At 41.8% G+C, this 576,716-nt stretch overlaps 1 protein-coding gene and 3 long non-coding RNA genes across 21 annotated transcripts; 1 reads left to right on the top strand and 3 right to left on the bottom strand.

Moving 5' to 3' along the window:
- Nucleotides 1–134,296: 134,296 nt before the first annotated feature.
- Nucleotides 134,297–274,538, bottom strand: MPDZ (multiple PDZ domain crumbs cell polarity complex component). Of its 16 annotated transcripts, XM_089779208.1 has the most exons (52): nt 274,233–274,537; nt 272,632–272,712; nt 259,306–259,375; nt 258,357–258,523; nt 249,377–249,589; nt 247,213–247,352; nt 244,915–245,128; nt 242,334–242,462; nt 239,847–240,050; nt 232,366–232,480; nt 230,465–230,553; nt 228,478–228,673; nt 226,783–226,872; nt 223,806–223,885; nt 221,400–221,546; nt 220,768–220,932; nt 215,589–215,777; nt 211,596–211,805; nt 209,582–209,695; nt 204,817–204,978; nt 204,428–204,487; nt 201,331–201,621; nt 200,668–200,794; nt 194,954–195,152; nt 191,315–191,356; nt 184,727–184,831; nt 183,409–183,504; nt 182,649–182,826; nt 180,262–180,372; nt 179,671–179,754; nt 175,995–176,087; nt 174,777–174,848; nt 171,162–171,339; nt 165,522–165,718; nt 162,889–162,980; nt 162,490–162,571; nt 162,070–162,150; nt 160,492–160,584; nt 159,134–159,208; nt 157,267–157,456; nt 153,052–153,197; nt 152,585–152,668; nt 152,296–152,489; nt 151,697–151,844; nt 148,548–148,634; nt 145,764–145,860; nt 144,983–145,026; nt 142,519–142,641; nt 140,461–140,565; nt 140,050–140,162; nt 138,468–138,591; nt 134,297–136,272 (listed from the first exon to the last, which is right to left on the bottom strand). In XM_089779208.1, exons 3-52 carry the CDS (start codon nt 259,319–259,321, stop codon nt 136,126–136,128), a joined length of 6,498 nt encoding a protein of 2,165 aa, XP_089635334.1. In that variant the 5' UTR covers nt 259,322–259,375; nt 272,632–272,712; nt 274,233–274,537; the 3' UTR covers nt 134,297–136,125. The 16 variants fall into 16 exon arrangements, with proteins under 16 accessions (XP_089635334.1, XP_089635321.1, XP_089635320.1 ...); XM_089779195.1 differs by lacking the exon at nt 174,777–174,848 and having other exon boundaries at nt 144,983–145,023; XM_089779194.1 differs by lacking the exon at nt 174,777–174,848 and having other exon boundaries at nt 183,409–183,501.
- Nucleotides 274,539–275,653: 1,115 nt separating this feature from the next.
- Nucleotides 275,654–471,147, bottom strand: LOC142829819 (uncharacterized). 3 transcript variants are annotated; one of them, XR_016349852.1, is made up of 9 exons: nt 470,820–471,147; nt 438,707–438,781; nt 327,595–327,764; nt 325,553–325,684; nt 311,228–311,298; nt 310,803–310,899; nt 285,699–285,953; nt 283,124–283,271; nt 275,654–282,337 (listed from the first exon to the last, which is right to left on the bottom strand). It is a non-coding gene; the product is annotated as an uncharacterized LOC142829819 (long non-coding RNA). The 3 variants fall into 3 exon arrangements; XR_016349851.1 differs by lacking the exon at nt 438,707–438,781 and having other exon boundaries at nt 470,820–471,146; XR_016349850.1 differs by lacking the exons at nt 438,707–438,781; nt 470,820–471,147 and adding an exon at nt 391,662–392,651.
- Nucleotides 471,148–512,212: 41,065 nt separating this feature from the next.
- On the bottom strand, nt 512,213–519,417 carry LOC142829817 (uncharacterized). Its single transcript, XR_012904631.2, has 3 exons — nt 519,341–519,417; nt 517,005–517,262; nt 512,213–514,129 (listed from the first exon to the last, which is right to left on the bottom strand). It is a non-coding gene; the product is annotated as an uncharacterized LOC142829817 (long non-coding RNA).
- LOC149524130 (uncharacterized) lies at nt 514,146–535,400 on the top strand. The gene is made up of 2 exons (XR_016349849.1): nt 514,146–514,281; nt 534,859–535,400. It is a non-coding gene; the product is annotated as an uncharacterized LOC149524130 (long non-coding RNA).
- The last annotated feature ends 41,316 nt before the right edge of the window (nt 535,401–576,716 follow it).

Here is a 576,716-nt window from a genome sequence, read left to right as displayed (position 1 = left end):
TAGATGGACCTTTGGTCTGACCCAGGACGGCCATTGTAAGCTCAGGGCTCAGGGTCAGGGGTCTCAGTGGACCCCCTTGATTCTCTTGCACACCTGCTCCTGGATGGCCAGGCTGGCAGCTATCCTGCCCTAGACGGCCACTTTCCTGTGCCTAGTGTGGAGATCGGGGACAAGGTCCACGATGTCCGCCCTAGCCCAGGCGGGTGCCCGCCTCTTGCGGTCCCGGGCAAGCTCCCGGGAGCCGCCAGCCTGGTCCTGGGAAGAGGGGGAGGGCTGGGGGGCATCGGATGGGTGGCTCGATCCGTGCCAGGTGCAGGGTCGGCTGGCTGGGTGCTGGCAGGCTTGCACCTGGCACGGGCACTGTAGCCAGCCCGTGCCCCTTTAAGGGGTCCGGGGCCGGGAGGGGGGCAGTAGAGTTTCCCTGGTGTTGGCCAGAGTGGCCACCAGGGAAAGCTGGGGAGGGCTAGCCTCCCACTAGTTCGAATTAAGGGGCTACACAGCCCTTAATTCGAACTAGCTAGTTCGAACTAGGTTTAATCCTCGTGGAATGAGGATTACCTAGTTCGAACTAAGCGCTCCGTTAGTTCGAATTAAACTAGGCCCCCTCCCGTGAGGTGCTGGGAGGCAGTTGGCCCAGCAAGATCCCCACCCCTGAGCGCTGAGCTTCCTCTCCCCCTTGCTTCCCCCTTCCAGCTCCCTCCTCCAAGTTTTCCCCCTCCCCTCTCCCCACCCTCTCTCCTGCCCTCTCCCACCTCCTTTCCCCCATCTCCCCAGAGGTTCATCCCCCCGCAGTTGTGTTAAATAAAGACAGTTTCTATTTTTGAGACAAAAGTGCATTTTATTTGACATCAGGAAGGGGGGCTAGGGAAAGGTAAGTGGAAGGACGGGAGGGAGGAATGGGGCACAAGCCCCCAGTGGGGCAAACCAGGGAGATTGTTAGCGCTCCTCAGGGTGGAAGCTCTCCTGCAGGGCCCCCTGGATCCTAACAGCCCCTCGATGGTCCTCCCAGATGGCAGTCTGCAGACAGTGCAGACAGGCTGCTGGCAACGTGTCCACGAGATGCAGCAGAGTCCCCAGGGGCAGGTCTGGTTCCATGTTGCAGAGTGCCATGGTGTCCCAAGTGAGGGCAAGCAGAGCACTCCGAGACACAAATGCTTTGCTGTCCCTCAGCAAGGTAGACCAGCAAGCAAAGAAACCTGAGAACTGTCTGTCCGGGATGGGGGGACTGGTCCCTTTAAGCACAGACCTCGGATAGCCTGAGGCAGCAGCCCCACACACTAAGTCCGACCCTGATGCCCTGCCAGCACTGGTTCCGGCCAGCTTTACCTTCGATTAAGGGTCCACTCAATGTGGACACGCTATTTCAAATTAGTTTTTGTGTCTAGATGCGTTATTTTCAATTAGCTTATTTCTAATTAACAAATTCGAAATAAGTTAATTCGAAATAGTGCTGTAGTGTAGACATACCCAAAGGGTTTGTCTGCGCAGCAACATTTTTTCAAAATAACTCTAGTTATTTTGAAATAACTTAGTCCGTGTCTATACAGCAGGTAGTTATTTTGAAATAATGTTTAAATACTGTCAAGCTGGAGGACTTCTTACTCTGACTCCTGTAACCCTCATTGTACGAGGAGTAAGGGAAGTTGGAGGAAGAGTGTTCTATTTCGAAATAAATTCTGTGTAGATCCTCCCAATTTCGAAATAAGCTATTTTGAAATAAGCTACACAAATGATGTAGCTCAATTTATGTAGCTTATTTCGAGTTAAGCCCTGCTGTGTAGACGCACCCTTTGAAAAACTTCCTAACTGTCAGGGTGGTTAAACACTGCAATAATTTTCCTAGGGAGCTTGTGGAATCAATATCACTGGAGATATTGAAAAGCAGGTTGGATAGACATCTATCAGGGATGATCTAGATGGTGCTTGGTTCTGCTGTGAGGGCAGGGGACAGGACTTAATGACCTCTCAAGATCCCTTCCTGTTCTAGTATTTTATGATTCATATAGTATTCTACCTCGCAATTCTCTGAAACCTAAATAAATCTTCTGGATATCAAGGAATTTTATTAAAAAAAAAATCAAGAAGAAAAGAATCTAACCAATCAGTACATTTAACATCAAACTAAAAGCCCAGCTTGGACTATGTATTGACAATAATGCTGATGTGACAATGAGAGACAGTAGAAAGGTCTCATAGAAATAATTGGGGATAAAATTTCACATGCTGTCCACTTCGCCAGATCATGGTTATGACAACACTGCACTGTTCTTCCGGAAAAAGCTATGCAAATTGTGAACTGCAATTTGCGTAGCTTTTTCTGCTTCTTTTTTTGGAAGAGGCTTTTCCAACATTTGGTCCATCTGTACTGGCCAAATATCCGGGAGAAAAAACGTTTTTGGAACATCCCTTCTTCCTCATAAAACGAGGTTTACAGGAAAGTCCAAAAAGTGCATCTGCTCTTCTGAACAAAATTTCAGAAGAGCAGACGCATTCCCTGGATGCAGCAGAGGAAAAATTCTGCACTGTAGACATAGCCCATAAGACCTGACCAAGACTACCAAAGTGAAGAGGAAAAGTGCAGGAGAGAACCACAGTGCATCTCTCAGAGCATTTGAGAACCTGACCCTGCAAACACTTAAGCCTGTGAAGAAGCTTGATTACAATGTTTATTATGCATCAGCATTCATTTGTTACTTAATTGCAGTGTATAGTAAATATAGAATATCTCCCTTGTGCTTTCTTTTTGGACCAGATCATTGTCCAGATGGCCTTTGAGATGGAATACCATTTTGCTACTTAGGTACTTAAGCAGCATGTGAATATCCACAGACATTTCAAGAGGCTTGACAAAGTTAAGCAAAACTATTTAAGTTTGATATTTGATTTATAGAGGGAAAAACACTGGAGGAAAAAAATTGAATATGTTTGAATAAGGAATAAAATCCAAATCCTGCAGCCCTTCAGAAGTCAACATGAGTCCATGTGAGTTCAGGACTTTTACTCTGCAGACCATTTTGCAGAATCAGGGGCTCAGGACCTAAATTATATTTTGCCCATGGATATTTCAACAGGAAAATAAAAGAGGTTGAAGTCCTTATTTACATTTATTCATTACAAATTATTTACTCTACCTATGGCTAGTTTTTGTCTTTTAGCGTGAATTTAAAAGTATGCATAAAGTTAAATATTTATTTTTTTAAATTTTAGACTCAATTTCAGTGACTATCCTGTGCTTATGTATCCTGATACATAAGGCACATAAACAAATGCCATAGTGAGCCATTGGAATAATACAAAAAGGAGTACAGACTATTTTTAAAAGGTAATTTGTCATTTGTTTTTCCTTTGTCTTTTCCTTTTAAGGGCTAAGTCTTATTCAGTTTGTCCAGTTAATGATAATCTTATGGTTCTTTAAAATTATTTATTTCAAACTTGAATTCCAGTTTCTTTTACTGTGGACAAATGAACTTTTCCCTAGTTCATTTCATATTGTTAAAACTAGTCCTTTAAGCGTCATTACTTCATACTTTTTTTGATTCCACAAAGAGAAAAAATTAAGGCGTGTTCCTAATCACCATTTGTGTCTCTTTTATTCGTGAGAATTATGATTTATCAAGAAGAGAACTGCTTTTTCCCTTGGGAATACAGTGCCCTTTGTTTACTTACTATTTGCTATCACAGGATTTTCTCAGCAGAGTAATCTTAAAAATATTTTGACGATGGTGGGGAGGGGAAGAGAAGGGCAACACTCCTTTGCCTTTTCCACACAGAGGCTATGTTCTGAACAGTGACATAATCCCTAGGACAAATATGGCTTTCAATGTGTCACCCACCACCCCACAGCCTCACGTAATGTAAATATTTGCTCGAGTCTATGAAGCTACTCAAAGTCATTGCTGGGTCACAGTTGCTGGTATTCAGCATTCTGGTATTAAGAAGGAGATTTCAAGAATGAATCATTCTGTTATGCTGGGAAGCTACTAACTACTGTTATACTTTAAGTAAAACAGCATTTCCACATCAGCTGCTCTCTGTCAGATTATGATTAAAAAGGAAGAATCTTTCATTTCAAACTTTAGATTCCGATCTTATCACTTCTGCTTTTCAGCACTTCAGCTCACATTTTTTTTGGCATCTAAAGCAGTCTGATGGTGAGTTTAAGTTCCAATTCATTTGGAGATCCCTTCCAGTCCTAATATTCTATGATTCTATGATTTCATGAAGTGGGTTTTGCCCACAAAAGATATATATATATATATATATATATATATATATATATATATATATATATATATATATATATAGGTTAGTTTCTTAGAGTGTGTCTAGACTACATCCCTTTTTTGAGAAAGGGATGTAAATTAGGCATACCGGTATTGCAAATGAAGACGGGATTTGAATTTCCTGTGCTTCATTTGCATAATGGCGGCTGCCCTTTTTTCGAAACGGGGCTTGTACGAAAAAACAGCAGTTTAGACGGGAATATTTTGAAATAATCCCTTTTTCAAAAGATCCTCCTGTACTCCTCAAAAATGAAGTTTACAGGATCTTTTGAAAAAGGGTTTTATTTTCGAAAGATTCCCATCTAAACCACTGGGTTTTTTTTTTTAAAAAGCCCCATTTAAAAAAAAAAGCTATGCCCGCCACTATGCAAATAAAGTGCAGGAAATTCAAATCTCGGCTTCATTTGCAATATCAACGTGCCTAATTTACATCCCTTAGGGAATGTCTACATATCAGGGCTCAACTCGAAAAAAACTATGCAACTTGAGTTACACTAACTGTGTAGCTTAAGTCAAAATTGCTTATTTCAAATTTGGGCACATCTACACAGCACTTAATTTGAAATAGAGCACTCTTCCTCTGACTTCCCTTACTCCTCATACAATGAGATTTACAGATGTCAGAGTAATAAGTCTGTTATTTTGAATTTATTTTGAATAAAAAAGCTTGCTGCGTAGAGGCACAATACGCTATTTCAGAATAACATTTGTATTCTGAAATAACACTGTTGTGTAGATGTATCCTAACGTGCCACAGGATCACTTGTTGTTTTTTAAAGTTGCAGTCTAACATGGCTACCCCTCTGAGCTTTTGTAACAGGTGAATCAATGAAAAGCGCCTGTCTGATAAATTGGACCACATGGAGAAAAGAGAGAGACAAAAAAACCACAAATGTGGAACAATTATTAGTTAGTTCAAAGGAGTTGAATTCTAAAATGTAACTTTTGGCTGTACTTGAGGGTAATATATATCTAAGTATTTTCCCATTGGAAGAGAGAATACAAACACAGAAGAAAGAAATAAACCAGTATTTCTATTAACAAACTAGGGCACTGGTTTGCTGATCCTCAGAATCTGCTACTGTGGATTTTTGTGGACACATGGAACCCCGCTGAAGAATAGTGCTTTAATACAAATCAGGCTTAGTCTAGGAAATCAAACACATCCCTCACTTGTGGTCTAGGAAATCAAACACATCCCTCATTTGTGTAACTAGTTGCAGAAATACTCTGCCAAGGCCATTCCTAAAACTAGGATGATCACATCATATCACAATGTGATACTTTTTTACTTTTGGAAGGGTAACTTACCTTCTCTCTGCAGTTCTCACCTCCCATATATCAAACAAGGGAATGTCATTCCCCCTCACTTCAAGTTCTATGTAATGGGGCGAACCCAATTCTTACTTGTGTTATTTGTGGGGTTTGAACACAAGCAAAACATTGACATAAGGTCCCTAAAATGAAGAATTATACTTTGGTCTTTCTCAGCTGGGATATTTAGAATTTGTGCAACAACTTAGACAAATGCTGGTCTCAAATCCCTGTTCCCAGCTCGCACAGATGCTAATGCAGTCAGCATCAATGCATAAAAGAGCAAGAACAAAAATGTCATTTCTATTTCTAATTTTAAAGTTGCTGGGAGGCAAAACTGGACATGATATCTATCATCTTCGATATAGTGTTATAATAGAAAGAGAGCAGACTTGTGTTATGATAGGAATGTTCAGAGAGCATGCACTGCTTAGCATGCCTTGTCACCATGATGAACAATCATGTCTAATGTAAGGATTAACTGGTGCTCTGGTTTAGCGCAACGGGCCCTATCATCCAGGCTGGACATAATTTCCCATGGGATATCCCAACAATTACCTACATGTGCCAATCCAAAGGTAAAACTTACGCTCTGATACACCTGATTATTCACCAGGTAGACGATCGAGAGTGGGAATGTACAATACACAGAAGAAATTGTATGAGTTACATGAGTCTGAACATCCCTGAACAATGTACAATTCATTCCATTTACTAATGCTTCATTTCCCCTTCAGGCAAATCATTTCACCAGTGTATGATAATAAAGGGCTTCAGTCAGACACTTTTGAGATCTTCAACACATTGTTGGACAAATGCCACGTTCTCGGAAATAAATGTGTGGCTTTCTTTGCAGAGTTTTCTCACAAGCAGGCTTGGAAAGGGAACACATGCTTCCATCAGTGCCAGATTATCTGAGGCAAAACGTCAGAGGCTATTGGCATGAGCCTGAGAATGGAACTGGCTGATTTGTGAGAAAGGTAAGGAGTCAGGGAGGAAAAAAGACAATGTGATTCATCCAACTGCAGTCAATGCTGCTGGTTCAGTGTCAACTTCTGATAGAAACTGACAATCAAAGAGACAGTGTAGTAAGACTGATGAAAAGAGGAAAGTGTCAAGAGAGTGACTCATATTTAGTCATCCTGAAACATCTCACATCTCTCATTCTGGTGGAATCCAAAAGCTCTTCACATTGGGCAACATTGTGACTCAGATACTCCTCTAAAGCACAGTTCTTCTCTGACTGGCCCAGTATGCAGATAAGGTGGGAGGAAAGAAAGATGAATTAAACTGATACAACCCTTATGATGGCACAGCAACTTCTCCTGCCCCTCTTATCAATGCTCATAGCCAACCTCTGCCATCCCACTTGCTTCTAGACAGGAAGGCATCTGGAAAAAACCCCTGCGTTCCTTACCGTACCCACCACTGCAATCCTAACAACATTCATATGGTTATGTAGGGGGAAAGAGTGGGAATTCACTTCTATTCTGCCTCCTCCATTCAGGCATACTAGACCAAAGCACAATCTGTCCCTAAGATATGAGCCTGCATTACTGAGACCCATCACTGCTGTCTCGGACATGTGTTATATAACTGGGTAAATTAAATGAGGCAAAAGACATTCCCCACAATGTTACATTAGTAACAATACAACCATGACTCAAAGGCTATCGTTGCATTTTTGTTCCCATTGAACCCACCTAACCACCATTGTAGTCATGCAGTAGTGCTCAATAAAACTAGTTTCAACAGTATCATTACAGCACTCAGAGTCATCTCTCCAGAATACTGTTTGAACATGTTTGAACGGAACAGGGAACTGGATGATAGTATCGGGAAAATATTTTTTGTGGTTTCTCTTTAACCATGGTTATAAATGATGATATAATAACAACCAAGAGGAGGAGGTCAAAGTCTCACCATATTGCTCTGATAATTTCAACATTCAGGATCAAGCTTACTATTATTATACTATTTGTATATCAGTAGCACCTACAGCCATCAACTCAGCATTGGGGCCCCGTGGCTAAGTCTAGACTGGCATGATTTTCCGCAAATGCTTTTAACGGAAAAGTTTTTCTGTTAAAAGCATTTGTGGAAAAAAGCGTCTAGATTGGCATGGACGCTTTTGCGCAAAAGCACTTTTTGTGGAAAAGCATCCATACCAATCTAGATGTGGTTTTGCACAAGAAAGCCCCGATCGCCATTTTCACCATCGGGGCTTTTTTGCACAAAACCGTTTTTAGCTGTCTACACTGGCCCTCTTGCGCAAATACATTTGCGCAAAAGGGCTTTTTCCTGAATGGGAGCAGCATAGTATTTGCACAAGAACACTGACAATCTTACTTTAGATCAGGGGTCTCCAAACTTTTCAGCCCGAGGGCCGCATTAACTATCAAACAGCAGTTCGGGGGCCGACTACACACTTGAGGTCCAAATAAAAAACAATCAAAACATGGATGTTGTTTTTAATTATTTATTTAATATTATTTTATTCAGTTATTATTTAATAACACATTGATACACTACACATTAACACCTGTATTAGTGTGAATGGTGAAATTGTTTCCTGGATGCCAAAATAGCAGACATTTCTGGCTTTAGATTTGTTGTCCCTAACATCAACAGTGACCTGAGATTATCATCGGACAAGTTTGTTCTCAAATTGTTCTTCACGTAATTTTTTTTCCGTAGACAAAAAGGTCTCCACGGGCCGGATGAGAGGGCCTCGCGGGCCGCATCCGGCCCACGGGCCGTAGTTTGGAGACCCCTGCTTTAGATCGTCAGTGCTCTTGCGCAAATTCAAGTGGCCAGTGTAGACAGCTGGCAAGTTTTGCTTTTGCAGAAAAACTTGACATTATAGATGCAGCCACATAGTAAAGACAGTCCATGCTTTGAAGAGCTTATACTAAAGAAAAGGTGGGAGACAACAAGCATTAGAACCTTCTCATATGTGGAGAACTAATGCACAAAGAGTTCACGTGACTTGGCAAAGATAACACAGGAAATCTGAATCAAAGCCAGAAATTGAACTCAGATCCCCCTAGATTCTGGGTGAGTGCTTTAACCATTGGCCATCCTTCCTCCCAATGAGCTACTGGCAATGTTCATGCTAATTTTCTTCATTCATGTGTAGATTTTTTTCCATTCATGTGTAGAATAAATTTTTATGTGCACCAAGGCATGTGCAAGTATGCATCATCAATAGAAACAAAGAACTTAGCTGTGGGTGTTCTGCTAATCAGCTAGGCAACATTTTAATCTCCCTGAGTGACTGCACAAAAACACAGCTTACAGGAACACTGGTTACTGTCTTGGTATGTTTCATAACTCAAGAAAAAATCTATTCCTGACGTGGAGTGAGCTCATTTGAGTTGTTCTTAATAATCTATCATTTTTGTACATTTTTGTTTGGTGGGGAGTGGGGTTTTTTTTGTTTTTGTTTTTGTTTTTTGCTTGTTTATTTTTTTAATGACTAAGCCAAAGTAATTTCTTGGAGATTTAGCCTCCAAGACCATTTTGGGACAACCAGATGGCTTTTTGTTCTATAAATAAGGCTTATTTGTTGTTTGTTTGTTTGTTTCCTTTGTGGAAAGTGATTTTTAGAAAAATGAATCTTCCATGTGTTGAATTGTGGTGGTTTGGTACTTCACTCTAAAATCCAGACTTTATTCTCCATTCTCAATTGATATATCATGGACAACAAAAATTGCACCTCCTCTTTAATCTTTCATTTTAAAAAAATGCCAGTCATTGACAATGAGTAACTTCCCCACATGCTTCTTGGGTTATTCTGCTTGGTCACATATGTAAAGCTCAAAACCATGATCTAAATCTGGTAAATTAATCAGGCTTCCCCATAATATATTTTCATGATCAGAAATGGTGCCCAGGAGATAGATTTATTCCAGCAGCAACTTTGCTTATTGAGATCCAAATAGGAGAATGAAGTCCAGAAGAAAATAAAATCTGCATTTTCTTTGCTTTATACTGAACACTGAGGGCATGTCTAAACTACATCCCTCTTTTGAAAGAGGGATGTAAATTAGGCAGATTGAAAGTGCAAATGAAGCGGTGATTTAAATATCCCACACTTCATTTGCATAATCGCATCACCCTGGTTTTGAAAAAGGGTCCTTTTAATTTTCCTCACTAGGATTTAACTTCCACTTTTTAAAAGATACCGTTTTATCTGTTACTGCTTCTTTTACCTGGTTGCTAAGCCACGATGGCAATTTTGGGTTGTCTTACTATGTTTTTTAATTTGGGGTATGCATTTAAATTGGGCCTCTATTATGGTGTCTTTGAAACGTTTCCATGCATCTTGCAGAGATTTTGCTTTTGTCGCTGTATCTTTTATTTTTTATTTAACTAACTTCCTCATTTTTGTGTAGTTCCCCTTTCTCAAATTAAATACCACAGTATTGGGCTGCTGAGGTGTTTTTCTCACCATAGGGATGTTACATTTTATTATGATCACTATTTCCAAGCGGTCCAGTTATATTTACCTCTTGAACCAGATCCTGCACTCCACTTAGGATTTAATCAAGAATAGCCTCTCCCTTATGGGTTCCAGAATAAGCTGCTTCAAGAAGCAGTCATTTAAGGTATCAAAAAATTTTATCTCTGAGTCCCATCCTGAGGTGATATGTACCTAGTCAATATGTGGATAGTTGAAATCCCCCACTATTATCAAGTTTTTTAATTTGATAGCCTCTCTAATCTCACTTAGCATTTCATAGTCACTATCACTGTCCTGATCAGATGGTCGATAATATATCCGTACTGCTATATTCTTATTATTGGAGCATGGAATTAGTATCCATAAAGATTCTATGGAACATTTTGGCTCATTTAAGATTTTTACATCATTTGATTCTACATTTTCTTCCACGTATAGTGCCACTCCCGCCCAGCACGACCTGGTCTCTCCTTCTGATATATTTTGTACCCTGGTATGACTGCGTCCAATTGATTGTCCTAACTCCACCAAGTTTCTGTGATGCTTATTATATCAATATCCTCCTTTAAAAGTAGGTACTCTAGTTCACCCATTTTACTATTTAGACTTCTAGCATTTGTATATAAGCACTTTAATAATTTGTCACTATTTATCTGTTTGCCATTTCTCGATGTGTTAGACTCTTTTTCATTTTATTGTGTCTCATCTGATCCAACCCATACTTCCATCCTCCCCTCCTGACTAGAACATAGAGCATCTCTATTAATAGAACCTCCCCTAATAGATATCTCTGTCCGATCCATGTGCTCCTCTGCACCTGTTGGCTTTCCCCCTGCCCTTAGCTTAAAAACTGCTCTACAACATTATTAATGTTAAGTGCTAGCAGTCTGGTTCCATTTTGGTTTAGGTGGAGCCCATCCTTCCAGTATAGGCTCACTTTATCCCAAAGTTTTCCCAGTTCCTAATAAATCTAAATCCCTCCTCTCTGCACCATCGTCTCCCCCACACATTGAGACTCTGAAGCTCTGCCTGCCTACCTGGCCCTGTGTGTGGAACTGGATGCATTTCAGAAAACACTGCCATAGAGGTCCTGGATTTGAATCTCTTTCTTAGCAGCCTAAATTTGGCCTCCAGAACTTCTCTCCTACTCTTCCCTATGTCATTGGTACCTACATGTACAACGACCACCGGCTCCTCCACAGCACTACACATAAGACTATCTAGATGTCTCAAGAGATCTGCAACCTTCGCACCAGGCAGGCAAATCACCAGATGGTTCTTCTGGTCTTCACAAACCCAACTATCTATGTTTCTAATAATGGAATCCCCCATTACTAACACCTACCTTTTCCTAACAACTGGAGTTCCAGAGATGCATACTCAGTGTAAGAGGATAACATAACATCCTCTTGAAGGAGGGTCCCAACTATGTGATCATTTCCCTGAGCCTTTCATAGAATCATAGAATAATAGGACTGGAAGGGACCTCAAGAGGTCATCGAGTCCAGCCCCCCGCCCTCAAGGCAGGACCAAGCTCCGTCTACACCATCCCTGACAGATGTCTATCTAACCTGTTCTTAAATATCTCCAGGGAGGGAGATTCCACCACCTCCCTTGGCAATTTATTCCAATATTTGACCACCCTGACAGTTAGGAATTTTTTCCTAATGTCCAATCTAAACCTCCCCTGCTGCACTTTAAGCCCATTACTCCTTGTCCTGTCCTCAGAAACCAAGAGGAACAAATTTTCTCCTTCCTCCTTGTGACACCCTTTTAGATATTTGAAAACCACTATCATGTCCCCCCTTCATCCACCTTAACAGGACAGGGGCTGTCTGACCAGAGGTGGGACAGTTCTACAGTGTCCCAGATAGCCTCATCTACGTACCTCTCAGCCTCCCTTTGCTCCTCCAGTTCTGCATCCTTCCGTATGCGGTCTTTGAAAGGCAGGAGCCAGAATGCACACATATGCCACACACCCACAGGGCAGGTAATCATACATGCTACATTGAGTGCAATAAACAAGATAGCCCCCACTCTGTTGCTGGGCTTCTGCCTGCATTCTCTCCTACAGCTACTTAGGGCATTGATAGGGTTTTTATTTAAATTAGGAAGTTTTGTTTTTAGTTTAGTGTAAAAGTTTTAAAGATTGGCAAGTATACTTCACCCCCCTCCAACTCTCCTTCAGAACTCCCTCTCGAAACTCCCTGTTAGCTGGCCCTGTTTGCAAAGCTCCTTGGTCGCTTACTCACAGGCTTAATAAAGCCCTGGCCCTCCTGATAGCCCCACCTCGATAGTGTGTTAATTAAGTACTATAACATTTTTTAAAAGGACTCTGCTTTTCCTTTTCAATTAGCTTCAATTGTCTTTTACAAGAAGCATCATGAAACATGCTCTCTGATGATGACTGATGTTGTTTCAACTCCTTGATTAAAATTATTACTTGTAGTTTCATAAATGTTTAGGGGGAGTTGCTAATCAAAGGGAATAAGTAACTAATTTTTCTAATAGGAGCCAGTTTTCTTTTAAGCCATCTGTGAATGTGGGTTAGTTTTTCTAAGTCACTCCTGCTTAAAAAAAATGTTGCAATTAAGCAAAGACATGTCAGACCAGTCACAGAGAGGAAACTCAAGGGATGATTTAACTTGCCTCAGCTACAGAAGACGTCGATAATATTACAATACTTTATGGCACCTGTTTAACATGTTTGTCTTTATAAATCTCTAGTTTCTTGTACTCTTGCCAAATATCTTTAACATAGCCCCATGGGAAAATGACATATTTGTATTTTTTTCTGTATTATCTCAGGATGAGATAAGGGAAGTTCTTTGATCATACGAAGCAAAGATTGTACTCTTTGGTTTTCTAACTAGAGGGCAGCCCTATGCAATGTCATTAGTCAATACTGTGTGCCAACATACTGAACTTTTACCATGAAGATACAACATGCAATGGTGATATCCAGAGAGATGGGTGGAGAGGGAAATGAGCATTGCAAGTACAGGCAGTTCCTGGGTTACATGGATCCGACTTACATCGGATCCCTACTTACAAACGGGGTAAGGCAACCCCGCACTAGCTGTGTCCCCCCAGCAGACCAGGGAGACACGGAGTGGCTTTTCTTAGCAGACACCTCAGCTTGAGAATAAAGGACTGAGGGAAGTGAGGTGTGGGAGAATAAAACTGAGCTCTGGAGAAATGTTTGGCTAGAGTTTCCCCTACAATATGTACCAGTTCCGACTTACATACAAATTCAACTTAAGAACAAACCTACAGTCCCTATCTTGTACGTAACCCGGGGACTGCCTGTACTGAAAATTTAGTATGGGTTTCTCTAACTAAAATCTGTACAGATGATACTAGAAATGATTTCTATAGTGGACTCTGTGGCTTTTTAAATTCATATTCAATCTCTCCTCTCTCAGCTTCTTAAATCTCAAACAGGTAAACATATTCTTTCTGACTAATGCTCCAATCTGATAATGTTCCACACTTGTCATCTGTGAGGCACAAAGAACAAAAGCCTCTTTCTTTTCCTTTTCTCCTGAGGAACTATAGGCGAGAGATCTCTCAAGGTGACATCTAGTGAGAAGGTGGAAATGCCAAGAAGAGGAAGAAAATGCGAGAGCAAAAATATGCAGTTTACACTGAAAAAAAAATGGGTAAAATGTTGGAGAAGAACAAAATTCCTGCTGACAGTTTTATGAATGTACAAAAGAAAAAAAATCCAAAACATATTCCTCTTGTCTGATCTTCAGTGTTTTTATGCCTGCCAAAGAGGGTTTGAGCAGAGGGAAGGGAGTTTCACTGTTCATTAAAAAAGAAAGGAAACCAGGCCACTTGCCACAGTCATCTTCATTATTTCACAAGGTCTGTTACACAGATGAGGACCTGTGGATGGTACAATAAAAAGCAGGGGGGAGGGGAGGTTTCTTCTCATGACATGTCATGTTTGAATTACTTGATTTTGTCACCAGTAGTTCTGAAGACATGAAGTGAAGCAAGGAACTTGGACAAATAGTATTTACAGTGAAAACATGAGAATAAGCCCTGGGAGTAGTAACTATGTCCTGTCAGAATGCTTGAGACCTAAATAAATGCCCTGCTCATGCTAATAAATATGCACTTGCTTCGTGACACTTACATGAGCAGTCCTAGTGACTTCACCGGAACTATTCATGGGAGTAAAGTTAAGCACATGAGTGTTTTCATGATTGCAGCCAAACTCCTTAGAATAAAATTCCAGGATTACCACTCACTCTGAAGCCTAGGTTATCTGCTCTTGAGTCATGATACAGTGTTGGAAGTAGCTACAAGCAGAGCTGAGGGCTCTTTTTGTCCATAATATCGGCAGATGAAATCATCACTCGTCTGTTGCTATCAAGTTTTTAGTTTCTCAGCTGTTTTAACTTTATGAATTACACCCGTGCTGTTCACAGCTTGAGCAAGGCATGTATTTATGCTATCACAAGAGATTCTAGAGACCATTGCAATGTCTGTTAACTCAGTCAATTGTCAGCCTTACTCCACAGTTAATTTGCATACAACAGTTTCATTGGTTGTTTGAGGGAGATTACACAGAGAGTAGATTATTTGGCTAATCGAGCATATTATTTGGCTAATCAGCTGTATCTATATTGCAGCACAGGCTTTTGGTTACATGTTACAATATAAAGTCTATTGGTTATTCAATTATGGTTACCCAGTCTTTTTCCTAAAAGATGTAAGTAACATCCTCTGAAACTTATATACTTCAGAGATGATAGGGAGAAATCAGGCACCTCCTATTTATTTCCCTCAACAATATTGAGGTTGGACCTGAACTGGAATATAATGCAGAAAGAAAGCAAGGGTTTGGAGAACTAATTCATTGTAAGAAATGCTTGGCTTTGTGTCATCAGAAAGAGAGAAGCTCAAAGCAATGAGAGAGGGTTGGGAGAAAGGAAGATAAAGGTCAGGCTTTTGGAACTCCTGAGATGGCAATTTTGATAGTAGTGCAGGAGAGATACTGAGAAACCAGAGGCCTGAAGAAAACAACTATTGAAGCCTTGATAACCAGGCAGGAACAGGATGTCTAGAGGGAAACCACTAGGAGATATTGCTCATAACCAGAGCTAACAATAAAATTGTTGAGCCTAGAATGGGCTGAATAAAAGGACAGAGGTGCAAGCTAAGGTAGGAATAAGATCAGGGAAGCAGCAAGTGGTTGAAGGAACCAGACCATGGCTGCTCATGACTGACTCCTTCCTTCTTCACTACCAGCCATAAAAGAAAGAGATGGGAAATGCCGTGATACAAGAGGTACAGACAAATGATAGCCCTGAAACAAGGGATGTAAGGACCACTAGGGTTGAAGATGCTGCACAACGTTACTGAATTATTTGTTAGCAGGACTTTGTTACATCAGAAGAAGGGGAATATAAGTGAGCTGTCTAACAGGATGAATCCCAAGAAGAGGCAGACTACTTCCTTGCTGGAGGGATTGTTTGGACAATCCCGTCCAAAGTGGTAAGCCATAAAAATGGAGAGGATGCAGGTGTAAAATTCAGCAAGGGCAAGAAACCAACAAATAGGCTAGGGAACTGAAAGACAGGATGGCCACATTAAAAGAATAAATGATTCTAAGAATGTTGAAATGGAATGATTACAGTGTATTATATGTCTTTATGGCAAAGTGCATGCTTATGCTGAAACTTATGAGGCTACATCCCCTCTAGGCACTGGAGCCCAGCTAAAATGTTTGGAATGATTATCTGATCCACTCATAGGCTTCAGAAAGTGTGAGGAACAATGCATGGAGTGAGGTATTCATACTAAAATGAAAAATAAAGTTGAGGAGTTCGTCAGCTAACTTCCATGTGCTTTGGATGAGGCTCTTGATCTGGAACTTGTTTATAGCATGGTACAAGTCTGAAAACAGGGATTCCATGTTAATTATATCTGCACAACTTACAATTCAGAACTGCTCTGATTAAATGTATAAAAATATTTTGGCCCATGTGGCCATTGATGATCAGAAATGAAAGTGTGTACAGAAACCTCAGGTCATGGGCACAATCACATTTAAAGAAATTAGCAACACAATTTGCTTAGTCAAAAAAAAAACTAAAAATGGGACAACCCTACTCACAAAAATAATTCAAAATGTATGCAATTTGTGCCCCCAGAATGCTTTACCTTAAATGTGCAATCAGATCTCTTGATTGGCACTGCGATTTTGTTGCATTTTAAAGTCCTTTTAGGTTTTGTTCTGCTCTTGTGCCAATATAAACATGATATGGGAAGGTCACAACTAACGTGCCCCATAGACTGTTTGTACCCTGACAATGTTTTAGAGGCCATCCTCTGAGTCTATGATCTTTTTTAACCATTTTATATGGTTGATTGACTTCCTCTATCACCATAAAGAGCTGAATATTGATTTATTTTTCCGGTATAGTTCTTAACCTGCTTCTCTTGACTTTAATGAGGATTTTTTCTTTGATTTCAAGAACTGTGCTAAAACCAAAGCACAGTGTGTGTCTAAGCTAAAACTAGGAAGCTAAGTCTGTATTTAAGAGCTAAAATAAGTAACCCAATTTTCCTAAGGTTCTGAGGAGCCAATGGGATTGTTAATGCTCAGCCTCTTTAAAATTAGCCACCTTATCTAGGTCCTTATGGGTACGTCTACACAGCAACATAATCTGGGTCTACACAGCAGGCAGTTATTTTCAAATAATGTCAAAATACTGTCAAGTTGAAAGACTTCTTACTCCACCTCTTGTAACCCTCATTGTACAAGGAGTAAGGGAAGTTGGAGGAAGAGTGCTCTGTTTCAAAATAAGTGCTGTGTAGACAACCCCAATTTCAATTTCAAATTAAGCTGGGTAGTTGACATAGCTCAATTTGCGTAGTTTTCAAGTTAAGCCCTGCTGTGTAGATGCACCCTTTGTGTTAATTTAGGGATAGATTCTCAGTGGCTGAAGATTGTACCAATGGGACAACCGAGGATTCCCCAGATGTAGGTGGTGTAGGAGCAGAGCAAAGCAGCTGTAGTTCAAGGATCTATTCATGTGTCTAGGTGGAACCTTTCAACTCAGTCCTATGTAAAGACAGAACCCTGTGGGCCACCCTTGGAAGGAACTGTGACTTAGAAAGTCACTATTCTTTCCCTGCTGACACAAGGGGAGATTCTGCCACTTTGTACATGACAGCAGTTATCATACATGAGCTACTATTATTGATATCTGGTCAGACAGATGATCAATATCTAGGATGGATTTTATACAATAAGCTTCAGGCTTTTTCACTGGGTAAACAGATACTTAATTTACTGCTCTAAATTATTACTGTTATGGAAGCAAAGATAGGAATGTACATTTTGCTTTTAAATGAAGATTAAACACAGCATGATAAATTCATCCCTAATTTAACTCTATGGGCAGCAGTTAAGATAGAGGAGAATGTGGCTATCTCTTGGGTGAAGAGATTAAAACAGGGAGGATTTCACAGACAATATAGATTGTAAGGAGGGGTTTCAAGGATGAGGGGACAAAGAACATTTGGAAGTGAAGAGACGGGAGACTATTTCAAGCACGGGGGGAGGGACGGGGGGGGGACAGCGAGGAAAAGCAGATGAAAAACCAGATCTCCTTACATATCCTATTTATCTCCCTTTTTGGCAATTACATTCTTCAAATTCTTGTGGACTGTTATCTTATCCACTACTAGTAACTATTTAGCTAAACCAAGGTATTTAATTCATTTAAGTTTTCCTCATAAATTAATCTCTCCGACCATATGTTTATGTATGCAGCTGTCTCTGATCTCCCTCCAATTTGTTGATATTTTCTAGCACTGACTGAGATGTTCATACCATAATCTGTATTCTTAGTGTGGCTTCATTAGTGCTATCTAGAAAAGGACTAGCATCTTTCTGATTATTAACTTTGTACCTCTACATGCAAAACCTATGCTTATCATAGCATTTTTGTTGTTACATGCCTTTTTAAGCTCATATGTAATGTTATCTCTTATCGCCCCTGAGGAGTTGAATCCAAACCCATGTCCTGTCAAATAGCTGTGTTTCTGGTTAGCTAGATGTATAGCTGTGTTTCTGGTTAGCTAGATGTATTACCTTGCAGATTTTCCAGGTTGAACTTTATTTTCTGATTACCTCACCACAGTTCTAACTATTTGGAGAGGGAACTGCGGTTATTAGTTATTTCAGGAGGGAACTCCAGTTATTAGGAAAAGACAGGTGTTAGCAATGAGGAATTCCATCATTAGAAACATTGACAGCTGGGTTTGTGAAGACTGGGAGAATCATATGGTGACTTGTATTCCTGGTGCAAAGGTTGTTGTATCTGTTGAGACATCTAGATAGATTTGTGTGTAATGCCAGGGAGGTGATTGTGGTACACGTAGAGAAGAATAGGAGAGAGTTCCTAAAGGCCTAATTTCGGCTGCTAGGAAAGAGATTGAAATCCAGGACCTCAATGGCAGTATTCTCTGAAATGGTTCCAGTTCCACACGCAGGGCCCCAATGCATGGATGGCATAGGAAGGAGGGGTTTAGATTTATTAGGAACTGGGGAAACTTTTGGAAAAGCCTGTACAGGAAGGATGGGCTCCACCTAAACAAAATGGAACCAGATTACTGGCATTTAAAATTAGAAAGTTTGTAGAGCAGTTTTTAAACTAAGGGATGGAGGAAAGCTAACAGGTGCAGAGGGGAGCACATGGAATGGACAGAGACATCCCTTAGGGGAAGATATATTATTAGAGATTCTCTATGTCCTAATAAAGAGGAAAATATGGAAGATGAGAAGATAAGGTAAAATCAGATGAGAAACAGTCAAATGAAAAAGTGTCATTCAATCACATCTGGTAATGGCAAACAGCTAAGTAGTGACAAATTTTTAAAGTGCTTATGTACAAATGCTAGATGTCTAAATAATAACATAGGTGAATTAAAGTACTTTATATTGAATGAGGATATTGATATTTGTGTGTCAAATATGCTAAACATTTGTGTGCCCCTTCATACTAAACATTTGTTTGTGCCTTCATGCTTTGGTCACCATGCGAGAGGGAAAGGTTCCATGCTGATGTTGCTTGTTAAAAAAATGTGTTAATTAAATCTGTGACTGAACGCCTTGGGGGAGAGTTGTATGTCTCTGTTCTGCTTTAACCCCATTCTGCCATATACTCTGTGTAGTAATTGAAATCAATGTATTTGGAAATGAAAATATTTAAATAGTATTTTATTATTGTTTAACACCACAAGTAATTGTGACTAATTTTAATCACTTGAAAGCTCACATGACTGAGCTATAGCGAGTATGTATTCACAAGTTTTACACAGGGATTCCTAAATTTCAAGGCCAGAATGGACCGTTGTGACCATCTAGTTTGACTTCCTATATAAGACAGGTCATAAAACTTGAATAGTCATTGCCACCATAGCTATGCTGCCATTAACATTTGAACTAACTCAGTGAAAGCTAGCACAGCTATGTGTACACAAGCAGGGTAATCTAACCCTTAGTTCATACAGTAGACATAACCAAAGTGTTAATTGAAGTGCCACTGTTATGGAGCAATCTAGTCAGACTATTAAAATAGTGCAAAAAAGGTTGATGTAGGGCAGTGTTTCTCAAACTGTGCTCTGCGGAGCCTGAGACATCCCCAGGGGCTCCACAAGGTTGACAAACTGGAAACATCGATAGGTACGACACATACAATCAGTGGACCACTGGGGCTCCACATACATTTTTACACATGTAAAGGGCTCCAGAGCCCAAAAAGTTTGAGAACTACTGATGTAGAGAAAAAGGAGAGATACTCCAGCAATGAAGAGGAGGCCCACAGAGGAGGAAGTAAAACATACTCTGAGCAAACAAGTGTAAAAGATGGGGAGATGCCGATCAGATGTGTGTGGGGAGGTGGAGAACAGATTAAAATCATAAGGAGAACAGTGAGAGGAAGCTATTAAGAGGAGAAAGGGGTATTTATCTATGTAGGGCATGGATCTAAAACCAAGGCCTATTTATATTCCACAAGCTAACAAACATTGCCAATTACTCCTTTCATGCAAATGTGTTGTAATGGAACAGGTAAATTGCTCCAATGTATAGAAGACTATGCACATGAATATTAGATGTGCATCTAAAGTTCCAGTCTTAGTAGCATCTAAGCATCATCACACAAATTAAAGGAGACTTTGGAAGAAAGGATCAATTCTCTTTCCTTCACTCGTGCATCTAGGAAAATTCCTTTCAGGTAGCTAGATTTAGGTGGATTAAGCAAGTGCATGGTACTGCAGCTATTTCACATCTTCCCTGCTAAGGTTGAGTCTGAGAATGCTGAATTACATCCCATCTGCTACTATTATCCCATTCTGCAAACTCTTTTCCTAACACTATGAGAAATTTTGGAAAGCACCTATCTGCTCTGGGCTCCTAAATTTCTTGAAAATGTTGCCCAAAGCATATAGTGAATACTAAAGACACCGAACCTAGTGTTATATGAATAAAAAATGCATAATAAGTACAATGTATTCTCTTAATATGTTTTGCCCTGTAAAAAAGTTTCAAATTTTACCAAAGCATGAAGCCCTGTCTAAAGAATTCACAAAATAGTCTATTACAGGGGTATAATTCTCAATTCAATTTCAGTGGATGGTCTTACAATTGCATTAAAAAAATCTTCTTTTCTGTTACAGTCACAGGTTTCAGAATAATTTCTAGGGCATTTTAATATAGTGCTCCAATATTTATTAGCATTCATTCGGTGCTTTCTAAACAAGCCAAAAGGATGGTCCAGAACAAGTTCAGAAGAGATCTAAAATGCTATTTATTTAATTCCTAGTGAACGGAGCACTAAAATAATAAACGGCAGAAACCAGGTACCAGCTGTGTGACCTGAGGCAAGTTACTTCCCCTTTGTGCCTCCATTTTCCCATTATTACTATTATAATAGCATGTATCCATGCTTTGAACGCTACAGATGAAGATTTTTTTTAAAATAGAGTTGTTCATATAGGTGCAGGACTCCTCATAATTACTGTTCTCTTTTTGCTGTCATTCTTCTGGTGGCTGTTACAGCACTCTGCTCAGGTCACACTTTTTGTAGGATGTGATAGATTTTGATAAAGAGACTTTTGTAAAGTGGCTACAGTAAAGAACTACTTTTTTCTGTCCTCTGAGATGTTACACTGCAAGCAAAGATGCATGTGAACAACAGGGTATGACAGAGAGGACAATGTCACATTCTGGGGTGCAATCCAGATGAGCAAGGGATTGCCACTGCCTTCCCTGCAACCTTGGCTTTGCTGTTGTAGCTCCCAACCAGGGATGTTCATGAACAGCCTAATATTATGCAGGTGTGATGGAGTGTGCACTCCCCCCCCCCCAACACACATGCACTGGCCCTACAGAACTGAGCAGGACCAGGTGGGCCCAATCAGCTAATTAGGCTGCAAAAGCAGCCAGCTTTAGGCTAGAGACAGCTAATTAGATAGAAGGTCAGCGGCAAGAGGGAGGCAGGACTTCTATAAAATACAGGAAAAGCAGACAAGGTCCTAGGAAGAAATGAAAAGCTGTGGTAGGATTGTAGAGCCACATTGCCTAAAGTTGCTCTCTGAAAAGCGGGATCAGACTGGCAAAGTAGGAGAAGACCAGAAGTTATGGAAGCAGCTCGTGGAAAGGCAGTAAAGTGCAGAGAACAGACCTGGCCTTGCTTGCCAGCCAACTTAGGAGGAGTACTGAGAGACAATGAAGCAGAAGACCACAAGGCTATGTCTACGCTGACGGGGTCTTGTGCAAGACTGAATGTTCTTCTGCAGAGCATCCATGTTGCCTGCCTGCGCTTGCGCAAGATTTACAGTAAGGTGTGGTAAGAGAGGGCTTCTTGCAGAAGAGCTATGCTCTTCTCTAACAAGTGTAAGCTCTCTTGCACAAGAGCTCTTGCGCAAGAGGGCAGTGTGGATGTGTGGCAGGGGTTTCTTGCACAAGAAAGCCCTATGGCTAAAACGGCCATCAGAGCTTTCATGCGTAAAAGAGCATCCATGCTGCCATGGATGCTCTTGCACAAAAGGAAATGGCAGTGTGGATGTGTTCTTGTGCAAGACTTCTTGCACAAGATGTTCTGACACAAGAACCCGCTAGTGTAGATGTAGCCCAAGAGGCCAGAAACTTTGATAGACTTCTCCCACCTCCCAGGGGAAAACTGCAGTAGTGATCTGCTAGAAGTCTGAGTTACAAAGAAGACAGCTGAGGCTTCTGAGAGATGAAATTGTAGGGGATATAACTACTGAAAGGAATATCTGTCTGATAGTGCTAATTGGTAGAATCAACTGGAGCCATCCAGCAGTGAGTAGAACAACACATAAAAGCCAGTCACATCATGTGGGTCTGTATATTGCTTCAGTCCTGGTCCAGCAATTCTGACCCAGTCAGCAACTCAACTATGCTCTGGTTTCCAGCAGGCTTAGTTGCTGTTTGAAGGGTAACCAAACAAATTTTCCCCAAAACCTGTCTAGCTCTGTAAAGGGAAAATAGACCTCAGTTTGGTACTTTAACTGGAGTTACCCCTTTGTTCAGTTTAAACAACATGGCTGTGTCTAGATTGGCATGATTTTCCGGAAATGCTTTTAACAGAATTTTTTTCTGTTAAAAGCATTTTCAGAACAGAACGTCTAGATTGGCACGTACGCTTTTCCACAAAAGCACTTTTTGCGGAAACGCGTCCGTGCCTATCTAGATGCGCTTTTCCGCAAAAAAGCCCCGATCGCCATTTTCATGATCGAGGTTTTTTGCGGAAAACAAATCTGAGCTGTCTACACTGGCCCTTTTGTGCAAAAGCTTTGTGCAAAAGGGACTTTTGCCTGAAAGGGAGCAGAATAGTATTTCCGCAATAGCACTGATTTCTTACAGTAGGAAGTCAGTGCTTTTGCGGAAATTCAAGCGGCCAGTATAGACAGCTGGCAAGTTTTTCCGGAAAAGCGGCTGATTTTTCCGGAAAAACTGGCCAGTCTAGACACAGCCCACTGGATTAGTTGAGATTTAAAAAAAGGTAAATCAAGTTTAATTACAAAGATAGGTTTTTGAGTATAAGGTGTTAAAGTAAGAAATTATTACAGATGAAAGAAAATACTTTCTATTTGCTAATACTTAACAAGCTAGATTTGTTCCAAATTTAAATCCTTACCACTGCTGACCGATTCTCAGGCTATGTCACCAAAAGAGAAAAGGTCAGTTCCCTTGTTTATCTTAGTATGTGTGTGACGAAGAAAGAGCAAGCACATGCTTAGGATTTTCTGTCCCTTTCTTTCATAGTCCAGTGGGCCTTTGAAGTAGATCCTACTGTGGTGAAGGTGACTTTATGTTTTTTCCCAGTTGTGTTGACTGAGGTGCAAATGTGTCGTGTCTCCTGCTGTTTCCTCTCCCTACTGTCTCAAAGCCATGTTCACTAGTTCTATGTAAACTGAGGTACATATACATTTCTTCATTTGAGATAGCACCACTTGGGCAGGTCTGTGAACATGTGTTAACATCATATAGGAGGAAATTCATTAATGTTGCTACTTATCTCACCACAGTAATGACCAGTGAGTTATTACTTCTCAAATTATAGAATATTAGAATTGGAAGAGCCCTCAGGAGGTCATTGAGTCCAAACCCCTACTCAAAGCAGAACCAATCCCAACTAAATTGTTCGAGTCAGGGCTTTGTCAAGCCTGGCCTTAAACTTCTATGCTGTATCTATATTGGGAAGATTTTAAGCAAAAGCAGTTGCTTTTGCGCAAAAACTTGTCGCCTGTCTACACTGGCTGCTAGTTTTTGTGCAATAGCCATCGGAGCTTTCTTGCGCAAGAGAGCATCTACACTGGCACGGATGCTCTTGTGCAAAAGCACATGCCACTGTAGACGCTCTCTTGCTCAAAAACTCTTGCGTTAAAAGCATTTGCACAAAATCTTGCCAATGTAGATGTAGCCCTAGAGATGGAAATTCCACCACCTCCCTAGGTAACCCATTTCAGTGCTTCATCACCCTCCTAGTGAAGTGTTTTTTCCTAATATCCAACCTAGGCCTCCCCCGTTATAACCTGACAGAACAAAAAGCAATGGTTTTATCTGCCATTTCTGACAACATCCTGGCTCCATCTTCTTAGCAACTCACATTCAGGTAGTTGAAGGCAACAGTCAAGTTCCCCCCTCATGCATCTCTTCTGCAGGCTAAATAAATCCAATTTCCTCAGCCTCTTCTCATAAGTTATATGCTCCAACCTCTGAAGCACATTAGGCTCTCTCTAATTTGTCCACATTCTTTCTGTAGCTGGGCTATTCTGTAAGGCATTGTTTATACAAAGATTCCAATTTTGTGTAGAATATAAATACAGGGATGCTTTTGGTCACACTTCTTTCTCTTCAGATCAGGAGAATGTAAAGTAAATTGGCTGAATTGTTGCAGCAATTTACATAGTCATGGCTTGACCATTGTTGTACAGTGCTGATATGTTAGACTAAATGCTTTGTGCTTTCCAGTACTACATTTTTATTTGGACACTAGCAGGAGAGAATGTTTAAATGTAAAAGTGCCTGATATGTTATTACTGACACACAATCCTTTGTTTTCCCTGTTCGTATCGGTCAAAGGAAACTTGAGGGGCAGTCTTCATTTCCAGCAAAAGTGTACATTCAGTAAAGCTGTAATGTAAATGGTAACTTACCTTTTTTCCAGTTTTCATGATCCTTGACTAATAGAAAACTGTTTTCAAAAACTTAGTGAAGGCCTCGAAGAAACAGTCTTTGTTGTCATTTTAGACTCAGAACTAACTTTTGAAGCCTTAGAAAATACAAGAAATATGGTAACACTAGAAGATTTACCAAGCATTGTTTAGGTCCTTAACTCAAATACTTTTTTTCCATCTAAATCATTGTTCTGAAGTGGAGTTGGGGATGAGGGGTTCAGTATGCAGGCTGCCCTGGGGAGAGAGGACACCCAAGCCCTCTCTCATCACAGAAGCTTGGGGTCAGATGAGAAATGCCATACCTACTGCAGCTGGCACAGATAAGGGAGGGATGCATGTCTCCTGACATATGCTTTCTCTCTCTCTCTCTCGCTCCTGTATATTTCAGATATCTGTCCCTTTCTCCACCCTGTCTCCTGCTGTCCCAGTGGGGTTATAGCTGTCCTGGACCCCAACTCTTGCCCCTTGCTGCCCCCCTCACTCCCTGTGGTCAATCTGTAGTATAAATCCCTCCCAACAGACCCCTTCCTTTCTATTTTATGAGAAACAATACAATTCCAGGCACACCCCAATGCCCTGGCACAGCCAAACCTGTACCTAACTTTAAGTTATGATAAAAGGAAGCTGCATACCAAATTCGGTGGTCTTAGGTCTTACCATTTAGAAAGAGTTCTTGAACGGACTCACAGATGCATATTTCTAAAATATATGGTGAAATCAATGTTGACAGAGAGCCAGCACAAGGTCTGTATACTTGAATATTACTGAAGTGCTCCTTAAGGGTGAGTCTATACTCGAAATAAGATGCACAATTTGCGCTATACAAATTCCATATCTTTTTTCAATTGTATTTCAAAATAGCTTATTTCAAAATTTGGCACATCTACACAACGTCAAATTTCAAAATAACATGCTATTTTGACACATTCCCTGAGCCCTTGTGGAATGAGGGTTACAAAGATGCCAAAATAGCATTCCCATTATTTTGAAAATATTTTGAAATAAAGGGTGCTTTTAAAAGGCATGGGGATAGCTATTTTGGAATACAAGAGGTATGTCTAGACAGTGGGGCTAAGAGATGTGTAAGCAGTCCACGGACATAATATACCTAGGCTTCCATATGGAATTTGACTTAGTCCATGACATTTCAATACAAAGCTTAGCACTTCAGAAAGGCTATGTAGCCCACCATAAATGGATTAAAAGCTAACGAACTGATAAATCATCACAATTGTGTTTCTGGTAGGGCTCCATTGGGATCTGTTCTTGGAACAATGGTACTCAGTATATTTTCTTCACAATTATTGGCGAAAATCACTGCTGGTAAAGGTTGCAGTGACAAATTGGTTAAGTGATAAATAATCACGGGGACAGGTCAGTTGTACCAAGCAATCTAGGTCAGTCTGCAAGGGCTCCTCTTTTGAACAGCATGCATTTCAACATATCAAATGCACAATAACACATGTAGGAACAAATAATGTAGGGTATACTTGTAAGATGCTGAAAAGGGTCTTATAAGTTGTGGTAGATATTCAGTGCACTAGAAGCTCATTAGGCAAATGTGATCCTTTTGAGGCACAAGGAGGGGAATATTAAGTCCAGGTTGGACCTCCCAATTCCAGGACTCCCTCATCCGGTAACATCCATGATCCAGTAGGGAGTCCTGTCTGGGAGCCCCAGTGGTAATAGGGCTGGTGGTTTGGAGCCAACTGGGGCTGGAGCCCCAGTAACACAGCAGGGGCTGTGGCAGGCCCAGTAGCAGGGCTGGGTACGTGGCAGTTGTGGCAGCCAAGATAGTGGGGCCAGAGATGTGGCAGCCATGATAGCGGGGGCCAGGGAAGTCCAGGCTGCTGGGGCCATAGCAGCATTACAGCCTGGTGTGGAAGGGGAGAAGGGGGGGAGAAGGACAGCTGGGGCCAGCAGCAGGGAGGGAAGGTGGTCTTGGGAGCCATTATCAGGGGACTTCCTCTGGTCTGGCAAATTCCCTCATTTGGGACTGGTCAGGTCTTGAAGGTGCTGGACCAGAGAGGTCCAATCTGTAGGAGGAGGAAGGTGGTATTACCTCCGAGTCCATTAGCAACAGGGGTGGATATAGGGCAGAGCGAGTGGGGCGGCTGCCCTGGGCCCCGTGCTTCAAGAAGTCTCGCGCATGCGCTGTAGCGCCACCACGCATGCCGTGTCAAAGGGAGGATCCCGTGAAATTGTGCTGCCCTGGGCCCCGCAAAATCGTCATCTGCCCCTGATTAGAAAGACCAATACTGGAATACTGTGCCCATTTCTACAGTTGAAAAATATTGGAAAGGACTCAAGATCTAATGATCTTGGAATGATCCAAAGTCTATTTAAGAGAATGTTAAGGGGTGAGTTGGTCTCAGTCTATCAGTACCTACATGAGAAGAGAGGGCTCTTTAGGAGAAAAAAGGAATAAAAAAATCCAGTGGTTGGAAGCTGAAGCTGGTCTTAATTATGAATTTTCTTCAGGGATGGATTTCATCCTCTGATGTAAGGCAACTTAAGATAGTTTGGTCAGTTCATATAGAAAGATCCTCCTTGCTGCTATTATGTTTTGGTGTATGAGGTTGAAGTACTTCACAGGAAGTAGGTATGCATAGGGTCTGGGGACTGTGAGTGATCACTGCCTGGAAAAAGAGCCTGGCCATCCCAAATGCACTGCTTCACCTCACTGGGTATCTTGCCAAAGGGCTTTAGAGTTTGCAGTGTATTATTTGATTTTTTTGTTTGTTTTTTACTGCAAAGTAACCTAATAGTAAATGATGACAGCACACACACCCCTGGCACAGCATTCACCATTTTTCTTGACACATTTGGTTCTAAAACCTAGAATTGTCAGTAGGTCAGGTGTAGCTGTTTTGTTCCCAGGCGATTATAGACAAGATGTGAGGTAATCTCTCTCTCACACACCTAAAGAAATTGGTCCAATACAAGACAAGCTTTCAAGCTATACCAAGTTCTTCTTCAGGTCAGGTCAGATGGTCAGTGTATTAAGAGCAGCAGAAGCCAGAATAGATTTACTCTAAAATAATCCTCTCTGCCTTCTCTTCTTGCATATCGACAGTGTATGTTATGGTAGGGAGCTATTGTATTCTTGTGCCACAACAATCCCATAAAGAATTACAGTAACTGTCAGTGTGAAACAGAGGGTGGCAATTACAAGTAACTGGTTATAAAAAATTCCTCTTACTTGTGCCCTTTGAGCTTTTTATGCGTAGCACTGGAACATGGGGGAGGAGCTTTCGAGTGGCAAAGGGAACAGACTGAGGGACCTTTTGCTTCTAAACCATGGGTTTTATAGCCACTTGGGCACTGGTTGTCTCCAGAAGTTGACAATGGAATACCAGGTTACCAGCCCTTCCAAGCTGTTCAATGATTGTTCTAAGTGATTGTTTTTCCACTTGAAGATTTATCCTCCTAACCTTTTCCTTGTGAATGTCACCTACAGTCATATAAATTGGACCCAACTATTCGTAATAGTAACAGGTGGCCTGACTTCAGTGGAAACTGCAGGTGTGCAGTGCCTCTGAAAAATCAAGACCTGATAAAAATTACTCTTTCCAATAGGCTATAACTTATCTATTAAACTCTGTGGGGCAGTTAAAACCTATTGGAAAGAGTAAATCTCCATCAAATTCACTCCATCTTGAGAATCACTTCTATAGAACTCTAACTTCATCCCACAAAACTTGAGGGATTTTGACAAGAGGGTTGATTCAGCCACATTAACTTCTAGTTTAATAAAACACCATCTTTTAAAGTACTTGCATTTAATATTTTTCCAAACCTCAAGTGTAAAAGAGCTAGTCTCAATATGCTTATACTATATGTACTCTTAACTTGAATAGAAACGTATACAGTATTGTATTCCCGGACACACATCTCAGCTATAGATTATCACCATGTAAAGGACTTGATTTCTCACTCACAACAACAGCACTGCCAATCCCAAGTATTTAAAACCATGACTCAGACTAATAATAAGGCTCTTTAAAAATAGGATATTAAATATCAAGTTCTTGTAGTTTTTCCATCTGGTTTTTGAGCCTTTAGGGTTCACAGTTTTTAAGTTTTTTCTCCCACTAAGAGCTCTAGTGACTTCCATTTTGGGGAAAAAAAAGTTAAAACTTTAACATAAGATGAATAAGGTCTAAGGTGTAAAAAAATCACAGAATATTGAGAAAGCCTGGAAAAGTGATTGTGATCTGATAGCATTCTAAGAACCAACAGAAAAGAGGATATAAGAGAAGCAAAACAAAGTCACTAGACTTCAGAAAGATGTCTTTCAAACAACTCTGAGAAATACTAGGCCAGGTCCCATGGAAAGACCATTTAGGAAGAAAATGGTGTTGAACAGGGCTGCCATTTCCTAAAAAGTAATATTAGAGGCTCAACATCAAGCTATTATGATGCAGAGGAAAGATCAGAAGAATCACGGGATGCCAATGTGGCTGTAAATGGAGCCTTTTAGCGATCTTAAAACCCAAAAGGGATATATAGATAAAATGGAAGGAGGGGCATTTCTCCAAGGAAATACCTTGGAAGAGTGTAACACCAGCAGACCCTGGTCTTCTGTGAGTGCAATCAAACCTGGGACCTATGGAGCTTAATGCATGAACCTCTGCTGCATGAGACGAAAGCCAGCTGGCTCTTAGCTGAAGCTGTACCATAGAGTCATTATTGTCTCTCTAGGTGGTCTGTGTGTCACTAGATGCGACAATACACCCCACCCAAAAGGAATGTGCGTTGCAATTGCACAAACATTTTGGCTGCATCTAGATTGACATGATTTTCCGGAAATGCTTTTAATGGAAAAGTTTTCCGTTAAAAGCATTTTCGGAACAGAGCGTCTAGATTGGCACGGACGCTTTTCCGCAAAAGAACTTTTTGCGGAAAAGCACCCATGCCAATCTAGACATGCTTTTCCGCAAAAAAAGCCCCGATTGCCATTTTCACGATCGGGGCTTTTTTGAGGAAAACAAATCTGAGCTGTCTACACTGGCCTTTTTGCGCAAAAGCTTTGCGCAAAAGGGACTTTTGCCTGAACGGGAGCAAAATAGTATTTCCGCAAGAAGAACTGATTTCTTACAGTAGGAAGTCAGTGCTTTTGTGGAAATTCAAGTGGCCAGTGTAGACAGCTGGCAAGCTCTTCCGGAAAAGCGGCTGATTTTCCGGAAAAACTGGACAGTGTAGACACAGCCTTAGGGACAATCAGGAAAACCAAGATAAGGAATGTTAGAGGTAATTTTAAATTATTAGACACACAAGATCAGGGTGAATGTGGATCCACTGCTCAGTGGAGAAGGTGAGCTGGCAAGTGGGGGAGGGAGGTGTTAAAGCAGAGCTGCTCATTGCCGACGTTGCTTCAGTCTTCTCACAAAAAATGTGACCGGATGATGAGAAAAGTTTATCATAGACAATAAAGGGATAGGGATGCAGAACAGGATAAGCAAAGAACACAGATCTTCTGACCAATTTGGGTACAAAGTCAGCTGGGCGTGATGCCAACCACCCCTAGGTAATGAAGAAATTAGATGAAGGAATTTTATGCACAAACTTGTAAATGAGGGTATGTCTACACTAGAGTGCTAATTCGAACTAACTAATTCGAACTAACGGATCCAGACTAAAAAACTAGTTCAAATTAGCATTTTGCTAATTCGAACTAGCATGTCCACATTAAGTGGATCCTGAACCGGGGTTAAGGATGGCCGGAAGCAGTGCCAGCAGGGCATCAGATGAGGACTTAGAGTGTGGAGCTGCTGCCTCAGGCTAGCCGAGGGCTGTGCTTAAAGGGTCCCGACCCCCACCCCGGACAGACAGTTCTCAGGGGTTCCCCGCTTGCAAAGCAGTCCTGGCTTGGAGTGCCCTGAGTGCCCACACTGGGCACATCACAGCACTCGGCCATCAGACCGGCTGCACTTGCCGCAGGCTGCCATCTGGGGAGAGGGGACAATTGGGGGGCTGCAGGAGAGCTTCCACCCCCAGAAGCCCACAGAGCCTGCCCAGTCCTCCCCATCGGAGGCTCGTACCCCATTCCTCCCTCACCTCCTTCCACTTACCCTTCCCTAGCCCCCCTTCCTGATGTACAAAATAAAGAAAACGTGTGGTCAAAAATAGAATCTCACTTTATTGAACAAAACTCGGAGAGACTGGGAAAAGGAGGTGGGAGAGGGGAAGAGAGTGGGTGGGAGAGGGGAGGGCAACTTAAATGATCAGAGGTTTGGAACAGGTCCCATATGAAGAGAGGCTAAAGAGACTGGGACTTTTCCGTTTAGAAAAGAGGAGACTGAGGGGGGATAGGATAGAGGTCTATAAAAGCATGAGTGGGGTGGAGAGGGTGCATCAAGAAAAGTTCTTCATTAGTTCCCATAATAGAAGGACTAGAGGACACCAAAGGAAAGGAATGGGTAGCAGGCTTCAAACTAGTAACAGAAAGTTGTTCTTCACAAAGCAAAGAGTCAACCTGTGGAACTCCTTGCTGCAGGAGGCTGTGAAAGCTACAACTAGAACAGAGTTTGAAGAGAAGTGAGATAAAGTCATGGAGGTTGGGTCCATGGAGTGGTATTAGCCAGGGGGTAGGAGTGGTGTCCCTGCCCAAAATTTGTGGAAGGCTGGAGAGGGATGGCACGAGACAAATGGCTTGGTCACTGTCTTCGGTCCATCCCCTCCAGAGTCCCTAGGGTTGGCTGCTGTCGGCAGACAGGCTACTGGGCTAGATAGACCTTTGGTCTGACCCAGTATGGCCATTGTAAGCTCAGGGCTCAGGGTCGGGGGTCTCAGTGGACCCCCTTGATTTTCATGTACACCTGCTCCTGGGTGGCCAGGCTGGCAGCTCTCCTGCCCAAGCCGGCCACTTTCCTGTGCCTAGTGCGGAGGTCATGGACGAGGTCCACGATGTCCGCACTAGACCAGGCGGGTGCCCGCCTCTTGCAGTCCCGGGCAAGCTCCCGGGAGCCACCAGCCTAGTCCCGGGAAGAGGGGGAGGGCTGGGGGGCATCGGGTGGCTGGCTCGAGCCGTGCCAGGTGCAGGGTCTGCTAGCTGGGTGCTGGCAGGTTTGCACCTGGCACGGGCACCGTAGCCAGCCCGTGCCACTTTAAGGGGTCCGGGGCCGGGAGGGGGGCATACGAGTTTCCCTGGTGTTGGCCAGAGTGGCCACCAGGGAAAGCTGGGGAGGGCTAGCCTCCCACTAGTTTGAATTAAGGGGCTACACACCCCTTAATTCAAACTAGTAAGTTCGAACTAGGCTTAGTCCTCGTAGAATGAGGTTTACCTAGTTCAAACTAAGCGCTCCGCTAGTTCGATTCAAATTCGAACTAGCGGAGCACTAGTGTAGCACCTATCAAAGTTAATTCGAACTAACGTCTATTAATTCGAATTAACTTTGTAGTGTAGACATACCCTGAGAGCGGTCCTGGAAGACTGGAGAAGAGGTAGCTTTAGACTGGAGGAGGAGCCAGGGAACTGTAGACCAGTCAGCATGATTTTGATTGCTGGAAATGTACGACTAGTTGAACCTTTCTTAACTGAGATTCTCTGGTCCAGCAACATCCCTGGTCTGGAAGGGATGTTCTAGGACAAGATAGTTCTGTGGAGGGCTGGTGGCTGGGAGCCCCGCAGCAGGGCTGGAGCCTAGTACTGGGACTGCCCTGAGGCAGCAAAACTGGGAGGCCAGCAACTGGGCTGCCTCCCAGTGGTGACACTGGGTGGAGACTGGGGGTGGGAGGTAGCAGACTGCCCAGCAGGGCTGGAGCCCAGTTGTGAGGCTGCTGTCTGGCAGCAAAACTACCCAGTAAGACCATGAGACAGTGGGGTTGCCTGGTGGTGGGGCTGGGAACCCAGCAGCTGGGTTGCCCAGCAGCATAACCAAGAGCCCAGCAGTGTGGCAGGACTAGGAAGCAGTGGGGCTGCCCAGCAGGACTGGGAGCCTGACTGCAGGGTTGCCTGGCAACAGGGTCAGTATCCTGGGAGTGGCCTGCCCAGTGGTGTAGCGAAGAGCCCAGCAGCCCCACTCTCGCCCACGAGAGCTGCCCACTGTGGCTGGGAGGCAGCAGAGCTGCCCAGTGAGGCTAAAGTGTAAGTGGGGCTGCGGCCTGGCAGTGCAACTGAACCCCAGCAGCGAGCTGCCCTGCAGGGCTGGGACCCAGCAACAGGGCTCTGCTTGTAGCAGCAGGGTTTCCACCGTGGGGCCGGGACCCCTGCACTGAGGGGCCAGTGACAGGGGAAGGAGAGGGGGGGTTGGCAGTGAGTTCATGGCTGGGGAAACAAGGGGGAGGTGGCAAAATGACCTTCCCTGATTGGGCAAAATCCCTCATTCAGAAATGTCAGGTCCCAAGGATGCTGGACTGAGGAGGTCCAATCTGTAGAGCAATGTATAAATCATCCAGGTTGTGAATACCTGTCGGATGCAGAGATAATCAGGAGCAGCCAGAATGGATATATTAACAAAAAATCATGCCAAACTAGTTTGATTTCCTTTTTTTGACAGGATAACCTATTTGCTGCCTGGGGAAATGCAGTGGACATAATGGATGTGAATTTCAGCTAGGCTTTTGGCAAAGTCCCACATGACCCGACACGTAAGTGGAGAAATGTGGGCTTGGCAAAACTACCATTTAAGTGGTTACATAACTGGTTAAAGAACCGTGAACGAAAAGTAACTTTGAATGGAATGTCTGATTGGCTAGAAGCCTCGAGTAGGGTTCCACAGAGATCTGTTCTGGATCCACTATATAACTTAACAATCTGGATGCAGGCATAAAAAGCAAGCACCTGCCTAACAGAAAACAGCATGCTGGGTAAACTTGTATTTTAGGGGCCTTTCTTTGGCTATGTCTACACTACATGTTTTTGCGGCAGAAAATATGCTAATTAGGGACTCATTAGCATGAATCGTGACATCATTAGCATATTTTCTGCTGTTTCTTTTTGCGCAAGGGGTTTTGCAGAAAAATAAGCAGTATGACTCATTAGCATATTTTCTGCCACAAAAACGTGTAGTGTAGACAAAGGCTTTAAGTACAGATACACAGTATGGTCACACATCTTGCATTTAGTGAAGAAGCTTTTAAGTTATTGGAGGAGCGGTGTGCACCCATAGCAGAGACCACTGAAAAATGACACAGGCAGTCTATATGTTCTATGCTAGCTTGCTGTAGCATCTGACCCTCTGTCACAAGGCTGGAGACCTTGCTAAGTGCCAGGAGATGGCAGCACTACAAGATACAAACTGAAGCCTTGAACAGCATACACTTGGCATGAAGTCCATTTCCCCAAGTTGCCAGGAACCTGCCCAGGGTGCCCGGCTGCATCTGCTCCTCTTCACCACCCAGCTTTGGACATGGCTCTGTGCTCCTAGGAGTATGCACCACTAGCTCAGACATGCCCCATCCTTCCTGATGCCCAGCTGTCTGGGGGCAGGTGAGTGGCTAGCCTGATGGATGGGCTGCAGAAGGCATCCTGGGGTGAATGCAGGAGACAGTGGGAAGAAGTAGCTCTCCCCTCAGCATTTTCCTTAACGCTACCCACCCAAGCATAGGCTAGGATGACCAGATGTTCCAATTTAACGGGGACAGCTTGTATGGGCCTATTGCCCTCCATCCCAGCCTTGATTTTTTTCATACTTGCTATCTAGTCACCCTACCTAGCACAGACTAGTATGTGCACAGCCCTGGGACAAGGCCTCTCTGGCCCCTGCCTGCTATAAAAGGTCCCCCAGGCCTGCCAGGGCTCCCACATCTCACCCCGTTGGGCAGACCCTCTCAGCCATACGTTGCAACATGACCCCTGCAACTTCAGCCCCTTCCCCAGCTCAACTTGCACACCCCTTCCACCAAACTGGGCCACCATCTGCCCCAGTGAAGCTACCTCCAAGTGGGGAGTAGAGCCCAACAGGCACTGCCTCTTCCCCTGCAGCCATCACCTTCTTGACAATGTTGCCATGAGTGCTCCCCCTATTCATAAGCCCAGTCATGAGAGTTTGCATATTGGTCAAACATACAGCTGACAAAAAGCTAGTGGGGGTTGCCAACATTTTGAATTTAACTCTACCCTTCAGAGGAATCTTGATGAGTTTTTGCCTATAATCTAGTTCTCCAAGAAATTCAACAACAGACCAACAGAAGGTGACAAATATCGGAGGGGTAGCCATGTTAGTTTGTATCTATACAAACAACGAGGAGTCCTGTAGCACCTAAATGACTGACAGATTTATTTGGGCATAAGTTTTTTGTGGGTAAAACCACTTCAGTGGATGCATCATGGTTTTTAATCTATGAAAGCTGATACCCAAATAAATCTTCTAGTCATTAAAGTGCTGCAGGAATTCTCATTGTTTTTTTTCTTAAGTGAAAAACCCATGCACAAATACAGACTGAGAGATAACTGGCTTGGCAGCAACAGCATTGCTGAGAAGGATCTGGAAGTTCCGAAGGTTTACAACCTCCACATGAGTCAGCAATGCAAAAATTGCATTTGCTGCGCTTTTTGTATTAACCGAGGCACAGCATGCAAGTCACAGGAGGTGATAGTATCATTCTCCTCATTGTGGGGTAGGCCTCAGCTGAAGTATTGTGTCCAACATCAGTCACCAGTGGATAGAAAAGACGCAGAGAACCTGAAAACGGTCCAGAGAAGAACCTTCCATCTCTTGATCTAGCCACGTGAACAACGGTGGATGGAACAGTGTGTATTTAATTTCTAAAAGAGAAGATTGGGAGATCAGTCTTCAAATTTGAGATCAGTCTTCAAATTCTTGAAAGGCTGCCATATTAAAGATGTTCTCTCTTGCCACAGAGGGAAGGACAAGAGACAATGGGTTTAAACTACAGCACATTGGATTTAGATTAAATTTCAGGAAAACACCCTTACTGTAAGAACAGTTGCAGCATGGAACAGACTGCCTAGAGAGGTTGTGGAAGATCTTTCACAAAAGGTTTTCAATAAGAAGCTGGATGGCCACCTGTTTTGGATGGCTTAGACACAACCAATTGTGCAGCCTGGCAGGTGGTTAGTCTAGATGATCTTTGCAGCTTTCTAACCCTTTGTTTCAATGATAAAATCGTGACCGCTAGCTAGGCTTCACACAGAGGCATGCATCCCCACAGTATTATTTTCCTCAGTCAAGCAATGTTACTACCTCATCAGAAAGCCATACAGATCAGCTTGTTGAGCTTGAGAATAAATAGGGTGGAATCACTGAAAGGCGTGACCTGCCCTGACTAGAAGTCTCTGAAAACAAAACTGCTGTCATGTAAAGGCAAAGTTTTATTTCACTCTGTCACCAGTGTAGGACATTTTGTCTACAATTCGGAAGTCTTTGTGTAAATGGTCGAGACTAAGCCCTCTCCAGTGCTTGTTTGACCCTCAGAAGGATTTATTGCCTGTATGGCATTCAGTAGGATGTTTTATTGTTTCAAGGTAACAGTCCCTCTACTGTAGGCCTGGGAATAGCTATTAAACCACCTGTCACCTATCATGCATGAGCCCTAGAAATCAGGAGAAATGCACATCTTGACCAGTGATCAGACAGATTCTTGAAGGATAGTTTTCTACTGGCACTAAGGTGTTTTATTCAAATATTATTGGGATGCTCATTGACCACTGTGATGGCCATTAGTGTCAAACACAGTGACTGGTGAGAAATGTCCAGGCCTCTGTCTAATTATATGCAAGGTCCAATTAACCATAACACTAGTCCCCACTCGACAGTTACCAGAAATTACACTGAAAGTGTTCTGGATTGTTTGAAGTCCATTATTTTCAAGATCTGAAGTATGGATTTTTCCAAAATAGTAGGGATCAAATGATTACATGTATTCCTAATGTTTGAACCTGCTTCAAGAATTCTCAATTACATGTAACTGCAATAGTTGATGAAATCAAGGTAAATTAGACACCATCAGTATTCAGTTACCTTATTCTAGGGTGGAACAATCTTGAATGCCCACCTGTGTATTAATCCTCATTTCTGAAGCTAAATGTGATAACCTGAAAAACCTAGACTTGTTCTTCAGGGATATCTACCAGTGTAACTTTTCTCTTTTCTTGTTTGTTTTGCATCTAATTCTTAGGGATTAGTCTAAGCTTTGGGCAGCAAAGAGTTTTAATTAAAAATAGATTGTGTGCATCAGTGAACTATAACAAAGTCCTTGTGAACTAAGATACTGAACCTGAATAATATCCCTTTTTATACTGATTTTCAATAGAAATGTGTCCACTGTTACCACTAATCTCTTCTGTTGTAGTTCTTTGCTTTCAGAGCACAGGTAATGCATCATTCATTGTATTTATTTTACATTCTGTAATCATGATCCTCAGAATGTGTGAATTGTACTCCTGGATAGTTTGATTCTTAATCTAACCTGGTTCCTAATCTAAAGGGAATTAGTGCAGGAATGCATCATTATATAAAGAAACTTCCTTTGAAACTAATTTCCTAAGAGGTAGCAAATAAGATATCCTAATATGTGCCTAATACTTAGTGTTTGCCCCTTTGTTTAAGGTTCATACTGGTACCATTAAACATAGACCCTTCAATATAGTGAATCACAACGCAAACATGATTCTAGGTGATAATGACAATTGTAAGTCCCTGTCTACTTCTGCATAAGCCCATCTAAGGAGTAGAGAATTGTTTGGCGTAATCATGTGCGGTGTCACAATAAGAGAACCGTACTGTAGGTCTTCAAAGTGAGAGCTCTCCAGCTACCTTAGGGCATGGAATATACTCTGTCTGTCCTCAAAACTTTTGTTGCCCTTTCTTAACGTTCTACCCTCTGTTTCTCTCTATATTCATCTTCAGGTATGAGTTCATTCAGCAGACTGAAGACTCAAATGAAGAGCTGATTGAAATAGGGTTGAAAGTGACTCAGTTCTTCACTCAGATCATTGTCTTTGTAGACCTGCATTTCCTTTTCAAGGTTAGAAATATGCCTCTCTGGTGGGAGTTGGTCCTTGTTAGAAACAATGCTGTACTTTTTTTATGTGGACTTTGGTCCACAATGCATATTTCAGGAGCAACTTTTGCCTGCTAGAAACATTGTTGCTTTTTTTCCCCTCCTGCAAAGTGTGTGTGCGCTTAACCCCACAAATATATAAAAAATGCAAAATCTTAGTAGTAGTTCATCTCATTACCTGAAAGGCACCTTTTTGAACTATTGTAATGAGATTTGTATTGGAAAATGTTCCCTGATTTGTTTTTTTAATCCCCAGATTTGGCAGTCCCTTCCTTAAAGATAGAAGATCAATAAACTCAAGATAAGGTGGTGCAATAATACTGTGAGGCATCTCCTGTTTGTCTGGAAGAAGATATTACCACCAAAGGTGCTGCATCTCTTAAACCTAGTCCACTAAGATCAAACAATCACCCTAGGTAACAATGCTTGTGTGTAGAGTTATTTTTTTAAATAAAGAAACCACTGTTGTTGAGGATCCATCCATGGGGACTGATATATATATATAAATAAAAGCACCACTTCATGACGCATTAACTGCTAGTTTTCATGGTTTTGGAGTAGAAGTATAGAAATTTATGTCTGGATAGGCCTCAAGGCCATCTAGAGTGTAGAAAATATAATTTCTTAGAACTATGAGGCATTTGTGCTGCTTGGGTCTTAACAAACTAAAGTTCTTTTGAGAGAAAGCTTTAATCGGGGGGGGGGGGGGGGGTTACTTGCCCAAAGGTGTCATTACTCTCTCTCATCATTGCTAACACCAGAACACATTTAAATCAAATTTAACTTTCAACTTTTTCTCCATTTGTTTATGTGACTGTCTGGGGGGAGGAGGTTCCTACAAAGCATGTGTTTTGATGAAGAATTTGCCAGCTCTGCACCTAAGTGGACAAACACTGCAGCTGCGTCTAGACTGGAATGATTTTGCGCAAATACTTTTAATGGAAACGTTTTTCCATTCAAAGTATTTGTGCAAGGGAGTATCTATACTGGCATGTGCTTTTGCGCAAAAGATTTGCTTTTGTGCAAAAGCATCCATGCCAGTGTAGACGCTCTCTTGAACAAGAAAGCTTTGATGGCCATTTTAGCCATCGGTCTTTCTTGCACAAGAAATTAATGTTGCTGTCTACACTGGCCCTCTTGCTCAAGAATACTTGCGCAAGAGGGCTTATCCCTGAGCGGGAGAGTCAGAGTATTTGGGCAAGAACCACTGATTTTGATCATTACAAAGTCAGTGTTCTTGCGCAAATACTCGTGGCCAGTGTAGACAGGCGGCAAGATTTTGTGCAAAAGCAGTAGCTTTTGCACAAAATAATGCCAGTCTAGATGCAGCCTGCTTGTTACAAAATTGTGAGTAAATTGTGGAGTCCTTGTTGGCCAAGGATTGTTTCTATTTAAAGAGATGGCTACTCCTAAACTATAGGACAGGCCTACAATATAGTTTTATAAGCAACTGCTTTCTAAAAGCAACTGCAATTCAGACAAATAAGCCAGATATAAAAATGAAGAATATAAACATAGGTCAAATATCCAGGGGAGGAAAGGGAGGAGAAAATGTGTAAAGCAGCTGGAAATTGATATTGGCCCTGTTAATGCTATAATGCACTATATTTCAGAGACTGTTTTGCTGCTTTGTACCTCTGCCAAGAGTCATTACCTCAGTGCATACTGTGTTTTGTCTCTTAATAAGTGTTGTAGAAAGCAAACTATCACTAGCTGTAAGCTTCAGCAAGAAGCTTCAGCAAGACAGTTAGCTGTCTGATATTCGAGAACTTCTTGTTTACCAAGTTATCTTTTATCAGTATTCAGCTAGCTTTTGTTACCCAGTTGCTAATATTGTTAACCACACTTAATGCTCCATCTCCTCACATTAAAAATCTTCAGGACAGATCAGATATCCCATTACAAATCAAATATTCAGATATTTACCTGAAGTATATTAGCTGTGAGTGAATCTTTTTTTATCCTACCTCCTTACATATGTCTTTAGCAGCCGTAGGGAGCTGTTAGATTTCCATACTTGCATTAGCATCATGGAATTCTAGCAAACTCTGTAACAAATAATGATACTATTTGTTCTAGTGCTTCTTCAGAACTTTTTGTGGATGTCCCACAGTTGTTTCAAGAACTTGTGAAAAGGTAGCAGGAATCACTCTTAGTAGGTATCTGAAACCTGCTGGAAGCTTCAAATTAACTAATGTTGACACATTGATCCAGGCATGGAACGTAAGAACCCTTTCACTGCCAACTCTTCTCATTTAAAGTGGATTAAGTCACTGGTAGAGGGACTGGGGGCTAGATTTTTCAAGATGCAGATAAGCAATTGTAGTGCATTTTCTCTAGAAGTTCCTAGGTGTATAACTCTTTGATTTCAAAGATACTTAGACATAAGTGCTCCTGAAAACTCCACTAGGTGCTTAGCTGCATCTTCAGGCACCTGAAGACCATTAAAATCTAGGACAGAATTCACTTCTAGGACAGAATTAATCTGAGCAAAGGAATCCTGGAGCAGCCAAGCCTGGATTTCATTTTTGAGATTACATTTCATTACTAAAGACAGAACTCAGGTGGAATAATAGATTACTATGAATGTGTACTTTCATTCTGGACTTACGTGCAGACTCCATTCACTTCAAGGATTGTATCTGTGCAAGGGCCAACATCTGGCAGTCAGAGGATGGAGAGAGAAAGAACACAGACAAAACTTTAAATATAGCTTTTTTAAAAAAGTTGGTCTTATTCATAATAATCCAATGAATAAGTATCCTCCTCTTAAATAGGAAAAAAGGGGGCTGTGTAGGCAAATAGCTGTCTTCTTGCCATTAGGTATGGAAATAACACTCAGGATGCTTATATGGTGTAAAAAATTGCTATTCACTATGGAAGACTTGATCTGGGAATTTTGTTACAGGTAAGTATCTCCAAAAGAGGATATCCCAGGCCTCTGTTTAAAGGCCGTGTCATCAGCTGTGCTCTTCTCCCTTTCCCCTTCCACAAGTAACTCTGTAATGTAAGTGCTGTTCTCCTGTGGCAGTCTCCACTTTCTAGAAGAGTCCTGTGGTGAGACTTTTGCCACAGCTCTTAATATTGCTAGATTAATAACATTATAAACCCATTTCCTTTCATGAGCACCACAATCTCTTCTGAAAGTGGCTAGTACATGAACACTGACCTCCCCTTTCATTTCTTAACCATTTGTATTGAGGTGGCTATTATTAGCCAGCTCTAAAGAGGACCAATTTCCTGTTGTGCTAGGCACTGCATACAGGTAGCAAACAGTAGGTCCTGCACTGAGCTGTTTACAATCAAATGTCTATGTATTCTCTGGGAGTTTTTAATTGTTTACATTCCTATTTAATATCTCTTCACCCAAATATTTCAGTGACTATTCTTCTCAGACACTTCCACTTGAAGGTGTTTACAGAGTTCCTCTGAGACAGGCAGCCTAATTCCATAAAGTTGAGGCTTCTATAACTAGGGGGTGGGGGGAGAGAAATACTACTTTTTCATTAGAATGAAATGGATTCGTTCTTTCTAGACTTGTAGAGAAATTTCTCACTGTGTCCACTCTGCTAGGCTGGAATTTTGCTAAGTGAGCACTGTTGAGCCTCTGTTCCAGAGAATCATGTGAACTGGAAACCTCTTGCTACATAAACACTGCAGTACCAGAAATGCCAACAGGGAAGAAATGTATCCTTCTACAGTGTCCGTCTGCCTAGTTTATTAAAGGGATTTATCGATAGAAAGAAAACAGAGCTGTGTTGCTGACAGATTCCCAGCACCGTACTGAAGAGTAGGAGGAAGAGAAAGAGAGAGGTGTATTTGAAAAAAAAACCCTCAGAGTAAGAGGATCTTGCTCCTCTATTTCCTTGATATAATGCTTCTCAAACTGAAATTTTTTATCCAGGAGACTAACTTGAGAATTCCTCAAGAGTACATGAGAGGAATCTAAAATTGTCCACACATGGGGAACAGTTTTGCAGCCCATTCATGATGTGTATATGAGGGTTGTTTTTCCATCACTGTGATTTTTTTTTTAAAGAGAAGCCTGGGTTTTATTAGGTGCCTTGGCTCAAAATGTAGCATTTTAAAACAATCTGTGGTTTCCCTAAATATTAAGAGCCTGGGGTAGAAAGGCCAACTTCTAAGCGGAGTTCAGTAGGTAGGTTAAAAATGCAAAGGTAAAATATCTGTAGCAGGGAGAAGGAAAGAGACCAAGAATGGAGTAAAATGAGTAGCTGATTGCACTTAATTGGGTCTTCCTGGAATGACTGATTAGAATAATTAATCTGTGCCTGTTGTCAGGGCTTGAGCAACTGGTGGCTGTTGCACCAGCTGAAATCTAGACAAAAGAAGTCTGGGAGTTGTGAAGTTAGGAAAATTTCCTTCTTTTGTAAAAGGAAAAAAAAGTTAGAATTCTGTGGCTGCAGAGAGCTGAGGCCTGACCCTAAAGTAATGAGGAATGCTTTGTTTGGACTTGCAGCCTTCTTAAAGAAAAGTTGAGGTCGACTGGAAAAACACCACTGATAAACCCAGGATTTCTGCACTAAAGTAAGTTGCAATGCCTTTATATTTTTTCAATCCAGCAGCTGGTGCTATTAAAGACTGGAGGGTGAGCCTAGGTAAGGGCTGGACATGTCAGAAGCCAATAATCCACTGGTATATAAATACATTGACTAAATCCCATGCATTAGTGAGTCCCATAATTTGTTCAGTACACTAAAATATGAACCTCTCCTTGTGTAATCCTCCTTAATCTGCACATGTAACTTCCATCAATAAACACTCAACATTTATGTGCAAGTGTCTTCTCTAGCTCATTTTCTGCACTCTTGTCTAGATAGTGATATCTAGGCATGTATAAACATTTTTAAATACTTAGAGATGCACTATATTTTCTAATATGGATTAAAATTCAGTATATTAAGAATATGAACATTCCTAATAGAATGGTACAGGTTTAATGCTTAACTCAGGGTTACAGGAACGCTTATAAGGTAGACTGTGTATGAAAGTCCTGGTGTTCACAAGTATCCCAGCCATCTGAAAGTATTGGATCTAGAAACTTAAAAGCCAAAGGCTTATTAAAGAGATTGCCATACTTGTTAAATTAAAGTTAACTTCCCATTGTACTTCAAAGTATGAGGTTACTCTGAGATATCACTGGAGGCCAGGTTACAATCAGATATCCCTGATGTTGGTTCTTGATGAAGTAGCTGAAAGAACTGGCCAGTTATTGCCTGGTTTTGAAGTTTCACTATGAAAAACTTGCACATCTTCGCTGAAGCCCTATCTTATCTACAAAGGAATTTAGCTGTTGCAAGGCCTAGCTTTTAGGTGCTACCTGCCCAGTCATAGCAATAAGACCTGGATTAAATGCTTAGGCTCTATTCAGCGCATGGCAAGAGAGTGTGCTAGCTTTTGTGGGTCTCGTTCCTACACAGCTGAGTGGAGAATCATTTCAGTGAGCCAGTAGCAGATGCTAAGGGGAACGATGGATCTTAAACCCTGCTTCTCACTGGGGCTGTGTCTACACTGGCAAGTTATTCCTGAAAATCAGCCGCTTTTCCGGAAAAACTTGCCAGCTGTCTACACTGGCCGCTTGAATTTCCGGAAAAGCACTGACGATCTAATGTAAAATCATCAGTGCTTTTCTGGAAAAACTATGCTGCTTCCGTTCGGGCAAAAGTCTTTTTCCGGAAAATTGTTCCGGAAAAGGGCCAGTGTAGACAGCACAGTAGTGTTTTCCGCAAAAATGACGATCGGGGCTTTTTTGCGGAAAAGCGTGACTAGATTTGCCACAGATGCTTTTCCGGAAAAGCGTCCTGCCAATCTAGATGCGCTTTTCCAAAAATGCTTTTAACGGGGAAAACTTTTCCGTTTAAAGCATTTCCGGAAAATCATGCCAGAGTAGACGTAGCCTGGGAGTTTAGGACCTGTCCTTGCTTAGGATCAGCAGTTGGAAACCATCCCCTGAGATCAGATACCTAAACTATTTTATAAGCATGCCTAATATCATGCAAAGTGGCTATGAGGGAGAAGGGACATAAAAAAGGTATAATTATTCGTCCAGTAGTTAGGGTTCTTGCCTGGGCCATAGGAGACCTTCATTCAATTCCCCCCTCTACCTAATGGAAAGAAATTTGCAGAGGGGTCTCCCACCACCAAACTACAGGGTATTCTGACTTCTCTCCTGTTTGAAGCTGTCCCACTGTGGATAAATAACTAAATATACAGTGGATCAGAGATTTTCCCAGTGCACCATTTTCCCTAAAGCTGGCTCCGAGGAGCACTCCTTAGGTGAGTAGAACTCTACATAGCTCTCTACATGCCCAAATAGTGCCTCCTACATCAATACTGCTATTTTTAGCTGCATAATATCTCCCCCTTGGAGCCTTTCCCACCACTGTGAGAGACTGGCAGGGGTGAGGAAGTGGGTAATAGCTCGGGCAGCTCTCTACCAAAGTCTTTCCCTACTAAGTCTATTAATACCAAATGTACACACCATCGTGTGGACACATCCTGCTCTCTCACTGCAACATGAAGCCTCACATGCTGCCACCAGTATGGACAAGGCCGAAGGTGCTTAGAGGATGTTTATGGTGAGAATGGGTACCTTTGGGTACTTACAGTAGAGAGCAGCTGAGCGGTCCAACCTTTCCCATGATACCTTTCATGATTTTTGCCTAACCAGGTACTGGAGAGAGCAATTCTAGTGGACAATCTATGTATCTGTTCAGGGTTTGTCCCTTCCTTCTGCAAAGAATTTACCTGTCGTAGGGGTGAATGTCTTTCTGCTACGACTGTGGCCAATGAACTCATTTTAAATCTGTCACCAAACAATCAGCAGAAAGTTACCCTCTTGGTTACCCTCAAACTAATAAGATTCAAACTAGGTTCCTGTGGGTGAAAGTTTCTGTACAGTATTTGGCTGAGCCATCCAGTCCTCAGCATCTCATGCCTCTGACTAACATTATCTTTGCAGAACAACTGGAGAGGCCTAAAAGATGGGGTGTAAACCAGCTGGCAATGTGTATCTGTTCTGATCAGCAGTTGAGAAGCATTGCTTTATTTAGCATTTTAATAGATCAGGCAGATGACCATGTTTATAGGTCTTGACATTTTACCTTGATTAAGTTTAATTGTGTGGCCCTTCCTGTTCCTATTAGACTATTTTTCATGGCAACAAATTAACAAATTGTGATGGCTTCCCACAAAATATATATGACCTTTTCAGTAGATTGTATTTTTGACTAAGCTTTTCCAGCTCTATCTGGTGCTTTATTGAAGGCTGTAAACAGTGCAGAAGGGACACTCAGCAGAACAAATGGCAAAGTGGAATATAATTTTGCTTGTATGATTTTTTTTTTGAGGTAGTGCAGGGGTGGACACTAATTTTTTGCTGGGGGCCACTTCAAAATTTTTTAAAGTGGCCTGAGGCTGCACTGGAAGGGGCGGGGCTTCAAACAGAAGGGGTGAGGCCAGGATACTTCTGGGCTTCCCCACCCCCAGACCATAATTGGTCTGGGAGTGGGGGAGCCCTTTAGGCCCCTCCAAGTTACCCCTAGGCACCCATGCCTCTGGCGGTGGGAGAAGACTTCCCTCACTCCCCAACCTCCAGGCCAATCAGAGTTTAGGGGTGGGGGAGCAAAGTCTCCTCCTGCCCTGCCAGGAGCATGTGGGTGAGAGCATGGGAAGTCTCCTCCCACTGCCAGGGGCATGGGTGCCTAGGGGTAACCTGGGGGTGGGGGAATGGCAGGGCCTCCATGGGCTGGATCAACATGCTTGGAGGGCCGAATCCAGCCCACAGAAATCCTTTTGCCCACCCCTGTACTAGTGAATACCCAAAACAGACAAACCTATTTCAGCATAACTTCTCCTTCCTGGAGGAGTTGGCTAAAATTATGTTCTGTCAAAGAGAACATGTATTCCAGAAATCCAGTCCACTCTCAGAATGGTGTGTATTTTGGGTGAAGGAATCAGAAGTTCTTACCAGCACGTGCTGAAGATATTGGAGTTGAGTTTTATTACATAGCTATCAAATGTAATCAGTGAATTGCTGTGAAATATTCCATCAAAATTCTTTACAGCAATTCACTGTTTAAATTTGATAGCTATATAATAACACCCAACTGTCGTACATTTTCAAAGCTTTTTTTAAATGAGTTTGTAACTTACAAAATGATTAGACTGCCTACATTTTCTTCCCTCTTCTTGATTTCTCTGTTGACATTTTAGGAAAGGAATCCACCATCAAATCAGAAAAATAGTCAGCCCCATACTTAGAGAGTCCAGGCAAAGTTGTAGTCTAGGACAGAGGTTCTCAAACTGTGGTCTGCAAGCTCCATTCATGTGGTCTGCAGATAGTTCGTACTTTGGTGGCCACACATGTGAGAATGAAGGGTTGCCAACCTAATGAGTGGCTCACAGGTGTGGCTTCACTAAATAGGTACTTGGGCCCTTACATGGTGACCTTGGGAAGAATCGCAGAAAGGTGGAAGGGGACAGTGGACTGAGGTTGGGGAGTAAGAAGTACAAGGGGAGCAGTAGGGTGAGAGGGGGAATTTGAGGTGTGCAGGATTTTTATACAACACTTTTATCCAAAGCATTTCACAGTAGTAGAAACAATATTTGGGAAAGATCATTAAGTAGTCTACCAATATCCTCAGCAATTCTCAAATGGTCTGGGGTGGGGATGGGGAATTTGAGAACCACTGGTCTAGGTTTTAAAAAAAACATACACACTTGGTCAGAACCAGATAACAGTGGTTAGCTACTACAGCACTAGGTAGATGAGGAAAATTATATACTTTATTTTTTTTAAACCTCAGTTCCTCCAGTCTATGTGGAATTATGCCCTTGTGGAAACTGTGGACATGTTATCTCTGGAAGTCCTCAGATTTTTCAGGTAATTGTGATCGAAGAATTTGCCAAAAGTTAGAAGGAAGTTGAGCAGGCATGATAGAGATCATTATAGAAATAGGTTCAGAGGACTACAGCTAACCTTTCTAGAGTAATATTTTACAGAAGTCAAGTTAAAAAGCTAATACGGTCTACTTTTGAACAGAGATACATTAATGATATCTGTAGCCCTTGCTTTCTTATGGGGTCACTTCTGCCAAAGAGACTTTTTAGAAGGCTCAGGAGGTATTTAGTTTCTCCAATTGGAGGGATGGGGAGTACATTCTACACTCAGTTGTCCATCATAATCATCAGCTTTGTTTAACAGGGTGCTCACCCATCTGAGGAATGTATTTAATGTTAGAACAATTTACATGGACACTAAATAAATATAATAAAATATTGGTAACTGTTTTTACAAATTCAAAGTTGATTGCCTGGTTAGATAGAGCTTATGGGTCACTTCATGATTTCTGAGAAAGAGGGTAAACCTCAGACCTTAGTTAGAAAACAAAGAACATTTTCCTTCCTAGTGATTCAAGGTATGACCTTTTTAACTCTGTATAATTCAGGAGGTATTTTGAGTCTGGGTAAGTCTTATTTCAAAAGCTTTAGTTCTGTTCAGGGGAAGGTATGTGTGTCTGACTTCACATTTTCTAAATATCTTGACTGTGGAGGAGTGGAAAGTACAGATATTATTTCTGTTTCAGATAAGAGAATGTGAGCTTTCCTCATCAGCGCAGATATTTGGCAACTGCTAAATATCCATTTGAGACTGACAAAATAAGGAAGCCTATTTTTTCCAATACTATTGTTGCTGTTATGTTTTGAGTAGGTAATATGTGGAAGTCAGAAAAATTCACTGGGTAGATTACAAAATAAGAACACAAATGAAGAGAATAAAACTCTTCAAACCCCAAATTCAAGAGTAACAATTGTTAGAATTTTGAATCTATCAATCCACTGTTTTCTGTTTGCATTCTGCTGTATGTATAAATCTAGAGCATAGTGTCAAACAGATACCTGAGTAAGTAAGCAGTAACTGAATGAATGAAATGCAGAGTAAATGAAGAAAAACATTAAAGACTTTTCCAGGAGAAACTGCAATTCTGTCAAGGAAAAACTACTGGATATTCAGCAAGCCTAGATTTAGGTTTGGGACTATCTGAAGTCACTCAGTTTGTTCCTTCTTTTGGCTTATTCTTTGAGTAATTTTTATTGAAGAGACCGAGGCCAGACTTGCAATGCAGGCCAGGATTGATCATCAAAATGAAAGCTACAAGTGAAAGAATGAGGAGGCAGCAAAAGACTGCTTGCATACCATGGTGGAGAAGGAGATGGCTTTGACTCAGAGGGACACTGGCAGCTGATCACTTCTAGCAGCAGGCAGTGCCCCCAACCTTCCCACTGTGTTTTAGGAGAAGGGTTATGCTGTTCTGTATATGGGAGATAAAGAATCATCCCTGAAAGCAGAAGAGGAGAAGCCTTGTAGCCCAAGGCTGGGAGATCTGCGGCCATCACTGCAAGGGGGAAATATAGGGTAGTGGTGGTTGGAAACTCTCTTCTGAGGGGAAAGGGGCACCCATCTGTCACCCTGACATTATATCCCAGGAGATATGCTGCCTGCCAGGAGCCCATATCTGAGATGTTTTTGAGGCATTTGTTGAGGATTACCTGGCCCTCTGACTACTGCCCCATGCTGCTCATCCATGTGGGCAGAAATGATACTGCAAGGTGTGACCTTGAGCAGATCAAGAGTGACTATAGGATCTGGGAGTATAGGTGAAGTGTTTGGAGTGCAGGTAGTGTTCTCTTCAATCCTTCCTGTCAAAGGTAGGGGCCGAGGGTGAGACAGGAGCATCCTGGAAATGAATGCCTGGCTGCAAAGATGGAGTCACCAGGAGGGCTTTGGCTTCCTTGGCCATGGGATGCTGTTCCAAGAAGGACTGCTAAGCAGGGATACGGTTCACCTTTTGAGGAAGGGGAAGAGAGTATTGGACATAGATTGTCTAGCCTAGTGAGAAGGGCTTTAAACTAGGTTCAACAAGGGCAGGTGACCAAAGCGCACAGGTAAATAAAAAAACATGGAGACCTAGGAGATGGCTCAGAAATGGGAAGGAGCATGGGCTACAATAGCAGAGATGAAGGAGGGACAAGTCAGAAATGGAGGACACAGTCAAAACAGTATCTTAGAGGCCTATATACACATGCAAGAGGTGTGGGAAATAAGCAGGAAGAACTTGAAGTGCTAATAAACACAGCTATGACATAGTTGGTATCACAGAGACTTGGTGGGATAATATGCATAATTGGTATAGAAGGGTACAACTTGCTCAAGAAGGATAGGCAGGGGAAAAAAGGGAGGACGTGTTGCCTTATCTATTAAAAATGTATACATGTGGACTGAGGTGGAGATAGACATAGGAGAGACTTGTTGGTGTTGGGGGATTTCAATTATCCAGACCTATGTTGGTAAATTAAAACAGCAGGGTATAGATTATTCAATAAGTTCTTGGACTGCATTGGAGACAATTTTTTTTTTATTTCAGAAGGTTGAGAAAGCTTCTTCATCAAAGCTGTTCTTGATTTGATTTTAACAGATAGGGAGGAATTGGTTGACAATTTGAAAGTGGAGGGCAGCTTGGATGATAGTCATCATAGAATCGTGAATTCTATGATTTCATGGAATGGTAGAAGGGAGAACTGCAAAATAGAGACAATGGATTTCAGGAAGGCAGAATTTAGTAAACTTAGAGTGGGGTTACATTTAGACTACAGAGTTTTTCCAAGGAGACCCACCTTGGATCAACCAGGAGATATTATATGATCTAAAAATCAAAAAGGAGTTGTATAAAAAGTAGAAACTAGGTCAAATTACAAAGGATTAATATAATCAAACAACACAGGTATGCAGGGGGCAAGATTAGAAAGGCAAAGGCTCAAAATGAGCTAAATCTAGCTAGAGACAAAGAGGGTAACAAGAAAACATTCTACAAATATATTAGAAGCAAGAGGAAGACCCAGGACAGGGTAGACCCATGGGTCAGTGAAGAGGGAAAAACAAAAACAAGAAACTTGGAAATGGCAGAAGTGCTTAATGACTTCGTTTTAGTCTTCATCAAGACGTTGGATGATGAAGGGATACCTAACATAGTGAATGCTAGTGGAAATGGGGTAGATTTAGAAGTAAAAAACCAAAAAAGGTAAAAATTACTTAGAAATGTTAGATGTCTTCAAGTCACTAGGGCCTGATGAAATGTATCCTAGAATACTCAAGGAGCTGGTAGAGCAGGTATCTGAGTCTCTAGGTATCATTTTTGAAAAATCATGGAAGTTGGGACAGATTCCAGGAGACTGGAAAAGGGCAAATATAGTTCCTATCTATAAAAAGGGAAATACAAACAACCCAGCAAACTGTAGACCAGTCAGTTTAACTTCTGTTCTGGGGAAGATAATGAAGCAAGTAATTAAGGAATTGATCTGTAAACGCCTATCACCTTCTTATCTTCCAGATAACAGCCACTGTGGATTTGCAAAGAACAAGTCATATCAAACCAATCAGCTTTTTTTTGGATAGGATATCCAGACTTGTAGATAAGGGAGAAGCGTGGATACGTTATACCTAGACTTTATTAAGGCATTTGATACGGTCTCGTGTGACCTTCTTATCAAACTAGGGAAATACAACCTGGATGGGGCTATTATAAGGTGGGTGTATAACTGGCTGGACAACCTTTCTTAGAGAGTAGTTATTAACAGTTCGCAATCATGGTGGAAGGGCATAACAAGAGGGATACTACACAGGTCTATTTTGGGACCGGTTCTGTTCAATATCTTCACCAATGATTTAGGTGATGGCATAGAGAGTACGATTATTAAGTTTGCAGATGTTACTAAGCTGGGCAGGATTGCAAGTGTTTTGGAGGATAGGGTCACATTTTAAAATGATCTGGACAAACTAGAGAAATGGCCTGAGGTAAATAGGATGAAGTTTAATAAGGACAAATGCAAAGTACTCCACTTACGAAGGAACCATCAGTTTCACATATACAGAATGTGAAGTGATTTTCTAGGAAGGACTACTATTGAAAGAGATTTAGGGGTCCTAGAGGATGACCAGTTAAATGAGTCAACAATGTGACAGTGTTGCAGAAAAAGCAAACATGATTCTGAGATGCATTAACAGGAGTGTTGTGAGCAAGACAGGAGAAGTAATTCTTCCACTCTACTCTCTGCTGATTAGGTCTCATTTGGAATATTATGTCCAGTTCTGGACACCACATTTCAAGAAAAATGTGGAAAAATTGGAGAAGGTCCAGAGAAGAGCAACAAAAATGATTAAAGATCTAGAAAACCTGGCCTATGAGGGAAGACTGAAAGAATTGGGCTTGTTGAGTTTAGAAAAGAGAAGACGGCGAGGGGACATGATAGCAGTTTTCAAATATCTAAAAGGAATAAAAATTGTTCTCCTTTGTGTCTGATGACAGGACAAGAAACAATGGGCTTAAACTGTAGCAAGGGAGGTTTAGGTTGTATATTAGGAAAAACAGGGTGGTTAAACACTGGAATAAATTGCCTAGGGAGGTTGTGGATTTTCCACCACTGGAGATATTTAAGAGAAGGTTGGATAAACATCTATCCGGGATGATCTAGACAATGCTTGGTTCTCCCATGATTCTAAGATTTAACCAAACTTTCATGAGCATCCAAAAGTGGTTTGAGTTCCAAATTGTAATGGTAACCTTTCTTGAGTTTTCTCTTCACATACTGTTCAACTTTTAAATTTGTTCCTTGTAAATCAGTTTCTCTTGTCCCCGGTCAAATGTCTTGCTCTCACATTTGTCAGTGTTATTTATATAATGAGGTATTCAAAATTAAGATATCCATTAGTATGGTATAGTTACATACTGCAAACATGCCTAAGATGAGAGAGAGAGAGAGGTTTTGCTTTGCTTGACTCTAATCAAATATATTTATTGTGTAGATATTACAAATATCTATCCACTGTGCCCACTACATATAACTGGTGTACAATGGATGTCAACATATGGTTATTAATTACCACACTATTGTAAGTAGTGGACATTTCAGCCTTTGTACTCTTGTAATGCTATTGTATAATCTCCTGTGAACAAATCTTTTTTATGATCTATAAAGGATAGTTACCATTGTTAGTGTCCTAAAAGTTAAAAGCTAGGGCTACGTCTAGACTGGCATGATTTTCCGGAAATGCTTTTAACGGAAAAGTTTTCCGTTAAAAGCATTTTCAGAACAGAGCGTCTAGATTGGCACAGACGCTTTTCCGCAGAAGCACGTTTTGCAGAAAAGCGTCCGTGCCTATCTAGATGTGCTTTTCTGCCAAAAAACAAACAAACCAAAAAAAAAAGCCCTGATTGCATTTTTGTGATCGGGGCTTTTTTGCAGAAAACAACTTTCACCTGTCTACACTGGCCCTTTTGTGCAAAAGTTTTGCGCAAAAGGGACTTTTGCCCGAACAGGAGCAGCATAGTGTTTCCGCAAAAAGCACTGATTTCTTACAGTAGGAAGTCAGTGCTTTTGCGGAAATTCAAGTGGCCAGTGTAGACAGCTGGCAAGTTTTTCCGGAAAAGCGGCTGATTTTCCGGAAAAACTGGCCAGTCTAGACACAGCCTAGATGTATAATCTATAAACAAGTGCATATTAGGATAAATATGTTATGAGTAAACAACTTTTATCATATTCCTCACAGTCCTATATGTAGCATCTAAGGCTCACTGGAAAAAGTTTGGTATGATGTCAGCCTTCTCTTCCTATCTTGATTTTTTTTTTCCTTTGAAATAATTGATTTTGAAAAACATGTGTTATTTTCAAAACCCATACACATACATATCTTGAAACTGCAGAGCTCTATTTATAGGATACTGGTCCAAATAGAGAGTGGAAAGCTTTTGCATAACTTATAAACAGTGGCGGCTTACATTCATTCCTTTTTCTCCCTTAGTAAATTTATGACCTGACAATGATCTTTGTGGAATATTCTGTTTAATGGCTTAGAAGGTTGGAATCCAGCACTAGAATGGGATACTTGCTCAATATCTTAGTGAAAATAAAGTAGTGCACTCTATGTTGTTTTTGGGGTCTGTGTACCTTGAGTGGCCTTATCTCACTCTGCACTTTTTTCTTTTCTAAGAGAAATAACTTTATATGCAGACTGGATTCTGTTATTTCTGCCATTAAGATACTAGATGCACACTTCTGTTTTCCCTCTCCTTCATAACCTGCTGCTGTCCCTACTTATTTTTTTCCAATTAAATGTGGTCAGCAACTTTTTAAAGCCATTTAATATCAGAAAAATCTTTATTAATCAAACCAAACCTTTGCTGGCATGCATTGGTTTTAAACGAAACTTTTTTTTTTTTGGTCAGGTTTAGGAATGGATTTCTTGAAAATAGTAAAAAGTCCTAGTACAAGGACACTCACTAGAGGTGTGAGGAGACTTAAGGGAAAGTCCTTGGTCTGAGTCAGGCAGAGCAAATGCTCCAAACTCTTGGCTTTCAGCTACGCTTGGGGCACCAATCTCATATTTTTTATGGGGAAATCTCTGTTAGGACAAGAAGCAATGGGCTTATGTTGCAGCAAGGGAGATTTAGGTTGGCTAGAACAAACATTTTCCTAACTCTCAGGGTGCTTAAGCACTAGAATAAATTGCCTAGGGAGGTTGTAGAATCTCCATCATTCAGATATTTAAAAGCAGGATCGACAACTGTCATGGATGATCTAGATGGTGATTGGTCCTGAAGTGAGTGCAGAGGATGGGAGTTGATGACCTCTCAAGGTCCCTTCCAGTTCTAGTACTCTTGGTGAGGGGGAACCTCTAATAAACAGAAAGGCTGTGTCTACATTGGCACCCCTTTCCGGAAAAGGGATGCTAATGTAGACTTCGGAATTGCAAATTCCGCAGCATTTGCATTTACATGGCTGCCGCTTTTTTCCGGCTTGGGGATAAGCCGGAGAAAAGCACCAGTCTAGACGTGATTCTCTGGAAAATAAGCCCTTTTCCGGAGGATTTCTTATTCCTACTTTCAAGGAAAAAGGGCTTATTTTCCGGAGAATCACGTCTAGACTGGTGCTTTTCTCCAGCTTATCCCCAAGCCGAAAAAAAGCGGCAGCCATGTAAATGCAAATTCCGCGGTGGATATTTAAATCGCCCGCAGAATTTGCAATTCCGAAGTCTACATTAGCATTCCTTTTCCGGAAAGGGGTGCCAATGTAGACACAGCCGAAATGTTTAAAAAATATAATTAAAAGTTTCACACTGCAAGAAAATGGTTTCCCACCCATGTCTATTCCCAATACCATGTAAATGTACCCCACATTACCTATGTGCCCTTCAGTGAGTGTCTCACACATGAGGTTAATGCGTGTGGTGTACAGAGACTAGTTTGTGATCCTCAAGCAGTAGAGGCTTATTCTTCATGCAAGAAGCCTTTGGCTAAAAGACTGTCTAAAGCTCTGCAGCACAGACCACACCTGACACGTCTGCTCTTCTGGTACAATGGAACTCTCAACAGTAACTATAAAGCCTATCTCTGGGGGGAGCCAGACCCTTTTCGGGAAGTGGTGTGAGAGTAGTATGAGCTACCCCAGTGGCTAAGAGTCATACCAAATGTCACCATTTCCCAGTCCATGTACCCAGGACATTTATTTGACTTTGCCTTCTCTAACAAAGCAAATAGCAGCAGATATTTTTACCCCACACATACACACTCTACCAAAACAACACTCCACAGGACATGTTTCTTCCTCTGGGCAGTGGATGAGAGAACAAACACGTTGCAGATGTACAGTCACATTACTGAATGAATTATTACTGCAAGGTGTTCAGATACTATAGTAATGGCCATGCATCTGGCAAAGTGTCTTTTACCCACCAAAACTTATGCCCAAATAAATCTGTTAGTCTTTAAGCTGCTGGAGGACTCCTTCTTGTTTTTGAAGATGAAAACTAACATGGCTACCCCTCTGAGACTAAGTAGTCTGAGTGAGAGAAGTAGGTATTATCATCCCCCACCTGAGAGACGGAGAACTGAGCTGCTGCGAGATTGTGACTTGTCCAAGATCTCTCTCATCTGTAGCAAAGTAATCAACTTGAATCCCAATCTCCTGAATCCTGGTGCAGTCCATTAATCATGAGACTATTTTCCTCCACATATAGATAGCAAAGACCACCAGGGATTAGGCTCACATGCATAATACTGGTAGGGTACCCACCTGGGGGAGCAATTATTCCCCCTTTTCTAGAGAGGGCTATTGCTGTCTGTCCTTTCTGAAGTGACTGTCACAAGGGGACAGTGGAGAATGGAAGTACTTCCGCCTCTTCCCATGCTATATTACAGTTCAGATGCTTGAGAAGAAAAGCAAAGTGTGTGCTGGAAGTCCTGTGGATTTGCATTCCACGTGAGAAGTGATACTGGAAAACAGTCCAGAGGTTTCAACCTTTTGTTTAATTTCTTCTGAGGCCTGTGCTTATAGAAGCCATGCAGCATTTCGATGGTTTCTCACGAAAGGTTAAGAAATGGCTTTTTCTCTTTACTTTTCTTTAAAATAGTCTGAGATTAACCTGCTCTGTTTGGTCCTTTACAACATCAGGACTTTTTAGAAGAATGCCTTTTTGTGGTTAACCAGGTCAGTGACCCGCATCCCAAGGTGCTGATTACTTGGCACTCTGTCATTTTCTGTACTCATTTCTTGTTTCCTCGTGTTCTTGCTTTCATTTAGTTTCAATTTAGTCTTCATAACTTCTATTTCTAAATGGCTTAGTGGCAGCTAGTGCACAAATAGCTCCTGCAGCTGCAGATAGGATAAGTCTGAAAACCAATAAGTTTGGAGACAACTTGCTAACTTGGTATGATTCTACCAGAGTGCCATCTTTTGGCATGATCAAAAGAAGAAATGTGTTTACATTAAGTCACTACATTTAACTGCAAGTAATTAGTATAGCTCTTTTCCCAGTTATCCTCTTGCCCTATAAAATATTGCTAAAGATTTAATATTTCTTGAATGGTTCTCTCTTTATTTATACGTTCTAAATACAAGTAATAGGATGCAGGAGTAGCAGGTTATAAAATTGTTTTCCTTTCCATTCAGTTGGATTTGTCCTGGACACATGAAATACTTTGTGGTTGTCTGTTACCTGATATATGGTTCTTTATACCTTCTTCTCCGAAAAGCTGTCTCCAAACATCATCTAGGAACTGTTGTATGGTGTGCTAGCATATAGTTATAGTGGTACTTTATCTGGAAGGAATGCCTTAAGTACCAGCTCAGGATGAAAAATGGTCTGTTATGTTTCACTGTTTAAATCATGTGGTGGTGTTGAATGTTCAAGAAAAAGTATCAATAGAATTAGAATGTTCAAAAATTCCCTGTTGAATGCATGAAAATTGGATTTGTGATAGCTATAATAAATTGTTTAAAACGGTCCTAGTTTCCGTGTGAAGGGAAGACCTGTTGCTGTGGTTACTTTAAAACTGGAGTATGTAAAGCACTTCAATCTTTTTAAGGAATATTTACAGTGCTAGCAGGAAGGATGGACTATGACCTAATAACTGTCCTCTAAATTTTGTGGTTGACTGTAGTTAGTACAGTATTTGCTAGTATGATCTGGCAAAGCCTGAAGTCTTATTTATGTGTATATAGGGGATATTTGCCTAAAGAGATGCACATTCTTCTGCCTTGTGTCATGTTATGCAGTGACTTCTTAACAAATCTAATAAACCTGCAGTTGGTCAAGGATGGCTATATTGGGTGCATCATCTTAGTTCTTAGATGGAGAGCTGAAATACCCTCATACATCCGCTAGGAATCAGTGATCCATCCTCCTGGTGACTGCATCAGAACGCTACATAGCGGGTATCCGAGATCTTCAGGTTTAAAGGGACAGTCATAGTCCTCTAGTCTGACCTCCTGCACATTGCAGGCCACAGTAACTTGCCCACCTAATTCGCTCATAGTGAAGGCCTCAAATCATGATTTCAAAACTTACACGAGTTTAAACCTGCAAGTGACCCAAATCCCATGCCGCAGAGAAAGGCAAAATTAAAAATACTCACGGTTTCTATCAATGTAACCAGGGAAAAAATTCCTTCCTAACCCCCATATAGCTGTCAATTTGATCCTGAGCATTTCAGCAAAAGTATGGTATGCATATAATGTAAGCATAAGTAACAGGCCCTGATTCTTCTGTGGCAGAGATGTGGAAGGCCCTTATGTTTGTGAGTTCTATTGTCTTAATAATTTTCTGGGAGCATGAAGGCAAAATAATTCTTTTGTAGTATTTTGAGGGGGTCTTTCTGTTGGTTTCTGCCCATTATTTGACATTGAAAGCTTGGTTACTAATTCCTTGTTTATAACTTACATAAAACACATTGCAACCTTAGAAGCCACTTCTACAATGAGTGAGTTATGGAGAAAGGCTGCATCAATGCATTTTCTGGCCATATCCTCTTTCCAGCCAGCTCTGGTTTTCTGCTCTTTAGTCTTTAGCAGATTGTTGTGTCACTAGAATATTTCTGAGAATACCTGTACTCAGTATGCTAGCTGAAACATAACTAATTCCTCAATTTAGCTCAGTATCAATTCAAATAATCTCAGAGATTCATGGATATTTTTTATTTTATTTTATTTATTTTCCTTCTCAAACTTCACAGGAAATAGTTTTTCAGTAACTGATTCTCCAGGAAACCTGACACTTCTTGGACACATAATGCTGTTGTGTCGGTGATGGATGTGGCCACAAAACATGTTAACTCCACCTGTTACTACTTTTTCTTTGCCAGGTTTTGCCAAACTCATTCGAGGTAGAGATTGACAGTGAGGGCTAAATAATCATTGAAGCCCCATGAGACTAAGAGCTTATTTATACAGTCCTGCAATCTGGATATAGAAGTGTGAATAATGATGCACAACAAAGTGATGTGACTTCTCCATATGGATGTTGTGGAGGTGAATGTAAAGGTCCAATGTTCACCATAATGGACTTTATATGCCCTGTTGTCCTAACCACAAAGCAGACATAACCTCAGATAAGTGGAAATGAGTAGCCTTGTCTCATAAAGTTGATTTGCACCCTTCATAGTGTGGGAATAGCTTGTTACAGGGCAAAAGAGGTCAGGACAGCTGTTACCAAAGCTTTCCATTTCAATATTTGCTAATGTGACTGCCATACCTGACAGGACAACTAATGGTTATGTCTTTCTCCTGGTACAGTTCGAAAAGGTCAGCTAACAAGTAAAAGACTGAATGGCATAAATAGTTGTAAAAATAATTTTGTCAACTAGCCCTTCCAAAGACAACTCTGAGTAGTCTTTCATTCAGGCAATCCATTCAAAAACATGTGCCTCGATGACAACAAAAAAGCCTTCAAGCTTTAGCAACAGATTAGGTTACAGTAACAGGCTGAGCTCCTGCATGCTTCCCTAGTCTCTTACTCAGAAACAGTCTCCACCTCTTGCTAGTTGAGAATTTAAAAAAAAAAAAACTAGCAAAATTTGCAAAGAAACTGTGTTTCCCTCCCTGCCCACAGCTCAAGGAAATTCATCAAAAAAGTCTATGTATACTGGAACAACCAATTTAGCAATTAGATGAAGGATGGGGGCTTGGACAAATAAACATCTCGGGGAAATATTGCAGTTGTGGAATGGCTGAATTGATATGTGCATATTTGAGAAGCTGTGTCCCATCTCTTGACAAATTGCCAGTCTCTGACTTAAAGTGACCAGATGCCCTAATTTTATAGGAGCAGTTCCAATATTTGGAGCTTTTTCTTATAGAGGCACATATTTCCCCTCCACCCCACTCTGATTTTTCTCACTTTCTATCTGATCATCCTACTCTGTTTAGTGAAATGCATTTGGCTCAATGGCTGGTTTCAGCTATGGATCCCGTGCCAAAGGGTGGGATCCATTCTGTGGCTCAGGCCTTGTGAACACTTGGATTGTGCCCCAATTTTAATCTTGGGTGTAGTTGCAGTGGTGCAAACTCCTACCGTAGACCAGGAAAACGTAACTTATGCTGGTGGATTTTACTCCTATTCAGTAGCAACCCATTGCTTCTCTTGTTCAAAGCTTTACACAAGTTCATCTTATACCAGGCTGAAATTGGCACTAATTTCCAACTGCAAGTAAAGCCTGAGCTTTGGTTAAAAATCGCTGTGACCTTGATACTGAGTTGATGAGCTCTGTCTGATTGCACTGTTCTGTGATCTGTTAGCAGTGAATGTCGCTGATAAATTGTTCTAATGATACCAGACTGCTCCTTTCGCTCAGAGCTGAGCTTGTACCTCCTCATTCTTTGAGCTATTCCATCTGGAAACTGGATATATGTAATTATTCTGAAATAAACAAGAGGAGACCATGTAGCAAGTGTTAAGAGCAAGTCATATTGTGAAGCCTTGCTAAGTAGCTTTTGGATTGAGGATTTGGGGAGGGCTTCCTTGTTTGAATGTGTTGCAAGTCTAAATCTATACCACCGAGCAATCTAACTGCTGAAAAGTTGCGGTCTACCCCAGCAGTCCTTTAATGGGGCACTCCAATATATAATGTGTTTGCTACCAAGGATCCTCATTAAAGATTTGACTGAGAGAAATTTCTTCACTGTGGTGGCCACTTTGGCCATTCCTGTCATTCCAGGATTTGTGTGTCAGACGTTAGGCATGCTGAAAAATTTCAGAAGCCCTGTCTTGTTTTCCAAGAGTTGCTGCTGCTGTAAGAAGATGGACATTGAATTGGCAGCAGTGGACATAACTGCATGACTAGCTGTAGCAAAAGGATGTTGTATGTCATGACGAGTCAGTAGAAATGGCAAGTGTAGGTGTTTCTTTTCTAGCAGTGGGCAGATCTGTAATGCCCTGCAGATCAGCAGGTATTTGTATCCTGGCACCTGTTGAGCCTGGCATTGAACCATTTCTTGGTGGGGTCCAGGTGTCCTGTATAGGGCTTCATTAGCCAGGGAAGCAAGGGGTAGGCTGCGTTGCCCATGATGCATCTCATGGGGTGCGCCCTTCTGGTCCTGGGGAGGGGCAAGCCCCTCCCTCCCGTGATATCAACCTCACCGTATAGTGCCCCTAGATCCAGGGAAATACGGCCCACCGGCCTAGTCCCAAAGATCAGTGCCCCCGACTCAGGAGAAATGTGGCCCACCAGCCTAGTTCAAAAGGGCCTGTGGTGTGTGTGTGTGTGTGTGTGTCTCTCTCTCTCTCTCTCTCTCTCTCTCTCTCTCTTTCTGAAAGGCCTTCTGGCCTAGAGGCCTGTGCCTCTGGCAAGCGAGCATTGTGGGGCAGGGAGGTAGGAGGTCCCGGGCCCACCCACTCCTCTGGGTCCCAACCCAGGACCCTGTTGGCAGCAGACACTTCCGCCGCCTGCTCAGTGGGTCGTTCGGCCAAAACGCACTGAGCTCCTGAAGGGACAAACCTCCACCCTGGGCCAGTTTCTACCGTCCCTGGTGCAAGTTTGTCACTGAGGCGGCTGCTCAAGAGCTCCGGCCTGAGCTCCTGCCCTGCTGGCAGTCCTCCCAGACTGAGCTGCTCCCTGGCTTTTATACAGCTCCAGCAGTTGGAGCATGCCCAGTCTGGGAAGAAGGGCACGACTTCCTCTGCCCACAGAGACTTAACCCCCTCCCCTTCAGTGTGGGGGCATATCTGCCTCATCACAATGCACATAGTCAGTCTATGTCCCTACCCCTGATGGTGCAGTTGGGGGAAAAAAGTGCCAGCATGCATCTTCTGGAACAGGCTGAAGTTCTAAAGGCATGGGCATTGTGCACCTTCCCCAACCACCCAATGTTAATGTCAGTGAAGCAGCCCCAGTGGTTCATGAGGACCTGCAGGATCATTGAAAATTACCCTTTCCTATTGATGTATTCAGAGGCCCAGTGCTTGGGGACCCAGATGGGGATGTGGGTACTGTCAATGGTCCCGCTTCAGTTGGGAAAGCCCATGGTGGCAAAACCAGCTATGATGGGGTCCATGTTCCCCAGGATGACCGCCCTGCACAGAAGGACGGTGTTGATGGCCCTCACCACCTGTAGAAGGATACAAACAGAGAATCAAAGGGTTGCCAGAGCCCTTAGGAGTTCCCCAAGCCTAAGCCCCTTCCTATTGCAGAACCAGTTCCAAGTGCTCAATCCCCACAGGGCTTTGTAAAGGTAAGACTGAAAAACCTAGGAGGGAGATTCAACCCCCCCCCCCCACCCCCAATAGGGAACCCCATTCTAGTGCTTCTCCACCCTCCTGGGACAATAGAAAGAGAGCTATACCTGCATGAGCACAGCCCTGCCGATTGATGTCCTGATGCCAAATTGGTTCCTGATGGAGTGGTAGCTGTCCAATGTGGCAAGCTTCCAAATAGTGATGGTGACACGCTTCTGGAGGGGGATGGCAGGTCTTATCTGGATGTCCTGTCACCAGAGGGTAGGGGCCAACCATTTGCAGAGCTCCAGGAAGGTGTTCTTGTACATACACAAATTCTGGAGCCCACTGCTGGTTGTCCCACCGCTCCATGACGATCTGGTCCTACCAGTTAGTAGTGGTTTCCCAGCACCAGAAGCGGCAGTGCACAGTATGCACAGGAGGATGGAAAGGAATGTGGTACACAAGAAGCTCCTGGGCCTAAGCGAGGGGTCATCCAGTCCAGTGCTGGTCGTCACCCACAAGCAGCGCCACGTGGGCAGTCTGCATAAACTGTGCCAGGAGGTGCAGCAGCAGGTCTAATAGCTGGTGACTGCTTTGCAACAGGTCTGGCTTCATGCTGGAATTGCTGTGGCTTCCACAAGGGTAAGCAGAGCACATGGCAAGGTGTTTGCCGTCCCTCCAGGAAGTAGGCAAAGGTGAAGAGTCTGAGACACAGCCATAGAGGGGAGTCCCTTTGAGCAAGAGCTTTAGTCTCAAACAGAAGCTTCAGGAAGTGACTGCTGTCCTGATGCCCTCCCCGGAGTGCTTTCAATGCAATTCAGGTCCAATGAGTTTGGATGCACTCTTTCGATATAGCTCTGTGCTATTTTGATGGGGATTTGTAGTGTGGATGTGCTATTTGTAAATAGTTATTTCAGGAATTATTATTTTGAAATATATAACCTTGTAGTGTAGCCTACACTATGCCTACATAGTCCATGGTCTAATTCCCAGTATGAGGCAAGCACCAGAAAGGAGGGTTGGTACTTGGAGTGGTTTCTCCCCTCTCCTTGCTTTTGGATGAGTTCTGGAATATTTTATCTGACCACTAGTGCTTCCATCCAAAGTGATTCCCAACTGTTTCAGAGATGCCGGAATGCTGTTACTTGGCCATCGGTGAGATGCAAGATTCCCTTTCATTCCAAGACCATAATTTTCAGTATTTGTTGCATTATTGCTTAAAATCACCTATGTACATATCTTACAATGATAAATATTGATAAATTACAAGCTTTCAGTAGAGGCTTTACATGCTATGCTTTATAGATAAATACCATGAAAGCAGGTGTCATGAGTCTGTCAAGTCTAAGACTAAGGTCAGTGAACCCTTTCTCAGCTAGCACCAGTCACACTTATAATACTTGAAGTTACTAGAAGTTGGAAGAACTTTAATTTTCTTAACTGTACTAACTTCTCACTTATCTGAGTGAAATGTGATTAAGACGATTGTGGTGTAAATCATTGGTGTGCCCCCCAGATTAAAAACATCTTTGAGAAGTAACAACATTCTTCATCTCTAGTAGCAACTGGGGAAAAAAACTAATGGTGTAGTTTGGGCCTGCCAAAAAAGATGGGGAACAGGGGGGAAACAAGATTTTGAGCTTTGAGAATGCATAGCTTCATTTGGCACATCTTGTATGATGATTGCAATGAGTGGGGAAGTATGGTTACATCACAAATCTAAAAGGGTGGGTGAAATCTATGGGGAAGGGAGACTGAAAAACCTGCTGTCATATATAGGTTGCATGCTGGTTTCCTACCACATGTGAGCTTGTGGGCATGAGGTATTTGCATAATACTGTGGGTGTCTGAAAACACTGGCTTCAGTGGAGCAGTAACACTAATAATATCCTCTGGGTTCCTTGTAGCACCCCACTGACTTTTTTTTTTTATGGGGAATTCTGGATGTCCACAGAATGCAGGGTCAAGCCTAATAAGTAAGACAAAGAAAAGGTTTTCATGACTCTATTTTTTTCTTATTTTAGAATGCACTTTTTAAATAATCTAATGAATACATATAGTAATGTCTGTAGAGAACAGCTTTAGAAATAGGATGCAGACTATCATAGCAACAAAGAAAAGGCAAACTGTCCTCAGCAAGAGGTCCTGTAATAAGACTCCTTGTGGCTAACAGTCATTTGGGTGATCTTTCCTTTGGTGGTTGTTGGCAAGGACCATGTTACAAACCTAATTACCTGAAAATGAAATTCATCAGCTGTACGCAAAACTATTAACAGAGCTAAATATAAACAATTCAGGCATGAGTTGGATTTAGTTTTAATGCCATTCATAACATGGATGAAGAAGATGGAATTACTAAGTGGGTTTTTCATTTAGCATCCACAATTTTAATGCTGTTTTTGTTACTATTATATCTTTCTCTCAGTTTGCAGGGACTTATTGTAAAGGATTTGTGTGTACTGGGGTATAATTCTTGTGCAAGATCTTTTAATAAAGGAAACACATTTATTTCCACTATCTTTTCTAAATGTTGCACATTAAAATAGAATTACTATTACTACTTGCTACATTCTCTAATAACAGGGAATTGGGTCAGAAAAAGGCCTGCAATATCAGGAACAATTTTGGTTTCCATAGTATCCCCTATATTGTCACTGCCAAGCTGAAATGGGGACTGGGACATGGACTAAATTTAATTCCTGGGGTGCTTGTACAATGTAGAAATGGATCACTTTCTCCCTCCCCCCCCCTCCACCCCCATTTACTTAAAACTTCATCTCTTTTGAATCGAGATCTTGACATTCCAGATGTTTGAGCTTTTATGAACTGGAGGTGAGCTCATGAGGACTGACTGCTACTCTGGTCTGGTTACAAAGTTCCCTGAGAGTAGATGCAACTACTGAATCACCAATAGTACAGAGAAAAGATTCAATATGAGCTGAACTTAATTTTTTCCCTGATGTTTACGGCGCAAGATCAGTTCTAGGATCAGTTTATTAATCAAGTAGCTGCTCAAAAGATCCCCTTTGAGATCTTTTCCTAGCTTATTAGGATTAAAGTTGCACCATGTGAATGCTGGCCAACATTTTGTTGCAAAATTCTGATAAAGTGACTGGTAGGCTTCTTCTATGTTAGAAACATTTGGTTATCAGTGAGTGGGAGTCTAAAGATATTGAATAGTTTCCTCTGATATCATTGAACAATTTTTTCCCCAAATTATCACAGTACTATCTCTCTCAGCCTTTAAACTTGTTTAGATTCAGTAGTATTCATAAGTCTCTTTTATGGAGTGCCAGATCTCTTCTCATATGTGTTTAAACTCTGTTAGACTTCCAAGCAGTAAAAAATTAAGTGAATTGCTTCTGATGGTTGTACCTATTTTTACCCTCAGTGTACCTGATATAGAGGACTGAGGCTCAATTATACTCTCTAGGATGCTGGTGAAGAAGTGCAAAATACTCATTGGCTGTGTCTAAACTGGCCGCTTGAATTTCCGCAAGAACACTGACTTTCTACTGTCTGAAATGAGTGCTTCTTGCGGAAATACTATACTGCTCCCGTTCGGGCAAACGTCCTTTTGCACAAAGCGTTTGTGCAAAAGGGCCAGTGTAGACAGCTCAGGGTTGTTTTTTGTTTGTTGTTTTTGGGTTTTTTTGCACAAAAAAGCCCCAATTGCGAAAATGGCGAGCGGGGCTTTTTTGCGGAAAAGCGCATCTAGATTGGCACGGACGCTTTTCCGCAAAAAGTGCTTTTGCGAAAAAGCATCCATGCCAATCTAGATGCTCTTTTCCACAAATGCTTTTAACGGAAAACTTTTCCGTTAAAAGCATTTGCGGAAAATCATGCCAGTCTAGACGTAGCCAATATTAAGTATTTCATTTCTTTTAGAACTTTCCTTGAGATACAGGATTTGAATTTGGTAACTTTTATAATCAGCAAGGTGCACTTATTTTGTTTAAATAAGGTTAGATTTACAGAAGGTGACCTTGGAATGTCTATTGATTCTGACAAAATACAGCACAAAGCAGTTATTCATTGTAGGTTACATATGTGTCATCCAATTCAAAGTGAGTCATCAACTCTATTTACCAGGCCATACGGTGACCTTCCTGATTAATTATTTTCTCACCCTTAGTGCATGATATGATAACCTGAGCTGTGGCAATGGCAGTAGCAATAGGTTTCACATTACCTATTAAATGTAACATGGACACTTTCTGGGACAAATTAGTTACACCGGTGAAAAGTGTATAAAGTGAGCAGAATCTTCTAAGATTGCACAAAACTTCCCATTATACATTTCTGTTCACTCAAATAGAAATAGTTAAACTGAAATTTTCCATGCTGCCTCTGAGCAGGGTGTGTGTGTGGAAAAATTCAATCGTTTTGTCAATATTAAACTATTGCTGACTGATTCTGAAGAGCTCTAGAACGTCCATATTATGGAACAGAGAAATGAAATTTGGCAGAATAATCCTGAGGTTAGGAATATGGTTTGTGTGTCCACATAAAAATCCCCCCGGAGCTGGCTAAATTTTAAGTGCTCCATCCCACCCCCTAAAAAAATATGCAGAACTTGTTAGGGATTTAGTTAAAATTTTCTGAACATGCTCACAATCCCACAAAGCTTTCTAACATCCTGGTGGTACTGAGCCTGCTCCTGGATACAGAAATGGAGCTCCAGACAGAGGAATGATTAAACAGTTGTACTACAGAAGGGGAAAGCAGTATGTCAACAAAGTCAGGACTTTCACTCTCTGGGTTTCCAAGGCTAAGAATGTAATCAGCTTGTTAAATAAAGGGGAGGGGGAGAGAGGCATCTCTTTTCATTGTACAGCAAAAGTGCAAAGTGTTCATTCTTGAGGGGAAACAGAAGTATGCCCCAAAGACTGTTATCTCTGATTCAGAAATAAAAAATCCAGCCAGATTTATCCCCTTGATCGTCTGCAAAAACACTTTAAAATAATTCAGTGTGGGAAGAGCAGCATCAGGTTTGTTTTGTCTTGTTCAATCTGAATTAAATAGATTCTGTATGATAACTTCAGAAGTGGTCCAGGGAATGCATATAGTCTAGGGGGAAACATGGCTATTAATAAATGCCAGGAGGGGGGAGAGGGCGCAAATGAAGGGATTTGGAAATATATAAAACTCTGTTCTGCTACAGAAAAAAGTAAAAAGAAATGGGAGTAGCAGAATAACTTTATAACTCTAATGGATTTAAAGTTGATATTCAGTTCTGGGGTTAATATCAGATTGTGATACCATAAGTCTACTGTTAAACTAACTCTAATGTATGGCATATTTTTCACATGGAAAACTTGACTGTATTATGTCACTAAATGGAAAAAAAGTCATAAAATTTACTGAAAAATTGTCTATAATTATAGGAAAGCTTATTCTGACAGGTAGACTTCAAGGAACTTAAACATTAACAGATGTGAAATCAATTGGTTTGCAAAAAAGAGATCCATTTTTTCTTTGATGTTAAAATAACAGGTATTGATCACATTAGCATGAATTCTACTTCTTAATACTGTTTTAGCAGTTGACTGAATGGAAAAAGAAAGTCACTTTGCTTACTAAGCTAGATATTTTTTAAAAAATCGTATTTAAAATTGGAGTGAATAAAAGGAAAAAAGATGGCTTCATAACTTTTTCCATAACTTTATTATACAGCTGTATATTTTCTCCAGAGCATATACAATAGGGTATTCAGTTTTTAAAAGCACAGCAACAACTTCTTGAGCTGTATCCTGTCAGAATTCAGGGTCAGAATTCCCAGAGACAAATACAGCAAGGACAGCCAAAATCAAAACCTCCAAATATTGTCTCTCCGGTGCACCTTGATCCTTTCCTAGACAGCTAGCTCTAGAAGTTTTATGGTGATTTAGTCATTAAATGAAATCTCATGATGTGAACACTTAGGGTATGTCTAGACAGCAGGGCTATTTCGGGATACCAGAGATATCCTGACATAACTACCCAGTGTCTTTTAAACGTGCCCGTTATTTGAAAATATTCCATGAGGGTTAAGGGACGTGTTAAAATAGCTTATTTCAAAATTTTGTGCGTCAGCATAGTACCAAATTTTGAAATAACGCACTATTTCAAAATAAGATAGATACGCAATTTGCACTATGCAAATTGCTTATCTTATTTCAAGTTTAGGGTACTTTGTAGACGCACGCTAAGGGCATGTTTACACTGGGAAGTTATTTTGAAGTAACTCTCCTTCTTTCGAAATAACAAGGCAAGCATCCACACTACCAAGCCTGTTGTTTCAAAATAGTAATTCCTGCTTGTGAAGAGGAATAAGCTTATTTTGAAATAGTTATTTCAGGAGTTATTATTTTGAAATAACCTGGTAGTGTAGACATAGCCTTAGACTGGGAACTAAGACAAAATCATCAGCTCATCACACACGGGCCACATGGTAACTACTCTTGGTTTCTCACTCCTTTGAAAGTCATATTGGAACTGTGAAGGATTCCAAATCATGTTCTGAATGCTCAGATCCTATCACCAAAAATTACTAAGCTTAACTCTTCTTAGCATAAAGAGAGGCTAGTAAGCTAGTTCTTAAGATCCCTCATGACATTCCATAAGAGTGAACTAAGTAGTGGGGAGATGTACTTTAACACATTCTATGGCCTTTCCGTGTGCATTCTGCCCTACGTAATTGCATCATGCTGAACAATAATCTGTAGGGTTAAAATATTTTGTTTCAGTTTGCTGGGGCGTGGGGCCCTTCTTTCATATATTGTCCGTAAGCATGACGACTGTTACAAATGTATTCATTGTTCAGAATTATTCAATAAGTCCTAGATCTTTAGAGAGAGTTACAGATTGCTCTGCTCTGCTCATCTTAATATTTGGGCACAATTATTTTATGAAAACATAATACAGAATATGGTTCATAGGTTTGAACAGATAAAGATAATTTCTCTCTAGGCCTGATTAGCTGAGCACCACTTCAGTTCACAATTTGGGAGGAGGGAAGGAGCCTCATTCTCCATAGATGAAGTGCCAGAATCTTGTAATGATATTGAATACAATGAAGGCCAAAACATAGAGCCTGAGAAACAAACAACCAACCAAAAAAATTACTCCTTTGTGAATCTGTAAAACTAAGCTAATATCACTTAGCTACAGGCAGGAAGCTTTGGAAAGCTTAAATCCCTGTATGTTTTCAGACATTTCTGGTAACTTACATTCAGGGGTGTTTGTACTCTAGAACATCATTAAGCCAATTGCATCCATATTATGTGCACCCAGCCACCATAAATTAATAAAATAATCCTTAACTCCCTGGTGTTCTAATTTGCATAAAGTAGGGCTTCTGAGGCAAGGTTGAAACGTGCAAGCTTGCATACTCTGATAACCAAAATGGGAGGAAGTGTGTGTGTGTGTGTGTGTGTGTGTGTGTGTGTGTGTGTGTGTGTGTGTGTGTGTGTGTGTTGGGGAGGGAGACCATGAATTGAGACTAAATGGAAATAAGTGGACAAGAACCTTGAATTTGGGTGCTTTTGATCTAGAAACTTCTTATCACTGTGATTGTTAGGGATGTTTAGTAAATAGTTTATTGAAGATGGGAGAAGTGATGAGCCGGGGCGGTCACTATAATTTGTATTTTGTATAAGTTAGCTATAAAAGGATTGGATAATAGAGTGGAGCTATCCTTCTGGGGCTATCTTGAGAGACTTTTCTCCCTCGTGGGTAAGCACCTGACCACTGTGGACTGGCTATCATTTACTCAATATTTTCCCAGAATTTAGGTAAATTATTTAGAATTTTCTAAAACTATTGCTTGTGTCTTTGTGCTTGAATTTAATAAAATGTAATTATAGATCAGAGCATACTTACTTGCATTAATCCCTCAGCCACATTGCTGCCTTCCTAGGACTGCCAGAAGGGGAAGCGAGTGCAAAGGGGACAGTTGCCCCGGGACCCAGCAATTCAAAGGGTCCAGGGCTGCTGCTGCTGCTGCACTGAGCCCCTGGCCCTTTAAATTGCTATGGGATCACCACACTATGTGCTTCCTGTGGGTCTGAGGGCTGGGGGAGGGGATCTGTGCCCAGCCCCATCCCTTCTGCTGAGGCCCTACTCCTTCTGGGAGCATGGAGCTGCTCCCCCACACACCTTACCCAGGAGTCCACAGAAGCTGTCAGCACCCCTGTATGGTCTTGACACAACCCAGAGTGAAACAGCTTAGTTACCCTTGCTGTGGGTTCTGAAAACCCTGTGTAACAGTTACATGTCGAAAACAATGATGCTTTTCCAGAGAAAATGAGGTTTAGAAGTTAAGTAATTTGTTAGCATACAGCAGTCTAATAGAGTAGGAGTTTGGGGCATATTGTGAAACTGATTTCCTGTCTAAGCCTCTGGTTTCTCTATTTGTAAAATGGAGAACATATACCAGCAGTGTTAAGAGGCCAAACTATTGCTTGTAACTGCAAAGTTAAGTGGTGAGTGGGAACAGAACTCAAACTTCTTTTTCCCAGTCCTGTGCTAATTCTTCTAGTAGACAAAAGTTCTAAAGAGGCCGCTTCACAGCAAACTCTTCACTTGTGAAAGGGTCATCTTGAGGTTTCGGTTTGTGCATTGTTTGCAGTGTCATTGCTACAGCAAACCTATTTACTTAAAAAAAAACCCAAACAACCAAATATTCTGGTAGCACTTTAAAGACTAACACAACATGTATTTATAGGTGCTGCTTTACTGGCAACAAGTTTACAACACAAGTGTTGCTTTTGGTCAGCAGCTCAATCTTAATTGTGGTTAGCCTAGGTCAAAAGAATCTGTGTCTTGAACAAACCAATCTTGTCCACTGCAAGGTAAATTGTGGAAGTGAAATATGCTGTTTTATCAATTGTAAATCTGGAGTAACATAATTGGAGCTCCTGCACACTTACACCAAAGTAATCAAGCAGAATTTGGGCCATCTACCATGTTTGTTTGGAGGGGATGGGTGAGCTCTTGTCTAGACCTTGAACTCTCAAAATTTTTAGGTAAGAGGGCTGTTCCCTTCACAGGGTATGTCTACACTACAGCACTAATTCGAACTAACGTAATTCGAATTAGTTAATTCGAACTAAGCTAATTCGAACTAGCGCATCTAGAACTAAGCACTAGTTCGAATTAGCGTTTTGCTAATTCGAACTAGCGCGTCCACACTGATTGGATGCAGGGTCGCACTGATTGGATGCAGGCGGTTCCGGCAGGGCACCAGGTCAGTAGTTGCTTTGTGTGGCTGCTGTCTGAGGCTATCTGAGGCTCGTGCTTAAAGAGGCCCCCTTGGACAGCCGGTTCTCAGTTTTTCCTCATGCTTGCCTACCTCGCCGAGGGACAGCAAAGCGTTTTTCTCTGCGCCCGTCTGTGTCGGTGCTTCCCTTCAGGGACACCGCCGCAGGTGGCAACATGGAGCCAGAGCTCACCCTGCACTTTCTGGTGCAATTTATGGACTTGCTGCTGCAAGCCTGCCAGCAATGGCTGGAGGCTGCCTGGTTCCACCTGGTGCACGTCAGCCCCCTGCCTCTCCGCCTGGCCACCCTGGGGGCCATGGAGCAGCTGTGGCGGCGCCCGGGCGCCGGCATGCCCCACCGCATCTGGTGTCTAGACACCAGCAGCGACTGGTGGGACCACATCGTCCTGGAGCGCTGGGGAGACCAACAGTGGACCCAGATCTTCAGGATGAAGAGGGACACCTTCCTGGAGCTCTGCGAGTGGCTTGCCCCTGCTCTGCGCAGAAGGGACACTCGCATGAGGCCCGCCATCCCCCTCCAGAAGTGTGTGGCCATCGCCCTCTGGAAGCTCTCCACGCCGGACAGCTACCAATCCGTCGGGAACCAGATCGGCGTGGGGAGATCCACCGTCGGAGCGGTGCTCATGCAGGTACGGCACTCGCTGGCCACTAGGCGGGGGGCGAGGGGGGCTGCAAGGAGGGGATGGGCTGCCCCAGGGAAAACGGGGGGTCGGGAAGGGGAGGAGGCAAAAGTGCCAAGCACCGGAGGGGCCGGTCTCTCCCGGCCATACTACATGCCGCCCGGGAGGGTTGCTCCCGGGAGTGGGGCGCGGGACACTGCCAGGGCACGAGCACTCCCAGCCACCCGGGCGCCCCACTGATTCGTGCTTTGCTGTGTCTCTCCGCAGGTGGTCAAGGCCATCAACCAGGTGCTGCTCCGCAGGGTGGTCCACCTCGCCAACTCGGACGCTGTCATCTGGGGGTTCGGCGCCCTCAGCTTCCCCAACTGCGGCGGGGCCATTGACGGGACACACATCCCCATCTGTGCCCCGGAACACCAGGCCTCCCAGTATGTGAACCGCAAGGGGTACTTCTCCGTCCTCCTGCAGGCCGTGTGTGACCACCGGGGACAGTTCACGGACATTAATGTGGGCTGGTCCAGCAAGGCACACGATGCACGGGTGTACCGCAACTCCTCCGTGTGCCAGAGGCTGCAGGCCAGGACCTTCTTCCCCGACCACCACATCAGGGTCGGGGACGTGGACATGCCCGTCTGCCTGGTGGAGGATGCGGCCTACCCCCTACAGCCCTGGCTCATGAAGCCCTACACGGGGCACCTCAACCCCTCCTGCCAGGCCTTCAATGCGAGGCTGACCAGGGCCCGTATCATCATTGAAGGGGCCTTCGGGCGACTGAAAGCCAGATTTAGGTGCCTCCTCACCCGCCTCGACTTCGCCGAGCATAGTATCCCTCCCGTGGTGGCAGCATGTTCTGTGCTGCACAATTTGTGCGAGAGGAAGGGAGAGGCTTTCCTGCCAGCCTGGATAACTGAGGCTGACCTCATGGCTAGCCAGTACGCTCAGCCCCGCACCACCGCCATCCGGGAAGCCCAGCAGGGGGCCGTCCGGATCCGGGAAGCCCTGCAGGAGAGCTTCCAGGTTGAGGAGGAGGACTGAACTCTCCCTGCATGCCCCACTGGGGCCTTCTTCCACCCTCCCCCCCTTCGGCTTTCCCCTCCCTAACCTCCCTTCCTAATGTCAAATAAAGACACCTGTTTTGGCAAAAAAAACCTCTCTTTATTTTACATAACTGGAGTGGGGGGAAGGAGGAGTGAGGGTGGGAGAGGAGAGGGGAAAACCTGGGAGGGGGGAGCTGGAAGGGGGCGGAAGGGGAGGAAGGGAAGGGAAAGCTCAAGCTTGGGTGTCCGGCTGGCTCTCCCATCTTGCAACACTATGGGTGCAGAGACCTCGGGCGGGAGTGGGTGTGGAGGGTGGGGCAGGAGGGACCGGGGGGGGGTGTGTGGAGAAAGCAGGAGCAGGGGCAGCAGGGGTGGGAGGAGGAATGAGAGCTGGGGCAGCCGCAGGAGCCGGAGCAGGAGGAGGCAGGAACCGGTCCACCAGGGTCTGGAGGTAGCCTCTGAGGCCACGGCCCTGCTCCTCCAGGATGTCCACACTCCGCTGGCGCAGCCGAAGGTCCTCCCGGACCCAGTGCTTCTGGTTGCGGAGCAGCTGCTCCATGAACCGGAGGTGCCGCTGCTGATGGTAGTCCTAGTTTCTGGCATGCCGGCTGGCCCAGGTGCAGGTGGCTGTTGCAGGCGGGGTGGTGCGCCCTGCAGTCCCAGGTGCTGCGGCTGTGGTGAAACAAGAGCAGCGGTCAGTTCTCCCTGGGGACAAGGTGGGTGAAACCCAGCCCCCCTCTGCAAGGCCAAGGCCCCTGCATGACACCCAGCTGCTGCTCCATGGTGGGCAAGGCCCAGGCGCACGGTCCCTGGGCTCCCTCTTCCCCCCCCCACCCCCCGTACACATAACGGGAGCATGATGGTACTCACAGGTGGAGGCCTCCCCGGCCTCGGACGACACACGAGATGTTGTCTGTGGGGTTCCTCGGGGGTCCTGGGCAGGCTACTGGCTTGCGGCGTCCTCCAGCTCCTCCTCCTTGGTGTCCAGGACCGGTCCCTCTGCCCCGGAGTCAATGACTACCCGGGGGGACATGGACGGCGTGAGACCCCAGGATGTGGTCCAGGGCCTGAAAGTGGGGGCAGGCCTCCGGGTCGGCCCCTGGCAGGAAGGCCTGGGAGTAGGACTGCTGCAGGTCCTTTATTTTGCAGCGGACCTGCTCCCGGGTCCACTGGTAGCCTCTGGCGGCCAGGCTGTCAGCCATGCGGCCGTAGACAGCCGTGTTCCTGTAGCTAGTGCGGAGATCGTGGACATTGGAGGCTTTTCCCCCAAACCTCAATGAGGTCCACGATCTCCGCACTAAACCAAGCGGGCGCCTGCCTCTTGCGGCCCTGGGCAGGCTCCTGGGAGCCACCAGGCTCGTCCCGGGAAGAGGGGGAGGGCTGGGTGGCATCGGGTGGCTGGCTCATGGCGTGGCAGGTGCAGGGTCTGCTGGTTGGGTGCTGGCAGCCTTGCAACTGGTACAAACTGTGTAGCCAGCCCATGGCCCTTTAAGGGCTCCGGGGCCGGGAGGGGAGCAGACAAGTTTCCCTGGTGTTGGCCAGAGTGGCCACCAGGGCAAGCTGGGAAGCCTCCCACTAGTTCGAATTAAGTGGCTACACAGCCCTTAATTCGAACTAGCTAATTCGAACTAGGTGTTAGTCCTCGTAGAATGAATTAAGCGCTCCGCTAGTTTGAATTAAGTTCGAACTAATGGAGTGCTAGTGTAGCGCCTATCTAAGTTAGTTCGAATTAACTTTGTAGTGTAGACATACCCACACAAACCCCAGATGCACTACATAACTGGCAGAATCCCAAACAAAATCTGGTGAGAGCACAAATAAAGCATGTGGAAGAACTGACTTCTTACTTGGCTATACCACACTTGTGTTTGCATCCCATTTGGAATAAAGCCTGGTGCCTTAAAGTTTGGCTTCCAATGAGAGAATGTGGCTTTTCCCCCTATAAACACTCCCATTCATCATGGTGACTTGTATGTCAAGGCATGCATCTTTCTTCCTTTTTTTTCCCTCCTGTTATAAAATATCCACACCTGGACTGCTTTCTGCAGTAACATCTGCTAAATCTAGAAAGTTGATTTTCCCACTAGACTTCTCAGAAAAGTCTCATGGGATGTTGTGGTGCACAGGGAAAAGTGTGTGGCTGTGGAAAACATGTGGTATGTAGTAGTATTAGGGCTCTCATCTCTTCCATTGTTCCCCTGACCTTGAAGTAGCTGTTGGAACATTTTAGTTTCCATTTGTAACATTACCATTTTATACCCTCTCCAGAAGCCTGGGGTAGCTCAGTTTGCATGTTCCTTTGTAATTCAGATTGGGTCTCTATGATGTGGCTCTGGAGAAGACCCTGTTCAAGGCAGGGAGTGGGTGCCTGCCTCACACCTGTCATGCTTGTATTCTCTACTGGTGTCTCTAATCTCACCAACCAAGGTCTGTCTACTCCTTCCTCTTACTCCCCAGGATAGGGTGACCCAATGGTTAGAGACTAACTTGCCCCTATTGGCAGAGCAACATAGTTCGAGTCATATTGTGACTCAATGGTCAAAGACTATTAAGGGATGGTAGATAGGGGAAAGGTTTAAATCCTCTGGCAGGGGGCTCCAGGCTTCCCATTCCACTGCACCCCAGCCGAAGGTCCTGTTAATGGCTTTCCGTACCGACGGAGTCAGTGGGGAACAGCTCCCATTGCAACATGCTGGCTCTCCAGCCTCGGCTCACTCACCCTGTAGCCCTCACCTGGGCTACTTCCTGCTTCAGGTGTCTCAGCTCACTACTGAATCTCCAGCTCCCCTCCATCTGGGAATCTGGTTACTTCTGCTGGTGTCTGAAACCTGTGCGGTCTCTAGACATGTTTGGCCTTCAGCCCGTGTTGGTAGTGCCTCGGCGTTTGGGAAGTCTCTGCAGTTTGCCTGATGCTGGCAAGGCACATCCTTTCCCTCTAGCCACTAGCCCTCAACTGAACTGAGCTGAGCTGCTCTCTTTTATAGCAGAGCAGCTTAGGCATGCCCATAATGCACAGTGAGAGGAACCTTCTCAGCCCTCCAGGCTGGTTTAACCCTCTCCTGCTCTGTGCTCAGTTTCCTTAATTGTTTGTTTCCATTCCTAGTTGCACAATCTGAAAGCAATATTTCCCTCTTTTAGCTGGGGATGTGAACAGGTAACTCAATAATCATCAACCTTACTGGGTGAGCCTTATTATGTACCAGTTAGCTGAGAGCCTCTAATGTCAGCAGCAGCCTCCCAGCCTCAGCCCCCTGGCTGGATCCCACTTAATTAGCTAAATGTTAGGTTAACCAAATGTTTAACAGGTTCACTGATTAATCGGGATTTTTTTTCCTGCTTTTAGGATTACATACTGGGCTTCCAATGCCTGCCTAAGTTCTTACTGACATCAGAAGGTTACGTGCACACTCAAGAAAGAATTGTCCTATGTGAGCTGCCATTTGATGGTGCTCTGATTCATACTCCTTCTGACTGGTTCCTCCTTCTCCTTCAGGCTGTTGTGCAACCTGATGCCTCTCTTCATTAAAATGAGATGGGTCCAGTTTTCAGGGTACATTCATTAAATCACTTCAATGTGTGTGCTGCACCTTTCTAAAGAGCTATCCATTTCTGTCTTTGTAAAGCAAAGGTTCAGCTGGCCTTGAACTCATGTGGTAGAGGCTCATGCCTTTAGCTCTAAAGGTCTTAGGTTAAATCTCATCTTCTGACCTGACTCCATTGGTATTAATTTTAGATAAGAAATAGAACACTATAAGAGAGTCTCCTAACCATTGTTCCATCTCAGCTCTATGTAGATACTTCATAGCTGAATCTATGTAGTTCTCCAATAAGTATCAGTATTGTGGGTGATACCAGACTATTAGTTCTGTAATCTAACAATGATCAGGGTTAACTAAATGTATTTCTTCTAATATAAAATATTCCCAACCCAAATATTGAAAAATCATGTCCCAGGACCCCCACATTCATGAGTTGCTTAAAAAACAAGGGTTTTTAATGATAAAATGTGGTTGGTATTTATTTTCCTTTGATTTCTGAGTCCTTTAAGGGGATTTTGCTTCATACTGCAAAGCTTTTCCACACACCCATGAGGTCTAGGAACTTACCTTTCATTAAAAAAGAAATAGTGAAATTTGCATGCAATCTCTTGTGGTTTTTTTTTTTTTTTTGGTTTTTTTTTTTTAAAGCAACTAAGGCCTTAAGAAAAGTACCAAATACCATGAGCTGACAATGCTGAAAATACCATCTGTTTGAAGTAGGCACAAGGATTTAAAACAAAGTTACATTTTTTTATTTTGAAATTACTGATGAGAACAATATTCATTTTGTGGTCAGAGGTAAAGGTGTTGACAATATACATTACTTATCTCATGCATTACTTATTACTTGCATGCAGTGTAAGACTTATGATGTACTTAACCAGTTGGATTTTATAAGTACTGGAAAGGGTGTGTAGGTAATGAAGGCTAGTCAGTGAGAGTATGTCTACACTACAGAATTTTTTTAAAAAAACGGCTGTTTTTACGAAAAAAAACTTCACTTATGTCCACACTGCAATCGCGTTCTTTTGACAAAAAATTGAAAGAACAGAGGTGGTTTTGCGACATTGGTAAACCTCTTTCTATGAGGAAGAAGCCTTTTTCCAAAAGAGCTCTTTCGGAAAAAGGTGTGTGTAGACAGGGAAGAGGGAGTTCTTTCGAAAGAAGAGGAAAAAGCACAGGTGCCCTGGTGGCCACTTCATCCATATTAATCACAGCTTAAATATGAGATAGCATTCTTTCAGTGTGGACACACTCTTTTGAAAGAAGTTTTTTAGGATCTCTTCCAGAAAAGCTTCTTCCGAAAGAAGCCTGCAGTCTAGATGTAGCCTGACAGATTTAAAATGCAATATTTTCTTTTATATTTCTCTGGATTTTGGGAGGTAGGAAAGAGGTCTGGTCTGGAAATAAATGAAAACAAACTGTATTTAAAGGACAGAGTTTTCGCTAGATTGAAGATTAACTTAATCTTTGTATCCATATAATTTTTCAGTTTTGATGAGAGTTCTCTTTAATTTTCAAATAGTGATGATTCCATAAACACTTGATGATTCCTGTATCTCTCAAATGGCCTCTTGTAATAGCCATTGTTAAAATCAGCCTGTTTCTAACTTTTTTGATCGGGTTGCCAGATGGTTTAACCAAAAATACCGAACACCCCTCCCCCCCCCCCCCCAAAAAAAAAACCCACCGGGGAAACAAATTCTGTTGCGAGGGAAAGGAGAGACCAAAATTGTTGAGCAAAAAAATTAAAAAACCCAGCATGGGCCCTTTAAAAAATGCCTTTGAGGCTTTTTGGCCCTAACAGGCAGCCGGCGGCCATCTTGTCTTCCTGCTCCAGGCCAGACAGCTGCCCTGCGGAACCAGGTAAGCACCTGTTATTTTAGCCTCCTGGCTGGGGAAAAAAAATCAGAAAATACTGAACATTTTAGGTGTCTGGTATTTTCTGATTTTTTTTTTTACCGGACAGGAGACAAAAATAACAGGTGCTTACCTGGTTCCCCAGAGCAGCTCTCTGGCCTGGAGCAGGAAGACAAGATGGACTGTCTGGGTCAATATCAGACATCTGGCAACACTATTGATGTCAAGTGATTTTGTTGGAAGCAACAAAACTAAAAATCAGTCAGCAATACAAAAAAGCCCATAAAGGAAACATTAATTTTTAATGCAAAGTATTTTGTCTTTTCTTTTCAAATTGTCAGTGAAACTTCCTCTTAAATGTAAAAGCATAATGTGTGTGTGATACCCAGGGTCAGCAACATCGTAAGGTAAGCAGAAAGGAGGCCATTCCTGCAAACTGTGGGAGGTCCCAAGCTATCTACTGCTGATCTCTTAAGATTCAGTGGAAATATTATGAAAGACTAGTGAGTTCATGATACTAGCTATATGCTTACATACAGTGTGTTGTTTCCTTTAGAGTGTACTTGGGGCCTAATGTGGTATGCCCTCAATGCCAGGGGAATCCTTATGTTGCCTTCAGTGGGCCTGAAGGATTATTAGCGATCTAAGTCAGTGGCCACTGGGGTCTGTGGCAAAATTCTTTGAAGCTTAATTCTTGCTTAACAAAATTCAAAAGTCTTCCCAAGCACAAGAAGATATTATTCTTTTGAACTCAGATATCAAAGCATTTGACCCCCTGTTTTATTTCTATCTCATAGGTAGTCTTTTCGTTTTTAAGGCTTATTGTTGGTAAAGAAACGTGATCTGTTTGAAGACAGAGGAACTTTCTCATTACTGCAGCCTATTGTTTTCAGTTTAATTTCTCTTTCTTAGTTTTTTCCTTACTGAGGGCTTTCATTATGTTCTTCTTTCAGTCACTAAATAATAAATGCCATTGACTTCTGGCAACACATCTTTCCCCCTATTTTCCACTTGGTTTGTCATACCACGAAAGGCTTTGTTACAAGTACTCTTGACTGAAGTAATAAAATTCTTCAAGAACAAAATTCTTGGCTTTACTTCAAGAAAGACTGTACTGACTGGTGATGTCTTACACAGGCACTGCATTTAAAGAGAAACAAATTTCTCCTCCATAGATAGTATGATAAATGGGTTTGGAGGAGATCAGAACTCATTGTACTCTCACTGTTCCTTGTCTCAGTTAACACTTGTGGCTGGATGAGGGAAGTATCCATTTCATCATGACTCATGCAGATGCTATTGTGTTTTGGAGCACTGAGAGAGGACATACATCTTTTTTTGAGAGCTGCCTGAATATCTTTTCTTTTAGGTGAATGAGAAATAAACAGTCATAGACATGCCCTTCAAACAATATCCTGAGAGTGTACTTGTATTTGAAATTACAATTCTCTATTCCCCATAAACTATTTTTGGAAATGGACAGATGACTAATTTGAGGATACACAATCTGTGCATTTCATCATCACTGTAATCTCTATTCGGTGCATCACAGTGGCCTTATTTCAGCATGTATCTACAGTTAAGCACATGAGTAATCCTGTTTAAATCAACGGAACTCTCACATATCTAGGAACTTCAATCAGGGCTAATAAGTATTCATCATTTATGAGCATGTACTAACTATGAAAACATGTTTAAAAACCAGTACAAATGACCTGAACACTGGATTATCTAGAAATCTAAAGGATTGATTAACCTAAATAGGAATTATATTTTCTTCTAGGGATTTTGAATAGCTTTTACATTTTAAAAGATTTTTAAAATGTTCATCTTTCTTTCCTATCTTGTTGCAGAAGGTCATTAATGCAGATGCAGCAATACAGAAAACAAGATGAAAGATGCACACTTTTAAAATCTCTTAACTCTACAAGTCTGCTTATCCCTGCACAAATCCTGCTGATACGTCTTTCTCTTACCTGAAATCTCCTGGCAAATTAACAAGCTCAGCTTTGAGACAGTGCATATTATTTTAAATCAATTCAAACTAATTATCAGCCATCTAATGAGTGTTATATGATGTCACCTTAGAAATATTCATGTGCTAAAATGTTCACAATCCCAAGGATTCATAGACAGTACAGGTACTTCCTTGTTCTTATGCCAATATTTGAGTGTCCTACTGACATAATATCATTGTCCATCGTGCAAACCAATCTTGTTTCGTTATAGCTCCCCATCCTTCTGTTTTCTCTGGTTTTAGATATTAAAAATTTCTCCTGAAGGAAAGAGTTAAATCATATTCTGTTTATACAGCACAGAACAATGGAGACCATAGTATGTGACTGGGGCGCCTATGTGTTAGAGTATTACAAATGATACATTTAACCCACAAAACATCTAATATAACTTATAATCAACTTGGAAAGTCAACGAGTCCTGTGACACCTTAAAAACAAACATTAATTTGTTTTTATCCAGGGTGGTTCACTTCCCATTTTCCACCTCCTCCTACCTGTCTATGGTTAGAGGCAGTGGTGCATATCCATGCTAGGTCTAATTAAGCTAACTGGCTAAAAATAGAGCAGCAGTGCCATAAGTTATCCATCCAAACCCACATGACCCCATGGACGCACATTTGGGTCAGCTAACCTGTGCCACCATTTACTGCTGCCCATGCCACCCTGCATAGATACGTACTCCGCGGGTGCTCCAGGTTTGGGGAATCTGAGGGAAAAAATCCCCCTGCACCTCCTGCCTGACAGCAGTCCCACTGATTTATTCATCCACTTTCCCCTCAGTTCCCTCCACTCATTGCTTAAAAAAAAAAAAACTAAATACCATGCAACAGGCTCAGGGAGAGAAAAGGAAGAGTGAGGACTCAGTGTGATTGGGGCAGAGAGAGACCAGAAAGAGGCAGGTCAGGAGCAAAGGGGTTGACTTTAAGGGTGGAGTGGGGGTGTGGCTTGGGGCAGAAGGATGGGTTGAGCACCTCCACCGCCAGCTAGAGAAGTTGGCACTTATGCTCCCATGGCTGCATTACTAGCTCTAGCCCACAAACTCCCATTGAGCTAGTCTGAGAATGTCTAAGTAACTAGCTCCAAGTGTAGAAATAGACTATATGTCATGGCAACTTCCCGTTGGCTAGGGAGTCTTCTGGTATGGTAACTAAATCAAACAGAATAGATTCTCAACACCATGCAACATGTTCTCCCACTCTCCTCTGCCTGAGAAGCAAGGCTTTTTTTTTTTAAGAGTTTTTCTCTAGCCCCTAATTCCAGTCCCTTTGTGGTGAGAGTACTGACACTGAAGCTAATAAAGACATGTAATAGACAGATTTTTGTGCATATATATCTTCAGTTTTTCTGTGGTGCCCATCACTGCAACATCTAGTACAGCTTAACTGTTAGTCTGAACCAATTTAGAACAGGCCGGAAAAGGGAAATCCAGTCACATGTTGGTTTTGACTTATTGTCCTAATTTTGGATACTTGAAAAGTAAATCCTGCATCAGAATATAAATCACACTTTTTTTTTTTCAGGAAGAGGTGTCTTCCCCTCCTCTTCCCCCCCCACCCCCGTAAAAAATATCTAATTTTGAGAGAACAAATAAGGAATCTTCCTTCCTGGAAGACTTAGTAAATTTCATTTTCGGCCTGTAGGGAGAACTCAAAGCTGACAGGACCCTTCTAGGCAGAGACCCAACCAGGAAGCTGTCATTCTGATTTTTCTGCAAATTTTGATCTTTGTGTGTGTGCGCGCAAAAAGGGCATTTTTCACTAACCTATTATTTAGATGGAAATTTCCCAACCACTAGTATTTGGCACCCAAGAGAAAACAAAATTCCATTTCTTTGGGGTACATCTACACTGCAGGCTTATTTCAAAATAAGCTATTCTGGAATAGTTATTCTGAAATAGCTTATTTCGAAATAGAGCATCTACACTGCTGGGAAGCCTCCAAAGTAGTCTGAGGCAGGCTTCCCTAATGAAGATGTGCTATTTTGATATAGAGCCCCAGGAGGTACTGGGGAGGAATAACTTAAAATGGTCCTGGTGCCAGGCTACTTTGAAATAGCAGTGGAGTGTCTACACACATCCTATTTCGAAATAGCTATTTTGAAATAGGCATTATTCCTTGTGGAATGAGGTTTACATGAGTTGGAATAAGCCATCCATTATTTCAAAATTATTTTGAAATAATGGAATGTTTATTTGGTCACTCACTATTATTTTGGAATAATGCTAGTTAATCCAAAATAACCATGCAGTGTAGACGTACCCTTTGTTCCATAATGCAGTGGTGGCCTAATGAAATCTTCCATAATACAGCGCCTCAGATGGTTTATGAAGAATGAAGGGGTAGATACCTGAAAGACATTGCAACTAAAATGGTTTAAGACCCTACGGCTACATTTACATTGGCATGATCTTAGACTCATAGACTCCGAGGTCAGAAGGGACCATTATGATCATCTAGTCTGACCCCCTGCACAATGCAGGCCACAAAATCTCACCCACTCCTCCTAGAATAATCCTCTCACCTATATCTCAGATATTGAAGCCTTCAAATACTTTGAAGACCCCAAGATGCAGAGATCCTCTAGCTGTGATCTGTACCCCATGCTACAGAGGAAGGCGAAAAACCTCCAGGGCCTCTGCCAATCTACCCTGGAGGAAAATTCCTTCCCGACCCCAAATATGGCGATCAGCTAAATCCTGAGCATGTGGGCAAGACTCATCAGCCAGACACTCAGAAAGTTCTCTATAGTAACTCCTATCATCCCTCCATTGACCTATTTCCCACTGATCATGAATGGTCAATTAGCTACCAAGATCATGTTATCAAACCATCCCCTTCATAAACCCATCTAGTTTAATCTTGAAACCAGATAGATCTTTTGCCCCCACTACTTCCCTTGGAAGGCCGTTCCAGAATCTCACTCCTCTAATGGTTAGAAACCTTCGTCTAATCTCAAGTCTAAACTTCCTACTAGACAGCTTATATCCATTTGTTCTTGTGTCCACATTGGTATTAAACTTAAATAATTCCTCTCCCTCCCTGGTATTTATCCCTCTAATATATTTAAAAAGTGCAATCATGTCCCCCCTCAGCCTTCTTTTGGTTAAAGTAAACAAGCCAAGTTCCTTGAGTCTCCTTTCATAAGACAGGTTTTCCATTCCTCGGATCATCCTAGTGGCCCTTCTTTCTACATGTTCCAGTTTGAATTCATCCTTCTTAAACATGGGAGACCAGAACTGCACACAGTATTCCAAATGGGGTCTCACCAATGCCTTGTATAATGGCACTAACACCTCCTTATCCCTACTGGAAATACCTTGCCTAATACATCCCAAGATCGTATTAGCCTTTTTCACGGCCATGTCACAATGGCAGCTCATAGTCATGCTATAATCAACCAGGACTCCAAGGTCCTTCTCCTCCTCCGTTACTTCCAACTGATGTGTCCCCAGCTTATAACTAAAATGCTTGTTATGAATCCCTAAATGCATAACCTTACACTTCTCACTATTAAATTTCATTCTATTGCTATCACTCCAATTTACAAGATCATCCAGATCTTCCTGTATGATATCCCGATCCTTTTCTGAATTGGCAATAGCTCCCAACTTTGTGTCAGCTGCAAATTTTATTAGGACACTTCCACTTTTGGTGCCAAGATCAGCAATAAAAAGATTAAATAAATTGGCCCCAAAACTGATCCCTGAGGAACTCCTCTAGTAACCTTCCTCCAACCTGACAGTTCACCTTTCAGTATGACCCGCTGTAGTCTCCCCTTTAACCAGTTGCTTATCCACCTCTCAACTTTCATATTAATCCCTATCTTTTCCAATTTAACCAATAATTCCCCATGTGGTACTGTATCAAATGCCTTACTAAAGTCGAGGAAGATTAGATCCACTGCATTTCCTTTATCTAAAAAATCTGTTACTTTCTCAAAAAAGGAGATCAGATTGGTTTGGCACGATCTACCTTTTGTAACACCATGTTGTAATTTGTCCCAATTGCCATTAGCCTCAATATCTCTAACTACTTTCTCCTTCAAAATTTTTTCCAGGATCTTACATACTACAGATGTCAAACTAACAGGCCTATAATTACCCGGGTCGCTTTTTTTCCCTTTCTTAAAAGAGTTCTTGCATTAAAGAATTTGCACAAGAGAGCGTCTACACTGGCATGTGCCTTTGCGCAAGAGCATCCATGCCAGTGTAGATGCTCTCTTGCGCAAGAAAGCTCCAATGGCCATTTTAACCATCAGGCTTTCTTGTTCAAGAAATTAATGTTGCCTGTCTACACTGGCCTCTTGCGCAAGAACAGTTGCGCAAGAGGGCTTATTCCTGAGCGGGAGCATCATAGTTCTTGCACAAGAAGCACTGATTTCACACATTAGAACGTCGGTGTTCTTGCACAAGAACTCTTTGCCAGTGTAGACAGGCAGCATGTTTTTGCGCAAAAGCGTCTGCTTTGGTACAAGATTGCGCCAATGTAGACACAGCCTACTAGTGTAGACAGAGGGAAAACGTCAACTGTTTCTGCATGACTGGTATGCATTATTGTTAGTAATTGAGCCAGTTCAAGCACAAACTGTTCGGCTGTGTCTACATTGCACCCCTTTTCTGGAAAAGGGATGCAGATGAGACAAGTCGGAATTGCAAATGCAGCAGGGATTTACATTTTCCCCGCTGCATTTGCATGAACATGGCTGCCGCTTTTTTTCGGCTCGGGGCTTTGCCGGAAAAAAGCGCCAGTCTAGACAGGGATCTTTTGGAAAATAAAGCCTTTTCCGAAAGGTCCCTTATTCCTCCTAAAATCAGGAATAAGGGACCTTTCGGAAAAGGCTTTATTTTCCAAAAGATCCCTGTCTAGACTGGCGCTTTTTTCCGGCAAAGCCCCGAGCCGAAAAAAAGCGACAGCCATGTTCATGCAAATGCAGCGGGGAAAATGTAAATCCCCGCTGCATTTGCAATTCCTACTTGTCTCATCTGCATCCCTTTTCCGGAAAAGGGGTGCAGTGTAGACACAGCCTTCAGGTTTCTATATAGCTGAGTGTGCATGTTTATAGCTCTGTGTGTAGGAACCATGCACACCTATGATACTATAGTAGTAACTCAGTGGTCCATTTTATCTTCCATGGATGGGACAGATGAAGAAATAAATTTATTTCAAGCCATCTCATTTTTTTGTAGATTGGGTCATAGCTTAATAAGAACGCAAGAATGTCTATACTGGGTCAGACCAGAGGTCCATCTAGCCCCATATCCTGTCCTCTGAAAATGGCCAATGCCGGGTGCCCTATAGGGAATGAACAGAACAGGTAATCAAGTGATCTGTTCCTAGTTTCTGACAAACAAAGGCTAAGCCATTGATGGACTTATCAATTATGAATTTATCTAGCTCTTCTTTGAATCCCGTTCTAGTCTTGGACTTCACAACATCCTTAGCAAGAGGATCTACAAGTTGACTGTTGTGTGGAAAAAATACTTCCGTTTGTTTTTAAACCTGCTACATATTAATTTCATTTGGTGTCCCCTAGTTCTTGTGTTATGGGAACAAGTATATAACTTTTTTATTTTATTTACTTTCTTCCCACCAGTCATAATTTTATAGACCTCTATCATATCCTCCCTTAGTCCATTTCTTTTCCAAGCTGAAAAGACCCAGCCTTAGTAATCTCTCCTCGAATGGCAGCTCTTCTACACCCCCTAATTTTTGTTGTCCTTTTCCCAATGACAAGATACCGTTTTGAGATGAAATGACCATATCTGCACACAGTATTCAAGATGTGGGTGTATCATGGATTTATACAGAGGCAATGAGAGATTCTGTCATCTTCTCTATTCCTTTCTTAGCATCCTGGGTTTTTTTTGTTTGTTTTCTTTTTTGACTGTTGTTTCACATTGAGTGGATGTTTTCAGAGAATTATCCACAAAGACTCCAAGATCTCTGAGTGGTAACAGATAATTTAGTCTCCATCATTTTATACATATAGTTGAGCTTATGTTTTCCATTATGCATTACTTTGCCTTAATCAACATCAACATTAATTAATGCTTCCTCTCCCTTTCATAGATACATGACATTACTCTGATAACTTCAGCAGTTGCTTAATGGGTAGATACAATTAGAAAAGCATTGTTTACTAGCCAGTTAGCCTGTCATAAGAGGGGATTTTCAGGTCTCTCCTCCACGTTGGTCTTCCCTCCTGAGCCTCCGGTCTCTTGCTCCGTCTCTCTCTCTCCTCCTACTGCCTCCCCCCTTCTCTCTCAGCTCTCCTCCACCTCCTGCCTCTCTCTCTTTCTCTTCTCCTCTCCCTCCTGCCTCTCACCCGATGCTGCATGGGGAGCGTGGAGCCCAGACAGTCGCTTGTGCCACTTGCTCCCACGCTGCGGCCTGGCTGAGTGGCGCAGAAGTCAGCAGATCGCCACGGCGGTGACATTTACGGCCAGGGGGCAGGGCCTGGAGCCGCTGTCACGCCGCATGTCACCGTCCCACCCCACTTCCCTTCCTGCCGTGGTGCTCTGCTGACTTCTGCACTGCTCAGCCAAGCTGCCGCGGGGGAGCAAGCGAAGCAAGCGGCCGTTTTGGCCCTGCACTCCCCATGCAGTACTGGCTTCCCAGAGGGAACAGCCAGCATTTCAGGCAATAGCGCTACCCAGAGGGAACAGCCAGCATTACAGTGTTACAGACTCTCAGGCATTGGGCTACTATATACATGATTTTTAGTTGCCTTTTAAGACAGCTTAGTGGCAGGAAGAACCATGTAATGAGTCAGCTTTCTATATGATATCAGCAAGTGTTCCACAAACTTCTGTGATCTATGAACCATCAGAGATTTGTAAATTACATTTTGGAAACCTCTGATTAAGCTAAAACATAAAAACTGACCTAATCCTTTGAACTAACTGACCCTGAACTGGACTTTCATTTTATTAACACTTACTTGAAAATCATTTCCTGATTCTTGGCACCGAATGCTGCAACCTTTCATGAGAACAAGGTTTCCAATGAAACTTTCAGATCAGTGTGTAATCTCTGAATTTGAAGTCCATTTTGCACCTCACAGGTCTAGTTTTTAGTCTCGCCTTAGCAGGGCCTCTATGTTTGTGCCCACAATTTGTGAGTGCAAATAACCAAGGGTGCAATTTTGCACTTGCAATTACTTGTTGAAGTTTATGGACATCTAAGTACCTGATTTGTAGATTCCAATCAGGCACTTAAACACGTAGCATAAATGACCTAACCTGAGTCTACTGTTGTTCGTGCCTGCAATTTTGAGATCAGCTGTTTAAAGATAGGATTTCACTTCTCCTGACCTTCTTGAAAAGTTTCCTCCTCACTGACAACTTAGTATTTTTCCAACTTGCTTTTTTTCATGCAGTCTATCAGAAGGAAACAACACAGTAGCTAGCCTGCAGGTCTAAAATCCTGAGACGATGCATTATATTTTTTTGTTCTACTGAGGATAATTTTTAATATTTTTCTTATCCTTTGCCTTGACAAAGGCTCAGCATTCCAAATGCATCTGTAAACTAAAGTAACCTTCTGTATTGAGGAATGGAAAGTAATAAGCTCTCTTCTGTCACAAATCACTAAATTAATTTAATATAATCCTTTAAATGTAGGTTTCATGAGAAGGAAGGGAGATCAGGAGACTAATTTACAATCCAGATGGCTTCATAATTTTAATTCAACAATTTGATTTGCTCATTAGAAGCTGAACCTAGATCCTTTCCAATCTTCTTATACTCTTAAAAAAGCTTATTTTCCCTCTGCAGCAGGGCTTATTTGGTAAAACATTTTTAAATGTTTCCATTTCCAAGAAGTTTTCTATATGACACTTGCAGGGCAGCTTCAGGGAAAAATTGACATGCTTTCTTACAGAAGGTATGAAAGCTGAAATTTCCTTATGTGTCTACATTTTTGGGGAATACGACAAGTGAAATATAGGAAACATTATTTCCGGTTCTCATTGGACTGATTATTATGGCTTCTTTTCTGTCCTACATAAATCTATTAAGTTATTAAAATAGAAATGGTATTAGAAACACTTTCCAAGCCCAAATTTTTAAAGAATTTGTCTTGCTGTGCAAGGACAGCAATGCTTAACTGATATGGGAGCCTACATTTCAAGAGTTTAAATCCCATGTGAAAAAGAGGCTCCTAAATTAGGCATCACTGCTCTCTGTACAGCAACATTAAGGAGCACATAGTCAAGTGATGGGGATTAGAAATCTACTCTAAAGGTGTGTCTACACTACACCCTTATTTCGAGATAACTAGCATTATTTCAAAATAACAGTGTGAGCATCTACACAGCCATTCTGTTATTTCAAAATAATTTTGAAATAACAGATGGCTTATTCTGAAATCTGTAAACCTCATTCTAGAAGGAATAATGCCTACTCCAAAATAGCTATTTTGAAATAAGGCGTGTGCTCCACTGCTGCTATTTCAAAATAGTCCCTCAGCAGGACCACTCTCAGTTATTCCTCCCTAGTGCCTCCCAAGGCTCTAAATCAAGATAGCGCATCTATGTTAGGGAAGCCTGCCTCCGTCTAATTTTGAGGCTTCTCTGCAGTGTAGATGTGCTATTTTGAAATAAGCGTGCAGTGTTGACATATCCTAAGGTACCAGTTCCATGAAGATGACACTTTTAAAAGTGTGTGTGTGGGGTGGGGGAGAATCAGATATGAAAAGGCTTTGGGGATAAATCTTCTACTGGGGTAAATTGGTATCGCATCATATTTATGGAGCTATGCCAATATACTTCTGTCAGGGCTGTTCCCCACTCTGGCAATCTGAGTGCAGAAGGTGGTTGCCTGCAAAAGACCTTAAACACCTTACATCTATAGACTTTGCTTACCAAAAAAGAACATCTCCACTGAGTCACAGATGCACTGACTCTGGAAGATAGGCTGCCACTTTCAAGTGATTTAAACTCTGAAAAAACAGGAAACAAACACTTGAATTTCTTCCCCAGTGGTACCCCAATCTCTTCTGTCATAAGAGAGCTTAGAAAAAGAAACAAAAAGAGGAGAAAACAAACTCTATCTCTGATAGCTGACCTCCCAGGCTAGGAAGACACACAGAGACCTCCTGTTACCTTCCAGGACACAAGATCATTGCCTTTAAAAGGGTGATTTTATTAACAAAACAAAATGATATTCTTGATAAAGCATACTTGGTTGTCAGGTGTTACAGAGCAACTAAGAGAAGAACAGATCAAGACACAAAGAAACATTTCTTTGGGCTGTAGCTAAATATGAGGCATGGGGGAGGGAAGGCACATGGAATTCACACAGAGAAGTTTAACTAAACAACCAAAACAAAGAGAAATTCTCTGATCCCAACTAAATATACATTTTCCCTTATTTATTCACAATCCCTTCACAGTCCAGTCCAATTCCATGCCCTGAATTCCTTGGAGACTTTGATTATTGTATATTGCTCCCTCCAGCCCTTAACTTAGAACTCACACAAAGGAAGAGCAGCCAGGTATCTATATGCAATTCAGATTAGAGCACTGTCCCCCATTGGTTCTTTTGGTTCCCTACCAACATCCTTAGTTACCTGGGTTTAATCTTTTAGTCACCGAGTTCTGGCCAGCGCTACTCCCATTCATCACAACCTCTGCTGAGTATCTAGGCCTTAGACAACACTGCAGACTATATATAATATTTTGTCCTAATTTATTTTTTCATATATCACAGCTGCTATTGATAGTGCACACTGTATAATAAAATGGTGCAGTGTTTTTGAGTTGGTAGATTTGTATGTTGTGAATTGACATGCTTACTTCGCTACTACGTGTACAGAGTCTAGGAAGTTCACTGCAACTGCACCTTGGCTAAATAACAGTCTTTTAGAACACAGTGCTTTGGGGAAAGGAGTGAGAGATGTTCTTACACTGGGTTTCAACTGCTGAAGCAGATAGTCTCTGCCAGTAAAAATCAACACAATGTTTGCAATAAGGATAGTAATTATGGGCCAAATGCTGAAATACTTTCACTTCATTTTAGAGATAAAATTTCACCCTCTTGTCATTCTTGCACCTGCTGAAAGCTTTGAAGATAACTTTTTATTTTTAATTTACAATATCTTTGTTTTCAATTAAATTGTACCAGCTAAATAAATGTGGACTGAGAAGTGCAATTCTACTTTGAAATTTGGTGCTCTGAAACTGGCATTATCAAGCAGACAGACCTGAAACCATGTGAGATCAACTGTGCCGACATGTTTACACAGGAAACAATTCCCCACTCCCCCCCAACATTAAGCCCTGTAAATTCAGCCTGGGTTCTGAGAGTTAAACTGGATTCTCATTCTTGTGGATCATTGTTATTTCTGCAAACCAAATTAGTCCCTCTGTAATACCAATGCAATCTCTTTTTCCCTTATTGGTCATAAGGAATTCTGTTGATGCATAAAACAAAATAGAAATCTGCTGCTCCTCCCTCCACACTGTAAATTTTGCAGGGCTTTCAGAAATAAATACTGGTAAAACTTAAACATAGTGAGTAGATAGACTCCAAATATATAAAGAGAGCAGATTTGAGTAAAGTGGTAACATTTTTAGACAGTCATTTTGCAAAATACAGTTTAATGTGAAAATATTTAAACCATTTCTTAGGCTCTGCCAATGGATTCCATTTCTAGCAAAAAATCTTTTAAAGAGAAGAATGTTGTTCAACTCTCAGACTTTATCTTATCTAAAATGAGGATTTGTAGCTCTCATTATGCCACTTCTAGCCAAAATCTGCTAAGTACAAGGACATTGGTGAGGGAGAAAAGGGCACAGTGTGTTATGCTAAAGACTATAACTGTAAATATGCGCAAACAGATGTTGCCTTGGTGACAAGACAAACTCAAACTCCACTTATGCTGACATCATGAGGCATTATTAGATTGCTTTCCAAGATACATGAGAGATTATTTGGCAGTTATCCTATTGGGGGAATGAAATGAGAGTGAAATGAGAACTTGCATAGCCATTGCTCGCATAAGTGTCTGCAGAGAAAACTACTGCAAGCGAACATGCTTACTGCCTTGCAAACTCAGTAAACAAACCAGGTGGCCAACTTTGTAGAGTTTGTGTGCAATTAATACATCATTTTAATATCTAGTTCAAGACTGGAATTATGGGGCAGGGGATTCCTGCAGCAGTTTACCTTTTAGTCCAAATTAATCCATCCTGCATAAATGTCACTCAATACAGTGTCTGAAGTTTTTAAAGTGGAAATATACTTTCATGGTGTGTCTCAGTATAAATGACAATATTAAGGTTAAAAAATTTCATGCTGAAGGGGAAGAATCTTATAAAGTAAGCCTCCTGCCCTTCATAGACATCACTGTGCAATGGACCATGAAGTTTTCATATCAGGAGCTGGCCGCTGCTGGGGGCCAGATGCTAGACATAATGGACCAATTATCTGATACAGTATGTCACATCCTATGTGCCAGTTCAATGAGGTAATGGCACTAAAATTGCAACATACATAATTTCCTTTAATGTGAACTCTATCCAGTTGATTATTAGTTCTTCTAATACTTCCTTCTCATTACCAGGAGATCCCTGCTGACATATATTGTTTGTTCTGGCACAGATTCTATTAACAGAGAGCCAATTTAATATTCTATTACACCTTATCATGTTCACTTATATGAGGCTTGATTAACCAAATGAGTATAAATGTTAAACTTGCTGAAAGAAAATTTAGAGCTAAATGAGTTTGGAAAACCACCGTTGTCAAAAAAGTGCTTAATAAAAAAATACTTTTTTGTTAATTTCTTTTTAAAGTTCTCCAAGTGTGTGACTCTGAATAGAGCTTTCAGAAAGCCATTTTTGCTCTAAATTATGCTTTTGGGCAACGTTCCCCTAATTAGTACAAGTAGTATTAAGAATAAGCAGCAAGTTTTCCCTCTCATGGTTCAGATCTTTCTGAACATGCAAATGCGACATTGAGGAAGATGACTTCTTAATAATGTAAAGGAGGGTTTCAATTTGCAAAATATTGCCATAAAAATATAAAATTTGAGTGCATTTTGTGGCATGAATGTACTTTTCATTAAAATTATACAACACTAAGCCCCAAATTTGCATAGCCCTATATGGCCTATCCAAATTTTCCAACACCTCAGGTTTTGCATTGAAAACGTTTAACTTTTAAGCAGCTCTATTCTCCACTCCCCATCTTCCCCTCATTTTTATAAAGCAGCGATTACCATTGTAGCCATGTCTATAGTGCACATCATTTTCAGCAGTGTGCAGTATTGTGTACTGGGTTGTTGTAGATATAGATCTTCTTGTTGTTATAGTAACTGACATTAAGTCATTAGGGGTCAGTCCAGCCGGTCTGTGCTTGTTCTAGTTAATTCTGTGCTGTGGAATAAAATGGCAACTTGCAGCCACTACAGCTCTCTGTGTTTCAAGTGATTTCTTCCTAACCTCTGTAACTCTAAACATTTAGGATATGTGCAGCTACACTGCCATGAAAAGCAAGCTGTGTCTTCACAGTGGTGTGTAGCTGCCTGTATCAGTGAAATGTTCATGTGGGAATGAGGCAGCAAGGAATGGCTGAATCTTTTTTCCAGATGCTCCCCCTTCCCAGGGCCTTTCTCCTTTTACTGGAGTCTTTTCCCACAGTGGAGAGAGGCTCTGGCAGCTACCCCCTGCTGGAGCCTTTCCCTATTGCTGCTTCTCTCCTATTTTTTCCCCTGGGGGCAAGGAAAGGCCCCAGCAGCAGGGAGGCACTGGAACATTAAATGGCTAAAAACAGCAGTATAGATGGGAGCATACAGCTTGGGTGAACGAAGAGACGCTTAGGGTTATGTTCTCAGGTATGTACCTATCCCAGTCAAGTGTGTCGATACTCTACTTGCCTAAGCTGTGCCTCACTGGCACCACAACACTGCTATTTAAACACATACCCCACATGCCATTAAAAGAAGCACGAAATGTGGGCAGGCAATTCAAAGTATTGATAGGTATGGTGTAGGGATCTTATATATATTTTTAGAGAGGTATTTGAACATGGAGCTGGTTTTACTGAAGAAAATGGTCACTCTTCTAGGTTCACCAGTGGGCTCTCATTAAGGGCCCCAAAGATTCTGGAACCCACATTGATTACTGAAAGAAATATGCTTTAGTAAGTGTCTCTGTTAGATATCTATATTAAAATAAATAAAACAAAATTGTTAACATTTTTTTAACTTTAAAATAAAATAAACTTATTTTCATTACTGGATTGGAGTTTTTGGCACTTACTGTATAATCTGTCATTAATGAAGTTCTAAGAGAAAGATTGACAAGAGGAGGTCTGGTAAAATTTGTTAACTGGGATTTATAACTAAAGGCAATAAAATCTCTTAATTTCAGATTAGGTTATTTAATACTGCAAGCAAAATATCAAATGTCTGAACCATAATCTAAGTTAGTTTTATAAAGCTTCCCTCTTGAATTTGAATTCTTTTGTGGTGGATAAACTTTTCACCTCCCTCACAATGGATATTATAGTATAGACTTTAACAGATGACTCTTGGTAAGAAATTTAACAACACTTACTTACCAAAAAAGCAAGTGACAAACTTGGGTCTTTCAAGACACAGAGGCTATGTCTAGACTGCCCCCTCTTGTGCAAGAAAATATGCAAAGGAGGCGAAGTGGTGAATATTACCGTGCCTCATTTGCATACTTAATGAGCCACCATTTTTGCACAAGGGGCTTTTGCGCAAAAAGGAGCCATCTACATGGCTCCTTTATGCACAAAAATCCCCTCTTGCACAGGAACTGTTTTTCCTGAACAAAGTGGCGGAACAGCCCTTGCGCAAGAGGGGGTTTTTGTGCAAAAAGGAGCTGTGTAGACTGCTCCTTTTTGCACAAAAGCCCCTTGTGCAAAAATGGCAGCTCATTAAGTATGCAAATGAGGCATGGGGATATTCACCATTTTGCCTTATTTGCCTATTTTCTTTCGCAAGAGGGAGCTGTCTAGACGTAGCCATACAGTGCACCTACGCTGCAGGGCTTAACTCAAAATAAGCTACACAAATTGATCTACTTCAATTGAGTATCTTATTTTAAAATAGCTTAGACTAAGCCCACCACCCTTCCCTCCCCAGGCAAATGCCCTAGGCCACTCCAGAACCCAACCCACCTCCCTACCTTCAAGCTGTCCCTTGCACTGCTCTCCTTGCTTTCCTGAAATAGCTTATTTCAAAATAGGGAGTGTCTACACAGCACTTATTTCGAAATAGAGCACTCTTCCTCCAACTTCCCTTATTCCTCGTACAATGAGGGTTACAGGAGTTGGAGTAAAAAGTCCTCCAGCTTGATGGTATTTTGACACTATTTCAAAAGAATTGCCTGCTGTGTAGATACGGACTAAATTATTTCAGAATAGCGCTAGTTACTTTCATAGAATCATAGAATAATAGGACTGGAAGGGACCTCGAGAGGTCATCGAGTCCAGCCCCCCCGCCCTCAAGGCAGGACCAAGCTCCATCTACACCATCCCTGACAGATGTCTATCTAACCTGTTCTTAAATATCTCCAGAGAGGGAGATTCCACCACCTCCCTTGGCAATTTATTCCAATATTTGACCACCCTGACAGTTAGGAATTTTTTCCTAATGTCCAATCTAAACCTCCCCTGCTGCACTTTAAGCCCATTACTCCTTGTCCTGAAATAGTACTTTGAAATAGTGTTGCAATATATATGTACCCTAAGACACAGAACATGCTTTAAAGAATGCCTTTATAAGATATTTAGGTCTACTGGACCTAGGAAACTCTTTTGGGTATCTTCCCTGTCTGGGCTCTGTGGGTGAGCTCAGGCACTTACAATTTTATCCTAAAAATAAAGAAAATTGAATGTTTGGTTATGACATTTTGGGAGTCCACCTAGACTGGTTGGTTCTGTCACTGATGGTCCTTTGTGATTTTGCAGATATGGTTCAGATGGCAGACATCAATAGCCAGCTCACAAGCGGAAGGTCTCACTCTGATCCTCACTAGCCTATTTGGTACTACTCTGCAAGGAATAATCGGGCGGTCCGTGACTATAGGCGGACTCGGCCGCTGCCTAGGGTGCCGCCATCTGGGGCACCCGATGATGATGTCAGTCCATTGACGGCCCTGCAGGAGGGCACCAGTTCTGCCTGGGGCACCAGCTACTGCACCCAGCCTCGGGCCGCTACTGGTACCAATACACTTCTCATCAAATGTATCCTCCCTGAGTTAGTGATTTTTAGACAGTGAAACTGTCCCCCTCTGATTGGTCTGAGGTTCATGAGCACACACACCCATCCCTTTTGAACCAGTTCACTTAAGCTTATAGATGGCTTCTGTAGTGTAGTGGCTATCATGTTTGCCTAACATGTAAAAGGTCCCTGGTTCAAAATTGGGAAGAAACAGTGCTGCTTTCACTTGTAATTCCTTTTCAGAAAAGATGTGGAGAAATTGGAGAAGATTCCAGAGAAGTGCAACAAAAATGTTTAAAGGTCTAGAAAATGTGATCTATGAGGGAAGACTGAACGAATTGGGTTTGTTTAATTTAGAAGAGAAGACTGAGAGGAGACATGATAGTAGTTTTCAAATATCTAAAAGGATGTTACAAGGAGGAGGGAGAAAAATATTCTCAATGTCTTTTGATAGGACAAGAATCAATAGGCTTAAATGGCAGCAAGGGAAGTTTAGGTTGAACATCAGGGAAAAAAATCCTGACAGTGGTTAAGCACTGGAATAAATTGCCTAGGGATGTTGTGGCATCTCCACCAGAGCAGGTTAGATAAATATCTATTAGGGATGGTCTAGATGGTGGTTGGTCCTGTTGTGAGGGCAAGAGATTGGACTTGATGACCGCACAAGGTCCCTTGCAGTTTTAGTATTCTATATACTCCATGTACTTTTTCATACCAGAGTCCTGTTTGCATAAAAATAAAAAGTTTAATAGAAAACTCATGTATTCAAAAATGAAATCGTAAAGAAGAGCAAATCTATACAAGTTACATAGGAAATAAACATAAAGATGAAACTCGGGTCTTAAAATTTTATACTAGCCAAAATCCTGTTTTAACACAAGTTGCCTGTTGCCTTATAAAGTTTCTCAGCATACCCCTTATCTAGAAGAGGGAGCCAGTGTTCATGACAGTCTCGAGCTTGGATACTATGTGATGCTGGTTAAAAACCACCAGTATCTGGTATGCTTTAAAAGGCTTTTGACTTTTTTATTTCCCTGCTTCCCTATTCTCTGGTGCTGGTGACTCATTCAGAGTGGAGAAATTCTGTCTCAATGGGAGAGCTGTGATGCTTTTTTTTTTTTCTTTTTTTTTTTCAGTTGTCTCAATGTTTTTCCATTAATTCTAATGGCCCATGATTGTCTTTTCCTGGGCTGGACCACAGATGTGAAGCCGGTTTCATGACAACAAATAGTTTGGGAGCTGCTTCTTCTTCCCTGGCTGCTCAAGGCCCTGCTATGGGGCATTATTTTCTATGATCACTATGAGCACAGTTTTCTAGATACACAAATACATAAATTCATAACCAGTCTGCACACATCTGATGATTGTCAAGAGCTGAACATTAAATGCTTTCTTTAAAAACCTTACTCAATATATTTTATAGTTCAATAGCATTGTAAGCAATCAGTTGATTCAACTGCTCATTTTAGGGGTTTAAATCTTCTGTTCTCTGCTTGATATGGCTGCACTCTTATTTTCACACTGGGATCTCTGCCAGCCCACTCTTTCTTTCAGAGCCTTCCTATCAGGCCTTTGGGAAAACCCAATAGGGAGCCTTACCTAGAGCCCTGTGACTCAGTCCTAGCAAGTTGAATTCAGTTGTAGTTTGCAAGCATTAATTTTGAAAGTCCCAATTTAAATAAGCACTTTTGGTTACTTTTAAAGTACATCAACATGCAACCTATTTAAAATATACAATTTTATATATTTATATATGGTCCATGTGCGCATAAAAGCTATTCTCATTGCACAAGCCATTTCAGTTCTTCACCCTGTTCAGTGTAGTCCCAACCCAATTCTGAGCACATTAGTTCTCCAGCCTCTATAGAATTCGTTCATCTGGTGGCATTGAGTATGCTATCAGGCTTTCATCTATTTTTCATTTTAAGGGAATACAAGGCACCGTACGAATGCATAAAACAAAATAGTCAGTCTCTGCCTCAGAGGTCATAGTCTATAATTGAGAAAGATGCAACATGTGGCTAAATGGATAATTTTGTGTGGGTTGGGAAACCAAGTGAAATTAAGAATTTATATTTGCATAAATTAGTAACATAAGTGGTCTCTATGTTAGCCAGTAATACAGGCTGTGATCTGTAAATATTATAACAGAATCAGAGATATTTAAAAGAAGATACAGGTGCTAGCTCTGTGAATTTCAACTACATAAGTCAGCCAAGGAGGTGTTGGCAGAAAAACAAATAAGAAATCAAGGCTGGACTCACTAGCAGACTGGGGATGGGAGCTATGAATTTCAATAAGAAATTCAATTTGATATGTAGGGTGGAATTAAAAGTTAAAGCTCATAAAAGTGCCTAAAATAAAATACACACACACCCTTGTCTTCAATGTAGCAGAGGCCTTGTTAGCCACAAATAGTAGTCAGATAAATGGATCAGAAAGCAGCGCCAAAAGCGTTTTGAATAGAGTGGAGGGAGAGGCTGAAGGATGTTTCTGAATCTTTGTCTTGCCACTATATCACTAACTCCCACAAGTCTGTATCTAGTTTTTGATAAACATATTGCACTGCATCTCCTAGCTACCACAAAGAGTTCCTGAAGTTGAAGCCATCTGTGAGGTAATATGGGCCTTATTTAATAAAGACTTTGAAGGTGCTAATGGAATAGCAAATAATACAATGTCCTAAGCGCCATCCACCCACATATTGGAACTTAGAGGGCAGCACTATGTCAGGTTTTAAGAATTCTCCAGTTTGTTGGGTGCAGGTAACATATTTATAAATATTGACAGTGAGCAAGAGATCTAGTCTTACTGCCTAACCCACTGACTCAGCTGTGCCTGGCACTCACAACATAGGGAAAGCCTTAGAGGTACAATTACCCAATATGGTCCTTATCCAATTACCATTAAAATCAGTTTTTATTGAACCAGTCACCTAGGAAGCAAACATTCTAGGCCCTGATTCAGCAAGGCTGAGCTCAATGGGGTTTAACTACAGGCAGTCCCCGGGGTTACGTACAAGATAGGGACTGTAGGTTTGTTCTTAAGTTGAATCTGTATGTAAGTCAGAACTGGCATCCAGATTCAGCCGCTGCTGAAACTGATCAGTTTCAACAGCGGCTGAATCTGAACACCAGTTCCGATTTACATACAGATTCAACTTAAGAACCCCAGGCGTCCCCAAGTCAGCTGCTGCTGAAACTGATCAGCAGCTGATTCCAGGAAGCCCAGGGCAGAGCAACTCTGCCTCGGGCTTCCTGTAGTCAGCCGCTGGTCAGTTTCAGCAGCAGCTGACTTGGGGACGCCTGGGGCAGAGCAGCTCGGGTGCTGCTGGGTGGGTCCAGTAGTGCGGCCGCTCCTCGGCGCTACTGGACCAACCCAGCAGCACCCCAGCTGCTCTGCCCCGCCTCAAGCGTCCTGATTCAGCCGCTGCTGAAACTGATCAGCAGCGGCTGAATCAGGACTCCTGGGGCAGAGCAGTTGGGGTGCTGCCAGGTCGGTCCAGTAGCGCCAAGGAGCGGTGCTGCGGGACCAACCGGCAGCGCCCCACCTGCTCTACCACAGGCCCCGAGCTTTGCTCCACGTCTCCCTGGTCTGCTGGGGGGGGGCACTAGCTGCATCCCCCCCCCCCCCCCAGCAGAGCAGGGATACGCGGAGCAAAGCGGCGGAGGACCCGGGCCGGACCGCGGCGCTTCCAGATCAGCGCCGTGGGTCTGGCCCCGGGTCCTCCGCCGCTTTGCTCCCCGTCTCCGCTTTGATCCCCCAGCAGACCAGGGAGATGGGGAGCAGCTTTTCTCGCCCCGGAGGAGGCGGGCGGCAGGACCAGGCGTCCCGCTGCTCCAGTCCTCTGGGGCGAGAAAATCCCCGTTCGTAACTGCGGATCCGACATAAGTCGGATCCGCGTAACTCGGGGACTGCCTGTATATACTTAAATGCTAGGCTGAGAAGAAATATTTTGCTCAGTTGCAATCATAATGCTAATATAAACTTTGACATGAACTGAAGAATCTGAAATTACAATGCAAAGGACCCTTGAAGGTAATGAAAATATTTTGAAAGTTCTTTTACCAAAAGAAAAAAGAGAAAGAGAAGGTGAGGGAGGAGGAATAAGAAATGTACAGTTGGGTCAATTCATTGATTAGCCCCATTAATCAACTATGCAGTTGCTACCTTGGCTTTATTTAGTTGACCATATCAACATATTGATTATGCCTTGATCCTCATTTCCCCACAGGTTTTTACCTACTGTAACTCCAGTGATTTAACTGGAATTGCTCCTGATTTACTAACTAACTGTGAAATGAGGGTTCAGGCTTGGTAATTAGCATGATGAAGTACAGCCATCCTCTGAGTTTCATTTTTCATCATTCATTTTCAAAATCCTGGAACTCCTAGATCTAGTGACAGCCATTTGGTTCACAATTAGTAATAGCCAAAGTAAAAATATGGTTTTCTACTTGTAAATGGCTATTTTTCCTGCTTACCTTATTGCAAAAATCCCATGGCTAACAAGGATCCTGTTAAAATGTCTGAAATACAAAAGTAAAGGTATGCTAAAACCTATAGCCATTTTGCATGTTGTAGTATTACTCTTTCCAAAGAAAATATTCTGCTCCCATTTCTTCTGGGGGTAAATCCAGACTACTTCTACTGGCTTCCATGAAGCTGCTTTGGATCTACATTAGTGTCAGTGATCTCAAAACCCGGCTCTCTGGGGAAATTTAAGAAATTTTCTATGTTGAGTATGTCGAGTTTGTGTGACACTGCACCTCAGCATCTCTCACAAGTCATATGTATCTTTATTTTATTATCATTGATCATGGATGTTCCTGATTTTATGACTATCGCTATTTAATAGTTTTTAATAGATCTCTGTAATCACTAAGGTATAAATCCTTTTCTCAAGATGCAGGCCAGTTCTGCTCAGGGACCATTTGTGAAACCTGGTGGGATAATAATGCTCAGCAGCACAAGAACCTGTCTGAGCTACTAGAGACTCAGTTGCTTTGCAATCTTCCAGAAGAGATTTTTGTTAGTGGATCCACAGAGTCACAAATCCATCAGCAAAACCATAACTCTAGCCTGTGTTCTTTGGGTGCATGAAGCATATAGACTAGCTGCGCAGGCTCCCTGCCTTGTCCATTCCCACACACAGCAGCACTGCAAGGACTTCACCACAGTCAGGGGCCCGCTATTATTCTTTTTTGGGTTGCAGAATTTGGGCCAAACAGAGTTCTGGGAATGTGTACCTGACGAGGATTCCTTCCAACAAATTCTTTTCTAACTGCAGGAAAAATAATTCTCCCCTTTGATCTGCAGACTGTTGCCAAACCTTCACAACATCTGTTTTCAGTCTAAAATCTGTAGGGCTTTTTTATTAATGTTAACAAAATCTCAGCTTTCCTCATGTTTATGCCAGTAATGGTTATCTTAAATTGGGAGGCCTCTGGAAGTTGATTTTTTTTTTTAAATCAAATCTTCTTCTTATTTTGGAACATCTGTAATCACTAAAACCACAAGAAAATGTATCATAGATTAGAGAGGAAAAAAAGACCAAATTCATCCCTGGTACAAGTGGCTGAAGTCAGGCACTCAGTAACTGAACTAATCAGCATGGTATAAACAGGAGTGAGCAAACTATAGCTCATGGGCTATGTCCGGCCTGGCAGACTTTTTTTTTTTATCTGGCCCTCAAGCTCCCGTCGAGGAGCGGGGTCAGGACTTGCCACACTTCGTCTGGCACTCCCCAGTCTCTGACGCTCAATTCCATCCTCTTCCTGCTGACAGAGCCACGTAACTAATTGTGACTTCAATATATTATTTCATGGATCGGAACCCCGGCCCTATACAACAGTGTCCTCCCCACATGGCAGCGTATCCAACCAGGCCCCACTCTTGGGTGTCTCAAAACAGCCCACGGACCTCATCCGGCCCATCTAAGATGTCTCCACCTGTGGTGACTGAGTGGTACAATAGTCTTGGTGTCACTGGAAGAAGGGTCACTAAGAGTCCCTAGTAGAGCCCCTCCTCCCCCAACATGAGACACACCCCAGAGTCTCCTCTTCTCCACCTTAGTAACATCTCATGAGTCCTTCCATCCCACCTCAGCCTGCCATACAATTTCCATATCCAGATTTGGCCCTGAGGCCAGAAAATGTGCCTACCTAAACAGATTAGGTATCTGTGGAGTACTTCACTAAGGATGAATTTGACCAGTTAGGTGCAGCCCATTCAGTGCCAGTGCAAGATTTGTTCTCCAAAGGAAACAGGTCATTTGGAACCACATTATACATACTGAAGTTCAGGGAAGCTCTCCCATTGCACCATCCTTTAGGAGAGTGAATCAAAGGCTGCCCTCCATGCTTAGCCGGCTCCACAGGTCAGCTAGTGGGGATGGCAGAATAGCAGCTCTGCCTACTTTTGTCTCCTTTAGGATACTTTGCGCCACAAGAGGTGTGGGGAGGGGAGAAATCACTGTGCCAGAGAAAGCACAGGAACTTCCAGGGAGGCTGGCCCAGGCTCATTACACTTTACGGTACCCATGCAAAAACCAGCTGTGACTTTAGACCTAGAAATTTAGCAAGCTCCTGGGATCACAGCAAAAACATGCTGATTAAGCAAATGAATAACCAAAAAAAAAAAAAAAACAGCATAGGAAAAGTGGGCAATACCTCACCTTGTCACAGATAAACAAGCTTTTTTGGGGGCCGAGGGGTTCCCCTCGTAGTATCTCACAAATAGTAATTAATTTACCCCTCCCAATACCTCTGTGAGTTAAGGAAGTATTGGTGTTGTCCCCATGGAGCAGGAACTGGGGTCATAGTAAGGCTGCCCTAGCACTGACAGCTTCACCATGACCCGACTCCAGCAGTGGCACACAGGGCTGCCGCCTGTCATTCAGCCCCACTGGCCAGGCTGCATGCCACTCAAAATGGGCTCATGTGCCATACATTATCAACCCGTTTTAGTGCATGGTAAGAGTTCACACAGACAGTGCCGGCATGCTAGTGCATTATAAATTTGATTCCCAGGCTTGCTGCCCATTAGACAAGTCCCTGGTGACTGGAACAAACCTGTTTAGTACAAAAGGTGTGGCAAACATTTACCTGTTAACAGGTGATGGATAAAAAGATATTTAAATATATCTGAAAAGGAGAGTTCCTTTGCAAATGCTTAAGAGTCCTGGCACAGATGCCAAAGTGAAAGATTAATTTGAATGAGCTAAAACAACTCTTGTCAGTGAAGTGGTAAAAGGACAAGGGTTTGTCTATGGCGTGGCTCATGCCAAGTGACATTAGACTTTGGGAAACATCTAAGAAGTGATGCAGTGTTCCAAAATTTCCTGAGGCACTCTGTGTAGTTCAGCACATTTATATGTCAAGTTTGGTCCCTGTTTGGTATACATTTCTGTTCAATAAAGCTAGTGGTCACACTGCCTGTAAAGGACTGAAAGGGTACTTTGGGACAGTGGTTGCCAAATGCATAGCAGACAAATGATGGAACCATTCCATGTCTCCATATCTATTATCATGGCCTACCTCTGCTCTCTTCAGCAATAATATTAGGATATCCTTCCTAAACCACATGCAGAATGTGAATCTCAACTTATTATTCATTATCTTTACTTATCCATTCTTTACTTTAGAACCTTGGGTTGGTTTTTTAACATTTATTCCAGTCACACTTCCTTAGGATATTCAGTTATTTAGGATTAAGTGATAAAAGGGATATATGCACAATGCCTAACTCAAAGGGACCCTGATTCTCACTGGGACCTTTATCACTGCTACAACAGAGATAATATAATAATAAAAAAACTCCCCACCTTGTATTTTCCCCATCTTCCCTTTAATCGGTCAGTCATTAGGATTGGTGGCTGACTGCTATCAGTTTACACGGAACACATTCTCACCGGTAAAGCGTGCTGCTTTATCTCAATCTTTCCTTTAAGAAAATATAACCATCTCAAAATGGCTTTTAATTATATAAAATCCTAACAATTTCATTTTCCCCTACTTTCTCTTACATCAAAATTAACCCCCTTTTAGTGGAAATTACTGGATAGATAGAAGTAGAGAATTAGATGTCATTTGAAGAAATAAAAGGCTTGAAAATTCAGAGACTTTGTCTTTGTGTGTGATTAAATCAAATATAGACAAGCATTGTTGACAACACTCCAGATTGCATTCTGTCTTGTGTGTGCTCTGGCCAAGAATTAAACATCATATCTGTTGGATTAAAAATATGACCACAGGAACAACAATGTGCAGCTTTTCATACATCTACTCTTGAATGAGGTCAGGGCTTGAAGAAAAAAAAAACCAACTTAACAGTGGCTGCATTCTCTGACCAGAATCAACTCTATTCTTATCAGCAGAAACAAGGAATTCAGCAGGTGAAAGGAATGGTGCATCTACAGAGTTGTCACTTATAATACTGCATTTTTTAATTGCTCACTGCATCCAACAATGGGGGAAAAATGACATTTTATTTGTTTTCAAACAAGATGATCAATTATAATCTAGGTAATGTCAATGAGCAACTGGATATTACCAGCTGCAAATGTTAATCATGAGGTTGGCTTAAAAATAATGACATTTTGGTTCACTTAGAAATCATGAGATTTTGGTTGGCTCTTTCAGGGATAACATTTTCAAGATTTTTTTTTTCTGCAGCTATGAGGACTGGACACTTTAAAAAAAATGAAAGTTGACATTCTCACATAAACACATGAGACCAAATGGTGGGGATTTTAGAAAAACACCAAAACAGTGCAAAATTTATGCTAACTCTTTGAAAAGTTATCAACATTTACGTGTATCAAAGTTAACACTCTGTGAGGAGATTGTGGAAATTTCACAGCCTTTTTACATCTGCTGTTTTGAGCTATCTGCTGATCCAGGAAGAGAAATTTCCAGTATTTCATGTTTGAAATGTTTCCTTAGACACCATATGGGCTAGGCTATTTAGTTTCTGACTATTAGAAGGAGTAATGTCAACCTCTATGAAGTTCCAGAGCAGCACCAAGCTGAATAGTGGGCAAGACCAAACACACAAAAAAAAGAACTATATTCATCAGCACTGTGATAAAAATTTTTACTTCACCTTTGCAACAAGTCAGATCTTTTCCTCACATAGCTCTCTATTTCTGAGTTCTTGCACCACACTTATTTATTATATCTATGTAAAGAAAGGCAAAGAATTACCCAGGGTACTTGAAAGTCTATATTTATTTCCTGGACTGTAGGTTACAAAACTACACCCAGTACACAGTGGTTTCTATATCATCCTGCTGTATCCCTTATCAGTGAGGAAAACAAACAGTTGAAGCAGTAAATGTAAAATGTGAATTAGAATTAGTCTCAATTTAGGGTGGGATTTTAAAAAATGCTAACAGGAATTAAGAGCACAAAGCCTATTGACGTTCTGGGGAACTTTTGCTCCTAAATTACTTAGGTTGGATGCTTTTCAAAATCCCACCCTTAAAGTCTACAACTGAGATAATAGCAAACTCTAATAAAAGTCCACAGAGAAAAAAGTTAAATACTGGATTTGGTAATTTAATTTTTTAATCAGTTTCATGTAAGTCAAATGCCAGGTCTAAAGCAAAATAACTAGTTAAACCATAAGCTTCAGAGGGGTAGCCGAGTTAGTCTTTAAAGTGCTTCCATACTATTTGTTGATATTTCAGTTTATCCTGTACGGACTAACAAAAGATATAGATGGTATCATGAGCTTTCGTGGGTACAGCCCACTTCTTCAGATAACCAGAGTGTGGGATGTCCAGAGCTAAAATTAAAAATCTTAATCCATTTTTAATCTTAATCCAGTTAATCCATATCCATTGCCTTACAGAAACTGGTATTTGTAGATATTAATCCTAAAATAACAAAGGACAAGCAGACTAGGGCTAATATTATGGAAATGTATTGTTAAATCAAGAACATTACAGGCTTCTGCTACCCAAATATATCTGTTGTAAAATTATTTTGAGAGGTGAGGGATAACCAGTATCATTTACTTATTGCATGTTGCTGGCAACCTCAGAGTAATGCTATTTTCTGTGTAATAAGCAAATGGATGTAAATAGCATGGCCCATGCTATAGCTGGTGTAACTGTATCCAAATGAAATCAACGGTGGTGTCCTCTAGTGTCCCTTACAGTGAATCACGTACATAAATCGCATGTACTGTAGCTATTGTTCTTGTTTGAGCATTTTAAGCCAGTTTGTCCTTGAATTTTTAGGAAGTGCCTTGTATGTTGTGGGTAGTACAGTAAATGAATATGTAGTAACACGTCTACAACTGCAAATTCTGAAGATTTTTTCTCCCTTAAGAAAAATATGTCCACATTAAATATTTGATAAGATCTTCACATCACTGGAGCCCTGGTGACTTATAGCAGCCAAGGAGTTAGCTCTGTTTCTTTATTTAAATTTCTTTCATCAATCGAGGTCGCAGTAACCAATATGACTTTCTTCTGATCTGAACTGAATGTGCTATATTTTGTTTAAAACTGAGTAGTCAGAATATTAAAAAAGTAAAGTACTTAACAAAAAGAGTGTGGATAACTAAGGCTTATATTAACCAACTCATCCACCTCAACACACAATTATACCACAATATTTATAAAGTGATTAAATAGGGCCAGACCTGCAACTGGACTCTGTTGAATTTTGTAGAGATTCATATCTACAGATCTTCTATTTACAATTGTCACTGTAAGAGGGAGCTGATTTGGACTTCTAGATCCTAGCCCTTTCAAATTTGGGGGAAATTAGATTGAAATTGAAATCTTCACTTTTCTTCTAAGAAATGCCAGCCAATCATAACACACTTTCCTTATAAAGAACTATAAAAAATAAGATGTGCAGTTGCTGTCTATGTGTTTAATGTATGTCTGAGAAACTAAAGTCTCTCATGAGGAAGGGTAATAGAGAGGTAGCCATGTTAGTTTGATCTTGCTAAAACAAAAGGAAAAACTATGTAGCACTTTATGAGGAAGGGGACAATGTTTTGTATTAGAAAACACAATAAAGACATGTCATGGACAGGAGTGTATAGCCTTCCATGCTAATTTGTTGGAAATAAATTGTGATGCCCTAAAGCTAAAATACAGCAACTACTGGTTACACACTTGTGGCATGGTAATTTAGTTAATTTTATCACTTATTTGTTTAACATTGTTTCTTTCATGATCCATCAATTGCAATAACATTGCTGATAGTTGTGAGAAATAAATTTAGACCACCTAGAAAAAGTTTCCAAGTTAGTGCAATCTTTCTTTTTTAGGTATTTATAGTAGGTAGATCACTGTGCCCTACAATAGTAAAAAAAGAAATGAAAATCATCAGAGGTCACCAACATTCTAACCTGGGTCATGTGATCAGTTATAATTTAGGCCAGGTCTATACTAGACTCGGAAGGTCGGCTTAAGTGAGGTACGCAACTCCAGCTACGTAAATAACATAGCTAGAGTCTATATACCTTAAGCCAAGCTTAGCACTGTCTTCACAGTGAGAAGTCAATGGGAGATAATGCTCTTGTCAGCTTCTCTTATGCCTTGTAACTGCTAGGACTACCGGCACCAACCAGGCATGCCCTCAGCAATCAATTTTTTGGGTCTTTACTAGACCTGCTAAATTGAATGCCAGAAGGTTGATCTCCGGTGTGGTAAATGGAGACATGGCCTTATATAATCTGTGTCATGTGACTAGGGCTAGGAAATGAAGATCAATTCATAATTAGCACTCCAATGTGTTTCCCTTTGATTGCAGAGACTACCACATGCCTTATTAAGCATATAGTCCTCTACACTTGAAGTGAAAAATTTGCCACTGATATCAATGTGGCTAGGAGTGACTGCTCTGTATATAGTCCTACTAACAAACAATCAACATGTTGATTTACTTTAGCTATTAAAAATAGGATCTAGTTTCTCAACATTGTTAGGCAACTCTGATTGGGTTGACCATTCAAAAGGTAAATACAACAATTAAATATTTGTGTTCAGACTACCCTGGTCCAAGAACCCTTGAACATTGATGAAGTATTTGAAATCTAGCTCTGGCTTTTCACTTCTGTGTGGTAGGATGGGGCAGAAGAATTCAAAAGTGATGTTAAGAGCAGATCACTGGACATTCCCTACCATTTTAAATGGGCATCAAACGAGAATAAATCTAGGAATTCTAGACTAATTCTGAACATGAATCTTTTGGTTCACAACATGCTCCTGAGAACATATGTGCAATATATTTACAGTACTAGCTTTTATCATGAGATAATGGTGACAAGTGACACTTAAACTACACAACTGTTACAAATGAAATAAAGAGCTGGAAAAGCAAAGCATGATACAAATAAAATGTGTAAGTGATCAAGTTTCAAGAACAGCACCAGGGAGTGTTTAAGTAATTCCAGCTGTTCTAAATTTATGAAATTTGGATAAGCTTAAGTAATACATAGTTTATCATGTCCTAATAAGGACTAGTTCATTTGCAAAGGAAAAGAATCAGAAAAAGGCAAGGCTGTGTCTACATTGACACCCCTTTCCGGAAAAGGGATGCTAATGAGACCAGTCGGAATTGCAAATGCTGCGAGGGATTTAAATATGCCCCGCAGCATTTGCATGAACATGGCTGCCACTTTTTTCCGTCTCGGGGTTTTGCTGGAGAAAAGCGCCAGTCTAGACGGGATCTTGCAGAAAATAAGCCCTTTTCCAGAAGATCCCTTATTCCTACTTTTAGGTCAATGTAGTTAGATCAATATAGTGTCAGGCTATGTCTAGACTATGGAGTTTTTCCGGGCTACTGGAGGTATCCCAGAAAAACTTCCGCCGCATCCAGAGAACACGTCTACTCTTCCAACATTTTTTGCAGACGAGCAGATGCTCTCTTTTGGAAGCCCTGTCTTCCAAAAGATTCATGAGGAAGAAGGGTTTTTCTGAAAGAGGAGTTTTTTCCAAAATTTGGCCCCATGTAGATGAGCCAAATTTTGGAAAAAACTCTTCAAAAAAAAAAAAAAGAATTGGAGTGCAATTTGCATACCTTTTCTGACAAAAAGTGGCAGTCTAGACATAGCCTCAGTGTAGATGCTGTATTGTTTACATTGACTGTCATGTGCTTTCAGAAGCTGTCCTACAATGCTCCAGGCTGACAGTTAAATCTGTGCAAGTGCTCCTGGTGTGGAAGTGCACTGCTGACACAAGGACTGTTGTGTGGACAGGCAAAAATGATTTACTTGTGAGGTGGTTGTGAGTTAATGCAACTTAGGTTGACTTAATTTTGTAGTGAAGTCTTGCCTTAAGCTTTAATAATGACTTCCTTCTGTATGCCAGGCTTTTCAGAATGTGAATTTTAGTAACCTTCTGAGCTGGGAATCGGATTCAGAAGCAGTGTTTCAAGGTGGTAAAAATCTGAGTTCATTAAGAGACTGATTAATGCTGGTGTAAATTGGGAGTAACTCCATGGTAGATAATGGACTTACCTCAGGATCAGGCCCTAAACTATATTTCTCCAGTAGTAAGAGAGCAGTTGGGACTCATGCTAATGGAAACTGTAAGAACCTCCTTGATGCTCATTTCAGACTCTGTCATTGTTACTCTGCTTCTCACATGCTGTCTGCTCTGCAGCTCCTCTCAATGGCATCAATTAGGAGTGGACAGGGGGCAAATCCTCCTTCCCCTCCCCCCCTTAAAAAAAGATTTTGCAGAAAGTTCCATAGTCTTCCAACCCAACCACTTTTAAGGAGTAGTTTTGTGACAAGTCTGTTTGGCTGTTTCTGGCATGGTTTGGTCTCCGGCTGTGCTGTGTGGTCGCACTACCACAGAAATTTGATTCAGCCACTCCTCTGTACAGATGGAGGAGCATGTGAGCCAAGTTTCAGAGAGTGGTGGTGTGACCTGGCACATGGGTCACGATGCTACTAAAATTCGTTCCTCCTGTCAAATCATGAGTGACAGATTCAAGTCATGTTTCAACCTAAGTACAGGGAGTCTATTCCCCTACAGCAGAGAGCAAGGGAGTCCACCTGCAACTCAGTCCCTGTTGGCACAACTCATTCATGATATGGGTATGAGAGAGAAGAGATTTCCCCACCTAAGGAGGCCTGAAGTCCCTGCTGGTGGGTATGTGTGTGGGTGGGAGGGAGAGACACTATAGCTGGGTCCCTCCTTTTCTCTGCAGCCAAGAAATATTTGACTTGGCGCCACTGGCTCCTTTATTTTATTGCACTTTGAGTGGCACTTGCTTACTTTGAACATTACCTTTGTGGTTTTGTTATGATAACTGTTTGTACCATGCCAAATACGCGTGTTCTCATGACTAGGTGTTGAGCTATTCATCATATTTCCTGGAAGCAAACAAAGCCGTCTTTACACCACCCTTTGCATAAGGTTATTAAAAACATTTAGCCAGTGTTGAAAATGGATATCAGCAACTGCTCCAGCTGAGCCAGTGCTGAATGTGGTTTCACTGCAAGACTAGACTAAAACAATCCAAATCTGAAACTGGATAAAATACTGTGTTTAAGTGCTTAAGTATTATAATTAGATTATTTCAGGCCTCTGTCCTTTGACCGATGGGGGCACAGGCCCAGTTCACCTTGTCATTATCACAGCTCTTTTACACTCCTCAACCTCACCCTTAGATCTCCTCATCCCACAATCACAGCTCTTCCAAGTTGCTTAAACCCTCCACTCTTCAATACCTAATAGTGAATGCAGTTGGAGTGCGTTCAGATAAGTGCCAGTGGCTATTGACCTCTCCAGTGGGGAGGAGTTATTTACCTTAAGTCTGTATTTACTGGTTTTCAGAAAGTTGAGATTTGCTGAACTCATTCTGGAAATGCACAAACTATCACCAGGCCCTGAACTTCCATGTCCTTGACCCATGTCTTCAAAAAGTGAAAGTTGAAGGTAGAGGGTCTGGAAGTGACAGAATGTGCCATATCGAGGCCACAGTCCTGTAGGTGCTGAGCACCCTCAACCCACACTGAAGTCAGTGAAAGTTGGGGACATGCAGTACTCTTGTGGCATGTCTGTGCACACAGACTTAACAGCCCATCGTTGCTTTATCCTAACAGGACAGCGTTTGTCAGTGTACTGGACTTGAGAGAGAGATCAGTTCTTGATATCTGCCCACAATCAACAGGATGAACAGTACCATGGAAAAAATGTTAGTGACTTTTTTACTTAGCTTTTTGTAGGGTATTGCCATTTACATGCAGATAGCAGCTTCCAGTCAAACTATGTAATATGCAGTCAGTTTGATTAATAGCTGTTGAGAAGAGGTTATATATAACCACGTTTTCATGGAAGTCACAGCTCAGAGTTTTCTTTCCAGCCTATAAATTCCATTGGCATGTCTTTCCACTCTCAATTTCCCACTAACCTCACTTCCTCAGCATGAAATACTGCATGAACTTCTACATACACTGATGTATATAATTGGTCTATCATGTGGCCCGAGAAACTTTAGGCTCCTTTATATACCATGTACTCAAGAACAGATCAAGCAGTACATTGTGTTTTGGGCTCCTCTTAGCAATGGTTTACTGTAAACATTGCAAAACCCTTCCCTAGTACATAGTTGTTTATATGGCAATCAAAACTAGATGTATTCCTGACACATTTAGAGGTCTCCACTCTAAAGATTTTTAGATCTATTGAGGCAATAGCCAGAAAATGGAGCGTGGGATACAATATTGTCCCATTTTTCTTATCCCATGATAGTCCCACCTACCTCTTGAACTTTGCCTAATCATATTTACAGTTCTGGTTTTATTATTTAATTTTTTTTTTTTGCTAAATTTTGTCCAGTTACCATTTGCTTTAAGCCTGTTAATCCCTTCCAAGTTTTTTAAAACCCACTAACCAGCCTTCTAATTGAGAACACATCCTACCTACACCAAGGGTGCTGACAGCCTCTGTGGGCCCCTGGACAAGCTGTGTTGGAATGGGGGGCTGTTGCAAAGGATGGGGCCTCATCTAGAAAGGACAGGACCAGGGGAAGCCAGCCCTGAGTGCACTATGCTAGCCCCAAACAGCTCTGTGCTACCTGGATTGTAGTATCCCACCTCCCTCAACCCTTAGCACTGCCGGGCAGCTGCCAGACCCCTGGGACCCTTTGAATCACCAGACTCCTGGGAAATTGTTTCATTTGCCCCCTTCCGCGCCACCCTCCCCCCCATGGCTGGCCTGCCCACAACACATCCTCCACTATTCAACCCCAGTACAGACAACACCACCAATACTCTTACAGCATTATGAGCTCAATTCTGCAAGAACACTACTATAGCCAAGTATTTAAGCACATGGTTCCCTTTAGGCATGTGAGTAGTTCCACTAAAGTCTATGCCTGTGTTTTAAGTGTTTTCTGTTGGACTTTAGGTGAAGAACTTTGCCACTTTTTTATTTGAGTTTTAGCCCATTGTAGATACAGCCGGAGTGTATCAGGGCCCAGGTCAATTGACTCAGGATTGTGGGCCTTGTGCTGCAAGGCTAAAAGCAACAGTAAGATGTTCCCAGTCAGGCTCTGAATCCCAGCAAGAGGAGGGATCTCAGAGTCTAAGCTCCAACCTCAACAGGAATGTCTACACTGCCACTGTTTGCTCTGTAGTAAGAGCCCATGTCTGTTAGCCTGGGCTCTGACACTGTTGCCATTTTTGTTTTGTATTCAAAGTCTTTGATTCTGCTGCCTTTCACTGGGCCTAGGTCAGCGCCTGAGAAAGAGGGAGAGCTTAGACTTTCCTACCAGCCACCCTTTTTGTGGAGGGGTATAACCCCCCCCTTCTCTTGTCCCCTTTAAGGAGAGGGCTGTGATCCTTGACCAAGGGTCTGCCACCCCAGAGGCCTGGAATTGGACAGAAGATCTTTTCTGTTTTGGGAATTTCGGTCTATCTATATTGTTGCACTCTGCCACAGCCAAAGGACGTAAATTCAACTGATGATCCTAGCTTGAAGGTTGAGTTGCTACCCGGTGGAAGAGCAGAGCAGTGGGGTGACAGATGGTGCGGGATGCTGGAGCCTGGGGAGATATAACTGCTAGAAGGCAATGTCAGAAAGCCCAGCCAGTCACTGAATCTCTGTGCCACAGTTTCTCACTTGTAAAATGCAGATAATCACACTTCTCTACTTCATAGTTGTATTATGAGGCTAATATAATTCAATCTCTGATATGGGAAAGTCAGTACATGCAAATAAAACAAGCAAGAGTTTGGTAATGAACCAGATGGGCAGTGAATGAATTAATTGCTAAGTAGTGCCAAGCAGGGGCACATAGCACCAATGTTCCCGATAATTTTTTTTCAGCCATGGGCAGACTTTTTTTCCCATCCATGTGCAGAATAAGTTTTGATGTGCACAGAGACATGTAAGAATGTGCACTACTAACAGAAACTAGCTATGGGCTCTATGTGTGGTATTTGACACACTGCTTACAGGAAATACTACATAGGACAGTGTATTTTGCCGGGGTAACCGTCGGTGCTGCTTTGGTATATTCTCCCTGTGCAATGTTAGTATCACAAATCCTGAAGACATCTTAAAGGTTAATCCGTTAGCCATACGTCTTCAGAAATAGGAGTCTGACAATTTTACACCAACATACTTGTGAGCCAAATTTGATGGTTTTGTTGCATCTGGGTTGAATTTGGTCCCATATGTACAAAGTGACTTGAAAGTACCTACCAAACCTGTTTTTCTGAAATGTATTTTGAAAAACAAGATGAAACATATGAAGCTACTTCTAGGAGGATTTCTGCTGAAGTGTGCAGATGTCAGCTGGCAGCTGCCGATAGGAAATTTGGACAGCCTTCTTTTCAAACTGCTTTCAGAATCTTTCCTGAGGCAGTGGCAGCAAGGAATCCTGGGACTGAATGAACACAGAGAATTAATGTCAGTTCTGCCAACTCACCTGATTTTATCAGAGATCTCACTGTTTTGCTGAAACCCCAATTTTTGGAGTCATGTGTCTATGTGAATCTCTGCTTTTGTTTCACCAGATTGCAATGAAAAGTTTGAGGATATGATGTGTATACTAAAGGCTCAGAGAGGAAACACAATTAGTTGAAAATATATTAAACACATTTCATGGACTGTGTTTTTCTTTAGGCCTCTAATGATTTTGGAATTCTTGGGGATGCCAGGACTCCTCACCATCATCCATGTAGTGCGTGGACAAGGCAGGATGGTGAGGGATCAATATGGCAGTGCTCTTCAGCCATAACAGTTTATATTTCTAACCCAGAATTTCAAATTTAGTTTGAATGTCAAAGTAGAGTTCTGTCGACAAAAGGCGCTATTGCATCCACGCTGTGCTTTTTCAAAAGAAAGTGTTTAGACTCTGGCGGCTTGCTTTGTCAACAGAACTGGTTGTAGTCTAGACGCTCTGTTGACAGAGGCTTTGTTGACCGTATCTGTCAACAAAGCTTCTGTCGACAAAAGCCTGTAGTCTAGACGTACCCTGTTTTCTCTGCAAAGCTCCCCACCAGCACCAGCACTTCTTACTTTCTCCCATCCTTCTCTTGGTAATTATTCTGTACCTCCCCAACTTATATTAAAGTTGCAGACTTTCAAGGTGGCCCCCATCGACTTGCCTGATTGAAATTAATTGTAAAATTGAAGTTGATTTCAGTGGGGCCAGGAATTCATCCCATTCTCTCAAGCTTGGGCCCAGGCGTTCAAGCCCCTGGCACTTACTGTGCTGAGATTCCTACATTGCTATTTAGAGCATGCAACTTGAGCAGAGCTCGCACGTGTCTGTCCGGTGACAGCCCCATATGCGCATGCTTCCTAGCCCTAGCAGACAGACATGTGCTAGCTTGGCTTGTGCTAGTGCACTAAATAGCAGTGTAGGTATTGTAACACAAGTTAGCTGCCCCAGGAGAAGCCTGCCCAATTCCCTCAGCCCAAGATTAGGTGGCTAGCCCAACCTGCCACCAATTGCACAAGATCCACACAGCTATTTTTAGTGTGCCAGCTCTAGTACAACTCTAGCTGGGTGTGAGGCCTGCACCTAGCTGCAGGCCAGTTAAAATTGTATGCAGCCTGGGGACCGCAGTGAGTGTGCTGTGCAGCGTGGAGGTGAAAGGCATAAACTAGCACCAGCTTGAAAAAAAACCAATTCTCAGAGAAGCAGAAAGCTTGGAATGCACCTGGTGACTATATTAACCTGAAATGGATGGTAGCCAGACTAAGGGAAGACTAGCAAGGCAAGGATTAGCATGTGTGAACTGTCCTCTTGCGCTGCTCCAAAGTGAGCATATGGGTCTGTAACAGAGCATGACTCATCACCACAGCGCCTCCTACTGATCTCCTCAGAAATTAGCTCTTCAGCTTCGAGTGCCTTTGCTGGCCACTATCTTCTGCATTGTTCCCGGCCCTTTGTGCCTCCCAGAACACGCTGCCCTTTCCTTCCAGTACTGCTCTATGGCAGTGCCCTTGCACTCTAGGGTCCTCCCTTCTCAGGAAATCCAAAATCCCTAATACTCACCTTGCCTCAGTGATTCACTACCAGTTATCATATAGCTCCTGCTTCAGAGGCAAACTGCAGTCTGAAATGGCCACTCACCATTGTCAAGGTGTGGATCTGCTGCCTTTTGCTAACTGGCTGCCTCCCTGCAGCCCTAGTGCCCTCAGGCCTTGAGAGCAAAGCCTCAGCCTGGAATTTGCCTGGCCAAAGCTCTCCAGTTCTGCCTACCCTTCCTCAGCCCTGCTTTGTCTCAGGTACCCTTTCTAGATTACCCAAGCAGCCAAGTCCTTCTTGCTCAACTGCTGGAACAAAAGTTTCTTCTCCTCCTCTCCAGGAGCCCCTTACTTTTACTACCCCAGTTGGGACATCATTGGCTATTTGCCAAAGCTGCTGGTTCCACAATCTCAGATCTCTCCCAGGCCTGGGTTTAACCCTTGTTCCACCTGTAGTGAGGTAACCATCCAACTACAGGCTCCAGTATCACTAATAGCAAAATCAAACCAGAGAGTGGAGTTTGGGAGATAACTCCCATATTTTTATTTGTTCTTTCATGCTGTCTCATGAAAACCCCTGAGATACAAATTAGAACTTATTTTTAAAAATCCCCATCCATTGCTAAGATGAGTGTTGTTTTCTGCACATAATGTAGCTATTAGGCTGATAGAAATTAGAAGTGGAAAAGATCTTTTAGGTCTAGTTTTTCCTTTGCCAATGCAAAATTTTTCCCAAGAGGTCCCTTCTCCCATCCCAACTGCTTTATCAGGCCCAGTTTTAAAATGATTTTCACCACTTTCCTATTGAGGCTATTTCAGCCTTAAATAGATGTCACTTTTAGGAAATATTTCCTAAATACTCAGGCTAAATAATCCTCTTCTGAATGTCATCCTATAATGCTTAGATACAAATTTCTGCACTATTCCTTTCTCCCTCTAGGGTGTTATCATCTTTCAAATACTTTCAAGCAATCATTAGCACACATTCGACTTCACTTAGAAGTGAAGGCTAAAGAATCAATATAATTTACCTTGGCTATGTTTTTCTATCCCTATGGCCTTTTTTTTTTAAACTGTTCTCTGAATTTCCTCTAGTTTGTAGACATTTTTCTCGTAGTGAGGTTCCAGAATTGAATGCAATTTTTTTAGGTAGAATGTTATCTAAAGAGGCTAAAAGCATTGTTAGAGAGAATGTAAAACATATACAACATATTGATCCATCTTAAGGCTTATCGAGAGGTAGCTTATAGATTTTGAAATGCATCTGAGAAAGGTATTTGCTGAGATGACATGGATTTGAGTTTTTCAGCCTTTGTGGAATGAAGAGAATGTGATAAAAGCCAGATTTTCAGTTTTCTGGAACAGGCCTGATTGTATATAGATGTTATTACCTGGAGCTCCATAAAGATTTAGTGATCTGGTTGATTAATAAGGAAAGATACTGCACACCAACAGCTCCCACTGATTGTAAGAATGTCTCGTGTAGAGAATATCTCGAGGGTGGGAATAGGCACTGAAATTCTAGGTACCTAGTGCTAGTTATCTCTCAAGTTTTCTAAGTTCAGAAAATTTTAGCTAGAATAGAGTTTCTCCTCCTAAATATTTTAAATAAAAAACTAGACTTTACCAGGCCTGCCCCATGAAAATACAACCTTTAGATTCTGTGGGTAAATATGAATATGGTTTAGGAAAAGACTAATGCATACAATAATAATGTTGCAGATATTTCTTGATCTGTTCAGCTGCATAAACTATGTTATGCATGTTGACATATCTTATGATGGCAGTTAGTCATTGCAGAGTCATTAACAGAATGCTGCTCCTTCCTTGCCTTCTCCCCTGATTCAGGAATGTCAGCTCTTGCTTCCAAGTTTTCCTGTCAAGTGCATCTTCCAAGCTCATAACTGACCTTCATGTCCTCAAACCATCTTTCCTGGTTCTTCCTAATGGTCTTTGTCCCATGACTATTACATGTTGTATACTTTAGACAATATAGCCAATATCTCATCTCACATGAACTTGCCATCTTAGTTTGTACTCCCTCAGTTTTTCTGTTGGGGGAGGAAAATTATCTGCATCAGGATTTATAGTCGATGCAATTATATATTATCAAGCTCTTGTCTTATCCATTGTCCACTTAAGCATTCTCCCACAACTGAGAAAGAAGGAAACTTTAGGTTAAAAAAGAAACCTGCTTTAGAGGGGAGTTGAGGTAGCTATAAAAATATATATAACAAATGGAAGGAAGAGGAATGTACCATCAGAAGGTAGGCATTGTACAAAATTGATAAGAGAAGCAAGGGGACAGAAAGAGAAATCTATGGCCAGCAGGGTTAAGGGCAGTAAGGATTTTTTAAAGTGTATTAGGAACAAAAAGAATGCTAACAATAGTACTGACCATTAGTAGTTGGAAATGGTAGATTAATCAATAATAATGCAGAAAAGGAATACAATCAGTTTTTCTGTTCTGCATTTTGGGAGAAAAAACCAAATATAGTCCTCTTATATAATCATAGTTCTTCCACTCCACCAGTAACTCAGGAGGAAGTTAAACAGCAGTTACTAAAGTTAGACGTTTTAAAATCAATACATCCAGATAACTAACACACAAGAATCTGAAAAGAGCTGATAAGGTTCATAGTGGGGAAAATATAATTAAAATATATTTATATAATATATATAATTTATAATATTATACATACATGACTCTAAATGCTCAGTTTTACAGATAGTGAAACCGAGTCATAGAAAGTGACTTCCCATGGTCACATAATTGTTAGTAGCACACTGAAAAAGAAATCCCATCAGTTTTTCCAATCTGGTATCCAGTAAAGTAACTGGCCTCTAGTGAAAAAGAATCTCCTCTTGCAATCCCAGAATACACTACTCGCCATGGTCACAATTTCAGCATCCCCTCACTTAAACCACACTCATTTGACCATTGCTATGCCTCCTTCCCAATTGCTGATCTGCTTTTCAGCTGCAACGCAGAGCAATATAGAACACTTACAATTTTTGAGGCACTACTGCCACCAAGCTTGGCTAAAGGTGAGAAGTGGAGTGATCTGGGGAAGAAAGATAAGATTTATACTAGTATAACAGAGCAGAACTAGACTCTGTAAGTGGAGGCCTGATAGCAGGAATGAAAATCCAGACTGAGAAACATTAAAAACTCCATGCATTGAATAGCTGATGAGGCAACATGATGTGATTAGGAGAAACAAGTGGATAGATGTGCACTCCCTAGATGACCAGCTAGCACGGCTGCTGTTACACTTTCATATCTGTAATTCTGATCTAGTTAAACCTGACCTGTATCACAATGTAAAAGTTATTGTCGGGGCAGGAAGTGAAACCAAATGCCTTGATAAGATTAGTCCAAAATGTCCACTGCCTTGTAAATAGCATTTTGTAACTCATTGGTTTAAGGCCAGTTTCTATGCTAGACCTTCCCGCTATTGATTCTGAGGAATGTTTAGCACAGAAAAGAATACATTTTAACTATGTTTTTTAAAAACCCTCATACATTCTCCTAGTACTTCCTGGTTCACCGGTTTATAATCCTGACATTTCTTCCCCTGTAACACTTTTAAGAACCCTTTCTTTTTTTCTGTCCAAAAAGTAAAAATGCTTATGCAGGCCGCATCTCCCCTTTTGATTGCTCCAACATTCTCCACTGCAGCTCCTCCCCCATCCTTCCTATTATAGAGTTTAAGGCCAGAAGAGACTTTTGGATCATTTAGTCTTACCTTCTGAATATTGCAGAACACTACCCACCTACCAACCCAACACTCAAAACGAGGCCATAGTATTACAGCCCACAGGAGACTAAATTATTACGTTAGGCAAAGAGTAGGAGGGACTTGGGGGCACCAGTGCCCGAGGTCCCCACAATGGCAATGAAAGGTTTTAGTGAGATATGGCCAGATAATCCTGTCAAATGACCTGCACCCCCGCACTGCAGAGGAAGGTGAAAAACCCCAGAGGGCACTGCCATTTTGAGATGGGAGAAAATTCCTTCCTGAAACCATACATGCAAACAGTTTCTTACACACACACCCACCCCCCAAGCATGTGAATGAGAGAGCCAGCCAAGTACCCGAGAGAGAGAGAGAGAGAGAGAGAGACTGCTCCGGGTCACCTCAGAGTCCTTGCCCAACGTCTTTTTGCCTGCTGTGGCCCATCCCTCATGCATCAGGGGAAGGACATTTAAAACAAATCCATCCCAGAATACTCTGGGTTGGAGAGGCTATACCTTTCTCACTCTTGACTGTGGTCAGCTGAAATCCTGAAACGTGAGCTTTAGGAATATGAAAGCCCTGCTCCCTACCATCAGAAGCAACCCCTTTGTACCATTACACTCAAATATGTCCAGCTCTGTCCCTTATATACAAAATGCAGCTGCTAAGATTATCTTCCTTCCTCCCTCGCTGTTTTAATTATATCACCTCCACAGTTGTCTGGAACTGCCTGTCTATTGATTTCTGCATAGAGTTTGTGTTGATTTTGACCTATAAAGCTCTGAATAAATATTGGGTCCTGCTTGCCTGACAGATCACATCTCTGTTCCCAGGCAGTCTTACCACACCTAGAATTTGCAGATGCCCTGCAATTGGAGCCTCCTAGTATAAAGGAAAATGAGCTTCCAATGGGATGCTAGCCATAAATGACCTCATTTGCATAACCTTCCCCATTATGCTTCAAAATAACCTGAGTGTGTTGACTGTCGTGGTACTGTAAGAGCTAAGGTTTGTTGAAGAGGGAGCGTTGTTTGGATGTAATTATTCTCTTGTTTCCTCTGTTGTTGTTGTTGGAGGAGGAGGGGGGTTAGGAACTGCTGCTGACTCTTTTTTATTTGATTATTTTAATTTTTGTCACAAAGCCAGGAGAGTCACTATTTAGTGCATGTTTATTATATATGACAAGAAATAAACAAATCAAGGCACTCTCTGAGTTTATGCAAAGTGCTATCACAACTGCCAAAGCAAGGGATGGGGACAGACTCAGGCTGCTAGATAGCCAGAATTCAGACCATATGGAGGTTTACAAAGCAATATCAAAAGGGAGGAGACTTCTTACATTAAAGGCCCCTGATTCAGAAAAGCTTCCATGTTTAGATCAGTTTTTAAGCTCAAGAATAATTCCTAGTACTTAGTTATGCACATGTGTAAGCATATGATTAAATAATCTACTACCTCCATGCTTCGGAGAAAGGACTTGAAATCCTTTGGGTAAGCTCAGAGAGCTGGTAGGTAAGGTCCCATGGGAAGCAAGACTAAGTGGAAAAAAACTGAGGAGTTGACACTTTTTCAAAGGGACATTATTAACAGCCCAAAAACAAGCTATTCTGCTGCTTAAGAAGGATAGAAAGTATGGCAAAAGACTGCCTTAGTTTAACCAGGAGAATTTGCATAATCTAAAAATAAAAAAGGAGTCATATAAAAAGTGGAAACTAGGACAAATTACAAATTATGAATATACAGGGGCAAGATTAGAAAGGCAAAGGCACAAAACAAGCTCAAACTAGCTACAGACAAAGGGAAACAGGAAAACTTTCTATAAATACGTTAGAAGCAAGAGGAAGACCAAGGACAGAGTAGGCCCATTGCTCAGTGAGGAGGGAGAAACAGTAGCAGGAAACTTGGAAATGGCAAAGGTGCTTAATGACTTCTTTGTTTCTGTCTTCACCAAGAAGTCTGATGATGAAGGAATGTCTAACATAGTGAATGCTAGTGGGAAGAGGGTAGGTTTAGAAGATAAAATAGAAAAAGAAAAAGCGAAAATCACTTAGAAAAGTTAGATGTCTGCAAGTCACCAGCGCCTGATGAAATGCATCCTAGAATACCCAAGGAGCTGATATTGGAAGCATCTGAGCCTTTAGATATCATCTTTGAAAAATCATGGAAGATGGGAGAGATTCTAGAAGACTGGAAAAGGGCAAATATAGTGTCCATCTATAAAAAGGGAAATAAGAACAACCCAGGAAACTACAGACCAGTCGGTTTAACTTCTGTGCCAGGAAAGATAATGGAGCAAGTAATTAAGGAATTCAGCTGCAAACACCTGGATGATAATAAGGTGATAGGTAATAGCCAGCACGGATTTGCAAAGAACAAATCATTTCAAACCAATCTGATAGCTTTCTTTGATAGGCTAACTAGTCTTGTGGATAAGGGAAAAGCAATGGGCATGGTATACCTAGAGTTTAGTAAAGTATTTGATATGGTCTTCCATGACCTTCTTATCTGTCGACTAGGGAAATACAACCTACATGGGGCTACTGTAAGGTGGATGCATAGCTGGCTGGATAACCAGTCTCAGAGAGTAGTTATTAATAGTTCAGAGTCATGATGGAAGTGCATAACAAGTGGGATTCCACAGGGCTGTTTTGGGACAGGCTCTGGTCAACAGCTTCATCAACAATTTAGATGATGGCATAGGGAGGGTTCACTTCTAAAGGTTTGCAGATGATACCAAACTGAGAGGGGCTGAAACTGCTTTGGAAGATAGCGTCATAATTCAAAATGATCTGCACAAACTGAATAAATGGTCTGAGTTAAATAGGATGACATTTAATAAGGACAAGTGCAAAGTACTCCATTGAGGAAGGAAGAATCACTTTCACACATACAGAATGGGAAGTGACTGTCTAGGAAGGAGTACGGCAGAAAGGGATCTAGGAGTCATAGTGGACCACAAGCTAAATATGAGTCAACAGTCTGATGCTGTTGCAAAAAAAGCAAACATGTTTCTGGGATGCATTTACAGGAGTGTTGTGAGCAAGACATGAGAAGTCATTCTTCCACTCTACTCTGCACTGATTAGGCCTCAGTTGGAGTATTGTTTCTAGTTCTAGGCACCACATTTCAAGAAAGATTTGGAGAAAGTGGAGAAGGTCCAGAAAAGAGCCACAAGAATGATTAAAGGTCTAGAGAACATGATCTATGCAGGAAGACTGAATTGGGCTTGTTTAGTTTGGAAAGGAAAAGACTGAGAGGGGATGTGATAGCGGTTTTCAAGTACCTAAAAGGGTGTTACGAGGAGAAGGGAGAAAAATTGTTCTCCTTGGCTTTTGAGGATAGAACAAGAAGCAATGGGCTTAAACTGCAACAAGGGAGATTTAGGCTGGACATTAGGAAAAATTTCCTGTCAGGGTGGTGAAACACTGGAATAAGTTGCCTAGGGAGGTTGTAGGATCTCCATCTCTGGAGATATTTCAGAGCAGGTTAGACAGACATCTGTCTGGGATGGTCTAGATGGTACTGGGTCCTGCTAGGGGAGGGGAATGGAGGGCAGGGGACTGGACTTGATGACTTCTCAAGGTCCCTTCAAGTTCTAGTGTTCTATGAAGTTTGGAGGTGGGATGTTACTGGGTTTCAGAAATCTCTCCTATACCATAACATATCTTTTGCAATGCCCATGGGAAAAAAATGACTACCTCTGGTCAAGTTATAAGTCCTTGAAAAAAATCTCAATGTATACATGTTCAGAAGAGACTTGTTAGAGTTTGGCAGCTAAATTCTCCAAAGACTACATTCGTACTGGGCTTGCTTCCATCTGGCAATAGAAGGGCTGAGTTGAACTTTCTGCTGCTCCCAGCTGTGGTGAGCCACTTTGTGCCTTGTTATGTCATTGGCATTCTTGCAGTCTTGAACTAGATAACGAATCTGGCCCATACAATGTGTTATGGCCCTGCCTTTATAACATAAAGAGAGAGCTTCACTATTTTCCATCTTTCTTTTCTTCATTGGGCCCCTCCCAGTTTTCAGTGTGGCTTAATTCATAGCCAGGATGCTTCATTGAGTACAATGGCAAAGCCTAGCTCATAGAAAAGAAATAGCCCCACTCTCTTGGGGATGGTCTACACTAGGACCCTAGTCCAAAATAACTCCCTCGAGGTTGAATTTGTAAGTGGTGTGTCCCCACTATGAAGCCCAATATTCTGGAATAAGGGACTGTGGAATTTGAACTCTGGTGTCCTGCTTTTCATGAGGAATAACGCTATTCCCAAACTTGTAAGTCTGAGAGAACATTTGTGTGGATGCTTTGGTGCTGCTAATTCCAACTAATTGGCATCCGGGAGGCCTCCCACAGCTCCCCAGAGCGCTTCCTAGGGCTCCAAGTCTGAGAGAGCGCATCCACTTTAACGGAGCCTGCCTCAGACTACATTCAGTTCTTTCCCATAGCAAGGACATGGAACTTCAAATTTGTAAAATCAGGTGCCCAGAAGTCAAATGTAGTAAATGCGAAATAATCTCCTAAAGTAGACATGGCCTCAGGTAGCTCTAGGTCTTATTCATTTTTTGAGGAAGAGGGCTCATTGCCTAAAGAGATGTGAAGACAAAGGGAACAAGTTTCTCAGGTTAATTTCCTTCTGGTATTACTGCTGATTCCCTCCCTCCCCTTCCTGTTTGTCAAGAAAACCAGGCTCCAATTCACCTTGTATGATCTTGCTCATGCAGCCTGAACCCCCTACCTGTGTGGCTCTCCACCGACCATAAAACCTCAACAAGCAGTTGCTTGAAAACATTCTGACTGAAGTTTTGGCTTTGACTATGTCCCCAGAATTCTGATTTTTTGTTAATCCCTGTGTTCAAAAGTGAAGGCAGCAAAGTTTTCCACAAATTTCTAAAAGCAATCTTGTACATAGGTGAAACCCCACTGACAGTTTGAAAGATGCCAATGAAAAGGTGTCTGTAGTCAAAGAGGAAGATGAGCTGCAGTGTGCTGAATTCTGGTCTCAGTTACGCAAATGTAAATCTGGAGTGACTCTATTGTCTTCAATAGAGTTAATCGGTAGTTACTCTAGTGTAAATACCATCAGAGTTTGGCACATGATAAGAATGTATGTATTCTTACATCTTAAGAACATCTTTATTTTAAATAAAGGCTTTTACGTGACTATCTAAAGTTGCATCTGACAGTGTATAATATGGTGATGAACCGATTATGTATGACTGCTTTCTGACACAGAGATAAGGAATTCTTTCCAAAAGAGTCCCTAATATTGTTAGCAGCAGTTTCTCCTTAACTGCTAGGTAATAACAGCCTCCACTTTTAAAAAGGAACCTCACACAAACAAAACTACACAGGAAGATTTCTTTATCAACATTTATTTTTTGTCTGTCAAAGAATTTGAGACCAGAACTAACCACCAGAGCACATCAGACCATCGTCCTGTATATCATAGGCCACTGAAGCCTCCCCAAACCCGCCCACTGAACCCAACAACAAAAATTAGAACAGAGTATTTCAGCACACAGGAGACCAGACCCTTACTTGGTGGCAGCATGTTCCATAATCAAGAGCTGTCCTTCATATGAAGTTACTGAATTACATAATGCATTTCTGAGTGTAAGTGATTGTTGCTTCTCAAAAACATCTCAGCAGTGAAGTTGCAGAAAAGTCAGCCTCGTACCATTTTATTATAACTATGGTTTTTTTACACCCATTATTAGGTAGGCAAAGGGTCCAAGCTATTTTTTTAAAAACAATATCAATCTGTGCCATTTTTCTTCGAGAACAATCCTTTATATAACCCAGATTAAAATTTAACCAGCCTATTTCAACACTCAATTAATAAATGCAGCCTTTTCAACAGGATCTGATAAAGATCAGTTTTGCTGGAACTTGTTTTCAATGCTCTTAGCTACCACCCAGCTTCCCTGCTATTGGCATCTGGAGGGAAATGAATCACAGCACAACCACTCTGTAAAACTAGCTGCATGTCAGAGTACGGTATAACTGTATGGCCAGGACATGCTTAGAGCAGTTTTATAGGTGCAAAAATGAATAAGCCTATAAGGAGGGTGGGGGAGAGCTTGTGAAGCATTTGAGGTAAATGATGATTTGCACCCATCTTCCAGTCTGCATTTAACTGTTTTGCTAGTCTGTCCACTAAAGAAGGATGCCTACCACTGCTTACAAACATGATTGGCAGCCCTTGCGCAGTGCCAAGTTAGCACAGACTCAACTGACTCTTATCATCAAAGAACGTTTGCTCCTTCAAGCCAGAGTGGAGGGCATTGGCAAGGGAGTGGAAGACTGTGCATTCATTCAACTTTGACAGTGGAGAAATAGATGCTCAATCTTTAGTGCTGCTTAATCCCTTATCAAGTGTAAGCACACTCTTCATTCACTCACTGAAAGGAAAAGTTAAACTGCTATAGACAACTGTCAAGCAGTGATACTCTGGATGAGCTGTGTTTGTAAGCAAGCCTCAAGACTGCTCCGGTATCTTCCGATAACAGAAGAAACAGCTCACCGGCTGAAAGTCTTTATGTTTAAACAGCATTGACGCATGAGGGTCTGAAAATCTTCATTAGCATCAGCCAAGGCACTCTGCTTGACGTCTAGAGGCAAGGAAATGAAGCATTCCTACAGCAAATTAGCCTCTGGAATAATTGCAGAGGCTTGGGCATTAATCTGTTTAATACAATTTTATCAGCAATACACTTGAGATAGATGGCTGGGCTTGATTACAAATTTGTCCTTGGAGATAAGCATATAGGGGAGGTTTATCTGCATCCAAACGCCCCATCAGTCACTTCCAAACAGAAACATTTTAAGTTTATGCCATTAACTATAAAGGTAATTTTTCAAATTACCAAATTGGAATGATGTGGATGAATCCCGATAATAAATAACAGGATTTGTGAGTACCCACAGCACAATGCTTTGAAAATTTATCCAGTCACATTTTTCAGACGCTAACAGAGTTTAGTGCAAATGTCTTTTCCCTATGATGGCAAAGTATAGAAGCTCACACAGGGATGGGCAATACGCTGCCCAAGGGCCAGCTGCTTTGTACACTGCTCTCATTGGCTGCAGTTAGCCAATGGGAACTGCCCATCTTTGCTGCTTATTTCTTGAGCATGTGTATATTCCTGAAGACTTGCATATAGAATGCACAGAAGTATCAGAAGTGAAATGAATAATTGATGGTTTTTTGTTTTTGTTCTTGAAATGAGTTCTTGCAGATGGTACAACCACCATACGGTTCTGTTTGGGTTGCCAGGTTATGTTGTTGTTACTGTCATCGTCATTCTAAACACTACAAAGCATTCACTTTTGAGGACATTGATTTCAGTGGGCTTTGGCGCAGGCTTTATAATATCACGACAAGGACTGAAGGGAGGCTCTAGATATGTTTGTCTAAATTAATTTTGTTTCATTTTTACTTGGGAAGGCAGTTATATGGACGTTTTAACACTAGGAGTAGGTGCGATAAATTCAGAGTTAAACCCCTAAGCAAGGAAGTTGTGGCGGTTGGGTTTTTTTGTGTTCGTGTTGTTTTTTTCCCCTTCAAATAAACTTTCAGATCCTACACTACTTACAAATTACCTTGAGTCTCTAGTGCTATCTAGTGGTCAAAGAGGAAAAAGCGCTAACCTACATAGATGCAAAAAAAGAGCTGTCTTTAGTTCCGGCAGCAGTTTTCCAAACATTTTTGTCTGTGTCCCATTTTCAGTCTACTCTCAGCTGCTGTGCTGCACCTGCTCCACCCCCTCCACAGCTCTGTTCACAGGAAAAAATCTCATGACCTGGGCTGTGTAGAACACAAGTGTAAGTGGCACAAGAGGGTAAACTTTCCAAAATCTACTGGGTACTGGAACCTTTACAGCTAGGCCTGCTGCAGCCATTATGGATGGGCAAGATTTATCCCTTAAACAGTAAAAATTGTCCCCAGTACTATAGGCATGGAGTTGGCCTCAGTGTATAAACTATGGGGTTGAAATTCCTTCAATATTTTTTTCACACACCTCCTTGTGCAGCATGGGAATGGATGCAGCAGCCACATATCTCTCTTGCTGGTAAACTGACCAATGTGACAACCTAAGTGGTTTTATTTCCAAACTGCAGCTTTTGCATAGAATGAATACACTTTAAATAGCCAGCTATTGTAAAAAGCACATGTACAATTGTACACCTTCTATCCCTAAAGTGTACACCTTCTATCCCTAATCCCCCCATATTCCACCCTGTGCCATGCAGACAGCTGTGCTGCCTCTCTCCCAGCTATGCTCTGACTCTTCTAAGCACAGTGCTGCATACTTGAAGCAGGTCATCAAGCTGTTTGATAAGCAAGTACTGGAGTAGAGCAGAGGGGACACAGGCTGCTAGAAGCAGGATAAGGCCACACAAGCACTATTATAAGAATTGGCCCAATGGCAGTGGGTGTCCGGGAGATGGGGCTGGCCAGAGGTGCCAGCATAGGGCCTCAATGGTGTTTGCATCCTTAGTTTGGGGTTGGCCCACACTCTAGTGTTTACAGTGACTATATTAAAGTTAAGCATTTGCCTGCCACTGCCAGGTCACAGGCATGTGTGTACCTCAGTCCCACCTCGTCTGTGCCTGTGGTACATTCTAGCCTCCCATTGACTGTAATATTTTGCCCAATTTTAATAGCATTGGTGGGGGGCGGGAGGGAGAGGGGCAAGTCATATGCAGGTCAGGCTTGGTGTTCTATTTATCCCACCTCTTAAATTCACTGTGATGCTAATCAGGCTTTATGGCCTAACTTAGCTCTTCTAAGGACAACAGACGGTTTGGCTAATAACAGTATTACCAAGGCTTTGTTGATGTACACTGTCTATTGTGTTAATCATAATATGATTACACAACTGAGGAATGCTGGTGCAGAAACTCCCTGTGCTTCAGTTTTTGAGTCAGTCTGAGGCTATGCCTCTACTCCCAGACAACTATGCTTGGACATATTCTGCCTTTTCGGTTCAAAGGTTGTTTTTGCACAGCTCCATGGCAGTGTATTTACTCTAATATGCAAAAACTTGACCAATTTTGCACATTGTAGCTCCATATGCTGTAGTCACATTCTTTGTGGCTTTAGTCAGTCACAGTCATTTCCTATTTAATTTGCAGACTTTATTGCTATGAAACATAGGACTGACAAACAATTTTGGCTCACGTTTGTGTGTATATATAGTACTTTCACCCTCCTGCTAGAAAAATAAAGTGTTCTGTATTTTGTTTCTATGACTGAATACAGTGCCACACAACAGAAGACTTTAAAACGGCGTAAATACTTAGTTTATACTAAAACATAGCTCATAACAGTTTGCATAGCCTGCTGGCCTAGTCCTTTACCTTCACTAGTTTTTATACTAACTCAGAAATATCAGGCCGGATTTCCCACTCCATTATTCTAGTGGTGGACCACTGTAACGTCAGTGGTATTATACCAATATAAAACTGGAGTAGCAGTGGTGAACCAGGTCCACAATTTTCAGTGAGCTCCCAGCAATGGATTACGTAGTCACCAGGTGCGCCTTCCCTTGAGAGGGAACTGAGCAAAATCAGAAATGAAGCACTAGCTGAAATAAATGCTTGTGTTACTCCACTGATTTGAGGGGTCCATTATGTCTACCTGTAGGTGGAAGTTAAAGAACACTATACTTTTTTTGAAAAAACATGGAATAATCCATATCACACAGACATCAGACCCCGTATGCTGAGCCGGAGTCACTCTTCTGGCGGCTGAGGTTTATTAGATTTTGTGGGTTCCCCCTAGGCTTCAGGGGAGGCCAAAAATGAGTTCAGAGTGCAGGAGGAGGTTGGGTGTGGAGCTGTGATTGAGGGTATAGACTCTGGGCTTGGGATGAGGTTTAGCTGTAAGAGGGGGCTCCAGGCTAGGGCCAAGGAGTATGATGTGGAAGAGTGGGTTCAGGACAGGAGATTGACGTGGGAGTCAGCGCGCAGGGCAGGCTGGAGCTCAGGGTTGGGATTTGGGGTCTTAAAAGGGAGTTGGGACGCAAGGCTGGAGCAGGGGCACTTACCTGGAGTAGCTCTCCTTTGGCGTGTGGGTGAGGACAAGCAGGTAGCTCGGTGTGGCCCATGGGAGCTGTGGGGGCAGATCCTCCTTCTCCCTGGTGCTCATGATGATACAGTGCACAGAGCTGCCCACCACCCTGGTGAGAAAGGGCCAGGTAACACGCAAGTTCCCAGGATAGCTCCCAAAAGCCCACTTATACCGTATTTCAGCTACATTATAGGTTATTTGCAGTGAAAACTAGTAGAGTTTTTTTATTATTTTAACATTCAATGCTAATGGTTGAGGAAAGGCAGCCGTAATTAGATGAGGAGGAGTTAGGTGGAGATTCTGAAGGGGATGTCGGACATCTCCTGGCCACCACCCCCTCTTCCCTGCGGACTCTGCACTGGCTCCTGTGGCCAGCCCCCACCCCCTTCCCGGTGCACCCAGCTTCCACTCATGGGGCGGAAGGGGGAAGGAAGGGCACAAGTGCAGACAGGAGTACTTCAGAGGAGTAGGGGGTGGCCGTGAAGCTGGTGGCTGGAGAAAAGCAGTGGGCACCACTTCTATTCATCCTCTGGCTGTGCAACTGCCCCCAGCTTCTCTGGAGTTCTCCCACAGCATGTGTGCTGCTGGCTACTACCTATGCCTTTTGCCTCCTCTATTAAGACTGGGGTCAGCCTTACCTTTATTCAGAATGCACTGAACCATGAGAGAGCCATTCAAGTGGTAATAAAGCCATTTAGGAGGCATTTGCCAACCCCAGGGTAAATGCTGTCAGTTTCTGAATTTACTGTGTTAGTCTACAGGACCTTAGTTTAAAATCTGCTTTAAAAAGATTTCATTCGTGTGCTGCTGAAGATTACACAATTACATCTCTAAAAACTGTCACCCCCCCCCCCAGGTCACCGTTGGGCATGGGGGGCACCAGTTTAATAGTACTGCGTAGGGCCCCATAAATCCAAAGGACATCTCTGCCTGAGGCTGCAAGTGAGCTTTTGTTTGTAAGTGTGGACATTTGTAAGCGGGCTATTTATAACTCGAGGAGGGCCTGTATGTGAAAAGTAGAAATAAATGGAACATGCTCCGTCCATGCTGGAGTCCCTACTGCTGTTTTTTGGAGGAAATATTCAACAGAAATGCTTGAGGGAGTAGGGGTTACAGGTTCCATCCCTGAACTTAGCTAGCAGAAAACCAGGAAGCTAGCTGTCCCTGCTGGGCACCTTCGACTACTGTGGATCTGGGATGAAGTGTACTAAATGTAAAGCTGGTAGTGGTCATAATAATTAAGCGAGCCCCATGGGCCTAGCCCTGCACATATTTCAATCCCAAGCTACACAAACTGACACATCCAGTGTAATAAAGCCATTTTATGCGGTGGACGCCCTATAACATTATATTATTTTTGAATGCTTGCTGCTAGCAGAACTGGCACCGAAGACAGACTTAGCACTTATTTGAAACCAGCCTCATTTTTAATCCTCAAAATAATTTCATTGAAACAGTATTTTGAAGCCTGTGACGATTAATTCAAATGTAACCAAAGCATCAGATTTTGAAAACCCATCCACTGGAAATACTTAGAATCATAACTATATAGAAGGGTTGCACATCCTGAACTGAATTGTCTGCCCTAAGCAACAGACCTGGGTCACAAAAATCAATACCATACTTTACCATGTGACATGGATCAGTATCCACTGACTTTAGTGGTTCCTGAGAGTCAACACTTGCAGCTGAAAATTAATGGCAAAAATTGTGTGTGGGTACATCCATACCATGGTGGCACCTATGCAGCTAATTAGTAACACTTAATTGCCTATGTCACATAAAATACATCCATATTTGTATTCATTTGTACCCAAAAAGCTGCAGTTGCAAAAAAAGGAAAAAAACCCCAAAACTCACACATGGCGTAAGTAAGCACAGGTTGAAAACCTGTCCATGGGGTGTTGTGCTGCAGAACCTGGTCAATAAGAAAAAACAATGTAGGAAGAGGACCATAAAGTTTGAGATGATTCAAAAGGAATATCAATATGGGTAGATAAACCACACACATACACACACAAATCAGTGATTGTTGTCACTACTCAGTGTACATGGATCCACATCACCTACACATCCGAGACACTGGCTACATTATTACCCACAGCTCCTGTTCCCTTCTCCACACAATTATTCACTCAACTGATTGTTATAGAAATGCCAGAAGAACTGTAAACCAAGGAAAGCCTCTTAGCAAATTAAGAATGATCTCTCACCCCTTTAGTTTTTCATATTAAAAAAGTTGTAAAGCATCATAAAAATGAAATATGGTAACGAGTGACAGGTAGGTTTCAGGCATCATTGTGTTATCACAAAGACTTTAGCTAATATACTTTAGTTATGGTTGCTATATGAAGTACTGGATGGTTAGGTTTTTCTGCTGAAAAACATTCTTTAATAGTAGTTACATGAAACCTTCATATATCATCATAAACTTTATTCATTTTTCCTACTTCATCAACTGTTTGAAAACGACTGTATTTTCTATTTGGATTTAGTACTAAGCCTACACTTTTATGGAATTTATCTCATGTTGGGGAACTTTGTTAGTTCTTAATGTATGTGGGCAGAGGTGGAGAGCTAATGATTTTTTCAGGCTCAAACCAGACATTTGGTAGAGACATAATTAGAACTGATTCCCATTCCATAAAAATGCTTCCTCCCAAGGAATAAGCTCTACAAAAGCACCATAAACATACAAAAATGTGTGTGTGTGTGTGTGTGTGTGTAAATAACTAACTGAGTTGGGATATCCCATTACCCAATGGACTATTTTCATATGCTAAAATCATAGGGCTGGTTACATCTGCCAAGAGGGAGATGAAAAAAGTAAACATTGTTTCCAATAAGCATAGCTTTGGCCAATCAAAATGCACTCTTAGGTAACAGTCAGAAATTTACTATGGGCGTATCTACACTGGAGTTATTTCAAAATAATTTCCCTTATTGTGAAATAAGGCGAGCGTTCACACTATCAAGCCTGTTATTTTGAAATAACGGGCTTGTTATTATTTCAAAATAACTCCTGCTTGTGAAGAGGAATAAGTTAATTTTGAAATAGTTACTTTGGGAGTTATTATTCAAAATTAACTTATTTCAAAATAACCTGGTAGTGTAGACATACCCTGTCTGAGCAGTGAAATTGCAGCTGGACTTCCAAAAACAGGTGAAGACCAGTTTCAAATTCTGCTGCAGGCAAATGATGTTTGCTATCACCTACCTGAAGATGCCCTTTCAGTTTTTAAATGCAATTGGATACTAAAATCTCTAGTATAATCTCTGTTTGCTAAGAATAGTGATAAGTAATTCACATCATATATCATGGACTTAAAAAAAATCTTTGTACAGAAATCTCTCTTCCAGATCTAGTATTTTCACTCACTCTCTCTCAGATTTTTAAGTGATAAAAGCCGTTTTATAAAATGTGTCTAAAAAGGAGATTAAGTGGGATTTTTGGTAAACATTTTGCCACTAAAATTCAATATAATAATTTTCTTGTATGACAATGATGGGAATAAAAACCAGCAAGCCAAGCTAATACAAAGAAAGGTTTCAGAGAAGTTCAGTACTTACCATCTCAAATGTAAGCAAAGTTTTCAGTGTCTGTGCTGTGCAATCTTATATTCCTTCTCTTTAATGGTTCTTCAAAATTATGAAGGGAACACAATCCACTTTTTCTATATAATTTCAAATCATTTTTGTAAGTATTTTCTATCGCCAAAAGAAGTGTTGAGGAGAAGACACAATATAAAGTAAAACTTGTCCTAGTTCTTTAGTAGGTGATAAAACAGGGACATTTTTACAATGATGTTCAAAAGTTATTTGTTCCCTCACTATCACTAAGTAGCAGTTTAGTCAACATCAATGGGATATAGTTACCATAAACTAGGGATGTTAAAAGTCATTTTTTTAAAAGTAACCATGTAACCTAGTGTTTCTTAAACTTTTTAAGATGGAGGAACACCAAACAATATTTTTTTTAAGAGGAACACCAAGGACTTGTTGAGCAAAAAAAAGAAAAGTGTGTCGGGGGGGAGGAGTTGCCTGTCCCTTTACGGGTGGCCATTTTGAACTCCGATGTGCTCCACAGCACACTTCCACAAAACACAGTTTAAGAAACACTGGTCTAAGCACTAAAAATCCTAGCGGTTACATGTGCTGTGGGTTCTTCCGTATAAAGCTTACATATAAGATTTCTACGGAAGAACCCTTAGTGAAACCTCCATGGGAACAGAGCCAGCAGTGCCTGCCCATCCTGATCCTGGGGAGCCAGTGTGTAATGCGCAATGGGGATTGACCAAGCCTGCCATGGACAGGGGCTGCGCCAGCAGGCCAGAGCAGCCCCTGCCTGCGATGCACCACCTGGGCTGGGCCCGCCCCAGACAGAGGCTGGCAGGCAGGCTGGAGCAGTCCCATGCCCAGTACAGGCAGGAAGCTGCTCCAGTCTCTACCAGTTAACCATTTACATCCCTACCATTAACACTATGTAAGTAGCATGGCAGATCCATGATCCAGTTGTTGGAAAGGAAGAAAAAGGTATGTGTAATGCCGTTTTTATGCGTTGAACTGGTTTCTGTTTGCAACTTTCCTAGTAACAGCCGCATGTGTGCCAGTAAGCTGGCTGCATGAGACCTGGGTCCCTGACCTGTGCTCAGGCCTGTAAGTACAGGTCTCGTGGCTCCATCCAAACTGGGGTCCCTGAGAGCAGGGCAGGCAGTGATACTAACATTGTCCCACAGTCACTAAGCCCTAGGCCCTGGTTCAGGGCGAGCATCAGAGCAAAGCAGTCCCGTAGTTAGTGAGGACCTGGTTCAGGGTGGGACAGCAAACCGAAGCAGTCCCAAAGTTAATACAGCCCAAGCCCTGTTTCAGGGTAGAGCAGCAAACACAGTTCCAGTTACTAAGGTCCAGGCCCTGGTCCAGTGTGGGGCAACCAAACAAATGCAGGTCCCCAGACACGAGCAGGGAGATGGAGACTGCCACCTGATATGTGGGGTGGCCGGGCTGGGGGAAGAAAGGGGGGAGAGGCAGGCCCTCCCTACTCCACTGCATCCTGGCCCAGGGCCCTAGCAGTGGCAGCCCTGGCTGCCATTGGGGTTAGTGGGGATCCAGCCTGTAACACACTGTAGAAGGTTATAAGGTCATCCTGATAGTCATCAGCTTTCCTGGGCCACTTCCTAACTCCCCCTCCGCGCTAGCTGTTGGTCCTTGGGATCGTGGTGCTTTGAACCCTTGGGCAGGGTGTAGAAGGCCTTGGGCAGGGTGGAGCAAGGGCCCCGTAGTGCAAGCCAGTCCTCCAGGCACTCCTGGCCTGGGAGCTCAGGGCAGACCTCTGCTTCTGCCAGCAGCTGGAGCCCTATTGAGCTCCAGCACTGGGCTTTTATGTTCCCTGCCCAGCCCCATGGCCTCTGTGGAGTTAAAGGGGCAGGACCTAGCTCAGCCCACCCGGGGTCGGAGAGGGGTTCTTCCCCCTTGGAATTAGTGAGCAGCTATGGACAGAAATGCTAGCTATTCAGAAATGGCTTAGTCATTCTACAAAACTCCCTTTTGTTGCTGTTTTACAAATAAGTGGAAAGGAAAAAAAAAACCCCTGTATAATATGGATTATATCTTGAGGACATGTTTAGATTTTTAAATGTAAAAGTTTGGTTAATCATTATACTTTGTTTCTGAAAGAGTAAGTGCTTCTGCTTCACTGAAGAGCAGAGTAATCCCATGAACCACATGCGATTTTGAAACATACAGCTAATTTGTATGGGCCAGATTCCTAGAGACAATGAATAATCTGATCCTCACTGGATTCAGCACAAATTTGGGCTTCAATGTGACCCCAATCACAAATTAAAGCTTCCTTTCTTTGAAGAAAAGCCTCTTGCAAAGCAGCAATATCATTGTTAGAGGCTGAAAATCTACACCCCTTCATGTCAATTCACCTCCACATTTTTAACAAACTTTTTTACTAATACCATGCTAATTTATTAAAAAGTCAAGTGCTTAGCAGGATTCAACTAAAGAATGAGACACGTGTATGGATAAAGGGCTTGAGCTTTGAGCCTTTCTTCAGGTGCCAATCCTCCAAAGCATTTGACCACATACCTCAACTTTAAGCACGAGTAAAGACACTGAAGTAATGTGAAAATTAATGCTCTGCAGAATCAGTGCCAGAGTCAGCACCGAGTCCAATTACATGACTCAAGATGAGGAGAAAGAGAAATAGTTTGGAACGGTAATCAGTCCCTTGCCACCAGTGACTGGGGTAAAATTATTCACGATGTGGGATCTGCGGAAGCAGAACTGGCCTCTGTCAGACAGCTTAGTCCAGCTAGTTCACTGTTCAGGCTATTCCTGTGTTTTTAAAGATTTTTTTCATTTAATTTTATTATCATTGATTTTTCCATCTGACAACTTGGAGAAAAACAACTTGCCAAGTTCATATTTATTTCTAGTCAGTTTTAATGTCTGGTTCTTATGAACTAGCTGAAAGATAGCACTGTTGTGTTTGGGATACAATTATCCAAGAATACATTTAAATATAATTTTAGTGGACCTGTTAAAAGAATTTTTTGATTTATGATTAATCCCAGTTATATTATAGCTGATATTTTACAAACCGTGAATTGTGGACCTTTTATTACTGGAAAAACCAACTCCATCACAAGCAACCACAAATACACCTGCAACTTTATTAGTTCACCACTGAGAGCTTCATATTTATTCTCTTAAATCCTGCATTTAGACACAAAGGCAATAATAAAATATCTGTACACTACTTCTGTTACAAATATAGATATTTGAAGTGACTTTACATACACTAACATAGGCATTTCACACACTACCTTGGGAGAGAATAGGCTAATAATTCATTTCTGGTTGGCTCAAGTACTGCTACCATGTTTTTCTTAGCCTATTGTACTGTAGCATTTAAAAAAAATATTGAAAAGGAGAGGTGTTTTATTTTTTTTTAATTAACTGACTTACATTTAGCTATCAATTTGCTAGAAGTATCTTTCATCCTTCCTAACACTGCTGTTTTTCACTCAGTAGAATGAATGAATGGTATCTTTTGCATATTTCTTTAGCACAGTTTCAATGTTGCCCCCATTTAAAACTCAGTATTTATATATTATAAACAACAACAACAACTGACATGATTCTCTGGCTGCTATCAGTGTTTGCTGGTCAATATGCAGTCTTGCACCTATATGAAAGTTTAACATGGACAACACTCTAGCCTAAAGGAACACAAACGCTCACATCACCTTTGACATTTTTTTCCTTTCTAAAGGTTTTAATGAGATATTGTATTTTGTCACAGTTGGGGCTTGACAAAGAGGATACATGCTAGGTAAAGGGAGGCACTGACAGTTAGGGAGCCCACAAGTTATAATGAGAAGCCAGGAAGAGTTGTTAGATCCTTATAGGGCTCCATCTTACATATCAGTGTCTGGTTGTAAGTATCCGCCTTATAACTGTCCAGTAATGTAGAAGTCCTTCCAGCAGATGGAATGACAACTTTTTCTTTGCCCTCCTGTCCCCCTCCTGCACGCTTTCTGACTAAGGTGAAGAGGAACCTCTACCATTCGCCGTACTCTAGGCCACCTCCTGTCTCTGAATGTCTTCCGTATCTGCTTCTGCTTAGAGCAATAGCAGCAGCAGAACACTGACTCCACTCCACTTCAATGCACTACACTGGGCTCTGACTAGTGACAGTCAGTCAGAGCAGTTAATTTGTACTGCTGCTTCAAGCTGTAAGCAGCTGCAGCGGTGACATTGGAGCTGTCTGTCTGCAAGCAAGAGAACAGTATTCATTTTCCTGTTTGAATTCGGAACATTATCTTCACATGCACAAAGGTTAGCAACATCACTACTTTAAAAGAGAAACCTAAATCCTTATGATATTGCAGATGTTGGGCTCCCTCATTCACCAGGAAAAAAGTTTCCCACAAGTGGATTTTTCAACATCTAAGCACCAAAAAAAATAATCTTTGCGACAATTTTGCTTCTGAAGCAGAATGTAACTAGCAGAACCGACTAGCTAATTTTCCCATCTATCTTCTTTTGTTAAATCTTTGTTCCTCCTGCGACTTTTTTCTGCTATTTAAATATCCGTAATCATCCCCACTTGACTATTTAGCACGCACACACACCTCTCTCAAATATTCAGAGCCTCTTTGCAAAACATTCCATTTCTGCACTGTGGTTACTAATGCAAACATTCATGTTCTGGTGGATCACAGGTATTCATTACAATAATAATAAAAAAACGTAAGTCTTTGCCAGAGACCACATACGCCCATCCCAGTGATCTGACAGTAACACAAATACTTCTATTGTGCTCAAAAAATAAGATTAAGTGTTATTTTTTCTCCAGTGATGTAACAGTCTGGTAAAGCTGGAATAGCAAGAAGGCTACGTAAACATTTCCATTCTCTTTGTTATGTGGAATGTAGATAATATAATCTTGTTGATGCTACTCTTCGGACAGCCCATTCACGAGAGAACAGCCAGAGTGACAGTTCCTTTTGTCCTTTTTAGAATAGCAACTGCTTCTTCATGGGTCACCCCTTCTAAGCTCTGCCCATTGACAGCAATAATTTGATCCCCTCTCTTCAGCCGTCCATCCTCTGCCGCTGCACCCTGAAATTACACAGTATGTAACTGCAGATGTGTATTTCTGAAACTTCTGGTTTTATAACTGTTCACAGAGCAATCTAAAGAGGGTCTTAGGAAGATGGGCTCCATACAGCACACACAAAACTTTTCTGTTTGAGGAAGTCTAAGTCGATCAGTTTTTGTTATTAGCAACACCATGCTCATTTTGTCCTTAGTAGGTGCTGGTTCTACCTGACTATAGGTTTATGCATAATGTTTCTATTGTGCAAAATAACCAGATGAGTACTGAAGGTGCTAAAAAGAAAGACTGCAGAATCAAACCCTGCCACACCAGCCCCATTTAGGCGAATAAAGTGGAGCTTGCTGAAAAGAACCTGCCCTAACTAAGGAAGGAGAGCCAGCAGCCAGCCTAATTAGCTCAGGGCTAGGTAAGAGGGTGGCGAAAAGGAGGTTGGTGGGATGGAGGAGAGCAAGGGAATATAGGTAGGGAGAAAGTGCTTCCCTCCTGGGTCCAGACACAAGGAACCCAGAGCTGTGTACTCTGTATGGTGAGAAGGTGATGGGCACACAAACCTGTACAGGCAGTCCCCGGGTTACGTACAAGATAGGGACTGCAGGTTTGTTCTTAAGTTGAATCTATATGTAAGTTGGAACTGGCATCCAGATTCAGCCGCTGCTGAAACTGATCAGTTTCAACAGCGGCTGAATCTGGACACCAGTTCCAACTTACATACAGATTCAGCTTAAGAACCCCAGGCGTCCCCAAGTCAGATGCTGCTGAAACTGATCAGCAGCTGATTCCAGGAAGCCCGGGGCAGAGCAACTCTGCCTCGGGCTTCGTGTAGTCAGCCGCCGGTCAGTTTCAGCAGCAGCTGACTTGGGGACGCCTGGGGCAGAGCAGCTGGGGTGCTGCTGGGTTGGTCCAGTAGCGTGGCCGCTCCTCGGCGCTACTGGACCAACCCAGCAGCACCCCAGCTGCTCTGCCCCAGGCGTCCTGATTCAGCCGCTGCTGAAACTGATCAGCAGCGGCTGAATCAGGACTCCTGGGGCAGAGCAGCTGGGGTGCTGCCGGGTTGGTCCAGAAGCGCCAAGGAGCGGTGCTGCGGGACCAACCGGCAGCGCCCCACCTGCTCTACCACAGGCCCCGGGCTTTGCTCCATGTCTCCCTGGTCTGCTGGGGGGGGGGGGGCACTAGCTGCGTCCCCCCCAGCAGAGCAGGGATACGCGGAGCAAAACGGCGGAGGACCCGGGCTGGAGCGCGGCGCTTCCAGATCAGCGGCGCGGGTCCGGCCCCGGGTCCTCCGTCGCTTTGCTCCCCGTCTCCCTGGTCTGCTGGCTCCCCCAGCAGACCAGGGAGACGGGGAGCAGCTTTTCTCGCCCTGGAGGAGGCAGACGGCGGGACCAGGCGTCCCGCTGCTCCAGTCCTCCGGGGCGAGAAAATCCCCGTTCGTAACTGCGGATCCGACGTAAGTCGGATCCGTGTAACTCGAGGACTGCCTGTAAATGAAAAAACCCATGGTTCCTTCACCCATGGGTCTGAGCTTGCAGAGGCAGGAGTCAAGGTGGCCCAATGTCTCTGTTACAATATCCTCATCAGTTCATTAGAGGAATTACATTTACAGCATGGGAATGATGTGCTGCATAAATTCTGTAAATCAGATCTGTTGGCATTTTTTAACTCCTTCAGTCTTATTGGCTTGGAATGCAAAGTTCTCAACAATTCATATGAGAGCGCAAATCCACATATGAACCTAAACTTCAAAAGGTTGGAGGTCTTCCTATTTGGTTTTCTGACTCAGATCTGCTATATGCCACACTAAATCAGGATATGAGCATTTACAAAGTAAGGTTTGGATACAATGGAACTGGCATATATCTGATTCAATATTCATAGCAAATAACTCTAACCACATGCACTGCTTGAAGAGAATTCAAACTAAATACCAGGGAGGGAGGTGAATTTTCCAAAGTAAACACTTAAATTACATGCTCAAATCCAAATATTTGAGAGGTCAAATAAGACAGTGATGTGAGCAAATTGGGCTCACTTTGCTTAAATTAAAAGCCTCAAATTGCAAAGACAGTTTTAAATGGTACCTGCATACCTTCTTGGAGAAGACAAGCAACAAAATAAACTGGTTTCACTCAAGGCCATACATTAATAAATAAGCTACTGAGCATTAGCAACAGATTGCGTAGTTTTACAGCTGTGTACTTACCTTTGCAAATACTGTCTTAACATAGATGGGTAAATCTCCGTGAGGACTGCCATATCCTCCCACAATACTAAAGCCCAGACCATCCTGGCCTCGATCTAGAGTAATGGTCTTATACTGAGGAGACCTACAACCGGGAAAAGAAGTTAGTTATCCTATTTCTTTTATGAACTTCTGGTTCAATATGAGGACTGTTAAACAAAGACTCTTCACCTTTCAACACTAAGAAATAAACATTCACTTGCTGAGAACGTTACATAGATTAAGTATATTATGCTTAATATTTCAGTTCATGGTAACCATTGACCTCCTGCTTAACACCATAATCTGGTTACTTATTTACAGTTTTCTTCCATAACTCTTCTATTGTATTTTACCTTTTGTCGGAAGTTTATTCAGTCTGTCATTTAATTCACTGCAAAATTATTATTTGAATTGCCCAGTATTGGTGCTTATTAGCTATGTATACAATAAGTACTAATATCCTGGAGCTTAGAGAGCAATAAAACAAAACCCACATTATTTTAAAAATACCTTCCCTCCCTCCACCAAACCAGGTATTTTATTTATATACTAGAAGGTTTACCCAGCTTTGCTCAGGTCCTTAACTCAATTAATTTTTTGTTTTTGGAAAATAAAATGAAAATGTCCATGCTTCATTTAAATCATTGTTCTTGGGTGGGGCTGGGGACGAGTGGTTCAGTACACAGGCTGCCATGGGGAGAGATGACAACCCAGCCCTCTCTCACTGCAGCAGGTTGAAGCCAGGGGATAAGCACATCTCCAAGGCTGCTGGAGCTCCAGTGGGTACAGCTGGGGGATGGGTGCATGTCCCCCGGCTGGGACAAGTCCAGGATCTGATGGAGTAGCAGGGAAAGTGAGTTCCAAAGTCAACAGTCCCTTACCATTTAAGCCTGGGGGCAATTTCAGCTGATCTGATCTACCAAGGTATAACACAAGGAATGAAGCAGTATCTAGGGTGCTAAAATTCATATCATATCATAGCCCCGTAGGTCAAAACCAACATAGTGAATTGTAACCTGAAACAAACCAGGATACCCCATGTGGCCTGCTGAGCACAGTGATGCACTTCCTGTGACCATTGTGACTAAGGGTACGTCTAGACTACCGCGTTTTGTCGACGGAAGTTTTGTCGACAGATACTGTCGACAAAACTTCCGTTGACAAAGAGCGTCCAGACACATTGAGTTCTGTCGACGAAGCAAGGTGCTTTGTCGACGGAACTCCGTAGTCTGGACGCAATGTTACAGGCAATAACACCTTCTGTCGACAGAGTTCTGTCGACAGAAGGTGTTATGCCTCGTAAAATGAGGTATACCAGCGTCGACAAAACTGCTGAGTTCTGTCGACGTTATGTCGACAGAACTCAGCGGTAGTGTAGACGCTGGTATAGTTTTGTCGACAAAAGTCCACTTTTGTCAACAAAACTAGGTAGTCTAGACACACCCTAAGTTAGCAGGACTTTGTGCTCTTGCTGCAAGCAGTGTTCAGGTGCAATCCCAGCCAGTGCACTGTACAGTAACCTAATTAGAGAGGACCCATCAAGTGCAATATATACACTTACCCTAGATCATCCTGAAAAATGCTGCTTGAGGTTAATCCTGCAAATGAAAGGCTGGAAGCAGGTGGATCCTGCTGCTGACCGGTTACGACACTTACGTCCCCTCCAGCCACCACCTGAGAGGACACATTGTAGACAGCCATGAAATGAGGAAGCTGATGCTCAGACAATTGAGCCCACAGTGATTACCACCATGGTATTCACAAAGGTGAAATGACCAAAGCATGCATTAATTGTTGCAAAAGCAGTTCTTCTGTTCGGCTAAAATAAGAATGGTAACCTTTGAGCAAAACATGGAGAGGATCTTCAGAACTTGGCAGTTGTGTTACTCTTACTCAGTTTTGTTACTCAGCTTTTCAATCTCAAAATCAAAACTGCAGTGTGCTCTAACATCACTGCAGAGAAATTCCTTACCTGTAGTTCAACAGTGCCAGAAGCATTTTTCAGTAGGCTGACTGCTTGGGAGTGTGTCATGCCCTCAGTGGATGTTCCACAAATATTAACGATCCTATCCCCAACCTGCAGAAGAGAACATTTAAAGGACTAGCCACGAATAAAAAGCTGTCAAGGAGAGCCACGCGCCATCTTTGCAATAGAAAATAATGAAGAATACTGGACTTGAGTAACTGGATCTAGTAAGATTTTCAAAAAATATATAAAGTATAAAGAACATCTTTACCACTAGTCTATTCTTGATCTTGGTGACAAAGTCTTTGGTCTAGCTCTTCAACTGGTTTAAATGAATGCAGCTCTGGTGAATTCAGTAAACATTCAGCAATTTATGCTACCTGTGAATCTGACCCTTTATTTCCAGTGCAAGCCATAGTTTTCTAGTGATAACTGGTGAAGCGGCCCTGATTCTGTAGTAGTTATTGAGGTTTATACCCTTGACGATCTAAATCTACTACTGGATAATTCACATCAGTAGGCAATGGACCAACGTGAAATACTATAATCAGGTACCCCGGTGCAAATGAAGCCTGGAATAATCCAGTACAACACCCGGGGAAATATATAGGCCACATTCAGTGGTGAAGCAAACAGATCTTAAATCAGGCATAAATTACTACACTAATTGATACAAATTTTGCACTCAGCAGGTGTATAAAAGAAGAACAGCCTACACATTGAGATGGGTAAGCCGAATGTGACAAGGAAAAGCAACTAACAGAAGGAAATAAAACAGCGGTGAAAGTAACACATTTCTCAAAGAGACTGTTGAATTGCACACACGCATACACACACACTCAGGTAGGGGCTCAATGCAGGAGCTGGGGAGATTGCAATATAAGAGAAATGTAAGTGAGGAGACTTAGGAAAGGGACTGAGGTATGTGGGTGCCTGGGAGAGCTCAGGGCAGAGAGTTGGGTTGTGTGTGTGGGGGGTATCTGTGCAGGAGTCAGAGCAGAGGGTGTGAGGCATGTATGGGGGGGAGCTAGGGGTTGGAAGTGCAGCCATTGATCCCTGGGGCTGGGCTGGCTGCCCGATCCCTGGAGAATGGCGACCCTGTTGCCCAGCCTCCAGATCCGCAGGGCTGGTGGGGCCGACAACCACGCTGCCTGGCCACCCAAATTCTGGAGCTAAGACCTGGATATGCTAGCTCAGGCTCGGTCATCGCCTTCCTACCCGCAGCTGTCTAGCGCTTCGACCGGGGACTATATGGGGGTGGTGGTTTGACCTACTATGTGAAAGGAGGAAGTGACTGCAGTCACTGGGATGGCTGCTGACTGCTGTGCCAATAATCAGGGCAGATGTTGGGGTCTATTTAATCTGTACATAAGAACAGAAGAGCTGCTATACAGGATCATCTTGCCCAGTATTCTATCTCTGACAGCAGTCAACCCAGACCTCCAGGAAGATTGTATAGAACAGTGCAATTGTAAAATGATTCAGCCAACTTCCCCTCCTGGGTAGTCAGAGGTTAAGGTCTATCCAAAAATGAGGCTGCATTTTTTACCACCTTGGCTATTAACCATTAATAAACCTACTCTACAGACACTTATCTAGTATTTTTTAACCCAGTTTTAGCTTTGGAGATCACAATATATCATGGCAATGAGTTCCACAGGTTAGCTGTGTGTGGTATGAAAAAGTACTTCCTCATGTTTGTATTAAACCTGTTGCCTATTAATTGTATTGGTTGATCCCTGGTTTTTGTATTGTGTGAAAGGGTAAATAGCAATTCTCTATTCACTTTTTCTACCAAGTTCTTCACTTTGGTTTCTGAAATCCATGCTGGCTCCATGTTCTAAGGTTGCTTTCAGGTCTTCTCCCCAATTGCTAATGTTTGTGAAAAATATTCCAGCATCTCAAACTAATGTATTCTTGATATGAATGCCAGAAATTCCTGACATAGCTTGAAGTGCTTCTGAGCACACCATGTAGCCCTACTTTGACAACAAACTGGAGTAATAAGCACTATCACATTAAGCTTTTTGTTAACCCATCTTCTCTCTCAGTAATTTAACTTACCCTGAGTTTCTGAGTTTGAGCTGCAACTCCATTTGGATGCATCATGGCAATAAATATAGGAACATCTCCAAGGGGACTTCCTACTCCTCCAGCAATGCTCACTCCTAGGGAATCTGCAGGGCCCTTATACAGAAAGGAGAGCAGATTAAGGTATGGTTTGAAAGAAGATACACACTTACATTCAGGCCTAGACTTTTATGAGTGACTAGTGATTTTAAGTACCCAGCTTAAGATATGTGAAAGGGTTCTGATTTTCAGACTACCCTCAAAGTCAGGTCCCTTTAGTGTCTTAAGACAGGCACCTTAAAATTAAAGAACCTAAACAGATAGTCACTTATGAAGAATTCAGCCCTAATCCCTCCAGATCAGCATATGGGGACGGGATCTGGCACTTTACTCCTCTTCACTTTCATTCCACCCTTGTGAATTCCTCAAAGAACATCAATTTGTCTTCATGTAGGGTCTTTCACGTTGTGAGTAGTTTCTCGTGGAGAAAACAAAAAGAAAAATAAAGCTGAAATGTAAAACTTGTGTAGATGATAGTAAGCAAGCAACAGAATACAGTAAGTGCAGAATGGAAGACAGTAATGGGAAAAGTAGCAATGAACTGAATTGTTGATTCACTACAACTGAGAATTATTGATGCTAGCCAAGATGACGTGAATCTCTGTTCCTTCCACCTTTACTGTAGGTTGTTTTGCAGGCATTTTTAGCTCAGCTCTGTGCCGCTGGCTATTCTGTCTTGATTTTTTACTATTCAGAGCCAAGGCTGGGAGTGTTGGCTTGGAGACCCACCCAAATCTTTTATAATAATGACACAAACAATAGGGAGCCATGTAACAATTTAACTGCCCCTGCATGCTGTTGATCTCTCAGGGGAAAAAGAAGAGATGAAAAAAGTATCTAAAAAAAAAAATTAACCAACAACAACAAAAAAAACCCCAAGTATCTCAACCTAGAGCTGTTTGTATTTAAGTTCTGCTAGAAACAAAATTTTAGACAGGACTCAAACCAGCAGCTATTCATCTGGTGTAAATTACTTGTGTGCGCATCAAATTTGCATGAAATTACCTTGACACTGCAACTTGATTTTCCCCTCTTCTTATGTTTTTATACTTATTCAATGTCACAGTCTTCTGTGGAGTAACTCCTGATTTTATAACCAGGCCTATCAATTGTGTACACCAGTGACAGACTGTACAGGAGCAAAACCCATTTGAGCTCAATTTATATGCACAAACTGGGTTTTGAACATGCAGAATCTATCAATGCATTCAAATAGACACCATGATTTTAAACTGCCCACTTACAGGTCTGTGCTATATAAGAAAAGGGTTTGTATATGTAAGGAATCAGGCTCTGTGTGATGATGTACATGCTTCTGTAACCCAGCAAAGACAGAAATAGGAAGGTGATAGAGATGTAGCCGTGTTAGTCTGGTGTAGCTGAAACAAAATACAGGACTATGTAGCACTTTAAAGACTAACAAGATGGTTTATTAGATGATGAGCTTTGTGGGCCAGACCCACTTCCTCAGATCAAAAAAATGATCTGAGGAAGTGGGTCTGGCCCACGAAAGCTCATCATCTAATAAACCATCTTGTTAGTCTTTAAAGTGCTACATAGTCCTGTATTTTGTTTCAGAAATAGGAAGAATACTCCCCCTAGTGTACTGTTGCTGTAGGACACAAACAGCAGCAATTGCTTTAGCAAGTTCAAAACAAAGTTTCAGTACCAGTATGAAAAACTATTTACAGAAGTGACAGTGAAAATAAAGTAGCTAAGATAAATCCATACAATAAAAAAGCTTTGAATGTTAATTAAGCCAATTGAAAAAAATGGAATGGGGCAAATAAAAAAGCCGGATTGTGCTGATATGTGCATGTAAATCAGAAAGTCAAAGAACTGCACGGGGATAAGAGTGATGTGAAAAACTGATCTCACAATCTCTATACTGATGATTTTATTAAATATACAGTACAGTATAAAATTAATCATAAAAGTACATTGTAAACAAAAATAATTCAATGCGAAAAATGGGATTAAAAATATGGGGACTACATATTCCAAACTCTATTAAGATTTAACTCTCTGTGACTAAAACAAAAATATGACCTTTTAATTCTTCCTAATTCTTTGTCCCTTAAATTTTCAAAGTAGGTCAAAGGAATGTAGATGACTGACTCAGACTGGCATTATGGGGATCTGTGAAGTATATTCCCACAGCAGCGAAAAAAGCTAGGGGCTAGATGTAAAACTGCCATCAGTGTGTTTATTCTATTAAATGGATTAACTAACAAAATTAGATATTTGAAACCTAAAATATCTTTCACAAGTCTCAGGTCATAGCACTGCCTCTCTCCAAAAGGCAAAAATCCAGGGCCAGATCTTCACGGGGTAAAAACACACTAATTTATACCTGCTGAGGTTCCATTTCCCAGTACTTCTTTACAGTATGACTTACCTTTTTAATCTCAACCGTTCTTAATCCCTGTATTTCAGATGCTACTGTGGAATGATAAAAATAAAAATATAAAAGGTTGGGTGGGATTTTAAAGGAAACTCTCCATTATAGCCACAAAAATTATTATAATGTTTTTAGCTTTTACTCTGTTAATTATAGTAGCAGGCCTGGATATCTGCTCCATTACATTATCAAGACTAAACTACTTCTGCAATGGGAGGGAAAACATTAATTTTACACAAAATTTTAAAAGATACCCAGTCCTCCATTTTCTGAATAATACATATATTCTAGAATAAGACGGTTGGATTTATTATTCTATTCAATTAGAGCAAACAACAAGAAAGAGTCTGGGCAATTAATGACTTTCTTGTAATTTAATGATGAGAACACTGTTACTTATCTTTCTTAATTTAACTATACAAAATATGCAACTGTCTACCAATTTACAGGTAGGGTACATAAGCTAGACCAGTTTAATAGAAGAGATACTTCAATTTGATGAATCTCTAGTTTAACAAACTTGCATTCTTACAGTATAAGGTGTGGCAAACTGCAACACTTACGCTTATAAACATTATAAAATGAAACATGTTTTTAAAATAATTGCCCTATCAACATTTTAGTCTTGAATTAACAAGGAATTGCTTCTATGCCTACTGTACAAAGCAATATCTAACATGTCAGACAAACAAAAGATACCTCGGCTACTGATTCGTAGACTGGGTAATGGAGAAAAATTTTTAGCTACAGAGTATTAAAGATGCCAAATGAATCTTACTGGCATTTTTCTTCAGACCACTTTCAAAGCCTTCAGGTGGGTTGGACCCGCAAACAGGGAAACTGAATGATGACAGGCTGCCACTTCCTTCACTGACCTAAAATATAGCATCACACTGGGATTATACCATTGATTTAAAACTTCTACTTTGCCAGAAAATAAAGTTATGAGCGCCAGTGCTCATAATTTTACTCCTCTCATGTGCCTAGTGAGAAATTATGTACCATGAGACCAACCATAACTCCTCTATATGCTTAGAACTGTGGTCCCCATCACGGTGCCCACGGGTGCCATGGCACCCGCGGGGGCATTTGTCTGCGCCCGCCAAGTGCTCAGGGCTGGCCTGGCCCCGGGCACGTGGCGCATGCGCAGTGCCGGAGCTGGCCCCGGGCGCGTGGCGCACAGTGAGCGCTGGCCCCGGGGGCGCCGCGGATTCATCCCCCACGGCGCATGGGAGGGAGAGCGCGCCAGCGCCGGCCCCGGGCGCGCAGCGCTTGGGGGGGGGGGGAGAGGAAGCGCTAGCGCCGGCTCCGGCCGCGCGGCGCTTGGGGAGAGAGCGCTAGTGCAGGCCCGGGGCACGCAGCGCTTGGGGGAGAGAGCGCCAGGTGCGTGGCGCTTCGGGGAGGGAGGGGAGAGAGCGCCAGTGCCGGCCCCGGGCACACGGCGCTTGAGGGGAGAGCGCCAGCCCCCGGAATGCGGCTATGGGGTGGCCCCACCCCCCCCCGGGCGCCCAGTGGGCGAACGGCCACGCCCCCTGGCGCCCAGCAACCCCAAATGGTTGGGGAACACTGGCTTAGAACATTCGGAAGGGCTCTCTAACAAAGGTTTGCTGTTGCATAGCTAAAAATCTTCCATAACCTTTGGTAAGATTGTTTCTAAGAGCCCAAATTCTGCCCTCAGATTAACTCATAGAACTTCCTACAACTTTGCTGGACTTTTGTGGGTGTAACAACCTTCTGACAAAAGTTAAAAAGTGAAGGACAGAGTACAGAGCATCAATAGATAGTACAGAGGCACCCCTAACCAATGAGTCTCTTGCTTCTCTCTCCACACCATGTTTTTGCCTCCACTGTCTGTGACTACACTATCAGACACGATTATAGAAATGCTGTCTCCTCCCCAAATCTCCTTTCAAATTCTACTGTGTCATTCTTGTTATATGAATTTCTCCATTCAGTTTACACATTTCAAATGAAAATAGGGATGTAAACGAGTAGTTGACTATACGATTAACTGATAAGCCTAGGCTTATTGGTTACTCTAGTTGACTACTCAAATTCCCCCCCCCCCGCTGCCTCTGTAACAGAGGCAGCGGGGGGGGGGGGGGGGGGGGGCAATAGCCAGTGCTGGGAGGGATCCAGTTTAAAAGCTGGTTCCCCACAGTGCTGCCTTCCCCTCCCCCCAGCACTGCTATCCATGGGATGTCTGGGCCCATGGCAGGCAGAGGCTGCTTCATGTCTGCAGTCCCTGCCTGCCAGGCTCTCTTCTCATTAGAACTCTGACATTAGTTGTGTGTGTATATGCATCAGAGGAGAGGTGACTGAAGCTGTGTTATTCTGTATCATTATTAGACTGCAATGGCTTAATACATTTTTCAAGTTAAAATTATTCATATATTTCTACAGACTTGATGGCCTGGGTTAAGGCTTGATTCTGTATTTTCACGTTAATCATATTCTGAAGGTCTATATATACTTGAGGACAACCAAATGCTGCAGTCTTTACTTAATCTTAACTTCCACTTAAATTCCACCTAACGCATCGAGGTCAAATCCTGCAATCTTCACCTCAATCCTAACTAATTTGACCTAAATTTGTTTTAGAATCAAGTTCCTTGATGGTCTTTGATGAGGAACTTTTTAGGCATACACCAAGAACATAGGCTATCTCTGTCCCAATATTAGTATGCATGGCCGTGTAGGTGATAAAAGCGCTGCTTAGTCAGGGAGGTACCTGTCATCTCAGAGAAAAGACTCCGGCAGCAGGGTAAGGCTATGAGGGAGAAGGCAGAGGAGAAAGGTGCCAGGACCTGCCTGCCACCAGAACCTTTCACCCCTCCTTCCCACAGCCAGAGCCTTTAGCTGTCTTGTGTGGCAACACACTGCAGCATGGATTCAGTTTGTCACTGCAGTGTTTAACTACACATACACTCTGCCTGTCATTGACAGTGTAGAAAAGGCATCAGATATTGAAGCCAAAGATGAAACACTTTATAGTTACGTTAGAATTGATCAGTAGAGATGACTGGAAAAGCTTGACAAAGACAAAAATCTCCATTTTCTGACTGGCTTTATTAGCCATTTAAAACTGTGTTGTTTTCTCAACCTTTTCAATAGTTTGCAGCCCTCTGTAGGTATGTCTGGGCAGCGTGATGGGGGGCTAAATAAAATGCCTAATGGATAGTAATCTGTAACAGCAGGGACTTTCTTAAAGTAAGGGCCTTATCCAGCAAGAATGTGAGCACCCTCCAATTCTCACTTATTTCAGTGGGAGTTAATTTCTCTGCCTCCAAGGAGGAGGCCCCAAAATCATCAACAGGCAATGCAGCAAAGCTATCCATGGGTTAAACTTTTGGCTGCATCATTGCCTTAAACACATAATATGCTAAAGTTAACATACCACTTGGTTACAAAAAATTGTGAATACATAAAAACTGCTTTTTTATACAGCCTGGGCTTACTATATGGAAAATCTTTGTCACTGTGAAATCAATACAAGCACATAAGGGGAATTATTTAACGACAGTTGATTTCTTCCAAACTAAACAGCTTCACAATTACAAACCTGGCTGCTCTGGGATGTTCTTCTCTCAGAATGGAACGGACCTGTTTTTATTCTTCCAACTTCTAGTCTTACAGTACCTAATGAACACTGAAAAATGGGAAATTTATAATGCAGTTTCCAACCATAAAAGGTCCCCTTAATGCACTAAAATCAAAGGCATATATGATACAGATGATATCTTATGGAAGATGTGTAGACACAGGCCCCAATCCCACAACAAAGAACAGCACAGGTGAAGCTCATTGCAGGATCAGAGCCAAAATGGGTCAGTATACCAGTCATATACTGTGAAATAAAATACGTGGTAGAACATTTGGATTAATAAATGAACATTACAATTCACATGTCACAACTATACTAAGGCCTAATTCTATTCCCATTCTCTTAAATGGGAGTAGTACGTAAAAATTCACTTTCATGATCACGAGCTGAGCTGCTGCTCTGCAGTGAGTGAGATGCAAACTCACTCTCCAACCCCCTCTTGACCACAGTCTCCCCTTCAGTGGAATTTTTTTGGAAGGGTGGAAAGGTCTCAGTTTCAGATTTTGCTTGTGACTACCCAAACCCACACTGAAGCCCTGATTAAGAGAAATGGTTGAGGAGCTCTGATTTTTAACAGATCTTAGAACAATGGGGCAGTTCAAGAGAAAAAAGCTAACGTTATGCCAATATTTAAGAAATGTAAATGTTATGACACTGTTGAAAAAAAAAAGCAAACAAGATTCTGGGCTGCATTAATAGGAGTGTAGTGAGCAAGACACAGGAAGTCATTCTTCTGTTCTACTCTGCACTAATTAGGCGTCAAGTGGAATACTGTGTCCAGTTCAGGGCACCACATTTCAGGAAAGATGTGGAAAAATTGGAAAAGGTCCAGAAAAAGAACAACAAAAATGATTTAAAGGTCTAGAAAACATGACCTATGAAGGAAGACTGAAAAAATTGGGCTTGTTTAGCTTAGAAAAGAGAAGACAGAGAGAGGACATGATAGCAGTTTTCATTTATCTACAAGGGTATGTCTACACTACAGCACTATTTCGAACTAACTTAGTTCGAATTAGTTAATTCGAACTAAGCTCATTCGAATTAGTGCATCTAGACTTAAAAATTAGTTCGAATTAGCGTTTTGCTAATTCGAACTAGCATGTCCACACTGAGTGGACCCTGAACTGAGGTTAAGGATGGCTGGAAGCAGTGCCGGCAGGGCATCAGATTAGGACTTAGAGCGTGGAGCTGCTGCCTCAGGCTAGCCGAGGGCTGTGCTTAAAGGAACCCGACCCTCACCCCAGACAGACAGTTCTCAGGGGTTCCCCGCTTGCAAAGAAGTCCTGGCTTGGGGTGCCCTGAGTGCCCACACTCAGCACATCACAGCACTCTGCCATCAGCCCGGCTGCACTTGCTGCAGGCTGCCATCCGGAAGGGGGGTCAATCAAGGGGCTTCAGGAGAGCTTCCACCCCGAGAAGCCCACAGAGCCAGCCCAGTCCTCCCCATCGGGGGCTCGTACCCCATTCCTCCCTCACCTCCTTCCACTTACCCCTCCCTAGCCCCCCTTCCTGATGTACAAGATAAAGGACACGTGTGTTCAAAAATAGAAACTCTCTTTATTGAACAAAACTTGGGGAAACTGGGGAAAGGAGGTGGGAGAGGGGAAGAGAGAGAGTGGGAGAGGGAAGGGCAACTAAAATGATCAGGGGGTTTGGAATAGGTCCCATATGAAGAGAGGCTAAAGAGACTGGGACTTCTCAGCTTAAAAAAGAGGAGACTGAGGGGGGATATGATAGAGGTCTATAAAAGCATGAGTGGTGTGGAGAGGGTGCATAAAGAAAAGTTCTTCATTAGTTCCCATAATAGAAGGACTAGAGGACACCAAATGAAATGAATGGGTAGCAGGCTTCAAACTAATAACAGAAAGTTCTTCTTCACAAAGCAAATAATCAACCTGTGGAACTCCTTGCTGCAGGAGGCTGTGAAGGCTAGAACTAGAACAGAGTTTAAAGAGAAGTGAGATAAAGTCATGGAGGTTGGGTCCATGGAGTGCTATTAGCCGGGGGGTAGAAATGGTGTCCCTGGCCTCTGTTTGTAGAAGGCTGGAGATGGATGGCACGAGACAAATGGCTTGGTCATTGTTTCGGTCCATCCCCTCCAGGGTCCCTAGCGTTGGCCGCTGTCGGCAGACAGGCTACTGGGCCAGATGGACCTTTGGTCTGACCCAGTACGGACATTCTAAGCTCAGGGCTCAGGGTCGGGGGTCTCAGTGGACCACCTTGATTTTCATGCACACCTGCTCCCGGGTGGCCAGGCTGGCAGCTATCCTGCCCTAGACGGCCACTTTCCTGTGCCTAGTGCGGAGGTCGTGGATGAGGTCCACGATGTCCACACTAGACCAGGCGGACGCCCGCCTCTTGCGGACCCGGGCAGGCTCCCAGGAGCCGCCAGCCCGGTCCCGGGAAGAGGGGGAGGGCTGGGTGGCAGCGGGTGGCTGGCTTGAGCCATGCCAGGTGCAGTGTCTGCTGGCTGGGTGCTGGCAGGCTTGCACCTGGCACGGGCACCGTAGCCAGCCCGTGCCCCTTTAAGGTAGGAAGAGCCTCCTTGAAGTAGGAATAAGAGCCTCCGGAAAAGGGCGCTTTTTCCGGAGGATCGGGGCCAGTGTAGACGCTCTTTTCCGGCTTTTCTAAAAGCCGGAAAAAAGCGGCGGACATTTTTATTTAAATGCCGCGGGGGATATTTAAATCCCCCGCGGATTTCCCTACTATGACTGGTGAAATTAACATGCCCCTTCCGGAAAAGGGGCCAGTGTAGACGTAGCCCAAGAGTGTTAAAAGGAGGAGCGAGAAAAATTGTTCTCCGTGGTCTCTGATGATAGGACAAGAAGTAATGGGCTTAAACTACAGCAAGGGAAGTTTAAGTTGGACATTAGGAAAAACTTCCTGTCAGGGTGGTCAAACACTGCAATAAATTGCCTGGGGAGGCTGTGGTATCTCCATCACTGGACAGTGGAAAATCCAGTCTGAGATTGTCTGAGAAAGTTCAGATTTGGCTCCAAAGATCTTCACTACCCCCAACTCTAGGACAGTCTGAACAAGAATATTGGACAGTTTGACTCTAGTTCTAAATTCTGCAGTTTGTTTCCAACTCTATTTTTTACAATTACCTTTAACAAAGCAGCAACAGCCTCCTGGTTAGCATTTCGAACGTCTTCTCCATTTACTGTCAATATCTGGTCTCCCTGCATCAGTCTCCCATCTGTATTTGCTATTCCTCCTTTGACAATGTCTGACACAAATACTCCTGTATCATTTCTGCAAACACATAATTTTATTTTGATTTATCCTTGTCTCTCATTGTACCATTTTACTATCCATATTTTAATAAGACTTCCTTGGAAGTGAGAAACTGTTTCCTAGTATTAATGGTGAGTAAATGTGCGACAGATTCCATGTCCCACCCTCAGGTACATTGAGCAGTATCTTCCTTGCTAAGTAATCCCAATACAAGGGGACAGACTGGGCCCATACTAAAATTATGTTCACTTTTTATTTTTGTTTTGTTCAAAAAATAAACTGATACTGTTTAACAACATACTAGCATAGAGCCGATTTATGAAGATAAACAACTTAGCTACAGTGGAGGAGCAAAGTTTGGGAATAGAGGATTCATTTTTTTCATTCCCCAAATCCTGGGGTTGGCTGTACACTCCAAAGGTTAGATCCTGAGCTAGGGTAAATCAATGTAGTTCCATTAATTTCATACCTTTTCCCAACAATGCTTAATCCAAGGCCTTTGCCTGGCTTCTTTTGGAGCTCTATATTGAGTACATCGTACATATCTTCCTCCTTGTACTGGGCCTCATCCCTGTAGACAGTGAGACGGACTTTTTGGGGTGTCTGTCTGAGAACATTTATCGCTTCATCATGTGTGGCATTCCTGAGGTCAATTCCATTCACCTACAATGTAACCACATGTTGACTCAGTATTTTCATGAGTTAAATTACTAGAGTTCACCGAAAGGCATTTAAATGTGGTATACACAAGACTACACCTCTAAAATCTGATCTCCTGCCCAGAGCCTTCCATCTTTGGACGCTGCTCCTTCTTCATATACTTCATGGATAATAATAGCTCCCTGTGGATTAAATATAAAAATATATTACACCCCTGAACAACACTGCTTGTATGCACTGGAACTGGTCCAAACTTTGGTTTTGCAGAACACGTTCTAAAAATCCTAGTACGAGAACCAGCAACTTAAGAAATCAGCATGCTGTAAGAGAAATCAGATTCTCCACTTGAAAGGCAAAAGATATTTAAAGAAGTTACTTTCTCCCATTTGAAAAAATATTAATAAAAAATGTGTGGTGCAATCTTCAGGGCAACTAGTCTCAGACAGACAAACTGACTCCAGTCACTTGCCTAAATAATGTATTCATCTTTAGAGTAACATTCTCTATTAGGGACTTACAATTTGTACAGTCAACTCGTTATGAAATATCGCTAATTTTTACAAACCAGTAAAGTGTCTGCTCCCCCAACAATGCTCAATCCAAGTCCAGTTCGTCCCTTGGAGATATCAATGGTTGTTTCACATCCTGGGATGATGGGACAAGTTGCTGGGTCAGAGGCTAATGTAGCTGGAGTTGAGGACCTGCTTGTATCTAAATACATCAGTCAAACATGCCAGTTACAGTTAGTAGTCACAATAACTGAAAAAAGCCTTTAAAAATAACATTTCACAAGATCTCTGACAGCCTTACAAGAATAGTTGCAAGTGGACCCAAAATTTAACAAATCTGATTTGAAAAATATTCCCAAGATATAAAATTATGTCTTTGCCTCTGGCCTTCCCCTTTCTCCAAAATAAGAGCTGTGCTCTTCTTCTCAAAATTACAGCTCCTAATATAGATGACCAATCATCACCAGGTATATGATCATCAGTTTGTTGAGACTGTGAACAAAGATGAATATATTGCATATGGCTTTATTTCTATACTGCCTGGATCTCACACTGCTCTCATGCATGTGCATACAACATGCTAACAGAAGCTGTGTGCACTTACCCAAGGGCACATTTTGGGCCAGTATATCTGATCCAAATTGAGTAATCCTTAACGAGTGCCTATTACACCATAGCCAGGAATGCATGTATGCTATCCCTGATTTTACAACATATGCTCTTATATAGCAATATACCTGACCACTTAGGGTCATTGGATGGATTTTGTCTCTTTTAAGGTGCGATTTCATGTTAGTCTTATCATGTTTCCTTTGAAAAATGTATTAGGGAGGCAGCATTACCAAATCATGGAAGTGTAGGGCTGAAAGGGACCTCAAGAGGTCATCTAGTCCAACCCTGTGCTGAGACAAGATTAAGTATACCTAGACAATCCCTGACAGCTGTTTATGATCAGAGAAGGGGATTAGGAAGGAGAGCTTCTGGGCTTTAATTCCACCTACACTGCTGATGTGCTCACAACCAAATCATTTAGCCAAAGTTTTCAAAATTGATTGTTTAAAATTAGGAATCCTAAATCCTAAGAAAATAAAAGGGACCTGTATCAGAGGGGTAGCCATGTTAGTCTGAATCTGCAAAAGCGATGAGGAGTCCTGTGTGGTACCGTATAGACCAGGCATGTCCAAAGTCCGGCCCGCGGGCCAATTGCGGCCCGTGTTCCGGTTTAATACGGCCCCCGAGGTAATTTGGCAATATCTATCTTTTATGGCCCCCAACAAATCCATATGTATTGAGATGAATACATTGTAAAATCTCAGTTAATGTCAGTCGGTCTAAATCAGTTATAAATATATTTGGACACAACATGTATACTTGGTGTTATGTTTCTGTTCATATTTTTTGAACTTAAAAGTTGACAGACAACCTTTATTACCAATAATATGTAACGTACTTTACAATGTTCCTGACATATATTTCAGCTTCCTGGATTTTTTTTTTCATGTGGCCTTCAGATATTAAAGGCAGAGTGATTTAACACCTGTTTAGATTTGTCATCCATGTGACAAAATGAAAAGTATGCCGTTTGCAATAAACTTTGCATAAAATAGTTAATTTGCATTTAATTTTAATGGTTCAAAGAATGTCAGGCAAAATGGTCGGCCCTCACGCATGTTCACTTCATCAAATCTGGCCCTCGTTGAAAAAAGTTTGGACACCCCTGGTATAGACTAATAGATGTATTGGAGCATAAGCTTTTGTGGGCAGAGACCCACTTCATCAGATGCATGTAGTGGAAATTCCAGAGGCAGGTATAAATATATAGGCATAAGAAAAGAGTACCAATTAAGAAACGAGGAGTCCTGTGGCACCTTATAGACTAACTGAAGTATAGGAGCATAAGCTTTCGTGGGCAAAGACCCCCTTCGTCAGATGCATGTAGTGGAAATTTCTAGAGGCAGGTATAAATATGCAGGCCAGAATCAGGCTGGAGATGATGAGGTGGATCCAATTAGGGAGGATGAGGCCCACTTCTAGTAGCTGATCTGGAGGTATGAATTCCAAGAGAGGAAAAGCTGCCATCCCTCTGATACTTGATACCAATTAAGAGTAAGGCTACAGATAATGAGATCAATTCAGTCAGGTAGAATAAGGCCCACTTCCATCAGCTGCTAGAAGTGGGCCTCCTCCTCCCTGACTGAACTGATCTTGTTATCTCTAGCCTAACTCTTGATTGGTACTCTTTTCTTATGCCTGTATATTTATACCTGCCTCTGGAATTTCCACTACATGCATCTGATGAAGTGGGTCTTTGCCCACTAAAGCTTATTCTCCAATAAATCTGTTAGTCTATAAGGTGCCGCACAGGACTCCTTGTCACTTTTAAAAGGGACCTGATTTTCAGAGGTTCCACTCAAGCAGCGAAGGGAAAACTAGAAAAATAAATACATGTTTTAAAATACAGGCAGTCCCCGGGTTACGTACAAGATAGGGACTGTAGGTTTGTTCTTAAGTTGAATCTGTATGTAAGTCGGAACTGGCCAGTTCTGACTTACATACAGAATCAACTTAAGAACCCCAGGCGTCCCCAAGTCAGCTACTGCTGAAACTGATCAGCAGCTGATTCCAGGAAGCCCGGGGCAGAGCAACTCTGCCTGGGGCTTCCTGTAGTCAGCGCTGGTCAGTTTCAGCAGAAGCTGACTTGGGGACGCCTGGGGCAGAGCAGCTGGGGTGCTACTGGACCACCCAGCAGCACCCCATCTGCTCTGCCCCAGACGTCCTGATTCAGCCGCTGCTGAAACTGACCAGCAGCGGCTGAATCAGGACCTGGGGCAGAGCAGCTGGGGTGCTGCCGGGTTGGTCCAGTAGTGCCCACGGGCGCTGCAGGACCAATTGGCAGCGCCCCAGCTGCTCTGCCCCAGAGTCCAAAACAAAAGCCTGGTCTGCTGGGGGGGGGGGAGCACACTAGCTGCGCCCCCTCCCCCCAGCAGACCAGGGACACGGGGAGCAGAGCCGCAGCAGCAGCGGGGTGCCGCGCCTCTGAGGCTTTGCTCTGGCAAAGCCTCAGAGGCGCGGGACCCCCCCGCGGCTGCGGCTTCAGTCCGGGTGCCTGTGGTCTGCTGGGGACCGTCCCCAGCAGACCACAGGCACCGGGTCTCATGCGGCAGCAGCGGGGGGTTCCCGCGCTTCTGAGGCTTTGCGCTGGCAAAGCCTCAGAGGCGCGGGACCCCCCCGCGGCTGCGGCTTCAGTCCGGGTGCCTGTGGTCTGCTGGGGACCGTCCCCAGCAGACCACAGGCACAGGGTCTCATGCGGCAGCAGCGGGGGTTCCCGCGCTTCTGAGGCTTTGCTCTGGCAAAGCCTCAGAAGCGCAGGAACCCGCCCGCTGCTGCCGCTTGGGTCCCGGTGCCTGTGGTCTGCTGGGGACGGTCCCCAGCAGACCACAGGCACCGGCACCCAAGTGGCAGCAGCAGCGGTTCCCGCGCTTCTGAGGCTTTGCCCTGGCAAAGCCTCAGAAGCGCGGGAAGCCGCCCGGTGCCCCTGGTCTGCTGGAGACGGTCTCCAGCAGACCAGGGGCACCGGAGCAGCTTACGAACAGGGCTTTCTCGCCCCGACTTCCGGGGCGAGAAAGCTCCGTTCGTAAGTGCGGATCCGACGTAAGTCGGATCCGCGTAAGTCGGGGACTGCCTGCACATGTTTTACAATAAATAATTTTTATATATATTTGTACTGTGTTTAAAATTTTTTGTAAGCCACCTCGAATATTGTAAATAGAGAGGCAGGGTAAAAATATTTAAATAAATAAATGTTTCTACTAACACAGGTACAATGAAAATGGGTATGTATGTAGGGCTAGGTTTTTTCACTCGGATCCTGGCCCAGGTTGGTGGTGCAAAGAATACTACCCCAGGAAGAACACGAGTTTCTAAATGTTCTCTAATATTGGAAAACACTGTTTTCTATCACTGGGGAAACAGATCCTGCATAAACCCTTAGAATGAAGCAAGATACTTTTCTCTGTCTTCCTTTCTCTGCGCCTGAGCAGAGGGAAGGTAGAATATGAACATAGTCCTGTTGACTCCTTGCTCCATTTAGGTTGCTCACTAACCTTACGGTGCAAGGAGGAGGCAATTTCTGCTCTCAAATTGTGTGTGAAAACAACTCTAACTAGTCTGGGAACCAGAAGTGTAAGAAGGATCTTTGAAGACATTCACAAGGTTCTTTATTTTATTACTTAGCCTACTGTCAGGTCTAGAGTTAATAAGAGGGTTCTTACTTTTAATTGTCTCTGGTTCTGGAGAACCAGAAGATGGAACCATCAGAGGCTGCTGGATATTCTTCCCTTCACCCATGATAGCACTGCAAGGTGGCGGTGGTTGTGTTTGAAGAGATGTTTGACTATCATGTTCAACTGAGTTGATTGTGAGCTTCACTGTGGTCTTTGATGTCTTCAGCAGACTGATAAACTTATTGAAGAGTAAACAGAACAGCTGACAATCTGACAGTAATACTTACTGAGACAAGTCATAGCAATTGCTCAATGATTAGGAGCAAAATGTCACACAGCTATATTTCTTGGAGATGGGAATAAAGAAGAAACGTTTTGGATGATGAATGGAAACACAGTTAATTACTATGGGCTAGCCATTAGCTGGTGTAAACCAAATTAGCTAACTGACTTCAGTGAAACTATGCTAATTTCTATTAAGGGTATGGCACATAATATGTGTTAGCTCCCTGGATCTAAACTGTAGGTTGATATTAGAAAAAAAAAAAATCAGAAAACTAGGAGTAACTACTAATGTTGATGAAGAACCCAATACTGCTCCCATTGAAGTAAATGCAGAAATGGACTTCAATAGGAATAGGAGCAGGCCAATCAATGGCTTTAATTAAATGCTTGATTGGGGGAGGGGGAGATATAGTACAACTAATTATGGAATAGATGGTGGGGTTATTGGAGAAGAAAGTACAGTGGTTCTGTGAGGTCGTAAGATCCAATAGGCCTGGAACTGCCTTGCAGCAGACATCTCCAGGCTGCTGTACTGTATCAGCTATGTCCATGCTCAGTTACCCAAACTCCACTGAAAACGTAAGACTGCAGAAAGACCCTCCTCAAGGAGTATAACCAAAAGCTCCCTCATGGCTTCTAACTCTATAAAACTCCAAGGGGAATTCAAGGAATCATGCCGGCAACTGTACAGACCTCTTGTAGCTACTGTGACCATTCCCGCTTGCTGTTCTTGAACTCCAGGCTTTAATTTCACCTCTTCACCAGGTCTCTGAAACCTGACTCAAACTCTGATCCTTGGTACCCACTCCACACTGGAACTTGACTGTGAAGTGCTCTGATATTCAACCTCAGGTTTGACCCTGCTCTGACCCTCTGTCCTAACTTCCCTATGTCATCATTCTGACACATTCTGAACATCCTTGACTTCAAATCCCACTGACTTCAAAATTACATCAGTGAGAGTGGACGGTACCCAGTACTTCCCACGATTATGGCTATACACAGTATATTTCAAATTGGAAAGGTTACTTTGTAAAATTGACGCTTTGTGTAAGAGATCCGTTCCTTACTCTGAACCAGATTTGCTTCCTCTACACATAACAATGAATTTTTACTACCTGTTAACTCTGCAGCAAAACTACAGGTCTGAGAGAGAAAGAAATGGATTCTATTCCAGCTGTGCTTTATCAAACAGAATTTGTTAACTTTGTTCTGATTGAAGAATGTATATTAGTGGTAACAATAAAGCATGAGCCAGAAAGCTCAGCTTGAGTTTACAGAGCTGCAAATAGGGAAGGGACTGCCAACTGAGTTAAATTTTATTTAGAAGCCACAGAGCTAAACACAGCTGGAACACCGCAATATCATTTTTACAGTCACTTTCTGGACTGTTACACAGATTAATGATTTTCTGTCAGGAATTATGATTTCCCAATGAGAGTAACAGTTACTGTGGAATACATCAGTGTTAATGCACGTGGTCACCATCCTCAGGCTAACATACAGAATCCACAGCTCAGCCAGAGCATAACCCCACAAGATTTCCTGCACAGGATTCTCTGCAACTTTATAGAAGAAAGGTCTGTATTTGCTTCATACAACTGCTATAGTCCTTATATTCCTAAAGTACCTTTTCTATAGGAAAGCCCACAACTGCTTCATCATCCACTGCAAGAATCTGATCCCCAACTCCGATCCGTCCATCCTGGGAAATAAAATTGATCAAAAAAAGATTAATGAAGGATTTTTCTTCCTCAGTGGTTCACCATCCTGTTTAAGAACATAAAAACGGCCACACTGGTTCAGACCAAAGGTCCATCCAGCCCAGTATCCTGTCTGCCAACAGCAGCCAATACCAGATGCCCCAGAGGGAGGAAACACAACAGGTAATCATCACATGAGCCCTCTGCTGTCACCCATTTCCAGACAAAGAGAGGCTAGGGACACCATTCCTACCCATCCTGGCTAATAACCATTGATGGACCTAACCTCTATGAAGTCCTAGTTTTCACAACATCCTCTGGTAAGGAGTTCCACAGGTTGACTATGCGCTGAGTGAAGAAAATTTTCTTTTTGTTTGTTTTACATCTGATACCTATTACAGTAAAACCTGTGTTATCTGGCACGATCGGGATTAGGGTATTCCGGTTATCTAAAAATTCCGGTTATCAGAGGGTCCCATCAACATAGGAAAAATCAATGGACAATAATAGTAAAACTCAAGTTTTTAATATTGATGGTTTTGTAGTGTGAGGCAGTTGGCCTCACATTTCTATTTTGAGTTAAAGATGACTAGTACTTCTTAAATAAAAAATTGTTAAGCCAATCATGGTAAACAAAGCCAGGCCTGTGCGCCTGAAGATGTGACAGTATTGTGGCTCGGGACAATGCCGGTTAACAAAGCTTTCTGGTTAACAGAGTGCTGGATAATAAAGGTTTCACTAAATTAAATGTTTTCCTTATTCGCTTTTTCCGTACCAGTCATGATTGCACAGACCTGTATCATATAGAGACCCCTCGTCTCCTCTTTTCTAATCTGAAAAGTCCAAATCTTTTTAATCTTTCTTCATATGGGACCCATTCCAAACCTCTAATCATTTTCGTTGCCCTTTTCTGAAGCTTTCCTAATGCCAATATATCTTTTTTGAGATGACGAGACCACATCTGTACACAGTATGGGTTTATATAGAGGCAATAAAATATTCCCTGTCTTATTCTCTATCCCTTTTTTAAATGATTCCTAACATTCTATTTGCTTTTTTGACTGCCGCTGAGTGGATGTTTTCAGAGAACTATCCATAATGGCTCCAAGATCTTTCTCTTGAGTAGCTGTAGCTAAATTAGTCTCCATCATATTGTATGTATAGCTGGGATTATTTTTTCCAATGTGCATTACTTTACATTTATCAACATTAAATTTTATTTGCCATTTTGTTGCTCAATCCTGTTGTCCTGTTTCCTGAATGGGTATTCATTTACAATTCTCACCTTTGCTGCTGCACCATGATCTGTTAAGCTTTTAATAACCACTCCATTAATTGTATCTTCTTCACTGATAGCAATACCCAGTCCCCCTTGATCCTGTGGGAACAGGAATGCTATATTTATCAAAATTGAACTACACACATTCACACAGGAGTATGTGTTGTTTTTCAAGTTACAGACTAACACGGCCACCCCTCTGAGGCTTTTATATGCCTAATGAAGTATGTAGATGTCATAGAAGTATGAGGCTTCATGAAGTCTCAAAGTGTGGGGAAAAAATTAAAGATTAACTTGGAAACCACTCACTTTCTCCAATGCATGAACAGGACAGAGAATCTAAATAAGCTTAAAATGCTTTTTAATTTTAATCTGTAGCATCCTACATGTCAATGGATTTTAACAGTGAATCATTTGTGCAATTCTTAAACAGAAGGAAGCCACACCAAAAGTTCTGAAGCTGTAGCCTGATGTAAGCATGGTGGCATACTACTGTTAAACAGTAGTAGCCCTGTGAAAGTGCTGAATGTTTTGTGGGATGTGGGGGGTGAACTGTCCGTGGCTTCTTCACCCACAAATAAATTACGATAGACAAACCAGCAACTTTAAAATCTCAGAGCTTTAATTCTAGTGCATACCACTATCTTTTCTGAGTTAATTAAAAACAGCAAACATTTTCCTTCCCTCCTCTACAGGTACATAGAGTACCTTGCTCCTTTCTTCCCCAAGAGGTATGATATTTGGTGGCATTATTCCTCGGTGTAAACAACAAGGAGTCCTGTGGCACCTTAAAGTCTAAAAATGTATTTGAGCATAAAGCTTGTGTGATGCATGCATCTGATGAAGTGAGCTCAAGCCCACAAAAGCTTATGCTCAAATAATGTTGTTAATCTTTAAGACGCCTTAGAACTCTTTGTGTTAGTCTGTTTCAGCAAAAATAGCAGATACCACCCTGAAACGTGATTGCTAGGTATGCTTTCTTTACAATTTGGTGTTTACAATCTGCTAATTAAGTTACTGAGAGCAATTTAGACAATGGTTGGACAGTCACAGGTAAGTCCTAACCAAATTTTGCTCTGTGTTTTCAATCAAAATAAATTCACAGGAATGAGAGGGTGCAAACCCAAAATGTACCATGGAGCATCCACCACACTTAGTTTTTCAGTACAGCCTAGCTGGCCTTCCAATATCTGTCTCCTGACTCCCTTTCTTACATTTTCTTGATTGCACCGAGACCACCAAAATCTCCAAAAGCTTCTGTGCTAGGCCCTTATGACTATTTACTGAAAACTTTGCATCTTAGACAAACAGTGCATTCATTCTGGGAAATGTAGCTCTGGGACATGCTAGATTTCAAAAATGTGGGAGGAGGCCTAGCTGAGATGCTGAAGAGGCTCTGGGCCCAACTGCTGCTTTAGAAAGAGTTTTTGGGACCACCTGCCAATAAAATAAAATTTCCTGTGGTCCAGCTCACCCTCCAAGGGGAGGGATAGTTTCTCTGCTCCCACAGGGACAATCACAGAAGAGAAACCTTGTGATAATAAACCTGCACTGATATAAATTTAGTTAAAAATACAAATTTACCTTGGGAAGTTCCAAATGCAGAATATTTTTATATGCACTGAAGTCTATAGCTGTAACAGGATTTGTAGCACTCGGTTCACCCTGAGAGAGAAAGACAATTCAGTAGTGCACAGCTGTATTTTAAAAATAGGCATTTGCTGTATCTTTAAAAACTGAACAAGCATACATAGATATGGCGGGTCTGTTTCCCGCCCTCACTAGTACTGTTACACTAATATCATTTCAATGACTTTCTTGGAAATACGCCTTATTTACATGGTTGAAAATAGAGCAGAATCAGGATCAACATGTTCAAAAGCTGTGCTAAAAACCCCATTTAGTCTTACACTTTTTTTTGTTTTAAAATACAAAAAATAGAATATTTTTCTACCAATAAAGCTGTTAATCAGACAGAACAGACTCATACAATGTTTAGTTTACCTCTGGAGTCCCTGAGGGGGAAGATGAAGGTTCTATTGACTTTCCAGGGCAGACAGCCATCTGATTCACTGCATCTTTACTTCTGGAACATATTAAAGCACATATACATGGAGAAGCATCACCATATTTCTTTTCACTATTTTGATAGCTTAATTTCTTACTTTGTTTTGTTTTTGGCAGTCATGATGCAGATGACAATAAAATAAACAAACAATATGTAACTTGTAACATCCAAATGTTGGACTTTAAAAGTACATTTATCACAAAAATTACTTGGGTGATAAAGCTGTGACGGTAGGAAGACTTTATACAAAACAAAACAAACCCAACTAGTGTAAAAATATTTTTATTGTGTTAAAAATTAGTATCTCTAGAAAGCACATATTAGACACTTCTTACCTGATAAAGATGATTTTTACTTTAGATGGTGCACATTTGATTATTGAAGAAGCATTTTGATGAGTTCTTCCATACAGAATTTGTCCATTGATCTACATGAAGGAGAATAGGAAATATGGCTCTGAATGTTAATTTCCTTTTAATCAGCTTAAGTGATCTTTAGCATACACTTATCTTCTTTCATCATCACTTGCTAAATATTATTTTCAATATTTACTCTGCAATGTGCAACACTTTGTTTTAACTCTTCTAGTTGCAGCCCCTTCCAGCACAACATGTCTCTCAACTGCAGGTCTGGCTGTACTCTCTATGTGCTGAAAATGTCTCTCTCTGGAATGCAAAGGCTTGCCTTTAGGCATATAATTTATTTCCATTTGTCATTGATCACCTCATGACTCACTAGCAGTGAATAAAACAGAGTCATAGGAAAAGGCTATCAGTTATAAGTAAATGAGCTGTCTCTATCCAACAAGAGTTATTATTTTTCATTGTTCACTGTCAAAACTGTGCCTAGAACTGTATAAACAAGCATTCCCACACTGAGGCACTGAGAGCTCGATCCTCTAACCATTTATGCATATGCATGACTTTACTTGCTTGAGTAGTCTTATTGAAGCTACAGGGAATTCTCATGTCAGGAAAGTTACTCCTGTGTGTTTGCACAATCAGACGCTCATTTACTCAGACAATGCAGTTTAAAAGCAACACTGGTTGATGCAATCTCAAAAGCTGTGGTGAACACTTGGAGAGAGTACTGTAGAATTATTTTATAGAAGGTTTTAGACAAGCATATAGGAGCCTGAGGAAAATAAATGAATTACAAGAATAGAAATAGCATGGAAGAAGGTATGCAGAGATGTGTGAGGGGAGCTGAGGGTGATGGTTAGCAGGAAGGTTCCAGATGAGCAAAAATAGCGAGATGAACATAAGAATGGGCATACTGGGTCCCATCTAGCTCAGTATCCTGTCTTGCAGTGCCCAGAGTGAACGAACAGAACAGGTAACTATCAAGTGATCAACTCCCTGTCACTCATACCCATCTTTTGGCAAACGAGGCTAGTGACATCATTCGTGCTCATCCTGGCTAATAGCTATTGATGGACTTATCCTCCAAGAATGTAACTAGCTCTTTTTTAAGTTCTCTGATAGGCTTGGCCTTCACTAGATCAGTGGGCCTGACAGCCCTTAATGCCCGTTTAGCACTGCAATTATTGTTGAGGGTGCTCAGGTTCTGCATGATCAAGTCCTATATGAAAAGGCATTTGGAGTGATTTTGAAAAAGTCTCTTGTGATAAAAATAAGCTTCTGAAGCCACTGTCTCAATGCTTTCATCTCAGTGGATTGCCACAAGCATGAATCCCATAGCTCTTCTGCTGGTCTGCCACTGATCATTTCTCCATCAACCTTTTCAGAACTGACACTGTGCCTCTCAGGAGTTGCTGAGCTTCACTTTCTCCTCCCTCCCACATCCCTTCTTCACTCGCATTCCCCGTTTCGCAGCCTCTACCAGACAGTTGCATTGGTGGACATGTCTCGGCCAGCTCTGTGCAAAAGGCTAATGTCCCTCTACACAAAAGGAAAAGGAGTGCAAAAGCTATGGGAACAACTGCTGCAAGGGAACTAACTGAAAAAGTATTTTTTTAAATCTTAAATGTTAGACCAAAAAAAAAAAAAGTTATTTAGAACAGGATCCCATCTGTGCCATGAGGGTCCTGATATCACTGAATACCATGTGAAAGCAGCCTGAATGTATTATTAAATCATCAATGCCCAGGATACAAATACAGCTGTTCCATATTTCTTTTTTCCTTTCCATTTCATGCAACAGATGTATAAAAAGTACATAATTATTATAACAGACATAGTTGTGATGAGAACAGCATGCAGTGGTCCACAGAAACTAGGAAGACAGCCTCAGAAAAACGAACACTATATGACACAGTATTTTTCTTAGTTCACAAACTAATTCCTTCATACTCTGCCCCCATGATACCAAAAGCTGCTTTCTTCACTTAGGCTACATCTAGACTGGCCCCTAATTCCGAAAAAGTCATGCAAAGCAGGTAAGTCAGAATAGGGAAATCCGCGGGGGATTTAAATATCCCCCGCGGGATTTAAATAAACATGTCCGCCGCTTTCTTTCCGGCTTGGGGAAAAGCCGGAAAAAAGCGTCTAGACTGGTGCGATCCTCCAGAGTAAAGCCCTTTTCCGGAGGATCTCTTATTCCTTGAAAGTAGGAATAAGAGATCCTCCGGAAAAGGGCTTTATTCCAGAGGATCGCGCCAGTCTAGACGCTTTTTTCCGGCTTTTCCCCAAGCTGGAAAAAAAGCGGCGGACATGTTTATTTAAATCCCTATTCTGACTTACCTGCTTTGCATGACTTTTCCGGAATTAGGGGCCAGTCTAGACGTAGCCTTATTGTATATCAAACATTATTACTGGTCTGGTTGAAGAAAATAATTCCCAATGTCAACCATTAAACACATGCCAGAATGATGTGATTTCAAATAAATTATTTTGGTACTCCAAAGCTCTGCAGTTAATATTAAGGGCATATAATACACCAGAAATCTACCAGTCTACTGTGTTTGAGTCACCATATTTGGCCTTAAGTACAATTGCTAGACACTTACCTCTAGTAACTCATCTGCAATCTGTAACCTGCCATCTTTTCCAGCTGCGCCATTTGGATCAATTCCCACTATGAAAACACTCATCCTGGATCTGTCTTTGTTGCCAGCTAGGCTAAGTCCCAAACCAGTCCTTCCTTTTTCCAGCTCTATCATGTGCAGGTCCCCAGGTAGATTTCCATAACGCTGTGTAATCTTTTCTAAATGTAAAGGAGAGAGAAAATGTGAGCACAAAGGCTTACATTTATATTAGAACACTTTACAAATCATTCATCTTTACTATCCAACTGGCATTATCCAACAGCAGAAGTCCTACATAACTAAAGAAGCACAAACTGCACAAACCACTCCCTTTTTCAGCTAAAACTAATGTCATTCATCACATTGCTACCACTTGGCTTGGGGACAGGGCTAAATATGAAAGTTTTAAATACTTTTCTCTGGGTTTCTGCCCTGATACCAAAAATAAAATATCTTGCTCATGGCTGGTGAGACAACTGGGAGCCAAAAGATGAAGAGTTAGATAGTTGTGCTTCCCAGCAAAGGAAGGAGGACTTTTCCCTTTAATTTTTTTAGATGCCCCACAAGAAAGAATCTTCAACATCATTGTTAGCGCTTCCTCAGCCTGTACCTGTGGGGTCCATGTCTAGACATGCATCCTGACCCTGTAGGCTTCCACACAGGTCAGGATCTTGACTTCCTGGGAATGCAGCTTGCATGTCCTTGCCGAGGAAAGCAAGCAGGAAGGCATCTGTTGGTGGAGTTCCTCAGGAATCAGATAAGAGTAAGGCAGGAGGAGGTCTGACTCATTTACATAGTATTCAAGAGCACAAAAACATTACTGACAGGATTCAGCTGAAGATGTCCAGGATGGAAAACGCAGCCAGCTGGAACAGACTACAGCAGCACCAGATGAAAAAGGAGAACCAGCTGCTCTGTTAGGAGAAGAGTGGCTGCTAGCCACCTTAGGTCATAGATAGTGCTCCACTCCAAACACACATCCTGCTTCCATCAAAGGTCAAAAACTAGTATATTGCACAGGAAATAGGAGAACATAGGCAGACCCAAATGGCTGAGAAAGAGGCGCCAACTCACCCCAAGACTGGGAAACTCATGCCTGCCACACCCAGAGGAGGAGATACAGACAGGTGATGTGTAGGGACTCCCCACCGAGGCATCTATCTTCTGACCTGATGTCACAGGAGATCTGCTGTCTGATTGGAGACCATGTTTGAGACTTTGTGGAACAACTGCTAAGGCTTCTGTGGTCTTCCAACAATAACCCAAACTGCTCATTGATGTGGGCATTAATGATACTGATTGGTATGGCTGAGATGATCATCATAAATGACGGGAAAATGGGCAACACTGTGGTACAGGTGCACTAGAAGTTACTAAATCAGAAGGAAATGGATGAGGTATTGCTAGGATTGAAATATCCAAAACACAAGCCCTATAGTAATGGGGGGATGCAACTATAGAGACATCTGTTTGAAAAGTCAGTCAGCAAAGGAAAAAAAATGTTCAGGAAATTCTCAGAACATACTTGGGACAACTTCTTGTTGCAGAAGGTGGAGGAAGCAACCAGAGAGCAAGCATGTTAGACTTGATTCTAATTAACAAGGATTAATTAGTTACGACCCTGAAGATGGAAGCCAATTTGGATGACAGAGAACACAGAATGATAGAATTCATGAGTCAAAAATAATGAGATAAGCCATATAAGTACTTTACATACCAGTTCTCTGAATTTGTTAAAGTTCTGGGGGGAAGAAATTAGGAAAGAACAATCAGCTTCACACATACGGAAGCGACTGTCTAGGAAGGAGTACTGCAGAAAGGAATCTAGGGGTCATAGTGGACCACAAATGAGTCAACAGTATGACACCTTTGCAAAAAAAGCAAACATGATTCTGGGATGTATTAACAGGAGTGTTGTGAGTAAGATATGAGAAGTTATTCTTCCGCTCTTCTCTGCACTGATTAGGCCACAAATGGAGTACTGTGAACAGTTCTGGGCACCACATTTCAAGAAAGATGTGGAGAAATTAGAGAAGGTCCAGAGAAGAGCAACAAAAATGATTAAAGGTCTAGAAAACATGAGCTATGAGGCCAGGCTCAAGGAATTGGGCTTGTTTAGTTTGGAAAAAAGAAGACAGAGGGAATATGATAGCAGTTTTCAGTTATCTAAAAGGGTATCAAAGGGAGGAGGGGGGAAACATTGTTCTCCTTGGTCTCTGATGATAGGACAAGAAGCAATGGGCTTAAACAGCAGCAAGGGAGGTGTGGGTTGGACATTAGGAAAAACTTCTGGTCAGGGTGGTTCAACATTGGAATAAACTGTCTAGGAAGGTTGCTGAATCTCCATTACTGGAGATATTTAAGAGCATGTTAGACATCTATCAGGGATGATATAGACCGTGCTTGGTCCTACAATAAGGGCAGGAGACTGGACTTAATGATCTCTCAAGGTATCTTCCAGTTTAGTAGTCTATGAGTCTAAGAAAAACTAAAGGGAAGAGGAGTTCAGGAGAGCTGGCAGTTTTTCAGAAACAGTATTGAAAGACACAAGAGCAAACTTTTCCAATATGAAGGAAGGGTAGGAAGAATAATATAAGGCCAACAGCAGAAACTCTAACAACCTGATAATTAAAAATAAATCCAAAAAAAGTTGTACATCCTTAGTAATTTTTCCAAAAGAATAGCGCACAGATGTAGGGAAATAAATCAGCAAAACTAAACCCACAAAATTTATAAACAAAAAATGTAAAAAGAGGGCCTATAAAAACATTAAAAACAAGAGAAAGATGAAGGAAAATCCAACATCCCCTGCTTAGCAGGGAAGGAGAACTAATAATGGTTGACATCAAGATGGCTGAGTTGCTTCATGCCTAGTTTGTTTCAGTTTTCACTCTAAAAGTTAATTATGAACAGATATTTGATGCAAACAATATTACAATAAAAAGAAGGAACACAAGCCTGGATGAAAAAAAAAGACAAGTTACCTTTTCATAACGTGTTCTTCCAGATGTGTTGCTTATGTCCATTTCACATAACGTGTGTGCTCGATACATGCACCACTGCCAGAAATTCTGCTCCCCCTCCCCCCCCCCAGCAATATTCTGAAGGGAAGTGGCTCTGGTGACAGTATCATATAAGTGACACTAGAAAAGAAACTAAGGACAGGGGAGCCACATAAGGAGCACTGCATACTTCCCTAACCCTCAGTTTATTCTCATCATGAACTCCAACAGTGGGGAAAGGAGGCAGGTCGTGGAATGGATATAAGCAACACATCTCGAAGAACACATTACGAAACAGATAACAGTCTTTTGTTCAAGTGATTTCTCATGTCCATTCCACATTAGGTGCCTCCAAGTAGTACTCACAGAGGCAGGGAGGAGTTTGTGGCTGTGATGGCTGCAGCTCAGTGTTGTTTCTGACTTGCTGAGCACTGGAATAGTGAGCTGTAAACATGTCAACCATGTTATGACTTTATATATGTTCCTTGAGCACATGTCAAACCAGAAGGCTGCCAAAGAATCCTGATCCCTGGTTGAGTGGGCTCAGATGACCAGCAGCAGAGGGACCTTTGCCAAGTTAGAGCAAGTCCAAATGCACAAGGTGATCCTGTTGCAATGCTGCTGCAGACACCAGCTGTCCTTTCAGACTATGAACCATAGCAACAGAGCCACATCAACACAATGAAAATCACCACAGATGAACACAGTACTTCACTTAGGAAGAAAAAAAATCAACAGCACAAATACAAAATGCAGAAGAACTGGCTAGATACTACTGAAAGAGATCTGAGGTTACAGCGATCTTGAAGTGAATGAGCTTGCAATGTGACACGATTACAAAAAAAGGCTAATAATGTGAGGTGTCATCTGTAAGACATATTTGACAGTGATGAAGCCTCAGCTGAAGTGCTGTAGCCAGTTCTTGGCACCATAGTTTAGGAAAGCAGTGAACAAACCGGAGTGTGTCCAGAGGACCACAAAAATTATAGAAGATCTAGGAAATCTGATTTATCAGGAGAGATACTCTACTCTAACACCCTATAGCGTGATTGGAATCCCACAGGATTCTGTAATAGGAAGCAGGATTATAAAATATATCTCCTGTGCTGGGCTCTACTTCACTCTGGTCAAAAGAGCCTGATATGCTGCATGTGCTAGGAGGTCTAGTTCCAAGCAGCTGACCAAGTGGCTTTTTACCCACAACAGCTTCTGCCCAAATACATCTGTTAGTCTTTAAGGTGCTACAGGACTCCTCAATGTTCCTGTAAAGTAATGAACACAAGTTTTTTTTAAAAAAAGAGACGGGGGGGGGGGAGGGGGGACGAGAGAAAGACCCAGGGAACGCAGCAGCAACCAACCAAGGAAACAATGGCTGGTGTTTATAGGGTCCACAGGTTGGGATGCAGGGTAGTGAACAGGCCCAAGTTCACCCATCAGCCACTGGGAAAGCAGCCTAAAGATGGAACAAGTCTGGATTAGAAGGTCAAATGAAGGGCACGATTTAACAGCCAGTGAGATGGGGCTGAAAACCTTGGTGAGGGCTGACAGTTTGTTGAACTCTGTTTCCCTGGAAGAGGTTCATCCATTATGACTAGTGTGACCTGGCAGAAGGGCTGAGCCATCGAAAGCTTACCTAGCAAGGGCAATAACCTACAAAGGGTGCCAGGAGCAGGAAAAGGCATGTTATATAAGACTGCACTCAAGATGTGAGTGTATACTTGTTACTCTCTGTGTGTGGAAGAGTAAACTAAGCCCCGGTCTACACTAGAGAGTTATTTCAAAATAACGCCCCTTATTTCTAAACAACAAGTGGAGCATCTACACTACCAAGCCCGTTATTTTGAAATAAGGGGCTGGTTATTTTGAAATAACTCCTGCTTTCCACAAGGAAAAATGCTTATTTTGAAATAGTTATTTTGAAACAGCGGTAGTGTGGACTCTCCACTGATGCTATTTCGAAATAACTACTCCCCAGAGTCAAAATAATTAATATTTAGTCAGAGTGTTTCCTAGGGCTCTAAGTCAAGGTAGTGCATCCACATTAAGGGAGCCTACTTGGATTAATTTTAAGCTTTCCCTACAGGGTAGACATGCTATTTCAAAATAGTTATTTAGAGACTTCTTATTTTGAAATAATTTCCTAGTGCAGATAGATGACCTCTTGTGATCCTTTACATTCCAACATTTCTATAATTCTATGTTTTTAAACCCTCCTAAAAGTACTACTCCCCACGTCTGCGCACTCACACACCTATTTAAACTGCAGGTGAGATTACATTCAGATAAAAACTGTACATGCTGTTACCATAAGTGACAAACACCGAAACGGATCCAAACATTAAAATTGGTGACTGCTTTGAAATTAGTTAATTATGTGCAGAGTACATTTACCAGGACTACCACTGAAACGGAACGCACAGAATGAGGGCAAATGATTTTGTGTTTCAAGAATGTGCAGCTATCCAAGCAAAAGTGAAAGCTGAAAGTAATATTTTATACCCAGACTACTCAATAGATGAAAATGAAAGAGTTCAACTTGAGCCCCAACATCCTCCACATCACTGATATTTCAATGCTGAGCATTTAAAACAAAAACAAAAACAAAACAAAACACACTTACTCCAGCTGTAACCAAACTCATCATCATCATCATCATCATCTCCTCCCACACCCTCTTCAATTTTGTTGGAAGATGACTGTGCAGTTTCACAGCTCATTCCTGAAAATGCTGAAGGAGGGGGCAGTGGTAAGTTACTAAATGAAGTCTTCTCTAGTTCTGAATCTGACTGACTGGATGCCTGTGAAAAGCAAAAAAAAAATGCAGTGGCTAAGTATATCAGATGCTTGAGCAAGGCAACCTGTTATGTGAAAATATCAAAACAGCACTGACTATGGCTTTGAAATTTAAATACCAAGCAACAGGAATTCCAAACGAAGCACATACCACAGAGAGGCATCAAGAGATCAAAGATGTAAAAAACGTTGGGCAAGGAAGAGTAAAACTTCAAATGTAATTTTTAAGCAAACAGAACTGAAAATTAGAAGCCCAATTCAGTGAAGTTTTTTGTCTTGTTTTCTGCTCGAGAAACAGCTTTGTGTGAAAACTGAAATGATTCTTAATATCAAATTTGCACACATTTTCTTTTTTTATCTAAAGGAAAAAATGAGTCACTAAATTTCTTCTACTATAATTTTGTATCTATTCAAACATGGGAGAAATAGAGAATGGAGTTAAGGTAGCTTTGTAAATTTTTTGTACAAAGAATAATTAGTTGAAATGTTGGTGGAATGCCCTATATAATAAAACCCACAACATGTAATAAAGAACTGAAGAATACCTTACTCTGAGTCCATTACAGGTCTTCTATATAACATATGTCAAAAAGGAGAAAAAAAAGCCCTACTCTTGTTCTTCTGATTCATTTCTATTAAAAATAAAATACAGAACTACATGCACACAAATTACTACTGCAATTGTTGGTCAAATCCTCAATTTCTTAGTCTGGCAAAACTCCCATTCCAAAATCAAATTGCTTGATGGAAATGGAATCAAGAACCGTATGATCTAGATCAATCTTGTTACCCTGATTCCTATTTTTGTATTTGGTATAGCGATCAATTGTAAATCAAAGGCCAAATTGGAACATGAGGGCTTGGTAATTGATAACTCAGGTGTTAAGAATCAATAACTAACAGAGTATTCTATGAAAAACAGGACCATATTGGAGAACTGAAAATTGCAGGTACTATATAGACTTTTCCTAGCTTCTTCACTTCAACTTCAGGTTCTGATTACAGTGGAAAGTGAGAGACAATAACATTACAGATGGTGTTGCGAAGGGATCAAAATCTGAATACATCTTCATAGTCATGCTGAATTAAAATTATATTATAATTATTAATGATAATTAAAATTATATCTGCCACCGAAGGATTTCAAAGATTACAATCCATCAGTGTACACTTAGATATTGTATTTTTACATGAAAAGACTAAAAATCTACTTACTTGTTCTTACGAAGATTTGAGAAAAATGCAGTTGTCTAGTAGGGAAGTTAGGAAGCGAGTAAATACCTAATTGTGTAGTCGATAGGATTTCTATTGACTACACAATTAGTCAATAAGGGAGGAAGCCTCTGAGACTTAGCCCCTGCTGCGGCTCTGCAGTTTAAATGTAGTAGGAGCCGGGGTACCTGCCTGCCAGCTCTCACTACATTTAAACTGAAGAGCCATAGCAGTGATAACTCTTGGAACTAGTATGAGCCGTGACTGAGCCAGGCTTGCTCAGTCCCTGCCTGAGCCAGGTCCAAGAGCGACTGTCCAGTGGGGGATGGTCCCAGTGGGGTGTGGCTGCTGCTGGAGCTAGAGGCAGCAGTGCAGAAGGGCAGGCGGGGGCAAAATGCAAGTAGTCGACTCGAATACCTGATAAGCTTAAGCTTATTGGGTAGATGACTACTCGACTACTTGCACGTATCCCTATTGTCCAGAGGAAACAAACTATCTTCTTTCTCTCCCCCTCCAGACACGTAAAGAAAATACTAATGACTCATTTGAGCCCCCAAATTCCTCTGTTACTTGTACAAGCTTCTCTTCCCTTTCATCCCAGGAGCTTTACTAAGTAGTCATGCAATAATACAAAGAAGGCTTTATATACGTTAGCTCAAAATCACTGGGGTCTAAAATGGTATCCTTAAATGCCTTCACATCACATATTGCATACACTTAAAGGAACAAGACAGATGTTGATGGCAGACAAAAGTGTGCAAAAGACTCAATCTTACACAAGTGAGTACTGCTATACACAACCTTCCCAGTATTTGAAGTTTTAATTGATTTGAGACATCTGAATTGTTTTGAAATTATTGTGCAGATGGCATCTGAAAGTTCAAAGCAACCTACTGAAAATCCTGAATGCCAGGGATAATGCAGGTTCTTAGATGAGTCTTTGATAACTGAGATACTTACCAGAACCTAAATTGTAGGAAAACTCCGAAAAACTAAACGCTGATAGGAACAGGGAGGGTGATGTTTCATAACCATCCACTGGGAGTATGACACTTATTTCAAAGAAGTTCCTACATTTAAGAATCAAGAGTTGGGTGGTAGCAAAAGCACACTTTAGCATTCATGCTGTACATTTATGCTTAAAACGCATATTCTTTAATTTGAAAAGAGTAAGTAGCAAAATATTACTTTAAGGTAGCAGATTTCCAGAAACTCAATAAGCCCTTCCTATTTATTCATTGGAATCCATATAATTTAAATTAATGAAGGTATTTTTGCAGGAGAGGAGAGTCTACACAAAGATGAGGGAAAGACATGACCCAATTGGCGTGAAATCTCCATCTGTAGAGCTTTATAAGGCCAGACTTGACAAAAGCTCTGCCTGGGATGATTTACTTTGAGTAGGAGATTGGACCAGATGACCTCCTGAGGTCCCTTGGATCCTTAATTTTCTATTTTTCTAAGAACTGATTAAGTGTATTTTACAATTTGTACCTCAAAATAATAATAATAATTTTAGTCCTGTTCTTTGTGAAAATGCCTAAAATGCTGGAATACTGCATACAGTGATCAAGATAACAAGAAGATGGCTTTGCTATCCAGTACCTCAGGAAAGACAGGTGCATTTCTGTATGTACAAATGAAATTACAGTAAATTTATCATTAAAAAAAGCAAAAAGTTCCATATTTTGATGACCAAGGAATGTTTCCTCTCACCTTGCAAAATATATGTATAAACTCTGCACCTGTTTCAGCAATGCTGATACGAAAACAGATGAATGCTCAAAGCCTTCTCTGCAAGCAAAGACTAAAACAAATAATGTCCTAACCTAAAATTTAAAAACATATAGCACCAAATTCTGTCTTCCAAAGTCATTGGAAGTTATGCATTCATTTCCGAGGACAGAATCTGGACCTTTTTATTTACACACAAGACTTCTGTTCTCTGAATTGGGCCGTATGCAAAAGGCTAAAACATTTCTATTCATGACAATGAAATTCAAACATCTGACAACACATGGAGCCTTTGGCTACCCGTGAGACTCTGATCACAACCAAGCATGTATTTACAATGCAGTAAATTGACAGCAGTATCACTTTCAATATAGCAGGCACATTTAGAAGGAAGTTCAGTACTTTCTGAAATTATAGGCCACGCACAAGCAGGCATAAACACAACACAAACAGGATGTGAGAGACAAGTTACTGTATCTTTCACAAAGAGACAAACCTTAAATGGTGTGGGGGCAAAAGGGTTAGTTGGGGAACAATGGAAGGCAACCCTAAGAGGATTCTGCACATCCTACAGTAACAAAAAACAGCAATCCATATATTACAGTATCTCTGACAATATCTAACATTAGCAATGTACATTAATGTACAAATACTTTTAAGTGACAGGTGTATTTTATAAACTACAGTAAATTCACACATTTTATTTTAAAATAGACAAACCTGCTTACATGACCTAATAAACCCTATTCAGCAAGGTATCTTACCGAATCGGGTCCTTATATTTTTCCTACATAAAAATCTGGCAGAAATAGTAAAAAGCTGTCTTCAGAGGTAGGGTTGGGATGGCAGTGGCAGGTGTTTTGACTTTTCTAATATTTGTAAGAACATTAGCTTTTTGCATGCACTTATGTGCAACGTGAAATTTCTTTGTAATAACGGTATAATTAGACACTGTAAGTGATAACCTCCATTACACTTCCATTCTCCTGATCTCCAAACTATAAGCATGGATACAGATTTCAAAAACATGCATATGCAGTTATACAAACAGTCCATGCTCTTTATACATTGGGAGATTCTGCTGTGAGATTAAGGGAAAAATACAAAAATTGAGGAAGCACAGATTTATAATTGAATTTATCCCCCTGATGCATAAGCAGCTACAAGTGACTGTGCAAAATCAGGGCTTCATGAATGTATATGCAGCTGGGATTTAGCCTGCAATCAGGGATCCAGTAGAGGTCTAGTCTCTTCTTGGATATGCATCACTTGCATTAGCACCAATCAATCACAAAGAGGAGAATCTAACTTGTCTAGATTTCCAAAAATTGTTGGCACCCTGCTGGTGGTACAGTATATGAGATACTGACACACTGTTCATGGCAAAAATAAAATGGGAAACTCCTAACAAGACACATACAGAGAATGGACTGATATACAAACAACTGGTAATAAAATACCTTTGTCCTCAAGTAAAGCTATTTCACATTAGACTGAGATTTTCAGTTACTAAACTCTTCTAAGGGGCTCTGAATATCTCAGTTTATGATTACAAAGTGGCATCTGTACAATCCTTCTACACATTTGCATTTATTGGACATTTTCCATCCCCAGCAACACAGTATTTTACCCAAATGTGGTAAAAATACAGAGGACGCAGAAGCACATAAATAGCATGTGGTGAACCAGTAAAAGACAGTCAGATGCATCAAACCTTGTTAGTGTTGAGTTGAGGAGAATCAGCAAATGGATTAGTGCTGCTGAAGGTAGCAGGCCCATAGAAAAGGTTGTGCTGCATGAAAGGCAGCTAAAAAGAAAACAAAAAGGAACTAAACACAAATAAGGTAGACAAACTAAAACCTTGTGGTTTACAGAACAGATCCACAAGATACCTTGTGTTAAGTACACAATCCCCACTTCATATGCTATGCTATAGACATTTGTGAGTGAAGGCAGGTAAAACTGCAAATTTACATTTGCTTTGGCTAGACACATCAGTGACAGTAAAGCAGGGGTGGCCAATAATTTTCACAAAGGAGCCAATTAATGAAATTTAGTACATGGCCACAGGCCAGCTCCACCCTCCAGAAGGGGCAAGACTGGGAATTAGCTTCCCCACACAGTTGTCTTTTGGTGGAAAGCTTTGATTTAAAAACACAACAAAGGGCTCCTGGCTCCACTGCTACTGTGTTGCCTGACAGCCAACTGGGGTTGCTGCAGATATTTAAAGGGCTCGCAGCTCTGGCCCTTGCTGAGGTAGCATGGCGACCAGGAGCCAGGAGCCATTTAAATAGGATCCTGCTGCTTGAACTACCACTTGGAAATTCAGTGGCACAGGCAGCAGGATATAAGTAGAATGTGGCTAGATACAGTCCATGGGCCAGCTCAAAGTGTTAGGCAGGACACATCTGGCCCAGCCCTGTATTAAATGATGGACAGAACAACTGTCTACCAGTTTTACCCTCTCTGCATGTTATGGTCCATTTCCCTCATTTTAAAGGAAGTATGAAGTAAGTAGTTCATTTCCACTATTATAGATAGGGAGGATTTCTAAAGGCACAAATGCCAATCAGGCACCTTGCTCCCACTGAAAGCCAATGGAAATTAAGCAAATAAGTGACATCTGTACTTCCAAAAATCTCCCTCACAGTCTGTTGATCCAATCCTCACGGTCCTTACTTGGGTAAAATTCCCACTGGCAACTTTTTTGCTGAATAAGGACTTAATGATTGGTATACATAGCACAAATGCACTTTCATACACATATTAAATGTCTTCAAATTTCATGAGTGAGAACAATGAAAAATTTGCTTTCTTTGATTATCATCTGATGATAACCAAAGGCTTCAATGATTGACAGTGAAATATCACTTAATCACACTTATGTCCTAGAAACAAATTCTGAAATTCTGGAATGAAACAAACATAAAATCATGTTGGGGAAAATGTAATGCAAAATATAGTTTGAGCTTTTATTTTGACAAGTAAACAGCAGTGTACTAATAAATGGGCATCAGGATATATTGTATTAAAAATTTTAGTTACACAGGATCTCATTAAAGCACATTGTCATTGAATATGTACAGCTAAGTGAGCTTTATTTGGTTTATGGCTTTACAACATAAGAATTCTAATTACTTTCATTTTCTCATCACATTTTACCATCAAAACTTTTAAGCTTTATTTTACGCTAATGATATTCTGGTATTTTAGGACCAGAACTGTTTGAAACAAATTACTCACTTAAAAGAAAGAGGCAACCACTCGGATGTTCTATAGCAGATAGGAATGCATCTTAAGTGCATGCAAATACTTTCTACAAGGGTACTGGTGGCTATACTATCAAAATTCTTTATAGCCATGAGCCTACTAACCCTGTTGGACAACAGGCTGCACAGTTCTTAGAAAGGAATACCTCTTGTACCATAGTTACATAACGAAGACATGCTTAAATACTGGAGAAGTAGAAATTTTAGCACTGATAAAGGAACAATGATAAACAGTGTAAAAATTTTCAGTGAGAAGACAACATCAAAATCACTATTCCCTGGGCTTAAGTGCACAGTGGAGTAATGAATCTTACAGAGGGATATCTTCTGTTGTGCATTCAATAGTCCATATGCGGTTTACCAGCAGGCTCCAAATGTCCCTGGAATCCTCTAATGTACCAGGACCACTGACAAAAGAGGGTAGCTCCCTGGGGGCACAATGATTTAAAGGGCCTGTTGTTCCCAACTCACTGCTACTTAGGAAGCAAGTCCTGGACCCTTTAATTTGTGCCCCTGTGACACGGAAGGGATGGCTAAGGTAGGTAAGTCCCCAGCCCTACCCCTTCCGTCAGGCCTGGTGCTGGCTTCCTCCAGGCCCAGCAAAGACTCTCATCAGCCCCAGATGTACTTGCAGCATGCACAATTGTTCTATATAGAAAAGCCCTTTATATTAAAAGACATCTCTGAACCACACAAAATATTTGTTGTTGTTTTTCAAACACATTTAAAACTAGAAAATTCATTGTTCATATTCAGGCATCACTTCACCCAAAAAATTGATCTAATTTGACAATGCAACATTTCTTGAACCTACAGTATCTGTATAGTTCAAAGGACAGAGCGATGTTAAGATAAGTGATCCATTTTGGCAATGCCACTCACAAACTTGACAGAAAATTTTCTCTATGTGCACATGGAATACAGATCAGAGGTTGTCTTGTAAATACGATTTGCAAAATTAATGCTCCTAGCTAACCATTGCCACCTGCATAAGAGCTTAAATGATCTTGATGGAGAGTTTATAAATTAAATTAGCATAACCTAATTTGTGCGTAAATAATCAAACTCTAGAATTAATACAGAAAATCAATCTCCAACCATTCATATTTTTGCCTCAGGTATTTCTGACATAATGATATATCAACTAAAAAACATTGACTGCCCTAAATTTTACCCCGTGACATTACGTTGAAGTTACTGAGGCTATTCAAGAGCACTGTTTAGGGAATTAATTTCCATTTCATATAATTTAAAAAACCCTGTTGTCAATAATACCATCATGCAAGAAAGCACACTTGTACATTGCACAACCAAAGGAACCACAAACATAAAATATTTAGTTACCTGACCAAACAAAGCTTTCAAAAATGTATAAGGATGCAGCCATGCAATGTTGCTCAAGATATGCTCATCTCAATTAGAATTTCTTATTTAAAAATAAACAGAGTCTTCCTGTATCACAGATGTGGTGCATAATTGCTTGAATCAAGAACTACTAAATTTGTTCCTAGCAGACAAAATAGCCCATTCATATTATCTGGGCCACACTCTAATCTCAGGGCATCTCCATGTACATTATCTTGAAGAATATAACAGTGGAAAATCTCACCCTTTTGGAATACTCATTTTTAGTAGATGTGTTGTCACACCATACTGAAAATTGTTATTGTCTGCATGCAGCTAGCTGTCTGGATGAGCACACATGAATGACAACTGGAAATTCCCTTACAAGTTCTTACTGTATATAAACACAGATGTCAGTTTCAAATGATTAAGATTGTAAAAAATGTTGTTTTAAAAACTGCACCACAAAGCATGTGTACAGTGAAAATAAAATGCCTTACATACAAAAGTATGGATATTTTAATAAATAATTTTTAAGTATGGTGAAGTTAGTTACTGCTTAAAAAAACAAAAGAATTATACAATTTTAAAAATTCCTGAAGGAACACTCATATAAACACAAAAACTCATCTGTGATAAAGTAAAAGCATCATTCTCATCCTAAACATTCATGAAACAATATAAATCTTGCCCATAACATAGCAAATGCACAATCCTCGCTTTAAAGCCTGAGTATCAATAACCAACATTCACTAAAACTATTCCATGCAACTTTACCTGAGATGACTGGTAGTAAAATGGGTTAGTAGGTTTCTGCCCACTGAGAGCAGAGGTTGATGAAGAGCTATTGAGAGATTCTGGCTGGGAAACAAAAGTTATGAGACCACTAGTAAATAAACATGCAGATTATATAGAATCTACAATGAGGAAGTTTAGTTTCAGATGAAGCAGGCTACTATTTTAAAGCTTATTAGCTAGTGTTTGCATTGTCCATGCAGCATAATGAAGGAAAAATTCTCTCTGTGTAATGCTAGATCCTTTCGTTAATGCCCAATGACTATAACAATTGTCGCTATATATTTTTCATGCACTTGGACACAATATCAATCTCTAAAGCTTGATTTTAGTGAGGCTCTCTCTTCCCCTCAGCAAAAAAAATCACTTTGAAGTGAGCATACTCTAAGTAAATTCCAATTTCAAATCAGTTTCACTCTAAATAGAAAAATATTTAAAACAAATCATCATTCCTATAAGGCTCTGACTGAGATGGAACCAATGGATTAAATATCCTCTTCCCAAATAACACCACCTTGGACATTTATTTAAACTATCACTATTTTTGTCCCTTTTCACATTTTAGATGCTTACCCTTGGTCTGTTTATAATGCTCTGTACCATAAAGACTACAGGGTTGCCTGCCTTCCGTATGGCTTCCACAGCTTGTTCATGGCTTGCGTCTCTGAGGTCAATTCCATCCACCTGAAAATTGGAAGACCTCAGCTTAACATTGCACAAAGTTTAAAGTATAATGAAGCAATTTCTAGGTTTTTATTTTGGATCCTCATTTACGGCTTCTGCATTCAGGAAAATGGTACCTGTTGATTTCAACATCTTGTGAATCAGGTCCTTGGGTACCAAGAAAATATAAACTAGATTTTCAAAAGGTATCTAAGAGCTTATCTAGATGGCACTGCGATATCACTAGGAGGGATGCAAAATTTAAAATCCACAAATACGCTATGCACTAACTCAGCGTTGATAAATTTTCTTCCTCTCTAAACAGAATATTTACAAATGATGACTAAGAACAATTCTTTAAGATGTAACGTTCTCTCCCTGTGTGTAGAACATGTACTGATGTGTTTATTAAAAAAAAGTTTATCTTTGTATCCAAGGAATATCTATGTTATGGCAACATTAGCATTAGAAAAGCATATTCATAATGATCATGATAATAGCTAGAAGCCAAAATACAAGGATTATTTGTTAGTGGTAGTTGCATAAAAAGCCATATAGTGAGAATTACTTCTGCCACTTTAATTTCATAGCGTATCTGAGACATCAGAGAAAGAAAATAATTTAAGACAGGAGATTCTAAATCTATTAGGAAAAAGACAGTATTGTTACAACTCAAAACTTCCCAGTGAACGAAGTAGTGGCAAGTGCTAACTAGACTGCAAAGTCATGTTATGTTACTGAATGAGAAAGGAAAACTATACATACACATCCATACATACATGCGGACACAAGCACATCACTCTGTATATTGTCATCTATTTAATATATGCATTCTCTCATATCCACTTCTGGAAGTTTCATTTTCTGGGATAGTCTGTATGTTCATTAAAACCCAATGGACCACTTTTAGTGACCATTAATAGCATGTATAGCCATTCTCAAAGAATAAGCAGTTCTCATCCTTGATATTAAACCAATGTCTTCATTACACCAGAGACAGATCAAAATATGTAGGCCCTCTCTAAGCATTTCTGAATACATGACTATTTGCACTAACATATAAAACCAATGCCCAGTGTTTATATAGGAGGTCATCTGAGTGCCTGGATGAAGCTTTAATCTTTTTATTATGCAAGTGATTATACAGCCCAAATTACATCTTCATATCTGTCGGCCAATGGAAGCTCTGCAGTCCCTTCTGGCTGCTCATTGGAGAAGCTATTCTGATGCCTTGCATATATGTCCTATACTTTGTCCTGGGTAGCAACAGCAGCCATGCCATTCCAATTTACACATTACCCAGCTAGACCCAGCCAGATACAGATGCAGAATTTCAGACACTGCAATCTGAGATGCCATGTACTTAATGAATAGCAGCCAGAGTCCAGGGAACAATACTAGACAGTATAAAGAACAATTCATTCCCTGGCAATCTAACATATGGAGCAAGTTATTAATGGACCCACTGTCAGCCCCCTAAAGAACAGTTTTATAAAGAATTTAGTTTAATTCTGGCTGCCAAATTTGCTCCAAAAGTCAACAAGGGTGAAGGTGCCGCCTCTGCAGAAATGGCAAAAAGGGGATCAGTGATCATGAGAAAGACATCTTTATGTGGCTTCAAGTTTGGATTTAACCACGACCCAATTTCCTTATTAGCAGCTAAGCAGACCTTTATGTATTCCCACTCAGATGTAGAGCATAGGTGGAGAGGAAAGATAGGAGCTGGATAAGCTCTAACATGTAGTTAAGTTGGATGTCTATTTGCAGGAGTTCTCTCTCTGTAAATACCTAATTCAGCTCCATGAAACATGGTGATATCTCTCCTAAATAAGCTGATCAAAAGGGTGAGGACTAGTATCCTGGATCTCGTGCATCCCTGTGTTATTCTGAAGACTGTGTATACCTGAGACTGTGTGTAAGCCTAAAGTCCTTTGCATGTAAACCACATGCATGGTAGGACAATGGTTATAATGTACCAATTACGTGTGGTATACCACATGGTAAAAGGGCTGCCAGCAGTGGAGATATTAGAGAGGTGCACTAATTATAGTGCTATCTACATTACTTTGTGGGAGGGCTATATTCAGAAATATTTAAATAAAAAATACGCTACATAGGCACTGTGTTTTGTATGCACAAAATCTGCTTGCTATCCCTTTATCACAATGACTGATAAGGGGAAAAAAAATCATGATCTCTTTTTTTGCCATAACAAAATTATGTCCACAAGTAGACATTTGCAAGGTTGATTTATATACATGGGAAAAACGAAAACACATTATAAGTTTGAATGGTACCTCCACTATTCTATCTCCAGTTTTTAATGTTCCATTTTTGCCAGCAGGGCTGTCTTCCAGAATGTGTTTGATAAAGATTCCCCTCATCACTTCACCATTGCTCAGCCGACTCCCCATCCCTCGTCCACCGACGATGCTGATTCCCAGTGACTTGCTAGGTTCTCTCCAAAGCTCAACCCTACAATGACAAAAACCATAAGGAATGTGTTCTATTTACATCACATCCTCTTGCCTATAAATTCCAAAAGGCTCTTATTTGCATGAGTCTATAGAACATACCTGAGGAAAAAAAATCTTCCTTAATTTTTTTTGGCATTCCCATTCCACTGTCACAGAAATGCATAAAAACATCTATTTAGTGCTAATCTTTGTCTGCTCCATTTCCATTTCTACTTAACCCTTTTATCAATGTGCGAAATAACACATTCTTATAATCAGAAGGATACTACCAAGAGTTTGGAAATCATCCCACTCATTTACGTGAGGATTTAATTTTGTAGTCCCCTGGTTTAGGCTGATTGGTGCAAATTAAATTTAAAACTAATCTGCCTGGGCACTCTGCACACAAGTTGGATCACAGGGATTTAGGCTGACTGCAGTAAAAATAAATATGCCCTATTTGTGCAGCGCACAGATAGAACACTGCTATTTTGACTGCTTCATTATTTACTTTAAATTATATGAAAAAAATCCACTATAGTTCCAATTGCAATACATTGGCATTTATGAAAGTGTCATTCAACTAGGAATCCATAATCACCGTCTAGGCTGGTTCCAGTGACTGTAAGCTGCATTCTGAAGTTCACTTTCTTCTCCCTCCCCCTCTTCACGTTCAGGTAGTTCTGGAATTTCTCTACTAATAAAGAAAGACACACAATGTACTTTTAAAATCCTAATAAAAATCACTCATGTTCATTGTCATCTAACAGATCAAACTGTGAGAATTAGAATTTCTTACAGATGATGGAGACAGACTTGCTTTTACACGTGAAAACAGTGAGTAAAAAGTGCTCCAATACCTAGCTCACTTCTAAGTGTTCCCCTTATATAGTAAGAAAGATTTAACATTTTATGGCAACAGCTGTAAAATATCTGAAGTCGCCACCCTCACAATAAACTTCTGATATAATCTATGCTGTGTTTAGGAATTCTCCTTTCTTCCTCTGCAATTAAACTTTCGCCAAATGACAAACAGAATAGAATACACTGCATTTCTGAATGGGAGAGGACCCCAAATTTAAGAGTTTTGTTTCTAAAGGAAAAATAATAACAGTTATGATTTTCAAAAGTGAGTAGTTATTTTTGGTGCCCAACTTAAAACCCTCTGCAATTTCTCTTTTTCCCTCTCTGAAAATCAGTTTTTTTTAAAATGTCCTAAGCTGAAATGGAGGTACACAATATACATCAATTTTTTAAAAGCTGTCAATAACTCTAATGATATTCTGAGGCCAAAGAGAATGCAGAGAACAGTTTATTCTGCTGCTGGAAATTCACAGTTCATTGTTGCAACATACATTCTAAATGAACAGAAATGCTATTTTCAAATTCTGGAAGACTACAACTGACAAGACATATTTGAATTTTTATCTAAAAAAATCCCATCATCACCCCATACACAACTGCCTGATTTCACAAAATATTCTCATTGTCTCACAAATCTGATAATGTTGTAATATCAATATTTTTTCAGTATTCTGCTGTTGAAAAAATGAATTAATTAAGATTAGTCCCAACCAGTGTTTACAGAAACACCATTGTATTCAGTGACAGGCCTAGAAAAAGCCAGAAAAGAATGAAGTTAATTAGGACAGATTTTTAAATAGTGTATAGTCACCTCTTTTCACTCTCTCACACACACACACACCCCCACCCACCCAAAAATGTCATGGAAAACTGCTAGCTCGGAACAAAAATCTATTTGACATTTCACCACGAAGATAAAGAAAAAATGTTATCATTTTTCCCATCCCATAAAAAATTGTCTACGAGCAGAAGTCTGCAATACTGCTGTCCATTGATGGGAAGAATTAAAGTAAAGAGCCTTTGCTGTAGGGTAATAGGAGAACATATTGATTCACCTTGCAGTATGTGCAGAAAAGAGACTGAGTGGCAGTGTTTCCTCTGGTTGCTGTCCCAAACTGGCTTTGTACTCTTCCAAATGCTCTGATGGCACATATGAAATCCTGCAATAAAATACAAAACATACAAAAGCAAAACAGAAGTCATGGGTCATGCATCAGGTAATCTACAGAAAGACCTTTTGAGACCATCTCAAATATCAATGGATGTGAAACTGATAGCCCAGATGCAAGGAAGGCTGATCTGCAACTATGTAAACCATATCCCTAATTAAGCAGTCAAATTACTATGCTTATGTAGTCATGTTAGCTCCTGCTCACTTCATCAAGCTATGCAGTGCTCATTGCGCCATTTACAGTTCGATTGTGGCAAAGATTGTCTTGCTGAAGGGCTGGTTTACAACAAAGAGACTCTGGCATCAACATGCTGAAGAACATGACTGATATGCAGCAGCACTACTGTCTTAAATGCTAGCAAGAAACACTCCAGGAAGGCTGTTTGCACAAATTTTATAGTAGCTTTTATGATTTCTACCAATGTTTGCAATTTGATTTGTGTTCTCCAGGATTCCTGTGAAAACATGAACAAACAGGAAAAGAATAGTAAGTAGATGGAATGAGAGTGGCAAGGGTGATGCATACAGAGAGGAAGGAGCCTGAACATCACATCAGCAAAACAGTAGTGGGAAAGGCAATGCAGGAGAAAGATACTGGTTCTTTGTTACACAGTAAATGCTACTGACAATGGAGCCTTCATGAGGAAAAAAAAGTCCAAGCATTCCATAAGCCTTCTCAGCCATTAGAAGAATGGATCGTTCCAATATAGCCAATGAAGAGGAGAACAATGCAGATAAAATATTCTCTGCAACTGGGTATTTGAGAACAATTCCAAAGAATGTGACAAGAACCTAAACAACAGGGGAATCAGTCTCCTGTTCCTACTGTTTAGTGCGGAGAGGGGAGGAGGCAATAGTAGGTTTATCACCATTTCCCCCCAAAAGTATTAAAAGTTCCAGTATACAAAAATCTTTGTCCAGATCTTGTCTTACCTAAGAAGGAAATGTATTAGTTTCGAACTGAAGCCTACGTTGCTAATCAGCTTTTTGTGGAAAAGGCAAGGCAATTTATTCCCTCTCAGAAAGGACATGGAGACAAAGCCTAGCAAATGTACAGAGTTCCAAAATTCATGAGGAAGGTAATTCTGCGACACTCAATATATCTGCACAGGGCTGGGGTATTTGCTTGGAGAGACAATTCCTTTACACTACTCCACAAAAGTATCCTTTATCTTATGTACCCATTGGTTTTCAGCTGCACATGATAAGGTGGCAAAAAGAAGAGCATACAAAAGGAAAACAATGCTGTCTACCTACTCCTTTGGGGAAAAAACTGATGATAAACAAAAGCCTCCTCTGCTGTCCTGGACAAGGCATGCACCATTCCCTACATGGTGCATGAGGGTGACACCCATCTGATTAGAAGAGTGCCCACAGTCACTCACAGCCAGCAGCATGTGTTTTTATTGGTGGTGCACATCCACACTACTCAGTGCATGTAACATTGGTTATCCACACATAGAAGAAATTAGAGGGGACACTGCCCACCAAACAATCACAATGTCTTAAAAATGCACAAGGGGCTTCCGCTGGGGAGGAAGAAATAATACCTTTTCTGCTCAGTCCTCTGGAAAAACTGTCTCCCTTTAGCTGAAATTCCTGGTTTTCCTACCATCTATGTTGTTTGTTTATTCTTCCTAAGATCTATAGCCTTTTGTGCTGGGGCCATCATGAAAATGCCTCATTGAGAAACTAGTGTCATTTACTCAGTGCTTTTTCAGATTTGAAACACACAGAATACCAGCATAGAACTTTCAGAGCAATGCCACAACTTTCTACTTGGATTTCCTCAATAGTAGGACATCATTAGAGACCTTAGTTTCTGTGATTAAAAAAAAAATTATCTAATGAACAAAAATTATCTGAATTTTTCCATGATAAAAATGAAATGCTGAACTTAAGTTTCCCTAGCCACAATAAATACAGGTATCAGTTGAGCACAAGGTTTTCTAGATATACGGTAAAGCACTGTTTATTGGAGCCTCTGGCACTTTGTATTAACAGAATCAGTACCTGCCACTAGTGGCATAGTTAATACAGAGAGATAGATGTGGAGATTCAGATAAATGTGGTTCTACTTTGTAGATTTGCATTTTTTTCACAAAAGGTAAGAACTAAAATTCTCTGTTAACTTCCCAACCACACACACACAATTCTTGTTTTTCCATTCTTGTGAATAGATGTTTTCAGATTCCTGCACATCACTAATGGATATACAAGAGCATAACACACTTAAAATACAAGGCCTACATTATTAAATGAAAAAAGACCAAATCAAGCTTTTCATAAAGTGATTTTGCAAAGTTCCCCTCATTTCTTAAATAACCTGCCTTGCCACTCAATGGGAGTGAAGAGTTAGAGCTGCTCTGACACACAGCTAAACAGCTACCACTCTTGCAGACTAGCTCATAAAAAAACTGTCACTCTGAAAAATCATGAAACATTAAAATGCCATTTAAACAAGATAAAAGCATCCACTGATCTAATTGCTTCTACCCTTCACTGAAATTAATCAAACTTCACCTTAAATACAAATGCAGAAATAAAGAGCAAACAACAATAAAATTTAAGGTATCTGCTAAAGGAATTCAGGACCATGAACAGAGTCTTTCCTAGTTTGTTAGTTAGAATCTCACCCTGACGCTGTTCTAAATTGTGCTAAAAGATGGTCTGACCCTCAGGATCATGAAACGGCCATGGTGATATAAAGCCACCTTTGGGTATGTCTAGATTACATGCCTCTTCCGACAGAGGCATGTAAAATAGGCTACCCGACATAGTCAATGAAGCCAAGATTTAAATATCCCCAGCTTCATTAAAATAAAAGTGGCCATCGCGCTGTGCCGGCTCAGCTGATCGTCGGCATAGCGCAGCAGTCAAAACGCAGATCCGTCGACAAGGGAAGCCTTTGTCGACCACTCCTGTAAATCTCATTTCATGAGGCATAACGGAGCAGTTGACAAAGGCTTCCCTTGTCGTCCAATCCACGTCTTGACTGCCACGCTGTGTCGACGATCAGCTGAGCCGGCACAGCACGGCAGCCATTTTTATTTTAATGAAGCCGGGGATATTTAAATCCTGACTAGGTCAAGTAGCCTATTTACATGCCTCTGTCATCAGAGGCATGTAATCTAGACATACCCTTTGTGTCTCCTGAAGTTTTCCACCAAGGCTATCTCTAGACTACATTCTATTTTCAATAGAGAATATGCCGTGGGAATTTGCATATCTTTTTCTGATCTCACTTTCGAAAGTGGATCTTTCAAAAGTGAAAGTAGTCTGGATTCATTTTTTTCAGGAAAAAAAACACTTTCACAAAAACCGCTCTTCCTTAAAAAATGAGGTTTACATGGTTTTTTCCTCTGAAAAAATGCATCCAGACTACTTTCACTTTCGAAAGTGAGACTGGAAGAAGATATGCAAATTCCCGTGGAATTTGCATATCCTCTTTTGAAAACAGAACGTAGTTTAGATGTACCCCAAGAGCTCACCCATACCCAAGAATCAAAATCTAAAAGACTAGATTTTTTTAAAAAAATAGAACAGTGTATTGTCTCAAGCAATCACATCTACGAAAGTCTCACAAGTGTCTTATCTTCACAATTATGCTGGCAAATATGAGCACAAGCCAGACTTCCTAATTAATTCCATTATAATATTTTATATAAACAGTATGCCCTGACAAACAAATGCTACTGATTTAAATCAATTGGAGCCAATCTTATTTGTCTAAAGGAAGAACTGGGCCCAATAGCCCAGCTGGGCCCAAGTTTTACCGATCCACTTTACGTGGTAAATAAATCAAAGCAATCACGCAATTTGAATGCACTTAAATACAGTAACCTGGCCAATTTAAACTGCCCTAATGTAGACATTTTCATTTTGCACACAAAACTTGCCTTTCTTCTTACTTCTCAGTTAAGATTTGATAAGAGTCCATTTGTGATTTTTTTACATAGATACTTATAAAGACTTCAGTTTTTTAACCAAATATGCTACAGAATATTTGCTAATACACGAGTAGTACCACCACAAATAAAAAAGTTATTCTTGTCCTACTTGGAAAGTTACATTCTGCATTTGGAGGTTACTATGATTAGCAAATAAGTCAACAATTTCCAAAATTCAGTCATCTCTAATTGCTCTCCAGTCATTCCTATGATTAGCTAGATTCCACTGTAATACTAGCATCATTTAAAATTCACCCCATTTGTCTCTTTATATTTACTTCATGTTACTCAAATGAAATTATAGAACTAGAGCTAGAGGAATAACCAAAACTGTAGGTGAAGCAAAATGCAGGACAAGGTAGCACTTTAAAGACTAACATTAGTTAGACTAACATTTATAGTGCTACATTGTCCTGCATTTTGCTTCAGCTACCCCAGACTAACACGGCTACATTTCTATCACAAAACTGTAGGGTGTGAGGCCCTACTTGAGAACAGTTAGGCTACGTCTAGACTGCAGACTTCTTTTGGAAGAAGCTTTTTCAAAAGAGATCTTCCAAAAAAACTTATTTCGAAAGAGAGCGTCCTCACAACAAAAGCACATCGAAAAAGCAATCTGCTTTTTCAAAAGATAGCGCCCAATCAATGTGGCCGCTATCTCGCATTCAAGTTCAGATTACTATGGACGGAGGCACCTGTGCTTTTTCCTGGAGGCCTCTTCTTTTGAAAAAAAACCCTCTTCCCCATCCACACATACCTTTTTCCAGAAGGGCTCTTTCAGAAAAAGGTTTCTTCCTCATAAAAAGAGGTTTAGCACTGTCAGAAAACCTCTCTGTTCTTTCAACTTTCTGTCAAATGAACACAATTGCAGTGTGGACATAAATGTAATTTTTGCAGAAAAATTGCCTTTTTTCTGAAAAAAAAACTCTGTAGTGTAGACATACCCTCAGTAACAATGTCCTAACAAAGCAAAACTCTGTTAAAAACCCTCTGTTATTGGAGCAGCTCTCCTTGGGTATGTCTAGACTACAGGATTTTATCTACAAAAGTGGACTTTTGTCAACAGACTCTATCTGCGTCTACACCACCTCCGAGTTTTGTCGACATAACGTCAACAGAACTCAGCGGTTTTGTGGACGGTGGTAAACCTCATTCTACGAGGAATAACGCCTTTTGTCAACAGAGTTCTGTCGACAGAAGGCGTTCTTGCATCTACACTGTCCTTTGCATCTACACTCCCATGTTGACAGAGCGGCTTGCTTTGTCGACAGAACTGGATGTTGTCTAGACGCTCTTTGTCGACAGAAGCTTTGTCTACAGTATCTGTTGACAAAGCCTCTGCTGGCAAAAGCTTGTAGTCTAGACATACCCTCAGGGACAGATTATAGGCCAGTCTCAGCAAGATGTTGAATGCCATCTTCAAAGAAAGCAGTGGGCACACAGTGCCTTAGCATCTTGCACGATCAAGTCTTTAGTGACCAGGACCCAGGGCTGGGAGAGTTCTCAGGCACCAGGCCCCTGGAACACTGTACTGTGGTCCTTAGTACAGACACACAAAAATAAAGATAACATTGTTCTACTGCAACACTTAAAAAGCTGATCCATAGAGAAACTGACATCAGCTTTAAAACTTATTTCAAAATGTGATCAGGAAGAAGGATGGAGAAGTGAAACAAACTGTTGGGGCAGCAGGTGGGGGGGAGGGCAGAGGAGATAGGGAGGATATATAAATCAGAGGAAAAAAAGGGTAAAAGTGAATTATAGTAAGTAAGCTTGCACTGCATTACTGATCTGAAAGAGGTTACATTGTCAAAGTTTCATAACTTCCTCTCCTTTAAAATCATGCAGTTTTAAAATGAAAATATTGTTGTTTCCTTTCTGATGAGATATTAAAAAAACATTTTACCATCTGATTTGCAAAGAAAGCAGGCAAGATTGGAAACACCAAACAGTGTAGAAATGAAAATATTTCATAAACACAACACTGCATGCAGTACAAAAGGAAAATACATTGCATGCTTGGTCAAACAGCCACAAAAAACTTTTTAAAGCTTATAGAAGAAACAAACTGAGTAATGATGTACTATGTTCAGGACTAGTTACTGTGGTCAACATACAGTTTACTTTATAACTACACCAAGCCTTTTTGTTACATGTGGAGAAAATAAAACATTAGTGCCACAGAAAATATGACACTGAGATTAATCCAGATATCAGTACATCTGCATATGCATCAATTCCGAAGACTGACCCATTACACACAAGCTATTAAGCTATGTTCTACATGGATAATAAACTGAAATAAATTAAAATAAAAATCAGCAAATTTTCAAAACCCAGTGCTTTTAATACAAATCTGAGGAAGTATGCTCCAATCTACATATTTAAAAGCCATTATATATTTTTACTGTACCTATATCTGGATACATCCCTGGCATTTTTTATGTTATAAATGCATGAAATGATTTACAGACAAGTTGCAACATAGAGCCATAATGAGCTTTTGAATCACCAATACTCACACATAAAAGGGGGTCTGATCATCAGCAGGTGCTGGAGAAGATCTAGAATGTGAAGCATACGATGCAGCATCTTTTTACAATTGTGTTAACAAATGTCAGTGCCTCATGCTGAATGTGAGATGCATACATATGTAGTTAAAAGAGTGAGCTTCTATTTATTTATTTATTTTTACCCCTTCCACCAACATTCCATCTACACCTCCCCCGGAAAGCATCTGCTCTTTATTGGTGTCTATAGCAGTGATTATTAACAAGCATGGAAAAATGGAACTGCAATCAATCTTTTATTCCTTGATCAGGAATTCATCCACACACTTTAGGTTAAGGCAGGTGAATTCTGATTCAGCTCAGTAATTATCTGGCAGATGTTACTAGCAGCTGCTGCTAAGCAAAAAACCTTGGCTATTATTACAGAAATTTAAGAGCCTCTGGCAAGGTGGAGTGAGAAGTGAAATGGAATGCATTCTGGCAAGGCCACAATTTTGGTTTTCCATGCAAAAAGAAATAATGAAACGTGGAATCAAACCTGTTAGTCTTGAACTCCTGAAACTCAAATACCTTTGCACAGCAATAAAACAAAATTGCAGCTTGCAATAGGTACATATTACAAATGTTTGGGGTGTTTTTTCAACAAATCATGTTCCCCGTAAAAATATGCAACTTTGTAATGGAAATAATTTCATTTAAATACCACCCAGTTTCACATACACAGAGGCCACCTGAAAGTGCCTCAACACCTTCACATTTAAAGTGCTGCAATCCAGCCCATTTCCCCAGGGTGGGCAACCATTTTTTACTGGGGACCACTTCAGAAATTTCTCAAGTGCCCCAGGCCGCACTGGAAGGGGTGGGTCCTCAAGCAGAAGGTGCAGGACCAGGACACTTCTCTGCTTCCCCACCAACAGACCATGACTGGTCTGGCAGTGGGGGAGCACATGAAGTCTTTGCCAACCCAGAGGTTTCCCCTAGGCACCCTTGCCCCTGGTGGTGGGAGGAGACTTCGCGCGCTCCCCCTTTTGCCCCCAGGCCAATCAGGACTTCAGAACGCGTGAAGTCTCCTCCTTGCTGGGTGGGGAAAAAAAACTGTGTGTACTCCCCCCCTGCTCCCAGGACCTTTTGCCCACCCCTGCCTTTGCCCATATGCTGTACTTTAATCAAGATTGCCAGGTAGGACTGGTATGATTTGATGCCTCTCTCCATAGGCTAAGCATGCTGCCCCCACAAGACCGTAAACATAACAGACTGAAAGATTGGACATTCCTGGAAGGCACCAAAGTAATAGAACAATTATGTGCTGCATTTAATTGTAACACATTGTCGATCCTCTGCTCCCTATTTTCAAACTATGTTTTCCCATATCTATTGCCTTAATTAGATTTTCATTTGCCTTCCTCCTTTTTATGCCATTTTCTTTCTTATCACAGACCCTGATGTATCTTTTCCTACATTGTCATTCTGTTTCCTCTTTTCCTTCTCTCTCCTTTTCACACTGCTCTCTACCCCACATATATTTTCTGTTCTTCCCCCCTCCACTAATTGCTCCCTTTCAAATTTCTCATTTTTAATCCCATCAATTTCTCATTTTTAATCCCAATCAATCTTTTTCTCTCATTCTCCCACACTTTCTCCCACCCCAATTCACACCAAAATTTTACAATTAGGATTAAATGAACTCTCCAAAGACTTATACAAAAATGGGCAGCCTGCACTATGCAAGGACACAGTGATGCAAATGAGAAGCAAACTTTTTTGCTGGGAAAGAGGAGTATGATGGGGTTACCACCAAGGTGCTCTCCTTGAGTTTGTTTGGGTTCATCTCACTTATTAAATACTAGGTGGTGCTTTATGTGTTCTTCCTCCCAGTTCTCTTAGATAGCTTCTTTCTGCAGCAACCTGTCTCGTCTTTCCCCCTTAATGATGCAAGGGTGAGTGGAAGGGCTACATAGCTCTACTCCTCCCTTCCTCTCCTGATGCAAGGGGGACAGAGGTTCTGCTAACCCTTGCTCATTCTCTCAATGCTACTGAATATCTCCCTTAACCTACTCCCATGATTATTTCTAGATACTGCTACTGGGGCTGCACAACTTGTGGCAAAAGGTGAGCCTCCCAGCCCAGGTCAACAGAGATCGAACGACCATGTTAAAAATTGCTATGTAAATGATGTGGCTCAGGTTTGAGCTAAGACTCTGAAGCCTAGGGAGGATGGTGGGCCCCAGAGCCCAAGCCACAGCTTCAAAGCATTGTCTAGAGAAGCAATTTTCAAACAATAGAGTGAGCCCTGTGAGCCAGAATCTGACAATCCAGTCTGGGACACTAGTTGCCATGGGCTGTGTAGACATACACTATGATATACTATCTATACTGGAGAAGTAATCCAGGTTAACTACATCAATTTAACAGTGATTTAACACTGGCTTTTGTTGCATGGACTTGTGTCAGCAAGTTATCAATTTAAGTTTATTCAATACAAGCAAGGATTAAAATGGATTCAAGGATCAATGTTATGGGTTTACAGTGGTTTATCTAGACTGAATTTTAAATCAATTCACTCTAGTGTACTTTTGTAATACAGACAATATATTTTTCCGCCCCTAACCCCAAACATAAGAGCTGAAATGAAACTGACTTGATGCGTGTCAATTTCACTACTGCCCATAGGGTTCGGAAAAATAAATATGAAACCTAACAAGATTGATCAGCTTAGTAAAGTTCTGAGCAAAATCAGAGGCACTGGAGCTTGCTCTCTGCAGTCAGGAAGACGTCAATGAATCCTTTTACAGATGGTTATGTTTGGAACTTTTATTTTCATAACCAGACAAGCTATACATATAATTTCATTTTAAACAAAAGCTTAGATTCTGGAGTTGATAGAATTTACGGGGGGATGGGGGAGGGGGAGTTACTCTCTGCAGGCAACCGGATTTTTCAAACCTTGTGTTAAATAAGGGAAATTCTAAAAAGTTTATTCTTTGGAGTAATATTTTTTATTACAACAGCTCCTTTTTTATGATCCAACCAAAACCTTGAAAACCTTCACAAGATGCACTGTATTTCTGCTATTTGTCATAGACATACTGAAAATTATCTTTTCAATGTTATGTTGCTGCATTAATATTGTGTGTCATACTTCTGTTTGGCAAACAACAAAGATGAATTCACTATCAAGATATTCTGTAAACAAAATCGCTGGCATTATGGCAAGAACAAGTCACACTTCAGAATCACCAATCCCCAAATAAAGTTGTATTATTTTCTTGGTATGAACATATTCTTTAAAAACCACATGGCAAATGGGAAATTCTGATTGCAGCTCCCTATTCAGAGGTAAGTAGAAATTTAGGGACTGAATGAGCCTGATTTCAGAAAGGTGCTTTTTAAAAGGTTCTGATTACCTTCCTCTTGAGTAAAGAGAGAGCAGTGATGAGGATAGCAAGGGAAATACACAATACCTTTCACAAATGATTTCAACTTTCAATCATAGAAGCCTCAATTTAAAGATGAATTCAACTTTCAGGAGGAACTCTTCTCCTTTCCCCATCCCCCCACCTCCCGAAAAAACAGTTTTATTTAGAATATTGACTTGTACTGTATTTCTTGACAATTGGACTCTTCACACAATTTTTTACCAGTTTTACCTACTTTATATCAGGGCCAATGAGTGAATGTCTCCTCAGCATAGCCCGAGCCTGTGCATTGGTTAAATTTGTGGTTGCCTCTTCATTAATTGACAGAATACAATCCCCCACACTGATTCGTCCATCACGACTTATGGAACCACCATGGATGATGCTGCGAACTATCATTCCTGAGCCATCTTTATTGGAACTTACTGTCATCCCTATTATAAAACAGGCATGAAACAGATTATTGTTTATATCCTGTGTTCTATATATATCTTATCTATATAAGGTGAAATACATTCAAACTGCACTGAGCATTAATGTAGTGTGCAGAGGTAAACAATGTGAATTCCACCCCCCCAAATATGGGTCCGCTGAAAATAATTCAATGCACGCTCCAGGCCGAATGATGCTATTTCAGCCTATGACCAGGAATAGCAGTCACATTCCCTCAATTAAAAAAAAAAAGTTTTTGAAGTTTCACACTAAAAGAACAATGTAATTGCAGTGATATTTAAAACAGAGAGAAATAAAAACAAAAAAGCTCGAGAGAGAGAGACATTTCTAAACATGATCAGTTGCACTAGTGTTGGAATTTTGACAACACAACGTTAAAAGTAATTTTATTTATTTTAATTGGATTAAAGTTTAAAAAAACCAAACCCCTGAGATTTGAAACAAAGTCAGGATCTATAAATACGAACAGAAAAGCCAATACACCTATCATGGAGCAGCACAGTCTTGGTGCATCCAGTAGACCTGATCCAATGTCCAAGTTCATGGGCATCTTCCTATTGATTTCAATTGTAAGTGGATCAAGTAGTGACTTTCGAGTTAGATTATAGTATGTACTGCTGAGCAAGAGATCATAGGTCAGTTATATATACACTTTAGCGAAGTCACCGCAGTACCTTTGTAAGTATACAATTACAATCAATCCTTGTTTCCTTGTGTTATTCTCCACAGCTGTCTTTCTCTAATTATCCACAGAATAGGCAAAAAGAAAGGTGCCTACAGAATAAAAGGCCAATCTTCCCTACTCAGCACTACCAATGCACCTCCAATGAAGGGAGTTTAATACTATTGCCTTAAGCAATTCTGTCTTTGTCCTCTCCAGTAAAATTACTATAGAATGCCAGTTAACACCAAGACCAAATATTTCAAAAATGAGCACCTAAATTAGGCTCTTAAATCCATATTTAGCCTCCTAAATAAAAACACCCTGCTTTTTAGAGTTCTAACTACAGTAATTCCTCATTTAACACGTGCCCACTTAACATGTTTTCACGATAGCGTAATTTTTTTTTTTTTAGGGAACATTTTTTGAATTACACGACTATCCCCAGAATAACACGATTTCCCCAGCTGGCCCATTGCCGGCGGCTGCGCGGGGCTTATCCCACCTCCCTGCAGAGCGGCAGAGGGTTCGCCGCTCGTTGCGCCATTCTCCTCTGACTCCCCCTTGCTGGACGCCTTGACCCCTCTTCTCCGCCCCTGCTTGCAGGCCGGTGGCTAGGTTTCCCCAGCCGGCCCGTTGCCAGTGGCTGCGCGGGGCTTCCCCCGCCTCCCTGCAAAGCGGCAGAGAGTTCGCAGCTCGCCACGCCGTTCCCCAGTGACCCCCTCCCCCTCGCCGGACACAGTGCAGGTACTGGCAGATGCATCACAGGGGCATACTTCCAACCCAATCCCACTCTCCTCTCCTGCCCTTCCCCAGAGCCAAACACCTCCCCTCCCTGCTGTAACCCAGTCCCCTTTCTCCCCCAACCTTATGTCCCGGTCCCAACAGATACCACCACTTGAAATGCAACCCCCACCTTTTCCATTATTTTCAATGGGAAAATTGACCCTGCATAACACAGTTTACTTAATCATTTTCTGAAACATATCTATAGTGTTAAATGAGGAATTACTGTACTAACTTTAGTAGGAACAAAAGGAACTCATTGCTTCTGCAAATCAAACCATGTTCATTTAGGAAGTCTAAGTGAAACAGGAGCCTAACTCTGGGCACCCAAAGGCTGAAAATTTTGCCCAGCACACTTAGGGTACATCTATAGAGCAGCCTTATTTCAGAATTACTGATGTTATTTCGAAACAACAAAATGCACGTTTACACAGCAAACCATTATTTTGAAATAATTTTGATATGGCGAACTTCTTACTCTAACTTCTGTAACCCGCATTTTATGAGGAGTAAGGGAAAGTGAAGGAAGAGTGCTCCTCCTTTGACTTCCTGCTGTGTAGACAGCACCAAAAGCCGAATTAAGCTATTTCGACTTCAGCTACACAATTGACATAGCTAAAGTTGTGTAACTTAATTCAACTTTTGTCCTGCTCTGTAGATGTAGGACCTTGGAACACTCAGCCTGCTTGCACCTCTAGGGCTCTCTCAAAAATAGACACAGAAATTGAACTAAACAAATCTGGGCATCTCCCAGCACTACTCTATAGGCTCTCTCACACTCACACACAATAAAAGATAAGCAGCACATTTTGAGAGGGAGAAATGGTGTGAGGTTTTAAAGAAGCAAGTAACAGTAGGTGAAATGCAGGCTTATCCTAGGCATAGACTTATGTCACCAACAATAACGTTTTTATTAATGGAGCCTGATTACATGAAACCCTCTCTCCCCATTTGCAGTTGAGATCAGTAGGGACTACGGAGATAGCGTCTCCTGAGTTAAAGAAGGGGGCTGCTGCTAATAGAGCACTGCCCTAAACTCTGAATGCTCTTTCTTGCTGTGGCATGCCAGGGCTCAGATTTATTGACCATCCTGGCATGCAGCAAAGCCCATCTCTTTTTTAGGGCTTTTAACAGATGGAAGGACACAAGGTTATCTGTGGTAGGGGATGCATATTCGGCATGTAATTTAAGCTATTGGCAGGTTCTCCAATTGTCTCAATGAACATAAACATATGTCTTTAATCTACTTTAAATCACCCAGAGCAAAGGATGCTTTAAGTTCGTTATAATGTTTTTCTATCCTATGGCTATTAATGAGAGTACAGGACAAAAATCAGCTGCCTTTATTCAGCCTCCTACGTTAGTTATATCCAGAACAAATGCTGCACACATGACAGATGGCCAACATAGGCTGAGGTCTGGGGACATCATCCATATGTTTATTCTCATGCACTTCCTCATCTAGGAACAATCTCAAGGCAGATCCACTTGCATAGATTATTCATAATAGAAACAGAATACACACATGTTTCTATGTTGGGCTCCATTCAGACAGAATATAGGCAGAATGTGCGTGCCCCTTTCTGGGGGCATTACCCATTTCCAGGGTAACAAACAAAATACTTCTATATTATGAAGCCAGTTGCTCCCTTGGGTAAATGGGCACAGTTCCACTGTAATCAACACAATCATAACACGGACAAATCAGCCCACTGCCTATGGAATCACATCCAAATTAGACTTTACTTGCACGTCTGAGGTCACATTCATGACTTCAGAAGTACAAGAAAAGAAAAAAAACTAAATGCCACTGTGGTTGTAACAACAGCTTTCACTAATCTATTACCAGAGTGATGACACTTTACCTCTCATTGTATCTGAAGGGTTCAGTTCTCCCAGCATAGGTTTTTTAATTAAACCACAAGTTAAGTGTTGTGGGTGCGCCTGCAGCTATGACTGATGCCATTTAAAGAAACAAAATGCAACTCTCAACTGAAATAATTGACACAGCTGCAGCTTTCAGCACCATTATGCAGCCTTTGATTTAGCTGCTTCACTAAAAGTGAAAGTTAAGAGCAGTGCAGTCATGTGTGCAAAACACTGGCTAGGCCTCAGCAGCACAGGGCACAGAACAAGAAGGGATTGCACCTGGAAATGAAGAGAAGAAGTGGTGCATCCAAACACTACGTTCTTTTATTTTAACATTATATCATACAGACAACTAAGTAATTGCAGCTTTTTGCAATTTAACTTTGGACTACAAATAAATAAATAATTGGGTGTTCTTATATTTCACTGATAACTAGACGTGTAACTTACTGATCCTACTGACTGCACCTATAGTACATATAGATTGCACCAAATAGTTAGTGATTCCTGGCAAAGGATGGACTTTGAACTACACTGTGTCCTGCAGTTATAAGGTGGAGAGCAGAGAGAGTAAGGGCTCCCCGCCCATCTCTACACACCTCAGGTAAGGGACTGAAAGTATGATTGCCGTGTGTCTGGTATTCACTCGGAGATTCCGGTATTTGCAGGCTCCGTCCAGTAAAAAAAACCCAGGAAATACCAGACATGTGAAATGTTCGATATTTCCTGTTTCCATCAGATGGAGACAATTTCCCCTGCCATGTCTGGTGGGGGCAGAGGAGTGAGAAGCGCAGCAGAGTCGTAGTGAAGGGGGACACCAGGGGGCACTTGCTGGGCACCATGCTAGGGGGGAGCCAGGCTGGGGTAGGAGCAGAGCACACACTGCTCTGGCCCACGTGACCAGCAGAGACCGGGGAGCTGGCCACATGATACCTCCCTCAACACCACCCAAATGTGCAGCTCGTGAAGCTGCTCCTGCACCCCCCCCTCCCGCCAGCTCTCCCCTGGCCCCCCTGTGCTTGCTAGGCTGGACCTGGGAGCTGCAGGGTTTTAAAAATGGCGCCCAAGATGGTGGCTGCAAAGGAGCAGCCTCCTTCAAAAAAAAATATTATTTTTTTTTGTTTTTGCTCCACAATTCTGTTCTGGGAGGGCTGGTTTTTTTTTTTTTTTTGCTTAACAACTTTGATTTCCTGCCCTCTTTTTTTCCCCTGTACAGAATTTTTCCCCAGTGTTCTTTTTTTTTGGGGGGGGGGGGAGAGGAGGGAGAAGAGTGTTCAGTATTTTTTGTTAAATCATCCGGCAACCCCAATTTACTCAATGTGTTCCCATTTGTCCAGTGGTGCTGTGCACTCCATACTGTCTATATATACTGTGGTTAGTACAGTCAGGAAATTATACACCCCAGATGAACATAACACCATGAAATCCTGAATAAGGTCTAACTATTACTGAGCCTTATCCATTAAAGTATTATCCATTAAAAGAGACAAAAGGCAATTTTTAAACGTATTTAGACACCTAAAGGTACAAACAGAAGACACATGAAATCAATGGGAGTTATGGGAGTTAGGGGCTTAACCTGCTTAGGCCATCTTGAAAAACCCACCAGCTAACTTATCTATATGCAAAGGCCCCTAAATACCTGTGAAAATCTGGCCCAGAGTCCTCTGACCAAAGACATTTTCATGCTCCAGTGCAGAACTCCTCAACCATCTGAGAGCTGACTATGCAAACTGTTTAGCCTCATTTTCTTCAAGTTTCAGTCATGACCTTAACTTTATTGTATTCCATCTAAATTATAAATTATGACAACTCAGAAAAAATATTAAAAGTATTAGATTGTTTGACAATCTACTTTTTAGTGTAAAAGTTCCTCTATGTTTTTGATTTATTAGAAGGAAACATATTTGGTTGGTCTATCAAGCATTTTGCTTTGTTTGCTTGTTGAATTTTATTTTATTATTGGAATTAGACTGATGAAGCAAGACATGCTTCCGCACCTCACAATGAACTGCGTGCAGTAGAGAACTGAATATAAAGAGAATTGAACAGCTATTATACTTGAGTAAAGATGTCTAGCAATAACTGGAGTAGGCTGAAAACTGTGAAGGCAATAAGCCATACAGATATGAAAATATTAGCAGAGAAACAGCAATCACGTAGATGATCAGGTACTATACCTAGACTTGAATTGCCTTTTGCAATAGTGATAGTCTTCTCATGCATGGTTTTGGGTGTATTTTGGATTGTGGAACTTCCCTCAGTAGTAGATGTCATATAGCTCTTTTCCATTAAATACAATGAGTCCTAATGCAAAGAAAAACATTTCAAGAAAAAAAGCTAATTTAATAATAAATAGCAATTTATCTATTTTTTAAAATTAAAATTACACTGAGTCAAAGGGAAAAAATACACATCATAGTGGCCATCATTAAAAACCTAATAATTTGTATTAGAGTAATATCTGAAAGCTAGTTTGTGAACTGAACGTATGTGTTCATATGAAGCAGTAAGAAGCCAGAACTTCCTTTTCACGTCTCTATGCACTATTCAGGCCTGCAGTGCAGGCCAATATGAGTAATGTCTTATCTCCAGTTTCCATGTTTGCCCTCCCCCATTCCCCCCAGAATGAGGACACAGACAGAGGAAGAAATGAGCCACAGCACTTGACAAGGTTGATAGTCCTTGCTCTGGCTTATACCTAAAGTCACAATCCAGCTAGGAGATACCACAGTTGACTCCCAGCAATATCTTTAGGTTCACCAGGAAGCAGCTGTGAGCAAATGTTGATTTTTAACAATGATCATAGCATGTAGATAAATATTCAAGCCATATAACAGGACCTTTACTTTTCCATTAGAGTCAGGGTGCACTGTGACAGCAGTGTTTGTAGTTTGTGCAACTTCATCTGATGGCTGAGGCTCTGTCCAAGCAGCTGTGTCCTCATATGCAGGGTGTTTCTCAGAAACATCTGAAGGCAGCGGATCCATTTTGGATATGCCACAAGCAGGTACTATGCTTATGTCCCTTAAGGATTGGTTCTCTCCCCCTCCCTGGATTAGATCCATGTTGTATAGATTCTTGTTGGATGGTCTGAAATCAATGGAAGCGTTTGAGGATTCTTCAGCCACACCCTGTTCAACAATGAGGAATAGTAAATAAAAAAAATCATAATCTTATATAGTATTGTTAAAATGTGCTTTTCATGCTAAATATGTTAAATTGAAGCTAAACCTCATAGAACCCTGTTAAGTACAACTAATTGTTCTCAGGAAAATACAGTGTCTTCACAGATCACTGACAGTCCTTTTACTATAACAAGATTTTGTTTATAAACATTTTTCTTCTTTTGTTGTATCTGTAGCCCACTTTTCTACTATTAAAAGATTTATGGCAGAAAAAAAATACTGGCCAGATCCTCTGCTAGCAAAAATGGGCATAGTACTGAAGACTTTCTACAGCAATGTTTATTGCTGTAGGGCATACTCACAGCAGATGGACAGGGAATATAAAAGACCAAAAGACTCAATGCTGAACAAACAAGTACGATTGTTTTCAAGTTGGTCAAGCTTCCTTCAATAATTCACATTTGTATTTAAAAGAGGTCATGCAACATTTCCTCTAAATTTCACTGACTGGGGCTGCATTATCAAAGTAAATGTTTTTATATAAAATTTGTTGAAATTTTTAAAATCTCAGTAGTGGTTTTGGGTATCTTGATTTTTGGATGCCCAGTGTAAAACACTTTAAAAGGGGCCTGGTTTTAGCACTTCCTGAAAATCAGGCCCTTTAGAATTGCAAACTGGCATGTAAAATCCGTACTCATTTTTGAAAATGCAGGCTGCTACTACTGTTAAACAATGTATCAAAGACATTACATTATTTTCCTTCAACATCAGAAAGTGTGCAACTCTTCTTATTCCCTCTCTTTCCTTGTTCAACATATTTTATTACATTTACAGGAACTCTCCCACCTATTCCTTTCAATTCTCCAACACTGCTCTCAAAATATCCACTGTTCCTTTGCCAAATATCATTTGTTCTCTGTAGGAAACACCTTAAGAACTTGAAGTGTCTTGTGACATTTTACATAGGAAGGCATTAAAATGTAGTTTCACTGACTTATCATGGGTCTGCTTGCTCCAATTCTCATCAGCACTTGAGCAAATGCACAAGCAGATATGAAGGTATCCGTTTTTTCCTTCAGAACAAACAGCATAATCAGGAGAATAAACATGAATGGACAATATCTGACAGAGCTTTCCCATCCTCGTACCATGAAATGAGCCATATTTGTACCCTGCATTGCAGTCAGTGAATCTAAAAGAAGTTGCTTCTTTCTTCCTAAACATCATGTGAATTCTCAGTTTGTGGGTTAACACTTACAGCATTCTCCTACAGTTATTAAAAAAGGAAAATCCCTGAACTGATATATGATAGATACTTAACCACCTAGCCACTGTCCAGGCATGGCTGTGTTTTTCAGTGTAGACACCATGCAGTAGATACATGGAAGGGAGAAAAAGTTACATCTGCACAAAATCTATTTCAGAAGTAACTCTTCAGCGTAGAGTCATTGAAACAGGCTCACATTTGAGCATTCCAGCCAAGTTATATTTGAAGAGATAAAAGCCTAAATCCGTCTAAAGACCATAATGCAATAAAATCACCTCCTACCATTTATAGAACAGAACATAGGAATCCTAATCTATTTAGCCAACATCAGCATGCTTCAAAGACGGCTGCCATTTAGTCTTTACTTCAAATGAATTAAATTGGAGCCACTCCCCACACTTTGTTAGTCTGTAAGAGTAATCGGTGCTTTAAACTTTGCTGCTTTAATTTCATTTACTTGAGGAAAATGAATCAGATTATTTTGTTTTAAAACATTTTTCTTCAGTTATTTTGAAAACTGTTTTCTAGGGACCTATTCATATATGATGCACTTTCCAAATAGTTAGAACACATCCAGACACATGTGTTCCTCATAATGCCTATTAGCATACACTTTTTCAGCCTGTACTGCATCAGCCACTTGTTTCACAGGTGGTCTTATTAAAACTGGTTTCTCCACTGTTTTACACCTTGTGTAGTTTTGACACTTTCAACTACAAAAGTGCTACCAGATTAGAACATTAACATTTTACATCTACTTTGCATTGGTGTAAATGGCTGCACAAGATGCCAGGCAGTGGAGAATCAGGCCCATAAAACCTTTATAAGCTCAAATATAAATGGCTTTCAAAAATGATGAAAATAATTTAAGACTTCAGGAAATCCCAGAATGGTAGATTCTGTAAGACCAGCCTTTGTCCTATGAAATGTATGTTTCTCAGCATATATACTTCATAATCCTTTTAAGTAACAAGTACGAAGTTAAATAATGCAATCAGTCCCATTGGCACTGCAAAGGTTGGAGATTCCATTAGGAGATGAACTCAGCTTTCAGTCTCATGGACAGTAAAAGCTGAATACATTCCAGAAAGGATAAATCCACCCAGTGAGTCTCAGGTGTGTAGGAAGATGCAGCAGCTATTCTATTCAAGAATACACACTGCAAACCATCCAAGAAAACTACATGGTGTTTACCTTGAACATTTGAAGAAACACACTCGAAAAATTGTGGCTAAAAAAAATTATAGTTAGCCAAGAAAAGAAGAAAAAGCAATGACTTAAAGAAACAAAAAAGGCACCATCAATATACAAAAAAACTATTCAATGTGGGTATGTGAATGGCACAAAAATAAAAAGTCACATTTATAACATTTCTAAGAATTTTCATTGCTTAATTTAGTTTAACTGCTAATGAAATCTAAATCAGCAATTACTTACAGCATCATTGTCGCAGGACATAGTAAATTAACATAATTCTAAATACACAGTGATGAAGATATGCAAAAAATGAGAATAACTTTTACTGTTATGCCTAGACTATTGTACCTGTAGTAGAATGCAGTTTTTCTGTTTACCGCCATTTATGTCGCCAGTCTTTAACATGTTCTGAAATTTAAGAAAAAATAACATTTTTGTAACAGACTGATCAGCACAAATCCGATGTTACAAATTGTCTCCAAATTGGTTATCTTGCTGGTGATACAAAATACAATCAAAGCTTTGAACCTTCCATCTCCTTCTCTCTCTTGCATGCAAGTCTGAAAGATATCCAATCAACATTACCTAAATGAAATTGCACTTTAATCTGATAACGAACCTGTAAGCAGATGGAACTATGGCAACATAATGCCTCTACATTTAATACAGAAGCCAGACAAACATTTTTATACTTGTAATCAAGGTCTGCCATCAATAAAATTATCTTTTCTTTTTACCTTGGGAGTTGATGATGGAAGAGAGAGGCTATAGTTCAGACCATCGCTACAGCTACTGCCATGCAGAGCCAACACCGAAGCCTGGAAGGTGTCATCATTGTCTGAAGTATACTGTGATTCAAAGGTGGATTCATCCGCTAGATCTGCCTCGCTTGAGTCCACCTAATAACAAAGACAATTTAATCAGGCTATCTGCTACCTTCAGACCACTTGAGCCTCAAACACTTGCACATCTTTTGCTAAATACTTCCTGTTACTTTGGTTAGTATTTTTTTGTTTCTCTGTTTTATACAAAATGTTCTAGACACAGTTGGCAAATTCCACATTCAATTACATCTGTGTAACCCCAAATGAATAGATGCAACATAAGTTTATTTAAAAATCCAAATTGATGCCGACTTTTTGCAAATTCTTCAGAGAAAAGAGACGGGCTAACAGCCATAACTAGTGGTATTAGTGGAAAAATGCTGCTTCTTTCCATACTGTCAACAAAATCCTGAGACTTATTTTCCCTTTCTGGGTGAATAAATAGTGCAAAAATGGGAATTTTCACTTAGTGCCACATATTAGGGACAAATTAATTTCCTCCCCTCTATAATTCATTTAATAGGTTTGACTTTTTTTTAAGCTACAGACATTTTTTAAAGATACAAAAATATTTTAAAAATATAAACATCTGTTGTTAATACCCTTTACTTTGTTCCTATTTTTCCAAATAGTGTATTATTAAAAACAGCTTGTAAGCTGTTATCTTTTAACATGAGATAATAACTAATATAACAGATAAAGAAGCTTAAAAATCATGTACTATATATGCATGTATATATATATTTTTTTTTTCATAACAATTGTAATATGCGTATACTAGTATAGGAACAACTGTACTATACTTACATGATCATTTATATTCTATGTTCCTGATTCTAATCTCATTCATACCAATGTAAATCAGGAATAACACTAATGTAAAATGGGTGTATATAGGACTAGAATCATGCCTACACTGTCAAAAGCAGCAAACACAGTCACTCTGCTGATAATCCAAAGACTAAAACCCTTCAAATACAGCTACATAATACTGTATTTTACAGCTCATAATACTGTATTTTACATAGCTAATAATATTATTAACTAATAATTTCAGTCCTCCAATTGTGATAACAATAGACTGTAATGGTTCCAAAGGACTGATTCATTCTGTTATAACAATCATCTGTGGATTACAGCAATGTCTTTTATATTTCCACTGAGACCCTTGTGCTCACTCAGGGTGTCTAGACTACAGGGTTTTTTCAAAAAAAGTGGCCTTTTTTTTTTGAAAAACTTCCCCTGCATCTAGACCGCCGCCGCATTCTTTTTAAATCAAATCAAAAGAATGCGGCGGTTGTTTCTACCGTGGTAAACCTCATTTTACAAGGAAGAATACCTTTTTTTTTAAAATGTAGGACAATGTAGCACTTTAAAGACTAACAAGATGGTTTATTAGATGATGAGCTTTCGTGGGCCAGAGATCTGAGGAAGTGGGTCTGGCCCACGAAAGCTCATCATCTAATAAACCATCTTGTTAGTCTTTAAAGTGCTACATTGTCCTACATTTTGCTTCAGCTACCCCAGACTAACACGGCTACATTTCTATCACTTTTTTTTTTAAAGTACTCTTTCGAAAAAAGGAGGTCTTAAATGCAAACAGGGCTTTTTCAAAAGAGAGCATCCAGACTGCCTAGATGCTCTCTTTTGAAAAAGCGGCTCGCTTTTTCTAAAGAAGCGGTTGCAGTCTAGATGCTCTCTTTCGAAAGAGACATGTAGTCTAGATGTAGCTTCACAGAGGCTGCTATCATAAGACTCAATTTTATCAAAGGTCTGTGTAGGAAAAATCATGCACCCGTACACAATTCAGAGTAAATGTTTACTTTCATTCATTGTTGTGCTTAGGTAGATCACATGCAATATACTCATCTGATAGGTAGATTATGCTCGAAAGTATATAACATACCTTAGACTCCTGAAATATATGTTGCTAGGCCATAGCAGACCAGGTGAAGGCTGAAGTGAAAGGCCTTTCTCTGAATTTTATACATTTCTAGCAGGGATTCAAGGCTGACTATTTAAAAATGCATGCCTAATCTGCATGTACAAAACCTGCAAGCCAGATCCTGAGTTCATCATTTAGCGCCATATAGAAGGAGCCTCAGTGAAAACCAAGTCACATTTTTAAAAGTGGTGTAAGCATTTAGGGGCCAGATTTTTAAGGATATTTAGGCATGTATCTTCCAATTCACTGAAGTTAGATACCTAAATGGCCTTAAAAATGTGACACTTAGGAACATAAATCCTGTTGACTTTGAAAGATTTGGGCATCAAAGAGCCTAGGTCACCTTTGAAAATGCATATGAGGAGGCTAAATCACTTTTTTAGTTTCAGTCCTTGTTCAGAAAAACTTAAAGCTCAAATTGATAAAATTGAGTCTGTTGACCTTTGATAAAATTGAGTCTGTTATGATAGCAGCCTCTGTATAAGAGTTTGGGCTGCCTCTTGTGCATGCGCCATGTCAGGGCGGAGCAGCTTGCGTGTTCTTATGATCCCAGGAAATATGCCAGCGGAAGCTTAGTGCTCCTGGTAGGTTCAACCAAGCCAGAAAGGTCAAGGGAAGAGGAGCCAGACTAAACATGCACACCGGTCCTCCAGGATTGGGGATTTGGCTCAGGGCTAAGAACCCTGACCTAGAAAAAAATTGTGTTACGGAAACAGCAACAAAGAATGTCCAGAGTCACTTACAGAGACTTGTGTGATATGAATCACACTTGGGACACTATTGAGAGGCTGGCCAAAGACTGACAGAAGTGGAGGACCTTTGCCCAATACACCAGTGGGTTGAATGTTGCGCGATACACAAGTGGGTTGAGTGAAAAGTGAATAAGGACTTCAGGATCTGGCCCTCTATTTGCAAATGGAAAACAAGTAACTGCAGTCTCCGATTCCTGAATTTGTAACTGCACATGAAAATTTCCATTTCACAGATGCAATTTAGTCACCCAGTTTTGAAAATTTAGACCTTATAATTATTTCATTTTTGTCTTATTATATGAGCATTATTTTCAAACATTTTTCACACTCCATATCCAGAAAGGACTTTTGAGAGAATCTTTCCAATCTTGTGCACAACACAGGCCATAGAACTTCTTACAAACAATTACTGCAGCAGATCTTTAAAGAAAAACATCCAATCTTGATTAAACAATGGTCAGTCATAGAGAATCCATCATGACACACGGGAAATAAGGAAATATTTTGGTTAGTCTATAAGGTGCCAAAGGGCCACTCACTGTTTTTAAGGAAATAAGGATTTTTTTAAAAAACAATTGGAACAATTTACTAGTCTTGCTTCAACTTTCAGCCATTGGATCATGACTTTCTTTGCATCACTGAAGAGCTCATTATTAAAAATATTTGTTCCTCATGTAGATACTTAGACTATAATCAACCTTAACCTTCCCATTGTTAAATTAAATAGATTAAAAAAGCTCAATCTACCACTGTAACTCATGTTTTTCTAATCTTTTGTCCATTCTCTAGGCTCTTCTCTGAACCCACTCAAAATGTATAAACATCCTTCTTGAAATGTGAACAACTGAATTTCACTGGCAAGATCTGTAGGCCAAATCTGAGCTCAATGTTTACTCAGTCCTTACTCAGACAAATGAGAAATCAAGGAAATTTCTCACTCACAGCTTAGTTTCTCCTTGATGCATCATTAAAGTTAGAAACTCATTGTCAGGGAAATAACCGTGATATTACAAATACTGTAAAATGGCATCAAGGTAAGATTAAACGAGAACAGGATTTGGGCAGTGGGGTTTAAAGACATTGTTAGAAAAAAAAACATTCACAAACAAGCTAAGAAAAATATGACACACACATGGAAGACTTCAATCCTCCTCTTTTTCTTTATGGAACAGCCTCTCTAAGGATGCTGACACTTGTTTATAAATGTAACTTAAATGTATCTAACTCACATCTACATCAAAATATTACTTCAACTGAAGTACTCAAAAGAACTTAGTATTTCTTAGTAAGTACTCAGCATTATTCAAGTTCAGAAGCAACGTTTCAATGGATAAAAAAAAAACATTAAAATCTGGACTCCTATTAGCAGCTTCTATGATACCTAAAAGTACTCTTCATTTAAATTGCTTTTACTGTGAAAAATCTATAGCTTTTATACTCACACATCTTGTGATCACTAAACAATGTTGTATTATAAATATGGGCATTAAAAAAAGAAATACAGGTTGCACAATAAGAATGATGTCTAAAGGCAAAACAGAGGTCCAACTAAAAAAAAGACATCCACGTTATCACGTTGATAAATAGAAGTCTCTACAATGTAGTTAAATAAAAGCTTATGTACAAAGGACAAGGTTTTTCAATGCTACCAATAAAGATTAAATGCCCAATGCTCATCATTACAGTTGGAACTGGGCATCCAAATCTCTTAGCTGTCTTTGAAAAAGTATCAGACAAATATTTTCTTATTTTCCAGTAGCTAAAATGTTCCAGCCAGATACTCAGCTGATGCAAACTAGTGATTTCAATGGATCTATGCCAGTACACAGCATCTGGAGATAGGTCACACATGAAGTAAGGCTAAACATTTTTTAAAAATCATAAGCAAAGTGATAAAAAAGACTTTTCATTTTGTTTGGACAAGGCAAAAACAATGCTAAAAGAGGCTTAACAGAAGTCTTGGTAAGTTGTGCCCACTAACCAGAGCCAGCTCAGCATGGAAGAGGGCTGCATCAACTGGCCCTTCTTCAAGTGACTGGGCAGTGTAGAAAAATGAATCTTCCTTAGCAGAAACATAACCCTCTTCTGGTGAAAGCTGCAGAAAGAATGAAGCTCTGAGTTGGATGAGTGGCCAGTAAAAAGCATGCAAAGTCAGTAATGTTAAGGAAGTTACTGAAATGTAAATAAATATTAAGTACAGAAGAGAGATCATCTCAATCAAAATTATACTGCTGGAAAAGTAAAATAATACATATTTATCCTTCACATGATGTTTTACCTGTTATAGTAATGAAACATTGGGCAATCCACTATTAGTATCCACAGAACCCATAACATATTGTACAAATAAGTTGAAGATTTCTGTATTTTTTGCTCATAATTAAGCATTTTCTAAAACAATCACATGGCCCACCATAGTAATTTTAATTACTTAAACCATAGACCTCTACTACTCAAGCTAAAAGAGTAACCGTTAGCCTAGTCTCAGCAGTGCCTAGAGCTCTTATGCTCTAAGCAGGCCAGCCACTACTGGAGGACAAAATATACTTTGTCAGTATGGTACAGATGCAACAATTTTTTCCCTATATTATTTGCTGCTGTTTTTAGGTGTATCTGTCCAACATACTATTTCTAGAGTGATGGAACTCAGCAAGTGTAACATTTTATATGTTTAATGCTGAAGCTTTATAAAAAGCCAGAGGAAAGTAAAACAATCATGCCTCATCCTCTTTCATGCTTTAAACAAAATATCAATTCTGAAAAAAAAAATTGTTCTGCAGTATGCAGCATTTAATCTAACCTACAAAACTTTCTCACAGGAAACAAGTTAAAATACATATTTCACTTAAAAACAAAACAAAATGCCTGTGTTATTGCTAGAAGACTACCAGCTAAGAGCCAGAATGTGAAATCAAAGAGAATTCTGTTCAGGAAAGGACTATGGGATGGTAACATTCCAAAGAGGAAGGGGCGAGGAAAGAACTCAGTCTTATAAATAAAATGGGCTAGATACTAAGGTAGTTGAAACTGGTGTAGCTCCAGTGACTCCACCTTAAGCCAAAGGAGAATCTGGCCCAATGGCTTTGCTATTACGCTGTAATTATTCAAAGTAGCAGTATTCAAAAGGTTTTGTTTAATTTCCCCAGTCAGTGAGGAAGGGAGTATGGTTCAATGAGTTCTGGCTTTTATTCATGTCTCTCTCTAATACCGTCTCACTATGTGGTCTTGAGCAAGCTATTTACCCTCTTGGTAGTGCTTTAATTTCTCTCTCTCTTTCTCTCTCTTAAATGTGGGTAATCTTGCTTACCAAAATGGTACCATTTGAGGTTTAATTAATATTTGTGAAGTGTTTTGAATGAATCATTCAAATGAGGACTTCCTCAGCTACAGCACCCAAAAATGAATTAATAAATAGCTATACAGTTACAGGTCAGTAACTGCACAACACCTTCAGATACTAATTAGATGAGATACTACACCATTTCAGTAAAATTATTAGGTTTACCCTGGATGAACTAAAATATACACTTTTTTTAACAAAGAGCATAATCTAAATATGATTGGTATTAAACAGATGTGTGTGTCAATGTGTAAGTCCTGACTAACACCAGAATTAGCACAGTTCTGGAAAGGTAACACAAGGTTGACCTTAAACCTCCTTCACATACCTGAGGGTATCCTCAGGATGATACTAAGTTATGTCTCAGTATCCACAGCCTTCGTGTGTACACTGGTAACGTGGACACTCCAATCATTATCCTTTCCCCAGCCATGCCCCAGAGATGGAGGAGCAGAGTCTGGGAATGCAGAGATACTATGCCAACTCTATGCCACCAGGGACTTCTGACAGGCAAAGAGAAGATTCAGATAAAATTACTTTTGGCAACTTAATGCCATTTGAGTAGCACCAAACTAGCCATAGATTAAGCAAAGATATTGGTGAAAAATCAACCAACAATGTGTGAAAAATCAATCATCTAGAACCCAGTCCTTACAGGCAGTGGTTTGGCAACTCCTATTCTAACTGTCCCTGCTGGAGCGCCTTTCAGTGCTTGTACAGCTTCCTCCAGGCTGCCATTTTCCAAGTTGATATCATTGACAAACATCAGCCGATCTCCAGGAAGAAGTCTGCCGTCTTGTTCAGCAACACCACCAGGTACTAATGAGCGGATTACAATGACTGTGTTTGCCGGGTCCACTGGATCCTAATTAAAAACAAAGCAAAGAAACCAGTTCGCTTTCTTATTTTTAATTCATAAAAAGCTATCTAACTTCTATGGACCAACTTCTAAGGTCCCGACTCAGTCCTTACTCAGGAAAACTCCAGATGACTCTCCAAAAGGAGTTTACTTCAGGAATGGCAGAAGACACTTAGAAAAGATAAAAGATTTCTGGATTTGGCCTTACTATTTAGTCATTTATTCTGATACACAGAAGTGAAAATAATTATTGCTCATGTGCACTGAATGCTTTTACATCAAGTTTCCATGTAAAGCTACTGAACAGTGGTAGACTGCCCTTCCTAGTGCAATAATTATATGCCAGCAATTAAAACCAACACGTTCCACAGTAACAACATTCCACAATATTCAAATGCCTTGGGGAAAAGATGGGCCTTGCATTGTGCTTGGAAGGTTAACATATCTGGGCTTTGACGGACAAGAGGATTTAGTTAGAGTCTCCTTGCAGCACATAGTACTTGATATCACTCAGTCATGAAGGGGACTGTCTAATAAGAGAGGGGCCCTTATATGTACCTGATTAAACATTTTTACAGCTACGTGGTACTGTAAGGTAAATTTATAAAGTACTTTATAATATGAAGAGTAAAGTTTGCTTTTAACACTTAGAAAAAGTAATCCTTACTCCCTTATACACATTTTAATTGAACATACTGTAATCAAAGACCAAGAATAGGAAATTAATCCCTATAACAAAACCTTAAACTATCAGAGTTATAAATACAGTAGAGTCCCAATTATCCAACCTAAACGGGACCGATAGGCGGTCAGATTAACGAAAATGTCAGATAATACGGAAATGGCCCGGGATGTGAACAAACTCCTCGCTGTATTGTGAGGGGGGTCCAGACCGCTTTAGCCAGTCCTCCCCTTAATCGCCCCCCCACACCAGCTATGCCCTGCAAGCAGCCCAGGGGTTCCCACCCCGCTGCAGGCTACCAGTGCGCTGCGCCCCGAACAGCTCGGAGACAAAGCAGCCAACAACAGCCATGGTTTGGTCCCTTCCCCACCTCCTGGCGGCAGTGCCAGCCCGCACCCCTCAGCCCCACATGTGCCCCAAAGCTGGATCTCACGCACCGGTCCCCACTGCTCGCTGGGTTTGAAAGGGCTGATGCTGCCCGTCCTAGTTCCCGTCGCGCAAAGGGAGAAGCAGGAGCAGGACGTGGCGGCCAGGCAGCCCCGGAACAAGGATGCACCATCCGCGGGCAGGGCTGGGGCTGCGTGTCACCACCAAGCAAGCATCGCTAGCGCGGCTGAGGCAGATATGGCCTGGCTGTGGAAGCCCCTGGAGAGTGGCTCTGGCTGAGCATGGAGCAGCCTACATGGCTGCCCCTGTGTCGCCCCCATTGTACCCCTTCCTACAACTGCCGCCTGCCAAGAGGAAGGCCCCCAATTCCCTCCAGCACTCATCACCATGACAGGCAAAGGAGTGGCCTGGCCACAGTGGGCTGGGACCAGGGCACACTGACAGACAAAGTAGCAGTGGTATGGCTATGTTGGATAAAACGGAGGGTCGGATAAACGAAGGTCGGATAATCTGGACTCTACTCTATGTGCACAATTTTGCACAGAATCTCCCTCAAAAAGATTGTATTTAGAATTTCAGATGTTAATTTTCCACAATATGTATCTTTAATTCTGCTGGTCAAGCACAGATATTATATAATACATATAAGTTTATGAATTCTAAAAGCTTAATGGTTAAAACACTAAATTACATAGTGGTTCCCAGATCAACACATTTAGCAACTTCAACCCAGATACCGTAGCAACTTTCTATGCCAATATATTAAGTACTGGAAAAGGTACTAGCTTCATACTGCAAATTGTACAAGTAAAAAAATATGGAAACAAGTGACTCTTGAGAGTAAATATGAAGAAACGACAAGATCTCTAAGAACCCATGGGAATTAGCATGACCTAATAAGGTAGAGATTTGTGATTATATGTGTATATATGCACACTCTCATGCTCTCTCTCTCTCTCTTATGGATCCCTACCTTATTATATCATGCCAATACCTGTGTGTGTGTGTGTGTGTATATATGTATGTATACCGTCATGAAAAAATCTCTATTTTTGTATAAATTAAAAATAGAGGTCTCCCATGGATACACACACACACACACACACACACACACACACACACACACACTAATGTCTTACAGGGTGTAGTGTAACTCGCATCTCTTTGGAGACATTACTTGACAGGACAACATCCCTCAAAACTTCATCCAAGAATATTTATACTGTCATCTGAAATAGGATTGCATTTTACCTGCATCACACTGACTATCTCCCTTTTCAAGGAATCTGCTTATAGTTAACCCATTATTCAATATGAGGAATTCAATATTATGAACAAAAAAAAACCATGCTAATGCAACCATAACTATAGCCAAAATTAAGAATTAACTGAAAATTTGCTAGAAATAAAGACAAAATTCCTTCCAAATATAAAAAATAAATATAAATATAAAATATTCCTGAGAAAGAACCATAAATATTGTTAATGACTTTTCCATATTGTATATGCGAAGAGAAGTGAATTAATTTCATGAAATCTCAAAGAACTGTTCAACATGAAATATATTCATATTGAATATCAGAATATTTACAAGAATTATACATTTCTCTGACAATCTCCAGAACATGCAGCCATTATTAGATAATGTTACCCTATTGTGTTCCTTAATTGTTCACTATGTAAAGAAATAATACTGTGGGGTGTATTTTGAGAAGACCAACTCCCTAGCCTACCCATAAGAAATCAAGTGTTTCCCATAAGAAAGATCAGTTGAACTCTGAATGTTTATGCTTATCAGATAGTGGACTAGTGACCCGACTAGTCACTTTCTCTCTTCCCCCCCCCCCCCCCTCGCCTTTCTGCCTCTTATCAGAAAGAGGCAGGAAGGGGGGTAGACAGCTTAAAAGCCAGTTCCCCCCAGCACCATCTCTGTGGGGGGAAACTGGTGGCATTTCCACCTTTGAAACGTAGCAAGAGCTGGGCTCTTGCTACATTTCAAAAGCAGAAGCATCATGGAAGCAGAGGGCGAGCAGGGACTCAAGCAGTCCCCCACTGGACCACGCTCCCTGCTTTTGAAATGTACAAGAGGCTCCTGAAATGTGCAAGAGACTCTTGAAATGTCAGAGCCGTTTGTACATTTCAAAAGCAGGGAGCATGGGGCCCCAGGGGCTGCTTGAGTCCCCTGCTGGCCCCGTGTTCCCCGTGGTATGTCCACCTTTGAAATGTAGCAAGAGCCCAGCTGGGCTCTTGTACATTTCAAAGGCGGAGGCACCTTTAACGACTATTCAATTAGTAGATTAATCTAAATTTAACATCCTTAATGCAAACTCGAATACTTGTGCCTCTCAGAACTTAACTAAAGCTTAACTGAAGCAAATCATATGATTAGAATCCCTGAATTCACTGAACTGTGCTCATTGCACTCACAGAATAGGAAGCAGCGCCTTTTAAAAATCTAGCCCTCTATATGGATATTAATTTATTTGGGAGAAACGGATAGCCTGTGCTTTTACTATATTAAGAGAAATGAAGAATATTGTTAATGAGATATCTGAGTAACATCCAGGAGGAGTATGAAACATTTATTACCGGCTTACTTTAACATATAAGAATATTGTCTGGTTTTCATTCACGTCACATATAAAATATATATTTATAAGATGGATGCAATCTATATTCAATACCAAATATATTCATGCAATCAGGAATACAGACATTACCTGGTAGTCTAATATGCTAAAGCCAAGGCCCATGCTCCCTTTCTCCAGCTCAACATGCTGTATTTCTGTTTCCCACATTGCCAAAGGAGATCCTTGCACCTCGTCAGTACTCTGACCCACATCAGCCACTTCCAAGCCAGTACCCTCTGTCTCTGAGGAGCCAATGACTTCATCCAGGTCTACATGAGACTGAAAAGACAAAGAAAACCCACCTCCATAATATTAATGTGATATATGTAAAATTTCATTTATACCAGTACCCAACTGATGCACACCAAAATGAAAATAAATCTCAAAGGTTATATTCCATTATATCTAATGATGCTGACTACCCAGGGAGTATAACAAACAAAAGTATATAATAAGCCTAATGCAGAAGGATTAAACATCATTGCTCAAGTGTTTTAATATCAAAGTGAAACAGGTTCTATGCTAGTCATAACTCATGCAAACCCACAGTAAACTGCACTCCCAACACGGAGTATTGTGCATTCAAATGGATTCTTTCATGCAAAATTAATCACTCTCTTTAGCTGTCTGCAGATTTATACTGCACATTTAATCCTTCTGCATATCATCTGAAAAAATGTACAGTTCATATCTGCAACCTACACCCTGTTCCAACGGATTTGATAGAAGAAAAGAAAAGCAACAGTATCCATTCCTTTAGTGGGGAAGCTCAGGCCTGTTGGTTGGATGTGGCCCCCCGGCCTGCCTGGATCCAGACCCTCAGAGCCCCCCATGCCCCAGCTGCACTGGGGAGTGCTGGTACTCCAGTCCAGCCACTGTCCCACCATAGGGCTGGAGCTCACAAAATCTACTAGACAGGGCCCCCCTAGGCTCTGGTGTGGGAGGAGAATGTGGGGAGTATCTTTCTCCTCAGTAAAACACCACATCAGCAACGGGTTTTTGTGTGCAGCCCTCAACTGATTTTTCTGTGGGTTAGTGGCCCCACCTCTGCTTTAGTGGAATACAGAAGCTTAGCAGTCAGAAGACAAATGTTGCTCCATATGCCAAATAAGCACAGAAGTCAAGATTTATGGTGAATCTCCTTCTACAGAAACAGTTACACACTACTCCAACACTCTTAACAGCTATCATGCAGATATGCTAAGTAGGGAAAGTTCGCAAACATAGTTTCCAAGGTAATGAATTATGCCTTAAACCACATTCTAACACTGTGGGGTATACATACAAGAGGCAATGTTAGACTTATGTTGATAATCTGAAATACCATCTGCATGCCTAAGAATGATACCAAACACGTCACCTCAATAGCAGCAAGGCATTAAGATGCAACGTCAAGAGCAGTGACAAGAAGTTACTCACCTGATGTGTCCTCCTATGGGTGCTCCACTGTAGGTGCTTTTGCATTCCTGCATTGCTGATCAGAAAACTTTGAGATCAGTGTCCATTAGACCCGCTCATGCACTGTCCCTGCACATGGGAGCTAACCTCCCTCAGTCCCTTTTCCACCAGAGTCACTGACAAGAACTCTAAAGTAGAGAGGGGGAGGGGGAATGGTGGAGCACCGATAGGTACACATATTGCATAAAATCACCATTACTGCACAAGTTCAGTAACTTCTTCAAATAGTTCACCTTGGGAGTTCTTGTAGGGCTGGTGATTTAAAGTTGGCTCATTTTCAAATGACAATACAGTAAAACTCTGATGGTCCGGCATCTGATGGTCCAGCACTCCTGATAGTCTGGCACCATCAGGAACCCGGAAGTGCTCCGGGCAGCCAGACCATTGGAATTGCTCTGCCCCCAGCTGCCCCAATTCAGCCGCTGCTAAAACTGACCAGGAATCAGGAAAGCTGGGGGCAGAGCAGCTGGGGTGTGCCGGGTAGGTCCTGTAGCGCTGCCCCTGGTGGCTGCGGGACCAACCCGGCAGCACCCCAGCTGTCCCCGATTCAGCCGCTGCTGAAACTGACCAGTGGCTGACTCCAGGAAGCCGGAGGCAGAGCTGCTCTGCCCCGGCTTCCTGGAATCAGCCCCTGATCAGTTTCAGCAGCAGCTGACTTGGGGACACCCGGGATAGAGCAGCTGGGGTGCTGCCCGGTTGGTCCCCGCAGCACCGAGGTGTGGCACTGTGGGGACCAACTCTACATCGCCCCAGCTGCTCTGTCCCAGGCGTCCCGATTCAGCTGCTGTTGAAACTGACCAGCGGCTGACTCCAGGAAGTCAGCCGTGGATCAGTATCAGCAGTGGCTGACTTGGGGACACCTGGGGCAGAGAAGCTGGGGTGCTGTCGGGTTGGTCCAGTAGCGCCGAGGAGCGGCGCTACTGGACCAACCGGGCAGCACTCCAGCTGCTCTGCTGCAGGCGTCCTGATTCAGCCGCTGCTGAAACTGACCAGCAGCGGCTGAATCAGGGACGCCTGGGGCAGAGCCGGACTATCGGAAGGGGAGGGCTATGAGGAGTCTGGGGGGGCATCCACCCCACCCCAGACCCCTCATAGCCCCCCCCTTCTGAAAGTCCGGCATATCTGATAATCTGGCACCCCTTGGGTCCTAAAAGTGCCAGATTATTGGAAGTTTACTGTATTATGGTGCTCAAGATTGCATTGAAGGTGGAGTCCCCACTAATCACATAATACTCTGCAAAATTATGGACTGACACCCACATTGCCACTCTACAGATTTATGATATAGAAAAGTTCTTGAAGATGGCAACGGATGAAGATATCCTATTTGCTACTATGGAGGTATCATATTACAAATCTGTAACTTGTCTAATGCAGCCCAAGACCCACTTTTTACTATTACTCAGATTATATTCAAATGACTGAGCTTCTTACAGCACAAGATCTATACAGGATCATGGGTATAGCTATTCCAGATATAGTTTGGATTGATCTGCAGGCAAACAAGCAGCCAGAGCACTAGACTGAGATGTGGCCTCAATTTGTGGTTCTGCCACTGGTCTGCTGAGTGATGTTAGGTAAGTCACTATTTCCCTGTGCCTCAGTGCCCCCATCTGTAAAATGGACATACTCACTACTTTCAGAAAGTGCTCTGAGATCTCCTGATGAAAAATCCTCATAGGTATTACTATATGGGAAATTTCTCCATATTTAGAAGGCCCTTCTGCACATAGCTATGAGTTTATGAAAAACACATTTACATTTTAACATAGCCCTTTATCATGTTATATATGCTCATTTGCATAGCATATAGTTCAAAAGGCCATGCTCAGAATCATCCTCCATGCATTTAAGTTACACCAAACACATGGCTTAAATTTTGCTACAGCAAGGTAGCCCCATTTTGGTAGAACAAAAGCCACCCCCTGGGTCATCTCATATACTTTAAGGTCAGAAGGGACCATCATGATTATGTAGCAGTGTAACTTCTAGCACATCGCAAACCACAGAACCTTGCTCACCCACTCTTGTAATAGAACCCTAACCTCTGACAGTTACAGAAGTCCTCAAAACATGATTTAAACACTTGAGATGACAAAGAATCCACCATTTTCTCTAGTTTAAACCAGTAAGTAACCCATGCCCAGGCTCCAGAGGAATGTGAAACCCCCCCGAGCTCTGACCTGAGGAAAAATTTCTTCCTATCCCAAATATGGCAGTTAGACACTGATCATGTGAGCAAAACTCACCAGCCAGACACCTGGACAAGAATTCCCTTTAGTAACTCAAGAGCCCTCCCCACTTACCATCCCATCTCTAGCAATTGGACATATTTGTTATTAGGACTTGCAGATGGGCCACATGCCATCGTCATAACATCCCCTCCATAAGCATATCAAATGCAGTCTTGAAGTCAGGCAGGTTTTTTGCTCCTTCTAATCCCCAGGATAGATGGTTCCAAAACTTCTTAACAATAGGTACCACACTAGCAATTCTCCAGTCATTTGTTACAAATTTACAAGTTTACAAATTCATTTAAAAACACTGCTGGGAAGTTTCTTAGACCTTGATTATGCAATTTTCCCTCACCAGGAGATTATGTCAGTTTCAATTAGGGCATGTGATGTTTGGAATGAGCAAGGATAAGCCATGAATTTCCCAATAATATCTATGTCTAAGAAAAGAAAAACTAAGCTTTGAAACAACAGAGATGTAAGTAGAACAGGGAATTTTCAGTTAGATGCAATCAGGTTATTTTCTTGGTTTCTGGGACTTACCTGTGCTGATATAAAAAACCCCTTGTACACTGTAACTGAAACTGAACAATCTGTTTGGGGTTTTTTTTAGTTGCTCTGTAGCACCTACCAACCAAGTATGTTTTATCAAATATAATTTTTTTTTATAAAATTATGTTTTAAAGATTATAATTTCATTTCTGTGTCTTAGAAGGCAGGAGATTCTATGTCTATGAGCTTGAACTGAAGGTGAGCTATTAAGAGATTACAGTTTGTTTTTAAACTCTCTCTTAAGGGAGGGTTAAAGAGCTTGGGGTTACCCCACAGGAAGAAGTTCTCAAGTGCGTATTCCTGGCTTTCAAGTGGTTTTTGCATTTGGGTGGTGGCAACATACCACCCAAGTCTGTGACTTTGGGGAGGGTATTTTAAGGTCTCTTTCAGGCCCCCACCTTCTACACTCGAAATTCCAGAGTGGGGAACAGCCTTGACAGGGCATAATTAAGGCATAATTCTGTCATGGAGTCATGGAATCTGTGAATTTCTTCAACCTACATGACTACTTCCATGACCGCCCACACTTGGTGACTGGTCCAGAGCTGCCAGAGCATTAGTCCTGGGATGGAGAAACAGCCAGGGTTGGTAAACCCCCTTTCTCCCTCCCTGTGGGGGGAGGAACAGTGGCAGGATTAGAGTAGCTGTCAGAGGTTGACCCTTGACAACGCTCCAATTGTTAGTTTTCCCCCAAGCTATTATTTAGTAAAAGTCATGGACAAGTTGCGGGCTTCCAAGAATTTTTATTTACTACCTGCGACCTGTCCCTGACTCTTATTAAAAACACCCATAACAGACACTGAACCTTAGGCATGATGCAAGGCAATCACTGCTTTTGCATGAATCTGTGCTGGTGAGTTAATACATGATTTGAAAGAAAGTTTCTCCTTTTCATCACTAATTTTGCTTTAAAGTATAATAGTCTTTCAAATATTTCAACACAAAATCTTGTAGGTTTATAATAAGGTACATTTTATAATAAAAACAAATACATGAGGTGCTGTTTTTTCAATTAACAGTAGTACCTTTTCTGTGAGCTGAACCTCAGAGAGGGTCAGATTTTCCAACTCTGAATGACTGACGGGTGGAGCAATGGGACGGCAGCAGACCATTGTCACCTTGATAGGCAGCTCTTTTAAAATATTTACCACATCCTTGTGATTTTCCCCAAGCAAGGATATTTCATTCACCTGAGGAAAAAACAGAACAAAACATATTCCATAAAAACACAAAGAATAAAAATGAGAATAAACTTGCTGGCATAAAAAAAAGGTCTCAATGGATTTACAGATGTTAAGGACAGAAAGAACTGCTCTAAGCATCTAGACTGACGACCTGCATAACAGAGGCCACCGAACTCTCCTGAAATAATTCCTATTGAACGAGAGCGTCTCTTGACTTCATGAAAACCAAACTTAAATCAATGTCTTTAAATTTTATTTTGACTAAATCCTGAATGTCTGTACACTTCTTGGCCCAACAGATACTGTACTTTTGAAATTCAACTACTAGCTGCTCATTTTTTATATTTTATTTAAAGAATTGTGTGTTACAAGAGATGCCACATCCAAAAGTGAATGAGATGTAAGAAATCAGACTGCCTTTTCAGAACCTTACTATATAAGGGATCCAAAATAAAGTGGGAATTCTGCCTTACTTCCAATAGCTCATCTCCACTAAACAGCTTGCCACATCGTCCAACTGGCCCTTCTGGTAGAACCGATCGGATGAAATGATGTCCCACTGCAGCTTCCAAGCTTATGCCTAACCCGCTGCTTTCACTAAATTTGTTAACTTCAGCCACCTAAAAACATATTGAGAAAGTTTTATGCAGCACACAAAAAGACGTTTTTATTTTTCAGTTAAATTCACATATAAAAATGGTAGTCAGATATATTCTGCTTTTAAATTACAAATTCACTCATTTGAAAGAGCATCTTTGCTCATTAGTTTTACATCAAACACAAGATGGAATCACAACAATAGACATTGAAAAGAAGCAGCCAGCTGTAACTTCCCATTCTACTTAGAGGACTGCAAATGCTGGTAGTAAAGACTACCATATAAATGAAAGGTATCCAGGTGGAAAGTCATATAAAAGGAATGAAGGCTAAAATCAAAGGGCTCGATCTAGCAGAAAGTATACAGCTACAAAGGCTAATATGGTATTTTAAAAGGGAAATGTCTTCTATGTTTGCAACATTGTTGTACTGTGTTAGTCCCTGGATACCAGAGAGAGGGGATGGGTGATAAAATATCTTTCATTGAACCAACTTAGGCTGATGAAGAGACAAGCTTTTGAGTTCCACAGAGCTCTCCCCAGCCCTGAAGAACAACACTTTTGAACTTAAAGCTGGTCCAATAAAATCTATTACCTCACTTACCTTGTGTCTCTCAGGTCTCCTACTCAACAGACATGGACAGTTAGGCATTCTACAGAGACACTTTCCTACTGGAGCTGTCAAGCAGACATATGCCAAACATATCTGTAAAATGGAATTTACTACATTTACAGATCTCAGCTTTGCTAGTCACTTAGGCTACGTCTAGACTGCAAGCCTCTTTCAAAAGAGGCTTTTTAGAAAGTATCTTTCGAAAAAAGCCTCTTTCAAAAAAGAGCATCTAGACTGCAAGCAGTACTTTCGAAAAAGCAAGCCGCTTTTTCGAAAGAGAGCACCCAGGCAGTCTGGATGCTCTCTTTCGAAAAAGCCCTGTTTGCATTCAAGAACGCCTTTTTTCGAAAGAGTACTTTCGAAAAAAGGCGTTCTTCCTCGTGAAATTAGGTTTTCCGCCGTCGAAAGAAAAGCCGCGTTCTTTCGATTTAATTTCGAAAGAACGCAGCTGTAGTCTAGACGCAGGAGAATTTTTTTCGAAAAAAGGCTACTTTTTTCGAAAAAACCCTTGAGTCTGGACACAGCCCTTATGGGGATGAAGAGATCGGAGCCATGAACTCACCTTCCTCTGCTCTGCATACTCCTTTAAGATGCTGCATATTTCCAGGGAGTGCAGAGAAGAAGTCTTTGTGCACAGAAACTGAAATTCTGCCTCCCTCTATACTGACTGCACAAGAGGGTAGGCTCTTTCTACATCAATTCAGAATTGCATATACAAATACTGTAACTGCTTGTATTAATGGACAGTTACATAATTATCCAGTTACCACACAAAATTACCCCTTTGAGCCTGTTTAAATGCAGTCACTGTACAAGAAAGTTATATATGCAATACTGAAGTCATTGACTGTGTATATTTGTGGGTATTCAATTTTGAAAAACCAATCCCTACATTGTTTTCTTTGTTGTTTATTATAAATGCATCAACAGTAGTTTGATCATATATCAATCAAAATAATTCACTGGTAACAAACTATAGATGGAAGGTCCCAAAGTAGAGTTGAGTGACTAACTGATTTTTCAGTATAAATGCATCAACAGTAGTTTGATCATATATCAATCAAAATAATTCACTGGTAACAAACTATAGATGGAAGATCCCGAAGTAGAGTTGAGTGACTAACTGATTTTTCAGTTCAGTAGCAGAACAAAATCCTGAAATAAATATTGTTCATTATGAACCAAAATTGCATATTTTCATGTTTTTCTTTCCAACATGAAAATCTTTTATTCAGGTTGAACAAAACATTTGATATGAATCAATAATTTCAAAATGAAATGACATTTCATTTCCAATATGCTATTCTGAAATAAAGTGTCAAAACGTTTTGTTCAAAAACGTCAAAGCATTTTGACACTTTTCTTTTTCACGTGGCCAAAATTACTCACTAAATTTGTAAATTGTTTTAGCACCCACAAAATCCATTTTCTGGAAAACAGAAAAGCTCAGAAGCCTGGGCTTATTTTTGTTTGTCTGGCTTGCTACATAAAAATACATTTAGAAGAAAAATTACAACTTTATATTTGGCATTTAAAATGGAAAAAAACACACATTTAGTGAGTTGGTAGTTTCAATTTTGCATTTTTTGCATGTATACATTTTACTGTAGTAAATGTTACTGATAAGTACTAACAAGAACATTTAATAGTAATAATTAGGGTTTACATACCACTATCTCATAATTTGCACCCATAATCCTCTGCCATTTATTCTGTAACACTGCTTCTCCTGTGGAAGTTAGATGGAAACCTAGAAATTGTATTAAAAGATTACTACAGTGAAAACGTAGCAATCTTATTTCTATAGTGAGTAAAGTACCTGGACTGTAGCAAAACTTGCACAGTATTTCGTAATACTGGAAAAACTATCATACATTATTTCAACTTGCAATGTGTTTCCTCCCCAGGTTTAGATTTAACATACATGCACATTAAACATTTTAATATGGAAAAAGGGTTGGAAAGATAATTTACTCCATTATGGCTTTAGAGTTTTACCTGCAACACACAAACATTTCATCTACATAACATGTCAAAATATTTAAAAACTACTTATACTATTTGTTTCTATTGCTGCTCTTAGATTTATATTTCAAATACTACATAATCGCAGAGTGAAGGCCTCTTCCTAAAAATACTACTACTTTTGTGTCTTTGCTTTTTATATTTAAAGCTAGCCCGAACAGCTTTTAGCACCTACTAACTCATTTATTCCATTCAGTGCTGTGTATGCTTCAAGAAGCTTCTTTCAACTTCTCTCTTCAAAAGAATGCAGTCCTCATTTGTCTGACTTTTCTGAATAACTAAGACCCTAAGGGTCTCTTTGGTTACTTTCTACTGTACCATCAGCATTTCTATGAATGGAGAAACTGCAAGTACATTCTATTTTTTTTTGCAAATTTCTCCATTGTTTTGAACCAAGAGTCAAAGACTATAACATCGGTAGCTCTAAATGCTCTTTTTATCTATTACACTGATGTACATTACAAAGATAGCTTCCCCAATTATCACCTCTAATATCATTAGCTCACAGACATTTAAACACCCCCCCCCCCATTCCACCTCAGTTCTGAATTTGATTTGTCCTTTTCATATGTGTTCACTTTATTTAATTGTATCCCTTTGTTATATATGGTCATGCCTATTTTCTTCCACAATTTGATCTGAGGAAGTGAGTCTGGCCCACGAAAGCTGATCACCTAATAAACCATCTTGTTAGTCTTTAAAGTGCTACATAGTCCTGTTTTTTGTTTCAGCTAGACTAGACTAACACGGCCACATCTCTATTACTGATGTACACTTTCAGTGTAACAAAATCATATTATATAATAGGCATATCTAAATTATACTATTGTGTGCTGATGTAAAATGAAAACTAGTCATGGTAAGAGACAGTATAAAGTTTTAATATATGAAATTTTTCCAAATGCATGAAGTCCAGCCAAAAAGCTAGAACAACAACAAAAAGAGACAGAATGACACATGGTGCCAAATATTCAGAAGTACCCTCAACCTAACCTCAACATTTGTAGGAATAAGTTATAAGCATATCCCAAATGTCTGTGTTACAGAGTTCGTGCACCAGTTCGGTATTTCAGTATTTACAGCTCTGATACTGCAAACTGCTCCTCATGAACAGGCCTCTGTGCTCATGTGGACCAGTTTCCATGGCAAGAGTGTAAGTACCCAATTTGCACACATGAATCTGAATTTTCATGCCATCAGAACTGAAAACACAAATTTAGAGGCTGCTTTAGAAATTGTGGTCTCTAGAGGGCAGTGGAAGAATGAAATCCCCGAGTCAAATTTTCTTCATAAAAGAGAAATACATGCATCAGATGTTATGGGAACAACAAAGGCTTTATTAGAAAAGGAGGAGGGAGCAAAAGAGGCAGATGCTGTGAGAAACAATCACATGCTAGTAAATCAAGGCAGTAAACTCCAGTCACTCTAGCATGTTGTAAAATGTATATGCAACTGAAAGCTACAAAGAAACAGAAATTCTGCATTGTTCATTTTTTGTCATTTGAACTGATACAATTCTAGGAAGGGAAACAAAAGTGTTTAGATAGAAGAGCAGAGATACACACATGGAAATCTGAATTCTCATGGGGACACGGACACAAACCAGTGAGACCATAGAAGGGTATAGAATAAGCTACTAGAACAAAGCTACAAAGATTGAATTGTTAGAACAATATTAAGAACAAATTCTCCAAACATGGGAGTGTAATGATAGGCTCATGTCAAAATCCCAGCTACAGTTGCCTCATCAACTTTCAATGGGAACTGTCTCTCTCATTCTCTAGGCTGTTTCAAAAATCCTGGCTCTAGCCTATATTAAGGCACTTATATTTATTTATATGTCTACTGATATTCAAGTTTGAAAATATTTTTCCCAAGATCAGAAGACTCAGTTGGGAACGAACATCTGTGTGGAACCACTTTTAAAAATAAAATTAATAAATAAATTTGATCATCTATCTAGAATGATGGAAAACAGGCTGACAGAGAACTCAGAAAAGTAGCAAATTAGAGCATTAATTAGGATGACATTTTTCAGCTGCTCTCTACGTATGGAATGTGCAGAACTTTTAGAGTGAATAGAGTTAGAAAATAAAAATTGCAGCAAAGAGAACGGGAAACTCGAAGTATTTCAATGAGCAAGAATGGTCTCAGTTTCAAACACTATCAGAGAATAGAAACCCCGAAAATAATTAGGAGATATATCACAGGGAAGTAGATCAGAAGAATTACAAATCCTGGGATTAGTGTTGAATAGTCACAGAAGATTGGGATGAAAATGCCTAACATGGAAAATAAAGAATCTAGTGAGTAAGAGCAACTGGAATAAGCTTACTAAATGAAAAGGATATTTGCTAAAGCAAGACTGCCTCATGTTTTGCTTTAAACAAGGAGACACAACTCTTAGCCTAAGTATATACAATTACACTTAATGACAATATTTACTTTAGTACAAACAGAATTTCCAAACACTCTTCTAGGTTTCGTTATTTCCATTGTTGACCTAGAAAATCTGATACGTATACTGCAGTTAACACCAGGGAACCTGTGCAAAATGACTGCTCTTTAACAATCAGTACATGCCAGTGCTTTTTCAAAGGAAAAAGGAATGTTATTAAGAACCTGATTTTTGTTGTTTACTGTCCTCTCCAGTGTGTACCATAGCAGCACTGCACGGCAGTGGAGGAGATCCTTGTTCTCTTTCACATAGTTCTGGAAAAGAAAAAGATCCTCAGCCATTCTAGGCATTTTAATGCTCATCAAGATCTCTGCCATCCTGTGAGATGCTAAGAGTCCATGCTACCAATGGAGCTGGGTAGGAGGACTCTTAATGCCTTGTAGGCTCTGGCTCTGTTCTTCAGTGTTGAAGAAATGATTGTAGGATGTGGCACATTTAAAAATGTTATTATTTTCTTTTAAATGTTACGTTTTTATTATCAGTTTTCAATAAAAGTAGAACATCCATAATTTTTTGGATCCATTATTGTTATTTGGAGGTATAAGTACATAATTGAGGGACACCGAACAAATGCAAGTCTACTTAACATTGATGTATGGATTCTTTTTTGTTGTCAAGGTACTGACATTGATCAACATCCCTGCCACTGCCCTTCCCCAGACTTGGCCCTGCTGCCAGCCCAGTTTACCTGATGGCCCCGCCGGGCAGCCCAGCTAATTTTTTCAGGAAGAACAGCTCTTGCGCAAGAGGGAGGTTTGGGGCAAAAAACTCTTGTCCAAAATCAGCCCCTAATTAATTATGCAAATGAAGTGTGGCAATATGCTAATCTGTGCTTCATTTACATAGGCTTTTGCACAAGAGGGATGCAGTGTAGACGTAGCCAGAGAGTCCTGCTTCACAGAGGTTCAACTTGTACAATGTCACATATCCTCGGACTCTGATCAACTCATGGACTACTTCTTCCTTTATGTGCAAATACGGCAAATCTAGATTAACTGAACTGCTATCAACAGGCTGGAAACCTTAGGACAGTAAGCACATTATTTTCAAAGGAGGGCTCTTGCCATAAAGAAAATAAACTTCATAGCCTTTGGCTGAGCCTTAGGAGAGCTAAAGCTTGAAGACAGTGTAAATGGTCTAGTCTCACAAGATTTTGCATGAAGGGGGCGATTATACTTTAACTTGTGAGTTGGGATCTATTTCTGTTGACAACAATCAATGGATTAAATGAGTTGTTTTAAGAATTCTTTATATGCATCAAGAGTCTGTGTGATAGGGCACTATATCATCTAAAATATTAACGAATTACTGGCAGTACACATATATTCACTACTTGAGATACATGATAAATTAATAGGTACTTCCATTAATACCTTACTTATCTGAATTTCAGTCACTTGCAAGCCTAACATTTCACAAGGACTTCTGACTGGGGTATGTTTAATGTACTTAAAAGTACTGTCCAAGACAGGATGTGCCCATCCTCTACCAGATGCCCTTTTATAGCCTGCTCCCATGAGGGGTATGAGTCTTTGCTAACAGCGCTTGTCCTTATAAACAGCTTCACTCACAGGAGCCACAGCACAACTTTGCACTCTCTGCCTCACGTCATGCAAGGACTTGAAAGACCATTAGTAGAGACTAGTGCACAGATTTCAAAATCTGCGACAGAAGTGTAATGAATAATGCTGCTGATTCTCAAAACTGACTAAAATATAACACGTCAAATTCATCCTTGTTGAAGCAGCACTGAACCCAATGGAGCTACATTAAGAATTAATTAGGTTCAACATTTCCAGTTTGTATCCTGCGAAGAAAAATATTTCCACCTAATTTAAAGCAAAGCCAGTTTTAATTACCTTTGGCTGTGCTGTTATCCATGGTTTGGAAAATTAAGTCCTTTTCAACAGAAGCAGTGAAGTCCTCAAGGGGCTGAATGTGATTTTCCTGCTTAAGCCCTCTTCTGACCAAAGTGAGTTGAACTGTTTGTCCTGTATGCCGCAAAACCTCTACTGCTTGTTGGTTAGTAAAGCCCTGAAGATTTGTTCCATCCACCTGAAAGATTAAATATCTTATTAATCAGAAAGCCATTACACGGAGAGAATATTTTTTTTTTAAACCCACATTTTTCTCTAAGGCAAAATAAAATGCCAAGGCCACAACTTGTTTAATCTGAGTATAAAACAACTCGAGGGCAAATGCATAAAACCCAATGCTACTGTATACCAGGCATTGTGTCTATAATACCCTGCTGCTACCACCACCATACTGGCAATAGCTGACTCTCATGGCAACCAGTGTTCTCAGCCCTTTATCACGTAGGCCAATTCTGATCAAGATTACATAGCAAAGCACTTAAAATGCTGGTAGGCTCCCAGTAGCTCTGTTCACACTGGGGCTCCCAACAGTCCAGAAGCTGAATGCAAAAAAAGCAGCGGGGGGGGAGGGGGGCGCGGAAGGGGGACAAGTACAGATGTCTTCTGAATTACAGCATAAGAGAAGGGAAGAACAGAAGCATTTCTTACTACTGTACAACTATTCCTATTTGTATGCCATATTAAAACTTCAAACCCTCTTCTCTGTTTATTAAGTGTTTTATCTCAGCTTCACGTAAATTAGATATGGAAAAGCTGTTTTATTCTAGACCAGTGGTTCTCAAGCGTGGGCCATATGACTCCCCAGGGGCCATGCCCTACCTCTAGGGGGACACATGGAAAAAACAGAACATTAGGTAAATTATGTACCTTTTTTTTCCAACTAACAGCGGCTATGAGGGGGAATGACAGAGGTAAACGAGGCTCAGAAGGGGTCCATGAGCTAAAAAGGTTGAGAAACACTGCTCTAGACCATTAATCCAATTCTCAAGCCAATCAAAGATTGTTTGTTTGGTTTTGGTGTTTTTTATTTTGTTTTGGTTTTTTGGCTAGCGCACTGTTTTAAAAGGGCTGAGCAATGGGGATTCCACCACTGTGAAACTCTTGTATGGTCTAATAAACCTAAATTTAAATTAATTCCTGATACTCAGCCTAAGTTTTCCTTTGCTCAAGTTAATTCCATATCTCTTAGTAACACACTCCTCCTCCTACTCCAAGTCCAAAAACATCCTAAACTATTCCTCTCTCTTTTTGCTATCCTTATCTTTTATAAACTTATCAATGATGTTATATCCCTTCACCCAAGAAATTGCCTTCTCTACAGAACACATACACAAGATTAAAATAATGAAGTTTGTGTGTGTGCGCGCACACATACTCTAGTTTCCTTTTTACTTTGCCCATAGGTAAGAGGCCAGTTCTGACATCTCCAAGACAAAAATGATTCCTGCATTTGTATTCTGAATTCCCCCGCACAATGCATCTAATGAAGAACATCCAGAGAAGTTAAAAAAAAAAAACTTTCCAGGTTTTCAACCCTCAACATAAGTATTTTTAAAGAAAGATTGTATTTCATCTCCGAAGAGCTAAAGAACGATAATGGAATATTTTAGTAGGTCAATTTGGAAATACGGAACAAGCATGTATTCTGTAGAAGTACAGAACTCTCTACTGTCAAGAGAAAACAAAGTGTCATTGATTTCTTACAAAATAAGCAAAAATTCCCCAATTATTTATATGGCTAACGTGACCAGAAAGATAGTGACACAAAATATTCAATCAAAATAAAGAAGCTGTCATTCACACCCAATCTTTATCTCTTTGGATAGGTATTCTAAAATGATACCAGTATATCTAACAAAAAATAGCCCTCCCCCTTCTAAACACCCCCCCTTTGTCTAGGCTCTCATATGCAAATAACTTAACATACTCAAGAGTTGGCTGTACAAATCTTATGTCCATATTTACTTACAGCTATAATTTGATCTCCAACATGGATTCTACCATCATGTTCAACAGCACTGCCTTTTGTAATGCTTTTCACAAAAATACCAGAAGGTTCTGTGATTTTAAAAAACAAAGTTATTTAAAACCAAACATGTCCAAATTATGCAACAATATTTTCCCCTCCCCTCAAAAAAATCTGCTATCAGTGTGAGGTAAGCAAATATACTATCATCTCAGAACTTCATCCAACTCCTTTCCCCCAACCTTTTAAAGGATTATTTTAGAAGCTGTACTTTCAGATAGGATAGAATAGGAGCAATCATTATGATACTGTTTTAAGATTTTTCTAGCGGTCTCAAAAATCTCTCTTGGCTGAAATGTGACATGCAATTTTGAACATTTTTAAAAAATTTATAGAGCTATTATAAGGTAGATGACCTTTTTTAAAAACTTACTTTCATTTTAAAGGAAATTTTTGAGAGAGTAAATTACTACTCAAGACCTAGCTGATGTTATTTTTAAATTGGTTAATCAAATTCTGCTTTTATTTACACCATTTTATTGCAAATCTCGACAAACTATTAATCTGAGCTATTCTAAACTTGCTCTGGTGCAACTCAAAGCATAATCTGGCCCAATGAGTTTTCTTGGGGAAAAAAAAAATCTATTGTGCACATAAAGTAATTTATTCTTCTTATAATTTCAACTATATTTTGAGAGAACTGATGTAAAAACTTATTATACATATATATGAGGCAAATAAATACTGTACTATTATTTAAACAATCATACCTTGCCCCATAGTTATTCTCAAATAGCTGCTGCTGTGTTTTCTATCCCAGTACGTATTGAAAAAAATGTAAAGGAATTACATTTTGATCATATGAAATATCTGTTATTATAGTAAACATTATCATCATCCTTTTTGAGGGTTCTGAGTAGTAATGCAGACATCTAATTGTAGTCTAGTGACCTATCAGGTCAAAAGAAGCCTCAATCATAACAGCTTGGAAGGAAAACAATTTATTTATTCCCCTTTTCCTGGTCTCATATCTGACTCACTAAAGCAAGTCAATGAGGATGTGTCTCTGAAATGTTGCTAACTGAATTGTTCCACTGCACATTGGTATACAGGTTAAACATCTCTAATCTGACACTCTCTGGCCCAGCAACATACGCGGTCCAGCATGATTTTAATTAGCCGGATGTCCACTTTTCATGGTGTGGCCAAGTTTCCCACAGTCCCATAACATTTGTTTACAGTCACCAGTCCTGGCTCTCAGTGTTCTGTTCTTTCATTTAGCTCTATTTTACCCCCTTAATATCATCTAAGCGCCCAGTAAGCAGTGAAAGTGTTGGTACTGATGCTAGACAATATTGACCTTTTACGGGCCAGCAAATTCTTTGTACCAGTCAGGTTCAAAGGATGCCAGACTAGAGAGGTTCAACGTGTATGAGGAAACTTTGCTATCTAAGAAAGAAGCTGGTAATTTTACTTATGCTTCCAACCACAAAAAGCCTTGTTAACGAATAGCTGTGGCTGCACAGAAGCACCGAAATACTTCTAAAAAATTGGAAGATCACTATCTGAGACCTTATCTAGATCTTGTAACATACCTCTGCATTTTAGTGTGGAGCTAACAAGATCCTTTATCACTCTGTGGTACACTGAAGCAGGAGACTTTTAGCTGTCATTTTCAAGACTGCTACAAAATCTTAAAACAGAGTTTCATAATGATTTTTTCTATTCTATCCTATTTGAAGTTGCAATTCCTAAAATAATTCTTTAAAATATTGAGAGAAGGAGTTGGATGGAGCTTTTGCTCTTTAAGTACCAAAAAGTTTAAAATCAAATTAAAAATGCATGTGAACTATTCTAAGATGCAGATATATAAAAAGCAAGTTTCACGGATTTATTAACATTACCTGAGGTTTTGTCTCCAATGTAACCAGCAATAGTTATTCCTAATCCTTGGAGGTTTTTAGTGAGCTCTACATCAAATTTCTCTCCATCTTCATCAATATCAAAAGAAATCTCTGCCTAATGAGTGAAAAGTAAAAGGAAACTGTTTTAAGAAGCTATATTACATGAAGTCAAACATTAGAGACAAATGTCAAAGTAGCAACTTCTCTACTGCTCCAACCACGATATTCAGATAGCCATACTGTACAGAGTAGAAACAGAAACGTTCCTCACCAGAATATTAATGGAATTCTGACATCTCTCAAAACACACGTTCGCACACAAATGCGGAATAATAAATGACAGATGAAGCATTAATAAAGCTGAGCAATACACATCCTAAACAATAATATACTCAATACATTCTTAAATACAGTGATACATGCAATTCTGAAACTCCTTTAATTTCAGCTTTAAATGGTTCGCAAAGGCTTGTGCTAAACTTAAAATAAACTGCAAAACAAAAAGTTTTTCTAACTCCTAATTTTTCAAATAAATGGCCAGTAACTATAATTAATTTTTTCTTATACATGCCAAGTTTAAAACATAATGGAATCTATTTCCAGTGAAACAATTATGTTTCCTGTTTTTAGCAAGACTTGAAATTTCTATTTTAGAAGGTAGCAATTATACTTCCCACTATTTAAATAATGACAATTACCACTAACACCCACTACAATCCTCTGAACTTCTGTGGCAGAGAAGGATTTTGGTAATTAATTCATTTATTGCTAACGGAAATGCTCTGATTACAAGAAGAGAATGAACATTAAATGGCCACATCAGCAACAAATGTCTTATTAAAATAAACGCTGAAAACTTAACTTTGAGGCATTAAGTATATCACTTTCACAGAATTTGCTTTTTTCTGATGTTTAAAATAAATGTTCTGTCCATCGCCAGCAAAATCCTTGCAAGAGTACTGCTGAATAGACCGGTACCCGCGATAGCAGATGATCACCTCCCAGAGACACAGTGTGGCTTCAGAGCCAACTGTAGGGAGCTCTGGGTAGAGGTAGTACCTTTGTTTTTCTGGTAGCTGCACTCAATTTTTGAGTGGACGGAAGCACTGGTCCTCATCCATCTCCTAAATCTCTTACGTCTGGATCCTAGTGCCACACCCCAGTAAACCGCTTCAGCTGGCGGGCTAAACGACGTGAGGGGGTGATGTTTACACTGCATCACTGAGCGAATGAACTCCCACGACAGAGTCACCGGCCAGGGCGGAAGGGTCTTGTTAGGACCCAACGGCCAAGTGTTCGGGACCAAGGCGCACCACTTCGTTATTGTGGATTGCGGCTGTGGCCTACCAGCTATGGTTTGAAATAGCAGGGAAGGTGGATCTCTTTAGCCCTGGAAGGCCGTCTGCCTAGGAGAAGGGAACTCTGATGTAAAACCTACAGCCCGAGGACCTCGCTGTCACTGTCCCAGCTTGCTAGGCCATGGCAGCTGAACCCCGGGTTTAAAGGGTGGAGCCAGTTCTGCGCACACTGCACTCCACTTGAAAACTCCTTTGCGCAGGCAAGAAGGAAATACTCACGTCTACTTCCCCCAGTCTCACTAAGTCCTGTAGCGATGGGAAAGGGGCGAACTCGGCAGGTGTAAGATGACACTGCCAGCCGCAGTCTCAATCCTGCATGCAGGCGGCTCAGGTGCTAGTGGTCGTCTGAGGATGACCTGGAGATGACATCATCACTCGGCAGCACCCTGAGCGACCAAGCAGCCTTTTTTAGGGACAGCACTGCTTGCTCCACATGGAGAGGGGCCTAGAAAAGGTGGCCTAAACAAAGCTCGTCTCCTTCTCCCCCAGTTGGCTTACCGCGGTCAACGGGCATCTCCATATGCGGTCAAACTATATCAAAGAATCAACGGCGCATCCCACTCGCCTTAAAAGGTGGAAAAGGACTTAAACTCACATGCTGGAACATCAGAACCATGTTAGACTCAGCCGACAGCACTCGACCTGAGCGACGATCCGCTTTAATTGCGCACGAACTCACTAGGCTGGATGTTGACATCGCCGCACTTAGCGAAATCCGCTTTTCAGAGGAAGGCAGTCTAAGACAGAATGGCACAGGTTATACCCTCTACTGGTCAGGCAAACCAGCGACAGAGAGACGCCTTTCAGGTGTCAGCTTCATGATCGGGGACTCCATCGCTGCCAACCGGCCACTCTGACCGCATCATCTCAATGCGTCTACCACTTCGTGACCAGCAACACGCCACACTGTTTAGTGTGTATGCTCCAACTCTCCAGGCAGACCCTGCTGACAAAGACAAGTTTTATTCTGACCTACGCAGCCTTCTGCAGAATGTTCCAGCTGATGACAAGATTGTCATCCTGGGTGACTTCAACGCCAGAGTGGGAAGAGACTCAGAAACCTGGAAAGGCGTACTTGGAAGGCATGGTGTGGGCAGCTGCAATGAAAATGGACGCTTGTTACTTGAACTCTGCGTGGAACAGCAGCTTTCCTTTACCAACACTATCTTCCAGCAGAAAGACAGTCTGAAGACAACCTGGATGCACCCTCGGTCAAAACACTGGCATCTCATAGACTACATCTTAGTGCGCCAGCATGATCTAAAAGATGTCTTTCTCACCAGTGTAATGCCCAGCGCCGAGTGTCACACAGACCACCGCCTTGTCTGCTGCAAACTCAGCTTCCACTTTGAGCCCAAACCAAGGAAAGGTGGCGCCCCAAGGAAGAAGCTCAAAGTCTGCAGCCTTCAGTCTGCTGTGGTCAAGGCGTTTTTCTAGGAGAGCCTACGATCCAGGCTAGAGGAACCGAGCTGCCTAGCAGACTCGCCTCCGGCTCCAGAAGTGCTGTGGGATCATATCAAAACCGTTGTTCTGCAAACATCTGAAGATATCCTTGGATTCTCCATGAAGAAGAACAGGGATTGGTTCAATGAGAACAACTTAGAAGTCCAAGAGCTGCTGTCAAAGAAGAGGTCAGCACACCAGGCCCACCTGGCCCAACCATCCTGCCCGCACAAAAAAGCAGCCTTCTGCCTGGAATGCAGCACTTTCCAGCACAAGCTTTGAGAGATTCAGAACGAGTGGTGGACCAACCTTGCAGTAAGAACTCAGCTTTGCGCTGATACTGGCGACGACAGAGGATTCTACGAAGCTCTAAAAGCGGTATATGGCCCTTCGCACCAAATCCTGAGCCCCCTGCGGAGTGCAGACAGGAAAGAACTGCTCAGCGAAAAGGACTCTATCCTGAACCACTGGTCTGAGCACTTCTACACCCTCTTCAATGCTAGCCGCTCAGTCCAAGAACCAGCGATTGACCGCATCCCACAACAACCAGTGAAAACTGAACTGGATGTGGCACCAATATTACAAGAGACTGAGGAAGCCATTGAACAGCTGAAGAGTGGTAAAGCTGCAAGAGTTGATAGCATCCCTCCTGAGGTATGGAAGAACGGAGGCCCAGCACTGTACACCAAACTCCATGAATTCTTCGTCTACTGCTGGAAGCAGGGTAAACTCCCTCATGACCTCAAGGACGCAGTCATCATCACCCTGTACAAGAACAAAGGGGAGAAGTCAGACTGTTCCAATTATCGCGGCATAACACTTCTGTCCGTCGCCGGCAAAATCCTCGCAAGAGTACTGCTGAATAGACTGGTACCCGCGATAGCAGAAGATCACCTCCCAGAGACACAGTGTGGCTTCAGAGCCAACCAGGGAACCACAGACATGGTGTTTGTCCTGAGGAAGATTCAGGAGAAGTGCCGGGAGCAAAACAAAGCATTGTATGTCACCTTTGTGGACCTGACAAAAGTGTTTGACACCATGAGCAGGCAGGGACTTTGGAAAATCCTGGAAAAACTAGGCTGCCCACCGAAGTTCCTCACCATGATCATCCAGCTTCATGAAGACCAGCTCGGACAAGTCAGACATAGCAGCGACCTCTCGCAGCCTTTCCCTATTGCAAACGGCGTGAAACAGGGCTGTGTTCTTGCTCCCACGCTGTTCACCATTTTGTTCAGCATGATGCTCCAGCAGGTCACAGAGGACCTTGACGACGCTGATGGCGTATACATCTGTTTTCGTCTCAACGGGAGCGTGTTCAACCTGAGGCGTTTGCAGGCCCATACAAAGACCATGGAGAAACTGATCAAGGAGCTGCTGTTTGCTGACGATGCCACCATCCTTGCTCACACAGAGGCAGCTATGCAGCGAATTACGTCTTGTTTCGCAAAAACTGCTCAGATCTTCGGTCTTGAAGTCAGCCTGAAGAAGACTGAAGTCCTTCATCAGCCCGCACCCCACGAGGAGCACCATCCACCAAGCATCTTCATTGAACAAACAGAACTGAAAGTTGTCCACCAGTTCAGCTACTTGGGGTGCATGATATCGTCTAACGCCAAGATCGACAAAGAAGTCGATAACAGGCTGGCCAAAGCAAACAGTGCATTCGGCAGACTATACAAACGTGTCTGGAACAACAGTAACCTCAAAAGAGACACGAAGGTCAGCGTTTACAAAGCTGTTGTGCTGACCACTCTCTCGTATGGCGCTGAGTCCTGGGTCACGTACCGTCGTCACCTGAGTCTCCTCGAGCGTTTCCATCAGCGCTGCCTCCGCACAATCCTCAATATTCATTGGAGTGACTTCGTCGCCAACATTGAAGTCCTCGAGTTAGCGGAGGTCACCAGCATCGAGGCCATGGTCCTCAAGATACAGCTTCGCTGGGCAGGGCACATCACCAGGATGGAGAACCACCGCCTACCCAAGATCGTGCTGTATGGGGAACTGTCCTCTGGCTACCGCGACATAGGGGCACCACGAAAGCGGTACAAAGACTCTCTGAAGAAGTCCCTAACTGCTTGTTGTATCGATCACCGTCAGTGGGCAACACAAGCAGCTGATCGCAACTCTTGGCGGCACACAGTCCACCAGGCCACCTCCTTCTTCGAAGATACCGGCAGGGCCTGTACGGAGGACAAAAGGAGAAGGAAGAAGAACCGTGACGCATCAGCACCTATCCCGGATCAGACCTATATTTGCAGCCGTAGTGGCAGGAGCTGCCTGTCCCGCATAGGCCTCGTCAGCCACCAGCGTGCCTGCAGAAGACGTGGATTTCCTTCCTAGATCTTCGTTCGCGAAGCCAAGCCATGATGATCAGTGGCCAGATTAACAGCTTGGATCCAATTGCACAACTCCACTGAAGTCGAAAGAGCTACATCAATACACTCCATCTGAAGATCTGTCCCATTTCTTTATCTGAATATCTCCATCCAAAAATATGGTCAAGCACAAGCAAAACATCTAATTCTGCAGCTCTAAATCTACCTCCTTCGTATTACAGGGCTGTTCGGACTGCACATAAATTACAGCAATCCCCGCTTAGTGCTCAATAATTGCTTCCATTTCCATTAGTGAATGAGTTTCCAGAAGTGCCAGTTTCTCTGGAGAATCATGAAGAGGGGTGCCAGTCCCATGGCATCAAACCTGTCTTTTTTGATACCCTGTAGAAGCCCCTCTGATGAAGCCGTATTCAGTTAAGGCCCATCCTGCATTTAAAAGCAAGCAGCAGATGGATGCCCATGGGGCAGCTATATCAGCAATGTTCTCCAAACCACTGGTAGTAAACATCCATGCCTAAGTTACTGCAGCTTTTAGCATCGTTAACTGAGCTTCTACATTTGCACCTCTACAACCAGGCAGATTTTGTGCAGAGGGACAGCAGCTGCCCAAACACAAACACACCTCCGCCAGGTGATGAGAAGAGGGAGCTTAAGAAAAAGGTGAGGTTTGGGTGTTATTTCCTTCATTAGTAATGCAAATGCTAGCTTATATCATCATCGTGACTACAAACCCAGATACCAGCATTTCACAGCATGTAGCTGCCAGAATAACATAAATCTAGATGTTTTGATACATAAATTGATGAAAAGCAGCTGCTTTTCTAAAATAACTGTTTTTACAGTTGAATAATATATGCAGGGTGTTATTCACTCCTCCATTTGATGTTTCCTGCAAATAAACTTCTGTTGAAATGCTCTGAATTGAGAAATTTTCCTTTAAAAGGGGGACAATATTGATTTGCCAACAAGAGCTAACTTCTCCCTCCCCACTATCCTTTGGGCTTTGTGCAAATAGTACTAATCTCCTCTCAAACTTTCAAGATCACCTAATAGGCATGGTAAGAGAAGCCTGCTTGTAATATAACAGGAGGTGTGAAGTTACATGCCTATGCTATTCCATGACTCCGTGAAATGACCCTAGGTATAAAATGAGTTAAAGAGGAGGCTGGTTGGTTGGTTTTTAAACAGGCAAAAGGAATTTTCTCAAAGTGGTCTAAATTAAATAAATGTTTTAAATTCACTGACATTAGTAGAAATATTCCTAAAAATAGTAAAAAAACTGACATGAGAAATTTATCGTGGATTGTGAAGAAGATCTATTTTAGTCCTAAAAGTTTAACAATTCCCTCTCGTCGTTCACTTATTTACATGTCTATTTATGTGGGCTCATTGTGGTTCTGATTTTTCCATACTTACTTTGAGTAAGTACTCAATGCATTGAATTAGATTGTCACAAACACACACAAAAGATTTTAAGCCTTCCTATTTTTAATTTAATTGTGACACTCCTACAGTGTGCTTCTTGAAAAAGTGGTTATTCTCATTATAGGAAACATGAATAAGTGAACCTAACATATAAATTACATTTGTATTACTAACTCATAATCTTTCCCTTGCCTGCATTTTCCATGTTTTCCTATGTTAAATCTTCTCCCTCCCCTTAACATTCTGAAAATGTGTGAAGAAAAGATGGAGGAGAAGCATTGGTAGATGCTAGGGGAGAAAGAAACAGAGCAATGGGGGAAAGAGGGAATGTAAGAACATCAGAGAGAGAGACTAAGGGTAGCAGCTGGCTGACTGTCTGCCATTTGGCTGAAGTTATGCCAGGCTACTTAGGAAAGGAGCTACAGCTGTGTGTTGGCTGGCACAGTGAGGAGCTCTCTCACAGATGGAAGTGGCAATATGGCGTTAAAGAGATGTTCCTAGGGAGGAGTAGGCAGAGAAACAGACAGAGGAAACCTACTGCTGATCGAGCTGGCCAACTCTACAGAAGGGGTTGCAAAGTTCAGGGACATGCTGCAACACACAAATCATTCAGGTATCGCAAAAGCACCACTTATAGGCACATCCAGGTTAATGGGCTAGTCAACTTGGATGCTTAAAAATTATTTCCAACACAAACATGCATGTCTTCAAGTCTGGATCCTGGGAGGCCTCCATCCATAACAATTACCATTCACTTCAGTGGAACTCTTTGCATACTGGTCTTGCAGGATCCCACTTTTCATAGCTAAAGAATGAAAATATGGCTACTGGTCTTCAAAACACTGGCCCGAGCTATAAATATATTAAACTGGTACAAAGTGACAATTTTCACATCTTAATGATATTTGTTTTCATGTACCTTTTTCTCTGGTAAGGAAGTTGGTACAGGAGTAGATGGAGGGACTGCTGGTAGAGGTGGTTCCTCTATGGGACCTCTTGCAATGACCAGCTTCACTCGATTTCCACACTGTCTCAGAACTTGTGCCACTTGTTCACTGCTCATTCCAGCCAGGTCTGTATCTCCAATTTTCAGGATGTGATCTCCACTGCATAATCTTCCATGCTGGGTGAGGAAGTAACCAGACAACTAGTCACAATCATAATAAAAACCACTAGCAGACTTTCCCCTTTCTCCTTTCCAAATGGCCATTTTCATCTATTTAAAATGTAAGAGCTCTGCAACTAGTTTTTAAATGTCAGGTCATACATTAATGGTAGGACAGAGGAAAAAAATACACCCATGTGTGGTACAAGTACAGCTATGTGTGTACAGAAGAATATTTTGGGCACCAACTTCTGCATATAAAACTGTATAATTATGAAAACTGCTTACACATTTGGAAATTTTATACAGAGATGGGAATTGTGTCTTCAAAATACCTTTGAACACCCTTTAATCCCGATTAGCTCCTGTCATTTCAGTAATTTTGTGAGCTGTCATTTGTGCACACGCAAGCATGTAAGTACAGATACTGGGCCTCTTCTTTACGAGCTGTCCTTCAGGATTAACCATGTTGTTAAAACAAATCATATTCATCACTTATTGTGATATCACAGCTATTTATAATGCTTTATGGCCATTTATGTATTTCTTGTTTCTTATATTTCCCTGCTATATATTCAAGAACATTTTTCCTGTGGGATGATGAAAATGACGCTGTGTATCACTCTGCATCCTGCAGGAAAAGTTTTCATCCTGCTACCCCTCTGCCCCTCTGCCCTCAGCTGCCTTCCCACTCCCACCTCCCCAGCTGCCGGGGGAGGCTGTTCCGGGGCTGGGCCGAGGCGGCACACTACAGCCCTGAGGCAGCGCGGGGCCCACCATCGCCCACACTCCCCGCTTGCTCCTCAGGGTTTCCTCCTCTCTCTCCTCCCCCGCAGGAGGCTGCTGCTGGTGTGCTACTCTTGCGGGGGAAGGGAGAGAGAAGGGGAGGCAAGGTTTAAGGCTGCACTCCACTGTACAATAGCTGGCTGAAACTCCACCAGTCACCATGTGGCGGGTGGCTGCCAGCATTTTAAAAACAGCTGTTCTGGGGCGCCAGCAGCAGGACCCATGCAGTGGGGGGTGGGAAGAGAGAGAAAGGACCAGGTGAGGAGAGGGAGAAGTGACCCGGGCTGGCAGAAGGGGCTCTGGTTGGAGGGAGGGAGGGAAAGGAGAAAGAAGGGGCACAGGTTGGGGGGAAGGGGAGAGGTAGCAGGGGCCCAGACTGGCAGAAGAGGAGGGGCCCTGGCTGGCAGGGAAGGGGAAGGGGCCCTGGCTGGCGAAGGGGGGAGGGGAAAGGGGCCCTGGCGGGTGTTACCGCAGCCCTGGTCCTCCCCAGCGGCCGGAGAGAGCGCCAGGGTTGCCTACTACCTGCAACAGAGGGGTTGGCGAGTGCAGCGAGCAGGGGTGCGAAACCCCCTAGTTAAACTGTAAAAAAGTTTTAAGTGAACTTAATACCCAGGAAAAGTATAAAAACTGACGGAGTAAACTCATCTGTTTGTCCATGGAACACACGTAGCATGGACATTAGCAGCATGAGCTACCCACAGACAGAGCAGCATTTGGTATATATATATACTACAATTGCAAAAGCAACAGCAGCAAGTGTACCTAAGTTTCAATCCAGCTGGCATGAGAACCAATAGTGGTTCCACAGCAGCTCAGACTAGTCCATAACAAAATCCATGTTGTCATGGTTTTGTTGCTACTGGTAACTGAGCTAACTAGATTAAAGCTAACTTGGGTAGGTCTGCACCAACTGTAAAAACACAACACCACCTCCGAATGCAGTGCAGACATTCCCTTAGTGCCTCAATCTTGACCTACCAAGACTACTTCTACAGGTGAGAGGAACAATCTGTCTCTAAGCCCATTTAATCCTTGGGTTCTCTGCCATAATACTGACAAGGGTGCCTAGGTGGTGTGGACTTTTTTGCTATTGTTGTGGGTGTTTGTTGTTGTTATAGGCACCTCCACACTGGGAAATGGAGTGAGGTCACCAAACAGGTCACTGTGGTGGTGACAACCTTTGGTCATTTCAAGGTAGGATTGGATTAGATGTACCGGTGAAAGATTACTTATTTATTTATTGTAGAGTTAGGAATGATATACTTATCAGCACACAGTGGTAGTGGTGCAAAATAATAGATTTAGAAGAGTGACTCAAGACCAGATTCCACTGATCCCACATACTATACAGGACCATTAGTAAGGGTAATGTGCCCATCTAAATTACTAGCATCATCTTTTTTCTTTCAGTCTAAAAGGAAGAAAATCAGTATTGCTTAACATTTTATGGCAGTTTTACATAATATATTTATCTCACACTAAACAGGATAGAAGAAATCATTAGGAGGAGTTTACCTGATCAGCTACTCCTCCTGGGAGGATGGTTTTAACTATCACTCCGGTTGACTTTCCTCCAACTATCCCAAATCCCAAACCTGATCCATCATTCACCAACTCAATGGTCTCCACATGCTGCCAGTGTACCTACAAGGAATAAGTTTGTAAATAAGCTCACAAATGACCAAGGAAAGAACAAACTGACTATATCTTGTCACAAGACACTCATAGTATTTCTATGGCAATTTTTGAAAAGGGGAAGGGAAGAAAGGCTAAGGATATTTCTACATATCAATTGCTATTAGTACACTGGAAAGCAAGATAAACATTTAACAAGAAAGATTTCTCCACTGTGTAATCTTTCTATGGACCTATTCAGAGATCAAATTCTTAGAAATACTCAGGAGGTGCTGAGTGCCTGCAATTTCAAGTAAAAAAGAATATATGTGCTTAATTTCTTATGGGAAGCATTCAGCATCTCACTGGAACAGGACTCAGAGACTTCTCTAGTGCGCATGAGTCACTCCCACCACAAGTCACATGCAAGCACTGAGAAAAGGCTATGGTCCATAAAGAAGACTAATAGGGCCAGTTCTACTCAGTCCCTAGCATAGATGAGAGCAGCCTCGTAGCACATGGAAATGGCACACAATCGCTATGATCCAAATGGAGAGGTGGGCAATGAAAAAATGGTAGCCCGCAGGGTTAGTGCCTGGCAGGCCACCACCACTATGTTTACCTGCATCTCTGCAGGTATCTGAGGATTGCAGATCTGGTTGACCATGAATCACCATTCACCACCAGCGCAACCAGCAGGAAGTGTCACAGCCAACGAGAGCTGAGGCCCTCCGATACTTGTGGAGGCACAGGTAAACACGGAGGTGGATGCCCACCAATGACTAACTTTGTGGACCAGATCCCGCCCATGAGCTGGAATTTGCTCACTCCTGATCCAATGGAAATAACTGAAGCACAATTCATTCCAGCCACTCTACCACCTCATTATGCCCCTACATCAGGAAGCTGCAGGACTGCCTATGATAACTCCATTCTCCATGCGGAGTCTTTCATGTCAGAGGTAACCTCAACAAGGAAAATTCAACAAGCTTTCTACGCCTTTCACACCATGAGAGTAGCACAGATTAGAAAATCTGCATCTATTCAAAGAAATTAATATATGAACATTAATATTTAACTGGTATAAATCATTGTGATTGCATTATACAATATTAGACATTTTCAACCCACTGAAAAGGATGAAAGCCTCTTCAGTGTAGATCAAAATAATCAGGTATCATTCATTCCACTTCAAGTCAAGTGAATGTGGAATTCACATGCAGAATTGTTCCTTAAGTGATAAACAGAGGATCCTAGGCTTCAATAGGGTAATGTAATGTTGTGCAATGAGAATGAAATATTTATTGCCTCAGGTGTTCTTTCTGGGCTTGACCTATTGATGGAAGTGGAGTTGCTCTGTAATGATTTATGGATACTCAGTGTTGTATGTCCAACCTGCTTATTGGAGTGTTTATGATATGAATACAATGGCTTGGTGTAACAGTGGTCATAAGGAAAAACAAGCAGGCTCATGATAAGCCACTTCTCCACAAATGCTTCCGGTTCTATACACAGAGGCGATCAAAAGCCCCATGTCAAGTTTCAAAACTAACATTAGGCAAACCGGATTGAGAGAGAAGTTCTTACTGAGGGCAGCTGAACAAGTTACACCTTATTAGGATACGAGGAGGAGATAGAAAGGCTTTGGGTAAGAAATGCATGCAGGCAGATTTTTTTTTAAACAAACATTGTCTAAATGTTTTGTTCTTATTGTCAAAATAAACAGTACTTGGTTTTAAGAAGGCTGTCTGGTCACAACATACACCACTGGTGACAGCCTGCTGAAAGGAAGAGTTCAAATTCAGTTGGAACTACAAAGCTGTTGTAATTAAGGGTACTTTAGCTCAGGGCCCAGTCTAAGAACAGGAAAATTGTGGATGTCCTCCTGGAACAGACTTAACATGTGAGAAAGTAGACTCAGAAAGCAGAAAAGATGATAGAAGTGCAGCTATAGCCCTGTAATCATGACGGATGTCTCCTGAAATCTGAGACATTTGGACTGTGCCTCCCTCCCCACATCTTGTCCTCTGCATGCTTCCTTTGGCCTTCTCTGCCATAAGAGAATGAGAAAAAAGCAGGGAGAATGAGCTTGGCTGATGGTATAAATCAGATTGTAAAGCTCAACAAATTTCCGTTCCCTAGAAGGAGAAGAGTGGATTGCAGAGAGACTTCCTATTTGCTGCTGCTTTCAAAAAAGCGTTAGAAATTGGGATTGCAATGATAAAGCAGAAGTGCTCTTTCTCTGAAGTTGTTACATCAAAACTTCAAGTCTCAAAGCCCCATGGACAGTGCTGAAATGTTTCCTGAAATGTTCCAATGTTTATGGGGAAAAGATACAGCTCAAATGCCTTATTTTGGAAAAAAGAGGTCAGGAGTGGAAGAGGGGAGAGAAATATATGAATTACATTGTACTGGCTACAGTAAGCCTAGATGCACTCAAAACTGAAAACATACACTGCCCTTACATTTGGTAAATACTTACAGGGTTAGAATGGGCAGAGACAGTGCTAGCAGCAGATGGAGATCGAGAAACTACAGGACTGATCAACTGAGGCAAGGAACCTCTGGCCACAACTAGTTGGACATTATCTTTTGCCTTCTGTAGGATGCTGATAGCCTGTTGATGTGTAATTGTCTGATTAAGGGCTTGTCCATTAATAGCAAGGATTTGGTCTGCTTCCTTCAGTCTTCCATCTCTGTCACATATGTATAAATAAAAAAGACACACAAAAATCTGTTACCACAGACACAGCATTTTGACAATTTTCCAGTATTTTTATCCTGTTTTTTATTTTCCCCACTTCATAATCTTTCCCTGCAGTTTTGCTACAAGGAGCTATTGTGGCACTTTGGTGATCAGTTCCCTTTGAAGCTAATCCCACTGCCACTCTCTCATGGCTGCTACCCTTCTCCCTGCACCCCCATCCGAGACTAAGCATATTAGATCAGAGTTGCTCCCAACCATAGCCTGGGAACTTATGTTTATTCTTGGTCTGTTAAGCAATCCCAAATTCAAGTGCTCTACTTTGTTCAGTGTACAAGTTCTGAATATTCATCAAACCATGGAGTGGAACATACTTTCATCAAGATCCTAGAAAAACAATTTTCTTTTCAGGGAGAGGGAAAGAAGGTTTGATAAAATGGATCCTTTTTAAATGAAACACCTCTATAAATTATAAAGCAATTCATCATTTTGTAATATAGGAAGTACTGATGAACATTCATATATTGAGCCTTTTCCCAGACCTATTTTAAGAGAATATGTATGAAATCTACAGATGAGTTCTCTTAAACTTTATTGCTTCAGAAAGATTCAAACAAGCAAAGACTCCTTTTTCAAAATATATACATGGCAAAGCTCTGTGAAACACACATCAAGTTGAAAATTGGTTTCTCCACATCACATACATCTTTGGTTGCTTGAGCTGGATAAGGAGAACAAATACTTAAAAGTGACCAAGAAATGTCATCTAACCCCATCCAGAATATTTTGCTGGGAATCTGAAGTGTTTCAGTTGAATTGAATTGTTTCTAATATTTATTGCTTCAGAGACTCTCTAATTTACATCACAATAGTTGACAGTTCTGTACCCCACTAAAGTGACCCTAGAACTGACACAGTATTTGCTTTCACAAATCTATAAGGAGCTAATTCCATAATCAACTTATCTATCTGAACAGAACTGCACAGATCTCTTACAACATAAAGAAGTCGTCTTAAAGTAGGTTTTAAAACAGTCTAGAAAAGATTGCTGCAATGAAGAGCAAACCGTATTTTGCTGAATTTAATCCTAGGGCCTGTATACTACGTGCATTTGAACAACTGCATCCACACCAAAAGCAGTTTAAATACATGCACCAAGAGGTGAGCAGGCAGATCTCATGCAGGGAAATACTGCAGCCATTGCACTAACAGAAAGGAAATCCATTGGGAGTTCTCATGGCCACCGACAGGTAAACCATAGGCAGGCACAGCCAATGGGTTCATATACAGTGCTGCAAATCCACTGGGTAACAAATAATTTAGAGGTTAAGGGGGAAAGCACAGTGGACAAATTCTTCCATACCTTCTAACAGTCTATAGCACAGTAGTTTTCCTATGCAGCTCCTAAATCCAAAAATTATTTGCTCAAGCCTGGCTTGCAGGATCAAAATTAAGATGTAAAGATATTTTCAACAAACAATAACTATTGCTACGTTCAGGTTACATTGCCTGGCTATATTTGGTTATTTCCATTCATTGTCTTTGAGAAATGTAACAGTTTAGGTTAAGAACTGTTTGCAATGGTATTCTCATCTCCTCACTGATGCTCTATAGTACCTTACTCTGCAAAGGGCACTGGTAACTCCAGGGGGGATACTACTACTACTACTATTTAAAATAAGGGTGCCAGATTCTTGGCCAAAACCAGCTGACTCAAACATACATTTTTAAAAACATTTTTTAAGAACTGAGGGGCTATTCTATCTTCAAAGACATGAAATATTCCCAGTAACCTAAACAAGATCTGTGTCAGGGTATGGAGATCAGAATCAACTGCTTCATCTGGCAGAATAGATTTTTAAAATCCTAGAACAGTAATTATACTTAACTCTAATCAACTGCAATAATGATATTAGGAGTACATTTATGATTGTAAATCTTAAATCCCAATTTAAAAACAAACTTTAAATGTCTTGGGCTCCAGAGTAAGACAGAATGCGTTATGAATAATGAAAAGCACAAACAATGACACCAATAACTAAGTTATATTATAATATTCAGTACCAATGCTCTCACCTATATGCCACACTTCCTTCTTGGATCTCCTGCACAAATATTCCCAATTCCCCCCTGTTTTCACTCTTCAGCCCCACAACACTAAAGCCCAGACCTCCACTTGGGGGTTTAGCCAGCTCTAAGGTCTCAACAAGGTGACCCTGTTCCAGCAAAACAAACAAAAATATACAAATGTTAAATATACTCAAAAGCAGCATTAACCATTTAAACAGTTTCTTGCAAGTAGAGCAGACTTCGCGAATGACAATAAATGAATAACTTATATAACATACAGCAAAACCGTGGAATGCAGCATCCAGTTGTGGTATCTCTAGACCATACAGAAATTGAGAGACTGTTTCAGGGAAAAGCAACAAAGTTGTTACAGCCTGGAGAAAAAGACTGAAAAGCTAGATACATGTAGCTTGGTTGAGTGGTGACTAAAGGGAAACATTAAATGTCTATAAATATTTGAAGGATGAAGAATAATTAGGGAATATAACCAGATTTCAGGGAATTATGAACTATAGCCAGATATAAGGGGATGAAATGCAGAAATAGAACAGTCAGGCTATCAGGAAAAACTTCCTCCCAATGTTGTCTGTTAAATGATGAATGTAAAACCTCCCCCCTGACCAGACACCCTGCTTCCACACCCTACAATCCACCCAGACCTTGCAACCTCAGCTACCCCTGCACTCCACTTCCTGCTCAGATCCTGCACCCCCATCCTTATCCCATATGCTGGCAGCCCTGTCCTGCACACTAAACCCCTTATTTTTGTCCACACCCCAAAGACTAAAGGAGGTGCGCAAAATCACTAACTCCAGAACCCCAGAAAAGTAAATCTGGCCTATGGGAAGCCCTGAGCCTCAGTCCTCCCTGGCTCTTTCCCTTGCCCCGTGGAGCTGTAGCAACAGAGGAAAGAAGTGTCTCAGTTGGAGGCCAGGGTTGGAGGAGGTTTTTGCTTCTCACTGGTGTGCTCCCCAACTGATTTTTTCTGTGTATCAGTGGCCCCGACCCAAAAAAAAAAGTTTCCCCATCCCTGTCACAAATAAAGAAAACATTGAAACCGTTAGTGTTGGGCATACATTAATATTTTACTTTATTTAAAATGAGGTTTGAGAAACTAACATGAGAAAGTTAAAATGTTTAATCTGTTTAAGCAAAATGCAGGACTATGTAGCACTTTAAAGACTAACAAGATGGTTTATTAGATGATGAGCTTTCGTGGGCCAAACCCACTTCCTCAGATCAAATAGTGGAAGAAAATAGTCCTGCATTTTGCTTCAGCTACACCAGACTAACACGGCTACATTTCTATTACTAATCTGTTTAACAATTTAAATTAAACCATTCTCCTAAGCTGCAGCCCTAGCAAAATGGCTTGGCTGTAATTATGTAATTAACGGCGAGTTTCTATTAACAACTGGTGGTTTGCGGAAAGGTTTGCATTGAGCCAGGTGGGCCACGGGCCAAAAAATGTTTGAGAATCATTGTCATAAGGAGTAGAAGTTCTGGTGTCAATGGGGATGTCCTCAGTGTTTGATTTAGCTGGTCTTTACTAGCGCCACTAAATCGAATGCCAGAAGATCGACTGCTGCAGCATCAATCTTTTCTCTGTAGTCTAGATGTGGCCTAATTCTATTGTACACTTTATTAACCCTGCAATTCCCCACCACCTTTCAACAGGCAAATATTAAGTGTTCCACACTTCCGATAACAGCAAAATTCCTCTAATAAAGCCATATAACTGATGCAGACTATAATAATACACTCTCCTTCATATACAGAATGGCAGTTACTCAAATATGCTGAGAGAAATACCAGAGTGCAGATATGCTATGAAGAATATTGCTGCAATAAATGAAATGTAGTTAACCATGGGATAAATGATAAACAGCACAGCACCAGTGCTATTTTGTAGAAAAAAAAATCCACGTTTCATAAATCTTCAAGTGTTTCTAAAACAAAAGGCTAGAAATATTTTGTTTCATACAGTAGAAAAAAAAGCCCAGTTTAAAGGGGGGAGGGTTATTAGTTTTTAAATACTGTAATTCACTTCTTTTTATGTAGAAGAATATAAAAAATATTGTGGATTCTTTCAGCAATTGTGATGATTCACTATTTGTGGTTACCATATGTCATTAAATGTGTCAATGAAAAATGTAACATGTTGTCTTACCTGTGACATATTTCTGATTAGTTGCTCCAACTCATCACTTGAGGATTTCCCATTAATCTGAGATCTCACAGATGCTTCTAGTACATTAGCAGGGCTGCCATTCTGCTGAGCGAGTAAATAGGATTCGTTATGTTGCAACGAATCCACACCAGCACCATGATGGGGAAGCTGTGGAAATTCACCAGCCGAATGTATGGATGGTGTGACGTTCACCTGAAGATGATTCACAATATTATAGCATTTTAGACTTACTATGTGGCAGAATGATCACTACAGATAAACCACGGCATGATTAACAGATCTTCTTGCACCAACAAAAATAACACAACGATGATTTTAATGGGAAAACTTTTTCCTCACACACTCAGAATTTTAACAGATATCAAGTTGTGAACCATGGGAATGTATTATTAAAAAGGCATTGAAACAGTTTGCAGGCATCATCTGTACCCTATATAATTTGTTATTTGTTCCTTTTAGTATAAATAACCAGAACTGTTCTAACACTGTAATTCAGGACAAATTTGAACAGAGCTGCCGTCACTATACCAGAGAGTCTTTTTAAAACCAACTTAACCCTCTTAAAAAAAAATCTGGATTTATCTTTGGGAAGAGAGAAACCTCCCCAACGATGATGGAATTAAAGGTCTCACAGAGTTCATGGGTCTAGTCTTTTGTGTCACCATATGGTACGATTGTCACTCTCTATTAACCTCTCAGACAGATCAAGGGTTTAATTTAAAACTAATAGATGACGCATCTAAAGCCCCTAGCCCTACTCTGAATATCTTTCAACCATCGTTTTTTACAATCTGCCCTGAAAAAAGAGATTGTGCATTGTGCTGCCCCTGAGCAGACCAAAGAATAAGCTAACTCTGAGGATCACAGTCCTTCCCCTTGGCCACTAGCAGACTGCCTTTCCTTACACACAAGTACAGCTGTGTAACTAGTGCTTTGGAGGCAGGAAGTCAAGACTGTGTGTTCCCCACTCTTGCCTGTTGACTCTCAGAAGTTCTGGAATGCCTGCTGCTCTTCCTCCTGCACTGTGACTAATAATTATGGACTTATTTGCTGTTTACACCAGCATCCATTGTATCCAAATTCTGTCCTATAATGCCACAGGGGAAGAAAGGTCAAACAAAAGTCTGCATTTTTCCATCTTTATCTTTAAAATTATCAAAGTTTCAAATATCAATTATTGTTCAATTACTGTTCTATCCATAGGTCCAAACTATGTCCTCAGATGCTTTCAGGGGACATGAGCTCCATATCTGTAAGCCAATAATAGATTTCCCCCATGAAGCTGGACTATATCAATACATATTAACATATAATATACTCTTGTCTATAACTGCATACATATTATAATTCCACAAATCTATAATTGCTAAGGAAACATTTTGCCTAGGAGTAGACAAGGCTAAATTTTCAAATAACCTCTTTTTGATGGAACAAAATTGCACATGCAAATATTTACAAAAACAATTTTTAGTCTATATTTTACTTAATCCCTGCACCCTCACGTCAGATATTTACCTTTCTTAAGACCCATAATTATGTATAGAAAAAGAGGTTTAAAATTATTGACAGTTTGTAGATTAGCAATCATAATAAATATCTATATCCCTCTCTGTATGCTCCATCTTCAAATGTCAGTAACAGTCATATTTCTTAACAATACATTTTAAAGGGCTGATTCCCATTTAAAATAAGGCCATTTTACACAGACCTAATCATGTAAAGCATACTTATAGCAGGTGTAATAATTCACTTCCACATTACAACCCTTTTACCCTGTGAGAGCAGTGAGAAGCAACTTTAGTGTAAATGAGAATCATACCCAAAAAGTTTTAGATGTGCATGGACCCAATCCTGTAAACCCCAACAGGACCCACGTATAACTGTTTATAGAAATGTATGTATTTTACTTATGAAAATAATCAAATAGAAGAAGTGTGTGAAATATCTTATCCTTAGACTTGCACTTGTATCCACAAGTACTTGTACTATTTTTCACTTAATATCAAAATGCCCAGGTCGCTCTTATACACATGTTGGCAGGGCCTCTCCCTCCTAGGGGAAATTTTTCCCTGTGTGTACAGAGTAAGAGAAATGCTGTCTTTAGTGTCTCCTTTTTTCCCTTTCCTTCACACTCCACAGAAGCTTCAGTAGTCTGTGTAGTTCTCAAAGCACCCTCTTTGATGGGATTTGTAGAATGATCCTCCAAGATGAAACAGGAAAATTACAGAAAGTCTGAAAAAAATACTAACAAAGAGACAAGATTTGGAACCATGTGAAAAAAACAGACGTGTCTTACACAGACAATCACCAAACAGATGAGGAAGGATAGTATTCTGCCTTCGTAACAGAGTACCAGCACCACTGGCTGCAACCACACAACTACTATGCTCCTTTATTGGCACCTGTGACCAGCTAATCTCCATAGTCACAGACCTACTGGCCTTGCCCCTGGTCCCTGAAATGCTCTTTAGGAAAAACTGCCACTCTCAACAATTGCTCTCAATCTCAAATGGGGCGAGGATTGCATCTTAACAGGCTCTCTGCAGTCTATCTCCCCACAAAGAGCAATGCCTGTGCTGCATCTAGAACTTTCCATATCTGCAGATGGAGGAGTTAGATGTACCAGCTTCCCAGCTGGACTGAACCACAGTGATTCCTTCAATTTGACCTTTTTTAAGAAGAGCAATATTTCTATATGATCATGGTATACTTTCTCCTCTCTATTCTTGAATAAATCACTTACTTACTGCGAGACCAAGGAGCTCAAAGGGCAAAAAATCACTCACTATCTCCAAAAATGAAAAGCACAGGGCGAGAAGAGTTTCTCTTATGTATGAATTTACAATACTGAAATGCTCCCTGCATACACTACAAGAAAACACTGAAATCACAGATACTCTTACATCTATAATAGCAGGAACACTTATTTTCTTAAAACAATCTTTCAGTAAAACACTGACTGCAGCACAGCTACAATGCGTTATTGCATATGAACTCTCCTACTGTAATTGATATGACACTCGACTTTAATCATCTTTATTTTTAAAGATAATTATAGAAACTGAGTTGAATGTTCAATGGGGATTAGCTTAATATGAGAAGACTGTGTCAGACCAAAAGTGGCTTCTGACTCCTCTTTCAGGGAAGGGGGGTGTTGAAAGAGTCAAGTTTTTCAGATATATTCAGAATGAACATCACTCTTTCTCTCTCTCTCTCATTAAGTATTTATACTACACAAAGCCATCTTGCTTGGTAGTTGTCCCTGGGTACATGCCATGAGTTCTTTCCATGAGATGAAACAGCCGGGGAAATGAAAACAAGGAAGATCATAACCACACTCCCTTTCTTGATGGATAATAGGAAGGGCATCTTGTTTTTTTGTTTGTTTCTTTGTTTTAATCAGGGTGACAGTATGGAAAAGACTGAGAACCACTGGTGAACACTACTCCTAATCACACAGATAGAGGTAGTTGCCAGATGACATTAAGCCACAAATAAATGTCCTACAAAAATAATGCTTTTGTGGTTATAAGAAATATTTTTCACAACATATAAATTGTACTGCTTGATAGTAATAAAACAATTAGGACTCCATTATGAAGTAGCTTTATAGCCCTGTGATTACGTAAGTACTGTAAGAAGGAATATTACTTTGTTCTATAATTTGGCTTATGCTAATTTGCCTTGATTGGCTTTCCTTTACTGTATGTAACATCTGCAGTACTGACGTAATTTGGCATTACACAAAGAAAATTCACTAATACCACACAGTGTGATAAAAATTGTGTTAGTTTCATAGTTAGACTCTCAATGCAATCAAACACTACTTTTATTTGATTGTTCAAAATGTTTTAAATAATAGTAAAAAAACACTATCCAAGACATGTCTCGGTTAATCACCATTAAAAAAAAAATTAGCAGTTTTAGGTCTCTCAAAATTAGTTGTTTAAAACTTCAGTGTTTGTGTGTGTCAGTCTGAGCAGTTGTCTGTGTGATCTTGAGAAATGGTGACTTCAATACAATAGTTAATCTGTCCTCTAAAATAATCAAAAAGGTTGTAAACATGCATAATAATCACAAAACGTGAGTGGGGAATTTATAGCCCAGATCCAGCCACCAGATTACTTTGATTCAGCCTGCAGTGAAGCTCAGGGCCTCCCCACACAGAGTAAACGGGCCGCACACTCTAGCCCTATATCAAGTCTCCAAGCTTTCCCATGGGGCTGGAGCACAAGTGGAGCCCCGGTGCCCTGAGCTGAGTGAGAGCGAGGTGAATCTTTTTATGCTTCTCACTTGAGTGTGACCCACAACTGATTTTTTGTGGGTAAGTGCCCCCCAACTGAACAAAGGTTCCCCAGGGTGCATGAACCTGAAACACTTGAAATGGGAGGCTAATGCAAAGTTCTCTTTTTTCTAGTAGGCACATGTGCACGCGCACGTGCGCATGCACACGCACACACAGTCCTTAGGACTGACCTCCAAACCCAAACACCACCTGTCCCAGCTTCCTAAAAATGACATATTCTTCATTGGAGGCTAGCTGCATTACCTACATTGCAGCCTTAAACTTCAATGCCAGATCTGCATACCTGGAATTCCTATTTTGACCCCAGTTAGCAGAGTTCCAAAAGAGCTATGTGGACTTTTCCTGCCACTCATTCCTCCCTTTCAGTCACATGGAGAATTTGTAGGTAAATCATAGTAAATTAGGTGTTATTAGCATGAAAAATATTTTGGATCACATGACCATTTCCAGGGCAAACAGTCACTACTGAAGTTGAAAGGCAACAACACAGTATACTTCTTATGTGTAATGTTTTGCAGGAATTTCACTTGCTCAGCACATGACTTTTAACAAGCAAAAAAAAAAAGTGTATAGTTTCACAGTACCTATGTTTAACTTCTTTGCTGTATGGTCTTTACAGCACTGAGCACCTGACTATTACGGGCAAGCTAGCATATGTCTGCATTGCAGGGGTTATTTTTCCACTCCTGATTATGTAAGATCTATGGTCATAGTTCCAAGGGAGAAAAATCTGAAGAATGTAGTCCAGCCAAGGAAGGGATTTTTCTCATTAGCAGTGCCTTGAGCTCTTAAGATGGAGGGGGTGGGAGAACAGCATACAGTGAAAGACAGAAAGGAGAAGAGAGGATTGCCATTACTGGGTGATGAATATGTTTACAATATTTGTACATGGTGAAAAATTAAATCAAATTATTTAAAACTTTAGACGTTCAAAATACCACAAGGCAGAATTTTTGGTTCTTTTTCTCTAACTCCCTTATCTTCAAACGTGAACTTGCTCTGTAGCAGAAAACAAAACTTCAGTAAAAAGAGAGCGTGGGGGGGGAGTAGAGAAGAGGAACATTCTGGTTTCTTCAGCACACTTATATGCAAATGAGTGGTGGTGAAGGCATGCTGTCATTAAGATCTGAATTGAATTCATGCTTTTTTCTTAACAGGAAAAAGGTATTTTTCCTAATCCATCTTCTAATTCTGCATTGTAAAAAAAATCTAAAACTAACCAATACAGTTTATTTTAATTAAAAGTATTTATAAGGCATCTAAGCAACACATTAAAAAGGCAGCGCACAGTATCAACACAAAATAAACAAGCCAGCAGACCAAAACCAAATGATTTAGAAAACATTCAAATCCTAGAGGCCTCAGGTAAACCCATTTCTGATGAAAGGGATCAATTTTCAATTAACACAATAAGAAGACTGGAAAGGTGACAGCAAGCATAAAAGCCTAAAGAGACCAGAGGAAACGCAAGGGAATGAAATGAATGTAAGTGAATGGCTCTTACAGCTCAGGGTTTGGTGCTTTTGACATCGATTCACTCTCCGTGATCAAAAATAGGGACTCTAATAGTTTTCAGGAGGTGACAACAACCTCTTAATTACAGGGCAAGTATTTGTTTGTTAGAACTGTATGTTTACCTGACCTTCTGGGGGCTTACTAGCACATTTTAAATATTTATCTAAGATATTTTTAAGAAATATAACACAACAAAGAGTTAAGCTTCTCACATAATCATTCCCATCTCTTCCCCACACAGACCTATACATGGTACAGCCTTCCTGAGTTCAAGGATGAAGTCAGGGCACTAGACAGGAGCCTCATGAAAGTCCTTCTTAAAGACCCACTTCTGCAGTGTTGCTTAAAGTGAAACAATGGGACTGCTATATAAAATTGGCATCATTGTTCCCCTTTCCCTAACTCAATGTCTGCTGTCTCTCTCCTCTTACATTCTCGTGAATATTCAAGAAGCACATAGTACAGGATGGGCAATCATGTAAAATAATCCTTAAACAGCATTAAGCAGTGGACAGATTAATGCACCTGCTCTCTTGTTTTCAGGCGTTAGAGAGCATTGCTCAAATCTGTTTAAATTCAAGTGAAAATAATTTTACATGTTCATCTACTGTGCACAAAACCATCATACAGTAGACTTCCGATAATCCGGAACCTATGGGACCGAGGTGGTGCTGGATTATCAGATATGCCGGACTATCAGGAGGTACTATAAACTGGTTATATATATATACTGTATACATTATATACTGTATATAAAGTGTTCCTAGCCCTTTTTATTGTACATACTGTATACAGTATACTGTAATCTTTTAGTTTTTTTAAGCCTTTTTTACCCTTTTTGCTCAGTTCAGCTGCTGCTGCTGCTACCTTGTGACTCATTTTTTGCCGAAGCTCACTCACTAGGCTCTTGCCATTTTGATGCCGGACTATCAGGAGTGCCGGACTATTGGAGTTTTACTGTACAATGTCTTTCCTCAACAAGAGTCAAGAGCTTAAACAAAGATATGCTTCATTTCTTTCCTTACTCTAGAACACCTCTTGCCTTGCCCATCAATTACACTAAAAAGTAACTTTAGTCAATCTCTTCAAAAGCACAACATTTGCACAAGACATAGAAAGAATATAAGATATCCTTGAACAAAACTGAAACCTAGGAAATTCTTTGGAAATTTCATTATGCTTTTCTTTAACGGAGCTTCATAATTTTTTCTTTTTAAAAATAATTTTCAGTTGAATTACTTGGAAGTGTTTAAAAAAGAAAACTTAGCAACCTCAGATAGGTCCTATTATTAAACTGTAGTGAAGGAATGATCTTTACAGAGACCCAAAGAGATGCATTTTTAAAAAGAGATGCATGCACTGTTGCACACCTCGATTTGCAATACGTTATTGCTCATGCTGGTTGGTGCAAGCAGATCAGGTAAATTTACATGCAGATAGTTCAGTGGACACCCAAACCATATTGATATCACCCAATTTCCAAGCACCATCATGTCTGAATGTCTGAATACTGCTGTGAAATTGCACGCATATGTTCATAGACAAACTTTTTTCACTTTTAAAAAGTTGTCTTGCTCGAAGTGTATTTGTGCAACAGATTTGAGAAATACTCCAGTCACCTAAATTAGTAAAATCATTTAAATAGAGAAAAATCCCATTTATCTCCCTCCTCTACACACAGTAATATAAATGCCATTAATTTTTCAACAAATTAAATGCTTTCTGTCATATTCTAATTTCAAATGGTATGCTCCCACAGACCTCAACCATGTAACTCATTCTGTGCAATATTTTTAATTCAGCGTTAAATCTTCATTCACTAATTGTGCATTATGTTCACTTCAGAGTTTTAACAGACTGATTTTTGTAAGCTATTATTATTAATAATAATAATTATTGTAATACTTCTCGCAGGCAACTAGTTTGAATCAAACACACGAAGAGTAAAACTCACATTAAAATAGGTTGTAAATACTTAACAAAAGTATTTGTTGTCCATATCAAATAGCATTAAGTTTAATTCCATAAACTAAAGGAAACCAAGGACCACGTGGGTGCCTGGCTGCCATATAAAAGGGCCAGGGATATTTTACTAGTTTCACTCTCTAAGCAAGGACCAGTCACAGCTGAAGTTCAGAACACAGGGACTACTTCCTCCTACTGCCTTTTATGTGCAGGCTAACCTGAAGAGAGATGTGGGATTTCTGCATCCAACACCCACAAGTCAGTGGGTTGGCTGGATGCAGATACAGATGCATAATTGAGTCCTGTTATTTATTGAACTAATTTTATACTCAAGCTCACTTGACCAAAAAAAACCCCCAAACAAACAAAAAAAACCACCTAAACCAACCAACATAAAAGAAATGTCTTTCTTCTTTATAAATAAAAGGCCCGATGGTGCTTATGGATCTCAAACTTCCACAAGAGATCTATACCACAGTCCATATCTCCAGTAGGGAAAAAGATGGAGTATAACACAAAAGGATCACGTTCACAGATCTACAGAACTAAACTTTTCCTTTCCAGGTGCTTGTACCAAAAGGGAAGCAGGATCTGGCCCCAAAGTAATCATTCAATATGAAGTCAAAATAGGAGGGACTATCAAATCTGAGGATGTACTTTTATTTACAAATCCACATTTTCTTGCCTACAAGTTTCATAAATGCTCAGGAGTGCATGCCAAACAATGGATATAAAGCCCTAAATTCTCATCTAAAATAAATTGGGATTGTTCCTTAGAAGTCAATGCTCCATAGCAGCTGAGGATCTGTCCCTAATTCTATAATAATTCATTGTGACGGTATCCTATTTCTTCTTTTGTGAGTCTTTGTAGTCAGCCTTCTGACAATTTTCCATGTGTTATCATCATTTTCCTACAGTACACAGCAATAAGCTACATGCAAACAGCTAGAAAAATCTAAACATATACATGAACTTCAGGACTTGAACCAAAAGTTTATTGAAGTAAATGGGTATCTTCCCACTGATTTTAATGGGCTTTGGATCCACCCTTCAATTTTACTTAATTATAGTGTTCAACATGCATTTCATTAATTTATCATAAGCAGCAATCAGATGAACAGGTCTTTACAACACTTTATCTTTTCTCTTCTCCCCAAGATACTACTGTCCTACCTGATCTTTCAACTGGTGGACTGAAGTCTGAAGATTCAGGATCTGACTGAAGAGAGGGCTTTGCAGCACTGATTTTAGCAAACTCAACTTCTCCTCATTTGCTATGTCACCTCGTTCCCGTAGTTTCATATGCAGGCGCTCCACTGCCTGCAGGGCCCGATGTGTATCTGCAGCGATATTCATTAATAGTCAGTAGAACCTTATAAAAAGTCACATACAGCTAGCAAAGACAATACACATTTCTTTCACTTCATGCACCTGATAAAGTGAATTGCAACTCACTAAGCTTATGCTATAATAAAATTTGTAGTCCTTAAAGTGCCATTGGATTCCTTGCTTATACAAACAACACTTTCCTGTCAGCTACAATTAAGAGATGGGTGATATTTTATAAATGTTAAAATTAAGTGAAAAATATTGAACGTTAAAAAATAAATTTAAGAAAGACCAATTTCTGCCCTCAGTTACATAGGGGCAATCCTGATGGACATCAGTGAAAGAACAGAAACCAACAGGAGTTGCATGTATCCATGAAGAATTGGAAAATTTCCGTGAAAAAGTATTGTCTAAGTTGTTTGTGCAAACTCAGGTGTAAGAATCACAGCTACTGAGCTTTCGATCAATCTTTATTAACACAAAACACCATTAAACAGAGATGGTGTTTTAATTTTCACAAAAAAATTCCCCAACAAACTCAATTATTACATTAAAAAAATAAAACTGAAACAGACAATGCTAATAGACAGCTCATCATGAATAACATACATAACTTAGAAAGTGCTTGCACTTCAAAATACATGAACACAAAAATCCAAATATGTCAAACATTTCTATGTATAGTAGCAATGTCTGACACAATGTACTTCAACTATCTGATACAGTAATATCTTAAGATCTACAATATAAACCTAATTTAGCCACAAATGCATAGTGACAACATAAATCTCACCTATTACTTCCAGCATATTTTCTACTGTCAGTTTCTATCCCAAAATTGCAAAGGCAGCTAGTAAACTTCCCTAAAAATAACAGAAGTAGAAAAGAAAGTGATCATAAAAGAATTTTAAGAATCAAATATTAAAAACACAGAAGTTCTTGGGAAATATTAACACAACCATTCATTACAATTCAGATGAACTAGCAGTTGATTATGTTCCATATGCTGATTTTGAACCTGAAAACCGAGAATGCAAACTATTTTTATGATTATTCATGTTTCTAAATTTTTATTACAACAGTGTTTTTACCCACTGATGTGCCAGGTACTGTATAGTGTTTTAACCAAAAGCTACAAATGTCCTGCAATAGAAATTATGTGCATAACATATGGAAATTGATGTTTTAGTTGGAACTCAAAACTCTGATTTTGCATCAAAACAAAGCAAAAAATTATGAGTTTCAAAGGAATACATGCAGGCAGTATTTTCATTTATTATTCACACACCATCAAAATTGTGAGGCATTTCATAGTCAAGAGACTGCAATCTGAACTCACAATGTACAAACAAAGGTTAGAAAATAGGACATAAAAAAACAAAAGAGATGGAAAGATAAACACTAGTATGTATCTTGTTAACTCCATGATTATTGCGAGCTTATACTGAATAACATTGGTGTAAAGGTTTTTATCAGTGCAAGTTTAAAGTGTGTCAATTATCCATGAGTGGCAAACCCACATGTAAGTTCTGGATGTCATACAAAATTATTTCCATTAAAACCCTCATCCAACAACCTACCAACACATATTTTGTATTTGTGTGATATATTTTAAAGACTATTTTACTGATTTTTAGAAAGATTTTAAAATTATAATTGGGATTATTTTTTCTACCAAAAAAAAAAAGAAATCCATCCACCTGAAAAAGCCAGGAGCATCACTTACCACAGGGGTAGGCAATTTTTCATGGGGCGGTGGCACTCTAACGATTTGGTCAGTGGTCAAGGGACACATTTTTCCATGATACGGTACTGGATTGCAGGAGGAAGAATGGGATGTGGAGGGAGTTTGAGTAAACAAGGAGTTGTGGTCTGGAGTGGAGGATTGGGGTGCAGAGTCTGGGGTATGAGTGCAGGAGAGGATCTTGACCTGTAGGAAGGAATGTAGGGGGTGCGGGCAGGGATGCAGAAGTTTGGGTTGTGACCTAGGGCAGGAGGGCTTGTGACTTGGAGCAGGGTATTGGGGCGCAGGGTCTGGGAAGGTATAGGGCTGCAGGAAGACTCTCACCTGGAGGAAAAAAGCAAGAGGGTATACATGGTTTGGCAGGAAGTTGTGACCTAGGGCAGGAGTGGGTGCAGGAATTTGGGTTGTGATCTAGGACAGAGGATTAGGGTGCAGGATCTGAGAGGGTGTAGGGGTTAGAGTGTGACATTGTGAGAGGGGTGGGGCATTGCACAAAGTGGGTTCCCTCTAGCTTGCAGTGCTCAGAGATGCGCAGGACCCCCGCTCCCTCCCACTGCCTGCTGTGAGCCACATGCCAGAGCAGGACAGGCAGAGAACGGGACATGGCTCCTGCTGGGCCAGAGGCCAGATCCTTCAGCTTGGTGGGCTGGATTTAGCTTGGATTTAGCCTTATCCATGTAAAAGTCCTCAACTGCAGAAAACCTCAAAGAGACACAGAAAATTTAGAAAAGCTCGGTTTTTTAATGTTTAAATAGTCAGTTTTAAAATCATAGAATTGCAGAATACCAGAACTAGAAGAGACCTTGAGAAGTCATCAAGTCCAGTCCTTTGCCCTCATGGCAGGACCTAGCACCATCTACACCATCCCTGATCGATGTCTATTCAACCTGCTCTGAAATAACTGATGGAGATTCTACAACTTCCCTAGTCAATTTATTCCAGCGTTTAACCACTCTGACAGTTAGGAAGTTTTTCTTAAAGTCCAACCTAAACCTCCCTTGCTGCAATTTAAGCCCATTGCTTCTTGTCCTACTATCAGAGGCCAAGGGTAACAATTTTTCTCACTCCTCCTTGTAAGACCCTTTTAGGTACTTGAAAGCTGCTATCATGTCCCATTTCAGTCTTCAATTTTCAAAACTAAACTGGCTCAATTCTTTCAGTCTTCCTTCATAAGTCATGTTTTCTAGACCTTTAATCATTCTGGTTCCTCTTCTCTGGACCTTCTCCAATTTCTCCACATCATTCTTGAAATGTGGTGCCCAGAATTGGACACAATACTCCAACTGAGGCCTAATTAGTGCAGAGTAGAGCAGAAGAATGACTTCTCATGTCTTGCTCACAACACGCCTGTTAATGCATCCCAGAATCATGTTTGCTTTTTATGAAACAGCATCACACTGTTGACTCATATTTAGCTTGTGGTCCACTACAACTCCTAGATCTTTCTCCAGTACTCCTTTCTAGACAGTCACTTCCTGTTCTGGGTGTGTGAAATAGATTGTTCCTTCCTAAGTGGAGTACTTTGCATTTGTCCTTATTAAACTTCATCCTATTTACCTCAGACCATTTCTTCAGTTTGTCCAGATCGTTCTGAATTATGACCCTATCCTTCAGAGCAGTCGTAACCCCTCCCAGCTTGGTATCATCTGCAAACTTAATAAGTGTACTTTCTATGTCAATATCTAAATCGTTGATGAAGATATTAAAGAGAGACGGTCCCAAAACAGACCTCTGCGGAATCCCACTTGTTATACCTTTCCAGCAGGATTGCGAACCATTAAAAACTACTCTGAGTACAGTTATCCAGCCAGTTATGCACCCATCTTATAGTAGCCCCATCTAAGTTATATTTGCCTAGTTTATTGATTAGCATATCATGCGAGACCGTATCAAACGCCTTACTAAAGTCTAGGTATCCACCGCTTCTCCCTTATCAACAAGACACATTATCCTATCAAAGAAAGCTATCAGATTGATTTGACATGATTTGTTCTTTACAAATCCATGCTGGCTATTCCCTATCAGCTTGCCACCTTCCAAGTGTTTACAGATGATTTCCTTACTTACTTGCTCCATTATCTTCCCTGGCACAGAAGTTAAACTAACTGGTCGGTAGTTTCCTGGGTTGTTCTTATTTCACATTATCCAGCCAGTTATGCATTCACTTCACAGTAGCACCGCGTAGGTTATATTTCCCTAATTGATAGATAAGAAGGTCAAAGAAGACCGTATCAAATGCTTTACTAAAATCTAGCTATACCACATCCACCACTTCTCCCTTATCCACAAGACTTGTTATCTTATCAAAGAAAGCTATTGGATTGGTTTGACATGATTTGTTCTTTACAAACGCATGCTGGCTATTACCTATCACCTTATTATCGTCCAGAACTTTGCATGATTTCCTTTCCAATGATTTCCATAATTACTTGCTCTGTTATCTTCCCTGGCACAGACATTAAACTGACTAGTCTGTAGCTTCCTGGGTTTTATTTCCTTTTTTATAGATGGGCACTATATCTGCCCTCCAGTCTTCCAGAATCTCTCTTGCCATGTATGATTTTTCACAGAGAATAGCTAAAGGCTTAGATACCTCTTCAGTCAGCTCAGTATTCTAGGATGCATTTCATCGGATCCTGATGACTTGTAGACATGTAACTTTTCTAAGTAATTTTAACTTGTTGGTTTTTTTATTTCAACTTCTAAACCTACCCCATTTCCACTCACTATATTAGGCAAAAATGTAATATCGTGCAGCCCTATCATATTAAAATGGGTATCTCCTGTCTCAAGCACTACAATAGGGTGTAATGGTGCACTCGACTAAAAGATTAACCAATAAGCAGGTACTTATTGGTTAACATTATCCACTACATGCAACACTCATCTCCTCCAATAAATTTTTGAACCGGTGTGCAGGCAGGTCGGCTCAGTCCCAGATTGTGCCAGGACCCAGCATCAACCCCAGCTGTGGCTCTGCCCTACAATTGCTTATAGTGCAGAACCAACATGGGAGTTAATGCCGGACCCAGAGAAGCCGGGATTGAGTGGTAGCAATACTACCCCTTATTGACTAATCATGTAGTACACAATTAACAAATTACTCATTTCTTAACATCCCTACGCTACAGACACCACAGTTTTTAAATCCATCACTGGTACAGGATTGAATTTTGCCATCTTAGTTCTCACAGAAATGCAGTTTTATTTGCAGCAGAGATTTGGGGGGGAGGGAAGAATTCCACAGGTGGAAGAAATATGTCTTTGATATTTTATTTCAATAAAAAAAAACTGTGCCTTTCTGAAGTTCCTCAAAAGTCTGGAGCATTTGGATGCTAGGAAGATCAATTAGCGGGCAAAGTGCAGGCAAGTACATGATAAAATTCATCTATCATATGGATATTAAATATGGAATATATCGTATCTTAATGTAAATCTGGTTAACACATCAAAGTGCAAAGAAATGTGACCTACAGGTGATTACAAGATGTGTATTGTCAAGGAAACCGGAACCATGGGATACATGGTGGACCTCATCATTTAAGTATATCTATGTGGTGGAGCATACAGCTGAAGGCATGGGGGAGAAGGGGCGGAGGAATAGGAGAACAACCCAACTGAGTAATTAATCATGCAGGTAAGGAAAAATGTAAGGGGAATCCCTTACCACAAAGCAACTGAGAAAACACCCATCTTTCCAGATTCACTTGAACAAGTCATAAACAATGGAGAACGGCTGATAAACCTAGATTATGTTTTGAGTCAATAGAGAAACTCAAAGTCTAATGGAATTAAATACAGCTTCTGTGCAAACATGTCTCTACATTTTATTTTTGGATGGTTTTGCTGTTTATAATTAGTAGAATCGTTAAATTTCCATCCCTAAAGGTTTTTAAGGCCAGGCATGACAAAGGCCTGTCTGAAATGATTTAGCTGGAGCACTTCCACTTTGAAATGCGCTGGGGACTCTTGTACATTTCAATGCTGGCATACCACGTGCAGCCCGGAGTCAGCAGGACTTCCCGCTGGCCCCGGGCTGCATGCAGAGTTCTGCATTCCTCCTCTGAAATATACAAGAGCCCCACCGGGTGTAGAAATGCCTATCAACTAGTCGAGTAGTCTGTGAAATTCCATCCACTACTCGACTAGTAAATTATTCAATATTTAACATCTTTACTACAAATACTACCTTCAGATACGGAGGCCTACCTGAGTTTACATTTAGGTATCTGAAGGCAGGATACGGTGTATTTTTTTGGCTTACACTCAAACTGAAAATAAGATGCATTTTCTTTTTGATCTTTTCATTTTCAGTACTGCTATTCTAATTAGTTATTTGTATTGAAGTAGCACCTAGATGCCCCAAACCATCTTTTTTTTTTTACAGACATATTGTGATGCAGCCCGTATCTTACGAATATGAATATGCATAACTCAAAGATATTTTATGCAAAACAGGTTATGTAACATTGATTTTACAGTTAATATCTGCTAACTCTGTATATCCTATTTTGTGCATGTATCATTCTTGTATGTGATGTTAGAAATATAGGATGTATGAATCTGTTTATAGTTCTAAACATATTAATGAGGACCATTTCAGGTATTTAATGATTCAGTACTCAAAGCAATGCCTTGTGACTGGTCATGTTTGTCCTAGGGATGTTAAATTTCAAGTAACTGACTAATCAAATAGTCAGGCTCCCTGTGGCATTTCAAAGCAGCAGCACCACACGGAGCCTGGGCTGCATGTAGTGTTTCCAAGCGGTAGCTCCGCGTGGAGCCCAGAGTGTGGCCCCAGGTTTCACACAGCGCTGACACTTTGACGTATTCCTTTCTCTTCCCCGCCACCCTTACTGCCTCTTTCTGATAAAGGCAGCAAGGGGGAGGGAAAGCGACTAGTCGACTCAACTATCAGATAAGCATTTGCTTATCGGATAGTCGACTATTCGTCCACATCCCTAGTTTGTCCTGTAAGCCCAAACAGTGATTCGCCTAAAAAGACATGTGACCATGCCACCTGGTACCAGACTCCACCTTGGACCTTGTAATTTTCCATGGGGTTGGGGAGATGCAAAATAAAGGATTCCTACCATGCCAGAAAATATATGTAAGTGATGGGAAGCAATTAGCTTTGTCTTCAGCTGGCTTTTGAATCTGCCTGGCCCACCCTGAGAGAACTCTAAAGAAACTGTAGACCCAAGTCAGAGTAAAAGATCAACTCTGATTTGAAGCTTTTACCTGAAATAAGAATAGTTTAGAGTAAGAATCTGCATATAACAAGTTTTTTAGTGGATTAGAACTAGCTATGCAGTTTTTATTCATTTTAATCTAGTAACTTGCTTTGATCTGACTGTTTTTACTTCCAACCACTTAATTCCTATTTTTTGTACTTAATAAGTTTTTATTTATTGTCAGGCCCAGTGTAAATAATTATTACCTGGGTCGGGGGAGCAACCATTATGCATCTCTCTCTTTCATTGATAAAGGAAGCTAACCTCATGAGCTTTCAGTGAGTAAAACTTTTACAGAGGGCAAGATGGATTTATTTGGTGCTTTCAATCCTGCTTTGGGTTTGTTTCCAGGGTGCTGAACTCTTATAGCAGAGCCCTCTTGTAGTTGAACTGGTTCAGAGTCTATGTTGCTCTGCAGGGGGGTCGGTAACCCCAACTTTGTGCCTTGCCCACGGGAGACCACAGGATATGGCCCAAAAGGACAGTATGAGGAGGAGCCCCAGAAAGTAGGAGGGTGGGTGTCAGTGGCATGAACAGCACACAGGGGGTAACCCAAGGAGACGTCTGTAAATGCACCCCATCACACATTAAAATACAGTCTATGCCTGAAAGAGTTTATAATCCTAATCTGACATACATTCCACTACTATTGTTTCTACTATCGCTTAAGTCACCATTTCTCACTACTATTCTATGAACTAGTGTCATAAATACTGCCTATGTTAATTGGGCACCCATTCTTGTAATGTTAACGGATCATTCGTGTATTATCTTTGGCTGGATTAATAAGAAATATGTTGGGGGATGTTATGCAATTATGCTAGATGTCTAACTGGTAATGTATAAAAACCACAATCTTTTAGGCGTAATGTTTAAAAGCTTTCAGTATTGGCCTAATTCTGCTCCCACTTCAGCCAATGATAAGACTCTTACTAATGGGGATCAATGGTAAGCCATTGATTGATAAGCGCTTTAGAAAATCTTGGACTCACAATCTCCATCATTGGAGCATACATTGTTTAATGTTGCTGTCTTTTTTATTAGGGTAACACTTTGAACCCTAACTGAGGTACAGGGCCTCACTATGGTAGGCAGCGTAGAGATTAATCAGTTGACAACCCCTGCAGCTGGGAGCTTACTAAGGCAGACATGATGGAACAGGGGACAGAAAAAGGTGAATGGGAGCATGAGGTAAAAATAGTATTGCAGAAAAAACAGCGGTCATGGATTGATGATAGTGATACGACAACAAATTTAGGGATTAGAACTACATGACAGGGTCTAGATTCCCTCAAAACTCTGCCCTCTGTTATCATAGTACCAGCCAATGAAGAGCGAACTGGACATTTAAAATGTATATGTTATAATTTAAGGTGTTACTAAGAAACACAGGCAATGATTTTCATCATGATTATTTAAATATGAGATTACAGTCACACCAGGGTTTATGGTGGCCTGGATAGAATGGGTGGATAAGGAGATGGCAAAGTGGAAGCACCTTTCCCCTTCTCCTGGGGAAGATCAACCCGGGGCCAAAACAGCAACAAAACATAGGTGACGTTTAGTTCCTTTCTAGTCAGTGATGGTGGATGGGAAGGCACTGAATCTACCCATCTCCTAGAGAATTACCCCCCACACAAGTGGTGGGCAACCTGCAGCCCAAAAGCCACATGTGGCCAATCAGGGTTGTGTGTGTGGCCCACAAGACATTTTTGTTTACCATTGCCCACCCACAAGGATTCCACTGGTTTCTGTCAGTATCATTTTATTCCTACCAGAGTTACTAAAGTGACACACACATAAACAAGGGCATGTGAAGGGAGGAGTACACGGATTGCACAGAATATTGATTGCAAGAGCTATATGCTCCCTCTGTATCCGAAACACTCTGGTCTGGTTTAATCTTCCAACTGCAAATTCTAGGTATGCAAGCACAGTCGGCAAAGCTACCCTATCCTGGGAGACCATCTTGGTTACAATAGTCTTGCAGCCCAATTAGATGATGGGCCACTCATGCAGGCCACTCACTAGCCTAGGTTGCCGAACACTGCCCTACATCCTAGACATAGAGGCTACACCTGCCCTCCTTCCCCCTTCCCTCCCCCAACACTCTCAAAGGGAGGTAGCAGCAGCAACGCACTTGCTATCTTCTGGGTTGAGTCCTCCTTTGTTGGAACAGGAGAATATAATTTACATCTCCTTATTTCAACTTTACAGTCAATTCTTCAGATCAACTGGCAAAAAGCGTTCAGCATGTTGCAGCTTTGAACCCTTAGTGACAGAGCCTGCACCACTGATATCAACGGGAGCTAGAGAAGGGCCTTCTTGTCCGGCCAGGGTTTTAAGTTGACAGAACCCTTTACCTACAACAGTCAAACCATTTAACTCAACTGTGAAAACATTCACCAAAAAGAAAAAACAACCCACATCTACTAAGTTCTTTTGCGTATGATCATACAATTACCAAGAGTGTGCTGCAGCCTGCTTCATTGATTGGTACTCCATCTAGTATTTCACAAATCCTTTTTAGATAAATACCTTGGAAACTAATGCTTCTAGTGCTGGATTAGTCAACACACAGTGCCAAAGATAGAAACTGCACAATAATTGGCTTTATCCTACAGCCATTACTTTATTGGTTGGGTTTTCAGAATATAACAAATTCCTGTATTAAGACTGATATCCAGGCTCCCAGATGTTGGCTATAATGCTTAGAGACTCAACAGAAATTTGCTTCAGGTAAACAAAAGATATTTGTAACACATATTTTTGATACACTAAGGCCAACATTTTGAAATGTTTGACTTACATTTAAGCTTGAATTTGGCCTGCTTAGTGTGTTTTTTTCATCCTTATCCTATCTTCCTCCCCTGTTGTCTGGATACCACTCAGATACCATCTTGCCTTTGTCAGTGGCATTGAGTACAAACTGTAATCCACAAGCAAGGGATGGTATTGTCTACTGCCAAGTCTCCATGCCACCACAGCTTGCAAACCCCAAAGGTAAGCTTGTTGTTGCCTACCCTCACTGCCACCACTGGCTGCAACCCCCACCAGAAGCAAGAAAAATTTAACTCTGGGTCCCCACATGGTACACAAATATTCTTTTGCTTTGATGTGTTATTTTGTGTCTATCTAAGGTATGTGGGTAGGTTAATTTGGGCAGAGGATAAAGAAAATCCCACTTCTCCCACAGAAACTTGTTGCATTCTTACTCTCTCCTTCATGGTGAATCAGGACTCTGCCACTGCCAAAAGTGCTTTCACAGGAATGTCTGCAAATTTGAATGTAAGACAAAAACTGCATGGACTGTATGACTTTCACTGTGCTCAGAAAATGCTGTGGGAAAAAACACAACCTTCTGCCCAGGCTTGGAGAGAATGGGAGTGCATGGAGTAGGTAGGAGGGCACAAACATAAGGGAGGTGTCTGTAAGCAGACACAAACAAGGGGGTAACAAACACAGGAATGATAAACAGAGGAGAAGGCACAAGAAAGGAGTTTACATGTTTTATTAACAGGACATCCATGATCCAGACTGGGATTAACCTCTTGCTCCCTCAGCTAACAGAGTGTAAAACATGCCGCTCTGCATTGTGGGAGGAGGACAGTACAAGCAAAAGCAATTTGCAGTGAGGAGTTAATATAAGAAAAAGCAACTTGCACTGTTCTACACACCCAGCTCATGAACCAAACAAATATCCCTTGACTAGAAAACATGAAACTGACAGGCCTAAGAACCCTGCAACCTATATTTTTAAAGTTACACCAATAGAGGTACATCTAGACTTCTTTCGAAAAAGAGAGTCTAGACTATAAGCAGATTTTTCGAAAAAGCATGCTGATTTTTCAAAAGAGAGTCTAGACGCTCTTTCGAAAAAGCACATTTTGCATTCAATAGCGCCTCTTTTCGAAAGAGTACTTTAAAAAAAAAAGCGCTCTTCCTCGTAAAATGAGGTTTACCACGATCAAAAAAACTGCTTCATTCTTTTGATTTACTTTCAAAAGAAAGTGGCTGCAATCTAGACACAGGTGAAGTTTTTTTAAAAAAAAAAACCTATTTTTTCCGAAAAAACCCTGTAGTCTAGACACATCCTAAGAGGGGATTTGAGACCCTTAGAGTAAAAAAAAAAAAAAAAAAAAGGCAAATTAAATATTTACAAAATAGTCAATTCACAAACCACTATAGGCCATATTAAGAATGTAAATAATGGACTGAACATATATAAATTATAACAAAAATAAAAATATCGTTTTCTTTAGCTAAAAATCATGTTAAATATTTTTGAGGTATGGATGGAAAAACTTGAATATTTGTATTAGCAACTAGTTTTACTTCTGTACGTTTTATTTTGTTAACACTTTTGTATAAGTCATATTGCTGTTTATTTTGTATTTAGCACAGCACTGTTTGAAGAAGTTGTTTAAAACATCTCATAAGATACAATTACCTTCAAGTATTCTATATACTAACATGTAATTTTAATTATGTATATTTTTAGTGTTATTCAAAATTGTAAACATGTTTCGGACATTCTTTCCGACTGACAAATGCTCCTGATTCCATTTATTCTGAATTATTTTAACTACTATTAACTGCAGGCAATATTATAAAATGGAAATCTATTAGAAGAACTGAATTTTTCATAAGGAAGTTGTTATATTTCACTAAGTGACTTTTTAAAAATAGAATCTATATGAAATGTAAACTTGCATTATGTGGATAGAATTACCGTATATATCTGTGTCACTTCAACCAATTAAAAAACTAACCCCAAGTTATAAAACAAGGCAAGCACTTCAAAAAATATACTTTGGAAATTATTCAAATCCAAATCTTTACTCTTAACAAACATTTATAAATGGAACCATTTCCACTAGAACTCCTGAAACATCTTCATATTTTACAGGATAATGAATGGTGCCCAGAACAGTCAGCAAAAGTTCAAAAAAATGTCTATCAAATATTAAATATCTTCCTTACTACTGAAGGAAATGAAAAATATAAAACAATATCTTCAGTAATAAAAATACTTAAATTCAGTATATTTTTACAACGTCATATTTGAGTACAAAAGAGTTTTCTTCTGACAATGATAATGTTCTTAATGGAAAGGACTACTCCAAATAACAGTGAGAATTCCACCAATTTTGCACCTTAAATGCACTTTGGGGCCACTTCTAAACTAGCAGCCAAAACTGCCCCAAAACTTCTTCCAAGACTGTAGAGGGTACATATTTACACATAAATGTATATATAGATTATAAAAGGAACAAAACTGCATATTACAATAGTATCGGGTTATTATCATTATATTAAATTAATGGGGTCATATTCATTAAATATAAGCCAGGCAGCCTGCTGACTTCAAGTACCTCAGTAGGATGCTAGTCAAGTAATCAGCTGATGTATTCAAATATTGTGACTGTCACAGAAATCATAATCTATTGGATAACTATAGTATTTTGTATTTTATTTTTCTGGAGTATGGCTTGAATGATTTGAAAGCCTCCAGGAAGTTTTAAATCTCATTATTAAAATGTATATTAAAGAGATGTATCCCACAATAAAATATTCAGATTGGTCCATAAATTGATAAACGGTAAAAGTTTCATTGAACAGTTTTCTATGGATTTCAAAGACAAAGAAAGCCAGAAAAAACATAAGGGGAATGTACTAGCTAGCATTCAAGAAAAGTTTCTCCTGTTTCCCTATGCAGATATCCATTAGACGGCATACTGCAGATTTCATCCCAAAGCAGAAAAAACGGATTCAGACAAAAAACTTCTTAATAATAGGCTTTAGTGTAAAGTTTACACACTCATAAAAGCCACTCACTTAAGTAACATATTATAAGCACATTATCCGTCAGTGAAAAAGATAATCAACAAGAAGCAATGAGGAGGACCAAAGTAGGTAGGTAACTGTGGGTGCATGCTCTCTCACTCTCTCTCTGTCTATATTAAATTAGGATGCTGAAAGAAAAACTCTTCAGAAATGTTTTGCTATTATGTTTATCTGACCACGTTTGGGACATTATATAAGTTAGTCATTTTTTTTTCACTATATAACTACTCTAGCATGCATTTTGTACCATTCTTCCTTACAGAACGAAGCATAACAACTAAACATTAACTACCCCAGACAACTATAAAATAAAAATGACAGTCACACATTCTAGATACCAAATTATTGAATGTATTTTAAACACTAACAGAATACGTGAATATAGTTAGAATTATTTCAAAATTTTATTTTCTTAGACACATTAAACTTAAACACTACAAATAGCATAGACTTCTCTATCTTACTAACGAAGATGTCCAAGATTTTTTTCTTTTAAGTGACTGATGCTTTTTTGCATAACAAAATGGAATTTTCCAGTTTCCCTTCACATAATTTCTTGGCTAATCAAGACAATTTTGGGAACCTATAATATGCAAAGTGAGACATTCAATAACAAATATTAATACTGAAGCTCATTTTCTTAAGACACAATATTTAATTAAACCTTTAAAAGCTCAACTATTTTTCTATGCTATGTTGTACCCATTTCTTTTCCAAAAGCAAAGCAAATCATGATTCTAAATTAACATTCCACCATTTTTACTTTTAATTTTTCCCCCATTCACAAGTTGTCCATTTGAGAAGTGATAGAGTAATGCACTGAATCTTGTCCTGATACAAATTAAATCAAAGGACATTTCACCACTGATTCCAGTGGGAGCAGGATTGGGCTTTACAGATATTACTTAGATTGTAAGCTCTCCAGGGCAGGTAGCATCTTTTGATTCTGTTTGTACAGCATCCAGCACCTTGGGGTCCTGATCCAGGACTAAGGCTCCTATGTAATACAAATAAATAGCAATAATAGACCCTGATTTGTTCTTGCTGCAAAGCAAAACTTCATGGAACAGGTTTGCTATTCTTCTCCTTCACGTTCCTCGTACTTTACAAGAAATCCCAGCAAAACGAACAATTTCTTTTCCACAGGTTGTGGGTAATATGGATCAAATATACTACTGCTAAATGATGTATTATTTTTAAAACTGAAGGAGAAATGCATCACAAGACCAGTCAGCAAAGTAATGGCTGCATCTCATGAACTGGAAATATGAAAAAAAAAGTGGAAACATGTTACCTTTCCTTCAAAAGGTGTTACTGTTTATTCCACACTTATGTCATCAGTATCCGCTTCTCAAGTGTTTAAAAGCATATAAACCTAGGTAAACATAATAAACAAAATAAAGTTATCAGGACACAAGGCTAAATTCTATCTTCTGTTATCTTATACAATTCCCACTGGGTAAATGTGTCTGAGGCAGAATTTGGCCCTTGTTCATAATCCTCTGGAAAAATATCTCTATATGTTCATTCAAATAAGTATGTTTTTAATCAACATTTCTGAAATTCCATCAAAATTGGAATCCAGAAGTTGCCCACCCCTAAATGTAATTGATTTATAAGATAATGCAACCATTTGTGGCCTCTTGGTGTCTCAAGATCATTTTGTGAAGAAATGGGTTTTGCCCATGAAAGCTCATGGTACCATGTACATATTTTTGTTAGTCTGTAAGGTGCCACACGACCACTTGCTTTTAAGGTACAGACTAACATATACCCCTCTGAGACTTTAACTCCATCAAAGTCTTCAACTTCAGTTTTCATGGAGTCTCTCATGTAAACATCCTGGCAAAAAGCACTAAACTGGGGAATGGAGTGGGGGAGGAGAGAAGGGTTCTCTTTTTTAACCAAGTCATTCCAAGACAAATAATCACACGAATTTGAGGAATGATTTGAACATTACTAGGCTCTTCCACCCCACCATAAATCAAAGCAACCCCCCCCCCTCCTCTTCACCTCCACGCACTTTCAGTGAGAATCATTTACACTTTTTTTTCAGATTCACATGTGATCTTCTTCCCAGCAGACCTAGAGCACGGGGAGGGGAAGAGGAGGGGAGGGCGAAGACACCTGCTGTGAAATTGCTGGTGTGAACGGAGGAGGCTCCTCATAACCTGCAATTTCCCCGTCTGTCTAGTCCAGGCAACATGTTCGCTGACACCTGGCATTGGAGATCTGGCTTTGTCATGTTGAAAGGGGGGGGGGGGGGGGGTTGATTAACACGGTATCGTCTGCAAAGATAGGGCTTGTGCGTGCAGAGCCCACGGGGCGACCTGGGTGGGGAGGGGGCTACGATCGGCTCGGGTTACAACATGCCCACGGCAGCCGCGACTTGCAGTAGCCTGCGGAGACGTGGCTTTTGTTTCCAGCGAGGTCTCTCCTGGCCCAGCACCGGCGGCGTCGGTGCAACAGCGCCCAGGAGGCAGCCCTTCGCCGCGCGTAGGGCCGCGCCCTGCAGCCCTCACAGGCGCTGGAGCATCATTCCCCAACTTCTCCCCCACCCCCGCCAGCCAGGCCGCCCGCCCCAAAGCTCGGCAAAGAAGCAACAGGCTCAGCCCGTCAGGAGCGGCTGCTTCCCCTGCGCAGCGCCAGGCCTTGTGGCGCCCGGGCCCCTCCTCCTCCTCCAACCAGCAAAACCAGGGGCCACAGCTCCGGCCCCTCCCGCGCAGGGGAGCGGGACTATCGGGCTACACCCGGTTTCAGAGCGAGGGGAAATGCCTCCCCCCCCCCCCGTTCTGCCCCCTGAGCGCAGAGCCCCGGGCACCCATAGAACGTTCCCCGGGCGCAGCCAGCGCTACCCTGCGGGCACCCCCCGGCTCGCCGCCGCGCTCCGCTTACCCGCTTGCTGCTCCAGGCGCCCCGCCGCCGAGCCAGGGCTGGGCTGGGGGAGACCACTTGCAACCCTGCTGGCCGGGCTCTGCAGACCTCCCCCCCCCCCCAAGTAACGGCCCGCGAGGAGGTGCAGGATAAACAGGCAGAGGCTACCATGAAACTTAATCCGGCCCAGCCATCAGGCGGCCAGACGCCAAGCCGCCCCCTCCCCCTTCCTCCCAGCTACCCGGCGCTCTTGAGCCGAGCCCCGCAGAAGTGGGAGTAGGAATCGGCTGCACAGAAGGAACCATGACAACAGCAACAGGAGGGGCCCCACTGGCGGCCCTCGCGCTCCCTGCTATGCCCTGAGCCCGGCCGGCCTGCTGCTAGGCAGGGCGCCTCGGAGCCGCGCTGCTCGGGAGCACCGTTGCAAAAAAAAAAAAAAAAAAAGTGGCCTCGGCCGCCCCCAGCACGTCTTCTTGCGGGAGGGGAGAGGGCTGGCCCCTGCAACACGCTACCTTGCGTGTGGAAGCGAGGTTGCGGAGCTAGCACGTTCAGACCCCTGTCCCGCACACACACACTCCACACAGTTATGGGGTTGCGCAAGAGAGGGGCTTTAGTGGCCTCTTAAAAACTCGGTCCAATCTGGTCGGTTACCCGCCGGGGTCCCAGCTGTTAAGCATTATTCCCTATATAGCCCTTATCTTGTTCTCTTTCCACGCTAAAGGGACCTCCACTTGCACTCCACTCTTTTTATAGTAGTTTGGTTCAGATATTAGACCTGCTCCTGAGCCGCCTCCTTTCCTACCAGTGATTGTAGTTTTGCAGCCACATTTTCCTATTTTTAAAATGTCTTCCCCTTCTGAGAAGAGCACAAACATGTCTGTGTACATATGGGAACACCGCCTGTGACTCTACCAAGTGTTGTAAAATGTATACAACTGAAAAAAAGACAAAAGTCGTGTTTTCTAATCTGTCATTTTGCTTGGAAGTTTAGCAGATTTTTAAAAAGTGCTTTTTTCACATCCTATCCTTTGAAATGTCCTGAGTGGTTCCTTCCTCTGTATCCTTTGAGAGACAGTTCCACCATCAAATAGATTTGATCACTCCTATGTTTGATTTTTCCCTAATCTTGTATCTCTTGCTGAGGCCACACTTTTATAAATTCCAGAAAGACTGCTTAAATTATTGCAGCTCCACTTGTGTGCTGCAGTTTTCTGTGGATGATTTTCCTGTCTAAAATAGAGATATGGGGGTGAGATAGAAGCATTATACTGCTGTTTGTTCAGGGAAATGGATATTTTTTGTTCAGGGTTTGAACAGAGAAGGAAAAGAAAAAACTTGATTTTTTTTTTTAGAACTAAAGGAAAGGGGATTTTTTAAAGTTTTTATTTGAATATAAAACAATAGCCAAAAACCATAATGAAAAGCATATATATTGTATTGTGCAAACACCTTTGAAGTAAAATACAAATACATGGAATAAGTGAAATTTGAGTGAAATTTATTTTCAACATAAAAATGCTAATTAATTTATATTTGCTGAGCACTTCGCTTTCTGACGCACTTTTTATTTAGTAACTATCATTAGAGTCATCATTTTTCTATCTAATGCCAAGAAATCACCTCTTGTTCCCTGTTTATGCCAGCAGCTTTGTTGCAGTAGCATCCATAGTGCCAGAAAGAAGGCTGGCTCACACTGCTGAATACGTCATGTTGCAGTAGACTAGGGGCTGGTACCCTATGTTGACTTGCTTGTTTTTGTGTTGATTTGGTTTACTTCTTCAAAATGTAACTGATTTTTAAACATTGCTACATTATATCAATAAAAGACACCATTGTGTTCTTCAGCTCAAATGCAGGTAAAAAAACACTGACCTTTAGATACATGTATTACTTGTATCCTGTACAACAGAGATTCTACGCATACAGCCATGATAATAAACTCATAACATTTACAACCTGAAAGATTGTCTTTTTGTCTCATTAAAAAAAACAAAAACAAAACATCTTCTTGTCCAGAGTCCTACATTGCATCTTTGCAGGGAGATTTTACCTTGCACAGATGTTTTGAAAAACTACATTTACTGGATTTCTCTTATCTTTTATGGCTGTAGAATCTTCAAAACTCAAAAGAACTCCAGTTGTTTAGTTAAGCATGACCTTCTAACTTGTTTGGATACATACTGGCTATGTTTTAATCACACTCTTTTTTTCCAGGCATTTTCCCACCTGATACTTTAAAAGGGTTTCCAGGATTTTCCATGACAAAAGATTGCATTTCTTTGGTCTATTGTGTTCCAGTTTGTCCACTGATTTTTTTAAATTAATTAACAGGGTTATATTTGTCACCTTGATGATTCTATACTCTACTGGGCTTCTATAAATTCCCTGGCAATTCTGCACTTTGCACACTCTTGTTTGTGCAAATTTTTAAAAGTAAAAGAAAGTTTGTTTGCTTGTATAATTACTATCTGAAATATTAATCACATGAAACTATCTGCAGAAAAATAGAAACACAGGAGCAGAACTTGTTAATGACTGTTCGATATCAGGGTAGTGAAAAGTTGCCAAGCATCTGTGGTCAAGAAGCACTGTGCCTTGATAAAGAAGAATGCTTCCTGGAGCTCTTCAACATTCATGGTACCATCTCTTACAGAAGCCAGCATGCACTCCCTTCTGCAGCTAGTCAGCTACACTAATCAGTAGCAGCAATGTGGGTAGGGACATCACCTCCACAGAAAATTTGGGGTCACTTACATCCTAGGTGGTGCTAACTGGGAATGGTGTTTGTGCTTTGGGGAGTGTAGTTGTCCTTGAACAGAAATTAAGGAGTAACTAGACCAAATTGAGCAAGGTCAGGAATCTTGTGTATCTCAATCAATAAATGCCAAAATCCTTCAAGCAATATTACAAATAAAATCAGTTGAACCTATCTGTTGGCAGGGGGATTTTTTTGTTTTTAATTTTTAGCCTACAAATTGTGTTCCTTTTTCCTATTAGACCTACACATTTTGTGCTTTTTCCTCTTAGAAATCCATATCAATTTGTTGCAAATGGGAGATGTGGGGACAAATGCTATCTTTTTGTAGCAAAGCTTTGGGGTTAATAATAAGAGGGCGGAGGTGGGAGGGGGGGAATTTTCAGCAGAAAATAAAAAACAAGTTGAGAAAGTGGAGGCCCATGCGGGAAAGGCACTCAGGTGGAATGGAGGTGTCCCATTCCAGCTGGGGCAGTGGTTCTCAAACTTTTTGCTCTGCAGCCCACTCCACTCAATGCAGACCTTTCTGCGGACCATAAGCAAACCACCCATATGACAAAGTAGGTACAGGAGTGGGCTGGGGTGCAGGGTCTGGCTGGGAGGTAGGGTGCAGGAATGGGCTGGGATGAGGGATCTGGAAGGAAAGGAGCTGCAGGATAGGGATGTCAACGTTAGTCAACTACGTGATTAACCGATAAGCCTTATAGATTAATCCTGTTGACTATATGCATCCCTTCTCCCCTTGCTGCTTCCCACAGAGGAAGAGGGGAGGCTGCCACAGAGGAGCCTCTGTCCACGGCAGGCCCAGGCTTGCCGCTGACAGAGGCTGCTCCATGGGGAGTTTGCGCTCTACCACAGACAAGGGCTACTGCCACACCAACACTGCAGCCTCTGATACAGAGGCAGCAGCACGGGGTAGTAGGGGGATCCCCGGGAGTGGAGCTGGGAGTGCACTAGCTGCTAGCCCTGCCCCTGGGAACTATCTAAAAATCTGATGCAGTTACACGATTATTCAATTACATGGTATCTAACATTCCTAGTCCAGGAGCAGGGTCTCAGCAGGAGGCGGATGAGTGAGGGGGATGGGAGTGTGGAATCTGAGCATAAGGGGGATGAGGGTACTTACCTAGCTCTGTACCTCCTGCCACTTCCAGGAACTGCCCCCTGCTGTTCCCATTGGTCGGGATTCCAGCCAATGGGAGCAATGGGGAAAGCCTCCAGATGAGCCGTTTCTTGCATTGCCATTCCCCCAGCTGGAGGAGAGGGGAGGGAGAGCAGCAATGTGTGGAGCTGCTTCCTCCCACCACAAGCCGGATCCAGCCCATGAGGCTCATGGCGCCCCCACCCACAGCAGGAAGCTGGCGCTGGGCTGGAGTGCCTGCTGCAGGGGAGGGGGAACAAGCCCTGAGCCCATAGCTCACTTGCAAGATGGTCACAGGCCACTAGTTTTCCACAGACCACATTTTGAGAACCACTGAGATGGGGCATTCCTCCTAACAGATATAAAGGAGGCTGATACATCTTCACACACTGATCACCACTCCTGGGGATGTTAAGGTTGACAGAAAGACAGACTATGGTGACAGGGGTTAGCTCATGAGGACAGATAGGAATGTGGTGATCACGAGAACCAGTTAGTGATTTCTACCTGCCAGTTTTGAAAGTGGTTGGTAGTATAACCCACTACAGCATTTTCCTCAGAAGAAAAGATGTTAACTACTCAGACACCTTATAATATTCTAAATTAATTATATCAGGAAAGCAATCTGAGTTGATTGTAAATAGTGCAATTAAGGCTTCTGGTTAATGTACAGCTCTGGTCAAAAAAGAAAACATGCTGTTAGGAGAGTGACCCTTTATCTGGGATAGATTATCCCATTCCTGCCCACTGTAGAACTCTTGTTCTCTCCTCTGAAGCTGCTGGTGTTGGCATTTGTTGGCGACAGGATACTGGACTGAGTGATAGGTATGATACTGTATGAAAGTTCCTGTGTGGGACTCAATTGGAGTTTGGCTTTTTACCTAAAACAAAGGGACTGGAAATAAGTGTTTACTGGAAAAACATTGAAGTCAATCTCTAGTCTGGTTTACACTCCATCACAGTCCACTGAAATCAGACAATGAAGTCAATAGATTTACAGGAAACATAAGGCAGGACAGAATTAAGCCCATTGGGTAATTACCAATATTAAGAATGTAATTGTATTTATTATATGGCAACTTCCAAAGGTGTTGTGTATTTGTAATGGATCTATTTTTAAAATCTGTAATGTGCACAACATTGTGTGAACCCTATTCCTTAAATTCTTAAGTAAAATTACATTTATAATTCATCTTTGTCTTGTCTCTTGTTCTATATACTCATCAGGTTACATCTAAAATTCAAAAAAGTACTCTCTTAGCCCTTCCTCAGTTAGCATGTGTTACATCTATTCAATACAGTGTTTAAAGCAGGAGTTTGTATGATGCAAGATCTACTTCACATCCCTTTAACCTGTCTAGTTTAAAAGTTTGTACTGGTGTCACTTTTTTTGTTATATCAGTATAGGTTCTCTTAAGCTTTTGTAAACAAAAATGTGCAGAAATAAATTACATAGATCCTTTAGTAAATGGATATATGTGACAAACTAGGAAAGTAGTTGAGAAGATATTTGGTAAGCAATCTTATGCCCAATTCATTAGCTAATTTATTGTTTTTCCTTTTAGACAAGGTCCCATCACAGAGGGCAGAAGAATAAAATGAGTCACTTCTTCAAAACAAACTAAGATATTTCCTCAATTCAATCCTTACCCAAAAAGAGGACAACACCTTTAAGGCTTAAAGAGATTTGCGGCTGTTGTATGAAACAGTGCATTTTCTCAGGGTTTGTTGTTGTTGTTGTAACTGTACTGAAGGAAATACAGATTTGGTGGAAAATATATCTATTAAACTCAAAATACGTTCAAATTTAATCAGAACAATAGATATAAACAGTTTCATAAATAGCAATATACATTGAAATTCAAAACAACGTTCCCCTATATTCCCAGCAAAAAAAAAAAAAAAAAAAAATTGCTTCAAAATCAGAAGGCAAAACAGAGAGGAATGTATTTTTGAAATGGTCTGTGTGCTATGGTATTACTTGAAAATTAGGAACTCTGTCAAGGTTGGTGTTTGTGATTCATTCCATTTTTGGATTATCATGCTGGAAAGTAGAGAATATTAGTCTGATATATTGGAGCATATATTTTGGCAAGAGTATTGCATAGATTTGCATTGGGGGCATAGAAGGAATACTGCTTCTGCTGGAGAAAAACTCTGTTTATTGCTATTTGTAGTTACACATTGCCTGAAGGATAGAATATGCCTTAAGACAGAACTGAGTCAAAAATCTCATAAAAGATATGTTAATTATTTAGAACTAAAAACAAATTATTTGAAATCACAGCAAATTAAGAAGGAATTAATTTACACACAAACATGATGGTTTAAAACCACAGGCCTGGCTCTTGGTAGAATAGTGTAACCAAGTAAGTGACAAAGCACATTAACCTTATCATAGATTATTCAGATGCAGAATACCTACAAGGAGAGTCTGGTTTGGTCAGATTAAGGTTATTTAAAGGACTGTTTTGTACTTTCCCCTAGGTGACCACAGATCTGACAAACTCCAGTTGCAGACCACTAAGTTTTAAAGACATTATTTCATAAATGCTGCAAGAGATGCAGTTCAGATGTAACATGATATAGGAGACTTAGAGGGGTAGCTGTGATAGTCTGTAACTGAAAAATCTTTTTAAAAAATGGTTGTGCAGCACCTTAGAGACTAAAAAAAATGTAGATAGTATCATGAACTTTCGTGGGCACAACTCAAGTTATAGGAGAGTCATCAATACAACAGTTATCCCAGGATTTAAAGATGCAAGATAACTTTTTAAATAAAGTTTGATTAGAAAAATGGATACTGACTAGATGAGAGAGATTGTGGATTTAAAAATAAAATAAAATAAGAGGAGCTGCCCTAATCTGCAGTTTGTTATGTTTTCCTGGGTATTAACATGGTCATGTGGTGAAATGGCATTGTATTCCTTTGTTTCCATTTTCTGTCATCTTGTCCCTCAGGAGGATACATTCAACGGAGAAAAATCCATAATAAACCAACATGTATTTGCAAGGGAGAGGAACCATATTTGCAAGGACATTTCTATAACTAAAGCTCTCTCTGAAAATGGATGAGTGGGATTACAGTGAAGCATTCCACAGTGTACAGATATAGTTTACACCAAGCATGATACAAAATCAGATAGTCAAATAACTTATTTAATAAAAAGGCACTATTTGGCAAAGGTTTCTGCTGTTCAGTCAGAACTATGATTGATCTTTGGTTATACAGTGCATAAATATGACACCTCGGTCTTCTTTCAGATATATATGCTTTCTCTTCTCCCTCTATATCTGCTTCCCTCCCCCATTGGGGGAGAACAGTTGTTTGGATTTCCTTGTACAGTCACTTCGTTATATCTTTTCTAAAAAAGCAGGGGGCAACTGGCTATTAACTGGCTTGTATGCCTCATGCTACAGAATGCTGCAACCCAATCACACATTTTAGATAAGCAGTTTCCATTCCTTGGAGTATCAGAAATATGATTTCTAATTCCAAGCAGGACTCCGGGGTGATAGAACAGGTGATGAATAACCACAACATTTAAGGAGTGATATTTCAACTTCAGCAAGGCTTTTGATACTGTCTCACGTGCACTTTCCATGAATTAGGGAAACATATCCAAGACAAATTTATATACAGTGGGTCATACATACTTGGAAAAGTGTATTCAATGGTTCACAGCCAAGCTGGAAGGCATATCAAAGTGGGTTCCCCAGGGATCTTAACTGAGTACAATTGTATTCAAGATTTTCATACATTTATTTAACTAATGGTGAATAGAAAACATTTATAAATGTATGGACAATACCAACCTGGGAGGTGTTATAGGTGCTTTGGAGGACAGGATTAGAATTAAAAATCATCTGGACAAACTAGAGAAATGGCCTGAAGTAAATATGATAAAATTCAATAAGGACAAATGCAAGATGGTACACTTTGGAAGGAGTAATCAATTGCACAAATACAAAATGGGAAATGACTGCCTAGGAAGGAATACTGCAAAAAAGGATCTGAGGTGTATAGTGGGTCACAGGCAACATGAGTTAATGTAAGACTCTTGAAAAAAAGTTAAGGTCCTTCTGTGATATATTTTCAGGAGTATATAGACAAAACAACAGTAGTGACTCTTCCACTCTGCTCAGCACAGAGAAGGCCTCAGTTGGAATACTGTGTCCAGTTCTGAGAAACACACTTGGTAAGAGGAAAGAGGATGACAAATTGAAAGTCTAGAAGAGAGCAACAAACATGATTACAGAAAATATGAACTACAAGCAAAGTTTGAAAAATTGGGCTGGGAGCTTTAGATTATGAAGTTTCTCCTAATGTCTAACTGTAAAGCTATCCTCTTAATGTCTGGCTGTAAAGATAGCTGGCCTTCCATTAGCATCTCAATCATCCAGTAGCCCAATTGGTTGTTTAGGCTTCCTGCTTCTAATGTATTTTAAATTGCTCTTATTTTTTGAGTTGCTATTGGTGTTTGAGTTTTTGGCTAGCTGTTCTTCACATTCTTTTTTGGTTTCCCTGGTTATAGGTTTACACTTCATTTGACAGAGTTTATGCTCTGTCAAATGGAAGTAATCTGTAGTAGACTGCTAACATGACATCACCCTTGTTTTTACCCTTTTTATCTTTACCCAGAGACTTTCAATGAATCTGTCTCATACCAAGATTAAGATGGAAGTAGAAGTGTAAACATGTTTAATAAATAAGGCGTCACCTCCTCCCCTTTCCCCCTTGCCTGTCCTTCCTGAGCAAGCTATACCCCTCTATACCAATATTCCAGCCATGCATATCATCTTATCAAGTCTGTGAGGCCAACTGTGTCATCATTGTATTTATTAAGTAGCATTTCAAAGTTACTGCTTATTCCTCATACATATTGCATTATGTCCCCATACAGACATCTATGATACTGATTTGATTTCCCACTATGTTCTCTCTTGTCTCTCCCTTTTTCCTGCTGCAATGGCTCATGCCCCAGCCCAGATCCTGACCTTTCTCCCAGGTCTTACCTGTGGGTTTTCATCAGCTGTCCCCATTGAACCTAGTTTAAAGCCCTTCTTACTAGGTCTGCCAGTTTGTATCCAAAGATGCTCTTCCCTTTCCTTGATAGGTGGACCCCCATCTCTTCTTAGCAGTTCTTCTTCCCAGAATGACATCCTGTGGTCAAAAAATTGAAAGCCCTCCCGGTGACACCATTCTTGCAAACAGGCATTCACCTCTAAGGGTGTGTCTAGACTACATGGCTCCATCGACGGAGCCATGTAAAATAGTTTACTCAGCATAGTCAAAGAAGCAGATTCACGAGGCATAAGGGATCGGTCAGCAAAGGCTTCCCCAGCTGACAGATCTGTGTCTAGACTGCCGTGCTGTGCCGGATCAGCTGATTGTCGGCACAGCGCGGCGGCCATGTTTATTTTAATGAAGCGGGGATTATTTAAATCCCTGCTTTATTGACTATGCTGGGTAAAGTAGTTTACATGGCTCCATCGACCGAGCCATGTAGTCTAGACATATCCTAAGATGCATATGTCTGCCTATGCCACTTTGTCCTGGACCAGAAGGATTGAAGAGTACGCTACCTGCAACCTCAACTCCTTTACCCTCATTCCCAGATCCCCGTAGTCACTTCCAATCTGCTCTGTTAGAGGGCTTACCCTTCACCCCCCTCTCCTGCTCCCTGGTAAGCAGACAGAGAGCATAAGACCAGAAGTCTGGAGTGCAGGCAATGCGATGTTTATTGGGGTTATTTCCAAGCAAAAGCGACGAGGAGTCCTGTGGCACCTTATAGACTAACTGAAGTGTAGGAGCATAAGCTTTCGTGGGCAAAGACCCACTCGTCAGATGCATGTAGTGGAAATTTCCAGAGGCAGGAATAAATATGCAGGCCAGGATCAGGCTGGAGATGATGAGGTGATCCAATCAAGGAGGATGAGGCCCACTTGTAGCAGCTGATCTGGAGGTGTGAATTCCAAGAGAATAGAAGCTGCTTTTGTAGTTAGCAAGCCATTCACAGTCTTTGTTTAATCCAGTTGATTGTGTCAAACTTAAAGATGAACTGTAGCTCAGCAGTTTCTCTTTGAAGTCTGGTCCTGAAGTTTTTTTCTGCAGGATGGCTACTTTTAGATCTGCAATTGTGTGTCCAGGAAGATTGAAGTGTTCCCCTACAGGTTTTTGTATGTTGCCATTCCTAATATCAGATTTGTGTCCATTGATTCTTTTACGTAGGGACTGTCCTGTTTGGCCGATGTATATAGCAGTGGGGCATTGTTGGCACATGATGGCATATATTACGTTGGTGGATGTGCAGGAGAATGTACCAGTGACAGTATGGCTGATCTGGTTAGGTCCTGTGATGGTGTTGCTGGTGTATATATGTGGGCAGAGTTCATCTTTAAGTTTTATACAGTTCATCTTTAAGTTTGACACAATCAACTCTGGATTAAACAAAGACTGTGAATGGCTTGCTAACTACAAAAGCAGCTTCTATTCTCTTGGAATTCACACCTCCAGATCAGCTGCTACAAGTGGGCCTCATCCTCCTTGATTGGATCACCTCATCATCTCCAGCCTGATCCTGGCCTGCATATTTATTCCTGCCTCTGGAAATTTCCACTACATGCATCTGACGAAGTGGGTCTTTGCCCACGAAAGCTTATGCTCCTACACTTCAGTTAGTCTATAAGGTGCCACAGGACTCCTCGTCGCTTTTGCAGATTCAGACTAACACGGCTACCCCTCTGATACATTTCCAAGCAAGCATCTCCATATTTCCACATGCTAACAGAGTCTGCTTCCCAGTGTTCCATTCCCAGCTCTAACACTGCAAAGTATTTACTCCATGTCCCCCGTCTTAGTTCTGATGCCTCAGAGCCTTACCTAGGTCTCCATTCCTACTTCCTTCTTCTTATCAAGCTCAAATATACCTGCCATGTATAACTCTAGTCCCACCCCTTGCATGGTCATATTCCGTTTTGGAACGCTGTGAGTCTGGAGTCTTCATTCAACCTCTTTTGTATCCCACGGGAGAGGTACAGCAGTGAGGCTGCTTACTGCACAAGGCCAGGCTTTTGGGGGGGGGGGGGGTTACTGTGTCCAGGGGCAGATGACTGTTTTGCGGTGCCCCAGGCAATATAACTCCGCGGGGCCCCCCCTTTGCCTCGGCGCATGCGCCATGACCCCATGCGCATGTGCGGTGGTGTTACAGCGCATGCGCGGGGCTTTTTTAAGCGCAGGGCCCGGGGCGGCCGCCCCGTTCGCCCTACCCTATATCCGCCCCTGACTGTGTCACATGCTTCCCATCCCGCATCCCTTCTTGCCCCTCCTAAGTGGTTGCTTGACCTCTTGATCTCGGCTTGAGAAAGGAGCCATGCAGCCTTCCAGTGTATGCTCATACATTATATTCCCACCATCGCCTGCTAGCGCTCTCTAATTTTTTCTCATTGTACTAAAAGCTCCATCTGGTTGTGAGAATTGTCTTTAAGGTCTTTGTTTGTTGTTCTTCACACATATCAGTAAAGACATGAAAGCGTATCTAAAACCAAATCCAAAATTCTATCTCAGGCTGACAAAAAAAAACCTACCTACCTCACAGTATCATTGGTGCCAACATGGATGAGTAGCATGGGGTGGTAGTCAAAAGGCTGGATGATCCTTGACAGTCCCTCTCTGATATAGGCCCAGTCAGGCAACATATCTCTCAGGATGCCATGCCAGACAGTAGGTGGATTACTCCCTCTTCAGAAGAGAACCATCATACACCAGCACCCTACAATTCCTCCGAAGAGTAGCAGCTGCAATCCTTGGGGTCACATGGCTTCTCCTCCTTCTGCTGTCTGACACCTATATCATTTTGAGAACTTTAGTTTTCTTGATTTTGCATGTCTAACATGCAAAATAGTATTAAAAAGCTGAAAAAATGTCACTAAGTACATATGGAGATAAAGAATGCTACAAAGGTAGAAAATACAGATCTTAGGTATTGAAAGATATAACTCTACATTGCAATAAGATATGAGTTTCTGGGTCAGAAAACAGGTCTTAAAACTCATGGTATCTGATTCTGGCCTCCAATTCACACACTATATGTTTCTTTGCTGGCATATAAGGGTTGTTCAGGTGCTGCAGAATTCCCCTCTGTACAAGAGCAGTGGAGGCTTGCTGTTTGCCTCCCCCCACCTCATCCCCCCACCCACCCTGGGCATGAGAGATGTGTCAAGTTAGAACCAGGAGGGAGCCTGTGGGGGAAGAAATTGAATGCCTATAGTGCTGAGTAATATGGCAATTCTGGACTGCTTCAGGGTGTGATACAGCCTATGGATAACCCTGCCATAAGTTAGAAGGGGGGCTTCAGTAGCCCTCAGCTCTCCCAAAATCTTTTTCTTGCACTTCCCCTTGACCTTTGTGTTATGAGGCATCTGTCCCACACACTTTAAGAATGTGACAGTTCTTTGTTATACAGTGGGCCATAGTCTGATCCCTATTACACTAGTGTAACTCTTTAACTTGCACCAGTGTAAGTGACAGCAGAATTATTCTCTCTAACTAAGACTATAGGGACAGACATAAACTAGAAACACCAAATCTATTCCGAATCCATAGCCAGATCTGGTCTGTTTGTCCTTTGTCCATGTCTGTAGTAGTGTCAAATTGGATTACTTAATTCAAACAACTCCCTTCCCCAGTGTCTGGGGACATTTTTTTTATTTGGATCTAGATCTAATTATAAAGAAAAACCAAAACATTTCTTTAACTGGCAAACCAGGCTGTGTTGGTTGTATGTGGAAAATAACTGCTTACTCTGTTCTGAGTGATACACAGGATCTTTATCCCCACCCCCTCCAGTTCTGCTACAAATAAATTCGAGAATAAACTTCATGTATCAGTTTTGCCTACTCATATTTAGATGCCACTAAATTCTAGGCATCACCAGTTAGCTAGAGAAGCAAGTATTAAGTATGGGAATAATACTTATGCATTGCTTACAAGAAGAGTGTCTTCCATAAAAACTCAGCATTTAGTCACAGGGGGTAAGTGATTTTTCACTCTTGATGGGAGATTTGAGAAATCAAATTTTCTGTGAGAACATAAAAGTCTTGTAACCCAGAATACTGAAGGAACTCATTAAGACTAGAGGGGACTTGCAAACTTCTAGAAATTAAAGTATTTGAACATCTGTTAAAGTTCAGTAAGTGTTTCTCCAATGAAAAGAATAATAAATCTGATAGCCTTCTAGCATAGAAGCTCAAACAGAACAAACAAAAAAAAGATAGATACTTCAAATTAATTTGGCAGATGGCTCAGTAAACTAGGATCTGGGACAATTCTCAGAGTCAATTTCTCTTCAAAACCATGAGCACATGAACTGAACACCCCAGAAACATTAAGAAATGTAAGGATTACATTTACCAGGGCTGTCAGATAAGAAGCAGCATGCACTACAGGCAAACACTCATCACTGGAATTCACTGCATTTATTATAGAATCATAAAATGGGAAAGGCAACCAGTCCAGATTAGCTTCTGTATTTAATCAGGCATCCAGCAAGGCTCAAACATAGAATAGGGTTTATCCTGCCTCTTGATCGTCAGAGATGTTATTACATTTAGTGCTAGGTAATAATGTTTCACCAATTCACTGGGGAGAAACCCTTGCTGCGTGCGGAAGCTATTGACATTCACCCTTGTTAAATTACAATATGATAAAATATTGGTAACATTTGTAGCTGAAAAGTGAGGATGGGATACATAAAAGAAGTGATCAAGACTGAATTTAATAGTTTACCTGATGCCAGGTGCAGAAATAGTTGTGTCAGCCTTTGCAAAAAAGGGAGGCTGACAGAAGGGATTCAAGAATATTCTCTCTTCTCTACATTTGAGTCATACAGTAAACACATTTCAAAGTCACCCCTGGCATGAATAACTGGAACTTCTAAAGTTAGAAGAAGCAGATTATTTCACCAGTACTGAACTTGACCCTAAGTCTAGAGACTGATAAACCCAATATGTGGTTTACTCAAATCAAACTAGATGAAGTCTCTTTAACAGCATCAAAGGAGAGAAACTTGTAGTAATAGTGCTTTATAGTTACAAAGGAACTTTCATCAAGCAGAGCCAGAGCCGAGTATGACTAAGAATAATTAAGTGAATACATTGAACAAAACATCAAATCCTGTGTTTATCAGTGCTGTTATTTAAATGATAGAACAAAGATGCAAACACGCTTATGTTTCCAATGGTTGAAGGTGAAGCCAGACAAATTAAAAACAAAAATTGATAGTGATGGTGATTAACCATGGGAACAAACTATCAAAAGGAAGTTGTGGATTCTCCATCTTTTGATGTCTTCAAGACCAGATCCTTTTCTGGAAGATATGTTTTAGCCAAACAAATTGGACTCAATGCAGGAATAATTGAGTGAAATTTAATGACTGGTGACATACAGAAAGTCAGGCTAGATAATGTAATGATCTCTTCAAGCCGCACTCTACACATATATGAATATAGACCTGAAGTCTCTAGACATCGTCTCTATATGTCACTGGGACACTGTACTTCACAAGTGGGCCTAATACCACTATTATGTACAGAATACCAGTTGGCCTGATACGCTGGAATATTAATAACTGAAATACATCCAACATATGTACTACTACAGTGTATAACATTCTCATTTACAGATAATGATCAGAACCATTTCTTAAGTTGTTACACCACTTAGCAGTTACCAGCATCCTTATATGCTGCCAAATTCAAATCCCACTGAAATCAGTTAAAAGATTTCGAGTTGAAAGAATCCAAGTTCAGACATAAGGATTATTTGTGGAAAACCTAGTGCTAAGTTTCTTCTATGTCAAACACTTGAATTCTGAACATTTCAATAATGTTTTAAAGGCAGAGTCGCAGGGTGATCCTCTCTCCTAGGGGGTATGGTCCCATGTCCCTTGGTTGTCTAAGTCGGTGACACACCCGCCTTATGTCTAGACTGCAGAGTTTTTCCAGGATACCAGAGGTATCTTGGAAAAATTCTGCTGCATCCAGGGAATGCGTCCGTTTTTTCAGACCAGTTTCCAAAAAAGCGGGGGCATTCTTTCGGCATTCCTGTATTCCTCATTTTATAAGGAATAAGGGATGTTCCAAAAGAGTAGGCTTTTCCAACATTTGGCCCTGTGTAGACGGGCTGAATGTCGGAAAAGCCTCTTCCGAAAAAACAAGTGGAAAAAGGTAAGTAAGTTGCAGTTCGCAATTTGTGTGTCTTTTTCGAACCTCCTCCCCCCCTCCCCACAGTGTAGACATAGCCCCTGTGCGACAGGTAAAACACCTGCAGTTAAACTCCTCACCTCGAGGCTGGATAACCTAATGGCCAGAATCAATGCGGGGCCCTTTAAATCAGAGTAGGTGGGCCTACTAAGCCAGAGTCAGTAAATTAAAATCAATGGCTGGCCCTTTAAAACAGGGCTAGATGGCCCAATGGCTGGAGTCAGTAAATTAAAGTCAAGGCTGGCCCTTTACTGTAGTGCTGGACAGGTGACTGAGCAAAGTCACTAGCCGGGGGGGGCAACCTGTGTCCTGGCAGAGAGATCCGGGCCCACCCTACTCCACTGGGTCCCGGCCCAGGGCCCCGTGAGCGGCAGAATGGTCCACCACACCCTCGGCAGGAAATCCTACCAAAACACACCGTGTATCTCTGGGTGGGAGAGGCTGATCCTGCACCCTCCCTGGGTCGCTGCCTACCTGATCCAACAGGCCAGCATCCCACTAGCAGCTGGGTCCTCTGGCTCCTTGGGGGCCACGCTTCCCTAGGAATCTGCAGGGATTAGGTCCCATCTGGCTTTGGGGCCTCCGCTGTTCTTATCTCAGGCAGCTGGCTTCTGCTGCTCAGAAGCTATGACCAGAGGTCCTTCTCCACCACCATCCAGCCCAGACTGAACCTTTCCCCAGGCTTTTATACCTCGGCTACAGTCTGAGAGTGCCCGGCAGGGTTGTTGGGGCAATCCTGCTTGTTCAGTATGAGGCTAGTACATTCTGTCACAGGCAGCCTTAACTCTAAGATTCCCACCCCATGCTTTCTGGATTTATAAAAAAAATAAGAAAAAAAAGTGTACAAAGTATCAAATAACTTACCCTTTTCCAGTTTTAAGCTATTTCATAACAATAGGGGGTGTATATAAATTGGATTCCTCTACCCAAGAAATGCATTTTAAATGAGCGCCATGAGAAGTGTTCTCTACATCTAAAATATCAGATGTTGTGATCATTTATAAAAAATTATTCATATTTTTCATTTTTTCTTTATTACTGCTTTCCTCGGTGTATATATTAAATATGCCAGGCATTCAATTTTGGAAATTTTATCCAGTGTCACAATAGCAAAGAAATATGATGTAGCTTTAGATTAAAGCACAGGACCAGCGCTCAGGAGATTTGAGTTCTATCCCTAACTTTCCTAATTTGCTTTGTGAATTTAAGCAAATCATTTAGTCTTCCTGTTTCCTTAACTGTAAAATGGGTATAATATATGTCTACTACATACGTTTATTTTGGGGCTTACTTCATTAATGTTTATAAGTCTTTTGAGATCATCATATATGCAAAATATGATTTTAGAGAAAAAATGAGCTGGACATCAGGTCTGTTCTTTTTTCAAATTAAGTTCATAATTATTTGTGAGGACCACTGATTTCGTTATGATTATGTAGCTTAATCTCATATTACTGTGTTGTTAAAATCCCAAACTGAGACCAAACATTCCTAATGTAACTACATAATTATATGTCCAGACTAATTCTTGTTTAGTTCCAAGACAAGCATAAATAATCCATTTTAAAGGTAGCTCTATTCAGTTTAACAGGGGTCCCTAGTATGCTGTGTTGACTTTATTGTCTTCATAAAATTTACCTGAAACAAGTAGTAAAAAACCCCAAAATCAATAGCTACTCTAGCTGTCCCACAACTTATTTTAAAAGGGCTGTTAAGACCATTTCAAGAACCCCACATTCATGGTATAAGTACCATAGGCACCTCAACATATAGTTCTTCATTAAATCAGAAAGGGATTTAATATCTTAGTCTTGCTTTTCCATTCCGAATAAAAGTTGGCAAGGCTACCATCATGCCTCCCCTTTCTGGAGAAGATTAAGAATATTGGTTTACAGTCTGGAGAGCCTCAACTAAAATTAAAAAGAACATTTGCAACTTAAAGCATTTTCTTTCATGTTCTTATGAAATCTAATAATGAAACATTTTTAAAAGGTATCACATTAAAATTCCTCCTTTTCAATTTTCGATGTACTTCTCTGTAAACTACAGTGAAAGTTGGCTGTTCAGAGTCAGCTAAGTAGGTCATTTTAAAACAAAAACAAAACAAAACAAAAAACCCTCCAATCTCTTCCTGGGAATGTTTGGGCCAAATTCAAGTCCAGTGATTTCACAATGTATCTGGTCAGGTAAGAGTTAAAAAACCTCATTCCTCAAGCAGTATCCAAGTATGACAGTTTTGTTCAAGTAACAATGAAGGGATAGGAGGAAGTATTTCTCACTTCTGGTCAAAAGTCAGGGTGTCGGGCTTGTTCACAGCCAATGAGAAAATCACGTATCAGCTGTGGCTCACTAAGGTCCCACTTCAGCAAGGTACATAAGTACGTGAGTGGTCCCTTTAACTTCAAAGGGGCTACTCATGTACTTTGATAAAGGCATGTGCTTAAGCACCTTGCTGAATCAAGACCTAGGTCTCCCCCTCCACATGGGGCATGCAACCAGTAGAGACCATATTTTATAGATCTACCAAGCATGCCCCTGCCACTTCCCTAACTAATCCATAATGTAACCACACTCTCCCACATGCTCTGTTCCATGGATCACTGTGAAGTTTGTCTCAGCAATATACAGAGTTTTACAGAGTCCCATACGAGGCCCCTGTGCTGCCTAATTGCCCAGCACTTCAAAGCCACACAAGTCTGCTGCACTTAATGCTTCCAGAATCACCACCCATTTAAGGCTGCTGACAGAGGAGTCAGATAAATTTAACACAGAATGCCTGCATTTTGCTGGAACCCTAAAGGTACATTTATGTAGGGATAAAAGACCTGCAACGCAGGTGGTCGCTGTAAGTTTCATGAGGCCCTGACCCAGAGCAAGTGGGGCGCCCCACACCTTCCACCTGTGTGTCTGCCCCAATTTTAGCCCTTCCACCTGGGGTCCCAACTGTGACCCAGACCGTTCTGCCCTTCCCCCCATGGTCCTCTCCTTGTTCCCATCCCATTTCACCTCTCCTCGCTATGGCCCCAAGACCAGAAAAGCTCTGGTCCCGCTGCTCCCCACCAGGGTCCTGGGACCAGAGCAGGTAGTGAGAGCTTCTCCCAGCTCTGCGGCCCCAGCAAGGAGCCAGAGCTCCTCCAGTTCCAGGGCCACAGCAGGGATCCAGCTGCTTGGGCTTCTGCCATCCTGTGTTTCTATAGAGGATGAGGATAGGGTCGATGGCACTTCTCACACCTTGCCTGCCCGGCCAACAGGCACATCCTAGGGTTGCCAAATTTGTATTAGCAGAAAACCCTTGCCACATGCTTCTCCACTCCTCCTCCCAGGACCTGTCTATAGGCCCCACAGCTTTTCTGAGGCGCCACTCCCTCTCATTTCTCCCTCTGCCACTTGCTCGCCATACCCTCAGGGTATGTCTACAGGACAAAGTCCAATTAAGTTACACAATTTCAACTATGTTAATTGCGTAGCTGAAGTCGAAGTCGCTTAATTCAGCTTTTGGCATTGTCTACACTGCAGGAAGTCAAAGGGCGAACACTCTTCCCTTGCACTTCCCTTACTCCTCGTGAAAACAAGGTTACTGGCATAGACCAGAATGCCCCTCTCACATCTAATTAGCTGTCTTAACTAGACTGCTAATTCGAACCCTTGAAGATCAACTGCGGCAACTTCCATTGTTCTCTGTAGTGTAGACGTACCCTCAGTCTACATTTTCACTGGGCTGGCTCAGGGGACTGGTCTGTATGCTATGGAGTGCAGAAGGGGGCTCCAGATGAGGATGGAGTCAGGAGGTGTGGCATATAAAAGGGGCTCTGGATTGAGGCAGGGTCAGGGTGTGGGAGGAAACCCAAGCTCTATGATAGAGATATGTGTTCGTGGGTGGGATCAGCAGTGAGGAATCCAGGGTGCAGAAGTATGTGTGTCTGTGCCAGTGCAGGGGGTTGGAATTCTGAGGGATGCAAGGACTCTGGAAGGCGGAGTGCAGATTCAGGGGTGGGGCCAGGGATGAAAGATTTGGGATGCAGGAAGGGGTTCCAGTCTGGGACCAAGGATTTCAGAGGGTAGGAGGGGGAGATCAGGGCTAGGACAGATGGTAGGGTATGTGAGCAAGAGGGCACAAGCTGGGGATATGGCTGTCATGAGATCTCCCCATGCTTTATGAAAATTGGCTTATGAATATAAAAATGTATAACTCAAAGCAACCTTAGGCAAAATACATCATGTGACCTATTTTTAAAGTTATGATCTGCTGAAAATATATAATATATTTCTGTGCATGTATCATTCTTGCATGTGAAGTTAGGAATACGAAGTGTGAATCTGTTCGTAATTCTAAATGTCCTAATGAGGGCCATTAGTGATACTCCAGAAACATAATGGCTCACTACTCAAACCAATGATCTACGAATAGTTCTTGTTTTTCCTGCCAGATTGGATTGTGGTTTGTCCTGCCAGAACAGGTGGCCAGGCCACCTGATTCTGGAACTCATTTTGGATCTCCTATTTTTCCACTCAAAGGCTATGTCTACACTCATTTGGGGAGGCGGTTGGTTTTGGAAAAAGATACACAAATTGTGAATCACAATTTGTGCACCTTTTTCCGCTTGTTTTTTCTGAAGAGGCCTTTCTGACATTTGGCCCATCTACACGGGGCCATATGTCAGAAAAACCTTTTCTTTTGGAACATCCTGTATTCTTCACAAAATGAGGAATACGGGGATGCCGAAAGAACGTGCCCACTTTTTTGGAAACTGTTCCGAAAAAGCAGACGTGTTCCCTGGACATGGCAGAGTTTTTCTGGGATACTTTTGGTATCCCAGAAAAACTCTGCAGTCTAGTCATAGGCAAAGTGAGAAAAGTTTGAACTGACCACAGAGAATTCCTGCCTTCAACATAGGGGATATAAAGGTGGATAACCATTCAATAGTGGCAGTTCCCAGGAGGCCCCCTCTTACAAACTAAGATTCCTGCTGAAAACATCCAAGGCTGAACATGGAAAAGGGACTAGGTCCAAGCTAGCAGGCTGCCTATCTTGTGAAAAAGATTATTAGAACTACTGTTAGGATAAGAATTTGCATGCAAACAGTTTCTTATTGTATTAGGTTTAAATTGGCGTGTTTTGTTAATTTTGGCTTAGTAACTCAATTTCATCAGTCTGTTTTCACTTGCAATAACTTAAAACCTACTTTTTATACTTAATAAAAACACTTTTGTTTATTATCAAACCCAGTGTAAATAATTGTTACCTGGGGGGAAGCCACAGCTATGTATCTCTCTCTTTCATTGATAAAGCCTTATGAGTTTCCGCCATGTAAGACTTTTATATAGAGTAAGATGGATTTATTTGGGGTTTTGATCCTTTTTGAGCGTTGTGCTGTTATGGCCCTATAGCTGAGCCCTCCTAAAGCTAATCTGGTTCAGCATCTGTTTTGCTGTGCTGGGAGAGGGGCTGGGGATGAGGGGTTTGGGATGCAGGAGGGTGGTCCAAGCTGGAACTGAAACGTTCAGAGGGCAGAGCTAGGATTGGAGCCCAGGAAGGTGGGGAAGGAGTCAGGTTGTGTAGGTTGTGGGCAGGGCTTATCTCAAGCTGCTCCTGGAAGCAGTGGTAGAAGCTCCTTGCACACTGCCCCATCTGCAGGTGCTGCCCCTCACCGCTGCCATTGGCCGTGGTTTCCAGGCAATGAAACTGCAGGGGTGGTGCTTTGGGCGAGGACAGCGGCAGTGTGCAGAGACTTCTGGCTGCCAGTGTGCATAGGAGCCAGAGAGAGGACATGCCAGCTGTTTCCTGGGAGCAGTGTAGCATCGAGGCTAACGGAGTTTGCCACTCCAGTTAGGTGGTGCCGCCAATTGCACAGTCAACATCTTTCAGTGGTACTAACAGGAGCCACCAGAATTCCTTTCCTGCTGGGCGTTCTGGTTGAAAACTGGACACCTGGACACCCTCATGCCTCTCCATATTGGGGCACCAAATAAAGACGAGGACATGTGACCTCTCCATGTGTCTCTGCCCTGTTCTCAACACAAGGCCTATTCTCTCCCCCCACGTTACTTGTGAGGGGAAGGGCTCTGTTCTCATGCTGATCTGGCTCCCCCCTTCACTTTCCCTGGCAGCCATGTATAGCCAGGAGTGAGATGGAGCAGCTCCCAGTCACTGCTATGTGAAGCATAGCCCACTTCCTGGGAGACAGTCTGACTTAGAGAGGCTTTGACAGTCTGGAGCAAGAGCAGCCTGTGATCTGTTCAGGTTTGGCTCCCCAGGGACACCGCCCCCACAAGCATGCTCTGAGAGAGAGCATGGTTAGGAAGGGGCATCAACCAGATTCAGGTTCTGAGGTCCAGGCAGGTCCAGTTTGGCCCCAGAAACTCAGCCTGGGCAGCACTGCAGCCAGGCTCTCTTCCAGGCAACATGCCAGCATAGTTGGTGAAGCTCTGGCCCCGCCCCTTCCTCCTCTGGCTCTGAATCCAGCTCTTTCCTTTCCTCAGCAATGCTGGGCTTTGAGAGAAACTGGGTTGGTGAGCATGGGGACTTGTCTGTTGGAGACAGGATGCCCAGTTTTCCAGGGACCCCCAGGGACCCCCAACAAATCAGTGCTCCACCACTGGCTGAGGCTGACCCAGTTCAGTTGATTTGAGCTCACAGGACTGGGGCTGCACATCTTTTATCCCTGCTTAGCATATACTCTAGTTGCAGGATCACTGCATTTTCCTTTGCTGGTCTAAGTGAAATTAACAATTACCAACATTTCTATCACTATTCTACCTATAGAACTAAGGGCATACATTACTTCTCTTTTGCTAAAATACATGCAACACGGCAGCGCCATGTTTTGTCACATCTTCCCAAGTAATAAAATAGTTTGACAGAAAAAAATTGAAAAACATGTTTTAGCAGGATAATGTTTTCTGTATATTGAAAGGTTAAAAAGTTGTTCATATTTTGTCTCAAATATTGTGTAAAATAGTTATAAATATCATTGTACCAGTAGGTGTCACTATAGTCATGGAACTCAATTACTAGGCTGTGGAAAGTGGGTTCCTTACTTAGTATCGTGTGCAGGAAAATTATTCAGACAATGAGTATGATTATGAGCTAATATTATTTCGTTTTAGTGGAACTTTTTTACAGCCAGATAACTGGTTGGAGCTTGAGATAATTTTCCAAATATATGAGATTTATTTAGGCATATTCTGTGTCGTAATTTCAGAAGTTATGCTAAATATCATCTAGTTCCCTCTGTTCTGATATATTCATTTTTACTAGAATCCTTAATCCTTCAAATATACAAAAGTATAAACAGTCTAAATATAAATAAAAGGCTGGCTGAAAGACCACAGACCGTAATTCTCAGGCTAGTCTCAAAAATCATTTAGCTGTAAATTTGGTAATGCACAACAGATGCAAATCAGAGCCAGCTTATTTGTTATGAAAAAATTAGAGATTGCAGCTATTTTGAAAAACAATATTTTGTCTAAGACACTGAGTAGTAACACAGAGTGCAACTGACCTATTTAACTATTCAGTCACAAGACTGAATGAAGAGATCCTTAAACTTGGATTCTGTTCAGTCTTTAAACTACTTCCCACCAACTTCAAAGGAAGGGAGTCTGAGTAAGGAATAAGCAAAGTCTGGGTTAAAGAATGAATAAAACCATCATAATTTTACTGAGAGAGAGAGAGTGATAGGGTGGGAGAGCCTTCTGTTTTTCCATTCAGGTAGCTAAAGGTTTGACCAAACTCAGGGTTAAGTTGTGAGTTTTAAGCCAAGTCTGGGTAAGGACTAGTGAAGATCCCCACCACCATCACAGTGCCTTAAAGCCTTCTATTTAGACACACAGGCTAAGTCTAGACTGCATCCCTCTGTTGACAGAGGGATACAAATCAAGCACGTCGAAATTGCTAATGAAGTAGGGATTTCAATATCCCGTGCTTCATTAGCATAAACATGGCCACTGCTTTTTTTCTAAACGGAGCTTTTTCAATAAAAACCCCCAGCAGTGTAGATGCAGATCTGTCAAAAATAAACTCTTTTTTGGCAGATCCTATATTCCTCAAAAAATTAGGTTTACAGGATCTGTCAAAAAAGGGTTTATTTTTGACAGATCTGCATTTAGACTGCCTTTTTTTTCCGAAAAAGCTCCGTTTTGAAAAAAAGGGGCAGCCATGTTTATGCTAATGAAGCATAAGATATTTAAATCTCTGCTTCATTAGCAATTTCGAGGTGGCTAATCTACATCTCTCTGTCGACAGAGAGGTGTAGTCTAGACACAGCCACAGGGAATACAGTCTGCTCCATTCCTTACAGTAAACCAAATACCTGGCCCGCACACACCCTTAGTGTATGTGGCCATAGCATCAATTCTTTCCACCCCTTTTGCAGCATTCTGCTCCAGGGAAAGCAGGTGGAACCAATCACTACACTTCCCAAAGCATATGCAACTTAGGAATTGCTATTGAATGGTGTGCTTCCACATAAATACGCAAGTAAGGGGAAGATTTCTTCTAACCCTTGAACAACAAATCAGAGGCACAGCTCCTAGACAGAGCAATGACTTAGATTATCTTCTGCTATAACATACCTATAGCAGCTCTATGGCATTCACAGTGTGTTGTTTTGGTGTGAATTGTCAGCCTGGACCCAAACCCTATGACTCAACAATCCTTAACTTCATAGAATCATAGAGTTGGAAGAGACCTCAAGAGGGCATAGAGTCCAACCCCCTCCTAAAAGCAGGAGCAATCCCAACTAGGGATGTTAAATATCAGTTAATTGAATAGTCAAGTAACCTCATGAATTCTTATCGGTTAGTTGATTAGTCTGTACTCCCTGATGGCAGGGCCAACAGCAGCGCAGCGTACTAGGCGGGAGATAGTCCACAAGGGGAGCCATTTTAAAAACAAGCCCTTCTTGTGGGCCAGCTGCTTGTTGCCCTGTGCTGCTGCCTCTGATAAAGAGGCAGCAGTGCGGGATAGCAGCAGCCCCTGTCTCGGGAGGGCAGGTTCTGAGCTTCCAGACCCAGCGCAAACAGGAACTGAGCTGCCTGCCAGGCTCCTAAGACACTTTGGGTATGTCTACACTACCACCCTAGTTTGAACTAGGGTGGTAATGTAGGCAACCGGAGTTGCAAATGAAGCCCAGGATTTGAATTTCCCGGGCTTCATTTGCATAAAGCCGGGCGCCGCCATTTTTAAATGTCCACTAGTGCAGACTCCGTGCCGCGCGGCTACACGCGGCACGAACTAGGTAGTTCGGACTAGGCATCCTAGTCCGAACTACCATTACTTCTCGTTTCACGAGGAAGCCTAGTCCAAACTACCTAGTCCGTGCCGCGTGTAGCCGTGCGGCACGGAGTCCGCACTAGTGGACATTTAAAAATGGCGGCACCTGGCTTTATGCAAATGAAGCCCGGGAAATTAAAATCCCGGGCTTCATTTGAAACTCTGGTTGCCTACATTACCACCCTAGTTTGAACTAGTGTAGACATACCCTTTAAATGCAGAGGCACAGTGCGGGTACGTCCTGTACCCGTAAGCCAGAAATGAGCCGGGCTGCAGGCCAGCCTGCTAAAAAATTTACTGGTTGGGGGAGGGAAATGCAAGTAGTCTATAGCACTAACCTATAAGCTTTTGTTTATCAGTTAATCGGTTAGCCGACTACACTATTACATCCCTAATCCTAATTACAGGAAGTCCCTGGGTTACATCAATCCAATTTACGTCAGATCCCTAGTTACAAACGGGGGGGGGGGGCGCAGCTAGTGTGGGGTGTCTCCCCCACTGTCGCCGCCTTCGGCGGCGTGGGGGGCGCTTCCCCCCAGCAGACCAGGAAGTTGCGGAGCTAGCGCCCCCCCCCCCCAGCAGACTAGGGAGACACGGAGCAGCTTTTCTCGACGCGGAGGACGCGGGCGGCAGAACCGCCGAGACGCGCCGCGTTCCCGCCGCCCGTGTCCTCCGTGGCGAGAAAAGCCGCTCCGCGTCTCCCTGGTCTGCTGGGGGGAAGCGCCCCCCACGCCACCAGAGGTGGCGACAGTGGGTGAGGCACCCCACACTAGCTGCGCCCCGACGGCGGCATTTCCATTCAGGCGGCGCTGAGGGAGCCTGGCGCGCCCGGTGCATTGTGGGCCTGGGCTGGGAGTCCCGTTCGCGGGAGGAGTCAGAGGGAGGGCGAGGAGCGAGCCGGTAAGAGGGAGGAAGGGGGGGCAGGTAGGGAGATTTAAAGGGGAATCTGCCTCCGCTGTTAAACACCCGACCCTGCGCCGGGCTGCAGCCTCCGGACGCTGCAGCGGCCGGTCAGGGTGCACGGGGCACGCTTGGCCCCAGCCCCAGAGCCCAGCCGTGGGGCAGGCGGGGGAAGGGGATGCGAAGCGCCGCCGGGGCTGCTTTAAAAAACTCCCCGCGCTGAGGCCGGCAGGTGACGGGTTACATTTTTCACCCGCCAACATTTCTGTTACCGCTGGGGCCCTGTGCCGTAGAGTCCCCTGGCCGGGGAGCCTGGCGCGCGCCGCTCACAGGGAACATTCCACCCCTCTCCCATCCTCCCCGGCGCTGCGGCAGCGGCAATGGGGGGCGGCTGCCTCCCTTCGCCTCCAAAGGCTGCCCCGGCACCTCTGCTTGCAGTGAAGGGTTAACTCTGCTCCTGCTGACATTTTACCTGTCCCCCCCCTTCCTCCGTGCTTTTCCTGCTAATAATTTCGTGTTTAAGGGAGATCGTCCGTGCCCCCCACCCCCGCTTCTGCACAGCTTCTTGGAGGAGCCTCCGGGGGTGGGGTGGGGTGTTGGAAGGGGATTGCTGTGTGTGCGGCTCTTTCCTGTGCACCGAAAGCCGGGCTCCCGCACGGCTGCACAAAGAGCAGCAGTAGAGGCCCTTACTTGCCATTAAAGGCAGCAGCTTGGAATTTAAGGTGTCCCAGAGCCATGTCTATCCGCAGCCCTCAGCGCTACACTCAATGGAGAAATGCTCGTTGCAGTTTTTCACCCTGTAGATATCCCTCACTTGTGTTGCTATTCCCTGTCCTTGGGTTTATTTTGGGTAGGTACCTGGTCCTGTTCTGAGACACGCCGCCTGACAGGCGGTTCAGCCGGCACTGCCCGAGCGCCACAGGGGAAGTGCCCCCCGCGCCGCAGGAGGCGGCGACAGTGGGGGAGGCACCCCGCCCCGCCAGCTTTGGGTCCATTAGCCCTGCGGACGCCCCTGGGCAGCTCCAACACCCTCTGCTGTCGGCTGGAAGGAGGGTCTTGAGAATAAAGCTTGAGAATAAAGGACTGAGGGAAGTGAGGTGTGGGAGAATAAAACTGAGCTCTGGAGAAATCCTTGGCTAGAGTTTCCCCTACAATATGAACCAGTTCTGACTTACATACAAATTCAACTTAAGAACAAACCTACAGTCCCTATCTTGTAAGTAACCCGGGGACTGCCTGTAAATCAACCTAGCCAGGGCTTTGTCAAGTCTAACTTCAGGTTTGTTTGAAATCTATCCACAGATCTGATTACTCAGGTTCCTTCCACATACAATGGGCTGAATCCCTGATCTGAACACCCACAGGTTGTACTATGATTAAGAAATGTCTCCTCATCCAAATTTTACCACTTGAATCCTCCTTTCATAAAAACAAACTAAAATATACATGCTGTCAGTACTATTCAATATTGTGTAGAACCTAGCATAAGGCATTTCTTTACAATATACTGGTTTAGTTGATGCATGAAGAGCATTAATTTCTAAGGACAAAATGAGGCTGTGGGAAGGCCAGACACACTTCTGACCCCCAGGTGGGACGCCCTTCCATCACTAGCCACTGCTGGAAAGAGGTTGAGGACAAGGGCACAGGCACACACAGACTCTGGAGTGCTGCACATGGCACCCGGGCATGCCTGCACACCCGAGGCACCACCCAGTCCCAGGGACAGCGCTGCCAGGTGCAGGTGTGTGTGCAGCCCCGATGGAAGGCCAGGCAGCTCCAGGCCCCTCTCCAAGACATGGGATCCCAATGTGGCCAGACACTTCCTTTGCCTGATGGGCCTGGGGGATGGCAGCTGTGTGCAACTGCTCTAAGGCCTATCCCTCCCATCAGGCCACTGCCCCCCACCCTGGAAGGAAGGCCTCCCCCTTCCTCTCCACAATCTTGTGCAGAACACAATGCTGACACTGAGTGGGGGATGTTGTGTTCCCCCACATCGAGAAGGATCAGAAGGCACCTGAACCATGCCTCAAACGCCCAAAGGCGCATCTCACCTGGATGCGGGCCCTGCCCAGATGGACACTGAAACAGTCCCTACTTGGGTTCAGGTGGGTTCCAACTATTGCCCACCCTCAGTTGGGGGAGCCCAGGGTGGCAAATCTGGCCACAACGGGGTCTAGGTCTCCTAGCCAGAAGACCCTGCAAATCAGGTCAGTGTTTATGTCCCTCACCACTTGTAGAAGGAGACAAACAGTCAAAACAGAGAATCAAAAGGGGTGTCTGAGCCCTTGGGAGATTCCTGAGTCCTCCCCTTTATTCCCCCTCTCCCACAAATACCCCAGGAACCACCCCCTATGAAGCCTGCCTCCCCCTGCAGGGCTGTGAGAGGGTGGGACTTCAGAATCCCCCAGAGATGGGGATCCCACCCCCAGCCCACACTCCCAAACCCCCTTTCCCTAGGGGTCCCCCTTTCAAGTAGTCCCCTTCAGAGACTGTGGCCTGAGATTGCCTTATCTCCATGAGGAGGGCCCTGACAGTGGACTTTCCCATGCCAAACTGGTTGCCCACAGACGAGTAACTGTCTGGCGTGGCGAGCTCCAAGATGGCGATGGCGACCCCCTTTTCTGGGGGGATGGCAGGTCGCATCTGGGCTGATGGAAGGCAGGGGCAGGGCCAGGGGCACAGCTCAGTGAACATCTCCTTCTTCATGCGGAAGTTGTGAAGCCACTGCTGGTCGTCCCACTGCTCCATCACCAGCTGGTCCCACCAGTAGGAATTGGTGTCCAGCCTCCAAAAGTGTCTCTCTACCATGGGGCGCAATTGCAAGGGCCTTGCTCCCGCACACAGGCAGAGATTCTCAATGATGATCTCGGAGTCAAGCTCATGCAGGACCATGAAGGCAGCCTGCACAAACTGCTGCAGAAACTGCAGCATGGTAGTGTGGGGTCATCGCTTGCCCGGAGGCAGCTCTGGCTCCATGTTAAGGACTGTGCTGTGGTGTCCTGAAGCAGGGCAACCAGAGTGCACACTGCAAATGCTTTGCTGTCACACGGAGAGGTAGGCAAGCAAGCAGAAGAAGCTGACAAACAGCTGTCCAGGGGGGTCCCTTTAAGCATGTGTCTCAGATAACCTTAGGCAACAGCACGCAGAAGCAACTGTTCACCTAATGCCCTGCCTGAACTGGTTCCGGGTGGCCTTAAATGCGAGATAGTGTCCAATCAGTGTGGAAGCTGTATTTTGAAATGGCACATCGCTATTTCATTGTGCTTTTTGCATGTGGACGCGGTCTTTCAAAATAAGCTTTTCTGGAAGATCTCTTCCAGAAAAGCTTATTCTGAAAGAAGCTTACTATGTAGACGTAGCCTCAGTCTCTCTTTAGGGACTTATAACACCAACATTATACCTGCTATCTGGAGACCTCCCTGGCATACCTAACACCTGGAGCAGAACACAGATGGATTTTGTTTTTTGCATTGATTTAGGTGGCAGTGATGTCATTAACTATTGAAAAAGAACACAAAATCCTGAACTCACATCTTGGCAGACTAAAACATTCTCCCTCCATGAATTGGAATCTATGATGGGCATAAAGAATGAGAACCACTGAGATACATTCTTAAAGCTAAATATGGGGAAGAAAACCATACACATGGAGGTGTGAACTATAAACAAAGCTATGTTAGAAGTTCTGCCCATATACAATGTCAAATTCAACAAAGTTATAGATAATCTGCTTCAGCTCCCTAAATTTCATAAACTCACGTCACAGGAGCTCTGAATTCAGAAGTAGAGACCTTATTAACCTCAGTTATGTATTCTCCCCCTTTGCTCCCAGAGTACTCGCAACAAATGCCACTATTCTCATCCTTAACTGGTACCCCGGACCTCAACAAGCCCCACCTATGCCGCAAGCCAAGTCATTATGTTGAGGAGGAAAGCTTCAGAGATGTCAAGGAAATGCACATCAGTCACCAAAGAGGCCAGAATAATCAAATGGTATGCTTTAGCACAAAGTTGCCAAAAGAGCACATGGAACGCTTCAGTTCATGATGGATCTCCTTTTTCCTGGCCCCCTCTACACTGGCAAGCTTCTCTTTTCTAAACTTAACATAGTGAGAGTTCAGACCATCCTAATAACCTGTTCACAGCTGCAAACAATATCCACAGGACAGTCTATACATCTGTCACTCAATAACCAACCCACTCTAGTAGGAATTACTGGATCGTCATTAATATGGACAGTAATCGCATCCAGCATGATATGGTGGTTGCAGAGCTTGGGGGACCAAATGTGATCAGTGCATACCCATTGTCCACAATACCTGGTCTTGGAGAGCTGGATCTGCCTAACAAGTTAATTTGGAAATTATAGCAATTATAGCATTTACCAGAAGCTTAAACCAATGGGGATGGTCCGTATTAGAGCAGGGAGTAATCATTTACATCTAACATACTCCTGACAAAAACAACAACAAGGAGTCCAGTGGTTCCTAAAGACTCACAATTGTATTATGCCATAAGCTTTTATGAGTTACAACTCACTTCATCAGATGCATGAGGTGAAAGAAAAAGAAACAGATAATAGGGATACAGAGATAGGAGTGTTACATCAGAGCTAATTCATTCAGGGTGGATGTGGATAAGAAGATGAGAATACCTCAAATGGAAAATTACTGATTGCAATTATCAGAGCCATTTCCAGTTCCTATTCAAGATTTTTTGCTCAATACAGGAATAACAGTAAATGTATTGGGCTTTACTATATAGGGGTATGTCTACACTACCCTCCTAGTTCGAACTAGGAGGGTAATGTAGGCATACCGCACTTGCAAATGAAGCCCGGGATTTGAATTTCCCGGGCTTCATTTGCATAAGCGGGGAGCCGCCATTTTTAAATCCCCGCTGGTTCGAACCCCGTGTAGCGCGGCTACACGGGGCTCGAACTAGGTAGTTCGGACTAGGTTTCCTATTCCGAACTACCGGTACACCTCGGAAGTTCGGAATAGGAAACCTAGTCCGAACTACCTAGTTCGAGCCCCGTGTAGCCGCGCTACACGGGGTTCGAACCAGCGGGGATTTAAAAATGGCGGCTCCCCGCTTATGCAAATGAAGCCCGGGAAATTCAAATCCCGGGCTTCATTTGCAAGTGCGGTATGCCTACATTACCCCGCTAGTTCGAACTAGCGGGGTAGTGTAGACATACCCTAGGAGGGTAGAACAGAAAGCCACATGGTCCCCTCTGGCCTTGAACTCTATGAATCTATGCACATATCTGTGATGGATTTATTTTGGGGGTCATAGATCTAGGGTGGGAATTAGTCAATTTCCCAAAGAAAGTAGCATAAAAAACCCCAAAGAAAACACCAAAATACTTCCTCTGTGTAGGTACAAGATAGTAGGATACTGCTGAGGAAGAAAAATCCAGTTTCTCCAGATCTACTTTATTTGTTTGGCATGATCTAAAGGAATACCTGAGTGGGAGCTCTGAAGATATTGGGAATTCAAGGAGCTGAATAAAGCTGCCCTGGTAAGACTGAGATGAGCATTTGCATATTATTAATTTGTGCCCACTAATTACTTTCTTTACCTGTGTAAAACCACTTATGTTTGAATTGCCCAACTGACCACATGCTGGGGCTTTGCTCCCAGCCTCAGCTGGAGATGGACAGGAGTAAGGGGGCTTAGCACTCCCACTTTTAAAAATGTTCCTGTACCCAGTGGTGAGAGCAGCATCAGAGGAAAATGAGATGTGTTATGAAGGTACAAGCTAAGAACAAGAGGCACATTTTGGTGATTCTGACTGCTTCACCCTCTTGTCTAGGAGGCACCAGTTATCCAGTTGATCGATGCTAGTTCTTGCAAGAGATGGAAAGATTAGTTAGTGACAGCCAAAATTTCTGTCATTGGCTAGCACATTGGCAACACTCTTTTTGGAGGTCACTGGTAGCATCCCAGAAATTTGGCTTCAGATAAGAGGCTGACAACATTTCTAAATGCCTGGGATTAAATATACCAGGAATGTAATAGAAATTCATCTTTTGGCCAATGGTGAAATATTGGTTTTACTGCTGACGCTTACCAGGTATACAATGAAAAAATGATCTTGTAACAGCTGACTGAAGCACAGATTATAGAGTTCATGCACCTGATAAAGCTGGCTGACTTTCACAGAACACTGCTGTAAGAGAAAGAGCATTGCCATAAAACTACCTAAACAAAGACAAACATATTACACTTAATTTTTTAAAGGGAATGAGAGAAAATCTTCTCTGTATTTTGAGGAAAGGACGTTTTTAAACAGAGATGGGGCAGAAATAAAACTGCAAATGATCTGGACACACCAGAATATACAGTAATTGGATTTGGAATTGTTTAGAATTCCAACCACAAGGAAAATTTCACCCTTATCTCCACAATGGACTGAATGAATTGCCAAGATCAGAATGTTTTGGCCCTATACTCCCACCTACTTTTAAGGATATCTCCATTTCCATGTGGACAGTGTGCATTTTGGAGACCTATTTTAAGAGTAACAGCACCCCAGTTCTTCGTAAATTAAAGAGCAGCACCGGATAACAAATCTTTCCCTTTTATATTATGTCTCAGTTCCGAATCCATGGGACACAAATGAGATCAGCATATGGTCTAGAAATTGGAAAGCTGTGGGACTTCCATGTGTCCAAGATAGGAGCAAATGGCTGTCCCACAGAGGACAGGGTATGTAGTTGCATTTCTCTATCATGCATGCCAGTGCTCAGAGAAATGAAGTCATAACCACCTCCTCTTTGCTGGATAGTGTATCTAAGACAGATGCTAAGTCTACACATAGGGTTTGAAACTTTCCATCTCTTCTGGAGTTCTCCGCTTTTAGAGGTCTTCTCCATGGGAAGATTGACCAAAATAGCTCTATCAGAATAAGTATTCTGCTAGAGCTATGCTAGTGTAACTCTCCCTCTGTGGATATTTTATTCTGGAATAATTACCCTGCTTTGAAGTTTCCATTTCAGGAGCTAATGCAAATAACAAACTCAATTGTTTTTGTCTCTGGATTCTTTGGGCACAAAGTTGCAAAGGACAATTCCTGAGAACGAGGAAGAGAGAGAAATATGAGAAACCACATTTGTACCCTATAGTATTAGATAGGAATGTATTACATAAAGCACTGTTACATCTGACATGCATGCAAACACTTAGACATAACCAGCAGAGAGAATTTCATTTAAGGGAAAGTAGGGATAATTTTTTAAGTGCAGGATCCATGACAGTCTCCTGGCAAATTCTGAAATACCAAATGAAATTGTTTGCAGAAGATTTTAAGACATTTAAAAGCAAATGTTTTATATTGAAACATAGAAGCCAATTGGTATTTATCTGAGATTCCATGGTAAATTCTGTTCTAATAATAAATTAATAAAACCACAGGGCCTCCAACACATTGGCATATTTCCCATCACATGCAAACAAAAACATATGTACAAATATCACACCATCATCACAAGAAATATTTTATTTTAAATTAGGTCAGCCTTTTCCTACTGAAACAGGGGTCTACATACACAGAAAACTAGTGCCTGTGGTCTACTTTCCAACTCTGATTGGATCTCCTAAACCACCCTCAATGCCTGCCACCTTCTTACACAATTGTGTATCTCAATCTCTCCTAATGTTCTAATAAGAGCTTTTATTGCACATTGTGATTTCAGTATCAAACTTCAGAGGCATAATTTTAATTTTTTCTCCTCTTTCTCTTTCCTTCAAATTCAAATGAATGTTTCTTCTATGACATATAAGGAAGGAGTATAAGAGAGCACCCCTTCCTTTTATATAACCTACCTGTACATCTCCAAGTACTATAATAGGTAAACTGAGGCACAGAGCACTTAGATGTTTTGTCCATGGGCACATAGCAAGTCAGTGGCAGAACACGTATATTGTATTGTTTCTTATCCTCTCCCTTCTTCTATGTTTGCTTACTGTAGTCTAATATTTCTACAATATTTATTCAATACACATTGTCATTTCACTTTATTACGAGCATTCATCTTTCATCTCTCTGTTCTGTTTCCAATACTCTTCCTCTTCTTTCTCTGTTCTGCATTTCAATATGGCTAAATATTTCCTCCTTCATCACCGCTACTCCCAGATTTTGCCTTAAATTTTCTGCGACATAACTGATAGTTTGTGTCTGTATGCAGTGTTTCATAGGCTTATGTGTAGTGCTGGGGAGGAGCCAGTAGTCATGGTCATTGTTCCTCCTAAGATTTTCCATCCATGAGCAGAGTGAGTTTTGTCTTGTGCGCCAACAATGAGTTCATGAGCACTTGTTCGGATGTGTGCCACTGTGGCACCCACCAGTGGTGCTGCTCCCCAAAAGGATCTCCCAGGTAGTGCCTCTTGGGGAGAAGGTGAGAAGTGCCCTCCCACCCCCAACAGCTCTACTGGGCAGAGCAAGGCAGGGCAGGGACTGCCCCCAAGCTGCTCCTCGCCAGGCTGCTGTGAGTCCTGGGGCTGAGGAAAGCTGCTGCCAGTGCACAGGGTTTGCAGGGAGTGAGGTGCTGGGGGTGGGGCAGTGACATGTGGGGAGCGGGGGAGAACAGAGGGTTGGGGGGCAGGGGACTCTGAGGGGCAAAAGAAAGGTTTGGGAGGGGGAAAGAGAGGTGCAGGGGGCCCCAGCACCAGGAGCAGCTGCACCACAGCCCGGCTCCAGCTTTGGACAGCCATCACATGGCCAGCCCAGGGAGCAGTATGGAAGCCACTTGTGGCCCTGAATACAGCTCCAGCCGTGGGAGAATGAAAAGGGCCAGAGCCAGGGCCAGGGCCAGCCACAGCCACCAAGCAGCCCCCCACCACATAGCTCCAGCTGGCAGAGCAGCCCCAACCCCCTACGTAGGCCCCCCGACCTGGCCCCAGCCCTCCAAGCAGGCCAATGCCCCCCCCCACACACACACACAACATGGGAGGCCCCAGCCACCAGATCAGACCCAGGCCCTGGCTGCCCTCCCCTGCCATGTGGCAGGCCCTGGCCCCAGCCACTGGAGGAGGCCCTTGGTCCCCCAGCTCCCAGAGTCGGCCCCCAGCACCAGCCTTGGTTGCCCATGAGCAGCCCTGCCCCACCATGCCACCTCAGCCCTCCAGTACCCCACCACCTCAGCTGGCCTCAGCCCAAAGCAGCTGCCTGCCATGCCATTCCCCTTCCAGCAGGAAGGTAAGTGCTACTGTGTGGCTTTGCAAAGGTGAGTGGGCAGAGAATTTTTTGAGCACAGCCATGCAGGTGCACACCTTAGCAGGAACATGTAGGTACCACTGACATAGGAAAGGACAGGAGAGAAGTCCCGGAGATCAAATTTAGGCTGTTAGGAGAGAGAAATTCAGGCTGTCAGTGGTAGCGGGTCTGAAATCCTTCCAGTTCCACGCACAGGACCAGGTAGGCAGGCAGAACTGCAGGGTCTCAATGCATGGATGAGACAATGGTGTAGGGAGGAGGGGTTTAGATTTATTAGGAACTAGGGAAACTTTTGGGATGGGAGAGCCCAAATGGAACCAGATTGCTGGCACTTAAAATGCAAAAGGTTGAAGAACAGTTTTTAAACTAATGGCTGGAGAAAAGCCAATGGATGTGGAGGAGCACATAGATCGGACAGAGACATCTCTTAGGGGAGAGTCTATTAATAGAGATTCTCTGTGTTTAAGGAGGGGAGGATAGACGCTGATAAAAGATGGGTAAGCTCAGACGAGAAGCAAACAAATGAAAAAGAGTACCAATCGAACACACCAGGAAATGGCAGACAGCTAAATAGTGACAAATTTTTAAACTGCTTATAAACAAATGCTAGAAATCTAAAAAATAAGATGGGTGAACTTGAGTGATTCATACTTAAGGAGGATATTGATATAATAGGCATCACAGAAACTTGGTGGAATGAAGACAATCATTGGGACTCAGTCATATCAGGGTATAAAATATATATCGGAAGGACAGAACAGGTTGTGTTGGTAGGGAAGTGGCACTATACATGAAAGAAAATGTAGAATCAAATGAAGTAAAAAATCTTAAATTAACCAAAATGCTCCATAGAATCACTATGGATAGTAATACCATGCTCTAATAATAATAATATAGGAGTAGGGATATATTATTGACCACCTGACCAGGACAGTGATAGTGACTATGAAATGCTAAGGGAGATTAGAGAGGCTATAAAAAATAAAAAACTCAGTAACAGTGGGGGATTTCAACTATCCCGTATTGACTGGGTACACGCCACCTCAGGATGGGATACAGAAATAAAGTTTCTTGACACCTTACAAGACTGCTGCATGGAGACTTTTCAAAGACACCAAAATAGAAGCCCAATTTTAATGTATACTCCAAATTAAAAAAAAACAACACAATAAGAGAACAAAAAAAGTGCCACTGTGGCTTAACAAGCAAGTAAAAGAAGCAACGAGAGATAAAAAAGCTTCATTTAAAAAGTGGAAGTCAAATCCTAGTGAGGTAAATAGAAAGGAGCATAAACACTGCCAAATTAAGTGTAAAAATGTAATAAGGAAAGTCAAAAAGGAGTTTGAAGAACAGCTAGGCAAAAACTCAAAAGGCAATAACAAAATGGTTTTTAAGTACATCAGAAGCAGGAAGCCTGCTAAACAACCAGTGGGGCCCCTGGACGATCGAGATACTTAAGGAACACTTAAAGATGATAAAGTCATTGCGGAGAAACTAAATGAATTCTTTGCTTCAGTCTTCATGGCTGAGGATGTTAGGGAGATTCCCAAACCTGAGTCATTCCTTTTAGGCAACAAATCTAAGGACCTTTGCCAGATTGAGGTGTCATTAGAGGAGATTTTGGAACAAATTGATAAACTTAACAGTAACAAGTCACCGGGACCAGATGGCATTCACCCAAGAGTTCTGAAAGAACTCAAATGTGAAATCGCAGAACTAGTAACTGTGGTTTGTAACCTATCTTTTAAATCAGCTTCTGTACCTAATAACTAGAAGATAGCTAATGTAACACTAATATTTAAAAAAGGCTCTAGAGGTGATCCTGGCAATCACAGACCAGTAAGTCTAATGTCAGTACCAGACAAATTAATTGAAACTATAGTTAAAAATAGAATAATCAGACACATGGGTGAACATAAATTGTTGGGGAAAAATCAACATGGATTCTGTAAAGGGAAATCATGTCTTATTCGAGTTCTTTCAGGGGATCACTAAGCATGTAGACAAGGGGAATCCAGTGGATACAGTGTACTTACATTTTCAGAAAGCCTTTGACAAAATCCTTCACTAAAGGCTCTTAAGTAAAGTAAGTTGTCCTGGGATAAGAGGGAAGGTCCTCTCATGGGCTGATAACTGGTTAAAGGACAGGGGAAAAAAGGGTAGGAATAAACGGTCAGTTTTCAGAGTGGAAAAACATTGGTCCTGGAACCAATCCTATGTAACCTATTTATAAATGATCGGTAGAAAGGGGTAAACAGTGAGGTGGCAAAATTTGAAGATGACACTAAACCGCTTAAGATAGTTAAGACCAAAGCAGACTGAAGAGATTCCAAAGGATCTCACAAACCTAGGTGATCAGGAAACAAAATGGCAGATGAATTATAATGTGGTAAATGCAAAGTAATGCATATTGGAAAAAAATATCCCTATCACACACATAAAATGATGGGGACTTACTTACCTATAAGCACTCAAGAGAGAGATCTTGAAGTTATTTTGGATAGTTCTCTGAAAACATCACTCAATGTGCAGCTGCAATCAAAAAAGCAAAACATGTTAGGAATAGAGAATAAGACAGAATATCTAAGTGCCTCTATATAAATACATGGTACTCCCACATGTTGAACACTGTGTACAGATGTGGTCGCCGCATCTCACAAAAGATATATTGACATTGGAAAAGGTTCAAAAGAGGGCAACAAAAATGATTAGTGGTTTGGAACAGGTGCCATATGAAGAGAGATTTAAAAGACTGGGACTTTTCAATTTAGAAAAGAGAAGACTAAGGGGGGATATGATAGAGTCTATAAAATCATGACAGGTATGGAGAAAGTGAATAAGGAAAAGTCATTTTCTTGTTCCCATCACATAAGAACTAGGGGTCACCAAATGAAATTAATAGGTAGGTATCACTTTTAAAACAAAGAAAAGGAAGTTTTTCTTCACATTCAACCTCTGGAACTCCTTGCCAGAGGAGGTTGTGAAGACCAGGACTTTAACAGGGGTCAAAAAAGAGCAAAATAAATTCATGGAGGTTAGGTCCATTAATACATATTAGCTAAAATGGGTAGGAATGGTGTCCCTATCCTCTGATTGTCAGATGCTGGGAATGGGTGACAGAGGAGGGATCACTTAGGGTATGTCTACACCACAGTGCTAATTCGAACTAACTTAGTTCGAATTAGTTAATTCGAACTAAGCTAATTCAAATTAGCGCAGCTAGACTTAAAAACTAGTTCGAATTAGCGTTTTGCTAATTCAAACTAGCATGTCCACACAGAGTGGACCCTGAACAGAGGTTAAAGATGGCCGGAAGCAGTGTCAGCAGGGCATCAGATGAGGATTTAAAGCGTAGAGCTGCTGTCTCAGGCTAGACGAGGACTGTGCTTAAAGGGACCCGACCCCCACCCCGAACAGACAGTTCTCAGGGTTCCCCGCTTGCAAAGCAATCCTGGCTTGGAGTGCCCTGAGTGCCCACATACGGAACTTTTACACTACAGTGTTACTTTGAAATATCTCATTTATAAATAGTTAATTTGAAATAAGATATTTCGAAATAACGCATCTACACACAAAATGCATTTTGAAATAGCATGTCCACACTGAGTGGTCTCTGAATTACATTTAAAGCCGTCTGAAACTTGCCACAGGCTGTCATCCGGGGGGAGGGAGCAATCGGGGGGCTGCAGGAGAACTTCCACCCCGAGAAGCCCGCAGAGCCAGCCCAGTCCTCCCCATCGGGGGCGCGTACCCCATTCCTCCCTCACCTCCTTCCACTTACCCTTCCCTAGCCCCCCTTCCTGATGTACAAAATAAAGAAAACGTGTGTTCAAAAACAGAATCTCTCTTTATTGAACAAAACTCGGGGAGACTGGGAAAAAGAGGTGGGAGAGGGGAAGAGAGAGGCTGGGAGAGGGGAAGGCAACTAAAATGATCAGGGGTTTGGAACAGGTCCCATATGAAGAGAGGCTAAAGAGACAGGGACTTTTCAGCTTAGAGAAGAGGAGACGGAGGGGGGACAGGATAGAGGTCTCTAAAAGCAGGGGTTGGGTGGAAAGGGTGCATTCAGAAAAGTTCTTCCTGAGTTCCCATAAAGAAGGACTAGAGGACACCAAAGGAAAGGAACGGGTAGCAGGCTTCAAACTAGTAACAGAAAGTTGTTCTTCACAAAGCAAAGAGTCAACCTGTGGAACTCCTTGCTGCAGGAGGCTGTGAAGGCTAGAACTAGAACAGAGTTTAAAGAGAAGTTAGATCAAGTCATGGAGGTTGGGTCCATGGAGTGGTATTAGCCAGGGGGTAGAAATGGTGTCCCTACCCAAAGTTTGTGGAAGGCTGGAGATGGATGGCATGAGACAAATGGCTTGGTCACTGTCTTTGGTCCATCCCCTCCAGGGTCTCTAGTGTTGGCTGCTGTCGGCAGACAGGCTACTGGACTAGATGGACCTTTGGTCTGACCCAGTACGGCCATTGTAAGCTCAGGGCTCAGGGTCGGGGGTCTCAGTGGACCACCTTGATTTTCATGCAAACCTGCTCCTGGGTGGCCAGGCTGGCAGCTCTCCTGCCCTAGACGGCCACTTTCTTGTGCCTAGTACGGAGGTCATGGACGAGGTCCACGATGTCTGCACTAGACCAGGCGGGTGCCCGCCTCTTGTGGTCCTGGCCAGGCTCCCGAGAGCCGCCAGCCTGGTCCCGGGAAGAGGCGGAGGGCTGGGGGGCATCGGGTGGCTGGCTCATGGCGTGCCAGGTGCAGGGTCTGCTGGCTGGGTGCTGGCAGGCTTGCACCTGGCACGGGCACCGTAGCCAGCCTGTGCCCCTTTAAGGGCTCCGGGGCCGGGAGGGGGGCATACGAGTTTCCCTGGTGGTGCCCAGAGTGGCCACCAGGGAAAGCTGGGGAGGGCTAGCCTCCCACTAGTTTGAATTAAGGGGTTACACAGCCCTTAATTCGAACTAGTAAGTTCGAACTAGGCTTAGTCTTCGTGGAATGAGGTTTACCTAGTTCGAACTAAGCGCTCCGCTAGTGTAGCGCCTATGAAAATTAATTTGAACTAACGTTCGTTAGTTCGAACTAACTTTGTAGTGTAGACATACCCTTAATGATTATCTATTTCTGTCACTCCGTCTAGGGCATCTGGTATTGGCCACAATCGAAAGACAGGATACTGGGCTAGATGGACCTCTGGTCTGACCTGGTATGGCCATTCTTATGTGTGGCAGCAGAGCCTCCAGTGATTGGGAAGAAAAGGTGGGTGAGGAAATAAAATGAGATATTAGCTAACCCACTTTGTCTCCTAATAGTTTCTCCGCCCTTTCTTGTCCACAGCACTCCCTTTTCTGAAAGCCCTTTGGATCAGTTCCTCTCATCTTCCCCTTCCACTCACTGTAAGACACCCTCACCTTTGTTTTAGTTAGCACCATTAATGTTAATTTCACAGCTCCGCAGCCAATTGTACCAACTGAGATGATCTCCTGCTGTTGTTTTTAAATCAACCTCTACTAGCCTATGACCTAGAAACTACTGACAAAAATTCTCATTTTATTTTTAAACTTCGTCTCTCTACTAGCCTAAGAGACGGTGCTGCGATTATGCCAAAGATGAATCCCAGCAACTCAAGTGAGGTGAAGCTCCCTGAAAGTGGCATCCTTCCGGATCCTGTCAGCTGTGTTCCAGCACTATACAAACAGCCCTTCTGTATTTGCGGTAGGCAGCCAGACCTCCTCCAAGGTTCTGCATTTTAAAAAACTTTTTTTCATGAAGCTGTATGGGAGACTTTCTGTAGGCTGCTCACATACAGGACAGCGCTCATCAATCAGCACTGGAGTGCCCTCTCCTTTCTGCTGACTTAACTGAATGTGTGGCTGAGTCCCTATGATAATGGGCCACCTTCCAACTTTGAGCATGACTCATAGAAGACATGTGTCAAAGGTCTCTGAAAGGAAATACAATGAAATAGACAGATGGGGGCAAGTTTATCCCTGGTGTATCAGTGGAATGACACCAGGGAGAAATCTGGCTCATTCTTTTATTGTTTTTTTAAATGGTTCAAGACCTAAAAAAGGTAGATGCTGTGCAGGCGGTTCCTTAAGGCTATGCACAATTAAAATGATTTTTAAAACAAAAAAAGCTGTTATATTAGACTCCTTTCTATATTAAAAACAAATCTTTTACTGACATTAATTCCATAAAGCACAGCATGCATGCAGAGCTGGCACCAGGCATAAGCAAATCTAGTGTTAAATTCTCAAATATACCAACATATTTCCACAATAAAAATGGAAAAAATCTGAAGAAGAGCACTGTTGAGCACTTTCTATATATTTCTACATCCCACTCTCAATTACACTGGTGTAAATCTAGAATCTCCTATTTTAGGAGAATTTGGACTGAGACCTTTATATTGGCCTTTTTTGTCTCTCTGAAAAGACAATAAAGCAAATAGCATATAATAAGGCAAAAACCAGGCAAATCCTTTTTTAATGTAAAGAATGTCTAATGTCTCAATTGAAATGAAACCCCTCTTGCCATGAAATAAAGTACAATAGTTCTTGGTTTTTCTTATATTCTAGGTTCCTTGGTTTAAATTTGATCTGTTTATTGGCACCCAATACAGTTACTGAGAAGTTTTATTTGGAGATACATTTGGAGGAGATTCAGCTGAGTTTTGGCCACATTCATTTCAGTCTAGTTTTGGGAGATTTCCACCTTTCTTAGTCTGCAGTGCCTGGCCTTGTTCCAGCTGTAATCTACTAGAACTATGTAATCATGTTTTTAAAGGGCTACGTTAGTTTTTCAAAACTGCTCGCATCATTTCTGTTTTTTTTTAAATAAAATATCTTAACTTTTGTTCTCGTCTGCAGAAATGTATAACCTGAAAACATATTTCTGCTGGATGCACAGGACATTTTATAAGCAGTGATGGGGAAATTCCAACACTTTGGGAAGTATATTGCCCAAACCAGCAAGCTACTAAGCACCTCCAACTCTGATTGAGATCAACCTGTTCATGAGCAATTTGCAAAGAGAAAAAAAGCAATCTGTTGAACAAATTATTCTACATATGTATTCACTCAGTGTTACCTATAATTTCTTTAATAGAATCCACAATGGGTCCTGTAAAAGCAAATAATTTTCCATTGGATTTATTATTTGGGGTGTTTGTTTTAACAGGTTGCTCCCTAAATATTCTGTTTTTTGTGTGGGATTGTGCCATGATACTTATTAACGTTAATAAAGGCCTATGTCTCTTCTTGAAGAGATCCCCCTCAAAGCCTGGTGTACTGCGGGTAGAGAAACACTGAGCATTACATGAGCACAGAGGGTTTTTAAGTTTATTAATAAAGATATAAAAGACCAGCAGTGCTAATGGTACAAGCCTTTTACCTCTAGGTAACTCATTTTAATCCAGACTAAGCCCACACATGAAACTCAGATAACTCTCCAGTGGCCTAGACCAATTTTCATGGGCAAGATAAAATCACAAAAAACCCTGATACAAGTGGCACCTTCATATGTTTTCTCAGCTGGGAATTGATGAGGATATGCTAGGCAAGAGCACTGTTTCCTCATTCTGAGCATTACTCCTCCAGGGAGGTTACTGTGGGTTGTCTGGCTTCTACCCACACTGAAACTGCTCTGTTGGGGTACGTCTACACTACAGTGTTACTTTGAAATATCTAATTTATAAATAGTTAATTTGAAATAAGATATTTCGAAATAATGCGTCTACACACAAAATGCATTTTGAAATAGCACGTCCACACTGAGTGGACTCTGAATTGCATTTAAAGCCGTCTGAAACCAGGTCCGGCAGGGCATCAGGTCAGGAGTTACTTTGTGTGGCTGCTGCCTGAGGCTATCTGAGGTCTGTGCTTAGGCCTATCTGAGGACCCCTCCTGGACAGCCGGTTCTCAGGTTTCCCTGCTTGCTTGCCTACCTCGATGAGGGACAGCAAAGCATTTTTGTCTCTGCGTGCTCTGGTTGCCGTCACTTGGGACACCACAGCACTCTGCAACATGGAGCCAGAGCTGCCCCATGGCACTCTGGGTACGTCTAAACTACATGGCTCCATCAACGGAGCCATGTAGATTTGTTGTTTTGGCAAAGGCAAATGAAGCCACGATTTAAATGATCGCGGCTTCATTTAAATTTACATGGCTGCCGCGCTGAGCTGACAAATAGCTGGTCAGCTGTTTGTCTGCTCAGTGTGCTAGTCTGGACGCTCCCCTGCCGACATCAAAGCCCTTTGTCGGCAGCCCCGGTAAACCTCATCCCACGAGGAATAACGGGGCTGCCGACAAAGGGCTTTGATGTCCAGACTAGCGCGCTGAGCGGACAAACAGCTGACCAGCTGTTTGTCGGCTCAACGCGGCAGCCATGTAAATTTAAATGAAGCCGCGATCATTTAAACCGCGGCTTCATTTGCCTTTGCCTATGTGTCTAATCTACATGCCTCTGACGACAGAGGCATGTAGTCTAGACACAGCCCTGGTGCTTCTCTCGGATGCGTTGCTGCCAGGGCCATCCTTAGGATTTATGGTGCCCTAGGCGGGATTATTAAACTGGTGCCCCTATGCCTGACTTGCTCTTAGCAACACAAACATAAGCTTACAGTATTGGAAAACTTTCCACATACACGTTATTAAAAACAGTTTAACTTATTTAAGCACACTGTAATGCTGATGGACTAGCACTAGAGAAGTAGCACTATAGAAAAAATTCTGATTTATTGACAGAATGATAAAAATAATATAATTTTTTAAATTTGTCAACATTTTATTGGAAATTTATATGAAGAACCCTGCCCTCCTTCACCAGCTCAAGATGTGGGCCAGCTGAAGGCCAGGGTTGGCCCATGGAGCCCTGTTCACCCCAGGCAAACTTGAGGCCAGGCCCAGCCCATGCAAGTCCTCTACCCTGTTGGAGGAGCCGCTGACAGGAAAGCGAAGCTCTGTCCCCCCCCGGGAGGAGTCGTCAGCACAGCATTGTCACCCCTGTAAGCCCCGTAATCTCTTCAAGCTCCCCTCCTGAGTTCTGTACCCTCTACCTCCTGCCCTGACTCCTGTTCCCCCACCTCCCTACCCTGAGTCCCCCTCCACCAGATCCCGTGCCCTGAATCCACCCCTCCTTCTCTGACTCTATCATCTTTTGCCCTGAGCTGCCCCCCACAAACCTTCCAGCCCCCTGCCCACACATCTTAACCTCTACCCCTTACCAAGAGTCCCCCATATCTCTGCCCTGACTCCAGCCCTGCAACCTTGTACTCCTGCCCTAACGCCCCGCACCAAACCCTGTGCCCTCAGCCCCCCCACCTCCTGCCTTCACTCCAGCACCCTTCTACCCCTGCCCTGAGTTCCCCAACTCTCCCAGCCCCCTGCCCTCACTCCTGTACCCCCACCCCTTTTTATTCTAGCAAAAGACAGAAAACTTGCAAATATTGTCCACCAAAAAAACTATATCTGATGTTTTAATCACTTTCCTTCTGATATTAATACAATCTTCCTTTTTCCCTTCATTTTTGAAAAATTCTATCATTTAAATAAAGCATGTACACATTTTCCTTTTATTTTATAACCTCTCCCCCTCTCCACTCTCCCGAAATTACCTCTTAAAGATCCAGATACGCTGATAGGGACATAAATATGTAATCACAACATGCATAATATCTCCTCTCAAAGATTTTCTCTTTAACCACGAAGCTTAGAAATGTTTGAAGAAAATGGAGAATGTCATGTAGTAACAGGACTGCAGGAGATGGGGATTTATGGATGCAGGGCTTCCCTCGCCCCCAAAACAACCACCACCCCCCAAAGCAAATTGGCAACAAGACAGGGGCAGCCTTCTTCCCTCCCCCACTCCTCAGTACTGAGGGGGGGAGATGCAGGTGCTTGCCCCTCCCGGATCCCTGGTCCCAGACTCCCACCCAGGCTAAGCGCTCAGTGCCCCCTCCCCCCAATTACTCCCTCAGCCCCAGACCTGCCTCTCTCCCCTCCCCGGCGACAGCTTCCACGTGCGGAGCTCAAACCAGCTGAGGGAAAACACCCGGGCTTCTCCCCTCTGAGCTGTTCCGTGGCATTTAAGCACACTGCGCATGTGCTCCTTCGGCTCCACACAGTGCCCCGGCCAGCGCTGGAGAATTTAAAGTGCCGGTGCCAGGCTTAGGCTGCGGCGTGCCAGCACCCTGCGTATTCGCTGCCAGCTGTCCCATCGGCAGACGGACCACTGGGCCAGTCCGCCCCTGCCTCAGCACGCAGCCAGCCCCCCCCCCGTCCATCCAGCACCTCACCCAACTCCCCCTCCCGCTAGCACCTCACCCAACCCAGCCCTGCCAGAGGGGAGGAGGGAGAGAGGGGTGCTCCGTGGAGGGAGGGGAGAAGAATGGTCATTATGGGGGGCAAAAGAAAGGATACTGCCAGAGCCACAGCTTGGTGTGTCTGCCCCTGGTTGGGAGCTGCCCCCGTGGCCTTGGCACGGTTGGGATGAGGTTTACCTGGGTGGTCGACAAATACCTTTGATGTCGACACCCGCGTGTCCAGACTATTGCGCTGAGCCGACAAACAGCTGGTCAGCTGTTTGTCGGCTCAGCGCGGCAGCCATGTAAATTTAAATGAAGCGGCAATTATTTAAATTGCCGCTTCATTTTCCTATGTCTGGTAGCCTAATCTACATGCCTCTGGCGACAGAGGCATGTAGTCTAGACGTACCCATAGACAGCTGCGTTCCTCCATGTAGTGCAGAGATCATGGATGTTGGGGGCATCCCCCCAAACCGGAACGAGGTCAATGATCTCTGCTCTGGACCAGGAAGGCACCTGCCTTTTCCAGCTTCTGTCAGGCTCCTGGGAGGTGGGGGACTAGTCCTGGGAGCAGTGGAAGGCTGGCTGCCAATGGCTTGCTGGCTCATGTGTGGGCCACTAGGTCAGGGGCAGTGAATACTGGCTCTGGACTGGCAGGCCTGGAGCTGGCACAAACACTGTGGCCAGACTCTACCACTTTAAGGGCTCTGGGGAGGGAAGGAGAGGAGTTTTCTTGGTTGAGGCCAGAGTGGCCACCAGGGCTCTTTGGGAAGGGCTGGAGGCCTCCTATTTTAAAATAAGCATCTATACAGCGCTTATATCGAAATATCAATTTTGAAATTGACGCTATTCCTCATGGAATGAGGTTTACCAATTTCGAAATAAGCCCTCCACTATTTTGAAATAATTTCGAAATAGTGGTTGGCTTGTGTAGACGCTAGTAAAGTTATTTCAAAATAACGGCTGTTATTTTGAAATAACTTCGTTGTGTAGTCATACCCTCGGAATCAGAGGACTTCAGTTTACAGTTCCATCAAACTGCCATTTTTCATAGGCAGAACATAGAAATAGTTAGCTTTTGTTTTATTTTTGTTTTTTGAGAAAAGAAATCATGTACAGCCCACTAACTTGCTGAAAATTGCATTAGAAGAAGAAAACCACCTTGAGGAATTGCCTGACCACGGTAGAAAGCTAAAATGAGAGCCCTCTGTTCAAAATGGAAAAATACAATTCATATGCAGACCTTATGTGAATAAAACAGATAATACAATGCAGTTAAAGGGTGTCAATTAATGTCAAAGGCATTATCATGTGTGCAATAAAGACATCACGTTTGCACTGGACCATGAAATAAGAACAGAAAGGAAGCAGTGCAGTGGCAGAGACGGACTAGATGGGACTTTGATGCTAAGATATGACATTGCCTTTTTCATTTATCTCTAGATGCACTGCTTACTGCAGTACAGTAAATGATTTGGCTCTAGGCAAATCTAATTAAGAATGATAAACTTTCAATCACTCATGTTAGGCAAGAGTCATTGTATGACAATATTCATGGGATATTGTGACCGGTAGGGCAAGTGTGTGCTATTCATTGGCTTGCATTTATTTTCAACTGTAAATGTCCAGGCCTGTATCCTGTAAAATACTAGTTGGAGCATAAGTTAGCATGAATGTAGTTAAGTAGGCTCACACTGCTTAGGGGGAGAGGGTTTCAGGCAAGGGGGGGAGCAGAGGCAAGCCAGGGCTGGGGTCTGTAGTGGAGGGGTTGCCCTGGGCCTCGCCTAGGAATGGCCCTGCATATGTTAACCATACACTAAGTATACCTCAGTATTGTATTGGTGAAAACGGGTAAAATAATGGGCAGGGGAGTCAACAACCATGATGTGCTCCTGGGCAAGGTGGGTGGGGGCCGGCTCTGCACTCCCAGAAGGGGTTGGGCTGGGGCAGTGAGTGTGCCACGCAGCCCACCCCAGCCCTCTCTGCCTCCCAGACCATGGAGCATCCCCCGCCCCAGCCCCTAGAGCCACCCGGAGCAGATATGCAGCACTCCAGAAGTGGTTTAAAGGGCCCAGGGCACTGGGTGACACAATGGCAGCCAGAGCCATGGGGCCTTTACAATTGCCAGGACATTGGGCATTTGCCCTCTTTGCCCTCCCTGTCAGCAGGCCTGGTAATGGGCATAGAGGGCTGAGAGTGAACAGATGTTGGTCAGGTCCTATAACAGAGCGGCTACCATTTGATCCATGGCTGCTCTTTTATTGTACTCTGCTATTAGGGTCCTCTTCTTTTGTACTTAACCATTCAACTCAATAGGGAACTTGGTCTATCAGAGACAGGGCCTGTTTTATTGTTTCATACCATCAGCTCCTCAACTAAGAGTTGAGTATGTAAACTTCTAAAAGCTTATGCACAGAAGGATACCACCAATGACCCCAATTCTGTATTACCTTTATCTTGTATTAGGGCATGGATTTTTTTCCCCTAGGTATCTCTAGTATTTTAATACAGGTCAAATGTCTCTAGTATGGCAACATCCATGGTCCGACATGACATTAGTTAGCTTTACGTCTACTTTTCTTAGATATGGGCAAGTTTGTTTACAGCTGTGGTTCTCAACTTGTTTCATTCCACGGACCACCAGGCCAATCAAAACATTTTCGTGGACCACCTCCAGCACATGTAGCACAAGATGAATGACACAGCAACCGCTCAGCACGACGGCAGCAGCTACACACGCTCAGATGGAAGTTACTGGCAACACAACGCAATTGCATTCTAGGTGACGCTATGGATGACGCGCCATGTGCTTGTGAATATGGCATAAAACAGCCTAACGGCAGCGCCTGCTCACACTGTGTGACTTTGGACAATGTTTCTGTGGACCACCGAAAAAGTCACCATGCACCACCAGTTGAGAACCACAGGTTTACAATCATCAGTCCTAGCGGTCAGTATTTTTGCTATTGTTTAGCTCCAATTTACCGCTAAATGTCTTCTAAGAGCCCAGGAAGCAATGGAAGGGTTGGTAAGGCTCCCGTGGTTTGGCAAAGTCTCTGGTTTGGCACCAGTCAGTCCTAAGAGTGCCAGACTAGAGAGGTTCAACCTATAAAGGTAAGGTTTTACTTTGTCCTCAGTGTGAGGGGCCCTGTTATCCACCCTGAGACTCCTCACAAGGTATTGAGCTCCATAATGTGAATTTTGTGTAGCCTTATTTTGGGGGAAGAATTTATTATACTTAGATCAATTGGTCATGAATCTAAATAATATCAATTTTTAAAAAGGCCAGGCAAAAACATGCAGAAGTGGTAGTGAGTCAGTAGTGCTGTGAAAAATCTTCATTTTCAAATCTCAAGTCTGCAAAATTAACTTCTTCTGTTGGGTGTTACCTGTCCGGAAATAAATATTCCCCACCCAGAAATGTACTTTACTTTGATAAACTTCAGGAAAGAGTGTGCTTTTGAGAGGAGGAAAGCAGGAAATGAATGGGGAAAGAGTGATAAACCTTGAAATCAACCATCAAATCTATCTATCTATATAAATACCCAGTGTGAGATCAGGAAAGAGGAAATGTGCATAGTGTTTATTACCACACAGAATCGTGAGTCCAGCTGGCTCCATGTCCTGGAGTGGCAGGATAATCCTGCAATTAACATTCATGCCATACTGGTAAAACAGCTAATAATCGGACTTTCTTCGGGCAAGGGGCAGCTACAGTCAATGTTAAAAGGCTAGGAATTTTTGTTGTTAGGAATTTTTAAGAATTCACTCCATGTAGTGTTGAAATTATTGTGTTGCTTCAGATAGACTCACCACCTACAGAAGCCTGGAAAGTTTCTAAGGAACTAGCATCAGGATGTCCTGTTTCTTAAATGCAGAAATGCAAACACTATTTGCACAGCAGCGATCTCTTGGCTTCCAAGCTTAATTTAATTTGAAAGAGAATTCTGCCAACACCTGAAAGTTATTGGTTACTAGTACTGCTGTTCTTTATTAAAAACAAACAAAAAAAATCAAATAACTGGTTCCCAAGTTCCTGGCAGTCATATTAAAGAGGCCCAATGGATTGAGATTGCTAAAGTATGGGGCTGATCCTGTTCCCCTGGAAGGCAATATATAAATATACACACCTATACAAAGGAAAAAACTTTAGTCAAAAAGTTAGAGGCAACAGCTACAGTCCTTTACAGCACCCTGAGCGCACCCTTTTTCAGGCTTGCATTGCTGAGGGAGGGGGGCTTCAAACAAGGGGATGAAACAGAAACATGAAGGGGTGGGCCCCCTGAAAACACGCCAACATGTGTTCCTGTAATAGGCAGCCTGATGTTTTGAGGCACTTGATGTTTGGTGTCTTGCTTCCCTGGTCTCCTATCGCACCTTCAAGAGGACTCAGACCTTCACTTTCTACCAGCTCCCAGCCCAGCACCCTGTATGAAGTAGCACTGTTAGACTCTCTGCTGGAAAGATCCGAAGTCCATTGTCTCTGTTTCTTCAGTTTGGGTTATGCGATGACACTACTGGACTAGTGCTCACTTGTGGACTTTTTGCTGCATCTTGCCGCTGCCTCAGATCCCTCTGGGCAGAGCAGATTTAAGATTGGAGGTGTCTAACCCAGGGCTGGGGATCCTACAGCCCATGTACCAGATCGGGCCCAATCCTTCATTTCACCTAGCACACGGCAAGTCTTTGTGCCACAGTCTAGATTTCCTGAGCCTGTCCTTGTGGCCCCTTAGTGCAGAAGCCATCCAGGAAGTTCCATGCACTGCCCCAAATCGCAGCAACAGCTCTGTAATTCCCATTGGCCAAGAACTGCAGTCAGCAGGAGATGCGGGGGTGGGTATCTGCAGGCATGGATAGCGCACACCATTCAGAGTCACCTGTTCCCTCCACCTAGGGGTCAGACATGCTAGCCACTTCAGGGAGCAGCATGAAGTCATGGTAGGAAGGGAGCCTGTTTTAGCCATGATGTGCCACTGACTGGTAACCGCTGAAGCTTGTCCGGAGCCGCCTGACCCCCAACCTCCTGCCCCACCTTGGAACCTCCTCCTGCATCCTAACCCTCTCCCAGATCCTGCAACCCCATCCCAATCCTTTTGCCCCAGCCGTGAGCCCGCTCCCACACTTCAAACCCCTTGGCTCCAGCCCAAATCCCCCTCTCTACACCCAAACCCCCTCATCCCAGCACCAACTCCAAAACTTCACACCTCCCCCCCACCCCATCAGAGTGGGGGCAAAAGATCTATCTGGCTTCAAGATTAAACTAGATGGGTTTATGAAGGGGATGGTTTGATGAGATAACATGATCTTGGTAACTAATTGACCATTCGTTATCAGTGGGAATAGGTCAATGGAGGGATGATAGGAGTTACTATAGAGAACTTTCTGGGTGTCTGGCTGATGAGTCTTGCCCACATGCTCAGGGTTTAGCTGATCGCCATATTTGGGGTCGGGAAGGAATTTTCCTCCAGGGTAGATTGGCAGAGGCCCTGGAGGTTTTTCGCCTTCCTCTGTAGCATGGGGCACAGATCACAGCTAGAGGATTCTCTGCATCTTGGGGTCTTCAAAGTATTTGAAGGCTTCAATATCTGAGATATAGGTGAGAGGATTATTCTGGGAGGGGTGGGTGAGATTCTGTGGCCTGCACTGTGCAGGGGGTCAGACTAGATGATCATAATGGTCCCTTCTGACCTTAAAGTCTATGAGTCTTAACCCTTTTGACTCCCCAATCCCCTGCCCCATCTTGGAACTCCTTTGCACACCCTATCTCCTTCCCAGACCCTAACTCCATGTCCTAGCCCTGAGCTCCCTCCCACACTCAATTTCCCTCCTGGAGTCTGAATCCTAGATCTGCTCCCACCCCGCAACCTCCTGCTGCAGCACAGAATCCCCTCCCATGTATTTATTTAAATATTTTTGCCCCACATTCCTATTTAAAATACTCAACTGAGTCAGGTTTTCTCCTTTTGTTCACAGTGGGGTGGGGTTAGCTGGGGCTCATAGGGATTCTTTAAACCTTTTCATGCTGGTGGAAAGTTTCTGAGACTCACCACTATTCCCTTCTCCCTAGTTCTCTTGAAAGACATGAAACATTACTTTAGGAAGTGGCTAGGGTTGCTACATACATAACACAAACCCACAAAAGGAAGGAAATGAAATATTAAGCTTCCTTGATTATTCATACATTCTACTCCTCCACCCAGAGGCGCACACCTTAGAATCACCACAACTACCATTCTCTTCTCCAGATCACAACCTCAAACTTGGCATACCTGATCCGTTGTATACCTGACTATTTTCCCCCTATACCAAACTATTACAAAACAGTTGATTGTGTTGGGAGCGTAATTTGGTAAACATATGTTTGCAGAAGGCTAGGCAGCTCCACAATCAGCTGTTTTGGGTCAAATTCATTGGTTTGTAGGCTGACACTTCCTGATGCATTTGCTTTCTTGTAAATTTAAGATTGTCTCAAAGTTGACACCATTTGTCACACTCACCTGCAGAAATTGCCTCCTCTTGCAAGTGTTCTCAGTGTTGTGCTTTTGGAAGGAGGAAGGGGGAAACTACAGATCAGACAGTTTAACTTCTGTGCCATGGAAGATAATGGAGTAAGTAATTAAGGAATTCATCTGCAAACACATGGAAGATAAGAAGGTGATAGGTAACAGCCAGCATGGATTTGTAAAGAACAAATCATATCAAACCAATCTGATAGCTTTCTTTGATAGGATAATGAATCTTGTGGATAAGGGAGAAGAAGTGGACGTGGTATACCTACACTTTAATAAGGCATTTGATATGGTCTCGCATGATATTCTTATCAATAAACTAGGCAAATGTAACTTAAATGGGACTACTATAAGGTGGGTGCATAACTGGCTGAATAACCTCTCTCAGAGTTGTTATTAATGGTTCACAATCCTGCTGGAAGGGCATAACAAGTGGGGTTCTGCAGGAGTCTGTTTTGTGACCGGTTCTGTTCAATATCTTTATCAAAGATTTTGATATTGGCATAGAGAGTACTCTTATTAAGTTTGCAGATGATACAAAGCTGGGAGAGGCTGCAACTGCTTTGGAGGATAGGGTCAAAACTGAAAATGATCTGGACAAATTGGAGAAACGGTCTGAGGTAAATAGGATGAAGTTTAATAAGGACAAATGCGAAGTGCTTCACTTAGGAAGGAACAATCAGTCTCACACATGCAGAATGGGAAGCAACTGTCTAGGAAGGAGTACAGCAGAAAGGGATCTAGGGGTCACAGTGGACCGCAAGCAAAATATGAGTCAACAGTGTGACACTGTTGCAAAAAAAAAAAAAAAAAAAAAAAAAAAAAAAAGCAAGCAAACATGATTCTGGGATGCATTAACAGGCGTGTTGTGAGCTAGGCATGAGAAGTTATTCTTCCACTCTACTCTGCACTGATAAAGCCTCAATTGGAATATTGTGTCCAGTTCTGGGCTCCGCATTTCAAGAAAGACGTGGAGAAATTGGGGAAGGTCCAGAGAAAAATGACAAGAATGATTAAAGGTCTAGAGAACATGACTTATGAAGGAAGACAGAAAGAATTGGGCTTGTTTAGTTTGGAAAGGATAAGACAGAGAGGGGACATGATAGCAGTTTTCATGTATCTAAAAGGGTGTCACAAGGAGGAGGGAGAAAAATTGTTCTACTTGGTCTCTGAGGATAGGACAAGAAGCAATGGGCTTAAACTGCAGCAAGGGAGTTTTAGGTTGGACATTAGAAAACAATTCCTAACTGTGAGGGTGGTTAAACACTGGAATAAGTTGCCTAGTGTAGGAATTTAATGGAGGGGCCACGGAGGAAGCAATTCTACAATTACCAAAGGCACAGAGCAGCTGCAAAATTGCTCCATAGAACCTATTTGAGTCAGTGACTAAAGTGCATCTCCATAGACCAATCAAATCTGCCACAGAGTGGCAGCAGTGAGGCACAGAACTGGAAGCTCCAGACACCAGCTGGCCCTGATGTTCCTCAGTACACCCCTGCTATGTCCCAGTCTACCTACTGATTAATATTCCATTCAGAGACCCTGTGAGGATGGACCCCATAGCAAGGAGCACTTCCCCCAAGTACCCTCTTCATCCAGTGCCTCAGAAATGCCTAATTTTTACAGCTAGCAAGACTGCTCTCAGTGCGATATTGCCCCCTAATGCCCTTGGTGTGAATGCTGGAGGGACAGCATGTGCTCATTTCTATAAGGATCAATATCAAACAAATTACTGCTAACATCTCACTTACAAACCACACTTTTTTGGGGGAGGGGGGAAGGTAATTATCAAAACGTACAACCTTTTGCCTCTGCCTCCCATTAATTTCAATGGGAACAGAGGGTTTGAAACCTCAACTGACATTTAATATCTTATTTCTTTATTTTTAATTTCTATTGGTTCATTTGTTCCTCACCCAAAAAGAGCTATTTGCAAACCAGAGGCTCTTCCCCTTCCCTCCCTGATTTAAATCCCCTCTGTCTACAGCAGAGCCACCATTCTTCTAGCCAGGAGGATGGGTTGTGATTACCTTTGCAATCCATCTGCGCTGCTCCTTAATTGGCTGGTAAGATTGTTTTTGAGTGATGTGAGGAGCTCTTTCCTCTTCAGGGGCTGATTCTGCTACCTCCACAGAGATCTCAGCACCTGCCAGCCAGCAAAGACTGGAGCCAGCATTGGTCATCATCAAATACACATCTTCTGCATAGTTAAACACAACATTTAACAGAATTCACAGGGAACAGTGTATGGCAGCCACATAAATATAACATTAATTCACTGGTTTTATCACCATTATGCTTAGTACAAGGCATGAGTCAGTAGTTGGAATAAAGTGTTCTTGTCCTTCTGCATTAATTATAGTTGATAATAAATAGCCATTAGATACTGCCACCTACCCAGGGGTGTCAACAAGAAATTAAAAATTAGGGCATATGGAGAAAACAGCAGCTCTAGTGATGAAGTTGTGATGCTGGGAGACCAGATGTCAGCTCATGCCAAATCTCCTAGGTACACTGAACACTGACAAATACATAGCTGGAAACCAATCTGGCTAATCTGGGTATTAGCATTGTTAAAATAAATGTTAAATTGATAAAAATGCATTTAGACTTGATGAAACGCTTGTAGGATGCTACATGTACTGATCTTGCTTATAAGATCTGTAGGCCATTGTGTGAAGTTATGTTTAGTCTTTGTCAAGTTACACAGTTGTACAGCTTTACAATGGAAACAGGAAAGAAACATTAATTGATATGTGAAGTGCTAATCCTGCCCACAAAAAGGCCCACTGAATCCAAATAAGCAATTGTGAAATATCAAAAAGACAAAGACTCTGTTGATTGCCCCCTCACATACACTTCCATGAAGAGGAGACAGGTGTCAACACTTAGTCTACCGGTTTGAACTCTAAGGGAAGGGAATAAAAATCCCTGACCAAAAGAAACAAGCTTACTATGCTGCTTGAGGTTTGGAGAGGGCAATATTTTTAAGCATAAGCAAGCAATCTCCAAGCTGTTGGCTTGGGTTAGCCCTAAAGGACACACAGTGTTTGTATATTGCAATAGCATAATGGTACCTTTCAGGACTCAAGACTGGAGCTTCTTCTGTATGTGTATGTTTACATGCTTCAACCTCATAAATCACAGAATATTAGAAATGGAAGGAACCTTGAGAGGTCATTGAGCCCTGTATATTGCACTCAAGGCAGGGCCAAGCACCATCTAGACCAGGGGTGGGCAAAAAAATCTGTCAGTGGGCTGGATCTGGTCAGCCTACCTCTTTGATCCGGCCCATATAGCAGTTCCCGGCCCCACCCCCTAACTTGTTGTCTTGGAGGTGAGGCTACAGCGAGACCTTTCAACTACTTCTATTTAAAGGGTTTGCACCTTGACTGTGGCTGCACCTTCCCCAATGGCAGCCATGGGGAAGGCGTGAGCCCTTTAAATAGAAGCAGTTAAAAGGACTCTCACATCCTGGCTCCTAGGCAACACACTAGGAACGAGGTAGGGAGCAGTGAGTCCTTTAAATAGCAGGAGTTGAAAGGGCTTTCAGCTCCTGCCCCTCCTAACGTGATGCCTGAGAGTGCAGGGGAGGCACGAACCCTTTCAGCTCCTGCTATTTAAAGACCTCTCCCCTTCCACCCGAAGCCCTGCCCCTTCTGGGGCAGCCCACAACCACTTCAAAATTTTTTGAAGTGGCCTCCCTTCAAAAATTATTGCCCACCCCATCTACACCATCCCCAATAGCTGTTTGTCTAGCCTGATCTTAATCTCCAATGATGGAGATGCCACAACCTCCCTAGGCAATTATTTCAGTGTCTATTCACCTTGACAATTAGGAAGTTTTGCCTAATGTCCAACCTAAACCTGCTATCAGTCTTCTCCTTTCCAGACAAAAGGGTTCTTTCAATCTTCCTCATAAATCAGATTTTCTATACCTTTAATAATGTTTGTTACTCTTCTCTGGAGCTTCTCCGATTTGGCTACATCTTTCTGAAATGTGGCACCCAGAACGAGACAGAGTATTCCAGTTGAGGCCTAATCAGCACAAAGTTCTCATGTCTTGCTTATTACACTCCCATTAATACATCCCAGAATGATGTTTGGGTTTTTGTTGTTGTTGTTGTTGGGGTTTTTTAAATTTTTATTTTGCAAATAACTCATTCTTACTTAATACAGCTTTAGTTAATTTATTACAGGATTTACTAAGTGTTGTCTTTAGTAAAGGTGAGTCTACACTGCACCTTTATATAGAAGCTGTGGTGCTTCTATATAATCCAACAATCCTTCCAGGGGTTGGGGTGCGGAGCAGAACTGGTGTTCCCACTTTCCAGGGCAATGAATATTACACATTTCTTTTTTCCCCTTAATTTTGTTTAAGAGCTCTGAAGAATTGCTTCAGAATTCCTAAAAAAAAGACCTATGTGTAATGCCTGCAAATCTGTGGATATCTGCTCTGTATCTGCAACTCATTTTTGCAGATATGTATGCAGATACAAATCTTTTATCTAGAACCCTGCAAATTTGTGGATATCGCCTTAATACTCATAGGCATTCACAGATGTCTATGAGGATATTTGCAGCTCATTTTTGCAGATACAGATACAGATACACATTTTGTATCTGGGCAGGGATCTACCTGTGTGCCATTTAAGCTCCTTTCTGAAGGGTTAAGGGACACATGAGTCTTGTCTGTGGACCCTCCATATAAGTGAGAGCTTCACCCTAAGAAAATGGAATCTGAATGCTGGAGTTGGGGGCGGGCGGGAGTGTATTGCTGTAGTCTGTTCACTCAATTTTAAAATAATTCTGTAGAATTGTAAGAGTCTGGCCAAAAGAAAATTAAGAAAATTAATTATGTTTTCTTTTTTAACCAAAGAACTTAATGTCTTCACAGATGAGGTTTTCAGACATGAAAATATAGGGTTGTAGCAGGCTGTCTTGAAAGATGAACCTAATCTAAATTAAAAAGTGGCATCTAGCACTAAAAGAAATATTTACTGGACATAGCCTTGCCAGCTAAGATATAGAATGATATAGATATTCTCATTACTACAGTCACTGGTAAAACTTATGGCCCCAATCCTGTAAAGACTTAAATATATTTAATTTTACAAAATATGCTTGCGGTCTGTGGGACTAGTCATGCAGTATAAAGATAAGCACGTAGACAGTTATTTGCGGAATAAAAGCAAGGCAGTATCTCTAGGTGAATCATTATAGTCCATCATTAGGAGGCAGCTGTTAAGGAAATAAAAAGAAAGGTCAAAAGAAAGCTTCCCCTCCCCCCGCATTCTATGGAATTTAATTCTATGGAAATTAAAAAAAATCTATGTTGTTAAAATGATGATTACTTTATTGTGAACTATTTCTCTTTTTATTCCCCTTCCAGTTTTCTAGGTATTTTCCCTACACCAACAGTTACAGTGTCTGGAGTTGGTGAATGTATTTAATTTATAAAGATATAGCATGATATATCTAACAAACAAACAAAAATCATGTAAAACAATAGCATAACTCTACTGAGAGATCCTGGTGGAATGGTGAACCATGAGAGTAAACCACCTACCAAGCCACCACAATCCCTTTTGCAGTATGCTACAATATTCATAGAAAAATCCCAACTGTTCTGTCTTCTCACTACACTGCCTGGCCCTGGCCTGTAGCTCCTGGGGGGAAATGGGGCTCCACTGCTCAGTTTGTGGCTCCTGGGTGGGGTTATTCAGCCCACACCCAGTGGTGCTCCCACTGGGAGGATGGGGAAGGGTTTTGTAGCTGGCGGGGCTCACTTTTACCCAGGGCTGGTGGCAGCATTTGGAGATGCCTGACCCCAGCTGGCCACACTCTTCTTGGTGCAGCCCCCTCCCTTTGGTCACTCTGCAGGATAATTCCCCAGTTTGCTGCCCACAGTGGTCATTGCAGAGCATAACTGTCCCTGCTCTCAGATCTCTCCGTCACGTTACTGGATTTTAAAGGGAGAAGCAAGATCATTGCTGCACCCATGGAGGCGAGGGGGGAGGTGTTTGCCCCAAAAGTCTGTACAAAGGGGGCCATGTGAGGTGTCAAATGAAAGTTTATGTTTGACTGACTCTATATATGCTATTCATGTACTTGTGTGATATCTCTATGTGGAGTTATAAATATGTGCTCTGTGCTTATACTGGAAGATTCTCTGTCTGAACAATGGGCAAAGCCAGTGACTATGATAATTAGCAAGGCTCCAGGGACAATGGCTCTCTAGGGGCCAAATACACACCTGAGGAACGTGTCTGGGACATGCAAACCAACCAGTATCTGATGACTGCTGACATGGGACACAGGAATAGGTCACTGGGCCATGTGACCTGCTCTGACCAAGAAGATGCCAAGAGAGGCCATGTGGCAATAAAGGCCATGTGGCAATCTCCATCTTGCCTTCAATTTTGCTACTGATTCCAGATGCAGCCTTACAAGGAACAGCGAGCTGGGAAGACTCATGGGCCCATCCTGACATAGGATGTACACCAGAGACTTTTAAGATAGCAGTTTATAACATCTGTGCTAAGAGCCTGTATCACGAACTTAGTGATTCGATGCATGTAATGTATTTTCTTTAACAACCTTACTCTCAACTTTTTCTTTCTTTTGTTAATAAACCTTTAGATTTTAGATTCTAAAGGATTGGCCCAGCATTCTCTTGTGGGTAAGATCTAGAGTGTAAATTGATTGGGAACTCTGGCTGGTTCTTTGGGGCTGGAAAGACCCACTCAGGGTAGGTGAGATTGGGTTCTAAAACCCCTCACCTGTGTGCAGGCCCGGGGCTGATTGTGGCACAGGGAGAGCTGGGATGTCAGAGGGGTTTTGCTCAGTGTGACTGGTTTGTGGCCTATTTGGGGACAGTCTCCAGTCAGGGGCTGTAAGGAGCCCTGAGTTTGAGCAATTCGCCCTGAGCAGACGCCCTCTGCGGTGCCCAGACCCGGCCTGGTCTGTCACACTCCCTGTCCATGTTATGGAAAACAATCCCATTCACAGATGGATGGACTCACAGATGGACAGACACACAAACACTTAAAAATAAATGTAATAACTTTATTTTTTCTAATTTATATATATTAGAAAAAATAATCTGTCTGAGTGTCTTTTTATTCAAGAATTCCTAAATGGAAACAGCTAGGCACACAAAATTTGGTATGCAGCTTCCTCTTAACCTAACTTCAAGAAAGTTCAGGGTTTGGTTGTGCAAAGGCAATGGGAAGTGATAGGAACAGGACCATTTTCCATAACATGGAAAGGGTGGGGGCTAAGAGAGGAGAGATACAATACTGAGAGTGGCCACTGGGGCCAGCTGCACCATTAAGGCAGTGGCCAGAAGAAGGGATATGTAGGCCCCTGCCAGCTGGATGGGGTGGGGAGAGAAAAGGCCCTATAGATGAGACCACCTGCAATAAGCCCCTCCTCATCCCCCTACCCTCACTCTCATACCTCCCATTAGCCCAGCCTCTTACCCTGCTCTGACTCCTGTACCACCACCCGCCCTGAAAGACCCAGGGAACAACGGGTAACTGTGCGCATGTATCCCGGTGTTGTCAATGCCAGCGAATATATACATATATTCGGTTACTGTGATTTTTCACTTCTAAAAGCGATCAGCTAGATAAAGGTGGATAGACAAAAATTACTCACTTCCTCTCCATTTCTTAGCGTCTGATTTAGGCCGTCTTGTAAGCAAATGCATCATTTTAATCAAGTGAGTATTTCTGTTCATTTCAATGGAACCTAAGTATCAGTTTATAATTAAGCACACATGTAAGTGTTTAACTTTGAATAAGCATGGACGTAAGCATCTTCTTACATTCTTTAATGCTTTGTGCAATTAGAGCCTTACTTCTGACACAGCACACTTGGCAAGTGAAGTAACATGGAAAAACAACTTAATTTTACACTCACAAATATAGGCGTTACAGCATGCATTGAAAGACTGATATACAATACTTTTAAAAGGCTAGAATGAAGAGTCAGGAGAGAAAGTGCTGAGCACCCTACCTCTGAAAAACCAAGCCTATAGAGTGTTTTAAGTTGCAAACTCAAAATTTTTCAAAATGTAGGGTAACGCATGTACTCATAATATTTGTGAAGTAGGTTTTTAAATATTTGATCAACTTAAATAGTTTCCATCTGATGGCAGTTTGTAGACCACTTCCAAGCAAGAGTTACCTAAAAAAAATGCCACCATTTTAGAAAGAGCTGGGGACTCAGATCAAGATAAAATAAATGGTCTCGGACCTGGAGATTTTGCATACACAAGAGTAGGTCCTTAGGGTAAGAATTTGCTTGCAATACTTTTTTTTAAACTGAGTTAGAACTTGCTATGCTTTTTCTTTTCATTTTAACTTGGTAACTTACTTTGATCTGTTGGTTTTCACTTGCAACCTCTTAAATCCTATTGTTTGTACTTAATAAAAACACTGTTACTTACTATCAGGCCCAAATAATTGTTACCTGAGGGGAACTACCAGTGTGCATCTCTCTTTTTCACTGATAAAGAGGGCAAACATCCTCATGATCTTTCTTTGAGTAAAACTTTTACACAGAGAAAGACAGATTTTTTGGGGGGTTGATTCCTTTAGAGGGTTGGTTTCCTGGGTGCTGTGCCCTAGAATGGCATCATCCCAGAGCTGAAGTGGTTTAGTATGTGCATTGTTTTTCAGGGGGACAGTAACCCCGATTCTGTGCCTTGTCTGGGGAAGGCTAGAGAATCTGGCCCAGCAGGATACAGTGCTAGGGAGTCCCAGAGAATGAGAAGTCGGTTGTCAGTGGCATAATCAGCACACTAGGAAACAATCCAAAGAGGTCTTCTGTAACTGCACCCCATCACAGTAATAAATGAGAGATTTGCAGAAACATAATACCCTCTACTATAAGTAAGGAGAAATCAAATAAAAATATACTATAAGCAAAACAATATGGTTTATTTTACATGCCTGTTTGGTCCTCCAGTTTCTCATAAGAACTTAAAATAGCAAACTCTCTGAAATATTGGTCATTGTATGACTTCATGGGGCTGTTCTTTTCAGTTTTTGAAAAGAAAAAGACATGGCAGCAAGTCAGTAGCTATAAAGGATACTTCTATAATGCAACTCTTTAAATTAAAAACTCTCTATTCTAATAGCTATATTGGAAAGAGTGAACAAGTACATCCTTATTTGAATTTACACAGTTTTAAAAAGAGTAAGGAGAGTGGGATATTGCATGAGAAACACAGGGAATAAACAATTCCCCTTTATAGTCACTGAATGTTACAAAAAAACGTATAGCAGATCCTATGTAATTGCCTTTATCTGTCTGTAAATAAGATTGATCTTATAGATATTGTCTCAAAGTGACACACATCAGAAATACGTGCTGATTGTCTTAGGATGAGACAAGTGTTCCCGGTAAGCTGGGTGCTGGTACAGCTGCTCAGGAGAGATTCCATTGCCACTCAGCTGATTAGCAGAGCGCTCACAGATTTGTCTTTATGCTGGTAGTGCACATTTGCACATGCCTCAGAGCACATAAAAGTGTATTCTGAACAAGAATGTAAAAGAATATAGGGAACATTGGATGAGACAGGATTTCATAGAAGTATAGAACTGGAAGGGACCTCAAGAGGTCACAGATCCAATCCCTTGAATTCATGGCAGAATCAAGCACCCTCTAGACCCTCTAGGTGTTTGTCTAACCTGCTCTCAAAACTCTCCAACAATGGAGATTCCACAACCCCCCTAGGAAATTCTTCTAGAGCTTATCCACTCTGAGAGGTAGTTTTTCCTATTATCCAACTTAAACCTCCTTTGATGCAATTTAAGCCTATTGCTTCTTGTCCTATCCTCAAAAGTTAAGAATCATGTTCTCCCTCCTTCTTGTAATAACATTTTAGATATTTGAAAGCTGTGATCATGTCCCCTCTCAGTCTTCTCTTTCCCAGGCAAAACAAACCCAATTCTTTTAATCTTCTCTCATGGATCATGTTTTCTAGACCTTTTAATCATTTTTGCTGCTCTTCTCTGAACTGTTTCCCTATCTGTCCACACCTTTCCTGAAATGTGGCATCCAAAACTGGACACAATACTTCAGCTGAATCCAATGGAGTATTCTGTCTTTTAAACCAAATGTATCCATTAAAGAGGCACAGACAACTTCAAATATAATCACATTTTAAAAGTGAGCTAAAAATGGATTTAAAATGTTCCTTTAATTTTCCAATCACTTTTCCAGGGTGTCCCCCCCCCCCCCCCCGGTGTTTTTCTCTCCCCCGTTGCTTTGTGCAAAACTCATACAAAAGGGAAAGCATTATTTGAAAATCATTATTAGTTGTGTCTTTTGTTCTTTCAGAACAAAACAACATGAAGAAGTCACATGGGCTCAGTTGGGTTCCAAATAGCCATATTTACTAATTATATACAATCACACAAGGCCTAGATACATACGTACTGCTGTTCTGTCAGGTTTTTTTGAGCTTCTAAAACACGGAATGCAGTGGGCACCACTAGAAGGTTTACAGACTACTGAAATGGCTATTCTTAAACATACACAGGAAAAACAAGTGGACAACATACAGAATGTTGTCAAATGAACAAAGCAAACTGAAAAAAAATATTTTTCTCCAATGTCTTTCAATGATTTTAGGGATTATTTGCAAGATTAGTAAATACAAACAGTAGTTTGGAGGTGACAGTAACATTCATCTCTCATGCCCGGTATGTCATCATTAAAAGTCGCAAAATAACAATAGCATCATTAATTCCTACAGGAAAAAGGAGTATATGCTTTGGCTACAAGGAAGTTCTTGACACTGTTGGAGGGGAGACAAGTACAAACTTGCTAAAGCTCATACAGACTAAATTTTCAGAGGTGCTGAGTATGTATGATTCCTGTTAAAAATCAATGGGAGTTATGGGTTCTCAACACCTCTAACGATCAGATCCAAAGTCTCTCTCAACATTATAAATTGCCAAAAGAAAGAATCACACACATACACACCATTCACTAGAATGATGAGTGCATTCAGCCTTACATGAAGAATTTGACTGCTTAGGTGATCACACGTGTACTAGTGTATTATACGTATAAAAGAAACAAGCCCAAACACTTCACTTTGAGATATACAGGCAGTCCCCGGGTTACGTACAAGATAGGGACTGGAGGTTTGTTCTTAAGTTGAATTTGTATGTAAGTCAGAACTGGTACATAATGTAGGGGAAATTCTAGCCAAACATTTCTCCAGAGCTCAGTTTTATTCTCCCACACCTCACTTCCCTCAGTCCTTTATTCTCAAGCTGAGGTGTCTGCTGAGAAAAGCTGCTCTGCATCTCCTTGGTTTGCTGCGGGGGGGCGCTAGCTTCGCGTCTCCCTGGTCTACTGGGGGGAAGCAGCTAGTGCGGGGTTGCCTCACCCCGTTTGTAAGTAGGGATCCGATGTAAGTCGGATCCATGTAACCTGGGGACTGCCTGTAGTGTGAAGTAAAGCCAAGTTGCAGGAAACAATCAGAATTAGTCAGCATAGAGGTCACCCCAAGAGGGAAGTCAGTTTTCTGGGGTGTTTCTTCTCTGCATATGCCTGCATTTTTAAATTGTGAAATTTCACCAAAAGAAAATTCAACTACTTTGCCATGTACAAGACATCATATTACGTGTATAGAGAAATGCTCACCTACAGTACTATGAGTAGTATAGTTGTACCTAGAAGCTTCGGTCATGGCTAGATGTCGTACAAAGAGATGTCATACCCCTTTGTACTAGATGCTATACAAACAGAATAAAGACAGATAGTCTCTGCCCCAACAATCTTACAGTTCATAGTATAATGAATGCATCAATTGTGTATGCAATTAGGGTATATGTTGACATCATCAAATTTAGAAACACTTAAAAGCACCAAAACTCATAATAAAAACTGTCTATGTCATATATAGCTCAGAAAATACTGACCATTTCTATATGGAATCTAATAATGTATTGACGGTGAACATTCTTTTCCCACTTCATTCTTATTCCAGCAGTTCCAAGGGTTTGCCCTTCACTTCAATGATCTCTCTGACCTGGGCTCTTCCTTTTATTCTGAGGATCATCCATATCTGCCTCTGCTAGAACTCTTATCTTGACAAACCCTGCTCCTTCAGCCTAACCCTTTAGCCCACCAACTGGAGTTTCCTGTTTTCCACCACTTCTTACAGCAATCTCTGCCTTATCTCCCTGCTGGTTTCACTCTCAGTTCCATCTGTTCATTTGACATTTATGAACTTCATCAAGCATTTGTTTTCAAACCCATACACATGTAAAAACCTTCCATTATACTTGTGCTTGCTTGATTCTCCCATTTATCAATGTAATGATAACTGTGCTGAGTACCATAAGTTTGGTTCTGAATTAGTCTTCCTTCCTTTCATAGAGCCCTGCCGTGCTTTCAAAGCCGCACAGTTAATGGATAATGCTGTTTTGTTTTCTCCGGTTAACAGATATTCTCCAGACACATGAACTTCTCATGGAAATAAAACTCCTCATCCTGCCCTCATGTACTTTCCCAGCAATAAAATGTGTTTCTTTGTCTTAATATAATCACTACATTTTGTCACATATCCTCTGAGTTTCATATATTTAGTGTCTGATTTACGCCATGTTGGACAAAAACCCTCTCAAGGGCAGATTTTGTTCTCTCTGAACTCAATGGGAAAAAAATCACCGCTATCTTTCTTCCCCCTCAGAGGGTCCTTAACCAAACCTGCAATATAATACATGGGTTCGGTTCAAGGAATCTGGAAAAGTTTCAGGAAAGAGGGTTAGTTCAAGTAAAGTAATTCAGTCTTCTCTCTCTCCGCTCTCATCTGCTTTGTTCCCATCTTAAAATGTCCTTGTTTCTCAACCAGTCTTAGCTGAAATAAAGAGTCACATAAATAAAAGCAGGAAGGAGACATTGCAAACTTAAATGTACTCCTACTTTTGCTTCAATAACTGAGGGATTTCAGTTCAGTTTAGCTGAACACCCTTCATTCCATCCTTGCAGGATACTCAGAGATGTGCTAGAACCTAAAATGCCATCTTAAAAAGTAGAAAGTAAAACCCTGATTTTGCCACATGCAGACCCAGATTAAGGTGTAAATTGTGTGGCTCAACAAATGAAAACACTTTCAATATCATCACTCGCTCTTTGGGGGGAGGTTGGAATTCTAGATGCAAACTCTACAAATCAGCCCCATCTCTTGATATTCAGAGAAAAAGCCTATTTAGCCATTCTAGTTACAGTAGCTCTCAGTGCTAGAAAGTTTTACTTGATATTCAGTCTAAATTTTCATTTTCTTTATTGCATCTCATTACTCCTAGTAATATACTCTAGCAGCAACCAAAAAATTCTTTTTCTCCCTTCAAACGTCTATAGACACTTACATTCCCCACTGCTACTAACTCAGTTAGCTGTTTAGGGTCTCTAATATTTCCTATGTCTCCTTTTTTCCCCTTTGATTTCTCAACAAGTATTGTAATTATCAAAATCTTACTACTGAAAATGATTTTGCCTGGAAAAAATGTTTACTAATTTCTGCCACTTTGCAGCTTACTATAAAAAATGATCAAGACAAAACAGACATTTCAGAACTGCAATAAAAATCAGGTGGTTGTCAAATTGTCAAACTGAAGCAGACTGATGTTGCCAGCAGATTTTACTATGTTTGCATAAAATACAGTCACATTTTATTAAAGGGAAGAAGCCATAAAATAGTAGCCATTAATTAAAGTATCCCTGTAATAAAAAAAATAAGGCAAAGAACTAAATAAAGCTAAAAAAGGCCATAGCTTTGTACTCAGTACCTCATTAGCAACATGTGATTAATTAGTGACACCTGAGTGAATAGTGTATCCATCCTAATGTTCACTTTTGACTCACCAGGGCATAAAATAGGGCAACAGTGTACGCTTGAGTGGTTAAAAGGCAAAAACTTGTGCTGACTGTTAAAGACTATGTACTCATCCTATTAAACAAAGCCCTGAGGTTTCAAGGGTCACTGCCTAAAACCAGCACCTCTTCCTTTATTAGAATCTACGGCTTTTTTTAAAGACACTTTGCTATATACTTGATTATATTTTAGCTGTATTTTAACTATTTCATGATTGCTAATCTTAAAACCCTTTAATGTCTCTTAATCTCTTTCTCTCCCCTACCAAACAGAATAAATGGATTGAGACAGCAAATGAAGGGAAAAAAACCCCACACATGCAATGTATGCCTGAACTAACTTCCCCAAATTTCCCTCTTTCCCACTCTGCTGCCTTATTGTAAGCTCCTGGATATGCCTCTAGATGTCTGAAGTACAGGCAGACCCCGGGTTACGTACAAGATAGGGACTGTAGGTTTGTTCTTAAGTTGAATCTGTATGTAAGTCGGAACTGGCGTCAGCCGCTGCTGAAACTGATCAGTTTCAACCGTGGCTGAATCTGGACGCCAGTTCTGACTTACATACAGATTCAACTTAAGAAATCCAGGTGTCCCCAAGTCAGCTGCTGCTGAAACTGATCAGCGGCTGATTCCAGGAAGCCTGGGGCAGAGCAACTCTGCCTCGGGCTTCCTGTAGTCAGCCGCTGGTCAGTTTCAGCAGCAGCTGACTTGGGGACGCCTGGGGCAGAGCAGCTGGGGTGCTGCCCGGTTGGTCCGGAGCGGCGCTGCGGGACCAACCCGGCAGCCCCCAGCTGCTCTACCCCAGGGGTAGGCAAGAAAAGCCTGGTCTGCTGGGGGGGGGGGCAGTGGCTGCACCCCCCCCCCCCCAGCAGACCAGGGGGACAGGAGCAAAGCCTTGGAGCACGCCCGCTGCGGGCGTGCTCCAAGGCTTTGCTCCCTGTCTCCCTGCAGACCAGGGAGACGGGGAGCAAAGCCGCTGAGCAAGCCTGCAGCGGGACAGCCGGGGCGCGCTTGGGCTGTCCCCCTGCGGGCGTGCACAGCGGCTTTGCTCTCTGTCTCCCTGGGCTGTAGGGAGATGGGGAGCAAAGCCTTGGAGCACTCCCGCAGCGGGACAGTCCAAGCGCGCCCGGGCTGTCCCGCTGCTGGCGTGCTCCGCGGCTTTGCTCCTGTCCCCCTGGTCTGCGGGGGGGGGGGGGGGAGTCCAGCAAAGCCGCTGGACCCCCCCAGCAGCCTAGGGACACCAGAGCAAAGCCGCCGCCTGGGCGGCTTTGCTCGTTTGCCCGGAAGCAAAGCCGCTCAGGCGGCGGCTTTGCTCGGGTGTCCCTGGTCTGCTGTGGGGGGGTCCAGTGGCTTTGCTGGACCCTCCCAGCAGACCAGGGAGACCAGGAGCAGCTTTTCTCCCCCGGAGGACACGGGTGACGACCCGCCGCCCGTGAGCTCCGGGGCGAGAAAAGCCCCGTTCGTAAGTGCGGATCCGACATAAGTCGGATCCGCGTAAGTCGGGGACTGCCTGTAGTCAAAAGCCCAAATCAGAGTTTTCTAGAGGATTGTATAGCAGTATTTTCAAGACACCTATCACTACAAAGAAGTAGTGATCGAACAAAAGGGACTGTAATAATGAATCACAACTATTCATTAAGGCAGGGCACTAACAATCTTAGCAGAGCTCTGTTAGAGCTCTACTTAGCACTTGAACACACATGAGGACTCTGGCTACAAACTCCCTAACATATAACAATGCAAACTTGACATTAGGTTTGAGCACACTATCCAGCTTGGGTGTCTCTACACAGCACCCTAAACTCGAAATAAGATACACAATTTGCACTACGCAAATTGCATCTCTTATTTTGATTGTATTTCGAAATAGCTTATTTCCAAATCTGGCATGTCTACACAGCACCAAATTTCAAAATAATGTGCTATTTAGACACATCCCTTAACCCTTTCGAAATAACGGGTGCATTTAAAAGACATGGGGCAGCTATTTTGGTATACTGCGGGTATCCCAAAATAGCCCCACTGTCTAGATGTGCCTTTTTGGATTAGGAACTCCCATGTGCCGTTTGTTGTACACCATCTGTACTGTGCCAGCATACACCAAACAAACAAAAAAATCCACACACATTTTGGGACTCACAGGTGAGGCAAGTGACAATAGCTGCTTCCCTGTGAGCAGACACGTAATTAGAGGCATGGGACTGCCTGTGGATTTGCACAGCGAGCAACACAGTATGATACCGCAGTGCAACTGCCATAAAGTACAGAATCTATATTGTACTCAGGGATATATTCATAATCACTGGCAGCTAAGAAAACAGCCAAATGTACCTCTCTCTCTCGCTTTCAACATCTTGCTTATATATGGTAAAAATGACATGATTTCACTATGATTCAGTCTCTCTCTCAACCTTCACTGCTGACAGCAGATATAGAATAATAGTTTTAAAATAAATCTCAGATACCCCAGAACATTTGAATGGGTATGAAGCCACCTAATTTTAGGGTACTTTCTCCTTATCATAAAAGGTGTGCCCTCCTGCAGTGCTGGCAAGAGGAAGAATTTTATTTCTTGGCTCCCAATTGCTTGACTTGGCTCAGGGTTACAAAAAAATCTCTCTCACAGTCTGTGCTGATGCCACTGACTATTCTTATACTGCTGACGGAGAGAGTATCTGGAGTGTGAACTGATCTGTATTCAGCTCATTGGTCTTGGCCTAGGCAGACAGCAGGTACAGGAATCTTCACTCTTAGCATTTGTCTCTCTCCCATCTGCCTGGGAACAGAGAGCTAATCTGAAAATACATCTGCAGCAGCCCTACTCATCCATTTGAGATGACATTGGTGGCGAGTATCATAGGCAGGGGGAGACTGTGCCGCCCCAAACAACCGACCTGGCTCTACCCATGCTCCAGCTGCAGCCCAGGCCCCCTTCTGATGTTCCCAATGTGGGTGTGTCCGGCTAGCTGGCCCAACTCCCTTAGGGAGTCAGGGTGGCTGGTGCTGAGGCCTTGTTGCCTGCCCGTTGCCCACACTGGGAGATCAAGTGGGGACACATAAAAGAGGAGGTGGGAAGAGGGAATCAAAACTGGCTTTACCAAACAAACGAACAAGCAATTAACCTACAAAAGGACAGCAAAACAAAGAGCAACCTAAGACAGTGGTTCTCAACCAGGGGCCCAGGGCTCCCTGGGGAAGCACGTTTCAGGGGATTTGCCAAGCAGGGCCAGCATTAGATTCACTGGGGCCCTTGGCAGAAAGCTGAAGCCACAGCATAGGTAGTGGAAGCAAGGGCCCTGACCCCATTACCTGCAGCTAAAGCCAAAACCTGAGTAACTTAGCATCGCAGGGCCCCTTGCGGCACTGGGACCTGCGCAATTGCTCTGCTTGCTATCCCCTAACACTGGCTTGGGCTTTTATATGCAGAAAAACAGTTATGGCACATGTGGGCCATGGAATTTTTTTTAGGGAGAAATAGGGGTGGGAGAGGAATCTCAAAAAAAAAGAAGGTTTCGATGCCTTACGTGTGCAGTCCTTGTCACTTCTGGCATTATGTACCAATCTGCCTCCTTAAGTGCCAACATACCTTTAAAAATCTAAATGCCTAATTGCTCATTTCACCTAGGCCTTGTCTACCTAGAAATTAAAAACGGAAAAAAATAACTAACATACAATCAATTTAGTTATGTCAGTGCAGTCTATGTACTGACCCCCTATTGCACACTAAGAGTAGCCAACTTCAACATAGTTTAAGGAGATAAAAAAAAAATCAACTTCAGTTATAGCAAAAGAGGCCACTCTTACATGGAAATGAGTATCTATGCACAAGCTTTCACCACATTAACCGAAGGTGTGAATTACAAAAGAGCTTGCTATTTCACTTCCAGTTATGATATCAAAGAGTTTGAGCATCCATATATCAGACTTAGATTGCCTCTTGAAGAGCTGTATTTGAATACTGAGACCACAATTTACTCTAGTGTGAAATAAATGCTGACTGAATTGCCAGGAGACTGTTCATTTTTAACTTCCAGATTTTAAAATTGGTTCCTATAATGAGAGTTACTGGCATTAATTCATACTTTTCCATTCTGGATCTCATTTACCTCTGTAATGTTCCTTTAGTTTTGCCTACACTATTTAAAATCAGGGATGGCTAATTTTGCTTCATTTTTTAATTAACTATATATTATATTTGAAAAAATACATAAAACATATCTATACATCTGTGTTTGACAGGAACAATGTGATTCTGCCTCTTAGTCACAAATAATACTGTTATATGAACATCATACAGCCTGGATCCTAACATTCTGTTTGTCTTCTGATGAACATTTGCAGTCTCACCAGTGATCAAAACTGCACACAGCAGTATACCCAGTGAGGACTCACTCAGTGCCCTCTCCTGATGCCAAAACCACTTCTACGCCATACCTCTAGGATTATATCCAATGTTCTGCCTTGCATTTTCTTTAACTGCTGCCAGTGCTGGCAATTGACAAGCTTTGGAAACTGAAGGCCTCTGTTTTGCCACAGACCAATTATAAGCACAGGCAGGAGTGCAGGTTTCCTTAAGATGCTCAGCCAATGTGTCTCAACCTTCCATTTGGTAGGACCACCTCTGGTGGTGGGAGTGTTTTTCCCCTTTACTCAGACCATTCAGTTCTTTTGAGCTCTCTGATGGGATACCTCCAAGGTGAAGTTAGTTAATGCCAATTATGGTGGTATTACACCTGATAAGACTTGGAGTTCAGCCACCAACATACTCCAAGTTCTGATTTGATTCATTCTGCTCAAACCAGAATTATGTTTATCTGTGGTCTAAAATCAAAACAAAACTGAACATTCAGTTCCTACTCTACCTTAGTTTCCTCCTCCTTCTTTGACAACAAGCCATTATCCCATGGTCCTATTTCAGAGCCCAACAAGTATTAATCTGTTCAGGCACTTTTTCCACCCCTAGTTAATTTGCAAAGGTCCCAGAATCTCACTTTATTCGGATACATTAGTAGGAATGGTTTGTCAGTCTTCAGCTTGACAATGCTAATAAGCCTCCTGATCACTGGGAAGGTCGAGTCAGACCATATTTTATCTTATCCTGTTTGAAATATGTGCCATTAAATTAAATTAAATAAATATTGCTTATGTCAGTAATACAAGACTTTAATGGCACTCTTAACTAATACTGAAGTATAATTGAACATCAGTGGAAGCACTTACAGAATCCACATTACTATGAAGTAAATTCATAATGTGACACTGAATTCCTCAGCCAGACTCCTCCTTCCATTTATTTTTCCTATCTGAATAAGAACCACCAGTTTTTTGTCATTTTTCTTGCTTTTCATTTCTGTGTGTGCTGTCAAAATTAATTGAAAAGCATATTTAGGCCACTTTCCATCACCACTCCTGACATCTTAAACTCTTGGTTTAAAGGAATTAGGCTATCAAGATTCATGCCTATTTTCCTCTGTTGGATACCATTGAAAGTGATACACAACCTATTAAAACCAGTTAGAATTCCCACGGTTACCTAGCTACATTTTAGCAAGTTATATTTGTATGCGTGTGTCCCAATCTCTCTGATCACAGCATATAGCAAGCCACTAAAACCAAACCCTGTGAGAAACCGTGTCAAAGGACTGCTATGAATGAAAAAAGGAAGTCTGTGAAGGCTGGCTGAACATGTTGTCCTCCTGATGAACATTGGTTTTTTTTCCCCTCTGAATTACCATAGTCTAACCTTTTGACCCCTCATTTATAGGAGTTGTAGTAGTTCAAATTATTGCCCATTTTCACAAATGCTCCTATAGACAGTGACACAATGTGATCCAATAGGGACTAATTGAAGAATCGTGATTAAAACACAGTCCTGGAAGCTATACATAACCTGACTTCCACAAATTCTTATTTGTGAAATAAAGTTTCTCAGACCATAAGGCTTCTAATATTTTTTCCAAGGAATGAGACCATATTAAAATCTTAAATTAGTCCCTTAAGCTTAAGAATAATTCACTTACAGACATTATTTTATTTTTGTGCCTGATGCCAGCATAGCACAAAGTACTTTTGCAGCAATTTTCCTTTGGAGTTTATTTTTTTAAACTTCTTTGAGGTTTCCTTTGAGGTTTATATAGAATGTGTGTGGGAACTGCAACTGTTATATCTATCATATTTAATCATTCTTTTTTACAATGTTATGCACGCACTGCAAACAAAGAAGGTATTGATGCCAACAATTGCTGTCTGCAAAGTATAAGAGGTTTATTATTATTATTTTACCTGTGAAATATATGTTAAAGAATTTATTCATTGTTACAAAATTGCAGTACAATTTGCGTTTATAAGGAGACACACTGTTTTGTATCAAATAATGCTGGGTGAGTTTTATAAAAGGATACTGAACAGTTCTTTCATATTATCCTTTCCAACATATATCAAAACACAAGATGGGTCTTTGTTATCAGTAGTTTGTATTTTTCAAATATATATAGTAGAGTCCTGTTCTTTCTTTTCTAGTGTCTGAGACTGGATGTTTATATCATATTAAATCATTTCCAATCTATTAATATACCATATTGATCTACAATTCATCTGATTGTTGAGATGACATTAATGGTTTCCATTAGTCCATTTTCTAATTTCCACATATTCTGATGATCATAAATCTTTACTTCATCCATTTACAAGAAGCAGCAAGTTCAAGCAGGATTGGCTGTGCTGCAAATGATGGAGAATTCTAGAAGAAAAATAAGATTTTAGAATAAGGAAGAAGAGCACAAACTTCTTTATCTTGGGCAGACCTTGCAGAAGATAAGTATTAATCTAAACAAAAGATGCTGGATATGGTGTGTATTTGGAAATAGTAGGCCATTGTTAGGGAGCCCAGGTATCAGTTTGCCACAGAAAAATGTGGCATTTTTGTTTTTAATAGAGAATCTTTAGTTTTTACATTTTATAATAAAAATGTATGCAGTAGAATACTGAGCCTCCATTGCTCAGGCTCTCCATATTAACCATACCACCAACTACCTGGTGGGGCCTAGGGATGGTCAACTTGCTACAATCTGGTGGCTTAGAGAGTCAGATTATGGAGGCTTGGATAAACAGGATTACACAGTATATCAATAAAATATGTTCAACTGATACTTTTTTATATTACAGCTAGGGAAACTAAAATTCAGCCTTTCATTTTAATTAGCAGAAAAATTTGGATTTTTATTTGTGTTCTGATTTTTTTTAAAATAGAAAACTAGGGGGTCACCAAATGAAATGAATGGGTAGCAGGTTTGAAACAAACAAAAAGGACGTTTTTCTCCATGCAATGCACAGTCAACCTGTGGAACACCTTGCGAGAGGGTGTTGTGAAGACTAGGATTTTAACAGAGTGCAAAAAAGAGCTAGATAAATTCATGGAGGTTAGGTCCATCAATGGCTATTAGCCAGGATGGGTAGGAATGGTGACCTTAATCTCTGTTTGTCTGGAAATTGATGACAGGAGTGGGATCGCGAGATGATAACCTGTTATGTTCATTCCCCCTTTTGGCAGACAGGATACTGGGCTAGATGAACCTTTGGTCTGACCCAGTAATGCCATTCTTATGTTTTAAAGCTAAGATTCCTGGCCATCAGAAATCTTGTGAAGTCAATGGGAATGTTGTCTGATTAAGGAGTATGGAACAGGATTCATTTTGCATTTGCACCCCAAACTTGTCAATATATCTATATGTTTTTGCATTTGCATCCTCTTGGAGTAATATTTTTCTGGTTTAGCTAATGTTGTTATATAACAGAAACACGTTCGTAACTCCAGTGTTTGTGGAAAAGGGTTTGAGTAGAGATTTTAGACAGAGATTTTATGTGAACTAAATATTCGGAAAAGGTAGCAATTTCACTGGCTTGAAAGAAGGCCTTTATTTATCCACCAACATGATACAAAACAGCAGCAGCAAAGTTTTCGTGCCTCAAACCTGCTCCAGATCCGGTCAATCTCTGCCTTTTTCAGTTAACACCGTTTGAAAGGTGTTAAATTAGTGCCTAATTATGTAGTGAGTTTTTGTGCTCTATATTTCCTTATATTACTTTAGTTAAATAAATCAGGAGGAATTCATTGAAGTCAATGAGGTTGCAATGGCGTACAAACCAGTGAGAGTGAGATTGGAATCATGCCTGGTGGATATTGCTATATGAGTATTCTGTACATTTACCAATTGTAAATCACCTAACATTGTGTGCAATGCACAGTTCATACAGGGTTATGCAGCACTCTAAAAATGTAAAGAATCATTATGATGCTAGCAGGAAAATATTCTTGATTTACACGTAGCAATTACTAGCCTTCATGCATCACATTTCTCCACTGAAGACTATGGGAAAATACTAGATATGAATGTACTGTTACCTTAGTGCATGTCTATATTACTAATTTTTTTAAAACCCATGTTTTACCATAGTTTATAGGTTTGTTCTAATCTATATTTGATAGACAAAAGCCATCAACGCTTCATTTAGTTCAACAACAAGAAAACTGTAGTAGTAATAAATATGAATTAAAGTGACTGAAATGGCTAAAGGTAACAACAGTACAGATATCACTTCTCCTTTAGCTACAGACAGCAATAAAAATTCAAAGTTAGTTTTATTGGCAAGAATTCAAGCAGTCTCTAAACACAGGTTCGCTGGTCAGCATCTTCCTGAATCACACGTACAAAGAGCATCTGCCTAATTTTGAACCCATTCTGACATCACAGATTTGAAAGCTGGACTTCAAGTAGAACATTATTGGGTTTACCCATTATTATCTTCTATTGGGAGACACATTGGAAAAAAAGAGAAGCTTTTTCAAGTTTTAACAGGGATGAAAAATAGAGTAAAAAATGAGTAGAGTGAAAACAAAGGCTAATGAAAAAACGTGTTATAAAGTATCCACTATACATAGGACAAAAAGTTGAGTCAGGTTTGATTTTCGAGTATTATTTTATCCATAATATGCACATAGCATTTCATCTACAGACTTCTTAAAATTGAGAACAACAAACAAACCACCCCAAAACAAAAACCTTACACAGTTCCAGGAGAAAATAGTTCATGAATTCAAGTAAGTTTTGCAACCTTTTCCTGCCCCTCCCCACAAAATAATTTAAAACATTATTGAAAAGCCTTCCACCACCATGAGTCCTGCATATGGATGATGCCGAGAGAGAATCTGATTTTTTTTTTTCAAAGAATGAGTGAAAGCTGAATCTCCTAAAGAAATAAATGGTCATTAAAATATTTAAAAGTCAACTATTTCCAGCAAAGCTGAGCCCACAGATAGCAACTAGGGCAATTTAAAAGTGGTACCAACTAAAAGAGCTGACCTAATATGAGCATTCCGTGTTTTATGGGCTATATATTTATTTTCAGTCTATTTTATATATGGGGTCTGACAAAATCAATACCTGTTGGAAATGTATGCACAACTATATATACAAAAGATCGGGAATCCCTTATGGGAAAAACCCTGTAGAACGTAATAGGCAATCATTCTATGCAAGTGGTCCTATTAATAGATTTTAACAGAAAATTAACACTTCTAAATAACTCTAAAGGATGGTTACAAAATAGCTGTAGAAATCATCCCCCTTAAATGCAGTAGTTAAAATAGACTGAACAAGAAAGTAGAGTTCTCACAGCACCTGCAAGACGGGGAACAGTTGAGAGTGTGCTGTTTACCCAAAGCAGGAAGAGAAAGGAAGGTTCCCTCCACTTTTAGTGGAGGAAGGAAAGCTTCCCCTCCTCCTGGTTAGATTCTATAGGGTTTTAGAACAGTACCAGTTAACTGCTGGTAGAAGTCTATTGATTTCACCTTATTATATTCTGTAGGAGTTTCCATATGGAATTATGCTGCTAGTTTCATTTGGGGATTGATTTATGGTTAAACAATCAGCATTCACCGAAGAATGGGCTTTGAAGTAAAAGGTTAACATTTGTTCTGCCAAGCTGGCAGGAAAGTATATAGCTCTGCAAATGCATGATCCCATTGAGCTGCTGAAATCAAATAGCACGCAGCAAATTAGATAACTACATCAGAGTCTCACTTTGAGCATGATTTTTGTAGGGTTGCAGAAGAAGGGAGGGAGTGGAAAATCAGACCTGAGAATGCAGTGGTGACATTAGGGCAAAGAACTGAAAAGAAGCAAGGAAAACAGTTGGTGAAGGTGAAGGAGAGTATATGTACTCAGGAGATTTAAACTGGGAAGTAAAATTCCTAAAAGAAGTTAAAGATCTTCATTTTCCTCCTAACATACCAGAGACTAGAACAGGAAACAGAGCAACCTCTCCAGGATGTCCATAGGACACCAGCAATGTGCCAGCTTCTTCATACATTACCCTATTGATTGGTCTGCCCTCTGTGCTGAAACAGGTGGTGGTTTTCTGGAGCACTGCAAAGACATTTTTATTACACTAAAATTCATTTTCTTACTTTATTAAAGGCTACAACCTGGCTTCAGGTACATCTGTAGCATCTACAGGCAGTCCCTGGGTTACGTACAAGATAGGGACTGTAGGTTTGTTCTTAAGTTGAATCTGTATGTAAGTCGGAACTGGCGTCAGCCGCTGCTGAAACTTCTCAGTTTCAACCGCGGCTGAATCTGGACGCCAGTTCTGACTTACATACAGATTCAACTTAAGAAACCCAGGCATCCCCAAGTCAGCTGCTGCTGAAAATGATCAGCGGCTGATTCCAGGAAGCCTGGGGCAGAGCAACTCTGCCTCGGGCTTCCTGTAGTCAGCCACTGGTCAGTTTCAGCAGCGGCTGACTTGGGGACGCCTGGGGCAGAGCAGCTGGGGTGCTGCTGGGTTGCTCCAGTAGCGCGGCTCCTCGGCGCTACTGGAGCAACCCAGCAGCAACCCAGCAGCTCTGCCCCAGGCGTCCTGATTCAGCCGCTGCTGAAACTGACCAGCAGCTGCTGAATCAGGATGCCTGGGGCAGAGCAGCTGGGGTGCTGCTAGGTTGGTCCGGAGCGGCGCTGCGGGACCAACCCAGCAGCCCCCAGCTGCTCTACCCCAGGGGTAGGCAAGAAAAGCCTGGTCTGCTGGGGGGAGAACTAGGTGCACCCCCCCCCCCAGCAGACCAGGGAGACAGAGGTGGCGGGACCGCCCAAGTCCTCCACGGCTTTGCTCCGTCTCCCTGGTCTGCTGACCTGGGAGACGCGGAGCAAAGCTGCAGAGCACGCAGGCAGCGGGACAGTCCAGGCGCGCCTGGGCTGTCCCCCTGCGGGAGCGCTCCGCGGCTTTGCTCCCCGTCTCCCTGGTCTGCAGGGAGATGGGGAGCAAAGCCTTGGAGCACGCAAGCAGCAGAACAGCCCAGGCGCGCCGCGGCTGTCCCACTGCGGGCGTGCTCCGAGGCTTTGCTCCCCATCTCCCTGGTCTGCTGGTCGGGAGACGGGGAGCAAAGCCGCGGAGCACGCCCGCAGGGGGACAGCTCAAGCGCGCCCGGGCTGTCCCGCTGCGGGCATGCTCCCCGTCTCCCTGCAGACCAGAGAGACGGGGAGCAGCTTTTCTAGCCCCGGAGGACGGGGGCGGCGGACCACGGCGCATCTGGGGGTCCCGCCGCTCCCGTCCTCCGGGATGAGAAAAGCCCTGTTCGTAACTGCGGATCCGACATAAGTCGGATCTGCGTAACTCGGGGACTGCCTGTACGATGCCACAGAAACATCCCACTCAGCCGGGACACGACCCAAGAAGGAAACCTTTCAGTGTGAGCACACACAGCTTTCCAGCCTTGCCTCAGACTGACACACAGACCCAAAGCCTCCCTCTGTGGTGGTAGGGACAGCGAGAAATCAGCAAGCACATGCTGTTGCTATCCAGTGGCACACAGGACAGGAATACTGCTGAGGTGAGGACTGACTAGGCCAAGCCACCATACGTCAGATCTCAGAGTTGGCAGCTGTGAAATGAGCTGTAAGCCAAGAGCGCATTCTAGAGTCCCTCGGGTCAAAGAACATTCCATCATCACTACCCCCACCCTCAGTTCCAGCTCCCTCCCATACACACAAAAGATAATTGGGTGGGTGACAGTTCCCTAGGTAACCGCCCCTTGAATCTTGGCAAGTTTGCATTTTTTAAAAAATAATTTTATAGCCAGGATCCCCTTTCTCTCCCAACTACGGGTTGAGTAATTCCCATAGCACCAGTAAGTGGACAGAAAGGATTCAGGCTCATTCGCATAAGCTCCCTGGCCACGTCACACCACAGTCCAACAAAATGAGTGAGGGCAGATTCCAAGTGCCCTCAGGATTTTTAGTACTGGTTCTTGTTTCCTATACACAGCTGCATGAGGTTTATGAATTCTTTATGGCCATGTAGCTAGGGGCCAGGATTTGAATCCATATCTCCAGGTCTGAAATGGCTGGTGCAATAACTCACTGTTCAGAAAATTCTTGACTGGCTATTTTCATATTCTTTTCCCATTTTTATTAGCTTATTCATTAATAATTTTTTCCACTTTCACTCAGGTGCTTGGTAGTAAATACACTCTATAGATTTCTTCCAACAATAAATTCTGTCTGACCCTTTTAGAAAATGAAGCACTTAGCATTACTTTTCCAGGCTCTGTACATGTTCCCTCATTCAATTGTCTGGACACTTGAGAAGAAAAAATAAACCAAAAACAAACCTAAGAACATAGCTGTGGGATTACACCATTAACCTGTCCCTGTTTGGTCTTTAGTTTAAAAAAAAAAAAAAAATTAAGTCGGAGGCAGCGACAAGGGGAAAAAAAAATAGGAAATTCTGATCATGAATATACAAATTACAGGTTTTAATTTGGACCAAAGAAGGTATTTTTAAAAAACCTCATAACACTGTTACTGAATCTAAGCAGAGCTGATTTTATAACTTGCTGCAATAAAGCAAGGAGGGAAGGGATGGGGAGGAGCAACAAAAAGTGGTGTCACGTATACTAAATTAAGTTTGGCGACAGGAAAGCCTGCTCGTCCCAAGTTTAGGAGGGGTAATCATGTAGCTAATGTACATTAAGATGAAAGTCTTTTTTAGACATTCAGGATGCAAGTTTTAATGATTTATTTTGCATGTTAAGAATCTGAATCATGTTTGCCTGCTGAAAGGTACAGCAAGAGGAATGGGGGCAGAGGTGCGAACATTTTGTCCTGCCACAGAGCCAAAATAATTCCTCCCGTTAGAGAATCCGCACAGCTGCCCATGAGTCCAGAATCTCCACTGCACTCAACTCTATGGACACAATCTCTCCCTCCAACAGCCCCAGCCCACCCACCATCTTTGCTAACAAGGCTTGCAGGGAAAACAGAGTAAGGTTATTTATATTCTCTGTATTTTGTTGCAACACTGGGGTAATCAGAGGTGAAAGTGGACTGGTGCAGCACTCTGATAAGAACCACCACCAGACTGGCCTGGTTGGCAGGGTTTTGTTTTGTTTTTTGCTGCCTCCATTGGTGGCCCTGCCAGTAAGGTCCAGCAGCATTACTGTGACAGTGCTTTGCTGCCTGTTTTGCTCTGGAGCTGCATTTTTAAGGAAGTAAAAGAGTCAATGGAGGACAAATTGGTATGATTTCTCCGTTTTGGTGAAAGCTTTTAAAAAGGTGAATCACCAAAAGCTTGATCTACAAGTATAGTACTTGAAAAGAAAATAATTGGTTTCCATATCAAACACTCCTGGGCTATGTCTAGACTGCCCCCTCTTGCACAAAAAATATGCAAATGAGGCAAAGCGTGGAATATCACTGCACCTCATTTGCATAATTAATGAGGCTCTGTTTTTGTACAATAAACCACTCTTGCGCAAAACATCATAAATGGGACTAAGGATGTGGAGGTAGATATTACCATATCCGAGGTAAAAGCCAAACTTGAACAGCTTAATGGGAGTAAATCAGGGGGCCCAGATAATCTTCATCCAAGATATTAAAGGAACTGGCACATGAACTTGCAAGTCCATTAGCAAAAATGTTTAATAAATCTCTAAACTCGGGGTTGTACCATTTGACTGGAGAATTGCTAATATAGTTCCTATTTTTAAGAAAGGGAAAAAAAGTGACCCGGGTAACTATAGGCCTGTTAGTTTGACATCTGTAGTATGCAAGATCTTGGAAAAAATTTTGAAGGAGAAAGTAGTTAGAGACATTGAGGTTAATGGCAATTGGGACAAATTACAACATGGTTTTACAAAAGGTAGATCGTGCCAAACCAACCTGATCTCCTTTTTTGGAGAAAGTAACATATTTTTTAGATAAAGGAAATGCAGTGGCTCTAATCTACCTCGACTTTAGTAAGGCATTTGCTACAGTACCACATGGGGAATTATTGGTTAAATTGGAAAAGATAGGGATTAATATGAAAGTTGAGAGGTGGATAAGCAACTGGTTAAAGGGGAGACTACAGTAGGTTATATTGAAAGGTGAACTGTCAGGTTGGAGGAAGGTTACTAGCGGAGTTCCTCAGGGATCAGTTTTGGGGCCAATTTTATGTAATCTTTTTATCGCTGACCTTGGTACCAAAAGTGGAAGCGTCCTGATAAAGTTTGCAGATGACACAAAGTTGGGAGGTATTGCCAATTCAGAAAAGGATCGGGATATCATACAGGAAGATCTGAATGATCTTGTAAATTGGAGTGATAGCAATAGGATGACATTTAATAGTGAGAAGTGTAAGGTGATGCATTTAGGGATTAATAACAAGAATTTTAGTTATAAGCTGGGGACACATCAGTTGGAAGTATAGAATCATAGAACTGGAAGGGACCTTGAGAGGTCATCGAGTCCAGCCCCCGCCCTCAAGGCAGGACCACGCTCTGTCTACACCATCCTTGACAGATGTCTATCTAACCTGTTCTTAAATATCTCCAGAGAGGGAGATTCCACCACCTCCCTTGGCAATTTATTCCAATATTTGACCACCCTGACAGTTAGGAATTTTTCCCTAATGTCCAATCTAAACCTCCCCTGCTGCACTTTAAGCCCATTACTCCTTGTCCTGTCCTCAGAAACCAAAAGGAACAAATTTTCTCCTTCCTCCTTGTGACACCCTTTTAGATATTTGAAAACCGCTATCATGTCCCCCCTTAATCTTCTTTTTTCCAAACTAAACAAGCCCAGTTCATGAAGCCTGGCTTCATAGGTCATGTTCTCTAGACCTTTAATCATTCTTGTCGCTCTTCTCTGTACCCTTTCCAATTTTTCCACATCTTTCTTGAAATGTGGCACCCAGAACTGGACACAGTACTCCAGATGAGGCCTAACTAGTGCAGAGTAGAGAGGCAGAATGACTTCACGAGTTTTGCTTACAACACACCTGTTGATACAACCTAGAATCATATTTGCTTTTTTTGCAACAGCATCACACTGTTGACTCATATTCAACTCGTGGTCCATTATGACCTCTAGATCCCTTTCCGCCATGCTCCTTCCTAGACAGTCGCTTCCCATCTTGTATGTATGGAACTGATTGTTCCTTCCTAAGTGGAGCACTTTGCATTTCTCTTTATTAAACTTCATCCTGTTTACCTCTGACCATTTCTCTAACTTGCTAAGGTCATTTTGAATTATGTCCCTATCCTCCAAAGAAGTTGCAATCCCACCCAGTTTGGTATCATCTGCAAACTTAATAAGTGTACTCTCTATCCCAATATCTACATCATTGATGAAGATATTGAACAGTACAGGTCCCAAAACAGACCCTTGCGGAACTCCACTTGTTATCCCTTTCCAGCAGGATTTAGCACGGAGGAGGAGGAGAAGGACCTTGGTGTCCTGGTTGATTATAGGATGACTGAGCCGCCATTGTGACATGGCCATGAAAAAGGCTAATACAGTCTTGGGATGTATTAGGCGAGGTATTTCCAGTAGCGATAAGGAGGTGTTAGTGCCATTATACAAGGCATTGGTGAGACCCCATTTGGAATACTGTGTGCAGTTCTGGTCTCCCATGTTTAAGAAGGATGAATTCAAACTGGAACAGGTACAAAGAAGGGCCACTGGGATGATCCGAGGAATGGAAAACCTGTCTTATGAAAGGAGACTTAAGGAGCTTGGCTTGTTTACCTTAACCAAAAGAAGGCTGAGGGATATCTTTAAATATATGTGACGGACCGGGCCGTGTCTGGGCACAGCTAAGGGCATCCGCTCAGGGCGAATTGCTCAAATCCGGGGTTCCTTACAGCCCCCGACTGGCGACCTCTCCACACAGGCCACAAACCAGTCTCACAGAGCGCTTCAGCTGCCTGCCTGAAGCCTCCCGAGCAAAACCCCTCCGACACTCCAGCAATATCCGTGCCCCAGATGGCCCCGGGCCTATACACAGGTGGGGGGTCCTAGCACCCAATCCCACCTACCCCGAACAAGTCCTGTCCGGTTCCAAGAAACCAGCCACAGATCCCTGGTCAATTTACCCTCTGGATCTTACCCACAAATCACGCTGGGCCAATCCTTTAGAATCTAAAACTAAAGGTTTATTAACACAAGAAAGAAAAGCCTGAGAGTAAGGTTATTAAAGTACAGTACGTTACATGCACCGAATCTCCCAGTTCTCGATGCAGGCTCTAGCAGAGGTGTTGCAGCTGCTGGTTTAAAAGTTCTTATTGCACATCCTGAGATCAGGATAGGTTCACAGGTCTTCCGGGCTCTTCAATCCCTGCAATGCTGCCTCTGGGATGAAGTGCTGAGCTGAGAACAAAATGGCATCGACCACATGGCCTCTTTTATCCCCTTCCTGGCCTCTCCTTGTATGCAGCAAGTCACCTGGTCAGAGGCCAAATTCTATGTTCCCTGCTGGCTGCCCTCAGGTGACAAATCCCATTCTTTGGGTGTGTCCATAGCCTATTGAGAGTCATTGTTCCACAGGGCTTTGCTACTCAGCCTGTCCATAGCCATGCTTAACCACATTCACAGAAATATTCAGCTTCCACACAGATTACAGATTCCTACCTACACACACGGACATTATACACTCACATAAATAGCGTACATAAGATCAACAAACAATCTCCCATTCAATACCCCACATGGCTCCCCCCACACCAATTTCTGGGGCCAACACCCCCACCTAGGGGTGCAGCAGCGATCTGGCTGCTTCCCTCCAATTCAGCAACGTGACAATATATTAGAGGGATAAAAACTAGGGAGGGAGAGGAATTATTTAAGCTTAATACCAATGTGGACACAAGAACAAATGGATATAAGCTGGCTAGTAGGAAGTTTAGACTTGAGATTAGATGAAGGTTTCTAACCATTAGAGGAGTGAGGTTCTGGAACGGCCTTCCAAGGGAAGTAGTGAGGGCAAAAGATCTATCTGGTTTCAAGATTAAACTAGATGGGTTTATGAAGGGGATGGTTTGATGAGATAACATGATCTTGGTAACTAATTGACCATTCGTTATCAGTGGGAAATAGGTCAATGGAGAGATGATAGGAGTTACTATAGAAAACTTTCTGAGTGTCTGGCTGGTGAGTCTTGCCCACATGCTCAGGGTTTAGCTGATCGCCATATTTGGGGAAGGAATTTTCCTCCAGGGTAGATTGGCAGAGGCCCTGGAGGTTTTCTGCCTTCCTCTGTAGCATGGGGTACAGATCACAGCTGGAGGATTCTCTGCATCTTGGGGTCTTCAAAGTATTTGAAGGCTTCAATATCTGAGGGTATGTCTACACTACCCCCCTAGTTCGAACTAGGGGGGTAATGTATGCATACCGAACTTGCTAATGAAGCCCGGGATTTGAATTTCCCGGGCTTCATTAGCATAAAGCCGGTGCCACCATTTTTAAAAGCCGGCTAGTGCGAACCCCGTGCTGCGTGGCTACACGCGGCCCGGACTAGATAGTTCGGATTAGAAGCCTAATCCGAACTATCTAGTCCGGGCCGCGTGTAGCCACGCGGCACGGGGTTCGCACTAGCCGGCTTTTAAAAATGGCAGCGCCGGCTTTATGCTAATGAAGCCCGGGAAATTCAAATCCCGGGCTTCATTAGCAAGTTCAGTATGCATACATTACCCCCCTAGTTCGAACTAGGGGGGTAGTGTAGACATACCCTCAGACACAGGTGAGAGGATTATTCTAGGAAGGGTGGGTGAGATTCTGTGGCCTGCACTGTACAGGGGGTCAGACTAGATGATCATAATGGTCCCTTCTGACCTTAAAGTCTATGAATCTATGAGTAAAAGCCATTCTTCCAGAAAAAAAAAATGCAGAAGAACAGCTTTTGCGCAAGAGGGGGTTTTTGCACAAAAAGGAGACGTGTAGACAGCTCCTTTTTGCGCAAAAGCCTCTTGTGCAAAAATGGAGCTTCATTAATTATATTCCACGCTTCGCCTCACTTGCATATTTTTTTCTGTGCAAGAGGGAGCAATGTAGACATAGCCAATGAGTATTAGGATGAATTAGTTTAGCTTTTTATACCAGTAACTTTGAGAAAGGAACATGCAATAATATGGAATTTTTTCTTAATGGGAAACTGTGGTAGGGCTGTCAGTGCAAAGGGACAGGGCACTAAAATCAATATGCCTTTGGTAGATGATGAGCAGGAACTGTAAGTGGCTTATTTTAGTCTTCATGGTAGAGAAATGTTGGTAAATGATTTTAGGGATAGAGAGGAAATTGAGATTATCTGCCTTGACTGATTATATACACTACTTAAAACCGGGAATAATATCTAATAGTGATGTTAATATGCACTGGTCTCTTTTAGTCCAAAATATCTATGTTTCTAAAATATGCAGTAAGCCATGAAGGGTTTTGGTATTATATAAACTACAAAGCTGTAACAGTATTTTAACCAGTATCTTTTTTAGATGGATGGTACCCAAGAATTAATTCTTATACTAAGCAAAGGAGCAAATAAGGACAAGTTCAACAATTTTACTCACATCCCACTCATTCCCTCATGTAGTATGCTATTTCAGGGTGCCTAGATACCTTAAGTGGTTTCCCAGTACAGCTTGTTGATCCTGTGTAATTGCACACTTAGGGTATGTCGACGCTAAGAAATTATTTTAAAATTACGAAAACTGACAACTCCAGATTTAACAGAGTCAAAATAGCCTGTCCCCCACGATAGAGAAGCATCAAAATTAGTTAGAATTAGTCTGAAATAGCGCATCCACATGGATTGGAGCCTGCCTCGGAGGTAGAGCCCCCAGAAGCACTCGTGAGAGGGCACCAGGAAGGCTGATATTTGGGGTAGCTTGGTTAGGCAAGTTGTGACTTATGCTTTCACAGGTTCCTCTCTACGGCTGTGTCTCACAAGCAACTTCTCCACTGTCTACCTCTCACGGGACACAAAAGGGCTGTCATACTTTCTTGTGCTCTGTTGCCTTTGCGAATACCATAGCACTTACAGCATGGAGCTAGAGCTGCTGCAAAGCAGTGCCAGGCTCACAGGCCTCGTGTTGCACCACCTGGCGCAGTATTTCCAGACTGCCTGTATGTTGCTCGAGCAGGACAAGGACCCAGCAGGACAAACTCCAGTTTGGACCACAGGCCCTGCTCACCCAGGTCCTGGTGCTTCAGCTGCTGCACATGCCCCTCAATTCCCTAGACATCGTAAAATACTGCTTCTGGCAGTGGGAGATGAGTTCGGAAGGTGGGACCATCATGGGATAAGCAGCAGTGGCTGCAGAACTTCCGCATGCAGGATCCCCCCTTCCTTAAGCTCCGTGAGTGGCTCACCCCAGCCCTCAGGTGACAGGACAACCACGTGCGACTTGTCATCCCTGTGCAGAAGCCCATGGCCATCACCCTGAGTAAGCTTGCCACGCTAGACATCTACTACTCTGCTGGGAACCAGCTCGGCATGGGGAAATGCAGTCAGGGCCGTGCTCATACAAGTGGCAAAGACCATCAACCATGTGCTGCTACACAGGATCATAACTCTGGGGAACATGGACTTCATCATCAACGGCTTAGCCACCATCAGGGCCAGCCTGAGCCCTTTTGGTGCCCTGGGGTGCGGCACCACCCCAGACACATGGCGCATGCGCAGGCCTGCCTGTGGGGCGCGGGCCCACCCCCGGGGCGCGGGCCCACCCCCGGGATGCACAGCACATGCACGGGCCAGCCACGGCCGCTGGCGTGCAGTCCAGGGCCCCCCCCGGGGCGCCCGGCGCATGCACTGCCCAGCTTGACCCGGCCAGTGCTGTTAGCGCACGCACCGGGCTGTGCAGGGCCCCGCGGCTGTGGGGGGAAGGGCGCTGCAGGCCGGCGCTATGGGGGTAGCGCTGTAGGAGCTAGGTGTGTGGCGCCTGAGGGCAGCTGTAAGGGACACTGTCACCCCTTACAGCTGCCATCAGGCGCCTCCCCCATCGGTTGGCACCCCAGGCAGCTCCCCAGCTCACCCATGCCTCAGTCCAGCCCTGGCCACCATGGGCTTTCCCAGCTGCAGGAGTCTATAGCTGGCACTCACATCCCATCCTGGCCCTCAACCACCATGCTTCAGACTACACAAACAGAAAGAGGTTTATGTGGTGCTGTGGTGCTTCAGGCCCTCATGGATTACAAGGGATGCTGCACTGACATCAATGTTGGCTGCTCAGGAAAGGCGCATGACACCCATATCTTCTGGAACTTCTGCTTGGTCAGAAAGATGCCACTGGCACTTTTCCCCCCAACTGCACCACCAGTGTCAGGGAGGTTATGATAAGCACATTGTTATCCTGGGTGTTGCAGCCTACCCTTTGCTCCCGTGGCTCATGAAGCCCTATATGGGCAGCATGTACCCCAGTAAGGAGTACTTTAACATCAGGCTCAGGAGCTATGCAAAATGTGGAGGATGGCTGAAGTGGAGGGGAGTAGGGTTTGGTCCAGGAAGGTGATGGGAATAGTGGGGTTGTCTGAAGAAAATGTAGTCACAGCCATCTTTTCTCCCCCCTGGAAGATTATAAAATTATTAGAATTCCTGTCTCTGGCCATCAAATGTGAGATGGCTGCATTTAAAGTTCCTGGGAAGTGACATCAGGGGGGTTAGCCCCGCCCCCCTGGCGGCTCCCCCACAGGGCTTCCCTGGAGGCGTGCCTGAGGTTCCACCCCTCCGGGCAGGCCGTGTCACCCTGGCCAGACGCTGCTCCACGGCTTGGGTCCACCCCTGCCTCCCTCAGCGCGCGCTCCCCCGGGATGAGGTTTACCTGGGTGGTCGACAAATGCCTTTGATATCGACACCCGCGCATCCAGACTACCGCACTGAGCCGACAAACAGCTGATCAGCTGTTTGTCGGCTCAGCGCGGCAGCCATGTAAATTTAAATGAAGCGGCGATTATTTAAATCGCTGCTTCATTTTCCTATGCCTAGTAGCCTAATCTACATGCCTCTGGCGACAGAGGCATGTAGTCTAGACGTACCCATAGAGACGGTGCACACCCTCTCAAGCACTGCGTGATTGGGGATCTTGTCCCGCCATGAGATACCGAGTATACGCCTAAAGCAGCACATATGAAATGTGTTGAGCCGCTGCTCTTGTTTTGAGCACAAAGTCCATGTTTAACTGGTGTACAACAGTGTGCTCAAAACACAGGCTGTGTAGACCTGCACCTTGGTGTGTATAGTGAGCTTATTATTGGCCTATACTCTCTTTGTCAGCCTGGAGAACGTTGTGGCGGCTTTTCCAATGCGCTTGTTAATCTTGCTATCAAATGACAAGTTGCCCGAGATCGTAGAGCCTAGGTACACAAATTCATAACTATATAAATATGTTAGACAAAAACACGTGTTTTTTTAAACCCAGTTATTAGTCCATGTTATCTGTGTAATAAGGCATTTTCTTACTTAGAGAGAGTATGCTTAAGAGGCAGTGAAGATAAAAGTTTAAGGAAAGAAGAGGCCATTCTAGTTTCCTGTAGATCACAGAACACTAAGCCACCATCCTTGCCACCTTCACATCAAACTCAACAATTTCTACATATGAATAAGTATGAAGCAACTATACATGTACTCCATATGTATAGTTGAAATATAATTATTATATACTGCTCGATTCTGATGTGGGTATTACACCAAAATATATATGCACACAGGAATCCCCATATTGGATTAGACTAGTGATCTACCTACTCCAAGTTCCTGTTTCTAACAATGACAGGAAACAGATGATTCAGAGGAAGGAGAAAAATCCCAAGAATGGAGTTACAGGACTACTTTCTTGCCTCTGATTTCAGTGGGTGTGTCTCACATACCAATGGGATTTACACATAGCATCAAGCTAATCTATGTGGGTTTTTATAAAGCAATGAGCACTATAAACTCAGTGCTACAGAGGTTCCTGCAAGATGTTCAATGTCCTCAGCTCCCGCTGCTGATGAATGTACATGTGGATTCAACAGCAGAAGTTGGCCCATGGTACTTAGTTAAATAGTCAAGTCAATAAAACATACTTTTAAACTTAAATCTTTAGTAATAGACATGTACTTTGTGTCAGTCCCCGCAATACACGAGGTTCGAAGGGATGCCGGAAAGAATGAGACCATGACTGGGGGGTTTAAAAAATAAAAACTGATTTTATTTTGATGAGGACTCTGGCGCCTAATGACTGTAAACTTAGTTACATGCGCGGTCGCCAGACAACCATCAGAATGAAAAACAAACAAATCATCAAACAATATAAAACAATTCCCTGAGGCTTTTCTAAATCACAATAATTCCCAATAACTGCCCAGGGGTTAGAAACAGTCGAATTCACACTGGTGTCGTTCATAAGTCTAACTATTTACACTATATTACACAAAGAACAGTTAAAACCCTTAACAACCACTATTAAAAGAACTAACACAATAACTCTTAAACTACTGTTACTTGATAGGCAATGAGGGCAACTCAAAAATCAATTGGGATAGGGATAATTGTGGGGGAGAGAGGTTATACCGCTTCTGAAGACAGCAGGAACACAAGTACCAGCCACATGCTCCTAAACTGTCTCCACTCAGGTCGACCAACTCGAAGTACGCTCAAACAGACTCAGGAGCAGGGGGTGCAAAGCGACTGGGTGATCAGGCCAGGCGTTGACATGATGCAATCCCCAGTGTGAGAGGGTTCGGCTGCCTGTTTTATTGCCTGTGGACTTATCACCCCATAGGTTGGTTTTTGCCGCAGTGGGTGGAGAGAGCAGGCCTGACCACAAGTCAGCTCATTGGCTGATCTTTCACTGCAGTGGGTGGAGCGAGCAGGAGAAGATCAGTAATTTACATGCCCTTATATGGAAAGCACTCCGCCTCACAGACAGAGCCCCCTATACCAGCCTTTGAGGTATGACAGGCTATGGCTCTCCTGCGATGGGCAGCCAATGTCGATGTTCTGTCTCGGACACTTTGTTATCTGATATTTTCTTCCCTCTCATAAAACACGCAACTGACCACAACTTTCTTTTGTTCAATTAAGTATAGTCATTGAAAAGCTGTACTCCTCAAAGCAACATTACAACCATAGTGCTGCGTCTGCTGAATTGGCATTTCAAAGGTCTTACATCCCTTTTCACTAATCTACCTCTCCATGGACATTGGTGCTTGAATCTATTACATCTTTTAAATTTTGTGACCAACAGCACCTACCGTCTCTTGTTAATAATCTCATTTTCATGTGCTCGCGCCAATAAAATTGCTTCTGATACCAGATCTGTGGCCTCAACAAATTGTATTAATCTCTTCTGAAAGCAAGGTCCTGTTTGTCACACAGGGTTATTTAAATAATTCAAAATTCTATTTCTGAAACTTTTAAAGTGTGGATGCCTAAATTCAGGCTTTAAATTTATAGAGAGAGCCCGAATTTAAAAAAAGATCTGATTTTAAAACATGCTACTCATCTTAAGTTCCTAATGATCTCAGTTAAGTTTATGGCTGCTCATCTCTTTTGAAAAAAATATCAGGCCACTTATACTTAGTTATCCCAATACTAATTTAGGAGCCTAACTTTAGGAATCAAGGTTCAAAATTTGTGTCTAGAGTCTTTAAGACAAATGAAGACTAGGATTAGCTATTATTCAGGGGATCTATCCTTCTACACTGTACATGACTATTTTACCTAACCATCTAAAGTAGAAACTTAAAACACAACAAATGATCTGGTAGCATTTTATAGACTAACAAAATATATAGAATCAGAGGGGTAGCCGTGTTAGTCTGAATCTGCAAAAGAGGCGAGGAGTCCTGTGGCACCTTATAGACTAACTGAAGTATAGGAGCATAAGCTTTCGTGGGCAAAGACCCACTTTGTCAGATGTATGTAGTGGAAATTTCCAGAGGCAGGTATAAATATGCAGGCCAGAATCAGGCTGGAGATGACGAGGTGGATCCAATCAAGGAGGATGAGGCCCACTTCTCGTAGCTGATCTGGAGGTGTGAATTCCAAGAGAGCAGATGCTGCTTTTGTAGTTAGCTAGCCATTCACAGTCTTTGTTTAATCCAGAGTTGATTGTGTCAAACTTGAAGATGAACTATAGCTCAGCAGTTTCTCTTTGAAGTCTGGTCCTGAAGTTTTTTTGCTGCAGAATGGCTACCGTTAGATCTGCAATTGTTCGTCCAGAATGATTGAAGTGTTCCCCTACAGGTTTTTGTATGTTGCCATTCCTAATATCTGATTTGTGTCCATTGATTCTTTTAGGTAGGGACTGTCCAGTTTGGCCAATGTATATAGCAGTGGGGCATTGTTGGCACATGATGGCAAATATTACGTTAGTAGATGTGCAATAGAATGTACCAGCGACAGTATGGCTGATCTGGTTAGATCCTGTGACGGTGTTGCTGTGTATATATGTGGGCAGAGTTGGCACCGAGGTTTGTTGCAAGGATTGGTTCCTGAGTTCAAGTTATTATGGTGCGGTGTGTAGTTGCTGGTGAGAATATGCTTCAGGTTCGTGGGTTGTCTGTGGGCAAGGACTGGCCTATCTCCCAAGGCCTGTGAAAGCGAGGGATCATTGTCCAGGATGGGTTGAAGATCACTAATGATGAGTTGGAGAGGTTTTAGCTGAGGACTGTAGGTGATGGCCAGTGGTGTTCTGTTGATTTCTTTCTTGGGCTTGTCCCGTAACAGGAGGCTTCTGGGTACACGTCTGGCTCTGTCAATCTGTCTCCTCACTTCCTCGTGGGGGTATCGTAGTTTACAGAATGCTTGTTGAAGATCTTGTAGGTGTAGGTCTCTGTCTGAGGGGTTGGAGCATATGCGGTTGTACCTCAGTGCTTGGCTGTAAACAATGGATCGTGGTGTGTCCGGGATGGTATCATGAGCTTTCGTGGGTACAGAAGAAGTGGGCTGTGCCCATGAAAGCTCATGATACCATATATATCAAGTGCTACCACAACATTTGTTGTTTTTTAAGTTTATCCTATACAGACTAGCTTGGCTACCCCCTGCATCCTCTAAAGTAGGCTTTTAAAATGATGCTCAGTCACTACAGTCTCCAACCAAATAGTTGGAAAAAAATCAAATCCACAAATGGTCTTTGGCCTTATTTTCCTCCTTATTTCCCTTGAAGTAGTTGGTTGAATTTTTAAACCTTTTATTTCCGTCTGCTCTCTCTGCTTCCCTGAAATTACACAGTAGTAACCAAGTATGCTCAGTTGAACTGCATCTAGTTTTATCATTGTATTCCACCTTCTTTAATTGTGCAAGATAAAGGCATTACTTTAAGCTTTGTGCTACACTTGGGATATATCCTGGGTTATAAATCACATCCTTACAGTGGATGCATGTCAGCCGACGGTCAGGGCAGTGTGTGCGTGTGTGTTACACCCAAGTCTTCAACTGCTGAGACACAAAGTCTCGTTGCAGCGGGCAGCCTAGGAGGCTGGAGGGCGCCCCGAAAAATAGTTTAACGTCCGTGACTTTACTGCTAGGACCGAGGTCCCGTCGCAGAGGGTAGCCAAACAGGCTAACAGACACCCCAGTGTGTACAGGAAGAGCTTATTACACTTCAGATTTTAGCTGCTAGAATTCATAATTCCTTCGCAGCGGGCAGCCCAGGAAAGGCTGAGAAGTGCCCCAGTGAACCCTGTCACCTGGGAGTGACACAGATCCAAACACTCAAGCTCTTCCTATAACTGTTCCTTTATGACCGGCTGAAGTTCTTTTGTTTGTGTTCGGTTCGGGTACAGCAGCACGGGTTCAAGTCAGAAGCTTGACACTCACTGGCTTATTTATAGGAGAAAGAAAGAGAAAAGAAATAAAGAAACTTGGTTCAGTGTGTGTGTGTGTGTGTGTGTGTGTGTGTGTGTGTATATATATATATATATATATATATATTTTTATAAGTGAATGAGGGCACCCCACTTGTTCCCAAAGTTTATAGCTAAATCACCTTACCAAAGGTGATTTACAATAGAAATGAAGCAGTTTGACTTTAAGAAAACTATAATAAAGTAACTAACTTACAACAGAGAGACAATTAGAGTGTACACATAAAGAAAACACATTGCAGGTACAATTCTCACCCCTGCGTTCCAGACTTGGCGTGGCCAGCGTCTTTCTCTCAATCCCTCGGGAAGAAGTAGGGCGAGGTTGGGCGTCCCACGGACCTCGGGAGACAATCAATACCTGCCAGCAGGTGTAGGTGATTGGAGCTCAAATTGGGCGGGCAACTCAACCCTCTTTACACCCCTTGGGTCACATGGGCTTCTTCCTGGTCTCAAGTGGCCAATTAGGAAAAATGGCTTTGAATGCCAAGTTTCCCACGAAGGGTGCAAAGCATAATTCACACCTGGGAAGATGCAGACAATGGGCACCTCTGGTATGTGATGGGCGAAGATTCCTCTCCCGAGACAGTGCAGGCGTGTCAATTACTGATACTAGCCATCACAGCGACGGGAGGCCTCCCAGTCGTCAGCTAGCCCATTTACTGTGTGGTTTCTGTTTATGGTAGAGTCAGGGACAGGCACCACACCTGCGTTCCCAGGGCATCAAAGGCTGACTGCCTTTCTCTTGCTCTCTGGGGTGGGGGGGGGGAAACAAGATGGGGTTCGTGGAAAAAACAAGATGGGGTTTGTGTCTCGCTACAATGCATCATACAACATTTTTTAGAAGAACCAAGATTAGCCTGAGGTTAGCTAAAATTGGGAAGTCCTTCAAAGGCAATGTAACTAAATATTTATTAATAAGGAATAAATTCTCACACTGGTGCAGGGAGGAGCAGTTTGTACACAGCTGGGTTTGTGACAAAAAAAAGGGACAATGGAAATCAGGCCCTTTCGAATTCAGTTTAGAGAAAATCTCTGATGCAGAAGGAACAGGAGATTCTCAGAGAGCCACTGCAACCTTACATTACCCTGCTCAAATAATCTTCCACACCATTACAATAACCCCTGCCCACACCCTGCAAATAAAGATGTCACCAGTGTAAGTAAGTGCACCCGTAAAACACACTTACCTTGGACAAGCTATACACTAAAAAAAATTATCATCTCTCAATTTAATGAGGGGTTTAGCTTTATAAGGAACTGGGGAGACTTTTGGGATAGGGGGAGCCTATACAGGAAGGATGGGCTCCATCTAAACCAGAGTGGATCCAGACTGCTGTCACTTAACATTAAAAAGGTCGCAGAGCAGTTTTTAAACTAAGAGATGGGGGAAAGCCAATTGGTGCAGTGGAGCACGTAGATCGGACAGAGACAATTCTTAGAGGACAGTCTACTGATAGAGATTCTCTAGGTTTTAGTTAGGAGAAGAGGATGGAAGAGGATAAAGTATGGGCCAGATCAGATGAAAAACATTCACATAAAAAAGAATCTGACATCAGAAAAGGGCAGACAAACAGTGACAAGTTTTTAAGGTGCTTGTACACAAATGCTAGAAGTCTAAAAAATAAGATGGGTGAACTAGAGTGCCTCATGTTAAAGGAGGATACTGATATAATAGGCATTAGAGAAACCTGGTGGAGTGAGGACAATCAATGGGACACAATCATTCCAGGGTACAAAATATCTTGGAAGGACAGAACAGGTTGTGTGGGTGGGGGAGTGGCACTATATGCGAAAGAAAATTTAGAATCAAATGAAGTAAAAATCTTAAATGAATTAACATGTTTCATAGACTCGCTATGGATAGTAACTCCCTGCTCTAATAAGAATATAACAGTAAGGATCTACTATTGACCGCCTAACCAGGACAGAAATAGTGACTACGAAATGCTAAGGGAGATTAGAGAGTCTATCAAAATAACTAACTCAATAATAGTGGGGGATTTCAACTATCCCCATATTGACTGGATACATGTCACCTCAGGACGAAATGCAGAGACAAAATTCCCTGATACCTTAAACAACTGCTTTTTGGAGCAGCTGGTCCAGGAACCCACAAGAGGAGAGGCAATTCTCTATTTAGTACTGAGTAGAGCACACTATCTGGTCCAAGAGGTAACTATAACAGGGCCGCTTGGAAATAGTGACCATAATATAACATTTAACATTCCTGTGGTGGGAAGAACACCTCATTAGCCCAACACTGTGGCATATAATTTCAAAAAGGGGAGCTATGCAAAAATGAGGAGGTTAGTTAAACGGAAGTTAAAAGGTACAGTGACTAAAGTAAAATCTCTGCAAGCTGCATGGACACTTTTCAAAGACACCATAATAGAGGCCCAACTTAAATGTATACCCCAAATTAAAAAAACACAATAGAAGAACTAAAAAAGAGCCATCATGACTTTACAAGAAGCAGTGAGAGTTAATAAGATATCTTTTAAAAAGTGGAAGTCAAATCCTAGTGAGGTAAATAGAAAGGAGTATAAACTCGACCAAATTCAGTGTAAAAATGTAATAAGAAAAGCCAAAAAGGAGTTTGAAGAAAAGTTAGCCAAAAACTCAAAAGGTAATAAAAAAATGTTTTTTAAATACATCAGAAGCAGGAAGCCTGCTAAACATCCAGTGAAGCCTCTGAACGATCAAGATACAAAAGGTTCACTTAAAGATGATAAAGTAATTGCGGAGAAACTACATGAATTCTTTGCTTCAGTCTTCATGGTTGAGGATGTTAGGGAGATTCCCAAACCTGACCTGTCCTTCGTAGGTGACAAATCTGAGGACTTGTCACAGATTGAAGTGTCATTAGAGGAAGTTTGGGAATTAAATGATAAACTTAACCATAACAAGTCACCGGGACCAGATGGCATTTACCCAAGAATTCTGAAAGAACTCAAATGTGAAATTGCGGAACTATTAACTATGTTTTGTAACCTATCCTTTAAATTAGTTTCTGTACTCAATGACTGGAAGAAAGCTAATGTATCGCCAATATTTAAAAAGGGCTCTAGAGGCAATCCCGGAATTACAGACCGATAAGTCTAACGTCAGCACCGGGCAAATTAGGTGAAACAATAATAAATAATAAAATTGTCAGGTACATAGAAGAACATAATTTGCTGGGCAAAAGTCAACATGGTTTCTGTAACAGGAAATGTCGTTTTATTAATCTATTAGAGTTCTTTGAAGGGGTCAACAAACACGCGGACAAGGAGGATCCAGTAGATACAGTGTACTTAGATTTCCAGAAAGCCTTTGACAAGGTCCGTCTCCAAAGGCTCTTATGTAAACTAAGTTGCCATGGGATAAGAGGGAAGATCCTTCCATGGATTGAGACTGGTTAAAAGACAGGAAACAAAGGGTAGGAATAAATAGTAAATTTTCAGAATGGAGAGGGGTAACTAGTGGTGTTCCCCAAGGGTCAGTCCTAGGACAAATCCTATTCAACTTATTCATAAATGATCTGGAGAAAGGGGTAAACAGTGAGGTGGCAAAGTTTGCAGGTGATACTAAACTGCTCAAGGTAGTTAAGACCAAAGCAGACTGTGAAGAACTTCAAAAAGATCTCACCAAACTAAGTGACTGGGCAACAAAATGGCAAATGAAATTTAATGTGGATAGATGTAAAGTAATGCACATTGGAAAAAATAACCCCAACTGTACGTATAATATGATGGGGGCTATTTTAGCTACAACTAATCAGGAAAGAGATCTTGGAGTCATCGTGGATAGTTCTCTTGGAACCATACACACAGTGTGCAGCAGTAGTCAAAAAAGCAACAGGATATTAGGAATCATTAAAAAAGGGATAGAGAACAAGATGCTCTTATTTGAATCCATGTTACGGCCACATCTTGAATACTGTGTACAGATGTGGTCTCATCTCAAAAAAAATAGAAGAATATTAGAAGAGCAACTAAAATGCTTAGGGGTTTGGAACGGGTCCCATATGAGGAGAGATTAAAAGGACTAGGACTTTTCAGCTTGGAAAAGAGGAGACTAAGGGGAGATATGACAGTGGTCTATAAAATCATGAGTGGTGTGGAGAAAGTGAATAAGGAAAAGTTATTTACTTGTTCCCATAATATAAGAACTAGGGGCCACCAAATGAAATTAATGGGCAGCAGGTTTAAAACAAATAAAAAGAAGTTCTTCTTCACACAGCACATAGTCAATCTGTGGAACTCCTTGCCTGAGAAGGTTGTGAAGGGTAGGACTATAACAGCGTTTAAGAGAGAACTAGATAAATTAATGGAGGTTAAGTCCATAAATGGTTATTAGCCAGCATGGGTAAGGAATGGTGTCCCTAGCCTCTGTCAGGGAGTGGACATCGATGGCAGGATTACTTAATCATTACCTGTTCTGTTCACTCCCTCTGAGACACCTGGCATTGGCCATTGTTGGCAGACAGGATATTGGGCTGGATGGACCTTTGGTCTGACCCAGTATGGCCGTTCTTATAGTCTTATTTTAGACCTTCACTCCTAAAGTTTAAAGGTTTAATTTTATTGTGTATTTAAAGTGAAATCTTTGAAATCCCACATGTTATTTTATTGTGTCAGTCTAATCAAGTCACACTCATTTGAATGAGTGAGATTCGAAAAATGTGGAGTGCTACAATATTTTCCCGTTGATCTATGCAGTGAATCTTTATGGCTCTATGAAAAGGATTCCAAAAGTAAGATGAGAAAGCTTACTTCAAATAAGTGAGTCTGGATAATCATGTATATGTTGTTCAGGTGCTTAGAGGACAGTAGTTTGAAGCAAAGTGGGTGATGCACTTAGAGTTTTGCATGGATTTTCCCATGGGATTCCAAGCCTTCTCTCCAAGATAGGAAAAGTTTGGATAAGGAGAAAAAAAATTGATTATCGAGAAGAAACCAAGATAAACTAACCCCCTTGAGCTTTAAGACACAAGCCAATGCTGAGGAAGACACTAAGCAGTCAGACTCTGGGAAAGCTCACTGTCACTTAATAAATCAGGGTAAGTCTACACTAGCTCTGTAGTTCAAGCTAGGTAGGCAAATGAGGGCAACCGGAGTTGCAAATGAAGCCCAGGATTTAAATATCCCAGGCTTCATTTGAATGTTCCCGGGTGCCACCATTTTTAAATCCCCCTTAGTCCGAACTCCGTGCCCATGGCTACACGCGGCATGGAGTAGGTAGTTCGAATTAGGATCTCTAATTCGAACTACTGGTACACCTCGTTCCACGGGCACGGAGTTCAGACTACGGGAGATTTAAAAATGGCGGCGCCCAGGAACATGCAAATGAAGCCCAGGATATTTAAATCCCAGGCTTCATTGGCAACTCTGGTTGCCCTCATTTGCCTACCTACCTCGAACTACCGAGCTAGTGTAGACAGACCCTCAATGCTTTCCAAAGCTCCCCAGAACACAGGTGGAGTGCAGCTCTTAAAAGGTGGAAGCATACACTCTCCTTCATGGCAGACCAGCTCTACTGGTTGCTAAACAGAAGTGAACCCTGGCCCATTATTCTCCCTAACCCCTTTGCAGTGGTTAAGGTGACAGAGTGCTGCAGTAAGCAGTCACTGCACTCAAGAGAATACAAGGACTACAACTGGGTCTGGCCGCTGTGTGGCTTGTAAGGGTAGAATAACCACTTGGTGCTACTGGAGTCAAAACAATTCACTACACAATTTAATCTAAATTTGAACCAGTATTTTTATTACAGTATTTTCAAGGTGCCTCATGACTGAAAATAAGAGTTGTCCTCTCTAAACCTCTTCTTACTGTTTTTCTCTTCCACAGCCAGGAGAGGGAGATGTTGGCATTTGTTTTGTTATCCCAATTGACTTCATTGTTCTTTGCCACTTAATTAATTCAATGTTTGAAATCAAACCACTGTTTAAAATGTAGTGGTATTACTATACAAAGGTAGACACAAACTTGGAAAAGAATTTCCATTAAAACTTTCTATGCAATTGCAAATTTCTAGTATATTTGTGGAAGGAGCTTTTTTTTGAAAGTCCAGGAAGCAGACATGTTGTCACTTATAACTAAAACTTCTCAGAAATGGATTCATGCTTTTCCATTGGATTCATGGACACATTTTAAACTGAACACAAATCAAAGATTTATTTTATTTTATAGGAAGAAAGGATTTGACATAAAGCAGCTTTTACTTAGTTCAAGAATGAAATACACTCTTTTTTGTTTGTTTGTTTTTTGGTGGATACAAAGATACAGTTAAAAATTAGCCAAGCCTATCTGGTTAGCATTTCCCTGTCCAAAAGGAAACAAACCTTTGGTCAGTTTCTCAGCTCATGTAAATCAGTGAAATTAAGGGAAATCAAAAAGAAGCAATGGTCATTTATGCCACTTAAGAATCTGATTTTGTACCTATCATCTTTCATTGCTATTGACTAGAAATCTAGATTAGATATAGTTTTCAATTTTTTACATGAATATAATGCTAATGCTAACGTTAATGCTATTTCTTTTTAGCTCCTTAAAAAGAACCAAATCAAATGTTAAACTTGGTTTGAGACCTCAAATTGAAATGGAGTTGCTTCTGATGTTACTTAACCTAGATTTACACTGGTTTTAAATTCACTGAAGTTGAGTGAGATCAGAACAAGGTTCATATACTCTAAACCCAAAGCTCTAAATCACATAGACCTAGTGCTATTCCTAAAGGGGCAGAGAAGCCGTGTGTTGATAACTCCTGTTTCTCTGTAGATCTGCTTATCAGTCTGTTAACCTCAGTTAAGGTTGAACATGGAGAGAACAAACACACAATCTGGGATTATTATGCTTCCAGAGCTGGAAACTACATTTGAAGGAACCAATTCTTTTTTAATTGCCTACCCTTAGATCCTTAAAAATGGATTTCCTTCAGTTGTAAAAGAGCTGAATGGTCAAAAGCTTTCTTCCTGTCACCGCTGCCATTAAAAAGTCATTATCTGAAAAGTACAACTATTAGATGAGGGATTCAGACACTATATATAGACACTGCCAGATATGCCTAATAGAGCACAGATAGTTAAAAAACCCTGATCACGGGAATCCCACCTATTCAAGCTCAAGCTATTTGCCACACTCACAAGTGGGCAACACCATTTCTTTTGTGCCATAGGGCAGTACTTCTGTATACTTGTGAAACTCTAAATTGTATTATGTTACTCAAAAGTCACTTATTTCATAGAGGTATAAAATTAGCCCAATTTTATTCCCATCTATATTAATGATAAACTGGAGCAATTCAACTAAAAAGTCAATGGAGTTACTTCAAGTTTACAGGAGCATAACCAAGGTCAGTGTTTGATCTAGTATGTCTACTTACTAACAGGTTTTGATAGAGGGAGGTAAGTTTCTATATTGGACAATACCAAACCTCCGCTCTACATCACAGTGTATTGAAGGTAAAGTGACACAAACACTGACATTTGAAAAGGAACACAAGTTGTTTTGGGACAGTGGTTTTCACATTAGAAGCAAGCAGCTTCAGCATGGAGTGGGGAGAATAGAAAAGAAACAGCTGTTCTGGAAGAGTTCGTTCATGGCGTTCCTGAATTGAATTATATTTTGAAAGGAAAAATGTTAAATATATGACTTAGGGGTGGGAATTAGCTTCATGTGGAGCATTAATTTTAACCAAAGCTTCAGATTTAATATCGCTTTTGAATAATAATACAAAATTAAATTTAAATTGTAAATAGTGTCCAGATTTTAGTTGTTTCCTGGCTCAAATTCTTTAGCACATATGCCATTAGCATAAGCTTATGCCAGTCTGCCTACTCTGGGTAATTCTGCATGCAAATAGTTTAGTGCCTATGTTGAGGTGCTAGAACATGTTTAGTACACTTGAAAATATTTGCATTGCAAAAGGAGAGCTAGTCTCCTGAGGAAAATCAAGTTGATATTTTGTTTTAGGACACTACTCTGAGCATTGTGTGGCACTGGTCTATGGAACAGGACATTCACAGTAAAGCTTGTATTTTTAATTGACCTTTATAAAATGCATCATGGTTTTCCAAATTCATAAGCTTTTGGAAAATCCTTTGGTTGTCACTCACTACGTGCTCTGCTACTTTTGAATCTTTCCTTTGATCACGTCATCTCCTTCTGAGACACTTCCTTATGAACATATTTAGCGGTGATTGCAACACTTAGTAAGTTCTCAGAGGACAGACAGGTGCTGTTTCTTCTTTCCAATCAGATAATGGAATGAACAATTTGAATAGCTGGTATAGTTTGGGCTTCTGGAAGTCTCTCTCTCTCTGGACTTGTTAGAGACTCAACACATAGCCACTTCCATACTTCCCTAATATTGTCTCTCACAAACCTGCTAGGGGGCAAGTGGAGGTGGTACAGAGTCAATGGAGCTTTATTTGTGATTGCTATAGAGTTCCCCTTTGCACAAGTGCTATTCATGGAGAAGGACTTGCATCTGTGCTATGGCCCCTTTGCAGCAGAATAACTATAAATCTGCCCCAAATCTTTGCAGCCTCATCATCTTGTATAGGATTCCACGGGATTTAAAAGACTAATACTAATAAATAATAATAATAATAATAATAATAATAATACAAACAGCCCACTCCCTAATCTTTTGAATAATTTATAATCAGTTTCTATCATACATTTTTCTTCTCATTTTATTTACACACTAAGCATTTAACTATAGACAACCAATTGCAGTTTAATGTACCTTTCAATCTAGACATCAATTTTTTTCTTATATGTTTAGAGATTTAATTATAATACAAGTGGCTGCACTTCCCACCTAAGCAATGCACATTGGCCCAAGTGAAGGCTGCTCTGTTGCACTGGCATAAATATGCCACTAAAGCAGGACACCTTAGTGGATAGCCTTGCGGCAGCACCTACAACTTCAGGAGACATTTGCGATCGGGAAGGGCGGAGGGGGACAGAAGGAGAGGTGTCTAGCCACATGATTATTGACCCTAGCAGTGGTCAGTAGAGCCACTGACAAAGAGTACAAGACAGCAGCATTCAAGGAGCATCCTGCCCCTTATTTCCTTGTGCATCTGAAGATTATCTGATGTAGTTAAATATTGTATTTTGGAACTAGTCGATTAGTGATCACATTTAACATTCTGAATGCCTCTTTTATTAATGTCTTCCCAGTGTAAGAGGAAATAATTATGTGGCAATCTACCTACAAGCCTGTGGACTATCAACATACTTAAAAGTTTTCCTAATATCTAATCTACACCAGTGATACTCTGACTGAGGCTCTTGAAACGCAAGTGGCTCTTTAATGCGTCTCCTGTGGCCCTTTGCTGCACATATTAAAGCACTTTGTGATTTAATTATTGAATAAACTCATTAACCAGTCAGAATGCTTTTACTATGTTATTATCCAATTATATTAAATTATTATTATATTAATATAGTATATAATCAACATAGCATATATTGATTATATTATACATAATGTTCGTTATATATTATATTAATATATGTTTTTATTACTTACATTAATTGATAAAATATTACTCAATCATTTTGTTGTAAGAATAATAAGAACATAAGAACGGCCGTACTGGGTCAGACCAAAGGTCCATCTAGCCCAGTATCCTGTCTGCCGACAGTGGCCAGCACCAGGTGCCCCAGAGAGAGTGGACCGAAGACAATGATCAAGCGATTTGTCTCCTGCCATCCCTCTCCAGCCTCTGACAAACAGAGGCCAAGGACACCATTTTATCCCCTGGCTAATAGCCTTTTATGGACCTAACCTCCATGAATTTATCCAGCTTCTCTTTAAACTCTATTATAGTCCTAGCCTTCACAGCCTCCTCTGGCAAGGAGTTCCACAGGTTGACTACAAGCTGTGTGAAGAAGAACTTCCTTTTATTAGTTTAAACCTGCTACCCATTAATTTCATTTGGTGTCCTCTAGTTCTTCTATTATGGGAACTAATAAATAACTTGTCTTTATCAGCCCTCTCCACACCACTCATGATTTTATAGACCTCTATCATATCCCCCCTCAGTCTCCTCTTTTCTAAACTGAAGAGTCCCAGTCGCTTTAACCTCTCCTCATATGGGACCCGTTCCAAACCCCTAATCATTTTAGTTGCCCTTTTCTGAACCCTTTCCAAGGCCAAAATATCTTTTTTGAGGTGAGGAGACCACATCTGTACACAGTATTCAAGATGTGGGCGTACCATAGTTTTATACAGGGGCAGTAAGATATTCTGGGTCTTATTTTCTATCCCTTTCCTAATAATTCCTAGCATCCTATTTGCCTTTTTGACCGCCGCTGCACTCTATAAATAGTAACTGATGCAATTCACACTACTGTGGCTGTTTTGGGTAACAATGAGTGCTAATTTGGCTCCTGAGCAACTGAGATCGGACTATCATTGATCTATATGCATAAAATCTGTGCACATACGTGCTGCACAGGGTAACGTGTATATGAACAGTTGTTTTCATTTACAGCTTAATTGCTAATTCAGATTCTTTGTTGAATTTATGTCCAGGACAGATAATGGCAACGACACCAACTTAAAACTTTTTTAAAATTCAATTATACGAATTTGCCCTATACAAGACTTTCTTTGGTCATTCAATGCTCTTATTGATCCCCAGACCAAATTAAAACATTTATTAATCTTCAGCACTTTGTAATTCTTCAAAAGGCTGCAAAATTATTCTTTAAAAAACCTCAGGCACAGAACTAACACCGAATAGCATCTCCTTAAACTTAAAGCCTCCAAATAAAGTCTTATAAAATGTAACTCATTTTGTCAAAAAGCATCCTGTATCTAAAATTGTAAATACTTAGAGATCTGCTGGTACTTCATCAACTTTCACTGATAATGCTCACATCTTTGTTTTGATATAAATTCCTAAGACTTATTATTTGCATGACCATAGAAATCAGAATGTAGACTTCAGGCTTTAGAATACAGTCCACACTGGGCATGCTCAGAGGCCATTTGTCCTATGCTGGCAAGATCTTAAGTTACCCGGCAAGAGCTCTAGAATGATACAACAGGGACGCTGGAATTAAAGAACACTTCTTCTCAGGAAGCACTCTTCTCCTCATAGCACCATTTAATAGAGTACAGTATAATTATTTTTTATGTTAATGACCATTTATTTTATACTAGGAGACATTTCCAATTGTCAGTAGCTATAGCTTTTTGTTTGCGTTTATACTGCAATGTAAAACGGTGGTAGAAAGTGTCAGAGGGATGCTGGAGTTTTTAAACTTTGGTATTTTAGGGGCCTTTTTGGCACTTAGGGAGAAGGCATGAGAGTTAGGTTGGGTTTTCAAGGGGCAGTTGTGAAATCGGGCTGTGGTAATGCTTTTCCAGTTACTGCTCTCTTTTGATGGGATATGCAAGCAAAGCAGCTCTTAAACCTTTCCTTAACTACAAACAGCCAGACACACTGATTTAGCTTGCGGGAATAACATTTCTGATAAATAGGCAGTAAAACAATCAACACTGTTGACATTTAATTTGTCATTATTAAGATTTTAAATCACAACTCTGAAAAGAATAATGGGACCAGTTCAAAATTCTCTCCGAACTATTGGTTTGGGCTGTCTGCAAATGGAGGTGGCATTACTGCAACAGTTCACATGCCGTTCATATTTTTAAAAACTTTCTTTACCATCATAAAGACAAGAATCAATTAAAGAATTAAAGCGGATCTTCCAGAGCACATTTACTCAACAACAACAACAACAACAACAAATCCCCCATCCCCTGGCAACTTCAAATATGCATGAATATGAGCAGGTGCATAATGACCTCACAGGCCTTGGTATTAACGCATTTATTAGCATAATTACCATGGAAGTATCATTACCTCATCATTAGTATATTCAGCTCCATACTCATACCTATCCATCCTTACAGCAAGGTGCCAGGCTAACAACAAAGACTGATATGTTATAGCAGTTGCTTATTTGGGAGCCCTCAAATGCCCTCTCTGATTTGCTGGAAACCAGCTGGTTTAGAATCTGAACCCACTCCAAATAAAAGGCAGTTCTGATATATTCCATCAGCTATTTGGTTCACGGATGTAGTACCTAAGATTAGGGTTAATCAAAAGATGATATAAGTATAAGCCTGAGAGTCAGGAATTCCTAGGATCCCATTCTAGCTCTGACACTGGCATCTCTTTTGCTTTGGGCAAGTCACTTAAGCGCTTTACCTAAATTGTCCCATCTGTAAATTGGAAATAAAATGACCTGCTTTATAGACTGTGGTGAGAATTAATTCATTCATCTTTGCATAGCTCTTTGAAGGTTAAAAACTGTTGCATAAGTGCTACAATTATTGCTGTTTGTGTGAGAAAGCAAGAACTAGAGACACAATAGAGAGTTTTATATACCTATTTCTATCCAGGATTTGAAAAATGGAGACCATTCAGCATACATTACAATCCTTTCCCTCAAAAAGTGACAAAACAAGAAGACGGAGAACCCTTTCTCCTCTCTGGCCCCCCATCACAATCTCTATCCATTCTGGCAGTGAGTATTCAGTGAAATAGGCTGGATAGTCACACAAAGCAGCAGATAAACTGAAATGTCCATTTTAGTAAATCAAATTGCAGACTTCTCCGCCTGCACATCTCTCATCTGCTGATAAGTGATGCCAGATGGAATTGTAATAACTCCCATTGTTGTGGAATGGCTCTATTACATTTGGGAAAGCACAATTCAAGAGAATTGCTCGTGGAAGGTGCCTATGTTGGCTTAAAACTATTGTCTACGTTCTAGGGCTTTCTGCAATATTTTATCGTTTTGTCTCTGCCGTGGCTAACCATGTGCCTGGTGTAGGATTCTTTTTCAATGGGTAGTCAGTGACAGGTACTCTACAAGGACCAAAAGGAACTCATTATAAACAGAGCACAGTAAGGAAGGTCTGATTTAGTGTGTTTGTGAAACGCCTGTCTGTTAGCAATTGACTTCCTTTTAAAAAACAGAAACAGGGGGCCTCTGCTGCCTGAGGGATGCTGGCACATCAATCTATCCCTTAGGTAAGTAAATAAAGCAATAAACTAAAGAATAAATCAGTTTTGAATTCCACAAGCAAAAACTTGATACATAAATTACCAGACTGAAGTGACTCATGAACAGTTTGGAGGTTGCAGTGTGTTTCCAAAGGACTGGGGGAGAACAGCAGCACTTATTGTGAAACATTCATCTTTCTTTGATCCCCCAAATCCTTCCTAACTTTCCCTCATTCACACTCTATTGGGGAGGGAAGGAAACCCTGCAGCACATTTCCTCTAGCACAGAGGGTGGGCAAAACAGCTGCATCCACAGCTGATGCACACTGTTAACGTCCTGTGCTTGCTCCACTAACTCAAAAGCACACACTAAGCCCCCGGATGGCACACAGCACTGCACTTGGAGCAAAGCACTGAGCTTGCCTGGTGCTGCAGCATTCAGTGTCTTTGCCAGCAGACACAATAGGCATATGAAATTGGGCCTCATGAATAATTCATCCCTGTGGTTGGACAAAACAAAGAAACGATACTTTTGCTGGTTGATAGCTGTGTGGTGGTATTTATTAACATAGCCCAATTTGGCATTAGAATTGTTGTGTTTCTGTGGATTAGTACATTCATTGAAATGTTTTAGAGGTCAATATTACATTATAAATTTAAGGTTTCCAAAATGAACCATCTGATGGGGCAAGGGGAGGAGAAAGGGAGGGGAGGAAGGCAGACAACACAAAAGACTTAAAAAGCAGGCCCCACGATTTTAAAAGATACTGAGCATCCTCAACTTCCATTCACTGCTACCAGAATTAAGGCCACTCAGCCCCTCCGAGGATGTATAGAGCAATGCACTACTTATTTAGCATCATAAGACACTTCTCAGCGAGGTGATGTATTTTAATTGTAGGCAACTGGCATCCTTTCCAGGATGCTTACTAACAAAGTGGCATTACTGTTGATTAGAAAACAATGATGAATTGAACAGTACTCTAAAGTGCAATTTTTTATTTGCATTTAAATATTACTGGAGTTGATACTTTTGTGAATTGGACCCTAAATTGTTTTAGTGACACTTAAATACCCACTAATTTAACACCAGTTAAATTGGCAATAAAAACACCCCCAACTGTGTTAAGCTGTCATCCTATTTATGTAAAATAGCTTTGAATCTTAATACTAACTACACAAAACAATGCCACTAGGATAAAATTGATGATGCATGTGCATAGCTTTCTCTCCCCCTTCCCCGACCCCGATATACTATGAAGGTACCTAGCCAAGTTTTATTAAGTATTATTTTAAAATATGTTCGCATAGTTACTTCCCTGAAAACAAGCACTGAGCTCTTTCTCCCACTGACTTCAAAATAAGTCTTCAGAGGCAACATTTTCCAGCTCACCCTGTCCTCTGCCAAATTTTAATTATTTTCTCTTTTCTATCTTGTAGTTATGTACCTTCTTCAGTAATCTGTCAGTAGAGCAGCTTCTAGCAGAATGACCTTTCATATCAACATTTTAAGTTAACCACGAATTGTTTCATGTTCGGAAGGTGAAAGATTTAGTGGTTAAAACAAGTGACCTGGAATAAGAATTCCTGGATTCTAGTCCCATCTCTGCAGATAAACTATTGTGTGATTTTAGTAAACTAAGGGTGCGTCTACACTGCATCATTATTTCAAAATAACGCTAGTTATTCTGAAGTAACAGTGTGAGCGTCTACACAGTAATGCCATTATTTCAAAATAATATCAAAATAACAGAGGACTTATTCCAACTTCTGTAAACCTCATTCCACGAGAAATAACTCCTCTTCCAAAATAGCTTTTTCCAAATAGCTGCAGTGTGGACGCTCCACTGCTGCTATGTCGAAATAGCTCCTCACCACAGCCATTCTAAGTAATTTCTCCCCAATGCTTCCTGGGGCTCCAAATTGAAATACTACATCCACATTAGGGGAGCTTGCCTCGGGCTAATTTTGAGGATTCCCTGTAGTGTGGATGTTCTAAATAATCTATTTCAGAATATATCTTCCAGAATAGCTTATTCCGAAGTAAGTGTGCAGTGTAGACGTACCCATAGTCAGCTTTCTTGTGCCTCTGTTTGCCCATCTGGAAAATGATAGTTACCTAGAGTGCATGGCAGGCATGCCATCGAAAAATTGCAAGTAGAGATGTTCCCAAACCAAAGCTTTGTATCGGACCATCATAAATTTTGATGAATTAGCATCCAAATCTAAACTTTGTGGACCCTGTAAGAGGCTGAATGAAAGTCCCCTATGTGATCCACCCTGAACTGTGATAAAGTCTGGATATAGATGCAGATATGCATTTTGTAGCTGAAACCTATATCTATTATTAATTCTTGTGAAATACTTAAAGATCTTTGGAGGAAAGGATTGAAGGTGTTAAAAGAAACATATGCACTACATTACAAATGCAACTGTTAATCATTAATAATATTTATGATTAGCCCTCTAAACTGATGCATTTGCACTGGGACGCTGGTTTTGATGCTCCTATAACACAACATCAGCATCTAAAGAGAGCTCATCCATTGCATCTTTGGTTAAAGCAGGATTCTTTGTTACTCTCTTACGAGTCTGCAGGTAACATTTCAGGTCAATGAACACACTTGGTTGTTGATATTCTTTATCTCAAGGCAGTGGTCTGACTTCTGTCAAGTTGCTTTTTAAGGTGGGGAATTAAAGAATGAACAGCTCTGAATGAATTCCCACTTTGACTACAAGACTTAAGGCATCAATGACTGATGTTGATATGGCTCTGCTGTAGCAGATTTGTAGACACATTTTGATGATCAGAAAGAACATAAGTAGTGACACAGCCCTGGGAATTCTTCAATATAGAGAGAGCGTGAGTACACCACACATGACTAAATCTCAGTTTCTCTCGCTAAACCCCCACCCCCACCCCCCAAACCTTAACCTCTCCTAATAGAAGCCAGTAGAGGTTGCTAGTGTATAGGCAGCTATGTCCTTCCTATGGAAGAATAGCTCTCTTTTTACTTTGTGTTACATGCATGTTTTGCCCATCAACTTGAGAACAGAAAAGTTCTGGAAGCTGATGTGATTTCTGTCCTTAACCTATGGCATCAGTAGGTTGGCCCATTGACACTGTCAGGTTGGTAAACTGCAAACTTCATCTGCATATTATTACTCTCTACCTTTTGCATGAGTGTTAATCCATTGGGTTTACTGAATCTTGGAATGGTGCTTTAGGAAAATAAAAAAAGACAGCAAAGCACCATAGTATTGACTCACAAAGCAAATCACCATTAAAAGGGATTCCTTTCCCCTTCAAATAAAGTCGTCAGCATGAACAGTCCCACATTCAGGAATATTCTGACTGTAATAGAAAGCATGGATGAAGTTTAAAAATGGTGGTTAGGAGACAGATTTAATGTTAAATTTCCAGGAGGTTGTTAGATACAATAGTATCTAAAGCAATTATTTTAGAAAGTAGAATAGTGAGATTTCACTCTCTCAAGATATCAGCATGGACATTTTGAAATTCAACTGAAGCCCATTCCTGGAAGGGGGCCTCCTAGCTCTGGGGGTACTTCTAGAATTGATTTCACTTTTGAAAGAAGATATGCAAATTATGCGGTAATTGGCATATCTTCTTCTGATCGCTTTTCGAAAGAGTTGTTTTTAAAAAAAGCAAGCAGTTTAGATGCGGTTCTTTAAAAAAAAGGGGGAGGGGAGGGAGAATCCGAAAGAACCTTCTTCCTCAAATTTGAGGTTTATGGGTTCTTTCCAAAAATGATGGTTGTTTTTTTCCCCAAAAGAACTGCATTTAAAACTGTTTGCTTCCCCTCCCCCCCAAAAAGAAAAAAAAGCTTTAAAAAACAAATAATCAGAAGATGATATGCAAAATACTGACAAATTTGCATATCTCCTTTTGAAAGTGAAAGCAAATCTAGACATACCCTGGGATTCCTGTTGTAAGGAGCAGTCAGCATTTTCAAGGGATGTTTGGATAATGTCACTTTGCATTGATCCCCCTTTTTCACAGTGCTATATCAGTAGAATGGCTCACTTTTAGTGTAGAGGATACCAGAGGAGATTTATTAGTAATAACCTATTTGGTAAAATTAGATTTTGCCACTTACTCTCTCTCAACCACTTTCTCTGAGAAAAAATATCCTAGCAATTAAACACCACATATAGTTCCAAGACACCATACAAATACTTCCATGTTCTAAACTTCAACCAAAAAAATATTTTAATAAGTAGAATCAATAAACTCTAATTGGGATGTAAACCAGTCTTGTATCAGATAGAAATCTATAGGCTTACTTCTGCACACCCACAAGCACAAAAGTAATTTTCACTTGACTGTGTATAAGTTACTATGCTTAATATTATTTTGATTAATTGTGATTAATAGATTTTATTCTTAGCCTCTGTCCCTGTATCTAGAACAGTAAATATGAATCTTTTTTCAGTGAATGCCTGTATAGATTGAATTGTTTTTAGACACCAAGGCCAAAGCAAAGGATTAATTTCTTACTTGCCAGTTTTACTTCTCAAAGCTCTACCATACCACAATCAAAAAACCAAAATAACCCCACATTGTTTAAAAAAAAAATAAAGTAATTTTTACATTCTTGGTTTTGCTGGCAATTCTATGTGCTCATGGCCATATTTTTTTATTTCCATAGATGTATTCCATTGAATACCATGGATAATATTCAGAAAAACAGAAGACAAGATAAACGTGTTGCAGATATGCATGTAAGATAGGCCAAATTCATCTCAGCTATAATTCTGCTGACTGTTAATTCCACTTATATCAATGCAGAATACAGGTAAGGAATTAATTTGGTGCCAGAAATTCTAAATTTGTTATGAAAAATGCATAATTGGCTGAAAAATCTGTTCTTCTATGTGCTGTTACCCAATATTATACTGGTTTTCATTGGGAAGACCAGCATTTCTCAAATTGGAGGTCATCATCCTGATCCAAAAAGGGAGTTGTGGAGGTTGGTGATCGGAGCTTTGAAGCACTATCACCCTTCTGCACTGCCTTCAGAGCTGGGCTCCAGGTCAGCAGCAGCTGTTCCCCAGCCACCAGCTCTGAAGGCAGTTCCTCAACCAGAAGCAGCACAGAAATAAGGGTAACAGCACTGCAAACTCCCTCCTTCCTCTCTCCCTGCCCCCAATAACTTTGTGATCCTCTTGTCTCCTTTTTGGATCAGGACAATTACAACTCTGTGAAATTTCAGATTTAAATATCTGAAATCAAGAAATTTACAATTTTTTTAAATCCTATGACTTTGAAATTTACCAAAATGGGCTGTGAATTTGGTAGGCTCTTTGTGAAAGAATACCGCATACAAAGAAGCAGCTTTAGTCACTGGGCAGAAGACCTGGAATGGTTTGCATTCACAGTATTCAGAGAAAGGTCTCACCACCAGTTTACGTGTGATGTTAGTAAGTAGATTAAGGGACACACTCTAGACCTTTATACACCATAAAGAAAGTCAAGTAGTCAAATGGACAATGTCTCTAATAACATCACCATTATAAATGAGTTCTGTAGTCTGCCATCTCTCTCCCAACACCTACAAGCTAGGATTTTGACCACATTCTCTTTCAGGAGCATGGGGTATGAGAACAGCATGAGCCGTTCTTAAAGCAGATAAGGATTTGCAGTATAAAAAGTGAAGGAAGGAAAGTTTCTAGCACTCCTATTATCCAGCAACCATTATCAGTGAATTTTCCATTTCTGGTTAATGGTTTTTTTTAATCATTTTTTTAAACACGACTCCATCCTGCTGGAGCTACATATATTAGCCAATGACATATAGTAGTGGAATCTTGAAGGAAGATCTGTCACCTCAGACATACATAAAACCAAAGCTTGTGGGTGGGTGGTCAAAGGAGTATGGAAGAGGATTTTTTTTCTTTACTTTCCTTGGGAGAACATTGTAAAGAGGGAGTGAGACTTTCCTTGGAGAGGTCATGATAAATTGTTGGCCAGCCAGAGGCAGAGGGGAAAATAAGTGCCATAAAAGACATACCTTGTACCTAAGAGTATCTCTATACATTTCAATAAAAGACTGACGCATGGCCATGTCTGACTCCAGATCAGATGGGGGCAGGCTCGTAGGGCTAAAAATTGCAGTGTACACATTCAGGCTTGGACTGGAGCCCAAACTTTGAAACTATGGGGAAGGGGAGGAATTCAGAATTTGGACTCTGTCTCAAGCCAGGGTCCGAATCAGTTGACCCAGGCTCAGAAACTTGGTGCCATGGGTTGTTTTGTTTTCAGTTGCAGTATAGACATACCCTAAGGTACTATTGAAAGTAGTTTTGGGGGGAAGGTGCGGGGAACACATTGCTAAAGAAACTTTCTATTGCTCTCCCATTACTTCAGACTTCCTTAATGTCTCCTTATTGGTTATCTATATTACAGTAGCATTCAGAGGCTTTAAGGGAGACTAGCCCCCACTCTAATGGGCATAGTACAAAGGAAAAAAGACATGGTCCCTGCTCTGAAGAATATTGTTATCTGCTCATAATGCTTTTATCCCATTGCCGAGCCACAATAGAATTATCACAACACAAGAGACATTACAGCAGGAACTCTATGCTCTAAAATGAAGTGGTTGAAAATGCTTTTCTCGGTGTACTTTCTCCACTGCACTGGGGTATGTTGATCCAGGCCTTTTTGGCAAGATCTGAGAAGATGATCTTGTTTTGAAAGTTGAAAATTCCCTCATCAATAGCATAATGTAATGACTGTGTGTTAGAAGGGCCATGTATTTTTATTAACCAATTGAATCTTCAAAGCAAAAAACACACTGTCTGTGATATTTAAACTATAAGGCAACTCTTAATATTTCATTTACTTCAACAGAATTTAGTAGGGATACTATTGTGCAAATATATTGCAAAGTATATATAATTCTAGATCCATAGCCATGCACACAAACCAGTGACAAGTTATCTGTTAATCCAATGGTGCTAGAAATGGGAGTACAATTAGTGTTGGACAGAGCAGATTCCCAGGAGGAAACACGGCACTAAATAGCTAGCTCTGGAAAAGCCCTGACATACATAAGGGACATGAAAACACGTGAAAAAGCTGGTTTTGATAACTTTTGAGAGAGATACCTTTTTATTGTTGGCACAGCATTAACCAGTCCAACAACAACACCATCACACTGGGAGGGGATGATCTGGAAGATGCAGAGCAGTTTATCTATTTGGGGAGCATTATGGGCAGAGACAGAGGAACAGACAAGGATATCACTGCTAGGATAGGGAAAGCAACTGTGCATTCAAGACTCTTTGTTCCATATGGAGCTCACAAATAATATCTGTGAAGATGAAACTGAGGATCTTCAACACAAATGGGAAGAGTGTGCTCTTGAATGGATGCAAGACCTGGCATCCTAAAAAGTCTTCAAATCACAAGCTACATTCATAAACAGATGCCTGCGGTACATCTTTCACATCAAATGGCAAAACTTTGTCACAAATGAGGAGCTTTGGAACAGAGCAGGACAAGAACCACTTGACATTCAAATGAAGAGAAGAAAGTGGGGATGGCTAGGCCACACTCTCAGAAAACCATCATCCAGCATAGTCCATCAAGCTCTCACATGGAACCCGCAAGGAAAATGTAAAAGAGGAAGACCTCAGACAACATGGAGAAGATCTACTGACATTGAAGGACAACAACTGGGGTACTTCTAGAGTGCACTTGAAGTTTTGTCTCAAGACAGAGTGAAGTGGAGGAGACTTGTAGATGACCTATGCTCCACTCAGAGTACAAGGGTTTAATAATAATAATAATAATAAGGATGACGACTCTGGTGAGGTATCCGTCCAAAAAAAAGTGACAGCTGCCTGATTTAGAGAGAGGCTATTCCACATAGCACATTCCAAAAAATTATACTAATATTTTTCTCTGTCTGAATAGTTGGATTCACAGCACTAAGGCAAGCCAGATATCCATGGGGACGGATATGAAAAAAAAAAAGAGGATTAACTTAAACATCTAAAGAGTCCTAATATTGCTCTTCTGTAAAATACACTGCGTTAAAAGAAAGGTTTGGCACAGTAAAATAGTGCTATTAGCCCTCATTTGTATAATTCATAGGAAAGAGGATGTGGGTAAATATGACTACCCCAAATGTTTGCTAGTAAAGAGCATCAGCATGCAAGAAAGAGGATACCGTCTTTCCAAAAGTGACAAATATTCATATTCCCTAAGGCTAAGTAAAACCTGAAACTGAAGAAAACTGAGCAAGGTTCAGTGCTATTAAGAAACATGTGTACAGCAGCAAATGTTACGGGCACCCCTGGAGGCAGCTCCATTGGTATCAGCACTGGAACTGGTCTAAAAACAAGTCTGAAAACAGTTTCAAAATGTTGATGTTATTTCCATTTCAGAAGGTTCAAAATGGAAGGATTTTCCTCATACTTTATATTTTTAATCAAATCTAAGCTTTTAGAAATTATATATTTTTTCCAAACACAAGACATTATATCCAAGGCAGTTTGTTCCTTACACACACCTCCACCCTTCCCCCCTTATTTCCCATTCTGTAACAATGCAAAAACAACTTTCCAATTTCAGAAAAATTCCAGTTGGGCAGAATTATGCAGGTTCATTTTTTCATGCTGTCATTCTGAAATGTTCCAAAACTTCTCAAATTTTGAAAAAAAAAATCAGAGTGGAAAAAAGAAAATAGGGGAAAAAAAAGTGAGGTTGCATATACTCATCTTTGTGGTGACTCACTACATAGATCTCTCCATGGAGAAAATGAATCTGCCTAGTCCTCCTTTACAGGCTCTCTGCAGTTCTTATGCACTTGCTCTGATGACCACGGCTTTTAAGTCTTATGTGCACTCATGTAGGGTGTCCCAGGATTTCCCTCATGAGCTTTACTGGACCTTCTCACTGGATAAGTGCACACGCCCACCCCCCCCCCCCCAACAGGAAATATGTAAGAACTGATTGAGTACTCTCTACACCAGTGGTCTCCAACCTTTTTAAGTAGAAGATCACTATTTAAATTTAAGTCAATCCAGGATCTACCTCAGACCCAAATACCCTTGCCCCACACCTCCTTCCCCACCCCTTCTTCAAAGCTCAGCCCCACCTTGCCCCTTCTCCAAGGCTCTGCCCTGATCACTCTGAAGATGGGGTACAGGGGTGGGAGGAGGGGGGGACACTGACATTAGTGGCCTCCCTTTTCTGCCTCCCCACCCTGCACAGCAAGCAGCAGGCTCCAAGGCAGAGGGCAGGTGCAGCACAGCGGGGGGAAGGAGGGCGAGACAGGGCAGCTGAAGTGCTGGTACTTGATACTCTTCCAGCCAAACCACCCAGGATTCCCTGTTAAAGACTTCATGGTCTACCAGTAGACCACTGCTGTACACAATCTGACCTGTTGTAGGCATTACAGGAGGCAAGTCTAATTCTGAATTTTAATACTCAGACTTTGATATGTGTATTTATTGTTTAATTGGAATAGAACTGAAAGCAGTCTTTTGAAATACCTATTATTATAAATAATTAGTAGCAGCAGATAGGGAATGACTATGATTCCCTACCCACTTTCTATACACAGATTGGTGTATTCACAAGGTAGTGGCAAAGAATCTGCACGTTTAACACAGACTCCTTCAGAAGTAGTCTGTGGGTTTGTTTTTTTGTTTTAAATGGACAGGATTAAAGTGTTCAAAGGAAGTTTCTTTTCTAGGGAGCAGACTTCAGATCACTAGGGTAAACTCCTAGACCTGCATGCTTTCTGACTTCACAGCTTCAGAAATCAAGAGTCACTGTGCTGATTTCTGGCCTTCTGTAATGTTTGGATCTCAAGCTTGAATACTCCACTACGAAATTATAACAAAAGTCTCACATAATCAAGTTGGTCTTACTTCATGCTAGGGCACAACATTATGGGTGAGGGAAAACAAAGCAGAGATAGCGGAACTGGGTTTGAAAAAGTGTCTTCATTGCCTTTCTTCACTTACTTTTACATTTCTCTTGGTTCTGTGGCATCCCCGCTTCTCTCTCTTCTTCTCACTCCAACATTTCATTGGCTACTGTGAATTTAAAGTCTTATTCACCTAGGATTCCCTCTCATAAGTTTCAATGGGAATGTGCCTGGAAGGAATGCTGGCCAACCCAACATATAGCCTATCTATTGTATGGCTACTCTGCGCTCCTTCTACACAACTGACTGTGCCTGCACACAGTGCAGCTTTGGATAAGGAATGGAATTCAGGATTTTGTTTTTAATAAATCAATGTAGAGAAGTATATAGAAATTAAGGGCCAAATTCTGGATTTATCTATAGACTATCCAGTGACTTCAATAAGATTTCAGGGAATGATAAACTAGTGTAGGATTTGTAAAGTTGCAAATATAGCTGGTTCGTATAGCCGGTTAGAGTGTCACCGATCTGTTAGTTCTAGTATCTGCTGAAATTTTCATTTTTAAAAACAATGAGAAAAGTTACTTGGCACACTAATCCTTCTGTGTTAAATGCTGCATTTTTCTGATCTCTGGCTGTGTTGGGGGGACATGAGATTTTTTTCAAGGGCACGTCTAGAGCCTTTGATCCCAAAACAATCTTGTACCATAATAATCCACTTGGATTTTATTCTGTCATGCCACCTTCTGTACTTTCTAGTTCAGAAACCCTAAATATGAAGAATTTACTCTGCTCAAGGCCGACCCTTCCTCCTATAGATATCAATGGGAGTTTTCCCATTGAAATGAATAGGAGCAGGAGTTGTTAAATATTGGCGCATAGAGTATATAAGAAGTATACCATATTGTTTTCTGTCCATTGATTTCACCCATCTGTGCTAAAGACCCAATCCTCCTCCACTGTAACGTAAGCATTGTAGGGGAAAATTCCTACTGATTGCTATGAAAGCAGAATCAGGCCCCAAAAGCACTGTCCCTACACAAAGGCTACGTCTACACTGGCCCCTTTTCCGAAAGGGGCATGCTAATTTTAAACTCAGAATAGGGAAATCCACGGGGGATTTAAATATCCCCCGTGGGATTTAAATAAAGATGTCCACCGCTTTTTTCCGGCTTGTAGATAAGAGAATAGGCATAAGAAGTATGAATAAGAGATCCTCCGGAATAGGGCTTTATTCCGGAGGATTGGGCCAGTCTAGACGCTTTTTTCCGGCTTATCTACAAGCCAGAAAAAAGCGGCGGACATCTTTATTTAAATCCTGCGGGGGATATTTAAATCCCCCGCGGATTTCCTTATTCTGAAGTTTAAAATTAGCATTCCCCTTTCGGAAAAGGGGCCAGTGTAGACGTAGCCTTAATCTTTTTAAAAGGAAAGCACAGAAGGTTTTATGTAAAGAACCCATAACTGGTGGCATGTGAAATCCAAGTAGATTATTGTGCTATAGTGTTTCTGCTTTGGTAGCTGGGGATGTGCCATATTATGGGATAGAAAAAAAATCTTCTAATGCTAACAGGTCATTTATATGAAAAGACCGATTACTAGTATAGTTATCAAACTTCAGCTGGTTTTCAAAGCAATTCATCCTGGCAAAGTTAAATAGAAGAGTACCCCTCCTCTGACTGCCTAAGCATCCATCCCCCAGAGAGATATGAACTATGCATAACAATGCTTAAAATCAGCATGACATTTACATTACATATTAAGTGGTTTATTATTTATTTCAAGATTTTAATTGGCATAATATATTAACAGCATTCTTGCAACAATTCCACTTCAGGGCTTTTCCCTCTTTTCCCCCATCCCAAATACAAATGAATAAATAAAACCAACCAGAATTACGCTGTAACCTTTAGCACAAATGAACTGTTAAAAAAAACTGCTTCAAAAACTATCCACATATTAGAATCAATTCCACTTTATTGGAATCAGACATTTTTGCCTGATGTTTTACATAACCTGTTATGAGCTTTTACCAAAAGGAAAAAAAGAAAAAAAAAAACCTTCCTCCTAAAGAGCGTCTTATTGTTCCATTTTTGTTGCTATTTAGAGTAAAAAGCTCATTAAAATATTATGAAGCACACAACATAATTATATGGCAGCATTTGCCAATGAATAACATCTGCAGTAATGTGTATGTGTATTTATATTGCAGTAAACTTGAACCCGCTCATTTATTTTTTCTGCTTTGCCTCTGTTTTAAAATTCTTTGCCCCAAGTAAAGCACTAGGCAATTGTATAAACCACGCGGGCTACAGTGCAGCCATTGTTGCTGAGTTGTATCTGCTGGCCAGTGCCAAATGTTGTTATTCCATCATTAGACTGTAGTTCATGCCAGGGTAAACTATACTGTGTTAGATGTCTGCAAAGTGTTATTTGCTCTTTTTTATTATTCATATTATTATTTTAAACTTATCTATATTGAGGTTGTGTGCACACGCATGCGTATTTACTGTCTGTGTACTGTATCCCATAGAGACTGCCTTTTTGAAAATCTGCAGACACACTCACTATTCTCTGTCCATCCCCTTACAATAACAAAAAAACTGAGCCTCTCTTGTAACAAAAAGATTTGTGAGATGCTTTCTCTCAATATTTGCCTAAGCACACTATCAATTTTGTCTAACTATTGTTATGCCTTAAACTGAGTTAATGGCAACATGATCCTAAAACAAAACACATGCCCCCCCGCCGCTACTTCCCATAAAACACCAAAAAAAAAAAAAATCGGCCATTTGGGGCAGGATAAGGAGGGGAGGAAAAAGCTTGCAACACCAGAGAGAGATAATTACCACAAACTGTGTGACCAAGACAAACTCTTTTTAGCTAGATACATGAAGCTAGCTAAGCTGTAGCATGCCATATGTGGGTAGATTATTTTTATTTTAAAAGAGCTCTATAGACATAACAAACATGCATGGGGTAATGGGTTGTGATTAGAATTTTCGGGATGCTGAGGTCCTTTCAGGACTGTGTTCTCTCTCTCTCTCCCTGACACCACCCAAGAGTTGCAGCATCAACCGTTTGCCAAGAATCTGACACACACTTACCTTTCATTTAAATCTGTCAATCGTTTTCATGCTTATAAATAAAAACACATCTCAAACAGAATTTAGATCCTAGGACAACTGATAACAGAGCTTAAAAAGACTACAGTGTAACTCTGGTTTATGCCTTTCATTCTAGTACATTATCCTTCCTATTGTTGCAAATATTGTCCTTTGGGAATGTTCTTGGAGACTAACTGTTCCCAGTTTTTCCTCCTTTGTCTGCCAGTTGTTTCTAGATATAAACCATTTTGCTAGACAATTACTACCATATGTATTTTTTAAAATAATTCAATAAACTAAGTATAAAAAAAAAATCTACAAGTATTCCAAGGAGGTTTGAGTTCCCTCCACAATATGTAGTTAGAGTGCTTCAGTAAACAGGAAAAAAGTGGGAACCGACAATAATTCCATATCTTGTATGTTTAAGAGCACTGAACCTTGCAGGTCTGACCTAAGCTTTCGGGTATGTTTCAGCCAAACCGAGATTAAAGACTGTTCATTTTCAAAGTTCCATCACCCAACTTTCTCAAAAATCATCACCACAATTCCCTGTTTGAATTTCATCTGGACTGTCTGACAGCCCTAGTTGACCCCAGCCATTTCCTTCACTTATTACTAACATGCCTTTCTCCACACGCACACGTAGTATGATCCTTTTCTGAGGAAAGAGGTGAAGTTAGGGGGCTCTGTTTTGTTCCAGATGTAGAAATTTTACAGGCAAAAGAGATAACGACGGAGAAAACTAATCTTGTAGAACTGCGTGCAGAAAAAAATTAACTTGCTACTCATGGACTTAGGAGAATTAACTGATGAGGACTCCAGGACATAGTTCTACTTCCTGAAGCAGCCAGAGTGTCAGATCTGGTTATGGTCCACAGAACTGGGGAATGGAGCGCAAAGTACTTTTCAGTGCGGGAGTCCTAAAACAGGAAGTGCCAGAATGCACTTCTGGAAGTATCGGTCAGTATAGGAACATTTTCTGCCTCCCTCCCCCCCCCCCTACAAAAATTACAAAATAGTGTTTCACCACAGCCTGCTTTATAGATCTAAAATGTATGTTACATTTCTAGAGCACTTATCCTCTAAGAAACTTTTAAGTATTAATTAAACCTCATTACATACCCCTTTCAAAAACCATACACCCTTTATAAGGCTAATGGAGGACAGTGCAAATGCCACTGCTGGCACATAATACAGCAGCTTCCAATGCCACAGCAATAATGCCAAGCAATGTATAGCACGATGGAAAAAAATGCCTGGAGTATTTAGGTAGGTGGAAAGTAAATTAAAAATATAGTCCAGAAAAAACAAAAATACCACCCTTCATCTTAGACAAAGAGGTAGGGGCTCTTAATGGTCATACCATTTGATAGAATTGTTCATAAAATTAAGATTATGGTGGCTCATCTTAAACCCCTCCCCCCCCCACACACACACACACACAATAGAACAACCCCACAACCAAGCTGTAGCAAATTGTGTACAGGGCAATGTGAAAGATAGGAAAGAAGAGAGTGTCATAAATGTTGACCAAATACCAACAGAAGAATTGTCAGGATCCACACTAGTGAAATTCAGAGTTGAAAACCTTGAATCACTTTGGAGAGGCCCTCAAAATGTCTCATATTAATCTGAATTTATCTGAACCTCTTGAAGTTTCCTTCCCCCTTTCTGCTCTTTATCACTTCTTTCAGGTTAAAGAATGGAAAACACCAGCTGGTCCATCAGAAAAGTCTAGTATTGGGGAGATTCCACAGAAGGAATAGCCGGGAATATTTGCTGAGGAACAAATGATCTATTAAAGATGTGTCTCACTTTCTGGTACCTGGCAGTGTCACAGGAAAAGAAACAGAGTGGGGGAAGGAGGCCGAGGGGAGGGGAAAAAAGAGAATCTTGAGAACAGATAGGGAAGGATCAGAATCAGAAACATTTGGGGATCTAAAAGTAAAGCGGTTGACAACAAGACGACAAAAACCCTAAAAGAAGTAATTTTGAGTTGAAGTATGCAGTGGAGTGAAGGGTTAATTCTCAGCAAAATAAATCCAACTTCCTCTATTTTCTCCCTTTTAAAAAAAAATCAAATAATGTAACGAGTGAAGAAAAATAGTAAATATAATTTCTTATTTTTCTACTTTTGTATTCCGTGCACTTTCCCTTAATGATTTTGCCAGAATGTAACACTGCACATTCACCAGCTTGGAAGGAATACCAATAGAAAAAAGTTTGGTGAGGTTCTTCCAAAAAAGTGAAAAGCCAACTTGCCCTTTGGCATGCAGTCACGGGTATGGTGGAAAGGAACCATCTTTCTGGGCCTGACCAGCCAATCAAAAACTGTTGGACATTACATTTTATGCGGAGAGGGAGAATTTTTTAAAAAATGCAATCATATGCATTTAACTTGACTACTCAAGCCCTTCTGATGGACTGAATCCGAAAACATAATTGGACTATTAAGAAATGAAGTAACGATAAGTTTTTTAAAAAACAGACAGTGATATTTATGCTCTTCATCGGTTACAAAAATACAAAAAAAAAGTACCACTCTGTAAAACTCTAAGTGAATGCCAGCCTGAAAAATCTGCATCTAGTTCCCAATTTCCCACAAAGTTTGAATCTGGGGACTTGGTTCTAATCAAAGAGACACTGGAACAACAATAAAAAAAAAACCAAAAACAAGCAAAAGAATAGTAATCAGTTTCCTAGGGAACTGATGAGATAACGTCTTAAAAATCAAGTTGAACCGTCACACAAATGGCAGTCTATTAAAAAGAAAAACACTGTGCGCTCCCTATCCTGTCAAATATTGTTACAGAACTTTAAAAGCAACAAACATACTTAGGCACATAGGAAAAGAAGGACTATAGTGGTTTTAAGTCGCTTTTATGTCCTCTCAACTCTGGGATGTTCCAGAGGCTAGAGTGGCCCCCCAGAACAATTAACACAGCTCTGGGGACCCAAGTGATGACAGCCTCCCAGGGTTGCCCCCAAAACTACAGCACTGTCTTACATGACTACAGTGCCCAGTGCAGAGGTCATGCCCGCATTCTACACCAGGTTTGTGAGGGAGTCAAGGAGGCCAACTGTACAGCTGACATCCACAATTTCCTGCACTGGAAAAATTTTCCCCGGGCCAGGTGAAGGACTTTTAGGACTCTTTATGCCATTCTAGACCTTTAATGCAGCATACAGAGGCAGAGCAGAAGTGAGGCTTTTGTCCTCTGACCCCACTATCTTCCCAGCAGCTGCTCTGTTTCTAAACACATTGTACTTCAGCTAATATGTGCTACAGGATGGTTCAGTTCAGGAAAACGGGGTGGAGTGGATGCCGGAGGCACATAGCCTCATTATACAGATGGGGAAGCTTAGGCATCAGAGGGTTTAACAGACTTGCTCAGCATGACCCACTATGATCATCATCTCATATCATTTGACCACAAATCATAGTTTTTTTCCCCACTCATTTGGCACATATGGCCCATGCTGAAGTTTTGGCAAGATCTTCTATTCTTCATGTTTCCTTTAGGAGCTTTTCTGCAATTTTAGGCAGCTAACTCCTGCTGTGTGGTCTAGTGGATATCAGGTAATCATTCTATTTTACTTGTGTCTGCTCTCCTGATATCTGGTCCTGTGAAGAGCATATATAGGCTTTTCACATTTGTTGGTTTTATACATCTTGGGATTTAGCAGAGGTCATTCAGGACAGGATCAGCTTCTTTGCATGAGATGATCTTCTCCACTCTAGTCACATGAATTCAGCTGTCAAGTAGCAAAGTGCAAGTGTGGTGACTGTTAGCATTGCTAGGTTAGTTCCACATTTTGAATTTGCAACCTTCTAGAATGTGCTATTCTAAGTGCTAGTTTCACTTTTTGTTTTCTCCACATGTTCCTTGAAGGGGAGCCTGCAGACTAGAGTCATTCCAAGGTAAACAGGATTTCAGCAGTGGACAATTGATACCCCCATCAGATGATGCTGAGTTGTCTAGAATTATGAGATCAATAAAAATGGGGGAGGGGGGGAGACTCACTTGCATTTTGGCTGGGTTGGCAAGCAACTGATGCTTGTGAAATAGACTGAGAGCCCAAACAGCACAGATATCAACATACTTTAGTCTAGGCAAAATCCTTGGCATAGGCAGTGATGCACAGATTATCATCTGTATAGATTTAAAAACTTCTTATTTCAAGATGAGCTGATCATTTATATAGACGTTGAAGAGTCCTGGCAAAAGTACACTCCCTTTTATGTTGCAACCATCACTTCCATTTCCCACATAGTTTAACCCAGCAAGGTGACATTGTCCGACCAGGAGTGACAAAGTTCAATTCAACATCTCAATTACACCATCTAGCTTCCCTTGATGCAGAAACTCTCTTCTAGTTGCCGAACTTGGGACACAAGAGTTTTTACATCTGCATGAAAGAAAAGATGACACAGCAGGGCAACAGCAGAGCTGAGGATAGAACCCAGATCGTCTGAGTCCTCGTTTAGTGCTCTACCAAGTAGGTAACACTTTCTAACTCACATCTCATCTATTAAGTTTTGCCATTTGATTGGTTTAGATATTAGTTGAGCATGCTAATTGTGTGATTTATGACAAAACATAATCATATAGCACTGAAATACAATTTTTCACAAATGCTTTCTGAATTCCTCATTCCGTTTTAGAATGGTAATGTCTCCACTCTGTACTTTGATAGATTTAAGAAACAAAAAAACCAAACCAAGTTATTCTGATTCCAGAAATGGAATCTCAAAAGTTAACCTAGTCAAGAAATAGGCTAGCCATGAAATATGCATATTGCCTTATTCATCTAGGCTGCGTTCTCTGCCATATAAATGAATAGTGATTAACAAGTTGTGCTATGATGCCCTTTCATTTAAACCAAAATTAAGAAGTGTGTTTTCCTTGGCACTGGATTTTGAAGTACTGTTAGAGTTCCTCTGAATTACTATCCTCATGTATTAGGAATGTTCATCAGTTTGTCCTCAGTGTGATTCACTTTACAATGATGGGAGAGGAGTAAGACATTCCTTCATCTTAGTCATCAGCTGTACTCAGAAACTACTTCCTTTAGAAGCAGAACTGGTCACAATATTAAGTGAAGGGCAACCACCCTGTAGATTTAGGATCTGGTACAGATTTACAACCAAAACCCTGCTTTTCTCTTCTCATTTTACTTTTATCTTTTTACTTATATTGTGAAATTGGGATACAAATTAGCTATGCCCTCATTACAAATTTCACACAGTAATCCCATCAATTCAACTCCATAACACCACTGCTTTTAATTGAAAGTAACCTGAAGATTTTACACCGTCTTAATTAATTTCAGTTAAAAGTTGTGTTTGTTGTTTAAACATATCAGAATCTGATGCAATTGATTCCTATTTTGCAAGTGATTGACTTGAACGAACACTTCAACAGAGGAGCTATAGAAACCCCTGGATGCTCTGTGATCAAAACCACAAACAATGAGACTATTGTCTCAACTGTGTACAATGGCGACTTTATAAACAAGTGCACAAATGTACAATATAAAACAATGTCTAGAAACTGTATTAGCCACCCCATTCAGTTCTAGGACACCAGAATCTGTGTGTCAGTGGCAACTAGAGTATGTTTGACAAGCCAATTTAGAGCTAAAAACAAATATACACCAACATTTTACTTTGTTGGCTAAAAGGCTTTAATACATTTTGAGACTCATTCTGCTGTCAGTGGAGTAAATCAGAGATGACTCCATTCAGGTCAATAGTGTTAAAGCAGCATGAACAGCAGGAGAAGCAGGCTCTTTGTGAGCAATTTGTTCCTTTCCCACATCAAAAACCACGTCTCTGAGTCAGTTCACCACAGTTACAGGAAAACTGTGTGAAAGTGGATAAAGCTGGCATGATGCACAGCATCACCACGCCAGATCTGTTGAGAAAATGAAGAAAGGGAAAGTGATAGCCAACTGACACCACTGGGAGATTCATTCCAGAGGCTGTACATCTGGATCCTACAGCTGCCATGTTCATAATAAGAACTGAGTGGTTCTAATGCTGGAAGCAAAGCAACAAGCAGCATATCCACAGCGTCACCGAGGACATTGAAAAGATGTGTACGAGTGTTTGCTGCCCTGCTGTGCATTCCAGTATGATTTGGAATTGTAGCAGAGTGCACGTGGTTTCAGCACACCACTTGTGAGGAGAGACTCAAGCTGTGCACCAATACACAGAAGCTTGAACTCCTAGACTCTAGAAGAATACTAGAAGAGAGTTGGTTAGTACCCATTTTCTAGGGCAGAAAATGTCATTAACATATTAAGAAGTGTTGTCAGCTCGGTGGACAATCATATAGGACCCACTCTGAATTCTCATTGCTATTAGCTCCATTGTTAGATCTGGTTCAGGGGTAGGGAACCGGTTCAGGGGTAGGGAACCTTTTTTGGGTCAGGGGGCTGCTGACCTATAGAAAAATTAGTTGGGGACCACAAGCAAATGTGAAGCAGAAAAACAAAACCAACCTCACTGTCGTGGCCATAACTGAGAAGACACTCCTTATGTTCCTCTTGCACACCGGTGCCTGGGGAGGGCCAAGTTTAGTAGATTTTGTGCACACCAGTCCTATAGAGGGGGGACTGGAGTGGCAGTGCAGGCTCCCCAATGCTGCAGGTAGCCCTGAGCCACGGGGACTAGATCCAGGCAAATTGGGGGCTGCATCCAGCCCCCGGGCCTGTATTTCCCCACCCTAATTTGGTCCATAATGCTCCACCTCCCAATGAAAATGTAAATGTCTTTTTTTGTCAAAAATTTTAGTGGGAAATTTTGACTGACAATCCCGTACCCCATCTCCTCCAAAACCACTCCCCCCCCCACATCTGGAACCACAACTTTTAGCCAAAAGTGTTTTTTATTAAAAATTGAAAGCTAGAGGGCACTTTATGCCAATAAAATAAAATAAAATAAAATAGTATTACCTGAGTTGCCCACCAAAAAAAAAAAAAAAGTTAATAGGAAATTATCAGCTACCCAGTGTCTTTAGTTGAGTTGCATCTGATTTACACTGGTGAAAGACCAGTTTGGGGCAATTATTTCCATGACATCCAAGTTCTGCTAACACAGGAGAAGTTAAGATGACAGAATAAAGAGTTTAGGAAATGGGTTTTTTAAAATCTCTAAGAGCTATCATTTAAAATCAGAATAGAAAAATAGCTTTCTTGTAAGAGCAGCAAGAAGTCCTGTGGCATCTTGTGATACTTGACTGTTTTGTAAGATAGATTTAAACATGTTTTGAGTACATGTACTTCTGTATAATAAATATGCACTGAAAGTTTGTGGCTTTTGTATTCCCAAATGGATAATATGTACTTGTAAATAGAAAAGTGTTCTCAAATTATTGTAACCAAGATATTCAAACCAGTGCATTATTTGAGACTGAAAGTGAAATGGATGTTTTGAACTGAGGCAACAGCTTCCAATAACTTCGTGAAAGCATGGTGGGTACTTTCAAATAGCCCTTTTGTGTTACAACTTCTGCTGTTTCAGTTTGTGCTTAAAATCAGGAGAATGTCATATACCCAGCACAATTTTATGTAGCATGCAAAAGGGCTTTCTTGTGAATTAGGGTGTGATCCTGTGAGTGACAGAGATGCAGTGGCATGAATTATAGACAACTGAACATGAAACAAGGTAGCAGTGAGAGACAAACACTTATATTGTAATGTAAATCACAATACTTTCAATTATTAGTAATTCCCAATTTTAAGTAGCACTTTCAGTGAATGCAGGATCTGGATCCATTCTGGCTCTAGCTGTGTTTGTATTGCTCCCTGGTTTATAGCTGCTTACACACACACACACTGAGAGATACTTAGTACAGTAAAACTCCAATAGTCCGGCATCCAACAGTCCGGCACTCCTGATAGTCTGGCATCAAAATGGCAAGAGCCTAGTGAGTGAGCTTCCGCAAAAATGAGTCACAAGCTAACAGCAGCAGCAGCTGAACTGAGCAAAAAGGGTAAAAAAAGGCTTAAAAAAACTAAAAGATTACAGTATACTGTATACAGTATGTACAATAAAAAGGGCTAGGAACACTTTATATACAGTATATAACCAGCTTATAGTACCTCCTGATAGTCCGGCATATCTGATAATCCGGCACCACCTACATCCCATAGGTTCCGGATTATCGGAAGTCTACTGTATCTTGATTGTACTTTACATGTTCAAAGCACTGCACAGACTTCATAACACCCCTGAGAGATGAGAGTATGAAATGGACATGTGGCGGTGTATGTGCTCCCCGTCCCAAGCGGAACCCTCTTCCTAAGTGGGACGCCGCCTGATTGGCCACGAGGTAACAGGCCGTCTCTACAGTTCACGAAATAATCTTAGTCTCTGAGGAACCCCGAACCCAGAAATGACCTTGCCCCCTCACCCCCCAGATCACGTGACCTAAGTCAGTAAGGAACCCTCAGTCCAGAGCAGCCCAGCCCACTGGCTAGAGTCAATAAGGAACCCTCAGTTCAGGACAGCCCAGCCCACTGGCTAGGGTTGATAATGTTGGTGCTAATGCCCTGATAGGGGGACCCGGGCCCACCCTGCTCCACCAGGTCCCAAGCCAGGGCCCTGTGAGCAGCAGTACCTCCTGCCACTCCCTCAGTGTGGAATCTGGCTGAAACACGATGAGAGTACCTTGGTGGGAGAGGCTGCTCCTGCTCCCTTCCTGGGTTACTTCCTACTGCTGTGGTCAGATCCAAGTACCATGTGGTCACTGGGTCTTCTGTGTCTCAGGCAACCACATCTCTCTGGAATTCAGTGGGGCTTTCATTGTGGCCATCTCCCTGTCTCCCCACTGTGGTTCTGGTGGAGGTCCTCTTCCCCTGGGCAGCCCAAACTGAGCTGCTCTGCTATCTTTTATACAGCACAAGCATTTGGAGCATGCCCAGTCTGGGAGAGGGGACGGGACTTCCTCCGCCCACATGGTCTTAATCCCACCTGTTACAGTGCAGGGTATGTGCTCCCTGATACAGGAGGGCAAAATGCTATTGAGGAAACTGTCAGAATGGTAAAGTGTCTTAACCAAGGCTATAGAGTGGGTGGCAATGGCAGAGCCAGGAATAGAACTCAAGATATAGACCTATGTCTACACTGAGGACAAGATACAGGCTATGTCTACAGTGCAAAGCTTTTCCAGGGTATCCTGGAAAATCTCAGCCATGTCCAAAGTACACTTCTGCTTTTTTGGAACAGTTTCTGAAAAAACGGACATGTTCTTTCGGCATCCCTGTATTCCTCATTTTATGAGGAATAAGGGATGTTCTGAAAGAGGAGATTTTTCTGACATTTGGCCCCATATAGATGGGCCAAACACCGGAAAAGCCTCTTCCGAAAAAAAAGCGGAAAAAAGATACACAAATCGCAATTTGTGTACCTTTTTCTGGAAAAAACTTGCAGCGTAGACATAGCCTGGGTAATGGAAAGTTCAATGCTATTTACACAGAACTCTAGAAGTCGCATGTGAGCATGTAGAACAGTTGGATGTTTCTAGTTTGTGTACTCAAGCACCTAGGTCATTACATTATTGTTATCCTCAACATCCCTATCAAGTAGAGAAGCATTATGCCCAAGAAAGTGAAGCACCAATAGATTAAGTGACTTGCCAGAGGGCACAAAAATTTGTGGCAGAATTGGGACACATAGTACGTCTAACACTGCAACACTATTTCAAAGTAACTAGCACTATTCTGAAATAATTTAGTTCGTGTCTACACAACAAGCAGTTATTTCAAAATAGTATCAAAATACTGTAAAGCTAGAAGGTTTCTTACTCCAACTCCTGTAACCATCATTGTACGAGGAATAAGGGAAGTCAGAGGAAGAGTATTCTATTTCGAGATAAGTGCTATGTAGAAGTTCCCTATTTTGAAATAAGATACACGATTAACATAGCTCAGTGTGCATAGCTTATTTCAAGTTAATCCCTGCAATGTAGACACTCCCTCAGTGACTTAACTATGACAACTTTTATCCCTATTGCCAGACATGGTGCAAAGTTCATAGTAATATTTGGGAGACATGGTGAGTGCATGTTAAAGGAAGATACTGATATAATAGGCATCACAGAAACCTGGTGGAGTGAGGACAATCAATGGGACACAATCATGCCGGGGTACAAAATATATGGGAAGGAAAGAACAGGCTGGACAGGTTGGCACTATATGTGAAAGAAAATTTAGAATCAAATGAAGTAAAAATCTGAATCAACATGTTCCATAGAATCTCTATGGATAAAAATTCTATGCTCTAATAAGAATATAACAGAAGGGATCCATTATCGACCACCTGACCAGGACAGTAATAATGACTATGAAATGGTAAGGGAAATTAGAGAGACTATCATAATAAAGAACACAATAATAGTGGGGGATTTCAACTATCCCCATATTGACTGGGTACATGTCACTTCAGGACGAGATGCAGAGACAAAATTTCTTGATACCTCAAAACAACTGCTTATTGGAACAGCTAGTACAGGAACACACAAGAGGAGAGGCAATTCTCTATTTAGTACTGAGTGGAGTGCAGGATCAGGTCCAAAAGGTAACTATAACAGGACCACTTAGAAGTAGTGATCATCATAATAATAATATTTAACATTCCTGTGGTCGGAAGAACACCTCAGCTGCCCAACACTGTGGCGTTTAATTTCAGAAAGTGCATCTATGCAAAAATGAGGTTAAACAGAAATTAAAAGGTACAGTGACTAAAGTAAAATCCCTGGAAGCTGCATGGACACTTTTCAAAGATACCATAATAGAGGCCCAGCTTAAATGAAAAAAATTAAAAAACAAAATAAAAACTAAAAAGAGCCACCATGGCTTAACAACCTTGTAAAAGAAGCAGTGAGAGATAAAAAAGGCATCTTTTAAAAAGTGGAAGTCAAATCCTAGTGAGGTAAACAGAAAGGAGCATAAACACTGCCAAATTAAGTGTAAAAATGTAATAAGAAAATCAAAAAAGGAGTTTGAAGAACAGCTAGACAAAAACTCAAAAGGTAATAACAAAATGTCTTTTAAGTACATCAGAAGCAGGAAGCCTGCTAAACAACCAGTGGGGCCCCTGGACGATCGAGATACAAAAGGAGTACTTAAAGATGATGAAATCATTGCGGAGAAACTAAATGAATTCTTTGCTTCAGTCATCATGGCTGAGGATGTTAGGGCGATTCCCAAACCTGCCCCGTCGTTTCTGGTGACAAATCTGAGGACTTGTCACAGACTGAAGTGTCATTAGAGGAGGTTTGGGAATTAACTGATAAACTTAACAACAACAACAACAACAACAAAGTCACCAGGACCAGATGGCCTTCACCCAAGAGTTCTGAAAGAACTCAAATGTGAAATTGTTGAACTACAAACTATGGTTTGTAACCTATCCTTTAAATCAGTTTCAATACCCAATGACTGGACAATAGCTAATGTAACACCAATATTTAAAAAGGGCTCTACAGGCGATACTTGCAATTACAGACCGGTAAGTCTAACGTCAGTACCTGGCAAATTAGTTGAAACAATAATAAAGAATAAAATTGTCAGATACATAGAAGAACATTATTTGCCGGGCAAAAGTCAACATGGTTTCTTTAAAGAGAAATCATGTCTTACTAATCTATTAGGGTATGTCTACACTGCTACCCTAGTTCGAACTACGGTGGCTAATGTAGGCATTTGAACTTGCAAATGAAGCCCAGGCGGGCGCCGTTTTTAAATGCCCATAGTTCGAACTACCTGCCCGCGGCTACACGCGGCATGGACTAGGTAGTTCAAATTAATGCTCTTAATTCGAACTACCATTATTCCTCCTGCAAGGAGGTTTAGCAGTAGTTCGAATTAGGAGCTATAATTCGAACTACCTAGTCTGTGCTGCGTGTAGCCGCGGGCAGGGCTTCATTTGCAAGTTCGAATGCCTACATTAGCCACCGTAGTTCGAACTAGGGGACTAGTGTAGACAAAGCCTTAGAGTTCTTTGAAGTGGTGAAACATACACGTGGACAATGGGGATCCAATAGATATAGCATACTTAAGAGTTCTAGAAAGCCTTCGACGAGGTCCCTAACCAAAGACTCTTATGTAAATTGAGTTGTCATGGGATAAGAGGGAAGATCCTTTCAGGGACTGAGAACTGGTTAAAAGACAGGAAACAAAGGGTAGGAATAAATGGTAAATTTTCAGAATGGAGAGGGGTAACTAGTGCTGTACCCCAAGGGTCAGTCCTAGGACCAATTCTATTCAAATTATCCATAAATGATCTGGGAAAAGGGGTAAACAGTGAGGTGGCAAAGTTTGCAGATGATACTAAACTGTTCAAGGTAGTTAATACCAAAGCAGACTGTGAATAACTTCAAAAAGATCTCACCAAGCTAAGTGACTAGGCAACAAAATGGCAAATGAAATTCAATGTGATAAATGTAAAGTAATGCACATTGGAAAAAATAACCCCAACTATACATACAATATGATGGGAGCTAATTTAGCTACAACTAATCAGGAAAGAGATCTTGGAGTCATCGTGGATAGTTCTCTTGGAACCAGTGTGCAGCAGTAGTCAAAAAAGCAGACAGGATGTTAGGAATTATTAAAAAAGGAGTGCAACTTCTTTGGAGGATAGGGACATAATTCAAAATGACCTTAGCAAGTTAGAGAAATGGTCAGAGGTAAACAGGATGAGGTTTAATAAAGACAAATGCAAAGTGCTCCACTTAGGAAGGAACAATCAGTTCCATACATACAAGATGGGAAGCGACTGTCTAGGAAGGAGCATTGCGGAAAGGGATCTAGGGGTCATAGTGGACCACAAGTTGAATACGAGTCAACAGTGTGATGCTGTTGCAAAAAAAAAAAAAAAGCAAATATGATTCTAGGTTGTATCAACAGGTGTGTTGTAAGCAAAACTCGTGAAGTCATTCAGCCGCTCTACTCTGCACTAGTTAGGTCTCAGCTGGAGTACTGTGTCCAGTTCTGGGCGCCACATTTCAAGAAAGATGTGGAGAAATTGGAAAGGGTACAGAGAAGAGCAACAAGAATGATTAAAGGTCTAGAGAACATGACCTATGAAGCCAGGCTTCATGAACTGGGCTTGTTTAGTTTGGAAAAAAGAAGATTTAGGGGGGACATGATAGCGGTTTTCAAATATCTAAAAGGGTGTCACATGGAGGAAGGAGAAAGTTTATTCCTCTTGGTTTCTGAGGACAGGACAAGGAGTAATGGGCTTAAAGTGCAGCAGGGGAGGTTTAGATTGGACGTTAGGAAAAAATTCCTAACTGTCAGGGTGGTCAAATATTGGAATAAATTGCCAAGGGAGGTGGTGGAATCTCCCTCTCTGGAGATATTTAAGAACAGGTTAGACAGACATCTGTCAGGGATGGTGTAGATGGAGCTTGGTCCTGCCTTGAGGGCGGGGGGCTGGACTCGATGACCTCTTGAGGGTTTTGGTCTCTCTCACTTACCTAAAGAGGGAGGTCTTAAAGAGCTAATTTGGATCCTATCCCTGAGGGTTCTACCTTGTACTTTTGGACTACCCTGAAGTAGCAGAACTTGGATGTTCTCTGTATTCATCCTGTAACTAAAGTCTAACTGCAATGCCTATAGTACGTTAATTCTTCATCGCTTGCCATCCCTTGTAAAGAATCATTTTTAATTAAAAGATGTGAGTGAGGAGGGAGTGTTTTTGGAGAACCGATTAAAAGGTTAGGAAATTTGTAGACCCCAGTGCTTGGAGTGCCGACAGCACTAGCCTGGAAGCGACACTTAGCCAAGATAAAATACTTCTTACCACAATGTTCACAGTGACCTCTTATTGGGGGGGGAGTCAAATTACAATATTTTGTATACTACTGAATAGCCAACCAACCAAGTGTATTGCTTGCTACAGTATATATGGATGGGGAAAAAAGTCCTCTACTGTATTTCTACCTTTCACATTTTATTTTTGCCATGTATTCACACATTTCAATCTATGGGGTCTTCATCTGGTTTTGATTAAGAAAGCATTAAAAGTATTCTGACACTACAAATTCACAACTACCTTTCTCCGCAAATCATGGAGTATAATGCAAATAATTGGCTCACCTGTGATTTCCTTTCTTTCTCCAAGCCAATCAGGTTGATCCATCCAAAGTTATCAAACATAACAGACTCTCTCTCCCCCCTCACATCAATATTACATTCGCCCATTCTTCTCTCTCTGAGAGTACAGTGTTACTACTACGCAGTGGCTGCCCATATCCTGTGTTTCTGTTTCCATTCAGAAATGGTAATTAAAGAAAGATATGGTTTATTTTAAAAATGTGTTCCTGCAGCAGGCTGAAAAGAAGAATAACCAATTTGAAACCAACTTCTTGAACTCATAATCACCTGGTTTATATTTGTTATCTATCCCTGAAATATTAAGGCCTAACTCTAACTTCAGTTATATAACAAGCAGCTCCCACTGAAGCCTATTAGATATGTGCATGTGTATCAGAGATCAGACTTTGACTCAATGACTATAGTCCCAAGTGACTTCAACAAGGTCATTTCTCCTTTTCATTTTATTTCTTCTATAGTTCACATTGCTCCGTAAATCACTCAATTTGTATCTTCAGCTGCACTTATGGTGAGAAAAGGGACTCTAAAATGGTTCCCATACAAAAAGGGAGCAATTTTGTTGTATTTAGTTACATATGCTTAGTTTTCTAACAAACTCAATAGTTTTCCCCTTTTATTCTAGTGAACCAACATATTTTCAGGGAATGAACTGGTTTCTTTTTTTAATTAATTCATTACTAATAAAATGATTTACTAAGCTCCAGTTGCAGAATCTTATTTATCATAGGCACTGGAATAGAGTAAGCCAGAAAGACTTCAATTTGGCTTTTAGAGTTTAGTTGTTTTTACAAAGGTGATAGCTAAAAATAAATTTTTTTTTTTAACTCTTCAGTTTTTACTTGCCAGCTGAACAAATTTGACTTGGAAACGGGTGTGAGGTTAAAAAGTAGTAAATTTTTTTGTCACTGAAGTGAGCAAGCAGATGTGACTGAATTCATACAGCAGATTTGCTAAAATAAAAAGCAGGACTGTTTCCACAATCACTTTTCAGAACACCTCCACTCTTTAAGAGCATTTGCTGAAAAAAGGTTTAAGAACATAAGAACTAGCAGATAAGGTCAAACCAACAGTACATCTAGCTCAATATTCCATCTTTGAAGTTGATGAGTGCTAGAACTTCAGAGGAATATGCAGAACAGAAAATAGGTGAGTGATTCACCCATCTTCTCCTATGTTCTGGTAGAGCTTAGGTTGCATCCCTGACCATCTTAGCTAATAGCACTGAACAACTTGTCCTCCAGGTACATATCCAGCTCCTCTGTGAATCCCATTATACTTTTGGCCATCACAACATACCATGGCAATGGAGTTCCACAGTTTATTGTGCACTGTGTGGAAAGAGTATTTCCTCTTATTTGTGTTAAACCTTCTGCCTATTAATTACACTGGGTTACCCTGGTTTTTGTATTTTGGGAAAGGGTGGATGTTAACAGGTAAGTTTATCCCCCCTTGGGGTCTAGTACGTTCGTTCCCTCCTTTTCCTTAATGTTGATTCGTGAGTCCACGAGTCCGGCTCACATCTTGGTTGTACCATTCTACAGACTTGCGAGACCGTCCATACAAATCTCGTCGAGACGTCAGTGGGTACAGCACTCTCACCTTAGACAAAGAGGAGAGGGGGGCCTGGACCCAACCTCACTCATGGGCCCCAGCCCAGGGCCCTAAGGACAGTGACTATCTTTGGCCTCTGACTGGCTGGCAGGACTTCCCACCAAAACACGCCAGCCACAGGCTTCAATTACATGCCCTGCCCCGGGCTGCTTCCTCTCCCCATTGATTCCTGACAGCGTACCACCTGTTCTCCCTTCTTCCAGAAGTGTTCCACCGCTCGTGAGTCTCTCTCTCCATCTTCTCAATACCTGCCACGTCTCCTTCATGCCCCGTGCACTCCCTTCTCATGCTCCCTCTCCCCTTCTGACTGTTCCCCTTTAAAAATCATCTGCCTTCCATCCCCACACACCCCCATCCCTCCTTGACATCATTCCTGCGCCATCTCTCAGATCCCGCTCCCTTCCCCTTCATCACTTCCGCTGCGGCCATGGCTCACAGTTCCCACGGTCCCAGAGTGGAGGAGTTGGTTCACTGCACGTGAGCACACTGTGCCGCGTAGGTGGCTGCCTTCAGGTAGCTCGGAGTGCAGGGTGTCGGTACCCCATCACAGTGGTTAACATTTTTCTAATCTCTTTTTTCATACAATTTTACAAAGCTTAATCATATTTCCTCCCTCCCTCACTTAGTCTCCTCTTTTCTAAACTGAACTTCCATACCATTGATCATCGTGGTTGCCCTTCTCTGTACATTTTTCAGTTCCTTTTTTAAACGGGGCTGTTGCCTACCACTGTTAGCCTTTGTTGACCAGTACTGCACTTAAGCCTACACAGCAGGGATAACGCTGAAATAAGCTACACAACTTAAGCTATACCATCAACATAGCTCAAGTTGAAATACCTTATTTCTGCTTTTTGGCACTGTCTACAGCTGGAAGTCCAAGGTAGAGCACTCTTACTCTGACTTCCCTTACTCCTCATACAATGAGTTACAGGAATCTGAGTAAGAAGTCCTCCAGCTCGACATTATTTTGACATTATGTTGAAATAACTGCTTATAGTGTAGACATGGACTATATTATTTTGGAATAACATCCGTTATTCCAAAATAACACTGCTGTGTAGATGTACCCCATGCTGAATTTTCCAGAGAACTATCCACAGTAGACCTCAAGATCTTTCTTGAGCGGAGTAACAAAACACTGCTTCACTCCTCACAGAATCTACAGGTTTCACTAGGTGTGCTCTCACTAACCTTTTATTTCACGTTCCCTCCACCAATATAATTAGTCACTATGCAACAGTCTGTTGACAAAATCTATAATGTTTTTGGCTCTCTCTTCTGGACTTGACATTTCCCTTCTATAAGGCCTCTGTCATTGGACTCAGCTGGCCCTTTCTCTCTCCCCAGACCATATCTTTCCCATGCCTCTATCAGACTTGGGCTAATTGAATTTTTATGCCACCCAGCTGACTTGCATAATTAGATAATTACCCCAGTCAACGTGCTCTGTGCCACTAAAGTAGCATCAAAGTGATCAGAGTGTAGGCTCACTGGTTCGCTCCCCACATAAGTGATAACCGCTAATATAGAACCCATCATTCTATAGCATATTCTAGGCTGGTCTGATCACAGGCGGGGTGTCTTTACCAGCTATTGGTACTAGGTTGAACAAACATATTGGGGTATCTTTGCTCCCTTAATATTTAAGGAGGTAAACACTAGGGAGAGAAGAAAAGTTAAATTAAAAGGACAATGTCGATGCAAGGCCTGACTCGGAATAACTTTAGGCTGGAAATTAGGTGGTTTCTAACCAACAGGGGAGCTCTGGAACAACCTTTCCATAGAAGAAGTAAGGGCAAACAATCTAGTTTTAAGAGTAAGTTTAATAGTACATGACAGGAACTGGCTCAATGACTCAGGATGTCCCTTTCAGTCCTTTGTTCCTAAATAGAAACGGTCTAATCTAGTAGATTGGATTTTCCTGGTTGCCCTCTTGTACTTTAATGGAGCTCAACAAAGACCAGAGGGGAAAAAAAGACAATAGGCTAGTATTAAGAGCATTTTACATGGTGGTATGCAACATATCTAGTCACTTTCTCTGAGGCGGCAGGAATTTCAGATGTCATGGTATGGTTAGTCTCATTCTATTTCAAAGACGACTTCTTGCTATTCAATACTTATGGCGAAGAGAAGTCAGAGGTAAGATCTAATACTACTTAATCACTCAGGGCCAGCAATCTGCTCTCATGTTTCCTCTATCCTAGGGTCATCTTTCTTTTCTACAGACATTTCCCCTGTAGGAGGCTAAACTGGGTAAAGACAGTATGCAAATTTAGCACACATCATCATGATTTGTAACAGATCTGCAACTGGCCTAATTTAAAGCTAACTTCACTAAATGCCTTGGTAATTTACACCTTCAATGGTGCTACTACTGAGACACAGTCCTGTGCTTCAGTTATATTTTAAGATGCTGAGAATGGATTATTGCTCAGTATATAAGTATTTTCTTAGTGTTCAGTTTAAAATTGGGGAAACAAGTATACCTTGTGTGATTTCAAGCTATTTCTGCCCCTTCAAGAATACCTTCCCACAGGCTACTTTGGAAAGCAGGAAGAGTCTGTTTGAAGTACATTCATTAATAAATGTAAGCCAATTGAAAAAAGTTGACCATTTTAAACAAATCAATCCCTCTCACGCAATGCTCTCGGCAGTCAAGATTGAAAGATTTGTCAAAAGAAAAAAAGAAAGGACCATGTGCTTTTTAGTGCTAATTGCTAGCTTGTCAGAAAAGCTGTCTGAAGAGAAAGTTTTCCAAGAAGTCAGCATTTTTAAAAGGAAGTGTACTCTGGATCCTAAAGCCTCTAGCATATGATAGAGGTGGCATGATTCCTCACCTGATTAGGTAAGACTTTTTCCTTTAGGCAAAACTGTTGGTGTGTTTTAGATTTGCCTCAAGGAGAGTAAATATCACCTACCCGTTCCTTTTCAATCTGTGTCTTAATTGAAGAAATAAATCCTCTTCCAAGGAGGAGGACAGGATGTTTATCTCCAAGTGATTTCTTCAGAAACTTTGTGTACAGATAAGAACAAAATAGTGCTTGTTTTAGTAACTTTCCACTGAGGCTTGAGATAGCTGAAAAGAACCCTTGTCTGATGTCAAATTTGGCCTTTTTTCTCCTCAAATTGATCACAATTATGGGTTTTTTCCTATTATTTGAACAATTAAAGTGTTTTATAAACGTTTGGGCCTCAAGGTATTCACAATCTGTTCACAGCTAGCATTACTGTAAGCTGTTAATATTTGGAATCCAGTACTCATTCTGTGCAAATGGCCACCTAAGTCATATGTTATGGTTTCTCATCCCTGATTGGAGGACTTAGCTATTATAAGCAGGTGGAGTGTCTGAAGAGAATATTGGGGCATTGAATTTCTCAGGAAGAAATGACATTATATTTTAGAGAGAGGCAAGAACAGATTTAGCAAATTTTAGAACAGTTAAAATACTTTCCATTTCATTTCTGCACATGAAAGGTCTATTTTGGCTACACATACAATCTTAGGGTTGGAAGAGACCTCAGGAAGTCATTGAGTTCAACCCCCTGCTAAAAACAGGGCCAAACCCAGCTAAATCATCCTAGCTAGGCTTTGTCAAGCCTGTACTTAAAAAAAAAAAAATCTCTAGGGATGGAGATTCCACCACCTTCCTCAGTAAACCATTCCAGTGCTTTATCACCCTCCCTGTGAAACAGTTTTTCCTAATATCCAACCTAGACCTCCCCCGCTGCAACTTGAGACCTCTGCTCTTTATTCTGTCATCACTGAGAACAACCTCTCTCCATCTTCTTTGGAACCTCCCCTTCAGGTAGTTAAAAACTGTTTCCCCATCCCCGTGTCTCTTCTTTTCCATAGACTAAACAAACACAAATACTTCAGGTTCTCCTCATAAGTCATGTGCTCCAGCCCCCTAATCATTCTTGTTGCCCTCTACTAGGGTATGTCTACACTAGCCCCCTAGTTCGAACTAGGGAGGCTAATGTAGGCAAAGTTGCAAATGAAGCCCGGGATTTAAATATCCCGGGCTTCATTTGCATCTTCCCGGGCGCCGCCATTTTAAATCCCCCTTAGTCTGAACTCCGTGCCCGCGGCTACACGCGGCACGGAGTAGGTAGTTCGAATTAGGATCTCTCATTCAAACTACCATTACTCCTCGTGGAGTAACCTATCCTTACTCCTTACTCGCCAGCATATCTACCTCTCACCCTAGCTTAGTGCCATCTGCGAACTTGTTGAGGATGCAATCTATCCTCTCATCCTGGTTATTAATAAAAAGATGTTGAACACAACCAACTCCAGAACCAACCTTTAGGCACACAGCTTGACCAGACATCAAGTCATTGATCACTACCTGTCGATCCCAACAATCTAGCCCACTTTCTATCCACCTTACAGTCCATTTATCCAATCCATCTTAACTTGCTGGCAGGAATGCTGTGGGAGACCATACCAAAAGATTTGCTAAAGTCAGGGCATATCATGTCCACTGTCTTCCCTATATCAAGTGTCACGGATATTTTTAAATGCCAGATTTAAGAACACTGTTTTCTTTCTAGACAGAGGGAGAGTGATATAAACCAGACTTATTCGCTATGTAGTATGCTTACAATATTATTTGGTTAGAATGTGACACGAAACTGTTGTATGTGCACATGTAGATCAGACTCAGCAAGTGATATAATGAAAAAAAATCTTTTATTCTTTTCTCCAAATATTTATGTAAATAAAACTTGCTTCATGACTATTCATGGAAAAGCAAAAAATGCTACAAATTTATTTCCACCTAATCACCAGACTGAATAAATGTGTATACAAATACTTTTTCCACAATTCACCCAAGCTCCGCTAGAAGTCACGATACAATTTTTTAAACTTAAGCTATGTCTATAGTTTGGACTATAGGAGCGCAAACTGCAGTGTGCACTAGTGTGCTACAGTGTAACTCCCAGGTGGATGATATGGGTGAAAACTAAAAACGTCTCAAGCTCACATTAACATAGTTCTCTTTAAAAAGGACAAAGTTAAAGGTACAGTACTGAGTTAGTCCACAACACTACAGTTTGCATCCATATGATCTGACTAGCACCACCAAAGTTAGGTACCAATCCAAAGAACTCTGTATTGAGTACTTTAACAAATTAGCAGATTTGAAGCAGCACTGACTACTAAAGTAAGTAGAAATTACAGATCAGCTCTCCTGAAAACAAATTCTGTATCAACACAACATCTCATTGTTAAGACTCTCAAAATATGAACCACTCAGAAAAATATTTTTGAAGAGATATAGCCTTGGAATATGTACCATTGGATAAAGTCATACATTTTTCTGGAGACTGAACAATAATAGGGAAACAAGAACACTGGCATGGCCAACCCTAAACATTCAAAAATAATGTGTCAGGCCTCCATAAAATCACGCCATTAAAAAACACTCATAATTAAGCCATTGATCTGACTATTTTTGTTTTTTAAGACTTTAGCATGCCCTCATGACATTTTCTGACACCAGATGGGCTAGAAATGCAGTTGAAAAATGAAGATTCTGGTGGAATCCAATTTTCTTCAGGAAATGGATCAAAGTAAAATGTCAAGCATTGTGAGACATTCCACGAAGTCACAAGAGGCTAGCAGCACCGGACTAGATCTTTTCATTTGTTACTTCACGGTGTCAGCTAGAATTTGTGTTGTTGTATTAGCATTGAATTAGTGTTTGATTTACTAAGACAAGCTTGTTATTGTAGAGGAGTTTTTAGAAACTACACGTAGGGCACATCTACACAGCAGGGCTAAAGCCAAAATAAGCTATGCAACTTGAGCTATGTCAATTGCGTAGCTTAAGTGGAAATTGGTTGTTTCGGCTATTGGTGCCGTCTAACACAGCAGGAAGACTAAGAAAGAGCACTCTTCCTCCAACTTTCCTTACTCCTTGTAAAAGAGGGTTACAGGAGTTGGAGTAAGAAGTCCTCCAGCTTGTCATTATTTTGACAAAATTATGAAATAACTGCTAGTAGTGTAGACTCAGACTATGTTATTTTGGAATAATGTCAGTTATTCCAAAACAATACTGCTGTGTAGATGTACCCTTAATTTTGTAACAGAAATAGTTCAAATGCATTACAGTTGCAGATCAGCTTCTAGCATGAAATCTATTTCTTACTTCTATCGTTTGGGGGTATTTTATTTGCTTTGTGTATATTTAAAGGAGTTACAAAGTTATTGTTTTGAAGCTTTAGTCTACATTCCCTGTTCTCAAAACTCACAGAAGCCATTTAAGACAAGTGAAATAATTGATCATTTTGGCAAATTGTTTTCTGAGCAGCTGAAATGGCTCAAGGATTTGAAGTTTGGCAAAAGGATAGTCTTCAAATCTTAAAAGGTACTTTTTATTCTTGTGAAATTCCCATCCAGATTTGGCAGAGATAGAAGCCATGTATGCACACGCCCAGTAGAAACCCAAAACTTGTCCCTTAATTTTGAGAAATTTCATTTGTACTGCATATGCTCCCAGTCTGACTCCCATGGGGCACACAGAAGTAGTTGCTCACTAAGTGATTCTCCTTTCTCAAGTGCATTAAACAAATCTGAGAAGAGAGAGGTCCTAGAGTAGGGGGCCTGCCTTCCTTCTCTGTAAAAACATGGGTTAATTCTCATCCCCACTTTGCCCCAAAAGACTCAGGGAGGGCAAGAGAAGGGATCTCAGTTTCCAGCAGAAGCACTCAGTTAATACTTTTCTTTAAGCTGGTCTGAACATTAATTATATCAGAGCTAGTGTTCCACTATAGTTGTTCCATATGTGTTTGTTTCATCTGTACCACATACAGATGCATACACACACAGATGCACAGAAATATGTTAAAATGTGTTGCTTTTTAAAGCATTTCATTGGGTAGTATGTCGAAGTTATCAGTCAATAGGGCCTGAAACAACGGTCTATTATTTACTACACCATATGCGAACATGATGGCATACATATTTCAGAGATTGTTTCAAGCTGACCCTAGACCTGTCCACTGTGTTTTTATACAAGACAACTGCTTATTTTGGATTCCTTTTCTTTTAAATAATGTCTGCTAAACATGCATCCAATTAGTAGAATTCAGTTAACATGCATGCCCAAGTTTTTCTTTTTTACATTAAGAACTCAGACTAATTTCAGAACTATCATAAATATGCAGTCAATTTTTAAAACAAATAGGTTTAGACTCAAATACTTATTTTTGGACTTCATGGACAATCTGCTATTTCCACTGAGATTCCCCCTGCCAACAACTTTTAGCTATATTTAAAGTTAATGAGCTTTTTCAATTAAACCTTCAAATATTTAGCCTTTGGATAACATTTAGATGAACCAGGGAGTATCTAATTATGTTGGGTGATTCTTGAAGAGGCTCTGCATATAGTTCATTCATAACAAGTACATGTTAAATTGCAGACATGTACTGGACATAAATTTTAGGCTAAATGCAAGTCACCTTCTGAAAACATTGCAAATAGGACAGAGTTCGAGGAATGACTGCACTAACAAATGCCTTTGAGTGTGTGTATATCATCAACTATTCTTGGCTGGCAAGAAAAGGGGGGTGTGCACAGGTCCAAAACCAGATGAGGAAAAGGACATTGGGAAAATTAAGAGAACGTTGCCTAAACTGGTCAAAACATGCCCCCAAAAGTTGGGAAATTTGCTGCTTGCTTAAATGGTTGTTTCAATATTAATATAAGGGAAACAAACAGAAAAGAACGTGCAAACATTAGCAAAGGGAAGGAAAGATGGTCCTGTGCTGGAATGGGATTCAGGAAAACAGTTCTAAGCTTTGTCACAGACTTTTTGTTCATTCTTAAGTCACATAGGGTGCATCTACACTCTAGCATTATTTCAGAATAATGGCCTTTATTCCGAAATAACAATGTGAGGGTCTACACAGGAATTCTATTATTTCTAAATTAATTCAAAATAATGGATGGCTTATTCTGACTTCTGTAAATCTCATTCCATGACGAATAATGCCTATTCTGAAATAGCAATTTTGGAATAGCAGTAGTGTGGACACTCCATCTGCTGCTATTTTGAAATAGCTCCTCCCCAGGGCCATTCTAAGTAATTACTCTCCAGTGCTTCCTGGGGGTCTAAATTGAGGTAGCACATCCACATTAGAGAAGCCTACCTCAGACTAATTTTGAGGCTTCCCTATAGTGTAGACGTGCTATTTCAAAATAAGTTATGTGGAGTATATCTTCTAGAATAGCTTATTTCAAAATAAGCGTGCAGTGTAGACATACCCATAGTCTCCCTATGCCTGCATATAATTGCCATGATAGTTCCTTGCTACTTCATTGAAGTGTTGTAAGTATAACCCCAGTGAAGAACATCAAGCAGCAACCAGTGATAGGGGTCATAATAAATATGTAGATAAGTAGAAAGCCACAAAAATTCATCTCAGATCAGGATTCTGAACACTTCACTTTGAGTTGGGGGCTGCTGAGAGTCAGCTTTTTGGTTCAGCCCATTATAAAAATAAGAAGTTGGACATTTTGGGAAATTAGGTTAGGACTTCAAATTTCAAGTCTCCCTACCTAGTGCAATGCTAGTCAGAATCTGGCACTCAGCAGCATCTCTAAAAGAATGGAAACTTTTTCAGAAAAAAAGATGAAACCATCATTTAAAGCACCCTGTATTGAAAGGAGACTATAAAACTGCCCAAGTCAGAACATCCCGTTTGTCTCCTAGATTATATCTTCTTACAAGGAAGATGTAATGAAAGACATCATAGCATTATTTTTAAAAAGTCAAAACAACTGGCACCACAGATTTCAGATATTGTGCTGCATACAAATGATGCTTCCAAATTTGTGTCTCAGGTACTGTGAGCTGCACTATAATTACTCCAGCAGTTTTATTTCTATTTCAAATTTAACTATTGTTGCTTCATGATTAACCAGAGGATATGTGATCCAGAAGAAAATGGTCACCATTTCCCTCAGTGACTATAGCTTTCCATTGGAGAAATGGAAACATTCCATCCTCTTGCCAGAATTATCAATCTATAGGTATATGCCTTGGGAATGGTGGGCTAAAATACAAAATGGCAGTTTTCCATGAGTAAAAAAACTTCACTACATTTTTATTAAAAATTGAACAAACATCGTATAGAAATCACAGAAGTGCTATTACATGGCATTTTTCTCAATACAACCCTCTGCACCATCTATATCCAACTTTCTGTCTTACCATCTCTCTCTACTCCACTATCTTCTTGACAATAGATATTATGTCTGGGTGTGGTAACAGAGACATATTTCTTGTGACAGACAATGGCTTCAAGTAGTAACTCACAATGACAACCTAAAGCCTTGTCTTATACCATCATATAAGATGATGCAAGTCACCACTGTATTTGTGCTTGATTCTTAAGAATAGCTCTAATCAAGTTGCAATGTAGAGTGCTAGAAGGGGGTCAGCTGGCAGAAAGAAATTCTATATAAAATTCTATTTGAGCAGCAACAGGCCTTCATTTATGCCTTCATTCATAATCACAGATTGGCTTTTTGAAATGTTTTGTGTGATTTGATTGCTTGTAGTGAGCTACTTGGCTTTTGCTGGCTGCTATATGGACTGGAAACAGAAATAAACAAACTAAAATGCGAGCACAGTGGGAGTAACAAAGAATTGAAAAAGGAGCTTTAACAACTTACCAAGATACCTTTGTCATTCTTTTTGGGCTCCTGTCCCAATGATTTCAGCCTGAAAGCATTAAAATGAGTTCCTTATACATGTTTTGCAGGTGAGGGTTTTTGAGCTTTAATTTGCTGTTTGATTCGCCCCAGGATTTTCAGGTGTTGCATGAGAGAGTAAAGAACAGAAAGTACCTCAGTTCTTGGTTGTGAGCCATTGGATGATGGCCATAGCATTATTAAACCATCTAAGCATGCTGGGTCTCAACCACAAAATTTAATTTTCCCTACTGCAGAGACTAATCAACTACTACAGGCTTTAAGACCTGAGGAGACTGGTTTTATCTTTTTTGTTTTCTTTCAAAGACTGAAGTGGAGTTAATTTTACAGTTTTGACTATCCTCAGGGTTACAAACAGTGACAGAAATTTAGCTTGATGAGAAACAGATAAGAGGTAGAATTTATGCTTATGCTTGGTCATAAATAAAGATAAAAGGGACAAGGTAATTAACAGTACCTCCATAAGGAGGATTGGAAGACTCCACTTCCTCTTGAGTAAGGCGAAAAAGACCAAAGGAAAAACAAGGCATGCTGAATGGCATCAGCAGTTAACCTCCTTCACTAGCTGGAAGTGGGGGAAATTGATTTCTACTTCAATTGCCCAATGCTCAGAAAAAGTCACCTCCAGCGAAAAAGCTAAATGGCCAGCCCCATGGATGACTGAACCCCAGACTTCACAAAGCTCAGAGCATGCACACAGTATTATCTTAGAAGTGAGCTTTCTATTCTAGAGATCTTTGTTCTGTAAAATTTAGTGAATAACTTCCCATCTGCTTCTTTAAATGGTTCCTGAATTTTCCTTTGCAGAAACTCCATTTGTAGAGTCTCCACCCTAGCAATGTAACTATGAAATTGTACCGTCCAGGTTTCACTTATGGAAAAGCATAGATTTTTATGCCAAAGGGGGAGGAGAGAGATGAGGAAAGAAATACTTCAGCTCAGCACCACTGCAATATTAATCTACATTGTTTTTAATCATGGGAGCTGTTTCTTGGAGTTCTCCCAAGACAGACAAGGAGGGTAAAAAGAATTCACAATGAAATGATAACTTAAAATGTACCAGTTCTGGTGATAAAGGCTGTACAACACACATGCTAAATGTATTTATTTTTTTAAATGGTTTCGAACAGCAGTTCACATGATTAAGAAAGAATTCTTTCAAAATGACGGTTGCTTTATAGGAAACATTAGCTTTAAAAGAAATTTGGAAATAGAAGTTCCTACCAAAAAAAACAATTATAAATATTCTTAATTGCCTGGAAATAATTTGTCATACAAAATTGGACTGAGATACGTTTATACAAATGCTTCAGATACACTGATGTTGTAATGCCTGTTAGGAGCACAGCATTTTTTTTTCCACAGAGTTCCAACAACATGTTTAAGAAAAGGATATGCCTTTCACTTTTATCTTCTGCCTCCCCACATCCCCCTTTCCTCTCGCCATCCCTCTTCCTTTTTTTGGGAGCATAAAATAACTGGAAGACTTAGTAACTGCTAGTCAGTGTATTTTATTATTTCAGGAATTCATTCCAAGCTGGGCTGCAATTACATTTAAAACTGGAGAATAATGGGCTATTGACATGTATATGGTTTTAGAAATATAAGGCCTCATTTTCTCAGCTGGAATTTCCCCACAATGTGCATTTGCATTACATTAGAGATGCTCTTTTTAAAAAGAGCATTGCATGCATTCAGACGTTTTGACATTATCTGGGTCAGAGGCAACATTTAAAAGCAATAGCCCTACATCTACTGTGAATCTCTAAGAGGCAAGCACAATGCATTAGTGAAAATGAAGGAAACACTGAGAGGTTCTCCATATTAAGCCATAGTTTATGACAAACCTGCCCACACCAGACATTAATCTACAGGAGATAGATTGTCATGGTCATGGTCCTCTGCTTCACTCCAACTGCATATACATTACCTAAATTGAAATCTGCACTTCTTCACGCCATGTGCAGTTTGATGTGACTGTACTAGAAATGGTAGGGTGCATAAACTAGCAGTTTTCATGGTGCATATAATCTTCATTTTCCATGTATTTACCTAAACATAGAGCAGCTGCAGGCTTTTCCTTCCAGCTTGACAATGAAGGCATTATTCTCGGTTGCTTAGCTGAAGTCTAACTAGCCTGTCAGGCTCAAAATTGCACGGCATTGGCCAGATATGTGAGCAGCTCAGCACCTTTTCTATTCCCAGAAGTGCCTAAGACTTAATGAAAAAGGAATGCGGAAGTTCTTCACCTGTTATAATTGTTTTACAAAGCTCTTTACAATCAATTCTTTGTCATCTTCCAAGATTAAGTCAGTCGTGAATGGCAGGGGTTGTGACTGTGCGCTTTATATGAATAAAAAGACCTGTATAACTGGTGTGATATTGTAATAACACCCTCAGTGATATCACACAAGCTACCTGTAATTCTCTAATTCACCACTTCCTACATTTCCAGGTATCATTTACATTCCACTTATGGGGGTTTTTCTGAATGGACATGAATTCCTCAATTGTATTATCCCATCTGTAATTACTAGGAAAAGAAAGTATTTAACACGCCATCTTCTGCTTCTCCTGTGTGTCACTTCTACCCTTTCCCTCCTCATCTGCCTTTACTTCCTCCCTTATCTGCTTCTGCTCCACACACTCACACACTCAGCTCTTTCCCAGTTAATACTTGTGTCAGCCTTAACACTGGAGACAGATTTCCTAACACTAACAAACCCCTCAGCCTAGCAGCCTGAGTCACATCTCTATTCCCCGCACTTCTTCCCTAGGTCATTTTCTGTATCCAGCTCTGAACAATTTATCAATTTCCGTCTCCCATTCTCTTGTTTGTACCCTTACTGGAACCTGACTCTCCTTGTTGGACTTTATTCTCACAGTTAGTAAAAGTGGGAGTACCCACCTCTTGCTTTCCTATTGCTGGCACTTCCACTACCTTCTGCCTCCAACTCCTCCTCCTTTGAAGACCTGCTGACACAAGGGCTATGCCTACATGACAGGGTTTTTGTGCAAAAGCCCATGGAATGTCCACATCTCAAGCACATTTTTGCGCAAGAAAATCTACAGTCAATCGACAGAACAGAGCGCTTTTTGCGGTGTAGGTATACCTCCTTCTACGAGGCATAACTCCTTTTTGCAAAAGAATTCTTGTGCAAAAAGGAGTGTGTGGATGCTCGACAGGGGTTTCTTGCACAAAAAGAGCCTATCAGAAAAATCACAGGTGCTCTGATGGCCATTCTGTGAATGGCAATCAGAACTTTCTTGCGCCAGAATGCCCGTGCAGTGTGGACACTCTCTCGTGCAAAAGCTCATCGCTTGTGCGATGTGCTTTTGAGGTGTGGACGCACTTTTGTGCAAGAGGTTTTTGCGGAAGATCTCTTCCGCAAAAGGCTTCTCACGCAAAAACTCTGCGGTGTAGACAAAGCCAAGTTAAACAAGATGAAGATGCTAAACTAGTAACCTCCCAAGATCTCTGCAACATTTACTTCAAGGAAACCTTTGGTTCATCACCAACCCTGTTGGGGTGTTTATGCTGAGCAGGGGTTGATGCAAAAGCGGGAGATAGGGGGAGTAAGAATATAGGTCCTTCTCTGCTGAAAGCATAAAAAAAGGCCACTCCTCTCTCTCTTCTGGCCTTGGGATCACCTTAGCTCCTTCTTTTCTTTCCTCTTCACTGGTTGGTGAAATGAGAACTCATCACGTGAGGATCAGGCGTTGGGAACAGCAGGAGAAGTTGGTGCCTGGAGGAGAGCTCCAAAGCTACGTCTGCACTGCAGATTTTTTGTGCAAAAACTCATGGCGCGTCCATACTACAGGGGCATATTTGCGTAAGAAAAAGTACAGTAGATCGTCAGAAGACAGGGCTTTTTGCACAAGAGTTATTCCTCTTTCTATGAGGAATAAGCCTTTGCGCACAAGAGGTCTTGTGCAAAAAGGCGTGTGTGGATGGACAGCATGGGTTTCTGGTGCAAGAAACCTCTATCGGAAAAAGCACAGGTGCTCTGATGGCCATTCTGGGAATGGCCATCAGAGCTTTCTTGTGCAAGAGTGTCCATAGCAGAGTGGATGTTCTCTTGCACAAAAGCACATGACAGTGTGGATGCACTCTTGCTCAAGAACTTTTTGTGGAAGATCTCTTCCGCAAAAAGTTTTTACATAAGAAGCCTTCAGTGTAGATGTAGCCCAAGACTTTCCAACAGTCAGTGGAGCAGCCCCCACCTCGAGCTGAAGACTAAAACATTTTCCAGCTGGGAGCCCTCAACATGCCTCCCTTTTCCCAGTAGAAGAGCTATTCTCTTGCTGCTTCTGTTCATGCTGCTGCCTGGAGCTCTTCTTCCCTAGCACCACCAAGGCTGGCTTTAACCTCCTCCCTCTTAAGCACAATCCAAATTTAAGCGTGACCCTAACAGTTCCCCTCAGCTGCCGACCCCACTCTGAGGAGCCAAGAACATAAAGGGATGTGGTAGGGCACCATCCTGTATGCTCTAACCTAAGTCACAATCTATGCATGCTCAAGCAAAGACATACTTGACTGCCTAGGAGCCTGCTTGTGGATATTTACTGCTCTCAGATATATTTATTCACTTATCCCCTTTCTGTTCTCTATACTATATCCCATCAAACAAGATGATACAATGTCATCGTATCACAGGACATCGACTCCCATTACAATCCACACCACTAGGATTGCTGAGCTTCCTCCTCAGTTTAATCTTCTTCAGTCAATCACATGACAGGTCCAAGTGAAGAAAAGTGACTCTGGTTGTAATGATACTCCCATCACAGGCTTTGTGATGGGAGAAAATCCTGTTGAGAAGAGTCCTAAAGCTTTCAGATGGGTTCACAGTTTTAGGATTTGAACATCCATGTTTTAAATTTCAATTCCCAGTAAAACCTATTTGCAGAGAAAATGGGGGCGGGGAGAAAAACAGGTTTTAGAATCTGCATATTGTGTCTTTAAAAACAAGCAGTGAGCCAGGCAGGCAGGACAGAGGCTCTACAGTGCAGCACAGTTAAAGCAGCTCCAAGGACGACATGGATTTCCCTTCTTAGATAAAATTCCTTGTTCAGTATTAGAATAAAGTGATTCTCAGGATTACTATCCATGTGACAATAATGTCTTTTGTTAATTTAACAACAAAATAAGAGGGGAAAAACACCTTCAGGGAAGTGAGTATACATTCATATATATATATATATATATATATATATATATATATATATATATATATATATATATATATATATAAAATGAAACACAAAGAAGCAAAATGTTCCCTTGGAGCTGTTAAGATCTGTCACTTACAACAGGCATTAGAAATTAAAAAAAAAAAGTTTGTAATTTGATATAGTGTAAATCAGTCAGCTTGGCACCTGGGCATCATGTAAATGTTAGACAACTGAAGTGCAGTAGACTTAATGTCAACCAAAAAGAGATAATTTTACATAATGGAAAATGAGCTCTTTGGCACATATACCATACTACAGGCGCCTGAAAAGCTCCTGACCAGATGGAGTTAATGTGGACATCAGACATTTCCCTGTCAGTTAAATGGTGGTATTACCCTAAAACCCTAAATGTGAGGCAGTGGGGAGCTCCAATGTCGTTTGCATCTCATGGAACAGAGTGTGGTGCTCCTGGCTTGCTTGTTCAGCTCCTAGGAGTATGTGGCACTCACACCCATACCCATTGGGCTTCATAGATAGTTTCTCGACATCCTTTAACACAGGGACTGCTAAGAATCCTCACAAAAGCTCAGATCAGTAACTCTCTGCATCTTTCCATTGTCTCCCTTTCAACATACTGCACAGGGTCTGAGAACAATCTTGCCTTATCTACCTCACCTGGTTCCTCCCATCCACTCCCCAAAATCCCCAAAACCATTAAGGTCCATACATGCATCTTGGAGCACCTGGAATTATACAAAACCAAAGATGTATAAACGCTTACTGCCCACTCTGTATCCCATTAGGTAATTTAAAACTCCTTGTAAAAAAATTTTTAAGACAGAGGAAATCATGGACACCGAACATCCAGTAGTCTGGGATGTCCTGGCTATAATTACATGTTACTTAATACTATGACTCAAAGCTGCTTATGTTAGAATTTCAAAATAGCAACTGCTGTTTTTCCAAATGTAGATATTGCTAGAGTATGATGCTTAGAGAAAACTGGGGAATTTGACTTGTGCTATCTGATTTCTTAGTCTTATAAGTGATAGTGTTACTGGGACTGGTTTTTGTTTTGAGGTTTTTTTAATTTATTGTATTTCTAAATATTTGTCACAGAGTGTTCAGATATAAACCTAAAAACTAAATATTGAAATGCAAAATGCTGAATAGCCAAGTGCCTGCTCCTGTTAAGATAAACAATAAAAAAAAACTAATGACCTTAAGTGTTAGTCTAATCAGGTCACTATTAATATTTGGCACAATTAATCTAAAAATTGTGTACTATGCTGTACTTGGTTTAAGAGTATAAGCTATAAATTTAAGTTATCATAGAAATGCTGACAGCCACTTAAAAGTTTAGCCTATATCTCCAAGGAATCATCCAGACACATTCTCAGAAGCTACTGGTTTAGAAACACATTGTTGGGGGACTTAGTCTTCCAAACATAGGCTACATCAATCTCTGCAACGTAAAGAAACCATCAGTTCTGGATGTGGGGTTGGAGAAAGCCATGAGATTTTGCTGAGTCATTTCATTTGGCTAGCAGAGCTGGCCTTCTTAGAGCCTATGGGACTTTGGGCACCTACAAAGAGCAGTACCTGTATGCTACTTATTCAATGGACTCTACATCCGTCAAAAGTAACGTGGCTACCATACTTGAAAGTGACATGAGCCAATGAATGAGTTGCTGCGAGGAAGAGTTTTTAAAAACTTTGTTTCAGTCAAAAATTAGGTCTATGTTCACAGAACACAGCAGACGCCCCCTCTACAGCTTACTTTTTACTTCCAATTAAGAAATTTAGATAGCTTTGCTTTTCATTTTTTTTTTGCTATCATAATAAAATATTATTCTACAATAATAGAGGATCGGTTTGAGTGGTTTTTCATTACTAAAGGAAGCAAGATTAGCATGTCTCCTTCTTTGTCTAGGATCTCCATTGTGCTGCAGACTTTCCTCTCTCCCTGTAGACTCTCTGTGCCTGATCCATAGTCCAAAGTAGAAAGTCCCATTGATCTCAAAGCACTTTGATTCACATATTCTGAATGAGATGAGCTGTGCTACTCAAGATAGTTAAGTCCTAAGCAGATTGTAAAGAGACACAAAACTGGGTCACTGGGCAATAAAATCGCCTTTATCAACACTGATTTTCATCTACCAAGTAATGTACATTGGAAAACATAATTCCAATTATACATATGAAATGTTACCACTTAAAGTGATCTTGGAGTCATTGTGGATAGTTCTCTGAAAACATCCACTTCATGTGCAGCAGCACTGAAAAAAAGTGAACAAAATGTTAGGAATCATTAATAAAGGGATAGATAAGACGACAGAAAATATATTGCCTCTGTATAAATCCATGGTATGCCCACATCTTGAATACTGCATGCAGATGGGGTCACTCCATCTCAAAAGAGATATATTGGAATTGGAAAAGGTTCAGAAAAGGGCAACAAAAATGATTAGTGGTTATGGAATGATTACCATATGAGGAGAGATTAATAAGACTGGGACTTTCCAGCTTGGAAAAGAGATGAATAAAGGGAAAATATGATAGAGATCTATAAAATCATGACTGGTGTGGAGAAAGTAAATAAGGAAGAAGTGTTATTTATGTCTCCTTCCCATAATACAAGGGAGTCACCAAATGAAATTAATAGGCAGCAGATTTAAAAGAAACACAAAGGAACCATTTTTTTCCACACAACACACAGTTACCTGTTGAGCTCCTTGCCAGAGGACATTGTGAAGGCCAAAATTATAACACAAAGAAAAGAATTAGGTAAACCCATGGAGGATGGCTACTAGTCAGGATGGGCAGGGACGGTGTCCCTAGTCTCCGTTTGCCAGAAGCTGGGAGTGGGTGATGGGATGGTTCATTTGATGATTACCTGTTCTGTTCATTCCTTCTGAAGCACCTGGCATTGCCCATTGCCGGAAGACAGAATATTGGGCTAGATGGATCTTTGGTCTGATCCAGCATGGCTGTTCTTATGTTATGTGCTTCACTGAGTCTAGGAATACAGGTGCTGTTCTGCTCCCCAGCCTTACTGGGCTCCCAAGAACAGGGAATTTATGAAGATGCAAGACTGCCCGGACCACATCTACCTCATCCTCCCCCCCCCCCCCATAATACTCTATCTAGGAACTCTATCAACACCAAAGGCTCCGAATGTGGGTCTTTTGAACCAATGGAAAGGCAGTGGAATAATGATAGATCAGTCCTTTTGTTTCTATGCAATATACCTAGCAGCCACAATGGGACTATTGCAATGGTCCTCACATAGTGACCTAGACTGTGCTTTCTTGAGTCATGTCAACAGATTCAGAGCAAAACTACTAATTTTATTAAATGGGAATAGCACCTACAATGTATTGGGTGCTCTTTAGACATAGACCAAGATACACTGCCTGTCAGAGAGCTTGCTATCTAAATAGACCAGACAAATGAAAAGCAAAACGAGTTTACGGAAAAATCCCTTCCTCCCCCACCCCACTCCTGCCCATGGATAAGTGCTGCAACTAGCCTGTATTGCCACTGTTGCCTGAAATGGACCTTCCTTCTAGTGTTACTTTGACTACCTCAGCATCAATTCATGCTTGGTAAATAGCCTCAAGGAAGAGCCAGTCAAATGGTGCCCATGTAAAGAAAAAAAATCTGAAGGCAAATGCACACTATGCAGGCAGGAGACCATGCGATTTCCCCTATCTAGACAAGTACTAGCAGCTCTTCCACTGACTCACTCCCCAATATGGAGGGCTTTGGCGAACCTTCCTTGCTCAGTCATCCTAGGGACAGAACTTCACTTGCACCCTACACTTCACTAATTTTATTCTTAAAAAAATTAGAAAATTTATGTTTTGCCCTGACTGTCTCTTTTCCACCAAGCCAAAAGTCTCTTTTCATAAGTGAATAACCTTAACTGGGGAAAAAAACCCCATGTGTTTAAGTTTTGTGATGGAAAAACAGCTATTTATCGTGAGGCATATGGGTGGGAATCCAGCATTTGCTTCAGGATGCAATTTTACTGTGTTTCAGAACATAAAATATTGTATTTGCTATTGGAAATTGCTATCAAGTAAAAAGTCTGGATAATTAGTAAATGAGAAAGACCTGGGGAAAATGCGTGTTGACAGTTAAGGCTACATTTTACTCTTAGGTATTTTTAATAAAAGTCAGAGTCAGGTTAAGGGAGGTAGACTGTCATTTAAAAAGTTAACTGGTTAAACATGGAGCAGCCCTTCACCCACAGCGTGATGAGGTAAGTCCAGCCCAGCTGAGCCCACCACGTCATGAAGGGGGAAAAGATGCTCCAGCCTTGCCAGACCACCAGTTACCAATAAGTATCACCCAGTAAGGGTGATACTTACCAGATAACCAGTTACTAGCTAGTCTGATCATAGGTTGTAAACTAAAATTCATGGCCTGTGACCCATTCATGATTTTATTATAGACTCCTGACTATAATATGGGATGATGGCTTGGGGGAGCAGCCCTGGGGGTGCCATGGGTGCTGGGAGATGGTGTGGGAATTGGTAGAGTCAGGGAATTAGGCTCCCGTCGCTACCTAGCTCCTGGGAAGTGGTGAGCTCAAACTCCAAGCTCCATGTGCTGCCTCGTCTCTGTTCCAAGCCCTAGCTCTGCAGCTGCCATTGACTGGGAACCATGGAAAATAGGAGCTGCAGGGATGGAGCCTGTGAGGGGGAGGCAGCACACAGACCTAGGAACTGTGGGAGGGGGAACTTCTGGCACCCTTCTCGGGAGCCCACCCACATAAGCACCACTCTGCACCCCAATCCAACTCTGAGCTCACCCACACCCAAACTCCTGCTGCTGGGGAGTAGGGTGGGCCGAGTCTGCTCCAGCAGCTGTCAGTCCATCTGGCCTGGGGGCTGCTTGAGCTGCTCAGGCAGCCCCGGGCCAGGGGCACACACCAGCAATCAGAGAAAGTCATGGAATATGTGACTTCCATGATAAACATGGATAGTAATATCCGGGGAAGGGGGGCACAAAAAGCACACAGTAATAGATCATATCCTTTGCAGCTCCGACGTGTAAGGAATTGGAATGCAGAAGAGCCTATCATGGCAAATGTGAAGCACTTTACAATATCAAAGTTGGTCTCAATTCCATGGGAGTACTGTGCAGGTGGTAGGATGAACCTCATCACTGGTCTGTTACCTCCCACTGGTTGTTGTGGGTATTGGCTGCTGTGGTGGACACCCCTTTCCACCATTTGCATGCAATTATTCTCTCTCTCCTTCTGGACTGCAGCACCCCTCTGTCTCCAGAGCCCTCCATATCTCCAGCAAGGCTTATCCCTCTGGCTAGGTCAGTGTTCCCCTTCGGAGTACAGTTCATCAGCAGTACTAGGTAGTCTTCCCATTCACTGCCCCTGCTCTACATCATGTGCTTGGTGATTGACAAGGGGACCTAGACCTGCCCTCTTCTCCAGGCTCCAGACCAGGGACCCTCAATTCCTTGTGCTCTCTCTCTCTTCCCTCATTGCTCCTTCCCTGAACTCTGGTTCTCATTCTTGCTCTGTGTATACCAGCTCCAGGCACAGCCTGTGGAATTAAATTAGCCGACCAGCCACCTTAACCCCAGTTCATCCTTTGAGTGGTGGAAAACCCATCACAGGTGCTCAGGAAGAAACATTATAAATGCTAGGGTTGAGAGATGTCTGGAAATTAAGTAGGTCCAAAGGTTTGTACAGGCGTAGTGGCTCCGGGCTAATTCTCCTACCTTTGTCTGGCCATTTTAACTGCGAAGCAGCTTCCTGGCGGTTACTGAAGACTGGGGACTCTGAATTCCACTAATGAAATAGGGTGAAATCCAGGCCTCATTGAAATCAATAGGACTCTCTTAAATGGGGCCAGAATTTGACCTCTACTCTAAGGAACACAACTTATCTGTCTCTAAAATCTATGATTCTGTTCTTTCCCATCTGTGGTTTTGGAGCAACTCTGGTCAGCCACAAATGGCTTTCTGTTCCCCAGCTGTGCTGCAGCTTCTGGCTGCTGTCCTTTAACTCTGTGCCTCCCACTATACCTTTCTTATTGCTCTGTTGTGGAAACATCTTATTATTGACACTCTTCCTGGACTCATCCATCACCTGCTTCCTATTCACTCAGCTAGAACAAAGTGTTCCCCTGATGGGATGCTGTCTTAATTAATAACTTACTGAATGTTCTTTGTTTGGCAGTTCATAATTTCTACTTCTGTTGGGAAGGTGGAATGGGAAGGTGGAATGGAGCGCATGCTTTCCTTCAGTCCAGATTTGGCTCCTGTAGGTCTAACTTCATTATTGGAATTATTGCTAAAAGCTAAATTTAATTTGGATGAAGTTCATATTTTCCATGAAGTATTAGCTAACCTCAAAAGCCATAGCTGCAGTCCCACCAACTCTAGAGAACTGGCACACAATTTTAGACGCAGTCACTAGGGATGGAAAGACCGATTTAAAAAAAAGTAACCGTGTAGCCATTAAAAATCCTAGCAGTTACACAGTCATACTGCAGAACTCACCACATAGCCAGCTTCCCGGGAGCATGGGCAGGAGCCAGCTTATACTAGAAGCTGGCTCCCAGTACACACCAGCTTACTTCTGCCAGCCCATCTCCTGGGGAGCCAGCTGCACTGCAGGCTCTGCAGTATCAGCTTTATACTGCATAGCTCGTAGCATAGGGCGGCCACCAGCTCTCCAGGGGTAAAGCCAGGAGCCCATAAAGTAATTAACCATATTGAAAGCCGATAATCTGATGTTTATTGGTTAAATGGTTACACTCTTACATCCCTAGCTGTCGCAAAGGAGGTGAAGCATTTAACAACCACAATTTCAAAAAGCCTATATTTTTAATCCATCTTTTTTCAAGGAGAGTAACTCCCGATTTTGAGTATCTTATTCATTGGGTGACAAGTCCCCAGGAAGGAAATAATCCCTCACGAGGGTAACCAGGAGTGATCCATCAAGAGAGGATGACACTTTACAGCACACTATTGTTCAGTGAGAAAGAACTAATTCTGAGGGCTCCTTCCCTTCTTGCAGTCACTGTGTTTTTCAAGTGAGCAATTTGGCAATCCCGGAACTTTAGCCTTTATTTCTAGATATAAATCTCAGGGCTGTCCCTTGGGTTGACAGTTTCTGTATAAAATCTGAGCCTTTCAAGTTTAAGTGTTCCAGTGTATGAAATTTAAGAAATTGCAGAACACATAAATCTAAACTTTTTATACCCAAATCAATTACTTGCTTTTAACATAATGCAGACAGGACACAAAGGTGCCAAGAGTGACTGGGTGCAGGGGAAAGTAACAGAGCTATCTACAAAATAAATAGCATTTTTTAAAGCTACCTAATTGCTGAAGTGTAGAAGGATGATATAGATGTGCATGGCCAGCTTCATAGGGTCTATTGAAAATCTAATTAAGAGAAAGACATATTCAAATACAAGATCCAGCTGTAGGCAGGAATGGAGCTAATTATCTATTTTCAATGGTTTCAGCGACAGTGTTTGTAAGAATCACACACTGCCCTTTTCCTGTGAAATTCTCACCCTGTGCAAACAGCCAACACCAAGCCTATGTCCCACTTAAATGCCATTTGAGCCCTCAAAATAGTTGTCATAATGCACCTTTCTGGCTCCCTGGGTCATAAACATGCCCATCATAACATGTAGTGTACCTCCTCTAGTGTACTAGCATCCTAGCAACACAATCACTATGCGCCTATATACATTTATGGAAAAGTGATAAAAAAAAACCCAGAACCTGTGGAAGAACATTTTTCAAAGAGTGTTCACTCCATATTGATCTCTTGTTCCTCAAGAAAACCTGTACCATGTATTCAAAAGTTGAGCATTGGAACTTAAATTCAAATCTCTTCTAGACACAATGCCATGGACTCAAACAAGAGTTTTATGACTCATTTCCTATTTTAAATTTCAGAACCTACCCTATTTCCACTAGCATTCACTATGTTAGACATCCTGTTGCCACCAATTTTCTTGGTGAAAACCGAAAAAGAAGTCGTTAAGCACCTTTGCCATTTCCACATTTTCTGTTATGGTTTCTGCCTCTTCATTGAGCAATGGCGCTATCCTGTCCTTGGTCTTCCTCTTGCTTCTAATATATTTTAGAGTGTTTGCTTGTTACTCTTTATGTCCGTAGCTAGACTGAGCTTGTCTTGTGCTTTCACCTTTCTAATTTTTCCCCTACATACCTGTGTATTTGCCTATATTCATCGTTTGTACTTTTACCTAGTTTCTACTTTTTAATACGACTCCTTTTTGATTTGTAGATCATTCAAGAACTCTAAGTCAGGGTGATATCTTGACATACTTCCTATATCTTCCATGCAATGAAATAGTGTCCTCTTGCACCCTTAATGTCTCTTTGCAAAACTACCAACTATCTTCAATTGTTTTTCCTCTTAGTCTTGCTTCCCATGGGACCTTACCTACGAATTCCCTGAATTTACTGAAGCCTCCCTTCTTGAAATCCACTGCCTTTATTTTGCAGTTCTCCCTTACACCATTCCTTAGAATCATGAGCTCTGTCATGCAAAATGTCTTCCACTTTCAAATTCTCAACCAGTTCCTCCGTATTTGTTGAAATTAAATCTAGAACAGCTTCCCCCCAGCAGTTGTCTCCACTTTCTGAAATTAAAAAAAAAATGGTCTCCAATGGAGTCCAAGAATTTGTTAGATAATCATAGAACACTAGAGCTGGAAGGGACATTGAGAGGTCATCGAGTCTAGTCCCCTGCCCTCATGGCAGGACCCAGTACCATCTAGACCATCTCTGATAGATATCTATCTAACCTGCTCTTAAATCTCCCCAGAGATGGAGATTCCACAAACTCCCTAGACAACCATCCTGACAGTCACATCCCATTAACCACCCTGAGAGTTAGGAATTTTTCCTAATGTCCAACCTAAACCTCCCTTGCTGCAGTTTAAGCCCATTGCTTCTTGTTCTATCCTCAGAAGCCAAGGAGAACAATTTTTCTCCCTCCTCCTTGTGACACCCTTTTAGATACATGAAAACTGCTATCATGCCCCCTCTCTCTCTTATCCTTTCTTAACTAAACAAACCCAATTCTTTCTGTCTTCCTTCATAGGCCATGTTCTCTAGACTTTTAATCATTCTTGTTGCTCTTCTCTGGACCTTCTCCATTTTCTCCACATCATTCTTGAAATGTGGTACCCAGAACTGGACACAAAATACTCCAATTGAGGCCTAATCAGTGCAGAGTAGAGCAGAAGAATCACTTCTTGTGTCTTGCTCACAACACTCCTGTTAATGCATCCCAGACTCATGTTTGCTTTTTTTTACAACATCATCACACTGTTGGCTCATATTTAGCTTGTGGTCCACTATGACCCCTAAATCTCTTTCTGCAGTAATCCTCCCTAGACAGTCGCTTCCCATTCTGTATGTGTGAGACTGATTGTTCCTTCCTAAGTGGAGTACTTTACATTTGTCCTTATTAAACTTCATCCTATACCATATTTCCAGTTTGTCCAGATCAGTTTGAATTATGATCCTATCCTCCAAAGCAGTTGCAACCTCTCCCAGCTTCATATCTGCAAACTTAATAAGTGTACACTCTATGCCATATCTAAATCATTGATGAAGATATTGAACAGAACTTGTTCCAAAACGGGCCCTTACGGAACCCCATTTGTTATGCCCTTCCAGCAGGATTGTGAACCATTAAGAACTAATGTCTGAGAATGGTTATCTAGCCAGTTATGCACCCACTTCATAGTAGCCCCACCTAAGTTGTATTTGCCTAGTTTATTGATAAGAATATCATGCTAGACCACATCAAATGTCTTACTAAAAAGTCTAGGTATACCACGTCCACCACTTCTTCCTTATCCACAAGACCCGATATCCTATCAGGGCATAATCTGTGCCCTGCTCTGTTTTTCCTCCAATTGATTTCTTGACAGTTGGTGGTGAAAGGGGACTTCAAGTCCTGTGCTTTGATTGATTGTTAGCTATTTTAAAAAAGCCTTATCCACCTCTTCTTCCTGTAGTAAACTCTACCATGACATCACCCTTGTTTTTTACCCCTTTTCCCTTAATCTTGCTCCTGCATTGCTTAGATTTGGTAGATATTCAGCTGATGGAATGGTGTTGAGCCACAAATTAAGTTCATTATAGTGAGCAAAACACACGTTCTGTTGGTAATAAAATGCAGAGATATTGAAATATGGTTACCAGTGTTCGTAATTATTGTGGAAAAACAGAAGAGTAGGGCTGTGTTAAATCTGTACCAAAGGGAAGGGCTCAGAAAGAACCTTGGTAAAGAGGAGCTGGACTGTCAGAGCACTATGAGACTAAGTAAGGTGGAAGGGGCAAGTATTCTAATCCGGAAACTCCACATCCTCTCCAAGGGTACTGGCTGGACTGATTTGGCTTGTTCCTTGCTCCCTTTCCCCCACCTACTGTTCAAAGAATAGAGCTAAATTAGTTTTATATTTAATGAAGCTTAACAACAAAACAACAATCTAAATCCCCTTAATTTCACTGGTAGTTGATATACTGGAAATTATAGTTTAAATGCCAACTTTCAGCTGCAAATACAATCTCACACTAAACTGGGAATCAAAGTACTATTTTTTGTTCTGAATAATCCAACAATTTATGGCCCCGTTATGATGAAAATGTCATTGTGTGGAGTTGGATTACAGAAACCAATGTTAATGTCCTGAGGGCCTGATCCGATTGCCACTTAAGTTAATGAATGTCTCCATTGATTCCAAAGGATGTTAGATGAAGCTCCAAATTATCAAAACCCCACAAATGCCTCTAAACTTCAGGAACATTTAAAACATGATCTAAGTGTTTTTGGGTTGTCACCAGCTCTAGTTATCTTGGAAGCATGTTCTTAGTTCCCTCTTAGACAGCAGTATGTATTCTAATTATACAAAATCTCAGCACAACGACAAGGTATAGATCTCAGAGTAGCATGTAAGAAATCACTGTCAGTGGAAATATTACAGTATTTCTGGTGACAATTTAATCTATGAAGACCCAGTAAATCTATTTGGAGATCACAAAATAAAATTGGAAGCAAATATCTTATTTTTAATATTGGTACAATTATATTAAGGACTGTCACAATGCAGGTCTGCTCCCCAGCTTCCAAATCCAGTCCCCATTAAATAGATTGATTTTTTCTAAGGTAAGGAAACCAAAACACAAACATTTCCTCAGCTCATTCATTTAAGCAACTCCTTTTTCCTTTTGGCGCCCTAGCCCCAGGACCATCTCTCTGAGAAGCTGACCCCTTTACTCAAGGGCCATGCCCCAGTAGTTAGCACTATACTTGTGGCTGCTTTTTCAGCACAGCCTGCCTCAATCACTCACCCTTTTCCTAAAATCTGAAGCCATAGATGATCCTTGCCTTGCCCTGCATTGCCTCCTTTAACTAGCTCAATTGTGAGTACCTACTCTGAAGCAGGGTAACCGGGCCTGATCTACTCACAGGGACCAGCTAACATCTGAGACGTTTTATACAGAGATCCTGAATCATACAACAATTGTGTAAAATGATTCTACTTTGAAAAATAATTGTGTAGAAACTACACTGTCTTCCTCACACCTACTCCCCGTGACAAAAAATAGAAACTTATTTTATTTTTCCTCTTTTCTTAGCCCTGCAGAGCCTGCTCAGCTTATAAGATGGATTTTATCTCTTCATCATCAACAAAACTGCATACTGGATTCCAATCAAGTATGTATTTCTGCAAAGCTATATTGAGAGCAAGAATCTGAAGACAATGGTGCTACAGAGTAAGTTAGGGCATGATTCAGCCTGAATAATATTTATTATAACATTTATTAATAATGATGTGTGAGAAGACAGGAGCCCAGTTGGTTCTCAGTTCCCAGATTAAGTTCGCAGAAATGTGCAATTTAAAAAAAATAACCACCACCATCTTTATAAAAACTGAGCAGACTCCATAGGAAAAGCCTTGAGAGATAATTAACATGATCCTCGTAATACCATTTATACAGAACTATATTTCAGAAAAGAACCATGTTTAGTAGAGTAATTTGAAGTAAGAAATCTATCCTTCCCCAGAGAGTAGAATCAGGTTGATCCTGTGTGTGTGTCTATATATATATATATATATATATATATATATATATATATATATATATATATATAAAATGATGTGTGATCCTAAATGCCAGTTCAGACCTAAAATGATGTGTGATCCTAAATGCCAGTTCAGACCTACAGTAAGAAAAGCAAAAACTTACTGGAATTCTGTCGTATTAGAGCAGTCTGGATTTAGCCCATTTCTCTGAAGTTTTGAATCCCCTGCACCAAGAAGGCACAAATTCAGACTGAATTGACATTCTGGCAACCTTAGTTCTGATTTTTTTGCTTTTGTCAGCAAACCAAAATCCTTAAGGCAGTGAGGACATATCTACCCAACAGCATTATTTCAGAATAACTCACATTATTCCAAAATAATGAAGAAAGCGTCTACGCTACCAACCTTTATTTCAAAATAATATTGAGCTGGAGGACTTCTTACTCCGACTCCTGTAATCCTCATTTTAGGGTATGAATAAATGGTAACTTTTCAAAATGGAGAGAGGTACCTAGTGGTGTCCCCCAAGGATCCATACTGGGACCAATCCTATTCAACCTATTTATAAATCTGGAGAAAGGGGTGAAAACTGCCAGCAGGACCCTTTTAGAAATAGTTGTGTTAACATACTGATAAATGTAAAGGCAAGGAATGGACCTGAGAAAACTATGTTTGACCAAAATCAGTTTTTAAATTTAATTCCTAATTTTAAAATTTATTGTTGTCCGCAAAGGTACATTCAATTTCTGTGCTCAAGTTTCACTTTCCAGTACTGTCTGTGCTTGCTTAAGCTCTTGATCTGTCTTACCCTATTAGTTCATGCCTTATGAGTTTCATATACTTCTTCTATTTAGTTATTTTTGTGAAAGATTTACAAAGTTTATTAACCTCTGAGTGTACCTAGATTTGACACTGCACATAACTTTAATGATCCTGCACATTATATCTCTATTTGTTATATCCTGTCTTCGCATATAGTTTTAAAAGTAGAGCATGTTTCTTTCCTAATTCTGGCAAGGTCATTAATATGATTCATGTTTATTTCAATTTTTAAAATGCACAGATACCCTTATAAAAACATGATAAAACTTACAAAGCAATGAATAGTTCTGCAGCACTTTAGAGACTAACAAAAATGTAGCTGTTATCGTAAGCTTTTGTGGCATAAGATAATGAAGTTAAGGAGTGCAGGGTACAAATAAATAGCAGAGAAAGAGGAGACGGGAGGGAAAGAGAAGGAAACAAATAGGAAAAAAATATTGTCAATTAGAGTGTCTGTGCTAAATGAGGCTAATAGAGTGAGCTATAAGTATCTGGTATAATTGTAGATTGTAGAGGCCCATCCAGGTCAGATCTTTGTTCAAACCTTGATTATAGGTCTCAAGCTTGTAAATAAAACCAAGTTCTGCAGCTTCTCTCTCCAGCTGGTTTTTGAAATTGCTTTGTAATAGTGTAGTCACTTTTAGATCCATTAATGAGTGCCCAAGTTAAAATGTTCCCCTGCAGGTTTCTGTGTATTACCATTTCAAATATCTGATTTGTGTCCATTAGTCCTTTGTCATAGAGACTGTCCAGTTTGGTCAATATACATGGCAAAAGGGTATTGCTGACACTTGATAGCATAGATCACATGGGCAGATGTGCAGTTGTATGAGCCTCTGATGTGATGGCTTATGTGGATAGGTCCTGTGATGATGTTGCTTGTGTAGATGTGTGGACGGAGTTGGCACCGAAGTTGATTGCAGGGGGGAGTTCCTGGATGAGTATGATGGAGGTGTGCCGTTTGGTTGCTGGAAAGAATTTGCTTCTGGTTAAGGGATTGTCCGTAGGCAAGGATTGCCCTAGTTTAGGCCAACAGACTGATGTCTCCAAAACCAAACTTTTTTCACGGTCCTTACCCACCTTCTCGTCCATATAGGCTAGGCCTGAGAGAACAAATAGGCTTTGAAGCATAACTTTAATTTCAGGCTGAATTTCAGCAAATTTAGGCTTTGCTCAGGACTACTCACTAGCAATATGCTGCCTTTACGGGTGCTTGTGATTAAGGCAGTATTGTTCTTAGCAGGAGATCTTCAGATTATCTCAGGAACTGAAGTATCGCATGGGAAGGTAAGGGGTATATGGTAGCCAAGGAGGAATCAATTTAAGTCATTAAAAGTTAAAACGTTTGTTTCAGTCTTTTATGGTTTAGGGATTTTCTGGCAAATTTTTGAAGTGGGAAGATGAAGAACACTTTTCTGTCCATACATATCCACCACCGCAGCAGCATAAGTCAAGTCAGTGTTTACCAAGACAGCACTGGTAAAGTGATCACCTAGGGCATGTCTACACAGGCAACTTAAGCTACGTCAATTGTGTAGCTTTAGTTGAAATAGCTGATATCAGCTTTTGGCACTGTCTACACAGCAGGAAGTCAGAGTTAGAGCACTCTTCCTACAACTTCCCTTGCTCCTCGTAAAATGAAGGTTACGGGGGTCAGAGTTAGAAGTCCTCGCACTCAAAGTTATTTCGACATTATGCTGAAATAACCGCTTTCTGTGTAGATGCAGGCTATGTTAGTTTGGAATAAAGTCAGTTATTCCGAAATAATGCTGCTGTGTAGAAATAGCCATATATGGTGCTTTTTTTTATTATTTACAGTGATGTCAGGAGAAGAAATAGAAACTATTAACTTACACCTAAACTTTTGTGGTTTGGCTAAAATGGGACTCTAGTTGTCTCTCTATGACCAGTAACATCATTTTAAAGTAATTACTGTACAACTAACCCCAGAGCTCAACCTTCTGTCATTCTAAGCTAGTGTTTCCTCTTTACCTACACAAATGTACACTATCCTGAAGTCTTTCATTCCTCACACTTGTCCCTAACCCTCCCAACAGTGTGCTGTTGATCATTTATCTTTCTTTTGGTCACTGCACCAAGAACGCTGCAGCTGGTCAAAAAAAAAAAAAAAATAGGTACATGAGTGTGTGTGTGTGTGTGTGTGTGTGTGCGCGCGCGCGCAGAGGGTGAATTCATGACAAATTTTCTAATATTTCAATCATTTGAATGCCAGAAGTTTCAAAAAGGAATTTATTATCTGGTTAGGAAATGTTCAGTTACTGTTATTTTAAAGGGTTATGATTTTGTTTCCTTTTTTAATTTAATTCCCCTCCCTTTTCCTTTCATCTTTTGCTCCTAAAGAAGCAGAGGGAAAGGAACAGAGGGGAAAGCAAGGAAAGGGAAAGCCAAGAGAAGTCTACATTTTTTGTTTTCCATTTTAAAAAAAGAACCCCAAAAATTACTTTCACTTTTTTTTCCATTTAACATTTGGCATTTGAAAAACTTTAAGCAGCTTTAAATATCACTTTCAAAAGACAGATGCAGCATTTTTTCCAAACCTTTAAAAAAAAATTAAATACTCAAACTTTTCATGCTGTTTGAAGCCAAGTCACAGGAATTCAAACACAGGACATAGGTGAAGTTGAACTTAGTTGTAAGACATTGCTGTGGTAACAGATTTAGAAAATATTTGTCACAAATTTTGTTCTTCTCTTTCATATATCTTTAATTACACACTGAAAAAGCTTAATTTTCTCTTAGATGAGAAAATGTATTCATAGTGAATACATGTCCAGAAGGATGGTCTAGCTACAGACCATTCTCATTAGAAAAGATATTTTAATTCTTAATATTTGTTTGGTAATACTGAGACACATAAAACCGTGCTACCCAAATGTCAAGGTAATATTGAAATTAAAAAAAAAAAAAAAACACACACACACACACACCCCTTGTAATTCTGTGAATTTCTATGGGCTAGTGTCCCTCAAATATTTAAAAAACAACAAAAATTAAACACAATTGAAGTTCATGTTTAAAATACATAGGAACATAGGAACTAAGGGAGACTTTCAAAGGAATAAAGGTGATCAAATCACCCAACTCCTATGGAAAAGCTATGAGTGAGATTTGGCACCTAAATCTCCTTTGTTCCTCTGAAAATCTCCACATAAGTGCCTTTATATTTTAATGTCTGACAGGTTTAATCCCAGTAAAGTTAAAAATGACTGACCTGCAGGTCATGATTAATAGCTAAGAGCCAGATTCTGTAAGGCACTGAGGACTTTCTACAACCTGCTGAGTATGCTATGGATTTTAGTGAAAGTTGAGAGTGCTCAGTGCCTCACAAGAATGTGTCTGTCGTAGAAGGTAAAGTGATAGGTGCTATAAAAAAAAAACCACACAGAAAAGGTAACTGAAATCAGTGAAACATTTAGGGGGAAAAAAAATGAAAATACCTTCAGAGCCTGATTTCCAAGAAGGAACTGAGCACCCCTATCTCCAAATGATTTCCTCTGGAAAGCTGCATGTCCCTGAAAAAAGTTAGGTACCAAGCTTTTAGTCACAAATGTCACGAGCATTGCAACAGCTTTAGCAATGAAGCAGGAGGTAAGTTATTTTAAGAGAAGATATGTATGGATCCTTCATGGATAGCATTCACTTTTAGCAGAGCAAAGCTAAGCACCACTTAAGTCTCCTTTACGATTAAATGATACTTAAATATCCTGGACAAAGCCAGTATGTTATCTGCAAAAGTAAATTTCATCCCATAACGTGTGACCTTGCCATATTATCTACCCTAAATTTTACATCTCTTCCTTGCTCAGTTTTCTTCCCCAGAAGAAGAGCCCATCTTGCCTTTTTGGTATTCAAAATCCATGGCATAGCAGCATGAACACAGGTCTAAGAGCTAAGCATGCCCAAATTGTAGTCCTAGCTGAAACAATTATTCCTTAGTGTGGCATAGGAAATTAATTTAACCTGTCTGCTTCCGTTTGCCAAGATGGGATAATACTTTAGTAAAACTCTGGTAATTACATCAACTAAAATTCTGAGTTGGATAGAAAGGAATGGAACCTACAAAAGAAATCGAATTGAGCTTTGCTTGTATTAGCAAGAATCAGTATATGGGAACACATGGAGTGCAAAGAAAATCATTGTTTTACAGCAGGGGTGTGGAACCTCAGGTCCAGGGGCTAGATGCAGTCCCCGGCTTGTCTGGATCTGACTCCTGAAGCCCAGGGCTCCCTCCAGCATTGGGGAGCCCCCACTGGTACTCCAACTCCCCCACCATTCCCCCACATGCCTTGAGCACACAAAATCTACAACACTGGGCCCCCCAAGCTCTAGTGTGTCAGAGGATTGTGGGGAGTGGCTTTTTCCTTCTCAACCAGTGAGGGGTTTTTCTCGTTTTTTCTTTGCTTCTTACTTGTGTGCAGCCCCTGATTGATTTTTCTGCCGATGAGCAGCCCCCGACCCAAAAAAAAGGTTCTCCACCCCTGTTTTACGGGAGGAAATTCACCTTAGGAGGGTATGGCTACACTGTTTTGTTTTGTTGTGGTTTTTTTTTTTTGGGGGGGGGGGAGGTGTTCAGAAGAGATATGCTAATAGCGCTCAAATTTGCATACCTTCTTCCATTTGTTTGTTTTTTCCAGAAGAGGCTTTTCTGCCATTTGGTCCTGTCAACATGGGGCCAAATGTCAGAAAAAAACAAAACCTCTTTCGAAAGCCCCCTTATTCCTCATAAAATGAGGTTTACAGGGGCTTTCAAAAGAGAAGGTTTTTTCCCTGACTTTTGGCCCTATGTAGATGGGGCCAAATGGCAGAAAAGCCTCTTCTGGAAAAAACCCAGAAGGTGGTATGCAAATGCGAGCGCTATTTGGATACCTGTTCCAAAAAACAAACAACCCCTCAGTATAGCCACACCCTGAGATGGCCAGCACACGGTTTGAGCACAACTTGTGTGCCAAATAGCCTTTGTACCTGCACAGGGGTGAATTTCACCCACTTCATACAACTATTTTTAAAAAGTAGTAGATGCATGGGCCTGTTGATACATATTTGGGCCCATTCCCAACCCACATTTTGTCCATAATAGCAGCAGCTGTAGGCCAAAACACTCATTAACATGCACACAGATCTGAGAGCAGGATCAGTCCCTAAATGGCTACATGAAATTATGCATTATTAATGTAAGTTAACTCTTCCTTGCACATAAATGCTATAAGGTATGTAACCTTTCTGATGCCAATTCCATTCATGCAGTCATTTTGAATACTATAATTTATTTCCGTTTGGCTTCTTACCCATTGAAACTATGACTCTAGTTCTATATATTGGTTAACAGGAGATTCTGGCTTTTCAATTTAGATATCCTGTTTGTGTACTTTCAGTTTGTTACTAGACTTCCTACATGCCTATACTCTTTTTTTCCCCTCACAGCTATATGAAATGTGACAAATAAACACCAAATGTTGATAAAATTCCATAGTTTCAGAGAAAAAAAAAGTCAAATTTTAAAAGTAAAGGTAACAGAAGTTTGAGTAGAGAGCTTTGTTGCTCAAAATAAGCAGAATTAGCTATGTCTAGACTACACTGAAGTTTCGAAAGAGGATTCTGGAATTTGCATATCTTCCTCCGATCTCACTTTCAAAAGTGAAGCTTTTGAAAGTGAAAGTAGTCAGGACGCATGTTGTCAGAAAAAAAAAACAGAAGTTTACACAGCTTTTTGAAAAAGGGGAGGTTGCCAAAAAAAAAAAAAAAAATAACCTGCATCCCGACTACTTTTGAAAGCTCCGCTTTTGAAAGTGAGATCGGAAGAAGAAATTCAAATTCCATGGGAATTTAACCTCTTTCGAAACTTCAGTGTAGTCTAGACGAGCCCTTAGAGAGACATTTTCAGTTGACTGCAGTCAAAAAAAGAATTGTATTGTAGAGTTTTAATACTAAAGGCAGAGTCAGTCCCAATGTTCTGCTCTCATTCTGCATTCAAAATACAATCAATGGAGGACTCTGCATGGTTAAATAACTGCATTGGAGCCCGTGTCCACTTTCCTTAACCCCACCTACCCCTCTGCCTACCCCAAAAAGAGGCTCCAGAAAGAACATCTATGATCTCAATGGAAGCCAAGTCATTTTATCTCTGCTGCAACTTACCACCATTTGAAATATTAGTATTTTGGTTCTTAAACAAAAACCTATTGCAAAGCACTTAGGGCATTAATATTGATATGTAAAGCCCTCTAGAAACCAGGCCCTGAGAACTTAAAGGGCTGGTGCTGTAAGATACTGAGCACCTCTACAGTCATGTCTGAGCACACTAAAATTACCCTAATTCCAAAGGGAGTCCAGTTCAATACTTTGCAGGATTAGGTCCCACTTGATTTCCTTTCTCCTTATGAATGGCAGGTAGGGCAGTGTTTATTGTACTCCCAAAAGAGTATAGTACATGGTGAATGTGGAAATATGAAATAATTTACTCTCGTTCAGAGAGCACAGGTTTCCTGCACCATACAATGGAAAGGCACAATCAATTAACAGCTTGATTTTTATCAAATACTAACCTTTGCAAGAGGATTCAGAAATGGAAAAGGGGAACATGATACAGCATGTGATATATTTACAGTAGGATGTGAATGTTTGCAGCTATAAATTTGTAATGGGGAGACCGTTTCTCCTTCTCTAGTGCTATACGATTTCAAGTGGTGGATTATAATTTTTGGACAATGTTCAAAATGGACAAAATTCAAAGACTGATGACATAAGTCCCCTCCATCTACAGTTTCATTTAATAGGTCTTGGCTGTATTATTTTAAATAGCTATATTATTTGCTGTCTTATTACTGTATTTGCTAGTCAGTTCCGTTCATAGAAAATGTATCCTATTAGCAGTTTCATGACTTTATTAATGAGCTATTGTGTTTTAGTTAGTTTTTTAGACATCTTAGACCACTCATTGCTTTAAGCTTTTAATCACACACAAAAACTGCAAAGTGCTTAGAGTTTCAAATGCTTTCTTGAATGCCACAGAAATAAAAAAAATCAGATAAGTTATGGCTGCATTTAGCAAGCAGCAAGTCCTTAAAGGTATAGTGTCCCATTTGTTGGGATTTGGTGCATTAACCCTTTAGACATTGGTGCTCTATTTCAGACTGCCAGATCCATTTAATATTTAGGAGGATCTAAGTGTAGGTTCTGAGATAAGGGGCATAAAGCTACCTCTTTGGGCCTAGGAAGCTTTGATCCCTCCTCTACCCAGCTGCTATCCAGGTCATTTGAGAAGCCCACAGCACCAGAAAGAAGGCATGGTTAAACAGCCCTCCCTAACTCCCACTGTGCTGACCAGGCAGCCTCTTGTTCTGCACACTTGAATGGGGACAGAATGCCCTCTGTACCTCTCCCTCCTCAAGTATTTAAACTTTTTCCCAACACTGTAGGTGCGTGCTACAAGTTACAGTGCGATTTTAGATAGATATACCCATGCTATCTGTAATCATGCTAGCATTGGGTAATAATGGTAGCATAGATATGGCAGCATGGGCTTCAGCGTGGGATAGCTACCTGAGTACAACCTTGCCAAGGAACCTGGGAACGTACGCAGGCTGTTGCTAGCCTACACTAAAATCTGTATCATCAAATCTTCACTACTATTGTTACCTGCACTAGCTAGAATAAAGAGATCTCCATCCCAGTTTGGCCTAGATCACACCTCAAGATACATTTGACGGTTTCATGAGGACACCTCCAGAACTGAGTTAGCAGGAATGTTTCTAGGCACTGGGGTAGCTCACGTTTGCATTGGGCTCAGTCCTACAAGGCACTTTACCAGCTCTTGAAGTTGCTGAGTCAAAGGGACTTAAGAGAGCTCAGCACATCCAGATGTTGCTCCACATTTTGTACGATCAAAGGGTTTTCCACGGTTACAATGTGGTCATGTATCTTGTGATCATAGTTGTGGTTTTTTTTTTTTTTTTAAATTGTCATTTGGTTAGGCGAGAATCTCAGCTTTCCTTTGCGATAAAATGTATTTAGTTGTCATGGTTCTGGAGAAGAGCTTGAAAACAAAATATATCTAATGATTTCTATGACAATTGCATGATTTTTGGAAGTGCCCAGTTCATGATTTAGCTGCTCTGGGACTGGTCCCATTATGCAAAACTTGTCCTAATGCTACATGCATTGTGCATTATATCTGAGCCTTGTCCATAAACAGGCTGAACAGTTTTAATTCTCATCATTTGGAAGGAAAGTGAGAGCTGCAAAGCACTTCCCAGTAGATCCTCTGCATCTTGCAAAACCAGAGTCTATATCCACTTTTAGAGAGAATCATACAATATAGTCCTAAATAGACAGATCCAGCCTCAAAATAGTTTGTGGCTATTTTTGAGGGGGAGGGAACAACATGAAAATAGGGGGTGGGGAAAGAAAAGCAGGAGAATTTAATGTAACTGGAACACAGCAGTTCTATACTCCACTGCTAAACATTGTAACTTTTTTGTTTATTTCTTCTGTTAGAAACCCAGAGCCTGGTCAGCATTGTGCTAAAGCAGAAAAATAAAATGACCACTCGATTCATTTTTCAAATCTGAAAGTGAAAAAAATTATAAACAGCATAAAAAACCCCCACTAAAATCTTAAGTGTAAACATTTTCCTTGTGTTACATACCCATTTTATGCACGTTTTAAAAAAAACCCAGCAATTTGCCTTAATATGTTCCCTTTCATTTCTTACACCGTGGCAGTAAAGCAAAAGAGAGGCAGTTCTGTGAGCAGGAGGTTTGGAGCCCAAGTCCAAATGTCTGAACTGCAATTTTATAGCCCCAGAGCCCAAGCCTTGCAAGCTCAAATCATCAAACCCAAGTGCTATGGATTATTTTAATCGCAGTGTAGGCATACCTTTCTTTTATGTAAGACATCTCAGGTTAAGGAAAAATACAGAATCCATTTCATTATAAATGTGAGTGGCACATCTCATCTGTGTCTAAGAAAAAATATAAATTCCTGGCACCAGTTTCCTGTCCTGTTTCTTATCGGAAGGCAGAATACTACAGGCCTGAACTGGTGACATGGCACGGTAGAGACAGAGATTTAGGCTGTGTTCCCAGGCCCTGAGCTAATGGAGGTGGGAATCTCCAAAGGGGTTTGCTTGGAGGGAGGTAGGGGAGTAGAAAGGGGCACATTATGGAGCAGATGCTCTCGGTCTCGGAAGGAAAGCTGCTATAATCAGCATACAGCATTCTCTCAGACAATCTACAGCTTTGCGGGGGGGTGGAGGGGCGGGGAGAGAAGGAGTCTTTTACTTCAGTGCATAAATGTAAGAGGATTGTCAGACTGGGTATGCAGGCGTCTATCATGTTAAAAATATTATTCAAGTTTAAAGTAAAGCGCTGTTTAGGTTTTAATGAAAGCAACAGAATTTTAAACAACAGCAGTTCTGTTCTCTCTTCCCCCCCGCCCTCCCCTCCACATTCAGTTTCTCTGCCCTTGCACCTGCTTCCAGTTTTGGCTTCTTGGCAATGATGCTTACAGAGACATCAGCTGGCAGTGGCAAACTGCTAAAAGCTCCCCTGCAATGCAGCTTTGCAAATGCCAGCCATTTATCCACTGGTGCATGCCAGCTTCACACAAGGTCTGTCTCGCTCTCCCTTCTCTCCTCTGAGGTTTCACTTCCAAATGATAGTAAAGAATCCAAAAAGGGGCCCCACCTCCTTCAGTACCCATTAACCGTATCCACTTCTCTTTACTATGGTTGTAGTATTTTAATCCAAAGAATGTTTCAGAAAATTTGAACTTTTCTACTATTTCTATACAGAAAGAGCTATTGCACAAGATTTGTTGTTTTCATTCTACTGTATAGTGCAGGGGTGGAGAACCTAAGGCCCGGGGGGCCAGATGCAGCCCCAGTTTGCCTGGATCCAGCCACCCCCTACTACAGGGCTGGAGCACACAAACATCTACTAGCCTGGGCCCCCGTAGACTCTGGTGTATGGGGGGTGGAATGTCTTTCTGCTTCTCAGTTGTGCCACATCAGTGAGGGGGAGGGAGGTTGCACTTCTAAGTTGTGTGCAACTCTTGACTGTTTCTCTGTAGGTCATTAGCTGCACAACCCAAAAAAGATTCGCCACCCCTTATATACTGGGATAGTTGAGCTCTGAGTTTTCCTTTTTTTTCCCCCTTTGTTAGTTTCCTGGGAGCTCAAAATACTAAGCAGAAAAGTTAGGGACAAAAAAACAAAAACAAAAAAACAAAACAAAAAAAGGATAGCTGTGACCTTAAATGTGTAGCACAAGTGTTGTTCTGACACAGCCTCAGAGACTACAGGACAAAATTCTGCTCTCCAAGAAACTGATGTAAGTCCATATTATCTACCAGCCTTAACTTCATTGGAGTTACCCTGGATTTATATTAATGCTACAGAAAAACAAAATTGGGCCCCAACTCTAGCTTTACAATTCATTACATTTTTTTTCAGTAGAAAGGAAGAAAGGGTCTGCAGAGAATATGGGAGAAATTCTATGTATATTTTTCTTGGAAATTAGAGGATCTCTTTGCAGTACATGATCTGAAGACTTGTGTTTCTAATAAACTAGACTATCTAGGGAGTTGATAAAGAATGTTATTTTCGCAAGCTGAGCTAGCAAAACCTTTCACTAAATCACAAACTTTCAGGCAGCCTACAGATAAAACTGAGTGGGAGTGAATTTCTCCAATGCTCTTAATATCGGTAGGTTAAAAACAAGGGTCTGTAACAGCTGCTTCTGCTGCAGCACAGAATGGATCTGCACTGCTAAAGAATCAGAAGCATCCTGGGACTCTTGCCTCCTAAGTGATTGAGCCAATTCTCATTAAAATCAGTGGAAAGGCTTCCATTAACTTGAGCAGGAGTTGTATCAAGCTCTACGTTGGTGGCAGCCAAACACCTCATGAAAGTGATGCACCAAATGGGTGGAAGAAAGGAGCAAGGAAGAGCAGTGTTTGGGAGAGGAGGTATGTCAGAATAGTCACTGGCAATAAGGGAGCTGAGGAAGGGTAGAAAAATGATGGAAGGAGAAAAAAAAAGTCTCAGATTGATAAGGTAAAGAATAGTTAAAGAATAGTTCTTTCCAAAATGCTTAGGAGAGGTCATCACTAATTCTTCCACATTGAAACTGTGAATGAATTTATCATGAACATACATAGGTACAATCAACTGTATGGGGGGGCGGGGGAGAAGGGTCACGTTACTATACTGGGAATGTCCTATTCCATGTAGAGGCAGGACTCATGCGGTTTCATTCCTGGTTCACCCAGTTACTGTGAGCATAAGAAACTAAGAGCTGCCTCGAGCACAGAAAGGTTGTGAGGGGGAAAAAAAAACTCCAACACTTACTACAAAACTCTGTCCCTTTATCTTAATCCTGTAAGATTCTTGTGCCCGTTTTAGTCAGAGTTTGCAAATGGTGCAAAGTTGTGTGTGAATTTACAGTAATGTCAGTTGGCCTGCTAGAAATGAGGGTGAGATCATTAGACACATTCCTACATGTGACCTAGATTTGAACCCAGGTCCCTAGCAATTAACCCTGACATTACAAAGTGAAAGGGAGAGAGGGTGTAATGTTGGAGAACAGATTTCACTTTGTTTACAAGGGGAGGGAGGAAATCACATTAAAATTGTGTAAAAAAAGGATAAAGTATTTGTACAAATCTGTTAGATTTAATAGAAGTCTAACTGGAATTTATTTCCAGAGTTATACTTGCCCAAGAAGAGTGCAGTAGTAAGAACCGTAAATGCCTCTTCATAGGTAATTTTTTTTATAACAATTTTTTTGCGGTTTTAAAAGAGCACAGATTTTTCAAAATGAAATTTTGAGATTTCATTTTGGCTTTATATCAAAGCATGTATTGAGCCTCTCTGGTCAAATACACCCTTCTGAAATTCCTCAAAGCAGTGAGAATCTTTGCAGACCTAAAGGCACTACAGCAAGATTAAGAGAATTGACTTGTTTTACTTGGACTTTTTGCCTTTACCTTATTGACTTGGAATTGAATTTCCATGCACATTTACATTTTAAGAGTGTGAACACAATGATGAAAGCCAGTCATATCCCATGCGGGCCAACGCCATCAAATGTAGTACCCTCAACTATCTTGCAAAAGGCAGTCCCCCAGTTACGAACAGGACTTTTCTCGCCCCGGAGGACGGGAGCGGCGGGACGCCCAGATGCGCCACGGTCCGCCGCCCCCGTCCTCCGGGGCGAGTAAAGCTGCTCCCCGTCTGCCCGGTCTGCAGGGAGACGGGGAGCAAAGCCTTGGAGCATGCGCGCAGCGGGACAGGCCGGGCACGCTTGAGCTGTCCCCCTGCAGGCGTACTCCGCGGCTTTGCTCCCCGTCTCCCAACCAGGGAGATGGGGAGCAAAGCCGCGGAACATGCCCGCTGCGGGCGTGCTCCAAGGCTTTGCTCCCCGTCTCCCTGCAGACCAGGGAGACGGGGAGCAAAGCTGCGGAGCACGCCCGCAGGGGGACAGCCCAAGCGCGCCTGGACTGTCCCGCTGCCCGCGTGCTCTGCGGATTTGCTCCGCGTCTCCCAGGTCAGCAGACCAGGGAGACGGAGCAAAGCCGTGGAGGACTTGGGCGGTCCCGCCACCCCCGTCTCCCTGGTCTGCTGGGGGGGGGGGGGGGGTGCAGCTAGTGCCCCCCCCCAGCAGACCAGGCTTTTCTTGCCTACCCGTGGGGTAGAGCAGCTGGGGGCTGCCAGGTTGGTCCTGCAGCGCCGCTCCGGACCAACCCGGCAGCACCCCAGCTGCTCTGCCCCAGGCATCCTGATTGAGCCACTGCTGGTCAGTTTCAGCAGCGGCTGAATCAGGACGCCAGGGGCAGAGCAGCTGGGGTGCTGCTGGGTTGCTCCAGTAGTGCCGAGGAGCCGCGCTACTGGAGCAACCCAGCAGCACCCCAGCTGCTCTGCCCCAGGCGTCCCCAAGTCAGCCGCTGCTGAAACTGACCAGCGGCTGACTACAGGAAGCCCGAGGCAGAGTTGCTCTGCCCCAGGCTTCCTGGAATCAGCCGCTGATCAGTTTCAGCAGCAGCTGACTTGGGGACACCTGGGTTTCTTAAGTTGAATCTGTATGTAAGTCAGAACTGGCATCCAGATTCAGCCGCGGTTGAAACTGATCAGTTTCAGCAGCAGCTGATGCCAGTTTTGACTTACATACAGATTCAACTTAAGAACAAACCTACAGTCCCTATCTTGTACGTGACCCGGGGACTGCCTGTAATACAATATACCGGATATAGGGCCCGGTTCTGATTTTGCACCTTTGAAAAGCCTGGAATAGCTGCACTGAAGCCAATGTAACTGCCACCAGACAGGTTTGAACCTAGGACCTCTGGTAGAGCTCACTCATTCTTATCCCTGGCTTTAAGTGGTATAAGTGCCACTACATGGGACAGTCAATCATACCCACTGTGTGTGGGGGTTATACCAGTTCAGAGACTCACTAGCACAAATGAAAAGTGCATCAGGTCCATAGCTTTGACTGGCCTCTAAGGGTTGTTCTTGTACTGAAGTAACATTTCTTCTAATCGCAGTGTTGTCCAAAATGGCTGTGAGGGTACACTACCCATTTAAAGATTTTGTCTCCTTTGTGGAGAATGAAAAATAAAACATGGTGGATTGAAATTCCACAACTGTGCACAAATTATTCCATGCACAATCATATTTAAATCCTAACTCAGTATATCTACAATAGCTACATGGCCTACCTTTCTTATCTATTGTCAAGGCTAGCGTCATCTAAGGCATTTCAATTCTATTGTAGTATTACAGAGTACAACTAATTGTAAAATTCCTTACACAGTTTTCTTAAGTTTTTTTAAATGCATGTTAAACTTAGTAAAACCTAAATATCACAGCAGAAAATAATCTCAACTACCAATGAGACTTGAGCAGAAAAGTAGGCAGGTAAGTTCCACTGACTGAGACGGGCTAAAGAATGAAGAAACTTTAAGAAAAAAGGAATTCTCAGAAGTGAGAAAAATAGAGAGACACAGCTCAGCAAAAAAGACATTCAAATGTTGTCAGTTGTGCTTATCTATGTCTAGTACTGTATCACAAACATGGATGTTAAATGGTAAGCACATTGGTATGCTTACAGGTTAACTGGCCCTTGCCAGTGAATTTCAGTGGCAGCCAGCAAGACCAGTCCTCCAGCCCTTTTTGGCTAGGGCTGCTCTGGCCTGGACAGCAGGCCCTGGGTTAAAACAATTAAACTAAGCACTATAACTGAAGTGGTTGATCGTTAAACATCCCTAATCAGAGGTGGGAGGAAGGAGTGCGAGAGGGAGACAGACAGTGAGTGAGTGAGTGTCACAAGTGTAAAGTCTTGGCAAAAGCAATAGATTAAGAATTTCAAACTCTTTCCAAAAAGCAGTGTGCTCTTATCTGTACGGTTACTCAGAGTATTACGGGCAGGCGCACCGGCGGGGAAGAGGGATGTAAAGTAGTCAATTGCCCTGGGGCCCAGAGATTCAAAAGGGCCCATAGCTCTTGGTCATTGCCACTATAGTGGCAATGGCATAACCCTGGACCTCTTGGAATTGCTACGGGAGCTCCAGAGAGCTGTTCCACGTCCGCACAGCTCTAACGGGGGAGAGGTACACGCTGCAATCTAGGTAACTCTGTGGATTGACTGCCCTTGGCCACGCCACTTCCCCAGCCATGAAACCTGCCACTGCCCTCCACCCCTTTCCCCCCCCCCCCCCCACACACACACCTTACCCCAGGGCCCACAGATAAGCACAACTGACAACATTTGAATGTCTTTTTTGCTGAGCTGTGTCTCTCTATTTTTCTCACTTCTGAGAATTCCTTTTTTCTTAAAGTTTCTTCATTCTTTAGCCCATCTCAGTCAGTGGAACTTACCTGCCTACTTTTCTGCTCAAGTCTCATTGGTAGTTGAGTACCAATGTATTCATTTCTGTTAACATGAAAAAAATATAAAATGAGGGTTCTCAGAAGAGAAGCTATATTAGTCCTGTAACACAACAAGGATTCTTGGAGAGGTACACTGAAGAACAGAGAGGGATCAGGAATATGGAAACAATGACAATGCAGGATAGCCCATGAACCAGGAACTATAGAATTATTGTATTCTTGGAAAGGTTCAGAAAAGAGCAACTAAAATGATTAGGGGTTCATATGGGTCCCATATGAGGAGAGGTTAACGAGACTTGGACTTTTCAGTTTAGAAAAGACGAGACTGAGCAGGGGATATGATAGAGGTACTGTATATAAAATCATGAGTGGTGTGGAGAGGGTGAATAAAGAAAAGTTATTTACTTGTTCCCATAATATAAGAACTAGGACACCAAATGAAATTAATGGGTAGCAGGTATAAAACTAATAAAGTTCTTCTTCACACAGTGCACAGTCAACCTTTAGAACTCCTTGCCAGAGGAGGCTGTGAAAGCTAGGACTATAAGAGTTTTAAAAAGAGCTAGATAAATTCATGGAGGTTAGGTCCATAAAAGGCTATTAGCCGGAGGGTAAGGAATGGTGCCCCTGGCCTCTGTTTGTCAAAGGCTGGCAGGAGACAAATTGCTTGATCGTTGTCTTCGGTCCACCCCCTCTGAGGCACTTGGCACTGACCACTGTCAGCAGACAGGATACTGGGCTAGATGGACCTTTGATCTGACCCATGTGGCCATTCTTATGAAGCCAAATCTTGTATTGAAAACAGTATGGCCATAGTATGATCCAGCCTTAGGTGAAGTATATATGTTATTTTTCAGGCCCTCGGTGTATTAGCATTAGCCCCAGGGTGACATGCTGGTTTCACTAAAATCAATGATAAAACTCCAATTGATTTCAGAGAGCTAAGATTTCACCCTGCTCTCTTGCTAATATTCCAAAGTAATTATATTTCAGCTACTTACAATTCCATTATAGTTTCAAATAGTATATGGTAGGAGAGGGGAAAATAACTATTTTCAGTAGCTTGTTGTTCAAAATCACTGCACAGATACCTCTTTATGCTGGATGTTACTAGTTCTCCAGACCAAATGCCTGAACCCTCCCTTCCACCAGCCTACTTTTTTTTAAAAATGTTATAGATACTCTATCTGGCATTTTTAAAGCTTTCAGACTCAGTAGCATGCAGTACTCTGCAGTGGCCTCTGCAAAACCTCACTTAGCACGTGTTCAGAATCTCAAGGCAATTTGAATTTCCCTTGATTCCTGCCCCCCTTGCAGGAAATCAGAGGCTGCAAAACTGCTAACCTCATATTTTTTGGCAAAGCATTTTTAAAGAAGAATGTATCACCTTTTTTACTGGGGTCTGAAGGGCCCAAAGATAATCTTCTTTCTATATGTATTTTAAATAGACCCATGAAGTGCTGCATGTCTATATGAAACCCTGACCATTCCATAATTATTTTCATTTATATTTAACCTTCAAGCACTTCAGCCATAAGCAAACAATCCCTAATTTTTCATGTAATCAAAACAAAGTAACACTTAAAACTTCACTGACCAAACAAAATCCACTCCTCACTGACATGAGATTTTCTCTTCCCATGTGTATCATATGCCATAAGAAGCTATCCCAATTTAATGTAATTCTTTTTAACTGCTAAGATAAGTTAAATTTTATAGTATAAACTCTTGCTAGTTCACAATTTATAATTGAGAGGATATTTCAGTTCCACCCACAAGAGAAAAAAAACCACTATGTCCTTTTAAGGTAAGTATATAAAATCTGAGTCTCCCCTTCTGTAAAAATCTAGATTCCTCTACCATATCAAAGCCAAAATGTTAGCGTTAGGAGTGCAATAGAAGCAAAGCTTTTCTTCTTCTAAGGACTATAATGAAACCACTTGTCCCAATCAATGTTGCAGTTTAGCACCCACAATAAGTCTGACCCTCTGCATGACAATTCTACAGGAAGGACTCAGTTTCACACAGTTCTAGCAGGATACTCAGAAATTTTCTTTGAAAGAAGTGGTAAATAACCAAGAGCCAATTTCATTCTTTGCTGTTCTGATGTTTACACCAGTGGTTCTCAACCTATTTACCTATGAGGATTCACATAGCAGGGGCAGAGCAACATAGACCTGAGGATGCATAAGACATGGTGGTGGGGGGGGGCATAGCTCTTGACCATTTTCCTGGGTTGTAAACGTCATTCACTTGATCAGCTGATCTGACCAAAAACACTGTGAGGGGGAAGCGGTCAGTGTTTTTCTTTTTCCTATAAGTAACACTTTCACCCCAGCTTTTATTTCTTCCCAGTGGGGAAAGGAGGCAAATACTCAATCCACTGTTAGTAGTTAATGCCTACTACTGTTGATACAAGATCAAATCAGAAGCCCATTAAGACAAAATAAAGATTCCCACCTTTACTTCAACAGGTTTAGGATCCAATGCTTAATTACCCTTTTCAAACAGCTGATTTGCATATATGCCATCAAACCACAAAATCATGAAATTAAATCCTAAATGAAATCAAAATTGTATAGCCTTGTTTTCATTTCTACATAGAAAAGAAATAGTTTGGTATGGAATATCACTTAAACTCAGCACAATAGAGGACATTCCAAAAACACAGCCATCAAACAGTAAAATAATTGTCCCTGTGCGAGACCTGTCTTGTTGCAGATTCACTGAGGAAGGGAAGTATTAAACAGCAGCATAAGTTGGGACAGAATGCATGCAATCACTTACTAATGTTATACCTTTAAAAAGGCTACTAATATAAACTATAAGCAGATTTCTATCTTGTACAAGGACAGGGCCTGAATAGGCCACTGTACAGAAAGCAATTCTTTACAGTTTTAGACCACCCTTCATTGTGAATGATCTCAATATGCTTTAACCATATATCATTTTGTTGAAGGACACATGGCCAAATACTTTCTTATATTAAAACTATCAAGTCATGTCTGAAATATCCCATCACTATAGGAAACACCATTTACCTTCCTTAGAAAGAAGAAAGACTAAGTTGATCCTGGCAGAAATTGAGCTTGTAGTTCCAGGGCACCTAGGTCTTCCAAGTCCAATTTTTAGCTCACAAACCTATCACCTGGGGCAACCCCCCTTCTCGGCACACTAGCTATACTCCAGCAATCCCCCTTTAGGCACCATCCGTCACTCCTAGATGTCGGTTGACTAGAGGGGCACATGTACATCACACAGGTCCTGGATAAGTTAATGTGGGCCTGAGAGGCCAATTAACATACCTGACAGCATCTGGGAGAGAGAGTGTGAGAGCATGCATGCCAGGCTTAATTGATGATGAAGCCCAGCTGAGGAGAAACTGAGTGGTGATTGTAAAGCCAGGAAGCTGCAAGTAGAAGAGAATCCTGAGGGAGTGAGTCTGTAGTCACTCTGGAAATGGAGGAGGAAACCCCAGTTGGGGTATAACATGGAAGAGACTGAAGAGGCATAAAACAGCCACTAGGCTGGAGCAATCAAGCCAGGGGAAGAGAGAAATCTGAAAGGGATGGACTAAATTATACACCAGCCAAAGGACTGAGTATTGGGAAAAGGGATTGATAGGCAGCTGCTATGCTGTGCCTGGCCAGAAGGGATACACTGCAGTTAGTGAACCCCTTCAAAAAGGGTAACTGTCAAATTAAGCAAAATACTTCTTTCTTCCAGACTGGGAAGTGCTCTCTGCACCTGTGATATCCGGGAGCCAGGGATCAGGAAATTATAGATGCACTTCCCCCACCAAATGCAGAGCAGTGGCCCCAGCTGCTTGTTAACTTTATCACTTTGAAACATTAAAGGTTTATTCTTCTTATCAAATATTCCTGTGAGAAGAGCCTTTGCCTCTGAGATGAAAAAAGACTGAGTCAAAGAGGAGAAAAGTGTCTCCTAACAGCCATGTTTAGATAGATGTGCCTCTGTTAATTCAGTCTATGTATCCACTACCTGTTCCTGTCTGCATTTTTATTGTATTTAAGCTGATAGGTATGTTTACACTTAAAAGTGTTGCAGGCATGCTAACGGAGTCACAGCGACAGTGGGGGAAACAGTTGGTAATATAAAAAGTACCAGAAGTGATGGGGGGAGTAGTACATCATTACCAATGGGAAAGAGACAGGAGATGTCCAGGAGAGGTGAGGCAAGGACAGTTAGTTTGCACAGAGCTGACTGCTTCATTAGCAGAAGTTGGAGGGGTGCCAAAGCATTCCAGAGCAGCATGTTTGCCTTTAGGACCTCCTTGGTTTTAAAGTTTTTCTTCTCCCTCTCATCCCCTTTCTTTCTCTCAGCTGAAGAGAAGGCATGTAATGTCATTTTTCACACTACTGTGAACCTTTTTCTAAAAGAGCAGGGAGGGGAAAAGGGGGGGAGGGTCCTGAAATGAAATTTACACATGCACTTCCCTCTTAGTAACTTTTAATTTCAGCCTTCTCTCCCTCCCCCCTTTCCTGTACCCAACTTTGAAATGTTCATAGCCATTTCACTTTTGTTTCTTTCCCCTCCCCCACAATACACAGTATTCAGGAAACTCAATAGGATTAGACCAAAAGGTGGCTTGTTCTTTTCTCTTTCCTAAGGGTAGTTTGTTCAGGGTGTTTCTGTGTACAGTCTGTGTGTATCTTGTATATGCATATCCTGTTTTGTAACAGTAAGCTTTGGTGTTGAACTGAACTGGTAGTATATTGATTTCCTTTTCTTCCCCCACTCCCATTCCCTTTCCTTCCTCCTCTTTCTCTCCCCCCCTTCCCCCCCCCCCCCCTCAGTGCTTCCCACAGAAAAAAAATTGCCTCCAGGACTCTATAAGTCCATGTTAGCGGGACTTCTTGTTTGTGGTGCAGGTGTGCCAGAGACCTCCTCCGTGTCGTCGCCACAGCAACCCGCCTGTCTAATCTGCTGAATATAAAAAGAAGAAACAGAAAGAGGAAAGCCACCCACCCCCTTCTGCTTTATCCATGAGCCCCAAAGAAGGATATCGTCTCCAAACATTCCTTGTAATCCCCCAGCCATTACCCGGGCAACAGGCAGAAGGAACAGGCGGACTCTCAGGAGAGAAATCAGTCCCTGTCTCAAGTTCATTCTTCCACCAACACCTCCTATCTCCCCCCTCTTCTATTTTTCGCCCCTCTTCCGCTAATCCACACATACAACCTATACCCCTCTGTCTCACTCACCCCTTGCTTCTATTCTGCCCAGCAGGTTGTAGACAGTAACTACTGTACATACATTTCATCACTCCTGACTTTGGGTGACCCCCTCTTCCCAGAACACACACACACACAGACCAACAGAACATTTCAAAACAGTTGCCCCACTTGTATGTTTGTTCTAAATTGACCCCAGGTCCTTTCTATTGTGGCTCTTTTAATGATTCACTGTTGGCAATCACAGTGTAAATGTTAGGTCTAACTTTGCAAAGTTCAGTTTCCATAGCAAAGACGAAAAGAGATTTATGCTACATGATTATTGTTGAGTTCATATGGATCAGCAGCCAGATACTATGGTGATAGGTACTTTAGAAATGTCAACTGAGAACCAGTTATAAGGAAAGAGGGAGGGAGAGGACGAAAAAAACTTTAAAGATATTTAAATCTCCAGTCACCTTTCAGATGAGCTACAAGTGTGTTTATGTGCTAGAGAAAGGGTTGGAGAGAGAATTCTTATCAAAGCCAGTAGTTTAAAAGGCAGTCCCTTACAGTTTCAGTTATGACAGCTGTTTCTGGGATATGAAGAGGTTTTTCAGAGCTCTGGGCTCCCTATCCCCTGTATCCAGCAGTGAAAGCTCTCATTTGTCTTCCCACCATCATGTTGATGCAGCTGGGTTTGACACTGCTTACCTCAGCACTTTTTTTTGTTAAAAGACAGAAGGCTTCCTTGTGATCCCAGCCTTTTCCGATCAAATGACACTCAGCCAGTGGGTTTGGTGACTTATTTACTGGCAGCAGACCAGTAAAAACAAAAATGAACATTCACAACTAATAAATCTGAGTGTAGATAGCTTCAGCTACACTGGCAGGATTACATCAAACTGTCCAGACTGATACTAAAGTGCTTCCTGGGAATGTGAATCCTAGTAAAATAAGGTGGGAGGGGGGGGCAGAGAGAAGATGACTTCTTTTATACACCACATTTTTGATATATTCAAATATGCTGTGCTTTGATCATTCAGTATACTTTATGGATGTCTGGCTATCACTAGACTGGAAGTACACACAAAAGGAGCTCTTTCTCTTTGATATGGTGGAGTCATATGGACCCCTGCACATATTCTGCATTGTCAGAGTAATTAGAGGAATCACTAGGCAACAAAGAGAGGACAAACTACAGCTTTCTCCACTATACTGAAGGACACCATTTTACTGAGGACAAAAGGTCAAGCAACTTTATCTCATGCAACTATATGCTGCACACTACTGCATGTTGGCTGAAGGTCACCCCGCCCCCCACCAGAAATGACTGCATTCCTGTGATGCTTTGGTAATAACATGATTTGTCATTACTTCTTTCTTTCTGATCATTGTAACTTTGTAACAGGGCAGAAGTATAACAACTCTATCAGGGACCTTGTTCAGCTCTCCATGTCTCTAAATACAGCTGGCCATAAAATCTTTCTACCTTGTATTTGTTCTAGCTCAGGAGGGATGGTGCGTATTTTTATAACATTGGCCAAGCATGTTTACACTGAGACTACCATTTCTATTACCTTGAAGCTACGATTTATCTGATGATGCATTAAACTGCCTGGAACTTGGCCGGCTGAGAAGTGGGCCTCCATGCAGGGTGTCATGATTTAAAATAGGGAACTGATCTTACAGGTTAGCGAGTATGTTTTATGACAAGGTTATTCCCTTGGCTGTTCATCGGATACAGACTGGAATTGTCCCAGGGGGTTCACCAGTTCTTTGTGGCTCTTTTTAGGGCAGTGATGGGGGGAAATAAATTACCAGGTTAATCTGGGTGCCAGCAAAATACTATCGGGCGAGTCAGATTAACTTCCCTACTTGTTAGATAACTCCCACCCCCGACACACACACAATATGTTACCTGAAGAAATTACTCCTCATCCTCCACACATCAGCCTGGCATGGTCTCCTGCACATTAGCCCTGGCTCCATGGAATGAGGAGAAAATGTAATTGTGCCCCTAAGACTCAGTAATGAGGAAGGGGCACACAGGAGGCTGCACTGCAGTTGAAGCCCCAGGAAGAATTCTGGCTTCACCATAATTTCTCAAGGTGACTGCATGATACAGCTAGAGTGCCATCACCCAGTGCACATAACTTTAAAAAAAAAAACCTAAAATGTGTATGAGAGACAAGAAGAATCACATTGTCATGGAAAGAGAGGGACAGAGTAACTTTGTATTTAAGAAAGTAGATCGGCATTCAGAAGATCTCTGCTTAATGCCAAAGTTTGTCACTGGCTTCCTGTGTGACTTTTGGCAATGCCTAAATTCTTCTTGCCACAGATATAAAACGGGGAGCCTGTGGCCCATTGTCCTGTTTGTATAAACTACACATTTGTCAGGGCAGGAATCTCTCTTTCTCATTCAGTGTACCACAAAGGAGACCCAATCTCAGCTGGGATCTCTACAGAAAGTGATTATAGAAATAAGTTGAATATCCCTGCTGGCAGGAAAAAAAAATCCGTAACATGCAGGTAGGAATAAATACAAACCTATACGGAATATAACAAGTAAAGAAAAATATTTTTCTTCCATGATATGTTTAAAGAGTTGCTAAAGTGTGTTTCCTAGAACTATGGGATCTTTGAATAAATATGTTAACTGAATAAATATCAGTAAATATTGAACCATACAAAGCAAGTCCACAGTAGATGATATGGGCTTAGTCCTTATTGTTTAAGGACTTAAAGGTTGTCTTCCATAAGCTTCATACTCAGAAACTGGGTCCTTTGTGGGAATCCTCATCCTCTACATGTAGAAAAGGAGGGGTAGCATGTTCTTCATGTTTGTTTTTTCAGCATCTAGGATTAATTCATTTTCAGTTAAGCTTATTTAGATACCCAGGCAGACCAATATAGAGATAAAAGACACCTCGTTGTGAATCATATCCCTGATGCTGCAAAGAGGATTGTTTGGCTAAGATTAAGTAATCTCATGAAACATTATAATATCCTCATAAAAGAAAAATACCTTGGTAAAGCTGGTCTAGATAGAAAAGCATTTCTAATTAGTATGCCAAACTCCTTGGTTCTAGTAATTACCACAGAGCAAACAGATCTTAAAGTATAGTGGAATTGGAAAAATATGTCATGAATACCTATGCCACTGTATACACATGTTAAATCGCTTATTTTAAACAATTAAGTCTTACCCCATTTAGTTGGTCAAAAATTTAAAATTTTGAAATTTCAATGAAATCTTGAATTTCAAATTTCCAAAAAGCAATACAAGACATTTTACAAATGTTTTCTTAATTTTTTACTAGGAATAGGACTGGGCAAAATCTCAAACTGGTTCTCATTTCATCTGGTAAGATGCTAAGTTGTTTTCTAATGCACCTGCATATGGGCAGACAAGGTTAGTCATAAACTGTTGAAAACTATCCAGACCTAAAAGAGTTCTTTTTTTTTTTTGTTTGTTTGTTTAAGGAAGCCTGTGATGGATCTCATAACCCATTTGCTATAGATAACCTAAAAGACACTCCGTATTGTCTCTGAAGCACCTGTCTAGGTTTTTTACAATAGGTACATATGGGAAATAGAGGGGGTTTTCTAATACAGTAGTTTAAAGTGTCCTCTCATCTCCATCACTTGAGACCTAATCAAGCAGCTGTGACAGGTAAATAGTTGCTTCACAGTTGATTATATATTGTCTCGTATCCAGTACATTCAACTGACTCCCCCTCTAATATGGAGAAGAGATTGAAAAGGCAAAGAATAAACCTCTCTCACACAAGAACTTAGGAACAAACACATTCTCTTGGCACAGTTGCTGTTGAGCTTTTCTTAGGTCAGGGGACATTTCAGGTGAATCTCAGGAAGTTACTCTGGAAGAATAGTTTACACTGTATTGTTCTACATTCACCAAAGCTCCAATGCCTCTAGGATGTGCATCATTACAAGTCCTTCAGACTTTGAGACAATATAATTATTATTAGATAATATGCAGTTTTACGTGCCAAGACCTTAAGCAATGAATGACAGTTCTCAAAACTGAGACAACACTGAAACCAAAGGCCCAAACTGTTCACCATTCCACCCAACCTAAGGAATGTTTTTGTAGTTTGCATGGACAAGAATGCTGGAGATGACCCTGGTTAGATCTCCTTTTGTATGGATATATTTTTATCTATTCAGGACTGCCAAATGCCAAACATTTCATGTAATGTTCATTTAGGGTATGTCTACACTACAGTGTTATTTCGAAATACCTTCTTTCGAAATAGTTATTTCAAAATAACGTGTCTATATACAAAATGCATTTCAAAATAGCATTTTGCTATTTTGAAATAGAGCGTCCAGACTGAGTGGACTCTGAATCACATTTAAGGCTGGTCGGAACCAGTTCCAGCAGGGCACCAGGTCAGGACTGAAGTCTGTGCTTAAAGGGACCCCCCCAGACAGCCAATTCTCAGGTTTCCCTGCTTGCTTGTCTACTTTGATGAGGGACAGCAAAGCATTTTGTCTCTGCGTGCTCTGATTGCCCTCACTCAGGACACCACAACACTCTGCAACATGGAGCCAGAGCTGCCCCTGGGCACTCTGGTGCTTCTCTTGGATGCATTGCTGTGAACCTGACTGCACTTTCTGCAGGCTGCCATCTGGGAGGCTCTGCAGCAGTGCTTCCACCCTGAGAAGCACTAAGAGCCTCCCTGGTCTGCCCCACTGGGGGCTTGAGTCTCATTTCTCCCACACGTCCTTCCACTTACCCCTCCCTAACTCCCCTTCCTGATGTCAAATAAAATACATGTATTTTCATTAACACAAACTGTCTTTATTTAACAAAACTGGGGGGGGGGGGATGAAACTCTGGTGAGACTGGGGAAAGGAGGCGAGAGATGGGAAGAGAGAGGGTGGGAGAGGGGAGGGGGACACCAGGGAGGAGGGAGCTGGAAGGGGGAAGCAAGCGGAAGAAAGGGGAGGGGAAGCTCAGGGATGGGGGTCTCCCTAGGTCAACTTGATTGTCGTGCAAACCTGCTCCTGGGTTCACATGTGGCCTTTGGTGGCCAAGCTAGCAGCTCTCCTGCCATAGACAATAGTGTTCCTCCGTCTAGTGTGGAGATCATGGAAGTTGGAGGCATTCCCCCAAACCTGAATAAGGTCCATGATCCTCGCCCTGGACCAGGCAGGCTCCTGGGGAGCGGTGGAGGGCTGGCTGCCAGTGGCTTGCTGGCTCATGTTTTGGGGCCACTGGGTCAGGGGCAGTGACTGCTGGCTCTGGGCTGGCAGGCTTGGAGCTGGCACAGGCACTGTGGCCTGAGTCAACCCCTTTAAGGGCTCCAGGGAGTGGGGAGGGAGAGGAGTGTTCTTGGTTGAGGCTGGAGTGGCCACCAGGGCACCCTGGGAAGGCTGGAGGCCCCCTATTTCAAAATAAGTGTCTAACAGCACTTATTTTGAAATAGCTATTTCAAATTTGGCGTTATTCCTCGTGGAATGAGATTTACCAAATTTGAAATAAGCACTCCACTATTTCGAATTTATTTTGAAATAGCCGTTTGGCTGTGTCGACTCTAGGAAAGTTATTTCGAAATAAGGGTTGTTATTTCAAAATAACTTTGCTTTGTAGACATACCATTATTTAGCAGCCCAGTCACATTTCCCCACATTCCAGACACAATCTCTCACATCCAGATGAGGTGTGGAATGTGGAAGTTCCTCTTCCTGGTAGCTGGGGTGCCCAATTTCAAGCAGTCACATGGTCTCTCTTACTCCAATCTCCTGCACCCACTGATCAAGATGAATTTGAGGGAGGTAATTCATGTTTTTTATCTCAACCAGTGAGAAATGCTGCAGGAGAAATGGCAGTGATGTTTAGGATTGTTTTTAAAACATTCAGACTGTCTAGGGAGAAATGGGTTTCATTCAGAGGTATCCCCAGAGGGTTGAAAGACCCTGTTACTGTTTCTCTTGCTAAGTGGGTACCTGCCTGAAGCTCCAGTTGAGAAATTGGATCTCTTTCTCTCTATATATAAAAAAAACTTTTCCAGCGGGACAACAGAGTGACATCATCATGTCACTCTGCGTCCCCAGGAGCCCTGACCACGATCCTCCATTAGATGGTGCGGGGAGAGGAGGCGATGGCTCCATCCCTGTGTGCTTCCTGGAGCAGCTTCTGCCTGCCTCTGGGCCCAGCTCTCACGCCTGCCACACAGCTTGGCTCTGTGTAGCCTGGGCTCAGGCACGCTCTCCCAGGCCCACCGCGAGCTGGGCAGGTCTTGTGCCCCGGCCACTTCCCCAGCTCGCCAGAGCTGCTGCTCTGTGCTCCAAGCTCCCTGGGCTCTCCATGGAGCAAAGCTGCCAAAACATGCCCATGTGGAGAGGCTGGGCTGGGGGTGGGCTATGGCTCCTCTATGGTGGTTGGGGCTGTGCTTCCCAGCCTGGTGGTGCTCCTGGGGAGAGGGGCACACAGCTCAGTGAATTCATGGGAGGGGGCAAGGTGCGTGTAGAGCAGGAGGAAGGGGGATAGGGTGTATGTGGGGATGGGCGGTGCAGTAAGGGGTATATAGGAATGGAGGCAGGGGGATGGACAGTGTGGGAGGGGGAGGGGTTAAGGAAAGATGGGGGTGTAGGAATGAAGGTAGGAGTACGCAGTGTGGGGGTGAAGGGAAGGGGTTAGGAAGGATGGGTGTGTGTAGGAATCGAGGTAGGGGTAGGAATGGAAGGAAGGAGATAGGCAGTATGGGGTGGGGAGGGGCTAGGGAGGATGGTGAGTGCAGGAATGGAGGCAGGGGAATCAAATTGAAGTACAGTTCGTGGGGGGAGGGGGAGAGAGCCAGGACTAACCTGGGTTTAGCCCTGCCCCATGGTTGGGGTGGGGGGAAGGGGATGGAGAGCTGGGGCTGGCCTGGCCTTCACCCAGTGGCCTCCCCTTGTCCTGGCCCTCCCCAACAGCCGGGGCTGCCTACCCCCAGAGACAGGGGGTTGGTGAGCATAGCAAGCAGGGGGCACCTCCCCCAGTAGAGTTTTTAAGTTGATGGATGCACTAGTGCTAATGAGCTCACACAAGGCAGAGGGCAGCAGAGCACCAAGTGACCTCTCTAACCCACCTCTGATTAGCTTTTTGGGAGACTCATAATAATTCCATTAAGCCTCAGACCCACAGGTAGAAAAGATACAAAGCTGCAGAGGTCTCCACAGAAGAGGCAGAGATGCAAGACTCTGCAGTTATCACTAAAGGGAGAGGGAGGTAATTAGCCTATACTCCCTATCCCCTTTTGGGCACCCACATATTCCAGCCAGGGAACAAGTTGCTCTGTAGATCCATCTTGCTAACTTTGACTATCCCCGAAGTTCATCAGGCTGCTAATCATTAGAGCTAATGAACCTGTTGGAATTAGAATGGAATTAGTGCTTCTAATACGCATGTTATGAAAAAGTCACTGGTGAGCAAACTCAATCTGCAGAGAAGACATGTACATCCAATTTGTGCATCACTCTGTACTGCATACATGTCAAGTGAAACAAGCAGAAAAAGTGAATCTAATATAGATCTTAAAGTCAAGCACCTTAAACTCAAATAGTTCCAGTTACAGAATCTATAAGCTTACATAAATGTTGGCACTGAACTTGACTTAGAATTATAATTCAGTACCTGAAGTCAGCAGAGGTCAATGAAATGTCTGCAGTGCCTGGAAGCTATGTTGGCTATCAATCACTGATAGCAAATGCCGCATTTGGTCCTAAAGTGCTTATTCAGCATGAGTGTAGCTACAGAAGGAATCAGGAGTAGAAACATTCAGAAAGAAATCAGTGAGAGGAAAAATAAAAGGATTTAAACTAGGAAGTATAACATTTGCTTTTTACACTTACCCTCCCAAAGATCAATGTCCCCCAAACGGATTATACATGTCTAAAAGCAGATTGTGTTTGTGTGTGTACACACAATGTCAAATCCTTATTTAGTGCACAAACAAAATATAAATAGTATTTATGCAATTTACCAGGAGACTGTTAGAAAAACTCTCCCAATCTAAAAGTATAAAAGACACCAAGGCTATGTCTACACTCGTGTCTTCTTGCGCGAGTAATATGCAAATGAGGCTAAGTGTTGAATATCGCCGCACCTCATTTGCATAACTAATGAGCCGCCATTTTGTGGAAGAGGTTCTTGCGCAAGACTGAGCTGTCTACACTGCCCCTTCTTGCACAAGAAAAACCCTCTTGCACAATGCTGTTACACCTATTACTTGAGAGGAAGAACGGCATTGCGCAAGAAGGGGCAGTGTAGACACTCCTTCTTGCGCAAGAGCCTCTTCTGAAAAAAATGGTGGCTCATTAGTTATGCAAATGAGGTTCGGCGATATTCACCGCTTAGCCTCATTTGCATATTACGCACACGAGAAGACGCGAGTGTAGACATAGCCCAAGTGTAAGAGAGTGCTTAAGTATTTTCATATTTAAAAAACATTTCTTGATACTATTTTCTTTGTACCCAGACAAACAGTGGGTTGCTGTCTTTGAAAGAGATATATGATATCTCCCTACATCTCAACAAAAGCCTCCATAACAATGTACTTGTGTTAAAATTTTCAGCGGGGTTTCACAATAGAAGGAAGAATGGGCTAAGGCACTGAACTAGGACGTGCAAGCTGTTCCATCTTGGACCTTGTATGTAATCACTTTGGGAATGTCTACACAACATGGCTAAAGTTGAATTAAGCTATGCAACTTCAGCTACGTCAATTGAGTAGCTGAAGTTGAAATAGCTTAATTCGGCTTTTGACGTTGTTTACTCAGCAGGAAGTCAAAGGAAGAACACTCCTCCTTTGACTTCCCCATACTCCTCATGAAATGAGGGTTACCATGAGTTGGAGTAAGAAGTCCTCAAGCTCAACAGTAATTCAAAATAAAAGCTTGTAGTGTAGATGTGCACTGTTATTTCAGAATAACATTAATTATTCCGAAATAAAAGCTGCTGTGTAGATCTACCATTTGTGCCCCAGTTGCCTGTTTATAAAAAATAGGACTAACAATACTTTTTTTCCTGTTCTTTATTTTTTTTTCTGTTTAGACTGTAAGCTAAATAGGGGGATCACTTCACAAATTTCCGGGGTGGCCCTTGTACAGAAGGGTCGGGGCCATGAGACTTCTCATGCTCCCCCGTCCACAGACCCTGATTGGCCTGGGGGCAGGGGAGTACGTGATGTCTTTGCTTCCCATCCCCAGCACTTAGAGAGAATTGCCAGATGTTTTAAACAGCTGGTTGTTCCTTCTAGGTGCTGTGCACCCCTGACAATGAGAAGAGACTTTGAGCGCCCCCTCCACCCCCCATTCCCAGGTCTCTATTGGCTTGGTTGAAGGAACGGCAAGGTGGCTGCAGGCCAGATCAACCAGCGTGGGGGGCCGGATCATGCTCATGGAAGCTGTCTTGCCTACTGCTGATCTAGATCATCCCTGATAGATTTCCATCTAACTTGCTCTTAAATATCTTCAATGATGGAGATTCCACAAACTCCCTAAGCAATTTATTCCAGTGTTTAACAAACTAAACTTCCCTTGCTAAAATTTAAGCCCGTTGATTCTTGTCCAATAATTAGAGGTCAAAGGGAACATTTTTTTCTTCCTCCTTGTAACACCTTTTTAGGTACTTGAAAACTGCTGTCATGTTCCCTTCCCATCTTCTTTTTCCAAACTAAACAAACCCAGTTCTTTCAATCTTCCCAACATGTTTCTGGACCTTTAATTATTGGTGTTGCTCTTCTCTGGACCCTCTCCAATTTCTCCACATCTTTCTTGAAATGTAATGCCCAGAATTGGACACAATATTCTAACTGAGGCCTAATCAGCACAGAGTAGAGCGGAAGAATAAATTTTCGTGTCTTGCTCACAACACTCTTGTTAATGCATCCCAAAATCATGTTTGCTTTTTTTGTATCAGTGTCACACTGTTGACTCGAATTTAGCATGTGGTTCACTTTCTGTAGTACTTCTTCCTTGACTGTCATTTCCCATTCTGTATGTGTGAACATGGTTGTTCCTTCCTGAGCAGAGTACTTTGCATTTTTCCTTATTAAACTTCATCCTATTTCCCTCAGACCATTCTTCCAGTTTGTTCATATCAGTTTGAATTATGTCCCTATTCTCCAAAGCACTTGGAACCCCTCCCAGCTTGGTATCATCTGCAAACTTAATAGGCATACTCCCTATCCCAATATCTAAATTGTTGATGAAGATATTGAACAAAACTGGTCCCAAAACTGACCCCTGCAGAACCCCACTTATGCCTTTCCAGAATGACTGTAAACCATTAATAACTAATATCTGAGAATGTTATCCAGCCAATTATGCCCCCACTTTATAGTAGCCCTATCAGGATATATTTCCCTAGTTTATTGATAAGAAGGTTATGTGAGACTGTATCAAATGCTTTACTAAAGACTAGGTATACCACATGTACCACTTCCTCCTTATCCACAAGACTTGTTATCCTATCAAAGAAAGCTATCAGCATATGATCATCTTCAGAGAAAAAGCCTGCTAACTAAGGGTATGTCTACACTTGCACCATCTTTCAAGAGAAGGATGCAACTGCAGCTGAGAAAAATTGCAAATAAAGCATGGATTTGAATTTCCTGTGCTTCGTTTGCATATTCGCGTTATGGCGCTATTTCGAAATAGCACTATTTCGAAAAAAGAAACGCTGTCTAGACGCAGTTATTTCAAAAGAAAGCCCTTCTTCTGAAATAACCCTTATTCCTCCTACAACAAGATTTACCAGTTATTTTGGAAGAAGGGTTTTCTTTCAAAATAACGTCTAGATAGCGTTTCTTTTTTTGAAACAGCACCATAACATGAATATGCAAATGAAGCATGGGAAATTCAAATCCGTGCTTCATTTGCAATTTTGCTCAGCTGCATTTGCATCCCTCTCTCGAAAGAGGGTGCAAGTGTAGACATACCCTAAGATTACAGGCCTCTGAGCCTCTCCTAAAAAAACGGTGATGCACTAAGGCAGGGTAGACAGTAGCTGAACCTCCCCAAAAAAACCACTGGAAGAGTAAACGGTGTCTGTTGGGAAAAGGAAGATGATGAGAGGAGGAGGAAAAAGATATGAGTGGGAATGGGTGCAAATATATGGATATATACCAGATAAGCATCTGAAAGGGCCAGTGAAAACTAACCCAAACCCCATAACTATCTAGTGGCAACACATCACTAAATCAGGGTACACACATTTCCTCAATTAGTATTTTGCTGCAACCCTATTCAGTAACTAGAGGCCCAAAATGAAGATGCCTTAATTAAGTTACAACACAGAACAGTCCAGTGTTGTCAACATTGTTAGAAATGTTCCCCTTACCTTCTCAGCATGAGATCTCAAATGGCTAACCAATGCCCCTCTGATGCATTTACAGACTTCCTAAGGAAGTACATTGGGGAGGCTTGTGTGCACCCAAAGGTAAAATTTGACTTAGTTGAGATTTTTATAACACTGCAAACTGTCACACAATGTTCCATGAGTACCAAGGCATATTTTGCTAGCCACAATCGCACTGTACTGGTGGAAAACGTAAGAAGGTGAGAGAAGCAAAGAGGCAGTTTCACTGGACCTATTACTTTCTTCCTCCCTTCCCTTTCCGAAAAGCACAGGTAAAGTTTATTTTCTACAGTATTGTTTAGGGTAGATTATAATTTGTGTGTGACTATATATATTTTATTTTGTCTCTGCTTTCCGCTGAAAGGACTGTCACAGTAAATTTGGAGAAAAGGGTTTTTATACCAAATATGTGATGAGCCAGTATTTTGATGTGCTCCTGTGCTGAAAGTGAACACCCGTTTTCACTTTAATAAGTGCTCTCTTCCTCAGGGCTGAGCTTCTCCTCCTGCAGTACAGGTGTACATACTGTATTTTTTGAATCAGCCTCTAGTTGCAAAGGACTGTTGCAACAAATTGGGCAGGGCAGGATCAAACAGGAAATGGAAGGTTAAAGCCGTAAGGCTAGAATTTGCCCTGAAGGCCTTGGTCTTCGATGGGGGTAATGTAATTATATCATCCGATTGTGAGGCACAATCTTTCTTGAAGACATAGGGTATGTCTACACTACAGCGCTAATTTGAATTAGTTAATTCGAACTTAGCTAATTTGAATTAGCGCATCTAGAACTAAAAACTAGTTCGAATTAGCGTTTTGATAATTCGAACTAGCATGTCCACACAGAGTGGACCCTGAACCGGGGTTAAGGATGGCCGGAAGCAGTGCCAGCAGGGCATCAGATGAGGACTTAGAGCGTGGAGCTGCTGTCTCAGGCTAGCTGAGGGCTGTGCTTAAAGGGACCCGACCCCCACTCCGGACAGACAGTTCACATATTTGGTGCCCCGCTTGCAAAGCAGTCCTGGCTTGGAGTGCCCTGAGTGCCCACACTGGGCACATCACAGCACTCGGCCATCAGACCGGCTGCACTTGCCACAGGCTGCCATCTGAGGAGAGGGGGTCATTGGGAGGCTGCAGGAGAGCTTCCACCCCCAGAAGCCCGCAGAGCCAGCCCAGTCCTCCCCATCAGGGGCTTGTACCCCATTCCTCCCTCACCTCCTTCCACTTACCCTTCCCTAGCCCCCCTTCCTGATGTACAAAATAAAGAAAACGTGTGGTCAAAAATAGAATCTCTCTTTATTGAACAAAACTCGGGGAGACTGGGAAAAGGAGGTGGGAGAGGGGACGAGAAAGGGTGGGAGAGGGGAGGGCAACTAAAATGATCAGAGGTTTGGAAGAGGTCCCATATGAAGAGAGTCTAAAGAGACTGGGTCTTTTCAGTTTAGAAAAGAGGAGACTGAGGGGGGATAGGATAGAGGTCTATAAAAGCATGAGTGGGGTGAAGAGGGTGCATACAGAAAAGTTCTTCATTAGTTCCCATAATAGAAGGACTAGTGGACACCAAAGGAAAGGAATGGGTAGCAGGCTTCAAACTAGTAACAGAAAGTTGTTCTTCACAAAGCAAAGAGTCAACCTGTGGAACTCCTTGCTGCAGGAGGCTGTAAAGGCTAGAACTAGAACAGAGTTTAAAGAGAAGTGAGATAAAGTGATGGAGGTTGGGTCCATGGAGTGGTATTAGCCAGGGGGTAGGAGTGGTGTCCCTGCCCAAAATTTGTGGAAGGCTGGAGAGGGATGGCACGAGACAAATGGCTTGGTCACTGTCGTCGGTCCATCCCCTCCAGGGTCCCTAGGGTTGGCCGCTGTGGCAGACAGGCTACTGGACTAGATGGACCTTTGGTATGACCCAGTATGGCCATTGTAAGCTCAGGGTCGGGGGTCTCAGTGGACCACCTTGATTTTCATGCACACCTGCTCCTGGGTGGCCAGGCTGGCAGCTCTCCTGCCCTAGACGGCCACTTTCCTGTGCCTAGTGCGGAGGTCGTGGACGAGGTCCACGATGTCCGCACTAGACCAGGCGGGTGCCCGCCTCTTGCGGTCCCGGGCAAGCTCCCGGGAGCCGCCAGCCTGGTCCTGGGAAGAGGGGGAGGGCTGGGGGGCATCAGGTGGCTGGCTCGAGCTGTGCCAGGTGCAGGGTCTGCTAGCTGGGTGCTGGCAGGCTTGCACCTGGCACGGGCACCATAGCCAGCCCGTGCCCCTTTAAGGGGTCCGGGGCCGGGAAGGGGGCAATAGAGTTTCCCTGGTGTTGGCCAGAGTGGCCATCAGGGAAAGCTGGGGAGGGCTAGCCTCCCACTAGTTTGAATTAAGGGGCTACACACCACTTAATTCGAACTAGTAAGTTCGAACTAGGCTTAGTCCTCGTACAATGAGGTTTACCTAGTTCGAACTAAGCGCTCCGCTAGTTCGAATTAAGTTCGAACTAGCAGAGCGCTAGTGTAGCGCCTATCAAAGTTAATTCGAACTAACGTCCGTTAGTTCGAATTAACTTTGTAGTGTAGACATACCCATAAGGAATGCTGGAGTAGTGTGCATGCTATACCTTGCTTCGGATAATGTAGTCTGCTTTTTTTCTGAACAGATCTCACAGATTTCAGGGTGGGCATGCCTTCTCCCTACCCCCTTTTTTGAATGGACTGCCCCTCTGAGGATGTGAAGATAAAGTAGTCCCTGCTCTATTCTTCTCCCCCTCACCTCATAGAGTTTGCAAATGTGCTTGGCTCTTGCGCACAAGGGCCAGGAATAATCTGTCCCTTGCTAATTAGCAATTCAGGTAAGAAACATGGCAAACTATGGTTTCCATTGTTTGTCTGATGTATCTCCATAGTATGCTTACCCCTCTTTAAAGTAAAAGGAAATTTTGGGTAGAAGTGGTCTACATACTGCTAAGGCTGTGTGACCCATGCCTTTCCATGGGCTTGCCCTTAATTAGGATTTTGGGGGTGGAAGCTGTAGGGAGGTTTTTAATATATACTTACAACACTTCTACACTGTTTTATCTTTTGTGTACTTATTACCAGCAAAGTGTCATTGTAGCTAGCAAAATGTGCCAAAGCCACTCACCTCCATTCCCAAAGCACTCATTCAAGGAATTGTTCCTAAAACAGACATTTAGCCATGCCACTGCAGTCACTGGAAAATAAGCTCGGACATTTAGAAAAGCATGAGTCTAAGTCTTGTTCACTGTATTGTAAAAAATCTATTAGCAACCATGGTGCTTAAACATAAAGATGAATAGTATATTTTCTTTGGGCATCTTGGGCAGGAACACATTGCCTCCTGCTGAGATCTGGACCCGTCAGATTGAGCCGTAGATCATGGAGTCTCCCCCCCCCCCCCCCCCCCAAAAAAAAAAACCTGCCCACTGCAGTCAGGGAAATTATGCTTGAGTTGTACTAGTGACAACTGATGGCACAAAGACAATACTCAGACTGATTAGTGTGCAGAACAGACGGAACAGCAGGGCTAGGAGTCAGGTTCATGATTAACAGTATTAAAATTTCATGGGCAGGAATCTTTCAAGCTTGTCCTCAAATCCAAACCAGAGCCCCAAAACTGGCTGGCCTGATGTAGAAATGTATCTAGAGTGGCAGGTTTGAATATGGGGCTTTAAATACAACCATGCTCCCTGGTACATACTCCACCCTTACCCTTCCCTCTCCCCAAAGAAAAAGACATTCAAAGGGGGGTTGGATTCCAGGTTGTGGTTTTTTATCCCATTTAATTTGGAACACAGTTGTTTTAAGCATGATTTTAACCATACTGCGGACAGGGCCTTTGTTCCAACTCCTGAAGTTAAGGTTTCTAATTTCATTTATGACTCTTGCCCCTAGTTCTTTCTTTGCTTGCTTTTGTTCTGAGTTATGCTTCTTCCTGATCTCCAGAAGCAGAGCTGAAATCATAATTCTATGCTAAGAAAAGATAAATCAAATGAAACAAAAAAACTGCACTGTGACTAATAAAATAACCAACAGCATCAGGAACATTCATTAATTAGAAATAAACATGGATACCAGTAAATCACAAGGAGAAAGATAATGAGAGATACATTGAATAACTCTCACCTGTGCTTTGTAATTCTATATGTTATTAAAACAGACGAGTATATATCACAGGCAAGTTTGAACTTTTCTCTTTCATTCAGTTCCTTGAATTAGCAGTAGGTTTTGTGATATCTTTGTAGCTTTGAGTAACTTTAGTGTTTCCCCACCTTTAAAGCATTCTACAGTCAGAATGAAAGCTCAGTTCTGTCCCGAAGGTGACATAATACTCCAGTTTGATCATATATTCCTCAGAACTGTTCTTCTTTGGAAAACTGTAGCAGCAAGTGACTAATATCTCAAACCCAGGACAATCACAGCCTGCACTCCCCTCTGAGAGTATGACTACATTTGGAAACCAGCTCAGCATACTAAATTTAAAGTCGACGTTTGGCAGGTTCTGCAGGACTTGAGCTTGGCAGGCAAAGTATAATAAACAAAGGGGCATTACTTTTAATTATATTTAAAAATATAACTCCTCACAGATTAAAGGCCGCTGTTTGGAAAGAGGCCTCATGTTTGTTTGCCCTTTTAGTGCAGAGAGAAAACCCACTTTATTCAAACTTTGTTTTAAGTAATGTGGCAGCAGTCCCCTGTTTTGACTCTGATATTTCAGTTGTTTGTGTCTCCCTCAGCTAAACCAGTCCCTAAAAAAATTCCACACAAAGTCAAAGAAAAGAGGCTAGTGAGTGACTTCACTTTCAATAGGAGCTTTTCCAGACGGACTCTGCAGAGCTGTCCACGGGGAGTGAGTTGTCGAGCTATTATTACTTGAATGGTTTTTAGCTCCAGTGATGTCTCCCAAGATTAACAAGATAGTTCAGTTAAAAATAACATCGAATACGGGGGGGGGGGGGGGGGGGGAAGGAATCCAACATCTGAATACGTCAGGGGTCTGGTTTAAGCTGACAATAGCCAGAAAATTTCAAGTTAAAGCTAAAGCTCCATCCTTCACTCATGCCATTAAGAAAGAAAAATTAAAAGCACAGTGGGATGTGTTAAGGATGAAATACCAGCCTTAACTCAGAATTTCCTGACTTTTGGCAGTTTAAGCCAGGCCCTTTGTGACATTTAAACAGAGGCTTTTTAATAGTGCCTTGCAAAGGAAAAAAGAAAGAAAATGGCATATTATTTACCCAGCATACATTTCACTCTCTTCAATACATACATATGTAAACAGATCTTTAGAACTCATTATTTTCAATGACTCAGACACAGGGAGAAGTCCAGGGATATTTTCCACACAGTCCCAAATAAGTATATGTTCTCTAGTTATAACACTGAGACTTCTGAGCCCCAGGGAATGTACTTTTCTCCTGTGTGTATATTTCTTGCTGTTTTAATTTGCTAAATATGCACCTGATTTTGCTCCCATATAGTTACTGGCAAAGCTCCCATTGACTTCACCATATAAAAAATAGCACTTCCATAGTGTTTTTCCTCATTGAATCTACAACAGTGCATACCCATTACAGGTGGTGGATCTGAGACACAGAGTGATTTGGCCAAGGCCACACAACTAACCAAAGGCAGTGACAAGAATGAAATCCATGTCTCCTGTCTTCCTGGCCAATGTTATATGCCCAGAACAACAGAAGAATAATCAGGCCTTATATTAAGGTACATTGTGAACCTTAGTTCACATTTTCAAGACCCGTTATGCACATGCCCCCTTCATAGCATTTCTCCCCTTTGTCTCCTACCCACATTGGAACTTCACAAACAAATCAGTGACTATTCTGAAGGTGTTAAAAGCACATTTGGGGGCTGGGAAATGGGTCTGCATACAACCTATGAGTTCTGTTTGATACTATGAACTCTGCGTGCATTTCTACCACACTACCAAACTCCATTTTGCTTTCCAGGCAATATTTGATTATAAGAATGATCTGTACCTGACTGAACAGCTCATGCCAAGAACACCCAGATGGTGTCAGGAGAAATTCTTCCACCTAGAAGAGGGCTAACAATAGAGGGTAGTTCGACCTTAATAAAGTTCCTTGAAACAGAAGCATCTCTGACAAAGACTGGGTTACTCTCCATGGTCAGTTTTTCAGATTTGTGACAGATCACCTGATAGGGGTTTTGAGGCTGACAAAGGAAACTGGAAGTCTTAGATAAGATAGACTTACCAACTATTTTAAAAAGGGAGACAGGACCAGAACTAGAAGCCAAAGCTATGCAGAAGGAAATGTGGAAAAAGGTAGTATCCAAGACCCTTTAGAGGTCTTTGATCAATTCCCAAGAGAATGCTCAAGAGCTGCTCAAGAGAAATGAGGAAACTGTTGTGTATTGGGTTATAGATATAGATCTTGTTGTTGTAGTAACTGAATTAGGTCACTGGGATCAGCCCAGATGGTTTGGGCTGGTTCTAATTAGTTCTGTGTTATGCAATAAAATGGACACTTGCAACTACTCAAGCTCTCTGTGTTTCCACTGATTTCTTCCTATACTGTGGAACTCCACATGACATAACATAGTGGCAACGAAGGTGGGATACCTGTGCTGCCTCCAGCAACAAAAGAAGTAGAAGTCAATGTAAGAAAACAAACTTTTTTGCTGTTCTGGTAGGTGGGGGTAAAAACTGACTGTTACACCAACAGACAGTGGAAACTGAAACTAAGATCAGTGAAGCCTAGAGGCTGAGGAAAAAGGGGAAAAAAGGGAGTTGCAGCAGCTATGTGTACACTTACAAGGCCACTGAGACCTTTTGAGGAGACTATAGAGCAATGGCACACATATACTGAGCATTTTTAACTTGTTGTTATTGCAAATGACATTAAAGAAGAGAAGAAGGTGCCAACATTTTTAAATGTTTTAGGGGTAAGACCTACTCTGTACTACACAGTTTGCTGCTCCTTGTTAAGCCAGAGACCAAATCTTATAGCAGGCATGTCCAAAGTCCGGCCCGCGGGCCAATTGCGGCCCGTGTTCTGGTTTAATACGGCCCCCCAAGTAATTTGGCAATATCTATCTTTTATGGCCCCCAACGAATCCATATGTATTGAGATGAATACATTGTAAAATCTCAGTTAATGTCAGTTGGTCTAAATCAGTTATAAATATATTTGGACACAACATGTATACTTGGTGTTATGTTCCTGTTCATATTTTTTTGAACTTAAAAGTTGACAGACAACCTTTATTACCAATAATATGTAATGTACTTTACAATGTTCCTGACATATATTTCAGCTTCCTGGATTTTTTTTTTCATCTGGCCTTCAGATATGAAAGGCAGAGTGATTTAACACCTGTTTAGTTTTGTCATCCATGTGACGAAATGAAAAGTATGCCGTTTGCAATAAACTTTGCATAAAACAGTTAATTTGCATTTAATTTTAATGGTTCAAAGAATGTCAGGCAAAATGGTCGGCCCTCACGCATGTTCACTTCATCAAATCTGGCCCTCTTTGAAAAAAGTTTGGACACCCCTGTCTTATAGTGACATTGTTGAAATCCTGGGGTCACGTTATGCTCCAAAACCACTGGTATTGCAGAAAGGTATAGGTTCTATAACAGAGAACAAAAAGAAAGTGAAATAATTATACAATTTGTAGCAAATTTGGAAAAGGTTGCAGAATGCTGTGAATTTAAGGAGATGTTAAATGACGCCATACATGACAGGTTAGTGTGTGGCCTGCACAGTGAAGTTATATGGATACGTTTATTAACAGAAGCTCAGCTCACCCTACAGAAGGCCATTGATATTGCGGTCTCCATGGAACTGGCCACACGGGAGGTGCAATACCTCAGTGCACCTCCTAGGGTGCATAAAGTGTCCCAAGAACCTATCCACAAAACATTGGGGAGCCAGGAATGTTACTGCTGTGGTAAGCCAGGTCACCATGCATCAGAATGCTGGTGTAAGAACCTAGTGTGTCGACAGTGTGGGGAAAAAGGACCCATTGAGCATGCCTGCAAACAAAAGAAAAAAGGCCTATGGTCTGGTGGGACAAAAAGGAAAATCTGCATGCCATCAAACAGATGCCTGATGATCAAGGTGACACCCTGTCTGAAGAAATGCCAGGCTATGTTTTGTCTTTGGAAGGGGGCTCCCATGAATACTGCGCAATTCCGCTGTTGGACGGCACACCTGTACACGTGGAAGTGGACACTGATGCAGCAGTTTCATTGGTCTCAGACACGGTGTATAAGGAAAAGCTGAAGCATCTTCCACTTAGAGCAACAAAGATCAATTTGAAGACGTACATGGGAGAAGCAGTACATGGGAGACGTACATGGGAGAAGCCCTATTGGGCACCACTGATGTTAAGGTGGAACTCAATGGACAGATTGCTGAATTGCCACTGTTTTTTTCTTTTTCTTTTTCTTTTTGTGTGTGTGTGGTGAAAGGCTATTACCCAGCCTTAATGGGTAGATCATGGCTTAGGAAGATCCCGCTGAACTGGGCAGAAGTGCACCAGATGACTAAATAAGAAACAGGTCTGATCAATGTATAAAAGAAATATGCTGCTGTTTTTGGAGAGGATCTGGGAAGTATGAGGGGCATCGCTCTGAAACTGAACATTAAACCTAGCAGCCAACCAAAATATCTGAAGGCCAGAACTGTGCCATATGCCATCAGGCCAAAAGTTGAAGCAGACGTGGAGTGCCTAGTCAAAAACGGAGTCCTAATACCAGTTACCCATAGTCCATGGGCAACTCCAATAGTTCCATTATTGAAGAAAGACGGTTCTATTAGGATTTGTGGGGATTTTAAGGTCACTGTTAACCCTGTTTTGTGTGCAGAGCAATACCCCCTCCCCGCATCAATGACATCTTTGCGGGCCTGGCTGGGGGACAAAAGTTCAGCAAGATTGATCTGAGTCAAGCATATTTACAGATGCAAGTTAATGAGAAATCCCAAGAGCTGTTGATTATTGTGACGCATAAAGCGCTTTATCATTACTGTCGCTTACTCATAGACTTTAAGGTCAGAAGGGACCATTATGATCATCTAGTCTGACCCCCTGTACAGTGCAGGCCACAGAATCTCACCCACCCCTCCCAGAATAATCCTCTCACCTATATCTCAGATATTGAAGCCTTCAAATACTTTGAAGACCCCAAGATGCAGAGAATCCTCTAGCTGTGATCTGTACCCCATGCTACAGAGGAAGGCGAAAAACCTCCAGGGCCTCTGCCAATCCACCCTGGAGGAAAATTCCTTCCCGACCCCAAATATGGCGATAAGCTAAACCCTGAGCATGTGGGCAAGACTCACCATCCAGACACCCAGAAAGTTCTCTATAGTAACTCCTATCATCCCTCCATTGACCTATTTCCCACTGATAATGAATGGTCAATTAGTTACCAAGATCATGTTATCTCATCAAACCATCCCCTTCATAAACCCATCTAGTTTAATCTTGAAACCAGATAGATCTTTTGCCCCCACTACTTCCCTTGGAAGGCCATTCCAGAACCTCACTCCTCTAATGGTTAGAAACCTTCGTCTAATCTCAAGTCTAAACTTCCTACTAGCCAGCTTATATCCATTTGTTCTTGTGTCCACATTGGTATTAAGCTTAAATAATTCCTCTCCCTCCCTAGTATTTATCCCTCTAATATAAATACTAAGCTTAAATAATTCCTCTCCCTCCCTGGTATTTATCCCTCTAATATATTTAAAAAGTGCAATCATGTCCCCCCTCAGCCTTCTTTTGGTTAAGGTAAACAAGCCAAGCTCCTTGAGTCTCCTTTCATAAGACAGGTTTTCCATTCCTCGGATCATCCTAGTGGCCCTTCTTTGTACCTGTTCCAGTTTGAATTCATCCTTCTTAAACATGGGAGACCAGAACTGCACACAGTATTCCAAATGGGGTCTCACCAATGCCTTGTACAATGGCACTAACACCTCCTTATCCCTTTGGAATAACTTCTGCCCCAGCTTTATTCCAGAGGTCTCTAGACCAGATCTTGTGTGGCTTGCCAGGAGTCCAGTGCTATCTTGACGACATCCTGGTCATGGGCAAGAATGAGGAGGATCACGTTAAGAATGTATAGGCTACCCTACAAAGACTGGAAGAGTATGGCCTACGAGTCCACAAAGACAAGAGTGCATTGTTTCAGTCCTCTGTTGAATATTTGGGACACATCATTGATGTTACTGGCCTTCATAAGTTCCCTTCAAAAGTTAAGGCTATTGTGGAGGCTCCACTCCCTCAAAATATTAGTCAACTTCGCTTGTTTCTAGGACTATTGAACTATTATGGAAAGTTCATTTCACAGTTAGCCACACTATTAAAACCACTTCATGAGCTCCTTGGCCAGAACAAGGTCTGGAAGTGGACTGATGTCTGTGATGTTACATTTAACAGGGCTAAATGTACATTGCTAAACTCAGAGGTCCTGACACAGTTTGATCCATCCTTACCTTTACAGTTGGCCTGTGATGCCTCCCCGTATGGAGTGGGAGTGGTCTTGTCACACGTTATACCTTCATGAGAAGAGAAACCAATTGCTTTTGCTTCATGCACCTTAAGCAAGGCTGAAACTAACTATGTGCAAATTGAGCATGAAGCATTGGGGATCGTTTTCAGGCTTTGGAAATTTCACCAGAACCTTTTTGGACGGAAGTTTACACTTCTCACTGACCATTGACCTCTGACAGCAATTTTTGGTCCACACACAGGTATTCCACCATTGGTTGCTAGTCGTATGCAACGGCGGGCATTGTGGCTTTCGGGACACACATATGAGATCAGATATCGGAAATCCACTCTGCATGGCAATGCACATTGTCTCTCTAGGCTGCCTTTGCCAGTCAAACATCAAGATAGTGGCCAGAAGGAAATCTTCTACTTTGAACAGGTAGAGAACACGCCCATCACTGCTGCACAAGTTAAGAGATCAACTCGTGTTGAGCCAGTACTGATCAAGTTACGGATCTAGTGATGCATGGAACATCTCCACAGAACTCTCAGGTCTCACCCAACCTTGCCCCCTACATGTCCAGGAGGACGAAGTTATCAACCCATTAGAAGTGCTTGTTGTGGGGAATGCATGTCATTAGTCTAAAAATACTGAGACAACAGATGTTAGAGCAGCTGCATTCAGATCACTGTGGAATGGTGCGCATGGAAGAAATTGTACAATGCTATTTTTGGTGGCCTGGCTTGGACAGGGCCATTGAAGAGAAGGCAAGAGCTTGTATTTCATGCCAGGGTGTGAGGAATACACCTCAATTGGCACTTCTACACCCATGGGATTGGCCTGAAAAAACGTGGCAACGTATTCATGTTGATGTTGCTCGCCCATTTGAAGGTAGCATGTTCTTGGTGGTGGTAGATGCTCATTCCAAATGGCCAGAAGTCTTTATAATGCCTTCCACTACTACTGAGAGTACTATCCAAAAACTATGGGGAATCTTTTGTCATTTTGGTCTTCCAGAACAACTTGTGAGTGACAATGGTCCACAATTTGTCTCTCAGGAGTTTGGAAATTTTATGAAAGTAAATGGGTTCCATCACATCACTTCAGCACCATATCACCCATCCATGAATGGATAGGCTAAAAGGTTTATCCAGACAATGAAACAAGCTTTGAAATTGTCTAGAGGACATTCACTCATACAAAAGCATCTGGACATCTTCTTACTATCCTACAGAAACACTCCTCATGCTACAACCAAAATGTCTCTGGCTTTTCTAATGATGGGACATCAGCTGCGCACTTGCTTTGATTTGCTGAAAACTTCTGAACCGCGACAAATTGTGCAATGCCAACAGCAATGTCAAGTCATCAGGCCTGCATCCAGAGCAAAAGATTGAACTTTTAGTCCTGGACAGCTGGTTTTGGCTCGGCACTATGCTCCTGGAGCTAAATGGCTCTCTGCCACTATTAATGCTCAAACAAGACCTGTTTCCTATACTGTCAGGACTGCAGAGGATCTCATCTGGTGGCAGCATGTAGATCAGTTACTGCCAGGTTATGCCTGCCCCCAAGACATCTCCAGTTGAGTTCCCCATCCTTCCCACTGCTGGTCAGCTACCGTGTCAAGAATCACCTGCTCCTGACTCTCCTCCTCCTCTATGGCAAACATAAACCCCCTCCCTGAGCAGGCTGATCCGACAGCCTCACCTGTTCACAATTCAAGTTCTCAGCCCATTGTCAGGTCCTCACCCGTAACACCTTCAGGTACAAGAATGCCAGACAACCGCCATAATCCACCTAGACAAAGGAGGCCTTCTCAATGGCTGGTCCTTTAGTTGAGGTTAACTCACAGATGGGGCAAAATAATCCCCAGGGTTAGCTGGGAACTTGAGGCAGTCTACTCTCATTCCATAGTTAGTGTTTGTTTTATTAAAGGGACGTTTTTATTAAGGGGGGAGAAATATGTTACATATTGGGTTGTAGATATACATATTGTTATAGTAACTGAGTTAGGCCACTGGGGCCAGCCCACTTGGTTTGGGCTGGGTCTAGTTAGTTCTGTGTTATGCAATAAAATGGACACTTGCAATTACTCAAGCTCTCTGTGTTTCCACTGATTTCTTCCTATACTGTGGAACTCCACACGACATAACAGAAACGGAGACAGGAAATTGCATAAAAGTGTTTCTTATCGTACATAGACCTCTATTTCTCTCCCAGTGTCTTAAGTAAAGAGTGATTGCTTTTTAGACAGCCTTTTGCAAAGTCTGTGTCTTTTTGCTACTGAGGAGTCTTGGGGTCTGTTTAGCAGTAACATAAGTGAGCTAAGTCTCAGGATGGAGAACAGACTGAGAAGCTGTACTCAGGAAGTGTGCCAGAGAAGACAAAGACAAAGTGCTGGAACTTACCCAGCAACCAAGGGGAGCTTAAAAGTACAGGGCCAAGTGAGTGAGCCTTAATGCAGCAGCCTGGTGAGTGTTCAGAGGGGGAGCTTGACCAGAGTGGTGACAAGAGCATTTATTATTTAAACCCAGTGGAGAAGACACAGACTCCAACGTGTACAGTCAGTCCATAGTTATTCCTCTCTCTCTCTCCTTCCTTCCTTTCTTCCTTCCAGCTTTAAGACTAAAATAGCTTCTTATATTATGTTATTTTCAATTGTAGAGATCATTAACCCTAAAAACTATTCCAATCTATCATAATTGTGCCTCTGAGTAGCTGATAAGAGAAAAGGGGTGGAAAAATCAGTTCCTTCCTAGTTGAAATGCTATGAGTTAATGATTGGTCAGCTTTCTGTTTTTAAAATTTAAAGAATTTTTTAATTAATGAATACAAGTGAAGATAACAAATCAATGGGGCTTCACCCCTGGAAGGTGCTGCCTGTCTTGACATCAATAAAAATTGAAAGCTTGCAGGCCACTCATGAGGTACCAAAAAAAAAAAAAAATCACACAGTTTTGGGCCTTTAACATTCAAAAATATTTTTAAAGATATTGCTTTATATTAAATCTTTAAATTTTTAGAATGAGATGTTATGTACTTTTAGCCTACGTATAGTTCTTTGGGCTAAGTTAGGAGCCCCTGGTAAGAAAACATTTATAATAGATGTACTGGTGTTCTAGCATGATGAATGGCAATACAAATGTAACATTTTTAAAAACTAATTTGTTCCACATATTCCATTTTCTACAGGTTTTAAAAAATGGTATCAATGCAGAAGGAGCACATACATTAGTAATATCTTACATTTATAAATTCCACAGACATGCTAAGGACAGTAAAGAGACACGAGGTCTGTTCCCAGCATTATTACTGACTGCTTCTGTGGCCTTGATTAAGTCACTGAAATTCTCTGTCCCTTTTTCCTCATTTATTGAAAAACTTAGGGCTAATGATTTTTATTTTCCTTTGTAGAGTGCTTTAAGATCTATAAAAGAAGACTGCTGTGTACTGTTATATATATTATTATATATTGGTTTTCCCCTGAAGGCAGGCAAAGTACTTTAAGAACTATTATTATTATACACTTACTATGCAGAGAGTTTAGGGAGAAATATTGTACCCTTATGAAAAAATTGGAAGTATTCTATGGGCATAATGTAATTAGCTAAGATAGAACTAGGGTTGGACAATGTGGCTACAACACATATTCTTGTGAAAATTGACACGGCGATAGTAAATGATCACAGGTGGTCATAGAATTATAGAATCATAGAACCATAGAGCTGGAAGAGACCTCAGAAGGTCATCAAGTCCAGCCCCCTGCTCTAGGAAGGACCAATCCCAACTAAATCAACCCGGCCAAGGCTTTGTCAAGCCGAGACTTAAACACCTCTAGGGATGGAGACTCCACTACTTCCCTAGGTAACCCATTCCAGTGCTTCACCACTCTCCTACTGAAATAGTTTTTCCTCATATTCAACCTGGACCTCTCCCACCACAACTTGAGACCATTGCTCCTTGCTCTGCCATCTGTCACTACTGAGAACAGCCTCCCTCCATCCTCTTTGGAACCTCCCTTCAGGAAGTTGAAGGCTGCTATCAAATCCCCCCTCACTCTTCTCTTCTTCAGACTAAACAGACCCAACTCCCTCAGCCTCTCCTCATAAGTCATATGCTCCAGTCCCTAATCATTTTGGTTGCCCTCCGCTGGACCCTCTCTAATGCGTCCACATCCTTTTTGTAGTGGGGGGGCCCAGAACTGGACACAATACTCCAGATGTGGCCTCACCAAAGCCGAATAAAGGGGAATAATGACATCTCTGGATCTGCTGGCAATGCTCCTCTTAATGCAACCTAATATGCCATTAGCCTTCTTGGCTACAAGGGCACACTGTTGACTCATATCCAGCTTCTCATCCACTGTAACCCCCAGGTCCTTTTCTGCAGAACTACTACTTAACTTGTAAGCTTGTAACTTTGCTTGGGATTCTTCCATCCCAAGTGCAGGACTCTGCACTTGTCCTTGTTGAACCTCATCAGATTTCTTGTGGCCCAATCCTCCAATTTGTCTAAGTCACTCTGGACCCTATCTCTGCCCTCAAGCATGTCTACCTCTCCCCCTAGCTTAGTCATGATCACAGTTTGTACCTTTCATCCAAAAGAGGATACATCCTGCAGGAAATCTGGGTTGCTCGTTCAGTATTAAATCAGAACAAAGAGTGTCACCTACTAAATTACTAGAACCACTTCCTGCAGCATTCAGAGTTTCCCATGAAGATCTCCAGCGCAAGTACAATCACCATCCAAGAAGGTAACATGCGTACATATAATTAGGAGGAACCATCTTTTTCCTGCAAGGTGCTGATCTTCACAGCCTTTTGAAGTTATGCGCATAAACTCTGAGGAAATGCCAAACACCTCAAAGATCTGCTCTAAAAGGTACAAGACTTCCACAAGTGTCAGACTATTCTAGACTGCTACATAACAGAAAGTAGTGGATTTAGAGTCTGACTTCATCATCCAGTGAAATTTACAGTGAAATGTATTGATTTACAGACAGGACCTGCATTACACAGCTAGAGGGGTTTTTCATGTATGTGTATATGTATGTGTATTTATTGTGTGTTATAACCAAGGCTCCCTCTAAGCGGCACGGCAGCACAGCCCCACAGCTGCTTAATGAGCCCCTCCCAGCCAGGAGCTCAGGGCTCCTGCGTGGAACTGCCTGGCTCCTGGAGAAGCATTTCTCCCTCAGCTACAGCAACAGCTCCCTGCTGAGGACATGTCCCTACTGACTGGGAGAGACTTGCTGCTCTGTCATCAACAGGGAGCTGCTCCTGTAGCTGAGGGGAAGTGCCTCTCCCTACCCCCTCCTGGCAGCTCTGTGCCTGAGCCCCTGGCTGGGCAGGGCTCATTAAGCAGCTGTGGGGCTGTGTTGAAGCACAGCTTAGAAGAAACCTTGGTTATAACCCGGGCATACACCACTCCCCTAGATATTTAATACGGTGCTGAAAGCCCCACATGCTGAGAGGCCAGTTCTGTAGGCACTCCAAGCACTGGGCCCTTCAGTCTCTAGCCCAGGGGTGGGCAATAATTTTTAATGGGGGGCCACTTCAAGATTCTGGCAAGTGGTCAAGGGCCACATTTCTACTGAAGGGCCCAGTGCTCTACATCCTGCAGAGTCTGGGATGGAAGTTGGGTGTAGAAGAGAGCTTGGGGTAGAAGACTGGGTACAAGAGGGTGTGTGGCATCTGAAAGGGAGTTTGAGTGAAGGAAGGAGTTGTATCTGGGGGAGAGGCTTGGGGTGCAGGGTCAGGGAAGTGGTGTGGGAGCTGGAGAGGATTCTGGCCCGGAGAAGGAGTGTAAGAGGGGGTGTAGAGTCTAGGAAGAAGTTGTGACGTGGGGGAAGGAGGTACGGAGGGTTTGGGTAGTGAGCTTTGGCAGATAGTTGGGAGGGGGGTTCCAGATACAGGCTCTGGCTGAGAGGTGCTTACCTGGACAGCTCCCAGCCAGCAGCCCTGAAGGAACCTGAACTGCAGTCACAAGCTGCTCCATATGGCTCTGCTCCAGGCAGCATGGAGGAAGGAGCAGGCTTCATTGGCTGCCTCTGCCTCCAGCAAAATTTCCCAGCTCTTATTGGCTGGGAACTGGAGAATGGGAGCATAGAGATTTTGCTGGGGGGCTGGGAAAAAAATCAAAGTCACCTCTTGCCTACCCCCTGCTCTAGCCCTTGTTGGGTTCTCATAAGACCTCTTAGAGACTGAGAAACACAGGATTATTTTACTAGGACTGCCAGAAATAAACAGTACAATTATCTTTTGCATGATTTATTTCAGTGACAAATAAATGTTGAATCAACACTTCATCCACTAAGGACAGTCCATTCCAGCTCAGGGGCATGGCAACAGGGCTCCTTTTGTCTGGTGCCAAGTATATTCACTACAGGCCACACCTCTCCCAGGAGCAATCATGAATTGCCCTGCAAATCCCCTGAATCCAGTCCTTCTGTCTTTCTTGTTCAGAGCCATCTGTGATGGGTTACATCACAGACGTCCCCCTGAGACTATCATCCAGTGTGTTGATCATACCCATTGAGCCCACCTACCTGCCCTATAGACAGCCCAACCTTCGGGCAAGGTGAGCAAGGCAGTTGCCCTGAGCCCTGGGCCTTCAGCGTCCCACACTGCCCGGTGCCCACCCGCCCAGCCGTTTGCTCTCTGCCCTGGCTGGGAGCCACCTGGCCATACAGGGCAGCGTGGCACCTCGGACCCTGTGAACTGTTTGGCCCAGAAGAGATAACAGCTTTGGGAGGCCTCAGTTACAGGGATTAGACAACACCCAGAAGCACATCCTCAAAAGGGGCCGAAACCCCACATAAATCCATTTTATCCCATATAAATGTTCTTACATAGAGAAAGCCCATAAGGTTTGCCCCTTTTATCTGTGAAAGAGAGATATGCGCAGCGGTTCTACTCCCCCCAGGTAACAATTATTTATAGTGGGTTTGAGAATAAACAAAAGTGCTTTTATTAAGTATAAAAAGTAGGATTTAATTGATTGCAAATGAAATTGTTACAAATGATATTTCTTACCCTAGTCCTTATTTCAGATCAGAGCTGATCTTTTCTCTGGCCTGGGTCTAACAGCTTATTCTGTATCTTCTTAGAGTGGGGAGGCTGTTTCAAAAGCCAGTTGAAGACAATCATTGACTGCTTTCCATCCCTTATATAGAATTGCCCTAGTGGGAAGTCTTTGTTTGATTGTCTCTCACCCCTCGAAGAATACCAAATTCAAGATGGGTTCCAGCACCAGGTAGCATGGTCACATGCCTCTGTAGGCCCAACCACAATTTGGGCTTACAGGTATAACAAAAACAAGTTACAGATCATTGTCTTGAGCACTGGGCCATTAAATTCTTAAAGTACCATTAATGGCTTTCACTAGAAGACCTAGAACCAATAAACTAGGTTTGCACCTCATATTTCTAATGTCACATACAAGAATGATATATGCATACAAATAGAATATTCATATTCAGAGGATTACAGTATCTTAGGGTATGTCTACACTACCACCCTAGTTCGAACTAGGGTGGTTAATGTAGGCAACCGAAGTTGCAAATGAAGCCCAGGATTTGAATTTCCCAGGCTTCATTTGCATTCCTCGTGGAATGAGGTGTACCAGTAGTTCGGAATAGGAAGCCTAATCCGAACTACCTAGTCCGTGCCGCGTGTAGCCGCGGGCATGGAGTCTGAACTAGCGGACATATAAAAATGGCGGCGCCCGGCAAGATGCAAATGAAGCCCAGGAAATTCAAATCCCGGGCTTCATTTGCAACTTCGGTTGCCTACATTAACCACCCTAGTTCGAACTAGGGTGGTAGTGTAGACATACCCTAAAATTATAGGTTACTTGCCCTGTTTTTCATGAAGCATCTGAAGTTTGAGTTATTCATATTCATATTCATATTCAAAAACATATTTCCATAAAAATATGGGGCAACGCGTCATGCCATCCAGCCAAACAACCCATGTCATGCTGCTTCTGGGTAGCTTCCTTGCATAGGTATGTGTCATAGATACCACTGGCCCTCTTGCAAGCAAGAAATTGGTACAGTGCTTCCCAGTCTGGTTCTAAGACTGCTCCAGCTCCTAAACTGCCCAAATGTGTCTTCACAGTCTGCTCACAGGATACTCACAGGATGCATCTCCTGGCCTGCTATTCTCACTTCACACAGCACCTATTTCCCTTAAGAGTCCTAGTCTACTCAAGATCAGGCAGAACTTTCCTTTCCTGTACTAGAAGGATTACAGAGCTCTATACTTGCTGGATGTTGCACCAAGGGGGTAAACACAGTGCCCAGTAAGGTGTTGGCTAATTTATTAATATTTTATACACAGAGAGAAAATGATGAGAGGGAAAATGAAGACCTGGACCTGATTTTTATCATGCTTATCCACACCATAATTCAGGAGTAATCCCACTGATGACAACTTAATTACAACAGTATTAAGAGTGGGAGGTAGTTAGGCCCCATGTATCTATACTCATATTTAGTATAGGTGATATTATTCTTGAGGGATGAAGCAGACATTGTTGAATAAGTAGTTTTCTTTGCTTGAATGCCTTCTGTTATTGTCCTTCTGATCTTGCATCTGATCATCAGGTAACTAAAAGCTAGCACTCTGCTGGTTGACATTAATACTTATTTCTCTAGAGATGATAGGACAAAGGGAACTGAGATAATATTTTATTGAAGGTTAATGCCTAAATATTGATTGTAAATTTTTAATGCAGTAGTCTCAATTTTCATTTGTTATTTGTTTGTTTTGCAGACACCTTATCTCCTATGTGATACCTCTCCATATATTGGTGTAAAGTATCAGGGGGTAGCCATGTTAGTCTGAATCTGCAAAAGCAATGGTGATGCTTTTTTGTTTGATTGTGAGTGGCTAGCCAACTACAAAAGCAGTTTCTCCTCTCTTGTTGTTCACACTTCCACATCAGCTGCTAGAAGTGGGCCTCATCCTTCCTGTCTCAATTGATCTTGTTATCTCTAGCCTTACTCTTGATTGGTACTCTTTTCTTATGCCTGCATATTTATACCTGCCTCTGGAATTCCACTACATGCATCTGACGAAGTGGGTCTTTGCCCACGAAAGCTTATGCTCCAATAAATCTGTTAGTCTATAATGTGCCACAGGACTCCTCGTCACTTTTGCATATATTGATGTAGTGATTCAAGCACACAAAAATGTATTCATGTATACTACATGAAAAATAATGCTAAACACACTGCATGTCATTTGCTTTTATTGACCTGGCTATTCACTTCACTCTCTATCATCTGATTGATGAAATCTGCTTCCTCTCACTCTATCCAGTCAAATTCACAAATTTGCATTCATTCAAATCCCAGCTATGATATTTCAGCTTTAAATTATTAAGTACAATCAAAGGGTGCATCTACACAGCACCCTAAAATAGAAATAAAAATGCAATTTGCGATAAGCAAATTGCAGATTTTATTTTGATTCTAGTTTGAAATAGCTTATTTTGAAATTTGGCGCATCTACGCAGCACCAAATTTTGAAATAATGTCCTATTTCAAAATATCCCTTAACTCTCGTGGAATGAAGGTTACAGGGATGCTGAAATAGCGCATCCATTATTTTGAAAAATATTTCAAAATAACGAGCGGCTTGTTAAGATGTGGGGTAGCTATGTACAAATTGTATAACGCAGCATGCTAGACTGATTGGCTTCCAGAGACACATACAGGACTCTAAAACAAACTATATTATAAGAGCATTAATGTTACAAGGATGAGCACTAGTCAGGAAATGTCAAAGTTATGGACTACAAAAAAAAAGCATACTTTCAGTATTTTTTCCCATATACAGCTAATATAGTAACATATTCTGCATGATCTATCTGCACACCATAAGAATGCAGTACTATTTACAAAGTGCAATTTACAATGGGTCATAATTCAATCAAATCAAACCCAATTTCCAGTGGAATAATCAAAAGCACTTTTCCATGATAACTATTTCTTTGCCAGATTTTAACTCTGAACTGTAGCCATTTTGCACAAAAGCTCTTCAACACTGAGAAAATGTATATTGAAGAAAGTGTGTTTTTCCACTCTCCTGTACTAAAGTACAGTTAACTTGTTTTAGTTCATTCCTAAAAAAGTGGTCAGGAAAATTTCAACCATGGAATTCAGTGGTGCTACTCCTGATTTTACACCAGTGTATGCTAAAGTAAAATAAAGCCCACAGTGTTTATATTTTCATTGGAAGTTTTTTCACCTCCGCATGCCTTTTTTTCATAGTCTCTCTGCATTTGTTTTTCATTCAGCCCACTCTCAGTTCCTTCCCAGTCACCACATATACCGTCACTTCTAAATTAAATGCAAACCCAAAAGCATTCAAGTCAAACTTTCTTCTCCAGAGCATGTCTACATAAACAGTTACACCCCAGTGTTCCCTGTGATAAATTCTACAGTGCTTCAGTATGCTGTACACTAAATGGGTGTTTAGACTGGGCTAGCCCTTGTGCTAGGGAACTGTTAGTGCACACCAGCAGTGTCCACATGGACAATTAGTGCACAATACAATGGAGCACTGTTGATTATGCCTGAGCTTGCCATGCAGGTAGTATTCACACAGACATGCCATCATCCCTCTAGAGTGATGTGTAAGGTCCTGCGCCAAAACCCAATGCTGATTGTGGGAATAGGGACCATATAAGTGACTGTCAATCTTTCATGTAGGTATCCTGTTCCTGGACAGCCCCATATCATTTTGCAGATGGTCAATTTAAGCCTAGAGAAAAATAAGGGTCTGTCTACACTCAAAAAGAAACCCCACCAAAAACAAATCTATAACAGGAAATCTCAGAGCCTAGGTCAACTGACTATGGGGTTAAACTGATCAGTGTAGATGTTCCTTCTTGAGCTGGAGGGTCTCAAGAGTCCAGCTCCAGGCTGAGTGGGGATGTCTACACTACTATTTTTAGCCCAGAATTGTAAGCCCAATGTTTTTGTAGCTTATGGGAAAGAGCAGGGCAATGCCCAGTAGAGCAAGAGATATTGAGAAGAAGATGGTGATGGATTGGCCATACACTGAGGAAGCCACCAACTAGCATTACTAGATAATCCCTATCCTGGACCCACAGGGAAAAGGGAGAAGAGGAAGGCCAAAGAATAGTTGGCCTCAGAATAGGAACTAAGGGCAAAGAAAAAGAAGAAGATTGTAAGACCAAGTCAGTTAACCCAGGCTCCGAGACTCACTGCCACAGAGTTTTTTGCAGTATAGACATTCCTTTGGTGACTTGTCCAGCGTCAGAAAGGTGTCTTCAGTGGACCACAAGTCTGAACCAAGTCCCAGACTAGTGCTCTAAGCACTGGATCCTCCTGCCTCTCTCCAACTGAAGTCAAAGGGAGCCTCTCCATTAACTCCCATGAGTTTTGGACCCTAAATTAGACACGACAAATATGCTCATATCTATTTTTAAACATATCAAGTTTAGGTCACAATTTTCAAGTCTGGGTGCCTAAAGTTAGGTAACTAAGGCTACATCTCCTCTGCCTCAGTTTGAACTGTGTGTGGGGGGGGAGGTGAAGAGCAGCACTAATTGTCTTCAACATGACTACACTTATGCAAACTACATACCTTATAGTCCACACTCAAGGGAGTTACAGAGCAGCACTTTCATGCAACTGCTCTTCCTCCACCCTCAACTGTAGTAGTCTGACCTATGGGACAGTGTAGACAAGCCCTAGGAAATAATGACTCAGCAGCTCTGAAAATAAGGCCACTTAAATCCTAAGAAACTTTGATTTCAGTAGCCCCAAACAAAAGACTACACATGAGCTTCACAAAGAATGAAGAATGGGGCAGGCATAGTAGGGTGGCATCACGCTCCACTTCCCACCACTAAACCACAAGAACAATATTACTCAAGAGGCAACATAACATGTTGTCTATCAAAATACACCATCTGCACTGCTCTGAAGAACATAATCTTATTTTCAAGCATTGTATTGTTCTCTAAGGAATGTTCTTGTTTCTACTTTGCGTAACAGTATCAGGAACTGACAAAAATATTTCCAAGAAAAAGGCTGCACCCATTTAACTTAGGACCATGCACAGAAAATTCCCAGGGAAGGAGGCACTTCCTCTCATGTCCCAACTCTAAAATATTCTCGATAATGAATTATGCAACTAGAATTTGCATTTCTCAGCCTACTACTTCTGGAAGCCAGCTTGCTAAAAGCAGATACCAGGGTTGTTTACTTTTGAAAGACACTTATGCAGTAGCAAAGGGAAAAACTTGAGGAATTTACAATTAGAAAGTCAGACTCTGCCACCCATAGTGACAGTGAATACACTTTCCTTTACAACTTAACCAATTCAAATCAGAGAATAAGGTACTATTCAATGCGATTATGGAGCAATAGATGCTCCACCAATATTAGACATAATAGAGTAGGATGACAAAGATTTGGAGGAAAAGTATGAGAGAATGTGGATTACAGAAGTGAAGGATCATTAGATATAGTTTTGATACATACACACCTTGTTAGTTTCCTTTATTATCTTAAAATGTAATCAGAGTTAGGATAGAAGGTCAGTGTGGGAAGCCTGGCCAAAAGAAATCTCCTCTGGGGAGGGTTTTAGAAGAGAAGGAATATTTCCTAACATGAACAATAAACCAACTTCCAGCCAGTTTTGTATGGTGGTTTAATACAATAAAAGATCTTTGTGTGTGATGGGGGGAAGGACAGATTCATTCTGGCAGACGTGGCTATTCAAAAACCTGCACATCTGTTTTGACATGCACGACTTTAGGATTCCAGCAGTGGTGGAGGGTGGGCATACGTCACTGAAACCATAAACCCGGGGCACATACTGCAAAAGAATTATGAGTACAGGAATATGATCAGGAGGAAGTGGTGCTGGTAATTGCCAGATGATAGATGTATCCTACAAAGGACTCACTAAAGCTAAGAATCCCATCCAGTCTGGTAAGATGTGTTGGTGAAGTCACAGCTTGTAAAAATTTCCCAAAAGCAAGTACCTTTCAATGAGCTTATTCCATTTCTACTAGCCAATAGCCACTTGGAGAGTAATGCCAACTGCAGTGCAACCTTCACGGGGTATATAATAATTCATGATTGCAGAAAAACATTCCTATAGTCAGTACAGAACTGGTAATTCATATCTTGCTTGCAAACTAAAATCATAGTGAATTCCCCTGGCCTCATGTCATCTTTGAAAGTTCTGTAAAGGCTCCACTTACCTCCAGATTACAGAGCTCGTAGATTGTACAGTTAGGTAAACATGCTGTCCATGGTTAACCTGGAGGAATGTGTAATTAAATCCGTCCTGTAACAAATTCCCTGACCTCTTGCTAAAGCTATCAGTACGGCTAGAAAGAAGGTGCTTTATTATTGCCATTCAGTATTGCTGACCCAAGATTAAGTTATTGGTTCAAGCATGTACACTTAGGTTTCCCTCACTAAGTTGGTTTAAACACCCATTGGCTTTTAGATGAAAGTTTCCTGTTGTGGAGTTCAGCTAAGAGATAATTAGAAAACTGTTCTCCCTGAGACTCAGTGCTCTTCAATTCTGTAATAACCACCGCTAAAAGGAGAGAACACTGCATAATGATAAGAAGTACATCAAACTGTGCTATCTCTGTGGAGGCAATACATGTTACACATAGTCAAATTACTGTGAATGGGGGAAGTGAATAAAGAACCTTCTCATACACCTCACTTTGGATTGGATAATGTTTAGATGCAGTGTTGTCATGCAGCTGATGGAAGTCAGCATAGCTCTGCTGACAGCTGAAAAGCTACTCATAATGTGTATGCTTGTTTTGTGCTAACCACACATATTATCATTGCCTTCATAAGGATGTTATTAATATCCCCATTCCCAAGCATTAACTGACTCCCTCCCACATACACACATACCAGACTGGATTAAAAAGCATGAGATTTAAAAAAATACTGCATCTGTCATTTTTATTTACCTTCTCATTTTTGCACCTTTAGGGTACATCTACACTGCAACACTATTTTGAAATAACTAGCGCTATTCTGAAATAACTTAGTCCACATCTACACAGCAGGCGGATATCGAAATAGCATCAAAATACTGTCAAGTTGGAGGACTTCTTACTCAGCCTCCTGTAACCCTCAGTATATGAGAAATAAGGGAAGTCCGAGGGAGACTTCTCTATTTCGAAATAAGCTATTTTGAAATAAGATATGCAATTGATGTAGCTCAATTTGAGTAGCTTATTTCGAGTCAAGCCCTGCTGTGTAGACACACCCTAAGTGTCACATTTGCAAGCCATTCTCTGTAACCAGAAGTGAAGCAACTTACTTTTTTTTTTTTAATGGAAGCTGAGATCAGAATGTATTCACATGATTCCAGGCTCAAATGCTCTAAGGAGGACACAAAATATTCTGATATTAATCATAAGTCTCACAAAAGTTGGCAAAACTCTGTCATTGAATCTGTTGAAGTATTAACAGATTAAACAGCTGACACTGTGCATTGGAAAAACAACTCTGTGACTATGCCTTCTAAGTTTTTTATGTAAATGCCTAACTGTTACATTTGCAATGGTACAAGAAAACTTATTTCGCTTAGTTTTGACAAAAACAATGAGGAGTCCTGTGGCGCCTTAACGATGAATTATTTCTTTGGGTATAAGCTTTCATGGGCTTGAGCCCATTTCAACAGGCACATCTGAAAGTGGGTTCCATCCATGAAAGCTACTGCCTAAATAAATGTGTTACAGGGCTTTTTGTTGTATTAACAGACTAACACAGCTACTCCTCTGAAACTTAGTTTTGATACTTTTTAGGTGAGGCCAAGGAGCTGGTGTGTTGTCCTCCACTGTCAGTAGGTGCTATTAGTCAAAAGTGAATCACAATTCTGTACTTCATATTCCTGACTTCATATTTCCAAGCTGGTGTCAAACCTAATTGTTTCCGGAGCAAGGAACACAGAGACACCTATGTGGCTGCGACAGAGACATACACTATTAGCAATAACAGATTGTGACAGATTGTCAGCACTATTTCCTGGAGTAGTCGAGACCTACAATGTTGACTCTTTCAATGATTTCCAGTGCATTTTGTTCTTTTAGTCCAGCACAGTCTGAAGGCTTTTCGATGAGTAATCTTACCTGCCAAAGCTCTAAAATGACTTACAACCGAGTCTCACTTCACCAAAACACAGCCATCTCTGTGATGCAGCACAGCAGCAGCTCTGTAACATGGCACAAAAATCAGAACTGGTGGTAAAGACATGGGTCTAGATTCGGGAGCCTTCTCTGTCCTCTTTGTGCTGTAGCAGCTAGCTACCCTGCCATGCCAATGCAGCCTTCAAATGTAAAAACCATGACAAGAGCAAGGAGGGAATGTCAGCTGGAGTACATTGTGCTCCAGCTATCTCCAGCAGGCACATGGCTCCTTGGGAGCCATTACCAGCTGGCAGCATTTAGAGTCTAGCCCATGTTGCGCTAAATGAAGCCAAGGCTTGCATAAAACCAGCCCCCAGATCAGGGAACCATAACTCGCTTCTTGATATTTTCCTCATCCCCTGCTGTGCTCCATGGAGACTGAGCACAGCAGAGTAGCTGGCCCACAGTATCCAACAAACTGCACAGCTACAAACAGGCAAACTCCCAAGTGTTTGTGATGAAATGGAATACATCTCCACTGGGAGTTCAGACAATAAGATCTTTCATCCTCGCTGGCCATTTGGAGCAGTGTTCTTTTCAATGAGTGGGTATGTCCCAGGAGGGTTCATGAAATAGTGGCTATTATGTTGCACTCTACCTAGAAAAATAAAAAGGGGAGTAATTCCTGTGGCAGTAGGACCCAGCAAGAGCCAGGAGGGGTGGAAAGAAAAAAAGCTTGCTTCTTTGCTCTCGCTGCTGTTCCCCCCTGACTCACTACGGGCTTGGGAGCCAACACCCCAGGGACTGAACTGGGAAAGCTCCAGTTAAAAGCATAAGCTGCTATGTCTCATATCCCTTTGTGATCAGCAAAGAAGGCGCCCTGTCAATTCACACTCATCAGTTACAAAGGCATGTGCTGCACAAAACACCCCCAAAACTACCTCCAATTCCTTGCTATAGCATATCAACGACAGTCCAGCTTTAAAAGACTACAGGACTGGGACACAGCAGGTAACCATGGCTCTTTTGATGGGGGGAGGGAACAAGTGGTGGTGGGAAAACTGAGACTCAAATCTCTGAAGTGACCTGGTAAGTTTTCTCCACTTCCAGTTTCTAACCAGACTGGGAACCAAAGGGTAGCAAAATACTGTAAGAAAGTCTGAATTTCCACCTTAAATGGAAGGAAAAGCATACAAAAAATAAACTAGTAAGAGAGGCAATGTGGGTGAGGTAATATCATTTATTGGATCAACTTCTGTTGGTGAGAGACAAGCTTTGGAGCCATACAGAACTCTTCTTCTTCGAAAGCTTCTCTCTCTTTCACCAACAAATTTAATCCAATAAAAGATATTACCTCACTCCCTAATAACCCAGCACTGACATGGCTACAACTACACTTCATATAAAAACTAGTAAGTGAAGCCTGGAATGGTAATGTTGTGAGAACAATTTTTTCAGAATCGAGGATTGCATGCACTTCAGATAAGCACCTGAAATGTAGACGCTTGTCTGAACAAAACATAATTTTTAATGTTCACTGGTCTTATGTCCCAGGTCTGTGCTAATTACCTTTGTCTAATTAAGTGGAAAGAGAAGTTTGCAAACTTAGCATTAAACACTGGTTCTAGAATAAACCACTGCCGATTTTATTTCCTCCACAGTGCAAGTAAAGTTTTATGGCTAAAAGCTGAATTCTTGCACTGTTAGACTTATAAGCTAAATTAATCCACACAAGTAAAGAGGTTTCAAAGCAGTGGGGGAGGGAGTTTCTCAGGAAAGTACGTTTACTGGATCAGGAATACATCAAGCAAAGGGGGCAGAAGGGAATTAGCTAACAGCCATCCTTCCAACTATGTAAACAGAAAGAAAAAAAACACCACATCCACATATGGGAGCCCCAATAGGTAAAAAAAAAAAAATTAAATGCTCAAAAAATTAACTTAAATGTTGCTTTTAAAGATATATGCACTCTATGTCAGTTTAAAAATGTGTTCTTACAGGCATAATGGCTTTATTTTCCTACTCAACATTGGGAATGCTGAGCCAGGCATTTTTATCAATACTACTTCTTATATATTTTCTTTGCCAGTGAAATCTAGCATAATTTAGCTGATAATTTACAAGACAGAACTAATTATAAACTTATCTGCTTGTCTAAGGGAAGCCCAAAGACTCCAGATTGCCAAGGAGAGTGTGGTTTGTGCATGTGCAGATGTCATGTAAAATTGCTTCATTGCATACTGACAACTACCCCAGAAATTCTACTTTTGATGAACAGCTGCTCTCAAGAAGGTTGTTTCCAAAAATACCTTCCAAAGGTCAGCTGAGAGGTGCAGTGGCAGCATAAAATGCAAATGCCCAGGAGGCCCTGGATTGAGAGTAGTCTCACGTGCAATATGACCACTATTGTGATTTTATCAGGAGTCTCACAACATTCAAGGAATAGTAATAGAGATGTAGCCGTGTTAGTCTGGTCTTGCTGAAACAAAAGTCAGGACTATGCAGCACTTTAAAGACTAACAGGATGGTTGTTTCAACGTTCAAGGAAGTTTCGAGCTGTTGTGGTGACGGAGTAAAGCTAGAAAAATGTGATGGAAGTGTGGCTCAAAAACACGGAGGACAAATTAAAAAAGTAAAATGTATTCATTTTCAATATTGTGATTTTGGAACGGACCCGCTTCAGATCTTTGAATGTTTGGGAAAAGGCAGGATAACAAAATGCTCCCCATTAGCTGGATTCCAGTGCCAGTTATTAGATAGCATAGGATAGAGAAAAGCTATCACTCTGCTCCTAGGCTAATGATGAATCAAACACTTCTGCATATGTAATTTGAAAAAGTGTTGTCCAGTGTCTAAAGCAAGAGAGTGGCTTCAGGCCTTTCCCACCTTTGCCAAATTAATTTTGAAGCAGTATTTCTATTTTGAAGCAGTATTTCTGTTTTGATTCGCTGCAGGGAGATGGGATTAGTACTGTTCAGGTTCCCTTGGTGCTAGAATTCAGTGAAGGGAAACCTCCATATGATTCTTCATCATTACGCACATCTTCATTATATTAGAACCTTCTTAATTTAGAATTCTTTAGGGGAGGAGGAAAGGAGGTGCATGGTTGTTGGGGAGTGAGAGAGTCAGGTTCAGAGGAAGTGGCTTCATTATCTTTCCAAGCATGTGTATAAGCAGCTTTTGCAGGCTCTAGGACAAGATTCATGAACTGTCTGAACCCAAAGCTCAGCTGGAATAGATGGGAGGTCTGATGCTTTGGACACCTTCAATCATTTGGGTTCTGTCCCCAGTTCTACTTTTGAATCACTTTTTCCATCTGAAAAATGGGTATAAGAATTATCAGCTCATAGAATGTTGTGTCAATGTAGCGCAATGTTTCATGGGGTGCAAGGCACTCTAGAATTAAACTGTTATTATGCAGAGTTTATTCTTTTGCTTCCAAACACAAAAGCTGTATGTAACATCCTTGAAAAGAAAGCAAGAAAACAAAGTAATTAAAGCAGAAAATCAGAGGACAAAAGAAGAAAAGAAGCCTTAAGGGCTTTGTTTATGCTATTTTCCTCTGTTAAAGGATGCATCTGAAAAATCAATACAGAATCATCACATTTGCACTCCTCCTCAGTTGTATCTGCTAAATGTATGGGCAAACTTATTTTGCACACAATACGCAGAGTGGTTTGATAGAATCATAGAATACTAGAACTGTAAGGGACCTTGAAAGGTTATCAAGTCCAGTCCCCAGTCCTCAAGGAAGGACCAAGCGCCATCTAAATTATCCCTGACAGATGTCTGTCTAATATACTAGAACATATAGTAGAACATACTGGGTCAGAACAAAAGTCCATCTAGCCAAGTATCCTGTCTGCCAACAGTAGCCAATGCCAGATGCCCCATAGGGAGGGAGCACAACAGGTAATCATCACATGATCCCTCTCCTGTCATCTATTTCCAGACAAACAGAGGCTAAGGACACCATTCCTACCCATCCTGGCTAATAACCATGGATGGACCTAACCTCCATGAATTTATCTAGCTCTTTTTTGAACCCTGATAAAGTCCTGGCCTTCACAACATTTTCTGGCAAGGAGTACCACAAGTTGACTGTGTGCTACATGAAGAAAAACTTCCTTTTGTTTATTTTAAACCTGCTGCCAATTATTTTCATTTGGTGACCCCAATTCTTATATTGTGGGAATAAGTAAATAACTTTTCCTTATTCACTTTTTCCACACCAGTCATAAATCTATAGACCTCTATCGTATCTCCCCTTAGTCTCCTCTTTTCTAAAATGAAAAGTCCAAGTCTTTTTAATCTCTCTTCATATGGGACCTGTTCCAAACCCCTAATCATTTTTGTTGACCTTTTCCAATGCCAATATATCTGTTTTGAGATGAGGCAACCACATCCATACGCATTATTAAAGACATGAGCGTACCATGCTTTTATATATAGGCAAGAAGATATTCTCAGTTTTCTTCTCTATCCCCTTTTTAATGATTCCTAACATTCTGTTTGCTTTTTTGACTGCCCTACACGTTGAGTGGATGTTTTCAGAGAACTATCCACAATGACTCCAAGATTTCTCTCTTGACTACTTGTAACCAAATTAGTCCCCATCATATTGTATGTATAGTTGGGATTATTTTTTCTGTTCATTTCTTTACATTTATCAACATTAAATTTCATTTGCCATTTTGTTGCCCAATCACTTAGTTTGGTGAGATCTTTTTGAAGCTCTTCACCATCTGATTTGGTCTTAACTATCTTGAGCCCTTTAGGATCATCTGCAAACTTTGCCATCTCATTGTGTACCCCTTTCTCCAGATCATTTATTAATAAATTGAATAGGATTGGTCCCAGGACAGACCCTTGGGGACACCACTAGTTACGTGGAATGAGGAGTAACGGTAGTTCGGACTAGGAAGCCTAGTCCAAACTACCTAGTCCGTGCCGCATGTAGCCGCGCGGCACGGGGTTCAAACGAGCCGGGATTTAAAAATGGAGGCACCCGGCTTATGCAAATGAAGCTCGGGAAATTCAAATCCCGGGCTTAATTTGCAAGTGCGGTATGCCTACATTACCCTCCTAGTTCGAACTAGGAGGGTAGTATAGACATACCCTATGAGAATAGTTATCCAACCAGGTATGCACCCAGCCTATAATAGTCCCATCCAGGTTTTATTTCCCTAGTTCATTGACAAGAAAGTCACGAAAGACTATATTTTACTAAAGTCTAGGTATACCACATCTACCACTTACCCCTTATCCACAAGGTTTGTTATCTTATCAAAGAAAGCTACTAGATTGGTTTGACATTATGTTTTTGACAAATCCATGCTGTTACTTCTCACCTTATTATCTTCTACATGTTTGTAGGTGGATTCCTTTATCATTTTCTCCATTATCTTTCTGGACACAGAAGTTAAGCTGACTAGTCTGTAGTTTCCCTGGGTATGTCTACACTATAGCACTAATTCGAACTTAGTTCGAATTAGTTAATTCAAACTAAGCTAATTCGAATTAGCACATCTAGACTTAAAAACTAGTTCGAATTAGCGTTTTGCTAATTTGAACTAGCGCGTCTGCACTGATTGGATGCTGGGGCACACTTAAGGGCAGCTGAAACCGGTTCTGGCAGGGCATAAGGTCAGTAGTTGCTTTGTGTGGCTGCTGTCTGAGGCTATCTGAGGCTCATGCTTAAGGGGACCCCCCTGGACAGCCGGTTCTCAGCTTTTCCGCTTGCTTGCCTACCTCGACGAGGGACAGCAAAGCATTTTTCTCTGCGCCTGCCTGTGTCGGTGGTTCTCTTTGGGGCCGCCGCCGCAGTTGGCAACATGGAGCCAGAGCCCTGGGCTTTCTAGTGCAGTTTTTGGACTTGCTGCTGCAAGCCTGCCAGCAATGGGTGGAGGCTGCCTTGCACCACCTGGTGCACATCAGCCCCCTGCCTCTCCCCCTGGCCTCCCCAGGGGTCATGAAGGAGCGGCAGCAGCGCATGGATGCCAGCATGCCCCGCTGCAACTGGCGTTTGGACACCAGCAGTGACTGGTGGGACCGCATCATCCTGGAGCGCTGGGAAGACAGACAGTGGACCCAGAACTTCAGGATGAAGAGGGACACCTTCCTGGAGCTCTGCGAGTGGCTTGCTCCTGCTCTGCAGCAACGGGACACTCGCATAAGGCCCGCCATCCCCCTCCAGAAGCGTGTGGCCATCACCCTCTGGAAGCTCTCCACGCCGGACAGCTTCCGATCCGTTGGGAACCAGTTCGGCATGGGGAGATCCACCGTCGGAGCAGTGCTCATGCAGGTACGGCACCCACCGGCCACTGGGCTGGGGAGAGAGGGAGGCTGCAAGGAGGGGATGGGCAGTCCCAGGGAAAATGGGGAGGGAGAAGGCGAAAGTGCCCCACACCAGAGGGTTCGGTCTGTCCCAGCCATACTACATGCCGCCCACGGGAGTTGCTTCCGGGAGTGGAGTGCGGGTCAGTGCCAGGGAACGAACACTCCCAGCCACCCGGGCACCCCAGTGATTCGCGGTTTGCTGTGTCCCTCTGGAAGTGGTCAAGGCCATCAACTGGGTGCTGCTCTGCAGGGTGGTCCGCCTCGCCGACCCGGATGCCATCATCTGGGGGTTCAGCGCCCTCGGCTTCCCCAACTGCGGGGAGGCCATCGACGGGATGCACATCCCCATCCGTGCCCCGGAACTCCAGGCCTCCCAGTACGTCAACTGAAAGGGGTACTTCTCCATGCTCCTGCAGGCCGTGTGTGACCACCAGGGCCAGTTCACGGACATTAATGTGGGCTGGTCCGGCAAGGCACATGACGCACGGGTGTTCCAGAACTCCTCCGTGTGACAGAGGCTGCAGGCCGGGACCTTCTTCCCCGACCACCACATCAGGGTTGGGAACGTGGACATGCCCATCTGCCTGGTGGGGGATGCGGCCTACCTCCTACAGCCCTGGCTCATAAAGCCGTACATGGGGCACCTCAACCCCTCCCACCAGGCCTTCAATGCCAGGCTCATCAGGGCTCGCATCGTAGTGGAGGGCCTTCGGACAATTGAAAGCATGATTTAGGTGCCTCCTCACCCGCCTCGACCTCACCGAGCACAATATCCCTCCCGTGGTGGCAGCATGTTGCGTGCTGCACAATTTGTGCGAGCGAAAGGGGGAGGCTTTCCTGCCAGCCTGGATGGCTGAGACTGAGCACATGGCTGGCCACTACGCTCAGCACCGCAACACCGCCATCCAGGAAGCCCAGCGGGGGGCTGTCCAGATCCGGGAAGCCCTGCGGGAGAGCTTCCAGGTGGAGAAGGAGGACTGAACTCCCCCTGCATGCCCCACTGGGGCCTTCTTCCACCCTCCCCCCTTCCCCTCCCTAACCTCCCTTCCTAATGTCAAATAAAGACATCTGTTTTGACAACCAAAATCTCTTTTTATTTTACATAACTGGGGTGGAGGGAGAGAGGAGTGAGGGTGGGAGAGGGGAGGGGGAAACCTGGGAGGAGGGAGCTGGAAAGGGGTGGAAGGGGAGGAAGGGAAGGGAAAGCTCAGGCTTGGGGGTCCTGCTGGCTCTCCCATCTTGCAGCACTGCGGGTGCAGGGTGTCGGGGGGGAGTGGGTGTGGAGGGTGGGCAGGAGGGATGGGGGGTGCGGAGAAAGATAGAGGGGGAGCAGGGGTGGGAGGAGGAGCAAGAGCTGGGGCGGACACAGGGGTTGGAGCAGGAGGAGGCAGGAACCTGTCCACCAAGGTCTGGAGGTGATCTCTGAGGGCACGGCTCTGCTCCTCCAGCACCTCCAAGCTCCGCTGCCACAGCCGCAGGTCCTCCCAGACCCAGTGCTCTTGGATGAAGATCTGGTGCTCCAGGAGCCGCAGGTGCCGCCGCTGGTACTCCTCCTGGTTCCTGGCACGCCTGCTGGCCTGGGTGCGGGTGGCTGTTGCAGGCGGGGTGGTGCACGCTCTCCCATCTTTCGTGAGTCCCAGGTGCTGTGGCTGTTTTGAAACAAGAGCAGTGGTCAATTCTCCCTGGGGACAAGTTGGGTAAAACCCAGCCACCCTCTGCAAGGCCAGGGCCCCTGCATGAGACCCAGCTGCTGCTCCATGGTGGGCAAGGCCCAGGCTCACGGTCCCTGTGCTCCCTCTCCCCCCACCCTCCCGTATACATAAGGGGAGCATGATGGCACTCACATGCGGAGCCCTCCTCAGCCTTGGACGACACAGCCGATGTGCTCTGTGGGATGCCTCGGGGGTCCTGGGTCGGCTCCCTGAAGGCTCCTGGCTCTCGGCGTCCTCTTCCTCCTCCTCCTCCTCCGTATCAGGGACGGGTCCCTCTGCCCCAGGGTCAATCACCACCAGAGGGGCAGGTCTCCGGGTCGGCCCCTGGCTGACAGGCCCTGGAGTAGGACTGCAACAGGTCCTTAATTTTGCAACGGACCTGCTCCCGGGTCCGCATGTGGCCTCTGATGGCCAGGCTGTCAGCTATGTGGCTGTATACGGCCTCATTCCTGTGGCTAGTGCAGAGATCGTGGACGTTGGAGGCTTTCCCCCAAACCTCGATGAGGTCCACAATCTTTGCACTTGACCAGGCGGGCGCCCGCCTCTTGCAGCCCCGGGCAGGCTCCTGGGAGCCGCCAGCCTGGTCCTGGGAAGAGGCGAAGGACTGGGTGGCAGCGGGTGGCTGGCTCATCCCATGCCAGGTGCAGAGTCTGCTGGCTGCGTGCTGGCAGGCTTGCAACTGGCATGGGCACGGTAGCCAGACCGTGGCCCTTTAAGGGCTCCGGGGCCGGGAGGGGGGGCAGAAGAGTTTTCCTGGTTTGGCCCAGAGTGGCCACCAGGGCAAGCTGGGAAGGGCTAGCCTCCAACTAGTTCGAATTAAGTGGCTACACAGCCCTTAATTCGAACTACTTAATTCGAACTAGGCATTAGTCCTCATAGAATGAGGTTTACCTAGTTTGAATTAAGTGCTCCGCTAGTTCGAATTAAGTTCGAACTAGCGGTTTGCATGTGTAGCGCCTATTAAAGTTAATTTGAACTAACGGCTGTTAGTTCGAATTAACTTTGTAGTGTAGACATACTCCCAGACTGTCCTTATTTCCCTTTTTTATAGATGAGCAATGCATTTGCTCTTTTCTGGTCATCTGGAATCTCTCCCATCTTTCGTGAGTATTCTGGGATGCATTTCATCAGGCTCTGGTGACTTGGAAGACAGCTAACTTTTCAAAGTAACTTTTCCTATTTTAACTTTGAACCGAGCTGATTTTCACTGACATTCACTATGCTACTTATTCAGTTGTGACCAACTTCTTGATGAAAACCAACACAAAGAAGTCATTAAGCACTTCTACCATTTTTGCAATTTTGCAAGCTCAAGGAAAGTGACCCATCCACTGATAATTTTCAGATGGCAGACTGTGGTCAAGACACATAACCATGGGTGAAAATGTACCTATATCTGTACACACATGCTTCCATAAATTGCACACAAAAATGCATAGTCAGTCTTCTACAAAATAACCCGGACAGTGATAATTGTGGCTATACGTATAGGAATATCATAGATTGTTCTATTCACAAGCCAGTCTCCACACTATCTGCCAAACTAGCTTCTATTATAATCTGCTTTAGCTTTCTAATCAATGAAGAAGAAACAAGAAACGCCCCAGTTTGAATTTTCTTTGTTTCTTTATTTTAAGCAAAATAAACATGCAATCAAATGAAAGATCAGAACAGTTAGAGGCAGAAGATATAATCCTCAAAAGCAGAAAAAGTTTCTGGAAAAGAAATAATTCGTAAGATATTTTCCCCAGAAACTCTCACTTCATTATCCTTCTATGAAGTTAAAATAGCAGAATTACCTTCAGCCATTGTACTGTATGTCTGTTTATTTCCAGCTGCAAACTGTATAGAAATGAACAGTGTCCAAAACTTGGAATTTATTAAAAAGTGGTTAAAACAATGTGAATTCTAGCCAGTTGAAAAGGAAAACCATTAAACTTGAAAATATAGTTATTGTGACCTCTCTCCGCCCTATAATTTCAGGCCATTTATTTACAGAGGCCTTAAAGAGACACGATCCAAGAAAGATAGTGCTTTGGTATTGCTGTCAACTATTGTTCTCATCTGGAGAGCAGATCTTTATTGAGGGATATATATCTTTCAGAGCTGTCAAATGGTGTTGAACAATCCCCTAGTTCTTGAACTTGTGTGCATATACGTGAATACAAGAAAAGTATAAAGATGGAAATCTTGTAGTTTTTGTTTAAATATACTCTGCGTGTGTTTCCCAAGAGTAATGAGTTTAACTGAAGCAGCCTTAGCACAGCAATTATAAGCACTTGTTTTATAGGTTCAAAAACTATATCACATAAACTTCCAGTTTGGCAGTATCATTCTGAACAGGTTTTACATTAAAAATGTGGAAGTAAAGCCAAGACTTTATGGGGGGACTTATTATCTAAAACAGTCTTGTTTACTCTCAAAGGGTATGCAACACGGTGGTGCTAGCTTGAAATAAGCTACATAATTTGAGCTATGCAAATTGCGTGGCTTATTTTAAGTTTATTTCGAGATAGTCTATTTTGAAAGTTGGTGCTGTCTACATAGCACCAAATTTTGAAATGGACTGCTATTCCAACAAGTCCCTTAATCCTCGTGGAACAAGGTTTACTGGGACATCATAATAGCAAACTTGTTATTTAGTTTGCAGCATTCTACCTATCACTCCAACTGCCCACATTTACACCTGGAGTGGGATTAGTTCCAGCTGGGCTGGTGCTTCTCTCTGTCCCTATCACCTGCTCATCAGTCAGTCCAGACTCTTCCTCTCCCCCCACTACTTTAGTAATCTAATTTTCCATGTCTCAGCACTTCGTAATCACAAATAAAAGTTGCAGAACAAATGCAAGAAAGGCCATTACTTACTGGCATGGTCAAAACCAGGAAACTTGGACTATCACAGGAAAACATAATCACATGAGACCAAAGGATTAGATGTGATCAGCTAACATGTTCCCTCCCTAGTGAGCCTCTAGACTTTTAGAAGTTCACCTATCATCATCAGATATGCATCTCCCCAACCCGAAACCCTTTATTGAGACCCTTGATCAAGTAACTCAAATACTATCCTTTTGATACAGCTATATTTATTTATTTAAACACGAGAAACCTGCTCCTAATTTTGGAATATGTTTTATGTCCATGCCTATTTGCAAGAACATATTTTTTCTATCTCTTCCATCATCATCTTTTCACTTCTTTCTGTGTGTGTGTGTGTGTGTGTGTGTGTGTAATTAGTTCATGCTGATTTAAACATTTTGGATCATATCTTTATACATGGGTTATCATTATGAAGTATTCTGACAAATAAGCTACTTTCCCTCAATGTACAAACACACTGGATTCTTCTACAAAGAAGAATGCACTGCATGACTGAGAAAGACTCATGGAAAATGTATATAATTAATTATATGTAAAACAGCCTATCACAGGCTGCTTATTATTTTAGTATCAAATTAGTTTTATTATAGCTTATGCATCTGAGAAATTTGAATGAGGACAAATGTTAACATAAAGATCATGACTTTTTTGTGTGTAGCTGAGAGAGCAAGTAACCATGTGTGTGAATGTATATATAGAAAAGAAGAAAAAGGAGAGTTCTCTCTGCCAAAACACAGAATGACAGTAAGTCCCCTACTGTGTATGGTACATTCATAACTGGAACCACACATCTTTTGACAAATAGAAGATTACCTGTTAATCCTACTTTGATTTTTATACCTATTTTGAAAAAGAGGAGTCATTTCTATAAAAATCTTGTCACAAATTCTCCAGATCTTAATAATACTTTAAAAGCTTTCGGTCTCCCATGTAACTGATGAGAAAGATTAAAACATTTTCCAGTCAGACCACATGTTAAATGCAATGCTGATTTTTTTTTAAATAGCTCCAGAGGGAATATAGCCATGGGCGTCTGGTATATGAGGGGGAGGCTCTGCCTTCCCAAACCGCCAGGCATAGCCCTACCCATGCTCCACCCCCAGAACGCCTACAGTAGGAGTTCTGGGGCAGAGTGCTGCTGGCCCCAGTGCCCACCCTCCCTGTGCTCCAAGGCTGGAGAGGCAACACTGAGCCAGGCCACGTGGGGTGCCCTCCTCTAGGGCTGGGAAGGCTAGGGCCATGCCATGCATCCTTTGTCCTCCTCCCTCCCTGGTGTGGAGAGGCCACATGGAGTGCCCTTCTTCCTCCCCTGGTGCTCTGGGGCTGGAGAGGCTGGGCTACGCTGGGTACGTGGCATGGCGAGCTCTCCTCCAGGGCTGGGAAAGCTGTGGCCATGGTCATCCTGGGGCAGGGGAGGCTGGGGTGAAGGCGCGCTCGCCAGCTCCCCTCCTCTCCATATGGTTGGGAGGGACTTGCCTCCCCCAGCCATGCCTTCACCAACCGCCTAGGAATATAGCTCCAGAATAAAAAGTTTGCAAATCCAACTTAAAATTTCCTTTCTGCAAAGTAAGGCTAGACTGATTTCCGCTGGAATACCATTGTGACAGGTTCTGTTGCTGGGACCCCCTTGGAACGGTCACTTGATGTTCTGAAATACCACTGAACCCCCCTTCCTGCTCTCATGGGCACCCCTCAACTCTGTCCTGCTGAGCCAGGCCCTCAAGCCTCCTCCTGCACTGACACAGAGATGGGGTCGCAGCTCTCTGCAGAATAATAGAGACACTGAGATCCGCTCAGCTCTGGGAAGACTCAGTTAAAGGGACTTGCCTCAGTACCCAAATGCCCAGCTTCAATGAGGCCTGAAGCCCAGATAATTCCATCTTACTCTGTAAAGCATTTTATTCAGGGTAAGCTCAAGTTGCTTACCCTCTCTCTCAGGGTAAAGAAAGATGCACAGCTGCTGGGCCCCCAGGTAACAATTATTTTCACTGGATTTATTAATAATCAAAAGTGATTTTATTAAGTATAAAATGTAGGATTTAGGTGGTCATAAGAGATGGCACACAGAATAAAATAGGTTACTAACCAAAATAAAGCAGAACACCTAAGCTAAGCTTAATACACTAAAGAGACTGTAATATCTCACCCTCAGAGCTGTTCTCATAAGCTTCTTTCACAGACTGGAAAGCCTTCCAGCCTAGGCCCAATCCTTCCCCTAATTCAGTCTTAGATTTTTCCAGGAGTCATCTTCGGTGAGACAGGCAACCTGAACTATCTCACTCCTCACCCTTAGATAGAATTTGCATAAGACACGAATCCATTGTTTTAGTTTGACCACCCTCCCAGCTACTCATGGAAAAGTACAAGGTTTAAGATGGATTCCAGTATCTGGTGACATGGTCACATGTCTCCGCAAGACCCCTGTCTCTGTACTTCATGGGCTGACCCACAAGTCCCCAGGAAAGCTAAGCCGCATTGCCTCAGCTAATGGACCAATACAGCTCTGAAGAACCATTAATGGCCCTCACTTAGTATGACTACATTGATAACACAGGTTTATGCTCCATATTCCTAACCAGATCGACAAGGATGATACATGCTTACAAATGGGAAAATCATATTCAATAGATTTTCCAGTGATGTATTTCACATAAAGCATATTCCAGTTATGTCCTATTCATAAGCATCCTTTCATGAAGCACTTGGAATGCCCTGTCACAACCATGACAAAAATAAAACAAACACCTCAGGAAAAAGTGAATGTGGGAGAAGGAACTGACTGCAGTATGAAAGACCAGATATAGGCTAGACAAGATACTATGAAAGACAATGGCAATTGTTTCACAAAGAGCTATTGTAAATGAACAGAGGTTTCCAGCACTGCAGTACGGACAAACAATAAAACAGTTTCACATCCATGCAATATTTAAAATACAAATGATTGGCTTCATTTTAATCCTGGTGTGTAGGTGAGCCATTCATTTAGTAATCAGAGTAATATGGCACAAAGGTTTAATTTAGATCTAGGTGGGATCTACAATATGTGTGTGCTTCTGCTCATGGCTACTAGGCAACACTGGGAAATAACCTCCTCTGGTTTGCATTTGCAGCCTCAGGTATAGTGCAGACAGCCGTAATGTGAGTTTTGTCACTTGGCCTTGTCAGTGACTCTAAGCTGACAGTAGATCATTGCCACATGGCCACGCCATTCTCTATGGGAGTGAAAGACATTAAGTGTGTCAGTTGCATTGTGCTGTATGAAGTATGGCAGTTTTATAAAGCAGCCTGAAATCTACTAGGGAACTAAGCTGAAAGCAGAAATTCTGCACTAATCAGCTTTGAAAAATACTGTTTCAGATGTAGACCTCCCCTTCCTCTAAAGGAGGAAGAGTCAATATATCACACTATGCAGGAGCACCCCTAATGGTTTTATTAAATGAGTTCTGTGGTTGAAGTTCGGATATGGTAAATTAGGGGAAAATCATGGATTAGTCCCAGTGGAAATGTCAAAAGCAATGGAAATTACAAGAAAAAGTCACAAGAAGTCACTGATGTGCAAGATGTCTGAGACCAAACTATCAGTTTAGACCACCTGTGGTTTTGATTATTAATTATTTATACAATACAATCTTTATGGTACTTTGCAACTGAATAAAAGATAATATCCTTGTCTTGGGGAGTTTAAACTTTTAGGTGCTAGTTTTGGTACAGGGCTCCATGCACCCATAGGGTATGTCTACACTACAGTGTTATTTTGAAATATCTTATTTCAAAATAGTTATTTCGAAATAACGCATCTACACATGAAATAGCATTTTGCTATTTTGAAATAGCACATCCACATTGAATGGACTCTGAATAGCATTTAAGGTTGGCCAGAACCAGTTCCAGCAGAGCACCAGGTCAGGACTTACTGTGTAGGGCTGCTGCCTGAGGCTATTTGAGGTCTGTATTTAACGGGACCCCCCGGACAGCCAGTTCTCAGGTTTCCCTGCTTGCTTGTCTACCTCAATGAGGGACAACAAAGCATTGTGTCTCTGCATGCCCTGGTTGCCCTCACTCAGGACACCACAGCACTCTGCAACATAGAGCCAGAGCTGACCCTGCGCACTCTGGTGCTTCTCTTGGATGCATTGCTGTGAGCCTGGCTGCACTTTCTGCAGGCTGCCATCCAGGAGGTCTATCGGGGGGCTGTCAGAATCCAGGAGGCCCTGCAGGAAAGCTTCCACCCTGAGGAGCACTAAGAGCCTCCCTGGTCTGCCCCACTGGGGGCTTGTGCCTCATTCCTCCCTCGTGTCCTTCCACTTACCCATCCCTAACCCCCTGTCCTGATGTCAAATAAAATACACGTATTTTCATGAACACAAACTCTCTTTATTTAACAAAACTGGAGGGGGAGGGAATGAAACTCTGGGGAGACTAGGGAAAGGAGGCGGGAGAGGAGAGAGGAGAGGGTGGGAGATGGGAGGGGGAAACCTGGGAGGAGAGAGTTGGAAGGGGGAAGCAAGGGGAAGAAGGGGGAGGAGAAGCTCAGGGCTCAGGGGTAGAGGTCTCGCCAGACCAACTTGATTGTCATGCAAACCTGCTCCTGGGTTCGTATGTGGCCTTTGGTGGCAGGCTGGCAGCCATCCTGCCATAGAAGGCCATGTTCCTCTGTCTAGTGCTGAGATCAAGGACATTGGGGGCATCCCCCCCAAACATGAATAAGGTTCATGATCTCCACCCTGGACCAGGAAGGCGCCCACCTTCTCCGGTCCCTGGCAGGCTCCTGGGAGCTGGCAGACTGCTCCTGGGGAGCAGTAGAGGGCTGGCTTCCAGTGGCTTGCTGCCTCATGTTTTGGGGCCACTGGGTCAGGGGCAGTGACTGCTGGCTCTGGCTGGTAGGCTTGGAGCTGGCACAGACACTGTGGCCAGAGTCTACCCCTTTAAGGGCTCCGCGGTGCAGGGGAGGGAGAGAAGTGTTCTTGGTTGAGGCTGGAGTGGCTACCAGGGCACCCTGGGAAGGCTGGAGGCCCCCTATTTCGATATACGTGTCTACACAGCACTTATTTCAAAATAGCTATTTCGAATTTGGCGTTATTCCTCATAGAATGAGGTTTACCAAATTCAAAATAAGCGCTCCGCTATTTCAAATTTATTTTGAAATAGCAGTTTGTCTGTGTAGATGCCACGAAAGTTATTTCAAAATAAGGGCTGTTATTTCAAAATAGCTGTGCTGTTTAGACATACCCATACAGGATAAAAAGCATGAATATTATTCTTACATCCACGTAAGACTTACACCTCCTTCTTAAAAGTTACCTCTATGGCCAGATCCTCAGCTGTGTTCCAATGGCTCAAAGAGTATGAAAAACTGGACTGGAAACTGCCAGAGATAAATATGCCTTTGCGTAGTAAAAGTGGAAGGCCACCTATGCCTCCACACTCAGGTATGCTGAGCATTGCTCCCATGCATCTGAAATCTGGTCCCAAACTGTTTTAAGTGTCAAATCCCCCAGCGTATCTAAGGCCCCCAGAAGGACATGATCCTAATGTGAGCAGCATAGCTCCTCTGTGCAAGAAAGGGTGCAACAGTGGAGCTTGTTCAGGGCTTCCACATTTAATGCACTGTGGAGGCCTCACTCTATCCTGGACTCATGGAACAGACCGGTGCATCCCAGCCAGGGGATCCACAATCAATATCAATCTATAAGGTCCTCTTTTCTGTAGGGAGACTGGGTCTTCCTGTGTAACTAGCATGTAAACGACAAGCTCTTGGAAGAGGTGGAACATCAACTGTGGGGGCAGCTGCAGCCCAGCAGCTAATATTGTGACTTAAGGAAAAGATTCCTTCCTCAAAAGCCTTTCTTCCCTCCCCTGCACAAAGACCACTTACTGAGGCCGCGCGCTAAGGAGAGGATTGGGCTCTAGAAAATGGATACCAGGTTTTATGAAACATAGCCATGGTATCCTGCAGCCTATATGCTAGACCCTAAGGATATGTCCATGACTGGCTGGTGTCCCCAACTTGGTTTTGTTGGGCTCAGGCTACAAGGCTATAAAATTGCAGTGCAGATATCCAGGATTGAGCCGGAGACCAAACTCAGGCCCAGATTTACAATATCCAAAGGCGAGACGCCAGCCCAAGCCCAGACATCTACACTGCAGTTTTATGGCCCTGCAGACCACATCAGATGCCATAGGCCATACATGGGTATTTTATTACAGTGTAGAAATACCCTGGCAGCACATGACAAAGTTAATAGACTTTTTTTTTCCCAGAGAGAGGGGGTGAGAGGAGGTTTTGTTTCCTATAATGAAATTCAACTTAATCCTGTGATTTTTTTCCCCCATTTTAATATGTTTTCATTACTTGATTTATGTCAGCATCGGCAAACTCATGATTTTGTCATGCAAATTTGGGGGTTCATGTTCTATACACCTTTCTTGCAAAAGGTATTCATTTCCTGTTTAAAGAGCTACCCTTCGCAAAAAAAGAAGTTTTGTCTACTGGGAAGTTTTCCAGATCTTGTAAAAGTAGCTTTTGCAAAGAAAGGTAGATAGAGTACTTGGAAAATAAGAATATGTGCTACTCAGTAGGATGACATGTGTCCTAGGTTATTAAGAGTACATTGCTCATTAAAATAAAATGCATCCTAGGACATTACTGCAAATAAGTTAGCTAATACATTAATCAAAATGGCTTCGATAGGAGTACTGTCACTTTGACTGATAGCTACCTGAAGGGCATTTTTGGTGGGAAAGGAAGAATTGGGACTTCATGCCTGAAAAAGTAAGGAGAGTTCCTCTCTAATTATCCCCATGAGGAGCAAAAGGGACTTCCTTCCATCTGGCTGGTAGAGAGCGCTTACCTATTATTGCCAGTCCCAGACATTCTAAGAGCATGGATCAGACTCCCAGAAATAATTCAATTAGTTTTTTAAATCATGACATTTCAGGTTCTCTGTTTGCTTTTTTTTAAAGCCTTTGGGATTCATGTTTTCAAGTTTTTCTCCACAAGCATGAGGACTACAAAAATGCTGGGTGTGTAGGGTTTGGAGTGGAGGGGTGTTTTGTTTTTTAAACAGTAAACTGGGACTCTCACGTCATTATTCTGTGAGCTACGGCTTTAAGAAACACACCAAATCTCACAAGTCTCCCAATAAAATCATGAAAGCTGGCAGCACAGGAGCTGCTATTTGAGGAGAAGGGCTAGTTGTCTTGAGTAGAGGAAGAGGTGGTCTTCCTGGGAAAAGAAATGGGTCTCTGGAAGCCTTCTCTGGCTCCTGCACCCCTTTCCTCTCTACTTTTAAACACTGCTGCTGTGTGCAGATAAGGAGAACCTACCCACCGCTCTGCTGCAGCAAAGCCTGGAAGGCACATGCTACCTCAAGCACAGCAAATCTGGCTCATTCTTTGGTTTGCTCTGTTTGCAAAGCTGTTGTGCTTAACTACAGATATTTATTCATTTAATCTTGTTTAAACCCTGATTATTTGTTTTAAAAGCCTCTTCTTTCCTGAGTACGTAGTGGTACCCACAGGCATTTACGCATGTTCTTCTACTCTGCTTAGTCCTGACATGAATGCAAGTTCAGACAAGACCATCAGGACCATCCACTTCACCTCTTCCTCTGCAAGGCCATGCTCTTCCCTTCTTTCCTCTCAAGCACCCTTTCTTCTAGAAGGCAGCAGAGAAAGATTAACCAATTCCGCATCCTGAGATTTAAATTTATGCAACTCTGCCAGCTGACCAGCAGACAGTGCTCAAACTGTAGGGAAGCGTCATGATCTATCTCCCTCAAAATTTATCACCCGTGCCAAACTTTAGCTCACGATGCCATATAGCAAAGAGGTAGGTAAGAGAGATGAGCCAAGACACAGAGCAGTAGAGGGAGAAGAATCCGATAAGCAATGAGCAAGCTAGTCAGCCTGATATTTATATGCTAGATGTGCTAAAGATTCATATTTCCCTTCATGCTCTTTTACTCAGCCATCCTATGTGGGCCTTGAAGGGAAACCAGTCAGCCTTAGAGGGGAACCTTCATGTGGCTGAGAAAGAGAAACCATGCACCTGCACTGGAAGAAATGAAGGGCCGCATATCTAATTAATGGAGATGGCTCTGGGTCCACTAATTTGGTGCCTCCTAGACCCTGAAGAAGATGTGGAAGGTGAGCTTGTCAGGGGGTATGGAATACAGCTGTAGGTGAGGTTCAGTGGGGTTTGTTCACTAAGTTGGGGGCATCCCACTTCCAGCCAGAAAAAGTCCCTCCTGCAGTGGCCGATGGCAAGCAGAGAAGCATCTGACTCCATTTCGGCCCCAGCTGGGCTGCCTGGTGGCTGGGAGAGACTAAAGACTGAGCTCCATCTGAGATGGGGGGCCGTTAGAGGAGAGTTTGACTTTGTTTCAGCCCCTGCTGGGCTGTGAGGACTGGGAGACACTGAAAGTTCCAGCTCCAGCTGCTTGGGGCAGCAGGGAGTGGGATTCCTATTGATCCCCAGCAGGGCTGGGGAGGCTGAGAGGAGAGAAGGAAGTTCTGTCTAGAAAATAACTGCAGTAACTGTGCTTTGTTTTTCCAAAGGAATCCAAATTCTTGTATTTTTCACCTGCCATATCTGAGTCCTAGCTCAGGGGCAGCAGTGGCATTGGCCAGGAGAGATGCCTCTTCCCAAACCATTTCTAAACGTCATGGAAATCACTTGGGCCGTGTCCAGACTCAGGGGTTTTTTCGGGAAAAGTAGCCTTTTCCCGAAAAAACTTCCCCTGCGTCCAGACTCAAGCCGCGTTCTTTCGAAATTATTTCGAAAGAACGCGGCTTTTCTTTCGATGGCGGTAAACCTCGTTTCACGAGGAAGAACGCCTTCTTTCGAAAGTTCCTCTTTCGAAAGAAGGCGTTCTACAATGTAAAGAGGCCGTCTTCGAAAGAGAGCATCCAGACTCGCTGGGTGCTCTCTTTCGAAAAAGCGGATTTCCTCTATCGAAAGATCCGCCTGCAGTCTAGACACGATCTTTCGAAAGAGGCTCTTTCGAAAGATGCTTTCGAAAGAGCGTCTTTCGAAAGAAGCCTGCAGTCTAGACATAGCCTTGGATTCCAAACTTGACATTCCAGAGCCAGGTGTTAAGGTGCTCCATTTCTTTAAACTTTGTGTGTAAAAACTTAGCTTATGTCTACACTAGAGAGGTTTGGCGACAAAAGTGTTATCGACACGCAAAAGTCACCAAAACCAAAAACGGGTTAAACCTGTTTTTCTGCCACCCATTGTTGACGTTTCATGCAGCGGTGAAAGTAACTTACAATATCTTACAGGTACTATTCTATTGCAACCCTGCCAGCTCTTTAAATGACTCCCTGCTAGATTTTGCTGCAGCTTAGCCAGCTCTTGCTGGAGCTGCACACCAGGGTGCACTGGCTTATTTTCACCTCTGATTTCCTGGCAACATTGTTAGCACCCTGTTGAGAGAAAGAGCAAAGCAATGTGGGTAAGTAACCACTGTGTCTGGTGTCATCTTCAGTCGCTGCACATTTCCAAAGTACTTAACGTAGTGCTATGAATTTTGGGAACATGAAAAACATCCCTTCACACATCCCTCCCTCTGTGCCTTCCAGCCTTCCCCAGGCTTCTGGCTTACTTTTGCACCACTTGAATGACAGACCTTGCTGTGAACTCCACAGTCCTCTCCCATGTTGCGTTCAATGTGCGTAAGACATTGTACATTGTGGCAGAGCTACTTATGCAATTAATAGCAGATGAGGAAGACTTGGATGTGGACTACAATGTGAGTAACAGGGACAGCACCATACTGGCATTCCATTGGGTGGTCACAGATCAGCTGTGCACAGTACAGAGTTGCTCCAAGTGGTGGGATTGCATTGTCAAGAGGGTGTGGGATGAAGATCAGTGGCTACAGAACTCTCCTGGACTTTCCATAAAGCATCCTTCCTGGAGCTGTGTGCTGAGCTGCCCCTTAAACTGCAGCACACTGTCACCAAATAAGAGCTGCTCTCTCAGTAGAGAAGCATGTTGCTATTGCTTTGTGGAACATGGAGATTCCTGATTGCTCCTGTTCAGTTGCAAATCAGTTTGGAGTGGCAAAGTCTACCATTGGGACAGCAAGTGTGCAGGGTAATAAATCACATTTTGCTGCATAGGACTGTGCCTCTGGGGAAATATGGATGACATAGTGGCTGGTTTTGTTGCATGGGCTTTCCAAACTATAGAAGGAAAATCAATGGCACACGTTTGCATTGTAGCACCATATTTCTATTGCCTCAGTACATCAGTCATGAGGGGCACTTATAGATCAACACGGGCATTTCGCAGACATAAATGTGGAGTGGTCTGGAAAGGGGTGCACATCTTCACAAAGCATCCTGTATAGAAAGCTGCATTCCGGGCCTTTATTTCCTGACGAGGGAATTGTAGTGGGGCATGTGGAAGTGCCTATAATGATCCTAAGTGATATGGCTTACCCCTTACAGCCCTGGCTCATGAAGCCCTCTCCAGGATACCTGGAGAACTGCATGGTTGTTGAATGTGCCTTTAGCAGACTGAAAGCAAGATGGAGGTGTCTCTAGGGCACGCTGGCCCTTTTGGAAGATCATATCCCCAGGGTGGTGGCTGCATGTTATTGCTTACATAATTTGTGAGCGTAAGGGTGAAGCATTTGGCCATGGTTGGAACAGTGAGACACAGTGCCCGGATGAACAGTTTGAACAGCACTCAGTGGTTTGCGTTCTCACTTCCATCTCTGTAGCTCTTCTTTGCTCCCTTTTCTCTGTTTGAAGTGTTCAGTGATGCAACACACACTTGACCAGATCCTCCCTCATCTTCCATGTTTTTCTCCTTAATTGGTGGAGTCTGTCTGCTGGTGAACATGCCTGACTTCTCAAGGTCTGGGGAAATAACCATTAACAATGAAGTCACTTTGTATTATTCATGATGAAGATTGTAACATTTCAATAACATGCATGTTTCTGCACACAGATTGACACTTTTCTTGTTACCCTACAGGCAAACACAAATCTCTCCAGGCCCTCTGATCATGGTGAGTTTTAAAGGTAGCAGTAAAGGGGAGGAAGGAATGTTGGGCATGGATCCGCAAGATAGGACTGTCTGCGCTTGTGCAGCAGCTGCACATGGAAACAATTTGTGATAATCCTACACTTGTCCACAGGCTGAGATTACTCTAGCTGACATATCCTGGCTGAAGTTTAACAGGCAAACCCAGGTTTAGCTTTTGCATGCGAACAGAGGACGCCCTACTCCTTATGTGGCCAAACTGTGCCACCTTGGTTCCAGCAGCACAATATAAGAAATGGCTTGGGAGAGTGTCGCACCATGGTGGTGGGGAAATGGCAGCCCTGCCATGGAATCTCTGTGAGAAAGTCGATAAGTCCATCAGGCAAAGCTTCGACACCATCTCCCAGCAAGATTCTATTGATAGCTGTGTGTGTATATCCATGCTTTGTTTGGACACAATGCAGACCCAGGCAGGGCATAGCCAGTCACAGAAATACAGCCTCCATTCACCCCACAATGCCAGCCCTCCTCCCACGACTGCAAAACAACTTCCTACACCGCTGCCTGCCCTGCTACAATATACAGCCACTTATCGCCCCACATGGCCTTCATCCTCTTTTTCCCTGGCTGCACTAGAAAGAGTTACTGCCATGAAGGTCTTTTAAAGGTCAGAATAAAAAGGATAAAATTATACAGAAACATAGAATAGGATGGACACTAAAATAAGTGGTGAGAGAAAAATGCAGAAAGATGAGCGATGTGGAAAAGTTCAAATGAAAGATAGCAAGAAAATGCAGAAACAAGAAGGGGGGATTTTTTTCCCCCATCAAAACCTTCATCTCAAGCCAAACAGCTATTTTGAATGAAAAGCATATTTTTCTTATCCAAATAATATATTGCTATTAAGTTGTTAATCAAGTTCACTCTGAATAATTTTTTTTTTTTTTGAAACTCTGCTATGGTCCCTAAAGTTGTCTGCAGCATTCTATTCCAGGATGCCTTGGAATGCTGGCTAGAGTCTGGTGAGAGCAATGAGACAGGAATTGCTCCCAAAAGTATCACAATACTTTCTCTCTTGAGAAGCTGTCCAGGAACATGCTGTATTATAAGCACAGAGCTAGAAGTCCTGTGAAATCCAACTTAACTCTTATGGTTTTTCTTAACTAACAAAAAAAAGTCCACATCAGATTTCCAAGATTGAAGGCAACTGCATGAGTTGAACATGACACATAACACAAAGATACGTTTAACTAGAGTCCTCATTGGCCAACATCATAATATTGTTCCCTGTGTATTGTTCACTAATTTAGGTCATATTCTTCCAAGAATATGTTTGAAAATATACAGTTTTGTGGGAAAGTCTATGACACTATAACACTACAAGAAAGAGAAACAAGATGAATGTATGTGTTTGTACTTTAAGGAAACAAATGTTAGGAAGATTGCAACATCATTACTTCATTTCTAAATATAGGCTATAAAGAGTTCACAAAGGAGTGAAGAAAGCTGTGGTGTTAAATTTTTGAAAAGGCAAGCAAAAGCAAAGGCACTGTAAAGATTTTCATCGTTACACATTCTGGGTGACACGGAGAGCTGACTACCCTCAGCCCCACCTCTTCTCATTCAAGGCCCTATCCCTTCTGGAAGGGCGGAGCCTGGGCACCCCTTTGCCCAGGGATCTGAAAAGTTTGTTGGCCCCCCTCCTTTCCAGGAATGATGGCTAAACCAAATTAGATTGAGATAAGAATCCAAAGTTTATCTAGTTAGCTGGACCTCATACAGCTATAAAACTGAGCTGGAACACCTGAAAACAAATTCTCCCTTGATATTAATTAAAATTCCTGTTTTCTAAGGAAAACACAAGGAAAACAGCTTTTCGTGCAGGATTTTGGCATTTATGTTTCCAATCTCAATGGAAACCAGGAAATATGGAAGAGGATGAAATTTCAAACGTTCGGTTCAGCACCTGCCATTCTTTTCTCTCCGTGCAATGGTAGGATTAACCTGTGACTTGTCAACCCATCAAAAAGCTAAGAATTATTTCAGATAAAAAGCATTAGACACACAAATTTCATTAAACACCATGTAAGTAAGCTGTCTGTATACCAGGTATTCCCTACATATTACATATTCCCTACATAATACATCCTGGCAGGTTTCAAAATTCTTCATGTCTCATGTCAGCTCTTGGATTGGATGAGAGTGACAATCCAATCCAAAAGTTAGGCTGGACACGTCATACAATTTTCTAGTCACTTAACTGAAAGACTTCTCAAACCAGATAAAGGGTGTCTATGCACGTTATCCCAGAAGGGCAACAGGGTCCTTTCCTGATTTGTTTATCTGACTACAGATTTGCATTAATTGTCTCCCAGTGATTTTGCATTAATTGCCTCCCTTCAACTTCCTCCTGGCAGTCCATGCTGGTGCATATAAAAGACTTAAGGTTGATACAACCGTCTGAATATTCTATAGCGCAGGTCACAGGTTGACAGTTCATGATATCACATATCTACTTACACAAATTCTCCCAGGCCCCATATTGCTTGTCCTACTTCAGTAAAGAAATGACACCTTCCGATTAGAAAGGTAACAGTACAAGGAAAGAGGAGAAACTAAGTCATGCCCATTCTTTTCATAAAAATAAAGCAGACATTTCACAATAGAACTTTGTTAAATTCCATGATTTTTAAGCTTTGTCTTAACATTGAGAAAAAAAACGATATTTTCTACTAAATCCATGCTTACCTTCAAAGAAGTGATATCCATTTTTGCTCTTCAGCACAAAATGCTCTTTATTGAACCAACACACCGTGAGATCCAAATAAGCTCAAAGTTCAGAGTCCAGCTTTTGGTTCAGTTTAGTGTACAGATTGAGCTTGCCACTCATGGCTGCCTCTTAGCTTTCCCAGAAGTGAAGAATGGCTGGGCTTTGGGGGAGGCCCCTCTCCAAGTATCTTCCGTCAATATAGTACATCGCACTTTGAATCAAGAGAGATCCTGTGCCTACAGGGTAAATTTGGGGTGCATGTGTGAGATACCCAGATACTATTATGATAAGCATGTTATAAATGGGATAAAGCTAGAAGTTTAAAATATCATAGGATAAAAGGCAGGGAAACCAACAGGAAATGGGTGGGGAAAATCCTCCAATGGGTGGGAAAAATCCTATTTTCATGATTAACATTCATGACTCCACAGGGAGACAGTCATAACTTGGTATTAATGTATAGATTTTCCCCTGGGGCTCCTCATTAAGAGTTTCCGAAATACTAATGAATTTAGCCCCATGATATCCCTGTGAGGTAGGGGAGTATCATACCCAAATTTTAAAATAAACATGTTTATTATAGTAGTGCCTTTGGATTTGCTAAGCACCTTACAAATAGGGTAGTAGATGGGCCCTGCCCCAAAGAGCTTCCAATTTAGACAAGATAAACATAGGGAGGAGATGGTGTATCGCACACAAGCAGAGTGAACAATGTGAATGGGATGTTAGTTGAATTTTCAGCAGGAGGTTCCTTAGGATAAACTAAAAGGAAAGAAAAGTGGAAGGGAAGGATGTTAAGAGGGCCAGGGGAGGAAAGGAGCAGGCTTGCAAGGAGTCTAAAACAAAGACACTTTGAGGAATTGGCACAAATATCAGGACAAGGCCTAGAAGCCTAGAGCACCCTGGTTTGGCTGCTTCTGCTACCAGCTGGAGTCTCTAGCTGGGACCTCTCTGAAGATTTTTCCCAAGGCCACCTGGTAGGCAGGAAGGGAGGAAACACTTAGGGCCACTCTTCCCCTCCTTCCAAACACACACATACTTGCATGGACCCTCTCCTATATGGGCACCATCTGAGTTCCACAGTATCCATCCATATCCCCTCCAATTTCTGCTTTAGCGATGTCTGTCCCTCCGGGAGAAACTGAGGCAGGCTGGAGAATGAGAATGAACCCAGCTCTCCTATTATCTAACCCCTTGATTTAGCCACAAGACATCCTTATAAGAATATTTGTCACTCTTATTATCCATCAAACAAAGACTATTTATCTAATATGAACTTTATAATTTATAAATACTAGAAAACTTACCCAGCATTGCTTGGGCCCTTCGGGGCAGAGGGCCAGAGCGGGGAGGAGGATGCAGGAGTCAGGGCAGAGGTTAGGGAGCCCCGGGCAGATAATGGGGATGCAGGAGTCAGGGCAGGCGGGTGGAAGGCGCTCAAGGCAGGGGATAGTTTTGTGGGGCTCAGAGCAAGGGGTGGAGTTGCACGAGTCATGGCAGAAAGGCTCAGGGTGGGAGGGTCCAGTATTCATGGCAGGAAGTCTCAGGGCAGGGGGTGGGAGGTCTGGGGGAGACTCAGAGCCACCCATAGTGGTGAGGATGGTTCTGCAGCTGCAAGCCTCTTGGCTTCTCCTGGGTGGGGGCAGAGTGCCAGCTCCTGCGGGGAGAGCAGGGCTGTTGTGTCCAGCCCCTGGCCACTAGTGGTGCTTCTCACAAGGAGGGGGGCAGTGATGTGCAGCCTGACTCCATCAGTGCTTCTCCTGGTGGTAGAACTGCTGGCTGACAGAGTTCTTCCCCTCATCCAGTGCTAGGGCTGGGGCATGGGCATGGGTTTTTTTTTGGGGGGGGGGGGTACATACATGTGCTGGTGACCAGCAACATGGAAAGCCCTGGCCCCAGCTGACCACTTTCTCTTGTAACCTAGTGTGGTTACTGAGTACTGCAAGTGGCACCTAGACTACTGCAACAGTTAAGATCAAGAGACCTCTACAGCATGGGCTGGGAGCCAGCTGGCTTTTAGCTCAGAGGGTAGAGGCTCCTAGAGTCAGCTCCTGAGGTCCCAGGTTCAAATCTGCCTTGGTGGTGGTTACACATTCACCCCTTGTGGTGACTCTGCAGTATAGCTATTCCCCATGCTCACTGCCCCCAGTGGTCCCTCTGCAGTGTAACTGTCCTTCTTGACTGCCTCCTCCCTTTTCATGTTATGGAAAACAATTCCACATCCCATTTTCCTGAAACAATCAAACCCTGACCTTGCTTTAAGGTGGTTTAAGTTTGGAAGCTGTATACCAAATTTGGTAGTCCTAGCTCTTACCTTTTAGGAGTTCTTTAGCAAACAGACGCACAGATGGATAGACAGAATCACTGACAGATAGATGCACAAAATCTCTAAAACATACGGAAAGATAGTGTTAGGAATTCTATAGAAGAAAAACATGCAAGAAAAGTCCAGACTCCTTGCCTTCAAGTTATACTGCATTGATTCCCTTTGTATGCATAGACACATGTATATGAATGAAGACTAAGCAGCCAATCTTTCAGATAGTTCTAAAACTACAAATCTTCTAGACCAACTCAGCAATTTATTATGTATGGCTGCTACACTTTATGATGGATGGACTCCCCCCACACATCAACAAAATACCAGTGATACTCCAGTGAAGTTGCAATCTTGTTCTTTGCTTTTCTGTTATCTATTAGGAGGAATGAATATTTCAGAAAAATCAGAACCAGCTGTTCCTGTGTTCAAGCCAGCCAAAATCAAAGGCACAAGACAGTATTTTGTCAGATTGATGCCTGCACTATGGTTTCACATCACGACACCAGAGCAAAAGAGCCTACAGGTGTCCATCTCCAAAGTACTGAAAGGAGGAGAGAGCAGGATCCTTCCTCGTGAAACAAGCCCTCTCCTGTCTCTCCCACTCCATTCCTGGAACATTAACTGACAAGCCTCTGGGGCAGCGTTAGTGACTTACATTGGAACATTGCAAAACTGAATGGAATTTTCATCACATCATTTCACAGGGCACTTTCTGGTTGTCTGGAATTTGTAGCTGTTACCCATGCCCCTAAGCATTTGCTCAGTCTTAGTAACTCTTGAAAAGTAACAGCTTTTTCTTGTATAGAATCACAGAATACTAAAACTGGAAGGAACCTTGAGAGGTCATCAAGTCCAGTCCCCTGCACTCATAGCAGGACCAACCACCATTTAGACCATCCCTGACAGGTGTTTGTCTAATCTGCTCTTAAAAATCTCCAATGATAAATTCCCCTAGGCAATTTATTCCAGTGCTTAGCTATCCTGACAGTTACGAAGCTTTTTCTGATGTCCAACCTAAACCTCCCCTGCTGCAATTTAAAAACATTTCTTCTTGTCCTATCATCAGGAGTTAAGAAGCATAATTTTTCTGCCTCTACCTTGTAGCAACCTTTTATCATATCCCCTCTTATTCTTCTCTTTTCCAGACAAAACAAACCCAGTTTTTTCAATTTTCCTTCATAGGTCATGTTTTCTAGACCTTGAGTCATTTTTGTTTCTCTTTTCCATATCTTCTCCAATTTGTCCACATCTTTCCTGAAATGTGGTGCCCAGAACTAAACACAATATTCCAGTTGAGGCATAATCAGTGCAGAGTAGAATGGAAGAATGATTTCTTGCTCACAACACTCCTGTTAATGCATTCCAGAATGATGTTTGATTTTTTGCAACAACGTCAACTATGACACTTAGATCCCTTTCTGCAGCACTCCTTCCTACTCAGTCACTTTAGATTTTTTATGTGTGCAACTCAGATCCCTGACAGGAGGTGGGTCAAATTGAGCAACTGCTCCGGGGCCTGGTGATCTGGAAGGGCCCAGGGCTCCCAGCCTCTGCTGTTGCTATGGTAGCAGAGGTGGTGTCTGGAGTCCTGGGTCCTTTAAATCACCATCAGAGCGCCACGCAACACATTCCAGGCAGTGCTCGGGGTGGTACACCGTGGACCAGGCAGAGCTAAGGGCTGGTTGCCCCTCCCCCACCTCTTCCAGGAACACAGAGTCGCCCCCTCCCAGCATGCCCAGAGGTCCAGGAATGCTGTCAGCTCCCCTGGTGCAACTGATTGTTTCCTCCTAAATGGAGTATTTTGCATTTGCCCTTATTGAATTTCATCCTATTTGCCTCAGATCCTTTCTCCAGTTTGTCCAGATCATGCTGAATTATAATTCTATCCACCAAAGCACCTGCAACCCCTCCCATCTTGGCATCATCTGCAAACTTTATAAGTGTACTCTCTATGCCATCATCTAAATCATTGGAGAAGATACTGAACAGAACTGGTCCCAAAACGGATCCCTGTGGAAACCCACTTATTAGGCCCTACAAGCATGACTGTCAACCACTGATAACTACTCTCTGGGAAAAATTAGCCAAACAGTTATCCACCCATCTTATAGTAGCCCCATCTAAGTTTTAACTTCCTAGTTTGTGAAATGAGGCTTACAGGATCTGCCGACAAAAGGTTCTGGGGTCGGCAGATCCCCCTCTAGTCTGCCGCGCTATGCCGACAAACAGCTGATCGGCACAGTGCGGCAGCCATTTTGATATAAATGAAGTGTCGATTATTTAAATCACTGCTTCATTTCCCTTTGTCGAGTAAACTAATCTATATGGCTCCATTGACGGAGCCATATAGTCTAGACGTACCCAAGGTGTACTACATCTACCACTTCTCCCTTATCCACAAGGCTTGTTACCCTGTCAAAGAAAGCTATCAAATGGTGACATGATTTGTTCTTTGCTGACTGTTACTTAAATCATAGAATCATAGAATACTAGGACTGGAAGAGACCTCGAGAGGTCATCGAGTCCAGTGCCCTGCCCTCATGGCAGGACCAAATACTGTCTAGACCATCCCTGATAGACCTTTATCTAACCTACTCTTAAATATCCCCAGAGATGGAGATTCTACAACCTCCCTGGGAAATTTATTCCAGTGTTTGACTACCCTGACAATTAGGAACTTTTTCCTAATGTCCAACCTAAACCTCCCTTGCTGCAGTTTAAGCCCATTGCTTCTTGTTCTATACTCAGAGGCCAAGATAAACAAGTTTTCTCCTTCCTCCTTATGACATCCTTTTAGATACCTGAAAACTGCTATCATGTCCCCCCTCAATCTTCTCTTTTCTAAACTAAACAAACCCAATTCTTTCAGCCTTCCTTCATAGGTCATGTTCTCTAGACATTTAATCATTCTTGTTGCTCTTCTCTGGACCCTCTCCAATTTCTCCACATCCTTCTTAAAATGCGGTGCCCAGAACTGAACATAATACTCGAACTGAGGCCTAATTAGCGCAGAGTAGAGTGGAAGAATGACTTCTCATGTCTTGTTCACAACACACCTGTTAATGCATCCCAGAATCCTGTTTGCTTTTTTTTTTTGCAACAGCATCACACTGCTGACTCATTCAGCTTGTTATCGCTTTCTGCTGTACTCCTTCCTAGACAGTCACCTCCCATTCTGTATGTTTGGAACTGATTGTTCCTTCCTAAGTGGGGCACTTTGCATATGTCCTTATTAAACTTCATCCTGTTTACCTCAGACCATTTCTCCAATTTGTCCAGATCATTTTGAATTATGACCCTGTCCTGCAGAGCAGTCGCAACCCCTCCCAGCTTGGTATCATCTGCAAACTTAATAAGCATACTTTCTATGCCAATATCTAAATCGTTGATGAAGATATTGAAGAGAGACGGTCCCAAAACAGACCTCTGCGGAACCCCACTTGTTATATCTTTCCAGCAGGATTGCGAACCATTAATAACTACTCTCTGAGTACAGTTATCCAGCCAGTTATGCACCCACCTTATAGTAGCCCCATTTAACTTGTATTTGCCTAGTTTATTGATTAGAATATCATGCAAGACTGTATCAAACACCTTACTAAAGTCTAGGTATACCACATCCACCGCTTCTCCCTTATCCACAAGGCACATTATCCTATCAAAGAAAGCTATCAGACTGGTTTGACATGATTGGTTCTTTACAAATCCATGCTGGCTGTTCCCTATCAGCTTGCCACCTTCCAAGTGTTTACAGATGATTTCCTTAATTATTTGCTCCATTATCTTCCCTGGCACAGAAGTTAAACTGACTGGTCTGTAGTTTCCTAGGTTGTTCTTATTTCCCTTTTATTCCCTTTTCCAGTCTTCTCTCCTGTCTCCCATGATTTTCCAAAGATGATAGCTAGAAGCTCAGATACCTCTTCTATCAGCTCCGTGAGTATTCTAGGATGCGTTTCATCAGGCCCTAGTGACTTGCAGGCATCTAACTTTTCTAGGTGATTTTTAACTTGTTTTTTTTTATCTTCTAAACCTACCCCCTTCCCACTAGCATTCACTATGTTAGGCATTCCTTCATACTTCTTGGTGAAGACCGAAACAAAGAAGTTATTAAGCATCTCTGCCATTTCAAAGTTTCTTGTTACTGTTTCTCCCTCCTCACTGACCAGTGGGCCTACCCTGTCCTTGGTCTTCCTTTTGCTTCTAATGTATTTATAAAAAGTCTTCGGCTACATCTAGATTGCATCCCTTTTTCATAAAAGGGATGCAAATTAGACGTATTGCAATTGCTAATAAAGCGGGGATTTAAATCTCCCCCGCTTCATTAGCATAAAAATGGCTGCCACTTTTTTTCGGCTCGGAGCTTTGCCAGAAAAAAGCGCCAGTCTAGACGAGGATCTTTCGGAAAATAAAGCCTTTTCCGAAAGATCCCTTATTTTAAGAGGGATAAGGGATTTTTCGGAAAAGGCTTTATTTTCCGAAAGATCCACTTCTAGACTGGCGCTTTTTTCCGGCAAAGCTCCGAGCCAAAAAAAAGCGCAGCCATTTTTATGCTAATGAAGCGGGGGAGATTTAAATCCCCACTTCATTAGCAATTGCGATACGTCTAATTTGCATCCCTTTTACGAAAAAGGGATGCAATCTAGACGTAGCATTCTTGCTTCCCTTTATTCCCGTAGCTAGTTTGAGCTCATTTTGTGCCTTTCTAATCTTGCCCCTGCATTCCTGTGTTGTTTGCCTATATTCATCCTTTGTAACTTGTCCTACTTTCCATTTTTTATGAGACTCCTTTTTTATTTTTAGATCATGCAAGATCTCGTGGTTAAGCCAAGGCGGTCTTTTGCCATATTTTCTATCTTTCTGACACAGCAGAATAGCTTGCTTTTGGGCCCTTAATAATGTCCCTTTGAAAAACTGCCAACTCTCCTCAGCTATTTTTCCCCCCTCAGTCTTGCTTCCCATTGGACCTTACCTATGAGTTCTCTGAGCTTACCAAAATCCGCCTTCCCGAAATCCATTGTCTCTATTTTGCTGTTCTCCCTTCTACCCTTCCTTAGAATTGTGAACTTTATGATTTCATGATCACTTTCACCCACGCTGTCTTCCACTTTCAAATTCTCAACCAGTTCCTCCCTATTTGTTAGGAACAAATCTGTAACAGCTTCCCCCCGATAGCTTTTTCAACCTTCTGAAATAAAAAGGTGTCTCCTATGCAGTCCAAGAACTTATTGGATAGTCTGTGCCCCGCTGTGTTATTTTCCCCAACATATATCTGGATAGCTGAAGTTCTCCATCACCACCAAATCTTGGGCTTTGGATGGTATTGTTAGTTGTTTAAAAAAAGCCTCATCCACTTCTTCCACTTGGGTAGGTGGCCTGTAGTAGACTCCTAGCATGACATCACACTTGTTTTTAATCCCTTTTAGCCTAACCCAGAGACTCTAGACACTTCCGTCTCCTATGTCCATTTCCACCTCATTCCAAGTGTGTTCATTTTTAATATATAAGGCAACACCACCTCCCTTTTTTCCTCTGTCTATCCTTCCTGAGCAAGCTGTACCCTTCTATACAAACATTCCAATCATGTGTATTATCCCACCAAGTTTCTGTGATGCCAACAATGTCATAATTGTACTTATTTATTAGCACTTCCAGTTCTTCCTGCTTATTACCCATACTTCTCGCATTTGTATATCACCTTATTATCTTTTATATGTTTGCCAAAAAATTCCTTAAATATTTGCTCCATTATTTTTCCTGGTACAGAAGTTAAGCTGTCTTATCTGTAATTCCCTGGGTTGTCCTTATTTCCCTTTTTATAGATGGGCACTATATTTGCCCTTTTCTAGTCTTTTGGAAGCTCTCCAATATGCAATAGTAGACAGAGAGTACACAGCCTGAGAAATGTGCTGTGCACTGAATCTGTCTGCAGGGGTTAGGGAGCAGGGTAGAAGGCTGAAGTAGCTTTCTACAGGCCCTGCCCTCCCCACAGGAGAGGACCAGAGCATCCTTGCCAGATTCTTTCAATCTATCCTGTCCTGTCTGCAACTCCTGTACATTAGGAAGGGATCCCAGTATGCAAGCCACATCATCGTCACTGCTCAGGAGATATCCATGATGATGGAGATTATGTGCCTTTGCATTTCATGTATGTGCTGATTCACATTGGCTATGTCTAGACTGCAAGCCTCTTTCGAAAGAGAGCGTCTAGACTGCACGTTGAACTTTCGAAAAAGCAGCTTGCTTTTTCGAAAGAAAGCATCCAGTGAGTCTGGATGCTCTCTTTCGAAGAAGCCCTATTTACATTGAAGAACGCCTTCTTTCGAAAGATGAACTTTCAAAAGAAGGCATTCTTCCTCGTGAAATGAGGTTTACCGCCATCGAAAGAAAAGCCACATTCTTTCGATTTAATTTCGAAAGAACGCGGCTGCAGTCTAGACGCAGGTGAGGTTTTTTCGAAAAAACCCCTGAGTCTGGACACAGCCATTGTGTGCCTGTATTTAGAATGATGGCTTAAATCCAAGCCAGGCCTTATCCAGCCAATCATGCCAATGTGACTCAAGCTTGAACATGTTTATCTTCTGTGTTCAAATGGAACAAGCTATCTAAGCTTGCACATGTAATATAATATAGACAGAACTCCATCTGGTCAGTTGAGATCACAATGGGCCTACCAGTACCTACAAATGCTCATACCTAGTCACTTTGAATTCTTTTACAGGATATTATTTACCATTTCATAGCAAGTTAAATTGTGAAGAGATATGTAGTTTATGCTGCTCAGTCATCCATATTCCCCTCAAATACAAAACCATGAGAACACAGTAGAGTAGTTTCATTGAAGAACATGACAAGGAGACAAGCTGGGATAGAATAGGTTTCTATTTTCTTTTTCATTAAAAGGGGGCTCAATCCCCATATCCCAAGTTTGATTTGACTTTTGTCCTCCCCACCAAGGCCTTTTATGGCTCTACTCCTCACTACAGGCTCTCATTATATCATCCCTACCATACCATGGATACATCCATTTCATTGGACTACTTCTTCAACAAAGGTCTGTAGGGTTTTTTTTTCTTGCTGTCCTTTATGTATGGAGTACTCATAAGGCTACTACTGTCTCCTTCCAAACTCTTCTCAAGACCCACTCCTAGTGTAAAGCATGGAATGAATCAGCCAGCTCTTGATGGCTAGCTCAATGAGTAGCTTAGGACAATTAAGGGATCATGTCCACCTGTATAGCATCTAGTACAAAGGAGCTCCAATCTTCACTGGGACTCTTGGGCATTAACACAACACCAATATTAACCTAATTCTGTTTTTCGTTTTATCAGTGAAAAATACATGAGTATTCTACACCATCTCTATTTACTAACAGCCTAGTAAAACATGGAGTTGCAGGGAACCACAGCTTGAAATCATGGATAGTGACCACTCTCTTTTTCTACATTCATTTCTTTAGCATGGGTTTTTGCTGAGAAGAAAATGAAACTGCATTAAGAGCCCCTTTCAAAGCTCATTTGAGTCTTTTCTCCATGTCACTAAGGGAGCACTAACCCTATTAGTTGGATTTGCTAATGCCCATATTTCATGGGAACTATTAAAAAAAATAGTAGTTGCCATACAGAAGTATCTGAAATACTAGCCTAGTGGTTAAAACACTAGACTAGAACTCAAGAGACCTATGTTCTATGTCTAGCTTTCTTGGTGAACTTAGACAAATCCCTACGCCTACAGAGGGGGAATAAGATGCAAGTAATAACATCTCCTTTGTGAAGTACTCTGAGGGGGTATGTCTACACTACAAAGTTTAATAGGCGCTACACATACAAACCGCTAGTTCGAACTTAATTCGAACTTAATTCGAACTAGCGGAGCGCTTAATTCGAACTCGGTAAACCTCATTCTATGAGGACTAACACCTACTTCGAATTAAGTAGTTCGAATTAAGGGCTGTGTAGCCACTTAATTTGAACTAGTGGGAGGCTAGCCCTTCCCAGCTTTCCCTGGTGGCCACTCTGGGCACCACCAGAGAAACTCTTCTGTCCCCCTCCCGGCCCCGGAGCCCTTAAAGGGGCACGGTCTGGCTACGGTGCCGGTGTCAGGTGCCAGCCTGCCAGCACCCAGCCAGCAGACCCTGCACCTGGCATGGCACGAGCCAGCCACCCGCTGCCACCCAGCCCTCCACCTCTTCCCAGGACCAGGCTGGCAGCTCCCAGGAGCCTGCCCGGGGCCACAAGAGGCAGGCGCCCGCCTGGTCTAGTGCAGACATCGTGGACCTCATCCAGGTTTGGGGGGAAGCCTCCAATGTCCACGACCTCCGCACTAGGCACAGGAAAGTGGCCGTCTAGGGCAGGATAGCTGCCAGCCTGGCCACCCAGGAGCAGGTTGGCATGAAAATCAAGGTGGTCCAGTGAGACCCCCGACCGTGAGCTTAGAACATAAAAACATAAGAACGGCTGTACTGGGTCAGACCAAAGGTCCATCTAGCCCAGTAGCCTGTCTGCTGACAGCGGCCAACACCAGCTACCCCAGAGGGGATGGACCGAAGACAATGACCAAGGCTTTTGTCTCGTGCCATCCATCTCCAGCCTACCACAAACAGAGGCCAGGGACACCATTTCTACCCCCTGGCTAATAGCACTCCATGGACCCAAACTCCATGAATTTATCTAACTTCTCTTTAAACTCTGTTATAGTTCTAGCCTTCACAGCCTCCTGCGGCAAGGAGTTCCACAGGTTGACTATTTGCTTTGTGAAGAAGAACTTTCTGTTATTAGTTTGAAGCCTGCTACCCATTCATTTTGTTTGGTGTCCTCTAGTCCTTCTATTATGGGAACTAATGAAGAACTTTTCTTTATGCACCCTCTCCACACCACTCATGCTTTTATAGACCTCTATCATATCCCCCCTCAGTCTCCTCTTTTCTAAGCTGAAAAGTCCCAGTCTCTTTAGCCTCTCTTCATATGGGACCTGTTCCAAACCTCTGATCATTTTAGTTGCCCTCCCCTCTCCCACCCTCTCTCTTCCCCTCTCCCACCTCCTTTTCCCAGTCTCCCCGAGTTTTGTTCAATAAACACACGTGTCCTTTATTTTGTACATTAGGAAGGAGGGGCAAGAGAGGGGTAAGTGGAAGGAGGTGAGGGAGGAATGGGGTACAAGCCCCGGATGGGGAGGACTGGGGTGGCTCTGTGGGCTCCTCAGGGTGGAAGCTCTCCTGCAGTCCCCCGATTTACCCCTCCCCCCCACCCCCGATGGCAGCCTGAAGCAAGTTCAGCCGGGCTGATGGCCGAGTGCTGTGATGTGCCGAGTGTGGGCATTCAGGGCACTCCGAGACAGGACTGCTTTGTTGTCCCTCATCGAGTTAGACAAGCGAGCGGGGAACCCCTGAGAACTGTCTGTCTGGGGTAGGGGTCAGGTCCCTTTAAGCACAGCCCTCGGCTAGCCTGAGACAGCAGCTCCACGCTCTAAGTCCTAATCTGATGCCCTGCCGGCACTGCTTCCGGCCAGCCTTAACCTCGGTTCAGGGTCCACTCAATGTGGACATGCTAGTTCGAATTAGCAAAATGCTAATTCAAACTAGTTTTTAGGTCTAGATGCACTAGTTCGAATTAGCTGAGTTCGAATTAACTAATTCGAATTAAGTTAGTTTGAATTAGCGCTGTAGTGTAGACATACCCAGGGTGTGTCTCGCCTACAGGGGTTTTTTTGAAAAATGGCTGTTTTTCCGAAAAAACTTCACAGACGTCCACACTGCTATTCCGTTCTTTCAAACGAAAAATTGAAAGAATGCAGGGGTTTTCCCGACATTGCTAAACCACTTTCTATGAGGAAGAATGCCTTTTCCAAAAGAGTTCTTTTGGAAAAAAGCATGTGTGGACGCGGAAGACAGAGTTCTTTCGAAAGAAGAGCCTCCAAGAAAAAAGCACAGGTGCCCTGGTGACCACTCCATCTATAGTAATCACAGCTTAAATGCGAGATAGAAGCCATTCAGTGTGGATGCTATCTTTTGAAAATGCAGATTTCTTTTTCAATGCACTTTAGCAGTATGGACGCTGTCTTTCGGAAGAAGTTTTTTCAGAAGATCTCTTCTGAGAAAGCTTATTTTGAAAGAAGCCTGCAGTCTAGACGTACCCTGAGATTCATCGAGGAAAGCCCCTAAATAAGAGTTCAATATTATTATGTTTAGATAGAAGCTAATTGCATTAATAGCTGGTAACGTTTACTGCTTGAAAGATTTCCATGGTGCACAAATCACTCTCTGGGCATATTTACATCGTGAGCTAATGTGCTCTACAAGGTGTGATTTCTAAAGTGCACTAATGTGTTGTGCATTAATAGGTCTGTGTAGACCTATGTAGGCCCATTCAAACAGCATCTTAGTATATTTGACAAACTAGTCACTTTTACTGTTTCCACTTAGTAATTAGTTTTCCCTGTTGTTTGTACGAGTTTTTTTCACACAGCCATGGAGGAGAGAAAACATTTTTTAAATAAAAAATTGTGACTATGAAACAACAGCGAGTGGTGGGGGAGGGGAGCCCTTAGGTTTAATAGCTGAAATTATTTTAATTTAATTTTAAAATTAAATTGATTCCAAGTGAACAGTATCCTTTTTTAAATGGCTTCTACCACTGATGTGCAACCTGAATGGTTTGGAGATTCATTACATTTATATTGACACCTGGAAGTGTAGGAGTCTTCAGGTCTCACAGATACAGGATTCCTTATGGGATTTATGATACTCTCACTTGCAGTCCTCCCCAAAATTGTGTAGTGGCACGTAAGTGAGAGAAAAAAAAAAGCTAAGTAATTGTTGTCAGATTTCCAAAAAGAGTTCCATTGAACAGAGTGAAAATTCAAGTAGATTTTCATTTTGACAGAACATATTCGTCCTTCCCTAAAATAAATGTTCTGGTTCCTCAATTACCTTACATGATTATTAGTGACATCTGCAAGAAATCAAATGGACTGCCCCCCTATTATTGCAAATGAGACTCGAGCAGTACTGCCAGAGATAATAGCTTATTGCTTTATCTAACATGCCTAGCTTATTAAAGGAAAAACCAAATGGCTTGAGTACTATTGTGGTATACTAGAAACAGAAATATGACCAATAAAGAGATCCACCTAGTCAGTCTCCCAAACCCTGATTCTCCTCAGGTGAAGCCTGCGTATCAGCTGATCAATCCAATATATTGACACTCTGGCAGGAGCCTGTTCTGTGACCTTTCTTGCCTTAGCTTGAACTTTACTCTGTGAATAGAGCCATGCAGAGCAATGGTACTGATTAAATAGGAGAGTTTAGTAGGGAGCAGATTTATTTTAGCTTTGGATTTAATTTACCAGACAATATTATCGCTGGTGTAAATGTAATTATATCAGTGGAGTTACACCAATGAGTAATTTGGTTCATTAACATTAGCAGCTCCTACTACGCCATTGGCAGACTGTCCCCCATTCCAATGACAGTTGGCAAGAAGCGCCCCCTTTGGGTATATTCAACTTCCTGTTACCACTGTCACTGATGAAGATGCTAGGTTTGATTTTTTTTTTTCTTTTTCTTTTTTGTCCAGGTCCATCTCTCATTAATGAAACTGTTACAACAAATATTTGCCGAACATCTAGGAAAACCCCCCAAATACTGGCCAGTACCTACTTATAATTCAAGTGAACCAGCAATTTAATAAAAAACAACTCCTCCAGAATGTAGCCATAAGGAAAGAGTTTGCACAATCTGTTCATCTGCATAATTAGTAATTGAAGACCTGAGAACAGTTGGAACATTGCTGTGGGAGACCCAGGTCACATCACTGATAACATAAATAACAAAGATACAGCTTTCCAAAAACTGAAAACATCAGAATGTAACTAACAACAACCCTAATAGAAGCATACAAAACAAACAGAAAGAGAAGAAACTCTCAAAGCCTTGAAAGGCTATAAGACTACTGCAGAAAACAACTATTATGCCATAAATTCCATCTGAGCTGTAAGAGAATAAAAAAAATTGAAAGCAGGAAAAAATAAGAGTTGAATTTAGAAAACAGAGCAACTATACATAGAGATTATACCCAAAGGCACATGTGCTCATACACAACACATGAGCCAAACACGTATTTACAAGCATTCAAGTTAAGCAATAAAAAACAGTAATAAATCCCTTGATTTTTACGCATGTCTTAGCAGGAATAACAATATCATGAGCAAAAATTCTCTTAGTCACAATGCAATCCCCTCCCTTCAGCTTGGGTATTGTAGAAAAAATGTGCATGACAGAGCGCAAGAGCATGCAGTGCTATGGTAAATGGTGCCTAAGAAGCAGATTGTGCATTACTCCATCTAATAAAATGGGGATGATTGTGCTTGTGGATTTGCTTCTCTCTAGCACTCACAAGGTACTTTCACTGAACCAGATTCTTCTCATGTGTCTTGTCTACTGCTCCCTGCTACCACCTCTCTCAATCATAGAGAACAATTACCCTCCTGATTGTCACACAGGCTTATAATTTAGGTATCACCTTTGATTAGATTTCAGGCCCCACATCCAGGTTGTGTAAATCTTGTAGATTTTTTCTAGATAAAAACCATCTCGGAATTACAGCCTTTCCTATCCATCCAGACAGCTAAAACTCTAATCTGGGCTCTCATCATCTCAGTCCCTGAAACACCGTTCCGTCTGACCTTGACACATACAATTTTGTCCTAATCATAACCACTGAGGATACTGCCGCAAACATTTTTTCTAGCCTTTGGCTTACACTCTGGCCCTCCTCTCTGCATTCTTCTCCTGGCTCCCCATTCTCTATCCCATGAAATTTAACCTATCCATCTTCATTTTCAAGGACATTCTGGGTTGGTTTATGCCTACTGCAACTAGCAACTCCTAATAACTACTGAAGGATCTTCTCCCACCTCTGATCAGCCAATAATGATGACCTCCATTTTACATTTTCAAAGAAGCACCTTTGTGCTTCCTCCTATGCTGCTCCTCTTGCTTGTGAGAAGCTCCCCAAAAGCTTTGGGGATATTAATTCATCGTTCTTCTTTAAAATCATCCTTTGCGGTGAAGCCTTACAAAAGAAACTTGACAACAGGCAGCTGGTGTACTGAGACCACTGCCCATCATGCTGACCAGCATTATCTTAATGTCTTCTTGTACATCTTTGTCTGTCTGAACCCATCTGTTGTTTCTTGTCTTATACTGATATCAGAAGCTGTATGGGGCAGGAAGGGACATCTTTTTGTTCTGTTTTTGTACAGTACCTAAGCACAATTGGAGTCCTGCTCCTAGATTCCTAAGCACAATGTTATACAAGGAACTAATGATAGTAATATCCAAACATCAAACTTGGCCCCCCAGCCCATCACCTCCTCAGAGATTTCATACTTAATTATTAAATAATTTTATTAAATGGAACTATGTGGTTCATCTGTATTAACTTGTCTATCAAATCCTGATTTTGTTCCAGTGGCATCATACAAAATCATCTCGGTGAAAATCTATCAATTTACACCAGCACAATACTGGTGTGAGATCAGTATTAAGCTGAGTGGACTGGTACACAAAGATTAGTTATCTCAAGTAAATTTTCTTTTGGGGATCCAACATTGGACATTTTCTGTATGATAATCAGAAATGCTCAGGACTCTCAGTGTTAACAGAATAGAAAACAGGGCTTCCTTGGCATCTCTAAAAATCAGGACCAACTTGTCTCAGCTTGGGCATCCAAAAATTGAGGCATAGTCACACTGGTGACTTTTGGCCTGTGATATATAGCACAACACATAATTTCTGTTGCCCCCCCCAATGACATTAATGTTACATTTGATCCATAGTACTGTGTAAAGGGAAACAGAGGAACTCAGAAATAAAATATTCAACAAAAGGAGAAAATAAAAACCATGCCAACTTAGCAGTGGATCCAAATGCAAGCAAAATGAGTGAGATCACAAAATGCTACAATGTTTTCTTTAAAATAATACTAGATAAATATTTGTAAGCAAACACAAAATGAGGCATTATAAACTCCCTCCCCTCAAAAAGCTGCTTCTTCAGTTTCAGCTTTGGGAGAAAAGTCAAGTGTGTTATCTTCTGTGGTATATTAATGGAGAAAAATAGAGTCATAAGTCTGGGAAGTCATTTGAAAGAAAAGTACCACCTATTCTGACATAAATAATCATAATAATTAGCACTTAATTGCAATTTTAATCTCCCAAGTATTTTATAAACATTAAGCAACAGATCAAGAAACCAATTCCCTTAGGTAAACTGGGAATATGACAGGAAAGCTGTTAAACTTGCAAAGAAAAGTGAGCACTAAAATTAGTTCCATGTAAGTGAATATCTAAAATATGAATGTGGCCATCAGTCATGAAGGAAATTCATGGGAATGCATTTCAAGAAAATTTCATCTTTACAGCCTTAATAAAAGAGCTAGTGTGTCAAGTACTTTGAATAGTATGGGCCAGATCCACAAAAGAGGTATACTGGCATAGCTTTATTGGTTTCCAAACTATTTGAAATCTACTGCTATGACATGGACCAAAACAAAGGCCTGGATCTCAGCATCACAGAACTTTGGATACAAAATCCAGATTGAAATTTGTAGTTTGGGCCCCTCCCTGATTACTATCACACCATATAAATTACCAATGGCTCTTTGGACCAATAATAAAATAATGACTACTATATTTTGACTAGGACTCTGAGCTGTTCTGAGCAAGGCCTATCATACACACATTATTCACTACATACGAAGACTGACAGTTATTTAAACAAATGTATTATTTGATAATATATTTTAACTTAATGCCCTTGGACCAAATAGTTGAAAATGGTCATTTAAGACAGCAATGCCCAGCCTTTTCAGCTTGAGGAACAAACATTATTTTGGAAATCTCAAGAAACGACAACCAATCCAGTAAGGCACATTTTCTGGCCTGCTCCATTCCCTTAGTGCCACTAAGGCATTGCAAAGGGAGCAGAAACCCCGGTAACACCCCGCTGCCCAGGCTTTCTTCCATATTTTGCAAGGCAGCAGCCAGCTGCTGTAACTGCTGCTCTTCTCGGAGCACTCTCACTCACCTCAGAGCTGCTCCTGAGCATGCAGGGAAGGAGTAGGTGATGGTAGAGGAGGCTGTCCCTCCCCCCCATACCTCCTCCCAGTGGGGATGTGGCTGATTGAAACACAGGTTTACAATTGCAAGGCCTGGTTGAAGTAGCTTATATTTCTGAACAGGAAAATGCATTCTAAGTTTTAAACAACTGACTTACAAATGAACTTTTGGAATAAAATCTTTTTGTAAGTGGAGGATTTCCTGTACTTGCAAACAACTTGACTCAATTAATTGGCACAAACTAAACTCAGCAGTTTTATTCACAAAACATTCATGAATCTGGTTTGAGGGTTTGTTTGTCTATTTCTTACAGTTTTGACAGGTCCAGTCATTTATAATCTGAAGCCATTGGTTTGTATTAACAGATATTATAGATATTGAGCCTATCTATTTTACAGGGGCGGCCCGAGGCAGGCTGCAGCAGCTGGCACCCCAGGAAGAACGCGTGATCAGCGCACACGTCTGCACGGCCGTCAATGATGTGACGTCAACATCGGGTGCCCCGGGTACCCTGTTGAAGGCGGTGCCGTAGGCGATGGCTGAGTCGGCCTATAGTCACGGGCCGCCCAAGACATGTGCATACTGTATATACTGTGACCATGTATGACCATGCTGCAATTTTTTCTTAATTTAGGGCATATCCATTGATATGGCAGAGATTATGCTGAATAGAAAGCATGTAAGAAGAGGAAACTGCTGAACCTTAGGGTACGTCTAGACTACATGCCTCTGTCGCCAGAGGCATGTAGATTAGGCTACCCGACAGAGTAAAATGAAGCGGCGATTTAAATAATCGCCGCTTCATTTAAATTTACATGGCTGCCGCTTTGAGCCGACAAACAGCTGATCAGCTGTTTGTCGGCTCAGCGCGATAGTCTGGACGCTCCCCTGCCGACATCAAAGGGAGCTGTCGACAACCCAGGTATGCCTCATCCCAGGAGGCATACCTGGGTTGTCGACAGCTCCCTTTGATGTTGGCAGGGGAGCGTCCAGACTATCGCGCTGAGCCGACAAACAGCTGATCAGCTGTTTGTCGGCTCAAAGCGGCAGCCATGTAAATTTAAATGAAGCGGCGATTATTTAAATCGACGCTTCATTTTACTCTGTCGGGTAGCCTAATCTACATGCCTCTGGCGACAGAGGCATGTAGTCTAGACGTACCCTTAGGGAACTCCTCTCTACAACTAGCAAAGAGACAGATCATTTTATTCTCCCCATGCTATGTACTCCATACTTGGAAAAGGATATGCAAGGGAAGTCTATGAGTCCTTGAATAAGCTGTATGCAGTGCAATTCCAGTTAAGGTGGCTCTATTCAAAACCTTTGGAAAAAACTTAGAACAGATTCTAGACTACAATCTTCTGGGGATCTGATTCAAAGCCTCAGAGATAGACTAGGTATACTTGGTCTTGACTCAATGCAGACGGAAAATTAAACTAAATTTCTCGAAGTCCCAAATAAGGTTGTGTCACTGCTGTCAACAAATGCATTTTGGACAAGATGCAAACCTGAGCTCCTGACCACTTGTGGTTATTCAAGATGCCACAACACTTTATTCAAGAGTAAGGAGCGTTAGGTCTGGTGTCTTGGCCAAATTTCAACATGAGTAATTACACTCTGCCAACTTCCTTGCCCATGAGGTTTCAGTTGAATCACACGGTCTTATTTTTTTCTAGAACAGAATAGCTGCCATGTTTCACCCCAGAGATGGATGCATGTCAGTAATGCTTGAACTGATCTCTATGTACACCCAGTCAGTAAAGAATTTTAAGCTTTTTCTAGACAAAAATATTGTTTGTAACTACAGAGGTATTAGTACAAGAATAGCACAATGTCTTACATAAAAAGGACCTGAGTCTGTACTTACATTAGTTTTACTCTCGTATAACGCCATTAATTTCAATGTATTTAATGTTAGTTCTAAAACCCTTATATGTACAGTGTGTATCTGTGTATGTATTTATTTGCCTGCCTTTTTTTCCCCTCTCGTACACACACACTTGCTCACATACACTACACATTAAGTTAGAATGACCTTTCTGATTTAAGAAACAGACTTGGTGGGTGGCAATTTTTAAAGTAGCTTAACACAAAACACACAACAGAACTATAAAAAATCCTCTGGTTACACTGTTTGGCACTTAATGGTTTGGATCCATCCCAAATCCAAGCCACTGAAAAATCCTCCCACTCCAAGGGCTGCACAAGGTGACAAAGCCTCCTCTAAGAAACATAAACTTTACTTGCACTCCTCAGCCTGCCAATTGTTCTCATCTAGTAAATCACAGATTCTGTGAACGTGCTTGGGGACTAGCATGGGGGAGGAGGTGTGAAAAGTTAAACTGTGGTTGGTGAGGCATTCACTGGTCTTGGAGTCAGTGCACTCAATACACAATAGAGCAAGCACCCTTTAAACATTTTGCTCAGCGAGGCAAGAAGCACTAGGAAAAATCATTTTCCAATTAGTCAGCAGGTTTCAGCTTCGTTAGCTTCTAGATCAGATTTGCTACCATTCAAAAATGCATCAAGAGACAAGGCAGGAAGAATTAAATATCTTTACTGGAATCTGAAGTCTGTAAGGAGGTGAAATTAGATTAGCTTCATGGAAATGGGAAGGGTTTACATTACCAGAGGGGCTCTACCTGTCTCGAGGCTTAACAATGAACAACGCCTTTAGCATATGGCATTACAATGGATTAGTGATCAAGTGTGATTAATTCTAATATATCCTCTTTTGAACCTCAGTGGCTTGTTAGGTGAAAAAAAAAATTCTGCTGTCCCCTGTGTGTCAGGTGAAACTCTCCTCTGTGGTGGGACTACCACGTGGAGCTGTTCCTCCATCTGGTGACTTTCTTTTGTGAGACTCAACCAGAAGGTGTTTTAATGAGGGTGTGTTTTTTTCTTTTAGCAGACACCACCTGCCACTGATCTTTCTTTGTAAAACAATGTAATTGAGGGTTGATTTTACAGTATGGCTCAAATCCTAACCTTGGGAATTCATCTAGAACGCAAATCTGGGTGGGACATAGTAATCCTGAAATGCCATTTTGGTTTAGAGTGAAGTGGTTACACAAATTTGTGGTTGGCTAATTGCAACCAGTTATTTGGTAGCTTCCCTCTTTTCAAATGGGTTAATACATGTGTCATCTCAAAATTAAATATCTAAGCTGATGGTGACCATATGGCTCCATTCAGTTCCTTGCATATGCAAGAAACAGCAAAACATATTCAGTTGCTAAGACTGGGAGGTTTGTACTACTAAGGTTTATGTGGTTTTGAGTTCCTCATGCACACACTCAGTCTTATTACATCTGCATTCTAAAATAGTTTTATTAAGTAACTGTAGGAATATACACTGGTTCAGCTAAAATTTGGGGGGGGGGGAACAAATCCAATGGGAATCTTCACTGACATTCAAGAAAATTAATCTGTTTCCCCTACTACACATCTTCATGGCAAGTTCTGTGCCCGGCTGCAGCTGATGCCTAAGGGGGGAACTAAATTCACTGGATACTTCAAATCTTACACAATATGGCACCTCAAGGTGCACATACAATCTGGATTATTTCTCGCAGATACTCCAGAGATAGCAAAAGAGGTGGCAAGAAAACACCATACCTGTTATACTTTGGCAAATCTCCTTTGTAAGGGTTGGATTGTCAACTTGCAGTCAAGACTAAGTAAAGTGCATAGCTGCACCACCCCCAAAGCAGTGTAGAACCACATTGTGACTCTGAGGGTACATCTACACTGAAACACTATTTCGAGATACTGAACTATCCTGAAATAGCTATCCTTTGTCTTCACAGCCAGCCTGTTATTTTGGGCCTGCTATTCCGACGTGTTGGTAAACCTCATTCTACGAGGAGTAAGGGAGGTTTCGGAATAGCACTTTATTTTGAAATTTGGTGCTGTGTAGACAGCGCCAAATGATGAAATAAGCTATTTCAAAAAAGCATCGAAATAAGACATGCAATTTGTGTAGCTCAAATTCTCTATCCTATTTTGAGTTACAATGTTGTGTGACCCTGGAAGTCACAATCTCTCCCCTACATCCTGCTTGGAAGTACCCCAGCACTGATAGCATTTACTTGCCTCTCCCTGTCAAGTCAAAGGCCTAGCCAATGCTTCTCTCAATCTTCCTCTTTGCCCACTTAGGGTACGTCTACACAGTGGCGCTATTTCAGGATAATGGACATTATCCTGAAACAGGGTTCTGTGTGTGCATGCCCGTTATTTCGAAATACATTTGAAAGAATGGGCTTCTTATTCCAACTTCCTGTAAATCTTGTTGCACAAGGATTAACGAAAACGCCGGAATAGTGATTTATTTCAAAATTACCACACAGCACCAAATTTTGAAATAAGCCATTTCCAAAGAAGTTACACAATTTGCGTAGCTCAAATTGCATAGCTTATTTCAAGGTATGTGCTACTGTGTAGACGTACCCCTATTTATGCAATTAAGGGAATTCTGTTCATGTGTGCAGCAGGACCCAAGATTGAGCCTTATGACAGCAGCTATTGAAAAAGGACCATATCAAGAAGAGAGGATGTAGAGCCTCTCTCCAAAGTATGCTTCAAGGAAACAGGCTAAGCAACCTTCCTCAAGAAGATGCACATCATTGGAGTAGAACATGTGGAACATAACCCTCCTTCCTCAAAGAATGCTGCTACCATCAGATAGGTCTCCTACAACAAGGATAAATGCTAGGGAGAAATGGTGGTGAAAGCATAGCACCCTCAAGAAGTCTGAATAAGCTTCACATACATACCTCATGTTTGATATTTAGCTAAACTATCTCTTGAGCAAGGTTGGGCACAAGTGACCAAGTTGAAATCCTGAGCTGAACAGTTCCCAAACTACTGGTTATTTAAGTTCAGAGTTTTGATTCAACCCTTTTGGAGGTCAGAACCAGCCACAAAGTGTGGATCATGACTTTCCTGAAATCCAAAGGCAGTATTTGGGTCTGAATGTTTGGTTCAGAAGCCCTCTGTGTTTTTTCTTCTTTGCACATTGTTCCATGAGATTTAATTTTTTTTAAATATGAACATCAAACATGATGGACTCATTTTTTAAACTATTTTGTGTATCTGTTACTAGTAAAATTATAAAGTTTATGTTAGAAGCATATGAAATCTCCTGGATATTTGACAAGAACTTCACAGTCACCATCTTACCACAATCTTCTAAAGTAAAGCGATTTTTAAATAATAATGTCCGAAACTGGCCAGTTCATACCTACCTTGTGATATTCCCAGAGTTTGGGTATTGTATTCAATATCTACAGCTGTACAAAAGTTTCATAATGAAACATAGGTAAAACGTGGCTGGTCCCAGGTGTCATTGCCCACTTTGCCTATGGCTTGTGAACCTTTTAATGCCTTGGCCTCATTCCCCAAATGTGTTCAAGCACCTAATTCCCAATGAAATCAACAAAATGTGCACACCTAAATACCTTTTAAGATCTGGGCTTAGGGCTATGTTTCAACTAAATTAAAATCTGGTGGCTTTGGCTGAGTTTTGCTTTCAGATTTTGAGTTTGCTAAACCAGAGAATGACATCAGAATTCAGATGGTACTGAATTTCACACAATACTAGAATAACTTTATTCACAATAATGCCTCAGACCAGAAGACTAACCTACCTCCAAACTCCATTAAACCATGAGAAAACTCTGCAATGGAATACTTGCAGGGTTGTTGGCATTTGTTTTTTTCTATCCTGTTCCTTGAAGATTTGAAACAGAAGTAGCCAGAGTCAGTATGCAGCAGGCGCAGGCCCCATTGGTTAGGGCAGTGAAGCAAAGAGAGGTAGGAGAACCAGGCCCTCCCTACTTCTCAAAGTCCCAGCCCAGGGCCTTAAAAGCAGAGGTGAAGGCCACTGCTCGCTCAGAGGGGAATCCCACCGCAATTCACTGAGCTTCTCAGGACTCAGTCTCTCACCCTGGGCTACTTCCTACCATACTCAGCTGAATTCCCTCCAGTGACCTTCATCCAGCTCTTCTATAGTGCTGGTGTCCTGCTGGCTGGTTTCCAAGGCTGGTCCCTCTGGTGGTTCACCTGCAGGCATTCCAGCAGCACCTCCCAGTCCTCGCCTGGGGCATGGGAGTCTCACTGGCTAGTTCCCAGCTCCTGTCCCTCTGGCAGGTCACCTGTAGGAGCTCCAGCAGTGTCTCCTGTCTCCTCAGTGGCCAGCCCTGACAAAGCCTCTCTCCAGTCTTTTATACCTGGGCTGCAGCTTGAGCATACCCAGCAGGGCCATGGGGATAGGGCTTCTTCAGCCAGGTGAGCCTGTTTAAGCCCAACTTTCTCCATAGGGAGCTGGAACACTCCACACAGCCCTTCAGCTGCCTGCACAGAGACCTGATACAAGCTGGGTTAAAGCCTGCAGTAGCCTTTCAGTACAAGGTGCTCTAGAAATGAGTCATATAAAGCTCTTGGCTCACAGAACTCCACTATACTTTTACCACACAGTGAAATAATTAGCATCACAGGCATCCACATTGCCACCTTCCTTACATGAATGCCATTTACAAGCTTAGTAAGGACAGCTTACAAAATGCAAAGTGCTGTGCTGCAATCCTCAAAGGCTCAGAAGTCAGCCAAATCAAAACTCATTTTTCTCTGCAGCACCTGAAGATACTTTCTCAGGGGCTCTTTACATACCAAATGTTCATGGTTAATCCGCAGGCATGCTGAGAGTGGGTGATTCAAAGAATGGTTGCAAGATTTTCTTTAGGGAGAAGAGGTGAAGTTTCCCCCTTCAACAAACTACAGATGTCTGAGCCATTTCTGTATTAGCTTTAAGTATTTTATATTACCATCCTTCTTTCAGGCAGAGACAAAGGCAAGAAAAATTCAGGCTGAACTGTGACTGTTTCAGAAAGCTGTGACTGAAGACAGAAGGTTAGCATGGAATATATATTACAATCTTATCAGGAGGAGTAATTAATGCTACCAGTAACGTATACTTAGTGGCAGATGCCATTTGTTTCATCCAGCCTTTGAAGATCGGTAGAGAGATCAAGTTATAGGTTGAAACATGGCATGTAAACACTTGATTATGTGTTGCTACTTGGTAGAAAGGAGGAGCTTACCGAATTTAGCTGTTGCTTGTGTTTTTTTAAAAAGTGAAAGGGCCCTTACCAAATCAAAAGCAACTAAATAAATAAATAAATATGGGATCCTCTGGAATCCATGTTATGTTTCACAGCAGGTACATAGCAGGCCTTCCCTTGAGATTCCAGATATTTGAGGCAAACTCATGTCTTATAAAAGGACAACAGTGCATAACTTGCTCCTAAAGTCAGTATATAAAGTTTTCATTTAGAAAGCAGATGAGAACAAACATTACTTTCAATAATGTTAGTTTCGGTGGTATGCTGCCCAAAAGGCAAGAATTTGCATAACTTTAATGCTGGATTTAACTTGAGCTTTCAGTAATAGGAGTGTAGCCAACTATACCATGGAGCAATCCAAATTACTTTCACAAGGCTTTTAATGTGTCATTCATTAAGAGACTCTCCTGGCGTCCAGTGTGGGTGTCCTCTTGCTCTCCCATTGAGCCTGAGGGAATAACAGACATGCCAAGCCACTAAAATAGCCGAGCAATTGAAGCCACTGTGGTCACAGGGCTAATGCCAACACCAACGGCATGTACCAACCAAACTGCAGATGTTAACATTGCTATGTAACTCAGCATGTGGGCCTTTCAGATTAAATTAGCTGAAAAATTAGAAAAGTTTTCATCCTGTACCTTGTGAATGTCTAAACAGGCCCATAATTCACAATCACTCTACTTCATCTTTTAATTTTTATTCTTCTCTGACCCCCACACACACACCTTTTTAGCACACTCATTTTTTACAAGCTCACATAGTGTACAGGACTGTTGTGTTAAGAATAATCTCATAGAATCATAGACCTGGAAGAGCTCTCAGGAGGTCATCAAGTCCAGCCCCCTGCCCAAGACAGGACCAATCCCAACTAAGTCTTGCCAAGCTAAGACTTAAAAACCTTTAGGGATGGAGATTCCATCATCTCCCTAAGTAACCCATTCCACTACTTCACCACCCTCCTAGTGAAATAATTTTTCCTAATATCCAACATAGACCTTCCCCACTGTAACTTGAGACCATTGCTCCTTGCTCTGCCATCCATCACTACTATGAACAGCCTCTCTCCATCCTCTTTAGAACCTCCCTTCAGGAAGATGAAGGCTGCTATCAAATCCCCCCTCACTCTTCTCTTCTTCAGGCTAAACAAACCCAAATCCCTCAGTCTCTCCTCATAGTTCATGTGCTTCTGCCCCCTAATCTTTTTGGATGCCCTCTGCTGGACCCTCTCCAATGCATCCACATCCTTTCTATAGTGGAGGGCCCAGAACTGGACACAATACTCCAGATGTGGCCTCACCAGATCTGAATAAAGGGGAATAATAACTTCTCTAGATCTGCTGGCAATGTACCTCCTAATGCAACCTAATATGCCATTAGCCTTCTTGGCTACAAGGGCACACTGTTGACTCATATCCAGTTTCTCATCAACTGTAATCCCCAGGTCCTTTTCTGCAGACCTGCCACCTAGCCATTTAGTCCCCAGCCTGTAACAAAGCTTCGGATTCTTCCGACTCTACATTTGTGCTTATTGAACCTCATCAGATTTCTTTTGATCCAATCCTCTAATCTGTCTAGGTCACTCTGGACCCTATCCCTGCCCTCCAGCATATCTACCTCTCTCTCTAGCTTAGTGTCATCTGCAAACTTGCTGAGGGTGCAATCCATCCCGTCATCCAGGTCATTAATAAAGATGTTGAACAAAACCGGTCCAAGAACCTATCCTTGGGGCACTCCGCTAGAAACTGACTGCCAACCTGACATCAAGCCATTGGTCACTACCCGTTGGGCCCAACAGTTTAGCCAACTTTCTATCCATCTTACAGTCCATTTATCCAATCCATACTCCCTTAACTTGCTGGCAAGAATATTGTGGGAGACCATATCAAAAGCTTTGCTAAAGTCAAGGTATATGACATCCACTGACTTTCCCATGTCCACCGAGCCAGTTACCTCATCATAGAAGCTAATCAGATTGGTCAGGCATAACTTGTTCTTAATGAATCCTATTCCTGATCACTTTCCCCTCTTCCAAATGTTTCAAAATGGATTCCTTGAGGATCCCCTCCATGATTTTTCCAGAGACTGAGGTAAGGCTGACTGGTCTGTAGCTCCCTGGATTGTCCTTTTTCCCTTTTTAAAGATGGGCAATACATTTGCCTTTTTCCAATCAACTGGGATCTCTCCCAATCTCCATGAGTTTTCAAAGATATCTCCCTTTTGTATGTAAGTATTCAGACAGTGTTGGTAGCTCTACGTCTGTAGAGATGAATTATTATGGTCGGTAGTGAAAAAACAAAATTGAGACCCAGTAAAATAGCTATACTGCAATCTGCTCTATTAAGGGTTTTTCTACAAACAATTCTACAAACTGTTTAGGCAGGATGGCGATCCTACTTTTTTTCATTACCCTGAGCCATTTGGGGTCAGGGTAAATTAGGAATAATTCCACTCAATTCATTGTTGTTTCAGCAGGATAAAAATCAGTATACAACCTTTGATACATTGATTTTTAGTGAGCACACAAAAGATTAGAGCTGCAACAAATAACTAGCACTGAATAGCTTACAACAAAATATTTAGTATCCAAGGGGTAGCCGTGTTAGTCTGAATCTGCAAAAGCGGCGAGGAGTCCTGTGGCACCTTATACACTAACCAAAGTGTTGGAGCATAAGCTTTCATGGGCAAAGACCCACTTTGTCAGATGGATGTACTGCATCTGACGAAGTGGGTCTTTGCCCACAAAAGCTTATACTCCAACACTTCGGTTAGTGTATAAGGTGCCACAGGCTCCTTGCCGCTTTAACAAAATATTTAGCTGCTGAATCTGGCCTCTTCCTGCAAACAGACAACAATTTCCTTAAATTCATGTTATTCAGAATTCTTTTTTTTTATTTTAAAAATGCATTGCAAACAATTGTCTGTGACTATTTGATTTTTTACGATTTGATTTGTGCTCCTTAGTAGGACGAGTCATATAGTATTGGCTCTGTTTCTTGATTGTGAGTGCCCATGCCCTACCAACATGAAATTTTACTTATGCAAATTCCATTTTTTAATTTCTGAAAAAAAATATGCACATGACTGGTACTTGCTTTTTTTTAGTCATACCATTAAAATCCAATTGCATGAATACTCATTGAAAATAAACACAAAGAGGGTCTGAACATTGTAAACACAAGTTCATTTTAAAATGTTGACAGCTTAGTAAGAGAGGTATGTATAAGGGCTGAAGTACAGATAAGCTTTCAAGTGATGAAACCCAAGGATTACACAAACGCATGCAGAGATATGTTATATCTATGGGATAATTTCATGATCCATGTTTACCACTGAGCAACTGAATCCTGGGCTAAATTATCTCCAAGCTGAATGCCGAGTTGTTTGTCAGACGAGGCTATTGTTGTTACTAGATTATCAAACGCATCTTTGAGTTATTATTATCCTGAACACTGTTCTTCCTCCATCTGTCACGTTCTTTATCACATAGAAAGGCTTAGCTCCTGTAAAAGGGCCAAGTCAATATCCGACCCTCAAGAGAGCACAAAGGCCCAGAGTTCATGTTCAAACTCACTTTCTTCCCAGAACGGGGCTTTATTAGTAACTCAGAAATAATAATATAACACAGACTTCTGCCTTACTCTATGTTTCCTCCTCAAGTTTGACTGTTCTAAGATTTCTCTGTGGGAACTCATTCAATGGTCACAGGTGGCCAAACTAAGTGGTGGGGCTACAATTCTCCCAGGGTGCATCTACACTGAACCCTTTTCTTGAAATAATCTAAGCAATTTGAGCTACGCAAATAGTGTAGCTTATTTCAAGTTAATTTCAAAATATAGCGCTGTTCCAAAACGTCTCTTAATCCTTGTGGAACGAGGCTTACAGAGATGTCGGAATAGCGAGCCTATTCGATTTCAAAATAATGGGCTTGCTCAAAAGACGTGGAATGGCTATTTTGAGATACTTCCTGTATCCCAAACCAGATGTGCATTGTAGTCATAGCCCCACTGACCACATTTTCAAAAATGAAAGATAGAGACTGTAATCAGGAGTGTCAGGGGCATGTTTTTCTGGGAGATAAAGATTAGCCAGGAAGTGGGAAAGAAAAGGGTTTCTCCCATATTCCAGCACTTTCCCCATTCTGAATGAAAAACTGGGACATTATAATGGACAGTGTGATGGAATATAAATTGTATTCCCTCTCTGAGCCTCTTGCTGTTCACTCCTAGTTCCAAACTCTCCCACTCCAATATATGTCTTATTCATGTATGGTGGGTAACAGAGGCAATGGAAGGCAATTCTTTCCCAAACTGCCTGGCTGCCCCTACCCACACTCCACCTCCAGCCTTCCCATTCAGCTTCAGGCCCACCAAGTTTAGGGACATGCCACTTGTGTTCCAGGGCCAGGGAAGCTACCTGCCACACACTCCACATCTTTCAGGACTGAGAAGGAGAGGAGGCTGGAGCTGTGCACCTCACACTGTGTGGGGGTGGGCCACCGCTACAGTTAGAGCGGGGCTAGCTCCCACAAGGGCCCTCAGTGGCAGGGGTAGGGCCTTAGGCTGAAGAGGAGGGCCTAGTCTCACAAACCAACCTCCAAGCTTAGAAAACCAATCCACAGGTTCACAATTCTTCCCCTTCCTACCTGATACCCACCACCTCAGCAGAAACCCCTCTCTACTTTCCCAAGGAAACCTGCTCCATTGCCTTCTCTCTCTGCTGTCTACAGTCTGTTGTGCTGCAGGGACTCTAAAGACTCAGGGCTGCATCGACAATATACTTCTATTGTCAGTTTTTCTATAGTTGGTATCATTTCAGGTGGCACAAAATGTTACAATTCCTGGCTTCAAGTTCTCATTTTCCCATATTCAAAATATCTGCAATCGCCCTTTTTCTCCCCAAAGAGAATGAAGCTAAATGGCTAAGATGTCCACCATTCTTTGCCAGTTTTGCAAATGGTCATCAAACTATCCCTAATAAAGACAGTCTCCTGTTTCCTCTGCTTTAATTGGGATTGAATCCAGGGCTGCCCTCAGGTAAGATGGCTGCCACTATATGGTCAGAGATTCGATAGGGAAGGTGGCCAGTAGGAGGGCATCACTAGAAGATGTGTGGAAGGAGACATGGAGAGTAAGTGAGGAGTGGACGTGCCAATAGATGGGGAATATTGGAGAAGGGGGAATAGCAAATGACAGTGCAAATGTGAGAAGTTAGATACTTTCAAGGAAAAGGGATGAAAATTGTGGCAGAAGAGAAATGTTGAGGGCAGGCTGGGACAAGAGACTTTTGGGAAGAGACTGGGTGGGACAGAGTGTGAGACCAGAAAGGGATAGTGATAGTGGGAGTTGATGGAAGGCTACAATAGCAACAACCCCACTCCGAAGATTAAGAGAAAGTAGAATCTGCCTGAGAGCATCCAACGAGGAGAACTGCATTGTTGCAGATTGAACATTAGATGTGAAATCCTTATGCACACACACTGTGAAGAGGAGCAACTTCCCCCAAATGCTCAAAAATCGGAGAGCAACTAAATGCCAAATTTATTATGGCTTTTAAACAACATGCTTGTAGTCCAATCCCTGATTTTTGAATTCTCTGAAGTGAAAATGCTACTGCACTCTGCTGCTGAAGGCAGGTCTCCACAGAGTGAGCCACCCGGCCAAGGACACATTCATGCACAGGACGCTCAAATTAGTTTGCTAAAAATAGCCGAGTGAGTGTTGCAGTTTGGCTGCAGCTCAGGCTCTCAAGACCACGCTAACCCAAAGGCTTGAGAGTCCAAGCACAATGTCCCTCCAGGCAGCTATATGTAGCATGCTAGCCCAAGCCTGCTAGCAGGAGTCTGTCTACCTGGGCTAGGAGGCTTCCTCCCAGCTGCAGTCTACACTTACCCTGAAAAGCCATCCCCATAGGTGCTACTATTTCCCTGTGCAGTGTCTCCTTCCTGTAATGCAGCAGTCTACGTGCTGTAATGCCAGACCTCCCATACTGGCAAGCAGGTGTAACTGCTTTCATCCCACCAAGGACATAAATGGCACCCACTGCATGACATGATATTTTTCAATAAGGTCTACCCCACTAGCCCCTAATGACCTGTCACTATGCCTAGTTCCCTCCTGCTTCCTTTATATCCTGGCTGGAGCTAAATGGACCTGCGCACCAGCATATCACAGCAATAGTCATCCTATTAACAGAGAATTTTGACATTTAAACTTAGGGTGAACCAGCAGAAAAGCCCAGTTCCTTAGAGTCTACCACTTTGTTAGCACCAAGAAGAGCAATCTTTGTTTTACACCACAGTTATTTTTTAAAATCTGTCCTTTGTCCCCCCCATTCCTCCAACACAAACACACCCTATTAAATATCATTTATAAGATCAATGGCAGGGTTCTGCTGTAGTTTCCTCATCCCCACTTCCGTAATCAGCTCTACTATTATTGATATGGGAAGGAAGGAAGGGCCAGGCCATCTGTGGTACTCCTGAGAATAGCAATATCAACAGTCATCGGACCACTTCTTTTTCCCTGTCCGAACTACTGTCAGCTACTGTAGAGCAGTAAGATTCTCACATAGCTTCCACTTCCATACTTTAGTAAGAGCAGAGATGACGGGGGAGGCTGGGTTGAAAGTCAGACAGGTCTCACCTCATGCTCATCCTCCTCCCCAATTCACTTTTTAAATGATTTGAATGAAATCCAAGTGGTGGGACCCCTCTGCCTTTTGGACATTTTAAAACAGAACAAAACAAAACCCTAGACAATACAAAAGGGGAACAGTGGCAATGAGATGGCCTGGACGAGCTACTGACATTTTCCAGCTCTTGCGTCTATGAATCTCTTATTGAGGCTTTTCTTTTCGTTTCCCACAATACATTCCTGTATAAGGAGAGGGAAGTTCTTGTATGATCTGGGATCAGCTAATTAAGGTTGCTGTATCTAAACATTTCAGAATACTCCTTAGATATGGTTTCATGTAATTTTTCCTAAATTGTGTTCAGAAATATATTTATTAAATTTTCCTTTTGTACTCTGTTTCTCTCACTGTTAGTCCTAGCTGTTTCCCCACCCGCCTCAGAGCTGATTCAAGAAGTTTTCTCTCCTCAAAAAGGGGGCTTCCCCAGCTGATCCTGTATATTATCCCCATATGGCACAGGGAAGTATTTTCTTGGAGTCAAGTGATAAAGTTGCACTACTGTTTCCAATGGCAGCCATCCAGCACCAACATAAGGTTGAGAATTACAGTGACAGGACTGTCCAAGCTCTGTTCAATTGTGTTGCTGCATACAGTAGTGCATCTGGAAAGAGTTTTCTTATTGTGCCCTGGGATTGCGGTCGGCCTCAAATTCCTGCAAATATAACTAAAAAATGTTTGCATTTTAGCCACAATATCCAACACAAATTATGTTTCTTTATTCATCTCAAGTACTGAAGTGATCCTGACCCTGTCAGCAAAGCACAAACCCAGATGGTGAGGGGTTCCATTTTAATGAGAGTCACTCAGTCATCATAAACAAATGTCTCACTCCTAATATACTGTTTGTGGTATTTTTTTCTTGCTGCGCTAAGATGCCATTGTTTGCAGATTCAACGCAAAGAAGATTGGGCTGTTGAGCAATGCCCTCTAAACATTATTGTGAAGCTGGCTCATTCTCATGAGGGTGAAATTCATCCCTGTGTAGAGGATCAGCACAAAGGCTATGCTCCATTTAAGTCCCAGGTAAGTTCTCAAAATAGAGCTTAAATATGATCTGAGACTGCATAGGCCTGATACCCCTTTTTTAAAAAAAATACTTCGATGTCACTGAGATGAGTAATCTAAGACCCGCATTTTTCCACTAAGCCTTTTGTTGACCATATTAAGGAACAGCACTCTAAAAAAGCTCATCTCCACAGTTGTCATGCTTGAAAATTTATTGTCATTAAAAATTACCTTCCTCTATAAAAATTAAATATACTCTTGGGTCACCTTGAAGAAAAACATTATTGCAGGCTCTCTTAGACCAGGTCTATACAGTATTTGTATTGATATAAGTATTTCACTTAGTAATGTGATTTTCCCCAAAATAGTTATAATGGTAAATTCCCTAGAATGGACATAGTTATACTGATATAAAGACAATTCATATACCTATATATCATATGCCTCTTTCAATTGGGGCAGAATTGTGCAAGGCTGTACCTCTAACTATACCAGTATAGTTAGAACAGTTGTTTCATCCATGTGCAGATGAACTCTTGGACATATTTTTGAGAACTGGAGACTGCCTCAGCAACCTCCCCTCAAAGGGGACCTTGCCTTTAAAGTAAAGTAACTCCTGCAATTGTGATGGAGTCAGCAAAGGGACAGGATGCTTTAAAGGGCTATATTGTTCCATCCATCCTTGAGTAGGCCTCTCCTCTGGTTTTACATTTATTTAGGAAGGGAATTCATTTGAAGACTTTTTAAAAGACTAATCATGCGTCCACTACCTCTAGTTGAGGCTGTTCACCAGAGTGTCCAACTAAATAGTCTGGCCACATGTAGATAATTTTTGTGGTGTATGGAGCTTTAAGAACTATGGTGACTATCCTTCAACATTAAGGTTTTGTACACTCTGTCCATCATAGGTATTTACATGGCCCCCTACCTTATAAAGTTACAATTTTCAATGAATGTATCACCTCTGTGAGGTGGGGTATAGGCTATTATTTCCATTTTACAGAAGAGGAATGGAGGCACGGCGAAGCTAAGTGACTTGCCGAAGGTCATATGACTTGTGGCAGAGCACAAAATTCAATACAAGGGTCCCAAGTCCTAGGCTAGTGCCCTGACTACTGAGCCATTATTTCCCTGTGTACAGGGATGCAGAATTCAAAATACTTTGCAGCTGGAGCTGGAGCTAGGTTAGAGACAGAGCCCACGGATTTAGTGGAAGCTCAATGTAGCTGGTAAATAAGGCCACACTCAGTGTTTTATTCTTATTTTATTTTTTGTTCTGATGTAAATAATCATTGCAATTAATTAAAATTAGTTAGTTGATATAAAATATATATTTAAATGTCAACGTATATTTGCTGTATTAAGTTACTGACAACATGAAAAAAAAATCACTCGCAACATGTACTAACACAGATGTAGCAAAGCAATGGCTTCTCAAATAAGAGTCTTAGAGAATATAGATGTCACAGAGAAACTCTTTTCATAGATAATCTAATTACTGGAAACGAGAGCCATCAAAACTAAGAAAGAATCTGTATTTGCTAAAATAATGCAATATATTTTGCTTGACAATATCATATAGTCAGATTTTCAGAAGCGCTGAGCTCCCAAAACTTCATTAGAAGAGTCCATGGGAGCACACAATCTCTGGAAATCAGGTCTAAAGCAGATGAAAGATAGCATCTCTACACCCTCAGAAAAATGGAAAAATTGTCATTATAGAATGATTGGTTTCTGTGGCTTACAAAGACAGAAATACCAAGGAGTTGGTATGTGGAAGGCTGAGAGAATTACACTAATATGACCAAGGCACAGTGGAAAACAAAATGTGTAGATAAAAGTTTTTCGGTGGCCAGGCTGACAAAGTCAATGTGAACTCTATAATACAGTAATTACTAAAGCAAGCCACAAATTGGTCCATACCATCCATAGATGTGGGGGATACTCAGGCTTGGTAATGACAACACATTGATTTTGCAGAGAAAAATAAGAAAATGTATGTAACAGTGACTGATGCAAGTGCAAGTGGACCAAAGTGATACTTATGATAAACACTTCTGTCTGCTGGTCAGAGTTTATTTTAAGGAATTTCATAATTTCTAAGTTGAAATGTTCTCTATTGAGTGAAACACACAATGGGTCAGCTGTTTATCACCATCAGCTGAGTCAGCAGGATACTTTGTACAGATGCTTGAAGGGAATCAAACACAAAAGGCTAGAAGCCAGTAATATTTCATTGCAAACTTTGATTGCATAAGTCAACACTGCAGGACACAATGCTGAAAAACTCCAGCAGGTATTTCTTAAATGTCACTTACAAATCCAATTCAACTTGATTAGACCAGACATAGCAACATAACTAGATGAAATACAGTACAGGGATAGGAAATGCACAACATAAAACTCAAGATTTTTATATCTTAATCAAAGGGTGTTGGGTATGAAATTACAGGGGAGAAAGGAAATGAGGAATAGCAATTGTTAAGAAAAGAATGAGGAACTGTGACATATATGGTTGATGTAACTTGAGCACTAAAGAACAAAAACCTCATCCAAAGCCACTGTAGACAATAGAAGTGTTTCCATTGACTTTTGCTCGAGTCTCTATTAACCAATTGTTATTACATAATTCAGAAAGAAGAAAAAGGAATAGAAATTGATAGGGTCGAGGTAACATCTAATAAAGATTTTTTGTTTGTTTGTTCCATGATGAATATAATAAGTATAATATGAAGAAATTTAATTTAAATAAGAAAGTGTTACTGTCCCTCCTCACAATTAGAATTGAACCAAAGACCTGACAAAAGACTGCTGTGTGTAGCTTTCAGAGGTGTGATGATTTTGTGAGGTCACTTTGTGTGGTTACATTGCCTTTAAGGTCTCAAACACTCTGGGATGCAGAGTTCAGGGGCAAAAAAAAAAAATCACAAATGGAAGTCATTACAGCTGACAATGGATGGGCAACCAGCATTTACAGGGTACTGAATGTATCATTAAATAAGGACCCACTATGTCACCCGAATTCATTTTTTAACTTTATTTTTCTTATTGCTATTCTGTACCAACTAGTCATCGTAGTTCAATGAAAATGGTATATTCTATTTCAGGAGGAAAATTTTATTTACAGGTACTTTATTTAAGGTTTGACTGAACATCTTCCAAAGTGCTCATATTGCATATATTTATTCTGAGGTGTTGTATGATCAATGGACATACATTTCTGCCCTTGCACAATAGCCATGTTATAGCACAAGAAATATGTAATAAACCAAAACCTTCTAAAATAACAGCTGCTACAGGATGCTACTGAACTTGACAGATAACTTACATTTCCCATTTTGTTTCATTCAAGTAAAGAGCACAAAAATCTGTAAAACAAAGATTCTGATTCAATAGAGGAAGCATCAGTCAATTTTTCATACCACATGGGAGCTCTGCAGTCTAATTTCAAAGGGTTGCTTGCACTCTCTCAGGTTCAGACTGCAGGTATAATCAGTCTTAATCAATGCAGCAAATAGTGCAAATGAAGGAGTTCACAACTGCCATTAAATTATGTTTTGCTAACCAAATGCAGAGAAGTTGCATAGAGAAGATAATTGTACATTCTTTCTACACCACTGCATTCTCAATGCTTTATTAATCTCCGATCCAGTGACCCCATAGAACAACAGATTACAACCAAGATGGTGGCATTTTTGGAGCTTTCATCCTCCATTTGGCTGTGATCCATTGGCCTTAGGAGAGGAGATAAGAATTTACATTTCTTATCAGTCACCAGATGGCTTTTAAAACCAGAGGCTGTCTGCTAGGTCTTAAGTTAATGAACAGAAGTGCTTTTATGAAATACTGGTATATATAGTCAGAAGTGGCTCTGGTTATTCAAGACAGCAGAAGAGAGTATATCCCAAAGTATTTAAACAGCTTAATCTAGCAATTGTTTAACAACATTTATGACTCATTTTTCATAAGCACTCTAACTACATGAACAAAAATGGATGCGAGTACAGTATTTGTAAAGCTCTCGGAATTGTGCAGAGTTTAGGTTTAAATAGAATTTTAGTACTTTGCAGTGGATGTTGACACAGAATTTAATGACTGGAAAATGTTTTTAAAGGGAATTAAAGCCAATAATTTATTATATCTCGTTTTCAAATAAAGAAACCCTGACTGTATTTTTATAATCACTACAAAGATGTGCAATACCTGCATCAGGGAGACAACGCCACAAATCTTGTAGTTAAGTAATAAATCTACAAAAATGTCTCAGTTTGTAGAAATAATGAGCATTACACTAGCAATTCAAAACAGGACCAAATCCTAGCAACAATTGGTGCTGTCCTGAAAGCCAACAGAATGAGTGAAAGAATAACAGAAACATTTTCTGGAGCAGTTCCCTTCATACAGCGTTGGTGAAATTTGCTAAGACCATATGTTAGTCATATTGAGGGAGGCATGGTTTAACTTTATGAATTTTGGAATTCTCCCAGAAAACTTTCAAGCTCTGATGTCTCTCAAATTTGTTGGGCTGCTCATGAGGGTTGTGGGTGGAAGTTAAAGGAAAAATAGAAGAACTGATGGCAGAAATAAAAGTTGCTTTACATAACATTTGCAATCACCTTCTATTAGAAACCCTACTGCTAACTCCCCTTTATAACTGTAGCTAATAAAATTGCTTTGGCATGGAAGCTACCAGGTGTACTCTGAAAGCAAAGCATAATTTTTCTGCAAAGGTTGAAGAAATTTAGTCAAACTATTTTTGCATTCTGGTTATTACTCTGATTTGACAGTATGGGCGGTATCTTCTTTTTTTCTGTCTCTCTAGCAAAGACTAAATGTGTGTGTGTATAACCTAGATTTGAAACCAAATTGCAATTAAACACACTTATTATTCATGACTATTGCATTTAATTGTAACAGTTACTGATTTACCTTAGCAGTTTACCCCCAGTGGCTGGCTGTATCTCATAGAGAACATGTAAAAGAGGAATGTAAAAGAGGTTTCCCCTTAGCTCAAATAGAGTCCCATGTGTTTTTCCACTGCAGTGGTGGGATTTGGGGTTTCCAAGGACAAAATAAAATGGGTCCTCTTTCTCTGGGTAAAAGGTAGCCTCCATATCTGCAGATCTTCCATTGCCAGCAGCCAGTGAGCCTGGTTCTTCATGGACTATACTTCTGATTTAAGCTTCTGAAGTCTATACATTTTCCAATTAGATTAAGATTTAAAAGTATTTGTAAAGTAGGAAAAATAAACATTTTTCCTTTGCTACTGAAGGATACTCCACTAACAATTGCTTTTTATGGTAAAATGATGTATCCAAAACCAACATTTTAAAATCATCCTTTATTTGTATTTCTTTCAACATTTTTGCATCCAAACACAATGGCTACGTCTACACTGGCATGATTTTCCGAAAATGCTTTTAACAGAAAAGTTTTCCATTAAAAGCATTTTCGGAAAATCGCGTCTAGATTGGCCACGGACGCTTTTCCGCAAAAAGTGCTTTTGTGGAAAAGCGTCTGTGGCCAATCTAAACGCGCTTTTCTGCCAAAAAGCCCTGATCGCCCTTTTCGCCATCGGGGCTTTTTTGCAGAAAAAAAATCTCTGCTGTCTACACTGGCCCTTTTGCGCAAAAGTCTTTCAGAAAAAGACTTTTGCCCGAACGGGAGCAGCATAGTATTTCCGCAAAAGCACTGACAATCTTACAGGAGATCGTCAGTGCTTTTGTGGAAATTCAAGCAGCCAGTGTAGACAGCTGGCAAGTTTTTCCGCAAAAGCAGATGATTTTGCGGAAAAACTTGTCAGTCTAGACACAGCCCTCAGGTTTAGAATTATTGTGTCATAATTCATGCCTAAGTGCTGCAATGGTGTTTGGCCTTCAGCTCTGTACTGAATAGCACATCTGGAAATATGGCTCAGTAATTCACTTCTTGTTGCTCAATTTAATTCCATGTCATGGTAACAACGTTTTGCTTCAGCAATGTGATCCCAATAAAATAACATAAAATGTTACCACTTTTTCTATTATATGCATAGAAAGAGGATATAATAATGATGTTCCTATCATTAAACTACAGGAGAATAAATTCCAAAAGTAAATGCTGTTTGAATGAGTTTAACTTATCTTGTGCGTTCTATGTGGCTGTATATGTTGATAAAGTTTTAGGTGTTCTTTACATTCAGTGATGGGTATAGAATACATGATATACCTACAGCATGGCTGCAGCAGTACTGGCAGAACAACCCAAATTTGGGAAATTTTCTGACTTTTGAGCTCACGACCTTATCCATATATTTCCTACTGCAGCCCGGCACCTCTCCCTAACGCAGTCACCTACAGTGTTCTCTCTTCCCTTGAAATACAGAAAATCTGAAGCTAATCAGTTTCCAAATCTTATATAAGAGCCATAGCTTCTTGCTTCATTGTTGTTTGCCAGTTAAGTTTGCATACCTCTGCTGCCTTTTCCTACAGAGCTTTTACATTTCTTTCTTTGCAGCTATTCTCCAAACAAAGCTATTGTATCAAGCTTTATCAACACAACCTGTATATCCTTGGAATCAGTAACTGCAAAATCCAATGCTGCCGCCCTTTTATCAAATAAAGCAAGTTAAAGAGATCATTAACTAGTTTCCTGTGTACGTATATATATTGTACAGGTTGCAGCTCTATAAACTGGAAACCTCTGGTCCAGCAACATCCACGGTCAGGATTAAGGACCATGGATGTTCCAGGATCAAAAAGTCCCAGCGCGTTGTGGTGGGTGGGAGGTTGGGAAGCCTGGTGCACATCTCAGTTGTGCTGCAGAGGTACCTGGAGCTAGTGCACAGCTTAACTGGGCTGCAGGGTGGGGAGAGCTGGCAGCTCAGTTTCACTGTCGGTGGAGCCAGGAAGCCCAGGGGGGCAGGGTAGAGGGTGGGCCCAGCAGCAGGAGGCCAGAAATGACCTCCCCAGCCCAGCAAAGTCCATTATCTGGGACTGGTCAAGTCCCGATGGTGCCGGATCAGGGAGGTCCAACCTGTATCTGTATTTAAGGCTCAATCCTGGGCAGCAGCTCATAGCCTGAGAATCAAGCTGTGTACTCCTTTGTTACACCAGGGAGAGGGAAGACATTCTTTTCCAGTGAAGAAAAGCAATCTGCTCCATGGCCATTACTATGCTATTATGGGGGGAACCCCAGATCTGTAGAGGCAGGACTTGCCCTGGAGCGCTAAGGAAATGTTCTATTGGACAGGTTATATGTGCAAGTTTCAATCTACTATTTTTGTTTTTGCATTTCCATTTTAAACATGCAAAAGCATTTCATCAATAAAGACCTGGGTCTATGCCAGCTTCAAACTTCAGATTATTTTGCTATAGGGTAAAGCATATTTGTACATGAAAATAAGAATATATATATATATATATATATATATCTATCACCCTCCCCCCACTCCAGAATGACTCAAGGATGCCGCTCAATTTTTTTAAATAAGTTCAGCTTTGTTTAAAGTCATACACCAAATCTGACAATTTCAGTTCAAAAGATAAAAGTTGCAGAAAGTTTCAAATGTGTGAAAACAGGCAGTTGTCAGTGAAGCTGTTTTGCAATACGCTTTATGGAGCTCATAACAGTGTGTAGAGTGGGGAATAAGACAAGGGTTTTGTCTTTAACCCTGCATGTGGGAATATCTTGCCCTGACTTCAGTGGGGCTCTGCACAGATTCAGAATCAGGACCAGAATCCTTATACCATCACAGACCAGCATGTGTTCTAGCAGAGTTGGGACCTTTGTTGGAGTTCATATGCTATTAGCCATGTGATATGGCTATTATCCATGACCGATGAAGTGATAAAGGTCATCCTAAATGAGTGGCTAACTTTACTTTATATCATTATGCTTCATTGCATGTTTTAAGTACTAATTTAGAGAAAAGTAATTATAGGAAATTCATTTCAATATATTGATCAGGTTGTATTTTTCATATTCCTGTGCCTATAAAGCCACGTTTCCATATTAAAGGTTTTTGGGGTGCCAGAAAAAAGTGAATCAATTTTTAAAACTTCTATAATGATCCAAAATAGCTTTGCCATATGTCATTGGCTTGATTTTAAATATCAGTATCTCTTGAATCGCCAACCAACAAATGCCTACCTAGTTACGGAGAAGGTCACTCACCATCAGATTTGTACGTCCTCCAGCTTCCTCTGGGGATTAGCTTGGGGTTGATGCCCCTGTCTGCTGTCTGCACATCATCACTCTTTCTCTGCACTCCACCGGCAGCCCCTCTCAGCACCAGAATCCTCAGCACTCTCTTTATATATCAATCTTTTGGCCAGGTCATTTCCAGGTTCCTCCTTTTGAGGGTAGGCTTGGCTGCTCAGTAGCCCTGCCACTTCCTCAGTGGTAGAGTGAGCACCATTCTTCTTTCATCCTTAAGTAAGGAAAAGCTGACTGACTAAACCCAAAACCATCCCTGAGAAGAGAGAGAGAGAAATTAAAACCAGTGAGGAAAGTATTGAGGACAATCCCATTTTTACACCCTCAGAATCCTCTACGAGGAGAGGTTAAGGCCGTGGTCACCAACCAGTAGATCGCGATCTACCGGTAGATCTCAGGGGCTCTAAGAGTAGCTCTTGAGCCCTCTCTGAACTGCGCGCCTGCGCACTACATTTACATTAGATTTCCTCATTTGAGGAGCAGCTACTCACCGAGCAACAACACAGGTGAGTAGCTGCGAGGAATGGTGGGAGCTGGGAGGTTGGGAGCGCTGAAACACCCCAGCCAGCTGACTGTGGCTTTCAGCTGAAAGAGGCTGCTCTGTGCTCCAGCTGATCGGTGGCTTCTCCTCTGCCCCTGCCCACGTGGAGCTTGGTGTACCCTGGCTGAGCGCTATGCCCAGCTGGCTGGGAAGCCGCTTCTCTTCGCTCCCTCCCAGCTGCCCTGCGCTCAGCCTGGGAAGCTTGCTCCAGCACAGCTGGAGCTACATGCAGCCTCCCTGGGCTGAACGCAGGGCAGCTGGGCTGGAGGGAAGAGAAGCAGCTGCCCGGCCAGCTGGCCATGGTGCTCAGCCAAGGTGCACCATGCTCCACGTGGGCTGGCACAGAGGAGAAGCTGCCTGGCCAGCTGGCTGTGGCGTTCAGCCTGGAGGAGGCTGCCCCGTGCTCCAGCTGATCGGGCGGCTTCCCCTCTGCGCCTGCCCACATGGAGCTTGGTGCACCCTGGCTGAGCGTCATGGCCAGCTGGCCGGGCAGCCGCTTCTCTTCGCTCCAGCCCAGCTGCCCTGCGGTCAGTCCAGAGGGAGCGTGGGTCGGAGGCTTCCCTCCGTGGCTGGTGTAGGGAACTCCCTGCCCCCAACCTTGGTCCCTCTCCTCTGTCCCAAACCTGTCCCGCGCCCTCCTGGCCCCCTGGTCCCTCTCCCTTGCACCTCCCCACCCCGCTGCAGAAACCTGCCCCCCCCTGCAGAAACTTGTCCCCCGGCACCCTGCCCCCCCTGCAGAAACCAGTTCCCTCTGGCACCCTGTCTCCTACTGCAGAAACCTGTCCCACTGCCTTCCCCACTACAGAAACCTGTCCCCCTGCTCCCCCCTGCAGAAACCTGTCCTCCCCAGCACCCTGTCCCCTGCTGCAGAAACCTGTCCTGGCACCCTGCCCCCTCTCCCCTGCCTCCACTGGCACCCTGTTCCCTGCCCCAGAACCCACTAGCACCCCTCCCCAGTACTGTGTCCCCTGCTCCCAAATGACTTTTCTATGGGTCAGTGACCGCTGACTCAGGGCAGGTTCCCTGCCATTCTCATAAATAAAGACAATGCAGAAACTTTTTGTGTTTAACATAGTATTTTATTTAAAAATGAAGCCTGGCCAACAAACCCCCAATTGGGGCCAAGCCCCCATCTGGCCACAAGCACTCCTGCATTCCCCCTTCCCCAGACCCTAGATCTGAGCCTATCAAACACTAGAAGCCCCTGCCCTGAGCCCCTCACATACCCCAACCCAAATTCCTGAGCCCCTCACATCCACAAGCCCGTGGCTTGCTTAGTATCCCAACACTGCCTAGCCTGGAGCCCCCTCCCCAAGCCAGTGTCCCCTTCTCCATATCCTCTGCATCCAGATTTCCTCCCAGAGCTTGCACCTCTCACTCACCCCTTCTCACATCCAAATCCCTCATTCCCACCCCAGAAATTACACATCCTGTCTCAACACAGCAAGGGTCCAGCTAGACTGCAGGAGTTTTTTAGGATTCTGGAGATATCCCAGAAAAACTCTTCTGCATCCAGGGTTGCGTTTGTTCTTCCGCTTTTTTAGTGGAAGAGCAAACAGGCTCTTTCGGTCACCCCTATATTCCTCTTTCCACAAAGAATAAGGTGGCTTCCAGTCTAGACAGGCCAAATGTTGGAAAAACCTCTTCCTACAGAATTTTTTAAAAAAAGCAGCAATATGAGGATTGGGGATAGCAAGTGATGGAGAGGAGGAGAATAGAGGGGGCGGGGCTTCAAGGAAGGGGCGGGGCGGTAGATCTTGCCTTGTTCTGTCATTTAAAAAGTGATCTTGGGTGTAAAAAGGTTGGAGACCACTGGGTTAAGGAATGGACTAGTATCCCCATCAGATGCTGCTTTTCAAAGAGATTTCATAGACTGATGCCAAAAGGTGCCAATTCCATAAGTGGAAAATGCAGAGGCAACGCTCTCAAACAACAGTGATGGGTAAGCAAATTACTAGAACCCCCACACTAGTGGCAACTCTTCTCTCTACCCTATATCTCATGTTCTGTGACTATCTTGATTGCACACAATACATACTGTGTACATACACATTACACACTTACAATAACTATGTGTGTAATACATACAAGGTGATATTCCTGAAAGAATTACAAATAGTACAAAGATTGCTAAATTGGTGATATTTTTGGACATTTCAATAACAGAAAAATAGTTTTCTGCAATATGAACAAATAAAGGGATGGCTTCTCTGTCCCATCCTCATGCATGTTCAAGTTTGAACACATCTGCCACCCCAGTTTTTCTTTTCAAAAAAACCTGTTTTAAGTCCTGCAGGTGTGACTCATGGGGATAGAACATCTGTGACTCACAGCAGAAAATAGAGAGGAATATATGCAAAGCTAGCAGATGATATCAGCTGCTAGCATGTAACAGCCATTGCGCTGCTCTGCAAAGCTTCACAAATTCACAAATTATGAATATGCAGCTTAGAGACCAGTAAATTTTTCCAGCTGCACATTCCTAGCTTCTGCAATCTAATCTGGATATTTGCTAACTGTACATACTGTTTCCTATACATTGAGAATTACTCTACAATCTAACAGCATGTTCTTCATTTACTGTTTGATATAATCTCCAAACCAGAGAGAATTCTTTGGTATTTAGACAAGAGAGTGTCAATAGCAGTCCCAATCAAAAAGATTTTAAAATTAAACTTTAAAAAGATTAGCAAACTTTGATAGTGGTACCTATATTGTAAAACAAACTCTAAATTACTTTACAAGAGAAAATTTGGTCTTGGTTACACCCATTCAATCTTTTAGTGTAGTCAGCCCTTCTAACTCAGCCAAAATTCATGTTGGTGACAATAAGACAGGGCCTGAAGCCCTTACTCAGGCTATTAATTCGCATGTTTTATCACTGAGGAATGCTGCAACATGTCTTCATGTATAACTCATTAAATGATATGCCCAACATGTAAATACCTAAATAAAACAATTGATTTTCAGACTTAATCAGTACCCACAAGTGCCACTGAAGTTAATGTTTAGCACTTTCTGAAAACTCAAGTCACTTTTTCTTTAGGTTTCTAAGTTTTAGTATTAGGATGAGGTTTTCAAAATAATGTAAGTGTTCAGAAGTACAAGTTCCATTGAAAGTCAGTGGGATTTGTGCTTCTACAGTATACAAATGCTTTGGAAAATCCCATTCTTAAGCATTAAACTTTAGATCCTCATTTTTGAATGCCTGGTCTATGATAATCTACACTGATAATCATTAAAAAGCCAACAGTGATTTCCAAGGTGTGTCAGTTATCTTTCTTTATAAGATTGGGGAAATAAGATTGAGTAATATTGCAATACCTAAGATACTACAGTGTGATAACTTCTGGTAACTGGTGATTAATGATGAGTTTTTTATGATAACCATTACATCAATAATCATACTTTCAGAAAGGACTACATATGTTTTATGCCCTGTCAAGTACTGCTGTGAATATATTAGGCATTAATATTTAACCCTCAACTTATTTTTTCCTTGAAACAATTTAAATAATAGAAAATATACCAATGGTGTTGAAAACCTAGCTTCTGGCATGTTAATATCTATAACAATAGCTCAGAGGGTCTAGTCAATAATGCTCATTTAAAAAGAGGTATTAAAATATTTTATTTTAAAAATATTTTTTCTGTAAGTGGATGTAGTTCTGCTGTAGCCAAATAAACATGGCCTTAAAAGTGTTACATCATTAATTATCTATTTTCTTAGCTCTTGATTGGGCATTCTGTAGAATTCAAGAAATGAGATCTTGAAATTGTTATGGATGAAGACTAAAGTTTCATTTTTTGTAGTAAAAATAGCAAATCTTAGCTTTTTCTGCACCACACTGTATTATTAGCCACTCCTCTGCTGAGCTGAACATAATTTTTGGATAATCAATGCAGCCTACAATAATTAAACTGCTAAGAGGTCCCATTGAAGAGAGAAAAAACATCCTTTGGGGAAAGATGAAGGGCATAGTAGCACCTCATCTCTGTGCTGTAGCCACAAAATACACAAAATGTTCAGTAAGCTTTTCCCAGCTCTTTTCAATCCTCCCCATTCTGCAGACTGCACTCGTATTCTCACGCTTAGGCAGCCATTGATGTAGCAAAATACAAATGACTCAAAGGGCTGATTTCAGGGGGCAGAAAATGATTGCTACTAAAAGTTGACTGATATATCATACTTTTCTGTAGGAAATCAAAGTCTGTGGCTTATCTGTGGTAGCATACATAGTACCATGACTTTACCCTAACTCTTAACATATTTCTTCAGATAACAACACCGCCTGTGTTAGAATCTGTGGATCTCCTTCACACATCCATTTGGTAATGGAAACTGGCAATACAGCATGTCAAATCCATCGAGGTTACTCACATGCTGAAATTTAAGCCTCTGCTTAAGTAGTTTTTGGTTTGATCTGTTTGAATCCTATTTAAAATATCGTAAGTAGACAGAAAAAAACTGCAACCCAAAGCATTTTGGGTTGGTGGTATGATATAAAACGGTTATTGCAAAAATAATAACCATAACAAAAGTTGACATAATGCATCCTCCTAGGGCTGCGTAATAAATAGCAATATAGAATGGGAATGCATTCTGGAAGGTTTTCTTTTGACTGCAAATGATATCAGAAATATTTTAAGTGTTCATCTCAATCAGAGGAGGTGCATTCTTGAGATGCTCATAACTAGGAGGTATATTTTTTTTTCTTGATGAGCACACACAACTCTTATTAGCGTTAATGAAAGCAGTCTGTTTAAAACTGTCACAGCCTTATCATGGTTTGTAGGTTTAAAAAAATAAAGCATTGCTGAATTTTTAAAAAGAGAAAGGTCAGATTTTAGATGCATGCCAAGGTCCAATCTCTAAATTAGGTAGAAGCAAATGGGCACCATTAATTTTATAAAGTAAGGGTTTATCTATATGGTGTGGCAATGCACACCAGAAGGACATGAATTCTAACGGGAACTAGTATGTTTGTTCATACTAAGGAGCTTCAAGTGTGTGCGTGTAAAGTCTACTGGGGAAAGTGAGTGTACAGCATATTGTTGCATTTTAGAATTCACAACCCTCTGGTCACACTGCCGCACCATACCATTTTTGTGCAGGAAAATTCATATATTATGGGATTAATATTGCATATCAGTGTTACTCTGTAATTATAGTACATTGTGCACTATAGCAAACCCCTCATTCACACTGGGGAACAGTTATTCACATGAATAATTCCACTGAATTCCATGAAACTCCTCATGTGTGTAACTGCTGCCCATTCTGATCTTTCTGGTCTTGATGGGTACTGTGCAATTTGTGCTTAAAGAAAAACAGTTCAATTGAGAAAAAAGTCTCAGTGCAGAGCTCAAGTAGAGTCCCACTGCCAGTGGTCTCCCAGGAAACAAAAATGACAGTTTCTTTGGGTTGAGAGTCTCCCACAACATTGACACTGATGGGTGAATTTCACCCAAGATGTACACTTCAATTCTGAAATTGCACCCTTCGTTGACATTAATTACCCTCTTAATATGGGCCTAAGTGTTATTTGAGAAGCTTTAAAAAACCACATGTAATATGTAGTGGCTAAAAATGCGGTTATGGTTAGAAAATGACTATGCAAAACTGCCATCTTTTAAGTCAACCGATCTCCTCACAGTGAGCATTCTGATTTATACTGCTTTGTGTTCTGATCTTAGTATGATTTTACTGCTGGAGGTCTTGCCAATACAATCCAGCTATGGGAGAGCAAGCTGGATTCCAGCTAATTCATGATTTGCAGACTATTTGAGTTAGTTTCAACTGCAGAATGCATTTTTGAGCCAGTTTATTGAATCATGTAGACAAAACACCCTTTGCCTTTCTGAGTTTCCAGATCTGATATTTGGGGGAGGGAGCCTTGTTTTAAATACATGTGAAAGTCAACAAGGAACTGAAATGGAAGCTCAAACAGCCATCTTTGCAAAGTTCAACTACTCTATGTTTTTATGATGTTAGTTTCTTTCTTTTGTAAGAAGTGATAACATGTAAAGTGTTAGGGTACGTCTAGACTACCGCATTTTGTCGATGGAAGTTTTGTCGACAGATACTGTCGACAAAACTTCCGTCGACAAAGAGCGTCCAGACACATTGAGTTCTGTCGACAAAGCAAGCTGCTTTGTCGACAGAACTCCGTAGTCTGGATGCAATGTTACAGGCAATAACACCTTCTGTCGACAGAGTTCTGTCGACAGAAGGTGTTATGCCTCGTAAAATGAGGTATACCAGCGTCGACAAAACTGCTGAGTTCTGTCGACGTTATGTCGACAGAACTCAGCGGTAGTATAGACGCTGGTATAGTTTTGTCGACAAAAGTCCACTTTTGTCGACAAAACTAGGTAGTCTAGACACACCCTAAGTCTGTAAAAACTTATATTTGGATGCCATGGAACAGACACTCTTCAACTGACCCTAGGCAAGCCACCTAAGGTACCCCAAGGTAAGTGCATACACAATTTCTAAAAGTCTCAGAGAGGTCGTTGTATTGGTCTGTAAGTTTAAAAACAAAGTGTAGTCCTATGACTCCTTAGTGACTAACAAATACATATGTATTATCATGAGCTTTTGTGGGCAAAATTGACTTCTTCAGGTGAGATGATCTTCAGTGGAGAAAAAAAAGGAAGGGCACAGAATAAGAAGGAAGAGGGAGAAAAAAATGTACTTGTCAATTGTAGTCCCAGTGCTAATGAGGCTAATCGAGGGCTGGAAGTGTCTTATACTTAGCTTTTGATGTCAATAGGGTATTGAATGTAAAGAAAACTGCTGTTATATGTTAACCAGTTCAAGTGTTTGTTCAGGCCTAGAATGATTGTGTCAAATTTGCATATGAAGGTCAATTCTGCACTCCCTCTCTCTCTGTAGTTGGCTTGTGAAATTCCTTTGTAGAAGAATGGCTACTTTTAAATCCATTAATGAGTGCCCAGCCAGGTTAAAATGTTCCCCAACAGGTTTCTCTGTGTTATTTTGAGTATCTGTTTTATGTCCATTCATCCTTTGTTGTAGAGACTATCCAGTTTGGCCAATACACATGGCAGAGGGACACTGCTGGCACAGATAACATTAGAAGCTGTCAGCTGTATGAGCCTCTGCTGTGGTGGCTTGTGTGGTTAAGCCTCCTGTGATGGTGTCACTGGTATAGCTGGGTGGACAGAGTTGACAATGGGGTTTATTTCAGGGATAGGTTCCCAAATGAATGTGTCTGAGAAGTGATATATTGCTGCTGGAAAGAATTTGCTTCAGGCTAGGGGGTTGTCTGTAGACGAGGCGAGTGAGGGATCATTTTAATTTCTACTCACTCTAGAACACGTTGGACTTGAACTCTGCACACCTCAGTTTCCCTATCTGTACACTAGATGATCCTTGATCCTTTATTCATTGTAAGGTGGTTATGGACAAAATAAGCAATATACTGAGACCTTAAGCATATCCTTCTAGTTTTAAAGACATTATAGCTTTCAGAACCATTTGCTGTACTTAAAAGTGGAGAATCCTGTTGGAAGGAGTGAGATCTCCAGAAGCAGAATGAACTTTTTAAGCATACCTGCTGTAAGTGCTAAGTACATTAATGTGAATATGATTCTGATGATGTGCGATCTTTAATAGTTTGTTAGTTTAAAACATTTTTGGAAAAAGTTTTGGTTCACCTTTGTAACAGAACTCCACCCTTAGGGAAACCTTAATACATGAATAACTATACAGCTGTTGACTTTAAAAAGGCAAACATTTGCCTTGTTGTGATATTGACTTTAATTCGATAAATTGAGATGTTTTCCTATTCCTACAATGAAACATTGTGGCAAGGTGACCTCAGTACTCTACAGTAAATGTTTACATTTAGTAACTGTTAGAGCTGTGTTAATTCTGCAAAACATTTTCTGTGAATATTATCAGTTCATATGTTAAAAGAAATTCACCTCAGCTGCACTCATTCCCCCTTTCTGGGTGTAATCCAAGAGCACTCGTGTAACTGATTTTTCTGGTACTAATATTCACAGAAAGAGAATTTCAGCATTGCTTGCATATCTATTTACAAAACAGGAATTTTAAATGTATATGCAATGTGCCTGAGTATTCATACTTATTCAAGTGTTTCTGTATACACCAAGTAATGAGGCCAACAGAGTAGTGCAGAAGGAAAGCCATCCTTGCAAGATTGCTTCTGCAGATCAGGTTTCTTAGTAAAAAGAGCCAATCAGGCCCTATGGGTATGTAAAATATCTATAAACACTATCAGATTTCCTGTCTACCAGCCAAAGGAGGCCTAGGCTGGTGTGTATAGATCTTCAGCACCCAGAATAATATTCTTTGAAAGGATGGAAGTACAGAAATTCTGAGTTAATTAAAGTGCTATACCAATAGAACAACAAACTATTATCCTATGTTACTGCAGAGGTCCTTTTAAGGCATGCAACCTGGTGTACAGGAGTTTAGTTGAATGTGATTCCCATTCATATCAGTAGGATATCTCTCAGCAAAACAGTGTTTATTAAGGGTTAATGCCTCAAAACATTTGATGGATTTCACTCTGGCTACGTCTAGACTGCAAGCCTCTTTCGAAAGAGGCTTTTTCGAAAGATACTTTCAAAAAAGTGTCTTTCGAAAAAGAGCATCCAGACTACAATCAGTACTTTCAAAAAAGCAAGCTGCTTTTTTTAAAGTGAGCACCCAGGCAGTCTGGATGCTCTTTTTCGAAAAAGCACAGTTTGCATTATATAGTGCCTTTTTTTGAAAGAGCACTTTCGAAAAAAGGAGTTATTCCTCGTGAAATAAGAAGTACCGCTGTCGAAAGAAAAGCTGCGTTATTTCGATTTAATTTTGAAAGAATGCAGCTGTAGTCTAGACACAGGAAGTTTTTTCGAAAAAACCCTGCAGTCTAGACACAACCTCTGAATTTGCCTTGCTTTGTCAAATGGAATCCGCCATACTAATCTGATCACACATTGGACTAAATGTATTCCTGATGTAACTCCAGTGGTGTCACTAATGTTACATCAGAATTTGGCTTATTGGATTTAGATAGAAGATTTATTTCTTAAATGTCCTCTCTTGAAAAATATGAAAACAAAAATCATCCATCAGAATCAGTAGAAATAAAATTCTTAATCTTATTTTTATAAGTTCTCTAAAAATGAAAGTATTTTTGTTCTGGCTAATTTTTTTTTTTCAAATCACATCGAAAAGTTACACAAGAAACCTTCATTTCATTGCAAAATTCTGTTTTCACAACAAAGATAGAGAAACAATTTTTTGTTGCGAAAAAAATTCCCTGTTTAGCTAGTGGCTGATACATAGGCCAAAAAAGAAGAAAAAAGTAAGTTGCAAGAGACCTAACTTGCAAATGCATGTGAGCGAAACACTGATCATTTTGCCCAGCTCTGATCTCACAACACTGCTGTGCTCAGATTTCAAACTCCATTGCAGTCAAATATTGCCTCCCCTGCACACACGCTGCATGTGCCTCCTTGTACAACAAAGTTAGTGGCTTCTAACGCAAAGCCATTTTGAGGGCGAGATATACATGTGGTCAAATGTTAGCATGTTTTGTACTTTTGTCAGAAACTATGCTATCAAAAGATAAAAGGTATAATGAGCAGAACTCAGTTTGTGAAGCACAGAATGACACATTCATTCAGTTTATGGGGAGGGGGAGAGGAAAAATGTTTTCTGGCAGATAGAACCCCGTGAACCTCCTTAATGCTATATAGCAAGAGTACAGAGCATGCCATATGAGCCTCACTGGGGAAATTCAAATAAGGAGCTCTAGCAGTGTAACGTGATTTGGCAAGAGCTGAATATGAATGTGGTTGTGAGGTCCCCACAAGCAACATATGCTTTTACTAAGCTGCAGTATTCCTTTCTTTCACAGTCTGAGCTTTTAAACCATTACTTTATATTTTCTAAGATTACATAGTTCTAAGCCAAACCAAAGTTGTTAACTCTGGATAAAACCATCCTATTATGAAATTAGAGCTCCTCTTCAGGAAGACAGAAAGAGTAGATATTTAAATCTTGCTTCTAGAAAAAAAAGGGAAGAAGAGGCAAAGTAAGATAGGGAGGGGGAAGAGGAAGAAACAGACGTCTGCTTATGATTATGAGGTGAACTTTGAACTTTTCGTATTGTTCTGGCCAAGGATTTTTGAAAGTTAATGGGAAAAAAATCTGCTAAGGTATTTTAAAGGGTATACTCAAATGTACAGCCCTTTTCTTCACATGGTGGTTGAGAATAATGTGCATTTAAAAAGCATAAGAACAAAATCCTTCCAGATATAACTATTTTGAAACATACCTCAAAACAAGTTGCTTTCCCGGAATTTGAAATCAAAGAACTTTCTTTAATCTCTTCAGTTTACCACCTGATGAGTGGGATGATGGTGCCGTCCAGTGAAGTTCAGACATGCCCTCAAATTGGTCTACATTTTTTCATTTCCTGTTTTCTTCATCTGGGAGAAGCTGAGAGCCTTTCCTTTTTAAAAATCAGATTAATTGAAACCGTGTAAATAATATCAGCTCTCGGGTTTTTTATTCATACCCGCTCAGAAACATGCCAAGACAGGAGAGGCCTCTTTAAAGGGCAAGCTGCTAGTATTACTGCAAAACCAGCAGAACAGTAACACTACCTCTATTTTCCTTTCCAGTGAAAATACCAACCACAGCTTTTATTCTTTAGCAGGGAGACAATAATGAAATGATGCACCCCAGCATGATCACTTAAACTCAAGTCTGTGTTTCAGGAAAAAGTGTCATGAGTCCTTAATGACCATCTGGGGCAGGTTTGGACATAGGATATGCCAGCAGCCATCTAGAGTGACAGAGAAAGGACTGAGACCAGTGTGCTTTCTATGGCTTCTGTGGAGTTTGTTGCCCACTGTGCTCACTAGCCCAAAGGCCAGTCCTGGATCACACTTCTCCAGCTAGGGAATGTATGCCTGTTAGTCGCTTCCTGGCCCTGAAAGAAACAGCCCTATTTTTGCTCAGTCATGTGCTGCACATGATTTGGGTCTCAAAAGGTCCTACTGAGTCTTTTCCATTGTTTTCTTCAGCACCTCTTCTTGCATATGCATTGCCGAACCCAGTCCCACTTATTCTAGAGTGCATTTAGGAACTGTAGAGAACTAAGCAGAAACATGGAGGCATTTTAGAAGAGGAACAATGGCAGATATGAGACAGGATAGTGTGGCAAAAGGAAAGGAACAGGCAGTGATGTAAGAAGGGTATCAGATTCTGTCTTTGCTTGGGATGCTGATGCACTTGGGACTTCTCATAAGTGTAATCTAAATAAAAATAGAAAACATCCATATGGTAGCATTCTGCACAGTCTCACGCTCTAGTTCTTTTGACATGAAAGACAAAACAGACAGCATAAAGACAATCAGGGGGCGTCTACACTGCTCCCTTATCTCAAAACAAGCTATGCAATTTGAGATACACAAATTGCATAACTTATTTCGAGTTAATTTCGAAATAGCTTATTTCGTAATTTGGCACTATCTACACAGTGCCAAATTTCGAAATAAACCGCTATTCTGAAACGTCCCTTAATCCTCATGGAATCAGGTGTACAGGGACATTGGAATAGAGTGCCTATTATTTTGAAAGATATTTCAAAATAACATGTGCACTGTCAAGACATGGAATAGCTATTTCAGGATATGGAAGTATCCCGAAATAGCACCACAGTATAGACATTCCTTATGACTGGTCTTGATGTATCCAGTAATTCCTAGCATACCTGTGTTAATGTTCTTCCAAAGAAGAAGCTGATATTAGCAATTATAAGGCAGATAGCATCACCATTGTACATACACTATAGAATGGGTAGCAAGTTCCTCATCATCACAGATAGGTGAGAGGTAACCCACTCTTTGTGACTTTAGTTATGTTTTTGTCAGTTGGACTATTGATGAACCAGCTGTTTCCTTCACTGTATAGAAGACCAAAGAGAAAGAGCTAGATAATGATGACAAAGCATGTAAGTTTGAGACACTGGGAGCAGAACTTTTTTTGGTAGGAAGAAGTTGCCTAAACACAAATCATTTTAAAAGAGCCATTGCCCTACATAAACAACTCTTATATAAATGTCCATATCATACCACTCCATGCCCTAGCCAGCAATGAATTTGTAGAATCACTTTGAAACCCGGTGCTCTGACAAGCCACCAAAGGTATCGCCTTGGCCTCCAGTCACCATTCATAATAATGGAGGTGTTAACAGCCAAGTCTATTGTGACTATCTAGAGGTCTCCATTTTAAAACGCCTCAGAATGAGCACCCAACTGGAATCTTGGAAATTCAGTCTTAATAAACATGAGGGTCCAGTATGTGCATTTGATTAAAAGCCCATGATGGAAAACACACACAAACTATGTGTTTGCATTTCCATATATATAACTCGATATCGGCCTAAATATAAAAACCTGTATCTGAACACTCTTAAACATTGAAAAACTTGAAATCCACATCTGGAGCCAAGCTGGCCTCTTACTCTAGAATGAACCTAAGCAGGACTCTGAATCCAAACACCCGAAAGCATTAGTAACATTTAACTTGGAGTCCAAAACTGGCAGCTTATACTCATCTCCAGTCTTAACGTGCATACCTATCACATAGCCTGTGGGTGCAGTTATCACTTTAAAAACAAAATTAATCAACACAGATGCAATGAACTGCCAGCATTCCCTAAATTAAAATGCCAACAACCACCAAGAATTGGAGAAGTGAAAAACCACAATCAACAAGTTAGACATTTGTCACGTCCTGCTAAATCTCATGCCCTGGTTAACAGCTGGAGAAATAGATGGGTCTTGCTTTGTGCCCTCACAGTCAGGTAAACAATGTGTTATATAGAATCAGACGATTCAAGTAAATAAACCCTCAAAAATCCTGTCTTGTAAAATTTTGAGCTGCTGTTTTAATACTTTAAATATTATAGTTATTAGTTCAGTTGATGTTCAGATGAGCTGACCCATCTCTGTCCCGTCCCCGTCCCCCCATACAGGCAAATGGTTTAAAAAAAAAAGAAAGTGAATATTGTATCTACAGATTTTTCATTCCTTCTACAGATGTGGGTTGCTCCCTAGTTACTGGTCAGGGATATTAGAAGAAGCACAGATTAACTCAAACATGATTAGAGACCAAGATTTTCTATGCATTGTCCTCAATAACCATAGCCGGTGAAGAAAAATGTACAGAGAATACAATCATAGCTGATGCTGCAGACTAGCCTCTTTAATCTGATACATTGCTGAAATTGTTCAAGAGCAGTTCATCCATGGGAAAATATAGTTCCTGTAATGCTGCCAAGCTCAGTAAAACCAGAGCAATGATCTGTACAGCAAGTGCTAGATTTGCAGATTGAAAGGACAGCATTAAAGTATTTTGCATATAGCTTTCTCTCCATTGCTTGTAATGTCCTTTAATATTTCTTGCCTTTTATTATCATATCCTTTCCCACATAATACACCCATTATAAACTCCACATGGAAAATGTACATGCTTTTTTATTTTTATTGCCTTCATTATTGGTCAGAATCATCATGTTGATTTCAGCAACAGTATGGAAATAGCGTGTTAATTAACTGGTCCAGTGGTCTGAGCCCAATACTGGGGATCATTTGAGCCAAGTACTATTCCCAGCTTTAAATGCTGAATCACTGTGTGACCTTGGGCCAACCACAAAAATCATCTAAATGAGTTTCCCCATCTATAAAATGGGTTAATACTACTTACCTACCTCACAGGGATGTTGTGAGGTTTAATTCAGTAATGCTTATAAAAGGGCTTTGAGATTCTCAGCTCGACAGGATGTAGACATATTGCAGATAACTGCTGCAAAGGCCAATAACAGCATAGAGTAGTTTGTTTGACAATTAGAGACTGCGGGTTTTTTATTGTTATTTAATTTGCTTGTTTTTACAAACCACATTTAGAATTAGAGAACATTCCCCCCTAGATTGTTCATTGTATGAGACACTGGAGGCCTTCAAAAATACCTGGCAGTATACATATTGAGGATTCTAAAACTAAATAAAACAGTTTGTCCAGTATTATTCATTTTAAACAATTTATCTAACATTTCTGAAGTTGTCAGACATTTTAACAAAATGGTTTATAATATACATCTTGCAAATCTGACTCCCTTTTCTGCCCTTTTTAACTTTCTTTGTTAACATGAGACCTGTTTCTTTAAATCTGTAGCAGGAGAATGATTGGGGAAAGTTCCAAAGCTCTACAGTGAAGCAAAGAGGGAGAGGTAGGATAGATTTATGGAGAATCCATTTTTCTTTTTTCTTATGAAGTTCTTTGTTTAGTATTAGATAAAAGCAGTTATTTCATATGGCAGCTTTCGCATCCCTTCCTCTTGCACGAAGCTGGCAAGCCTTGCAGGACTAAATTTTTGAGACTAAGAATACTACAGAAATGGATTATTGTGCAACTCACATGAGAGGCGTATTTTATTTTTTCATGTAAATTATGTAAGACAAAAAATGAGATCAAAATACCTCTTTCACTAGACACATGGCAAACAATGGTAGCCTGTTTAACAGTGCTGCTAGGCAGTGGTATACTTACATAATATTTTTGTTCATAAATTTTTGAAGCAATGATGAAGCAACAATTACCTAATGCAGAACAGAGTTAGCATCTACATATTACATGTGTCTCATTAAAAATCTGAACAAAATGGCTGCTCTTAGTTTGGAGTTTAAATGACATTTTTACCTCTCATTTGTGTTGTGTTCAGAAATCAGCAAATAACTCTTTTATCTTCTAACATTGTAGATCTGACCTGAAATCTGAAAGGCAAGCTGAGTGTTCTGTCCCTCCCAGTACCTACATTACCAGTAACAAAGTCTTTGCCGTCAAACTTAGCTAACCATTGTCCATAATTCAAGAGGCAGAATAAAATCCAACTCCCCCTCTTTCAGAACCTAGTGCTTAACTTCAATGGTACTTCCAGGTTTTGTTTAATAGAGATAGACTTAAGCACACACATAAAGTGCTTTGCTGAACCAGGGCCCAGTAGCATTATTGGTTTTACCAGGAGGAAAGCCATTTTTGATTAACAAAGCAAGTATATATGATTGCAAGACACAAAGGCAGTACATACAGATTAAAATTTTCATGGCATTTTTTTTACTAATCAAAAAAACAATGCTCTCTCTTTTTGTACTACTTCAGACCATACAGCAGCACAGTGGCAGGAAAAAGAAAAGCTAATCTGCTACCAGGGGCAAAACCACTGACAACCACAGTGAGGGGGTAAGTACCAAGACAAAGGCGACAGAATGACACAGAGGAATTTCCTAAGCTTTGTCATAACTGGTTCATGCCTGGCCAGACTTAATAATCAGAGCCAGTGTCAGTGGTTGCCATGGGTGAAAGTAAATTAAAAATCTTACCAGTACTTTGCCCAGCTCCAGGCCCCCAGAACGGGCAGGGTCTCAGGTGGAAGGGGCCAGGTGGGGGCCCTAAAACAGCCAGCCCTTCAGTGCTGCATTGCACATGCTGCATGGGGCTCCTGTGGCCTTGGTTCCTGGCCACTATCGTGGTAACGGCAGCATTGGCTGCGAGTCTGCCAAGCCATTTTAAACCATTGGGCCCCAGGGCACTGCCCCTTTTGCTCCTTCCAGTCGGCAGCCTTGACCACCCATTGGCAGCCCAGGCAGGAGGGTCCAGCAGCACTGCCACAGCAGCATCTTGTCGTTCCTGCTGCTTTTGCCCCACTCTCCAAGGATGCGGGTGGGGGAAGATGGGAAGGAGCAGCAATACTGAAGTACTGCCACAGCAGCACTGCTGGAACCTACCAGCAGGGCCACTGACAGCAGTGGAGACAAAAGAGACGGTGGCATGAATGTGCTGCCACAGCAGTATTTTAGCGTGGGCTATGCACAGGCCTTACTCCGTATTGGCCTGTACTGGCACACTTTCACCTATGGTGGGCACAAGAGTGGAGTCCAGAGGATGGTCAGGACACCAGAAGGTCAAAAGCAAGAGACAAACTAGACATCAGAACCATGAATCAGCTGCCAGGAAATCAAGCTGAGGGAACAGAAGCAGGAAGCATAAAGTCCAGAACAGGCTGGAACCCAGTTTATCAAACAGCTTCCTGTTCTCATGACTGGCTTAAGAAAGGCTAGCAGCCAATCAGCTGCTCTGGGAGACTGCCAATAGGACTTCAGAAGTGGAGCCTAAACCTGGGACTGAACTTCATAGTCCTCAGCAAACAAGCATTAGCAGGTTGCCACACATGGAGAATTGGAGCATGGCTGCTCCTATAAATTATGCAGACCCAGGTTCCAGACCCATGGATCATAACAGCACCCCTTTCCATCCGCGTGCCCTCTGGGCAATGTGTGTCCACGTTTCTTAGATAGCTCCTACGTATAGTCCAAATCATGCACTCCTGATCATGGGCAGAATTCTTATCCTCTGCAGATTTCTTTGCTTACCTGCACAAAAATCACTCTTGGATGGGGTAAGCAAAGGAAACTACAAGAGAAGTTACATGTCCCTCCCCAGGAGAATCACTGCGTAGGAGGGACTTGGGGTGACCAGTGGCTCCTATCCTATCCCAGCCAGTGGCTCCTATCCTGTGCTGGTCTCAGTTGCTAGTCCAGACTGGGGCCAGGCTGGATTCACACCAGAAACCTCCCACTAGGGAGGGAAATGTAAACACGATGAATGATTTCAGAAGTGAGGTCAGAGTGGAACTCTTCACAATCAAGGGAGATGAAGCTGAAGGATTAATTTGCTGCCAACTGCAGCATGGCCTGAGGAACCAACACTCTAGTTTCTAGGAGGCAGAAGCATAGAAGTGTTCTGTTAGAAGCCATGCCTTTTGTCTTACCGAGTAACTAAGGCACTCTGGTCTATGTTTGTCCTCATGTCTTCTGTAGTCCTCCTTTGCCTTTCAAGTTGTCTTCTTCTTGGATGTGATAGATATGTTCTACTAGTTTCAAAGCAGAAGATTGGGTAAAGATGCAGGTTGTTGTTAGCAAATGGGGTCTGGTGCTGATAGTTAATAAAGTAGGGACTGTTGCCCGTGTATAAGAAACCAATGGATTCTGGTAGTACCAAAACAAAGTCCAAGGAAATGGCTTCCCTGGGCAGAAATGGGTGTACAAAGGTTGGAGGGGACTTTTGGGGGGTTTGGCAAGGTATCTTGGTGCAGGGATGCTCCTGGAAGAAAGTTATCAAGGTCTTTATGATGGAGCACATTCAGGGCCACCAGAAGAAATGGGACATTAATCACTGGGTTTTATATTGCCCTAAGTGTCCTGCCAAGATGGAGTTGTGGTACAGCTGGAGAACTATGACCCTTCCAGGTCATGGCAGAATGTAGATGTGGTCCTTCACAAACATTATTCTTTCCTAAGTGTCGTGCAGCTTTTGATTGACAATGGCCAATGCAGATGGAATTCTATAGACAGAGACAGAGCAGATGAATGTGATTAGGTCCTGGTGATGAGTTGTGTCAAGAGTGTTATGGGATTTGAAGACACAGACTGGTTCCATGCTAGGGCCTTGTAAGTCAGGGCCATATCTTTGAGGAAGCCATCTGCCTCTCTGTTGCTGGTTCCCCGGTGTAGAGTTAGGGTAACTTTGAACTAAGAGAAGAACAGGGCCCACTGGAAGTTATTGGTTCAGGACCTTGGCCCTGCACAAGAACTCAAGTTTCTTGTGGTCCATAAACAGCTGGATAGCATAATGGGTCCCTTCCAACCCTAAATTGCCACTTCCCAAAAGCAGTCTTAATTTCCAGAAGCTCCTTTGCTAGGACCTCATAGTTTTGCTCAGCAGGTGTGAACTTCCTTGAACAGTAGGTAACAGGATGCAGTTATATCCATATCTTTGCACGAGGACTGCCCCAATTGCCAGACTAGAAGCAACTTCCACAACAAAAGCTTGCACCATGACAGGATGGGCCAATACTAGAGCGCTGGTGAAGGCAAGTATCACTTGCTCGAATGAATCCTGGAGCTGAGGCACCAATGGAAATTAGCATTTTTTTCAGAGTAGGGAAGTAAGGGTACATCTAGACTACAGCATTATTTCGGGATAATAGTTATTCCACATCTTTTGAACCAGCCCATTATTTCAAAATAGATTTCAAAATAAAGGGCTTGCTATTCTGATGTCCCTGTAAATAGCGGTTTATTTAGAAATTAGATTGAAATAAGATATGCAATTTGCGTAACTCAACTTCCGTATCTTATTTTGACCTACGAGTGCAGTGTAAATGCACCCTAAGGGTCTCACCTATTTTAAAAAATTAAAAATGAGCCTCTAGTAGAATTTTGCAACACCTAAAAAATGGTGTAAGTCATGCACATTGCAGGAGCTAGCCATTCACCGTCAGCCTAGACCTTAAGCAGATCCATCTTGACAACATTTAGGGAAAGGATGTGACCCAGGAATTCTGAGATCTGATCAAATGCACTTGTATCTAATTTAGCATAGAGACTGTGTGGTTATAGCCTCTCCAGGATTGTGTAGATATGAAAGGTGTGTTAGTCCAATAGTAGAAAAAGAGAGGGTGGGGAGAGAAAGAGAAGGGAAAAAGTGTCAAGTTTTTTCCCTGTTCTTTCCATCCCCTTCCCCTCTTTTTCTGCTATTTATTTGTTAATAGCAGACCACTTGCTCCATTCATCTGAAAAAGTGTGTTGT

Source organism: Pelodiscus sinensis, chromosome 6, assembly GCF_052426305.1.
Source record: "Pelodiscus sinensis isolate ZL-2025 chromosome 6, ASM5242630v1, whole genome shotgun sequence".
NCBI lineage: Eukaryota > Metazoa > Chordata > Testudines > Trionychidae > Pelodiscus > Pelodiscus sinensis.
This window is presented reverse-complemented; position numbering and strand designations above follow the sequence as displayed.

Bases quoted from the DNA above. Each gene is read 5' to 3' on its own strand.
- MPDZ (XM_089779208.1), bottom strand. The intron at 162,151-162,489 runs GTAAACTAAACA...TTTCTCTCTCAG, and splicing joins CCCCCTCAGGGACTCCAGAG to GGTGAACCGAGTGCTACAAA. The intron at 136,273-138,467 runs GTAAGTACACAG...GTGTAATTTCAG, and splicing joins TTAAGACAGTATTTGCAAAG to GGTGCAGCGGCAGAGGATGG.